This window comes from Pongo abelii, chromosome 4, assembly GCF_028885655.2.
Source record: "Pongo abelii isolate AG06213 chromosome 4, NHGRI_mPonAbe1-v2.0_pri, whole genome shotgun sequence".
Taxonomy (NCBI): domain Eukaryota; kingdom Metazoa; phylum Chordata; class Mammalia; order Primates; family Hominidae; genus Pongo; species Pongo abelii.
This window is the reverse complement of record NC_071989.2, coordinates 159,901,570-160,416,056: the sequence shown is the minus strand read 5'-3', so window position 1 is coordinate 160,416,056 and position 514,487 is coordinate 159,901,570. Positions and strand designations below refer to the sequence as shown.

Sequence of the window (514,487 nt, the reverse complement as noted above, 5' to 3'; positions counted from 1 at the left end):
TTTAGAGATGGGGCCTTGCTCTGTGGCCCAGGCTGGAATGCAGTGGTGCAATTATGGCTCACTGCAGCCTTGAACTCCTGGGTTCAAGTGATCATCCCGCCTTGGCCTCCCAAAGTGCTGGGATTATAGACGTGAGCCATTGTGCCTGGCCCAACTCACAGTTTTATCTACTGGGCTTCCTCCTACAGCCCCAGTGGTACTAAGCCACGTTCTGGACTTCAGCAGATCCGGATTTAAATTCCTTCACCACTTAAAAACTGTATGACCTTGGGAAAGTTCCTGATTCTTTTGTGCAACTCAGTTTCCTTATCTGGAAAATGGAGGTCATAACAGTACTCTGATCATTGTGAGAATTAAAGATCTTCGTGTGCCTCATTCTTGATAATGGCATTCCACAAATAAAACTTCCTGTTTGGCCAAAAAGTTTCACAATTATACGACTTGAAGCTTGAAAACTGAAGTCTGAAAAATTTCAGATCTAGATTCTTTCAACCCTGGCAGATTAAGAAAAGTAAAATGGAAGCTCAAGATTGTGCTGTGTGGGAGGTGAATGGTTGTTCAGGTCACCGCCCTCTCCATGACATTCGCCTTTAATTAGTGCCAGTCTCTAAAAGACCCAAGTCTGTAATTTCTTGGGAGTGCCCATCAGAGCTTCTTTTAGATTTCCATGTCTTTAAGGGCTGTGGCCACTTAGTTTAAGAAGACAAGTTTTCTAATCTGCTTCTTCGGAGAAGGAAAGTCTTCATGTCCCTAGGTAAATCTCATGACTACTCACTAGGGCCTTGCAATAAAATCAAAGCCTCTAAAAATAAGGATGTCACCTCCCATTGGTCTGTTTATCGTGGGCTCCAAGGATCTTAATCCTTTTAGAATCATAAATCCCCAGATGCCTAGAAGTAGGCTGTATGTTGGATAAGAATGCTGGCTCTGCAGATAAACAGACTGTTTACCAGATATGTGAGCTTGAGCAAATAGCTTAACTGTCCAGGACAAATGAGCTGGGCATGGTGGTAGGTGCCTATAGTCTCAGCTGCTAGGGAGGCTGAGGCAGGAGGATCACTTGAGCCCAGGAGGTCGCAGCTGCAGTGAAGTATGATCACACCACTGCACTCCAGCCTGTGTGACAGAGCAAAACACCATCTCTGAAAAATAAATAAATAGAACTGTCCAGGACCTTGGTTTTCACACCAAGGTGAGAGTAATACCTTCTTAGGGTGAAGTGAGATGACGCGTGCACATAGAAGGAGCTCAGTTTCACTTTTGTTATTATCATTATTATCATTGTAGGATCTTAGGAACAGATGTCCCCATGCCCTCCTTCTGATGGGTGGTCCGTGAGCCTTCCTTCACCTGCACAGCAGCCCTGCCCCTGAAAGGGAGCACTGCGAGCTGCTGGCTCTGCTCTGGACAGCTCTGCCAGGGGAAGTTCTGATGTTGAACCCATCCTTATCTATCTCCCTGGCAGTTCTCTGGACTGGGGCTGGGTTTGTCTTGATATGTGGGGCGTCAGCCTAGCCCTTCCCTATGGTAGTTCCTCAGAGGCAGGTCTTTCCCTTTGTCCTCCCTACTACTCCCTTTCTGCTCTACCTCCCAAGGCAGATCCCAAATTTCCTCCCTCAGCCATTCCTTGGAGACAGAGTTTTGAATGAGCATGACCACCTGGTCACTAGTCCCTTTGTTGATGCCTTTTTGAGAGTGGAAGCTGAGAAAACATGGAAAAGCCAAACCATTCTGGGCCTCCGCTGATCCTATGCCAGCTCACAGGGTTCCTGACTTAGTAAGGAGAGAGCTTACTGAGGGAAGTTACTGAAGGATGGCTGGAGGTGAAAGGTTAAGGCTGGGAGCACAGCCTGGAATCACACAGAGGGAACCCAGGTGGGCTACTCCCTCTGTTCTTATCTGGGGAATGTGGCTCTGGATGGTACCTACATTGGAAGTAACACAAATAAAGCACCCAGCATGGTAGGAGCTCAACAAAGCCTGTCTTCTCTGCTGTGTTTTTGTTTTGAAACAGGGTCCCACTCTGTCACCCAGGCTGGAGTGCAGTGGTGTGATCATGGCTCACTCATTACATCCTTTACCTCCTGGACTCAAATGATCTTCCTATCTCAACCTCCCAAATAGCTGGGACCATAGATGCATGCCATCACACCTGGCTAATTTTAAATTTTTTTTATGGAGACGGGGTCTTACTTATGTTATCCAGGCTGGTCTCAAACTCCTGGGCTCAAGCAATCCTCCCACCTCAGCTTCTCAGAGTGCTAGGATTACAGGCGTCAGTCACCGCACCTGGCCTGGCTTCTCCATTTTACACCTTTGAGAACATGTCCCTGGATCTTACAACTTTGTAAAAGGACTGAGCCTGCTAGGTCAGGCTACTTCCAACATCAAGCCTGGCCCCTACGCTTTCCTCAGTCACTGCCCCTTCCAGAGTCCAATTTGGTGACAACCCTCACTGAAGCACTGGTTTGTGGGTATACAACTTCTTTTTTACCAGAACAGAAGCTGTGCCTCTCCCTATGTTCCTACTAATTAGAGAGGCCACTAAAGCCATTGAGACGGCAAGGAGGGCTGGAGGTGGAAGGTTAAGGCTAGAAGAACAGCCCGGAGTCTCCAAAAGCTCAAATTCACCACGCCCCACCACCCACTACCCTGAGAGCTGAGAAACCCTCCTACTGCCACCTCAAGCCTCTGCCTCTGCCTCAGACCAAACCTCCAGAGATGTCAGGGGCCTTGGGAATTCCAGAGTGTTAGAACTGGACAGTCCTTTTGAAATCAAAAGTCCTACTGCCTTATTTTTTTTGTTATTAATGCAAATACCTAATTTACTATGATATTACAGGATAACTGTAAAAAATTAAAATAATTTTATTTGTGTGACACCCTTCCCCGTAGTCTCCATATGACAAAGAAAATTCTCTCTTACAGTTTGGAGTATATCCTTTTTAGGCTTCTGTAAATATATACAATATAAGTAAAGCTAAATGGTGATATATGGTATTGTTTCATATAACTCAGGTTCCAGAGTTAGACTAGCTCCATATTTTATTGACAAGTTATGTAACCCATCTAGCCCATTGTTTCCTTAACAGTAAATTGAGGATAATAGCATTTACATCATAGGGTAATTCTCAGAATTAAATGAGATAATCCAGGGAAATCATTTTGCACGGAGGGTAGAATGCTGTAAGCACTCAATAAGTGCTAACTAACCATTTTATTAGTATTGATGTTTTATTACCCGCTTCTTTCACTAACTGAATAGTTAATGGACACATTTTCATATCAAATTTTATTTCATTTCAGAGCAACATTAATCCCCTTTTTTTAAAAAAAATAACTTTTAATAATTTTTCTTTTTTTTTTTGTAGAGATGAGGGGTCTCACCATGTTACCCAGGCCAGTCTTGAACTCCTGGGCTCAGGCAATTCTCCCACCGTGTCCTCCCAAAGTGCTGGGATTACAGGTGTGAGCCACTGCACTCAGCAAATTTTATTTTGGAATAATTTTAGATTTACAGAAAACTTGGAAAGATAGTACAGAGAGTTTCCATATATCCTTCACTTAGCTTCTTCTGATGTTAATGTGTTATACAACTATGACATATTTGTCAAAACTAAGATCTAATTGGTACATTGGTACCAAAGCTCCTTGGCACATTGTTTTTTGTTTTGTTTGAGATGGAGTCTCACTCTGTTGCCCAGGCTGGAGTGCAGTAGAGTGATCTTGGCTCAACTGCAACCTCTGCCTCCCAGGTTCTAGCAATTCTCCTGCCTCAGCCTGCCTGGCTAATTTTTTTTTTTTTTTTTAAGACGGAGTCTTGCTCTGTCACCAGGCTGGAGTGCAGTGGCACTATCTCGGCTCACTGCAACTTCCGCCTCCCTGGTTCAGGCTATTCTCCTGCCTTAGCCTCCCGAGTAGATGGGATTACAGGCACGCACCACCACACTCAGCTAGTTTTTGTATTTTTAGTAAAGACAGGGTTTCACCATGTTGGCCAGGATGGTCTTGATCTCCTGACCTTGTGATCCGCCCACCTCGGCCTCCCAAAGTGCTGGGATTACAGGCGTGAGCCACCGCACCCGACCTAATTTTTGTATTTTTAGTAGAGATGAGGCTTTGCCATGTTGGCCAGGCTGGAATCGAACTCCTGACCTCAGGTGATCCGCCCATCTCGGCCTCCCAAAGTGCTGGGATGACAGGCGTGAGCCACTGCCTGGCCGGTACAGTGTTAACTGGACTCCAGATGTTACTTGGATTTTACCAGCTTTCTCATAAGTGCTCTCTTTCTGGACACAGATCCAATCCAGGGTACCACATTGCCTTTAGTCATCAGGTCTCCTTCATCTCCTCTGATCTTTGAGAGTTTAGCAATCATTTCTTGTTTTTCATGACTTTAATAGTTGTGAAGACTATTGGCCAAGTATTATATAGCCTGTCCCTCTAATTTGGTTTGTCTGGCATGTTTCTCATGATTAAACTGGAGTTGGGGGAGGAATATACACAGAGGTAAAGTCTCCATCTTATTTCATTGTCTCAGGGGGTGCATAGACACCGACATGATCTATTACCGATGACGTTAGGGTTCCTGGCAAACTCCTGGCCATGAGGTTCCTGGAAAACTCTCAAAGATCAGAGAAGATTAAGAAGACCTGATCACTAAACCCGATGTGGTACACTGGATTGGATCTGTGTCCAGAAACTTACCATTTTTCCCTTTTAATTCTCTATTCTTAGGAAGCAAGTCACTAAGTCCAGCCATATTCAAGGGCGCGTATGGAAATTAACTCCACTCCCTGAAGGGAGAAATATGTTGTCTGTAATTCTAAGAAGATTTGTCCCTTCTTGCCCATTTAAGTGACTGGAAAGTATTTATTGGCTAAAAAAATACTGATTTTAGTGGCTGGAAAGCATTCCACTGCGCAAATGCACCTCAATTTGTTTAGCTAATTTATACAGAGTGGTGCATGCATATAGTTCACCGGCACTACACGTCAATTCCAACCTCTTTCCTGTGTGCTTTCCCACATGTGAGGCTGGAAGGCCAAGCCCCACGTGAACCTAATTTCCTGGTAGTTAAGTTCCTCATTGAAAATTAGGTTTCATTGGCCGGGCGTGGTGTCTTATGCCTATAATCCTAGCACTTTGGGAGGCCGAGGTGGGTGGACTGCCTGAGTTCAGGAGTTTGAGACCAGCCCAGGCAACACGGTGAAATACCGCCTCTACTAAAATACAAAAAATTAGCCAGGCATGGGGCATGAGCCTGTAATCCCAGCTACTCGGGGGGCTGAGACAGGAGAATCGCTTGAACCCAGGAGATGGAGGTTGCAGTGAGCCGAGATCGTGCCACTGCACTCCAGCCTGGGTGACAGAGCGGAACTCCACCTCAAAAAAAAAAAAAAAAAAAAAAATTAGCTTTCATTGATTAGGTTCACTCCTGCTAGATTTGGAAGGTGGAAATCAGGAAGAGCCATTGTCCCACAGATTTTGGCTGTTCCAGCCCAGCGTGGAGACATTGGTTATTTGGCAGCAGTGTTCCCGTGTCTAGTCACTAGTTTCGTAGGTGTTGAGAGGTGCTGGTGGCTATGGCTTCCTGACCCCTTGGATCACAGCCATGGCAGTGCCTACTTGAACTTCATAGTCCAGCAGCCACCCTCTGCTTCCCTGCCCTCCTGATGGGGCAATGTGGCTGCCCCTCTGGTAGCCAGTTCACCTGCACTGCTCTGAGAGTCATAATGCTGGAGGCTCAGCCTCAGCCCCCTTCCTCCAGCCCTTCCAATCCTTTTGTAAGCATCTGATGAAGTCCCTTTCTGAGCTCAGGTGGTGCCTGTGCCCCACAACTGAACTCAGATGGATAGAATGATCTATTAATAGGTTGTTTCCAGAACTTATTAAAGTGTATATGGTCTGGTATCAGGTAACTCAGGATTTTCTAGGAAGAAAATCCTACAAGTGGAACTGTTAGAGCCCTTTCACTGTGCATATGGCTAAAGTGAAGCAACAGAGAAGTGCGGGTACTTGTCTGAGTTCACACAGGGAAATGGGAGCAGCTTGGGGTGCTCTTTCCATTAATTCATGCTGCTTTGTCATGGCCATTAAACACCACAGGCCTGGGGTTTTTCAGGTGAAAAGGACCAACTCACATTTATTCAAATAACTTGTGACAGAGACTGCTAATTTTCTATTTGAAAGTCTTTCGGCCGGGCACGGTGGCTTATGCCTGTAATCCCAGCACTTTGGGAGGTCGAGATGGGTGGATCACCTGAGGTCGGGAGTTCGAGACCAGCCTGACCAGAAACCCCGTCTCTACTAAAACTACAAAATTAGCTGGGTGTGGTGGCGCATGCCTATAATCCCTGCCACTTGGGAGGTGAGGCAGGAGAATCGCTTGAACCTGGGAGGCAGAGGTTGTGGTGAGCCGAGATCATGCCATTTCACTCCAGCCTGGGCAACAAGAGCGAGACCCCATCTCAAAAAGAAAGAAAGGAAGGAAGGAAGGAAGGAAGCAAGCAAGCAAGCAAGCAAGCAAGCCTTTCATCCCCTTTTCCTTAGTAATTTATGGCTGGGCACATTGCAACCTAAAATAAAGATGACATTCCCTAGGTTCCTTTGCCCATAAGTGTGATGTATAACTAAGTTCTGGCTAATGAGATGCAAAGAAATTCCAGAAAGACTCCTTAAAATGAGCTGACGCAATTAGAAGGCCCTCACCATTCTTTATTCTTCCTCCTGTCTGAAAGAAGGATGTAATCTAGTAGCCATATCGGGCCATGATGTCACCTTCCTTAGCACTTGAAGCCATGGGCTAAGGATAGTACCTGGGTCTCCAAAGATTATTATTATTATTATTATTATCATTATTAATTTATTATTTTTTAGAGATGGGGGTCTCATTCTGTTGCCCAGGCCAAAGTGCAGTGCTGAGGGGATAGCTCACTGCAACCTCAAACTCTTGGGCTCAAGCGATTCTCCTGCCTCAGCCTTTATAGTAGCTGAGACTACAGGTATGCACCATGGCGCTTAGCTAGAAGATGATGGATTCTATACATGAGCCTTAAACTATTTCCGGATTTTGTTTCTATGTGAGAATGAAATAATCTTCATTTTTGTTACAGCTACTGTTATTTTGAGCTTACTGGTATATACATACAGCTGAACCTAACACTAACTGATACATAAGCTTGTGCTTCCCTGATTTCTTCCACCCACCTGCCATATGCTTGCTTTCATTTGCCCATAATACCAAGATATGCAGGCCTAAAGTCAAGACTGGGATCTGCAGCAGTTGCTTTCACAAGGTCCTGTTTTTTTGGGGTGGGTGTGTGTGTGTGTGTGTGTGTGTGTGTGATCTTGAGCCACTTTAACCCCCTGGGTCTCAGTTTCCACAACTTTAAAAGGAAGGGGTTAGGCTGGACATGATGGCTGACACCTGTAATCCCAACACTTTGGGAGGCCAAGGCAGAAGGATTGCTTGAGGCCAGGAGTTCAAGACCAGCCTGGGCAACATAGTGAGACCCCAACTCTAAAAAAATTTTAAAAATTAGCCAGGTGGTGGCACCTGCCTGTAGTCCTAGCTACTCAGGAGGCTGAGGTGAGAGGATTGCTTGAACCCAGAAGACTGAGGCTGCAGGAAGCTATGATCACACCACTGCACTCAGCTTGGGTGACAGAGTGAGACCTTGTCTCAATAATAATAATAATAATAAAACAAATAAAAGGAAGGGGTTGGTCTAGATCAAAGATTGGCACATGACAACCTGCGGGCCAAATCAAGCCACCATCTGTTTTTGTAAATAAAGTTTTATTGAAACACAGTCATATTCATTTATGTATTATCTATGGCTGCTTCCACACTATAACAGCTGAGTTGGAGAATGGTAACAAAGACCATATGGCCCACATAGGCTAGACTGTTTACTATTTTGCCCTTTTCAGAAGAAAATTGTCTATTCATTGTTGCGGGAAGTCACAGACCCTGAACGGAGAGACTGGCTGAAGCTGTGGCAGAAGAACATAAATTGTGAAGATTTAATGGACATTTATCAGTTCCCAAAATTAATACTTTTATAATTTCTTATGCCTGTTTTTACTGCAGTCTTTGAACATAAATTGTGAAGATTTCATGGACATTTATCACTTCCCCAATCAATACTCTTATAATTTCTTATGCCTGTCTTTACTTTAATCTCTTAATCCCATCATCTTCGTAAGCTGAGGATGTATGTCACTTCAGGACCCTGTGATGACTGCATTAACTGTACAAATTGTTTGTAAAGCATGTGTGTTTGAACAATATGAAATCAGTGCACCCTGAAAAAGAACAGAATAACAGCGATTTTCAGGGAACAAGGGAGATAACCATAAGGTCTGACTGCCTGCGGGGTTGGGCAGAATAGAGCCATATTTTTCTTCTCGCAGAAAGCCTATAGATGGATGTGCAAGTATGAGAAATATCACTGAATTCTTTTCCCAACAAGGAATATTAATAATTGATATCCCTGGGGAAGGAATGCATTCCTGGGGGGAGGTCTATGAACGGCCACTCTGGGAGTGTCTGTCTTATGTGGTAGAGATAAGGACTGAAATATGCCCTGGTCTCCTGCAGTGCCCTCAGGTTTGCTAGGATTGGGAAATTCCAGCCTGGTGAATTCTAGTCAGACCGGTTGTCTGCTCTTGAACGCTGGTTCCTGTTAAGATGTTTATCAAGATGATGTGTGCACAGCGGGACACAGACTCTCATCAGTAATTCTAATTTTGCCCTTGCCTTGTGATCTTTTATTGCCCTTTGAAGCATGTGATCCTTGTGACCTACTCCCTGTTTGTACATCCCCTCCCCTTCTAAAATCCCTAATAAAAACTTGCTGGTTTTGCAGCTCAGGGTCGCCATCACAGTCCTACCAATATGCGATGACACCCCCAGAGGCCCAGCTGTAAAATTTCTCTCTTTGTACTCTTTCTCTTTATTTCTCAGACTGGCCGACACTTAGGGAAAATATAAAGAACCTAAATTGAAATATTGGGGGCTGGTTCCCCCAATAATCCGTGGTCTAGATCAGTGATTTCAAACTGTTCTACCGAGACCTAAGGCTCTATGAAGGTACCTCAGAGAAAAGGGAGGAACTGAGAGTGGGGCTCCAACCCCTGGCATCTTCCTACCAAGACTACACCTCTTATTTGTTGAAATTAACTAGTTAAGGCCAGGCATGGTGGCTCATGCCTGTAATCCCAGCACTTTGGGAGGCCGAGGTGGTGGATCACCTGAGGTCAAAAATTCAAGACCAGCCTGGCCAACATGGTAAAACCCCGTCTCTACTAAAAATACAAAAATTAGCCGGGCATGGTGGTGTGCGCCTATAATCCCAGCTACTCCAGAGGCTGAGACAGGAGAATAGCTTGAACCCAGGAGGCAGAGGATGCAGTGAGCCAAGATCATACCACTGCACTCCAGCCTGGGCAACAAAGAGTGAAACTCTATCTCAAAAAAAAAAAAAAAAAAGAAGAACTTAACTAGCTGGATTTTATTTAAATATTTTATTATGGAAGTTTCCAAAAATATCTGAAAGTAAAGTGAATAATATCATGAACCCTATACACTCATCTCCCAGCTTCAAGAATTACCAAGTCATAGCCGGTTTTGGTGCATCTTCCACTGCCTGCCCCCACGCTGCACAGGGTTAGTCTGAAACAAACACCAGCATCATTCAATTTTATTATTGTATTTCTTTTTTCTTTTCTTTTCTTTTTTTTTTTTTTTTGAGATGGAGTCTTGTTCTGTTGCTTAGGCTGGAGTGCAGTGGCGCAAGCTTGGCTGACTGCAACCTCTGCTTTCCAGGTTCAAGCAATTCTTCTGCCTCAACCTCCTGAGTAGCTGGCACTACTGGTGCACACCACCACACCCGGCTAATTTTTATATTATTGTATTTCTTCTAAGAGATAGGATTAAAAAAAAAAAAACCTATCCATCGTGACACCTAAAAGTTAATACAGATTTCTTAATATCATGAAATATCCAGTGTTCAAATTTCCTCTATTGTTATTTATTTATTCTTTTCTTCCCTTGGTTTGTTCAAATCAGGATTCAAACAAAATCCATACATTGCATTTGGTTGATGTTTCTTAAGTCTTTTAGTATGTAGCAACCCTACTCCTGCCCTTTTTTGTTTTTCTCCTTGCAAATTATCTGTTGAGGAAGTTGGGTCTTCTGTGCAGGAGGGTCTTCTGTAATTCTGGATTTTACTGAGTGCACCCCATAATGCAATGTGTTCCTTAGTCCCCTCAAGTTCCTGTAAAATGGTGGTTAGGTTTATACTTCATCAGAACCACCTTTGATTTTTTGCTGACAATCTTTCATAGACAGTGCTGTGAAATCCTCTTATATCAGGCAGCACATAATATCTGCTTGTCTTTCTGTGTGTAATATCAAGATGGATGGATGGATTCAGATGTTGTCAGCCTAGTCCATCCATTATAAACTCCCCATCAGCTCTTCAACTCATGGTTTTAGCAGACATTAATGATTATTGTTGCACCCGTTATTTTTTTAATCACAAAAGTCATACATGTAGGCCAAGCATGGTGGCTCACGCCTGTAATCCCAGCACTTCGGGATGCTGAGATGGGTGGATCACTTGAGGCCAGGAGTTCAAGACCAGCCTGGTCAATATGGTGAAACCCCATCTCTACTAAAACTACAAAAATTAGCTGGGTGTGGTGGCACATGCCTGTAATCCCAGCTACTCGAGAGGCTGAGGCACAAGAATCTTTTGAACCTGTGAGGCAGAGGCTGCAGTGAGCCAAGACTGTGCCATTGCACTCCAGCCTGGGTGACACAGTAAGCCTCTGTCTCAAAAAAAAAAAAAAGTCATACATATAAAATTGTTAAAAAAACCCAAATATCCATCCAAAGGAGACTGAAAAGATAAAAGCAGTAATTATATCACACTATATTTATACATCAGGCAATATAGCAGTCAGAATTTAAAATCTAAATATATCATTCAGGGGAGGCATACTTATGTGTTAAAAGTACAAAAATATGTATAGGAATGATAAACTCCAAATGTAAAGTATTGTTTACTTCTTTTTGTATGGGAGAATGAGGAATAGGACAGGGTTTCAATTATATATATGATTCAATTATATATATATATATACACACACACACACACACACACACACATTTTGTTTATTAACAGAGGTCTGTCTGAACTATTTATTGCAAAATGCTAAGATTTGTCAAAGCCAGGAGGTGTTAACTTTGTTATCGCTACAGTTAGTTTCTTTGTATGTTTAACATATTTTATAATTTTTTAAAAAGGACTTGATATATAAACATGGAAAATATTGCCAACTCAAAAGGATGCATAATAAAAAATACATTCTGTTCATTTCAGACCCATGGTTCTCCTCCTCAGAGACACTGATTATTACCCATTTCATATGCATCTTTCAGGAATTGTCTATGCAAATGAAAGACTTAATACCCAAAAGAGCTGCTCCTCTCAGAAGAATCACTTTAAAACATTTTTCACTTTTTGGGACTTGCTCCATTGCCTAGGTGCATGATACAATCCATTGCCTAGTGATACGATCATAGCTCACTGCAGCCTCAAACTCCTGGGCTCAAGCAATCCTCCCACCTCAGCCTCCTGCGTATTTGGGACTACAGGTACATACCATGCTCAGCTAATTCAGAAAAACCATGAGCCATCTTTACACACATGGACATCTGACTGCACCCACCCATGTGGGAGGCAGCCTATAGACTGAGGCCTTCCATTTGGAGAGTCCACTTTGTGAGCTTTTATTTTGGAGACTCACGGGAAACCAGTCTTTGTTTTCCCTGTCAATGGACCTGAAGCTATCTGGTTAGTCTTTTCTTTTTTCTTTTCTCTTCTTTTCTTTTCTTGTTTGAGATGGAGTGTCTCTCTGTCACTCAGGCTGGAGTGCAGTGGTGCGATCTCGGCTCACTGCAACCTCTACCTCCTGGGTTCAAGCCTCCCAAATAGCTGGGATTACAGGTGCCTGCCACCATGCTTGGCTAATTTTTTTTTTTTTAGTAGAGACGGGGTTTCACCATGTTAGCCAGACTGGTCTCAAACTCCTGACCTCAGGTGATCTGCCCGCCTCGGCCTCCCAAAGTACTAGGATTACAGGCATGAGCCACCACGTCCGGCCTGGTTAGTCTTTTCTGATTGGTGATATCATAGGCCTCATCTGTTAAACTAGTGTCAGCTTTGGGGAGTGGCTGCTTATCTCTTCAAGTTTCCTCTCCAGGAGGAAGGGTTACTAGGATCAATTTTCATATGCCGAACAATCTGTATTTAAGTCAGACCACCCCAAATATATCCTCAAAGTTTGGTGAAAATCAGCCCAGCTATTTTCTTATGATGGAGTAGACAAGTCACAAACTTCATTTTATTATGTGGACAAATCTCCCGCTGCTCTGACCTTTGGGGGTGGGGGAAAGAGAGAGTAAAGAACTTAGAAAAACGAGAGCGCACTCAGTTCACTGTTCTGTACTTGCCTTTTCCCCCTGCTTTTTACTGCACCTTGAGATAGTTTCATGTTTCGTATCAGTTCATATGGTTTTGCCCTCGTATTTAAAGTACAAATACTGGCCGGGTATGGTAGCTCATGCCTGTAATCCCAGCACTTTGGGAGAACGAGGAGGGCAGATCATGAGGTCAGGAGTTCGAGACCAGCCTGACCAACATGGTGAAACCCCGTCTCTACTAAAAATATAAAAATTAGCTGGGCCTGGTGGCACATGCCTGTAATCCCAGCTACTCAGGAGGCTGAGGCAGGAGAATCGCTTGAACCTGGGAGGCGGAGGTTGCAGTAAGCCGAGATCCCACCATTGCACTCCAGCCTGGGCAACAGAGTGTGACTCTGTTTCAAAAAAATTAAATAAAAATAAATAAATAAATAAAGTACAAATACTGGTTGTTTTATTTGTGAATATATTGGCTTATTAACATGGGCTAAAATTAGTAATAATAATCTACCTATTCTTTCTAAAATAACGTGTTGACTTCTGTTAAGTATAGGGTGACCAACTCATTCCTTTGCCTGTAATTTTCTGTTTTAGCACTTAAAGTCCTGTATCTCAGGAAACCCTTCAGTTCTAAGCAAACTGGGATATTTGGTCACCATATTTAAGTTCCAAATAAACATTGGACAAGTTTGAATAGGAGGTGGCACATTTTAACAAAACAAGTAGTAATCTTGGTCTTTGCCCTAAAATGGAACTGTTAACCAAATACTGTCCATATAAAGTAAAGATTTTCTCAGAACTTGTGCTATTATTATTGGGAGGTGCCTTATGCTTTTAGACAGCAGAATAGTATTCCATTGTATGACTTCACCATCATCTTATTAAATCTGTTCCTTACTGATGGACTTTTCGTGTCTTTCCAGTGTTGGGCTACAATAAACAAGTCTGCTATAAATGTCTTTATTCATCTGTTCTGTAAACTGGCAAATTCTGTGTAACAATTTGTTTTGAAAATAAGGTCTTCCTGCTAAAAACAAAACTCAAAAAGCCACAGGATTAAAGAGTCTTTCATCTTGGGCCTTCTGTGAGTCTCCTTTTCTTCAGGTGACTGACTGGGCTTTGCATGGGTGTAAAATGGGTTGGCAGCCAAGGCCCTGGGAAGAAAGCCCAGGCAAAGAGGAGAGGCTTCCTGGGGTGCATGAGGGAGAAAAACAGCCCACTGCTGTGGTTCCCAGCATGAGGGGGTTGTTTATCAAGGTGCTGGAAGACGAGTTGGCCAGACTTTGAGAGGTCCAGTGTTGGCCAGGAGCAGGACTGAGAGACTGGAACCATTCAGCTGTGTTCTAAAAGGAGGAGAGAAAGGAAGGAAAAACAAGTCAAGACACACACTGGGTGGCTGCCGGCTGGCCAGGGCTCTTGGTACAATAAGTCTGGTGCCAGGCTGTGGGGCCCAGCCAGCTCTCCCTGGGGAACCCACCCCAGACTGGTTTAGATCATTTCTGCAGTGGCTTCTTGGGGCTATTAGAAATGGATTTTTACAGAGTCAGAGATAATGTAGTACTTTTCCAGAGGGATGGCTACCTGGGCCAGAAAGGTGATTTTCCAGCCATGTTGTCTATCCTATGTGTATTAATACATCCTTTATCCATCAGAGGCGGCAGTATTATTTGCCAAACTGTTTTGAGCAGAATGCTATTAGTGAAACATGAGGTCTCAAAGCCAAAAAAAGTCTGAAAAATGCCAGGCCCATCAAAATCAAGCAAAATAATTTACTGTAGAAATTTGCAGATCCTTCAACATACTAATACTGTAATTGAGACTTTTCAAAAAGGAGATAAAGTATGAACCTGTTTCCCAAATTTTTATTCCTTGGAACACCTTTTTCTCCCCCACAGAACACACAGTCACATCTTTGCTAATGTTGTCTGCTAATTCTAACCTATAGGAAAAGGAAGAAGCCAATAGGCCTGACCCAAAAACTTCCAAGAATCTGAGACAAAGAAGGCTATGGAATCTGGCCAGTGAGCTATCTTGGACACTGCCATGTCCTGCACAAAAGCATGACAGGCATCTGTCATAATATAAAATAATTGACTTTTGGACGGGCACGGTGGCTCACGCCTGTAATCCCCACACTTTGGGAGGCCGAGGGGGGTGGATCACTTGAGGTCAGGAGTTTGAGACCAGCCTAGCCAATATGGTCAAACCCCATCTCTACTAAAAATACAAAAAAATTAGCTGGGCATGGTGGCTGGCGCCTGTAGTCCCAGCTACTCAGAGGCTGAGGTGGGAGAATCGCTTGAACCTGGGAGGTGGAGGTTGCAGTGAGCTGAGATTGTGTCACTGCACTCCAGCCTGGGCAGTAGAGCGAGACTCTGTCTTAAAAATAAATAAATAATTGACTTTCATGAGCATGAAGGATTCTCCGGAAATTGAGTTAGATGCAGCCACATGCCGGTCAGAACAGTTTAGCAAAGATGGCAAAGAGAGCTGGGGCTCGCCTGCATCTCCGCATTTCACACCTCTGATCTCGAGACTCAGCATCACCCTTGGCCACAGTGATCTCCAAGGGCCTCTGTGTGTCAGGCTCAGTGCACACGGTACCTATGGGGGAGATGCCCTGGTACAGGGTGCTGAGGAGGCCTGCAAAGATCACTTCATCCAATCGGCATCCCCACTGTGTCACTCTGTGTCTGACCCCATCTTTGCTGATGTGTTTGTGTTAAAATGCAAAGCCATCTGGGAAGAACCATTGTCAGAATCCTTGGTAGCATCCTTCCCCTGAGATTTGAGTGGAAAGAGGCAGGTTTTGTGTTTGTGGAAGATAAAATGTCCTGTACTAGAGACTGTATTTGCAAGTCTTTCCCATCCTTGAGCCATTGCACAAGCCTGGTACCTTGTATCTAGGATAGCTTCCCCTGAAATGGATTGGAAAATAAAATGTTAAAAAGTCAGAGAGAACATGAGTTCTAGTCCACTCTACCTCTAATTTGCTGGTTGACATTAGAAAATCCTTTTGCATATATACATACGTCAAAACATCATGTTGTACATCATAAATATATACAATTTTTATTTGTCAGTTTTAAAATAAGGAAGTTCTTTCCCCTCTCTGACTTCATGTTCTTCCTCTGTAAAATGAAGGGGTCAGACTATTTCAGTTATTGGCCAAATTTTTTATTAGAAGAAGCCTTCTGTCAAGTAAAGTCTCAAGGAGCATCTCAAATAAAACAGATAAAAGTAGTCTCTAACCAAAATGTTTTTAAGGAAATGTTATGTCATTACTGTATAACAGGATATGTTTACTATACAAATTGGGACAGAAGTTGCTTTTACAAGCAAGGAGGTAGTTGTGATTGGGACAGGGCACACAGAGAGCTTCTGGGGTGGCTGCAAAATGTTATTTTTTGACCTGAGTGGTTTCCTTGACCTGAGTGGTTTTCCTTAGGGTTATTCAGTAAGCTATTTTTATATTTATATTACAAAGGCATTATAAAGTCAATTACTGAGAAAACAAATGTGTCCATTAGATTTAGCTGCAAAAGGCAGAAAACCCCAAATAGAAGTGGCCTCAATAAGACAGAATTGTATGTCTCTTTTATGTAAATGAAATCTGGAGGTGAGCAGTCCAGGGCACTCACTGTAAGAAAGTGAGTCAGCAAGGTAACTCAGCGATCATCAGGACCAAGCCTCCTTCTCTCTGTCAATTCAAAGTCCAAGATGACTGATTGAGTTCCGCCATCATGTCCATATCAGAGCTAGCTAGAAGAGGAATGAGAAGAGCATTTCCATTCACTTGAACAAAACTCCCTTAAGTCACACTCACAACCTTTGCTTACATCCCATTGACTAAAGCTTAATTGCACTGCCTTACCTATCTGCAAGGAAGGCTGGGAGATGTAGTTTAATCAGGGCACTATGGCCCCACTCAAGTGTAGTTTCTACAACAAAGGAAAAGGGGATCACTAGCAAAATCTGCCACAATGTATAAATGAATTTTGGTCTCTGATGTGTTCACATTTGACAGATGACTGATTTAGGTGTCTTTGTTGTTTTTCAGCCATGATTTTAAATGCAGCTTCTGGTATACAAAATAAGGTGAATATTAATAGTTTGTGGAACTGCAGAAGTACAGAATGTGACTTGAAAACCCCTGAACTAGCAACTCCCTGAGAGCTTTTCCAGCTTTGACATTCCAGAATTCTGTGGAAGTCCTGCCCACATATATGAGCTTACAGAGGGTTTTCTCTCTGGAGATTGGCAGGGGTGTTCTTGTTACCTTCAGGACCGAGCACTGTGCTCATTGTCTAAGTCAGCACAGCCCTAGCCAAGTATCATGAAAAGCGCTCTGTCATTCAGCAGTCTTCCCCCTTGGGCTGGGAGTTCCCCAGAGGTGGTATAGTTTACTGAGGCATTGAAAACTCAGGCATCCAAGCAGTAACAGCTTCTTAGTGGGGAGTGGCTCAGACTTTCCCTCCACAGTTTCAGAGATTGTTATAGTAGAAGAGTCTACCCTTGATTCAACCCTTTTCATTTTTCAGAGGAGGAAGCATGGATCCAGAGAGGCTGAGAGATATACTTGATGTGACCAGCAACTTATAGCAGGACTGGGTCTAGTACTAACTTGTTCCGATATTTTTTTTTTTTGTCATTTTATAGATGAAACTGCAACTAGAAAGGTAGCTTGCCCAGAGCCACATTGTTACTCAGAATGGATCAGAATTTGAATGCATACAATGCACTGCAGAGACTACACTTTAGTCTCTATGCTAAGAACTACTGCCTCCCACTTTGTGAGGACAGACTACTATGGGAGCAGGAACACTTCATCACACCACTTAGATGTCACATCCCTTCAGATCACCCTTTGCTCCAATTCCGTACTCCTTCATCAACCTCTTGATGTCTAATTCAACACCTTGGCATAGGGGATAATATGGCTTTAGGTGTAGAAACAAACTTTCTGCTAGTGCAAAAGCTCATCCTCCAGAGGAGGGGGATGGGACATGTTGGTATTTTCCAGGAGCATCTGTCTTTCTCTGTGCAGCAATCCACCAACACTGCAAACTGATCAGATGGAGCTTCAAAACCTGCAAAGGTTATGACCCTAAGTAGTGGGGACCACAACCTGTGGAGTCCTAATTAGGGAAAAGGAGTCAGGCTGGTGGGAGCAGGGGAAAGAAAAAAGAAAAAGCAGATAAGCTATACATCTGCCTTTCTTCATGGTCCAGGACACATAACCCTCCTGTGCAAATAACTCACAATCTTCCTGTGCCCAACTATCACCAGACACCTCGGCTGATAGAATAATGTACATTAGCTCACTGCAACCTTGGCGTTATCTGTACTGTACAAAGCCCTCTTCAGCACACAGCACAAGCACCATCCTAAAAAATCCCCAGCAAGCCTTTGTCTCCTTGTAGTCAGCTCCTCTCTTGCTGACTTGCCCATTGCACCCTTGCAACATACTTTCATACTTCCTCTAACAAATCTGCTTTGCTGACCTACAACTGTCTTGGTAAATTCTTTTTACCCTCCGCATAGCACCGGTCCCAGATAGTCACTACCTGAGACACAACTTCCCTGAAAAGCAGTGTCATCTCTGGGAGCTGCCTGAGCAACCTACAAGTCTCTCTTTGCTGCAGCTTTCTAGGTTGTGCACAGTGGCACTACAGCAGCAAGGCCTTCCTACCTGCTATCACTTACTTTTCCTAGGCAAAGGGGCTGGGGAAACATCCACTGGGCCTCATGGACAACAGGAAATTCTTAGGGTAAGAGGCACTTTGGAGACTCACTGGAGCAACTCTAGCAGTTCAGCTAGTTGGCTCTTCAGGATTCTCCTTGTCCTCCAGCACGGAAGGCTTTTAATCCAGCCACAGGTGGAGGGAGGGTGGGATGAGCTAATGGGCCTGAGAGGAGACTTTGTATCTTAGAAGACATTCCAGAAGGACCTAGAGACAGAGGGGGTTGTTTTGTCCTTATTCCGACAACTCTTCTGAGAGGATAGTTGGGGCTGGAGGATGCTGTGCAGCCTGTTTAGAGGGCAGGGAGATTGGAACAGTGTGAGGGAACCGGTAGAGCTGACCTCCTGCCTCTGTAAAGAACATGACCCTGGGAAATCCCAAAGCTTCACATAGCCCAGTCTGTGAAGAGCCACATTGAAGAAAACAAAGTGTTACAGTTAGAAATCATTTAAAAGTGCTACAATCTTCATTTTTATATCTCTAAGAGTATTAAAAGGGATCTAATTAATAATTCATAGAAAACTCCATTTCAGGCTGGGCGTAGTGGTTCACGCCTATAATCCCAGCACTTTGGGAGGCCAAGGCAGGAGGATTGCTTGAGCCCAGGAGTTAGAGACCAGCCTGGGCAACAGGCTCTATTAAAAAAATTTAAAAATTAGCTGGTATGGTTGTGCACACCTATAGTCCCAGCCACTAGGGAGAGCTGAGGTGGAAGAATCACTTGACTCCGGGAGGTTGAGGCTGCAGTGAGCCATGTTCGTGCCACTGCACTTCAGCCTGGGCAACAGAACGAGACCCCTGTCTCAAAAACAAAACAAAGAACTCCATTTTGACCAGACACTGGTTCATGCCCGTCATCTCAGCACTTTGGGAGGCGAAGACAGGAGGATGGCTTGTGACCAGGAGTTCTAAACCAGCCCTGGCAAGATAGTGAGACCCTGTCTCTACAAAAAATTTAAAAACTAGCTGAGCGTGGTGACATGTGCCTGTAGTCCCACCTACTCAGGAGGCTGAGGCGGGACGAATACTTAAGCCCAGGAGTTCAAAGTTATAGTGAGCTATGATTGTGCCACTGCATTCCAGCCTGGGTGATAGAGCAAGACTCTGTTTCAAAAAACAAAAAAACTGAGACCTTACTGACTCCAGAATTTGCTCATGCTCACATTTATCCTTAGTCTTTCCCCCACTCGCCTCCCTGGCCCTCTCCAGGAAAGAGAAAAAGTCTTGAAGAGGCCCAGCCCCTTGAAGAATGTAGTTCTTCACATGCCTCAAAAGAGTGAGGGCCAACTACAGTTTGCTAAAAGTTGGAGGAGCTTCCCCTACATAGTTTGGCCATAGAGTCATCAAAATTATTTTTGTGACCCAGACAGCAGCCCCAGACACTGCATCAGCTCCGTTCTGAAGCCAGAAGAAACTTTCTGCTCCCTGTAAGGCTCCTCTTCACCCCATTACATTCCTTTTCTCTCTCCACCTCCTGCTTTAATGTTCCCCCGCAGCCACACGTAAGGAATATCATCTTCTTTCTCTTAAAGGGACAATTATTGTTCACCTTGTCTCATAGATGTGAGACATTTACCTGTTGAGTAAACAGGATGTCTCCTCCGAGTCAGAAATGGATTTCTTCTGTTGAAGGTGATAGAAAACCCAATCCAAATCAGTATAAGCAAAAAGGGGATGTATTGGCTCATGGAAAGAAAAAGTCCAGGAGCAGGGCTGTATATTACATAGGATTGCACTCTACTGTGTGTCACAGAAACCTGATTCCAGCAGCTTTTATACCACTTTGCAAGCAATCTGGCCATCTGAGGATGACGCTGGGTCCATGCCCTCATCAGGCTGCAGTTCCTCCTGTCAGCCTTTCCTTGTGGATTCCATTCTCCTCTGGCTCCACTTTGTCTTACATATGCCATCCAAGAAGGAAGAAGAGGGGCAAAAAGCAAAGTCTCCCTCTTTCACGAGCTTCCCCAGAAGCTCCATGCACTGATTTCTGCTCACAAGTTCATTGGTGAGAAGCATGTCCCATGGCCTCTCTGCACTGCAAAGGAGTCTAGAAAGATTCGTATTTGGAGATGGACACAGAGCTCCCTAAGCAGAATTGAGGGTCTGTTGATTAGGCAGAAGAGGAGAATGGATGTTGAGCAGACAAATAACAGTGTCTGCCCCAGGCTAGCTTAGGGGCTTGGACCAGTGTCCCATGAGTATCTTTCTGTGTCTCTGTCTCTGTCGTTGTCTTTCTCTCTCTCTCTCTCTCTTAGTCTCTCTTTGTCTGTCTGCCCTTTTCTGTCTGGCTCTGTTTCTCTCTGTTTCTCTGTCTCTTTCTCTCTCTCTTTTTCTGTTTCTCTGCTGTCTCTGTTTCTCTCTGTCTGTCTGTCTGTCTCTCCACTCTAGTCTCTTTCCTGTTGGCTTCATGTTCATGCAGCCTCCCCCTGTGGTCTCAGGGAGGCTCCTGCTACTCGGGATCTCACATGCATTCCTAGTCAAGCCCAGGACAAGGCCAGATTCTCTGTCGCAATCCTATATCCCATCTCATGTCCGTCCCTGAAAGAGTCACTGTGGCCCTGGGGAATGGCATGGCGTAGCCTAGTCACATGCCCTTTTTCTAAGTGGGGCTAAGAGTGTAGGAGAGCGTATTGCCCAAGAGGAAAATCAAGACACAGTTCCCGAGAAGGGGAAATGGATGCTGGTGGCCCCAAATCAAACTCAATAAATCATAAACAAACATCTACTGCAGAATCTTAGACATCATCCTATTAAGAGACGTTTAAATCACTGAAAGTGTGTCAGAGCTTCCCTAAACATTTGGTTAAAATAATGTTGTTTTTTTTGTTTTGTTTTTTGAGACACAGCTTCGTTCTTATTGCCCAGGTTGAAATGCAATGGCACAATCTTGGCCCACTGCAACCTCCACCTCCCGGGTTCCAGCAATTCTCCTGCCTCAGTCTCCCAATTAGCTGGGATTACAGACGCCTGCCACCATGCCCAGCTAATTTTTTTGTATTTTTAGTAGAGACGGGGTTTCACCAGGTTGGCCAGTCTGGTCTTGAACACCCAACCTCAGGTGATCCACCCGCCTCGGCCTCCCGAAGTGCTGGGATTACAAGCATGAGCCACTGTGCCCAGCCTTGTTTTTGTTTTGAGATGGAGTCTCATTCTGTTGCCTGGGCCGGAATGCAGTGGTACAATCTCAACTCACTGCAACCTCCACCTCCCGGGTTCAAGCGATTCTCCTGCCTCAGCTTCCCAAGTGGCTGGGACTACAGGCACGCGCCACCATGCCTGGCTAATTTTTGTATTTTTAGTAGAGATGGGGTTTTACTGTGTTGGCCAGGATGGTCTTGATCTCCTGACCTCGTGATCCTCCTGTCTCGGCCTCCCAAAGTGCTGGGATTACAGACGTGAGCCACTACGCCTGGACTTATTCTCTGTTTAATTGCCAATGCATTAAATATTGACAGATTAAAAACTACTAAATATAAGTTTATTGGAATTAATAATAATTTTTAAGGAAATAAAGGGACCCTGAGACCAAAAGTTTAAGAACTACAGTTTTAGATACGAGGTTTGCTTGGAAATCTTAAATAAGGAGCTACAGACACACTTATAAATGTTACATATCAAATTTTAACATACTTGCCTAGACGAGGTGGCTCATGCCTGTAATCCCAGCACTTTGGGAGGCCAAGGCAGGAGGATTGCTTCATGTCAGAAGTTCAAGACCAGTCTCGTCAACATAGTGAGAGCCTGTCTCCATAAAAAATAAAAAATAGTAGGTATGGTGACACAAGCCTGTAGTCCCAGCTACTCAGGAAGGTGAAGCAAGAGGATCACTTGAGCTCAGGAGTTCAAGGCTGCAGTGAGCTATGATCACCACTGCACTCCAGTGTAGGCAATGGAGTGAGACTCCGTTTAAAAAAAAAAAGTATCTGAAGGCTTCATCAGTTTAGCTTTTCTATCAGTCAGGTTCAGCTGTAAGTGGCAGAAAACAAAACAGCAATGTCTTCAACAATACAGAAATTTGTTTTGGCCTCACACAAATAAAATTTGGATGCAAATAATCAAGGGCTGAGATTGTGGTTCTGGGCTAATGAGAGATCTAGACTGATTATATTTTGTGGCTCTGCCACATTCAACATGGGGTTTAAACCTCATGTTCCAAATGGCTATTCAAACTCCAACCGTCTCAGTTGCATTCTGTCAGCAGGACATTTCCCAGAAATTGCATATAACACTACTGCTTATATTCTTTTGGCCAGACTTAGTTAAATGACCATAACTAACTGCAAAGCAGATTGGGGAATGCTATTTTAAAATTATGTTTTTCATGCACCCAATTAAAAATCAGGATTTCTATTGCTGGCAAAGAAATGTGTATAAAATGTGAGAGGTTAGGGGTCAATTACTCTGTCATCTTTGTGCTATCAGGTTAACACGTGTTTGTGCAGATCTTGGAATAAAGCTTCTCTTTTATTCTCTGTTTAAATGCAACATGCTGTGTTGCAAGGTGAGCTATTTGTAAACAGTGGCCATTTACAACTGCATATCTATAAGTTGGTATTTTCTCAGTATCACCTAATAAAATAATTGTTGTGCAATAAATTGGCTGCTGAAGCTGATTTAAGCTATAATTGTCATCCAAACTCTGGTTTCAATTCAAGATTTTGTGATCATTCTTCTTATTGACTGGTTTTAAAAAAATATATAAAATCATACGTTTTTGGCCAGGTGCAGTGGCTCACACCTGTCATCTAAGGATGTTGGGACGCCAAGGTAGGAGGATCACTTGAGGCGAGGAGTTTGAAACCAGGCTGGCCAACATGGTGAAACCCCATCTCTACTAAAATATACAAAAATTAGCCAGGTATGGTAGCGCACCCCTGTAATCCCAGCTACTCGAGAGGCTGAGGCAGGAGAATCACGTGAACCTGGGAGGCAGAGGTTGCAGTGAGCAGAGACCACACCACTGCACTCCAGTCTGGGTGACAGAGTAAGACTCTGCCTCAAAAACAAAAACAAAAAACTAGAAAAGCAAGAGCAAACCAAATCCAAAATTAGTAGAAGAAGAGAAATAATAAAGATCAGAACATAAGTAAATAAAATTGAAATGAAGAAAACAATACAAGTGATCATCAAAACAAAAAGCTGGCTTTTTGAAAAGGTAAACAAAATTGATAAACCTTTAGCCAGACTAAGAAAAGAAAAGACTCAAATAAATAAAATCAAAGACGAAAAAGGTTACATTACAACTATTACTACAGAAATTCAAGGGATCATTAGTGGTTACTATGAGCAACAATTCACCAATAAATTGGAAAATCTAGAAGAAATGGATAAATTCATAGACACATACAACTTACCAAGATTGAACCATGAAGAAATCCAAAACCTGAATGGACCAATAACAAGTAATGAGATCAATGCCATAATAAAATGTCTCCCGACAAAGAAAAGCCCAAGATCTGAAGACTTCACTGCTGAATTCTACCAACCATTTAAAGAACTAATAACAATCCTACTCAAACTATTCCAAAAAATAGGGGAGAAAGGAATACTTCCAAACTCATTCTGAGGCCAGTATGATCCTGATAGCAAAACCAGACAAAGACATAACAAAAAAGAAAAGTAGGGCCCAATATTCCTGATGAATATTAATGCAAAAATCCTCAACAAAATACTAGCAAACTAAATTCAACAACACATTAAAAAGATCATTCATTATGACCAAGTGAGATTTATCCCAGGGATGCAAGGATGGTTCAGTACATGCAAATCAATCAATGTGATACATTATATCAACAAAATGAAGGACAAAAACAATATAATCATTTTATAAATTTCAACATTTCTTCATGATAAACACCCTCAAAAAATTGGGTATAGAAGGAACAAACCTCAAAATAACAAAAGCCATGTATGACAGACCCACAACCAATATACTGAATGGGGAAAAACTGAAAGCTTTTTCTGTAAGATTCGGAACACGACAATGATGCCCACTGTCACTATTGTTATTCAACATAGTACTGGAAGTCCTAGCTAGAGCAATCAGACAAAAGAAAGAAAGGGTATCCAAATTGGAAACGAAGAAGTCAAATTATCCTTGTTTGCAGATGGTATGATCTTGTATTTGGAAAAACATAAAGACTCCACAAAAAAACTATTAAAGCTGATAAATTCAATAAAGATGCAGGACACAAAATCAACATACAAAAGTCAGCAGCATTTCTATATGCCAGCAATGAACAATCTGAAAAGAAATCAATAAAGTAATCACATTTATGGTAGCTACAAATAAAATAAAATACCTAGGAATAAACCAATAAAGTGAAAAATCTCTACAATGAAAACTGTAAAACACTGACCCAAGAAATTGAAGAGGGCACCAAAAAAATTGAAAGATATTCCATGTTCATGGATTAGGAGAATCAATATTGTTAAGATGTCCATACTATGCAAAGCAATCTAGAGATTTAATGCAATTCCTATCAAAATACCAATGACATTCTTCACAGAAATAGAAAAAAAAGTACTAAAATTTATATGCAACTACAAAAGACCCAGAATAGCCAAAGCTATCCTAAGAAAAAGAACAAAACTGGAGCTCTACAGTATAATTATTAGTTACCAAAATGGCATAGCAATGGCATCAAAACAGATACATAGACCAATGGAATAAAACAGAGAATCCAGAAATAAATCCATACATCTGCAGCAAATTCATTTTCAACAAAGATACCAAAAACATACATTGTGGAAAGGACAGTCTCTTCAATAAATGGTGCTGGGAAAACTGGATATCCACATGCAGAAAAATGAAACTAGACCCCTGTCTCCCACATTATACAAAAGTCAAATCAAAATAGATTAAACACTTAAATTTAAGACCTCAAACTATGAAACTACTACAAGAAAATATTGGGAGGCCAAGGCGGGTGGATCATGAGGTCAGGAGTTTGAGACCAGCCTCACCAACATGGTGAAACCCCATCTCTACTAAAAATACAAAAAAATTAGTCAGGCATGGTGGCAGGTGCCTGTAATCACAGCTACTCGGGAGGCTGAGGCAGGAGAGAATCACTTGAACATGGGAGGTGGAGGTTGTGGTGAGCCAAGATCGTTCCACTGCACTCCAGCCTGGGCGACAGGGTGAGACTCTGTCTCAAAAAAATAAAAAAAATAAAAATAAAAAAATAAAAGATCTGAATAGACATTTCTTAAAAGATGACATACAAATGGCAAACAGGTACATGAAAAGGTGCTCAGCATCATTGCGCATCAGAGAAATGCAAATCAAAACCACAATGAGATATCATCTCACCCCAGTTAAAATGACTTTCATCTAAAAGACAGACGATAATAAATGCTGGTGAGGATATGGAGAAAAGGGAACCCTCATATAGTGTTGAAGGAAATGTAAATTAATACAACCACTATGGAGAACAGTTTGGAGGCTCCTCAAAAAATTAAAACTAGAACTACCATAAGATTCAGCAATCCTACTCCTAGGGATATATCCAAAAGAAAGGACATTAGTATATGGAGGAGATATCTGCACTCCCATGTTTACTGCAATACTATTCACAATAGCCAAGATTTTGAAGCAACCTAAGTGCCCATCAACAGACATGTGGATATTTAAAAGTGTGGTACATATACACAATGGAGTACTATTCATCTATAACAAAGAATGAGATCCTGTCATTTGCAGCAACATGGATGGAACTGAAGCTCATTATGTTACGTGAAATAAGCAAAAGCACAGAAAGACAAACTTTGCATGTTGTCACTTATTTGTAGGAGCTAAAAATTAAAACAACTGAACTCACTGAGATAGAGAAGGATGGTTACCAGAAGCTGGGAAGGGTAGTGAGGGAATTAGGAGGAAGTGGAGATGGTTAATGGGTTTAAAAAAAAAAAAAAGTCAGGAAGAATGAATAAGACATACCTGCTAGCACAGCAGGGTGACTACAGTAAAAAATAATGTAATCGTACATTTGAAAATGGCTAAAAGAGTATAATTGGAGTGTTTGTAACACAAAGGATAAATGTTTCAGGTGACAGATACCCCAGGTACCCTGATGTGATTATTATGTATTGCATACCTGTATCAAAATATTTCATGTAACCCATAAATATATACACCTACTATGTACCCACAAAAATTAACAATTAAAAAAACCTCTCCTTTCTACTATTTTGCTGTCCTGGTGGTCTTTTGGATGGCAATATAAACATATATACACTTACATACATTTTAAGTAAATTTTAAAACACATAAAATAATATTTTAGAAAGCATATAAACATAACAAAATAAATTTAAATTTATAAAATATGACTACTTTTAAAAATGGGAGTCTGTGTATAATTTCATTTGGAATTGGGGAACTATTATTAAAGAGTTTGATAGCTGTGATCTTCTTCAGGTCCCAGACTAATAGATGTGTTTTGTTTGGATATCACTTTATTGTTACACATTCTGAATTTGAATGTCTGTAGACAGGGCTGCTACTCTTCAGTTTACCACAGGCTCTACCTTACCCTTTTTGTTCTTTCCCTTTTATTGATACATAATAATTTCCAAATTTGTGAGGTACATGTGAGTGTTTCTTACATGCGAAGAATGTATAATGATCAACTCAGGGTAATTGGGGTCTCATCACCTTGTGTGTTTATCATTTTTACGTGTTGGTATTATTTCAAGTCCTTTCTTCTAGTTCCTTTGAAATATACATAATATTGTTGCCAAGTATAGAAGTATAGTCACCCTAGTCTGCTGTCAAACATTATAACTTGTCTCTTCCATCTCACTCTGTTTGCACCCAGAACCAACCTCGATTTATCCGCCCCCCCACCACCCCCCGGCACCCCAACTGTTCCCAGTCTCTGGTATCTATCTTCCCCACCCTCTTGTGTTAAACTGGGTTACATTACCAAATCTTAATGAAGTGGCATCGTTTGTCTGGGGTAAACACCTGAGGTTCATCGTCTCACACCAAAGAAATTGAGTACATGGACACACAAGAAGTAGGTTTAGGAGCTGCGATGTAATAGGCAAAAGTAAGAGAAAGGAGAATAGCTCTCCATCCTGCGAAGGAGAGAGGTGCCCCAGTGGGACTTTAGCTGCGCGGAGTGCACCAGATTTTATAGACTGGCTTGAGGAGGCAGTGCCTGATTTACATATTGCCCACAGATTGGTTGGATTTGATGTGACGTTTACATAGCGCCAGGAAGCAGACCACCGGACCCTAATCTTGCTTATTATGCAAAGAAGCTTGCCACTTGGTGGCGCCATGTTGTCTGCTCCTTACCGCACATGTGGTTGGCGAGGAAAAGGAAAGATGGAGCTGTCATTTTGAACATGCCTAGTCCCCAGGTAGCCCTTTCCTGCTGGCACAACTGCTGGCATTCACTCGTGCAAGCTTCTAGCTTGCCTTTGAATGTCTGCAGCTCAATTTTATAGGCTGCCCTTCGTTAGAAAAGAAAATGATTTGGGGGCTGCTTTTCATTAAAAGGATGAGGAGGACTTCCATACCCTCGCTATCTGCTTAAAATGATTTATTCTTAACTCCTATATCATTAACATCTGTCCGATCCCTGGAGACACCTGAAATTTCTATCAAATTATACAGAGAGGAAAAAAACTTGTCTAAAGCCCAACAAGTATTTGTTAACTTGAAAAAAACCAAGGTGGCTACGTACTCTTATAGGGAATAATCTCTAAAGTGAGAATCAGGTACAGGCTGATCATGGTGGAAGTTGAGGTCAGATGTTAGAGGGTCTTGGAGGTGAGCTGTGAATTCTGGCTTTGACCCCATGGGGAATGGGAAACCACTGAATGTTGAATTGTAAAGGATTTAGAATTGTTAGGGAGGTTCTAGGAAGTGCCTCTTTAAAACCAAAGGTAAAATAATTTGTTCTAGATGAGATTAGGAAAACTAGGTTAGGTTAAAACAAGGCAGGTAAGTATGCCCTATGGTTAGTATTAATGGAGAGAAGCACTGGGTGTGTCTGCCAAAGGAATTTGGGAAAGTCTTCAAGAAAAACTATGGGTTAGATCCATTCTAGCATGTTGGCTGCGTTTTTTGTTGTTGTTGTTTGTTTTTTTAGTGGTCATTAGTATTCCAAAGAACATTCATAAACAAGAATTTAATTGGTTTCTTGGGAGCCCCAAGCAAGCCCCAAGCATGGGCCGTTCAACCCAGAGAATGACTCATAGGCCATAAGCTAAATGACCAGGGCCAAGGTTGGGTTTGCTGGGTTCTATGGGGAGGATAAAAGCAGGAGCCACAGGGAATCAACAGGAAGGTCACACTCCAGGATGCCTGGGCAAGCCAGGAAGTTGCTTAATTGGGTTGAGTGGACAAGAGGTAATAAAATCACTGGTATTTATTGAGGCTTTTTAATGTGCCAGGCATTGTGCTAAACCTTTTACAGGAATTTCTCTTCTTGAATCTTCTCACTACTGTATAAGTATAGGCACCATTGTGCCCATTCTAAGAAGGAGAAAACTGGGATAGAGAAGTTAAAACCATTTGTTCTTTGAACTGATTCCTGTTGATGGGATGAATTGAAAAGTATAATTGGATTTTTAATGTTCTCTCTCCTCAGAGGAAATGAGAAAGTTTGGTATCTTTATTCTAGTACACATTTGCAGTGAGATAGTGAGATAAGAAAGGCTGGTGCCTTTTGTCCCTTGGCATCCATTGATCCTTCCTCCAGTAACAGCACCTGGGTTTCCCTCTGAAGGACCACTCCTCCCATGCTCAGGGCCTGTGTTTGTCTCAAACGACTCTACCACCAGCTTCAGGGATAAGAACGTCCTGCAGCCTGGACAGTTCGTGCATTGCATTCTCTGTCCCAGGGAGGCAACAGCTGTTCCTCCCAGCTGTTCTAAAACACAGATGGCCTGTGGAGGAAGAGTCAGGACAATTAAATAGGCACCAGATCTGGGAGAAAACAGCTCCATATTTTTTCCAAACTGTGCTACTAGGCCAGGATCTATTTTTCTGAATAGCTAACATTCTCTTAGAAATGGTACATTTATTGTAATCCCCCAGCATTTTGGGAAGCTGAGGTGGGTGGATCACTTGAGGTCAGGAGTTCAAGACCATCCTGGCCAACATGGTGAAACCCTGTCTCTACTAAAAATACAAAAATTAGCTGGGTGTGGTGGCGCACGACTGTAGTCCCAGCTACTTGGGAGGCTGAGGCAGGAGAATCGCTTGAACCTGGGAGGGGAAGGTTGCAGTGAGCCGAGATCGTGCCACTGCACTCCAGCCTGGCAACAGAGTGAGACTCCGTCTCAAAAAAAAAAAAGAAATGGTACATTTATAGCTAGACCATAAGCTCTGTGTAGGCAGAGAGGTTGTCCAGCTGCATCCCAGCACCCAGTACAGTAAATGGTAGGTGTTTCATAAATGATTGTTGGATAATTGAATGAGTCAGACACTTATTCATTATTTACTGAATCACAGCTTCAGAGAGGAGGACCTAGAGGTCTTTTAGTCTAACTTCTCCCACTTTACAGAAGAAGGAACCAGGGCAAGGTGACTCCTAGTGAGATCATAACTGAGTGAGAATTAAATTCCATGTCTCTCCTCCCTAATCCCTGGGTTTACTTTACAATACCAGGCTTCCCAAGGTGGAATGCTTAGCATATTTTTGTTGTGAAGATTATTTCAGCATTAAATAACACTGAATCCACATAGTGAGCAAATTGTTTCCTTTTAAAGTCTTTTTCTTTTTTTTTTTTTTTTTTTTTTGAGACGGAGTCTCACTCTTTCGCCCAGGCTGGAGTGCAGTGGCACGATCTCGGCTCACTGCAACCTCCGCCTCCCAGGTTCAAGCAATTCTCTGCCACAGCCTCCCAAGTAGCTGGGATTACAGGCACCCACCACCACGCCCAGCTAATTTTTGTATTTTCAGTAGAGACGGAGTTTCACCATGTTGGCCAGGTTGGTCTTGAACTCCTGACCTTGTGATCCACGTCTCTTGGCCTCCCAAAGTGTTAGGATAACAGGCGTGAGCCACTGCGCCTGGCCAAGTCTTTTTTTTTTTTTAGACAAGGTCTTGCTCTGTCACCCAGGCTGGAGTGCAGTGAATGGCTCATTGCAGCCTCCAACTCCTGAGCTTAAGGGAATCTCCTACCAGACCCTCCACAGTAGCTAGGACTACAGGTGCGCACCACCAGACTTCGCTAATTTTCTTATTTTTTTGCAGAGACAGGGTCTCACTGTGTTGCCCAGGCTGGTCTTGAACTCCTGAGATCAAGCAATCCTCCTGCCTTGGCCTCCCAAAGTGCTAGGATTAGAGGAGTGAGCCACCATGCCTGGCCTGCACTTGCACTTGACTAGTCTTAAAAAAAATAAAAATAAAAATAAAGAATAGTCTTTTCCAAGGCTTCTGATCATAACGAGGAGGAAGTCTTAGTTTGGAGCTAATAAGTTGCTAACACCTTTCTAGCACTTGCTAATCTTTCCTAGAGCCCTCACAACTAACAGCATTAATTAATTAATTTAATTTAATTTTTTTAGATGGAATCTCGTTCTTTTGCCCAGGCTGGAGTGCAGTGGGTGTGATCTCAGCTCACTGCAACCTCCACCTCCCAGGTTCCAGGGATTCTCCTGTCTCAGCCTCCCGAGTAGCTGGGATTACAGTCGCCCGTCACCACACCCAGCTAATTTTTTGTATTTTTAGTAGAGACGGAGTTTTGCCATGTTGGCCAGGCTAGTCTCGAACTCCTGACCTCAAGTGATCTGCCTGCCTAAGCCTACCAAAGTGCTAGGATTACAGGCATAAGCCACCATGACTGGCCCTAATAGCATTAATTTAATTTGATATTGTTATATTGTTTTATGAATATTTTCAAGCACACCCCAAAGAGAATAATATAATTAAGCTTCCATGTACCATCACCTAGCTTGAATTACTATCAACCTTCTATCAGTTTATTTTACGTACCCACCCCCATCACATACTTTTTCCCAGGAGTAATTCAAAACAAATCTCATATATTATATCATGATACCTATAAATATTTCAGTATCTATAGCTAACAGATAAGGTCTTTCTTTTCAACATAGCCACATCGCCCTCATCTCATCTAACAAAATTAAAGTAATTCCTTAATTAGCCATCTGTGGTGCTGCATGCCTGTAGTCCTAGCTATGGAATGCTGAGACAGGAGGATTGCTTGAGCCCAAGAGTTTGAGGTCAGCCTGGGCGACATTGCAAGGCAAGGTCTCTAAAAAAATAGGAGAAAAAAGTAATCCCCTAATATCATTCAATACTCAGTCTGTGTTCAAATTTTCGGTTTTCTGAAAAACGCCTATTTAAATTTAGTTGCTTTGAATTAGGTTACAAAGAAGCTCGTGCTTTACACTTTATTCTTTTTTTTTTTTTTTTTTTTGAAACAGAGTTTCACTCTTGTTGCCCAGGCTGGAGTGCAATGGCGCGATCTCGGCTCACTGCAACCTCTGCCTCCTGGGTTCAAGGGATTCTCCTGCCTCAGCCTCCCGAGTAGCTGGGATTACAGGTGCCAGCCACCACACACAGCTAATTTTTGTATTTTTTAGTAGAGACGGGGTTTCACCGTGTTGGTCAGGCTGATCTTGAACTCCTGACCTCAGGTGATCCACCTGAAGTGCTCCCAAAGTGCTGGGATTACAGGCTTGAGCCACTGCGCCCGGCCTACACTTTATTCTTATGGCTCATTTAATCTATTAGAGTTCCTCCCTTCACTCCCCACCTTTTGTCGTGCCATTCATTTATTGAAGAAATCATGTTATTTGTCTTGCAAAATTCACCATATTCTGGTTTGGCTGATTTAATTCTTGTGTTTTTAGACACATTTCTCTATTCCTTTGTATTTCCCATAGACCGATAGTTACATTCCGGTTAATTTCTTTTGCCATAAGTACTTCCTATGTCATGGTGTGCACATTTTATTACATCACACCATGAAGAACAAGATGTCTCTTTGTCCCACTCTTAGTGATGTTAAGATTATTGAATTCGGATGTGAGGACAATCTGGCTACGATATGTGTCACCTCATTGACCGCCAGGGTTGATTTGGCTGCTCTGGCTGGCTAGGCAGGTGTCCCTGTCCTTCCTCACCGCTCCATGCACGTCCCTCTGAAGCTGAGTGCTAGGTCTGAGAGGATTACCATCCCAGACAGAGCTGGACTGGTCTTCAATCAAGGGTGTACAAACAGCTGCACTCCCCTGCTAGAACCTCCAAACAAGCTATCAAGATTATTGAATTGGTTCAAGTACTGTTGTCCTGGCCCATCCATTACATGGTTCCTCATCGACCTCTCATTCCTTAATCGTTACTTTGACCCATTACTGTTAGGGGCTGCAAAATGTTGATCTTCAATTTCTAACAACGCTTCCTCAATGTTTTAAGGAAGAACTTCCCCTTGAGAAAGAAAAGTAGCTCAGAGCTGTCCAAAGAATGTGAAGTATGCAAAATTTATCAGGCCCCAAGACACAATGAGTATGAGACAGTCTTGACACCTTCCCCCTTCCACTTGCATTTTCCAGGGACAATTGTTTAAAGGCATTTTTTTCTCTCTTTCCTTCACCGAGGCTTCCAGACTAGTTGATAAATAACCTAAACTGTTACCATAAGTTTCACTATGTGACCTTTACCCATTATCTTTATGTTCCTGGAATTTGTGGTGCAAAAGAACATTGTATAGCCAATCAATAGCTTATGTTATTTTAATGTAAATTTAATTATATAAAACACTTAATAGTTCCAAAGTTAAAACTATATAACAAAGTAATCAGAGAACTCTAGCTTTTTATCAACAACATTTTCTCTCTCCCTAAGGTAACCATCTCTATTAATTTTTAGTTTTACCTTTCAGTTGCTTCTTTTTGGGTATGTGAGCAAATGCACATGTACATGTTTTTCTTTTTCTCTCTCTTGCAGTCTAAACATTGCTCTGCACTTTGTTTTTTATGGTTTGTTCACTTTTTACTAATATTCCCTGAAGCTCATTCTATAGCATTATATAAAAATTATTCGTCTTTTTACATTTGGTTAGAATGTAATAGCATAATTGTATTATCACTGTCAATTACTTTCTCTTTATGATAAGTGTATCAGCCAGATTCCTGGCAGAAAACAGATGGCACTTTCAAAATGGTTAATCTGAGAATTTCATCAAGGGACTATTTATAAAGATGTGGGCCCTGTGTATGTAAATCACAAGGACAGTGCAGTCCTCTAGGGACAGCTGCAGCAAGGTGCCTGAGGGGTAAGGGAGAGTGGGTACTAGAACGAGAGAGAGGACCAAGGAACAGGAGCTCAGCCCTTGGGTTGAAGAACACAGCCAGTCTGCTGTGATCCCCTAGGGAAGGGGATGGGGAAAGAAAGATTCTAACTTCACTCTTGTTTCTCCCTCTTCCCAGTCACCTACTGATGCTCCCCACTTGCCAGTCCCAGATGGAAACAGAGGCCGTGGGAGCTCATGGGTGTGGGCCATAAGGTCAGGCCCTCTGGCCTAGAGAGCAGATGCGGAGGGGCAGAGAGTGGATCTGAGGGGATAAGTGGATACACCTGGCAAATTATACTCTTTTTTCGGTGTTATGATATAAGGTTTTCTTTAAGTTAAATTTATTTAGATTAAAAAATAAGTTGAAATAAAGTAAATAATTCTGTAGGTGTTATGAGGATATGACAACAAAGGTGAAGATGGTACCAGATGACTGAAGTCTCAGAAGTCCTGCTCTGGACCACTACTCCTTCTGTTTTAGATATTGGCCTCCCCTCCCTGGCTGCCTTTCCCGTGGCCTTTTGAGAACCTCTGAGAAACATTACGGAAATGATATTTTTAATTGGAAAGCACAGGAGAGGCCCAGAAGAGTCCTTGGGTGAAGGGGATGGCGAGCCTCTGAAATGGATCTATACACTCCCGGGCATCCCATAGCACCGGGCCCCACCCAGACCCACTCCCGTGACTGCCCTCCCATGAGCACAAGGTGGCTTTCTTATTTTTTGGCCAGCTGAGCAGCTGAGAGAAGCTGGATGCCGCCTGCCTTCGGGGTCAAAACTGGGCTGGAAACTGAAAAGGACCTTAAGGTGTAAAAAATCCCAGGCCTGGATTCAGTCCAAGCTGCACTTGGCTCTCACAAGCCAGTCATAGCCTGAGGGGCTAAGAATGATCTCAGAGAGCCGAGTGCAGTGGCTCACGCCTGTAATCCCAGCACTTTGGGAGGCTCAGGCAGGCAGATCATGAGGTAAGGAGTTCGAGACCAGCCTGGCCAACATGGTGAAACCCCGTCTCTACTAAAAATACAAAAAAAAAAAATTAGCTGAGCGTGGTGGCACTCACCTGTAGTCCTGGCTACTCGGGAGGCTGAGGCAGGAGAATCGCTTGAACCCAGGAGGTGGAGGTTGCAGTGAGCCAAGATCGTGCCACTGGACTCCAGCCTGGGCGACAGAGCGAGACTCCATCTGAGAAAAAAAAAATTGTCTTGTGTGTTTATTTATGGGCCTGTTCTCTATTGCCTTCTCCCCAGAATGTAAGTGCCATGAAAGCAGGGACCTAGTCTGTCTTTGTCACCACTATAGCACTTGTGCCTCACACAATGCCTACATTTGTTTCACAGTGATGTTTCCATTATCAATAACTCACCGTATGAATTTTATATTTGTTTTACCATAATTTTAAAAATCAGCCTTAATAGTTACAAAAATTAGAAAGTTTAAGAAATAATGTTACAGTTAATTTTCAAGAATTTTACCGACTCCCACAGTGCTTGGATTACAGGTGCCAGCCAATGTGCCTGTCCTTGCTTTGTTGATGTTTTCTCTCTCTAGTGGTTTTGCTTCTTTCACGGTCTCTCTTTGCCTTTCCCTCTATGCCTATTTTAAAAATGTAAAATGGGCTGGGCATGGTGGCTCACACCTGTAATCCCAGCACTTTGGGGGACGGAGATAGGAGGATTGCTTGAGCCCAGGAGTTCAAGCGCAGCCTACGCAACATAGTGAGACCCCCTCCCCCGCATCTCTATAAAAGTAAAAAAATAGCTGGGCCTAGTGGCGTGCATCTGTAGTCCCAGCTACTCTGGAGGCTTAGGAAGGAGGATCACTTGAGCCTGAGAAGTCAAGGCTGCAGCGAGCCATGATCACACCACTGTTCTCTAGCATGGGCGACAGAGTGAGACTCTGTCTCAAAAAGATAAAAATTAAAATGAAAAATTAAAGTATAAAATAACACATGATTATATTCTCATAAGAAATTGAAGTGCCTGCACAGTGGCTCACGCCGATAATCCCAGCACTTTGGGAGGTCGCAGCAAGAGCATCACTTGAGCCCAGGAGTTCAAGACCAACCTGGGCAACACAGAGAGACTCTGTCTCTAAATAAAAAAGAAAAGAAAGAAATTCAAGATAGAAGTATAAATAAATAAATAAATGTAAAAGTCCCTCCCCTTCACCTCCATTTTCACTCCAATGTATCCCTTCCCCAGAGGCTAACATTACTTCTGGTGTTTTGTGCATGCATGGCTGATCTTGATCTCTGCTGCTAGCCTTTCTGTCTCTCTCTCTCTTTCTCTCTCTCTCTCTCTCTGACTCTGTGCATGGGTTCACTGGGTCTCAGTCCCTCTAATCTTTGTTTCTCCTGTTTCTTTGTGTGACTCTTTCTCTGGCCTCTCTCAGTGTCCCTATGTCTCTTTCCCTTTCTATCTCTGCCTCTGCCTCTCACTCTCTCTCTTTCTTCATCTCTGTCTCATTCTATTTCTGCCTCTCTTATCAGAATACAGTTTTTAATAGTTAAAAACATGACTCTCACAAAAACTGAATAAAAATGAATAAAAAATGAGCACATGTTAATGATTTTTTTAACCCATTAATGAGGGAATAAGCAGCATGGTAAAGTGGGTTCAAAGAGGATTAAAAAAGAGATTATACAGCTACTGCATTGAAAGAATGCTGGAAAAAGACTGCTGGGTAATATACAAAACTGGTTAATGCCCTGCAAGGCAATTGCACTGTCACCTCTGGGGTTCTTTTTTTTTTTTTTTTTCCTAACGGACAGAAACCTGCAAGTTAACATGTAACTTCAAAGTCAGAACCCTCATCGATAGTAAGTAGCACATCCCCTAGAGAAGATGATCCCTGGATGGACTTGTCAGACCATGTTCCAGTCTGACACTGAGAGGACACGCAGTCACCCTTTTGCTTTGTTGCTAAGTTTCAGGTAAGTTTTCTTTGCATTTGTTTCTGTGTCTGTCTCATCTCTCTGTCTCTCTGTCTCCCACCTCTGTCTCTCTCTCTTTTTTTTTTTTTTTTTGAGACGGAGTCTTACTCTGTCGCCAGACTGGAGTGCAGTGGTGGGATCTCCACTCACCACAACCTCCACCTCCCAGGTTCAAGTGATTCTCCTGCCTCAGCCTCCCGAGTAGCTGGGGCTACAGGCACGCGCCACCATGCCCAGCTAGATTTTTTTTTTTTTGTATTTTTAGTAGAGATGGGATTTCACCATGTTGGCCAGGATAGTCTTGGTCTCTTGACCTCGTGATCTGCCCACCTCGGCCTCCCAAAGTGCGTGAGCCACTGCGCCCGGCCATTCTTTTTTTTTTTTTTTTTTTGAGATGGAGTCTCGCTCTTTCACCCAGGCTGGAGTACAGTGGCGTGGTCTCGGCTCACCGAAACCTCCGGCCCTCAGGTTAAAGCGATTCTCATGCCTTAGCCTCCCGAGTAGCTGGGATTACAGGCACGTGCCACCACACCCAGCTAAGTTTTATATTTTTAGTAGAGACGGGGTTTCGACATGTTGGCCTGGCTTGTCTCAAACTCCTGACCTCAGATGATCCACCCGCCTTGGCCTCCCCAAGTGCTAGGATTACAGGCATGAGCCACCATGCCTGGCCTCTGTCTGTCTCTTAATCATGGCACACTCTCAGTGTCTGTCTCTCCCTTCCACTGTCTGACTCTGTCTGTCTTCCTTTGTCTCCTTTCTCTGTCTTGATTTAACAAACTTATTTTAATCACTTTCCCTTAGGGGTTGATCATGAGCCAGGACCTGCACCAGGAGCTACAGGGAGAGGACAGAGCTGAATCCAACATGCCCTTGACACTCTTTGTTTCTTTGCAGAATTGAAAGGAAATCAAATGGAAGTTCTGAGGGCTGGGAGGAGAGGAGCTGAGGGTGTGGGGACGTGGCAGGGAAAGGGAGGGCCAGCAAGCTGCAGTGGGCTGGAGTGAGCTCCCAGCTTCGGCTGGCTGGGCGGATGATTTCACACCACAAAAATGTCTGAATCAGGAGAATAACCTAACTTGGGATGGGGCTGGGAAGCGAGCCGTTCAGTGGGAGATGGGGGAGCTGGAGAGCTCAGCGTTGGGCCAGATGGGGTGGCTGGCTATGATTTGTCCTGACCCTTGGGTCTCCCTCATTGTTCTGCGATCTTAGGAAAGAAACAATTCTTCTCCCATGCTGCAAGTGAAAGGGCAGAGTCCAGCCTCTAGAGAGATAGCAAGATAGACTTAGGGCTGCAACCCTGAAGAATCATGAAGTCTCTGCCAGCAAACTCAGGGATTTGAGTAAGGAATTCAGGGGAGGGAGAGAAGCAGGAGACAGAAAGAGGAGGAAAACACTGAATTTAATGGTCAAAAGGCCTTTAAGTCACATGGCCATGTGAGTTTCAAGTATTTTATTAGCTGCAGAATCCTTGTTTACAATTAACATAGCAAAACAACAACAGCTGCCTCTAAGGGGTTCTCAGGAGGATCTGAACCCCATCATCTTGGTTCTCATCACCCACTGCCTGGAAACTATGACTTAACCCAGTAGCCTCATTTTACAAATGAGCAAAATGGCTGGGTACAGTGGCTCACGTCTGTAATCCCAGCACTTTGGGAGGCTGGGGCAGGTGGATCACTTGAGGTCAGGAGTTCGAGACCAGTCTGGCCAACATGGTGAAACCCCGTCTCTACTAAAAATACAAAAATTAACTGGGCGTGGTGGCGGGTGCCTGTAATCCCAGCTACCCGGGAAGCTGAGACAGGAGAATCGCTTCAACCCGGGATGCAGAGGTTGCAGTGAGCCGAGATCGCACTCCAGCCTGGGCAACCGAGTGAGACTCCATCTCAAAAAAAAAAAAAAAAAAAAAAAAATGAGCAAAGTAAGGCCCAGAATGAGAAAAGGATTTGCCTGTATCATTTAATGATTGGGTGAGGAGCCCAGGTCTCTCGAATCCTTGTCCAGTGCTCATTTTGTTTATTTATTTATCTATCTATTTATTTATTTATTTTTGAGACAGGGTCTCGCTCTGTTGCCCAGGCTGGAGTACAGTGGCATGATCTCAGCTCACTGCAACCTCCACCTCCCGGGTCCAAGTGATTCTCATGCCTCAGCCTCTCGAGTAGCTGGGATTACAGGCATGTGCCACCACATCTGGCTAATTTTGTATTTTTAGTAGAGAAGGGGTTTCACCATGTTGGCCAGGCTGGTCTTGAACTCCTGACCTCAGGTGATCCCTCTGCTTTGGTCTCCCAAAGTACTGGGATTACAGGCATGAGCCACCGCGCCTGGCAGTTTTTTTTTTTTTTCTTTCAAATAGGGTTTCACTTTGTTGCCCAGGCTAGAGTGCAGTGGCAGGATCACATCTCACTGCAGGCTTGACCTCCTTGGGCTCAAGTGATCCTGCCACCTCACCCTCCTGACTAGCTGGGATCTCAGGCCCACGCCACACCAGGCTAATTTTTATATTTTTTGTAGAGCCAAGCCTCTCTGTGTTGCCCAGGCTGGCCTTGAACTCCTAGGCTCAAGTGATCTGCCTGCCTTGGCCTCGCAAAGTGCTGGGATTACAGGCGTGAGCCGCAGCACCTGGCCTCTGGTTTTTCCTTTCGGGGAGATGCCGGGCTAGTAGATGGAGTCTCTTCCTCCAGCTTTGGGGTAGACATAGGGACTACCAGCTGCCTGCCTGCCCAGAGTGACCAGACCGAAAGCTTCCAGCAAGCAGGCTCGAGTCTTGCGTGGCTTCTGCTTGGATCTTGGAACTCTCCCACTTCCCACAGAGCCATGGAGAGCTTGCGATGCTCTGGATCTTTGGATAGATCACCCCCTCTCTCGAGGGTTCATTTTTCTTCACCTGGAGAGCCAGTGGGTTGAAAATAAATCAGTGCATTCCAAACTTTATTTTTTTAATTACTGAAACCGCTTTTGGAAATGAAATCTTACAAGACTATACTTTCAGGGATTATTTGTATAGTTCGTTACTAGAGAAGTTTCTCTGAAACGTAAATTAAAATTTTATTAAAAATTAAAAAATAAAAACAAAGTACAAATAAAAATAAAAAAGAAATGAAATTTTAGACAAAAGCCCAATACTTCAAACAGACAAAAGCAGTTCTGCTGTGGTTGAAGCAAGGACAGATGAGGGGTCTGAAGATCCGCCTCCTTGGCCTTCTTCATGTCCTCTTAAGACTGCTGCATGGAACTCCCAGAGCTCCACAGAATGCAGTCGGAAACTGACATGGGAAATCTCAAAGAATCATGACAAGAAGCTCCTGTCTGAGGAAAGGTACAGGAGCCAGGAGTGGGGAGAGATGACATGAAGCTGTAGTGCTGGATCAGCCTCAGAGGACAGTGAGGGCTGCCTTGTCTCAGGCAGTGGAGAAGAAGAGACAGGGGTGGGGGAAGGGGATGGGGCTGAGCTGCTTAGTCCAGATAGCCCTTCCTCGTCAGCCATCTGCCCCAGCCCAGAGACCCCAGAGGACGGAGCGTTCAGGCTGCCTCTCAGGCTGGCTGAGTCATGCAGCATAGGCTGCCACGTCTCTGGGCTGGCGGGGCCGTCATTATTCCTGGCCTCACTGCAGCTACATTGAAGAAAGGTTGGGTTTGTGGGCCACGTCAAGGAATGTGTAAGAGCTGCCACGTTGTCAGGGCTGGGTTATTGGGCTTTCCCCCTCCTTCAGAGAAGATTTCCAGGCGTGTGGGGTTTCAGAAGAAAATTGATGCCTGAGTGTGAGTGTTTCCTGGACCTGGACCAGCAGCGGCAATATTACAGACCCGGGGGGTTGGGGCAGACTGAGCCAATCTGCTGCCGAGCTCCTCCGACCCTCCCCAGAGCAGCAGGGAGCCCTGCACCGTCAAAGTTATGGATACAGAGCCCAGGAAAAAGGCTGAAGGGCTAGGAAACCAATAATACAAATCTTTAACCTTTGGAGAGTGATTGGCCACGTCAACAGCCGAAGGTGTTTTCTCAGTGTGGTTTAATAAAAAGAGCAATAGGTCGAAGAGTTAGTTAGCTTGAGTCAAGCCCCAGCTCTGCTACTTATTGGCTGGGAGACCCAGGCCAGCTCACTTTACCTTTCTGAACCTCAGTTTCTTCTTCAAACGAGGGTGTTGGAGCAAATAAACATTCCCCCAAAGAGTTTGTTAGGAAACGAAGTTCTGTGGAATGCATTAAAAATTCATGAAAAAGAGGACTCGGTGATAGCTTTAACAGAGTTCAACAGGTTTCTTTTCAGCAGACATTTTCAGAGCTTTTAAGGTTTCAAGGTGCCTCAGGAATATTCACGAGGAGAGTAGTGAGTGCTGCATTTCACAAACGTACTTGAACCCAGCGTCCGCCTATCTTTCTGGAATATGTTATAGGACTAATATTTTGTGAAACACACTTTGGAAAGTGTTGAATTAGATAATCTACTTATAAGATAGCTGACATTTATGAAGTGCTTCGTTCATGCAGCAGTGGGCCAAATGTGTTACATATATGATCTCATTTAATCCTCACAAGCACCTCACAAGAACTTTACACTTGAGGAAGCTGAGGCTGGAGGTTGATAACATGCCTCAAGTCTTCTAGAGTTAAATAACTTTGACCTAGGACCCAAGCCCAGAGATCTGACTCAAAAACTAGGCCTCCTAAGCATCCTCTTATATTTACTGACTCCCTAAAATCTATGTTCACTTGAATCTTACACTGACTTTGTACCCAGGAGAGTGAAATATTTTAATCATGCTCATTTTACAGATAAGAACACTCAGGTTTGGAAAGGAAAAGTGAGCTGCTTAAGGTCAGAGTATAAGCAGGGCCTCAGGGCATAGGTCCTACTAAGGGAAGAACCCAAATCAGAACTCAAATGAGTGCTTCTTTCTCCTTGGGTGATGCTATGGTTGGAACATGTACCCCTAAAAGCATGTGTTGAAAACTTAATCCTCAATGCAGCAGTGTTGGGAGGTGAGGCCCATTGGGAGATGCTTAGGTCATGAGGGCTCTGCCCTTACGAGTTGATTAACATCAATTAGGGTTTGAGGTTGCAAGTTCTATCTCTTGCTCTCTTTCTCGCCCTCTCTTTACCCTTCCACCATGGCATGATACAGCATGAAGACCTTTGCCAGATGCTAGTCCTCAATCTTGGACTTCCCAGCTCCAGAATCATGAGCCATTAAATTTCTGTTTGTTATAAATCACCCAGTTCCAGGTATTCTGTTATAACAACACAAAAACAGACTAAGACCAGTGGGTTTGTGTCAACATGTCAACATGAAAAGGCACAGCCAACACATTGTTAACATTTGTCACCTCAGTGGAGAGGGAGCCTCTGTGAGAAGGAGGTGCCTTGGTAAACTCTTACTGGGACCCTGGGTGGAGGCAGTGGGTGCAGTGGAAAGAGTCTTGACTGTTAAGAGTTTGGGAGCTTTCATTTCAGCCCCACCATGGGCCAACTGTTTGACTTTGGGCAAGTCTGTCTGTCTGCCCAAGCCCAAAATGGGCCTAGTGAATCCTGACCTTTCTACTTTGTAGACTAAATGTGCCACTCAATAAGATTAGGGTGATAAAAGTCCTTTGTGGGCCAGACGCGGTAGCTCACGCCTGTAATCCCAGCACTTTGGGAGGCTGAGGTGGGCAGATCACTAGGTCAGGAGTTCAAGACCAGCCTGGCCAACTTGGTGAAACCCTGCCTCTACTAAAAAATAAAAAAAATAGCCAGGCCTGGTGGCACATGCCTGTAATCCTAGCTACTGAGGAGGCTGAGGCAGGAGAATTGCTTGAACCCAGGAGGCGGTGGATGCAGTGAGCCAAGATTGTGCAACTATGCTCCAGCCTGGGCGACAGAACGAGACTCCGTCTCAGAAAAAAAGAAAAAAAGTCTTTTGTGAGCTACAAAGAGCTAAAGGAGAAACCTTCAACTGCTCAGTGGGTGTGTTGCAAGTGGGGAGGGTGCTGAGGTTAAGTTTCATCTTCCTCTGTTTGGCCCTGGCCTGGTTGGTGGATGCTCTGCTTTGGGGACCCAGGGCCAGATGACAATGGGTTCTTTGTGCCCTTCAGACAATGGGAAGGCCTGCCTGGGGAAAGATACAGTAACAAGGCAACAGGCTGAGTCAGCCTCCAATGTGCTTGAACCTTCTTAGCTTGGCAGCCTTGACATTCAGCCAGCCACACAAAGGGTATATTTGAGAGTTCTGATACATAATCCCCATCCCAAAGAGGTCAGCCTGCCCAGTCCCTCCCTCCGGAGATTTGGATCAGGCCAGAGCTGCCTTCAGCCTGGGAGAGAGAGGCCCCAGGCCTAGCTGTCCACACCGTAACCTTGGTCTCTTTAAACCTCAATTTTCCCAGCCACACACGGAAAATCTGGGATTGAATAGGGCTAAAGGGCCCTATCAGTTCTAAGCTTTGAAAAAATAGCAGAGATCCAATCTGAGCTTGAAGGATGAATGGGTTTGGATTTGGGGCCAGTGGGGGAAGGGAGGCAGTCATGGCCAGAAGGGCAGTATGGGCAGTTGAGTGCATGGGCAAGTCATGGGGAGAGGGCTCTGGAATGGAGCTACCTTTGTGTATTCCTGGCTTCTCCACTGTGGGACCTTGACCAAGTGATTTAGTTCTCAGAACTTTTCTTTACTCATCTTGAAAATGAGAATGGTAATTGTACCCACCTATGGTAGACAAAATAATGGCCCCTCCAAAGATGGACGTGCCCTAATCCTCAGAACCTATAAATAGGCTATCTTACATGGCAAAGGGGGCTTTGCAGATTAATTTAAGGATTTAAAGGTGGAAAGATTATCTTAGATTATTTAGGTGGGCCCAATGTAATGACAAGTGTTCTTAAAAGTTGAAGGCCAGAGGGTCAAAGTCAGGAAAAGATGTCAAGGCAGAAGCAGAGTTGGAGTGATGTGCTTAGAAGACAGAGTGAGGGTTCACAAGCCAAGGAATGAGGGTGGCCTCTAGAAACTGAAAAAGGTAAGAAAATAGGCAGGGCACAGTGGCTCATGCCTGTAATCCCAGCACTTTGGGAGGCCCAGGCAGGCGGATCACCTGAGGTCAGGAGTTTGAGACCAGCCTGACCAACATGGAGAAACCCCATCTCTACTAAAAATACAAAATTAGCCAGATGTGGTGGCACATGCCTGTAATCCCAGCTACTCGCGAGGCTGAGGCAGGAGAATCGCTTGAACCCTGGAGCTGGAGGTGGCGGTGAGGCGAGATTGCACCATTGCACTCCAGCCTGGACATCAAGAGTGAAACTCTGTCTCAAAAAACAAAACAAAACAACAACAACAAAAAGGTAAGAAAACAGATTCTTTCCTCAACAGATTCATCCTTCCTCTGGAAGGAACCCAATGACACCTTGATTTTAGGACTTCTGACCTCCAAAACTATAAGATAATAAATGTGTGTTGTTTTTAAGTCACCAAATTTGTGGTAATTTACTATAGTAATGATGCAAAACAAATATTCTGCATAAGTGTTGTTGTGTTAAATGAGATAATGGACATAAAGTGTTTTGCCCACCATCTGCTTTGTAATATTGAATATGATTGTCTGTCTTCTCAGTTTAGTAACAATTGCTCCAATGAAACCTGGTCCCTCATGGGCCCTCAAGTTCTCCTATGTAAGTTTTGTTGAGTTTTTTTAACCTGAAAGGCTCACTCAGGAGTTATGACCTGAAGATCTGAGCTGCTGAGATCCTGATGCTGTTTTTAATGCATGGCCTTAGGGGATGTTTCTTTGTCCTGCTTTTATTTGTTTAACTTTATGCTTGGTTGCTTTCCTCCTTGCCAGAAGCCAAATCCACAAAGCCTTCCTGATCTATTTCCAGAATTCAGACCTCTTGCTCCCTGTACAAGTATTCCTGTCCCTGTGTAGGAATAGTTTACCTGGCCCCAGTCCAGCTCCCAGAGATGGTTCATCAGGTGGTCCATAGGCTGGTCTCAGAGCTAGTGACAAGAGTCTCTGGAGTCAGTGAGCAGAAAGACAGGCAGGTTCTTGGTGTGGTTAAGAATCTGGTTTTTAGCCAGGGGTCAGGAGACCTGGTTGAGCCCTAGTTTCCCTGAGTGATAGAGGCCTCAGTTTCTCCATACCTACACTATAGTTTCTAGTCCCTACCCTAACTCTTTCACAGGACTGCTGTGGCATTCACTGACATAGTGGACAAGAAAGTATGCTGAAATGGCTAAAAGGGTGTAAAAAGGGTAGGAATGAACAACAGGAAAATGGAGGAGAAAAGGACGAGGAAGAACAGGAGGAGAAGGGAAATCTCCCCCAGTAGGTAATTCTAGCCACACTTTCAGTTACTTGAAAAAGCCAAGCTCTCCTCACATCAGGGTTTTGGTGCTTGTTCTCCCCTCTCCTGGAGTACTCTTCTCTCAGCCCTTCTCATTGACTCATCCTTCAACATCTTCCTCATCTTGCCTTCTCCAAGATGCCTATGCTAATGACCCTATCTAAAGTCATCCTCCATTGCTTTTTCATTTCATCTTCCTTATTTCTTCCATAGAACTGATCACAACCTGAAATAAGCTCACAGCCTGCCTTCACCTATTGGAATGCAAAGTGCAAGAGGGTAGAGCCCTCTGTCCTATTTATTGCTATATCCCCAGTGCCTGATGCAAAGCACAATAAAGATTGAATGAACGAACGAGGTAGCTGATGTACTAGGGGTGTACGGAGCCTGGATGGCAGGCACATGTGGACATTTCCCAGGCAGTCCCTTGAGTTCTAAGGCTACGGCTGGGGTGCTAGGTCAGGAGGGCAGGATCAGGGTAAAGTGAGAAGTGCCTAGAAGAGCACAGCTGGAGAGTGGTTGGAGAGGGCAGTGGGCAGGCAGCAGGGACCCCAATATACTGACGGATTGCTTTACAAGATGAAAAGCTGATTCAGCCTAATGTTGGATCAGCAACATTCTTGACTCAGCAGAGAGCTGTATGGTCTGAAGTCCACATATGTCAGAGCTGGAGAGGAACTGAAGGGGAAGTAGTGTGCAGTAGTTAAGCACTTGGGCTCTGGTGTCCCTTAAACCTGGATTTGAATCTCTGATTTACCATATACTTGGTGCATAAGCTTGAGCAAATTATTGATATGAACTTCATTTTCCACATTTATAAAATGGGAATAATAACAGTTCCAGATTTATAAGAGTTAAATCAGACAATATATGCAAAGAGCTTAGCTGGTGCTTGGCACATAGTAGGTGTTTAATAAATGCTGGCTCTTATTACTACTATTCTGCAGTCCAACCTATTTTATAAATGAAAAGGTGTAGGGTCAGCTACAGTGGCTCATGCTTGTAATACTAGCACATTGGGAGGCCAAGGCAGGAGGATTGCTTGAGGCCAGGAGTTCAAGACCAGCCTGGGCCACCTAGCAAGACCTTGCCTCTATTAACACAATTAAAAAGAAAGAAAGAAAAGGTGTAGTTCAGAGAGGGGCAGGGATGAGCCCAAAGTCACTCAGTGACTCAATAGCAGAGCAGGACTCACACCCAGGTCTATCACACCTGGCTGGGTTGTGCTTCTCTGCCTTCCTATAAAGCCCTTGGCAGGTGGCAGGAAGACCAGCCTTAGTCCTAGTGGTCTTCCTTTCTAGGTCAGAGTCATCCTTGCTTCAGAGGCTTCTGCTGCCCCAGGATGCTTTTTTTTTTTTTGCTTTTTGAGGCGGAGTTTCACTCTTGTTGCCCAGGCTGGAGTGCAATGGTGCGATCTCAGCTCACTGCGACCTCTGCCTCCTGAGTTCAAGCAGTTCTGCCTCAGCTTCCCAAGTAGCTGGGATTACAGGCATAAGCCACCATGCCTGGCTAATTTTGTATTTTTAGTAGAGACAGGGTTTCACTATGTTGGTCAGGCTGGTCGCCAAACTCCTGACCTCAGGTGATCCACCCACCTCCGCCTCCCAAAGTGTTGGGATTACAGGTGTGAGCCACTGCACCCAGCCATGTGCTCTTATCCTTAGATATAAAACCTACCAAGTTTTCCTTCTGGGAGTGATTCTGGCTCAGGGTGTCCCCACAGAGACCTGGAAGTGGCCCTCAGGAGAGATCTCTCTTCCAGAGCTTCAGCCCAGCCCCAACCAGACTTCCATTTCCTGAACCGAAAGCCACATGGGAACACCAGCCAAAAACTGGGAAGAGTTCCACTGGTTCGTTCTCATCAGAATCATCATTTTCGTTTATGAATAAAAATACAAAACTTCTGCTAATTTTAGTCCCCATAATGCCTGGGAGCTATAGCAACCAATCTTATAAAAATATACATCTGTCCGGATGGCAAAACAGATATCTGGAGAGTCCACCAGCACCCTGTATTCAGCAGCCAAAAGCTCTTGGCTTTTGAACCAGGTTGAGAGGCCTTGGGGGTCTTTATTTATTTATTTATTTACAGACGGAGTCTTGCTCTGTCTCCAAGGCTAGAGTGCAATGGTGCCATCTCGGCTCACTGCAACCTCCGCCTCTTGGATTCAAGCGATTCTTCTGCCTCAGCCTCCCATGTAGCTGGGATTACAGGCACGTGCCATGATGCCCAACTAATTTCTTTTGTATTTCTAGTAGAGACAGGGTTTTGCCATGTTGGCCAGGCTGGTGTCGAACCCCTGACCTCAGGTGATCTACCTGGCTCAGCCTCCCAAAGTGCTGGAATTACAGGCGTGAGCCACCATGCCTGGCCTTATTATTATTATTATTATTTTATTATTATTACAGACAGCATTTTGCTCTGTCACTGAGGCTAGTCTCAGGCTTCTGGCCTTAAGCAATCCTCCTGCTTCAGCCTCAGAGTAGCTGGGACTCCAGGAACATACTACTGCACCTGGCCCTTGGGGGTCATCTGGAGAAGATTCCTTCTTGGGTGTTTGTGGATTTTTCTGCAGAGAAAGTTCATGGCTTCCTTCAGGTTCTCAAAAGGACCAAACACCCTAACTTTTATGTTCCATTTTAGTGGTTTGAGGGTCTCTTGGGTGTGGGGCACTGTTCCAGGCTGGAACCCTAGTAAAAGACAACCCTCTCTTTTTTCAGATGGGCAAGTTGGAAGTTCATATATTTATTGAATAAAATATTGCAAGCCAGCTTTGTGTGGGGCACTGGTCAACATGCTGGGCACAAAGCAGTAAACAGACATGTGAAGTCCCTGCTCTCACCAAGCTTCTGTCTAGTGGGGGAAACAAATGGTTTCTGAGAATGACAGGTGATGGGGAGGAAATAAAACAGTGTAAGGCGATGAACTGTGCCTGTGAGAGAGGCAAGTAGATTGAGTGGCCAGGGAGGGCGTCTCTAAGGAGGTGACATTAGAATAGGCACAGGAAAATCAGGTGGAAGAGTGTTTCTGGCAGAGGTAAGAACAAGTGCAAAGATTCTGGGCATGGTGGCTCACACTTGTAACCCCAACACTTTGAAAGGCCAAGGCGGGCGGATCACTTGTGGTCAGGAGTTCGAGACCAGTCTGGCCAACATGGTGAAATCCTGTCTCTACTAAAAATACAAAAATTAGCCTGGTGTGGTGGTGCATGCCTGTAATCCCAGCTTCTTGAGAGGCTGAGGCAGCAGAATCACTTGAACCCAGGAGGTGGAGGTTGCAGTGAGTTGAGATTGCGCCACTGCCCTCCAGCCTGGGCAACAAAGTGAGAGTCTGTCTCAAAAAAAAAAAAAAAAAAAAAATCTTGGGGTGGGAGAAGCTTTGGGGTAGTTGAAGGACTGGAAGGAAGTTGGCATGGCTGGAGCATCATGGGCACAGAGGACTGTGGTAGGAGGAGAGAATGGCAAGACAGACAGGGGCCACAGCAGATGGAAGTGTATCATGAGGGTGTTCTCTGCCTTCTCCCTTTCCGTGGTATTCAAACCCAACCCATGCTTCAAGGTCCACCTCTTTCAGGAATCCACCAATCTGAAGCCCTGGGATAAGCCTTAGATTCTGTACCACTTGTGTAAGTGGGCGTATGTGTAAGGCACAACATTTCAGCAAGATCCAAAGCTCCTTGAATAGTGAGTTATCTCGATTGATTGATTGTTCACAGTCAGTTACAGATTGAATTCCTTGTTGTACTTTTTTTCCCTTCTCAGTTCTGCACTTAACTAGTCTAAAAAAATTAGAAAACAATTTAAGAAACCACAAAGCTAAGCTGGGTGCGGTGGCTCACGCCTGTAATCCTAGAACTTTGGGAAGCCAAGGCATTCGGATTGCCTGAGCTCAGGAGTTCGAGACCAGCCTGGGCAACATGTTGAAACCCCATTTCTACTAAAAATACAATAAATTAGCTGGGTGTTGTGGCATGTGCACCTGTAATCCCAGCTACTCTGGAGGCTGAGGCATGATAATTGCTTGAACCTGGGAGGCAGAGGTTGCAGTGAGCTGAAATCATACCACTGCACTCCAGCCTGGGCGACAGAGTGAGTGAGACTCTGTCTCAAAAAAAAAAAAAAAAAAAAGAAAAGAAAAACCAGAAACCATAAAACTTTTTGAGGACAAGGACCAGGTATTTATTAATTCTCATACCTCCCAGAGTGTTAGGCACGAACTAAATATTCAACCAAGACCTGTTGCACTGAGCAGTTTATATACAACAGGAGTGACCCAAGTTGAAACGTAGAATCAGCCCGCTCATACCACTTTTTGCCAGGTGATCATAGGCAAGTTACTTAGCATCTATGTTTCCTTATTATTAAAATGGTCATAATTGCAATGTCTAAGATAAGGGGTTGCTGTGAAGATTATTAAATCCTCAGTAAACTTTGGCTATTGTTACTCCTATGATTATCATCAATATCATCAATTACCTTATCTGTTCAATACTGGTGGCACAGGTCCACCAGCTAGATGTCTAATCCCTTATGTGTCTATCAGTGGTACAAGTGGAGTTTCAGTGGGATTTTTTTTTTAAGACCAGTTCCAAATCATCAAGGATGATACCACTAGTAGCAGCTTGTCTTGTCTGTACAGTGGTTAAGTCCTGGCCTTGCCTTTGTGGCAAATACAACCCCCTTGAATTGCTCGGCCCTTCTCAGCATTGCCTAATATTAGGGAGGACTCCTGTAAAGCTCACTGGTTAGAAGATCAAGACACTTAGGTCTGGTTCTGCCCCTGGGGGCCATTGGGTAATTCCTTGCAGTCTCCAGGCCTCACTTGCCCTCTGAACAAGAAAGAGGCTGTTCTGGGTCATCCCTCCAGGCCTGTCCAGCCCTGGCACTCTGTGAGTCGGTTTAGGCAGCAGCCCCGGAACAGATGAGGCAGGCAGGGTTGGGACGTTTGGTCAGGACAGCCCACCGCAAAAAGAGGAGGAAAGAAATGAAAGACAGAGACAGCTTTGGCTATGGGAGAAGGAGGAGGCCGGAGGAAGGAGGAGACAGGAGGAGGAGGGACCACGGGGTGGAGGGGAGATAGACCCAGCCCAGAGCTCTGAGTGGTTTCCTGTTGCCTGTCTCTAAACCCCTCCACATTCCCGCAGACCTTCAGACTGCCCGGAGAGCGCGCTCTGCCTGCCGCCTGCCTGCCACTGAGGTATGTGTGACCCCCGCCCAGCCTTTCCCTTCTATAGTTGCACCAACCCCGACACTATCGTTCACGCCGTCAGCTCGTGTGCAAGGGAGGGAAGCTCTGCTGAGGATGCGCCTCTCCTCCCGGCTCCATCACGGCTCCCCTTAAGAGCATGGTCCTCGGTCCTGTCTGCCTGTTGCTTTTCAGAAGGTGGACTCACTGTGTAACTTTGTCTTCCCTTATAGGTTTACAGAAAATAATCTCACTGTGTCTTCGGGGGAGCATTTTCTCACTCTCTGTTTCTCTCTGTGTCTGTCTCTGGTTTCAGAGGCTGCCTGCCTGTCCTCTTTGCTCCCTTTGCAAATGTGGCAGCCTCCTCCTTTCCTGGGAATCTGATCCCATCACAGCTGCCACAGGGACCTGGCCAGCAACCGGAGTCTGTCCTCCACATCTCAGTCAGGGGCTCTGTTTTCCAAAAGGGACTTTGCATGAAAAATCAGTTGATCTCTGAAAGGCAAAGGGGGAGGCTTCACCATTAATCCACACCCCTGGGAAGCCTTCTGTTTTCCTCTAATTCTTCTCACTCCCAAACACCACCTTCTGTCCCCCCAGTACACAAATTTCAGCGCCATTCTGCCTGAAATGGCACCATCACAACCTCAGTCTTGGGCTAGGTGTTGTTCCTGTCCTGAGTTCCTTGGGATGGTAAACACAGGCAGTAGCCCTTAGTTTATCTAAATCTGAAGAACCCAGACATCAGATATCGTCAACCAAGACATGGGTGTTATGGGAGGTGGAGTGTGCTGGGGGAGATGTTCTCAGAAGGGGGAAAGGGGGAAGGGAAGAGGGAGAGAATTCCAGGGTCCCCTTCCGTACTCCACCCAAGACTGGTGTCCAGCCTGTCAGGGTGTCAGGTCTTCTTCAGACAAACCCACTACCTTTCTTCACCGCCACTGGCTCCATGAACTGGCTGTCAAGTGGATTTCCTTAGGGAAAGGGACTCCAAGGACTCCAATGGAAAGGGGGCACTGGGATGAGTTATGTCTTCCAGGAATCCCAGTCTGCCCAAAAGGGAACAGAGAGGCATGCATTTTCCTCAGGAAAGGACAGCATTTTTTTCATTAGAGAAAACGTTTTCTCTAGTAATGCTTTAGAGTTAAATTTCTATATGCCCCAAGTGCTGGTGGTTTAGTGAGAAGCAAAGCAGAAGTAGGACACAGGCTTCGGGCATGCATTTTATGTGTGATCTTAGGTAAGTGTCTCCCCTGGATTTAGTGCCCCATCTGTAATGAAAGAAGGCTGAAGCTGAAGTCTCTTTGGGGTGCTTTGTGTCCTCTAAAATATTCAAAGGAAGATTTCTTAACCAGGGTCTATGGAGTGGTCTTTGAATGGGCCTCAAGCCATCTGTAAGCCCCTAAAAATTGTATGCACTGTGTGTGTGTGTGTGTGTGTGTGTGTGTGTGAGAGAGAGAGAGAGAGAGAGAGAGAGAATGAATATGGGTGGTCATAGCTTTCAGCTTTAAGATATTCTCAAATGGATTAGAGGGCATGACGTGGAGATGGAGTGAGGACTGGTAACAAATGTGTGTATTTGCTGGAGGATGAAGCCTTTTGAAAAGGGAGTGGTTGAGGAAAGAGAGTTAACTCGCAGCTATCAGCTGCCACATCGACAACGCCTAGAGCAAAGAGGGGGAGGGAGGGGAAGAAGGGGGTTGCCTGGAGAAGGAATCAACTTTTGAAACTTTCTCCAAGTCCCACCCACCAGAAGGCTCTTCTCTGCCTGACTCACTCTCCGAGGAATGTGAGTTGCCACGGTAACCTTTTTTTCAGGGTCTCTGCCTGCTGGCTGGGAGGGGACACTCGAAACCCTCTAAGAACATCAGTCTGAACGTACCCCAACCCCAAATTCAAGGACTGCAGCAAATTCTAGGCCCTGCCCTTGTGATCTCTCAGGATTCCGGGGAAGCCTTGGGCAGTGATAATCTCCTTGCAAGGGGGTTTGAAGACCTGGGTTTTAGCTCTGGCTGCGCCCTGAAGGCACCATTTGACCTTGAACTAATACTTCTTTCTGGGCCCCATTCACTCTACAGTTAAAGAACAGTAACAGCAGCCACCTCTAGGGGGTAGATAGTGTGTAGAAGAAATGGAATAATGCTCAGGGAAGCACTTTGCGAATTGTGGCGTTCCCTCATAATGCAAAGGGTTTTAGAACTGATGGATTAATGGCATCCAAAGATCTGGTGAAATCATTCTCAGCTTTTTTTTTTTCCTGGCAGCTCCATCATCTTGGGGTTTGTATAGAACTCCCTTTACTAGAAGTACTGACAGGAAAAATTTTAAAATCATAATATTGTTTATCTTCATTTTGATTTGGGGACCTTCTTGTGTATTTCCCAAGACTGTTGTGCCCTCTATGTAGGAAATGCATTGGCCAAGGGTGAAAAAAAAAAGTGTGTTCTAACTCACAGTGCCTGACATTGGGAAAGACACTTCCTCTCTTGAGGCTGCAGTTTCCCAAACTGTTAAATAGAGGTTCTAAGCTAGATGATCTCCCAGGCACCCTTCTAACTCTGAAGTCCTGTAAACCTAAATCCCAGATACCTCTTTTGTTCAAAGGAATAGCTGGCCTGCATTTTTAAGACCCCCTTACTGTACCCCCAGTTGAAAAAAAAACAAGAAAGGATGGGCTAGGGGATCTTGAGTTGCATAACCATCATGCTGTAATCCTTATCCATCTGTAGAGATTTGTCAACCAACAGTGTGGCTGGGGTTTGCTATTCATGAGAGCAGCTTTCCTTGCTGAAAACAAGCTATAAATAAGAAAGAATGGTGAAGGAAAGGAAAGAGCTGAGGATGTGAGGTAAACAGTAGAATATTTGGCTTTTGAAGTCGTTTATGTAGGTAGATAAATATGCAGAGATAAACAGGGACAGGTACAAACCTATAGTGATGAAGAGTATAAACATCGATTTCATCAACAGGCACCCACTGGCTCAGCTAAAAATAAGTGCCTCATTACAGGAGCAGACACAGAAAGTCATTCACTCACACACCTCTTCCTGGATGACAATTATTTACAGACAAGTTCCAGGAATATATCTTAATGAATGTGAAAATTCTGACCCTTGCCTATTACAGACTGAAACAGACAGATGCTAAGTCAGGCTGTATGTAACTTACACAGACATGTCATCAGGTATACAAACACACACCGCCACTTGCAGCCACACATGGATGGATGTGCGCAGTCAAACATAATATGGATCATGACAATGAGACAGACGTGTAACCTACATATATCACCAATCACCTCTATGTCTCAGAGAGAGAAACTGAGTCTCAGGAAGAGAAAATAACTCACTGGAGGTCACATAGCAAGCTGGCGTCTGAGCCAAACTTCCAGGTGTTTGGAGCCATTTAGATGTTCACCTTGCCTTCCCCACCCCTAATCCCCATTTGTTCAGTTTGGAAACACACTCATGCACACAAGCCCCATGGATACTAAGTGGTGAGCAGCACTTTGTCTCTCCCGTTGGCTGGCCTGCAATGCCTATTCCGGCCCACGTGGCTTTGTCATTAGGCCCAAAGGCCCTGCGTGATGTGCCTGTAGGCGGCTGCTCCCTTCTAGCTGGCTCCCTCCCAAACGTCAGTCTCAAAGGAGAGAAGGGAAAACTGGCCTTGAGCTTTCAGCAACCCTGAGGACCTTGTTTCTACAGCACAGAACCTGATGCCTCCCTCCCTCCCTCCCTCCCAACCTCAATCCTGAACCCAGGGACAGCTGGGCTGTGCAGGGCCAGGGCCAGCAAGTAGTGACTAGATGGAATTATTTAGAAAAACAGCCTCTCCTCAGCTGGCAGCTTAGACAGGAAATCATCTCTGCTCTCACCCATCAAGCTATAGAGCTTTATGTCTGCAAGGAAAACATGAACATAGACAACAATTGTTTTCAGAGGTCGTTTCTTTCAGAAACTTGGTATTAACTTCTCTCATCTGGGGATCCCTCTGGGTCATCTTGTGTTAGTCATGGCATTAGGATTTCAGACCTATCAGATAAAAAAAGCAAAGCAAACATCTGGATGTTTTTGAACATCTGGAAGTTTTGCTCAGACACCAGCTTGCCGTGTGACCTCCAGTGAGGTATTTTCCTTCTCTAAGCCTCAGCTTCTCTACCTCTACAATAAGAGGCAGCACACAGAGGTTTCATGTGGCCTGACAACATCACTAATCCATCGGTAGTGGCTGTCAGAAGAACTGTGTTCAGGATTCTGATGCCTCTCTAGGCTTTAGGAGAAGAGGTCAAGCGATTGATTAGTAATGTCTGCCACATGTGCAGGAGGGGTAGGTGGAGGCTACGTGTTTGTCACATATGCCACATATTTGCTATCTTTGGGATCTCGGAGGCCTTTCCAGATGCAACAGCCTGGACACTTTGATGTTCTTTCTCATCCTTTCATTTGTGGTCACCACGATGCAGCAGCAGTGCCCTAGAGGGAGCCAAGAAGGAAGCCTGAAGCTCCACCCCAGCCTCTGCTAGCCGCAGTGAAACGTGGCATCTCAGATGTCTTTATGGAATCTCAGGCTGATTCCGGCCCCAAACTCTGGAGCCACCTCTGAGTTGCCCCACAAGCTCTCCAGTCCTAAGTTTTAGCTACCACACCTTAAAAGTTTCCTGTAGCGTCTTCCCTTCCAGCAGGAAATAGAAGTGGAAGCAGGGAGTCAAGGGGCAAGTGGAGAGAGGTAATGCTCTAAAAAGCTTCTGCCCAAGTTGATCCGGAAAATCAGAGCTGAAAAGAACCTAAGGGACCACCTTGCCTAAGGGTTCCATATTGTGTTCCTAGGAGAAACTACAGATGTTCCCAGGTATCTTAGGGAATGTCCCTGTGTGTAGGACTCCCAGTCCTCAGCTCCACTCCACTTTTATCTGCTTTTCTTTTTTGTGAATTTTTTTGAGAGGGAGTTTCACTCTTGTTGCCCAGGCCAGAGTGCAATGGCGCAATCTTGGCTCACTGCAACTCCGCCTCCCGGGTTCAAGTGACTCTCCAGCCTCAGCCTCCCGAGTAGCTGGGATTATAGGTGCCTGCCACCACGCCCAGCTAATTTTTTGTATTTTTAGTAGAGACGGGGTTTCATCATGTTGGCCAGGCTGGTCTCGAACTCCTGACCTCAGGTGATCCACCCGCCTCAGCCTCCCAAAGTGCTGGGATTACAGGCGTGAGCCATCGCACCCAGCCTGCTCTTGTTTTTTAATTTCACACTTATTGATTAACTAGATAATACTCATTCACATGTTTCAATACATGCTAAAAGATTTCAGCAGTTTGAAATATCGGACTCTGCAGAAGACTTCATTGAAATAAGGGATTTTCTGGCTTACATAATTTTGAGCACTGACCTTATACAGACAAGCTGGGGGTGTTCTGGAGAGCAGAGGAAACTCCCCTAAGTTCGCACAGTCAGCTGGGAGCCATGCTGACTTGCTCTCAGCTCTCCTGACTTCCACGTCATGAGGCCACCTCTGAGCTGCTGTGTCTGCTCCCAGGGGTGTGAGCAGGAGTGCCATTGTAGCTGCATGTGGCCACCTCTCTGGCCTGCCTGGCTCGGTCCCCACATCAGCAGACCCCAGGCTCCTTCCGAGTCCCAACTCCCTGGAGGGCCTGGCTTCTGGCTTCCTTTATTAGCCTCTAGACTTGTTTTCCTCTCTTTGGGCTTGTTTACCAGCAACATGTGTTTTTGGAGCCCTTGTTTCCAAGCCAAATAGTGAGAGTGAGATGCTTGGCTGGTATCAGCTGCCCAAGTAAGAGGCCAGCCCTGGGCCTGGTCTTCGTCACTGTATCCTCTGGAGACTGGACTTACCCAGACCAACAGGAGCAATATGTCCTTTGTTCCACCCAAACACCCCTTTTTCCCTGGGCTTATAAAGCACTGGAATTTTGCACTGAATTCTTTCGGGGGATGGAGATTCTGGGAACCTCGGACTTTATAAGATGCTCTTCCCAACGACAACATTGCTTACCTCTTTATTTGGATTCTCTTGTGTAAATCACCCATGAGCCTTTCAAGATTGATACGTTATTGTTTCCATTTTACACATTGGGGAACAAATTGAGGCCCCAAGAGGTAAAGTTGATTTCTAAAGGTCATACAGTTGCTAAGTGGTGAGCCAGGATTTGAACCTGTATATTCTGGCTCCAGAGCCTGTGAGCTTACCTTTATTCTGTACTGCCTAATAGTTTATTATCACTCTGTCTACCATGGTAGCCACTAGCCACATGTGGCTATTTAGATTTAAGTTGATTAAAATAGATGGGCATGGTGGCTCACGCCTATAATCCCACCTCTTTGGGAGGCTGAGGCGGGCGGATGGCTTGAGGTCAGGAGTTCGAGACCAGCCTGGGCAACATAGTGAAACCCCATCTCTACAAAAAAAAAAAAAAAAAAAAAAAAAACTTCGCTGGGTGTAGTCACATGTGCCTATGATCTCAGCTACTCAGGAGGCTGAGGTGGGAGAATCACTTGAGCCCAGGAGGCAGAGGTTGCAGTGAGCTGAGATTGCACCAACTGCATTCCAGTCTGGGTGACAGAGGGAGACCCTGTCTCAAAAAAAAAAAAAAAAAAAGATGTTTTCCATTGTTCTCTATTGCAGTATTTCAACAAGGTATGGGTTAAGTAAGATTTTTTGGATTGGCCTCGGTCCTTTTGCATAAAATTTTTAAATAAAATGAAATACAATTTAAAACTCAGTTCTTCATTTGCACTGGCAACATTTCAAGCGTTCAGTAACCACTTGTAACCAGTAGCTATCATAGTGGACCACATAGATATAGAATGTGTTCATCATCTTGGGAAGTCCTCTTGGGTTGCATTACTCCATAAGTTCTTTCCACCCAAATAAGATTTAATGATGGCAACTCAGTTTCTTTGCTTCACATCCTAAGTCTATCATTCTGAGACCCACAGTCCATGATTCTATGATTCTGAGGTATCCCCCATGTTCTAAAGTTCAGTGGCTTTTTAACGTCCAAGGAGAGCCCAAAGGAGGCCCTTTATGTTTTGAGGGACAAACTTGGGGGCTGGCTGTACTTTTCCATCCTTGGAGTCTTTCCAGAGAGAGAAGTGACCTCAGCTTCAGGTCCTGCTGGCAGCCAAGGATGGATTTTCAGCAGTCTCCAGAGCAAATAAAGGCAAAAGGAAGGGACTCGACGTACGGAACAGGAGGCAGTGGCGGCCGGGAGGGGGCTAAGACTGTCTGCATTTGATGGCCACCATGCCAAGGGAAATATGCCTTCTCTTCCTCCCCTGGCCCTGGGCATTTTCCTTCCCAGGAACTCAGGCCAGTTCAAGGCCCAACTGAGCCCCATTCAGGTGACCACCTGGGAGCGGGTAGCTGCCAAGGGAAATAGTGTGCAGAGGTAGAGACATACCAGTGGTGGGGTAGGGTTGCACGGGTTCTCACCCTAGCCCTGCCACTCACTCACTCACTGCTATTAACTGTTGGCAGGTTTCTCCTTTCCTCTAGGCCTTGGTCTTCTCATCTGTACTATTGGGCAGAAAGATGTGACTTGAGCCCCCAGTGGGGTGCTGGATTATGAAAACACCCTGAAAATGATAAATGTATGCATCATCACAGACTAAAGAAATACAAAGGAGGGAGTTTTCATTTAATACTGGTCATTTATATGAAGGGAATTTAAATTTTCACCAGGCACGCTACACCTAGGTTTGATTGGCAAAGGATCACAGCTGTGAGTTCTGAATGCTGGGGTTTGACACTGTGTTCTGACCTTGCTGGGGTGACTGTTATACTCCATTAGCTTTGCAGGATGGACGCAGGGCTCTTTGGTCAGTGGTAGTTTAGAGAGCCTCAGAGAGGTATCTTGTGGGGAAGCAGGGAGTATGGCTGTGCATCTGGAATAGTTCAGCTGCTTCCCCTCCCTCCCATCTTATCATCTGGGGGAAAGGCGCTCTTGGACTGGTGGCGTAGCACCGGGTACTGGGCAGGACCCAGATTTTGTGTTTGTTTTTTACAGTTTTCTTCCAAAACTTTGAAGGTGCATTCCAAGATTTTGCATTCTGTTCTTAACAGTCTCTCTGCATTTCTCCCCCACTCCCACCTGTCTGAGCATAATTCCTATTAGGCTCACCCCAACTCCATGAGCGAGAACGCTTGCCTATTTGGAGAGGGCCTGAATTGTTGCATGACTTTGGACAAGTGCTTCCTCCCTCTCGACCTCAGACTCCCCATTAAGACAGTGGGACTAAGAACCCTTCCATTCCTGTCTGCCTACTTCCCAGCATTGTCAGAAGGCTCTAGGAGACAGTGTTACATGACAGTGCTTTAGAAACTATGAAGCAGCCCTATAAGACTTAGAGTTATTTTTCTCTTCTGGCTGCAACAGCAGGGATGGGGGTGGCAGGGAGGGTGAGTGTGCAGCTGGAAAAGGAATTCAGGAAGATGGGGAGGCAGGACAGACGGAAGAGCCGCCCAGCGAAACCTTCCCCTGGTCACAGAGGGAAGCATGGTTACTCTGCTCATATGAAGGACACAGACTCAGGGAAATGTCTGTCTTCCTGTCTTTCTAATCTGAAGCTTACTACATTTCCAGTCCTAGCTGGGCTATTTCTTCAATAACATGACTACCCTGTCATTGTAGCTCAGACGGGGTGACTTTTTGTTTTGTTTTGTTTTGTTTTAGCTGCCATTTCACTTTGATCCTTCAACCTCAAACTATCTCAGACAAGTCCTTCCTTGATGTTTTCTTTTCTGTTCCATTTGTCCCAAGCCACACACAGGAGTTATTTATCTTGCGTCTTCCAAAAGGGGAAGCAAGAAGGGAGATTTTTCCACTTAAGCCTGGCGAACAAGTGAACAACTGTGTGAGGGGAGGAACATTCCACAAGCTGCCTCAGAAGGGAAGACTAGACTCCTCTGGAAGTTGGGGTCACTGTGAAGCAATACCAAACCCCCAGGTCCTTTACATTTCTGTTAGTTTTATTTCATTCACTCTATGCAATAGGGGGTGAGGTTTTGTGTCTCTTTAAGCCCAAGAAAGGACCATTATGAAGTCGGCTCTTCCTCTGCCTGTTTCTGCTTCCCAAATGCTATAGTACAAGTGAAGACAAATGATCCCAGAGGAGACTATATGTGTCAAGACCAGAATGTGCTTGGGGTGTCTTAAGAGCATTTTAAGGACCGAGGCTGCTACCTCAAAGTTCACCTAGTCTACCCGTTTCAATTAATAGATGGGGGAACCAAGGTCTAGAGAGACCAAAAGACTTGATACTGCTGTGGTAGAATAAGACCCCCTGGCATTTAATTTCAAGCTGAGTGTTTTTCTCCGTGATGCCAGGTTACCTCCCATCTCCATTTGGTCAGTTGAGAAGTCTTGGAAGAAATAAGGGATGATGAGCCTGACAGAGAGGTTTTGGGAGAAAAAAGAGGGAAGACATGGCCACTGTTGCTCCTGATGGAAGGTTATTTGTGGGTAGAGAGAGCAGGTTTGTTCTTTGTGGCTGCAGGGGGGATGGGGTAGACAGATCAGAAAGTTTTGGGGGAGGCAGATTTAGATCAGTAAAAGAAAGAACTTTCTAAAGTCACTTGAGAATGAAAAGCCATTTAGTTAGTGCAAGAAATGAAATGTCTCCATCACAGAGCCTCTGTTAGGAATAGCATTTTGGTTTTGAATCCTCAGAGGAGATTCTGCTCCAACGTCCCTTATAGTCATGAGAGTATTAGAGTCTAGAGCTTGGCATTTAGAGAATGAGGCCTTAACAGTTACCAGAACAGAGGTATTTTCTAGATCTCAGCAACATCCCCTCTGCAACACATGGAAGCATCTGGATGGTTTCCTTACAGGACCTAAAGAAGTGCTGTCCCTTCTGGGTAGAATGGAGAAAAATGTGGCCACCCTCAAGTTTCCATGGGTTACATTCCAAGACTATTGTTCTTTGTTTTAGAATGTGGATCTCATTGTCTCAAATTGGCAGGAAGTTGCTGCCTATTAACTTCTCCCATTGCAGAGGGAGTAGGAAGGAGGGGGAGGAGGCGACAGAGGAGGAGGAGGAGAGATTGGGTTTAGGGAAAAAAAAAATTTTAGAATATCAGGGATTGAAGGGACCTTGAAGATGATCTGGTTTGGCATTGCCCAAACTTAACTAATTAGCCCATCACCTTAGTTGAATCGCTTTGCAAAAACTTTAATAAATGTGTTACAAAAGCAGATTTTATATCATTACCATAAGTGGAAAACTCTGTGTACCTTTGTCATAAATAGAAGGAAACTGTAAAAACAAACACATAAAAAAACCAAAACAACTTTATTCAGTTCCAGCTGGATATAATTTCCTGTGGAAGCTCTGAGCTGGAGGCTTATTCTGTCTTTGTTAAAAGAGGAGATAGATGAGTATAAAGGAGGTGTTCAAGACATCTTAGCACCAAACTGAGACTTTCTTCTCATATAAGCAGAGTTTAAAGAATATTAAATGGAACCAACCTCCTCTCATGTTTTTCACTATCATTTAACTTGTACCATCTAACATTATCTTGCACGTATCAGGAATTCAGAAGGAAATCTCCATAAGGAAGTCTCACTCTCACTGAACTCTCAATCTCTCCTCCCCATAGGGTTCCCAGCACCATGAGGGCCTGGATCTTCTTTCTCCTTTGCCTGGCTGGGAGGGCCTTGGCAGCCCCTGTAAGTACCTAAATATCATATCTTCTTGTTCTCATTCCTACCGCTAGCTCCACGGGTTCTGAGCCTGCCAGCCCTGGATGCTGAAAGGGAACAGGGACTTCCCCATTTCAAGTTAGTTGTCTTTTTTTTTTTTAAGATTTTTTTTTTTTCTTAAGTTAGTAAGCTCAGGAGAAAAACTGGGATGAGGACCATTGGGTGGAGGTATCAGAGAAGAGAGTTCCATGTAATGTTAGATAAACTTCTTAGTAGTCAGAGCCTCCCAGCAATGAACTAGGATTGCTTTAGAAGGAAATGATGTCTTTGTCATATGAGGAATTCAAGTAGGCAGGAGACGGGATGTGGGGGATTTCTGGTAGGGGTGGTATTAGAAGAGATTCAAGCTATAGAGAGAGGAATGTGTTGGCTTCTGAAACAGTGAGGGTTGTTTGGTTGTAAGCAACAGTTCAATCTGACTAAATTGGGGGAGGAGGGGAAGATACAGAGGTAGATTATAATATTAAAGGCCTTGGGGAGGACTGGAAAAGGGCAGCTCTAGGCTTTGGGAGTTAAGAACTAATGGACAGTCTCTGAGATGTTGCTATCTGAATGAATCAACTCCAGCAATTTTCACATCTTGAGAGAATGTGCCAAGAAGGTTTTTGTAAATTCAAAAAATGAGAGCCAATCTGGCTGAGCTTGGGGCCTGAGCCAGCTTCTTGGCCAGGTGAGAGTGGGGCCCCTTGATTAACAGACAGTTCCTCCAAGCATTGCATGCAGAGGACAGGAGTAGTTATCCACAGCTCATCTGCAAGCCTTCACCAGGAGAGGAGGAAGAAACAGGGCAGGCAAAAAATGCAATTTCTTTCAACCTGTGACCCCTTCATCCTCTCTTCACTAAGAAGTGGGAGTGATGGCAGACCGTGGCAATCTTGATCAGGCTGGTAGATGGAGGCAAAAGTTTCTCAAATTTGGCATTAAGTTTTGAAGCAGCCCCAGCCAGCTAAGGGCCTCAAAGTTGTGTGTTTTCTTGCTTCCTCTTACTCCAAGTTGAAATGGCAAGAAAAATTGCCTAATAATAATAATAGTAATATCACACTGTGAGGAAGATGATGACATCTGTTAAAATTCACAGTGTCATTCCCTCTGGATGTCAATTTTTCTATCTGTAAAGTGAGGGAATTGGTCTGGATCAGTGATTTTCAGACTTTATAAGAATTCAAAGCAGCAGAAATACTTTTCCAAGCTAAATCTTAGGTAGACACCTAGGATATAAAATATATAAAATGGGAACTGCTTGAGTGTTCCACGGTGCTCACATGACTGGCTTCTTCTTTGTTTTGTCCCTCACCATGGCAGTCCGTGAGGCACAACTTTGGGGATCTCCAGTAAGCTGCTCTCCAAGCTCCCCTAGCCTGTATCCCAGGCCACAGACACTTTGGAGGTGAAGCTGGCCTTATTCCTGACCCCTCTGAATGCTACTTTCTCTTTCCAACAGCAGCAAGAAGCCCTGCCTGATGAGACAGAGGTGGTGGAAGAAACTGTGGCAGAGGTGACTGAGGTATGTGGGCAGTGACCACAGCCCCTTAGCTCCTCTCTACCCGTATCTGTGCCCTGAGAAATTAGGGCGGATGCTGTGGGTCTCAATGCTAGAGTGGGGCATTTGTCTCCATGTACACACATAGCATAGATGCAAACCCTGAGTATCTCCCACATCCTGACACACTCCTGAATGCTTCCCAAACCTTCAACGGAACCGTACGTTTGGGGGCCAGGACCTTAAAATTTTTGTTTTTTAAGCTGTGCAACAATTGTTCTTCCATGATTACCCACAGTTTCTGCAAACATAAAACAGAGGAGGCCGGGTGCGGTGGCTCACGCCTGTAATCCCAGCACTTTGGGAGGCCAAGGCAGGCGAATCATGAGGTCAGGAGTTTGAGAACAGCGTGGCCAACATGGTGAAACCCTGTCTCTACTAAAAATACAAAAAATTAGCTGGGCGTGGTGGTGGGTGCCTGTAATCCCAGCTACTCAGGAGGCTGAGGTAGGAGAATTGCTTGAACCCGGGAGGCGGAGGTTGCAGTTAGCCAAGATCTCGCCACTGTACTCTACCCTGGGTGACAGTACAAGACTCCATCTCAAAAAAACAAACAAACAAACAAAAACACACACACACACACACACACAGAGGAAAGGGGAGATGCTTGGGTGTGGCTGGCAGGGGTGGAGGCTTGACACCCTCTTGTGAACATACGTCTCAGTCAATTTAGAAAGTTTATTTTGCCAAGGTTAAGGATGCGCCTGTGACACAGCCTCAGGAAGTTCTGAGACATGTGTCCAGGGTGGTCGGGAGTACATTTGCTTTTATACATTTTAGGGAGACATGAGACATCAATCAACATGTCTAAGTTGTACATTGGTTGAGTTTGCTAAGGCAAGACAACTTGAGAAATGGGGGCTTCCAGGTTAGAAGTAGATAAGAGACGAATGGTTGTGTTCTTTGAGTCCTTGATCAGCCTTCCCCTGAATACACAGTTTAATCTGGCTCAGTGAATCTGCATTTTTACATAAACGATAGGGGAGAGGAAGCAATCAGACAAGCATTTGTCTCAGGTGAGCCTCAGAGGAATGACTGCATAGAATAGGAGGCAGGTTTGTCCTATGCAGTTCCCAGCTTGACTTTTCCCCTTAGCTTAGTGATTTTGGGGTCCAAGATATATTTTCCTTTCACACTCTCTTTCCCTAACACCCCTGGTGACGTCTGAGGCAGCTCAACAGAATCCCAGGCATACTGCAAAACCCAGCAGGCCTATAGATTAAATCTGGATTCCCAACCCTGCATTTGTGCTTTCTGTGACCTGGAACCCTTCAGCTACCCTTATGGGTCTGGGATGGGAGTGGGGACCATGTTACCCATTCTTCTCCCTCAATTCCAGGTATCTGTGGGAGCTAATCCTGTCCAGGTGGAAGTAGGAGAATTTGATGACGGTGCAGAGGAAACCGAAGAGGAGGTGGTGGCGGAAAGTACGTCCCTTCCCTGTGACTTGGCACATCCAAGCTGCCCTTGGCTGCCTGGGCCTGGGGCATGAGGACAGCCTACATGAGGCTCCTTCCAGCAGAAATGCAGGGTGGGGTCCTCAGTGGGCTGTAGAGGAAACATGGCTTTGACTTAACAACTGGGAGACTGTGGCACTCAGTCGCCTGGGATCCAGGCAAGATCGGTTTCCAGGCCATCCATGTGTGTGGTAGGAAGGAGAGTTCTCCAGCTGGAAATGGGCTTCTCCCCTCATAGCTCTTTGCCCTGAGTCCAAAGCTGAGTTTCCCAGTCCCACGGAGGTCGCTGATCACATCTGGTCGCCGAAATCCCCCATTGCTTCTGTATCAGCCCGTGCCCCACAGAGGAGTAGATCTGAGAGAAGAGATCAGGAACTTGCACACTCATAAGCTCATTCTATTTCACACAGCCCAGGGAAACGAGGTCCTGAGGAAATGCAGCCTGACATAATCCGTACCGTGCTATCCATGCGTTAGTGCCTTGGGAGACAAATGACCTAGGGGCTCTGGCTCCAGCCATAGGTGCAAGGCATTTGTACCCAAGGGGTTAAGAGCAAGGACTTTGGAAGCAGTCCAACCTAAGCTTTGAACCCAGGCTTCTCCACGCCAGCTTGCTTATCATCTCAGAGCCTCAATTTCTCATCTCTCATATGGGGCTGATGAAGATGGCAGACCCTCGTCCCAGGGCTGCCGGGAAGTTTTCAGACAAGCTGAGTAGGCATCTGCTAAAGGATTATTAAAACACCCAAAATAAAGCATTGAGAGGAAAAGGCCACATTAAGCTCTCATCCTGAGGGTTTAGCTAATGGTATTTGATCTAGCTGGGCACAGGGTTTCTGTTGAACAGAGGGACGTCTGCTGAGTCATGTTCCTTCCCGCCTCCACGCCCACCTCATCCGGTGTTTACCAGGCTCTATTGTCCAGCATGGACCTTGAGGCTCTTCTCCCTTTTCCCTTACAGCCACTTAAGTCTGTTTTGTTGGGCCTCACAGCTCCCTGGCTCAGTGTCAACAGCTGACTTTCTAAGCCATTCTAGAAAGCTTATTCTGGAATCCAGAAATGCCCCACTGTGATTGTTCAATGGAGACCAGGAACACAATGGTTGCTTCAATCTTCGGGAAAGCCATATGGTATCTAGTGTTTCTGGGTCCCAGACTGAGCCTCCAGCCCCCCAAAATTGCCTGACCTCTATCTCGAGCTAAACCTCTAATCCCCAGGCTGAACCAGCTGCTGCCCTAAATGTTGACTGCGAGGCTCAGTGCAAGAGCAGGCAGGACTCAGGGCTGTCCAAAGCCCAGAGTGGGGGCCACAGCCAAGGACTGTCTGTCAGCCCTGAGATCTGTCCAGGTAGGATGGGGGTGGATGTGCTAGTGCAGGTGATGCTAACTCTCTTGTCTTTCTGCCCTACAGATCCCTGCCAGAACCACCACTGCAAACACGGCAAGGTGTGCGAGCTGGATGAGAACAACACCCCCATGTGCGTGTGCCAGGACCCCACCAGCTGCCCGGCCCCAATTGGCGAGTTTGAGAAGGTGAGGGCTGAGAGACAGGGGCAGGGGGTAGGGATTGGGCGCTTTGGAATACAGGATGTCTGCTCAGGAAACTGTTGGCTTGATGGTTCTATGGGGCAGTGCCAGTCTCAGAAGTCCCCTTTCTAGACCTAGTCCCAGCAGGAAAGAGGGGATGAGTCAGAGTGCTCTGCCTGGCACTGGATCTTTTCAGCAACCAGCAAGACTTTAAACAGCACCATCAGGTTCCAAGCCCTATGCCAGACTCTTTTAGCTAAGAGTATAACAGCATCAGCAAAGAATCAGGTTCAAAAATTTGGGTTCTGGGGCCAAACTGAAGGTTGACTTCAAACCTCATCTCCATCACTTGTTAGCTGTGAGATTTCAGCTAAGTTGCCAAAACTTTTCAGGTCTGTTTTCTCACGTCCAAAGAGAGGATAAAAATAGTCCTTAACTCATAGAACTGTTGTGGAGATGTGTCAGAAAATGTTTGGTACATAACAAGTATCCAATAAATGCTGCTTAATTTTAAATTATCTCTCAAATATGTCCGTTCTCTCCAATAGGATTTATCCATCCATCCATCCATCCATCCAAGTAAATATTTTTTGAGTGCCTGCTCCTGCCCACCGTCATGCTAGTGGCAGTCTAGCTCATGGCAGCAAATCTGGGGCCAGCACTATTCCTACAGCCTCCCATCTGGCTTCTCCATCTTCAGTTTCTCCAGAGACTACATAGCCTCTGGGATCCACATTTTAATATCATTGTTAACATTTTCCTCCTCCTCACCCCTCCCCACTCCCAATGCCCAGTCACCAGTGCCCACCAGTTCTCCTTCTGCAGTGACATATAAGCTATACTAAGTAAGTACAGACAGGATGTTCAACACAGGCTCCCCTCCTCCTAACACAGCTACTTACGGCCACTGCCCTTGTCCAGCCCTCAACATCTCTGCTTGGCCATCCCTATGTTCAGAGATTGACTAGGACTCCATTGGCTCAGCATACAGTTGTACTCACAGCTAAGGTTTAGTATAGCGACATATTCAGGATATACAGCTGGATCATAAGGGAAAAAGACGCTAGCAGAGTCTGGAGGAATCTGGGTGGAGACTGACTTGCTCCCATGAGGGGTCATTAGAGTGCATTCTTACCCCAGCTACAAAGATGCAGCCACATGTGAGTGATATTTCTGTCCAGGGAAGCTCATTAGAGACTCAGCACAAAGTTTTAATTGGATGCTGGTCACATAGGTACCCTTTGCCTAGCATGCACCAGAATTCCACACTTCCAGAAGGAAAGCAGATGTTCAGCATAAACCAGATTGTTTGTACAAACAGTCCAGGCATAGTGAGCCACTCTTATCAGTTAGGGAAAGATTTACAACAGTGCAGGGAACTGTTTCCCAGCTAAGTTCCCAGACACCAGCCACAGGTTGACCTTACAAGCGGGCCTTTCTAAGGATAACAATTCCAGGCCTGCTATGTTAACTCTTCTTTGAACACTCTTGTTTCTCTCCCGTTCCTGTCTTTAACTTTCTCTTCAAATATCTTCCAGGATATTTTTTCCCTATATCTCAGACCTGACTCAATGATGCCTCTGCTCAGAGACCATCGATGGCTCTCAGCCTGGGCTGAGCATTGACCTGGGAACCCAAAGAGTGGATTTGTGTCCCAGCCCTACCACTAACTCACTGTATAACCTCGGGCTAATGACATTCCTTGCTTAACCCTCAGTGTCCCCATCTCTGAAATGGACAAGGATAGTGGTATCAGCGAAGAGCTTTGGGAATGAAGGAGGGGGTACTCTGTGCTTTGCCAACAGGTGTGCAGCAATGACAACAAGACCTTCGACTCTTCCTGCCACTTCTTTGCCACAAAGTGCACCCTGGAGGGCACCAAGAAGGGCCACAAGCTCCACCTGGACTACATCGGGCCTTGCAAATGTGAGTGTCCTTGGGCCCTTCCAGACTCCTGTCTTGGGGAGAGAGCTCTGAGCTGGCACTGAGGTTGGCTCTGCCACCCCCATGCTGGGTGATCTTGGGCAAATCTCTTTCCCTTTCTGAGTCTCAGCATCCCCATTTATAAAATGAGGTAATTGTCTATGAGTCGGCTCCTCTCAACTCTGAGTTCAGGGCACTTTCTGGGGAAGGACTGAGCGACTATGGATGGTCAACATCAGGGAAGATTTCTGGAGTCTCTCACTAGCATCTGAGACAACCGCATTTCATTTCTCTAATGAGGAAGAAGTTCTTCTCTCAGGCTAAGTTGAATCTTTCTTGCTTCAACACTGTAAAGGAAAAATGATGTTTGACCTGGGCCTACAAAATATTTTGAAAATATCTGAATTTGAATGCTTTAAAATAAGGGCATGCCTGTCAGTTTGCTTTGGGCCCTGTTACTTGGTACTGTCATATCTTCACCCTTTTACTCCATTACATTCCTATCTGCCCTCCGAAAACAGAGGATAAGCACCCTCTTCCGGAAACATGGGAGTCAGTTGTCTTGGGAGGGATGCCAGGGTGTGGCCTGATCTTTGGTTAGTGACCCCAGCTGCAAACTCAGTGGGGCCAAGTTCCTTGTTCAGTATCCTCCCTATCATGGGAGACCCCCAAGACCACACCTGCTCCCCCTCCAAGGCAACATCCACACTGTGGGTGGGTCTTGTGTATTCTGGCACCCGATGGCAATGAGGAGAGCCACTCACCTGCCTCAGGTGTACAGGGTACAGAAAAGTGTGTAGGGGGTGGGAAACAAAGTTCTCCTCGTGGGACCCCAGGTATGAAATTGAGAAGGTACAGAGTAGAAAAGGAGGGTTGGGGGAAGAAGAGTGGGTAGGAAGTCCCTGGGCAGCGAGACCAGAGTGCCTGTCTTAAGGAGCCTTTACAAAGTGGCTTTGCTTTCCCTGAGGCATGTTGCCCACTCACTCCAACTCCTAAGGTTTTTATCACCAGATATTCTCTGTTCTCTCCCAGTCCTCAGCTGGTGATGAAGGTAGCCTCACAGAGGGGACTTTCCATGGTTCAATGATGAGGGAAGAACAGACCCCTAAGCCCCCAGGTGACCACACTGCCCTAGATACTGGATGAGGCTCTGACAATGTGCCCTTGAGCAAGTCCCTTCTCTCCATGCTGACCTCTAATAAGTCCAGTACAAAGTGTGAACTTGGGTCAGGCACGGTGGCTCACGCCTGTAATCCCAGCACTTTGGGAGGCCGAGTAGGGAGGATCACTTGAGCTCAGGAGTTCAAGACCAGTTTGGGCAACATGGCAAAACCTTGTCTCTGGAAAATATACAAAAATTAGCTGGGTATGGTGGCACGTGCCTGTAGTCCCAGCTACTCAGGAGGCTGAGGAGGGAGGATTGGTTGAGCCCAGGAGGCTGAGGCTGCAGTGAGCCGTGATTGTGCCACTGCACTCCAGCCTAAGCAACAGAGTGAGATCCTGTCTAAAAAAAAAAAAAAAAAAAGGAAGAAAAAAGAAAAAAGAAAGGAAAAAGAAAAGCGTGGACTTGGATGAAATCTTCGGGTCCGACATTTGGGATTCTAAGTTCCAAAGACCAGGTTGGAATCATTTCTAAGAAGGTTCTGGTGGTTACACATCCCTGAGTCCTCTACTCCCAGCTCCCTGCCAAGCTGGGCCTGTGGATAGATGTGATCCCTCAGCCTCCCAGCTTCAAACACCTGCCAATGGTTAATGTGAACAACATGGGCCCAGTCTCAGCTAGGATCACACCCAAAGCCCAGCACTCAGTAAGGTGCAGGAGCCATCAGGAGCCATCCATTTCCCTGAGCAGAGCAGATCAGGCTGAGGAAAGCAGCAGCCATGCCTTTGCAAAATGCATTTCTAGAGCATTCTTCCCACACATAATTGCCTCTGCTCATTGTCCTGTGAAGAAACTGTGGCCTAGAGAGGTTGAGCCACTGTGCCAAGGCCACCAATGCAGGTGGTGTGTGGGGGGGGGCTCTGGGGTGGGGAGCACGGCCCAGGCAGCTCGTTGGCTCTTGGCAGGGAGATTCAGGGTCTGTGCTGACCGCCCTTGTGTTTGGAACCTAGACATCCCCCCTTGCCTGGACTCTGAGCTGACCGAATTCCCCCTGCGCATGCGGGACTGGCTCAAGAACGTCCTGGTCACCCTGTATGAGAGGGATGAGGACAACAACCTTCTGACTGAGAAGCAGAAGCTGCGGGTAAGTGGTCTCTCTGGCCTTGCTGGCCCTGTGCTGGTGAAGATCCAGTCCCATTCCTAGAACTGGGCCCCCAACTGCAGGGTGGCATCCTGCTCTGGAGCGTGCATTTACCCCTGAGCACCAGGACACATACTTCTCTTCCTGCCTTTGGAGGCTGGTGTTGCACATTAACATCTTAGAGGCTCTGAGAAGTCCTGCAGCAGAGACCTGCTGCCTTTGCTTAACCTAACGTTAAACAAAAGAGACAGAAACAGCCCTATTCCTTTTTCCTTTGGAGTCTGTGGATCTTAAACTTTAATGAGCATATTACCTACCCCAAGAAGCTGATAAAATGCAGATTCCTTGGCCCCACCTCAGGCCACTGAAACAGTGTCTCTAGAAAGCAAGGCTCAGAAAGCTGCATTCTAAATACTCCCCAGGTGATTTATGTTTATTTTATTTTTTTGAGGCAAAGTCTCACTCTGTTGCCAGGCTGGAGTGCAGTGGTGCGATCTCGGTTCACTGCAACCTCCACCTCCCGGGTTCAAGTGATTCCCCTGCCTCAGCCTCCGGAGTAGCTGGGATTACAGGAATGCCACCACGCCCGGCTAATTTTTGTATTTTTAGTAGAGATGGAGTTTCACTATGTTGGCCAGGCTGGTCTCAAAACTTCTGGCCTCAGGTGATCTGCCTGCCTCAGCCTCCCAAAGTGCTGGGATTACAGGCGTGAGAGTGTGCCCGGCCTTCTCCAGGTGATTTGGATGTGGGTAGCTATACGGAGAATTCTTTGAGGTCATCCCAGGCTTCTGTTTTTGTGAATGAGATGCTGGTACCCATCTATGACACCTCCTTCCCCTCGCTGTGAACTTTGGTCTGGCTAGTCTCTGCCTGCTCTGGCCTTCTGGCAGGGGTGGGAGGGCCCGACTGGTCCAGACAATCTCCATGGACCTCTTGTCACACACAGTCTCTACTCCCTCAGGTGAAGAAGATCCATGAGAATGAGAAGCGCCTGGAGGCAGGAGACCACCCTGTGGAGCTGCTGGCCCGGGACTTCGAGAAGAACTACAACATGTACATCTTTCCTGTGCACTGGCAGTTTGGCCAGCTGGACCAGCACCCCATTGATGGGTAAGACCCCAGACCCTAGAGTGAACAGAGCTCAAGGCTGGCAGGTGCACTAGCTATGGCCAGAAAGCCTCTCAGCAGCCTATACTGCTCCCAGCCCTGGCATCCACAGTTTGCCTGGGGATTGGAGCAGAAGCATGAGGCATCTGGAGAAAAGATGTGGACCTGGGAGAAAGAAACCAATAAGACACTCTCATGCTGAGGTGAAAGTCAGTAGGAGCTCAAAGTAGCTCCATAATCCTGCAAGTACTAGGTATGGATATCTGGATAATGAAGGAGTGTGAGTTAAGAAGGAGTACCAGGCTCCAAGGGGTGGCAGGGGACAAGGTGGGGTCAGCCACATGCTCCCTGTCCTTCAGCAGAACATCCAGGGGCAGAGCAGCCACCTGGCACTGTCTAAGCCCCCTCCTAAGGCCCAGCCCCAACAGGGCCCAACTGATCCTGGAAGTTATCCAAAAAAGCCTGTCTATTTTGCAAGCCCCCAGTTTGAGGGCTCTTGTCCCTTGTCCAAATGAGTTATGAGGCCCTGTGCAACTGCACTGCTGAACAGGCAGGCAGCTGGTCAGTTAGCAAATGCTTACTGAGTGTGCATTTTGTGCCCTGCACTATTCTAGGCAGGGGATTGAACAGCAGTCAGAGCTGGCATGGTCCTTGCCCTCATGGACTCATACTCTGTTCATAACCCTGTCACTACCTTCTGAACTTCTCTTTTGGTGATGAAGTGAGAGCCCCTGCTCAGCCTCAGATGGAGCAAGCCACACCTGCACATTCCCAGAGTGGTTTTTTCTTTGTTCTTGGGTTGTGGAAGCAGAGCATCACACAGAGGGGAAACGAAGGGCTGCCCTACTCACATACCCAGGGAACCTCCTTTCTAGGTTGTTCACCCCTCGCTCTTTGTCCAGCCTGTGTGCCTGGAGTCTGCCAACCCTGCCAGTGATCCTGAGGGCTGGGGTCTCCTGAGCTCTGGGAATCTTCCGGCCACTTCTCTCCCAGGCTCTTGCCATGGCTGGGATCCAACTGGGTCACTCATTATGGCAGGGAGGGGAAAAGTCAGAGGGGAACATCTGGAGCTCAGGCAAAGCAATTGGATCCCACTGCAACAGAGGGCCTGGAGGGAGGCTTCCAGATGGGGTGCAAGGACAGCACATCTGGGAAAGGGGTCCAGCCTGGGCAAGGGGACCCACTTCCTCCTCCTCCCATCCCAGGGCTGTAGGTGACCTTGCGTGCATCCCTGCCCCTCCCTGGGCCTCAGTTTTCCACCAGTACAATGAAAGGGAGGAGAATGTTCCTATCAGTTCAAACATCGTGTGATTTCTTTGGTGAGCTGGGTGGGGCTGGGAGGTCTAGAAGTTAAGAAGACAACTGGAGTCACATTGTTCCCTGCAGATCCTTGGCGGGGAGACTGTTTTAGGGACAAGTAGGAGGGGCTCTGGGGAACAAAGAAAAAAATTATACACATGCTCTGGAGTCTAAGGCCAGCAGGGAGAATAGGGAGGGAGGACAGTGGGAGAGACATCCAAAGGGCCTCCCTCTCAGACATTACAGGATACACAAGCAAAGCTCTATGAAGATGGTTAGAGCTCCCGTTGACCCTCACTGCCAATCCCAGTGCCTTTCCACATTCCTCCCCAGAAGGCAGCACTGTCACCAGATTGGTGTGTCACTTTTAGACCCTTTACTAGGCATTTATAGATGTATAAATGTGTGTCCATAGACAATATACAGTGCTGTGTCATGCTAGATTTTGATCTACCCATAGCAGAAGTGCTGAATTTTGATTTTAAGTTTCTGTGTCCCCAGTTCTCAGCCAATTAGGAAACAATCAAATACACCAAACAGACCTTTGTTTTTGAGCCCCTGAAACCTTAGAGCTGGAAGGGCCGTTACTAATTATGGCCAACTGCTCCTCTTTGCTGGAAGGAGAAACTGAGGTTCCGAATGAGGCACTGTTGTTCTCTGAGTCTCAGAGCAGTCAGTGGCAGAGCTAGGGGTAGACCTGGGATTCTGGCTTTTTGTCCTGCTTTAAATATCCTTTCCTCCATGCTCTGGGGCAGGCTAACTCCCCGGTTGCCTCCCAAGGCTGGGTGTGGAGTTTTTCCATGCCTTAGGCCCTCCCCTGCCTCCTTCCCTGCAGGTACCTCTCCCACACCGAGCTGGCCCCACTGCGTGCTCCCCTCATCCCCATGGAGCATTGCACCACCCGCTTTTTTGAGACCTGTGACCTGGACAATGACAAGTACATCGCCCTGGATGAGTGGGCCGGCTGCTTCGGCATCAAGCAGAGTGAGTGTCTGAACAAAGAAACAAGGGGCATGGGCAGAAGCACTGCTCCCAGGGTGCTGGGTTGTCATCGCCCCGACTCTCCGCTCTCTTGGTCTGTCTGTTGTCTGTCCTCTCTGCCTGTCTCTGCTCTCTCTGCCTATTTGACTCCTGTCTCTTGGGCGTCTTCCTGATCCTTCTCTGTCCATCCAACTGTCCCTCTCTCTTTCCCTTCCTCAAGCGTTAGCACTCACCCTGTGCTAAACACTATTTTGGGAACTGGCAGGCACACAGAGAGGAAACAGGAAGTGTAACTTGGCAGCGTGTGTAAGAGACAGGGACAGGCCAGAGACAGGGAGAGTGAGATTCCTCCGTCACTGACTTCCTGGGTGACCTTGGACGGCCACCTAGACCCCTGCCCCTGGGGATGGGTGGGAGTCCACTGACCCCTTGGGAAGTGCGTCATCATCGACGCAGCCTTATTTTTAACCGTGCTCTTTTCTTGCTTTGCAGAGGATATCGACAAGGATCTTGTGATCTAAATCCACTCCTTCCGCAGTACCGGATTCTCTCTTTAACCCTCCCCTTCATGTTTCCCCCAATGTTTAAAATGTTTGGATGGTTTGTTGTTCTGCCTGGAGACAAGGTGCTAACATAGATTTAAGTGAATACATTAACGGTGCTAAAAATGAAAATTCTAACCCAAGACATGACATTCTTAGCTGTAACTTAACTATTAAGGCCTTTTCCACACGCATTAATAGTCCCATTTTTCTCTTGCCATTTGTAGCTTTGCCCGTTGTCTTATTGGCACATGGGTGGACACGGATCTGCTGGGCTCTGCCTTAAACACACATTGCAGCTTCAACTTTTCCCTTTAGTGTTCTGTTTGAAACTAATACTCACCGAGTCAGACTTTGTGTTCATTTCATTTCAGGGTCTTGGCTGTCTGTGGGCTTCCCCAGGTGGCCTGGAGGTGGGCAAAGGGAAGTAACAGACACACGATGTTGTCAAGGATGGTTTTGGGACTAGAGGCTCAGCAGTGGGGGAGATCCCTGCAGAACCCACCAACCAGAACGTGGTTTGCCTGAGGCTGTAACTGAGAGAAAGATTCTGGGGCTGTGTTATGAAAATATAGACATTCTCACATAAGCCCAGTTCATCACCATTTCCTCCTTTACCTTTCGGTGCAGTTTCTTTTTCACATTAGGCTGTTGGTTCAAACTTTTGGGAACATGGACTGTCAGTTCTCTGGGAAGTGGTCAGCGCATCCTGCAGGGCTTCTCCTCCTCTGTCTTTTGGAGAACCAGGGCTCTTCTCAGGGACTCTGGGGACTGCCAGGCTGTTTCAGCCAGGAAGGCCAAAATCAAGAGTGAGATGTAGAAAGTTGTAAAATAGAAAAAGTGGAGTTGGTGAATTGGTTGTTCTTTCCTCACATTTGGATGACTGTCATAAGGTTTTTAGCATGTTCCTCCTTTTCTTCACCCTCCCTTTTTTTCTTCTATTAATCAAGAGAAACTTCAAAGTTAATGGGATGGTCGGATCTCACAGGCTGAGAACTCGTTCACCTCCAAGCATTTCATGAAAAAGCTGCTTCTTATTAATCATACAAACTCTCACCATGATGTGAAGAGTTTCACAAATCTTTCAAAATAAAAAGTAATGACTTAGAAACTGCCTTCCTGGGTGATTTGCATGTGTCTTAGTCTTAGTCATCTTATTATCCTGACACACAAACACATGACCATACATGTCTACACACAACTACAAAAATGCAAACCTTTGCAAACACATTATTGTGCTTTTGCACACACACACCTGTACACACACACCGGCATGTTTATACACAGGGAGCGTATGGTTCCTGTAAGCACTAAGTTAGCTGTTTTCATTTAATGACCTGTGGTTTAACCCTTTTGATCACTACCACTGTTATCAGCACCAGACTGAGCAGCTATGTCCTTTTATTAATCATGGTCATTCATTCATTCATTCATTCACAAAATATTTATGATGTATTTACTCTGTACCAGGTCCCATGCCAAGCACTGGGGACACAGTTATGGCAAAGTAGACAAAGCATTTGTTCATTTGGAGCTTGAGTCCAGGAGGAATACATTAAATAATGACACAACCAAATATCAATTACAAGATGTCACCGGTGCGATGAAGGGAGAGTAGGAGAGACCATGAGTACGTGTAACAGGAGGACACAGCGTTATTCTACTGCTGTACTGTTCTGTACGGCAGCCACTACCCACATGTAACTTTTTAAGATTTAAATTTAAATTAATTAACATTCAAAATGCAGCTCCTCAATCACACTAGCAACATTTCAAGTGCTTGAGAGCCGTGCATGATTAGTGGTTACCCTATTGAATAGGTCAGAAGTGGAATACTTTCATCATCACAAAAAGTTCTATTGGACAGTGCTCTTCTAGATCATCATAAGACTACAGAGCACTTTTCAAAGCTCATGCATGTTCATCATATTAGTGTCATATTTGAGCTGGTGTTTTGAGACTCCCCTTAGAGATAGAGAAACAGACCCAAGAAATGTGCTCAATTGCAATGGGCCACATACCTAGATCTCCAGATGTCATTTCCCCTCTCTTATTTTATGTTAAGATTACTAAAATAATAAAAGCTCCTAAAAAATCAGACTGTATTCTGGTGTTCTCTTCTACACAATGGGAGGGAGAGCAGTAGGAGAGATTGGCCCATTTGGTGCTGGCCATTTGAGGAATGCAAGCCCAGCCCTAGTCTCATAATTTCTAGGAATCTGTAGAGAGAGGAATTGAAGTAAATTTCAGCATTGGCTCATTCAGTCATTCGGCGACATTCATCAGGCACCTGCAATGTGTTAGGGGATCTTATGAGTAGGCAGTGTGCGTGATCCTTGCTCCCCTGGAACTTTCTAACATTCTAGCAGGCAGACCATACATAAATTTGCAATACTGTTTCTGATAAAAACATGTGCTGTAAACATGTGCTCTGATGTAAACATGTGCAGAGAACTACCATGGAAAATGACTTGGACTGGGTGCTCCTTCAGGTAGGTGGGAGATGTAACATTTGCCCTGTGGACTGAACGATGCAGTCTGTCCCTTGGTCAGCCCAGGGCAGATCATACATGGACTACATGTTACTATCACAGTAGCTCTGCCACCAACTTACTGACATTCAGGGAGCTTGGGTGACTTGGTCATGTGATGAGGCACCGAAAAAGGGGGAGAACCGGAACCTGGAGCTTCCTCCCTCATATCTGGATGTTTCCCTTTAGGGAGCGCCACAGTTTTCAAAAAAAAGTCAGCATCAAAGATCCATGATGTATGAATCAGCTAAGGCCCCCGGAGGACAGGGTAGGGCTGCATGCCCTGCTGGCCTCAGCAAAATTGATCAGCTGAGTTAACAGGGACCCTCAGAATCCAGAACTTAAGGGCAGAGCTTCTATATCCTCCTTCTATCTGTCCTTCTCCCCACTTCAAATCAATTTTTTAAAAAAACAAAAATTTTAACATTTAAAATAAATTGTATCATTACCTTAGATGAAAAATTAGTATCATTTACCATAGAGATAAACCTTAAAGATAAATATGGTAAAAACACACATACAATGAAAAAACAACGTTATGCAGTTATACATGTGCCTTATGCTTCTTTTTTTTTAGACGGAGTCTCACTCTGTCACCAGGCTGGAGTGCAGTGGCATGATCTTGGCTCACTGCAACCTCCGCCTCCTGGGCTCAAGCGATTCTCCTGCCTCAGGTGTGCGCCACCAGGCCCAGCTAAGTTTTGTATTTTTAGTAGAGATGGGGTTTCACCATGTTGGCCAGGATGGTCTCGATCTCTTGACCTCATGATCTGCCCTCCTCGGCCTCTCAAAGTGCTGGGATTACAGGCGTGAGCCACCGTGCCTGGCCTTGCCTCATGCTTCTTAAAGAATGCTCTGTTTCTTGTTTCAAGAAGAAATCTTAGAGATGTTCTCCTTGACAGAAAGACCAAAGGATGATTGAACTGCAATTAACTCAATGTTAATGCCAAATTCGTAACTCTCCTAAAATCATCTCCTAAACTGAAGTGGTGAGCATCCCTTCCTTTAGGCACTGACTCTTCATGGAAAGGTGTGGGTCCTTTGGAGATAATCCTGGCCCCTGTACCATTCATTGAGGAGGAGTTGGCCAGGCTCTTGATGAAATTGGAGGCACCCAGGTCAAAGGGGCCAGAGAATGGAAGCAGCGCTCCCTCCCACTCCTGCTGCAGAACTGGATGGAGTCTCATTAGTCCAATGACCCAACACTCTGAACTTGTTTCCTCATCAGTAAAAATCCTGACGATAATGATCCTTGTCTCATAGGTTGTTGTGTCCCAGCATAGAGAAAGCCAATAAATAATCATTATAGTCACCATAATAATTATCATCATCATCGTCAACTACCACTCCCAACTTAAATGTGAGGGGTCTGCTCTTTCCTCACTGCCTAGACGGGTCCTTTATCCATGAGTCGTAATGTTTCCTTCTTCCAGACCACACTCCCTCTGTGAAGGGATGCAAGGCTGTCTCCCTCCTGTTAGGCTCTACTGGTCTGGCTGGGGTCTGCATTGGTTTTGGCTACAGGACTGCAATGGTTAAACACTTCCAGCTGGAAACAGAAAAATAAAGGTACTCTAAAGATGCAAAGGACTCCTGGGCAGGGTGATAGGAATCTAATTTTCAGGACAGATGTGTGAACCTGGAAAACTGCCTACCCCTCTAGGGGTTCAGTCTTCTCTTCTAAATATTGGCAGATGGGGCGCTGGCTGAGATGGTCCTATCTTCAGAGACTCTGTTCTTCCTTCTCTCCTGCTGAATAGGCTGTCTTAGGGATGGGCAAACCTGGACTCTCCCAGGTCTTACAACCTGGTTTCCAGATGGCCCCCCAGAGCCAGCGGGACCCAGCTGCCTCCTGGCTGAGCCAGTAGCGGGTGAGGCGGCTGAGGCGGGTTAGGGCTCCCCCTGCTGGGGCTGAGAAGAAAAGCTCCTAGACCTGTGCAATGCATCTTAACATCCAAACTATCACGACCCACAGAGGCCATCTAGTCCAGCCTTCTCATTTCCCAGATGGGGAAACAGGTTCAGAGGTTCAGAGACGCGGAAGATACACCCTCAAGTAGGATTGTCAGATAAAACAAAAGACTCCTGGTTAAATTTGAATTTCAAATAAACAGCAAATCATTTTTTAGTACACATGTGTCCCATGCAACATTTAGGACATACTTCTACTAAAAAATTATTTGTTGGAAATCTGAAATTTGAATTTAAGCAGGCATCCTATTTCTTTGCTAGATCTGCCAACCGTACCTCCAAGTCCACCCACTGAGTTAATGTCTGAGCTCAGACTGCATCCTGGACATAGGTCAGGGTTTCTCCATCATGCCTGACCAATATCTTTCGGTTGCAGCCCTGCCCAGTACTCAGCAGGGGCATAAGAAAGGCTTGTTGACATCCTTCTGGGAGACAGCAAGTGGAAGGACATCTGAATCCTCACTTTGATGATCACCAGGAGTGTTTCAGACAGGAGGTGGGTCCTCCTCTGCCCCAACCTCTGCTACCATTAAAAACCCACGAGCAAGGTTTTAATGATAGAGATTCCTAACATCCCTGGCCAGTCTGGTTTACTAGGTTACGGAGGGGCCTGGACATCTTTATTTTAAAAAAAATTCCCCAGGGGATTCTCATGCATAGCAAAGACCCCCTGAATTAGCTGTAAGGAAGAACTACTTGGATGAGAAGTTTGAAAATGTCACTATCAGTAATTGTCAATATTCACTATGTATAAAAACCACTGGCCACGTTCAGTGACTCATGCCTGTAATCCATGAACTTTGGGAGGCTGAGGCAGGTGGATCACCTGAGGTCACAGTTTGAGACCAACGTGGCCAACATGGTGTAACCCCATCTCTACTAAAAATACAAAACATTAGCTGAGTGTGGTGGTGCGTGCCTGTAGTCCCAGCTACTCAGGAGGCTGAGGCAGGAGACTCTTTTGAATCCAGGAGGTGGAGGTTGTAGTGAGCCGAGATCACGCCACTGAACTCCAGCCTGGGCAACAAGAACAAAACTCTGTCTCAAACAAAACAAAACAAAACAAAACAAAACAACTTTGTGGGTAAGGGAAGGGGAGTGAGGAAAGAATGTAAAATCTGCAAAAATGCTTATTCCCAGCTCTACTTCCAGGAATTCTGATTGAGTAGGTCCAGATTGGGACCTTTTGATAAGCACACTTATGTATTTGTAATGTGTTTTGTTTCTTAAAAACTGAAAATAAAACAGAATCAAATATGGACAAATGGTAAGGTCTTAGAAGCAGATATTAAGTACATGAATGATCAGTATTCTATTCACTATAATTCAAATATTTCACTAAAAATACTTTTAAAACTTAGGTAGATTTTAGGGGATTGTAATTCAGATGGTCAGAAAGCCATACCTTAAGAAATACTGGCTTGGAGGTAAGAGAGTGAAGAGAGTCACCCACTGCCAAACACATATTAGGTGCCCCCCATACCCAAGAGCTGGGAGAGTTGAGGAAGTTTCTGGGAGGAGATGGGCAGGACCTGGTCTTTAAGAGTGGGTGAGATTCAGAGAAGTAGAGGAAATTATGACCACCAGGAAGCAAGCAATCTGTGCAAACAGGAAAATAAGTGCCAGGAGACTCAGGTTGTATCTTGGTCACAGCTGGTGCCCTCCCGGTAAATGACCTCTGGAGTCTGCTATCACTATGCCCTCAGTCAGTACACTGCAGGCATAGTGGCCTCCTTTCTGTTCCTGAAACAGGCCAAAGTCTGTCCTGCCTCCAGGCCTTTGCACTCGCTGTCCCCTCTGGAACTGCACTGTTTCCCCAGCTTTAGTCCTGCCTTTTCTGCACCCTCAGCTTCTCAGTTCAGATGCCTCCTTCTCAGAAAGGCTTTGCTGCCTGCCTCTCTCATTCCCATCTCTCCTTCATATCAATGACCACAAGCTGTAATTATTATCTTGTTTGTTTGCTTTCATTCCCGACCACCTTTCACCCCAGTCTGCCCCACCAAACTACAAAATGTTAAGTTCCATGAGGACAGAGACCTGGTGTCTTCTGCTCATTGCTGTGTCTCCAGGTCTGAGCACTTGATACATACTAAATGCTCAGCAAGATGTGTTAAGAAAATGAATTAACTAATGAGAGGTTGGCAAGGCCAGAGTAGAAAAAGCCCTGGAACCTAGGGACAGACAGATGGACACTGGAGTCTGAGAACCCGAAAATCTTTCAGAAAAACCCTGATGGGGCACAAGAATGGGCATCAGTTTTCTGAATCCGAGAGCACATGGATTTCTGTTCTAATTAGATCAGAGGTCCCAGAGTTATTAGACTCCATACCTCCTTTTAATAATAAATGGAGACATAGATAATGCAACAGACCTCAAGTCGTAGAGCCATTCATTGTGATCCTTGATTCGTGACTCACTGTCATTGGTTGGTCTTTGCATGACTCTCTTTTGCTTTTATCTATCAGTCGATCAATCAATCTATCTGCTACCTATTTATCTATCAATCGTCTATTTACCTATCAATCATCTATATCTGTCATCTATCAATTGTCTATTTATCATCTATATATCTATTTATCATCTAGCCATTATCCAACTATCGTCTGTCTATCTATCTATCTATCTATCTATCTATCTATGTATCATCTTTCAAATAATATATTGAACACCCATGAGCCTGCCTCCCCACGTGAGAACTGGAACAGTGGCGACACCTATGTTCGTTCTCTATCCTGTCCGCTCTGTGACCACTCTCCTGAATTTTGTGTTTATCCTTCCCTTATGGTTTTTTTTTTCTTTTTTTTTTTATGGAGTTTCACTCTTGTTGCCCAGGCTGGAGTGCAATGACACAATCTCGGCTCACTGTAACCTCCGCCTCCTGGGTTCAAGCGATTCTCTTGCCTCAGCCTCCCAAGTAGCTGGGATTACAGGCACGTGCCACCATGCCCAGCTAATTTTGTATTTTTAGTAGAGATGGGGTTTCTCCATGTTGGTCAGGCTGGTCTCGAACTCCTGACCTCAGGTGATCTACCTCGGCCTCCCAAAGTGCTGGGATTACAGGCATGAGCCACTGCGCCTGACCTATCCTTCCCTTATGTTTAACAATTAATATAATTCCCACATTTTCTAGTGATTAGGAAAAAATAATAAATAAATAAATATCATAGCAACATAAGCAAAAACACACCCACACATGTACCTGTATATATCTAAGCAATATGTTGTATCATTTTAGATAATTTTAAAATTTATAACAAATGCTTTGTTTTTACATTGATAAAACACTTATAAATAATGTCCTGAGCCCTGCCCTTTTCACTCAATGTTGCATTATGAGTTCAGGCTTATCCATATTACTGTGTATAGCATATTACATTCATCTGCACTGCTGTATAAGATTTTGTTCTGTGTTTGTACCACAATTTATTTATTTTCCTATTTATGAGTGGTTGGGTTTTCTTCTGTCATGAATAACTGCTACACATGCATTTACGAGTTTCTCTGGGGCCTATCTCCTAGGTAAATATACATCTAGGAGCGGAAAGAATTGTGGGGTTGTAGGAGTATCAGTCAGGGTCTAATCAGAAAAAACAGAAACCACTCTATGGATTTTCAGATACTTTTGATTTTGAAATAGTAACAGATTCACAAGAAGCTGCAAAAATAGTACAGAAAAGTACATGTACCTTTCCCCCATTTTCTCCTGATAATAATGTCTTAGATAGCTATAATACAGTATCAAAACCAGGTCACTGGTATTGGCACAATCCACAGAACTTATTCAGATTTCACCAGGGTTACATGCATTTGTTTGAGTATGTACATAGTTCTATGCACACATAAAACTTTATTACATGTAGATTTGTATAACCACCACCACAATCAAGATACAGAACTGTCCCATCACCACAAAGATCCCTCTGGCTTCCCGTTTTTAGGTACACTGATTTCTTTCTCCAAACCCAACCCTGTCTTTAACCCTTGGCAACAACGAATCTGTTCTTCACCTCAGTAATTTTGTCATTTCTAGAAGGTTATGTAAGTGGAATCATATAGTATGTAACAACGTGAGACTGGCTTTTTTAGTTGGTAAAATTCTCTTGTGGTCCAACAAAGTTGCTGCATGTATCAATAGTTTTTTCCTTTTTATTGCTGAGTAGTATGGTCATCAATAGCTGAGAAGCCTCACAGGAGGCAATGAGGCAACCCATAAATTAATAATAGCAGGAAGCTGTTACTACCTCTCCCTAGGACTAGAGAAACAAAGGGTTAGTGTCACCAGAGCCCAGGGCCAGGGTCACCTGGTAGAAGTTAGAATCATGGCTGGCTTTCCTGTGGGAACTGGACCCATCGGAGAGCTGTGGCCACCACAGGGGATGCTACCTGAGAGGAGCAGGGGAGGGTGCTGGTTGAGAAACACCTTGGCTTCTCCCTTCTTTCCACCTTCCATTCTCTCTCTTTTACTGACTGAACCCAACTGGAAGCAAGATGACATGGCTGCCGAGAGGCTGCTGGAAAACTGAGCACATAAGGGCATAACAAGGAGTGGATCTGAGGGCAAACAGACCCAGGACCTGCACAGAAGCCTATGTGAGTGTTTGATTTTACAAGATAATGCCACACTTTTTCTAAGTGAGTGTCCTATGTCCTAATGCATACCCTCATAAGCGATATGTAAGAGATCCCATGGATCCGTATGTTCTCCAACACTTGGATTGTCTAGCTATTAAAATTTTGCCATTTTAGTGGACATAAAAGTTTATCTTATTGGGTCTTGATTTACATTTCACATGAGGTTGAACATCTCCATATGTTTGCTGGCCATGAGCATTTCTTCTTTTATAAAATGCCTTTCCTTTTGTCCATTTCTTTCTGTTTTTTTTCTTCTTTCTTGTTGATTTGTAAGACTTCTTTATATATTCTTGGTAATAAACCTTTGCCAGTTGTAAATGTTGCAAATATCTCCTCCAGGTCTGCAGATTGTCTTTCCACTTTAAGTGAATACAAACATTTCACACTACTCTGCAATGAAATTCATAGACGAGATAAATTAAATTTAACAAATCAATATGAAACCTTCACTGTAAAATGAAAGGATAAATGCAAGTAGTTATCATAAAACATAACTTTGGCTGGGCGTGGTGGCTCACACTTGTGATCCCAGCACTTTGGGAGGCTGAAGTGGGTGGATCACCCGAGGTCAGGTGTTCGAGACAATCCTGGCCAACATGGTGAAACCCCATCTGTACTAAAAATGCAAAAAAATTAGCCGGGTGTGATGGCAGGGGCCTGTAATCCCAGCTACTTGGGACGCTAAGGCAGGAGAATCGCTTGAAACCAGGAGGCAGAGGTTGCAGTGAGCCAGGATCGTGCCACTGCACTCCAGCCTGGGCGACAGAGCAAGACTCCATCTAACAATAAAAATAAAAATAAAAATAAAACAAAACTTTTCAGTATGTAAATGCTGAGGCATGACTTCTTTAGAAGATATAATGAAATTATCAGATGTGTATGCCTACTTAGAAGAATAAAGTTTAGATTTAAGAGAATAGATGGAGCAGAAGTCATACCCATCTAGGAAGTACAGACAAAAAAAGAACAGAGGTATGGATTAAGGTAAAGAACAGACCCGACTTATTCATGTATACTAACAGAGGAAGGATAATAAGGTTAACTAAGAAGGGAATGGCATGCCAAAAGAAATTACGAAGTGTGGAAGAAGGGAAGATGAGGAGAAGTGTGAGCCTTGCAAATGAGTTGGGCCTTGTGTATAAGCGTAGGGTCAAAATCTTGAGCTTTAGTGACACTTGAGGACTTGGAGCCACTCATACTGTCATGGAGGCCCATAGCAACTCCCCACATGTCCAAGATACACTTGGCCTGTGAGTCTTCAAAAGACTTGGAGACCACATCCTTTAGGAGGTGATGGGGACCACAAGATGACTGAGGAAATAGAAAAAGAAAAATTACACTATAAAGGGCATAGAGAATTTATGTGGTAGATATCTGGGGACAGTATCAGTCAGGCTGAAACAAAACAGGCAGCCAAAACATACATAAATAAGTTAAGAACATAATTTTTCACAATATAGCTTTCTTATTATTGTGCTACCAAAATTTAAAAACATGAAACATGGCAATAATATATATTTTAAACAGCCTTTATAAATGAAATAAAATGTCTGTATTTCACATATCTTTGTGCTAATTTAGTAATATTTAGTTCTCCATCTGTTAAAAAAAAGTCTCAGAGCTCCTTGGTTACATACTCGCAAAGACTTATGGCTACAAATGCAGATGGACACAAGTGGGTTGAAAAGGTGATTCCCACACAAGTGGCACTGGTGACATGATTTTGTGAGATGGTGAACAACTCTTGCTCTGGACCAAGCTAAGTTCAAGCATCCCTTGATTTACAGGGTCTTTGCAATTCAATATATCTTAAATGCAAAACAACAACAACAAAAACAAGCCAAGTGTGGTGGCGCCGGCCTGTAGTCCCAGGTGCGTGGGAGGCTGAGGTGGGTGGATCTCTTGGGCCCGGGAGTTGGAGGCTGCTGTGAGCTATTATCATGCCACTGCACTCTAGCCTGAGCAACAGAGACCATCTCTAAACACAGCAAAACAACACAAAACAGCACAAACCCAAACCACTTTGTTGATATTTGTAAAGGGGAGCTAGTTCCAAGCTCAGATCATCTGCTTATTGGAAAGCCATGCAGGAGGTGAGACAATTCTTCACTGTGCACAACTGTCTCATCCACTGCAGGATGTCGAGCTTCTCCAGCCCCTGCCCCACCAACGGCCAGTTAGAACACTTTATTGGAAGCTTACCGAGCGCTACCGGCAGAGACCAGCAGGGGGAATCCTGGCTCAAGGAATGAAAACTCCTGAGCCCCATGCTCCCCAGCGTGGAGGAGCAGCAGCATCAGTTAAAAGGTTCTCAGGACATTGAAGGAGTGAGCTTCACTTCACCACCCACGCCCACACTACCACTATGCAGGTGGGGAAACTGAGTCTCAGAAAAGAGAAGGAATTTGTCATTTGCTTATTATCTACTTTTAGTGGCACAGCCAGAAAAGGAATCCAACAGGCAGAAGCCCAAAAACCTAGAATGTCATCATCCCTGAGCACTGACAGTTTCATACCCCCAGTTCTCAGCCATTGGACAGATGGAAAGGAGGCAGAGCCCTCTCTGCCCTAAGTCTGGCTGTTGAGCTTAGAAGAGAAGGCAGTGTGCAAAAGTCAAAAGAGACAAGTCAGGAGACCTGGTCTGTTTCCAGTCCCAAAAGTAACTGGATGACTACATGATCCCAGCCAAACACCTTCCATCTCAATTTTCTTTTTGCAATGAAAGTAATACACATGTGATAAAAATCTACCAAACAAAAACTTCAAACTGTGCATAAGGGTGTAAAATGAAGTAAATTAACTATGAATATTTCTTGCATATCTTTCTGGAAATATATATATTAAACTATAAAAATAAAATAATACATAAGCATATACATGTACTTTTTGTTGCATCAGTGGGATAACACAATATATTTTACGTGCTTTTATTGATTTGTTTCTTTTGTTTTTTTGAGACATGGTTTCACTCTTTCACCCAGGCTGGAGTGCAGTGGTGCAAACACAGGCTCACTGAATCCTCGACCTCCTGGGCTCAAGTGATCCTCCTGGCTCAGCCTCCTGAGTAGCTGAGACTACAGGTGTGTGCCACCACACCCAACTAATTTTTTTTTTTTTGTAGAGATGGGATCTCACTATGTTGCCCACTCTGGTCTTGAACTCCTAGGCTCGAGGAATCCACCCGCCTTGGCCCCACAAAATGCTGGGATTGCAGGAGTGAGCTACCTTGCCCAGCCATGCTTTGTTTTTAATTTTAAATATCACTCATAGGCCGGGCACGGTGGCTCACGCATGTAATCCCAGCATGTTGGGAGGCCAAGATGGGCGGATCACTTGAGGTCAGGAGTTGAAGACTAGCCTGGCCAATATGGTGAAACCCCTATCTCCACTAAAAATACAAAAATTAGGCTGGACATGGTGGCTCACACCTGTAATCCTGGCACTTTGGGAGGCCAAGTGGGGGTGGATCACCTGAGTTCAGGAGTTGGAGACCAGGCTGGCCAACATGGTGAAACCCTGTCTCTACTAAAAATACAAAAAATTAGCTGAGCGTGATGGCAGGTGCCTATAATCCCAGCTACTCAGGAGGCTGAGGCAGAAGAATCGCTTGAACCAGGGAGGGGGAGGTTGCAGTGAGCTGAGATTGTCCCACTGCACTCCAGCCTGGGCAACAAGAGCAAAACTCCATCTAAAAAAAAAAAAATACAAAAATTAGCTGGGCATGATGGCAGGCACCTGTAATCCCAACCACTTGGGAGGCTGAGGCAGGAGAATTGCTTGAACCTGGGAAGCGGAGGTTGCAGCGAGCTGAGATCACGCCACTGCCCTCCAGCCTGGGCAATAGAGCAAGACTCCATCTCAATCAATCAATCAATCAATATCACTCATAATTTTTCCATAGTAATGAGATATATTTGCCTCCCTCCTTCTGGTGGCTGCGTGGTATTTTGTAATACCAATGTAGCAGTTTAATGCTACACTTACTGATAAACACACCCTGTACTGTCTCTTGAGGTGTCTTGCACTGACAAAGCACACTACAGAGGACAACCTGGTACATACATCTCTGTACACATGTACAAGGATTCCTGTGGGATGAAGTTCCAGAAGTGGAATTGCTGGGCCAAAGAATGTATGTGTATCTAAAACACTGACAAATATTGCCAAAATTTCCTTCAAAATGCATCACTTTTAACTTCCTCTGGCACAGGAGAAGGCCATCTCGTCTCCTGTCAGCATTGGGAAGTATTCATCTTGGGGGCCTTGGTCTTTTCATCCATGAAATAAGAGGCTTCGCTGGGCACAGTGGCTCAGGTCTGTTATTCCAGAACTTTGGGAGGCCGAGGTGGGAGGATTGCTCGAGCCCAGGAGTTTGAGACCAACCTGGGCAATATACTGAGATACTGTCTCTACAAAAAATTTTAAAAAATTAACTGGGCATGGTGGCGTGCACCTGAAGTCCCAGCTACGTGGGAGGCTGAGCTGGGAGGATTGCTTGTGCCTCGCAGGAGGAGGCTGCAGTGAGCCAAGATTGTGCCACTGCAGTCCAGCTTGGGCAACAGAGTGAGATCCTGTCTCAAATAAATAAATAAATAAATAAATAAATAAGAAATAAGAGGGTTAGATTGGATGATACCGAAGCTTCCTTGCATCTGTAACTTTACATCTGCAACTCTTTCCACTAAGTTGTCCAGCTTGAGGAGTAGAATGGGGCCATGAACTTAAGTAGTTCATTTCTTCTCTTCTCCCCTTCCTTCCCTTCCGCGTTCTTCTTTCTCCCTGTCTAGTCCTAGGAGAGTGGAAAAGGCATGAGGCCACCCTCCTCAGGCCAGGAAACCTGGTTCTAGAGGCAGCCCTGGATCCGAACCAATGTGGGAACCTACCTAAGTCCTTCCCTCCCACCCTATCTGTTTTCCCACCTGGTTTAGCAACTGCCTTCCCTCCTAGGGCTCCAACTTCATAAGATGTTGAGATAACATCTTATGAAGTCTTTTGCCAAAAGCATGCCTTTTTCTGCCCCTGGAAGGAATTAGTTTCACTTGTTCTGAAGAAGAGTCTCTGCAGGTACTTGTTACTCCTGCCAAGAAACCTGAGAGGCCCCAAATTCCTCAGCGCCCGGATCCCAGATTCGCTTAATCTGACGCTGCTCGCTTCCAAGGGGCACTGAGATGATGGAGTTACAAGCTGCTTAAAGGCTTATAGAGTGTCAGCTTGAAGGGAGGAGAGAGTGAGTGAGCGTCTGCCTCCACTTGGCTTGGCCTCTGGGATGAAAGAACTTGGGAGAAGGGAGTGTTTACAAAGATCAATAAAGACACCCTGGAGGGGCCAGCGCTCCCATTGGGCTTCTCCAAGAAGATTTAGGATTGACGTCATTAAAGCCCCTAGGGAAGACTCTTTCCACCCCAAAGTCTCTTAACACTAGATTCTCAGATCCTGAAAGCACACAGGGCTTGGGAAGAACTATAGGGACTGCTCCACCTTGCACAGCTCTGGAGGTCTTCATTTACATTGATTACAAAGTGAATGGTGCACCAAAGAGGCACAAAGTGGGCCAGGTCTGGTGGCTCACGCCTGTAATCTCAGCACTTTGGGAGGCTGAAGCGGGCGGATCACCTGACATCAGGAGTTTGAGACCAGCCAACATGGGGAAACCCTGTCTCTACTAAAAATACAAAAATCAGCTGGGTGTGGTGGTGCACACTTTTAATCTCAGCTACTCGGGAGCCTGAGGCAGGAGAATTGCTTGAACCTGGGGGGCGGAGGTTGCAGTGAGCTGAGATCGCACCACTTCCTACCAGCCTGGGTAAAACAGAAAAACTCCATCTCAAAAAAAAAAAAAAAGAGGTACAAAGTGGTGCTGGTGACAATATTACAGCAGCTAGCATGATCATTTAAAAATGTACAATTAACAAAAAACAAACAAAAACCACCAATGACTTTCTGTTACACTCAAAACAAAATCCCTAAAGCTCTTCATGATTCAACCCTATTTTTCTCTCGAATCTCATATCCTGCAGTAGCTAAGTTCCAGACACATTGACTTTATTTCTGGTCTTCAAATGTACCCAGTGGCCTAGCTGGTTCCTGCCTCAGGGCCTTTGTGCAAGCTGCCTTTAGCTCTTCCCAAGGCTGGCTTCTTCTTGTTAGGAAGTGTTCTCTTAAAACACCACTTTCTCAGGAAGGGAGCCTCTAACCAGTCAGTCTAGAATGGTCAGTCGGTGTCTCCAAGGTTGCTCTGTAAAATGGGAGTGGTAATCCTCAACTTACCTTCCTCGCTGGGCTCTTTCTATTCATTCCCACCTTACAGTTTTAAGTTCCATCTGCAAGGAACTTGTGCACCCCACTTTTCTCTTTTTTTTTTTTTTTTTTTTGAGACAGAGTCTCATTCATGTTGTGGTCCAGGCTGGAGTGCAGTGGCACCATTTCGGCTTGCTGCAACCACTGCTTCCCAGGTTTAAGTCATTCTCCTACCTCAGCTTTTCGAGTAGCTGGGATTACAGGCACCCCCCCGCCCCCGCCACCCCCAGCTAATTTTTGTATTTTTAGTAGAGACGGGATTTCAACATGTTGGCCAAGCTGGTCTCAAACTCCTGACCTCAAGTGATCCGCCGCCTTGGCCTCCCAAAGTGCTGGGATTACAGGCCTGAGTCACTGCCCCAGGCCATTGTACATCTTTTGAATACATTGTTCGTTTCTCTAGCACATTATTTCCAAACCACTTACTTCACTCATACTTGTATCCACAGAACCTGCACCATGCCTAGCACTTCAGAGATGCTCAAAAATATTTGTTGAACACTGAGTCAAGTCAGGGCAATCTGGACACCCTGCAAACTGTAAAGTGCCCTACCTCCATGAAAGCCACCCCAAATAGCAGAGAAACAGAGTGAGTCAGGAGGAACCTGATGTCTCCTAGCTTCATGGGTAGTTCTTAAAAAATAGAGAACTGCCTCATAAATTGTGAGCCCGGTGGCAATAACTCAATGAAACCCCATCACACAAGAAAACTGAGGTTCTCCCAAAATGGAAGATGACACAGCACATGAGTCGTTGAGTTGATTAAGAAGTCAGTTCTCACCCCTGCTAGGCCAGTGCACCCCAGTGTCTGCTGAATAGAAAATGAATAGAGGGCCAGGCACTTAACGCCTGTAATCCCAGCACTTTAGGAGTCCAGGGCGGGCAGATTGCTTGAGCCTAGGAGTTTGAGACCAGCCTGGGCAACCTAGTGAGACCCCATCTCTAAAAAAAAAAAAAAAATAGCCAAGCTTGGTGGCATACGCCTATTGTCCCAGCTACTCTGAAGGCAGAGGTGGGAGGATTGCTTGAGCCAGGGAGACAGAGGTTGCAGTGAGCTGTGATGGTGCCATTGCACTCCAGCCTAAGCGACAGAGGGAAATCCTGACTCAAAAGAAAAAAAGAAAGAAAAAGAAAAGAAAATCTTACATACCTTGGGTGACAATGTATAGAAAAACGTAAGATTTACTGTAAGAGCAGAGGAGATAACCTACTTCCATCTGTCCCTCAGAAGCTGCCACATGCGTGTAATTTCCAGCCATTATCCTTTCATGAGTCCTGGGTGTGCTGTCCACAGAGGACCCCTATGAAAAAGAACTTTAGCAACATCTCATGCCTTAGAAGAGGTTGTTTCTCCAAGAAGCCATCTGAAAAAGTAAAGAATGGCGTCCTGAAGGGGAAGGGAGTTCCGGGCGATGGTGATGTTTGTTCTATAGGGGGAAGTTTAGGGGTCTGGGCTCGTGGGTAAGAGAGTGGGAGGGAGGTGCGGTATCCATGCCAACCTCTGCCAATCTCATTTTGCCCCAGGCCACCCTCAAACTTGAACCACAGAGAACTGTTCAAATGCCAACTAACAAACACAAGCAGCAACAGAGAGATGTGTGTGCTGGGGATAACCAGTCCCACGGGTTTGGGTGTAGCGGTGGTTTGGGTGTAGCGGGAAGCAGTGCTTGGGTTTTGGAACAGATGGCTTTTAGGAAGCTGAGGAGGAGAGAGGGCTACCCCCTACCTCCCTGTGCCACCCTGCCCGCCACCCCTGCAACCAGGGCTCGTTAGCCACAGGAATACTTGGCATCAGAGGCACCTCCTGGGGGACTAGACCACACAATGTGAGCCACCGTCCTTTCATCTTGCCTGCCTGAAGGGTGGGGTGGGGTGGACCCAGGGGGCTGCCTCTAGTGCTTGGACAGCTGGGATGGGCAGAAAATGAGCAAGTTCAGCAAGACTCTGATATTCTAGCTAACACACTCAGCGCTGTCCACACCCTGCTCCCTGCGGTCAACAACTGAAAATACCTACAAGAAACCCAACACAACAAATAATGGCACCAGTAGAACGGGACCAGATAGTCCCTGGTTCTGTTGGCAAGGTTTGTTCCATTCATCCTCTGCTGCTTCAGGGATGGAAATGAAGCCCAAGAACTGTTGCCGGAGCTTAGTTTGAAGGGTGCTGAATAGGCCTCCAAAGTGCATGTAATTTTGCCTTCCTCTCTCCTTATTCAAAGCCTATCTGCTTGTAAAGGCTCAGCTAAAGTCCTTTCCGGTCCACAGCAAATTTCTGCCCTCTGAGCTCCGGTGGCTGTTTTCGTCACCTGCGTGTTACATAGGCCACCCTGTGTCACCATGATTATGACATGTCTCCCCAACTCATCCTCAAGCTCCTTAAAGTCGGGGGGATCACGGTGCCTTCTTTTATACCCTGCCACAGTGCTGAGCACACAGTAGGAGGCCCTGATCCAAGTCTGGAGCTGGATGGAAACTAAGTCACTGTAATTGTTCACTCCCTTCTTGTTATAGATGAAGAATCCAAGACCCAGAGAGCACCAGGGGCTTGCGGAAGGGAGAGCTCAGCAGGGCTGGAGGTATTTGTTGAACAAAGATTGAAGGATGATGGCGTTCCAGCACGGTATGCCCACACTGGCAGGCATGGACACAGGAATTTCAATTGATGAGTCTGATATGTCCTTAAACTTTCAGATAATTTGCTTTTTAAGAAATCAGCTGGCTAGGTGCAGTGGCTCATGCCTGTAATCCCAGCATTTTGGGGAGGTTGAGGTGGATGGATCACCTGAGTTCGGGAGTTCGAGATCAGCCTGACTAACAATGGGGAAACCCCTTCTCTACTAAAAATACAAAATTAGCCGGGCGTGGTGGCGCATGCCTGTAATCCCAGCTACTCGGAAGGCTGAGGCAGGAGAATCGCTTGAACCTAGGAGGCAGAGGTTGCAGTGAGCCGAATGGCGCCATTGCACTCCAGCCTGGGCAACAAGAGTGAAACTCCATCTCAAAAAAAAAAAAAAAGAAATCAAATCTTGTTTTAGCTGTTGGGGATATTGTAGTTAAAGTAATTATATAGCACATCTTTTCTTAAAAGTGAATGATCAGTCAGGATTCTCTGGTTGTGAGCATCAGAAATTGACTTCAAGTCATTTAGCAGAAAAAAACAATTACTGAAAGGATGTGGGGTTACTTGCAAAATGGAAGGAAGAATTGAGACACCAGGCTTGGAAATGGCTAGGAGCTGGGCAACTCTGGAGATCCAGGCAGAGAAACCCCTCAATAGGGTCAACAAAGACACAGGTGGGATCAACTTCAGCCATCTTGTCTCTGTAACTTTGTAAGGTTCAAAGCCCTTAGACAGAAAGGCCCAGCTTGGGTCATGGACCCACCTCTTGACCAGAACTGGCAACATTCCTTGACTGACAATTCTACCAAGATCACAGGCACTGGGAAGACAGGCAGTTCACCAAAAGGAAATCAAGGTGCTATTACCAGAGTGGGGGGAAGGTGGGGAACAATATACACCTGCTGGTCCCACACTTTAGTTTATTGGTTTAGAACAGGGATTAGAAAATTGCAGCCTATTGCCTATTTTTACAAATTTTTGCAAAAGTTTTATTGGAATACTGCTACACCCATTTGGTTGCTTTCACACTACAATGGCAGAGTTGAGAAGCTACGACAGAGACTATGGTGGGCAAAACCTTTAGGAACAGAGAGTAAATATCTAATATTTTAGGGAAAAGTTTGCTGACCCCTGGTTTAGAATGCTGTGCCACCTCCATTAGTCTCTCGTGGCCTGATCTTGAAAAAGTCTCTTTATTCATTTTTTAATTTTAATTTTATTCACATCCATGCATGCCTAGATGGGGTCTTTATTCAGAAGACTTTATTTACTCATTTGTAAAATGGTGAGTTTGAGCTGTGCATTCTTCCCAGCTTTCCAGCTAACTTAATTTAGCCCAGTTGTTCTATAATTAAGCTAGTACAAGTAGTTTTTTATAAATAGTCTTTATACCCATTAGGATAGCTATTATTGGGTAGCAGGAAAGAAAGTAACAAGTATTAACAAGGATGTGAAAACATTGAACCCTTTGTGCATTGTTAATGGGAATAAAAATGATGCAGGCACTATGAAAAACAGCATGGCAGTTCCTCAAAAAATTTAACATGGAATTACCATGTGATCCTGCAATTCCACTTCTGGGTACATACACATCTGAAAGAGATATTTGTACACTCATGTTCATAGGATCACTATTTACAATAGCCAAAATGCAGAAGCAACCTGTCTCTATTGGCAGGTGAATGGACAAATGAAATGTGTTACACATATACAGTGCAATATTATTCTGCCTTAAAAAGGAAGAAAATTCTGACACATGCTACCATATGGATGGACCTTGAAGACATTAGGCTAAGTGAAAGAAGTTAGCCACAAAAAGACAAATACTGTATGACTCCACTTCTGTGAGGTGCCTAGAGAAGTTGAATTCATGGATATAGAAAGAACAATAGTGGTTACCAGGGGCTAGGAAGAGGTGGCAAAAGAGAGTTGCTTAATGGGCATAGAGTTTCAGTTCTGCAAAGCGACAAAGTTCTAGACATCTGTTTTACAACAACTATTGAACTGAAAAAATGTTTAGTTGTGGAAAAATATACAAAAACTGCTATGTATATTTTACCACAATTTAAAAAAATTTTTAAGTCTTTTTTTTAAGAGATGAAGTCTTGCTATGTTGCCCAGGCTAGAGACCAGTGGCTATTCACAGGCATGATCATAACATACTACATTCTTGAACTCCTGGGCTCAAGCAATCCTCCTGCCTCAGCCTCCCAAGTAGCTGGAACTACAGGCATGCACCCCTTTGTCTGGCTTGAAAAAGCCTCTAAAGCTATTATGTGAATTATCAAGTTACGGAAGCTCCATGAGGTCAGGGAGTTTTGTCTGTTTGTGCACTGCTGTATTTCCAGCCCCTAGACTGGTGCCTGGCAATGGAGTAGGTGCTCATTACATTTAAGTAGTAAGTGAATCCTGGCCACTTTGCAAGGATGTTTCACAACTCTTGTAAGTGTGAGGGTGACATCGTACCCACTGTTTGAAGGTCAAGCCAAACCCCAGAAGGACCTTATGGGATTTGCCTGTTCACCTATTTCCTGCCACCAGCTGAAGTGCCCTAGCTCATGCCAGGGCAGAGGAGCCAACAGTGCATAGGCTGTGACAACTGAGAACCAATCAACACCAGACCTCACCGGCATTCTTACAGATAACAAATAAATAGCCATGTCATAAAACACTCTTAGTTAATGATATAATTTGGCTCTGTGTCCCCACCCAAATCTCATGTCAAATTGTAATCCCTAGTGTTGAAAGAGGGGCCTGGTGGGAAGTGATTGAATCATGGGGGCAGCCTTCGCTGTTGCTGTTCTTGTGATAGAGATCTGGTTGTTTGAAAGTATGCAGCACCTACCCCTTTGCCCTCTCTTTCCTGCTGGCCATGTGAATATGTGTCTGCTTCTCCTTTGCCTTCTGTCATGATTGTAAGTTTCTTGAAGCCTCCCAAGAAGCAGAAGCCTGTACAACCCACAGAACTGTGAGCCAATTAAATCTTTTTTTCTTTATAAATTACCCAGTCTCAGGTATGTCTTTATAGCAGTGTGAAAATGGACAAATACAGTTAATTTGCTCTGTCAGACACAAATACATCAAACGAGATCTGAAATTAAGACAAAAACAAACAAACAAACAAACAAAAAACTATGTTCAAGAGGCACAAGTCTTTTTTTTTTTTTTTTTTTTCTGAGACAGAGTCTCACTCGGTTGGCCAGGCTAGAGTGCAGTGGCCTGATCTCTGCTCACTGCAAACTCCGCCTCCCGGGTTCAAGCAATTCTCCTGTCTCAGCCTCCTGAGTAGCTGGGATTACAGGCGTGTGCCACCACACCTGGCTAATTTTTTGTATTTTTAGTAGAGACGGGGTTTCACCGTGTTGGTCAGATTGGTCTCGAACTCCTGACCTCAAGTGACCTGCCCGCCGAAAGTGCTGGGATTACAGGCGTGAGCCACTACACCCAGTCACAATACTTATTATTTCTGCTATAATAACTCTGTTTTGACTACATTGGGTCCATTTCCTTCTCTTTTACAAGACACTCAAATCTGGGGTGAGGGGAGCTGTGATTTTCCTTTGTCCTTTATTCTGCATTCTTGCATAATAGTGGGAGCTCCTCAAATGACAGTATTTTAGAGCTAGAAGAGCTCTTTTTTCAAACTTTCACTCTGGGAAGTTTCAAACATATGCAAAGGTAGACAAGATAGCAGAAGGAATCCACATGCCCAGCTCCTAGCTTCAGCAATGATCAATTCACATCAAATTTTGTTTCATCTCTGCTCATCCCCCTCCAATCTTTTTTATTCTTCCAATTCAGAAACACAAGTAGACCTCCTGTCTTTTTCTTAAAAAATAGTTAATGTAAACTTTTTAATTGAAGAAAAATATACATACAGAAAAATGCACAAATCATAAGTGTACAACTCAGTGAATTTTCACAAACTGAGCACATCAGTGTAACACACACCCAGTTTAAGAAACAGAACATAACCAGCTCTCCAGAACCCCTCTCAGGTCTCCTGAAAGGGCTCTTACTAATTAATTTCTGGTCCAATATTTTCATTTTGCAGTGGAGAAAACTAAGGCCCAATGGGGAAAATAACTGTCCCAACAGGACAAAGTTCAAGGCCCTACTACTACTTTAGAAGCAGACCTGGAAGTGCAATGACTCCCCCACAGAACATATCCTTCTGAAAGGCACTTGAAGTCAAGGTACGAGCTAGCCCTGCCACTTGCTGGGACAGTTCCTGCATCCTGGCCATTCCCAAGGTTCTGTACGGACCTCACCCTTGAGCACACACTCCTGAGAAGCCTCACATGATTGTGCTAGAAGGGCCCTTAGAGATCTGATCATCTTATGGTTAAAAAAAAAAAAAAAAAAAGAAAAAGAAAAAACCCCATAAAACATTGTTCTTAAAATTCCCTAAATTAGTAGTTTGTTATTGCAAAAAAAATGCTAAAAATAGGGAAACATACTGAGTAAATGTAGAGTATTCCCTTGCCTGAATTTGACTTAGTCAAGGGTACAAGTGGCTACATGGTAGATGGGCTTTACCTGTGTGTATGTGTGTAGGAGTGTGTGTGTATTTTTTTTTTAAAACAGCTGGAAGACAGAGCTGCTTCATTTCCTATTCTCATCCTTGGCTTTCTCTCATAGTCACTGTTTTGCTGCCAAAGGCTGCAGGAAAAGGAAACAGGAAAGGGGTAGGGTGATTGCCCCTGATTATGTACTACAAGAGCCCAGCCTTCTTGTTAACTTTCAGTGTGGTGCCTTGGTGTGTGATAGAAACACAGAGCAACAAGTGTATTCTCAGAAGGTTAGAGGGGGATGCAACCTTAGCGTTCAATCAAGCAATCCTTTGTGTGGATGAAGATGGAGAAAACCAAGGCAGCTATGGAATTTCCTGGGATCTCTCCCACAAGAGCTCAGGTTAAACCCAAGTGTCCTTTCCCCTAGTGCTGTGCTCTTTGTACCATCCTCCCCTAGACTACTTGAGTTCCAGGTTAATCCCAATTTTTCTACTTATATTTGTTGTTCCTCAAACATAGCCATGTGTTTGTTGTGCTATAGGTGTCAATTTGGAGTTTTTGAAATGGGCTCATTGTGGCAATAACTTAGAGAACCTGACCTTGAGGAGCTAAGTCTGGCTAAGACAATCATGACTAGTAAGCATGTGCAGTAGTCAGAATTTGTTGGGTTGCAAGTGACAGAAACTGAAATCAAATTAACTTAAGCACAAAGGGAATTCATTGGCTCATGTAATCAACAACTTGCAACTCCAGGCATGGCTGGATCAAGGGTCCTATCATTTCCATCTCTTAGCTCTGTTCTCTCTACATGTTTGCCTGTCTCCTGCTGCTTCTGAGCTCCTCCACATGCATGAGTGTGATGAGCTGAATAATGGCCCCCAAAGATGTCCATGTCCTAATCCCCAACCTGTGAATGTGTTACCTTATGAGGCAAAAGTGATTCTGCATATGTGACCAAGTTAAGTATGAAATGAGATGATAAAATTATCTATGGGTGGGCCCAATGTAATCACCAAGGTCCTTATAAGAGGGGGGCAGAGGGTCAGAGTAGAAGGAGATGTGATGATAGAAGGAGATGTGATGATAGGAGCAGATGTGAGGGCAGGGCGCAGAAGCAGATGTGAGGGCTGGGCGCAGTGGCTCACACTTGTAATCCCAGCACTTTGGGAGGCCAAGGCGGGCGGATCACCTGAGGTCAGGAGTTTGAGACCAGCCTGGCCAATATGGCAAAGCCCTTTCTCCACTAAAAATATGAAAAATTAGCCAGGCCTGGTGGCAGGTGCCTGAAATCCCAGTTACTAGGGAGACTGAGGCAGGAGAATCGCTTGAACCCAGGAGGTGGAGGTTGCAGTGAGCCAAGATTGTGCCACTGCACTCCAGCCTGGGCAACAAGAGCGAAATGCCATCTCAAAATAAAAAAAAAAAAAGGAAGCAGAGGTGAGAAAGAGAGAGGGAGAGAGATGGAGTGGAGACAGAAGCCATGAGCTGAAGATTGTAGGGAGCCTAGAAGCTGAAAAAAAAATCAAGAACATAACCCTGCCAACACCTTTTTTTTTTTTTTTTAGGACTTCTACCTCCAGAACTATAAGACAATATATTTATGTTGTTTAAATCCACTGAATTTGTGGTAACTCAATACTGCAGCAATAGGAAACTAATATAAGGGCCTTACTGCTCCAGGTTTACATCTTCTCATTTACTAATCTAGTAGTCCATGCGGGTAGAGGATGTTTCTTTCTCTCTAAGTCCCCACAGGATTCCCAGAGAAAGATTCTCTTTGGCCACAGCCAGTTCAAGGAACTGTCTCTTGTGGTACAGATCACTGGTGCCAAAATGGGAGGAAGAGAGCCAGCCCAGCCCAGGTTACATGCCTGCAGTGGCAGTTTGGGTGGAGACAATGCGATCGATGGGCCCCTCAGAATCAATTGGAATGAGGAGGAGAAGGCCTGCTGGACAAATGGAAACAGCCCATATGCCCCGCAGCGGCAATATTCCAAAGAGCAATGTAAGGAGCTGAAACCAAGGGCTGCATTAGGAGGTGCTGATGGCAGGAGAGAGGTGTGCAAACCAGAGGAGAAGTTGGCAGAATCGCCTGAAAGTTCTAGGTCCTTCAGAACCATGTGAGAATTTCTATTGCGACATTGCAGAGTTGTCAGTGTGCATACTGCTGGAGAAGACTTGATGGAGTGTGCGTGTGCGTGCATGTGTGGGTGGGTTTGCACAGGAGGTAGCAGAGTGCAGTGGTGAAACTCAGGAATTATATTTTTATTTTTAGAGACAGAGTCTTGCTCTGTTGCCCAGGCTGGAATGCAGTGGCTTTTCACAGGTAGTCATAGCTCACTATAGTCTTGAACTCCTGGGGTCAAGGGATCCTCTCACCTTAGCATTCTGAGTAGCTGGGACTACAGGTGCGCACCATCATGCCTGGCTCATCAGGAGTTTAGAACATGAAAAATCTGGCTTCCGTATTTCAGTTCTGCCACTTACTAGCTGAGCAATCTTGGGTAAGGTTCTTCATCTCACCTAAGACTCAGACTCCTCATCTGTAAAATGGGGCCAATTGAAAACACTATGTGATGGGACCGTTGTGAAAATTAAATGAGATCAAGCATGTAAAGTGTCTAGCATGGTGTCTAGAACACAGTAAAGACCACATTAATGGTAGCTATCATTATGATTATTTTGATTAAGGAGAAAAATCTCATAAAAGATTTTTGAGGGTGTGATTTGCTTTGTGTGCTCCTGGAACGCAGAGCCAAGGTCAAAGGGTGGAAGTCATAGTTCAACATAAACAAAAAGCTTTCTCTAGAGCTGTTTGAGGACAGAACAGGCTGCCTGGGGGAGTGGTGAGCATCCAACCCTGGAGGTTCTCAGTAGAGGTGGAGGGCCACTAAGAGGGGAAGCCATGGAGAGAACAGACATTAAATTGGAGATTGGAGTGATTACCTTTGCAGTTTCCTTCTGGCTCTGAGAATCTGTGGTTTTCTTCCCTCGGTAGGAGACTTCCGCATGTAAGTTGAGCAGCTGTGATTTCAGTCACTCTCCAGGCTCTATCAAGTCCACACGCATTTGGGTTCTGACATGCCCTGCCTGGGATATCTTCCAGGTTTTAAGCTTCCAGCCCCAGAGCATGACTCTGTCCCTAACTTGTTCTACCAGAGCTTAGAGAGCAGAGGAGGCGTTGGTTTGTGCTCAGTAACCACCTCAGGAATCCCATCTCAGAGAAAGTCTTGGGAAAACAGCCTCCCCAGGTCCTGGCATCCCGTTAGATTGCTGCAAACAACAGCAGTTAGCATTTCTTGACCACTTTCTAAATGTGCGGCACTGTGCGAGGCTCTGGTACCAGCTAGAATTCAGTTCAACTGCATGGCAGAAGAGCCAAATCACCTTAACTTACAAAGAAGTTTTGCTTGTCTTGTGTATAAGAGAAGTTTGGATGTAAGTAGTTGTGATTTGCTGTGATGATTTCATGCAATTATCAGAGACCCAACTCCTTTTATGCAGTTCTCTTTAGAGCAGCAGTTCCCCAAAGGGTCTCTGGTCAGGTAAGCTTGAGACACATTACATACTATAACCCTCTTTTAGAGATTCACAAATTGGCGCTGATGTACTCTGGACCCTACTTTGTTGCCCTGGAGTGATTTACTGAGATATATATATATATATATTTGCTTTTTCACCCAGTTTAACTTGCTAGAAAAAAATTTAAGTACAAAGAAGAAAAAAAGAATAAAAATATATAGTCTTTATCTTTTCACTCAAGATAACTTTCATTAGGATTTTGATGTGTTCTTCCAGACTAGATATACAAAAACTATGAACATAAATATTTACAAAAATGAGATAATTCTCACATGCTGTTCTACAGCCTGTTTATTGCACTTAGCAAGATATCATTGACATGTTTCCATGTTAAAAAATATAGTCACAGCATCAAATTAATTTATTTGATTATTCATCAGTATTTATTTGGTGTCTACCAAGTGGCAGGCAGGAACTACTTCAGACAGGTGGAAAAAACTAGAAGCTGTCCTGTCCCTTCCTCTGGAGCTCACAGCCTTTCTCCACTGCACCACGTTCCACCTTGGAATTGTTGACTACACACATGTATAGCTTTCATTGTTTACTGAGATATATATAGAGTGAAGGGAAGACGTTTTTCAGGCACGGCTGGTTAAATGTTTGCATGTGTATGCCTCCATGTAACCACCTCTCAGATACAGCATATTTCTAGCACTCCAGAAAGTACCTTCTTTCCCCTTCCCAGACATGGATCCGTCACAGTTGAAATATATTTGGGGGTGTGTGGATTTTTCATGGGAGTGGGTTTTGTCTCTGAACTAGATAGAATGTAAGCTCCTTGACCTAGTCAGTGTCCTGCACCCCTCTTGATACTAGAGGCCAGGGAAGGCTGGCGGGTGTTACTGAGGGCTGGTGAGTGTGCCCTCTGCTTTTCATGCACCTATCCACCTGGCATAGTCTCAGGGGTCCTCCTGCACTCTCAGGTCAGGCTCGAGTGCTCCTCACAACAGCACCCCCTGTTCTGTCTTGTCTGGGTATGCTGGAGTGGGGAGGGCAGTGGACAGGAGCACTCAGAGGATGGGAGGGTAGAAGAAGAAGGATTAAAGGCCTTATGCAGGTTTCCCACAGAGGCAAGCAGGTTCCTGGGCACAGGAGTGATGAGTGCAAAAAATCACCAATTCTGAGGTGGGGTGGGAGATAGTCAATTATTGGGACAATGGAGGAAATTTGAATATGGACTGTGGATTAAATGGTGGATTGTATCAAAGTTAAATTTCCTGATTTTGATCGTTGTACTGTGATTGTGTAAGGGAATGTTCTTACTTTGGGAAACACACCCTGAAGCTTTGAGAGATGCTATCTTTTACTTACTTCCAAATAGTTCATGCCTCTGCATGTGTGGTGTGTGTGTGTCTGTGTGTGTGTGTCTGTAGGAAAGAGACTGGTAAATAAAATAAGGCAAAATATAAACAAATGGTGAATCTGGGTCAAGGATTTGTAGGAGTTTTCTGTACTTTTTTATTTTTAAAAATAAATTTGAAGTTATGGTAAGATATAAAGTCACAGACTACAATGGCATGTGAGACCTTCCTGGGTTTTGGATGTGTCCACTCTATTTCTGGTGAACTGCATGATCTTAGGCACCTGCTTTTCTCTTTGGTCTTAATGCGTCTGGAGTTGGTTCCTTCCAGTGGGTTCGTGGTCTCGCTGACTTCAAGAATGAAGCCACGGACCTTTGGGGTGAGTGTTACAGCTCTTAAAGGTGGCATGGACCCAAAAAGTGAGCAGCAGCAAGATCTATTGTGAAGAGCAAAAGAACAAAGCTTCTACAGAGTGGAAGGGGACCCCCAGTGGGTTGCCACTGCCAGCTGAGGGGGTGGCCAGCTTTTATTGCCTTATTTGTCCCTGCCCATGTCCTGCTGATTGGTCATTTTACAGAGTGCTGATTGGTCCATTTTACAAATCTCAAGCTAGCTACAGAGCACTGATTGGTGCCTTCCTACAGAGTACTGATTGGTGCATTTTACAAACCTCTAGCTAGCTGCAGAGCACCGACTGGTACGTTTTTACAGAGCACTGATTGGTGCATTTTATAAAACTCTTGTAAGACAGAAAAGTTCTCCAAGTCCCCACTGGACCCAGGAAGTCCAGCCGGCTTCACCTCTCACTAAGACTTTACTATGTAGGGGAGGCAACTGGACACCACATGATCTTTGTAAGACTGATCAGCTCTGGCTTTCTGGAATTCTAAGGCTCTGGGCTTTTGGAATGACAGAATTACACAGGTGATCCATTGGGTGACTGAAGTCTAGGGTCCCTCTATGTTCCCGTATTTATCAAATTACCTGGAGTATGGGGTTTGCTTCTTGCTGGGGAGGAGGAGAGATGATTTTTCAGTGGCTGCCTTTCTAACAAATAAAAAAAATTCTTCTTTCTTCCCTCCTTCCTTCTCTTCCTTCTTTCCTTCATAACAATAAAAGTTGTGGCCAAATTACCATTACACTGTACTTTAAAAAGAACTAGGACATTTTTAAGAAGTGTGGAAAATAGAAAATAAAAAGCAAATGGCAAACGCATCTATAATCTCACCACCCTAATGACGGCATCTATTTGACAGGTACAGTTTGTTAGAACAAGAAGGAATCCATACTTACTGTACAGCTGGGGAAACTGAGGCCCAGAGAGAGTGAGTAACTTGTTCAACCCACATAGAAAGTTGCTGGCAGAGTCAGGACTAGAGATTATGTGTTTTGAGTTTCAGACTAACCTAATATTGGTTTTTATTTTATTTTATTTTATTTTGAGATGGAGTCTCACTCTGTTGCCCAGGCTGGAGCGCAGTGACACAGTTTTGGCTCACTGCAACCTCTGCTTCCCAGGTTCAAGCAATTCTCCTGCCTCAGCCTCCTGAGTAGCAGGGACCTGCCACCACACCTGGCTAATTTTTGTATTTTTAGTAGAGACGGGGTTTCACCATGTTGGCCAGGCTGGTCTTGAACTCCTGACCTCATGATCTGCCCACCTTGGCCTCCCAAAGTGCTGGGATTACAGGCATGAGCCACCACACCCAGCTGTTTTTTAATATATAATGTTATTTTTTGTAGTTATGTAAAAAACACATAAAATTTGAAAATACATAAAACTCTGAGGAGCCATATCTAGTGGATTTTGCTTGCTGGTTTCCATACTCTAACAATCTCCAGAGTTCAGATGGGGCTCTCCTCTCTCTCTGGGGCACACACCTGGCCCTTCCTTCCATCCCAGCAGCCTGGGCAGGGCAGGGCAGGGCGGGGCAGAGCTTAACTCCATTCCTCTGCAAGATGCTTCCTGGTGACAGCTGGAAACACCCAGGCCCTAAGTAGTCTTCCCTGCTGGCTTCTTCTAATCCTTCCATGGAAAGTTGGGCTGGGGCTAGTGCAACAACCAGGTGCCGTATATGCCACCCAGAGAGCCTGACTCCAGGGGCCAGGAAGATAAACCATATCCTACCTGAAATTTAATAATCACAGCTTCATTTCTATAACTGGAACTTTGGCCAGATTCCTCGGGTTGCCATGTCCACCTCTAGAAGAATGGGTTCATCGGAAGGTTGGGGTCATTCTGTTTGTGGGAAGAGAGGTGTCCTGCTCTCCTTTTTCGCACACCCCAGAACCCCTTTCGAGCTTTCAGCAAACAGCAAATTCTGCTCTGGGGCCATCCCTGGATGGCTTTATTGTGATCTTGAGGCAGGTCAAGGTAAGAATGCCAAGAAGCAGATACATTTAAGTTGTTTTACAAAACAAAACAAAAATCCTGTGGATCTAAAGTTTCCTGAGCTGCAGTTTTGGCGTAGGCACCCTGCTAAGTGCCCAACAAGCATAAGCTCTTTTAATGCTCACTATCGCCGTAGGAGGGATATTTTTTCTTTTCCCTGGTTCATTCATGGAAAACCTGGCTAGAGGGGTGAGATTCTACATGGTTGCAAAATGGAGTGGGGATGGATCAGAGACACAAATCCAGGTCTCACCCTGGGAGGAGGGAGTCACGGTTGCTTTGGGGGTTTGGCCATCCTCCAGCCCCTAGACCTTCTCTACCACCGTCTCTGGCACTGGACAAAGGCCCTGGCCCCCTACCTCCTACCAAAGCCCCTCGTTTTGCTCAGACTGCTATAAATTGAGACTTGGAGTGGCCTGCAGAGGTGATCCACACCAACCTTCGTCCTCCTTTCGGCACAGCCAAGGAAATTGCGATTAGAAGCAGGGCCGCTGGGTTGCACAAGTCTGGGCACATTGTTTCATTGTCTCCCGTGTGAATGGGACTTCCTGAAGTTGTGAAATGCAGGGGCTGCGAGGCAGGCACAGGGACTAGTCCAAACCCCAGGGTCCGTGGAAGAGCCAGGACTTTAACCCAGAGCTAAGGCACTTCCTGGCAACTGGGGCAGTGCTGCTGAGGGTGCTCTGGGGAATGCGGAGGGTAAGTCTGGCCTCATGGGTCTATGCCCAGCAGGCAGGCCTGGAAGGCTTGCTGTCCAATCCAGCCATTTCTGAGGGGGAAGCCTTCCCTGCAGGAGGATCCACAGCCTCCCACATCTCGCCCTGATCCTGAGCAGCTCTTCAGGAGAGCCCGGCAGAGAACAGCAAGTGGTGAGACCTCCTCCCCGAGCCAGCCGTGGCCCGGTGCCCACCCTTCCACAGGCAGCCAGCAAGCACAGGGCAGAACGGGTCACTCCTCTCTTACAAAACTTTCTGTGGCGCCCCGTTGCCTGCAGGATGGAGGAGTCCAGACACTTTGCTCAGTTTTCAAGGCCTGCCACAACCTGGCTCAAACATCCCTTTCCAGCGGCAGCGGGCCACAGCCTTCTTTCTGCTCCGTCGACCCCAGACCACTGCCCATGACTGCCTGATGCCTTGAGCTTTCCTGCCCTGTGCCTGAGCTCAGGCCGTTCTCACCTACACAACCACCTTCCTCCTCTCTAACCTCTTGATCTCACCCTACTGAAACCTTACCTACTCTTTGTCTCAGTCCAGATAGATTTTCTCTAAGAAGTGTTAACTTACCAGAATCAGAATTATCTTTCCTCTGGATGCTGAAAATATTCAACTGTCCACTAACCATCCATGCATCCATGTATCCTTCCTTCCCTCAATCTCTCCCACTGTGTCCTTAGTTTAAGAATTAAGTGAGGAACACTGCATGGTCTCTGCCCTCAATTAGCTGTCAGTGAGAGAGGCAGACACCTAAGCAAGGAACACGGTAAGTGCTGCCCTGGGGGAAGGGAGGTCAGCAAAAGCCTCATAGGGAGCCCAGACAGTTAATTCCCCTTCAACAAGTGAAGGAGACCTGCATGGACTCAGCTCTGCACTACATTTGGAATCAAGAGAATAGCTGGTGCGACAGGCAAGTTGTCCAGCGCAGTTTGTCACCAGTACTATTTTTGTGTGTCCTTAATAACTCCCCATATTAACATTTACTTTATGCATGCTTTCTTTTTTTGTTTGTTTTGGTTTGGTTTTTGAGACAGTCTCGCTTTGTCGCCCAGGCTGGAGTGCAGTGGTACGCTCTCATCTCACTGCAACCTCCACCTCCCAGGTTCAAGTGATTCTCCTGCCTCAGCCTCCTGAGTAGCTGGGATTACAGGTGCGCACCACCATGCCCAGCTAATTTTTGTATTTTTAGTAGAGATGGGGTTTTGCCATGCTGGTCAGGCTGGTCTCGAACTTCTGACATTAGGTGATCTGCCAGCCTCAGCCTCCCAAAGTGCTGAGATTACAGGCATAAGCCACAGGGCCCAGCATACTTTATGCATGCTTTCTGTATTGTCATTTGTGTCCCACGATAACTCTGCTATTTATAGATGAAGACACTAAGGGTCAGGGAGGGGAAGTGACTTGCTCACATAACCCAGCTAGTACAAAGCAGAGCTGAGACTAGAACCCAGATCCCCTGATTTCGAATCCACTGGCCTCTCCTTTATATCTCAGCTGCCTCCTTATATCCACTGCCTCCCTGTTCAACAGCTGCTGAAAGACCCTCCTCCCCACTGAATTTAACCTTGGGATGGATATTTCTTCTCATTCCAATCAAAATTGGCCAGTTCCTGTCCCACTCCATCCCTGTTAGGGAGACAGAAGGAAATCACGAAAATTTCCCAAGGTAAGTAGGTCATTTTTTTTTTTTTTTTTTGAGACGAAGTTTCACTCTTGTTGCCCAGGCTGGAGTGCAATGGCGCGATCTCTGCTCACTGCAATGTCGGCCTCCTGGGTTCAAGCAATTCTTCTGCCTCAGCCTCCCGAGTAGCTAGGATTACAGGCATGTGCCACCACACACAGCTAATTTTGTATTTTTAGTAGAGACAGGGTTTCTCCATGTTGATCAGGATGGTCTCAAACTCCCGACCTCAGGTGATCTGCCCGCCTCAGCCTCCCAAAGTGCTGGGATTACAGACATGAACCACCGTTCCCAGCCTGTAAGTAGGTCATTAAAAAATATTATCTGCCCTTGTGTCCATTCTCTTCAGAATTCCTTACTGGGCCTGGTGCAGTGGCTCATGCCTGTAATCCCAGTACTTTGGGAGGTCAAGATGGGCAGATCACCTGAGGTCAGGAATTCGAGACCAGCCTGGCCAACATGGTGAAATGCCATCTCTACTTAAAATACAAAAAAAGGAGCCATGTGTGGTGGTGAGTGCCTGTAGTCCCAGCTACTCAGGAGGCTGAGGCGGGAGAATCACTTGGATCTGGGAGGTGGAGGTTGCAGTGAGCCAAGATCATGCCACTGCATTCCACCCTGGGTGACAGAGTGAGACTCTATCTCAAAAAAACAAAAAACAAACAAAAACAAACAAACAAACAAACAAAAAAACAAACAAACCTCCTTACTCGACCAGTTTAAGTTAGTCCCTCCCCATCTCTAGGCTGCAGTTTGTCCATCTGGCCTAGCTGACTTACAGAGTTCCTTCCAGGGGTGGCCACTGGTCAGCATTGCCTTTCCTCATTCCCTCTCTTCCTTCCAGAGTTTTCAGGTGCTCAGCATGTACCAGATGCTATGCCAGAAACTGGGCAATCAGCTGACATGATGGTTCCTGCCTTTACACAGGACAACAGCCTTTCCCCTCTATCCTATTAAGAAGGGTTCTCTTCTAGTGAGAACTTGCAGCTACAGACCCCAGCAATTGTACATCCTTTCTAGGGATTCTCTTCCTGGTTGGTCATGCTTCAGCAATGTGACCTTGGCCAAGCCACATAACCCCTTTGGGCCTCTATTTTCTTATCTATAAAGGGGAAAAACCATCACTTCTTCCAAAGAGAGTTGGTAGGATGAAATGAACTCACACATATAAAGTAATATAGTGATTTACAGCTTGGGCTCTGGAGTCACACATATGTTGGTTCAAATCCCAGCTCTTCCACTCACTAGCTCTATACTCAAGGAAAGTCACTTAGCCTCTCTGTGCCTCTGTCTCCATGTCAACAAAATGGGGCTAATAATAGTAATCACTTCTAGGGGTTGTTGAGGAGATTAAAGGAGATGATGCATGTAAGAATTCAGCCCAATGTCTGGCATTTTATAAGCCCTCAGGCTGGTCCTCCTCTCCCTTCTTTCTTCTTCTTCTTTTGAATTGTACTGTATTTATCATTTGAGTAGGTAATTCATGCAAAAGGTACCAAGGCACATGAGAGGTCCTTCTCACATCCCTTTGCACAGTCAACTCTAGGAAGTCACTGTGTTGCCAGTTCTTTGAATTGTTTTTCAGTGTGTGTGTGTATTTGCATATAAACAAATTTGTTTACATATTGTCTCTTTTTTTATACAAATGGTAGTTTCCTATATTTAGTGTTTTACACTTTGCTTTCTGCTACTTAATACTCCATTGTAGAGACCATTTCATAGTATATATAGAAAGCTTTCCTACTCTTTTTCTATAAAAGTTGTTGCATTACATGTACACCCCATAGTTTATTTAACTAGCCTAGAGCTGGTTTAGGCTGTTTCCAATCTTTTCTTTTTTAATTTTTATTGAGATAGGGTCTGGCTATATCGTCCAGGTTGGTCTTGAACTCCTGGGCTCAAGTGATCCTCCTGCCTTGGCCTCCCAAAGTGCTGGGATTATAGGCATGAACCACTGCGCTGGGCCCCAATCTTTTTTAATTACAAAGAGTATGGTAGTGAATGTGCTGGTTTTTTGTATTCCTTTCAGCCTCTCTCAGCCTATGATCACTCGCCGACCCCTGTGGAAGGGAGACAGGGCCCACAGACACAGGCAGCAGTGACTAGCGGGCAGAAGTGTGGGTCCTGGGGCAGTCCTGGGCTGCCACCTGCTGCTATGCAACTTGGGGGAGATTCTTATGCTAAGGCAATAGCACCTGGGAATTTGCATTTCTAACACATTTCCAAGTGATGCTTATGTTGTTAGTCCAAGAATGCACTTTGATAACCACTGCTCTAAGCCACCCAAAGGGGTAATTTGATGATTCCCATCTCATAGGCTTATTGTTGGAGTTAAGGTGTATAGCCCCTTAGCACTGTGCTAGTATCAGACTAAGAACTTAATCATACATGTTAGTGCATATTACTGTATCCACCCCTCACCACAAAGAGAAAAGTGAACCAATGCAGAGATGATGAACAGCGATGCTCAGAGCCTTAATCTGTTCTCCAGAGGTTCTGGGTGTGGTGGAGCTCCTCCCCGCAAATCTCCTTTAAGCCCCAAGTCTTGGAATGGCTGGGGAACTCTGCTGAGCTGTCTGCAATCAGAAATCTTCATTTTTCTGGCAAGTGGAACGTAGAAAAATTCAGAGTAGAAGCCCAACCACAGTTCCAGCAATGACCACAGGGACAGATGCTTCTGTGAGCCCCATCCTGTGCCAGCTTGTTCCCGGGGGAAGCGCATTGCACAAGAGGACAGAGACAGCAGGCTGGTCCCACCCCAGCTCTCACCCCTGCGGCCTTCAAAGGGTCCCTTCCATTTTCAGAGCCTTTGTAATTTGCTCTCATTAACCTTGCTTTGTTCTGGGGTTGGGGGGCTGGTGGAGAACCCCTAGTCAGCCACAGCAGGCCTGGTCATGCCACCACAGCCCTCTCCTTCCTGCCCTGGGAGAGGAATCCTGGAGTGAAGGCTGCTGCTTTGCTCCCTTCCCACGCCATCCTCTCTGCAGGGAGCCAGGGAACAGGGGAGCCTGCCATGGCGGAAGCATGTGAGTCTGTTAGTCAGAAGAGGGGCACTTGTTGCAGTGCCAAAATCCCTGGGCTGGGAGCAAGACTGGGCTGGGCTCTAACTTGTTGGGTGACCTTGGGCAAGGCCTTTTCTCCCTCTGAGCCTCAGCATTTCTTTTTGTAAAATACGGTGTGCTCCAACTCTGTGCCTGGTGCCCCAGTCGGTGTCTGCTGCCACAATTAAGAAATCAGCAGCATTTTCTATTGCTCACCTGTGCTCAGCCCCAGAGACGCTGAACTTCTAGCACCTGCACTCAGGCCTCCTCTACTGCCTGGCACCTCAACCTGCCACCATCTCATCCCAGCCTCCTTCCACCTTCTCCAGCTTGTATTCCACACCCCAGGCCTTCCAAGGATGACCCACCTCCATGATGCACTGTGTTACCCACTGGCTGTGGGACTTCAGGAGTCATTCAAGCACTGTGTAAAATGGAAATAACATCACAGCAGATAATGAGCATTCAGTGAGACGATACATGCAGGATGCTTAGCACCATGCCAGGCCCACGGTAAGCTGTCAGTAACCGTGAGCCATTCTTGTCCTTATCATTGTTGTTATTATTTCTAAAACTAAGCAGAACCAGCACTCTGGGTAGACAAACACCTTAACTCTTGGTTGATTTTCTGTTTTAACATTTTACCATCCTCTCCTCCTTTCTGCACTATCTCAAACACCTAATTATCTACAGAAAACATTCAGCTGTCTGTTGTTTGCTTTCTTTTCATCAATGAAAACACATGGTTTTATTTCTTCCTTCGTTCCCTAAAACAGACATCTACATATTGATAGAGTTTCTGCCACATCCCTGACATGACAGCCATTGAAACCAAAAAAGACTGAGAGGGTCCCAGGACTAAGGAGGGGAAGTCAGTGAGTGATCACATAAGTTAGTATGTAATTACAATTTAGAAGTGTGTTCTAGATGGCATGACAGAGGGAGGAGAGAGCTTGGATGTCTTAAGCTACAGTCTTCTGTAGACCTCGTTTGGCCCCTGAGACTGCACATGAGGTACGTTTCACAACAGGACAAAATCAATGCTCCAGGACCTCTATCCCTAGTGTGCTCAGTTGAGTTTGGATGCAGAGGGTAGGATGGGGTGGGGAGGTGCAGGAGGGCCATTCTCAGCTACAGCAGCTACACACAGGACCTGCTGAGTGACTTTGATGAGTCAAATGGCCTCTCTGATCTGTTTAGCTTATTTAATAGGGGCAAAAAAAAAAAAAAAAAAAAAGACTTTTCCCTGTCCTAGGAAAGTCCTCTCACTGAGAGAGTTGTTCACGTGTGCCTGCACTTATTCCTGAAATATTCCTGCATGCCTTCCCCATTCTCTGCTTTGGGGGAACAATGAACCCATGGACTTGGCTCTTGAGCGGTTCATAATACCAGCCAGCATTTATTGAGCTGTTACTATGTGTCAGGCACTTTACCCATATTAAGTCATTTTATTGTCACAAGAGCCTTATGAGGACAGTTATTACTATCTATATTTTATAGGCAAGAAAATTGAGGCATGAAGAGGTTTAACAATCTGCCAGAGTCCCCAACAATTTGGCTTCCACCATTATACTAAGGTTTTCATGGAGTGGTCTGGGGACCCCTGTCGGGATGGTCTCATAACCCTTGTACATGGTCCATAAGGTCAAAATATTTTTCATGATAATTACCAAGAACACATTTACCTTATTGCACTCATGCTCTCCCGAGTGCTCAGTGGCATTTTCCAGAGGCTGCATCCTTATGATATCATAACAGGCAGCTCGGAGAATCCAGGTGTCTGTTTAAGACATTTGCAAACATGTAAAACAACATCACACGATTTTTTTTACTTTGAAAGTATTGTTCAGGGCATGGTGGTGTGCACCTGTAGTCCCATCCACTCGAGAGGCTGAGGTGGGAGGATGGCTCAGGCTCAGGAGGTCAAGGCTGCAGTGAGCTATAATTGTGCCACCACACTCCAGCCTGGGTGACAGAGTCAGACCCTGTCTCCAAAAAGAAAAAGCAAATATTATGATTATGTGAAACATGTAGTGGGCTTATTGTTATTTTTAAATAAATTACCACATAAATATTTATTTATTATTTATTGTTTATTTATTTTTATTTCAATAACTTTGGGCTAACAAGGGTTTTTGGTTTCATGGATGAACTGTATAGTGATGATGTCTGAGATTTTAGTGCACCGTCACCCAAGCAGTGTACAACTGTACCCAGTATGTAAACTACCACATAAATATTTAAAACACTCTTCTCAGTATTTTTTTTTTCTTTCGAGATGGAGTTTCGCACTTGTTGCCCAGGCTGGAGTGCGATGGCGCGATCTCGGCTCACTGCACCCTCTACCTGCCAGGTTCAGGCGATTCTCCTGCCTCAGCCTCCCGAGTAGCTGGGACTACAGGCATGCACCACCATGCTCGGCCAATTTTGTATTTTTAGTAAAGATGGGGTTTCGCCATGTTGGCCAGGCTGGTCCCGAACTCCTGACCTCAGGTGATCTGCTCCCCCCTCCCTGCCCACCCTCCCCCTCCCCCACCGCCGCTCCACCTCCCAAAGTGCTGGGATTACAGGTGTGAGCCACCGCACCCGGCCATCTTCTCAGTTTCAATTCCTGATAAAGACAGAGTGTAAAGCAGTCCTGAGATCGAGTGGCTTGAGAACTGCCGCATAAGCCTAAAGGGAAACGCTCCCCGCTCTTTGGCACATGGGAGCTAATGCTCCAGGAGAGGCCCACTTGAGGTGTGGTCCCAACATTGCCTTCCAGTCTCATTAACATGGTGAAGTCATAGATTTCTGGATTGTGCTGCACAGAGCAGCCCGTGTCAGAACCAGCTCCCTCGAAAATCAGTGCTGGTGATTCAGAGCATCTGTCTTTGTGACTTGCAATATGGGACTTAAATTTTGAATCTATCTCTGTGCTTCCCTTTCTACAGCTTCCTGAAAGCTATGGCAGGCCTCTCTTGGTCAGCAGCCCCTCCAGTGTCTAAGATGACTCCCTCGCAATTTGAGACGCACTCCCACCTGAGCCCTGCAAAGTAAATTTTGTTTCCTACATAGCGTATACTTTACACAAAATGTTTGCAAACATTCCTTCCAAATTTGGTGACAGCCCATCAAGTCACTCTCAGCTGATGTTGTGCCCACTAGAAACTAAGTAGTGAAAATGACGATAACAATAGCATCGGGAATTCAGTAGGTGCTGGTGGCAGGAGTCAGATCTACCACACATTTGCAAAATCTGTTATATGTGTCCCTTGCAGGGGAATCTTGTTTTCCAGATGGCATTTTTAATGTAATCTTTCGTATTAACTTTTAGATTGTCCTCTTTATCTGGAGCTCCACAGGAAGCTTCTTGGAGGAATTCTAAAGGACATATATTCTAGAAGGATTTTATTCCAGAAATATTAAATTATGATCAGACACAGGGAGGATTCTAGCTTTTCAGTGTTTCTGTAAAGGTTTCTTCGAAAGACGCGCAAGCTACGTTTTTCTGCTGTATTGGTTAAATTACTACAGGCGCTAGGTGTGCTGATTTTCCACACCAGCTCCCCACAGGGCGTTCTGTATCACGCTTGGCAACTCTTCTTGTGCTTGGCTCCATTTTGAACTTTGTAACCCATTCAGAGGCTTGCCTGAGAGCAGATCTTGTTTTGGAAGCTCACAATGGCATGGTGTCAAAAGGAATGAGCCTCTGATCTGACCTGAAAGGTTAGTGCAGACCACAGATTTCTGCCTCTGAATCGGAATATTCCTATGTGATCCTGGCTGAACTGTTAGACATTCTAGAGCTTCGGTCCTCAGCAGTCAATAGAAAAAGAAATCTATCCTTCTTACCCTTACAGTATTGTTCTGAGGATCAAATGAGGTAAAATACTTTGAAAAACAGAAAGCACTTGTCATCGCTGGAGGCTTTTGAGCACGCTGTTCTCCCTACTTGGAACCTGCCCTCATCCTTCCCTGTAGCTGTATAATCCCAAATCATCCTATGATACTGCTAACCCTGCTCCAGTCACACTGGTCTACCCCTGCAAACAGAAATCTCAGGACCTTTGTACCGGCCATTCCCTTTGCATGCGATGCCCTTCCCCAGCGACTGCATGGCTGGCTCCCTGACTTCCTTCAGAGAGGTCTCTGTTCAAATGTCACTTGATCAAAAAAACCTTTATTTTAAAAAAAGTTTTTATTTTTAGACAGGGCCTCACTCTGTTGCCCAGGCCGGAGTGCAATGGTGTGATCATAGCTCACTGCAGCCTTGACCCTCCTGGGCTCAAGCAATCCTCCTGCCTCAGCCTCCCACATAGCTAGGACACAGGCATGGACCACCATGCCCAGCTAACATATATATATAATATATATACATATTTTAGACGGAGTCTCACTCTGTCACCCATGCTGGAGTGCAGTGGCGAGATCTCAGCTCACTGCAGCCTCTGTGTCCCGAGTTCAAGTGATTCTCCTGCCTCAGCCCCCTGAGTAGCTGGGACTATAGGTACCTGCCACCACGCGTGGCTAATTTTTTTTGTTGTTGTTGTATTTTTAGTAGAGATGTGGTTTCACCATGTTGGCCAGGCTGGTCTTGAGCTCCTGACTTCAAGTGATCTGCCCGCCTCGGGCTCCCAAAGTGCTAGGATTACAGGTGGGAGCCACCGTACCCAGCCTTAAAAAGCATATATTTTTTGTAGAGATGAGGTCATGCTATATTGCCCAGGAGGTCTCAAACTCCTGGGCTCAAGTGACCCTCTTGCTTCAGCTTCCCCAAATGGCTGGGATTACAGGCAGGAGCCACTGCACTCAACCAAAAAGGCCTTCTCTAGACTCACTATATGAATTAGCACCCATGCCCTGGGAGCTCTCTATTCCTCTTACCCAGCATCAGTGTTCTTCATAGTATGTATTACCACCTGAAGCATCATATTGATTTACCTGATTGTTTGACTTTAAAATGTCAGTTCCATAAGAGCTGCTTTGTTTTGCTGTAATCTCAGTGCTTAGAACTTGGCACACACACGCCCCTCCACCAAAAAAAAAAAGGGGAGTAGACAAGAAAAAAATAATCAGCAGACAGTGATAGGAGAGTATGGGACAGGGTGGGCTGGGTGAAAGAGATTTCAGTGGGCCAACCATACAAAACAAAGGACAGGAGACCCCATGTTCCCTGCTGCCCATCCTCATCTCCTGGCTTAGATGCATTAGAGCAAAGCCTCAGTATAATTATGGGCATTTGGATTGTTTACTCCTCGTTAACCACCCTCTTTGCTCACTTAATTGGTCCAAAGCCTGTGGCATGAGTAACTAACTGTGCAGCGATTTGGCACGTGGTCAGCCAGCAGTGGCAGCCGTAATTGCACAGCGAGTACTGCACTCATACTAACTGGGCGGGTCCTGTGCAGTTCTCACGTGGTAATGGAGCTCAGACAGGAGGCTGCCACTGCCTGCAGCACCTTTGATGTCCTGGCAAACACACCCATGGGACTTGCTCAACCACAGGATCTTCACTCTTGGCTTCTTATGGGTGCCCAACTAGTCTCCCAGGTCCCATGCTGTCTGAACATCTTACACAAGTGGGCAGAGAAATTCACACGCCTGGTTTAGAAGGAACTAAATCCAAGTTGCAAATGCATGGCCTGGCTTCTGCCTGCCTGGCACCTCTCCTCACACCCCTTCTCCTCAGATTGCTCTGGTACACTCACCTCCTGCCTGCTTTCCTGTAAAGGTCGTGCCTCAGGCCCTTTGCACTAGCTCTTCCCCCCATATCTTCACACGGATACCTCCTTCTTATCCTGCATGTATCAGCTGATATGAATAAATGAAGGAATTGTATGGCTGTGGGCAAGTCCCAGTCCCTCTTGGAATCTCCATTTACCTCTCTGACAAGTGAGTAGATGGATTCAATCTCTATGCTCTTTTCACGTGGATATTTGATGTCTGAGCATTGTGCTAGTCAATGAATGAGGCCACAAAGATGTTTGGAGACTCTACTATGTACTGAGCTCTGGGTGCTAAGTAGAAAGTAGTAAGGAAATAAAAGAGAAACATGACCCTCAAGGGGCATGGCGGGAGGAGACTGACAGGCAGTAAACATACACACAAAGAAATAAGATGATTTCTGTTATTGATAAGTGCTCTGAACATAAAAATAAGGGAATATGATGGGCAATGAGTGATGCAGGGGTTTGGTTAGTGTGGTCAAGGAGGACCTCTTCGAGGAAGTGACTTTTGAGCTAGATATGAAGGATGGGAAGCTGGGGGCAAACACTCCAAGGAGGAGCAACAATTTCAGAGACCCAGGGAAATGAACAAGTGCGTCATCTTCTTGTAGTGGAAAGAAGGCGTGTGCCTAAGGGGCAATGTGGAGGGGAAGGACGTCCTGTGGGCAGGAGACAGTTGGCGAAAGTCTTCTCCAGGGGCCATGGTAGAGAGTGTGCGTTTCCCACTAAGGGCCATGGGAAGTCCCTGGAGGGTTTTAGCAGGAGAGTGACTTACTATCTTAGAGCAAATCACTTTGGCTGCTCCTTGGAGAAGAGACTACAAGAACAGTCATCCAAGAAAGAAAAAGTGGTGACTGGGTATAGGGCGAGGGGCTGAAAGAAGTGGTGAAATTCAGGGCGTGTGTTTCGGAGGTAGAGCTGTGAGCACTCACTCATGGGTGAGATGCACTTGTGAGGGACGGAGAGACATGTGGGATGCAGTTGGTACACGTCTAGTAAATTATAAACACGGCCCAGGAATCCTGTGGGGCTCTGGTTTGCCAAAGAGCTCAACTTTGGGATTCAGGCACATCTGAAATAATAGGATGATCTCTGCATTTCTCACCTGTCACTGCCCTTGAGGGGAGGAACCGTGTGGATTTTATTTGTCACTTTAAGTGCCTAACACAATCCCAGGCAGAGTGGCACTCAGTCACTAAATTGTCCCTGAAGCTTCATCTCTCTCAGGGATCTCACAGGAAGGATGGGAAGCTGTTTCAAGAAGGCATTCCTGGGTTCAAAAGCCACATGTTCTCTGATAGTCCCATCAGTCCCATGAGTAAGCAAGCCCAGTAGGTGAGACAGCTTTGCCCCATCACCCACTGCTGTCCCGGGTCACCCAGAGCCCTCTTCCTGGGCCTCTGCCCCTTCACTGGCTGCAGGAGCCCAGGCTCCCAATTTGATGCACTCTGACCACTTACTCAGGTCAAAAATATGTTCATTGCTTAAAATTCACCAATAGACTGGATCTGTTCCCCCAACCTTCCATGGCCCCCCGCCTCTGCTTCTTTCTCTGTGGGTCACGCTGCGTTCACAAAGACCTTTGGAGACTGGGAGCCTGTTGTACATGAAGGGTGGAGTGTCAGTTGTATGTGGGAAATGTTAGGGGCAAGGGTACATTGCCAGGAGGTGGTGTTTATCCAGACTTCTCTCTGCCAAGGGGCTTCCCACTTTGTCTATTATTAGGATTGGTGCAGGAAAAAAGACACTTCTTGTTCAGAAGGTCCCCTGAGAATTTCCCCAGAGGGAAGGTTGCTGTCCCAGGAAGCTTCTCGGGGAAGGGACTCCAGACTTTGCATTCTCGGCCCCGCCTGACATGCAGGCTTAGGCTCTGTTTCAGGGCTGATGAGAAAGCACGGCCCCAGGCACTGGGGCTTCATATTAAAATTTTAATAGCCATGGTGGGTTTGATCCCACACTCCCGAGAGAATTAGTCACTACAGGTTCAAATGAGGAATTTATGGACAGGCCTCAACAATCTGCTTCTAATTTGGGGATGGAAACTTTGATTTAAGAATCCCAAAAGGCAATATAGTATGCACAGAGGAAGGAGCGCAAGGTGGGGAGGCCTTGATTCCGGTAATTGAACACACTTTATTCATCTCTGTGTCTGGCACTGTCCTAGTCGAGGCCTCTTCCTGTGAGTCGAAAGCTACGTTACCTTGGGCAAGTTGCTCCCCATCTCTAGGCTTCAGCTTCCTGACTGGCAGAAGGATGGAATGCAGCTCCCTTCTGGTTTTTGTTGGGGGTGGGGCGGGGGGGCTTTGATGCCATGAGTCTGGGTCTATGAAGGACAAATGGCATCTCCAGCTGTGGCTGCTCCCAGGGAGGGCTCCCCTATGGAAAGTTGGCTTTGGTGGCACAGCAGTTCCTGGAAGCCCGTGCATGCCTGAGATGCATTCGTTACCCCCTGTCTGGAAACCCTGCCTGCCCTTGTGCTGCTGGGGAGGCATGGAAGGGGTTAAAGTTGCTGAGCAAGGAAGGAATAGACTTACTCCTTCCTCTCCCTTGTCAGGTCCTCTCCCCCTTTTGTTCTCAGGGATTTGCTCAGCTTGCTGGGGTTAGGTAAGCCTCCACTCTGGGCTGGGAGCCGCCACTCTGCTGTGTAGAGAGAACAGAACTGCAGCAACTTGCCCTGGCTCTTCCCCCCAGGCAAGAAATCTGAAGCTACCACAAGGGGTGGGGAAATCTTGGAACCCGAGACAGTGGCCAAGCTGGAGCTAGAAGTGTCTTTAGGTATCACTGAGCCCAACTAACTCCTTTTGCAGATGGAGAAACTGAGGCCCAGAAAAGAAACATTTATTGGGTTCGCAGCTAGTTAGATGGACTCAAATGCAGGTTTTCTCAATTTCTGGGCCTGCTCTCCTCACAGGGTATAAAGCTCTAACACGACAATGGAGGTAAAGTGTGGAACCAGTGGTCTCTTGGGGGTCCCTCAGGCTACTTTGTCACATGGCTCCATGGCTCCTGGACAATACATGGGTTGACCAGTTGTCAGTCATCTCAGGATGTGGTGTCAGGGAAACACCAGGATCCTGGAGGCGTGGGGACTCTTTCTGACTACCTGTGAGCTGAATGACTCTGGACACATCATGTCACCTCTCTGAGACAGTTTTGCCACTGCAAAATGGGGCCAGAATCCCTGCTTTCCCTAATTCATAGGTGTCTGTGTGGAATAATGTACTTTGAAGACTGCAAAGCTCTGCATGTGCTCTGCATCCATTTCCCCTCCCTCTGGTTCTGCCCTTGATTTTCAGGAGGGGTTCAGTCTACTCTAGTCTTCAAGCTTAACCAGTGGTTGGGGGCAATGGACCCAACCTATGCTCCAGAGTTGGGTGTGAGACTTGGCTTTGCCAATCAGAGCATGAGTTCCCTGTGGTCACTGTGATTGGCTTAGGGTTGGGCTTGTGCCCCAATCACAGACAATCAATATTCATCGTGGGACTTTTGCTTGTAGTGACAGAGAGAAATGACTCACTCTTTTCTCAGCTGAACAATAGCCCAGGAGAATGTGAACTTAGAGCTCCCAGGGACCACCAGGTGAGGAGAAACTACCTGATAATTAAGTAAATGCAAAGGAAAACAGCCAAAAAGCAGAGAAGGGCGCTCTCTTGACAATGCTGTTTGCTCATTTGGCCTCATACTTAGACCTAAGGACAAACTCTCCCTGGATAGGAGTCAATTCATTTCTTTTATTGTCTCCTTTTCTTCTTTGGTCCCTTTTTCTTTCTATCCATTTCTTTATTTTTGCTTAAGCAAGTCTGATTTGGGTTTCTGTCATTTGCAATCAAATTCCTTATTAAGACCAAAAAAAAAAAAGAAAAATAATAATTACTGGGCAAACAATGTTAGTTACTGACCCAATATCCATTTCTCCTTCTCACTAAAAAAAACCCGGATGGGAAATGAGAGCAGGGAGAGACAATGTGTTAAGTCCCAGGAGAGATGGAATGCTGGTGTAAGTTAATCATGACATCCCTCTTTCTTGTTTTTCATGATTCTTTGCAGCTGGTGGTGGCCATGTGACCCAGTTCTAGACTGTGAAACATAGGGGCAATCAGCTGGGAAAGAAAACATAAGGGGCTTCTGGGAATGTAGACATAGCCAGCATCACCCCATCTCCTTTTCCCTGCCTTGAAAGTGAGTGTAATGTCTGGAGCTTCAGCAGCAATATTGTGTTTACGAGGCAGAAGCCAAAAGAACTGCAGTGACACCAGCCCTAATATCACTGAGCCACTGAACAAATGCCAACAGCTGTCTGCCTGTATGTTTCTTGCAATATAACACAAACAAAAACCTGTTTGTTTAAGCCACTGTTAGTGGATTTTCTATTACTTGCAGGCAGCTCAAAGCATTCTTTGAAAATGAGTCAAGTACTTATCTTGCAATGTCATTGATCCAAAACTCAGACAAAAAAAAAAAAATAGCTAAGAATAAAACAAATATTTACTGAATAGCTAAGATTACAATCCAGTGTGCTAAGTGCTTTAGTTGCATGTAACTTTACATTGAGCTGCAATGACCTTATGAGGCAGATACTAGTATTAGTCCCATTTTATAGACTGGAAAACTCAGTCATAGAAATATCTTGCTCAGGGTCATACAGCTAATAAGTGCTGAAGACAGAAAGGCTTCTGACTGGGCGCAATGGTTTCTGCTATGTACTTGACTCATAGGAGAGTCCCTTGCTCAGATATTACATATCCATGTTATACCCAGTGCAGACATGTTGTTATCTAATAGATTCCCTGTCATAAAGAAGAAAGAGAGAGAAGGGCCCCTGGAATAATTGACAGCTGACAGTGTCAATGAGAGAAGATTAAACACAAAAAAGAAAAGCCTTGCCTTTCAGTGAGAGGCAAATAGCCTAAAATATCTTTGCAGCCCTTGAGGACACCTCTGCTTTAAAACTTAATTCAAAGGTTAATGTTTTTGTGATGGTCCTGAGTCATCAAGGAAAGACGAAATCATGCTTCGCTTCTTGTTTGAAAAGGCAGGGAAGCACCTAGTAGAGCTAGAGAAGGTTCCCACCTGAAATGGTTACAACCAAAGAAAAGTTTAATGCATTGACCAACACTGCCTCTTCTCTGACCCCCTCCGCAACCCAGCTCTCTGGAAAAATAAGCTTACAGAATCCTTCCTTCCTCCACAGGCCCAGAAGGCCAGGGTGTTAGAAGACTGCATTTTTCATCACCATTTCCCCAAGATGTTCCCTTCCCAAGACTGTAAATGTCCTCCAGCCTGTTTTTAGCAAAGGTGATCTGAATTATGATGCCTGGGGGTTACCGACAGGCACTCACAGCAATAGCATGAAGCCCTAACGAACAAGGCCTGGTTGGGACCTCTGCTGGCTGGGATAATAAGTAGGTGGAGAAGGAGCTGAGAGGGACGATTACATTGATCCAATATCTAGATGGGCAGGGGCCACTGAATAAAGAACTCGAAGGTAAAAACCACACCATGCTGAGTCTGAGTGTGCCTTTTGATATCCAGAAGTCCAATCTGCTCTTTTATCAGATAGGGAAACTGAGGCCCAGAGAGGGAAAGGACTTACCCAAGATCATAGAGCCAGGTTATGGCAGAGTCCAGAGCTTTTGTGTCTTGACTTCTGACCAGGGCAGAGGGGGACATTGAGCAAAAGCCCCTGAGGGTCAGGAAGATCAGTCCAGACTTGTGTCCTGGAGCTAGGAAGGAATCAACCTGAATGAAGCTCTTCTCTCCGCTGGGCCTTTTCTTTGGGACTCCTGGAGCTTCCAGGGAGCTGGTTCAGGTGGGGACCTTTCTGTATATTCATTCAATAAATACATATTGAATGTCTGCTATGTTATCACCATAGTGAGAAAATAAGAAGTGGTGACTGTTCCCCACAGGGTCAACAGTCAAATGTAGTGGTGAAGATTATAGGCACTGGGCCGGGTGTGGTGACTCACACCTGTAATCCCAGCACTTTGGGAGGCTGAGGCAAGTGGATCACTTGTTGTCAGGAGTTCGAGACCAGCCTGGCCAACATGGCGAAATCCCGTCTCTACTAAAAATACAAAAAAAATTAGCTGAGCATGGTGGTGCACGCCTGTATTCCCAGCTACTCGGGAGGCTGAGACAGGAGAATCACTTGAACCTGGGAGGCAGAAGTTGCAGTGACAGTAAACCAGGGGTAGTGGCAGGCACCTGTAATCCCAGCTACTTACAAGGCTGAGGTAGGAGAATCGCTTGAAACTGGGAGGTGGAGGTTGCAGTGAGCCAATATCACAACACTGCACTCCAGCCTGGGCAACAGAGCAAGACTCCGTCTCAACAACAACAACAACAATAAAAGATTATAGGTGCTGGAATCCTTTGGCCCGGGGCCAAGCATGGGGACACCCTGAGCTACACAGGCAAGGACATCCATACAGACCCACAGGCAGAACGATGTGCATGTTCACACACAGTGACACAGGTACTGTACACACAGGCACAAACACATAGACACATGTATAAATGTGTCCACATCAGGCACACATATACATATCACACACAGACACAGGCATATATATGTACACAACATGTGTATATACACATGCATGTGTGCGCACACACAGAACCTTCTTATATTCTCCCCCCATAAGCAAATTGCAGTCTCAGCAATGCTAGAAATGACATCTACATATTCTCCTGGAAAAACAGACTTCCTAAATGCTGCCTGATTCATGACCAAGGGTGCTGAGTCTCTCCCCCTACATCCCCCGCTGCTCTACACATTTGGTGAGGAGAAGCCAGAACCCAGGATCTGAGCCACTCCTGCCTGATTCATTCCTCTCTGGGGCCACAGAGTTTCCTCTTCCCTGCTTGGAGCAGCCTCCCAGGCTCAACACCTTGAGTTCTGACCCTGACTCATTCTGCTTCAGCACAGCACTTAGACCTGTGGTTTGCACAAGTCAGGGCACGACCCAAGGTGGGGATGGGGTGATGGTGGTGGTGGGAGGGGGGAGGTCACTATCAGGTAATCAGGCAAGGGCTCTGGAGAAGGTTAGGGTGTGGCTGTGTGGCTGTGCAGGAGCACAAGGAATGTGTACTAGTCAGCCCCGCTGGAAAGCCGGCTCATGAGGCAGAGAGGGGACCCAGCTGGAACCCTGGCACTGTCTGCATTTAGAACTCCCTCGCATTGGAGCTACTAGGTCCTGCCCTGCTCTTCCCGCAGTTACATTGTCGCTATGGGGTGAGGAGTCTGTGGAGCCAAGGGGATGGCTTACCCTAAGCCTGTGATCCACCCCCTCACCACTTCCAGATCACATTCTGAGCACCCAAGCTGTCAGTTTCTAGCTCAATAGCCCCCAGCTTACTTTCGAGGCCTCTGCCAGGGGTCTTTCCTCCAAGGGCAGGCTGTACACCTCTAAGGGTGGCCTGAGGGATGGCCAAGTTGTTGTTTGCTGGGAAGGCATTAGGGTGGTGAGGATGGAGCATGGTCACATGGGGTGAGATATCTAAGCACCTGCGTATAACCATTTTCCTTGTAGGAAGAGGAGTCAAGAGAAGGCAGGTGGGCTGGAGCCACAGGGCCCTTCATTTGTACTCTTGCTTCGTGCCCTGTAGTATTAGGGATAGACCTGCCTGAAGTCAGTCAGTCCAAGTGCAGAGATGTGGAGGCCTCCTGAAAGGTGTTGGTTTGCCAAGCTGAATTTTATTGCAATGATAAATGCATGACACTGCATGCAAGAGAAACTGGATTCTGGCCAAGTTCTGACAAAGAGTCCCACCGGATAGGAACGTAGGCTCTGGGGTCAACTACCCAGGTTTCAAAGCTCTGGGACGTTCTAGCTGTGTGACCTCAGACACGATCACCTCGGTGAGCCTCACTTTTTTCATGTGACACATGAGATCAATAATTGTCTCTCCCTCATGTTGGATGGAAAAATGCTTAGCACAGTGGTTGGTACCTAGTAAGTGCTTAATTAGAGTGATTCTATGTGACACCAACTGCCGTCTCTGAGTCTCAACCCCCCTTTAGAAAAGGAGGGGATGATACTAAATTCAGTGGTTTTTAACATTTCTTCAGACACTCTCCGTCTGGGATTAGGTCTAAGGGAGAAGCATCACGGTGCCCAGAAAGCCCCCTGGGCAGAGCGCAGCAGACGAGCTGAGCATTCTCCCAGCATCGGGACTCTGGCTTTGCAGATAGTCTGGACCTGGAAATCCTCATCAAATGGTTTGGAGAGGAAAACAGTTCTCAGAGTACTGTAATAATGCCTGGGGGTTATAAGGCTCCAGGGTCTTTGCACATGCTGGTCCCTTTGCGGGGAACACCTGTTGTCTCCCACTTCTTAGCAGTCAGCTGCCACTTATGTTTCAGATCTGAAACCTCACTTCCTCAGGAAAGCTCAGAGATTCTGTTACAGGTTCCTTTTCTCTGTATCCATTCCCATCTACAGCATACATCAAGGTGGGGGAGCATTTGATGACACTCCTCCAAGAGGTCTTTCTTTCAGCTCCATCCAGGTTTAGTGCCCTTCTGAGGTGCTCCCAACAAACCCTGCACTGTGCATTTCACATGCTGTAAAACTCTGGTCAGCTCCAACTCAACTTCGCTCAGGGTCATACAGCCAATACATGCTGAACACAAAAAGGCTTCTGAGTAGCTGCAATGGGTTCTACCATGTATTTTACTCATAAGGAGCACGTGTTGCCCAGAGATGATATATTCCTTTTTTTTTTTTTTTTGGAGACGGAGTCTTGCGTGATGCCCAAGCTGCTGTACAGTGGTGCGATCTCGGTTTGCTGAAACCTCCGCCTCCCAGGTTCAAGCGATTTGCCTGCCTCAGCCTCCCGAGTAGCTGGGATTACAGATACATTCATTTTGTACCTAATGCAGACATGTAGTTATCTAACAGATTCACTGTTGTAAAGAAGACAGAGAGAGAAGGGCCCCTGGAATAACTGACAGCTGACAGTGTCAATGACAGTGATACCTTCAACCAACTCCCATGGTTCCTGAAGCCACTGCCTTTTTCTCCATTGTCCAGCAGCCACCACGGAGAACCTCATGGAGCAAGGGCAAGAGGAGATGTGAAAGTTCAGGGGAACGGAGGGAGGCTTCCTTGACACAGTAGCATCTGAGCCCGGCCTTGAAGCCTGTCTGGGTGTGATTTAGCCAGGCTGAGACTGTGTGTGTGTGGGTGGATTAGAGAACAGCAGGTGAAGGCAGGAGAGGCATTTCAGGCAGACAGAATCATCAGCAAAAGCTCAGGCAAAGAATCATCAGCAAAAGCAGCCGAGATGTCACGCATCCTGGAGGCCCCAGATCAAATAGCTTCCTCCGTTGCACGTTCCCAGAGTGCTCCCTACTCGCTTGTCATGAAGTGCACTGCACCTGTCAACCGGGTCAGGGTGTGCTCAATATGGGTCTCTCACCAGAAAATAAACTTCTAAGGCAGGAACTTACTTGCCTTAACCACAGTTCTGTCTCTAGGATTGAAAGAATTATTAACTATTCTTCTACCCTTTCCGCTATGAAAACAAACCACACCCCCCCCACCACACACACACACCACACACAACACACACCCACCACACCACACACACCCACCACACCACACACACCACACACAACACATCACACACACCACCACACACACATCACAAACACAACACACCATACACACACCAAACACACACACACCACACACAGACACCACACACACACGCAGCACACCACACACACAACATACACGCATACCACACCACACACACAACACACACGCATACCACACCACACACAACACACACGCATACTACACCACACACAACAAACACAACACATCAAACACACACCACACCACACACACATCACACACACAACACACAACACATACAGCACACACAACACATGACACACACAGCCCCCCTCCCCCACACACCACACACACCACACCACACACACACACCACACACACACACCACACACACACCATACCACACACACACACCTCAAACACACACACGATTTCCCCTATGAAAACACACCACACACACACAACACACACAACACACACCACCCCCCCACACACCACACACACACCACACCACACACACACCACACAGACACATACCATACCACACACACACCTCACCACACACACCACACACACACCACACCACACACACACACACCATACCACACACACACCACACATACCATATACAAACCACACCACACACACACCACACATACCATACACAAACCACACCACACACACACCACACATACCACACACACACACCACACACCACACATATACACCACACACCACACACACACCACACAGACACATACCATACCACACACACCTCACCACACACACCCCACACACACACATCACACACACCACACCACACACACACCACACACACCACACACACACAACACACCATACACATACACCACACACACACAACACCACACACACCACACACACACAACACACACACTACCCACACACACACCACACCACACCCACAATCCACACACCACACATACCACACATACACTACACACACACACCACACACACACACCACACACACACACCACACACATGCACCACACACACACACACACACACACACCACAACATACACACAAAGACTCTCACAAACCTGTTTTTTGTCCTCAGTGCCTAGAATGGTGTCTGGCAAGAGGAAAAATTCTCAATTAGCATTGTGAAATGAATGTGTGAATAAGTGACTCTCCTTTATTAGAGGTGAAGCTCTGGGAGGCCAGGGCTCATGTCTTAAGCAATGTTGTTTTCCATCTCCTGGCAAAAATGGGGTCAAGTGAGGCCCTGGGACAGAAATGTCCCTGTTATAGGAGCAGATCTCCTGGCTTCTGCTCGGGCAGTAGAGTAGGGCCTCTGCTTCCTCACGCTTCAGCTCTTTACAACCTGCCCCATTCTCCTATCTGGCCTCAACCTTTCTTTCCAAACTTAATTTCCACAACTTCCCCTCAACCGTGGATGTCATAACTCCCATGGATTCCTGAAGCCACCCCTTTTTCTCCATTGTCCAACAGCCACTCTGGAGACCCCTTGGAATAAAGAAATAAGGGCCAGAGGTTCAGTAGGATAGGAGGAAGCTTTGTTGAGACAGCGGCATTTGAGTTTGGCCGTGTAAATTGGGTTGTGATTTAGCCAGACTGAGACTGCAGGGGTGGCACAGAAAGAAGCAAGGAAGAAAGGCATTTCAGGCAGACAGGACCATCGGCAGCAGCTCCAAGGGTAGCCAGTGGAAATTCTGAGCACTGTGGCTACTTCCCCTAAGAACACTGTGGGATCCAGTGTTACGGAGGTAGCAGAAGGATTGGTGGGGACTGGAAGGGATTCCTGACCTGGCCTCATTTTAGAGAATGGAAGTCATGGTGTCATCAGCAATAACAAAACTGAGATGTGGGCTTTCCTATTAAAGAAACTCACTGTTAACCTTATGCAGGACCTTGCCTTTCCTGGACCTCCTCATCTACAAAACAAATGTTATGAATAAGGCAATCCCGCCAATCTTTCCAGCTCTGAAGTCCCGTGACTAAAACTAGTTTCCCCTTAGCTTCTCACTCCAGTTTTGGGTCAGACCCAGGACTTGTGACCACATATAAGGTCAGTCTTGCTGATTTCAAGACAAAAGAGGGCTCTGTCTGTGCCGCCGGTGCCGGTTTCCCATGCCCTCGGCTTTGCTTATGTGGTTGGTGCATCCGGCTGTCACCGTGTCTATGGTGTCACCTGCTCCTACTAGCCTTTCATCTTCTGGGCTACTGGAGCATCCCCGGAGCTTGGCCAGAGGGAAGCTGTCACAGCAGGTCAAGGTGTGGAGGTGAGTGAAGGCGGCTGTGGGGACCTGGCAGGGCACTGTGGACACCCTGATGACACTTGGCTCAATGGGCCGGCTTCAGCCTTCCTTTCCTATGCCCACATATGTTTCTTGCAGCCAGTAGATTTTGGAATGAGTCAGACCTGGCTTGGAATTCTCTCCTTACCATTTACATGCTGTGGGCATTTGGCCTAGTTATTTTACTTTTCTGAATCTCAGCTTCTCTATCAAATTGGAATGATATTAACTACGCATTTGTTTATTAGCTGAATTTGGCTATCCATTCATCCATATATACATTCTTAAAGAAGTGTTTATTGATACCTACTATGTGCACACACAATGCAAAGGATTCAGTGGTCAAGTGGACATGGCCACAGCTCTCAATGACACGATGTAATGGGATTGTTGGCTTGCGTGTCCAACACCATAGCCACTGACCACCCGTGGCCATTGAGCATTGGAAATCTGGCTAGTATGACTAAGGAACTGAATTCTGAATTTCACTTAATTTTAACTAATCTAAATTTAAATTTAAAAACTCGATTCACTTTTAAGTATGCTTGACATAACTTGGGAAGGTGAAACTACTTTTTCAACTATAAATTTCATGAAATCTAAATATGAGTCAAATATCACCAACAAAAATTTAGCATTTGAGGCAAGATATGCTAGAAGTATCTGAAAACATAGTGGATTTTAAAGATATTGCAAGAAAAAATGAATGAAAAATATCTTACAAAAATGTTTACATATTGATTACATGTTGAAATGATAACATTGTGAGCATATTGGTTAAATAGAAATATATTACCAAAATGAATTTCACCTGTTTCTTTTTGCTTTTTAAATGTGGCTCCTGGAAATGTAAACTCATGTATGCAGCTCACATGCTTTTTCTGTTGGACAGTGCTGTGTTAGGCAATTAAATAAGCAATTGCAATGTAAACTCATAAAATTATGGTGAGCATTAAATGAGATACTGCCAGTAAAATGCTTAGTTCAGGGCAAGCACTTTGTCAATATTAGCTACAGCTAAGCATCAGACACTGGACTGTACCCCAAATTACTCCTTTCCCTGTCTCGGAGCTGAGCTCTAGTTCCCATTGCTGAGGGTGACTTTTGCCTAGGAGTCTCCTGGGTCTTTCATGTAAATAGGGTCTTTCTCATCCCATCACACCGTCCTTTGGACACTCTGACATGTGTCTATTACAGTGTGGGCCCAGGTGGGCCCCTCAAAGCCCCACTTGAAACCATCTCTGCCTTCCACCTTCCTCCTCCTCAGCAGTGCACCTTTCTGCCCCACCTCAAAATCTGACCCATTCACCAGGACGTTCTAACTCACTTTTGGATTTCACAGATTGATACTATTCCCCACAATGGGGAGGGGGCAACACAGCATTGCTTTTGCTTCTTTTTTCTTTGCCAAGCAAGGTCTTTAAAAAAAAAAATCTCATTATCATGTTCTATCACTTTATTTTATGAGAAGAAACACTTTTAAAAATGAGACACTTTTTCTTTTTGCAGAATTTGACAAACTAATTAAAAATTTATATGAAAATACAAAGGACTCAGAAAAGCCAAAACAATCTTGAAAGAGCAGGACAAAGTTGGAGAACGTGTACTTCCCCACTTTAAAACTTACTGCAAAGCTACAGTAATCTAGACAGGGTGATACTGACATAAGGATAGGCATATGGGTCACTGGGATACAATTGAGAGTTCAGAAATAAACCCTTATATTTATGGTCAATTGATTTTGACAAGGATGCCAAGACAATTCAATGGGGGAAAATAGTCTTCTTAATAAACAGAGCTGGGACAATTGTATATGCAGCTATGAAGGAATGAATTTGGACCCCTATATCACTCCATTCACAAAAATTAGCTAAAAAATAGGTCATAGACCTAAATTAGTTATAAACTCTTATAAGAAAATATAGGGGTAAATCTTTGCAACCTTGAGCTAGGCAATACTTTTGCTATCTTGCCTAGGCTGGACTGCACTGGTGCAATCTTGGTTCACTGCAACCTCCGCCTCCCGGGTTCAAGGGATTCTCCCACCTCAGCCTCCAGAGTAGCTGAGATAACAGGAGTGTGCTACAACCCCTGGCTAATTTTGTATTTTTGGTAGAGATGGGGTTTCACCATGTTGGCCAGGCTGGTCTCAAACTGCTGACCTTAAGTGATCCGCCCACCTCGGCCTCCCAAAGTGCTGGGATTACAGGCGTGAGCCACCACGCCTGGTCAGTGATTTCTTAACATATGATATCTAAAGCATAAGGAATAAAAGAAATGGACAAATTGGGCATCACCAAAATGAAAAGCTTTTGTATTTCAAATGACACCATCAAGCAAGTGAAAGGAACAACCTGCAGAATGGGAGAAAATACCTGCAAATTGTATATCTGATAAGGGACTTGTATCCAGAATATATAAAGGACTCTTAAAACTCAACAATATACGGACAACACGCTTAAGAAAATAGGCAAATGATTTAAACATGTATTTCTGCAAATATTACAAATGACTAATAAATACATGAAAAAATACTCGACATCCTTAGTCATTAGAGAAATACAAAGGGAGACATCACCTCACACCCACAAGAATGGCTGTGATAAAAAGGACAGATAATAACAAGTTTTGACAAGGACAGACAGAAACTGGAACTCTCATACGCTGCTGGTGGGAACACAAAATGGTACAGCCACTTTGGGAAACAGTTTGGCAGTTCTTCAAAAGTTTGAAGATAGAGTTATGATATGACCCAGCCATTCTACTCCTGCATATCTACCCAAGACAAATAAAAACATAGATCCACAAAAAAAGAAAAACTGACACACAAATGTTATTAACCACGTTATCCCTAATAGCTAAAAAGTAGCAAAAACCCAAATGTCCATCATCTGATTGATGCATTAAAAAAATGGGATATACCCACACCATGACATTTTATTTAGCCATTAAAAAAGGAATGAAGAGGCTGGGCACGGTGCCTCAGGCCTGTAATCCCAGCACTTTGGGAGGCTGAGGTTGGTGGATCACCTGAGGTCAGGAGTTCAAGACCAGCTTGGGCAACATGGTAAAACCTCGTCTCTACTAAAAATACAAAATTATCCAGGCATGGTGGCATGTGCCTGTAGTCCCAGTACTTGGGAGGCTGAGGCAGGAGAATCGCTTGAACCCAGGAGGCAAATGTAGTGAGCCAAGATTGCGCCATTGTACTCCAGCCTGGGCAACAAGAGTGAAACTTAAAAAAAAAAAAAAAAGGAATGAAGTACTGATACATATGACAACAGAGATGAATCTCAAAAACATTGAGCTCAGTGAAAGAAGCCAGTCACAAAAGAACAGATGTAGTATGATTCCATTTATGCGAAGTGTCCAGAATAGGCAAATCTATAGAGATAGAAAGTAGATTAGTAGTTGCCTAGGGCTGGAAGTGAGGAATGGGGACTGGGGAGTGGCTGATAATGGGTATGAGGTTTCTTTTTGGGGTGGGAAAATATCCTAAAATTAGATTACAGAGATGGTTGCATGACTCCATAGGTAAAGTAAAAACCATTGACTAGCGTACTTTAAATGGATAGATTTTATGGCGTGTAAATTATATCTCAATAAAGCTGTTAAACATAAAAGTGGGCCCTAGGACAGACAGTAGATTGGTTAAGAATGCAGGGCTCTGGTGTCCCAAGGTCTTCAATGAGTCCCAGCCCTGCCACTTTTTTTTCTCTTCTTCTTTCCCTGAGAGACAGATTCAAGTTGCTCTGAATATATGCTCCGTTTTTTTTTTGTTTGTTTTGTTCTTGAGAAAGGGTCTCGATATGTTGCCCTGTCTGGCCTCCAACTCCTAGGCTCAAGAAATCCTCCTGCCTCAGCCACCATGTCCAGCTTGCCATGTTCAGCTGGGGCTGGAAGATCTTTAGGGATCATCTACTCCAGTCTTTCCCCAACACATTTTAGGACTACGTAGAATCAGTCTTCACATGAAATTAAAATACATTATCATATCATAACAATAGCTAATGATTGTTGAGCCTTTACCGTGAGCCAAGTACTATGCTCAGCATCTCATGTGCATTGCGTGCTTCAATAACTCTCAAGGCACTCAAGGCCACAGTGTTAGTAAGCAGCAGGGCCCTCAAGAGACTGTCAGTGTCATATAAAACATCAGTACTCTTAATCAAAGAATGGTTAAAAGTGAAGATTTGGAGCTTGACTGCAAGCGTTTGCACCCTAGTTCTGACTCTAGACAAGTTATTTAACTGCTTAGAGCCTTGGTTTCCTCATTTTTAAAGTGGAGATACAGGCTGGGTGCAGTTCCTCACACTTGTAATCCCAGCACTGTGGGAGGCCGAGGTGGGAGGATCGCTTGAACCCAGGTGTTCAAGACCAGCCTGGGAAAGTTAGCAAGATCCCATCTCAAAAAACAAAAAAAAAATAAAGTGGAGTTACAAATACTATGTAGAATTATTGCATTAAGCTGTGTTACTGCGTGTAATTCACCCAACAACGTGTGAGGGCTCAGTGTTTATTTTCATTATCACTCTATGTATTACCTCCTTGTGAGGAAGCCTAGAGCATGAAACAGGTTCAGGTAGGGTCCTTCTGGCTGAAAAGAGTTGGGGCCCCAGTTCTATCTGTCTTGTCTATCTTCTGCTGCCCCTTCCTTCAAGGCACCATCAAAAACAAACAAACAAATGAACAAACGAACACCCTTCTTTGGGACTCTAGGGCTTCTTGAAACATAGCTTGAAATCACTGTTCTTAGCCCATTCTCCCTCATTCATTGAAGAGAGGGAAATATACTGCTTAAGGTCACACAGTCAGTCAGAGGCAGAGACAGGACTAGAACTCTGGCTCCCTGAGTCCTGACTCGGTTGTTTCTGCCACAGTTGGGGTCCCCAGGTCTCCCTGCTGCCTCACAGGAGATTGTGCTGCTGCCAGAACTCCCAGATTCTGCTCCCTCCCTTCTCCCAGTCTCAGGGATAATCTTTTAATGAATTAAGTGGAGCAATTATGGGGGGTTATGGGGAGGCTTTGGTACTTTGTGGTAACCAACTGGTATCTTGCAGAGTCTCATTTACTGTCAGTTGTGTACTTAGGGATAAACCCTCTTACTTTCCAAATCTTCACCAGAATTTCCTCCCACCACTCTCCCCTTCAAGTTAACAGTCCCTACCAGGCAAAGGGGATAAAGTGTGAACATGAACTTTCTCTTTTTGCCTCCTCTCCAGAGCCTCCATTAGTATAGCAGATGGACACAAAACAAGCAAAAACCAAGGCAAAACCCAAAAAGATAAATATTGTCAAGCTATCTACCAGTTTGCAAATATCTTTGCCTCAGGGTGGAGTAAGAGGTTGGGTCTTGGAGGTAGCACAGAACAAGGCTCTCCTGTCTGGAATGTTTCCTTGCTGATCTTCAAGGCTGGCTCCTTATCCCTCCAGGTCCCCTCCAGGGTCACCTGTTTGGAGAGGCCTTCCCTGACCACCACACTAGACTGGTCTCCAAGCCTCTCTAGCCCTTTCTCTGCATTAATTTCTTTAGAGCATATAGCTCTCTAAAATCATCTGATTGATGTATTTGCTGATGTGTTTGTTTTTCATCTTCCCCTTGGCCCCCTCCCCAGCAGAAGCTCTGGTAGTGAGAAGCATGTCTGTCTTGCTCATGACTCAATGGCCAGCACCAGAGCAGTGCTTGGCATAGGGTAGGGGCTGGGTAATATTTGTTGAACGAGTGAGTGATGGACGGAATGAGAAGGTAAACTGCAAAGAAATGGGAACTGGGAAAGGAATCTAGTTCCAGATCTGTCACTAACTTGCAGTGTGACCTTGGGCAAGTTTCTCACCCTCTCTGGTTAACCTCATTTTCTTTTCTTCAATTACTAGATTAAAGGCTTAGAGTTAGCGTCTCTTTCAGCTGGGTGCTCAGATCTCATTAGAGTTAGCATCTCTTTCAGCTGTGTGCGCAGAGCTCATTAGAATTAGTTATCTCTTTCAGCTGTGTGCTCAGAGCTCCTTAAGATGATTTTCACATTGAAATATAATTCTCTCTTTTAGATATTTGTCTTACCCATTAATCTATATGTTCCTTGGGGGTAGAGACTATGTCCTAAACCCCAGCCTAGCCTAGCACAGTGCTGGACACACAGGGAAGCTAAGGGTATATTGGATGAGTGAATGAATGGATGAATCAAAGACTCCCTGGAGTTTCTTCCAAGTCTAGTGATTTAGGGTCCTAAGGTTCCTGAAAGCAGGGACATTAAAAGAGGAAGCAGGTGTTCAAGTGTTTGCCTCCTTTGGCATTTACACTTGGACACTAAATCAGAATCTTTCATCTGACTTCCATACCCGTTTCCAGAGTTCAGGCTCTTCTTGCCACCCCTGCCTCCCACTCCCAATCTCCAAGGCAGAGAACACTCTGCCACACCACAGGTGACACCATGGAGGCAGTGGTGCACAGGTGGCCTATGACACAATGTCATTAAAGAGCAAAAGATAGGGCAAATTATTATATTATCCAAACAGCAAAGTGCATAAAGGTAACATAACAACAATCCTGTGGAATAAGGGATGGGGGGAACTAGAGTGGAGGTCAGCACATCTTTTCTTTAATGAGCCAGATGTCAAATATTTCAGGCTTGACTGTCTCAGTTGGGACTCCTCCGTGGCCATAGACAATAAATAAATCCGTATCCAAATGTGTGCCAATAGAACCTCATTTATGGACACCGAAATGTAAATTTCATATCATTTTCATGTATCCCAAAATATTATACTTGTTTTGACTTTTTTTCAACCATGGAGAAATGTAAATCCTTTCTTAGCTCACGGTTCTGTACAAAACGGGTGGCTGTCTGGATTTGGCCACAGGGGCGCAGTTTGCTGACCTCTGAGGTGGAAGGGAAAGAATAGCGTTGAGGGGGGCCTACCTGGGAGGCTTTCTGGAGAAGGGACAGAGACCAGGGAGGAATTTGGCTAGGGGAGCAGGGAAGGTTCGAGTCAGATGTGAGCTAGTGGGCTCACACACTCAACCACTAACAGGGGCTGGGCAGGTCAAGGAGGTGAGTGAGGCAGGCTGGGTGGGGATCTGAATGCTTGGGTTCCATCTAAAGTCAGCAGCATCTGAGTCCAGCCCTTTGCTGCCAAGATGCCCATTTTATGGATTATCCAACATTTCAAAAGAAGCCCAGATTCTTGTGTGAAAACTCTCACATTTAAAATGTTGGCAATGAATAATTTTTTTTTCAATTAAAAAAATAGAGTGAGTCAAATAGAATAGGAGGTCGATTATGGTTCATGGACCATTAGTTTGTGACTCTCAGCTTTAGGTGTTTGTGGAGATGGTTCAAATTTAAGTGACAGGAAAGCTTCTCAAACTAGGAAGTGTGCCTGCCCAGGGAGGTGAGGATTGAGGAAAAGGGATATGGGGACTGAAATTCACTGGAGAAGCAAGACCTGTAGTCCAGGAGAGTCCATTTTACTTGAACATTTAAGAGGAAATTATTGTTAAGGTAAGCACAACCATGTTTGAATGAATTTTACAGTTCATTCAAACATGATTGTGCTTGCTTTAACAATAATTTCCTCTTTTTAAAAAATTTTGGTATGATGTACAGTAGAGCACCCTTTTTTTTTTTTTTTTTTTTTTTTTTTTTTTTTTTTTTTTTTTTTGAGATAGGGTCTTGCTGTGTCACCCAGGATGGAGTGCAGTGGTGCGAACTTGGCTCACTGCAAACCTCCATCCTCCAGGCTCAAGCGATGCTCCCTCCTCGGCCTCTTGAATAGCTGGGACCACAGGCATACACCACCATGCCCAGCTAATTTTTTGTATTTTTAGTAGAGGCAGGGTCTCACTATGTTGCCCAGGCTCATCTCAAACTCCTGAGCTCAAGTGATCTGCCCACCTCGACCTCCCAAATTGCTGGGATTACAGGCGTGACACTGCACCTGGCCAAGATTCCTAATCTTAATAGCACAGTTGAATGAATTTTGACATACATTTCCATTCATGTCCCCTTCCAATTGATATACATTTCTACCTTTCAAGGTAACCACTATTCTTTCTGCTGTCACCTGAATCAATTTTATCTGTTCTTGAACTTCACATTCATGGAATTATACAGCATATGCTATTTTGAGTCTGGCATCCTTTTCTCAAGATTTTATCTGAGATTCCTCCATATCATCATGTATAGCAGTAGCTTGCTATTTTTCATGGTTCTGTAGTATTGCTCAATTTACCTACTCTACTGTTAAAGGACATTTGGGTTGTGTCCAGTTGTTGGATTTTATGAATAGCAATGCTATGAACATTCCTATGCATGTCTTTTTGTGGACATAGGTACTTTTCCCTTGGGTATCTACTCAAGAGTGGACTTGCTGGCTGTATGGCTTATGTGCATGTCAAAGGAAATGCTGTGGCTGCTGTCTGTGGTTTCAGGCTCTGCTCCCAGCCCCCAGAAAACCAAGCCCACTCTCTTTTGCAATTAAGTGCCCTTAGTGGGAAGTTTGGGGCACACTGATGTAAGGACAAGGGTAAGGAATGAAGATCCAGAAGACAGAGATCAACATATGCTACCATTGTTAGTACTGTTTTGTAGATAAACACACTGAGGTTCAGAGAAGGAAGCTGATTTGTCCAAATCAAGTAACTATTGAGAAGAGACCCTGGATTTAATCCAGATTCATCCAACTCCAGAGTCATGTTATTAACTACTCTACACTAAAGCCTCAGGGGGTGGGCACCTGTATTTTCACCTGTCTGGCATCCATTCTGCTCCTTCTGCTAACAGTCACCAGTCATCCTTTGGGGAGGCACCAGCTGCCACCTGATGCAGTCTCAGTGGGCTGTCACTTCAGGTGCCTTCTAAGTTGGATCAGGACCAGCATATGGTGGGGCAAGTATGGTGCCCAAAGCACCTGTGGAGCAAAATATAAGAGGACACTCATTTTCAGGGTCAGCAAATGCCTGGTCAGCCTCACTCTCCTCACAGCCCTGCATGGGACCCAGGCTTAGCCAGCCTAACCCCTCTTTCACAAATCTGGATCTTGAGAGGACCAACTCCAGTGCATCTTTCTGGTGGTGATGGGTGATCGCCTGAGCAGATTGCACATGTGTTGTTCCTGGTTCTTTCCTAACTGTGAGCCCTGTGCTATCTCTTATTCTCCATGTCACCCATGGCTCTTCATTAAATCTCCCTTTTGCTTAAGTTAGGTGGGGTTGGTTTCGGTGGCTTTTAGAGAACCTAACAGAGTATGTGCCTTGGAGCACGTTGTCATGTTTCTAAGCACTCTTCCCTTGGGTATATCCTCAAGAGTGGACTTGTTGGCTGTACGGCTTATGGCTTTACATATGTATAGAGTGGGCTTGGGCTCCTGGGGGCTGGGAGCACTGTTTCCATCTGGGAAATGGGGATTCTATGCTTGGGACTTCAGCTGGAAAACACAGCAAGCTCCTACGCAAGGATCCTCAGCTCCACAATGGCATCAACTGGGGAGTTTTAACAATCTGATGCCCAGGCTTGTATCTTATCCCAATTGATTCAGAATCTCTGGGGGTGGGCACAGGTATCAGTAATTTCTAAAGCTCCACAGATGATTCCAATGAGCACCAAGTGATGAGAACAACTGCTCTGAACTACCGGGGGATTTCTGTGGGTAATTAGCAGCTCGACTTCACCGACACAGCCCACACCTTCGTGCCTGGGACTTCAGCATAGGCATTAAGTGGCCTCCATCTGGGCAGCAGCCAGATGGGAGGAGGAACAAGAACCACTTATCTCCATTAGGCCTCCCTTATCCCCAGGTTCTGCGAGGATCCCCACAGAAGCCTGGTGAAAGCTGGAGGGCTTAGCTCAAAATCCTCAGGCAATTTGAGTGGCTTGTGTCTGGGAGCTGCTGAGGAGTCTGAAATCTTAGGGCCAAGGGCTATGGAGAGGTCATTGAAGTTATTTTCTTGCCCCTGGGCAAGAGGCACTGACAGGGGCCTTGCAATAGTGAGATGGAGAGCTGGGTTCAAATCTCAACCTTGCCAGATGCCAACCAGTAAATGTGGGCAAGCAACATCAGCTGCAAAACAAACAGATGTTTATGGAACAATCACTGTGTGCAAAGCACCAAGCCAGACAGCCTCAATCTGGGCACATCAAAGTACTCTGATTTAGAGGACTGAGGTAGAACCCCAGAATTTTCCTTTGTCAGTAGGCATCTGTCTTAGTCTGTTCCTGCTCCTATGACAAAATACCTGATACTGGGTAATTTATAAAGAACAGATATTATTTCTCACAGTTCTGGAGACTGGGAAGTCTAAGATGAAGGTGCCAGGTAAGTTCAGGGTCTGGCAAGGTCTCTGCTTCTGAGACGACAACTTATTGTTGCATCCTCCGGAGAGGATGAATGCTGTGTCCTCACATAGCAGAAGAGATGGAAGGGCAAAAGGGCCTAGCTATTTCCCTACAGCCGTTTCACAAGGGCACTAATCCCATTCATGAGGGTGGAATCTTCTTGGCCTAATCAACTCCTAAAGGCCCCATCTCTTAGTACAGTTGCATGGAGGATTAAGTTTCAACAAGAATTTCAGAGAGGACACAAACATTTAAATGACAGCAGCATCCAAGTGATTCCAATATAGATGGGCTCTAGATATGAACCCTGAAGCTGGTTTATCAAAATGATTCTAAAGAAGGAAGCCAGCGTTGAGCATCACAGCAAAAGGTGTGGTATCAGGGAGGAATGGCATGGTTTGAATGGCAAGATAAAGTGAGTAAGCCAGATGCTGACTTCAAGCAGCCCCAAAATATTAGGCCCTCAGCTTTCTCAACTGTTATTTGATGGAGTAGGACCTACTGTTGTGTAATATAAATTCCAGCTCCTACATCCTATTCCTCTAAAAGTCACACTTCATATTGCCAGCTCTGAATTCCTTGCATTGTCCTGTTGATGTGTATCTAGGACTGAGATGTTGTTTAAATGTGTTTATAACCACTGTCCTCTGACAATGGCATACAGCTTTGTGCAGAACTCCCTACCATCTGCTATTTCAGGTGATTTTCATAATTTCCTGGGGTGGCAGGCTGGACTGGTTATCTCTGTTTTTCAGCGCAAAATCCATACTATCACATGGCCAGTAAGAGTCAGTAAGCAGAAAAGCCAAATTCAGACTTGGATATCTGGCCCAAAACCGGATAAACCTGGACCAAGATTATCTGTCACTTTGCTTGCCCATCAATTTGTTCATCATCCATCCATCCATCCATCCATCAGTCCATCCATCCTTGTGTCCATGAATCTGCACATCTGCTTATATCTGTCATCTATTTAATACATTCATCTATTTCTGTGTATTCATTTATTATGACTTGGTCTCTATAAAAATCTGCCTATTCAATTTGGCAAACATTTACCCAGAGCCTGCCATGTGCCATGCACTCTCTCTACTTGTACCTCCTGGCCCCACGCTCCATCTAGCTCATCTTTCCTGACTACTCCAGCCCCCACTGAATGCTTTCTCCTCTTGCCTTTTTGCAGGACCCTTAGTCTATGTGACTACGGTCTCTGCTCTCTCCTGGGCCACGTTCTTCTTTGATTGATTGTGAGTGGACCCTTTGTCCTTCCTTGACTGCCATGATCTGGCTCCATTCCTGCCCTATGTCAGACTCCAGGGAAATATTCACTGGGTGGATGACTGGACCCCCAACTAGACTGTTTGCAACTCAAGGGCAAGGACAATATCTTTTCAAGAGTTTCATTCCTTCCTCAGTTCCCAGTCTAGGGCTACACACAATGGCAAGCATTTTGCTCACAATAGAGGGCTTAAATTCACAGTCTTTAGAAGGTGGAAAGAACTTACAACTTTCATTCTTTCAACAGATCTTGCATACATATATTTGCTAGATGCTCTTGCTAGGCATAGAGATTAGTGAAAATAGCATTTTACAGAGGAGGGTGGGAAACCCAGAAAAGGACAGCCTGATGACAGTGAGGAGAATACCACCTCTCTGCACCCAGATAGTTCCTAAGTCCTCGCAGAGCCAGATGGTGTGTGCCTGAAGATCCCCAGAGAGGAGGTATTGGGAAACCACAGCTGCCTCACCAAGTCAAACCAGTCAGGCCCCATCAAGAGCCACAGGAAGCCAGTTTCCGGGTGGCAGAGAGAGCCTGAGTCAGCTCTCACCTGCATGGATCACATCAGGGCGACCAGGGGCTGGCAAGGGATGGAAGGAGTGGCCCTGACAGTGCTAAAAGAAGGAAGTGGAGGTACCCCAGCTGGATCTTGGGGAACCACACCCTTGACAGGGGCTATCTGAGCCATGATGTCCATGTCCAAGTGCCGAGGGTACTCCAATCAGGCCAGGCTTTCCCTCACTCTTGGGAAATAGCTCGCTGATTTTGCCCTCCGTATGTTAAAAGCAGAGACTCCAAAGATGTCAGTTTATCAAGCACAGCGGTTCTTAAACTTGAATGAGCCCCAGAATAACCTGGGAAGCTCAAAGCATGGGTAGATCTCTCTGTACTCCATGATAGAGACCTTAAGACACACTGTTGAGTAAAATAAAAAGTTGCAAAATGACACATAAGATGTTGTTCAGCAACCCCCTTGCCACAACCAACCCATTTCTGTATATTTCCCCCAGTATACTTATATATGAATGTAAATATTTAGAAAGATTACATACCAAAATGATTATATTGGCTGTCTTTAGAAAGAGTATTGGTAGTGATGGCAGAGAGGGCTTTAGCCTTAAATGTAATGTTTCATTATTTTTATTAAGAAAAGTTATCATGTATTATTTGTGTAAATAAATTTTTTTAAAGTTCAGATTTCTTCAAAAATTTTCACCTATTTTGTCTGGAGGTCCAAGAATCTGCATCATAGCAAAGTTTCTGGGTGCTTCTTTGGAGTGCTTCTGTGGAGATGACCATTTTAAGAAAAGCTGGTCTAGTCCAACCTCTTATCTTAAAAAAGAGCAATTTGAGGGTCAGAGAGGGTAAGGAACTTGCCCAAGACCACACAGCATAGTAGTGAATAAGATGGAGTTTGATCCTAGGATATTTTACTCCAAGATGGTGTGTTCTCTTGCATACAATGACAAGAAAGGCAGCTCACTAGAAGAGGTGGGTGGTGGATGTCCACAACCACAGTGTGAGGGGTCTAGGGCTCTGTGCACCGCTGAGTTAGTCCAGTTAGCAGTTTCTGGCTGGGGGAACAGGGATAATGATGGGGCAAGAAGGGGGAAGAAGGGGAAGGCAAACACTGCTCATCTTCTCAACTTTTCTTTGAGCTGCTCTGTTCCCAGACCTCCTCCTGAGGCTCCTTCCTGTTTCCAGCAGGGGCAGTGGCTCAGAGAGAACCACACAGCCTCTACCCTGACAGCCTTGTTGCTGGGTGACCTGGGGCAATCTCCTTCCCTCTCTTAACCTCAGCTTCTTCATCCATACAGTGGATTGGATCAGTCTCCCAAACCTGGTTCAGCCTCCTCTTGGAGGCTCAATTAAAAACACAACATATTTCAAAATAACACGTTGTACACCATAAATGTATACTTTTTGTCAATTAAAAAAGTAATAAAACTCAGAATCCTGGGCCCCTTCATAATGCACGTGGGGCGTGGAATGTGCATTTTTCAACAACTCCATGTCTCCCACCTCCATGGATGATTCCTACAAACTCTGAAGTTAGAGAACCCCTGTGCTACTGAGTCTCTTTTCCCTGAGCAACCCTCCCTGCACTGTGGGCCTTGGATGGGACTGAGGCCTGGCCTGTGAGGAGAGTTTGGAGTGGCCTAGTAATCCCCACTCCCCAGGAGACCCCTGCCTCTCTTCTTGCTGTCTCTGTCTAGGTTGGGGCTCCCCAGGGTCTCTCCCCTCAGGGCCAGCCTCTTCCTAGCCTGGGCAGAATGTCTGGAATGTGGCTGCCCAGGGAGACAGGGCCAGTACAGCTGTCAGAGCTGTCTCAGGAATTCAGGCAGCAGAGAGCAGACTCCTGCCCATGAGGGCCCCTGCTCTACTGGCCTTGAGGTGACCTGTGGAAGCCAAGCCCCCGAGTGGGCAAGGGAGGGCTGTAGGGCTCTGAACAGGCTGGGAAGTCTTGTTAGGCCTCAGTTTCCTCACATAAAATCATGTCCTACTCCTCTACACAGGTGGTATTTTGGCATCTCCAAAGCAATTTTGCATCTATAAATCCTCTGCCCCATCACATTTCATCAGCACTGTGCAAAGAGCTATGGGAAATCTACAGATAAATTAGACACCAAACGGATCCAGGAAGCTTCCACTTTTTGGCCCTAGGCACAGTGCTTAGTGTATTACCACCAATTCATCACCTTATGTAATCCTCATGATAACCTATGCAAGATAAGAACTGTTATCATCTCTATTTGGCAGATGAGGAAACTCCTCAGAGAGTTTTAATTACTTATCCAAGGCCACACAGCTGCAGAGCTGGGTTTGAATCCAGATCTGCCCAACTTCAAGTTCAAACTTTACCCTGTGCTCCACTTCCCTGACAAGCGCAGCAAGGGAATGAGGACTACACAGGAATATCTTGTCCTGATTTCACTGTGAGGCCTGAACAGAGCAATCTGTGCTCCACGATGGCAGGAAACCTCTGGTAATTCATAGAGATGGTCCTGAGCAGACGATCTTATGATGAACCTGGTAGGTGTGAGTGGAATGACAGTCTAGGCAGAGAAACGGCATAGGCATTAGAGGGTGATAGGCTGTAGCTGGGGACCCACAGGCTAGCTGATTTGCAGAACTAGCTACATAATTTGCAGGGCTCAATGCAGAATGAAAATGTGGGGAACCCTATTCAAAAGTGATTGAGATTTGCAAGACAGAGACAGCAGAGTAGGAATCAAGTGTGGGTCTATCTACAAGTGCAAGTGGCATGTCCATGAATCCAAATCCTGTGATTTGGTTGGACTATAAGCCTAACAGTGGTGGCTAAGAACATATATCTTGAAGCCAGATAGACTTAGTTCAAATCCTAGCTCTACCATTTAAAGGTATGATAACCTTAGACAAGTCACTTAAATCTCTTGGACTCTGAGTTCCATCCTCTGCAAAATGAGAATGATAATAATAGTATTATTATTTTCAATGGCAAAAACCGCAATTACTTTTGCACCAACCTGAGGCCTCATAGGGAAGATCAATTTCAGGATTAAATGAGATGATGCTCAGCCTAGTACATAATAAATTAGAACAAATATTGTCATTATTACTGCAAATATTGTTGTTGTTATTATTACTATGCAATGGGGAAAAATGGGAGATGATGCTGGAAATACAGTTTGTGGTTATGAAGAAAGGGACAAGGAAGGGGTACTGGTTCCCTGGGCCATGGCCACATCAGAGCTGCAAGTCTCAGGGCAGGTAAGGGTAGGGATAACATCAGAGGTTCTATTTCAAGTCTTCAGAGTGGCGTGCCACTGGGGAGACCTAACCGAGGCCATTGAACCAGCCAGCCCAGCTCCAGTGCACTCACCCTGGAGCCCCACCCACCAGCAGCAGCCTGGGCCAGGCCGACTGAGGACTGGGCTCGCAGCAGATGAGCTCATGCCCACAGACCTGGCCAACAAGGCCGGACGCTTCTACTGGTAGGAGCCTGTCAGAACTGCCAGCCGGGGGTCAGGATGAGCTGGAGAGCCTGGTGGTGCCCAGATGCCTATGGCCAGCAGGTCTGCTGAGTGTTTGATTACATTCCCGGGCACCCCAGGCAATGCCAGGGCTGGCCGTTCCCACTCCTGCTGAGTTCCGTCTGTCAGCCACAGAGCTGCCATCCCAAGCCCGGCCCCCACGGCCCACCTACCTTCCACCTTCTGCTTCTCCTTTTCGGCAGCAGCCCTGGCTGCAGAGCCAGGTGGCCTCATCCCCCAATGACTTCATCCTCCTTAAAGGCATCATGTCCCTTTGACAGTCGGGCCTCTAGAGGCTTTTCTGCCCACAGACCAGGCTTCAGGGTCTCTGCTTTGTTCCTGTCTCCCAGCTCCATTCTCATCCTGCTCTGTGACCTTCCCCAAGGAGAATGCAGTGTAAAGGAAGGGGCCTCAACCTGGAAGAACAGTTTGCACTTCACAGTCACTGAACGTGTCGCAATGTAACCAGTCCATCAGCCAACTGTCCCCAGTGGGCTGAATCCTCTCTTGAGACTGGTCTTCTAAGGTGGATGACACTCACTTGGCACCTACCCTGTGTATGCAACGCATGCGGTGCAGTCATGCAGCAGTTCCCTCAACTAGGGTGACCAGCCATTCTGGTTTTCTTGGGACTGTCAGAGTTATTGAAAGTTCTGCATCCTGGGAAACCCCTCAGTCCCAGGCCAACTGGGACAGTTGGTCAGCCAACCCTGTACATGCATCCATGACATGCCTCCTCTGATGATTTTTGTTTGGTTTTCACTGAACAAATCTGAGCCTTTAGCCTGCCCCAGAAGGAGTCAAGGGGGTTCAATCTCAAAAATTAAAATAATACTGTCTATACTTCCAGACTTTATGGGCACCCTGAAATCTGCTGCCTGGTCAGAGTGTCCTCTGCTCCGTCCCCTCATTTACATCACTGCTCATTATGTGAGTATGGCCGTATTGCTCCAGAAAGAAAAGCCCAGGAGGGAGGGAGAAAGAGCTCACCCAGTTCGTAAGGAAGAAGACAGCTTTCCCCAGGCAAATAGGGGAAATGGACATGACTCTTCTAGTTCTTTCTTTAGAAGCCTACAACACCCCTGTAAAAACTTTAGAACTCTAGAATGTTAGAGATGGATGTTAAAGATCAGAGTTCAATACCTCCTTTATTGAAAGAGGGATGCTGAGGTCCAGGAAGGGGCTTCAGAATCAGTTATGAATACTGATACCTGGGTCCCACCCACAGGGAGTCTGATGTAATTTGTTTGGGTCTGGGGCCTGGGCTTCCCAGGTGATGCCAATGTGCAGCCTTGATTGAGAACCACTGAGTTAGACATAGACCCATCCCTGAGGAACTTCCAATAGAGTAGGGAGGGAGTTACAGTGAAGAGAGGCAAACGCAAGGACAGGGTCACACAGGGGTTGTGAGGAGAGGGGAGACCCAGGCAGTGCACAAAATGCTGGGTTAAGGGCTTCAGACAGATCAGGGCTTGGATCTTAGCTTAGTCTAGACCAGTGACCTTGGCCAAGTAATTAAAGTTTTCTGAGCTTCAGTTTCTTCATCTGAAACATAGAGAACAATAATAGCACCTAATCCATTGCGGTGGTATTCAGAGAAATTAGATAATTCATGCAGAGTGCTGACATAAAGATGAGCTGTTATTATTATTATTATTATTATTTGAGACGGAGTCTTGCTCTGTCGCCAGGCTAGAGTGCAGTGGCATGATCTTGGCTCACCGTAACCTCCACCTCCTGGGTTCAAGCAATTCTCCTGCTTCAGCCTCCTGAGTAGCTGGGATTACAGGCACACGGCACCACACCCAGCTAATTTTCTGTATTTTTAGTAGAGACGGGATTTCACCATGTTGGCCAGGATGGTCTCGACCTCCTGACCTCGTGATCCACCCGCCTCAGACTCTCAAAGTGCTGGGATTACAGGTGTGAGCCACTGCACCCAGCCTATGATGATTATTATTACTTCTTGGTCAGGTCAGCGGCTTGGTCAGGATGTGCTCACAAAGGAGAGTGGAATATGAGCTATACCAACACAGAGAGGTACAATTTCAGCAGGAAGAGAGAGAATTTTAGTTATCAGGGAATGAGAAGTTTCTGAGCATGCTTGGAGGGCACTAGGAGTCAATTTCCCTGGTGCACGGGAGACTGGAGGCTTGAAGACCCACCAGAAAGGTCCTGGGGCCAGCCGGGAGGACCAGGAGTGGGTCAGGAGAGGGGTAAGGGAGCTGGGGAGAAGGGGATGGACGCCAGCAGCCTTATGAGGCTCCGAAAACCATCCTGATACCCATCTCCCCCTCCTGCAATAGGCTGCAGACAGTCCCTGCGCTGGACAGGCTGGAGCCCAGCCTTGGCCCCAGTGAGGGACCCCGAGGGAAGACAGTCGCCTGCCACTCTGCACATGACTAATCAAAGGGCCCGTGGGGCTGCCCCGCCACCCTCCCTCTGGTTAATGCCTAATCGGACCAAACTTGGAGGCTTGGGTGGCAATCAGCCAAGTGGATAATTGCTTGGGTTAGCCTTGATCACAGGCTCCCTGGGAGTCGATCACAGTAGCTCCCCTCACGCTGCAACTCCCTGGGCCTCTCACCCGGGGTGGAGGCAGCTTGTAGGAGGGAAGCCTCAGAGAATCCTGCTGGTGGGGAATCCCTCTGGACATCTTGAGCAACACACCATAGCAGCCTGCTTGATGCCTGTGGTCATCCTGGATGCTGGTGACAGGTCCCTGAAGGCACAACTCACAGTGGCTGCAGCAGCTGCATAAACATCTTACTGAGAGCCAGGAAACAGCAAAAAGCCTCATTGCTCCTGTATAAGCAATAAGACCAGAACCTTCATGGTTTCACTAATCCATAGGGTCCAGCCTAAACTTCTAGACACCTAAGTCCTAGCCATTGAACCAGGCCTCAGTTTTGTCACATGGCAGGGGAAACAGATCTGTTCTGAGTGGTCCCAGGACAGTTGTGACCCCATTTAACAAATGCAGAGACAGAGACTTAGCAAATTTAAGTCATTTGCCTTGGGACACATAGCTAATAATAATAAAAGCATTAACAACGATATGAATAGTTCTTATTTATTAACCAGGTGGAAGAGTTGCTGCTCAGCTGAACATCAATTAGAATTGCTAAGAGTTCACACTGATTGCTGGGAGAGGTGATAAGCTCCTTGTAATTAGAGGTATGCAAGCAAAGACTCACTTATTTGCCAGGAATGTTGCGGAGGGGCTTCAAGACCTGGGGGGAGGGATGGGATTGGACAGAATGGTTGCAGAGTTGCTTTCAGCTTTGTGGGGCAGGAGCTATTTCATTTACCTCTGTGTCCCCAGGGCCTAGTACGGTGTCTGGGAAAAGGTAGACATGGGCTTCACCTGTGCATGAACACACAAAACAAGCAAACAAATGTGTTCTATAACTAAAAACATGGCAGCAGGGGAGAGGAGTGCTAATTCTTGTCTAACTCTTCTCCTTTTCCCTTAAAACACTGGTTCTCAACACAGGGTGCATAGTGGAATCATATGGGGAGCCAGAACAGAGAGGCACCTCATAAAATGCATCAAAGCCGAGGCGTCCTGCACCCCAGTGAGCCATCACTTACCGTGCTTTGTGATGCACACATAATCGGTCTCATGAATCTGTACAACCTTATGAAGCAGGTATTCTTGTTACCCCCATTTTATAGATGGGGGAGCCCAAACAGGTTAAGTCAGGTGTGGGGAAGTCACAGCTGAAAACAATAAGAATAAGAATTACCTTTTATGGGGGACTTTGTCAGCTAAGTCCTTACTGGTTTCTTAGCAACCTTTATATCATTTAATTCTCATAACAACCTTATGAGGTAGGAGCTATTATTATCCCCATCTTTTCAAAAAAGGAAACTGAGGCTCAGACTAAGTAACTCACCCAAGCTTATTGAACTAGTAGGTGGCAGTGCCAGGGTTTCGAACCAGATCTGTCCGTCTCCAAAGCCTTGGGGAAGGGGGTGCTGTGGTTGTCAGTCTCAGATCTGAAGCATGGAGGAGTGGAGAGAACACTGTTCTGAGAGCCAAGTGAGCTTTTCTAGTTCCCTCGTGGTCTCTGTGTGACTGTGTGACCTGGGGCAACACTACCTGTCCAGGGCCTCAGTTTATCCCTCGGTGAAACCAAGAAGGGAGGTGGAGATGGGCCTGATTTCTCAGCTCCTTTCATTTTCCATGACTTGATTCCCCACTGTGAGTTCTGGGCCACAAACCAGTTGGCTTCCTCCCTCCCTCTCCGTGAGACAGAGAGCTGGCAGGAGGGGATGATCCGCCTCAATTCTCCCACCTCCTTTTTCCTCCTCCTCCTCCTGGGCTGGGACACACCTACTCCAACTTTCTCAGCAGCCTCTCCGGCTGCGGGCTGCGCGCCTTCCTGCTCCGAGTCTCTGCACCTCCCTCCGGGGCCTGTCAGCCTGGCCCTCGTGAGAGGGGCGCCAACCCAGCAGCCTGCTCTGGGGCACCCTCCCCTACCTGAAGGGCACAGGTAAGAATTGCTGGAGGATGGGAAGGTGTGGGAGGGGGGCAGCAAAGTTAATCCATTCTTGAGTCTGGTTCCAAAGCAGGCTGGAGTTGGGGGCTCCTGGAAGGTAGAGAAGGAACCAGGAGATGGCTGGAACTGGCACAGAGAGGGAAGACAGGGACTTCTGGGCCTGGATCATCTAGGTACACTGAAAGAAGCCAGTGAGGTAGCCAGTCCGTGGCTGGGGATCGGGGCCCAGCAATGGGCAAGGCTGAGACTGTGATCTTGTGGAGGAGGAAGGTCACGTTTGCACACGTGGAAAGTTGGATTCTTGTCCTGCAAGAATCAAATCCCCCACTTGGGCTTTCTGGAGATGAGCCTTTAAGAGGACATGGGGGAGATTTCCTCTGTAGTTTTAGGGGGAAGTGCCAGGGCCAGGAATTGAGAGTTGCTGGCTTCTTGTGTGTGTCCAGGTGGGCACAAGAACCTTATCACAGACAAAGCTACCTGGTGGCTAAGGGAGAGTCAGATAGTCTGGTCAGCCCTGGTTCTCCTGTGGCTGCTGAGATTAGGACCTCAGCTTCCTTGACTGTAGAATGGGGGCATGCGTAGTCTCTAAGGGCTGTGAAAGACCATGAGTCTGAGTGGCACCAAGACAGCACTGGAGTTGTCGGGGTGGGAACAGCCCTGTTCCCCTGTCTTGGGGAAAGCAGAAATCTGATGCATATCTCTGGAGGCAGGAGAGCTAGAGTGGAACACTGAGCAGAGCCACTGGGCTAGAGTTCAGTTCTCAGAGCGGGTGCAGTGCCATTTGCCCCAGCGTGGGGAGCAGTGAGGCAGTGCAGAAGTTTGCCAAGGGCTCAGAAATGCTGCCTCTGTGCCCAGCCTCAATCTGGAGCTGGTGCCTGGACTCAGGGGAGAGGAGGAGGTGGAGAAGCAGGCTGGGAAGTAGGTGCTTCTAGTCCTTCAGCCCTGCTTTACAGGTGGGAGCAGACTGGACAGGTGAACATGCCGTGCTACTAAGAGTTATTACAGCTTATGCTCGTTGAATGCTTCCTGTGCTCTGGGGACTATGCTGAGCATGCTTGGTCTTTTGAAATTTTTGAGGTTTCAAATCCAGGCAGTGTGGCAGAGTGGGAAAAGAATTTCATTAATCATGTCTCGGTGACTTACAGGCTGTGTGGCCCAGGACAGTTTCTTACCTCTCTGGGCCTATGTCTGAACCTATAAAATAAAGGCAGTTGGATGTTTGTTAAGATCCTCTCCTCCCTTTATTTATTTATTAAATATTTATTTATTTTGAGACAGGGTCTCTCTCTGTCACCCAGGCTGGAATGCAGTGGCATTATCATGGCTTACTGCAGCTTCCACCTCCTGGGCCCAAGCAATCCTCCCACATCAACCTCCTGGGTAGCTAGGACCACAGACAAACACCACCACACCTGGCTGATTTAAAAAAAAATGTTTTTTTGTAGAGATGGGGTCTCACTATGTTGTCCAGGTTGGTCTTGAACTCTTGGGCTCAAGCAATTCTTCCACCTTGGCCCCCTAAAGTGCTGGGGTTACAGGCATGAGCCACCACACCCGGCCAAGATCCCTTCTGAATCCATTCTGTTGGATAGACGGAGCAGGAGTGATTGTCTCCATCTTGCTGATGAAGAACCTTGAGAGGCTCAATGTTCCATGTCCCTGTAAGAGGCAAACTAGGGTCTTCCCCCAGGGCTCTCCGTAGAGCACATGCTAGACTTCTGGCAGGAAGATGCTGAATCCATGATGTCAGCTAGCCTGATGCTCAGCTTCCTGTATACGCTAACCTAAGTGCGACTGAACTCACCTTGGCCTGTAAATTCTCTTCCAGATGCTTTATGACAGGCTGTGGCACTGGCCTGGTGCTGGCCAGTTAAGGCCAGGTGGGAGAGGCTGTCAGGCAGGCATTAAGTTTTAGAGACAGCCTGTGTGTGTCTGGGGGGAGATGGAGTTGGTACGGTTGGGGACATGCCTGCACCCCCTGGATAAACCCTGTCTTTTGGATTCATTTTGAGTGGGGAAGGACATGACCTCTAAAGGCCTCCTATGATCCCTGGGCCCCTAGAATGCAAACTGAGCTAGCTCAGAGCCTCAATACTAGCATTTCTAGGACTAATAGTACTAACACTCACATTTATGATGGAGGTTTATAGACAGATTTACAAAGTAAATTGTGGGTCCAACTCCCGGATATTATTAGCCATGTGACCTGGGCCTCAACTTCTCTAAAAACCTCAGGCTCCTCATTTGAAAGATGGGGATCATCATAGTTCTTTCTTCAGAGAATTGATGTGAGAAATGAGGGGGTGCATGGAAGGTAATGCAAGAAATGTGTAGGGCCTTATTTATTATGTTCACAGTCATCAAATAATTGATTCTTCTCTCTTCCTCCTGGAGTGGGTATCATCTCACAGCACCTTGAAGTGTTCCTTCCTAAGACTGGTCACAATTATAATTATTAATTATTTGTGTAACTTATTTTATATTGGCTCTCCTACTAAGATAAGCCATGGGTCTGTCTTTCTCACTGCCCTGGCGCCTGGGTCCAGCACAGTGCCTGGCACAGAAAAAAAGCTCATTGCATATCTGCTGAATGAATGAATGAATCTTCATTTTGAATTCATAGATGAGAACTGCTGCTTACTGGAGGACTAAGTATTAGCCCCAACCCATTCATAGATAGAGTCCAGTGGAAGGGCCCTTAGAGATCACTGAGTCAGACAGTTGGTAACGGTGAGGCCTCACCAGGGAAGTCCGGTAACTTGACTAAGGTCACAAAGCAGTGGGGAAAACCAGACCACTATGCAGAACTTGGACTTGCCTCTGTTTCACTTTCCTAGCCCAGTTCAGGAGATGTTCCTGTTTTTTATGTAAGTGGCAGATCAGTCTTGAAGGCCAGTTGGCTCCCACATCCTCCAGAGGCAATGTGGGATCAGCAACAAGGTTGATCTCTAGATTGTAAGCTGCCCTCCAGGGGACAAAAACATCATCAATCAGACTCCTCTCTCTCAACATGCACCAACACACACATACACACACACACACATACACACACACCACTCCATCACTATTGCCAGTGAGTCAACAGATAGCTGTAACTGTACAACTCAAAGAACCCTTGGGAATTCTCTGAAGTCTCCCTTGAAGAATCATTGCTCCCATTTTACAGATGGAACCATAGCTTTTGAACTACTTGTCTAGAGTCACCTAGCCAGTTTGCCTGGGTCGGCATGCACTCAACAGTGAGCTATTTGTGAGAATTCTCAATGACTTAGACCCTCTATGTGCAGGTCACCAGGTTAGGCCCTTTTACAAACTCCTTCTCTTCTACTCTGCACAACTGCCCACATCACCCTCTACTGCTTCTTGTTGTTGTCATTGTTTTCAGTGTGGAGACCATGAATAGAGACTCAGAAAGGTTAAGCTAATCCCTGTAAGTCACATGGTTCTGTTATCTTAATAGACACTTAATGAGCAGTTACAGTGTGTCAGGCCCCCAAAGACTCACAGTTGATAGAGGCAGGCCCATAAATGGGTGGTTTAATATCTCTAGGTAGGTGGTAAAACACAGGCAAACTCAGGCTGGCATGGGGACCCAGAGGAGTGACAGTAGCTGGGTTATAGATTCAGTGAAGTTCTTGGAGGAGTTGGCACTGAATGTCAGTTTTAAAGGCTGAATGAGAGTTAAATAAGGAAAGAAAAGTGGGAAAGGCATTTAACAGAGGGAAAATAACATATGCAAAGGCCCAGCAGTTAAAGAAAACAGCAGATGTGTGCAGGAACCTATAAACTGGGTGGGGAACATCTGGAGACATGGTCTGAGAGATACGTTGGGGCCAGATCATTGAAGGCCCCAGCCTACCTCTTTTTTGTATGTGTCAGGCCAAGGAGCATGGCATTTTCAAAAAAATGTCACATATATATAATATACTATTGAAGGAAAATTATAGACATACACAGAAGTAAACAGAGTGGTGCAAAGAAGCCCTATCACTCAGCTTCAACAATTATGTTGGTTTTTTTTTTTTGGTTTTTTTGTTTGTTTTTGTTTTTTTTTGAGATGGAGCCTCATTCTGTTGCCCAGGTTGGAGAGCAGTGACATGATCTTGGCTTACTGCGACCTCCACCTCCTGGGCTCAAGTGATTCTCATGCCTCAGCCTCCCATGTAGCTGGGACTACAGGCGTGTGGCATCACACCCAGCTAATTTTTGTATTTTTAGTAGAGACAGGGTTTCACCATGTTGCCCCAGGCTGGTCTTGAACTCCTGACCTCAAGTGATCTGCCTGCCTCGACCTCCCAAAGTGCTGGGATTACAAGCGTGGGCCACTGCGCCCAGCCTGAGCCACTGTGCCTGGTCAACAATTGTACTTCCTCTATACCTTCACCAACTCTTCCCCTATCAGATTATCTTGAAGCAAAAATCCCAGATATATGATTGCATCTGAAAATATTTCCATATATCTCTTTAAAACAGAAAGAATTCAGAAAGTATTTTCAGGAGCATGGCTTTTATTTTATAAACATTGGAGGACTGTTAGAGGAGTTTAAGTTAGAGTGCTTTGGCTAGGTAGACCTACCTGCCCGTGAGGTAGAACACCAATTTAAGGAAAGGAGTCAGATTAGAAGGCTAAGATATCCTGTTTTCTCCCCTTGGCCGATCACAGTGCCTGATATTCCACCACTACCCATTGATTAACAAATTATCTTCTGAAATCCATCTCTTCCTGAAAGGGGCGATGTCATAAGCATTTTCCAGTGTGGGTCTGCAAAAGACAGAAATCCTCCCTTACCCCTTTTTCCGTTCCTGGGCGGCCCCTGCAAGACCACCTGAGGCAACAGGAAAATGCCATCTACCCTTCCGCTGGCTGGGGGCAGGGAGCTTACAGAGGAGAATTCTCTGGTTCCCATTTGGCTCCAGTGCCCGCAGCAGTTGGCCTGGGCACAAGCCAAGCAGGATGAAACACGCCAGTGGTACAGTAACGTCAGCATGTGTGCACATGTTGGCCTGCATGTGCTCACGTGTCCAGTGTCAGAGCTGCTGCCTGTCCCTGCAGCATCCTCTCCCCTCAGGGTCTTCCCATCAAATGCAAGGCTCAGTGGTGCCAAATGTATCATTTTGGACCCTTGGAAGCTTAGCCTGAGGAAGCGGTAGAGATCGCTATCAGCATGGCACGTGAGCTCTGGAGTCGGGGTGCTTGAGTTCCAGTCCTGGCCTTAACACTTTCTATCTCTGTTACCTTAACACATGATTCCACCTTTCTGAGAGTTGTATAATGCTACCTATCGCACAGAGCTGCTGAGAGTTGATGTGTGTAGAGTGTTTAGCATAGTCGGCACAAGCTAAGAGCTCTCTAAATGTTAGTTACTATTATAGATTTGGGGGCTCCTGAAGTCTTGGGAATTGACTCAGAGAATTATAGCATCTTGAAAAATACCTAGAAGCTCAAACTCTTGGAAGCATATATTAGAGAACCCTATTGGATCCCTGGTACACTCTCTACTCTGTCCTGGTAGTGTCTGACAAATTCTAAAACAGAGTGCATAAATTGTAAGTTACAGCTGATAATTTTTTTTTTTTTCCTTGAGACAGAGTCTTGCTCTGTTGCCCAGGCTGGAGTGCAATGATGCAATCTCAGCTCATTGCAACCTCCACTTCCTGAATTCAAGTGATTCTCCTGACTCAGCCTCCCGAGTAGCTGGGATTACAGGCATGTGCCGCCACGCCCAGCTAATTTTGTATTTTTAGCAGAGATGGGGTTTCACCATGTTGGTCAGACTGGTCTCGAACTCCTGACCTCAAGTGATCCAACCTGCCTTGGCCTCCCAAAGTGCTGGGATTACAGGCATGAGCCTGGCCACAGCTGATAAATTTTTATAAAGTGAACTCGAATGGTGGCTAACCAGTAACTGGCGCAAAAAGCAGACATTCCCAGCCCCCTGAGATCCCCCTGGTGCCCCTTGCCAGTCACTGGCCCCTGCTGAGTGACTCTTAATTCAGATGGCCAGGCTATTCTCAATGCCTCTGAGGATGGCCACGTCACTCCTTCTTTAGGGGCTATTTACTATTGTTAGGAGAACTCCAATTATTAGAGAGGTCCAGTGAGTTAATTTGGAAGTTGCTAAATTAAACTTTACCTTAAATTATTTCATTTTTACTGTCATATTTCAGGGGCAGCCTAATTTAGAGGCAAGTTTCCCAAATGTCTGGGGCTGTTTTTTAAAAAATACAAATTACTTAGCCCCATCCTAAGTCTACAAAATTAGATGGAGGAGTGTGAGGGTGAAGGACAGGAATCTATATACTTTTTTAAGCTCCAAGGGGGCTCGAGGTGAGGTCTAACTGGGCTTGGTAGCCATTGGACTAGCGGTTCAGAGTTTGGACTCAAGTCAGATAGATCATTTGTCCCAATCCGTGCTCCACACTGACTGGCCATTGACCTTGGACAAGGCACATGGCCTTTCTGACCCTCAGTTTTTTCATTTGTAAAATGGAGATAGATGAAAGGATAGTACCTGCCTTTGTGGGTTGCTGAAAGGCACTGAGACATCCACAGCACAAGCGCTCACTAAGTGCTAGGTGCTATAATCAACGTTACTATTATACTGGGCAGAGACCATATGCAGTGCAGCCAAGGGAGTACCGAATCTGGCACCTGAAGTTTTGTGTTTGAGTCTTGACCGGGCCACTTGCTAGCGGTATGACCTTGGACAAGTCTTTTGAGCCCCCATCTCCTGGCCTTGACTTTTCCATCTATAAAATGGAAATACTCCTTGCTTCCTTCATAGGGTCTTTGAAGGAATTAAATAAGAAAACGGACTAGAATATTGTTCCAAGAACAGAAAAGTGCTGCAGGAAGTAAGCCCCAATGAGCTGGAACCCAGCTAAGCCTGGGAACCCTGTGGAAAGTGGGCTTGCCATTGTCCTCGCGGTTCTGTGTGGGCAGGCCGGGCAGGGGAGGGTAAAGGGAATCATTGAGGTGTCGGTTTTCCACAGCCCTGGTATGCCCTGGCATGGTTCCTGAGCTTCTTGGTTTCTGAGAACTGTCTCCTTCCTGGTTCCTAGGGCAGGAAGGGTCCAAGATCCCATAGCTGTGAAATCCTATGCAATTTGCAGGTAATCCAAATGCTTTTATTATTTTAATGTCTTCTTCTTTTTTAATTAAAGTCTTCTTTGAAGTCCTTTACTAGTGTTTAAAAACACTTTTTTTTTTTTTTTGAGACAGAGCCTCGCTCTGTCACCCAGGCTGGAGTGCAGTGGTGCAATCTCAGCTCACTGCAACCTCTGCCTCCCAGGCTCAAGTGATTCTTGTGCCTCAGTCTCCCAAGTAGCTGGGATTACATGTGTGTGTCATCACAACCAGCTAATTTTTTTACTTTTACTAGAGACGGGGTCTCACCCTGTTGGCCAGGCTGGTCTTGAACTCCTGACCTCAAGTGATCCACCCACCTCGGCTTCCCAAAGTGTTGGGATTACTGGCGCAAGCCACCATGCCTGGCCCCTAAAAAAAGAACTTTTTAATGAAGTATAATATGCATACAGAAAAGTGCACAAATCGTAAGTGTACAGCTCAATGAATTTTCCAGAAACTAACCAGCTCCCCGATTAATAAATAGAATATTACTACTATTCCAGAAACCCTCTTTGTACCCTTTTCAGTCACTCACCACTTCCCTCCCATGTAAGAGTGACACTATCTTAATCTAATCTATAGATTTATTTTGCCTGTTTTTAAACTTTATGAACATGGACTACCACAGTAGGTACTTTTTAATATATGACTTCTTTTGCCCCATATTATGTGAATGAGATTCATCTCTATTGTCACCTAGAACAATAGTTCATTTGCTTTGCTGTATAGTATTCCATTATATGACCATACTGAAATATACTTGTCCATTCTGCTCTTGATAGCCATTTGGTTTGTTTCCAATTTGGGACTGCTATAACTAGTGCTGCTTTGAATAGTCTTGTGATGAATCTTTTGGTGAACATATGTGCACACTTCTGTTGACCTAGGAATGGAAATGCTGGGTCATGAGGTGTGCATATATGAATGGAACTCTCTTATTTTCAGGTTAAGTTCTATTTATTACAAGTAGAACATGGCTCCCCAGGGTTCAGTCTCTGTCTACGAGATAGAAAGTCCTCAGGAAGATGAACAGCTGCCTCTGGGGCTGGAGATGCTGATGAACAGAGGCGTGTGCAGACAGTGATATCTGTAGGCTCAGAGACTTCCAGGTGATAAAGTTAGGCATGAAACTCAGATCTGTTGCTTTCCTTCTCCTGTCTGCTCTTCTGTGTGACTTTAGCAGTAATGTTGTGTCCACTTTGCTTAAGGGCCAGTGTTCCCCCCACCAACAGTCAGCAGACCACCTACAGAGGAAATATGAGTCCCACTTTGAGTACCACAGCAGCCCTCCTGAAACAGGCTTTTTGAGGAAGAGGTTGCGATTTTTAACACAGTGACGTTTGAGAATCACTTCTCTAGCCTGAACACTTTCTAAAGACTGCAGTTTTTTCCTGATGTCCTCCATCCCCTCTCCACCAGGGCATAGGATCAGGCCACATTTGGGATATCAACTTTGAAAGGAGGCACGGTAGAGAGTATGATCCTAAAGAAAGAGATGGTTCCCTTGTTCAGCAGATCTCGAACACCAGTCACACCAAAATCACCCAGGGAATTTGTTAAACATCTATTTCTGAGCCCCACCCCTAAGGATTTTGATTCAGTAGCTCTGGGGTGGGGCTGGGAATATATATATTTTTAACCTTCACCCCCATCCCCTCAGGGAATTCCTAATGGTGGGAATCACCAGTTCAATCCACCGGCCAGCTTTGTAGATGAGAACACAGACAGACCCAGCCGCTCTGTTGAGTTTTGTGTCTGCTGATGGCTGGGTGGAGCAGCTACCTTGGCTAAGAAAAATCTGTGTGTGGACAGAACCCAGGGGGGCTTGAATGTTGAACACAGGGACTTGGCCTGCAGCCCACTGGCAGAGGCTCATTTGCATCTCATTAGTATGCACCTTGGGTTACTCAGGGTGCTCCCAAATCATCTCTGACCTCTCTCGTGCCTTGGCTCTGCAGTCAGGTTCAGCCAGCTCAGCAGCAGGACTGGGTGCCTCAGACAGCAGAAAGCCTGTCTTGCCCCACTGCCAGAGCGCAGCTCCCACCTGCAGCAACCTGCCTGCCTGCCTGGCTTTGTCCTAAGCTGTTCTACTCAGAGGGGAGAGGACAGACAGATGGCCGGGCTGGGCTGGGCTGGGCCAGGCTGGAGGAAATGGGAATGAGAGGGAAGACTGGAAATGAAACCTATGCAGAGAATCTGTGTTTGCTGGCAGGAGAGGATCTGAGGTTATGTGATCCCTGATATGGGGGAGGGTTCATATCATCCTCCCCCTTCACAATTGCTCTTTCTAACCCCTGCGCATGGGGAGCGGGCCAGGGGGACTGTTGGACACACAGGTGATCTGAGTTTTATCCTGGCTTGGCCCATAGTAGCTGTGTGAGCTCAGGAGTTAAATAAGCTCTCTGAGTCTCAGTTATCTCATTTACAAAATGAGGATAATTATAAGGTTGCTGTAAGCTAGCTTAAAAGAGATAATGCCTGCCAAGTGCTCACCACAGGGCCTGGCACCCAATAAATGTTCAATAAATGTCAGCTGTGAGCAGCTGCATGCGCCTTTGCAAGCACTCCGTAGTTCCAAACCTCACCATCTTCAGGGCCTCTAGCGATAGCTCAGCAGAGGGTTAGCTCAGGGAGGTAGGAAAGCAGGGACTAGTCTCCATTCCCAGATGGATGGGTGGAGTCTCTATGAAATGAGGGGATTTGCTCGGGGCTCTCTCACTGGGCCCCCTGCTTGGCCCTCCGATATAATACCAAAGGAATAGGGGCTGAGGTCCCTGGATTGTCATCTTCATCACAGCAGCTACCTCAGGGGAGCTCACATGCAAGGCACTGTGCCCACCGCTTTGTGCCCTTCATCTTAGTTCTGATCCTCATGACACCCTGATGATTATGTTCCCTCGTTTATGTCTGAAGAGACCGAGCCTCTGTCAGGTCCCATGATTTGCTCAAAATCACACACAACCAGCAGTGGGCCGAGGCAGGACTCCAACACAGGTAGCCCCTCTCCAGAGCCTGAGTGTGTGGCCTGACTGTAGCCACCCCACCTCCTGGAGGTGCCTGAGTTAGAGGCAGAACCTGGTTGGGAGTGGCCACGTGAGACTGATGGGCTCACAGAAGGGAACAAGGAGAAGCTTCTGTTTCAGCAGTTAAGAGGAACAGTATTCCTTTTGCTGTTGGCCACAGGGCCTGCTGGATCCTTGGAAGGCCGTTTATTGTGTCTTGGATAGAGACAGGAAGGGGGCCCAGAGTGGTCACCCCAACATGTCAGTGGCAGAACACAAAAGATCGGGAGATGTATGTTTTTATAGAATGTGCAGGACATTTTCTACCAGGTGTTTTCACTGTCAATACTCTTCTGACCACTTCACACCCACCCTCTGGCCCCTCTTCAACTCTGAGGAAGGTCACATCTGTTATTATTTTAATGCTGCTCAACTTGCTGTTTGAGCTTTGCTGCAAATCACTGCAAAGGGAGAAGGAATGTCACAAAGACCCACGTGTGTGTGTGTGTGTGTGTTTGTGTGCGTGTGTGTTAAGGGACCCTCCCACAAGGGGCTCCTGGGTTCCGAGTGAGGGTCCGCACACGTACAGAAAATAATTCCTACATTCTACACATATTTTTTGAGCACCTACTGTAATGGTAAAAACAACTACCCATTATTGACCTTCTGCATGACTGGCGCTGTGCCAAATGCCATCCACGCATGTGTTCATTAAATCCTCCAGGAAGGTAAGTGTTACTAGCCCCATTTCACAAATGGGGAAACTGAGGCTTAGATAGGCTCAGCTTTGCCCCTCAATGCAAGCGGAGGTAGTACTGAGGGCAGGTCTCACTCTGAAACCAGTTTTTCTCCCTGCACTCTCCTCTTGACTAATGCAGAAGACCTTGGCCTTGTGGGTTCCTGAGGAGCCCCCAGGTTGACAGTGGAGCTAGGGTTGGGGGAACAGCATGGCCAGTGTCAAAATGCCAGGATGGGGAGCCAGGGTTCTGGTTCCAATTCTGCCACGAACATGCTATGCAACTTAAAGTGACCCCTTCCTTTCTCTGGGAATAGTTTTCTCATCTTTATTAAACAGAGCTTGGACTCATAGTAGTCTTCAAACTGTGCCCTAGGGAGGCCAGGGATTTCACTGACAAAGGGACAATGCATAGGGAATGGGGCTCTGGGGCTCCTCTCACATCTATCATAGCAGGTCTATTTCGATCTGCTTGACGTAAGAAGGATGATAGTTATAAAATAACAACAGCTAGCATTTATTTAGCAACTACTAGGTGCCAGGCATGTGCTGAATGTTTAACAGGCACCGTCTAGTTCTACTTTCAGAACACTATCTGAGGTGGATTCAGTTAGTATCTTTCTCTCTCTTTTTTTTTTAAAAAAATTGTATTTGCTTATTTATATTTTAAATTGACAAAACTTGTATATATTTATGGTGGGCAACATAATGTATTGATAATGTATGCATTGTGGAATGGCTAAATCAAGCCATTTAACACATCCATTAACTCACATGCCCTTTTAAAATTATTTATTTATTTATTTATTTATTTATTTATTTATTTTTAGAGATAGGATCTTGCTCTGTCACCCAGGCTGGAGTGCAGTGGTGTGATCATTGTTCACTGCAGCCTCAAACTCCTGGGCTCAAGCAATCCTCCCACCTCAGCCTCCTGAGTAGCTAGGATTACAGACGCAAACCACCACACCTGGCTAATTTTTAGATGTTTTGTAGAGATGGGATCTCGATATGTTGCCTAAGCTGGTCTCAAACTTCTGGCTTCAAGCAATCCTCCTGCCTTGGCCTTCCAAAGCTCTGGTATTATAGGCGTGAGCCACCATGCCTGGCCCCTACATGCTTATTTTTTTGTGATGACAACATTTCAAATGTATTCTCTTAGCAATTTTCAAGTACAATATGCAATGCATTTATTAATTACAGTTACCGTGTTGTACAATAGATCTCTTGAACTTATTTGCCTTCCAACCAGAGAGCCCCAGAAGTGGGGCTGGATTTGTTGATCCCTCAGAATTCCTACTTTCCCTCCCTCCTACCCCAAGCCCTGTGTTCCTGGTGTTCCCTCTGCCTTAGGAATTTTTCAACTCCAAATGGAAATTTTGTATTCTTTGACCATCTTCCCAATCCCCTCTCTCACCCCAGCCACTGGTACCCATCATTCCATTCACTGTTTCTATGAGTTTAACCTTTTTAGAGTTCACACAGAAGTGAGTATACGTGGGTTCTAAAAAAGTATTTGCAGTATTCGCCCTTATGTACTTGGCTTATTTCCCTTAACATAATGTCCTCCAGGTTCATATGTGCTGTCACAATTGACAAAATTTACCCACCTTTTAAGGCTGAATGACATTCTCTTGTGTACATAGGCCATATTTTCTTTATTCATTCATCTACTGATGGACATTTAGGGTAATTCCATATCTTGGCTATTGTGAATAATGCAGTAAAGGTAGGCGTGCAGGTATCTCTTTGACATACTGATTTTGTTTCCTTTGGATATATACCCAGTGGTGGGATTGCTGGAGCATATGGTAGTTCTATTTTTTATTTTTTTGGGGAACCTCCATATTGTTTTCCATAATGGCTGTACTAATTTGCATTTCCACTGACAGTGTCTGATGGTTCCCTTTTCCCCACATCCTCTTCAACAGCTGTTGTCTCTTGTCTTTTTGATAATAGTCATCCCAACATAATCTAATTGTGGCTTTAAGTATCTCCCTTTCAAAGGTGAAGAAAAACGTAGGCTCAGAGATCAAGTTATTCAAGGTCACCCCAGTTGGGACTTGAGGTCTGTGTTTGAAAACTCATCCTTTTGCAAAGGATTCCATTGGATCGAAGTGGCAAGAACCACAGGATAGTAAGCAACCCCACAAAACGAGGCCCATTCAGCAGGGACATTCTGGCCTTTGCATTTTATTCCCTTCTCCATCTGAAAGAAGCTTTCTAGTCCTCCTGGAGGTCTATCAGGGCACAACCTTCCTCACCTAGAACCTAGGGGAGGTTCCCCCGTTCCCCTGTTCTGCGTTTAGAGCTTCTAATGAATAAATACCAGGCAGTGTTCTGCTAAGCTGGAGTTGGCTTTGATCTTTTTTTTTTTTTTCACCTTTCCCTTTTCATGGATTTTAATGTTTTTCATCTAACAAACTCAGCCTACCAGAGAGCCCCAGAAGTGGGGCTAGAGTTGTTGACCCCTCAGGATTCCTCCCTTCCCTTCCTGCCACCCCAGGCCCTCCAGTTCTGAGGTTCCCTCTGGCTTAGGGATTTTTCAGCTGCAAATGCAAAGCTCATAGATCCATACAGACAACCCTAAGAGGAAGAGACCCCAGACACTCCTCTTCCTCTCTCTGGGCCTCATTGAGTATCAGGATCTGCAAACTCGAAAACCCACAGCAGCGTTTCCTTGCTGCCATCTCAGGGCCTTTGCATCGCCTGTTCTGTCTGGAACTCTCTTCCTGAAGATAGCTCTCTGGCTCTCTTCCTCACTCTGTTCACTTCCCTGCCCAAATGTCACCTTGTCATATAGGACTTCCCTGACTCCCCTTTAAAAAATAGCATCTCCCCTCTGTGCTCTACCCCTTGCCCCACATGACGTTTCTTTATATCGCTTTTCATCACCTGACACAGTCAATATTTTCTTGTTTATTGTCTCTCTTTGCTACTAGAGTACAATACCCACAAGAGCAGAAACCTCATCTCTCTTGTTCTCTGCTCTAGATGCCTGGCACAGGGCAGGCCCTCGGTGAGTATTAAATGGATGAATGACTTTGGCAGAGGGAGCTCAATAATAAAACACTTTCTTCACATCCCCCACTTTGTTCCTTTTCTTCCCCAAAGCCCAGGCCACTGGAAGCCCTTTTCTTCCTTCAAATATTCATTTCTCCAGGGTCATACTATGACTTTTGAGGGCTCTAAGCATCTTAGTCTTTGTGGGCCCCCTTCTTCCATGAAACAATTATAAATGATAATTATGAAGTCATAAATTAAAAATTATGTTCTACGACAGCATTGGTATAAAGATGCATATATAGTCATGTACCACATCATGACATTTTGGTCAGTGTGGGACTGCATATATGAGAGTGGTCTCATAAAATTATAATACCATACTTTTACTGTACCTTTTCTATGTTTAGATACACAAATACTTACCATTGTGTTACAATCACCTAACGTATTCAGTAGAGTAAGATACTGTACAGGTTTGTATCCTAGGAGCAACGGGCTGTACCACATAGCCTAGGTGTGTAGTAAGCTTCACCATCTAGGTTTGTGTAAGTGCACTCCATGATGTTTGCACAATAACAAACTTGTGAAAACTTCTCAAAAACCATGAATGACTACCTACTCCTAAGGAGAGAAATTATTTCAGTGGCTAAGACTTGACTAGCAGGTACCTAGAATGTCACCATTCTTTCACTTACAGTTTTTATTCTGGTTCAAATAATGACACATTTCTCAGAATGTATTCCCATCGTTAAGTGAGACATACCTGTGTTATTATATATCCAAACTCTTCAACCTAAAAGTTTTTCTTTCTTTGCTATTTAAAATAAACTAAAACATTTATTATTGATTCAATTTTCAAATTTAAAAGGAAATTCTCAATAATTTATTGACTATAGTAACTTTCTACAGTAGTCCTCATTCCTGAAAAGATGTTTAAAAACCTAAAAACCTGTAGTATAACTTAATTGATTTAAACTAGGGGTGAGTGAAAAGCTGTTTTTAAATGTTCTCCTGGTAATTCTAATACGCACTAATAGTTGAGGCCACTGTTCCGGATAATATATCCCAGTTTGCTCCCTCAGATCATTCCCATCCTCCTCTAAGACATAATTTGAGGACATATTCATTCCAAAAGCTAACCATTTTAAAAATACCCCCTTGTTCCTACACCATACTGCTAAGTATACATGAATTTTAGCTTTTTCCCTTCCATATCTTTCTAGCCCACATATTAAGATCTCAATTTTTCTTAAGAGATTCTCCCTTTTCATTCTGCTTTAATAGTATGTGTAGTCCTGGGTCCTGGGTGTTCCCACTCTGCCTTATAGATGAGTGGACCCAGCATTCTTCTCTGAAGCTCATGAATCCTGTGGTTCCTATGCCATGCTCTTTAGAGCTGGGCTGTCCAATGTGGTAGACACAAGTCACATGTGTCTTTTAAAATTTAAATTAATTAAAATAAGATGAAATGAAAAACTCAACCCTCAATTGTACTAGCCGCATTTCAAGTGCCCAATAGCCAGCCATGCGTGGCTCGTGGCTCCCACCCTGGAGAGCACAGAGACAGAACACTTCATCACTGCAGAAAATGCTGCTGGAAAGCGCAGCTCTAGAGTGAGCTCCAGCTACTCCAGGCCTCTGTGATGTCTCTCTTCTTAGAATGTGGATTCTTATTCTGTGCCAGTGCTTGCATCCATCACCTACTAGATGAGTGAACCTGGGCACAGTCTTCAAATTGTCCAAGCCTCAATTTCACAGTTACAGATTCAGAGTAATGAATGTCATAGTACAGATGATGATGGTACATCACTAACTGGTACTGAGTGTGTTCCAGTGTTAGGTATTTGCCGTACTTTAAGTCATTCGGCCTTCTCAACAACTCCATGAGGTAAGTACCATTATCTTCTCCCTTTGGCTGAAATCAGCAAGGTTAAATAACTACCCAGGGCCACACAGTTGATAAACTGAGAGCTGGGATTTGAAACCAGGTCTGTCTGATTCCAGAGCCCGCTTTCTTAACTTTTAATTCTGTCAAGTACTGCATGCTCTACCCAAAGACCAAGTGAGATAACACATGCAAATGCTTACTTGAAAATGTATAGATTATCATACAGATGTAAGACAGAATAATTTTTGTCATCAATAATAAAAAGAATACTAATAAATAGTGGGACCTCATGTCCCAGCTCTCTTTCATCCATGTCCTAGATGAGGATTTCCTTTTTAGTCATTTCTAATTCCAGACTAGAACAGGCCTGACTTTTACAGTCAACCCCCCTAAGATGGCCTCTCTGCCAGCTGATACTTCAGACTGCCATTTACTGAGTCATTATTGGTTCTAATAAGGTGTTACTCTGCATCTTTCCTCTCTGTGCTTTCACCTGTCTATCTGTTTTCCCTGCAGTCCTGGAAAGTAGGTAGGAGTAGCTATTATTATCTCCATTTTACTGACAGGCAAATTGAGGCCCAGGAGAGATTCTGTGGCATTCTCAAGTCACAGGATCCATCAATGGCTCAAGCCACTGGCTCCTCTCCTGGCCACATCCGGTTATTTGTTTTGTTATATGAGAATATGACAGTGGCTGCCTACAAACTAACAAATGACTCACATGTTAATCCAAGTTTCTTGGAAGTAAATTAAGTCTGTCTACCCTCGGTGAATTCCAGTTGTCTTAAACCAATAGAGCTGGTGTTCAAGCCCTATCCACACCAGAGTGGGAGACTTGAATGCGAAAATCCCTTTTTTAGTCTAATGTCAGATTTCTCATCCCAATGATGTAGCCCTGTCCTGGTTCTGCTGCTTCTCAAAAACCATCAATGACTTCCTACTACTAAGAAGAGAAATTATTTCGGTGGCTAAGACTTGACTAGCAGGTACCTAGAATGTCACCATTCTTTCATTTACAGTTTTTATTCTGGTTCAAAGCACAGTCCCTCTTTATTTATCTCATCTCTTTAAGGTTTTTCATAAACAGAATATGTTTAGGATTCTTTCTTGAGAGCCACAAGAGCCAGTCTTAGCACTGAACACCCGGGGCAGAGGGGTAGGACAAGTAGAGGGGTTTGGAATCACCCATCCATTACAGCCCTTCCCTCTATATGCACACACATTCTTTACAGATGAGAAAAAAGGTCCACAGGGCTTAGGTGACTTACTTGACCAAGAACAGACAGAGAATGAGTGACTTTAGGTCTCAGCCTCCCAGAACCCAGGTCAGGGATCAGCTTATTACACTGACTCTCAAACAAGCGTCAGCAGATGTATAACCCTGATCCACAGCCAGAGGAAATCCCTTCGCTGCCTTTGTGGGGCTCGTTTAGGGTCTGATAGAGACCATAGGCATGCACAGGCCAAAGAACCATGCCTGTATGAGTTGGAAGGGACTTCAGAATGCTTCTTATCTCCCCCAAGGACAAATATCCTCCTACAGTAGAATATGCTCCTCAGGTGGCCACCCAGATTCTGCTTGGATTCCCCCAGTGACGAGGAGCCCTCCACATTCAAACTTTTATCAGTGAGTTGGATAAAGACATGAATATTACAACCATCAGGTTTCTGAATGTCGGAATCAAGATCCTGAGAAGCTGGAGAAGAGAGCTGAAACACAGGGTGAACTGAATCACAGCCTCTTTAAAGCCCTACAGCACTAAGTTGCAGAAAATCAGCCTGCACAAGCATAGATCAGGGATGACGGAATAATTTATCTGAAAGTGTTTTTTGTTTTGTTTTGTTTTGAGATGGAGTCCTGCTCTGTTGCCAGGCTGGTGTGCAGTGGCTCGATCTCGGCTCACTGCAACCTCCAACTCCCTGGTTCAAGCGATTCTCCTGCCTCAGCCTCCCAAGTAGCTAGGATTATAGGCACATGCCACCACACCCAGCTAATTTTTGTATTTTTAGTAGAGATGGAGTTTCACCATGTTAGCCAGGATGGTCTTGATCTCCTGACCTTGTGATCTGCCCCACTTGGCCTCCCAAAGTCCTGAGATCACAGGCATGAGCCACTGCGCCTGGCTTGAAAGTTTTTATTATCCACAAACTCAACAGTTAATAGCATAAGCCAGGTGCTAAAAAGTAGTGTTACTGGGTAATATTTGTTGAAAACTATATCACGTATTGTGCTCAGCACTTATGTGCATTAACTAACTTTCATTCTCGAAACGATCTGAGGAAGTAGGGAAACTAAGGATCAGAGAAGGCAAGCCATTTGCCCAAGGTCACACAGCCAGAGCCTGTGTGTTGTTAGCCACCTTCTCCTGCCTTCCACATCTTTGAAATGGGCCTGGGAGTTACATGGAGGCAGAGTTGGTTCATACATATATCCTAAAAGGGTCCATTCATGGCCAGGTAGACACGGAACTAATGTACCCACACAATTATTCAAAAAATTGACTACTGAGTATGCATGTGTGCCCTCTTGTAAATGTGCACATTCACTCAGATGCAGGTCTCTTTCTGGGCCTAAGGAGCCAAGGAGCATGAGGCCCCACCCCAGACAAGCGCCTGCTCGCAGCTTCCCGGAACAATCTGTGGCTAGGCCAGCAAGCTTAGACTCGACCAGAGACCAGTGGCTTCCTGCTGTGTTGGGGCACAGGCTGGACCTTCTCCAGAGGCTTCAGCGGACCCCACCCTCAACCCAGCCCAGGCTTTGATTCTGCCTTCGCATTAAAATCTAATAACGAATATGTCTTGAGTTTTGTCTACATACCAGGCACTGTGCTGAGTACATTAACGTGCATGATCTTATGTAGTCTCCATAAAACCCTATGAATATGAATGCAGTACTCTTAATAGCCCTCTCTCACAGATGAAAAAGCTGAGGTTCAGGGATATTGAGTAACTTAGGTTGAACAGGTGCAAGTGGTAGAGCTGTGATTTGAAATCAAACAGATTCATAAGTGACCACAGCTCTTTCCAGAAGCACAGTCAGGAGGAAAGAACCTGGCTCTAATTCTCACCGTGTGACTTTGGGCAAGTCTCTTTTTTTCTTTGGGACTTTATTTTCCAGCTTCCAAAAGGAAGGAATGATCATGAGAGGCTCTTTCAGCGTTCATTCTGTCATTGTGTTTCCTAAGTCTAGATTCTTCCATTTTTCAACTAGTATTGATTGAGCCTGGTTCTATACCAGGCACTGTTCTAGGCACTAGGGAATTCATCTGTGAATAAGATACACAGAGCTCCTCTCTTCATGGAGTCCATGAAGATAGTCATTAAACCAATAAACAAGAAAATATTGGATAGTGATATATGTCATGAAGAAAATAGGGCAAAGTGATAAAGAGGGGAATTGACAGGAAGCCTACTCCAAACAGGGGCTCAGGAGGTGACATTTAAGCTGAAAACTGAATGACAAGAAGGAACTATTCATGTGAGAATCTTAAGGGAGGCAGTAAGTGCAAAAGCCCTGAGGCAGGTCCGGGTTTTGTGTGGCTGCAGCTTGTGAACTGTAGAAGTAGCATGGGCCCAGGTGGTGCAGAGCCTTCTAGGCCAGGGCAAGGAGTTTCTATTTTAATCTAAGTGCTATGGGAAGCCACTGGAAAATGTTAAGCAGGTAAGTCGTATGAACTGATGTATGTTTACACAAGATATTTTAAAATAGTGGTATCTGGGTGTCGTGAACTAGGAAGGTAGTACAAGGAGCCCAACATGCCTCTGTGCCCTGCAAGCTTGTTCACTCATCTAAACCCGGGGCCGGGAAACAGCTGTGCAGACACTGTTCCCTCCCTCAGCAAACTACTCCCCAGGTGTGCAGGTCCTACAGCCTAGGCAGGCCATGGGCACCAAGGCACCATCCAAGGGTGCATTCTCTCTGCATTTTATCCTTCTCCAGGGAGACCCCTCCCCTTCCCCTTCCCTACAGCTCATCTTAATGGCGCCTGCGCTGCAAGGCGCCGGTGCAGCCATCGAGCAGAGTATCTTGCTGGGGCCTGCCCAACACGGGTGCTGACCTGGTGAACAGGAAGCTCTCCACACAGCAGGGCAGGCAGGGCTGGGAGGCTGCGTGCACCCTGGGCTCACAGAGCTGTGGAGCCAGTGGACCTGGGACTGGGGTGAGGACTCACTTTCCCTTGGGGTTTCAACTTCAAAAGCAAGGCCATCCTGCAGGGGTTGGGGCCGAATGACTCAGGGGTCCCCTTCTGCTTGTGGGGGCTGGGTCAGGGGTAGGGTGAGTGTGGCTTTTGCCTGGGGCTGGCCCCACTATGGGCTGCAGCTCTAACATGGAGGGACAGTAGCGGGCAGGCAGGGTGGGAAATGTACAGCAGCTCTTTCTGCCACTAGCTTTCAGACCTCGAATGAAGAATCTGCCTCCTTCCTGCTCTCTTTTCTGAGGTGCCTGAGCTTAGGGCACCACCAACAGAATCTCAAGAATTGGGAGGCAGGTGGTAGGGAAGCTCGAAGGGTGGGACATATTGAAATTATTTTCTGTCACAGGCCTTCAGACCCCGATTTAGGCAGACTTTTCTATTCCTGCCTCTTATCTCGGGATGCTGTCAGCACGATCTTGGGGAACCCTGTGCCCAGTTCACACAGGACTCTGGCAAGACATGGCTCCAAGCCTCTCCTTCCCCCTTTGCCTTGGAGGTTTAACTCTTCCTTGGCTTTGAAGAGCAAGGCAACTGGAAAATCAGGTCTGGCCAGTTTCATCCAAGAATGCTCCAGCACATCTGGCTGGCAGCCACGAAGCTCCTAGGAATCAAGGCTCCCAGGGGAAAGCCAGGCATCAGCCTGGTGCACCAGCCCTACACATCGCCCTGCAAAACCCTGCCCCGCTCCTCCTGCCCCTTGCTCCATCCTTGGCCCTGGTGAGTCTCACATTTTCACCCAGGCTGGAGTTCAGGGATGGGCTCTGTGGGAAACAGCAAGGGTCTAAGAGAGGCGAAGCATTTATTCATGATTAGTTCAACAAGAACTAACTCCCAGGGACTAGTTCTTACCCGGCCACACACTGTGTGACTTGGAGCTTGACTGATCTCGACTTTGGGGCTCTATTTCCCCATCTGTACTCATCTATGATGAAAAGCAGGGACAGAACCCCATCATCTCTAATGTCCATTTCAACTCAGACATTCCAGGAGCCTGGGAGTTTTCATGTTCCAGGTTACAAGATGAGTCAGAGACATGCCCTGTCTATAAGGGACATGTGGTGAAACAGGTATACATAGGACTGGGGCAGGGAGGCAACCCTGGTCTGTGCAAGGAGCTCCCACTAGCTATAAGGCCCTGGGCAGCTCCCTTCCTTTTATGAACCTTAGTTTCCTATTATCAATAATGGCTGATATTAAATTAGAACCGACAATAAACTAGGTACTCTGATAAGTCATTTACCTTTATTATTTCACTGAATTTTCACAACAATCCTATGAGATTGATGATTTTCTTATCCTTATTCTACAGAAGGTGAAATGAAGGCTCATGAGGTTAAATAACTTGCTCTAAAAGTCACCTAACTAGCAAATGACAGAGGCAGGGCTGAGAGCCAGGCAGCCCGATGCCAGGCCTGGGATCTTGGTCACTTTGCTTTCCTGCAGCCTCTGCATGTGCGGAAACAGCTCAGTTTGGCTAGAGCTCAGCCCTAGTGGAAAGGCCTTGTAGGAAGGAGAGAGAGAACAGTAGTTTAGAACCAGATGGCTAAACTTGGTTCCTGGCTAAGAGTTGGGACTATCTCGCCATCACCCAAGGAGTCACAGAAAGTTTTTGGGAAAAAAGAGTAAGAGTTCAGGACTGTGTTCTAGCTGCTGAGTGCCTTTGAGAGAGCATTTTGAACTAGTCTGCTATTCTTCAGCCACGGGGTTTCTCAACCATAGCACTATTGACATTGGGGCTGCATAATTCTGTTGCAGGGCTGATATGGTTTGGCTGTGTTCCCACCCAAATCTCATCTTGAATTGTGGCTCCCATAATCCCCCAGTATCATGGGAGGGATCCAGTGGGAGGTAATTGAATCATGGGGGTGTGTTTTTCCCGTGCTGTTCTCGTGATAGTGAATAAGTCTCACGAGATCTGATGGTTTTATAAAGGGGAGTTCCCCTGCCTACGCTCTCTTGCCTGCTGCCAAGTAAGATATGCCTTTGCTTTTCCTTTGCCTTCTGCCATGATTGTGGGGCCTCCCCAGTCATGTGGAACGGTGAGTCCATTAAACTTCATTCCTTTATAAATTACCCAGTCTCAGGTATGTCTTTATTCTCAGTGTGAGAACTGACTCATACAAAGGCACTGTCCTATGCATTGTAGGTTGTTTAGCAGTATCCCCAGCCTCTACCTGCCAGATGCCATTAGCACCACCACCCTCAAGTTGGGACAGCCAAAAGTATCTTCAGACATTGCCAAGTGTCCCTTGAGGGTCAAAATCACCTCCAGTTAAGAACCACAGCAGTAGAAAACTTTTTTTTTTCCCCTAACTTGCGCCCTGTCTTTTATTTTCTGCCCAGAGTTTTGGGAGTTTTCCACCATGACTATTGCCCTGCTGGGTTTTGCCATATTCTTGCTCCATTGTGCGACCTGTGAGAAGCCTCTAGAAGGGATTCTCTCCTCCTCTGCTTGGCACTTCACACACTCCCATTACAATGCCACCATCTATGAAAATTCTTCTCCCAAGACCTATGTGGAGAGCTTCGAGAAAATGGGCATCTACCTCGCGGAGCCACAGTGGGCAGTGAGGTACCGGATCATCTCTGGGGATGTGGCCAATGTATTTAAAACTGAGGAGTATGTGGTGGGCAACTTCTGCTTCCTAAGAATAAGGACAAAGAGCAGCAACACAGCTCTTCTGAACAGAGAGGTGCGAGACAGCTACACCCTCATCATCCAAGCCACAGAGAAGACCTTGGAGTTGGAAGCTTTGACCCGCGTGGTGGTCCACATCCTGGACCAGAATGACCTGAAGCCTCTCTTCTCTCCACCTTCATACAGAGTCACCATCTCTGAGGACATGCCCCTGAAGAGCCCCATCTGCAAGGTGACTGCCACAGATGCTGATCTAGGCCAGAATGCTGAGTTCTATTATGCCTTTAACACAAGGTCAGAGATATTTGCCATCCATCCCACCAGCGGCGTGGTCACTGTGGCTGGGAAGCTTAACGTCACCTGGCGAGGGAAGCATGAGCTCCAGGTACTAGCTGTGGACCGCATGCGGAAAATCTCTGAGGGCAATGGGTTTGGCAGCCTGGCTGCACTTGTGATTCATGTGGAGCCTGCCCTCAGGAAGCCCCCAGCCATTGCTTCGGTGGTGGTGACTCCACCAGACAGTAATGATGGTACCACCTATGCCACTGTACTGGTTGATGCAAATAGCTCAGGAGCTGAAGTGGAGTCAGTGGAAGTTGTTGGTGGTGACCCTGGAAAGCACTTCAAAGCCATCAAGTCTTATGCCCGGAGTAATGAGTTCAGTTTGGTGTCTGTCAAAGACATCAACTGGATGGAGTACCTTCATGGATTCAACCTCAGCCTCCAGGCCAGGAGTGGGAGTGGCCCTTATTTTTATTCCCAAATCAGGGGCTTTCACCTACCACCTTCCAAATTGTCTTCCCTCAAATTTGAGAAGGCTGTTTACAGAGTGCAGCTTAGTGAGTTTTCCCCTCCTGGCAGCCGCGTGGTGATGGTGAGAGTCACCCCAGCCTTCCCCAACCTGCAGTATGTTCTAAAGCCGTCTTCAGAGAATGTAGGATTTAAACTTAATGCTCGAACTGGGTTGATCACTACCACAAAGCTCATGGACTTCCACGACAGAGCTCACTATCAGCTACACATCAGAACCTCACCGGGCCACGCCTCCACCATGGTGGTCATTGACATTGTGGACTGCAACAACCATGCCCCCCTCTTCAACAGGTCTTCCTATGATGGCACCTTGGATGAGAACATCCCTCCAGGCACCAGTGTTTTGGCTGTGACTGCCACTGACCGGGATCATGGGGAAAATGGATATGTCACCTATTCCATTGCTGGACCAAAAGCTTTGCCATTTTCTATTGACCCTTACCTGGGGATCATCTCCACCTCCAAACCCATGGACTATGAACTCATGAAAAGAATTTATACCTTCCGGGTAAGAGCATCAGACTGGGGATCCCCTTTTCGCCGGGAGAAGGAAGTGTCCATTTTTCTTCAGCTCAGGAACTTGAATGACAACCAGCCTATGTTTGAAGAAGTCAACTGTACGGGGTCTATCCACCAAGACTGGCCAGTAGGGAAATCGATAATGACTATGTCAGCCATAGATGTGGATGAGCTTCAGAACCTAAAATACGAGATTGTATCAGGCAATGAACTAGAGTATTTTGATCTAAATCATTTCTCTGGAGTGATATCCCTCAAACGCCCTTTTATCAATCTTACTGCTGGTCAACCCACCAGTTATTCCCTGAAAATTACAGCCTCAGATGGCAAAAACTATGCCTCACCCACAACTTTGAATATTACCGTAGTGAAGGACTCTCATTTTGAAGTTCCTGTAACATGTGATAAAACAGGGGTATTGACACAATTCACAAAGACTATCCTCCACTCTATTGGGCTTCAGAACCAGGAGTCCAGTGATGAGGAATTCACTTCTTTAAGCACATATCAGATTAATCATTACACCCCACAGTTTGAGGACCACTTCCCCCAGTCCATTGATGTCCTTGAGAGTGTCCCTATCAACACCCCCTTGGCCCGCCTAGCAGCCACTGACCCTGATGCTGGTTTTAATGGCAAACTGGTCTATGTGATTGCAGATGGCAATGAGGAGGGCTGCTTTGACATAGAGCTGGAGACAGGGCTGCTCACTGTAGCTGCTCCCTTGGACTATGAAACCAACAATTTCTACATCCTCAATGTAACAGTATATGACCTGGGCACACCCCAGAAGTCCTCCTGGAAGCTGCTGACAGTGAATGTGAAAGACTGGAATGACAACGCACCCAGATTTCCTCCTGGTGGGTACCAGTTAACCATCTCAGAGGACACAGAAGTTGGAACCACAATTGCAGAGCTGACGACCAAAGATGCTGACTCAGAAGACAATGGCAGGGTTCGCTACAGCCTGCTAAGTCCCACAGAGAAGTTCTCCCTCCACCCTCTCACTGGGGAACTGGTTGTTACAGGACACCTGGACCGCGAATCAGACCCTCGGTACATACTCAAGGTGGAGGCCAGGGATCAGCCCAGCAAGGGCCACCAGCTCTTCTCTGTCACTGACCTGATAATCACGTTGGAGGATGTCAACGACAACTCTCCCCAGTGCATCACAGAACGCAACAGGCTGAAAGTCCCAGAGGACCTGCCCCCCGGGACTGTCTTGACATTTCTGGATGCCTCTGATCCTGACCTGGGCCCTGCAGGTGAAGTGCGGTATGTTCTGATGGATGGCGCCCATGGGACCTTCCGGGTGGACCTGATGACAGGGGCGCTTATTCTGGAGAAAGAGCTGGACTTTGAGAGGCGAGCTGGGTACAATCTGAGCCTGTGGGCCAGTGATAGTGGGAGGCCCCTAGCCCGAAGGACTCTCTGCCATGTGGAGGTGATCGTCCTGGATGTGAATGAGAATCTCCACCCTCCCCACTTTGCCTCCTTCGTGCACCAGGGCCAGGTGCAGGAGAACAGCCCCTCGGGAACTCAGGTGATTGTAGTGGCTGCCCAGGACGATGACAGTGGCTTGGATGGGGAGCTCCAGTACTTCCTGCACGCTGGCACTGGACTCGCAGCCTTCAGCATCAACCAAGACACAGGTACTGGGGGTGGGGTAGGATGGGGTGCCAGGGCCTGGGGTAGATGGGCTGAAGGAAAAAGAAGTCAGCCTGCAGGCTGAAATGAAAGGCAATAAATAGGGATTCTTTTTCCTGTGTATTTTATTTTTAATTTGTTTTTACTGGGAATATATGTCTATATATGTGCATATACACATACACATATATGTACATGTAGTACATATTCTGTTTATAAAAGTAATAAATCTGATTATAAATTTTTTATATAAAATTTAAAAATGAATGCTCCCCCATGTTCCATCACCCCAGATATAATCTTTATTAACAATTTGGTCTACAATCTTCTAAAGTTTCTTTGCATCTTATATATCATATATTGTTCATTTTATTATTATGAAAATACAGTATAATAGACACTATTCTAAAATTTACTTTTTTCATGTCATATAACATCCAGACATTTTATTTGTCAGTTCATTTGTTTTAATTGGCCACATATTATTATACCATATAGGTGTAATATTCTTATTTATATACTTTTACTTATATGCTTGAGTCTCTACAAAAAAAAATTCTTTTCTTTTTTTGAGATGGAGTCTTGCTCTGTCACCCAGGCTGGAGTGAAGTGGTTCGATCTCGGCTCATTGCAACCTCCGTCCCCCGAGTTCAAGCAATTCTCCTGCCTTAGGCTCCCGAAAGTAGCTGGAATTACAGGCACCCACCACCATGCCCGGCTAACTTTTGTATTTTTAGTAGAGACAGGTTTTTGCCATGTTGGCCAGGCTGGTCTCAACCTCCTGACCTCAGGTGATCCACCCGTCTTGGCCTCCCAAAGTGCTAGGACTACAGGCATGAGCCACCATGCCCGGCCAAAAAATTCTTAAAAATGCAGTTTCTAGGTCAGAGGATAATGTGCATCTTCTGTGTTAATAAGTATTTCCAAATTGCTCTCCAAAAGGTGACAAAACCACATTCCTTTTTTTAAGATTCAAGGAAAGTAAGTGTAAGTCAGCACTGTTTGAGTGCCCACTACTGGTAAGGCCCTAAGATAGGTACCTGGGGGAGATCCCAGGTGAATAAAGGCAGATCACTGCCTTCAAGGAGTTTGCAATTTGGTAGGTGATTTATTTCCACCAAAACCAAGTTGTAATAACTTGTTCTCAATGTGGCTTTCAGCAACCTTTGTCTCTTAACACCAGCCACTGAAAGAAAACAGCTTAATCTAATTAAGCTGTTTAATTAGAAAGAGCATTAGATTAAGAGTCAATCCCAGACCCAGTTCTTCCACATACTTGCTACATGATCTTGGTCAAATCGCACTCCCTCTCTGAGCCTCAGTTTCCCCAGCGGTCATCTCTGTCATGCTATGGCTGTGAGCATGGGCCACGCCCTCTCACACAGGCCCTGCCAGTACAGCATGATCCATGAGAGCTTGAGGTGTAAGCTTCTTTTACTCATTCTTGGACCCTCAACTTCTAGAACATTGCTAGCCCATCGTAAGCAATTTTTGGAGGGAATGAACTAAAAAATGAAGCTCAGCCCCTTAAAATCATGAAAATGATGGAGAAGGGAATGGCAATTTATTCATCAAATTCCTAACCCTGAAATTGATTACCTACCAGGACATAAAGTGTGAAGGAAACAGTTTAAGGACAACTATAAGAAAACCTCACTTACAGAATGTGAAATAGATCAATGGAACTTGGGTTTAAGTAGTCAAGAGAAAGTAGATAAACTACCACTGTCTTCTGAAAACCCTAAATATGCTCACATGCTAAAGGCATGGGTCCATTTTAGCAGAGGAAGGCTCTGAGAGGTTCTAGAATAAGGATATTAATTCCCCTGTGTTCAACTCAGCATCTCCCACATTATATTGGTAGAAGCAGTTCTTTCTTTTCATAGAAAATCTACTTATTAATATCCTTTCCACAGTGCAGTTTGGGGAATGGTGGGTAAGGGTGATTTCTAAAGCCACTTTGAGCTCTAAAGTATTTTGGGTTTGCTCACTTACTGTCCCTAGGAATGATTCAGACTCTGGCACCCCTGGACCGAGAATTTGCATCTTACTACTGGTTGACGGTATTAGCAGTGGACAGGGGTTCTGTGCCCCTCTCTTCTGTAACTGAAGTCTACATTGAGGTTACGGATGCCAATGACAACCCACCCCAGATGTCCCAAGCTGTGTTCTACCCCTCCATCCAGGAGGATGCTCCCGTGGGCACCTCTGTGCTTCAACTGGATGCCTGGGACCCAGACTCCAGCTCCAAAGGGAAGCTGACCTTCAACATCACCAGTGGGAACCACATGGGATTCTTTATGATTCACCCTGTTACAGGTAAGGATCCAAAAAGCTGGGTGAACAGGGATCTCTACGATGGTGGCTCTCAAATTGTGGGCCCAAATCAGCACCATCAGCATTACTGTGAACTTGGAAATTCAAATTCTCCGGCCCCACCCTAAACCCACTGAATCAAAATTTCGAGGGTGAGGCCCAACAATCCGTGTTTTCAGAAGACATGCAGGGGATTCTGATGTGTTTCAAATGTGTACTAACATTTGACAATGCTGTTCTACAAAGTCCATCTCTATGTGAAAATGAAAAGGATCTGTCTTCACGTTTCTTTCCTTGGGGCCCAAGGAAACTAAGCAGGTTGCCCATTGGTCAACCTGAGACTAGTTCAGACCTCCAAGTGGTCCCAACCTGACTCTCTCCTGAGTCATGAGCCACAGGTTGAATCCCTTAACCCTAGTTCCAGACTGATCTCAACCCCGCCCAGAGTGTTGGCAGTGTGAATCCACTTATGTTGTCAATCATCTCAGGAGCACCTGCCCAAAGCCTTCTGGGACAAGGATGGTGGATGGTTGGGAGAAATCCAGACGTTGGCAGCTGGCAGCAGTGACTCAGACATTGCCCATAGAGGTGTTTTGTTTGATTTGCTTAAGCTTTAAACAATTATTTTTTAAGTTGCAGCCAACACATAAAATTAGAAAATTCCACAAAACATTCCTGATTTCTGGTTGTTCTTTTAAAATGGAAGGATCGGGCCACACTGTCTTCACAGTCCCACTGGGCCACAGTGGCCCGGAGCCAACAGCCGCTCCCTTTGTAGACCTGGCACAGATGCTCTGGTCCCTGCAGGTCGTGCCATCCCCTGTTGTGTTATTCCCAGCCTGCGTCCCTCATTGACACCACCTGCCTGGCTTTCCTTGGTGCTGCAGTGTGAGAACTGGGTCCCATTGCTGCAGACATTTCTTAAAGCCTCATCTTCCTCTTGGGGGATGAACAACAATCCTATTGTAGAGAAGGCCAACATATTCCCCACTGAACCCAACATCCTGTTTTCCGTCTCCAACAATTTGCTCTTGTCGGAGAAGGATGGAACCTGGTGAGATTGGAGGAAAGCAAGAATGTGAGCGGGCAGTCCCTTTATTCTTAAGACAAAAGGGAACCAGGAGGAGGATGATGCTGGGAGTCCTGGAGCAGACAGAGGGGTGGGTGAGATATAAGTGCCTATTTGCCTGATAACATTTATTGCCAACCTTTCCTGTTAACCTTTGACCTCAGGGTGTGGAGTAGTTCTAGGAGGAGGATGCTTTTCTCCTGGAAAACAGGCTGAAGCTGGCTCTCTACCTGGGCCTACCCTGTCCCTCCCTGTCCCTCCCTCTTCAGGAGTGGGAAGAGATCTCTCACCTAAGGCATTCACTTCTCAGCTTCTTCCAAATCATTGTTCTGTTTACTATCAACAGTTCCCTGACAGCAGGTCTGGCAAAATGCCCTAGAGGGCAGAGATGTTCTTAGCCTTCCTGCAGTTGAAAGGAAGAAATCTTTATAAGCATGAACACTTTCAAAAGTAGAACAAATCACCAATGCGCCCCCAGCCCACCTTTCTCATCACCACCATTACTTTGTCCCACTTCCCTACTTGGATGCCCTGTATGGCTTCCCTGTGCCCTTAAGATAAAGTCAGTAAGCCAGACACAGTGGCTAACACCTGTGATCCCAGCACTTGGGGAGGCCAAGGCAGGAGGATCGCTTGAGCCTGGGCAACATGGCGAAATCCCATCCATACAAAACATACAAAAATTAGCTTGGTGTGATGGTGTGCACTTGAAGTCCCAGCTACTCAGGAGGCTGAGGTAGCAAGATGGCTTGAGCCTGGGAGGTTGAGGCTGCAGTGAGCCATGATCACATCACTGGTCTCCAGCCTGGGTGACAGAACAAGAGCCTGTCTCAGGAAAAAAAAAAAAAAAAAAAAATAGAGAAAGTCAGATTCTGCTGTGTCCTACAAAGTCATGCCTGGTCTGTCCTTGCTGACCTCTCTGGCCTTATCTTGCCCCTCTCCTGCTGACTGTCCCCATGTTCCAGTCACATGGCCTGCCTCAGTCCGGGCCCCTCCACGCAGGACTTTGCATGTGCCATTCTCTCTAACAGGGGACTCTTCTCTCCTTTTGCCTGGTTAATTCCTGCTCTTCTTTCAGATTCCAGCCTAGCTGTTCTTTCCTTAGAGAAGTTTTTCCTGATACCCTAACACTTTCCAGCACCACCTACTCCTTTTTGCGACATTTATTGTACAGGACGTTATATTCACTTGTGTGATTATCCCATTAATCATCTGTGTCCCTCACTAGACTTCAAAGTTCCCTGAGAAAAGGGAGCCTAACTGTTGGTGCCCACCACAATTTCTTCAGTACCTGTCACACAGCAGGAGCTCAACAAATAATTGTTAAATGGATGAATGAATCTCTGCCAGCATCCACAATGTTTTGTTAAGCCCAAGATTCTTTCACATACTCAGCAAATGTTTAAAGGTGTCTGACCTTACTAGGCTTCTAAACAATGTGCTGTGGAGTTATATGAAGATGAATAAAACACAGTTTCAGGTATTGAGAAATTCAGTCCATTAGGAGCATGAAGATTTGGATATAAACACGATAGAACCAGTTTGAAAGGGCATAATATCGTAAAATATGTGTAGATACAGTGCCCTGGCCACTCAGAAGAAGGAGGAAGCTGCTCTGGGTGGTGGATCTGCAAGGGCTTCATGGGACAGGGGTGGTTATGCTGAGCTGGAGGGTGGGAGGATTTTGAGAGGCAGCAGTCTGGGAGAGCAAATGGGTGAGGATGATGACACAGGTGCTATCTGAGAGGGAGGAAGACCCTGATCTTGTTGAAGACAATGCAAGTAGATGGACTTTCTCAAGGTTTATCTCAGTTCCACCACTTATAAATAATGAGATCTTGGGAAAGTGAGTTACCTGCTCTATGCTTGAGTTTTCTCACCAGTGAAATGGAGATTGTAATAGAGACCATCTGGGCTGTTGTGAGGATTAAATGAGTTAATATGCAGAGCTATAGAAAGAGCTTAGCTGAATGCCTGTGCATGTGAGAGCTCAAAAAGGGTTGGTTCTTTGATGCTGCAGGAGGGAAGAACAGGAAGAGGAAGATGAAGATGGAAAAGCAGCTGGGGCAAGACCTAGATTGTGGTGACTCAGGATAAGAGGAGTTAAAGATCAGGAATCTATCAGAGGTGGAATCAACAACAGTCGGAAAACTGTTGGATGAGGGAAGATGAAGGGTCATATATGGGTCTGAGATAGGGTGTTAGGGAAACATTTGTTTGGAGGAGAAAAATGATAAGAGTGAAGTCCACTGAGTGCCACCTCATCCAGGAAGGGCGAGAGGGGTTTTCTATGCACCTTAGTTAGTGAACATGCACACAGCTCTATGGAGGTGGTTCTGCTATGTCCCCATTCTATTCAGGCACTTCCTGGGAACCCTGATACTGACTTCAGAGAGGAGGATGAGGATGAGAATAGGGGCAACTGTGCAGGATACCTCGGGGCATTGATTCCAGAGGCACAGGACCTTAGAAGGTCGGGGGAGGCAGTGGTGAGATGCAGAAGGAGAAAAGAAAAACCAAATGGGGTTGGTGGAGAGAGGGAGAGAGAGAGAGACACAGAGAGAGAAAGAGACAGAGAGAGGCTGAGATTCAGAGGCACAAGGTGAGAAGAGAGAGAGGAAGAGCTGGAAGAGAGGAGGAGGAGAAACACAGAAAAGAGAGCAAAGGGAGAGGAGAGAAGGGCAGGGAGGAAAGGAAGGGATGGAGCCAGATAGAAGGCTTACCTGCCAAGACCCCCTAGTCTTTGTGCTCTTCCTGGGGGACCCCAGGCCCTAGGCCTTCCCCATGAGGCCCCTCAGTTTGGGGCCAAGCTGGCACAGTATCCACACCCTCCTGTCCTACAGGAGTGTGTCTTTCCTTCCACTTGTCCTCCTTCTTTGACTGGAAGGGCACCTGAGTGTGGAGCTTCTCAGGAGCCTTCTCCAATCCCTTGCATGCCAACCTTCAGTTAGGGAAGAAAAAGCTGGAATGACTTGCGTTCAACTGCACAAGGCGAGAACACGCCCCCAACAGAGCCCACATCCTCACACCACACCCCCATTGCCATGACTGGAGGCTCTGGCCCAGCACTGAATCCCTGTTCCCCTGGCTGAGCTCCCAGCTCTGTCACTGAGCCCCCCAGGGAAACTCTGGGCTCTTCAATGAACTTCTTTTTCTACACTTAATTCCATTATCTCAATCACCTCATCACCTAAACAAGATCAAGAAAGTGAAAGTGTTCAGATGTTCCATTAACCTCGACCAGTAACTCTGCTTTCACTTACAAGAGACCGTCCACACCAGCCACGGCCTCTCAGGCCATGGCTTTGGATGACCTTCTGGGCCCCTGAAAACCTCCACCTCAACTTCCCTGAATCTTGCAGAGAGCTAGCGCCTTCTCTACCCAACTTCTTCAATTACGGATGAACTGAGAGGAGCCCAGAGGAGCCCAGAGGAGCCCCCTCTCTATTTATCTGCAGCAGCCTGTCATGGGAAGAGCCAGTACTAGGACCCTAGTGAATAATAATAATAATAAATGGGGAAAACGCTATCACTTCATGGTTTCTCTGAAACTGAAGGCAATAGTTGTTATTTCTGCTGTAGCTCCTGACAAGCTGCTTTTTTTTTTAAAGGAGTCTCGCTCTGTTGCCCAGGCTGGAGTGCAGTGGTGAGATCTTGGCTCACTGCAACCTCTGCCTCCTGGGTTCAAGCAATTCTCCTGTCTCCTAGTAGCTGGGACTACAGGCACACACCACAACATACAGCTAATTTTTTTTGTATTTTTAGTAGAGACGAAGTTTCACCATATTGGTCAGGCTGGTCTCGAACTCCTTACCTCAGGTGATCCACCCGCTTCGGCCGCCCAAAGTGCTGGGATTACAGGTGTGAGCCACCGTGCCCAGGCGACAAGCTGCCTTTTTTACTTAACAATATATTGTGTGCAGCATTTCCCCATCTACAGAATGTATTTTGAATAGTTGCTTAAGATTCTTTTTTATGTAAAATGTATACAACTCTTCCCTTGTATGGATTGTGTCCAATTATTGGCTTTTTAAAACGTGACTCAGGTGAACACCGTGTGAACTCATCTTCCCAGATGTATGCACTGATTTCCTTAAAATACATTCCTTAAAGTGGGATGAGAAGTTCAGAACTTAAGCCAGAAAGATGTTAAAGGTCACCCAATTCAACTCCTTTTGCAGAGGAGGCTGGGGTTGAAATAAAGTTGGGAGAAATAAGCAGGAGCCTCCTGGAGTCAAGGCGAGGCACAGAGGGGATTAGTGGGTCCCCTGTAAGGAACCTGAGGCTGGAGTTGGGGGTTGGCAGGGCCATAGGAGGGGAAGGGAGAGGCTGAGGCAGGAGGTAGTGTCCTTCCTGGAGGCCTCCCAATCCCAAAGACCCTGAATGCTTTCCCAGCCTTACCATGACCCCTAACCCATTCCTATCCCAACATATGAATTCTCAGAATTGAATTGGTTGTCAGGAATTTTTCAGATGTAAAGATAGAAACCCAATGCAGGTTGGCTGAGGCAATAAAAGACATTTGTTTTCTTACTTTACAGAAAATTCCAGACGTATTATGGCTGCAGGCACAGCTGTAGCCAGCGTTGGAATAATGTAATGAAGGTGCTGCCTCTGCTTATCTCTTGGCCTTGTTTTCTCTGAGTGGGTCTAGCCTCAGGAGTCCCTCTTCTTGTTGCTGTCAGGCTTCCTCCTGTTCTCTCAGCACAGCAGCAGAAAAAGTCTCTTTCTAGAGCTCTTGCAAAAGTCCCAGAATGGATTCTCATCAGACAGACTGGTCCCTTGTCTATTGCAGAGCCAGTTGCAAGGGCCAGGGGGATAGTCTGTGCTGACTGGCTATCCTTGGGCTATAAACTTCTCCCTAGGCGGGTCAGCCTCACCCCAGATAATAAAGGACTAAAACTAGGAATGGTTTTAGTCTAATTCCTAATTAGAACCTAATTCTCCTGGTTTCCCCTCAGGAGAACTGGGGTTTATTAAAAGAAGAGGGAATGAATGACGAGCCAAAGACATCCAGATGCAAACATGTTCCTTAGATTTTAGTGACAAGGAACCAAAACTGCATCACAGCCGTGCTGACATTGACCGTTGTGCACCAGTAACGCTACTGGTTGCTTCCAGCTGGCAACCATCCTGACTGGGGAGGCTGCTCGAGCAAAACTCGATTGCTGAAGTTTTGATGTATCACCCCTGCCTAATAGAGAAAGCAGGAAGTAGCTGAGAACTTCACCTGACACATTATCTCTGCTGTTCTCTCCCAGCTCCTCACTCCCCCCTTCCTTTCCCCCGAGTTTCATTTCCCCTTGGTGTTCTGATGCTCTTCAGCCTACAGTGAGGTCATATTCCAATAGATCCATCATAGGTTGAAAATCCTGTAAGTCTAAATACCGAACCTACAGAACATCATAGCTTAGCCTTGCCTACCTCGTATGCGCTCGGAACACTTGCATTAGCCTACAGGGGGCAAAATCATCTCACATAAAGCCTATTTTATAATAAAGTATTGAATATTTCAACACTTCAGTATTTGTACTCAATACTTCAGTATTTGAATACCAAAGTGAAAGTAAAAAACAGAATGTATGGGTACTTGAAGTATGGTTTATCCTGAATGTGTATCACTTCCACACCATGATAAAGTAGGAAATTTAAGTTGAACTATCCTGTCAGGGATGATCTTTACATGTTCTTCAAAGATCAGAAGAATTCTTATCTGAGATTTGAATGTAATTCTTGAAGTTGCCTCAGTAAAGTGGCCCTGAAAGCCTTTTGCTCATGTCTCTCCCCTATCATCTCTCTCCCAGGTCTCCTATCTACAGCCCAGCAGCTGGACAGAGAGAACAAGGATGAACACATCCTGGAGGTAAGTAATGGTGGTGAATCCATCCGCTGGGTTTGAATGCCTCCTACAGAAGCTGATTTGTGGAGCCACGTTAGGCCTTGGAGCCACGTGCATGTCTAGCACTGTGGCTGAGGAGGGTCTGGGTTCAGGGAGGAAGATATACGTGAGCTGAACCTTGCTGGATGATCCTTGAATCTTTGCTAGCTCCTCAGCACTGAGAAGGGAAGGAGTCTGAAACTGCCCAGGCTGGGTAGGCACCATTGATTGATTAGTGATGCCTGCAGGGAGTGAAGGAGAGGGGAGCAGTACATGTGTGCTATGTACTTACCGAGTCCAGTCCATCCCTCCTGGCTCAGGGAGACAGAATCATTCTCGGTCAAACACTAGGTCAGCAGCAGAGCCAGGATGAAAACCAGACCTTTGTCTTCTAGATCTGTGCTCTTTCTAGGATGCCTCTAAAATCACATAGGCATTTCTGGTGCCTATTCCAATGAAAGGCTTTGGTTAGTGACCTAGTGGGAATGAAATCAGAAGAGAAGGAGATAGGTGGAAATCTAACTATTTTCCCTCCTGAACTGTCCTTCACTGATGATCTCTTCTAGTTTTAAAAGTATCAGGAGGGGGGAATACATATTCCTCAGAAGGAAACAAATTTTGCCTTTGATACTTCCAGGCTCTGCACATTCTTTTTCCTTTGGTAAGAAACAGATGTTATTGGCCAGGCGCGGTGGCTCACGCCTGTAATCCCAGCACTTTGGGAGGCTGAGGCGGGCAGATCACTTGGGGTTAGGAGTTCAAGACCAGCCTGGCCAACATGATGAAACCCCATCTCTACTAAAAATACAAAAATTAGCCAGGTGTGGTGGCGGGCGCTTGTAATCCCAGCTACTGGGGAGGCTGAGGCAGGAGAAGCACTTGAGCCTGGGAGGCGGAGGTTGCAGTGAGCTGAGATCGTGCCACTGCACTCCAGCCTGGGCGATAGAGCGAGACTCAGTCTCAAAAAAAAAAAAAAAAAAAAAAAAAGAAACATATTATTAGTAAGAAGTAGCTAAATGGCCTTCCCAGGGACTGAAAGCATTCTCCACAGTTCAGTAACAGATATTTACCTTTAAACACCAAAGTGTTTTTTAAAATTTGGAACCGTTTCAGGTGGAAACGTCCTGTCTGATGTGATGCCCTTGGGGCTATTGATGCATGTGATTATTTGCCCCTGCATTAAATAGCTACTGGTTCTGAAATGGTTTTGGGGCCTTTTCTCACTCTGGATTTCATTGCATGCATCAGGCCATGTGTCTGACCCAAAAAGTACCACTCATTCCCTCATAAACATTTTCTCATTTGTTTTCTCTAATCTTGAGCAGCTTAAGGAAACCAGAGAACTAAAATTATGAGAAACACAAGCAAGTAAAAAGTAGGTAGTCTCTGAGAAATGGCCCAGGGGTTGTCCCACATAAACAGCACCAGCTTTTGTCTAGAGACTCTGACTCTGTCTTCTTCCAGTTCTTTCTGCTTCCTTTCTCTGTTCTCACTGGCTTTCCCAGGGGCAAAGTTGCCAGAGAGCTGAGTTCCAAGTAGGTGAAGTTATGATAATAAAAAGTACAAGCTTATACCAAAGAACAAACTGACTGCTATTTCCAGGTTGTTAAAAGTGGTGGTAGGGCTGTGGTGGGTGGCAAAGCATAGTCACTAATTTGCAGTTGTCAGCTCAGGTGCTCATGCTCAATTCTGCTCCCAGGTGACTGTGCTGGACAATGGGGAACCCTCACTGAAGTCCACCTCCAGGGTGGTGGTAGGCATCTTGGACGTCAATGACAATCCACCTGTATTCTCCCACAAGCTCTTCAATGTCCGCCTTCCAGAGAGGCTGAGCCCTGTGTCCCCTGGGCCTGTGTACAGGCTGGTGGCTTCAGACCTGGATGAGGGTCTTAATGGCAGAGTCACCTACAGTATCGAGGACAGCGATGAGGAGGCCTTCAGTATCGACCCGGTCACAGGTGTGGTGTCATCCAGCAGCACTTTTACAGCTGGAGAGTACAACATCCTAACGGTGAGCAGACAGAAGGAAGCCACGGAGAGAGGAGTGGCATACTGGTTGGTGGCCTTCTTTGAGAATTCAGGAGGAGGGAGACAGCCTGCCAGCATAAGGGAAATGGTACTCTCCTTCCTGGCTTTCTCCCAGAGAAACTGGGAGTCGCAGCTTCAGCCAAAGGATCAAATTCTGGGTCCTTATCTTTGAGAGCAATAAGGTCTTTACCTGGGAAATCCCCTCTATTCTTAGAGAGAAGGATTTAGTGAGAGTAACAGGGGCTTTGGAATCAATGAGCCTGGGTTCCAACCCTAGTACTGCCATTTTACACCTGTGTGACTTTGGACAAGTCATTTAACCTTTGTTTTATCATTTGTAAAATGGAGATAAGAACGTCTTTCTTGTGAGAAGCCAATATATCAGGTAGTTAGTGCATGGGTGCTTACATCAGTCAGCCTGAATTCCACTCCAGTCTCATTGCTAGCCAAGCATTTCATCTGGCAGGTGAATTGACCACACTGAGCCCTAGTTTCTTCTTGTAAAAGACAGATGATAACAGGACCTCTTCCAAGGTTATTGTGAGGATTAAATGAGATATTGCGCACAAAGCTCTTAGAACAAGGTCTGATAATAGTGAGTGCTCAATAAATTCTAGCTTGTTAGGTTTATGGTAGTTGGGAAAAGCAAAGGGCATATGTATGCAAAGTTCAATTTAGGAAGTAGCACACAGTAAGTCTTCAGTTAACAGTGGCATTTATTATTTTTATACTAACCATGAGGTTCTTGAGCACAGGTTATATGTTTTGTTCACCACCATGCCTGCAGCAACAGGCAGGGTGCCTGTTTACAGCAAGCCGTCAAGTGTGCATCAGAGGAATGAACAACTGGATGAGAGGCCTGCTTGGTCAGAATCACAGGACGCTCTGGTTCTCATCCTGGCTGCTTGGGTCTTCTTGTCTCTTGGCCCCAACTCTCAGTTTTGGTGTTGGCCTCCTTACAGATCAAGGCAACAGACAGTGGGCAGCCACCACTCTCAGCCAGTGTCCGGCTACACATTGAGTGGATCCCTCGGCCTCGGCCGTCCTCCATCCCTCTGGCCTTTGATGAGACCTACTACAGCTTTACGGTCATGGAGACGGACCCTGTGAACCACATGGTGGGGGTCATCAGCGTAGAGGGCAGACCCGGACTCTTCTGGTTCAACATCTCAGGTGAGGCAAGGCCTAGGGCCCAACAAGGGCCAACCCCTCCCATCCTTATACACCAGCTCTAGTTTTCCTGCTACAGTCTTTCTGACTCTTCTCAAGGTCAGGCTCCTCGGCAGCCCCTCTTTCAGCCCTGAGTGGGGACTGCCTCTTCCCTGGTTCTCCGGGAGCACAGGCAGTAAGAATGCCACGTCTGCCAAGCTTTCCTTTCACTCCAGCCACGATCTCTAACCCCAGCCAGAGTTGGCAGTGCCTCAGCTACCCCAAGGGCCTAGGAGACCTAAGATGGTTCAGGAAGACCCAGAGCAGAAATGCTTTGTGTTTCCTTTCCTACCTCAATGTGAAAATCATAGTTGACCGTGAGCCTGCCATAAGCTACACCCTGGGGCCGTGCTCAATGTTTTGGCTCCAGGTTTCGCCCTTGAGATCAGGGGAAAGTGTCTATTCTCATTCTAGGAGGCACTTGGATCCGGGCTCCGATGGCCTTCTCTGAAATTCCTCTCTGTCTCTAAATCAAGGTTTTGTTTCAACATCTGGGGGTCACAGAACCCTTCAGGAATCTGACGAATGCTTAGGTCCTCTTCCCAGAAAGTTGTGTGCACAAACACACACAAATGTAAATCTGCATAAATTTAGAGGATTTATAGGCCCTTTGAAACCCATCCAGGGATTCCAGGTTAAAAATCTCTAACAGTTTCAGCACCCACATGAACATGGAGTCCTGGTACAGTTTTCCGTCCTGGCTAAGAGTAGGATAGGATATATGCCCTTGGCCCAAGCTCTTTGAACCTCCTGGACTTACTTCCAGTTCTGGTTTACAGCTGTTTTGTTTGACTTTTTTTCTTTAATACCAAATTAATGCATGTACCCTCTAAAACATTTCAAAAACACAAATGGGCTGGGCACAGTGGCTCGCACCTGTAATCCCAGCTACTTAAGAGGCTGAAGTAGGAGGATCACCTGAGGCCGAGTCCAAGGTTACAGTGAACTATGATTGCACCATACACTCCAGCCTGGGTGACAGAGTGAGAGCCTGTCTATAAATAAGTAAATAAGCACACACAAATTAATGCAGAGAAGAAAATAAAAATCACCTAAAGTTCCACCAATTAGAAGATAATCCACTGTTATAATGTTGATGTGTTTCCTTCTTGTCATTTTTCCTTTACACACACACACACACACACCCTTAGGGTTATATTAAAATATTGTTTTATAATATTTTTAAATGTAATATATCATGAACATATTTCCATGTCACTAAACATATTTCTATATACTAGACATTTTAAAAACACGTTATTTTACATTTGGATTCTTATAGTTTATTAATCAATTTGATTTATTAATAAAATTCAAACAAAAATAACTTGACAACAACTTGACAGAATAAATTACAGTTTTGGGACTCCCTGGGAGAATAAACTATAACCTGTCACTCAGATCTTGTACTGTGGAATTTACCACCACGTCCTCTGAGCCTGACAACCAAAGCCTATCTTGTGCTATGCTGCCTAAATCACTGAGGTTGTGTGTGCTTTCTCCCCACTCCCACTCTAGGTGGGGATAAGGATATGGACTTTGACATTGAGAAGACCACAGGCAGCATCGTCATTGCCAGGCCTCTTGATACCAGGAGAAGGTTGAACTATAACTTGACTGTCGAGGTGACAGATGGGTCCCGCACCATTGCCACCCAGGTTAGAGGCCTCAGCTGGGGACCCCTGTATTGAGAGGAGATGGAAGGCCTTCTTGGTTGGGATGAGGCTACAGAGGTTTTCTGTGGATGTGGTGTTCCTCAAGGAACACTGAATTTAGAATCAAAGTTCTTGTCTAATACACTCTCTACTTCTGTGATCCTGGGAGAATTCTTGCTCGCACTCTGGATCTGTCTATAATTGGAAGCTTGTTTAAATGAGCAGTTTTAATTAAAGATAGAGTACAATGGGGCTACCATGGGTATAGGGGGATGATGGTTGGGAAAGTAGGGCTCTGAATTTCTATTCTGGCTTCAGCCAGAGTTTTATCTGTTTCTTACCTTTGGATTTCACACAACATTTCACTTGATGGAAAGGCCCTTCAAGAAAATTTTTGTTTTTGAAAAACACTAGACTGTGCAGCATCTGAAGGTCTTTTGATTTTGAAATACTGTCATTCATTCAACAAATATTTATCAAGTGATTGCTGAGTGCCAGGCACTGTGCTAGGCCTGGGTGGTACAGGGGGGTCCAGACAGACCCAGTCCCTCTTCCCCTGGGGCTCACAGTGCACCTTCTCCCTCATCTCCCTCCCTAGGTCCACATCTTCATGATTGCCAACATTAACCACCATCGGCCCCAGTTTCTGGAAACTCATTATGAGGTCAGAGTTCCCCAGGACACCGTGCCAGGGGTAGAGCTCCTCCGAGTCCAGGCCATAGATCAAGACAAGGGCAAAAGCCTCATCTATACCATACATGGCAGCCAAGACCCAGGAAGTGCCGGCCTCTTCCAGTTGGACCCAAGCAGTGGTGTCCTGGTAACGGTGGGAAAATTGGACCTCGGCTCGGGGCCCTCCCAGCACACACTGACAGTCATGGTGAGCAAATGGAAAAATCTGGTGAGAATACGTTTGCATGTAGATGTGTAGGGGTGGACATGCTTGGAGACATGCTGAAGGTCCCCCTTCCCCTGGTGAGCCAGGCGTACCAATGCTCATAAGGACCATGCACGAGACAGAGTTGTGACATTTCACAGCTGGCTAAGGGCACCTTCCCATAAGGGATGCCTGGAAGTGAAGGTAGAGATGGGACAGCTGCCAAGGAAACTCCTGTCAACCTCAGCTTTCTCTGGACTCACCCCAGATATTCCCCAAGAGCTCTCTCCCTGCTCAGTGACTTCATGACACAATGTGGATTCATATAGTGTCAGAGCCGGAAGGGACACACAGCCTCTCCCACTGAAAGCAAGGACTAAGGTCAGGCCAGCAAGGCATGCAGGACACAAAATGTAAGGAGGGCTCACTCTCTGGGCCATGTGCCTGCATTTTTATGACCCCAAGAGTCAGAGCCTCTTTAAATTTTGCACCCTACTTGCCTCACTTGCTTCCGCCTAGTTCTATCCCTGACCCTGCCCATTTGTCTCATCTTACACCTGAGACCCACAGAGAAAGACAGACTTCCTCACTGTCATACAGTTATTTATGATGGAACCAGAATCGGAGCCTGGCCTTCTGTCTTAAAGATCAGGGTTCTTATGTGCTAATTTATCATCCTCTGGGCATATAATATGTATTCAAGGCTCTGAGAAGTCCTGCAACAAAGAAAACTGTTTGACTGCATTTAATTCAGTGCTCCCCAAATTTACGTGACCATATAATTTTTTTTCCTGCATAACATGTTAACATCTTGAAGAATGAGTATTCTCTGAGATGTAATTTGGAAAACACTGCTTCTCTGCCTATTTCTGCCTTTCTCCTAAAATAGAATTATCCATTAAAACAGCTGAGCCTAGGAATCATTGACTGATACATTTACATAAATGAAGAAAAAGAGCATATAGATTAGAACAACATTTAAAAGAATATGGAGAGTTAGTTACAATTGGTCATATTTTAAATTGGCATTCTAGTTCATTAACCTTACCCTAACCCTGCCTCCTCCTATTCCATTTGCTGCTTACCCAATTACCCCCTTTGGGCCCATAGGTCCGAGACCAGGAAATACCTATCAAGAGGAACTTCGTGTGGGTGACCATTCATGTGGAGGATGGAAACCTCCACCCACCCCGCTTCACCCAGCTCCATTATGAGGCAAGTGTTCCTGACACCATAGCCCCCGGCACAGAGCTGCTGCAGGTCCGAGCCATAGATGCTGACCGGGGAGTCAATGCTGAGGTCCACTACTCCCTCCTGAAAGGTGAGAGGCCTGGCCATGAGCTCAGAGGATGGGTCAAGATGCTTTAGAAATAAAGGAAAGCACTAGAGGCATGAATTCACAAATTAATCAAGTACCAAGCTCATTAAGCCTTGGCAAAAAATAATTCTCGAGCATTCCTTGGGACTACCTAAATTAATGCACTTCCAAAGGTAGTAATAACATAATTACTACAATATGAGTAAGGACCACTCATGCTGTGGGAGAATTTGCATATATATTATATAAACCCACCAGTGACCAAACATGTAGAAGATATTTATGAAGTCCATGCAACATTTAAAAATGTAATAACTTTATGCATGTATGTTAGAACATTTTGTGAAGTGTATGGCATAGTTTTAGAAGTAATTTTTATTTTCTGATAAGGCTCCACAGTCATTTAGTATCTATTATATGGGTTTCTTCATCTCAAAAACGGGAATAATTTTATCTGTGCCAGAAAGTCATTGCAAAGATTAAAAGAGAAAATGTACATTGGCCAGGCATGGTGGCTCACGCCTGTAATCCCAGCACTTTGGGAGGCCGAGGTGGGCGGATCACCTGAGGTCGGGGGTTCGAGACCTGCCTGACCAACATGGTGAAACTCCGTCTCTACTAAAAATACAAAAATTAGCCGGGCATGGTGGCATGCACCTGTAATCCCAGCTACTCGGGAGGCTGAGGCAGGAGAATCACTTGAACCTGGGAGGCAGATGTTGCAGTGAGCTGAGATTGCACCATTGCACTCCAGCCTGGGCGACAGAGCAAGACTCCATCTCAAAAAAGAAAATGTATGCTCATACATGTTGTAAATTGAAATATTATACAAATGCCAGGGGCTATTACTATCATTGATAAGTGTTAATTATAAGCAATTACTATAACAAAAGCAATAATATCCAGTATCCAACTAATTATTAATGATAATTTGTAGTAATTGTAATACATAATTAATGATATTTAATAGTAATAATTATATTTAATAATAATACTTCATAGAGCTAGTTGCTATGAGAAACCAAGAAGAACATAATTTGCTGTCTGCCCTCACAAGACCTAATGTTCATTTATTGCATGCCAGTAGCTTATACAGTAGCTACTGGTACTGTATAAAGCCAGTAGCTTTACCTTTTCTTTTTGGAAGAAACAGTTGCCATATAACAGAAGTCTATTCACTCCTGAAGAAGAATATGGATTATAATGCATTGCTTGCTTTTTGTGATTTATGAAATGAAATCACATCTTTTATCTCATTGACAGCCTCATTGATGGAGATAATGACTTTATTTTCCAGATAAGATTAGTTTTAAAATATTCTTCTGATTATAGAAGTAACACATGCTCATTTTTGAAAACATGAAAAATACAGGAATGTATAAAGAACACAACACGTAACCATCATTTTCATCACCCCAAAAGAATGATTTTCTGTCTTTCCCTCTTATCTTCCCCTATGCATATTTTTGTAATATTGAGATCATAATGAACATACAATTTTGCGCCCTGATTTATTTCTTTCAGCAGTGTGATATTATGTAATAAATTATAATCAGAATCACATCTAGGTTGTTGACTTAGCTGCTTTTAATGGGATCACTTTAAAACAGCTACTTACTCATTAAAACCATGCTCTTTGACTGAATTTAGCAGTTATATGACAAATCACCTAACCAGTCAGCTGGAGAAGGGCTTCAAAGGTGGAAGAATCAGATTGAAAGTTTTATGACAAAACTTAGCCATTTGCTTTGCCATTGAAATAATAAAATAAGCACTCATGTGATAGAGGGAATAAGACATGTAAAGTGCAATATTTTCTCAAGTATAAGGCCTGTATCTGTGGTGGTGAGCAAAACAATTCAAGTATTACTCATTTAATGGCATTAAAAGATTATTGGGCATGGAGAAAGCACTCCTCTTTAAATTATTCAATCTCCCTGATAGAATGAAGAACAAAGCCTCTGTTGGGTTCTAGAATGTCTTTTAGTCTTCTCTAACACCAGCCACTCTTTGTTTACCAAAGAAAGAGGATAGCTCACAGGCTCAGACCTTTTGGCAAGCAGTAGATTTTATCTCAATTTTAATATGGTATTTTTTCTTTGACTTCTTTTTATGGTAACTTCTGATTTATGGTAAGCAATATGGTGTTTTTATTTAAAGAAGCAACATAATGTTACCTTTAAAAATATTTATCAAATTTTGAGTGAGTTAATTTAAGGAAAACATCAATTAAATATAGTGTAACATAACATAGGCAATGGATGGATACTGGAAAGATTATAAAGATGATGTGAGAATGCCTAGAGTTTAGGAAATACAGGCATGGGGCAAAGATATTTGCTCAGGAGCCTTGAGATATGGGTGTCCTATATAACCAAAGCTATTAAAAATTATATTAAAAATGTAGCCAGGCATGGTGGCTCACACCTGTAATCCCACCAGAGGCCGAGGCTGGAGGACCACTTGAGCCCAGGAGTTTGAGGCTGCAGTGAGCCATGCTCACATCACTACACTCCAGCCTGGGTGACAGGAAAGACCCTGACTCTAAAAAAAAAAAAAAAAAAGTTATACAAAAGATGGTTAAAAATTCTGTATAATGCAAACTGAAGCTTTTCCTACAAAAGGCATCACTGAAATTCAGGGTGGAGTGTGCTTTTCCTATGGAGTCTCCTTTCTTGGTTTCAAAGACCTACTATAGCTTTGGTTTGTAGCTTAAGTTGTGTCCCAGAAACTTAGTGATAATTGATAGTGATATGAAGCACCTACTATGCGCACCATGTTAGAGATTTTATAAAGTATCTACTCTATACACTATATCCAGGGTGGATATACACTATATGCAGGTTTTGCTCTGTCCAGGTTTTGTGTGATAGCCCCTTTACTGATCTAGAAAGTCTAGTTGATACCTATCGAGGGTGTGGCAAACTTGTTTGTCTTGTCTTCTGTTTCAGGGAACAGCGAAGGTTTCTTCAACATCAATGCCCTGCTAGGCATCATTACTCTAGCTCAAAAGCTTGATCAGGCAAATCATGCCCCACATACTCTGACAGTGAAGGCAGAAGATCAAGGCTCCCCACAATGGCATGACCTGGCTACAGTGATCATTCATGTCTATCCCTCAGATAGGAGTGCCCCCATCTTTTCAAAATCTGAGTACTTTGTAGAGATCCCTGAATCAATCCCTGTTGGTTCCCCAATCCTCCTTGTCTCTGCTATGAGCTCCTCTGAAGTTACCTATGAGTTAAGAGAAGGAAATAAGGATGGAGTCTTCTCTATGAACTCATATTCTGGCCTTATTTCCACCCAGAAGAACTTGGACCATGAGAAAATCTCATCTTACCAGCTGAAAATCCGAGGCAGCAATATGGCAGGTGCATTTACTGATGTCATGGTGGTGGTTGACATAATTGATGAAAATGACAATGCTCCTATGTTCTTAAAGTCAACTTTCGTGGGCCAAATTAGTGAAGCAGCTCCACTGTACAGCATGATCATGGATAAAAACAACAACCCCTTTGTGATTCATGCCTCTGACAGTGACAAAGAAGCTAATTCCTTGTTGGTCTATAAAATTTTGGAGCCGGAGGCCTTGAAGTTTTTCAAAATTGATCCCAGCATGGGAACCCTAACCATTGTATCAGAGATGGATTATGAGAGCATGCCCTCTTTCCAATTCTGTGTCTATGTCCGAGACCAAGGAAGCCCCATATTATTTGCACCCAGACCTGCCCAAGTCATCATTCATGTCAGAGATGTGAATGATTCTCCTCCCAGGTTCTCAGAACAGATATATGAGGTAGCAATAGTGGGGCCTATCCATCCAGGCATGGAGCTTCTCATGGTGCAGGCCAGCGATGAAGACTCAGAAGTCAATTATAGCATCAAAACTGGCAATGCTGATGAAGCTGTTACCATCCATCCTGTCACTGGTAGCATATCTGTGCTGAATCCTGCTTTCCTGGGACTCTCTCGGAAGCTCACCATCAGGGCTTCTGATGGCTTGTATCAAGACACTGCGCTGGTAAAAATTTCTTTGACCCAAGTGCTTGACAAAAGCTTGCAGTTTGATCAGGATGTCTATAGGGCAGCTGTGAAGGAGAACTTGCAGGACAGAAAGGCCCTGGTGATTCTTGGTGCCCAGGGCAATCATTTGAATGACACCCTTTCCTACTTCCTCTTGAACGGCACAGATATGTTTCATATGGTCCAGTCAGCAGGCGTGTTGCAGACAAGAGGTGTGGTGTTTGACCGGGAGCAGCAGGACACTCACGAGCTGGCAGTGGAAGTGAGGGACAATCGGACACCTCAGCGGGTGGCTCAGGCTTTGGTCAGAGTCTCTATTGAGGATGTCAATGACAATCCCCCCAAATTTAAGCATCTGCCCTATTACACAATCATCCAAGATGGCACAGAGCCAGGGGATGTCCTCTTTCAGGTATCTGCCACTGATGAGGACTTGGGGACAAATGGGGCTGTTACATATGAATTTGCAGAAGATTACACATATTTCCGAATTGACCCCTATCTTGGGGACATATCACTCAAGAAACCCTTTGATTATCAAGCTTTAAATAAGTATCACCTCAAAGTCATTGCTCGGGATGGAGGAACGCCATCCCTCCAGAGTGAGGAAGAGGTACTTGTCACTGTGAGAAATAAATCCAACCCACTGTTTCAGAGTCCTTACTACAAAGTCAGAGTGCCTGAAAATATCACCCTCTATACCCCAATTCTCCACACCCAGGCCCGGAGTCCAGAGGGACTCCGGCTCATCTACAACATTGTGGAGGAAGAACCCTTGATGCTGTTCACCACTGACTTCAAGACTGGTGTCCTAACAGTAACAGGGCCTTTGGACTATGAGTCCAAGACCAAACATGTGTTCACAGTCAGAGCCACAGATACAGCTCTGGGGTCATTTTCTGAAGCCACAGTGGAAGTCCTAGTGGAGGATGTCAATGATAACCCTCCCACTTTTTCCCAATTGGTCTATACCACTTCCATCTCAGAAGGCTTGCCTGCTCAGACCCCTGTGATCCAACTGTTGGCTTCTGACCAGGACTCAGGGCGGAATCGTGATGTCTCTTATCAGATTGTGGAGGATGGCTCAGATGTTTCCAAGTTCTTCCAGATCAATGGGAGCACAGGGGTGATGTCCACAGTTCAAGAACTGGATTATGAAGCCCAACAACACTTTCATGTGAAAGTCAGGGCCATGGATAAAGGAGATCCCCCACTCACTGGTGAAACCCTTGTGGTTGTCAATGTGTCTGATATCAATGACAACCCCCCAGAGTTCAGACAACCTCAATATGAAGCCAATGTCAGTGAACTGGCAACCTGTGGACACCTGGTTCTTAAAGTCCAGGCCATTGACCCTGACAGCAGAGACACCTCCCGCCTGGAGTACCTGATTCTTTCTGGCAATCAGGACAGGCACTTCTCCATTAACAGCTCATCGGGAATAATTTCTATGTTCAACCTTTGCAAAAAGCACCTGGACTCTTCTTACAATTTGAGGGTAGGTGCTTCTGATGGAGTCTTCCGAGCAACTGTGCCCGTGTACATCAACACTACAAATGCCAACAAGTACAGCCCAGAGTTCCAGCAGCATCTTTATGAGGCAGAATTAGCAGAGAACGCAATGGTTGGAACCAAGGTGATTGATTTGCTAGCCATAGACAAAGATAGTGGTCCCTATGGCACTGTAGATTATACTATCATCAATAAACTAGCAAGTGAGAAGTTCTCCATAAACCCCAATGGCCAGATTGCCACTCTGCAGAAACTGGATCGGGAAAATTCAACAGAGAGAGTCATTGCTATTAAGGTCATGGCTCGGGATGGAGGAGGAAGAGTAGCCTTCTGCACGGTGAAGATCATCCTCACAGATGAAAATGACAACCCCCCACAGTTCAAAGCATCTGAGTACACAGTATCCATTCAATCCAATGTCAGTAAAGACTCTCCGGTTATCCAGGTGTTGGCCTATGATGCAGATGAAGGTCAGAATGCAGATGTCACCTACTCAGTGAACCCAGAGGACCTAGTTAAAGATGTCATTGAAATTAACCCAGTCACTGGTGTGGTCAAGGTGAAAGACAGCCTGGTGGGATTGGAAAATCAGACCCTTGACTTCTTCATCAAAGCCCAAGATGGAGGCCCTCCTCACTGGAACTCTCTGGTGCCAGTACGACTTCAGGTGGTTCCTAAAAAAGTATCCTTACCGAAATTTTCTGAACCTTTGTATACTTTCTCTGCACCTGAAGACCTTCCAGAGGGGTCTGAAATTGGGACTGTTAAAGCAGTGGCAGCTCAAGATCCAGTCATCTACAGTCTAGTGCGGGGCACCACACCTGAGAGCAACAAGGATGGTGTCTTCTCCCTAGACCCAGACACAGGGGTCATAAAGGTGAGGAAGCCCATGGACCATGAATCCACCAAATTGTACCAGATTGATGTGATGGCACATTGCCTTCAGAACACTGACGTGGTGTCCTTGGTCTCTGTCAACATCCAAGTGGGAGACGTCAATGACAATAGGCCTGTATTTGAGGCTGATCCATATAAGGCTGTCCTCACTGAGAATATGCCAGTGGGGACCTCAGTCATTCAAGTGACTGCCATTGACAAGGACACTGGGAGAGATGGCCAGGTGAGCTACAGGCTGTCTGCAGACCCTGGTAGCAATGTCCATGAGCTCTTTGCCATTGACAGTGAGAGTGGTTGGATCACCACACTCCAGGAACTTGACTGTGAGACCTGCCAGACTTATCATTTTCATGTGGTGGCCTATGACCACGGACAGACCATCCAGCTATCCTCTCAGGCCCTGGTTCAGGTCTCCATTACAGATGAGAATGACAATGCTCCCCGATTTGCTTCTGAAGAGTACAGAGGATCTGTGGTTGAGAACAGTGAGCCTGGCGAACTGGTGGTGACTTTAAAGACCCTGGATGCTGACATTTCTGAGCAGAACAGGCGGGTCACCTGCTACATCACAGGTAAGAACACCTGTCATGGACTGCAGGTTCTGGAATGTATTGAAAAACATCCAGGAAGAGGTGCCCTAAAATGGATTCATGTCCTGGATTTGCCACTTATTAGCAGTGTGAACTTGGGCACACTTAACCCCCTAGGACCTCAGTTTCTCCACCTGTAGACTTGGCATGCATGTTCTCATTCACCTCACAGGCATGCTGGTAAGATCTGTAATTTATAGAAAGCACCTATACATTAGAAAGTGCTTTGCAAAAAGTGTGTCTCATTATTTTATGTGAGTCATACTCTAACTGCTGTCAGTTGTCTTTTGAAAGATGGAGGAGGCACCAAGAAAGTTGCATGATCCTTGAAAATTCTGTCAAGTGACTGTCTTTATGGAGAGTGTCCTACCCAGGTAAAGTTGTGAATGATAGAAAATGCTTCTTAGTCAATCACAGGTCCTAAGTGTAGGAATGACAACACTTCCTTAGATATAATTCCCTCATTTCACATATGTGGAAACCAAGGCCCAGATGGAAAAGTTCAACCAAGGTCACACTCTTGTGCTTGCTTCAGGGCTGGGATTAAAACCCTACCCTATAAGCTGCTTTCATTAGTGGATACCTACTGTAAAACTAAATTACCCTATCCCCAATCCAGTGGCTAAGCCAGCTAACCAGTGGCCATGAGAGAGTTTCTTCACTCCTGTGTCCTTTTTTTCTCATCCCCAGGTGCCATGTCCCCCCATTCCCATGAACATGGCTCCTTCTGCTATCACAGCTGTCCAGTGAAAAGCCCATGAGCCTGAAATTCCAACCAAGAACCACAGACTCCTGAAGACATAGGATCAAAGCTGTTTGAAATACAGAGTTGTAGAAAAACAGAATCTTATCATCTTAAAATATCAGACTCCTAAAAACGCAGAAGTCTTAAAATCTCAGAATAATAGAGTAATAAATGTCAACATGTTATCAATTCTTGGAGTAGTTGGATCTTAGAACTCTGGAATCTTAGGATCTCAGAGTGAGAAATCCATATTCCCACATTCTTGTCAGTGACTAGTGTCAAGGAAAGAAAGATGACTTACAAGCAAACCCTAGTGCTCCTACAGAACCTCCACTTAGGGTGTGTCCTTAGTTATAAAATAAAACCTTGGAGTGTTTAGTGTTTTTGATTGCTTCCTATCTCTCCACTGTTCTATAGCTATGCATCTTAGACATTTATATAGAATTGAAATTTGTTTCCCTTTAACTTCCTCCCATGCCTTCGGGGCCACAAAAACAAAAAACCCTGCCTTCAGCCACATATTTTGAAGTGATGCTTCTTGCATTGACAATTTCAGTTAACAGGAGGCATTTGAAGTAGAAGCAGCTTCATAACACCAAAAAGTGGACTCAGTGTAGAATTGTGGGTTCCTAGTTAAGGAAGGAAATGTTTGCTTTCCCAGCAATTCTAAAAAATGCATCCAATGGGCAGGCACCTGTGACACAAAGCCTAGTTCATTCCTGTTGCTTGGCTTCTGAAAGCTCTGCCCCATCTGTTTAGAGGGAGACCCCCTGGGCCAGTTTGGCATCAGCCAAGTTGGAGATGAGTGGAGGATTTCCTCAAGGAAGACCCTGGACCGCGAGCACACAGCCAAGTACTTGCTCAGAGTCACAGCATCTGATGGCAAGTTCCAGGCTTCGGTCACCGTGGAGATCTTTGTCCTGGACGTCAATGATAACAGCCCACAGTGCTCACAGGTGAGAGCCTGGCGAGGGGCGGAGTGGGTAGTGAAGGCAAGGAAGATAGAGTGAGGGGCGGGAGAACAGAGAGTGAGGAGCAGGAGAAGGGAGACTGAGGGGCAGGAGAACAGAGAGTGAGGGGCAGTAGAAGGAACACTGAGGGGCAGGAGAACAGACAGTGAGGGGCAGGAGAAAGGAGGACCGAGGGACCCATCTCTGAGGCTGGCCATCACTGACCTCACCTTCCTTGCTTCTCTCCAGCAAGCCTCAGACTAGTTCCCAGGGGCAGGGACCATTCTAGGTAATTCCTTGGCCCCCATAGGGATATACCAAGCTGTTCAAGACTCATGGCCCACATCTCTCCCCCTACATTCCCAACAAAGGTCTATTTCTCTGCAGAACATATCCAGAAGGAAAGTAACATATGCATTCTCCAAACACAGCCAGCCATGCCCAATGGGCAAACCCCTGGCACTGCTCAACTTGTTGACATGGCTCACTATTATCAAATACACTAACAGAGACCTGACCCCAGGCAAACCTCTCACCCCATGCCCATATATGCACCTCCCCACATCTGCTGGGGTAATTTAGTCCACTGAGATGCCCTCCTTCACTTATACAGAGACACAAACATGAGACCGGGCAATTTCATTTGGCGAGGGACACTTTCCTAAGGATCTCATGTAATTCAACTCTAAATTTCCAGCTGGAACAAATGTTGAGTGGGGTGTGTGTGTGTGTTTGTCAGGAAAGGAGCTGTGTTCCTAGAGGCATAAACCAACAATTGCTGTCATGGAGCTTTGCTTTTAAACATATTATTTAAAACACAGTAAGTAGTTTTTAACTTTGGGAAGATTTACATTCTTTCAAAGTTTACAGATAAAGTTAAACTGCTAACATTTTACTTTCATAACATCTCAAATTATCATAATCCAACCATTCAGTATATATATAAAAATGCACAGTTATACATACCCACACATATACACAAAGGATCACCTACAACCCTATACACACAGTCAAATACCTATACTTATATACACATAAACATATAAGCATATACCTATATACCTAGCACAATCAACCATATACTCACCCACACATGCAACTATACATAACAAATTCACATGAACATACTTACATATGCATTTGCGTATATACAAACTTCGACTTGCTTGCACACACATATAAATGTATAGACACATACCTTGCAACACACATAAATACATATATCTCCTCACCTTTTCTTCCTCCACTCTTCTACATGCCAGTCACATAAAAGCACAGTGGAAAAAGAGAGTCTGGTTATTGGTACGCATGCAAAATGTCTTTTCAGGATCCAAGATGACCATATTTGGGGTGGTCTTAGAAGGGAGGCTTTTTTGGGGAGAATGGTGGTCACCTTCCTTCTCTTTTCCCTCAGCCATCATTACAACCAACCTCTGTCCTCCTCATGCTTGGAGAGGCTGAGATCAGGCTCACCCTGGCCCTCCCAGAGATGGTTCACAGCACCACTAGAACCAGAAAAAAGAGGCCTGGGGAACCATCTCCACACATAAAACTTCCATCCACGTCTGTAATCCAAGCACTTTGGGAGGCCGAGGCAGGTGGATCACCTGATGTCAGGGGTTCGAGACCAGCCTGGCCAACATGGTGAAACCCCATCTCTACTAAAAATACAAAAAAAAAAATTAGCCAGGTGTGGTGGCACGCACCTGTACTCCCAGCTACCTAGGAGGCTGAGGCAGGAGATTGCTTGAACTTGGGAGGAGGAGGTTGCAGTGAGCCAAGATCGTGCCACTGCACTCAAGCCTGGGCAACAGAGTGAGACTGTGTGTCAAAAAAGAGAAAACAAGAAAATAAATAAAGCTTCCATCCAGGGCATGTAGGGGTCCATGCTTGCCCAAACTCCACAGTGGTGGAGTGAAGAAAAATTGAATTCTCAGGGAGCTCCAGCCTTTCCCCTCTGCCACTCCCTCAGATGCCATGATGGTACCTGCAGCAAAGGGAGAGTGGGCCAAGCGATGGGGCCACTGGAGTCCAGACCTGACTCAAAGGTCAAGGGTCTGTCCTGGGGATACGGTCAGGGAGATGAGCTTAATAGCATGGCCTCGCCACAGAGGAAAGGGAGGTTGACCTGACACCTTCCAGAATGCCTATATCAGGCCCATCTTGTCTTCCTTCTCCAAAAGCCTCAAAGGACTGGGTGGAAGAAGTTGTAGCAGTCCCTTCTAGCCCTGCCTGTGGGCTTTTGGATGACGGAACTTCTCCATTCTCTCTTTTCTGACTCGTTCTCTTGTCATCCTCTTCCTGTTTTAAACCTCAGTTTTCCTTGCATGTTTCATCTTATTCTACCTCCTCTGTTCCCCTCCCTCCCTCTCTCTGCTTCTCTTTCTCTCTCTCTGTCTCTGTCCTTTTTTCTGTCTCTGTTCATCTCTGCCCTCTTAGTGTCTGTCTTTCTGCTTCTGCCTCCCTCAGTCAGTCCTTCTGCTTCTCTCTGGATCTGAATGCAGTTCCCACAATCTCCCTCTTCTTTGTCTTTCCATCTCTAGCTTCTCTATACTGGCAAGGTTCATGAAGATGTATTTCCAGGACACTTCATTTTGAAGGTTTCTGCCACAGACTTGGACACTGATACCAATGCTCAGATCACATATTCTCTGCATGGCCCTGGGGCGCATGAATTCAAGCTGGATCCTCATACAGGTGGGTTTCCTGAGCTGCAGGATCAAAACAAGAACTTCTTTACTGAATACCAAGTGCCCAGTGCCATGGTATTCTCCTTGGAGAAGAAACAGGAATTCACTCATCTATCAGCAAACATATATTGGCCCTATGTGCCAAGCATTGTACTGGGGACATAATAAATAGATTGATAAGATAAGATTTGGGCCTTTATAATCTAGTGGTAAAGGGGGTCATTGAATCAGTGGTTTTAAATGTGCTAAATTAAGAAAAAGTGCAGAACGCTAAGGGGATTTATTTTATTCTTTTAAAATTTATTTTAGCAGAGCCAACACCTTGGTTTCTCCTTTCCTTCCCTCCCCTCCCCTCCCCTCTCCTTTCCTTTCCTTTTTTCCTTTTCCTTTCTCCCTTTCCTTTCCTTTCCTTTTGTTGTTTGTTCGTTCTTTCTTTCCTTCCTTCTTTCTCTTTCTTTTTTCTTTCTTTTCTTTCTTTCTTTCTTTTTTTCTTTCTTTCTCTTTCTTTTCTTTCTTTCTTTCTCTTTCTCTCTTTCTCTTTCCCTCTCTCCCTCCCTCCTCATCCTCCTCCTCCACCACTGTCGTCTTATTATTCTCCTTTTTCTTCTTCTTCTTCTTCTTCCTCCTCCTCCTCCTCTTCTTCCTCTTCTTCTTTCTTTCTCTCTCTCTCTTCTTTCTTTCTTTATTTCTCTCCCTCTTTTTCTTTCTGTCTTTCTTTTTGCTAGCTATGAGAATATTTGACACCGGAACTTGACTTGGGCTACGGAGAGGGGTTAAGTAAAAGATCACTAAGGAAATGCCACTTTATGTGAGACTTGTGGACACAGAAGTGTTAGCCAGGAGTAAGAGAGTGGGGGAAAGGGCACTCAAGGCAGGGGAATTTATACAAAGACCTTCTTTGGGGAAATAGTACACACACTGAGGACCTGACAGAAGGCCAGAAACTGGTGCCCAGAGAGGGAGGAGAGAGGACAAAGAATGAGGCCCCAGGGTGGGCAGAGCCAAATCCCACCTTTAGAGCCACTGGAGGATTTAGGCAGGTGAGTGTCATGACCAAGAACATGATCTCAAGGTATCTATGCTGCAAACCAGGGATAACACCTCATAGAATTGTTATAACACAAGTGAGAAAGCATATGGAAGCCTAGCCCAGGCCTGGCTCAGTGGATGGGTTGCCATTATCATTGTTACTAGCCAAGAGATAGAGCAGAGTGGGAAGCAGAGATTCCTGCAGGGTAGGCCAGGAGTAGCCAGGAGAGGCTGGGCTGTGAGAGTCTGGTGGAGTGGACTTCCTTTGGAAGAGCAGCCCACCTAGGAGGGATTCCTGCCCTGCTGCTGCAGGGGAGGGTGCGGGGATGGGCAGCACAGAAGGCCCAGGTCACAAGGGCCAGCTGCTGACGTTTGGCTTGGGTCCAATAATAGCTCACAGGATGACTTGGAGATACCTGAGCAGGGGGTGGCAGGGGAGAGGGGTGTCGCAGGAAGCTGTCTGAGTAGATAGGGGACAATGTTGTCCTTCCTAACCCCAGCAGGGACAGGCAGAGTGACCCAGGCAGGTTATTTAACCTCTCTCTGCTGCTGTTTGTTCAGCTTCAGGATGATCAGTAAGGACTTAAAAAAATGGCGTTTTTTTTCTGAATATGGAAATAATACATGTTCATGGTATAAAATTCAAGCAATGTAGGTATGTATTATGCAGAAACTGGAACATCTGCATGATAACCCCTTCCTCTACAGATAAGGACTCTTGGTATATATTCTATCTGACTGGTTTTCCATGCATCTCCAAAATCTCTATATAATTACTTCATGAAAGTAGAATACTATTTCTAACTTGCTTTTCTTCACTCAGCAGTATCTCAAAGCTATATCATAATTCATTTTTGGTTCAAAACCTCTCTCAAACCAGGTTTTTCCTCTGCTCTCACACCACACCAATCATCAGCAAAGAAGACTTCTGTGACCAAATGTGTGTGGGTTTTCCCCATACAACAAGCAGCGGGGACCCCTCAGGTGTCCTCTAATTCAATTCCAACACTATCTACCTGGAGATAGTGTCAGATCCCACAGGTTTAGGGCTCTGTCCACAAGACTGTACCCCCTTCCCCAGACACCAGTTACAAGTCCAGGCCTCCAGAATGTCTGACCAACCAGCTTCAAGTTGGGGCTCCCATGACTCCTTCTTTGGGTTCAATTAATTTGTTGTGACAGCTCACAGAACTCAGAAAAACACGTGTGTTTACTGGTTTATTATAAAGGATACTGCAAAGGATACTGGTGAAGAGAGGTGTAGGGCGAGGCATGAGGAAAGGGGCTCCCATGTCCTCCCTGGGCGCACCACCCTCCAGGATCCGCCATGTGTTCAGCTATGTGGAAGCTCTTGGAACCCAGTCATCTTGGGTTGTTATGGGAGCCTCATGATGTCAGCATTATTTCCCCCAGGGTATAAGGCAGGAGCCTCTCTGGGGAGGGTCTTAAAACCCACAATCAGAAAAGGGGGGAAAGATGGGACTCTTGCCTTGGGGCAGGTGAAAGGAGAGCAGGAGAAGGTCAGAGAGATTGTGCTTCCTGAGGCCTAACATAACACACCCAACATTATAACAAAAGACTGTGTAACAAGGGCTGTGAGAGTTACAGGCAGGAGCCATGCATGAAAACCAAGATACATATAACACCACACATGGTATTTTACTGTGTGGCTAAATCATAATATACTTAACCAGTCCCTTTTTGAAAGACATATAGGATGATTTCAATAGTTGCTATTATAAACAGTGCTGCAGAGAATATCCTTAAACATAGATTTTTATCTTTGGGTTGATTATTCTATAGAATATAGATATTCTATACATATATACATATATATATATACATATATATTTTTTCCTAGAAGTGGAATTATGAACCAAAGGATAAATGCATTTTATATATTATTAGAAATTGCCTAATTGGCCATTAAGAATATACTTATTTTTAGCTTGTTGGTGATGATCTCAAACAGGCAATGTGATGAAGTGTGTTTGGGAGAATCAGGGAGGTGAATGGGTGTTGGGGGATACAGGCTTAGCTGCTTTCCTGACTGTATTGACCCCTCCTTGCTGTGAACAAAACTCTGTGTGGCTGGGTTTGTCTCCTGTAGATATCTAGAGGGCACATCCTTGGGTAATATTTCCCCAGAGAAAGCTCAACTTTTGTCATTTCTCCGGCCAGGGGAGCTGACCACACTCACAGCCCTAGACCGAGAAAGGAAGGATGTGTTCAACCTCGTTGCCAAGGCGACGGATGGAGGTGGCCGATCATGCCAGGCAGACGTCACCCTCCATGTGGAGGATGTGAATGACAATGCGCCGCGGTTCTTCCCCAGCCACTGTGCTGTGGCTGTCTTCGACAACACCACAGTGAAGACCCCTGTGGCTGTAGTATTTGCCCGGGATCCCGACCAAGGTGAGTCTGAGAAGGATTGAGGCCATTTCCAATGATCTCCTGGGTCACCTTGGGCAAGGGTTTGGTCCCCTTTGTGTCTCTCTAGGACTGGTAAGGGCGGTGCCTTCTTGTTGAGTCTGTGGACGCTTAAAAGTAATAAGTATTTATCCTCAAACTGCACACCTAAGTGCTATATGACAAATGATTTTAGCAATGTTTTGAAGCAGGAAAAAGGTATTTCAGCCTTATTGTTTCTCCCCTTCCACTTAGACCCGGGGACTTTTCAATACTGCCATTTAACCACAAAGGCATTTTTAAGTACAAACATTTGATCAGAAATATACCAATCAGACTTCTTCAATTCTGATTGATTTGCCTCAAGAAAGGAATTTTGGGCACCAACCCCAGTAAGCCCATTCAATTCCTTGATCAATTTTCTGAAGAGTGAAGTTGAACCATTTTCAATATTTTACATTTTAACTCCATATTTTCATTGGAGTTAATTCTTTTTCTTTTAAAATTTACAAGGTAAATTGCATTCATTCAAACATATTTGTGCCATATTATACCAATTATAGCTTCTGCTACCACAAAGTGTTCTATTCTGATTGTGTATACATACATATATAAAACTCATTAATGTGATATATGTATATATTCATATATATATATATTCATATATATATCCTGTCCAATTTTCCTGAGTCAAATTTTATAATTCAGATAGGGTAAAAAAAATGCTCTCAGCATCAGAATAGCCAGGTCAACACAGGAAAATGATGATGATAAAAGTGGGATCAAAACACCCTGGCTCTGTTTGACATCAGCAAGGTAAAATTAAGATTTCCTAGAGAAAGTGAGTTTTAGCTTGGCATTGAAGGAGGTGAGATATTCGAGGGATGTAGGGGTTCTAGGGAGGGCAAACAGTCAACACACAGGCAGGGTAGCTGGACCTGGAATATGTGTGCATGTGTGTGTGTGTGTGTGTGTGTGTGTGTGTGTGTTGGAGGTAACAAGTGCAAGCGGAATAGACTTGCTTGAGATACAGAAATGGGTTTGATAGGAGAGATCTGGAATACATCAGAGGTGGAGTGACCCATAAGCCATCTTATTTACCTCTCCATCTAATGGCTGCAAGGCTCTGTAAGTGCTCCATTAGCCACTGCTTACACACCTCCAGGGACAGGATGCTCCCTACTTCCTAAGCAGCCCCTTCCTTCTATGGTTCCTCAGGCCATTATCAAGTGGGACATCTGTCAGTCCTGCCTGCCCTCTACAATCACACAGATCTCCTAGACAGTTCCTAGAGTGGCCTTATATCAATTTACCATTAATCTTTCCAAAATGGTTATTCCAACCCAAATATTTCAACTAAATAATCCAGGTGTGGTTTGACCAGCATCTGTCTGTCTCTAGAAAAATTATGGTTTCTTCATATAAGTACCTATATGGGGAAGTTGCATGGCATGTGCATTTAATGGATATAAATTCAACTCTTCTCAGAGGCTACTCCTGTCACCATTCCACCAGAGGAGTGTGTGTTCCACGTGTGTGGGAGATGTGAGACCCTTAGGCTCAGGGCCTGTGTTCATCTCACTGGGGGAGGACCTCACAGCTGAGTCTTAAATGTTGGTGTTTTTCATACACTATGGCCAACTGCTTCATCTGGTACTTAATCAAAGAAAATAACAGAATTGGAGACAAAGCTGGAGAAACACTGTGTGTTTTGATTTACTAAGAACTTCCATGGGTGTTTTCTTAACTTTTTATGTTGACATAATTATAGACTCCATAGGAAGTTGCAAAAATAGGGCTGGTGGGGACTGTGTGCCCTCTTCATGCAGCTTCCCTAATGGGAGCATCTTACATAGCAGTAGGATAATATCAAAACCGGAAAACTGACATTGGTCCATTGTTTGTAACTAGACTACAGCCTTGCTACTCAGATTTCACCAGGTTCTATATGCACTCATTTGTGTGTGTGTGTGTGTGTGTGTGTTTGTACACGCACACTTAGTTCTATGCAATATTATTCCATGTTTAGATTCTTGTAACCAACACCGCAATCAAGATACAGAGCTGTTCTATCTCAGTCAAGGAACTCTCTATGGGTGGTTTTATCTGCATGTTTTTCACTAATAAACTGATATTAAACCCTAATCCCCACATAATATTTTCGGATAGTTTGATAGATTTGCAGATTAGGTTCCCCCAAAAACCTTTTAGTGAGGCCTTGGGTCTCCCTGCCCCAGTCAAGACTCCCCTGCTGGAGACACCCTCACTCTTCATATACCCAAGCCAGCTTGTCAGCCTTCATGGGAGCCCCCTCCCCAGCCCCTCCTGTGGCTGCAGGGCTTGCTGCAGGCAGGTCCAGAGGAGGCGCCCTCAGTGTGGATCACACCCTTTGTCTCCCTGCCAGGCGCCAATGCCCAGGTGGTTTACTCTCTGCCGGATTCAGCCGAAGGCCACTTTTCCATCGACGCCACCACGGGGGTGATCCGCCTGGAAAAGCCGCTGCAGGTCAGGCCCCAGGCACCACTGGAGCTCACAGTCCGTGCCTCCGACCTGGGAACCCCAATACCGCTGTCCACGCTGGGCACTGTCACGGTCTCGGTGGTGGGCCTAGAAGACTACCTGCCCGTGTTCCTGAACACCGAGCACAGCGTGCAGGTGCCCGAGGATGCCCCGCCTGGCACGGAGGTGCTGCAGCTGGCCACCCTCACTCGCCCGGGCGCAGAGAAGACTGGCTACCGCGTGGTCAGCGGGAACGAGCAAGGCAGGTTCCGCCTGGATGCTCGCACAGGTGAGAACCTGATCCACCAAGCCCCGAAGCATCGCGTACAGGGTTTCTGGGAGCGCTGGCTTCCTCTCCTGTGTGGGTATCTACCCTGTGCAGCGCCTCCCAGAGCAGACCTCCTCTGGTCGTTTCTCCATTCTCTTCTGCTTCTCTCCGAGTACCAGGTCCTTCCTTCCGCCCTGGGGCCAGCTTATGTGGGAGCCTCCCTTAAAGGGGATCCTCCCACGTCCCCAGCCAGGTCTCTGTGTCCAGGACCCTCAGTGATCCACTCTCCTCCCACACAGTTAGCGGCTTCATGGTCTCAGCTCAGGCCCAGCGTAGGAGGCAGAAACAGCTTGGCTGCAGAGGCAGGGAGCCCTTGCTGGAATCTGGGGCTTAAGCAACCCTGGACAAGGCTGCCTGCTTCCCTCCTGAAGTCCCCACATCTGCTCCAAACATCCTGGCACCCCTTAATTTTCCCTTATTCTCATGAAGAGAGAAAGAACTAGGAAACCGTCTCTCTTCTTTCCTACTAGCCACAGAATAGTCAAAGTCAGGCTCACGGAAACTCACCGAAGGGCCTCAGAGGCCACCCAGGTCAGCCTGTGTCTCATGCAGATTCCTCCCCATGGCTCCCCTGGAATGGCGCTCTCTACCTCCCCAAACAGCTGCCTTATCATTGAGCAATATTTTTAAAAATTTACCATGGAGATTTTGAACATATTAAAAAATAGAATAGTACAATGGGCCCTATGTTTCCACCACCCAGCTTCAGTAATCATCAGCAGAGGCCAGCCTGGTTTCCTCTTTACCCTTTGGCCCCCACATCCATCCAATCGCAGACACTGTGTCATTTCATTTGTAAGGACTTCAGTGTGTATCTCTGTATAATAAGAACTCTTTTTCTAAACAAAACCACAATACCTTATCACACCTAAAAGATAATAATTTCTTAATATCACCAGGCCATTTTTCAGATTCTCATAAATGTCTTTTCGAAGTCGGTTTGTTAGTATCCCCAAAATGTCTACATATTGAATTTGGTTGATATGCAAGATTTTAAGTGTCCTTAAATCTCTAACATTTTCTTCTTCCTCTTTATTTCCCCCTGCCATTTATTTAATGAAACAGTTGAGTCATGTGTCTGATAGAATTTTGCATCGTTTGGATTGGTTGGCTCTTTATAGTGTCATATAGCATATCCCTGGGGTCCTTGTATTTCCTAGGAATGACATTTGGATCAAAGGCCTTGGTGAGGTTTAGTTGACAGTGCCTGGTCAACACAGTGCTTCATAGATGATGCTATGCTGTTTGCATCATGTCTGGAGGCACATAAGAGCTAACTGGCTTTTTTTTTTTTTTTTTTTTTCTGGTGTTAAGATAGATGGTAAGTTCAGGTGTTGTCAACCTGATCCATTATATATAAATATATAGTTATAATTTGGGTATATAAGGCCATTATAGACTTCTACATCAGCCTTTCTTCTAATGGTTTTAGCAGGCTTTGCTGATCATTTCCTAGATAGATATACCTTTTCATTAAGGGCTGTAAAATGGTGATTTTCTAATCCTATTACTCCTCATTATTTTCTGACTGAATTATAAAAAGATGTTCATTGGCATGTGATGCTGTTGAAAGAAAAATAAGATAAAACAAAAAGCAGAGTGTCCACCATTAACTATTTGGTTAGCCAGGAAAGGCAGGATAAATCCTTGTTCTTTTATTTCTTTTTTCCAGTTTTCAGAATAATAACCTACACCCTAACAATTTGTTGGCAACTTTGAGTATTAATGAATCTCATTTTATGACCTAAGGTCTGTCATTTACTAGCTGGATGAGGTTGGACAGGTCACTTGTCTATTAGAGCATCTAGGTCAATGGACTGACCTAGAAAATGGGAATCAAAATTGTTCCTGCTCCACAAGGTTTTTATAGATCTCAATGAGATAAATTTAGCATCACACATTTAAATGAGATTTAAATCAAATATTACAGAAGTAAGTGAGGGAAATATAGCTGTTGTGAATAATAATAAGGAAAATGAGGGAGATGACGGGGAAGGGGGTCAAGGGGATAGCAAAGGAAGATGGACGGGGAGATGACAGAGGACACTCACCTTGCCTAGCCCTGTTGAGCTGCCTCTCCTAGGGCTGGGCTCAGACCCTCAGTCCTGCCCCTTTGAGGGCCCAACTGCCTCACTGCTGCTGTCACCTCTTACTTCTTCAGGGATCCTGTATGTCAACGCAAGCCTGGACTTTGAGACAAGCCCCAAGTACTTCCTGTCCATTGAGTGCAGCCGGAAGAGCTCCTCTTCCCTCAGTGACGTGACCACAGTCATGGTCAACATCACTGATGTCAATGAACACCGGCCCCAATTCCCCCAAGATCCATATAGCACAAGGGTCTTAGAGAATGCCCTTGTAGGTGACGTCATCCTCACGGTAAGGATCTGCCACCTTGCTCTTTGTGGGGCAAGAACTCTGGGGTGGCTTCTTATCTCACCCCCACACCCAGCCATCTATAAGCGTGGATTAGTTTATTAAGTTAATACACTGTAGACTTGACTCTGACTCGTCAGAGGTTTATGTGAGATTTGAGTATGGCCAAACCATGCTCGGCCAAACTATCTCTCCTGAGAGAATGTCTCAGAGCCATATGATAAGATCAGAGACGATGGAATGGGGTATGGGATAGGCAAGGTTTGTTAGGAGAAGAGAGAAAAAGAGACAGACCCCAGAGGACTGCCAGAGGCTCCCAAGCCTGGGAAGGGCCTGGTCATAGTGGGTGACATGGAATGACAGTTGTGGGGCAGGGATTGAGGGGACATCAAATAATACCTCTTTGCATTTAAATATGCAATAGCTCCCTCATTCAATGGAGTGAAACCCAATTCTGTCCACCCATACTCCCACACTCTTCATCCCACCTTCTAGTCTCTCCCTCCACTCCCTGCTATGGTGCACCCTATGCTCCAACCACACAGGAATATCTACCTTTCCCCAAAACATCGTCTGCACTTCCATACTCTGGGCTCATAGTACTTCCTCTGCCTGGAATGCCTGCTCCAGTCCCAAAAGCCCTCCTGATCCTTCAGGGCTTCATGAATCCTTTTCTAATCTCCCCAGTGTAATGTATCACTGTGTGCTCTGTGCCCTTATAAGGCTGACCATACTTTACTCCAAATTAGAATTACCCATAAAATTAGACATTAAACTTCCTGCGGGCATATTCATTTTAGCACATTCCTCACATTCTAGGACAGGGCCTGGCATGCTATTAGCAAGAGTGAATGGTGAGTGAATGAATAAACCATGGCATGCTGAAGTCCACACGAGGATGTAAGTGAAGAGATTACTTTGGCAGGGATGACTATGATCCAGGCACTGCTAGCCCAAAGGCAGTCACTGGGGCAGGGACATATCTGTTTCCCCCTATACTTCCAGGGGTCAAGATTCCTGTCCCTCCATTCACAATCCCCCTACCCCACTGCAGGTATCAGCGACTGATGAAGATGGACCCCTAAATAGTGACATTACCTATAGCCTCGTAGGAGGGAACCAGCTTGGGCACTTCACCATTCACCCCAAAAAGGGGGAGCTACAGGTGGCCAAGGCCCTGGACCGGGAACAGGTGAGTCATATGGGAGGGGTGCACCCTGACCTCATTAGGGCAGAGACACAGTCCCACTGCAGGTCCAGAAGATGCATCGCCATCAAGACCCCATCCTGAAACTTCCTCAGACCTGCCCAGAGTGTCTCTCACTTGTTTTCTCTGTGGGGCCTCTGTGGACTATGAGGCCAGAGGCAGGGGAGGGACTGAGTGACCCCGTAACCTTCCCTAGAGGACCTCAGGTGGCTTTTCACAATTGAGCAGGGATCATTAGATCATTATAAAATAGCCACATTTTTTGAGCACCTACTGTGTGCCAGACACTTTCCTAAATGTTTTATAAGGATTTATGCCATTTGATCCTCAAAATAATTTAAGGAAGTGCATCCTGACATTATCCTCACATAAATTCATTCACTTTCCCAAGGTCTCATTGCTAGCCAATGATTGAGTAGGGAATCACACCTATTTCTGTCTGACTCCAGAACCTAAGCCCTAAAATGCTACGGGTGGGCAGTGGGGGTGGGCAGAGGAAAGTGTCTCCATCTTATTTTTTTTGAAAATATTAGTGATGACTCAGGGGGCAGAAGTGAGGGACAACTACCTCATTGCTAACCTCCACTGGACATTTTGCAATAGGCCTCTAGTTATTCCCTGAAGCTCCGAGCCACAGACAGTGGGCAGCCTCCACTGCATGAGGACACAGACATCGCTATCCAAGTGGCTGATGTCAATGATAACCCACCGAGATTCTTCCAGCTCAACTACAGCACCACTGTCCAGGTAAGCTTGAGCCCCCAAGGCACCCTGAGCCCTTCCTCCCTTCATTTCCCTTCTAGCAGAAGATGCCCCTCAGTGGTATTAGTCCACATGAACAATGACTGTGACCTTGCCACTGATGTCCCCAAAGGCAACACAGACTGCTGGAGGGCATTATAGAATTGATAGGAATCAGGCACTGTGTTAGGCACTTTCCTATCCATTACCTCATTTGAGACTCATAACAGCCATATGAAGTAGGTAGTACCCATTTTACAGATTTAGAAGATTGAGGTATGAAAACATGCCATACCTAGAATGTGGCAAACTTGGGATTTAACCCCAGGGATTTTTTTGTTTGTTTCCAGAACCCAAGCTATTCCCTACTAATGGTTTGCAAATAGGATTTGGAGAGGGCCTTGGGATTCTATGAGTAATTTTCAGGGCTGTAAGTGGTGAAGGGAGGTGAGGGAGTGAATAAAAAGGCAGAGTTCTGGGTCCCACTATGCATTACCTAGGGCTGTTCCACTTTTACCTGTTTTATATATTATGGGTATGGGTTAGGATGTTTGGCTGCAAATAATAAGTTACCTGACTAAAAATATCTTTTCTGAGACTATCACCAGTCCACATCTGAACAAAAGCAGGATTTTATAACAAAGGAACAGAGAATGTCTGTTGGATAGGCAACGATCAGCTTCTGCCCATTAGATTCTGTTTGTAGATAATATTGTGATGCTAAAAAGTTAGTAACCATTGTGTTATAGTACACTAAATGCCCATGTTATACAACAAAGGCTAAAATGATACTCAGGGAATCTGGTTTTCTTAATTAAATTCCTAGTCATCTTTAAGTGTGCTTATCAGATACATATTGTATACAGGTCCTCTAAGGAAGAAATCATTTATAAGTGTTTAATTGGCTTTGCAAATCACAACATTCCCTTATGTAACCCAGGTAATAACTAATTTAAATACATGATTCAGCAGTGTGTGATCTTGAGCAAGTCATCTCTCTACAGAATAAAGGGTTTAAACCTTTGTTCTCTAAGGATCCTTCCTGCCCCAGTGGGCTGTGTTTCTAAGACCCAACACTGCCCTTGGGTAGCTCCTGGTCTAGACAGGAAAGTCAACAACTACCTCAAAGGCAGGCAGAATGAATGAGCAGCAGCTTGATGTTCAGGCACCATCTACAAGCAGCCAGAGTCCTGAGGACTCATTCCAGATGACATACCCAGACAGGTGCAAAAGGACCGGGACTCATTCTGCTCTTTGCCTTCCTGTCACTCTCGGTCTCAGGAGAATTCCCCCATTGGCAGCAAAGTTCTGCAGCTGATCCTGAGTGACCTGGACTCTCCAGAGAATGGCCCCCCCTACTCGTTTCGAATCACCAAGGGGAACAATGGCTCTGTCTTCCGAGTGACCCCGGATGGATGGCTGGTGACTGCTGAGGGCCTAAGCAGGAGGGCCCAGGAATGGTATCAGCTTCAGATCCAGGTGAGAGCTGTGCTAGGCTTCTGGTGGTGACCATGGGGGCAGTAAAGATGCTGGCAAAAGCCCCACCAGTGCTTCTATCATTAGGGAAAAAATGTACAAAGTACTTAGGATGCATCAGGCACTGGGGTAGGTCCTTCTCAGGACTAAAGCCTCATAACACTCAGGGCAGGTATAGTTACCACCCCACTTCACAGATGAGGAAACTGAGGAACACAGGGGATTTAAGTGACTGGCTTAAAGTAATACTGGTAATAAGTGGCAAAGGTGGGTTGCTTCAAACCCAAGCACTCTGACCCCAGAGTCCAAATTCTTAATCCCTGCTCTGTGCCCGGGCAAAACACCCTCTGGCTGTAGCTCCTAGAGCTTAGCCAGAACAGCTCTCTGAACCTCAGGAGCTAAAACAACCTACCTCAGAGAACTGGCTTGGGGCTCAAGTGAGATATTGTATGCACATGTGTGTAGGGGATTCTGGTGGTGATGTTATGGGTTGCATAGGAATTGCTGAAGAACAGTGGCCGAGATGGTGGTCTGATATCTCTCCCTCACTTTATTTCCCCAAATCTCTTTCCTAAATCTCAAGTCCAGTGGACCCTACTATTCTGTAAACTTATGGGCTGGGAATGATGTATTCATTCTTTCAGTCAGTCAGTCCATCTCTCAACAAGTATTTATTGAGCATCTACTACATGCGAGGCCGTTTGCAAGTGGCTAGGGACATAGCAGAGGGTAAGGAGGGAATGATTCCTGTCTCCAGGGGCTTTCCATTGTAATCATGGAGATAAACAATAAACAGATAAAGAAAGAAATAACATCTTTACAAATGATGATAAGGAATTAAAGTGATGAGAGACTCATAAGACAGGAGGACACACATTCAGAGGGAGGCTGCCCCCAGGAGGTGACATTTGAGCAGAGAGCCGAGCTGCCAACCATGTGAAAAGTGGGCAGGAGAGTCTTCCAGGCAGGAAGAGCAACATGAGTTGGGAAAGAGCCTGAAGTGGCTTGAGGTATGGCTGAGGTACTCAGAACATCATAAGCAGGGGTGGGAATGAGGCTGAGGAGATAGGCTGAGTAGATCGTGTGGGCCTTGTGGCTTGAATGACTGTATTATCTGAGGTCCAAACTGTGATCTTTTGAGAGTGAGAGAAGCACTGACTTAGTCCATTTGGGCTGCTACAACAGAATACCATAGGCTGGGTGGCTTAAAGGACAGAAATATATTTCCCACAGTTCTGGAGGCTGGAAGTCCCAGATCGGGGTGCCAGCATGGCCAGGTTCTGGTGAGCGCCCTCTTCTGAATGGCAGACTGTTGGCTTCTCATTGTATGCTCACATGGCCCTTCTCATAAAGGCCCTAATCCCATTCACAAGGGCTCCACCTCCAAATACTGTTACACTGGAGATTAGATTTTAACATATGAATTTTGAGGGGACACAAACATAGAGTCCAAAACAGGCACTAAAAATAATACTTCGTAGTAGCTGATTTACAACAGGTAAAAATCAATACTGTCCTTGACAAACCAGGGCATCCAATCTTCTAAGTATAAGCCTTGGTAACACTTTTAGATTCTAATCTAAGTACAATGAGAGGTGGTTGAAGGGTTTCAGATGGAAAAGGGATCCTCTTTGTGTCTCAGGAAGCTCATTTTTCAAGCTCTATAGAGTGGGTGAGGGAGACCAGTGAGAAGTCATCCAAGCTGGAGATAGTGGGGCTGAGACCACGGAGTGATGGAGAAGATGCAGGAAGTGGACAGATTTGGGACATATTTTGTATGTAAATTGATAGGAGTTGGTGGCGTGGATGTGGGGATAGAAAGAAAAGAGAAGATTCAGGGATGATTTCTAAATTGCTGGCTCCCATGAAGACTTGGGTAGTAGTGCATTTATGAGACTGGAAAGGCCCAGACAGGAAGGCAGGACAGGTTTATGGGCTAAACCGAAGCTCTGTTTTGCACATTATTTCCCAGTTGTTTGTGAGACATCCAAGCGGAGGTGTCCAATGGGTAGCTGGGAATTGGAGTTGGCAGCTCAGAGGATTGGTAGATGGCCCTCAAAGCCAAGAGCATGGATGTGATTGCCTAGGGAGAGATGAGAGAGAACGGCTTCCTGACCTCTGTATTCTCAGACCCAGGCACACGCCCTGCCTAGACAGGAGCTTAGCAATTACTGGCATCATCACCATCAATTGCATTTGTCCCGTATTTCCACTTCCATGCATTGGGAGGCACCATAGGCCAGCAAAGAAAAACACAGGCAATAGACACAGATAGGCATTCAGATTCTGCTCAGGCCTTACCTGCTGTATGACCTTGGGCAAGTTACTTCACCTCTTTGAGCCTCAGTTATATTTTTTGTAGGATGGGTGACTTGATAGTACCTATCTCATAAGAAGGATAAACTAGGATAATGCATTTACAGCAGTTAATGTTAGCTATGTATTATATATAATCAGTAGTAGTAGTATTGTTGTAACTAATGTTAGCTATACATTATAATTAATAGTAGTGTTAATTATTATTGCTGCTATTAATATCTCTTCAGTGTTATGCATGACTTCCAGCAGTAGGTGTAATCTTAACAACTTTCTTGTACATTAAAAGTGTTGGAGTGCAGGTGAACAAGATATTACTACAGGGAAAACTGTGGAGACCCTTGTTGACAGCTGAGGAAGTGATAATATCACTGAGGAGAGGAAGGCAAGCTTGTCCTTTCTAAGTTAGGCAGGAAGTTACAGGGATGTGTGGTGAAACATGAAAGGAAAATGAGTTTATGATTTACATTCTTTTCCCTACTTAAGTGAGGTCCTGTCACCCTCACGGCTTTTCACAGTTCTGACATAAACTGCAACCCTGCGCATGCCAGCCCAGCAGTGAGGTCAGGCCTGCTTCCCTGCCCACTTGCTCCAGCACCAGTGGCCCCGTCTGTGCTGTTGAACACACCGCCTTCATTCCTACCCCAGGACCTTACACTTGCTGCTCCCTCTGTCTGTCACCTCTTCTTCTCATCCCTCAGGACTCAAATGTCACTCCACAGAGACTCCTTTCTCTTCTACCTGATCAAAGTTAGGTCTCCGTTTATTTCCTTCCCAGCATTTTATCCAAGTTATTTGGTAACTTATTTATTGTCTCTTTTCTCCTGGCCACAGCAGAAGACTTCGTTGACTGACTAGAAGGACAAATCCCGACTCCCACTCCAATCGCATAGCAAAAGGGAATCCCAAGGAGAATTTTCTTAGGCTGAGCAGGGTGCACGGTGCATCAGAATCGCTGAGACATCTGAGGGCGCCCTTGAGGACAGGGACAGAATGAGAAAGTTCATGAGGAAGTTAGCCCAAGTCTATGGCTGGAGAGATTTAGGAAGAGGCTTAGAGAGATGTCACATGAGGAAACTGCATTGTTTTACTGCATGGTATAGGATGTAACTCCCTCCTTCAATTTCTACAAAACCTTCAGAAAATCTTTCTTATATGTCAGTGCTTTTGGAGTTAGATTTTTTTTTTTTCTAAATGCGACAATGCACTGAGCCAGCCCTCAGGTTGGGTGTGGGGCAGAGAAACGTAGCTCCACAAGGAGGCCCAGCCTCAGTCGGGCCCAAGAGCCCTGCAGTTCTGTCGGGTGACAGCAGTGTTTGTTTTGCCCACAGGCGTCAGACAGTGGCATCCCTCCCCTCTCCTCTTCGACGTCTGTCCGTGTCCATGTCACAGAGCAGAGCCACTATGCACCTTCTGCTCTCCCACTGGAGATCTTCATCACTGTTGGGGAGGAGGAGTTCCAGGGTGGCATGGTGGGTAAGATCCATGCCACAGACCGAGACCCCCAGGACACGCTGACCTATAGCCTGGCAGAAGAGGAGACCCTGGGCAGGCACTTCTCAGTAGGTGCGCCTGATGGCAAGATTATCGCCGCCCAGGGCCTGCCTCGTGGCCACTACTCGTTCAACGTCACGGTCAGCGATGGGACCTTCACCACGACTGCTGGGGTCCATGTGTACGTGTGGCATGTGGGGCAGGAGGCTTTGCAGCAGGCCATGTGGATGGGCTTCTACCAGCTCACCCCCGAGGAGCTGGTGAGTGACCACTGGCGGAACCTGCAGAGGTTCCTCAGCCATAAGCTGGACATCAAACGGGCTAACATTCACTTGGCCAGCCTCCAGCCTGCAGAGGCTGTGGCTGGTGTGGACGTGCTCCTGGTCTTTGAGGGGCATTCTGGAACCTTCTACGAGTTCCAGGAGCTAGCATCCATCATCACTCACTCAGCCAAGGAGATGGAGCATTCAGTGGGGGTTCAGATGCGGTCAGCTATGCCCATGGTGCCCTGCCAGGGGCCAACCTGCCAGGGTCAAATCTGCCATAACACAGTGCATCTGGACCCCAATGTTGGGCCCACGTACAGCACCGCCAGGCTCAGCATCCTAACCCCGCGGCACCACCTGCAGAGGAGCTGCTCCTGCAATGGTAAGTACCACATCTTCCCTAGGGACGAGCAGCACTGCTGGGCTCAGCCCGCCTGACTCTAAGCATGGAGATTCCACTGAGGCTCTGTGGGAGAGTTCAGGGAAGTTTTAATAAGCCCAAAGGCCACCGATCACCATAAGACAGCTAGTGGCCTCACAAAATCTAGTTATGGAATAATACCCAATTCTCAGCTCCCTTTCGAGATTTAGAAAATAACAGTAAGACTACAATATGCGGTTTAACATCATGGCTAAGAGCATAGGCTGTGGCTTCAGTCCTCATGGGTTAAAATCTCAGCTCTACCACTTACTAACCAGGTGACTTTAGGAAAATTAACCTCTCTGTGCCTTTGAGCTGGGCTGCTGTAGGAATTACATCAGTACTATTTATCAAGTGCTTGCTTAGAACAGTGCCTGACATATAGAAAGTGCTCAATACATGTGAGTTACTAATACTGCTACTATTATTACCATAGTCAGGTGGTTATAAGCTCAAGGCTTAGACTCAGACAGCTCAGGTTCAAACCCTAGCTCCATCAGTCACTAGCTGTGTAACCTTGGGTGTGTTGTTAAAACCCTCTGAGCTTTTTAGTTTCCCATCTATAAAATAGTGAAAATAAATACATCTGCCTCCTGGAGTTGGGTTTAGGGGGGAAATTACATAAGAGTTATAAAAGCACTTAACCCATGGCTGGCCCACAATAAGCCCCAGATCAACGGTGACTGTCATTCCCGTGGTAGCAGTTGTTGCTATAAGGAGCCTGCTGTACGCCACACTCTGTGTAGATGTCACCTAAACTAATTGGCACCACAGCCCTACCAAGCAGGGTCGTTAGCCCCATCTACAGTTGAAACTGAGATATGAGATTTAGTTTGCCTGAAACTGTACAGCTTCCAATGAAGGCCTCGTTATTCAAATACCTGTGCGTCCCACTCTAAAGCCTGAACTCTTCACTAAGCTCTTCAGGCACTCCAAGACTCACCCAGCACCCCTGGCATTAAGACCAAGGGAGCAGCTCAGGAGCCTTGGCTAAAGGAAAGTGACATGACCTTCAGCTCACCAGCGCTCCTGCCTGGCCTGGCCTGACCTGCCCTTTATGGGTCCAGCTGCCTGGCATTCGGGATATCATTTCTTAGAAGATTGTGGACTTTGTCCAGGGACCACTCGATTTAGGCTGGGTGGGCTTCTCTCTGTCGGGGAGAGGATTTCCTTCTCTGTGTTTCTTGCCCCAGGGCCTGCTGCAGGGAAAGCCAAGAAGGCTGAAGGGTCTCTCTCAGCCACCTGGCATCAGACAGCAGGGGTTCTAAAATTCAAGATTTTGCAAAGTCTTCTGGAGAGCGTGATTTTAAAGAGACATGCTCCTGGGTGTCACCTCCAGAGGTTTTAATTTAGAAGGTCCTGAGTGAGTCCTAGAATTGGCATTTAATTCTGAAGCAGCAGGTGCAAGGGCTTGCATTGAAGAAATACTAGATAAACTCATGGATCACCAGAATCAGTTGAAAAGAGGTTTTTTATTTTTTAACATTTTAATGAAATATAAAACATACAGGAAACCAATTCATGTATCATAAGTACACACCTCAAATAATTTTTATAAAGCAAATATATCTGTGTAGCCAACACCCAGATCAAGGAAAGAATATGACCAACATCTCAGAAGCCTCCCTTGGGCCCCCCTTCTAGTTGTTACATCCATGATGGTAAGATTTTTAAAACACATATTTCCACGTGCCACCCAGAACTACTGAATCAGACTCTCTGAGAGAACTTAGGATTCTGTGTCATAAAGATTCTCCAGCTGATCCTGATATCCAGCCAGGGGTGGGAATTTCTGATCTAGATCATCTTCAATATCCCATCCAATAAGTACCTACTACAATGGAACTGCCAGTGTCAGGGAATTTTGGACTTCTTTGGATTTTTGTTTGTTTTTGTTTTTGAGATGAAGTCTCGCTCTGTCTCTCAGGCTGGAGTGCAGTGGCGTGAGCTTGGCTCACTGCAACTTCCACCTCCCAGGTTCAAGCAAGTCTCCTGCCTCAGCCTCGTGAGTAGCTGGAATTACAGGCGAGTGCCACCATGCCCGGGTAATTTTTGTATTTTTAGTAGAGATGGGGTTTCACCATGTTGACCAGGCTGGTCTCGAACTCCTGACCTCAGGTGATCAGCCCGTCTTGGCCTTCCAAAGTTCTGGGATTACAGGTGTGAGCCACTGCGTCCAGCTGGAATCTGTGGATGTCATAATCCCTTGTGCCTCATCTTTCTGGTTCTTTCTTCTCCTCCTTTTGGCTTTTGTTCTCTCTCAACAATTCCTCTTTGCTAGGTATCTAGAGGCTGGACCGCTCATCCTCTCCCCTGACAACTGACAAGCTTATTTACACTGGGGTTTTGGGGATTTCATAGCTGGACTCACTTCTGGGGAGGGTGGATTTTTTTTAAAATCTAGGGAGGGCAGTGCTTCCCAAAGGGGGTTCAACAGAATGCTATTCCCAAGAGTGGTCCACATAAGAGTGTCCCACAGTCAAAGAAGCTTAAGAAACTCAAGTTTACTCCACACTATGCAACTGTGCATTAGCCATTGCTAAGGCGGGATGGAGGATGCCAGACTTTACAAAAGTTTTGGCCATACAGTCTATCACTGCCCCTCTCTCCTCTTTATCATAGAGTGGCTCTTGACCTCTCAGCCGCATTTTATTGTTTACCTAAATGATTAACTCCTGCTGACACAAGGAACTATCCTGAGGCAAAAACCCTTGTGGGTCTAAAATCACACACACATGCAAAATCTACATTCCCAGTGTAGATTCCCAATGCCAGAAATAACATGGAAACTATGTAGAATAAAAATTTTGATTTTCACACACTTGATTCATTACACTTCTGGCCTAATTTTTACTTTCTTTTTAAAATTATTATTATTATTATTATTATTATTAGAGACATGGTCTCTCTCTGTCACCCAGGCTGGAGTACAGTGGCAAGATCATGGTTCACTGCAGCCTTGACTTCCTGGGCTCAGGTGATACTCCTGCCTCAGCTGAGAGGATGTAATTCCAAGTAACTGGAGTTACAGGCATGAGGCACCATGCCTGGCTATTTTTATTTTTATTTTATGTTTTAGAGATGAGGTCTTGCTCTGTTGCCCAGGCTGGTCTCGAACTTCTGGGTTCAGGTGATCCTCCCGCCGCAGCCTCCCAAAGTGCTGGGATTATAGGCATGAGCCACCGCACCTGGACGACTTTTGCTTTCTTAATGGTTTAAATTCATATTTCTTGACCCAGGCTGGGACCTAAGGCAGGGGTCCCTGCAGCCAACAAAAGGTAGGGTGAAGGCTCTTGTCTGGCTCTGTGTGTGAGACTAGAAAGGTACAGCACACCTCACACCCAGCCTAGTTTCTTCATGTATAAAATATGAGCAATGATTCTGTCTGCCACCCAAGGATTAAATAAGACAAAGTCAGTCCAAGGGCTCAGTGGGGACCACTTCAAGTAGAGGTGACAGCTTTGGTTGCTTTCTCAGGTACTGCTACAAGGTTCAGTGGTCAGAGCTATGTGCGGTACAGGGCCCCAGCGGCTCGGAACTGGCACATCCATTTCTATCTGAAAACACTCCAGCCACAGGCCATTGTCCTATTCACCAATGAAACAGCGTCCATCTCCCTGAAGGTAAGGCACTGCCAGCCTGAGAGATTTCAAGTGGGTGTCCCAGGCTGGGGAGGTAGGGGTTGAGGCATGAGGAATGTCAGGAAGCCCATTTCTGCCAAAGAAATCCCTGCACAGTTTTCAGGGATTCTGGGTGTGACTGTTGGGCCACATGATTATCCTGTCCTGGATGGCCACAGCCACCCAACCTGGAGATATACGTCCAAGGACAGTCACAAATGGGGCTGCTTACTCTGTGGGGTAAGATAGAAATGGAGATGGATGAGGTCAACTAGCCCTGGTGCCATTATCATTTTTGCTGAGTAATAGGCCAGTGTTTCCCAGGGAGGGGGGGATTGCTTACCACTGGGGGTGCTCAAACCCCAGTGGACAAACCCAGCACAAAGTCACATGGAATCACATGGAAGAAAAATAAATTTCCTTTGTAATAAACATTCAGTTATTTGGATTATGTCATGTGGAAGGTCACAGTCTGCCTGTCTGATTTTAACACCTCTATCACATATGCCAATCTACCATTTCTTTTTTTTCTTTTTTTTTTTTTTTTGAGATGGAGTCTCTCTCTGTCACCCAGGCTGGAGAGCAGTGGTGTGATTTCAGATCACTGCAACCTCCGTCTCCCAGGTTCAAGCGATTCTCCTGCCTCAGCTTCCTGAGTAGTTGGGATTACAGGCACACGCCACCATGCCTGGCTATTTTTTGTATTTTTTTAGTAGAGATGGGGTTTCGCCATGTTGGCCAGGCTGGTCTCGAACTCCTGACCTCAGGTGATCCGCCTGCCTCGGCATCCCAAAGTGCTAGGATTATAGGCATGAACCACTGCCCTCAGCCCCAACCTACCATTTCAACAAAGAGAAAGCCAACTTTGGCCACTAGATTTTAATTCATTCAACACAGATTTATTGAGCATCTACTATGTGACAGGCACTGTTCTAGGTGCTTGGGTCTCATCAGTGAAAAAGACAGAAATCCCTTTTAAAGCTTTTGTTCTATGGGGGAGAGACTGACAATAAACATAAACATAATAGCTCAGAAAATTATAGAATTTGTTCAAATTTGATAAGTATTATGAGCAAAAAGGAAAAAATGGAAGGGCATCGGGGTGAGGAGAGTTGCAATTTTTATTTATTTATTTATTGAGACAGAGTCTCACTCTGTCGCCCAGGCTGGAGGGCAGTGGCATGATCTCGGCTCACTGCAACCTCTGCCTCCTGGGTTCAGGTGATTCTTGTGTCTCAGTCTCCGGAGTAGCTGGGATTACAGGTGTGTGCAACCACGCTCACTAATTTTTTTCTTTTGCATCTTTAGCAGAGACGAGGTTTCACCATGTTGGCCAGGCTGGTCTCGAACTCCTAGCCTCAAGTGATCCACCCACCTTGGCCTCCCAAAGTGCTGGGATTACAGGCATGAAACACCACACCCAGCCAGAGTTACAATTTTACAATTTTAAATAAGGTGGCCAGGGAAGCTTTCATTGAGATAATAATTGAGCAATAATTTGGAGAGGGTGAGAAAGTTAGCTCTATGGACATCTGGAAGGAACAGCATTCTAGGTAGAGGGAATAGCAATGCAAAAGCCTTTTGGCAGGAGAATGCTTAGCATGTTTAAGCAATGGGTTGGGTTCTACCTGGCTCCAGTGAAGTGAGTAAAGGGAACAGTAGGAGGAGGAGTTGGTCAGAGACCAACATTAGCAGGTCTGGGGGAAGGGGGGATTCAACAAAGGAGACTGAACATGAGTAACCGGTGATGCTGGAGGAAAATCCAGGGAGTATTGTATGCAGGAAGCCAAGTGAAGAACACATATCAAGAAGGAAGGAGTGATCTGCTGGGTGATCTGCTGCTGAGAGGCCAGTAAGATGGGAAGTGATTTGGCGACACAGAGAACATTGAATCCCCTGACACCAGTGGTTTCTGTGTAATGGGATGGGGCATACCTATGAAGGTCTTGTAGGACATTGTAAGGACTTTGGCTTTTATTCTGAGCAAAATGGAGGCATTAGAAGGTTCTGAGCAGATAATTGCAATGATCTATTTTAAAAGAGTCATCATGGCTTCTTTGTTGAGAATCAACTTTAGAGAAACAAAGATAGGAGCAGAGAGACCCAGTCAGGAGGCCACTGCAATAATTTGGATAAGAGAAGAGGGTGGTTTAGACCAGGGTGATGACAAAGGAATTGGAAAGAAGATAGATTCTACAAAGATTCTGAAGGCAAAGCCAACAGGATTTCCCAGTGAATTGAATGAAGGGTGGGAGAGAAGGCAAGTAGTGAGATTTTGGCCTGGGCAACTGGAAGAATGGAGTTTGTGCCAGCAGGCCTGGGGAAGGGTATGGGTGGATACAAGATTTGGGGAGGGGAGATCAGGGTGCAGTTTCGGATGTGTAAGTTTCAGATGCCCATTAGACCTCCAAGTGGATCTGGAAAGACAAGCCTAATGTTGCAAGGGGTCTATGCTGGAGATGGAGATCTGGGAGTCTTCAGCACATACTTGGTACTGAAAGCCATGAGATGGGAGGAGATCGCCAAGCAATGTAGACTGAAGACACAGTAAGCCAAGGATTACTCCTTGAGACCCTCCAACATTAGCAGGTCTGGGGGAAGAGGGGATTCGACAAAGGAGACTGAACATGAGTAACCGGTGATGCTGGAGGAAAATCCAGGGAGTATTGTATGCAGGAAGCCAAGTGAAGAACACATATCAAGAAGGAAGGAGTGATCTGCTGGGTGATCTGCTGCTGAGAGGCCAGTAAGATGGGAAGTGATTTGGCAACACAGAGAACATCGAATCCCCTGACACCAGTGGTTTCCGTGTATGGTGGGTTGGGGTGAAATTTTGCTGAAAAGGGACAGGAAAGAAGGAAAATATCTGGCTGGAAAACTGAGGCGAAGACAACCTTTTTTTAAAAAATAAAGATGATCATCTGTAAAGAAGGTATATTTTTGAAAATAAAGATTAGAGCAATAACAGCATGTGAGAATGCTGTGGAATGATTCAGTGGTGAATGAACAAAGATGTAGCAAAGAGGAAGGAGAATCAGTAGAGCCTTGAGGAGGTGAGGAGGTAGAATCTAGTGCATAAATGGAGAGATTGGCTTTAGCTAAGGTGGATAGATGTGATGGTGAAAGTGCCTGCAGGTTCCCCCATCTGATGACTCCAGTAGGATGTGAGATGATCAGCTGAGAGTGGGAATGAGGAGGGAGGCATTAGGGATCTCAGGAGAGAGACATAGTGAAAACAGTCATCTGGAAGAATGGATGGACTCAGGAAGGGAGTGTGATTGCTGGGCAGCATTAAAGGCTCATTTGAGAGCCACAGTCATGAAATTAAAGAGAGCCTGGTGAGCAAAGCTGCACGTTTTTCTCCAGCCATGTTCTGCTCCATGTCTGTATAGAGCAGGTGGAGAGTTAGCTTTTTCCATAGTTGTGGGTTTACCAAGAGAGTTCTACGAAGTAAGAAAGAGATAGATCAAGAGCACGTGAAGAGAGTAGTTAGGATGATTGACTATGGAACTTAAACTGGATAAGGAGAGGAACGAGGACATTACAGAGGTGGGAGACAGTGAAAAGACGGTGGGATCAACAGATTTGTGGTCCCAGACAGATAAAAAGAAATGATTTCATTGCAATGTTTTACTTGAGTTGCATTCATTTTTGTTATCTCCCTTTCTTAAAGGCAAGTGTGTTGGTTTTCTATTTACCCTAATAATAGTAAATAAAGGTATAGGTAGTTAATAAGGTATTTAAGTAAATAAAGGTATAGGTAGTATTCAACCAGGGCAAAAATCTGAGAGGTGGTCTACAGATGGCCAATGTATAAGAAGCACTGGGATAGATCTTCAAATTTCAACAGAGAAAACTCTACCTAGCCCAAAGTGACCAGAAAAGTATTTGGTCACAGGCAGTCCTACCTCTTGGGAATGAAGTGAATTAAAATGTTTTAACCCAGTGGTTCTCAGACTTTTTGACTTCAGGACTTTTTACACTCTTGAAAATTATTGAGGATTCCAGGGAAGTTTTGGTTATGTGGGTTATAACTATCAACATTTTCAGTATTAGAAATTAAAACTGAGATATTTAAAAATATGTATTAATTTATTTAGAAATAATAAGAAACTCACATGTCAACATAAATACCTTAATTAATTAATTAATTTTTTTCTTCCAATTTTTAGTTTAGGTTTGGGGGTACATATGCAGGTTTGTTATATGGGTAACCGATGTGTCATGGGGGATTGGTGTACATATTACTTCATCACCCAAGGAATAAGCATAGTATCTGATAGGTAGTTTTTTGGTCCTTACCCTTCTCCCACCCTCTGCCCTCAAGTAGGCCCTGGTGTCTATTGTTCCCTTCTTTGTGTCCCTGTGTACTCAGCGTTTAGTTCCCACTTCTAAGTGAGAAAATGTGGTATTTGATTTCCTGTTCCTGTGTTAGTTTGCCTAGGATATTGGCCGCCAACTCCATCCATGTTGCTGCAAAGGACATAATCTCATTCTTTTTTATGGCTGTATAGTTGTCCAAGGTGTATCTGTACCATATTTTCTTTATCCAGCCCACTGTTGTTGAGCATCTAGGTTGATTCCATGTCTTTGCTATTGTGAAAAGTGCTGCAATCAACATATGAGTGTATGTCTTTATACATTTTTATGAAAAATAATTACTTTCCAAAAGAAAAAGGAAGAGTGGCATTGTTTTACATTTTTGCAAGCCTCTCTTTTGCCTGGCTTAATAGAAGATAGCTGGCTTCTCATATTTACTTCTGCATTCATCAGTTGTGACATGTGTCCGCAAAACTCTGTTGTATACTTGTGAGAAAAAAAGGCAAATCAACTCTTAGGATTACTATAAAAATACTTTGCCCTTGTGGCTTCCCTGAAAAGGTCTTGGGGACCTACTTTGAGAACTGCTAAGCTGTTGAATAAGGAAGTGGGAGTGGGAGAGAGGTTTTTCAAATCCCTGAAGGCCAATATTCACAAGTGTGGAACTCTGGACAGGCCTGTGAAGAAGCATCCAAAATAGAGGGTCTTGATCAGCAAAGCATCTCTGGGCCTCAGTTTCCTCATCTGTGAATGGAGATGTCACCCCCTACCCAGACCATCCCATGGGGTGTGGTGAGAGCAAAGGAGACCATCAACACAAAAGCACTTTGAGGGTTTTTATGCTCTGCAAATGCCATGTCTAAAACAGCCTTGAAAATCACCAAACACCCCCCTCCTACCCATAAAAATACAAACAACATTCTTTGAACTGGCAGCCTGTTAGCAGGTTTACAAGGACTCTTTGGCTTTGCTGATGGCTGTTTGGGTTTCCTTTGCAGCTGGCCAGTGGAGTGCCCCAGCTGGAATACCACTGTCTGGGTGGTTTCTATGGAAACCTTTCCTCCCAGCGCCATGTGAATGACCACGAGTGGCACTCCATCCTGGTGGAGGAGATGGACGCTTCCATTCGCCTGATGGTTGACAGCATGGGCAACACCTCCCTTGTGGTCCCGGAGAACTGCCGTGGTCTGAGGCCCGAAAGACACCTCTTGCTGGGCGGCCTCGTCCTGTTGCATTCTTCCTCGAATGTCTCCCAGGGCTTTGAAGGCTGCCTGGATGCTGTCGTGGTCAACGAAGAGGCTCTAGATCTGCTGGCCCCTGGCAAGACGGTGGCAGGCTTGCTGGAGACACAAGCCCTCACCCAGTGCTGCCTCCACAGTGACTACTGCAGCCAGAACCCATGCCTCAATGGTGGGAAGTGCTCATGGACCCATGGGGCAGGTGAGGGCCGGGGTGCCAGGCTGAACCCAGGGTTTATCCCAGAAGGCTCTTCAGGTGCGAAAGGCATGTCAGGGTGGAGATCGCAGAGCCTCCTGGTTCCAAATTTCTCTCTCTTCCCCTATCTTGTGAGTAACAGGTTGGAATCTGCAATATCTAGACTAGGGGAAGCCAGGAGTCTTCCTTCTCTCTCAACAAAAACTACCTTTCTACTTCTGGGGAGACGAGGGAGGATATGAATGGGGACCTCAGGGACAAAGGGTTGAATTAATCACATACCTTACTGTCATCATTGGTCTACGCACAGTCTCTTTCTCATTCCCCTTTAACTTATATTCCACTCCCTTCCCCTTCCCTAACACTAGAGGCGAACATTTACTGTTTTTGAATGAGTTCTTGCAAAATACACGTTGTTTTTCATATGCTTGAATTTCCAATTTATATAAGTGGTATATGTTGTTTACACTTTCGCTCAGCACCATATTTTTAAGATCCGTCAATGCTGCCATGAGCAATTCTCATTAATTGCTTCTAACTGTGGCTCAGTACTCCATGATGTACATGCACTCACATTTTCCCTCTCCACCCTCACACTCCAAACACCCATCTCCATCATCAATGCTGCAGGGAGCATTCTCCTATATGTCTCCTTGTGAAGCTGTGTGAGAGTTTCCTTCACACACACACACCCGACACCCAGGGGTGGAAGTCACAGGCTCACAGTATGCAAATAATTATTTTGACTAAATAGGGCTACATTGCTCTCAGCATGGCTGCAGCCATCTATCTATACAGCACACGCAACATGAGAGGTTCCTATGTACCCACATGCCTGTCAACACTTCGCATTACCCCATTTTCTGATTTTTGTCTGGCTAATCATGTCATTTCTACCTGCAAAATATCCAAGGAATCCATCGCTTCTCCCCTTCCCCACTGCTGTCCCTCTGTCCCAAGCCCACATCACCTCACCCTGGCACGAGCCTCCTCCCTGTTCTCCGGCTTCTATCCCTGCCTTCCACCTTCCAGCAGGAGCTGGGGTGATCTTTATCCAGCACAGACCTGTGCATGGCACTCTTCTGCTGAGAACTGCTCAGTGGCCGCCGTGCTGTTAGGATACAGTCCCAATCCCTGCAGGTGGCTCCTGCACCTCCCAGGCCATAGTTCAAACTCTCCCTGTCCCTCACCAGGCTGGCCCACCCTGGCGTGGTTTGAGTTCCTTGACCATGCCACACCCTTCCCTAGCCTTTGCACACACTCTTCTCTTCCACCTGAAGCACCTTTCTCTTTGCCCTCTAGCTTCTTGCCTAGCTAATTTCTACTCATCCTTCAGATCTCAAATGAAATAGCTCCCAGGTCCCTAGAGTAAGCTAGCCTCATCCCCCACCCCTCCCAGCATTTCCCTTCAATAAAACTAATTTTATTATAATTACTGAGATACTGATATTATAGCTAGCTGCCTATTTACTGGCTGTGTGACCTTGAGCAAATTCTGTCCATTCTCTGTGCCTCCTTTCCTCATCTGCCATCCCTTTGTACCTGTCCCCTGATGAGGATGGTGACAGTCACCAACCTCAGGGTCGTCGTGAGGATCAAATGAGCCAACACAGGAAGATCCTTGGAACAGTGACTAGCACTAAGTTAGTGTCTATGGTTGTTATCCTGTTTATTACTGTTCTTTAGGTGACTGTTGTCTCTGGTGGGCTGTAAGCTGTTTGAGGGCAGGGACCAAAGTGCTCTTGTTCAGCAGGGCACCAATGCCCAGCACGGTATTGGGCACAGAGGGGAGCAACCAAATAAATAAATGGTAACTGAATGGCTGCACGAACACACGAGTCTGCCAATGCCAGGTCTCCTTTAACTGCCAGGCCAGTGCGGTCTCTCACCTCCCGTCTTTTTCTCCCAGGCTATGTCTGCAAATGTCCCCCACAGTTCTCTGGGAAGCACTGTGAACAAGGAAGGGAGAACTGTACTTTTGCACCCTGCCTGGAAGGTGGAACCTGCATCCTCTCCCCCAAAGGAGCTTCCTGTAACTGCCCTCATCCTTACACAGGAGACAGGTAATCCCAGGAGAGGCCACCCGCCATGGGCTCCTTACCTTGGGTTTTGCACTGTTAGAGAATGTGCTGTGTACTCTGACCTCTAGAAAGTCCAGTGGGAAGCCAGGGGAGAGTGCTGCAGGGAACTGGCTTCTAGGCCTTTTGCATGTGTTAGGGCAGTGGTCCCCAACCTTTTTGGCACCAGGGACCAGTTTCATGGAAGATACTTTTTCCACGGACCAGGCATGAGAAACGGGAGATGGTTTCAGGATGATTCAAGCACATGACATTTATTGCACACTTTATTTCTATTATTATTACATTGTAATATATAATGAAGTAATTATACAACTCACCATAATGTAGAATCAGTTGGGAGCCCTGAGCTTGTTTTCCTGCAACTAGACAGTCCCATCTGGAGGTGATGGGAGACAGTGACAGATCATCAGGCATTAGATATATGCTCCTTATAAGGAGCATGCAAGCTAGATCCCTCACATGTACAGTTCACAACAGGGTTTGTGCTCCAGTGAGAATCTAATGCCCCCAGTGATCTGACAGAAGGCAGAGCTCTGGTGGTAATGCTTGCTCACCCATTGCTCATTTCCTGCTGTGCAGCTTGGTTCCTAACAGGCCACCGACCAGTATGGGTCTGTGACCCAGGTGTTGGGGACCATTGTGTTAGGGCGTCTCTCTCTAACCACCTGCATTACAACACTTCTGGAGGAGGAAGCTGCTTATTAGAGATTTCCCCAGCCGTATTCTGAACCTACTGCCTCAGATTCACAAGCTGGGGCTTAGGAATCTGTACATTTCACTGGCTCCTCAGGTAGTTCTGGTCCTTGCTGCAGTCTAAAAATGGCTGAAGTGCTTATTCTCTCACTCTGGACCCGAACTTCCCAGTGACCTGGGGAAAATGGTTCCACTTGGGCAGGCGCTGCTGTGCCTGGAACCCCACTGCCAGCTGTCTGTGCCTCATACTGTGTGGGGCTGCGGCAGTTGCAAGGGAAACTGTCATTCCTAGAATCCTAGAAGGAAAGAGACTTTGACAATTATCTGGTTTTAGGGCTCCCAAACTTGGGAGCCTTTAAAGAATCATGAAAGAGACATGAAAAATATAGATTCCAAGATCCAGCCTAGACCAACTGAATCAGAATCTCCAAGAATGGGCCTAGCTTCTATTTTTAACAAGCTCCCAGTGGATCCCTTTGCTATTAGCCTGTGTATAAGAGCCAGTGATGTAGTTCACCCACTCATTTTACAGCTGCAGAAACTGAGGCCCAGGCAGGGAAAGGGCTTTCCCATGATTACTCTGGGTATGTTGATGACCCCAGTCTTTTTTTTTTTTTGAGAAGGAGTTTCACTGTGTCACCCAGGCTGGAGTGCAATGGCACAATCTCGGCTCACTGCAACCTCTGATTCCTAGGTTCAAGCCATTCCCCTGCCTCAGCCTGCCAAGTAGCTGGGATTACAGGCACGCGCCATCACACCTGGCTAATTTTTGTATTTTTAGTAGATATGGGGTTTCACCATACTGGCCAGGCTGGTCTTGAATTCCTGACCTCAAGTGATCCAGCTGACTCGGCTGCCCAAAGTGCTGGGATTACAGGCATGAGCCACTGTGCCCGGTCGACCTCAGTCCTTTTTCTCAGCAACTGGTGTGTCCTGCCCTGCTTCCGGCCCTGCTTTGCAGTAGGGAATGCTATTCATTCATGAGATGTGTTGGGAGGACATTTCACAGCTGAAAGTGGTGTCTGCATTTTAAAAGAGGACCTTGGGGAAGACAACATTTAACCCAAAACAACAAACAACTGGTAGTGAAATTTCAGGCACTGAGAAATGTTTTGGACTCAAATGGGATGGGGCAAACTTTCCCAATAGCCCTCAAAAGTGGATAAAGCTGGCCACAGAAGTTTCCCTGGAGTTTCACACCATGGAATGCCAAGCTAGAGGTACCCTGAGAGATCGCATGCTTTCTCTGAGCAAGTTGCCCATTGTAAGGTGGCTGATCTGTGCAGGACCACGTTGGCTCCTGTGACCTCCTGGTGAAGCACAGCAGGGAACATGGGTGCCTGGCTGCTATAACTGCGCAATGCTGACTTGTATCTGGAACCCTGACATCATTGCTAGAGGGCAGCTGGTATGTCGATGTCTCTACTGCAGTGACATGGGAGGAAATTTGACCTTATGATAGAGAGTGTATCCAGTGCCTAGATCTCATTGCTGGAAAAATAATAGACATTCCCAGATCCTAATGGTCACAAATGAGGATGTGGCTGAGACCCATACTTTACTGGTGGAAGGTGGAAAGTTCTGATGTTGATATGCTTGATAGTTACTTTTTTGGGGGGTGAAAAACGGAAGACGGTAGGTTTTGGGGGGAGCAGTCTCTATCCCATAGATCTCTGTAAGAGGGGACATGGAAAGGGCAATTTCACGACTCGGCCCCCTGACTACTTCTCTGTCTCTGCAGGTGTGAAATGGAGGCAAGGGGTTGTTCAGAAGGACACTGCCTAGTCACTCCCGAGATCGAAAGGGGGGACTGGGGGCAGCAGGAGTTACTGATCATCACAGTGGCCATGGCGTTCATTATCATAAGCACTGTCGGGCTTCTCTTCTACTGCCGCCGTTGCAAGTCTCACAAGCCTGTGGCCATGGAGGACCCAGACCTCCTGGCCAGGAGTGTTGGTGTTGACACCCAAGCCATGCCTGCCATTGAGCTCAACCCATTGAGTGCCAGCTCCTGCAACAACCTCAACCAACCGGAACCCAGCAAGGCCTCAGTTCCAAATGAACTCGTCACATTTGGACCCAATTCTAAGCAACGGCCAGTGGTCTGCAGTGTGCCCCCCAGACTCCCACCAGCTGCGGTCCCTTCCCACTCTGACAATGAGCCTGTCATTAAGAGAACCTGGTCCAGCGAGGAGATGGGTCAGTATAGCCAGAGACGCTTAGCCTCTGGGATTGATGGAAGTGGGTAGTGGTCCTAAACACTCCGTTATCTGAGGCACAGGCATTTTTAACTACCACGCATCCAACCCTTTGGGATGGGACATGATGAGATGTATTCAAGGTTACAGGGCACAGATGCTGGAGCAGATACCAGGTTTCTGGGGCTCATTCTATTGCACTCTTTTAAATTCCAAGTCACTCCATGGGATTGAGGTTCATGACAGAAATGTGTAGACCCTGGATAGGGTTGGATAGAACCCTTGGAGTGAGAAGGGGGCTTCTGCACATTTGTGCTTTTCTGGGAAGGGAAAGGAGAAGTGGTCTAAGCTTCTGGTTGCCGTATGGAAGTACAGCAGCCTTGGGCCAGACCTGGCTGACCTAGAGGGGGAATATCACCTTCCTCTCGTCTTTGGCTCAAAAGGAGGTGCATTAGTAAAGCACTTCATGTTTTGGCATAATCATTAGCAGTTATGATAGGTATTTTCACTATGTGTCAAACAGGGAAACCGAGGCCCATCAAGATGCAGTGACTTGTTCTAACTAACCCAACTATTCAGTAGCAGAGGCAGGGCTAGGACCAAGGGCTCCTGGTCTCCTGATTTCTGAGCCACATCTCATTTCATCACTCTCCATGATAGACTCCACCACACCTGTGAGTCCAAACTGTGTGTGTGTTTCCTTCAGTTAAGGGGATGAAACTCACCAGTAGGACTTGGGATGGAGTTACTGTATCCAGCTATGGGGGCGGGTTGCATGGAGACATCCAAATCCTTCCCTTGTTCACGGACCCTCAGATTAGTGGCAGGGATTTGCAAGATGGGCTGGCCTTGGGTCAAACCTCTAGCCTTGAGCTTGTCCCATTGGATTCTATATTATCAACCTAAGCCACCAGAGACAACCTGCACAGATGGGCCTGTACCCACCCACTCCCATCTCCACCACACACTAGGTTATATATAGTTGCTATAGAGCCAGCTGAAACCTTCCCTGGGGAAAATGAGCTCACCCTATCTTGCTGTTCCCTTTCAGTGTACCCTGGCGGAGCTATGGTCTGGCCCCCTACTTACTCCAGGAACGAACGCTGGGAATACCCCCACTCCGAAGTGACTCAGGGGCCTCTGCCGCCCTCGGCTCACCGCCACTCAACCCCAGTCGTGATGCCAGAGCCCAATGGCCTCTACGGGGGCTTCCCCTTCCCCCTGGAGATGGAAAACAAGCGGGCACCTCTCCCACCCCGTTACAGCAACCAGAACCTGGAAGATCTGATGCCCTCTCGGCCCCCTAGTCCCCGGGAGCGCCTGGTTGCCCCCTGTCTCAATGAGTACACGGCCATCAGCTACTACCACTCGCAGTTCCGGCAGGGAGGGGGAGGGCCCTGCCTGGCAGACGGGGGCTACAAGGGGGTGAGTATGCGCCTCAGCCGAGCTGGGCCCTCTTATGCTGTCTGTGAGGCGGAGGGGACACCTCTTGCAGGCCAGGGCCAGCCCCGGGCACCCCCCAACTATGAGGGCTCTGACATGGTGGAGAGTGATTACGGCAGCTGTGAGGAGGTCATGTTCTAGCTTCCCATTCCCAGAGCAAGGCAGGCGGGAGGCCAAGGACTGGACTTAGCTTATTTCTTCCTGTCTCGTAGGTGGTGAGTTGAGTGTGGCTGGGAGAGTGGGAGGGAAGCCCCCACCCCCAGCCCAGGCTGCTGTCCCTTGAAATGTGCTCTTCCAATCCCCCAGCTAGTCCCTGAGGGTGGAGGGAAGCTGAGGATAGAGCTCCAGAAACAGCACTAGGGTCCCGGGAGAGGGGCATGCCTAGAGCAGTGACCCTGGAAGACCAGGAACAATTGACTCCCGGGGTGGGCGAGAGACAGGAGGTCTCCCTGATCTGCCGTCTCTCAGTCCCCGGGGCAGAGCCCGATTGACTGCTGGCTCAGCTTCGCCAAGATGCATTCTCATACCTGCCCACAGCTCCATTTTGGAGGCAGGCAGGTTGGTGCCTGACAGGCAACCACTACGCGGGCCATACAGAGGAGCTCTAGAAGGCTGCGTGGCATCCTCCTAGGGGCTGAGAAGTGAGCAGCAGGGGAGCAGGCACAGTCCCCTGTGCCCCTGCCTCAGTCGAGCACTCACTGTGTCTTTGTCAAGTGTCTGCTCCACGTCAGGCACTGTGCTTTGCACCGGGGAGAAAATGGTGATGGAGGGCAACAAGGACTCCGAGGAGCATCACCAAGCCTCGGGCCCCAGAGGTCCCGCTCCTCAGCCTACACGCAGAGGAACGGGCCCACCTCAGTCACACCACTGTCTGCCAGTCAGGGCCTGCCAGGAGTCTACGCAGCTCCGAACCTTCTTTGTTAAAGAATTCAGACCTCATGGAACTCTGGGTTCTTCATCCCAAGTTTCCCAGGCACTTTTGGCCAAAGGAAGGAAGGAACTAATTCTTCATTTTGAAAATTCTTAGGCACTTTTTGACCTTGCTGTCTGGATGAGTTTCCTCAATGGGATTTTTCTTCCCTAGACACAAGGAACTCTGAACTCCTATTAAAGGCAGGTTGGAAGCAGGGAGCTGGACCGCAGTGTCCAGGCTGGACACCTGCTGTTGCCTCCTCTCCATTGCAGACGCCTGCCCATCAAGTGTTACCTGCAGTGACTCAACCCTATGCATGGAGGGTCAATGTGGGCACATGTCTACACATGTGGGTGCCCATGGATAGTACGTGTGTACCCATGTGTAGAGTGTATGTAGCTAGGAGTGTTGGGGACCAGAAGCCTCTGTGGCCTTTGGTGACCTCACCACTCCCTCCCACCCAGTCCCTCCCTCTGGTCCACTGCCTTTTCATATGTGTTGTTTCTGGAGACAGAAGTCAAAAGGAAGAGCAATGGAGCCTTGCCCACAGGGCTGCTGCTTCACGCGAGAGGGGGCTGTGTGGCAAGAGCCAATTTGTGTGAGTGGTTTGCGGCTGCGTGTGTGACTGTGAGTGTGAGTGACAGATACATAGTTTCATTGGTCATTTTTTTTTTTTAACAATAAAGTATCTTTTTTACTGTTATTTTCTGTGTCATTTAGCCTGTTTGGGGTCAGGGGAACCATGCAAGGGTCCACAGGCCCTTCCAAGACTCATGGATTTTGGGAGCTGGAAGGGATCCTAGAGATTGTCAAGCAACAGAGATTCCCAACCTGGCAATATTACCTACCCCAGACACAAAACCAGAACTTCTGGGGGTGGGGCCCAAGAAACTATTTGGAAAAAACCCTCTGCCTCTGATACAACTGTCTGCAGTGGTTCAAGCCCTTTCATTTAGATGATGGGGCTCTGAGGCTCTGAGTGATGAGTCCACTAACCAGCAGGCTAGCTAAAGCCCAGGACAAGACCTGGGGCTTCCTGCCCTTGCCAGCACCCTTTGCACTGCATGGCATTAGTTACGGAGAAGGGACTTAACTATCACAAGTCTTGGGAAGCCAGCCCTCCTGGGACCCAGAGTCAGCCTGTGGCTGCTACTCCACAGCGCACCCTTAGTCGCCAGCTAAATGTGACTTCACCAGGCAACCATGACAACACCGAGACAGGAAAGCCCAGTCCCTGCCTTCAAGTTCCCAATCCAGCTGGGCAAAGAAGGCACACCCGTGGGAGACACCACGCAGGCAGTGGCTCTGAGGTTGGACAGGCTTGGTTCCAAGCCCAGCTCTGTCGCACACTAATTATGTGGCCTTGAGCAGATATGACTTGGCCTCTCATTTTTCAAAGATAATTTTTAGAACAGTTTTACGGCGCACAGCAAAATTGAATGGAAGGTACAGCGATATGCCTTCCCTCCCATGCATAGCCTCCCTCATTATTAACATTCCCCACCAGAATGGTATAGTTGTTGCAACTGACAGCTCTCCATTGATGGGTCATTATCACCTACAGTCCACAGTTTACATTAGGGTTCACTCTTGGTGTTGCACATTCTGTAGGTTTGGACAAATGTATAATATGTATCCAGCATTACAGGCTCTTGCAGATAGTTTCACTGCCCTAAAAATCCTCTGTGCTCTGCCTGCTCTTCCCTCCTGCCCCCTAACCCCTGGCAACCACGAAACTTATTGCTGTCTCCGTAGTTTTCCAGCATGTCGTATAGTTGGAATCATATGATATGTAGCTTTTTCAAACTTGCTTCTTTTACTTAGTAATATGCATTTAAGATTCCTCCATATCTTTTCAGGGCTTGATAGTTCATTTCTTTTTAGTGCCAAATAATACTCCACTGTCTGGATGTACTACAGTTTATTTACCCATTCACCTTCTCAAGGACATCCTGGTTGCTTCCAAGTTTTGGCAACTATATAGCAGTTGAATACAACTGCTATAAACATCTGTGTGCAGGTGCAGGTTTTATGTGGATATAGGTTTCCGACACCTCTGGGTAAATACTGGCAAAGAGTCTTCCAGAGTGGCTGAACCATTCCACGTCCCCACCAGCAGTGAATGAGAGCTCCTTTTGCTCCACATTCTCACCAGCATTTGGTGGTGTCTGTGTTCTGGATTTCGACCTTTCTAATGGGTGTGTGGTGCGGTATCTCACTGTTGTCTTAATTTTGCATTTCCCTGATGACATACGATGTGGAGCATCTTTTCATATGCTTTTTTTTTTTTTTTTGACATCTATAGATCTGCTTTAGTGACATGGCTGTTAAGATGTTTGGCTCATTTTTAAATTGGTTTGTTTTCTCGATGTTGAGTATTAAGAGTTCTTTGTATATTTTAGAAAACGGTATTTTATCTGATATGCCTTTGAAAATATTTTCTCAGTCTGTGCCTTGTCTTCTTGACACTGTCTTTTACAAAGCATAGGTTTTTAATTTTTTTTTTTTTTTTTGACAGAGTCTCACTCTGTTGCCCAGGCTGAAGTGCAGTGGCACAATCTCGACTTACTGCAATCTCTGCCTCCTGGGTTCAAGCAATTCTCCTGCCTCAGCCTGCTGAGTAGCTGGGATTACAGGTGCCCACCACCACACCCAGCTAATTCTTGTATTTTTAGTAGAGACAGGGTTTCGCCACGTTGGCCAGGCTGGTCTTGAACTCCTGACCTCAGGTGATCCACCCGCCTCTGCCTCCCAAAGTGCTGGGATTACAGGCATGAGCCACCGCACCCACCCTACTGGTTTTTAATTTTAAGGAAGTCCGGTTTATTTCTTTTATACAGAATGCCTTCGGTGTTTTATTTAAAAAATCATTGCTAAACCCAAGGTCTCTAGGTTTTCTCCTATGTTATCATCTAGTAGTTTTATAGTTTTGCATTTTACATTTAGGTCTATGGTCCACTTTAAGTTACTTTTTGTGAAGGATGTAAGATCTGTGTCTAGATTCATTTTGTTTGCATGCGGCTGTCCAGCTGTCCAGCACCATTTGCTGAAAAGGCTGTTTGCTCCATTGTGGTGCCTTTGCTCCTTTGTCAAAGTTCAGTTAGGCCTCTTATTCCTCAGTAAAATGAAGATAGTAAATAATATAGGAATAATAGCTATCTCATATTGTCATGAGAAATACATGTAAATGGAAAGCTTATTAAAGCATAAACAATAAATGGTGTCCAGTATGATAGAAAATAATACCAGGCCAGGTGTGTGGCTCACATCTGTAATCCCAGCACTTCGGGAGGCCAAGGTGGGCAGATCACCTGAGGTCAGGAGTTCAAAACCAGCCTGGCCAACATGGGGAAACCCCATCTCTACTAAAAATACACAAATGAGCCGGGTGTGGTGGTGGGCGGCTGTAGTCCCAGCTACTCAGGAGGCTGAGGCAGGAGAATCGCTTGGACCCAGGAGGCAGAGGCTGCAGTGAGTCAGGATTGTGCCACTGCACTCCAGCCTGGCCGACAGAACAAGACTCTGTCTCAAAAAACAAAAAAGGACAGATAGCATACAGATAGGATTGATTTGTCAGGACTGTGCAGGAGATCACAAATTGTCCAGTGTTGCCCAAATTTCTGTTGTTTCGCTTATCATTTTCACAATTTTTGCCCTGATAGAATACAACTGGTACTATTAATACTTAAAAAATATATTTCAATGTTACAAAATATTCTCTATTCATCTCTAAACAATAATATCTCCACGCTAAAGGATTTGAGCGTATTTCTTCCTGATACCATGAAAATATGTAACCATTCAGATTAAAAAATGTCAGGGGCCCCCTCTTCGTCTTTGGGAAACAATAACCTGGTCCTCCTCATTTCCGGATGTTCCGCACGCTAAGGCCCACAGAGAAAGGGTTTGTCTGAGGTCTCACAGCCGGAATTCCAGGGGCAAGATCCCAACGCATGTCCAACACCCAGTCTGGGGATGTCCACACAGCACCTCCCTGCCTCCCATTCGCGTGGATGGGGAACGCCTTCTTACCCAGCCCACCTCCATCCTCTCCCCACCAGGCCCCGCCTTCTCCTTTTCGTCCGCAGCCTGCGCCTTCACAGATTAGCCACCAGAGGGCTCTCTGGGATCAAGGACCAGTTTACTGGGCCTGCGGGGAGGCCTAAAGGTTTTCAGGTAAATCCCGGCATCCTAAACCACTGGGGCTCAGGCAGATTTTCAGTTCACCATCATGACCGTCACTACCATCAGCCGCCACCTCTGCTGCTTCCTCTTACTGAGCATTTGCTATGCCAGGTGCTGTGCAAGCACTCAGCGTCTTATCTCATTTAATTCCACAAAAACCTAATAAGGGGCCAAGCGCAGTGGTTCCCACCTGTAATCCCAGCACTTTGGGAGGCCGGGGTGGTTGGATCACCTGAGGTCAGGAGTTCAAGACCAGCCTGGCCAACATAGTGAAACCCCGTCTCTACTAAAAATACAAAAAATAGCTGGGCATGGTGGCGTGTGCCTGTTATCCCAGCTACTCAGGAAGCTGAGGCAAGAGAATCACTTGAACCCGGGAGACAGAGTTTGCAGTGAGCTGATATCATGCCACTGCACTCCAGCCAGAGTGACAGAGTGAGACTCCATCTCAAAACAACAACAACAAAAACCCTAATGAGGTAGGTACTATCATCATTTACAAATGGAGAAACCGAGGCACAGATAAACCGAGGGGCCCGTAATTTGTGTTAGTAACTTAAATAAGGTAAGTCACAGAGTTCATGAGGGATAGGGCCAGGATTCCAATCCAGATCAGCCTGACTCGGGAGGTGCGCCTTACATTTGGGTTCGTGAAATAAATTACAAATACAGGGGACTGATGAGCAGCAGCAAGTGCAACGGAACAGGCTGAGTCCAGAACAAGCCAAGATAAGGCCATGCTAATTTCTAGGTGGCACAGAGCCAGGGTGTCCAGATTTGGGGAGGTGGGGGTCTGCTCACCTTAGGGCTTAACCCCAGGCGTCTCCTGAAGCCCTACATCCACTTTTGGGGCTGGACCTTAAGAGTGGCACAGCAACCTTGAGCATTGCTACAGGAGCAGGCCAGAAGGGAGGGGCAGGGTGGGGACTTGCTGCCATGCTGTGAGGAATGGTTTCAGGAGCCAGGCGAGGCCTTGCTATTGGAGAAGGAAATGCAGCTGGGATTTGCCAGGACAAACGGTGTAAGAATTGGGAAACAGGAGAATTGGGAAACGACTTCCTTCAGGGGCTGGCGGGTGAGGGAGGGCTTGCACAGTTGTTACAGGGGTGGTTTTCAAGCCTTTACAGGAAGGGCACGTATGTTTTCCAGGCATCAGGGCAGTGCTCTGGAGGGAGGCACATGGGATCTCCGAGGCAGGCATGTCGCCTGGGCTAGAACCCTCAAAAAGTGAGTATCTGGGGATAAGGAAGGGCAGAGCCAAAGGCCTTGGGGGGAAAACGACCTCTGTTGGACTGAAGATTATGTATGAAGATTCTAAAAGAGCTAGAGGGCAAAAAAGACCCAGCAGGTAGAGATTTAAGGCATTGAGTGACATGCCCAGGGCTCACAGCTGGTCCAGTATAGAACAGTCAGCCCAACCTCTTTGCGCGACTTGAAACACTGGTGCAATGCCAGCCTGCTAGGGCACCAGACCCAGGTGCTGATCCATCACCTGTGGTGCGGTGTCTAAGGACAGGTTTTGGAAACCCTCGGGCAGCCTCTGACTGCTTCTAGAAGAGGGACACTGGCTGTTTCACTGAATGAAAAGCAGGAACTTTCTCAGGCAACCAGCTGCAAAAGGACAATTTTAAAACTTTTCTCAAAATTCCTCAATGAATCCAAAGGGTCCAACCAAGAAAGGTGCCTGGTTAGATTGATACAAAGCTGACAATATAGTGATGCCACCTCCTTACCAGGCCAGGGCACTATTCACTACAGAAGGAGACTACACTGAATTTAGTAACCAAAGATTTCAGATCTATAATTAGCCCCCAAGGGCAGAGTGGGAGTAGATTTCATCTGATTGATCAGTGCTTTCAGGCAGCTCACAATCTGGGGAAAGTGGCCGAGCAGTCACATGTCTCCAGCGCAGGCAGGTATGAGGATAACCAGAGGAGGGAGGTGACAGCATTGCTGAGGAGGGAGTTGTAAATTCTAACTGAACTGGCCAGGGAAGGTCCACAGGGGTCCAGCCATCTGAGCTGGGTCTTAAAGCAGAGCTTCCAATTTAGCACAGAAAGGAGGGTCAGCGAGGCTAAGGGAAAATCCCAAAGGGAAGGCCTAGAGGTTTTAAGTATTTGGGCAATGGTGGGTAGTTCTGACAGCTGGGAGTGACTTATGGAGGGCAGGGCGCAAAGCAGGCTGGTGTCAAAAGACAGGCTTGGAAATGTGCTGCGCTCGCTGAAGGAGGTGAGGTGAGGAACGAAGGAATCAACTGGCAGGGGAGATTCCAGCAGCAAGGACATGAGGTTTGATGTCAGACAGACCTGGCTTCACCACTTTGGAAACGTGATCTTGGGCAAGTCATCTAACCTTTTATGCCTAGTTTGCAAAGTGGGGATATTACCAGCACTTTCCTTCACTGGATTTGAGTATTAAAGGAGACAATATACATAAAGTGCTTAGCGTAGTTGCTATAGTGAATGTTCAGGAGATGTGAGAGATATTTTATCATTACTACTGAAAAAGCAGTTCTTTGTGTAGTATCCATATTGACACACTTTCCTTTGTTCCATGGCCATAATAAACGGACATTCCCACCCCACCGGCCGGGCACAGTGGCTCACGCCTGTAATCCCACCACTTTGGGAGGCCGAGGTGGGTGGATCACCTGAGGTCAGGAGTTCAAGACCAGCCTGGCCAACATGGTGAAACCCCGTCTCTACTGAAAATACAAAAATTAGCCGGGCATGGTGGCAGGCACCTTTAATCCCAGCTACTCGGGAGGCTGAGGCAGAGAATCGCTTGAATCTGGGAGGTGGAGGTTGCAGTAAGCCGAGATTGTGCCATTGTACTCCAGCCTGGGGGATTAGAGCGAGACTTCGTCTCAAGAAAAAAAAAAAAAAAAAAGGACATCCCCCCCCAGCTAAAGGTAGGTGGGAGCTAAATGTTCTCAGGCATTGGTTCCTGGCAGCTGAGGTGGGCAATTTCCACCCCATCCCCCACTCCAGCCAAGGGGATATTTGGCAATTCTGGAGATATTTTTAGTTGTCACAACTTGCAGGGTGCAACTGACATGTAGTGGGCAGAGGCCCAGGATGCTGCTAAACATCCTAGAATGCACAGAAAAGCCCCTCAACAAGAATTCTGCAGCCCCAAATGGGTCTGCAATAATAGTGAGGTTAAGAAACTCTGTCCTAAAGAAACCCATGCAGCCTTTCTGTAGCAGCAGAGCAGCTGGAAATCCAGCCTGGGGCAAAAGTACACTTACGCCAAAAATAGAAGTTATGCATATGGCTTTGCTCATTTCTAAAAAGGCACCATTCTGGATTCTACATCTGTCAGAGTAAATATCAGGGTGAGTGAAAAATGAAAGGCAATCTAACAATATAAAGAATAGTATATAATGATTAAGTAGGATTTATTCCAAGTAAGCAAGGCCAGTTCAATATTCAAAAATCAATCAATGGAATCCACCATATCAAAAGGTGAAAAAAGAAAAACTATACGATCATATCAGATACAGAAAAAGCATTTGGCAAAATTCAGTACTCATTCATGATTTTTAAATATCTCAGTATAGGAATAGAGGGGAACTTCTATAAACATTATACTACTTACATCATACTTAAAGTGAAAGACTGAATGCTTTCCCTACAAGATCAGGGACAGGACTAGGATGTTCACTCTCACCACTTGTTTTAAACTGGAAATTTGAACCATTGCAATATGACAAAAAAAAAAGAAAGAAAGAAAGAAAAGAGATACACATTGGAAAAGAAGAAATACATCTATCTCTATTTGCAGACAACATGGTTGTCTAAATAGAAAATCTCAAGAAATCTAACCAAAAACTCATAGAATTATTGAGTACAGAAAAGTCACAGGATACAAGATTAAAATACACAAATCAGTTATATTTCTATATACTACCAATGGACACACAGAAATTGGAATTAAAAAATACCATTTATAATTGCTCCAAAGAAAATGAAATACTTAAGTATAAATCTAACAAAACACAGGATCTGATAAATGGTTAAAATAACAAATAGTGTTGGGAAGGATCACCTGAGGTCAGGAGTTCAAGACCAGCCTGACCAACATGGCAAAGCCTCCTCTCTACTAAAAGTACAAAAATCAGCTGGGCATGGTGGCACGCACCTGTAGTCCCAGCTACTCCAGAGGCTGAGACAGGAGAATCGCTTGAACCCAGGAGGTGGGGGTTGCAGTGAGCTGAGATGGTGCCACTGCACTCCAGCCTGGGTGACAGAGTGAGACTCTGTCTCAAAAAACAAATGAACACCACAAATAGTGATAACACCAAAGGCTGGCAAAGTTGCAGAGGATATAGATCACTCATACATTGTTGCTGGAGTAGTAAAATGGTAGTCACTCTGGAAAATGGTTTAGAAGTTCCTTTTCAAACGAATAATGGGCTTACCATATGTATTAGTCCATTTTCACGCTGCTAATAAAGACATACCAGACATACCAGAGACTGGGCAATTTACAAAAGAAAGAGGTTTAATTGGATTTACAGTTCCACATAGCTGAGGAGGCCTCACAATCATGGCGGAAGGCAAGGAGGAGCAGGTCACATCTTTTTTTTTTTTTTTTTCTTTTATTATTATTATTATTATTATTATTATACTTTAGGTTTTATGGTACATGTGCGCAATGTGCAGGTAAGTTACATATGTATACATGTGCCATGCTGGTGCGCTGCACCCACCAACTCGTCATCTCGCATTAGGTATATCTCCCAATGCTATCCCTCCCCCCTCCCCCCACCCCACAACAGTCCCCAGAGTGTGATGTTCCCCTTCCTGTGTCCATGTGTTCTCATTGTTCAATTCCCACCTATGAGTGAGAATATGCGGTGTTTGGTTTTTTGTTCTTGCGATAGTTTACTGAGAATGATGATTTCCAATTTCATCCATGTCCCTACAAAGGACGTGAACTCATCATTTTTTATGGCTGCATAGTATTCCATGGTGTATATGTGCCACATTTTCTTAATCCAGTCTATCATTGTTGGACATTTGGGTTGGTTCCAAGTCTTTGCTATTGTGAATAATGCGGCAATAAACATACGTGTGCATGTGTCTTTATAGCAGCATGATTTATAGTCCTTTGGGTATATACCCAGTAATGGGATGGCTGGGTCGAATGGAATTTGTAGTTCTAGATCCCTGAGGAATCGCCACACTGACTTCCACAAGGGTTGAACTAGTTTACAGTCCCACCAACAGTGTAAAAGTGTTCCTATTTCTCCACATCCTCTCCAGCACCTGTTGTTTCCTGACTTTTTAATGATTGCCATTCTAACTGGTGTGAGATGGTATCTCATTGTGGTTTTGATTTGCATTTCTCTGATGGCCAGTGATGGTGAGCATTTTTTCATGTGTTTTTTGGCTGCATAAATGTCTTCTTTTGAGAAGTGTCAGATCACATCTTAAGCAGATGGCGGCAGGCAAACAGAGAATGAGTTTGTGCAGGGAGACTCCCCTTTTTAAAACCATCAGATCTCGTGAGACTTATTAACTATCACAAGAACAGCGCAGGAAAGACATGCCCCCACAAATCAGTCACCTCCCACCGGGTCCCTCCCACAACATGTGCAAATTCAAGATGAGATCTGAGCCAAACCATATCACCATACAATTCAGCAATTGTGCTCCTGGGCATATATCCCAGAGAAATTAAAACTTATTTTCATGCAGGAACACTTGCACAAATATTTATAGTACTTTATTTGTAATAACCAAATCTGGAAACTGCACATTTCTTTCAGTGAGTGAATGGTTAAACATCAGTACCATGGAACCCTACTTAGCAATAAAAAGAAACAAACTATTGATAAATGCAACAACTTAGATGAACATCAAGGAAATTATACTGAGTGAAAGAAGCCAATCCCAAAAAGATACATATGGCATAATTCAATTTATTGAATTATTATTATTAATTTCATGAATAAAATTATAAAGATGAAGAACCGATTCGTGGCTTCTGGGGAAGGTTAGGGATGTGGGGGACTGAAGGGAGTGGGTATCTATAAAGGGGTAGCATAAAGGAGTCTTGAGGTGACGGTACAGTTAGGCATCTAGATTGTGGTGGTGGTGTATACAAAGCTACTCATGATAAAATTGCATACAGCTATACACAAACACACACACAAATGAGTATCTGTATAACTAATGAAATCTGAATCAGCTCTATGCATTGTGCTAATGTCAATTTCCTGGTTTCAATAATGTACTACAGTTATGAAAGATGTTAACACTGGGAGCCCAGCTGAAGAGTGCTCTGGACCTGGACCTCCCTTCTGTGCCTTTGAATCTTCCTGTAATCTACAATTATTTCCCAATAAAAAACCTATATCAAAAGAAGTAGATGACTGAATTTTAAGAGGCAAAATATTTGAACAAATACTTCCTTAGGCCAATAAGCAGGTAAAGAGGTGCAAAACATCACTAGTCATTGGGGAAATGCAAATTAAAACTGCAATGAGATGCCACTTCACACCTATTAGAAGGGCTAAAATTTAAAAGACCACAATATTAAGTATTGGTGAAGATACGGAGCAACTGTAACTGTTATACATTAGGAATCCAACAGGGAATGGCCACTTTGGAAAATAATTTGCCAAAAGTTAGCACACATTTCCCATACAACCTCATCATTTCACCTCTAGGTATTTACCCAAGAGAAATAAAAACATAGGTCTACACAAAGACCTGTACATGAGTATTTATAGCAGCTTTATTCATAATAGTAATTTTTTAATAATTAAATATAGAGTATATTTGAGCCCAAAACTTGAGAATGGCCACTAGGGAGCACAGATTCAAGTTGCCCTCATAACATACTCTGATTAGCAGCAGTTAGAAGTGAGTTTTAAAGGAAGAAAGAAAATGCAGTTTCTAAATTGTTTACCAGAAATTTACATTAAAATAACATAAGCCATAATAGCTAAAAATTTGAAGCAACCTCAAAGACTATCAACTAATGAATGGATAAACAAATTATGGTTCATCTACGCAATAGATACTACCCAGCAATAAAAAGAACCAATTATGGATACATGTAACAACATGGAGGAATATAAAATGGATGATTATGTTAAGTGAAAGAAACCAGACACAAAGGGCTACATATGTAACAGTTTTATATGACATTCTAGAAAAGACAAAACTGGAGACAGATAAAACAGATTAGCAGTTGCCAAGGGCTGAGTGGTGTGAGGATGGGATTGATTGCAAAGGGGCACAAGGGACCTTCTGGGGGCAAAGGAAACATTCTGTATCTTGATTAAGATGGTGGTCACATGACTGTATGCAAAACACATTGAACTGCACATTTGAAAAAGGTAAATTTAAATTTAATTACATGTAAATTATACTCCATTTTTTTAAAAAGGAGACCAATGGCCAAGGGTCTAGTAAAGCATACCCATTAAAGACACACATAGTTCCTCAGCACAACCGCAATGGGCTAAGTATGAGGAAGGCAACCTACATAGCAAAGAGCCCCAGGCTTAGGGTCCAAATTCAGTCCACTGTCACTCAGGTTTATGCCTCCAGTAGTAATGCAATGGGCTTACCTGAGGGCCCCGGCTTTCTGGAAGAAGGGGTTAGGTATAAATGTGAGTAGAAATAAAAAATTCAGGAGGTAGACAACCTAAAAGAGGATTGAGTGCCCTCCACAGAGGAAGTGAGCAAGACATCAGGGCATGGATGGACAGCCAGAACAACAAGCAGAAGTACTTTGGAGTCCTGGTTTTCTACAAGTCAGCTAATATTTCAGAAAATGTTTAATAAGCCCTTTGTGATTATGACATATGGCACTTTACAACATTCTCTCTAACCCTCACGACAATTCCCAAGGCAAACCTCCCTCTTGAGGCTGCAACAGACAGGCAGCCAGCGCCTTGGGAAGCACTCAGGTTCTGGAACCAGAAGACTTGTGTGTGCATCCCAGTGCTGCTACCTACTAGTTGGCGACTTAGCATAGCTGCTAAATCTCTTTGACCTTCCTATTCCAGAAATGATAATGACAATGAAAACAGTCAGACTACATGCCCACCTTCTTCTCTTGGTAAAATGTTATATTTTAAGAGTGTTCTTTGAAAGCTCTGTTTTTAAACTTATATTGGTAAATGTATTTTCCTGAGTTCTATGAGCTACTCTAGCAAATTAATCGAACCCCAAAACAGAGTCATGGGATCCCTAATTTAAAATTTTTAGCCAGTCAGAAGGACAGGTAAACAACCTGGTACTTGCAATTGGCACTGGAAGTGGTGGTGGTGGGAGTGTCACTCTTGGGGACTGAGCCCTCATCCTGTGGGATCTGATGCCATCTTCAGGCAGGTGGTGTCAGAATTGAATTGGAGCACACCTGGCTAGTGTTTGCCACAGAACTGATTGTATGCTTGCTGGTGGGAACAAATTCTCAAGTATTTTGGGGGGCGGGGAAATGTATTGAGTGAGAGAATAAACATTTTAAGCCTTAAGTGTGTTTTCCCACTCAGTGACAAAAAGGGAAGGGAAGGGGTGTCATCTCTTCCATTGTCCTGTCCTGAAATTAATCTCTACATTTCAAGAAAATTAAGTGTTACCTGTTGTGTCAGGTTTCTTCAGAGAAACAAAGCCCGTAGGAGAGAGATATATATACACACATACACATATGTGAATATAGATACACATAGAGAGACTGAGAGACAGAGAGATCAAGGAACTGGCTCCCATGACTATATGAGCCGGCAAGTCTGCGAGTCATAGGGCAGGCCTGTAGGCAGGAGCTGACGCTGCAGTCTGGAGGCAGAATTTCTTCTCCAAGGAAACCTCAGCTTTGCTCTAAAGGCCTTTATACTGATTGGATGTGGCCCACCCACAATATTGAGAAAACCTCTTTTACTTAAAGGCAACTGATTATAGATGTTAACCACATTTACAAAATACCTTCGCAGCAACACCTGGATTAGTGTTTGACTGAATTATAAGTTGACACATATAAAACTGGCTGTCACGTGGGCTCATCTGCTATGCAAGGAGAGGGCTGAAAATTCTTACTCAAGTTTTCAAGAGAAGCAGGAGGAGGTTTAGGGAGGGCAGGATTGTCTAACAGAAAAAAAATAAAAAACCATTCCTAGTCCCTTTCTTCTTGGGCAACTCTTAATTCCATGGATGGGTCTACTGCTTGTGCCACTTTCCCATATGAACTCTGTGGCATAAGCCGGAAACATTTAACCCAGTATCTAGTAAAGAGATCTGAGTGATATAAAAAGAAAAAAAAAGACACAGATGGCAACCTCTCAAAAATAAAAATAAAATTCATTTATTGAAAAGAAAAAGCTTAACATATGATCCATGTGCAAACCTCAAAACAGGATCTATGAACTCTGGCATGATCCACATCGCTACACATACCATGCTGGAAGTGCACATCCACACAGGCACGTAACATATACAGTACTGTCTAGTTATCAACACCTACAGATTGGTTAATTTTTCTTCACACACCATTGACATGTTTTACAATAGAGTTACCAATTTTATTATCCACTGAAAGAACATAGCTTCCCCCAGAATCACTTTGATTTAAACCAAATAACACAGTGAATGACAGGCACCCTGTACCTATATCTCCTACCTTCCTTACTCTGATAACCTCCTATCAGCACCATTTATGTCCTCTGGCCAGGGAACGACTCAGTGGCACAAAGGAAAGAGAAGAAATGTTACAGGCTGATGCTGTCGGGGCAAATAGCCCTGCAACCAGCCGGACTTATTGTCTAAAAGTATTAACCATAATTTCAAAGACAAACCACACCCCTTCCTTTTCCCCTAATGGCCTCAGAGATTTGTAATGTACTTTGGAAAATTAACTTCTAAGGCAGAGTGGAAGCCAACCTCAAGTCCTGCCACTTGGACTCTGTGTCTTCTCTTCGAGGAAGCAGCATTATGGACCCAGCGGGGACAGATGCTGAGGCTTGCCTTAACATCTCAGCAGCTACAAAATAAAATCCACTGACACAGAACCCCTTGCTGTGAGCAGTGAAGAGAGAGAGCTGTAAACAGACATAAATTGAGATTTTTGCACTTCCAAAAAATACGAGGTGAACATTAGTGCTAAACAGAGATAATGTTCTAGGAAGGGAGAAATCTGAAAAGAGAAAAGTAAGATGAGAGAGAAGAAACATGATTTTTCTAATGTACTTGTTTGGGATCAACACTTTAAGACTACTGATAAAACTAAATTTCGTGGGGATAGACAGTGAGCAGTGAGCATCAGCCAGTGCATCTGGCTGCAGGGGAGAGATGGAATTGGGCGGCTGAAGTGAAATGTGCCACACATTCACACATATTTAGCCAGGGTTTGTGCAGATGAAGGGATCTTAGCAGCTGGACAGCAGCACAACATAAATAATGCCACTTGTGAATGGTGACAACTGCTAGGCAGAGTGAACAGAAGATGTTAGCTCACACTCTTCCTAGCAAGCGTCTGCATTTAGGAGTAGGTGCACTGCCCACTGAGAGCTGGAAGCCTGCTCCCAACAGCAGCATTTGGAGGACAGAACCACCAAGGGGCTCTGAGAAAGCTACCTCTGGCTTGGAGAAATTGGGGTGACAGGAGCAGGGTCACAGAGCTCAAGAGTATCTGGCCAGAAAAGCCCACAGTTTCCCTTTGCTCCAGCAGATGCAGCCTCACACTCCCGAAAGCTTTTGCTCGGTTGCTCCGTGATCATATTTCTACTTATCCTGGGAAGACACCGGGGAGGGCTCTCTGCCTTAAGAAGCCCTTTGGGCTGCATAAGAGATTCTGGGCTGGCTGCGAGCTGCTTGCATAAGAGGAGGAAGGGCTTCCTCCCACTACTACTGACTGGCTGACCCTTTGCTTGATGCCTAAGAGCTGTGCACCTGCATAGCCAGGAAGGTCCTCTGGCTGGAGCTGCCCTTCCTGGGTCTTCTGAAAGAGCCATGCAATCAGTCTGTCAGTGTAGCAGGAGCACAAGCCAGAGATCAAACAGGCCATGCCAAATTGGCTTCCAGAAATCCTAAAGCTACAGCCAACTCTCCTACATACCATGTTCTCACGGCCAGGGGTGTGGAAGCAATAGCCTGCATCCTGCTAAGAGCTGGGGGACCCCAGTATTCTACCATCCAGTCCTCAGGTCCCAACATCACAGTCCTAATCTCAGAATTCGGCTGGGCAGGATGGCCTCTAGCAGCTCTGAGTAAACAGAAACGTCCACCAAGGAGGACATGGGCAGGACACAGGTCTGGCCCTCCACTTGGCATCTACCTTCTCACTGAGACCACTCTTAGCACCACTGGGGAAGACAGCTAAGATAGTGGCTGGGCTGCCAGAGCCCGAACTTGGAACCAGGAGATGACAGTTTCTGAGCCCACTTTGGTAACTTCTAAGCCTGAGACTTCAGAAGAGAGGGCCTCTGCTACTCCCAGATAGATTCTTGGTCACATAGCACCTGTTAAGAGTCCACCATAGAACAGAAAGGGTGGGTGAAAAGCGTCCTTCTCCTAAGGAAGAACAAGTCAACAATGATGGCATGTTCCTAAGTTAACAAATTATTAGGTAGGTTGGGAGTCACTACAATGAGAGTCCACTTTTCCCATCCCTTCACCTGGAAGTCAGCTCTCCTGGCTTTGGAATAGAAGAGACAGAAAAAACTGGGGCCATGTGGGTGGGTCACAGCCCTTAATGAGCTTTGGTGAAACACAGAAGCAAAACCCCTGATACATTTTTGCTGCTCTCCTTCAACCAACTTTCAGAGGGAACTGTATCTGCAGTGAAGCAAGAGCCTGGTGACAGGACAGAAGAGAAAAGGAGTCTGGTCTGTTACTTACACAGGAACACACACACACGCACGTACACACACACGTGCACACATACACAGCTAAAGAGGGGGAATTCATCAATGGCCTTCTGAAATACTTCGCGCACCAAGAGGAAAGAAGAGGCAGCCCACAGCAAGGCAATGTATCTTCCTCTGCCTTCTCTGAAGTTTGCTCCCAAATCTGAAGGCTGATCTTGAGGAGGGCCAACCTCAAAGCTGTTTGTGAAACCCAGGGAGGCATTCTGGGGGAAAGACAGGGCTCATAATTAGTGTTCAGTGGTTCCTTTCAAAGTCCAGGCCACAGAGGCAGTGTGGGGCCGGGCACTGGTTCTGCCCTATTCCCCACTGATTGTAAACAACCAAGCACTGTGCGTAGTGTCAGACCAGCTGCTGTAAAGTCTATTAACTTAATTTCAAACTCTGTGCACACTGACCTCAGCTACTCATCGGTGGCAATAGAGCGGGTGTTGTCCCAGCACGATGGCAACTGAGCATTGCTGATCCTTTCACCTGCCATGGGCTGAGGCTGAAACATGGGCCTGCACGCACACAGCCCCATTTTATACACCTCTCACTCAGCCACCCTTCCCTCGGCCCGGTGCACCCATACATTTCTGCGGTCCTTCAATGTCTTTTCAGTATGAAACCAGGCTGGTCAACAGGAGGCAAAATCTGTGCCTCCTCACCGAGGTACATTTTTAGATGATCCTGATTAAAACCTTTGAGTCCTCAGCCAAGAGTGCCGAGGACCCATGCAGACATCTCCTGGAGCGAGCTTCTTTTCAGCAGGAGAAGTTGAGTCAAAGTTTACTGAAGAAGAAGTGATTCGTAATAGCCCCAGATCCAAGACAGTCTAAAAATAAAAATCTGATTTTAAATAAAAGATAAATATTTTCAGTTTAGGCAACACTTCGTATGTTTTCAGAGCTAAAGCAACTAAGAACACAGTACTGTGGCCCACACTAAGGAATCCAGGGAAGAGAAGCATTGCCTTAGGGGTCACAGCAAGCCAGAGAATCGAGATTAAAAACTCCAGCTTGGGGGGCCTGTTTCAAATGACCAGGTAGGTCCAGCCACCCGCTGGAGACTCGAATAGGAAGAATACTGAGATACAACATTTGGGAGAGAGATGAGAAAGAAGCCCAGCTATATAAAGAGGGGGCGTTCCCAGTTACTTAATCTATGCCTGGCCCAGAAAAGGTGAAAACATGAGGTGGGGGACACTAAAATTGTTAAATAAAGTGAACTGTGCAGTAAGAATGAGTTGGGCGAGGTGCACCAGCAGCGGGGAGGCAGGTAGGAAGGAGGAGGCATGATGAGGGGGAGCTGGAAAGTTCTGGGTGTAAATAGGTACAAGTGAGTGATGGCAGCCCTGTCACTAGTGGCACTTCTGCGTGTCTGCCACCCCACCTCTCCCCTGCCCTCAGGTTACCTGGCCCAGGGTATCCAGGTGCCAGGCAGAGGGGTTCCCACACAGCAACCCTGACTTTCCTCAGCGCCTGGACCATACGTGAGGCTCTAAGGACAGGTAATGGGGGACACACGGCGCATGGGTAGGCAGCTGCAGAGACGAACCCAGATTCCTATATGAAGGCACGGGTGGAATTGATGAAGATGGGAGCATTGCTTGGCTGGATCAGCTCATAGAGAGCCTCATAGGTCCCCACCACAAAGCCCACGAAGCCTAGGATGCTGATCAGGGCGTCCTTAAAGATGGTGAGGGGGCTCATGCCCTCTGAGTAGAAGGTGGTGACCTCCAGGAGCGGTGGGATGATGAGGGCCAGGGCGCTGCTGCTCACGGAGCCCACCAGGGAGATGACCAGGTCCAGGCGGGGGATGAGGATGGCCAAGATGCCTGCAGGGAGAGAGGACATGCCTGTTTAAGATGCCCAGAGCTGGGAGAGGTCTGTCTCCCTACTGTTGAGCGAATTCAGCATCTGTCCATCTTATAGGATTGAGAACTCTAAGAAAACTTAGACATTGTCCAGTTCAATCTCTGTGAAACAGATGCCCAGAAACGTGGAATAACTGGCGTCCCACTGCAAGGTCAGCAGAACTGGGACTGGAACCCGGATCTTCTGGCTCCGGTCCCCAGGCTTTCAGCTTTTCCTGCTACAGCACATGACTTCCATCTTTCTGCGCAAAAGGAACCAAATTACATTTCAGGTCAATCTGGTTTCTACCCAAGGAGGGAGGGTAGGAAGAAGAAAAGGTGGTGGACATTTCTGAGCAGCTGCTCATTTTCTTACCACTCAGGGAGCCTCCAACACAAACATCTCTACCTGACTGACGAGAAACCAAATAGGAAAAGAAACCCCGCCTTCTGGAAAGACACCGTGATAAAACCGCATTTCACAGAGCATTTTGATACAGGTGAAAAAAAGCAGTTCTATCTGCAGGCTGACTCCTGGCGAAGCCCCACACAACGACCATATCTCTGTGTCAGGACACCCACTGGCTCTCACATCTGAAACTCAGCCATGGGTGAGCGAGGAAGGAGGAACTGACGAAGACCAATGGTGCACTGCCGCAGGAGGTGCCATCAGCTTCCGTGCCATACCAGCCATTGTCAACACTGCCAGATAGTGCTGTAAGCAGGAGGAGGCTTCACCGAATACACCCATCCTAGTGCCCACTGACCCCACACTTCCCATCTCACCGATCTTTCCACCAGGTGGGCAAAGGCCAGTGTTTCACAGGTTTATTGAGGGCTGTGGGCTCTGGAACTAGGTTCTTGTGTTCGGATCCTGGCTCTGCTGCTAATTAGCTGAGTGACACTGGGGAAGGTAGGGTACCTTTCTATTCCCCAGTTTTCTTGCTGGCAAATGGGGATATTAACTGCTCCTGTATCACAGAGATGTCATGATGGTCAAATGAGGTTATGCAGGTGCTTCACAAAAGGCCTGGTGTACAGTAGGGACGTCTTACATGTTAATGTTATCATCATTAGTATTCATCTTTTTGGCCATGAAAAGTGCAGCCTGCTACAGTGCATGACTTCCTGTTAGTTACTAACCTGTTAGTAATCAAATGTAGTTTGACAGATTGTCTTTCCTACTGCTGGGCTACAGCTGGATGCTCCCAGCCTTGATACAGACATCCAGAGCTTATCTACTACCTCATTGATTCCTACGAGAGGGTTATATTTTATATGAGAGGTTTGCTTCTAAGTTCATTTTGTAAAGCAAAAATGTAGTCAAGTCACTCTAAGGAAGGCACCACACTGGTGAGATTGCCAGAACATCTCAGTCCAAGGCAGCCAATGTCTACATCGATCACTGCTTCTTTGGCTGAGCACCAGAAGAAAGGACTGGATTGCATTTAGAGACCAGATTTTGTAAGAAACACTTTAAACTGAAATGTCTAAAGTTGATTTTTGAGGAGCCATAAAAACAAACAAAAGAGAATAACACTCCCTGCAGTAAGATAAGAGACATGTGGAAAAAAGGACTTACCAGGTAATATGGTTTGGATATTTGTCTCCTCCAAATTTCATGTTGAAATGTGACCCCCAGTGTCAGAGGTGGGGCCTGGTGGGAGGTGTTTGAGTCGTGGGGGCAAATCCCTCATGAATGACTTGGTGCCCTCCCCGAGAGAGCTATTGTTTAAAAGAGCCTGGTACCTCCCTTCTCCTTGCTCCCTGTCTTGCCATGTGAGGCCTGCTCCCCCTTTGCCTTCTACCATGATTAGAAGCTTCCTGAGGCCCTCACCAGAAGCAGATGCTGGCATCACACTTCCTGTACAGCCTGCAGAGCTATGAGCCAAAATGAACCTGTTTTCTTTATAAATTACCCAGTCTCAGGTGCTTCTTTACAACAACGCAAATGGACTAACACACCAGGGAAAGAGTGGATTCATGCCTCCTGCCTCACACTTACACTGGAGCTGTGCTGTCCAACATAGCCACGGATGGCTATTTACATTGAAATGAATTAAAATGAAATTAAATCCTGTTCTTCATTCACACTAGCCACATTTCAAAGGCTCAACAACCACTGGTGCCTAGTGGCTGCTGCAATGGACAGCACACACATGGGACATTTCCATTCATTTCCATTACTGCAGAATGTCTAGTGGTACCCAGCAGAGAGCACTGCTAAGCACTCACTAGTGGAGCTGAATCTGCCTCTGTTTCACAGGTATGTAACTCCACAATATTACTACGGTCCTATGGAAAGAGAGGCCCAGAGGGTGTAAACGACAGGAAGCAACAGAGCTGGGACCAGGATCCAGGACCTCAAGCCCCTGGCCCATAACCTCACAGAACTGATGGGCAAGGAAATGCAGAGGGAGCGGACACAAGGAGTCTGGCGGATCAGTGGAAGGATCCTGCCTCTGAGGAAATGGGAGGTAGATACCCAGGCTAGCTTTCCCAGGGATGCACCATGATGCGTGGTGGAGAACCCAGTACACGATCAGCCCTGACTTCTTTCTGCTTTGTCAAGTGGAATTGGACAAGGGATCCAAAGCCTGACAGCAAAGGGGTACAAGGATATCGAGTCTCAGATCCACCTCTGCCACAGTGTTATATACTCTGGGGCAGTTCTTCATCTTTCCTTCTTCTATTAATCAACCATAGTGGCAATTCTCATTAACATCTTCACCGATCTCAAGGCTTTGAGAAGTGTGCAAAAAGTTTAGGCTTTTAATTTCCCTGCAACTCAAAACTACTATGTTTTCAGCCCTTAGCTGCTTCTAAATAGAGTTGGTGACATCCCCCAAACCTTGAGGGTTGAATATGGAGAAAATTGGAGGTAAAATTGTAGGCTGATGACAAAACAGCATTCTCATCATAGGTCATCTAACGCTCAACAAAAGAGCTGGTCTGCTGTGGTACCCACACCAAGACACTTGCCCTCTCTGGGGTCTGGGTCTCCCTGCCTAACGTCATCCTTGCAGCGATGGTGCCAGGTGGTACTGTCGGGTGGAAACTGCACTGAGGCAGCAATCGGGAGAACTGAGCCCCAGGGAGAGGGTGGTATAGGAATGGGTGTAGGCTCTGGATTTGGAATGCCCAGGCTCCAACCTCAGCTCTACCACTCAGTGGCTAGTTACTTAAACTCTTTGAGACTCATTTCCCCAACTACTAAACAGGATGGTCAAACGATATCCCTCATGTAAAGAACTCAGCGTTCTAAAAACCAATAATAAATGCTTCAATATTGTCACTAGTCCCTGCTCCATAACAAGCTGAGTGGTGCAGGGCAAATCAGCTTACTATTCTGAGCCTCAGTTCATTCATTTACCTGTGAAATGTGGTAACTGGGTGATGTCTGAAGTCTCGCCCAACTCTGAAATTCTAAGGAACTATACACTCCAGTGTTAGTCACTTAGGACGGTGTTCTGGGATATGTTCCTCACCTCACTGACAACTGGGAAGCACCACGTCCTGCCTGAGGGTGGCACAGCAAAGCAATGGGGCTCCTTTCCTGGAACACATGGCTTGCCCAAAAGGGAGCTTGTAACCCACTCGGTTTTGTATGGATAAAGGAAGTGTGAGTTATTCCTTCAGTCGCAGCCACACGAGCATCTCCACAAATGCTGAAGTCTGCTCAAGAGATAGGAGGCCTTTATTATTAGAGAAAATGAGTCCCTTGCAGGAGACAAATCAGAGCCTCTCCCAGCCCTGAGAGTCTGTCATCTCCTCACCCTCTCCCATACTGACCTAGCAGGACATATGGGCACTTCATGATAGTTAAGTGGAGTGAGAGAGATGCTCCACTCTGTGGTGAGAGTTAAGTGGAAACAGAAACAGAAGATTGGGATCAGAATTTTTCCTCTGATTGGACAAAGATCTTCCACTTCATCATGATATTTTATAAGTAATCTAAAAACTTGTTCTTGTTTTCACCACTATATAAGATAAACATGCCTAATAAAAATATCCTTAATACAAAAAACACATGAAAAAATGCTCACCATCACTGGCTATCAGAGAAATGCAAATCAAAACCACAATGAGATACCATCTCACACCAGTTAGAATGGCAATCATTAAAAAGTCGGGAAACAACAGGTGCTGGAGAGGATGTGGAGAAATAGGAACACTTTTACACTGTTGGTGGGACTGTAAACTAGTTCAACCGTTGTGGAAGTCAGTGTGGCGATTCCTCAGGGATCTAGAACTAGAAATACCATTTGACCCAGCCATCCCATTACTGGGTATATACCCAAAGGACTATAAATCATGCTGCTATAAAGACACATGCACACGCATGTTTATTGCGGCACTATTCACAATAGCAAAGACTTGGAACCAACCCAAATGTCCAACAATGATAGACTGGATTAAGAAAATGTGGCACATATATACCATGGAATACTATGCAGCCATAAAAAAAGGATGAGTTCATGTCCTTTGTAGGGACATGGATGAAATTGGAAATCATCATTCTCAGTAAACTATCGCAAGAAAAAAAAAACCAAACACCACATATTCTCACTCATAGGTGGGAATTGAACAATGAGAACACATGGACACAGGAAGGGGAACATCACACTCTGGGGACTGTTGTGGGGTGGAGGGAGGGGGGAGGGATAGCTTTAGGAGATATACTTAATGCTAAATGACAAGTTAATGGGTGCAGCACACCAGCATGGCACATGTATACATATGTAACTAACCTGCACATTGTGCACATGTACCCTAAAACTTAAAGTATAAAAATAATAAAATAAAAAAAAATAAAGCACAAAACTTTTTAATTTTGATGAAGTCCAATTTATTTTTTCTGTTATTGCTTGTGTTTTTGGTGTTGTATCTAAAGAAATCTTTGGCTGACTCATGGTCATGAAGATGTAATCCTGTGTTTCTCCCTGTATGTTTTACAGTTCTACTCTTGCATTTAAGTCTTTGATTCATTTTTAGTTAATCTTAGGTCTTGATGTGTTGTAGGGTTCTAAATTTATTCTTTTGCATGAGGATATCCAATTGTTCCAAAACTATTTGTTGAAAAGACTATTCTTTCCCTGTTGAATGGTCTTGTCATTTTTGTTGAAAAAAAATTGACCTAGATGTGTGGGTGTGTTTTTGGATCCTCAGTTATATTACATTTATCTATGTGTCTATTTTTCTGCCAGTACAACACTTTTTTGTATTACTGTGGCTTTCTAATAAATTTTGAAATCAGGAAAAAAAAATATCCTTAATAGAGATTTTAAGAACATTTCTCTCCTCTTAAAGCCAGGACCACAGGGCTGCAAAGCGAAGTCCTTTTTCCTGTCCTAGCTGAACCACATACCACTGCTGAACCCTACATGAAGCGTGACACCGCAGAGAGCAGAAGAGCGAGCCTCCCACTAACGTGAAGTGGGAAGAAGAGAAGGATGTCCAAACCAAATCAGCATCAGCAGCCCCCAGGGTTCAACAGCACGGGTATCTGTTTTGCCACCATGGAAAATGACTTTAACTAACTCCAGAAGCAGCAATCGACTATGCAGACATGTGGGGCAAATAAAACCCCTTCTGGCACTAAATGTCTTATGTGAGTTAAAGTGCCTATGAAGAGACACTCAACAAGGTAGAGATCTCAGGAAGCAGCCAGCCAGGAACACCCCTCTCCCTACTCTCCCCTAATCCCCGCCCGCCCCCCTCCCACCCACACACAAAGACCCCAGCCCAGACAAAAAGGAAGACATTTGTATAACAAATGCAGTTGTACACTTCTCAGCAGCAGCTCAGCTGTGGCATGTACAAAAGGGGGGACAGAGGACAACCTCAGCTCGACCACATGATTAGTCAAGAGGGCTCCAACAATATTACAAAACATCTTCCCTTCAAGTGAAGAGACACAAAGAATATGATCTTTTAAACTGCTGAAGCAACATAAGGCCAACAGTCATGTTCACAGAAGGAACTGGATTCTGGAGCCTGTGGTTTTGAACCAGCATCAGAAAGAGCTGACTTATGCACAAGACAAGAGCAAAGCACTGAAAAGAACAAACGCAAACTTACGAAATACGCTGGCCATTTACAGCTCCTGTGCTGGGAGCTCTTGCTGCTATTTTATTATGATCAAAGCTGTTAAAACTTACCAAGTTACTTTTATTTATTTATTTTTATTTTTATTTTTATTGTTTTTGAGATGGAGTCTCGCCCTGTCACCCAGGCTGGAGTGCAGTGGTGTGATCTTGGCTCACTGCAAGCTCTGCCTCCCAGGTTCACGCCATTCTCCTGCCTCAGCGTCCCGAGTAGCTGGGACTACAGGCACCTGCCACCACACCCGGCTAATTTTGTTCTTGTATTTTTAGTAGAGACGGGGTTTCACCACGTTACTTTTAAATGTCTATAAATATGCCTTTAAAATTCATAGTAGTCTTGGACAGAATACAAAATTTGACTTAGTGGGGGTATAAATTTAAAAAATACGAAAACAAGGGAAACAACCTCCATGTCTAACATTAAAGGAGTACCTTAGTTAATATGATCCACCAATACAGTGGAATACCACGAGGTCATGAAAATATTAGTGAAAGATATGAATATTCGTGATATAAAATGAAATAAAATGTGAAAGACAAAATTATGTGTAAACTACAATTGCAACTATTTTTACAATGCACCCATGAGGATTAAGACACAGAAGATACAATGCAAAAAAAAATTACTTTGTTAAATTGGTGGAATATTGGAATTTCTTCTTTTATTCCCAAATGTTTTTACATTGACTTTCTTTTTTTAGAGTAATATTTGTGTAGAAACTTAAAATCAAGCACAAGGCACCTATACAGAATCACAGAATTTTGGAGTTGATAGAAACCTTAGAGGTCAGACACCCTTCCTATCTTAGAGTTGAGGACCCTGAGGCCTTGTGAGGGTTCCTGGGCGGAGAGTGCAGGGTGCGGGGGTGGCAGGGTTACACAGCTAATTAATGATGCTGCTCTTCTTCACTGTAGCTGCAAGACTAAAAAGTGTGAAAGGCCCAAAGGTACTAAGAAGCTACTCTGTTTGGACCTGGAAGCTTCATCCTCTAAAAAGCTGACTGCTTGGAATGTTTTGCAGCTCTGCATTCCAGTCTGAACAGGTTTCTTGGATGATGCGATTTTATGTAATTATATCTTCAGAAATAGGTTTCTGAAATTTTCATAGCAAACTGAAGTAAAATGTTTCACATGGCAAATGCCACAGAGAATCAGTATGAATCACTGAAGGATGGATGGGTTATTGCTCCAAAGAAATCTAAAAAACCATTGATCCTACAACTCCAGACTCCACAGGTGGGGCCAGCCTCTTCCACACAAGGTCTGGACATAAGGTGACCTGCTAAGTCCACATTTCCAAAAATATGGGCTGGAAGTAGATACTGTCCGATATGAAATCATAACAAAATGAGCACTATCCTATGAAATACTTGTTTTCCCTCCCCCTCTTCTCCAACAGTTTGAAATTAAGCATCACAAAGTCCGCATCAGCCATAGCAATCCTTGGAGGATGGGCGCGAATGGGGAGAAAGTTGAATTCCAAGAGGGAAAAAAAAATGAAACTATACCAAATTCCTCCTGTTCCCCTTGGAGGGTGAAAAGGAGGAGGAAAAGTTGGGGAAAAGACAGGAAAACACCAGAAATAGCAATAAAAGAAGCTGCTGTTAAAATTTATGAATACAAATGAAAAAATCAATTAAAGATCTAAAATCACATACTAATCAACGGTGCTGAAAGATCTGAAAGAATAGAGAAGCAAGAACAAAATGAACTTGCATAAATACATTTAAGTTGCTGCTGCCATGAAAGGCCTCTACTGAGTCCCACAATTACTTCAAAGTCTCCAAGGAAGGTGAGAAAGGCGAGTGCTCTCAGAGATAAAGGGGGCTGCCTTTTTGAACAGGATGACAATGCAATGCTAAGTCACAACAGATCACAGAAGGGAAAAACAACTGCGCACACTTGAAGACCAAAAGCAGCCATGTCTTCTGAGCATCGTCCTGTTGAAGTGAGACGAGACTCACAGACAGGGCCAGGAAAAGCGAAGCAAAATCCAAGAGGCATCTAAGGATAACATGAGGTCTGTGAATCAGAGACTGCTGTCTCCTGCGGGGTGCTGCAGAAATAAACCTGGCAGGAAGTGTGACATATGTTACAGGGAGGCTGAGCCAGGCTGGAGGGGAAAATTGGGCAGGGAGAGGAGTCAGGCTTCTGTCACTGCCCCAGCTCAATAGGCAGGGAGGATGAGCTGTTTAGTCAGGAAGGCACATTTTACCTACAGAGACCTACTTTTTCCAGAGGGAGCACTTTGGAGAAGAGCAAATTATTTGAACTAACCACACTCTTTCTTCCAGTGCCCTTTAGATTTAAGAATTGGGCCCTCAGAGTTTACATTATAAATACCGTACACATGAAAGCTGTCTCCTCAGCACTTAGAGCTACTCCATCCACAGTGGAAACATACACTTTGGAATCAAAGCATGGAGAGTTACTGGCACAAGATAGGATTAAAATTTACAGTCCAAGCATCCCATCTTAGCAGCACACATTAAGGCAATCTACTAGAAAAGCAGGATACATCATGTTCCTTCTTTTTCAGTCGCTGTGGGAACAGCAGCTGGCTTTCAACAGCCCTGGGCCCTGGATTAGCTGCTATGTGGGCTGTTTCTATAGGCTGGTCTAGGAGAGGGCCTGAAGGAGTGACTAAGAGCAAATGCTAGACAACATTCCCATCCTTGAAACATTCAACCCTAATTAGAATTTTAAAAAGTCATGTGGATCTATCTTTATCCCAAAGACAGAGGCTCAGACTGAATAATTTAAGAAAATTCTCAGGGAAGTCTCAATATAATTAGCAAAGAGGTTCTTGTTCCAAAATAATAAAACCTAAAAAGAAAAAAAAAAAGCCAAATACAGCCAAAAAGAGGAATCTATGCTTTTAAGCATTTGAATTTGGAAAACAATTGCAAATCTCTTAGAAACTTAAATTAGCTATTACAGACCGATTTACTCAGGGGTTCTCTAGTCTACCAACTCACAGAAGCTACAAAAAAAATTTACTTTTATTTTCTAAATGTCACCAGTTTGCAACCACAGCAAACAGAAGGATATTAACTTACACTCCTGGGAATGGGGTTGAGAGAAGAAGAATAAAACACAAGTGATCAATCAAATACCTAGGTTAATCAACAGAAATTTTCTGAAGCATATTTAGTAAGACTGACATTAAAAAATGTCTAGAATACTATCATATAGCCTCTAAAGGAAATCTAAGGAGCAACTTGTCACAGTGGAAAAACTATTTGAAAAAGCAAGTAAGTACCCTTCATTAAAGTAACTTATACTCATTACAGATATGAGTTAAATGGCTTTCAGACCTTTACCTTATTTAATATGGGATAGTAATCGCATGTCTTTACTCTGAATGATAACCATCTCCACAGCATTTCATACCCTATCTATACATAAACCACTGTCCTCATTCCCATGTTCTTTACAGTACATATGTAATTAATTCACTTCCCCATCTGGAGGTGCCTCAACTCTGAAAGTGAGGCCATGGGCCAGGTTCTCTGTCACAAACATAGCCAGCTTCACTACAACACATACTGTCTGTTCTCATGAAAGCCGGCAGACTGGGTGCCCTTTAGGGAAAAACAAGCAAGGCAATTATCATCTTCTACTCACATGTCAGGCAGACCAGCACTGTGCGCACGAACAGGTCCACCACTAACTCACAGTGTTCGGGCGCTCGGGACACAAAGAAGGGGATGATGATCTCAGCTGGGACGTAGAACTGGAGCGCGTAGGTGAAAAAGATCCCGATGGAGTACAGCAGCTTAACTGACTGGTACAACCTGCCGAGACAGACAGGAGACATTCCAAGCCTGCTCAGCACACTTATACATCATCAGCAAGAGTGCAAAATGGTCCCATTGCGATTTGTTGACACATATCAAAGATACAAACCCACATGTCCTTTGGACCCAGCAATTTCATGTCTAGAAATTTATCTCACAGATATCCTCGCACATGTACACAAAAGCTTATATTCAAAATATCTCACTGCAGCATTATTTAAGAAGGAAGACTGAAAACAATTTAAATGTTAACCAGTGGGAACTGGTTAGATAAATCGTGGTGCCCCCCGTATAGCTTTTAACAAAGTATGAGGCAGAACTCTAGGTGTGATGGTGTGATATGAAACTATCCCCATGATATATCACTCTATCACATGATACAGTATATCACTATCATGGGGACAGTTTTATATCACTTTTTTTAAGTGAAAAAAGAATGAAGCAATACAGTATCTACAGAGTGCTACAATTTGTCTTAAAAAAGAAAAAAGAGGAGGAAAAAACACACCCTCGCCCCACATGACAATCTTACATACACTAAACATCTCAAAACAAACAAACAAACAAAAAAGAAACTGGGAATATGGTTGCCTCTAAAATGGGAAATTGCAAAATTGGGAACTAGAGTGGAGGGCGAGGGGTGGAAGCTTAATACTCTCTGTATACCTTTTGAAAATCTGAATCTTTGCCATGGGCATACAGGTGTATATGCCTTCAAAAATAAAAACAAAAATGCAATTAAAATGTCACAAGCCTATTTATATCTGTCCCATCCAAGTCAGTGTCCCTAGAATTAGATGAAGACACTGCAGGACCAAGAGGCCAGAGCAGAATTCCATCTTTCCATACCACTATGGCTCTCTTCCTACTCCTGCTTCAAGTGTAGCTTCCAAAAAAGACAAAACTCAGCACAGGATATCCCTATTTTATCATTCCAGGGCCTTGACTGCACAGAGTAGGAAAAAAGTGTGATCAACTTACAGATCTGACTTGGTCATTAAAAGGAAAGGTCTCTGTCCCTAAGCAAAGCTCCACTTTAAACCAGACCCTCATGTGTTAAGCAGCAAGAAACATTTGTCCTCCCTTGTTGGAAATCTATTTAAATGTGCTAATACAGACTGTGTATATGTGCCTTGAGTTTCTCTGTGGTTGAATTTAAAATCTAGAAGATGTTCTTATGCTATAAGCAGGAGAACAGCCTTGTAAAGACTGAGTTTGGTAAAAGGTCATACTTGCTCCATGAATAGATAATAAAAACTCTTTGGAAAAATCATCTGGTGGCTCTATCATTAACCTCAAAGCAGCCCCAAAGCCTCTGGAGAGCTGTGAAGTCTGGACTCAGGAAAGTGACACCTGCAGGGATAGCCAAATAAATTACACTCAAATGGAGGCAGAAGAGTTACAGCAGCTGGGTTTGGGGTGTTAGGAAAGAAGACAGATGCTCCTCTATGGCTTCAGATCATGTGAGCTGCTTCTGTTGCTCCCGATCCATTTATCTTCCAGGAAAAGGTGACACAGTTACACCAAGCTACCACCTGCCTCTTCCTTCTTGGAAGGGCAGAAACATTTGGAAATTTAAAAGTAGGCACCAGATGGATATGCCAATTACCCTGATTTGATAATTACACATTGTACATATGTATCCAAATGTCACATATACTGCATCCATATACATAATTAGTATGCCTCAAGAGTTAAAATCAACTGAAAAAGAATTAAAAAAAATAAAAAGCGAATCCAGGTCTATAGCCATACCATTCTGAATGTGCTCAATCTCATCTGATCTTGGAAGCTAAGCAGGGTCAAGCCTGGTTCGTACTTGAATGGGAAAGCCCCTGGAAATACTGAGTGCTGTTGGCTTAAAAAATATAATAAAATAAAACAATACAAAACAAAATAAAAAGCACACCCAGGCAGATCAGCCAGCCTAGACTGAAAGCTGATTCTGATCCACAGAGCACTCAACAAGCTTCTCAGTGTCTGATCCGCAGAGCACTCAACAGCTACTCTCCACCATGAGATGATTCATCTTCAAAACAGGATAGTTGCTCTGCACATGCCCTGGGACATCTACCTTTTCAGGAAGCATTTCAATATGGCTCACTATTTCCCTATAATACATTCACCAATGCAAGAGAGGTACGGAAAGACTCCCAACAATCCCCAGCTCACAGTGAGATGCTCCCACCTGCATATCAAGCCTGTTACTACCAAGGGAGAGGCACAACCGATGCTGGGAATCAAATACAGGTTTGCCCTCCCATCTCCTTGTCTATTTGGAATGGTTTACCATGAATGGACTAGATACTCGGTCCTTCTGAGCTTAGGAATTCTAAGGAGAAATGGCTTATCCATCAGCTGATCAGCACCAATGGCTACAGCAGAAGGCTCTACATGAATTCCCCAAACAGAATGCAGTCCAGGGCAGCCAGTGAGGGCTGGCAGTGGCAGAGGATGGTGGGCTAGAGTGAAGTGGGCTGGTTTAAGAGATAAGTAATAGGAAGAATCCACACTGTGACCCATTAGTTTTTAAAAATATCCAGTGCTCCTAGGTTTTCATCCTCCCTCCACATACCAGCAGTTGGGCAGGTTGAGGGTTATGCTGCCTTGGATATTAGCTCCAAATTGCAGGTACCCCAGACACCCCAGGCTGATGTAGAGGATGGTGACGATGACCATGCCCAGGTATAGGATGAGTGGGAACTTCCGAGGATCCTTCATTTTGTTTTCCAGGGGCAGAACCTATGAAAGAGTAGTGAGAGAGGAGAGAATGTGCAGAAAAAAGCAAAGTTAATGGCCAAGAAAAAGAAATCCTCAGAAAAAAAGTAACTCTTTTATCCCCAGAATTCTCCAGAAGCGCATCTTCTCTTTAAATAAAGTTATTTCATCAGACGTTATGCTCTTGGGACTAGAAGGGACTCTGCAGCCCACTGCCTAGCTAGGAAGTCCTAAAAGTAAGGGTGGGCAGGACACGAGCCCAGGAATCTTGGCTCAGGCCAGTGCTCTGTCCTCCTGCTGCAGGATCCCTGCAGGCTGGGAATGTCCCTTGCCCTGTGAGTGAGGCCACATGGCAACCAGAAGGCCCTCTCACGTCATGCCCACCTGGCATCTAACCTGAGATCACAACTTCCTGCTAACCTGTCTAAAGAATGCAAAATATAGGTCAGGGAAAACTGCCACTCTAGCTCAACAGGGGCAAGCACGAGCAGTGACAAGTTAAACCTCCAAGTGAGAGAAACTGCAGTGCGAAAGACAGCATGACTTCGTAGAGGATCTCAAGACATGGGTGCTTAACAATGCCCAGTTTCCAGACTCCTATTACAAACCACTGACCTTTGCTGCCTCCTTCATCATAACAGAGGACATTCTTTAACTTTGGTAAAAGCAAAGGAAAGGCCCCTATGAAAATGAGTTTATTTAGGAATTGGGAAAACGGCAGGTGTGACTGTGAGGATCTTCACAGTCTGCCATCAACTGGATCTGGCATGGCTAAGGAAGAGCAACACTGGGCAATGTCTAGCTGTGCCCCAAACTTTGATCTTGTTATTACACTTATTTTCCTGCAGCGCCTGCAGCCATGAGGCACAATAGGTCTGTGCTGCACACACCAACACGATCCTGCTGCAGGCCTGGTGCTCCCAGGGGCCCCCAGTGTCCCCCACCACCTGCTCCAGCTTCAGTTAATCCACATCCATTAGAAACAGCTTCTAAATGTATCTGTCAGTTTCCACCATACCAAAATACAAAGAGCCAGAGGGCAGGGAGCCCATATCTGGCCTGTGACAGCTGCATGAACACAGAGCACATGGTGAATACACAGCGTGCAGCCTGGCACTTTACCCTGATGCAATGAACAAGCCCTAGATCTAAAACTAAGAGTCAATCTAGCAGTGTTCTCTCCCTATTGTAAAAAAAATAGAAATACAAAGAAATCTTAAAAACAAATAATGTTTGCAGAATAACTGTGTACAAGTCTTGGGTAATGAAACCAAGCAGACAATTTCTGCACTGTGCTGTTAGGGAAAGCTACTAAAAATTTAGCACAAGGTCCCTTAGGATGCCCAGGAACCTAAGGTCTCTGGGCATCTTTCCACACTTTCTCAGCCTCTTCTTTCCAGTCCTGAGTTCTTGGGATCTCTTTCTCACCGCTGAAATATGGGCCCACTCAGGCCTCTGCCCCACCAGCAGGAAACCATTTGTGTTTCTGAATTATAGTGAGACACTCTTCATGGGCAATGAAAATCCCTAAGATAGAGCACAGAGCAAGGTATAAAACCTCAGGGAGACCAGTGATTTACACGTGATCACTCTCAAAGCCTCCCCATGATGTCAGAGCTTCAACGTGTTCCATCAACACCACCTGGGTGATTTCTCACGATTTTGACAAAAAATGTGTACAGCTTCTAGGTTTTCTTAAAAGCAAATAAAGTGTCTCGGAAATCAAAAAAGAGAAAGAAGTGCCGTGCTGGGAGGAGGCTTTTCCCATTTGTGGTGCCCTTGGCCAGGAATAACTTTCTTCAGAGAAGAGTTTTGTACCATTATTATGAAAAATACAAATAAAATTCAAATTAGGTAAAAGTGAGGGGTAGATTCCTTTTTAGGAAAAGCATTTGGTGAAATCACAGAATGCTGAGCCAGGAGTGAAGGCTGCTCTTTTGCATGCAGAAAATACACCAAACCAATGTTGTAGGGCAGAGAAATTATTCATGCATTTATTGATTCAATAATAAAATAACATTATTAATAAAATAAAAATCTACGAAACATTTACCATGTGTCAGGGTCTGTGCAAAGCATTTTGCACATATCTCATTTAATCCTAATAACTACGAATCATTAAGCTCACTTTTCAGGAACAAATAATGAAGGCTCAAAGAGATGAAGCCCTTGCTCAAGGTCACACAGCTACTCTATGGCAGAGCCAGGACTTACCCCCATGTCAGTCTGACTCTAGACCCTGCCTTCCTGATTGCCATATGCTATTCGTTACTGCACACATAGGAGATGAGTGTGCAATGAAGGGGCCTTGAATGTAAACATTTTAAAATTACATATAATTTGTCTTAAAAAGTTGAAGCTGGGAAATCTCAATGGAATCCCCGAAACACTATTCACTAAGTGACCAGTGAGTTACAGAGGATAATTTCTTTTTTTTTTTTTGAGACAGAGGCTCGCTCTGTCACCCAGGCTGGAGTGCAGTGGCGTGATCTTGGCTCACTGCAACCTCCACCTCCCTGGTTCAAGCAATTCTCCTGCCTCAGCCTCTCAAGTGGCTGGGATTATAGGCGTGTGCCACCATGCCTAGCTGACTTTTGCATATTTAGTAGAGACGGGGTTTCACCATGTTGGCCAGGCTGGTTTCGAACTCCTTACCTCAAGTGATCCACCAGTCTTGGCCTCCCAGAGTGCTGAGATTAACAGGCGTGAGCCACCGTGCCTGGCCTCAGAAGATAATTTCTAACAATGTTTCCTCAGCATTCCTTGAAACAGACCTGGAGGACACCAAGGGCACTAGAGAACACTAGCCCAAATCACAGTGCAGCTCTTACCATTCCAATGCCTTCAAATGAAAAAATCGCTGTGCCAAAGAAGAGAGGGTAGGTCTTCCAGGGGGCCACCAAGGGGAGGTGGCTGGGGTCTGGGATCCTCTGAAAGAGAGAAAGCAAAACAAAGCAAAAGGCTATACAGAAATTCAAGATTTGAACTCTGAATCAGAGAGGTCATACCTTTTAACAAATCCAAGATTCTCTAAAGGGAGAAAGTCTAATACCTGACAGATGATTTAGGGACATTTAACCTTTGTATGTTTTTCTCTTCAGGCTAAGAAAAACACACTTGTTTGGGGGAAAGACAAGCCCAAGATACTATTAAAAACTCAAATGTTGGGGCTTGCATAAAAAGAGTCACATTCTTTCACTAAGTAATCCCATCCCCAGAAACTGAATTCAAGTAGAAAAAAAAATCAAAAGATGAAAAACACTGAGCAAAGCTATTTAATAAAGTAACTGAAAACAATATAAATGCTCCCAAACAAGGGATCAGTTAAGTAATTAACAACATACCAGCTAAACCACAGAATATATACTCTATCTATCTATCTATCTATCTATCTAGAGACAGAGTCTCCTTATTTATTTATTTATTTAGAAACAGAGTCTCCTTCTGTCACCCAGCCTGGAGTGCAGTGGCGAGATCTCGGCTCACTGCAACCTCCCTCTGCCTCCTGGGTTCAAGCAATTCTTCGTGCCTCAGCCTCCTGAGTGGCTAGGACTACAGTTGCGCGCCACCACACTCAGCTATTTTTTGTATATTTTTGGTAGAGACAGGGTTTCACCATGTTGGCCAAGCTGTTTGTGAACTCTTGATCTCAAGTGATCTGCCTGCCTTGGCCTCCCAAGGTGCTGGGATTACAGGCGTTGGCCACTGCGCCTGGCCAGTATGCACTATTAAAAATTAAAACTTGAGGTAACTAAGTAGAACATGAAAAACTACTTATGAAATATTAGTGAGAAAAAAATTTTAATTTTAATTTATATATTCACTCTGATACAACTACATAAACACCAAAGATAACGCTGGAAGGGAAGAGAAAGTGGTGCATTTTTATATTGGTTCTCTTCCTTTTTCCTCTTCTTTTCTTCTCCTTTTTAAAATTCTCATCAATGAACTTGAGCACTTTGAAAGTATTACCAAGAAGCACACAACAGGAGTGTTGGAACATGTGAGGAGAAGGAGCAAAAAGAATGTTTTAAAAAATAGGCCAAAAAAACGGCAACTGTTAACTGCCGGTACAATGTTAAGGCTGTATAAGGAAGGAGGTTGTGATGGTTAATACTGAGTGCCAACTTGATTGCATTGAAGGAGGCAAAGTATTGTTCCTGGGTGTGTTTGTGAGGGTGTTGCCACATTTAAGTCAGTGGATGGGAAAGGCAGACCCACCCTTAATCTGGATGGACACAATCTAATCAGCTGCCAGCTCGGCCAGTGGTCAGATTAAAAAGCAGGCAGAAGAATGTGAAAAGGCTAGACTGGCTTAGCCTTCCAGGCTACATCTTTCTCCCGTGCTGGATACTTCCTGCCCTTGAACATCAGACCCCGAGTTCTTCAGCTTTGGGACTCGGACTGGTTTCCTTGCTCCTCAACCTGCAGACGGCCTATTGTGGAAAGTTGTGATCACGTGAGTTAATATTCCTTAATAAACTCCCCTATATATGTACATCTATCCTATTAGTTCTGTCCCTCTAGAGAACCCTGACTAAGACAGAGGTATAGTCACAAAATCCTCCACGGAACAACAGTCTCCAGTAACAGACTGTGTGGAAGGGGCAAGGTGGGGAGGAGGGATTCAAAGCTGCTGTCTTTTTACAATTTGGTTTTCTAAACCACATGTATACGTTGCTTCGATTAAAATAAAAATTGATGTTAAAACAGCCTTTTACAATGTTTTAAAATTGATTTAACTGTATGGATATTTGGATAATACGCGGCATGCTCTTAACAGGCTTCAGAATAATTTCAGGCGAGTAAAAGAAGATCCATTATTAATCTCTATAACAGCCTTCTCTTTGAAAGATTTCAAAGCAGTGATATTGCTTTTGAAAAAATAAAAAAATTAAATAAATACGTTTCCCTGGGCCCCTGCTAAGAAATCTGTTAGATCCCTTTGTAAGAAGCATTTCAATACCTGGAATGAAGACAGGGTAATAGGTATTTTTCCTCTACAATCGAACTTGAGAGCAAGAGTGCCCTGTAATTATTCCTGAGTCACAAATGTAACCTAAGTTATTGGAAACAGGTGCTATCTGTTGGTTAGTGAATGACTCCTGCTCTTATTCATACATCAGATCAGATTCAAGTATCAGACTGGGAATTTCACAATCCATATGTGGGGATATTGTGGGAATGAGGCCAGCAGAAGAAGTGCATTATTCTACATACTTACTGATTGCTACTGACCCAACCAACTAAATGAGAAAAGTTTAATTTATAAAGAAACATACATGTTAAAATCAGCTCATTCTCAACATATCTGCTCAATTCTACAAAACAGTAAGTCCTCCCTTGTCGTCAATAGGTTCTTGGAAACTGAGACTTTAAGTGAAATGATGTACAGTCACTTCCTTCAACGCTGTTTTGTTATAACATTGATGAGAAAAAAACTGATTTCACTATACATACATTTAATGTATTGTAGTTTCTAAGAACGTACCAATGATATTAAGTGAGGTCTTACCATATTAGCAATTATAATAATAACAGTATTTTGAGAAAATGCTGTTAAAGGTACACATGGATTGTGAGATGTACTCTTGCAATCCTGAAACTGTTATAACTATGAAAAAATACATCTCAGAAGCAACGATATGCAGTGATAAAACATTTATTGGGAGCCCCCTCTGTGCAAAGCACTCTGCCCAGAACTGTTCCATTTGAGACTCCACATGCTGAAGACAGAGAGGAACCTGCTCTCTGTGGAAGACCTTGGTCTGCTACCTACAATGGCACGTGCATGAGGGGCAAGAGGAACAGTCATGTACATGCTTAGGATTAGGGAAAAAATTCAGAAACATTGAACAGTAGGGGAATCCTCATGGTAAGTGGGGCAAAATGCCAAAACAGAACAGTAGTAACAAGCAGCAGAGGCAGTAGCAACAAAAATGACCTAGAGAGAGCATCTTTAGCTGTATGACACATCAAAATGAAGCAATTACAACACTATGGGCAGTGACTACATCAAAACACAGCCAAACCTCTTCCCCCATGCTGTACTCTGGGCAGACAGCACTATTTGATCACAGCACAACTTCTGGCTAAGCCCAGAGGAAGACTCGGAATTGCTCTCAAGAAATCAGCAGGGCTGCCCTTATGCAGACATTGCTCTGTGTCCTGGTTGTACTATGCATAGATATCACTCTGGATGGATACTACCAGTTGGTTGGGACTGAGATGCTACAAGAACCCAAATTCTTATCCCAGCCCTCTGATCATGGCAACCACCACAGCCCAACTACCTGCAATGATTTAAAAGTAAATGCAGCAGGTGTGTCTGTCTATGGGGGGTGGCCTCACTCATCTTTAGTGTACACTGGAGTATATCCTAGGTGCTCTTGAGAGTTCTAATTGCAACATGAAATCATGGGTAAATATTTACCCTTCCTTGTTTGGTAATGGAAATGGTCTATAGTGCATTCACAGGCCCTCCTTCCAGTCTCATAAAAAAGGGACGTGAAGAACTATTTATTTTATGTTTAAAAAAATAGTTCTGCAGAAGAGTCAATATCTGCCACTCATCTGACTTATCGTGATGAAAAAACAGTCAATATTCACAGAGCAAAATGTTAATCTAAATTGATAATGTCATTTGCTTAGCACAAGAAGTCCTGCTTTTTATGAGCCACTGTCTTCCTGGAAACCATATCAGTGGGTGACTGGGTCACTGTTAAGCAGACTGTATGAAAATGAGATAATATTCACCTGTCAGACTGACCAAAATAATACTAATATAATTATACTATATATAAATACTAATATATCATATATATATATAAAGAATACTAATATAAATAATACTAATACATCCAGTATTAGTAAGGTGGAAAAATGGGCACTTAAATACTGCCAAAGGGAGTCTCTATGAAATTAGGAAATAGCTTTTGCAAAAACAACTTGGTAACATAAAAAAAATTCAAAAGTGCACACTCTTCAGCAATTACACATCCAGACAAATATCTTAAAGAAGTATTTATACAAGTCCACAAAAAGGAATGTGTAAGAACATCTCACTGTCTTAATACTGAAATAATACTAAAAATTACCCATGACTTGATAGCCACTGAGTGGGGGACTGGTTAAATAAACGGCAGCAAATCTCTTCGCTGTGATACAATGTGACAACTAACAACAACAAGGTAGAGCCAGGAATACTAACCTGGAAGGCTCGCTAAGGCATTTTTAAGGTGGAAAAAAGCAAGGTAGATGAACATGTAACTTTAAAAAATTATGTTTCAAAAACGAAAACAAAATATATTTCAATGTATTTCTCAATATACTTACATGGGCTGTAAATCCATTCACAGGATCTAGAACGAGACAGACCAATCACATACAGCGGGTCCCTGAGAGGAGACTCAGGGTGGGGATGTGGTATTCAAGAGGTATTTGTGTTGTCTGCATTTTAATGAATACGTACTGATGAATTATTTGGGGAACTGAATTTAGGTATTTTTTTTTAAGTTATGCATTTATTTACCCGCTTTTACTTTTTTTCCTTTTCTCAAGCCTTAGAAAATGCATTCTCATTTTCACAAACAGTCACAGTTTTAAAGGGCACATTTTTTTCAGCCTGATTTTCTACCCATCTGTATACAGATGTTCTCTCCCATGCCACCCCACAGACTTGCCTGCATGGGCTGAGTGAGGGCAGGGAAGAAGTGAATTTATAATTTTGACAAATAAAAATTAACTGGAGTTGATAAGGAATTACTTATCTAAATACAGGTTAGAAAAATTATTTTTTATTTTAATCTTAATATTTTCCAACTGTATACAATGATCATGAATTAACCATCTAATTGAAAAAAGTCTAAACCAGTGCTCCCTGGGTGGGGGGGCGATTTTGCCCCCCAGGAAGGTTTGGCAATGTCTGGAGACATTTTTGGTTGTCATAACTCATGGAGGGATTGCTACTGGTACCTAATGAGTAGAGACCAGAGATGCTGCTAAACATTCCACAATGCACAGGACAGCCCCATAGCAAAGAATTATCCATCCCAAAATGTCAACAGGGCCCAAGATAAGAAGCTCTAATCTAGATATACCAGTAGTAACATATAACTATTTACAATCCACTTACATATATATATGTAATATATATATAAAATAATATATATTACATATACATATGTAAAATATACATGTAATAACATATATACGTAAAATATAATATATACATATATATGTAAATATATATATACACACATACATATGTAAATATATATATATATATATACACTTTTTTTTTTTTTTTTTGAGACAGAGTCTTGCTCTGTTGCCCAGGCCAGAGTGCAATAGCATGATCTCGGCTCACTGCAACCTCCGCCTCCCAGGTTCAAGCAATTCTCCTGCCTCAGCCTCCCAAGTAGCTGAGATTAGGCCCACACCACCACGCCTAATTTTTGTATTTTTAGTAGTAGAGACAGGTTTCACCATGATGGCCAGGCTGGTCTCAAACTCCTGACGTCAGGTGATCCACCCGCCCTGACCTCCCAAAGTGCTGGGATTACAGGTGTGAACCACCACACCTGGCTTTTTTAAAATATTGAATCAAGATGATAAGGGAGGGCCTAGGCATGTACCTGAACAATGAACTGGTAGATCATGACCAAGCTGACCAGCATGGTGATGTTGGCCAACAGGGAGAAGACAGACAGGGCTCGGAGGTTCCTGATGAAAACCAGCAGCACCAGGAAGGGCAGGAAGGAGAGCATGTAGAGTCGGGAGTCCATGGTGGGCGTCAGAATCACCGTCTCATTGTTGTGGCAGTTATTGGTGGTCCCGTTGGCTGCTTCTATCACCTAGAATGAGGGGAAGGAAGAAAACGGAAACACCTCTCAAACAACAGAGGCCAGTGGATCCTCTGCTGGAAGAGGTTCCTGAGGAAAGGCTCAGGTGTGTGAACAAGGCCTTTTAGAATCTGTGGCCAGTGAGCCATCTTTAGAGATCTTCACGACTATCATCAGCAACCCAATTGTCTGAGCTAGGTTTGATCATATGTACCTAGGACAGGAGGGTGGACAAGACATATGGCGGTTTCTCTATGCCGGAGCTCTTTCCATGGGAATCAAATAGAAGACGTAGTTCTATGTAAAATATGAAAACTTTAACTCTTTTGTTGACAAAAGCTGGTTTGGAAAAAATCCTAAACAAAAATTTCAATAATCTTTTGCCATTCTCTCTCTGTTTTTGTTTTTTTTTTCTTTTTTAACCAGGTGCTTACCTGTTTAAAGTTGTCAGCCAGAAACACAAAATAGACACAGCAGAATCCCAGCTGGGTGACAATCAGGAAGAAGTCCACAACACGTCTGGAGATGGGGAAGGAAGGAATACAAAGAGTGTTACAATACAAATGCAATGCTCCCAGAAGGGGAGGTGTTTTTTGTTTTTGTTTTTTAATAGATTTAGGGAGTACAAGTGCTGTTTTGTTAAATGGATATACTGCATAGTGGTAGCGTCTGGGCGTTTAGTGTAACCATCACCCAAACAGTGTACATTGTACCCATTAAGTGTTTTTTTAACAGTGCTTTTCCCCAAGCCATCACAGACCCTTCCTGGCAGTGACAAGAATGAGCATGCCCTGGCAGGAGAAGAAACCATGCTAGGTGCCACCGGTCTGGGGCTTTGGGAAGAAGGTGAGGGAGATGCTATCTGCGTGGTTTCCAACGTCCCCTTCCTGGCATCTCGTCTGGAATGCTGCATGAGGTCAGACACATGCACAGACACCACTGACCACTGCCCAGCCTCTTAGCCTCCTCTCTACACATCTGCCCACCTATCCCATCTCACACTTTTTTGTTAAAGTTACAGGGAGCCCTTGACATAAAACACCAGGAAGTAGTCCCCTTCACTGTCTCTATAACTTGGATACAAGAACCAACCAAGTCCCACATTAAGGACACAGAAACAGAAACTGATGTACCAAAAACAGACTGCTGGTTGAACAATAGCAGCTGTTAACGACCTAAAGGATCATCAAAAGGAGAGTGATTAAATTATAGACCGTTCTTAAATGGAACATTACACAGCAGTTAAAAAGAATGTGTTAAATCTCTATGTGCTGATAGAGGAAAACGTCTCAGACGTTTAAGGGGAAAAAGCAAGTTTCCAAACAGTATACATAGTATGGTCGATCTGTGCAAAAAACTTTAAGAACATGTGTACATTTCTACTTATACAGCAAATTCCAAAAGGCTACCCATGCAACTGTGACCAAAATTTTCTTTTGCTTTTTACTTTATCTCCTATCTTGATCAAAACAAAGTTTTTACTATGAGCACACATTAAAATAGCACACATTTTATTAAAAGGAAGGAAGGAAAGGAGGGAAGGAGGGAGGAAGAAAGGAAGTAGTAAGAATGAATGGAAGGAAGAATTAACAACCACCCAACTCATGGTGGTCACTTGGCAATCTAGCTTCTCCCAGTTACAGAAAATAATTTGGCCAAAAGAACTATATAATCTGCATCACAGGATAAAGGTGACTATGAATGAAGGTAAGTTTCCTCTATGACCACAAAAAGGAACTTTTCTAGAGAACATAGTTTTAATGTGGTTCTTTTTTTTAACGAATTTTTAGCCCTCGATAGTATCAATTTCCTACATTTAAATATAGAAAACAAACATAATATTTCCCTCCAAACATCTAAAAGTTACCATAAGGAGAAATTTGCAAATACTTCCCACCTCCAAACTCATCTGCATACCCTGCTCTAGTTTATCTCACCTTCTCCTGAAGCCTTCTCTGCTCCCAGCTCTCATGTGCGTTTCTCACTTGGCACAGCCAACAAGAGAATCTTTAAAGCTCCTCCCTCTCTGAGCATGGAGGATGTACTCCTAGCTCATGACACTTTCTTCTTACGGGTGTCTCCCACTACTGGTCTCTTATCTTGTTCCCCGGCTTCTCTTCCCACATATCTTTTTCCTTACACAGACTACAAGCCTCTGGAGGGTAGGAACCACATAATTTACTTCAGGAAATCTTCCCTTCTTACCTAGAACTGTTTTGTTCCATTTATAAGACAGTGCTTAAATACATTTGTTGAACAAATGAGTGAATCAAAAACAATCACTGGTCATAGACTGCCAAAGCTGGAACGGCTCTAGAGACCATTCAGGGCAGGCCCCACGCTTTCCTGATGAGAAAACTGAAACCCAAGGAAAAAAGGGGTTGCCCAGCCCCAGGTCACAGAGCTTACTACCAGCGGAGCTGAGCCACAGCCCAAGGCAACTGACCCAAACAGCACCCCTTCCACGCTTTACACTGTCTCCCACGTTGCACCTCCCCATCTGAAGACCTCACACTGGGAGGCCACAGTTGAAAGGAAGGAGGAAATCAGTTACCTTCCCCAGTGTGCGTGGTTCCGGAGCCAGGAGCAGGGGCTGGATTCTAGTCCATACATCACAGTATCACCATAATCCACAAAGGATTTATTCAGCCTGGAAGAGGAGGAGGGAAGAGGAAGGGCAGAGCACATGGATTAGACAATGACAATGACAGAACAAATGGAGCCACTGAGACCTGGGCCAGTTCCCATCTGTCACCCTGGAGGTACCACTCTGAGTCCTGTATCTCGTGCTTTCAAAAATCAGAAGTATTCAGTCGACAGGATGGTTACTTTTATTATAATTAACAACCATCTGGTAGAATAATTTCAACGGGGTAAACATTACAACGCCCATGAAATTAGAATGTAGTATCCACTGGGCATAAGTAAATTTAACAGATGATAATGAGCCAGAAAAGAACACAAAAGTAACCAGGGAAAGGAAAACGCTGCAATCATAAGCTGCTACCTCCAGCCAGTGTAAAGAATTGAGAGTGGTCTGCATGAGTGCTCATTTTCAGGTTGATAACAGAACCCAAAAGAACAATCTGTCACTTGAGAGGTGGCTCAGAGGGCTCTCACCTGCGGCAGAAGTGGTGAGCACATTTCACCAGGATACCCATGCAGTGCACGGCCACGATGCCTATGATCAGCAGGCTGATGGGACCCATCTGGGGACAGATATTGCAGGCAAAAGAGAGAGAGAAAAGTAGGTAGAATTAGGAGGGAACCCAGTGGATACTCAGTTCGCAAAGGATTAAAAAGCTACTAAGGCACTTTTCAGTGACAAAACTTTGGGCCCAGCATTAGAGAGAGAGATGTGATCATGGAGATTAGCTCTGTGAGATGGGCGTTATCTGAACTTTAGCACATTTTCGAGAGATTTAGTCATGTGGAGAAGGACATAAGATAAGTCTGTTCCGAGACTGGTGCACGTCAGCAGAATAGAAGGCTCCTGTGACTGTGGGAAGAGCTGGGCTAAGGGATGTGAGGTGAGACGAGTAAGTTATCTTTACAGCAATGCCAGATCAAGAAAGACTGCACTTAGCTAAGGGCAACCCACATCTCTGAGCCTCTCTTCAACTCCAAAAGAAACCAGAATGGCTTTGGGCAGGCAGTCAACTGGAGGTAAATCACAAAAAGAAGACGTAAGATTCTTGCACTTGGCCATTTAGGAACAGGGCATGGGGGACCGTGTAGAAAATGGGCAGACATCTGTAACTAACTCATTAGTTCATATTATTGACAGAAACTGCTCTAGCCATCTCAGTACATCCTCTCCACCATGAAGTAAGCTCCATGAGGGCAGGAATATTTAATTCACTAATGTATTCTAAGAGCTTAGAACAGTGCCTAACACACAGAACACTCTCAATAAATATCTTTAAGTGAATGAATGTCTGAATTCTGCTTTTTGTCAATTGATTTTTAAAAAATGCTTCTCTATTTAAAATGTTTTAAAGCAAGTACATTTTAATAACAACAAAAAGCTATCTCCTAAAATTTGTCACCACTCCCCTCCGCTGATGCAGACCCTTACCACGATGCCTGCATTTTTCACCGCCAGAGGGAGTCCCAGGAGTCCTGTGCCAATGTTGCCCTTTAACAGGTGGATCAAGGTCTGGAACCATCTGAAGTGGAAGACAGCCAAGGAAATGATAACCATGACCGTTAACTTTTATTAGGATCTCAGTGCTTATATGCATTATCTTATTTTATTTCCACAGCAACTCTGTAAGATTTTATCTTATAGATGATGAAGCAGTTTGCTCAAGGTCACATACCTAGTAAAGGGCTGGGGCAGGATTCAAATCTGGGCAGTCTGACTCCAGAGCTCCCCCTCTTATCCACTGTGCTGTAAGTCTCCACTCTCTGTGACATTTCTGAGAATCCCTTTTCTCAGAGATTAGACCAGAGGGGTGCTCCAACTCTCTTCAGACACTCTATCCTTTCCAAGTGTATTTGGGTCTGGTTCTAACCACTGAACTGACCACTATAAAGGCTCAGACCTAGCTGGGCACAGTGGCTTATGCCTATAATCCCACTACTTTGGGAGGCCGAAGCGGTGGATCACCTGAGGTCAGGAGTTCAAGACCAGCCTGGCCAACAAGGCGAAACCCCATCTCTACTAAAAATACAGAAATTAGCCAGGCATAGCGGCATGCGCCTGTAATCCCAGCTTCTCAGGAGGTTAAGGTAGGAGAATCGCTTGAACCCGGGAGGCAGAGGTTGCATTGAGTTAAGATCGTGCCACTGTACTCCAGCCTAGGCAATAGAGGGAGACTCCATCTCAAAAAAAACAAAAGACTCAGATCCCAAAACTGCAACAGAGGATGACAAACCAAACAATGACGGACAAACACTGGTAAGAGAACAGAGGAAATTAAAAACAAAAACAAAAACAACAGAAGCCCCAAACCCTGTAACAGAAAGATACTAAGTGAACAGCATAAAAGTCACACCATACCATAAGAGGCCAGAAGTCCCTGATACACTTAGTATTTAAAAAAAAAAAAAGTCAGGCCAGGTGCGGTGGCTCATGCCTGTAATCCCAGCACTTTGGGAGGCCAAGGCGGGCAGATCACGAGGTCAAGAGATTGAGACCATCCTGGCCAACACGGTGAAACACCGTCTCTACTAAAAATGCAAAAATTAGATGGGCGTGGTGGCAGGCACCTGTAATCCCAGCAACTCGTGAGGCTGAGGCAGAAGAATCGCTTGAACCCGGGAGGCAGAGGTTGCAGTGAGCCAAGATTGTGCCACTGCACTCCAGCCTGGGTGACAGAGCAAGACAGTCTCAAAAAAAAAAAAAAAATCCATTGGTGATCTTGCTCTTTCAATGGATCTTTTACCCATGCAGAATTCCTAACATCATACTTTGGTTGAGTTTATACAGATCTTCCAAATGCTAACATCTTCATTGTATATTAATAATATCAAAAAGTCACATTTGTTAATATCACCACTAATCTCATCAGAAAAGTCTTCAAGTAGAGGGGCTATCAAGCTCATGGCACTAGATACAAGTTGGTTTTTCTTCCTAATTTTGCTTGAAAGCTTGAATTTTATTCTGGGCAACAGGTATGTATTGTCTATTGTTTTCCTTGAGGTGATGGGCTGATTTCTTTCATTTTCAAGAAAATGTCTTACAAGTACTCGGGTCTGAATGACTTACAGTTTGTTAGCTGTTCTTTCTAGTTCTATGAAAAAAAAAAAAAGCAGCAAGTTTGGTTGACAACTCATATAATCACTCGAGGTCTTTGCCTTAAGACAAGTAACATATTTTGGTACTTGTAGAAGTACTTCATGCATGCTTCCCATTTTGCCACACAGAATATTAAAGACCTATACTGAAGGGTCTCAAATTTTTAAATATTAGTAGTCCTACTGTTTCATCAAAGACATTCTTAAGTGCAAAGGGCTTTTTTCTTTGCGCATGTGTGGCAGTGAAAAATACAATGACAACTAGTATAATTTGGTGCCACTGCCTTGATTCGTTCTACAGTGCAATTTTACCCACCATTGCTTCTACATTATAAGTGTAAATATCCACAAGTGAAAAAGCAGATAACATCTTAGTATTATTATGAAGAGAGTTTTGGCCTCATAGACTTCTTGAAATGGTCTTGGGAAGCCCACAAAGCGTGCAGACCACATTTTGCAAATGACTACTCCAGCTCACCTTTAGAGAGCCAGTTTCAGTCTGCTGGTTTCAGTTTGCATGGGGAAGAAGCACGGAGGCTTGATATGTATAATGGAACTCAGAGGGGCAATAAGAAGAAAAATTTGCCCAACAGCATAAAATGAGGCTGTCTTCGAAGCAGTCAATAGCTTGATAACATCAAGTGTTAGTAAATAACCTCACTGAACACACTAAGAAATAACTCACAGGTCGGGCATGGTGCTCACGCCTATAATCCAAGCACTTTGGGAGGCCGAGGCAGGCGGATCATTTGAGCCCAGGTGTTTAAGACTAAGTGGGCAACATAGCAAAACCCTATCTCTACAAAAAAAAAAAAAAAAAAAAAAATACAAAAAGTAGCCAGGTGCATGCCTGTAGTCCCAGCTACTTAGGAAACTAAGGTGGGAGGATCACTTGAGCCCAGGAGATGGAGGTTGCAGTGAGCCATGATTGTGCCACTGCACTCCAGCCTGGACAACAGAGCAAGACCCTGTCTCAAAAGAATAAAAGGAAATAACTCACGAAACTCATGGAAGTGTTTGGGGTTCCTATTTGCATCCCCTAACTAGGGGTTTTTGCTGAGCCCCTGACTTCTAGAAGAGCCAGGTGTGTGCATGCATATGTGTAGTAGGTGTAGAAGTACTTCCATGTATTTTGTTCCTTGGCAAACTAGATAAAAGGGTGGGGCAAAGCAGAAATGTAAAAGGAACCCAGCTCAAAAACTTGTCCCTAACACTTCCGACATACTCAAAGATTAATTTAGGTTAAGAAGGTCCTCCAAATCAACCTCTACCTTAATCATACCTGGCATGTTTTCTACGTAAATCCTTGCATGGATCCTATGCCCCAGGCTGGAAGTACTCAACCAGTCCTCTAAGCCCCAGCAAATTACTTTATCTTGTATCACCTGTGATGGGACTGTAATACCTGCCATCAACTACAGATGGGCTTTCCTGGTCACCTACACTGTATCACAACATCCAGGCAGGAAGGGAACCTCGGAACAAAGTATACCCTGGAAAATGTCACAATACAAGCCCGAGGAAGGTATCTTCTGATTTGTTGGATTTCCAAGAAACAAGGACACAATTTTGTCCAAAACTTATGAGCTACTATCCTAAAGTTGCCAGTTGGTAGGTTTTGAGCTTCAGAGATGTCTCTATAAACATAAAAATCCAGACCTCATCTGCTAAATATTGCTTAGACAAGTTGATATCTGAGATTAAAAAGGAGCAAAAACTGCAAAGGAAACTACAGAGAGGGAAGCTTAGAAGTATCTTACAATAACGAGCATGACCTCTGAAGGGAAGCCATCACATGCCACTGGCTGTGTGTGGAGATGCTTCTGCACGGGGGCTGCCAATGCTGATAAGGTTGGAGGAAAGAGGGGCAGGGTGATCCACACTGCTGCCAGCTGTGCTCTAAGCAATCTACCACCAGCTAACTCCCACTGCAGGCTAATGGGGAATCTACAAAAGCATACCCCTGAGAAATAAGCTACAGAAACAGAATCTTAGAGGACTGGTTGAGTACTTCCAGCCTGAGGCACAGAAATCAGCTAGTGGTGGTGATGGGCCAGGAATGTGGACAGACCACATCTTCTAGTTCCACCCCAGTTCGCAAGAGAAAATGCCCTGTACCAGCAGGCAGTGCAGGCAGAGGGAGCTTCTCCAGTGATGAGCCCCAGGAGAAGCTTCCATGGTCCACTTGGGCAGTCATCAGGAATAGCATAAGTCTAGGACATGAAGGATCTCTCAGTAAGTCACACTCAGTCCACAAGGAAACACAGAAAAGGTAATAGCTAAGCTTGAGGAATAAACAGGACTACAAAAGCTGAGATGCTGGGACACAGAGAAAAGTCAGAGGTCTGCTGAGATCAGGAGTAGCTGGGAAACTCAATGGAGTAGCAAAACTTCCTCTGAATTTTCTAATTCAAGTGGTGAGCCCCACACAGCCAGCATAGCTTCGCAGTGGAGTCCTCAATTTTTCCTTACATTTGGGGAAAGTGAGACCTGAAGAGGGCCAAACTCAGCCCAAATGAGTCTGGGGTTCCAGTTTCTGGAGACAAGACATAAGCCCTCTTTGGAGAATGCAAAGTCTATCTTTCCTTTCCTACCAACCCCGAATTTTTTAAGTGCAGAAGTTAATTCTTCTCTCTTCCCACTTCTTCAGTCAAATGAATACTGATTTGGTGATGGGGCAGAAGTCAGGGGGAGACTTTGCAAAGGAAGCTTCCGATTATGCTTGGAGATTATTTGGGGTTCTAGCACAGATGACACAGTTTTAAATTAAAAGAATGTCCTCTGTAGAAGCTTTTCTTAAGTCCAAGCTCTCACTTGGCACCAGCCTTGGGGGGCCAACACAGCTGAAAGGAACAAAGAATAAGAAACTGCCTAGAGAGTGGCAGCCCAGGAAGGCAAATCTCAGCGCAGTCACTCGCCCAATCTCTTCACTGCTGACCTTCATCTGTAAAGTGGAGGACTGATGAAATTGGGGGGAAAAATAAGTCCAAGGGAGGCTTAGGAACACGAATCCCACCTAGGAGAGGAGAAGGTAACAGCTACTCACGTTGTGCTGTTGCTTTGACCAAAGCGCTGGTAGGAGCCTGGGGAGGAGAGGTTGTTGAGGCCTTCCGACGGGCTCTCCTCGGGGCTCACGTCCGTGGAGCTGTAGTCATGGTAGTCTTCATTCCGAAGTCTCTGCGTGGACATGGCAGCTGGGGGAACAGGGCCAGCATTAAGACCTCCCGCAGCTGGAGTCTTTAGCTCCATGTTTGGGGTGGCCTCTGGGGTAGAAGCTGTCATTGCCAGAGTTGCTAACTGTGACAGCTGCACTATGGATTAAGTATGAAAGTGCCTGGTACCAAGGGAAATGGAAAAGTGCAAAGTACACAGAGGCAGGCTGAGTTCACTTGACTTCTGACTCCCATCCTTCCCATTGGTATACTCGGTGCTACACTCATAAATTTCTTAATTTTCCAGAGTACAACTAGACAAGGCAGAAGTGAGGCACCGCTTGAGAGGAGTGGGGGAAAATGAAAGAGAAGTGCTTCCTGGAATTCCGCATTCCCCATTCCTTAGGTCAGGATTATCTACTCCTTTCTCTGAGCTAACGTCTTGGACCTTGTGCAATAGTTCAATTGTGTATACATATATACGTATATACACGTGTATGTATATATATACAGGTATATACATATACATACATACATACATACATATATATATATATATATATGTACAAGCTCTTGGGGGGATGGAAATCTGGGTATTTCTCACTGTATACTCTTTTTCCTCTGCCTTCAATAGAGAACATATTTCACTCAAGAAATCCTCTCTGGGCCGGGTGTGGTGGCTCACGCCTGTAATGCCAGCACTTTGGGAGGCCGAGGCGGGCGGATCACCTGAGGTCCGGAGTTCAAGACCAGCCTGACTAACATGGAGAAACCCCGTCTCTACTAAAAATACAAAATTAGCCAGGCGTGGTGGTGCATGCCTGTAATCCCAGCTACTTGGGAGGCTGAGGCAGGAGAATCGCTTGAAACCGGGAGGTGGAGGTTGTGGTGAGCTGAGATCGCACCATTGCACTCCAGCCTGGGCGACAAGAGCGAAACTCCATCTCAAAAAAACAACAACAACAAAAAAAAAACAAAGAAAACAGAAATCCCCTCTGGATCATCCAATTCTGCTGAAACTCCCACCAAATCCCAGAGCCACACATGCCGTTCTCTTTCTCTCTGCTGTGACCACAGGCTGATCCTATACTCTCTGGAGGCCACCAGTAACTCTTATACCCTGACCCTGGGACTCCTTTCTTGCTGCCAACCTAAGTACTGAGAAATGGTAGCTGAAAGCAGCTCAGAGGAGGACCAGGGACCTGAAGGGTGCTCACCCTGGCCCTCGTCTCAATATCTCCCGTCCACAACTCTTCTTCCTTTTTATTTTTATAGATGTGCTCATTTTTAAAATGGTGAGAGAAAAAATTGTCCTTTCAATGTGTTGGGAGGGTGGTGAGAGTGGTGTCCCCTGGGTGGATTTACTCAGGAATACTATTAATACTACACAAAAGAGAAGAGCAAGGGCTTCTTAAAGATACACAATAAAGACACATTTTGGGAGTGATGTAGGCCCCTAGAATCCTAGAGACCATTGCTAAATGAGATTTCACAGGTCACTCTAAGCCCCTTACTTTAAAGATGAAGAATCAATGCTAAAAGATGAAGTAACCTGCCTTGCAACAGCTAAGTAGTACCAAGCAGAAAACGTTATCTTCTGACCCCTGTCTGAATCTGAAAACAACCACACTGTAGAGTCCCAGTTGCTATGAGAGAGTATTACAGCACAGTGAAAGAGTCAACTTCCTGCTCTTCAAGAACCAAGTGACAAAAAAAGGGTACATTAATATAAAAAATGACAAAAATCCTCATGACACTTGGCAGACTGGCACAGCTGCTTGCCCGTGAGACTGTCCTCTGGCATGTGGCTGGATGCCCACCTTAAGCCTAGACACTCTATCTTAGCTACCTTGAGAGGAGACAGGACCTCCAACTGCTGTCATAGCACCCCACCCTGCCCCGACACCCAGCACCACCTGCCAGAGGATGGTGCTCCGCCGAAGGCTCCCCTTAGCTCCAGTCCCAGGAGACTCCTTTGGAAACACCCCAGCCTGGCACCAGAGAGATCCACGGGAGATCACATTTTCTCTCACCAACTGCAATGTAGGAAGGACCTCCAAGCTATCTCCCAAGGGAAGTACCTGGCAAAATGCCAGCAAAGGACCTGGAAATCCCAGAGACGATCCTGCCTAGCTTCATTGCCAGAGCCACTTGGCTAAAAATCTATGAGAGCTTCATTTACTCATGAGCTAGAGGAATGCAAGGACGCCAACCAGCTCTGGGGCAATTAAACTCACTAGAGGGCTGGGAGAAAAAAAAAAATCTCTGAAGTATCTTAATACCAGCATTGAAACCTCTTGCTATACAGGCATAAGCTCGTAAATCAGTTTATAGGTATGTCAGGAGGCCCAGGCGCCAAGTCTACCTCTGTCAACAGTTTGCTTAGTACCTGTGAACCATTTTCAAATGTGCAAAAAGCATGGGGCATAAACTGTCTCTCGGCTCCCTCTAGCACTAATATTCTAGGCGTCAATGAACATAATTATTTATGCAAACAGCAGCTGAGTGCAGTGGCTCACACCTGTAATCCCAGCATTTGGGGAGGTTGAGGTGGGAGGATCACTTGGGCCTAGGAGTTCAAGACCAGCCTGGGCACCATAGTGAGACCCTGCCTCTACTGAAAAAAAGAAAAAGCTGCTAATTTCTAGTCCCTTCCAATATACCAAAAGCATCTGAAGATAGAACCTTCCAAGTGAATCTTGTGAGAAAGAAAAGAAACTTTTTATCTGAGGAATCCTTTTAAATTACGGGTCCAGAGAGGCATTAAAATGTGACAGCAGTCATGTGTCACTCCCCCCTTGAGTTAAATAATTACCTCTTGAAGCCACTTGCTATGTGGGTTCTAGACTAACTGACGCCACTAAGTCATAAAATGCTAACACTGGACATCATAACTCATACCCTACAGTCCAAAAATATACAGCCCATCAATAATCCATGCTATTTCTGTAAACTGATGAGAATTCCTATCAAGTCACTTTGTATCAGTCCTCTCCTTGTTCGCTTTTGCCTTTAAGAACCTGTGGTAACAAGGCCGAAGGAAGCACTCCCCCAGGCAACTTGGAAGTGTGTCCCGGGCAGCTGTCCTCACTTTGTTCAAGTAAACAGTTCAAGTAAACTGTTCAAAATTGCATTTTGTGTCTCAGCTTCTTCCTTTAGGTTGACACCTATACATTACTGAAGGTGAAAGAATGGAATATAGGGACTTATTAATTGCCCAATCCTTCCCTAGCAACGGAGAAACCTCTCTGTTGTCTACTTGGTACAGATGTTCAATTTATCTCAAACACTGTAAAGAGGCTTCTTTATGTTGTGTATAAAAACTGAAGTTACCCACAGCAGAATATTCCTAAGAAAACCTCTCAACAAGAAGCTGAAATCTATAGATTTAAGGTCCAATAAGCCTGCAGGATATGGAAGATGTGGCTAAGCAACTGCATGCGTATTGAAAACAGAAAAAAAAAATTCTGCTTGGGAGTTCTGGTTGATGATAAGCTCAACAGAAGGCAATAATATAATCCAAGATGCCAAATAAACCAACATAATTCCAGGCTGCATTAGGACATGAGAGAATCATGGGTAGACATCGGCTCCATCCATCCCACATGCTAGTAAGTGGACATTGGCTCCATCCACTCTACAGGCCAGTAAGTGGACATCTGCTCCATCCACTCTGCATGCTAGATGTTACACATGGGTAAATGTTACACAACTCAGAATTGCCAGATAATGTGTTCTCTTCCAGGCAGCATGCTATAAAGGGGATAATGACAAACTGTGGTATATCCAGGGGTCAGAACTAGGATCAAGAGGGGTAGGAAACCAACTAAATGAGGAATGGTTGAAAGCACTGAGAAGGTTGCACCTAGCAACTTGAGGGGTACAAAAACTGTCTTTAAAAGCTGTCACATGGGTTAGACTTGTTACTTGGGGCCTCAAAGGTCAGGCAGAGCTAGGATCAGTACGTGGGAGTCAAGAAGGCTGATTCTTTGCCAGGCGTAAGGAAGAACTTTCTATCAAAGACAGATCTGCTCCAAATAGAACAGATCACTCTGGGAGAAAGCCTGTTCCCTTATCCCTGAAAAAATCCAAGCAAAAGCCCTTTCTCAGAGCAGTTATGTAAGGATTCAAGCATCAGACAGTGGGCAGAGCCACTCCCTGGAGTTCTTTCTACGGCTCTTTTTGGAAACCAAGGCCTCCTCCTCCTGCTCTCTGTCTGTCGCCATGAGTGCTGGCATCCATGGCCACGCTGCCCTTGGGCTCCCTTTGATGAAATCTGATAGCCAAGTCTATTGCTGCAATTGCCAGTTCCCGCCCTATGGGGAGATTTTAATAGTACCTGTTAACTGTCCAAATGAGGGTTGTACTATGTGAGAGTTGAGGGCAAGCTTGTCCTTCAGATTATTGAGGACAGTGAACAGAACACAAAGTCCAAATCTCCATTAGATATTTAGACTCAGAAGAGTGAGCAACTGAGTAAGAAAAGTCTGCAAGTTTGATGGCCAAAAAAAAAAATTTAAGTGTACAAACCTTAAAACATTTCCTTCTTTTTCCTTATATAACTATTGTTTTAGCTGTATAAATAGACAAGTGTTGCCCTTCAATCTACAAAATATGCCATTTTTAGCTTGGCACTAAAAATGAGCAGGTGGAATCACTTTGTGCAATGGATGCAATAAGGAAAATGTATGTGCAAACTGAATTTTTATTTTTAAAAATAGAATAAATTTTATTTATTCTATAATAAAATAAATTTTATTCTATTTTTAAAAATAAAAATTTGTATGTGTTAAATTTTCCAGAAGTGGGCAATTTTAAGGGGAATTCTATAGTGATTTTTTTTTTTAAGGCAAGGCCAGAAATTTTTCTAATAAATTCAAATGCTAATGTTCCCATTTTAACAGCATGGGATTCAGGACTCAGGAGAACATAACCTGGCTGTCATTCTAATCCCAAAGTTGTTTTCTTATTTTGATACAGCATTGAGAAGACTGCATTAGATGATTTCTAAGTATACTTTCACTTCTAAAGTTTCAGGATTCTAATTTCAAGTTTTTAGTGACTGGGTTTGTTCAAAATAAAGGAGGATTAAGATCAATAGATGGTAACATATTCTAAAGTTGTACCATCCAGTATAGTAACCACTAGCCATAAATAGCTATCTTACACTTGAAATACACTTGGGTAAAACTGAAATGTGCACACACTAGATTTCAATGAACTGGTACCAAAAAAATTGTGAAATATTCCATGAATTAATAATCTTTATACTGATTATATATTGCAATGATAATATCTGGGATATATTGGGTTGAATGAAACATACTTCAATAAAAAAAAAATAGATTTCTGGGCCCAACTTGATTCCACCTTAGCATTTTATTTATTTATTTATTTTAATTTAGTTATTTGAGACGGAGTTTCACTCTTGTTGCCCAGGCTGGAGTGCAGTGGTGCGATCTTGGCTCGCTGCAACCTCCGCCTCCCAGGTTCAAGCAATTCTCCTGCCTTAGCCTCCTGAGTAGTTGGGATTACAGGCGTGCGCCACCACACCTGGCTAATTTTTTTGTATTTTTAGTAGAGACGGGGTTTCATCATGTTGGCCAGGCTGGTGTCAAGCTCCTGACCTCAGGTGGTCCACCCACCTTGGCCTCCCAAAGTGCTGGGATTACAGGCGTGAGTCACCATGCCCAGCCTATGTTTTTTGCTGTTGTTGTTTTTGTCTTTTTTTTTGAGATGGTGTCTCCCTCTGTTGCCCAGGCTGGAGTGCAATGGTGTGATCTCGGCTCACTGCAACCTCCGCCTCCTGGGTTCAAACGAGTCTCCTGCCTCAGCCTCCCGAGTAGCTGGGATTACAGGCGCCTACCACCATGCCTGGATAAGTTTTTGTGTTTTTAGTAGAGACGGAGTTTCTCCATGTTGGCCAGGCTGGTCTCAAACTCTTGACCTCAAGGGATCCACCCGTCTCAGCCTCCCAAAGTGATGGGATTACAGGCACGAGGCATTTTATTTTTAACTAGCTTCCTAGGTAATCTTGATTATAGGTAGATTTATATAAAGCACTACAAAAAATATATGATCTTATTATGATAGGTACACCCTAGGCCTCACCTCCTACCAGAATTCATGCATTGGTGCCACTTGTTTGCAAGCTAAAAGTGTCATCCATTATTCTGAAACAATTACATTGGTTTGGACTTTGGAACTCAGAGCAGCAGCAAATTCCCCAGATGCATTTTCTCCTCTCTGTCGATGGAATTCTAAAAACATGAACAAGGACACAGACTGTGTTGCTATGTGTGGTCTACAGGGAGGGAAGTAAAATGGTTTGACTTCTACATAATTTGTTTTTAAAACAGCATCGGATAGAATTCCATCCAACTTACCAGAGCAGAACATTCCATAAATTGAGCTTTTTCCTGTAGGAGTCTGATGCTAAAACAGGTACAGGGCAGCTGCTGACCTCAGCAGGTTCTGCACAAAGCAGCTGCTGAACAGGCAAACATGCACACTTTTACTCACAACCATGAAGATCACTAAATGTTAGGGCCAGGTATAGCTTTAGAGAAGATCAAGCTCCAGCTTCCTTCTTAGGGGTCAGAAAACCAGGGTCCACATACAAAGGCTGACTCATCCAGGCCCCAGGTAATCAAAGATTTGAGATGACAATCTAGCAAACCAGCATCCCGAGTCCAGTGTTCTTCTACCACACCTTAAATTATATACCCTCCTTAAAATCTCCCTGCGAACAAAGCTGGCCTCAGAGCCTGGGGCAGGATTAGGTCTGCAGGGGGTATTCTGCATAATAAAAAGCACCTGAATTTGTAGTCTGGTAGTGTGACTCTGAGCAAGTTAATTCATCTCCCTTTGCCGCAGTCTCCTCATCTGAAAGATGTCATTAATAACATCTACATCACAATATTATTATGAAGATAGGAGGAAAAAATAAATAAATGTTAGATATGTTGTCTGGAACATAATAAACCCTCATTAATGGTAGCAATTGTGATTATTACTACATAGAAGTTCAAGGACAGGAAGTGAGAAAGTTCACTAAACAAAGTCTGCAGTATGGGCTCCATTTAAAACTCTGGATTGTGAAGCCAGGTCCCTATCTTGGAGATGGTGATCTAAATGACATGAACATCTCAGTAACCCACAGACAGATTTCCTAACTTCATGGAAAAGGAAAGCACAGAGGGGCTCTTCCTACTAGAGATGGTCATTAAGAACTAGCTCTGGGGCCAAGTGTGGTGGCTCACATCTGTAATCCCGGCACTTTGGGAGGCCAAGGTGGGAGGACTGCTTGAGCTCAGGAGTTCAAGACCAGCCTGGACAAAATAATAAGACCTCATCTCCAAAAAAATAATAATCATAAAATAAAATAAATAATAATAATGAGTAAAAAAAGAACTGGCCCTGGGTGTCAAGGCTTCCAAGAGAAATGTTTTGGGGGATAAAAGAAGAGACAACCCCAAATGCAGCACCGTGTGGTTCCTATTTCAGCCTATTTACAATGCCCCATCCATCGGCCCCCATGCCCATGAAGTAGAGGCTACCTTTATGTGCTCATTACAGTAAGGCCTGGCCAAAGGAGAGAGGTACAGGATTCTTCCAAGGCCTGGGTGGAAGTAAACAGACTCAGTGAGAGCTTCTTCTATGGGAAACAAGAGAAGGCCTGGATGGAAATAAACAGATTCCATGTGAGTTCCTCTATGGGAAAAAGAAAAGCTGGCCTAGGTGTGAGTAATGTTAATCAGTCATGCACTTTGGAAGGGGTTATCAGCACCAGGCCAGGAAAAGCAGAAACAGAAGACTATTCACTCATCTGACCTTTGAAGAGATATCAAGCATTTAAAGCACTGAGATACTCACTGGAGGGGAGGTGGTGGTGACAAAAAGAAAGAAAAAGCAGGAGTACTTAACATGAGAATAGTTACCTGAGACAAGGTTATAAATAGAAACAAAGTAATCACAAAACTGGACATCAGCTCCATCCACTCTACATGCCAGTAAGGGGACATCTGCTCCATCCACTCTACATGCCAGTAAGTGGACATCTACTCTATCCATCCCACATGCTAGTAAGTGGACATCAGCTCCATCCATCCCACATGCTAGTAAGTGGACATCGGCTCCATCCACTCTACATGCTACTAAGTGGACATCTGCTCCATCCACTCTACATGCCAGTAAGTGGACATCTGCTCCATCCACTCTACATGCCAGTAAGTGGACATCTACTCTATCCATCCCACATGCTAGTAAGTGGACATCAGCTCCATCCATCCCACATGCTAGTAAGTGGACATCGGCTCCATCCACTCTACATGCTACTAAGTGGACATCTGCTCCATCCACTCTACATGCTAGTAAGTGGACATCTGCTCCATCCACTCTACATGCTAGTAAGTGGACATCTGCTCCATCCACTCTACATGCTAGTAAGTGGACATCTGCTCCATCCACTCTACGTGCTAGTAAGTGGACATCTGCTCCATCCACTCTACGTGCTAGTAAGTGGACATCGGCTCCATCCACTCTACATGCTAGTAAGCGGACATCTGCTCCATCCATCCCACATGCTAGTAAGCGGACATCTGCTCCATCCACTCTACATGCCAGTAAGTGGACATCTGCTCCATCCACTCTACATGCCAGTAAGTGGACATCTACTCTATCCATCCCACATGCTAGTAAGTGGACATCAGCTCCATCCATCCCACATGCTAGTAAGTGGACATCGGCTCCATCCACTCTACATGCTAGTAAGTGGACATCTGCTCCATCCACTCTAAGTGCTAGTAAGTGGACATCTGCTCCATCCACTCTACATGCTAGTAAGTGGACATCTGCTCCATCCACTCTACGTGCTAGTAAGTGGACATCTGCTCCATCCATCCCACATGCTAGTAAGTGGACATCTGCTCCATCCACTCTACATGCTACTAAGTGGACATCTGCTCCATCCACTCTACATGCCAGTAAGTGGACATCTGCTCCATCCACTCTACATGCCAGTAAGTGGACATCTACTCTATCCATCCCACATGCTAGTAAGTGGACATCAGCTCCATCCATCCCACATGCTAGTAAGTGGACATCGGCTCCATCCACTCTACATGCTACTAAGTGGACATCTGCCCCATCCACTCTACGTGCTAGTAAGTGGACATCTGCTCCATCCACTCTACGTGCTAGTAAGTGGACATCTGCTCCATCCACTCTACATGCTAGTAAGTGGACATCTGCTCCATCCATCCCACATGCTAGTAAGTGGACATCTGCTCCATCCACTCTACATGCTAGTAAGTGGACATCTGCTCCATCCACTCTACATGCTAGTAAGTGGACATCTGCTCCATCCACTCTACATGCTAGTAAGTGGACATCGGCTCCATCCACTCTACATGCTAGTAAGTGGACATCAGCTCCATCCATCCCACATGCTACTAATAAGTGGACATCAGCTCCATCCATCCCACATGCTACTAATAAGTGGACATCTGCTCCATCCATCCCACATGCTAGTAAGTGGACATCGGCTCCATCCATCCCACATGCTAGTAAGTGGACATCGGCTCCATCCATCCCACATGCTAGTAAGTGGACATCTGCTCCATCCATCCCACATGCTAGTAAGTGGACATCTGCTCCATCCATCCCACATGCTAGTAAGTGGACATCTGCTCCATCCACTCTACATGCTAGTAAGTCCTGTCCTAGAATGTCACAGACTCTTGAGTTGAAAGAAAACTTAAAACTTTGTCTAGTCCAACCCTCTACCCAACAACCTAATTTCATCTACAACATCCCCGAAGTAATTGCCCAGAGACGATTACCTCCAGTGACAGGGAGCTCCGTGCTCAGTGTTCTAATACAGGAGACCACTAATTCTTTGAAAGTTTTTAACACTTACCAAACACCCTTCCCTTATGGCACTTTCATCTATTGCTCCCAGTTGTAGTCTCCAGAATATTATAAAATAAATGGAATCCCTTTTTCTTACACCACCTTTGGAAAAGAGACAACTCTGAGCACTTCGAACTGCCACAAGAGGAGGCTGAATGAACAGCTACATGCCTTAAAGGGAAAACAAGGACTTCAGAGCAGGCGAATATAAATGATACAATCAGAAAACAAAGGGAGAGGCTTAATGCTGTTATCAGCACAGCCTCTGCTGAACGTAGCCTCCATCCCCAGACAAGTCCACTTGACTTGACTTGACTTGAAGTCCACTTGACTTCAGAACATCTTTAAAGAAAACATGTTCTAAATGTACAAGCAAGTTAATTAGTGTAAACGAGGCTCTAGACAAGAGTCAGAAGAGGGCCCTGATCATGTTTAAAATAATAACAGACAGTTAAAAATCATTTTCAGCTGTCAGTATTTAGCTTAGACATAATACAGAGATAGGAAGAAAGAGGAGGAGGATTTTGTGGCAACAGAGGAAATAAGCAGAGGAAACTGCTTCCTACACAATCAGATTAAGTCTTGTTGCAAGGCTGATACTCAGTGTACACAGCGGGTAAAATCTCTCGGAATAAAAAAACAAACAGACCCTGGTCAGGGGCACTGGCTCACACCCCTGTAATCCCAATACTTTGGGAGGCCAAGGTGGGAGGATCACTTGAGCCCAGAAGTTTGAGATCAGCCTGGGCAGCATAGTGAGACCTCATCTCTATTAAAAAACAAACAAACAAACAAAACAAACCTAGAAAGATGCACAACATCCAGATCACAGCAGAAAGGGCCCTTAAGAATTCAATTCAATCACTGTCTAGACTGAGAAACCCAAACACGAGTCACTTAAGGTTGCCAGGTAAGCGGCAGAGCTAGGACAAAATGTCCTGATTCCCCCATCTCTGTTCTGTCCATTGCACCATGATGCTATCTTCAGCAAAATTCAAATAACTGCAAAACGTCCATCCAAATAAGCAATCCCAAATCTGACAAGTTACAGAAAAATAAAGCAAAGGTCTTTACATTCTTCAAGTTAATGTCAGGGCTCTCCACAACCTCGGCTCAGCCACCTATCTTCCCAGGAGCACATTCCGATTCATATTTCATATTTTGGTGTGACTTACATCGAATGCAGGACGGTTAGAAACCAAACCTACAGAAGGATGAGTTTGCAGAAAAATAATGAACAAACAGGGAACCACACCCAGAGCCAATCCAACCCCAGCGGTGGAAAATGCAGACAGCTAAAAAGGGAGAGGACTAAAAGAGAAACGGACAGAAAGGAGTGCCTTTTCACATGTGAAGTTTCCCGCAGGAGGCAGTGTGGTGAAAAGCAAACAGCTGCTGAAGCTTAGGAACATTTGCATTCTAGTCGCGGGTCTCCAGGTCTCCGATTAACTCACTGGATGACCTGAGGCAAGCCCTTACCCCTTCCTGGAGTAAGGGCTCAGTTTCTCCAACTGTCCTAGGAGGGAGCTGCACCAGACGACTTCCCAGCGTCCTTGCAGTTCTGACCCAAAGACCCATATTAGCCTGTCTCAAGCAGCGCTCCCGCAGCGGGCAAGACATTTGCTGGAAACAAGGGGAGCTCTGTGCGAAGCGTGAAAGACGCCCTAGATGGTCCTTTGGGTTATCTTCACCATCTACCCCAGTTTCCCCCACCTGTCAGTCAAACAGGCCGGTGAGATCCCAACCCCACGAGGTCAAGGGAGATAGCGCGAGGGACAAGGGATCTCCACGCTTCGCCCAATTCACAGAGGGGTGCCAGCGTCGTACCGCAGCTGCGGCCCGGGGACGCCAAGGAGTCGCGGACCCACAGCCCGGGCGGGTCCAGTGCCTGACCTGGAGCATCTGCCACGCCGGGAGGAAGGCGAGGTGGGTCCTGCCCAAGGCGGCGAGCGCCGCCAGCCGGAACTCGTCAGTGGAGGAACTCACTGCTCGGGTTCTGGCCCCAGCTCAGGCTCCGGCTCTGGCTTCAGCACAGCCCACCCTTCCCGGCTTCAGTATCTGCCCCTCGCCATCCTCCTTTGCTGCCCGGCAGCCGCTTCCGGGCCTCGTCACGTGATCCCACCGCCCACGCAGAGGCCGAGGTCACGTGCTCCCTTGAGCGGCCGCGCCTTTTTTCTCATTGAGCTCCGCAGCTCTGCTCCACAGCACCACCTGGCGGCCTATTACTGCCACTGCTGGGAGGACTATGTTCCTGGGTGCTGGGGACCGGGAATAGGAACTGAACGGGGCATTGATCTTGGGCATGGGGCAGAGTCCAGTCGAAGAGCACTGTCCCTTGAGTTGTGGGTTTGTGAAATATTGCTAAATTTTACACTGGCTGTATTTTCTTTTACACATCTCGATGAGTTTGTATTGCTTTTATAATAAGAAATATGCATATTTTAAAAATTTCCAGTCAATTTTTCAGAAGCATACACAAACTATCATCTGTGGTTGCTACTGGAAATAGAACTGTGGGGTAGGGCAACATTATCTTTTAATACATGTAAATTTTTAAAGTAACATTTTTAAATGGATGGCAACATTTCAGTATTGTATTATCTAGGCTTCTCCTTTTACCTCGTTACAGATTTTTCCTTTAACAATTATGTAACAAATAGGCTTCAAGTCAAAAACTGTCACAAGAGACAGAGAAGATCATTGTTTAATGGTAAAGGGGTCAATTCATCAAGAAGACACAACTGTAAATATATATTCATGCAAAATTGGAGCACCTAAATACATACAACTAATATTAATGGCCACGAAGGGAGAAATAGATAGCAACACAATAGTAGGAAGGTCAATATCCCACTTTCAACAATGGATAGAGCAACTAGAGAGAAAATAAGGAAATAATGAACTTGAATTGCACTTTAAACCAAATGAACCTAACAGATATATACAGAACTTTCCATTCAACAGAAGCAGAATACACATTTTTTCTCTAACACACTTGAAACATTCTCTAGAATAGACCATATGCTGGTCCAAAAAACAAGCCTTAAACTTAAGAAGATTGAAATCATATTAATATTCTTTCAGACCATAATAATATGAAGCTAGAAATCAATGACAGGAGGAATCTTGGAAAATTCACAAATATGTGGAAATTAAACAACACCCTTTTTTTTTTCTTTGAGACAAAGTTGCGCTCTTATTGCCCCATTTGGAGTGCAGTGGTGCAATCTCGGCTCACTGCAACCTCTGCCTCCTGGATTCAAGCGATTCTCCTGTCTCAGTCTCCCAAGTAGCTGGGATTACAGGCATGTGCCACCACGCCCGACTAATTTTGTATTTTTAGTAGAGACGAGGTTCACCATGTTGGTCAGGCTGGTCTCAAACTCCTGACCTCAGGTGATCTGCCCACCTCGGCCTCCCAAAGTGCTGGGATTATAGGCGTGAGCCACCGTACCCAGTCCCATGCTTCGAAACAACCAATGGGTCAAAGATGAAATCAAATGGGAAATTTTAAAAATATTTTCAGACAACTGACAATGGAAATATAACATACCAAAGCTTATGGAATGCAGCAAAAGTAGTTCTAAGAGAGAATTTTATAGCAATAAATGCCTACATTAAAAAAGAAGAAAGAGACCAATTAAATAGTTTAACATTATACCTCAGGAAACTGGAAAAAGAAGAGCTCACAAAACCCAAAGTTAAAAGAAGAAAAGAAAGAGCAGAACAGAAATAAATCAAATAGTCAACAGAAAAAAAAAAAACCAGACAAAATCAATAAAACTAGAGTTGATTTTTTGGAAAAAATAAAATTGACGTACCCTTAGCTAGTCTAAGAAAAAAGACTAATAAAATAAAAAATGAACGTGAAGACACTACAACAGATGCTTCAGAAATAAAAAGAGTCATATGGGGCTATTGTGAACAATTATTTGCTAACAAATTGGATAACCCAGATGAAATGGAGAAATCCCTAGAAAAATACAACCTACCAAGATTGAAATCAGGAAGAAATGGAAAGCCTGAACAGACTAATAACAAATAAAGAGATTGAAGATGAGACAGGGACTATTTGACTTTCTGGTTTTCTGTTTAAACTTCCCAACAAGACCAGATGGCTTCACAGCTGATTTCTACCAAACATTCAAAGAAGAAGGTTTGTTACTAAACTCTTCCAAAAAATGGAGCTAGAGGGAATACTTCCAAGCACATTTTATGAGGCCAGCATCACTTTGATACCTAAGCCAGAGAAAGACACCACAAGAAAAGAAAATTACAGGCTGATTTTGCTAATGCACATTGGTACAAAAATCCTCAATAAAATATTTGCAAATAGAATTCAACAACAATAAAAAAAATTATATATCATGACCAAGTGGGATTTATCCCTGGCATGCAAGGCTGGTTTAACATACACTAATCAAGCAATGTAATACATCATATTAATAGGATGAAAAATGAAAACCACATGGTTATCTCAATTGGCCTAGCAAAAGCATTTGACGAAGTCCAACATCCTTTCCTTCCCTAACGCCCACCCCAACATACCTTCTTGATAAAAAAACTCTCAATAGTTTAGGTATAGAAATAACATTCCTCAACATAATAAGGTCGTTTATGAAAAACACACAGTTAACATTTTAATTAATAGGGAAAAACTGAAAGCTTTTCCACCAAGATCCAGTAGCAGTCAAGGATACCCACCCTCGCCACTTCTATTCAACGTAGTACTGGAAGTACTAGCAAGAGCAATCAGCCAAAAAAGCAAAAGAAGGAAAGGCATCCAAATCAGAAAGAAAAAAAGTAAAATTATCTTTATCTGCAGGTGACATGATCCTATATGTAGAAAACCCCAAAGACTAAAAAAATACTGTTATAATTAATGAATTTAGTAAATTTTCAGGACATAAAAATCAACATACATGACTGGGCGCAGTGGCTCATGCCTGTAATCCCAGCACTTTGGGAGGCCAGGGCAGTGGGTCACCTGAGGTTAGGAGTCCAAGACTAGCCTGGCCAACATGGTGAAACCCTGTCTCTACTAAAAGTACAAAAGTTAGCCCAGTATGGTGGTGCATGCCTGTAGTCCAAGCTACTTGAGAGGCTGAGGCAGGAGAATTGTTTGAACCTGGGAGGCAAAGGTTGCAGTGAGCTGAGATTGCGCCCCTTCAGCCTGGGTGACAGAGTGAGACTCCATCTCAAAAAAAAAATTATAAAATCAATAATATTTTTATACACAAATAATTACCTACCTAAAAAAGAAATAAAGAGAATGATTTTATCTGTGATAGCATTGAAAAATAATAATCAGTTTAACCAAGGACATGAATAGGGTGTACACTGAAAACTATAAAACAATGATTAAATAAATTGAAGAAGACACAAATAAATGAAAAGATATCCCATGCACATGGACCAGAAGAATTAACATTGTGCAAATGTCCATACTATCCAAAGAAATATACAGATTCAATGCAATCCCTATCAAAATCCCAATGGCATTCTTTACTGAGATATAAGAAACAATCCTAAAATTTGCATAAGACCACAAAAGACCCTGAATAGTCAAGACAATTCTGAAAAAGAAAAACAAACTGGATGCATCACACTTCCCGATTCAAAATTATATTACAAAGATATAGTAATCCAAACAGTATAGTACTGGCACAAAAACAGATATGATAGACCAATGGAACACAATAGACAGCCCAGAAATAAATTCAAACATATATGGTCAACTAACTTTAAAGAAGGGCATCAAGAGAACGCAATGGGGAAAAGACAGTCTCCTCAATAAATAGTGCTCAGAAAACTGGTTTTTATGTGAGAAAGAATGAAATTGGATGTTTATCTTACACCGTACATAAAAATCAACTCAAAGTGGATAAAAGACCTAAATGTAAGATTTGAAACTACAAAACTCCTAGAAGAGAACATAGGGGAAATGCTCCTGGACGTTGGCCTTGGCAATGATTTTTTTGGATATCAGACCAAAAATAAATTACAAAAGCAAAATTACAAAATTACAAAAAAAATAGATTACAAAAGCAAAAATAAATAAATAGGACTACATCAAACTAAGAAGCTTCTGCACAGCAAAGGAAGCAATCAACAAAGTGTAACGGCAGCTTATGAATTGGAAAACATATATATGCAAACCCTATGTCTAATAAGGGCTTAATATCCAAAATTTATCAAAAACTCATATAACTCAGCAATAGAAAAACAACCCAATTTAAAAATGGGCAAGGACCTGAATAAACATTTCTCCAAAGAAGAAATAAAAATGCTCAGTGAGCATGTGGAAAAGTGTTCAACATCATTAATCATCAGGGAGATACAAATCAGAACCATTATCATATCACCTCATACATGTTAGGTTGGCTATTATCAAAAAGTCAAAAGAAAACAAATATTGGTGAAGATGTCGAGAAAAGGGAATTCTAGTACACTGTTGGTGGGACTGTAGACTGGTGCAGCCATTATAGAAAACAGTATAAAGGTTTCTTTTTTTTTTTCTGAAAACAGTATAAAGAAATTAAAAATAGAACTGCCATATGACCCAGCAATCCCCTTTCTGGACATATACTCGAAGGAAATGAAATCACCACCCCATAAAGATATCTGCATGCCCATATTCATTGTAGCTTTATTCACAACAGCCAAGATATAGAAACAATCCAAGTGTCTATTGACAGCAGAATGAATAAAGAAACTGTGGTATATATACAAACATTTTTCTAAAAAAAGAAGGGAGTCCTGCCATTTGCCACAACATGGATGAAACTGGAGGACATCATGCTAAGTGAAATAAGCCAGACACAGAAAGAAAAAAATATTGCATGCTCTCATTTACATGTGGAATCTTTTTTTTCAAGTCAAATACACAGAGATAGAGAATCAAACAGTGGTGACCAGGGCCCAGGAGTGTTGGAGGGAGGAAGTGGAGAAATGCAGCTGAGAGGATACAGAGTAGCAGATATGTAGGATCCATAAGTCTAGAGATCAAAGGGACAACATAAGGACTATAGGTTATACAATTGTACTGTACAAACAGTAGAACAGAGGTTACTAGTAGCTGAGCAGGGTGGAAGGAAAGGATAGGGAGAGATTTGTTAAAGGATACAAAATTACAGCTAGATAGGAATCAGTTCTATAGCTCTGTAGGATAAGCATAGGTAACAATAATATAGAATGTATTTTCACATAGCTAGAAGAGGAGTTTTGAATGTTCTGAACACAAAGAAATAAGTGTTTGAGATGATGGATATGTTAATTACCCTGATGTAATCGCTGTACATTGTATACATCACTGTGTACCTCATAAATATGTATAGTTATGTCAATTAAAAGTAAATTTTTAAAAATAAAAAAATCACACTTTATTTAAAATTCCTGTGAAATGAGTAAATTTTAGCTGCTCTTGCCACAAAAAAAGAAACCCCAAATAATGGGTAGCTATGTGAAATGATGGAGATGACAATTCACTTCACCATAGTTACAATTTTACTATCTATATGTATCACATAACATCATGTTGTAAATGCTAAATACATACAAAAACATTATTTGAAAAATAATTTTAAAACAAAAATTATGTTCTCAACCAAAAAACACTATTTATACAGCTACAAAATGGATAAATGTCAAAATAATTATACATGGATAAAACATAAAATAATTATGCTAAGCAAAAGACATTAGGAAAATATTTCATTTATATAATATTCTAGAAAATACAAAATAATATAAAGTAACAGAAAACACACATCAGCCATTGCCTGGGAATGCGGAGGAGAGACAGGAGAGAGGGTGATTATAAAGGGGCATGAGGAAATTTTCGAGGGGACAAATTTGTTCACCATCTTGATTGTGATAATTTCACAGGTGAATATATATGTTGAAACTTATCAAGTTGCATGCTTTAAATATGTGCAGTTTATTGTATGTAAATTATACTTCAATAAAGCCATTAAGATATTCAGTAAAAATTATATAAGTAATAGGTTAATATATTCTTAAAGGTTAGACAATATAGAAATATATAAATTGAAAATCCCCTTTCCCCAAATTCACTCCCCTCTCCAAAGGTTTACAGGTGCCAACATGTGTGTATTTTTCCCCAAACCCTATATTATACAATTACAGAAATATATATCTATGTATAGAAATGTACAGGTTTATGGTGTTTAAATTTAAAATCATAAATACCGGTACTTACTGTTTTGCTTAAGACTTTTACTCTTCACAGTTTTCTCATTTCTCCCCCTTCTAACCCCACTTGTCTCCTCCACTTTCAATATGTGCAGAACTGTTTTTTCATAGGTCTTCTTAGAAGCTCTGATGTATATTAACATACATTAAATACAACCTCTTGTTTATAGCACATACTATGAAAAACTTTGCCTTAGAGTATGCACTCCATTTCTTTGTCTTTAGTTTCATTTTTTTAGAAATGAGGTCTTGCTAGGTTGCCCAGATTGGAGTGATCATAGCACACTACAGCCTCAAACTCCTGGGCTCAAGTGATCTCCCATCTCAGCCTCCTGAGTAGTTGGGGCTACAGGTGCATGCCACTGCACATCACTAGCATGCATTGTATTTTAACCATTGTGCCAGTGCTTCTCAGTGTGGTCCCTAGACCAGCAGTGTCAGCATCACTTGGGAACTTGCAGAAATGCAAATTCTGGGTCCTACTCTACACCTACTGCATCAGAAACCCTGGGTTGTGGGGACAGCAATCTGCATTTTGACAAGCCCTCTAGGAGAGTCTGATGCTCTCTCGTGCTGTAGAACCACTGCCCTAAAGGACAAGCTTCTGGGGGGACTTGCTTCAGCCATGTGCTAACATGTTGTGTGGCCAGCCCCATGTAGTGACTTATTTCTGCTGAGTGGTAGAAAGTAAGTTGAAGGTTTTTTTCCCCTTACTTCCCAGCTGGGTGACCTGGGCAAGACTTTTGATCTCCATTTGGTTTCATCATCAGGAAAGTGAGATTGAAAACCCTCCTTGGTTCTGCCTCCCTCCCTGGATTGCTGGAAAACCAGATGAGATCAGGCACTTAAAGGTTCTATATATAACATGAGGGGTTATGCTGCTGAGAGATATTAGGGTAATTAATCCTTTTGCATTTAATAGTCTTGAAGAATGTAACTTCCTTTTTTTTTTTTACCACTCTACCCATCCCAAGTCCTCAAGGGTACCAGCCCCTGAGATGTCATAGCAACCCTACCCAGTGTCCCCTTTCCCTCTCCTTCTCTCTTTTTGAGACCCCTCGGGTCCCTGATCCATCCTCCTGAACATTCTGTGACTGATCACCCTACTGTCAAGCCTCTCTCTGTTAAGACCACTGCCCCCTACAGTTGCTTCTAGCTCTAAAATTCTCAGGTTTTGTATCTTAAAAAATAAAAATAAAAAAAATATGCTTACAATGTGCCAGGAACTAGTTTCTTGTTGATCAATTGAGTCAATCCTCATGGCAGCCCTATGAGGCATATAGGAGATGCTGTAGGTGCCCTTCCTGTATCTCCTTTACCAGAGCTGCAGCCCCATCCCTAGCTGCGGTGAGTGTTGCCTGCTATACTGTAAAGCATGCTACACTGTTATTGCCACACAGTGGACACTTCAGCTGGGATACAAAAGGCCCACCTAGTTTTGTCACTATACACAGAGCAATGCCGTTATTCACACTCATGAAACTCCTGTGGGAGGTCTGGGTAATTCTTCGCTGTAGTATAACCATTTATCAGCATTATGATTTCGGTATTTGGCAACCCAATCACAACAAAATTCAAGAATTTATTAAGTGGCACAAGTGCTGAAAAATGAATTTGAAAATTCCTTAACTTTGGAATGGAAATTAGAAAAAATAAAATTGCTATAAAGAAGACCAAACACCATCAGATATGACATGCTGATGCCTTAGGAGGGTGTCTCCTATAAAGTAAATTAGCACTGGAGTGGAACAGATGAAAAACAGCAACTGAAGCAAGAAAACATCAGCTCAAGTACATAGGAAAAGTGCTGGGGCCAGATCAACACAACTGAAATGTGCCTCAGGCCATGTTATTGTTTTAAACATTTCTTTTTTTTTTTTTTTTTTTTTTGAGATGGAGTCTCACTCTGTTGCCCAGGCTGGAGTGCAGTGGCATGATCTCAGCTCACTGCCACCTCCACCTTCTGAGTTCAAGCAATTCTCCTGCCTCAGCCTCCCGAGTAGCTGGACCCACAGGCACACACCACCACACCTGGCTAATTTTTGTATTTTTAGTAGAGATGGGATTTCACCATGTTGGTCAGGATGGTCTTGATCTCCTGACCTCATGATCTGCCCACCTCGGCTTCCCAAAGTGCTGGGATTACAGGAGTGAGCCACCGTGTCCAGCCTGTTTTACACATTTCTTACCGTGATTTTTTTCATGATTTGAAAGGAGGTAATTATGATATAATATGGTTTGGCTTTGTGTCCCCACCCAAATCTCATCTCGAATTGTAATCCCCATGTGTCAAGGGAGGGGCCTGGGTGGCAAGTGACTGGATCATTAATGGTTTCCCCCATGCTGTTCTAGTGATACTGAGGGAGTTCTCAGATCTGATGGTTTAAAAGTGGCAGTTTCCCCTGCACTCTCTCTCTCTCTCTGTCTCCTGCTGCCATGTAAGACATGCCTGCTTCACCTTCACCTTCTGCCATGACTGTAAGTTTCCTGAGGCCTCCCAGCCGTGTAGAACTGTGAATCAATTAAACCTCCTTTCTTTATAAATTATCCAGCCTTGGGTAGTATAGCAGTGTGAGAACAAACTAATACAGTGTTAGAACGAACTAATACCCAATAAAACATTATATCAATAGTATTTTTGTGGTAAATGAAATATGTTTAAAGAAAAAAAATGTGACAAAGGTAACAGATGCATGCACTCTGAGGACTCAGACAAAAATGTTGCAAGTAATTCAAGATTGTGTCCTGTGATTAAACAAGACTGCTCTGCCACCAATGCCAGGACTCTGGTGCCTGGGAGAGTGCGTGAGAGGTGGTGAATTTTGCAGGGACAGAGACCATGCAGAGCATATGTCAAAGGATGCCAGAGAACACCTCTGCCTGACAACCTGCAGGCAGGATCACAATGACAGGAGTGTCAGAACACATGTATGAGACCCAAGTACACTCCTCTTCTTGGAACAAAATGCTGCTCACCCAGGAGCTCATCAAAAGAACAGGCTTTAAACACATTATATTGCTTTAACATAAGGAAGACTTTCCTAATCATGTGCAGTGGCCAATGGGGTACCATAAATGAGTTATAGGGGGTGCTGAGTGCCAGATGGGTCCTAAGGTAGCTAGAGCACCTGAGGGTTTTTTTTTTTAATCTCTAGTTAAGAACAGCCTGTTCTTTGATCTCAAGGACCTACGAAGTGTTATTTCCTTCATGTTATGATGTGAAAAAGATTGGGAAGCACTGGGTAAGTAGGGTGTTCATATAATTTATTTGTTCAAGTGGAGACACTTTTAAGAATAAAAAGGCTATGTTAACATTTCACCAGAACAACGGGCACACAGTGAAACTGTCCCAGGTAAAGCGGAATGTATGGTGTGGTAGGCAGAATAACGGCTCCCAAAGACATTAATTAATCTCGGGAACTTGTTACCTTAGATGGCAAAAGGGACTCTGCTGATGTGATGAAGTTAAGGATCTTGAGGTGAAATGATTATCCTGGATTATCTGGGTGGTCCTAGTATAATCACAAGGTTTTTTAATAGGAGGGAGGCAGGAGGGTCAGAGAGGAGAGAAGTTTCTATTCTACTGGCTTTAAAGATGGAGGAAGACACCATGAGCCAAGGAAATGCAGGAGGCCTCTAGAAGCTGGAAAAAACAAGGAAACAGATTCTACCCTAGAGCCTCAAGAAGAACACAGCCTTGTTACACCTTGATTTTAGGACCTCTGACTTCTAGTACTATAAGAGAATACATTTGCATTGTTCTAATCTACTAAATTGTGGTAATTTGTTATAGCAGCAACAGGAAATGAATACTATTTATAATCTAAAATAAATGTAGCTTTATGTTTATATCATTATTAAAGTTATGAAGGTAAGCAATAAAGAACTAAAACAGTAAAATAATTATATTGAGAAGTAAAGTAGGGGAGTTTAAGAGGTACAAACTTTCATCTAATATAATGTTGATCAATTGAGAAATATCATTATAGCTATACTGTATAGAGAAATGAAGAACTAAAGAACTAAAACAAACCACTGGTTTTACTACACTTGATCTTAGCCAAAAGACTAAGAAGCGATCAAACCACCGATTAAAAAACAGAAAGATAGTCCTAAAAAGAACAGCTTTAGATAAAGTCAGATAAGGAGACTATAGCTTTTCATTATAAATCCTTTGGTTAAAATAAATAATAGTTTAAACATGAGCATTTTTAAAGATGTGAATATTAATTGTTAAAGTAAGATTGTGTTAGGAGACAACTTCAAGAGCTTATTGGGCTCAGGTTCTCCAAAGCTGTAGCCCCTTTCTACCTAAATTGTGTTCACAGCCTCCACCCAACTCAGAGCTTCCCCTAAACTCTTACTCAGCCAGCAGCTTCCTTGCTGTCAGTCTTGGCACAAGATAGGGCCAACTAGTAGATCCTTCTGAAACAAGGCAAGAAAAGACAGCATTGAATGAGGAATAGTTCCAGGGTTGGGCCCAGTTGGATGAACAGCTCTGGAGCAAACCCCCAAAGCCCCATCTGTAGGGTGGGCCGACCTCAGGGTTACCTCACAATGGCAACAAAGGGCCTGGGAGTGCTCAGATGAGAGAAGCACCACCCATTGCCACTGAAAAAGTGAGGATGTAGGAGCCAAAAAAAAAAAAAAAAGTCTGACACCAGCCCTGCCACTTACTAGCAGGTCCCCTTCAGTTTGGGCTTCTGTTTCTCACCAATGAAATGTATAGGAGAAGTTCAGCTCTCAGATCTTGCAACTCTGAGAGTCCTCCTTTTCCCAGCTTCAGCTACCTTTCTCCTACCAAACGTGACTGGATAGGTCCTAGGACATATATAATGTATCATTATATATGATACTGTGGCTTTAGGGTTTAGAATTTCTTTGAGATGGTCTGTGGCAATTCATTCATTTTACTCATTGGAAACTGAGCCTCACAGAGACAGAGGCATTTGTTCAAGGTCACACTTTATAACCAGTTTGAGAATCTGTGGGTTCTCCTGTGACCGCTCACATAGACCCTAAGATTCCTTGGTCACAATTTGCCATACGGTTGTGTGGGAACCTGTGACCCCTCACTTAGACCCTTGGAGTCCTTGATCATAACTTGCCACAGGAAGGTGCAGTATGGTGGATATGGTGGGGTGGCCCTCAACATCCACTCCAACCTCCCTTCAATCTGCCTTTCAGTACTGTAGAGGCTGGAAAGAGTAGAATACATACTGTATTATCTCATTAATATAAAGTTCGAGAGCAGGCAAAACTAAGTTATGGTGATAAAAATCTAGACAGTGGTTACTGGGTATGTGAGGGAGGTGATGTTTGACTGCAAACAAGCAAAAAGAAACTTTCTGGGAAAGTTGCACCGGTGTATTCATTTGTCAAAACTCATTCAATTGTACACTTAAGATCTGTGCGTTTTATTGTATATAAACTATACTTTAAAAATTTCAAGTAACTGCCTTAGAGGGATGTTGTTAAGATTAATTCATATATTGCCTATTACATAGTAGATGCTCAATAAACAGTAGTAGCAGGGGCAGTAGTAATAATTATTGATATTAGTATTAATATATTGGCTTTGTTTTGGTAAAATTTGCCTGCTAAATCTTTCCTATCCCTTTTACTTTTAAACTTTCTGCATTCTTATGTTTTAGATATGTCTTTTATAAATATTATTTTGATATTTTCAAAATTATTCTATTTCTATTTATTGTACTAATAATTACAGATATATTTATAGCCATATTTACCTTGTTATTTTATTCTATAGCTTCCACCTATTATGTTTTTTCTCCTTTATTGAGTTTCTTTTGGATTAATTTTCCCTTATTTTATTTTGTTTTATTCTCTAGTAATTTGGAACTTAAAGACTTTATTTCTATTCTCTAGCCATACCCTAGTAATTTTAACATGTATAAACTAATAAAGTATTAACAAAAAGTTAAGCAATATCTTTAGTCACTGCAAAAAATATAGGCACTTAAAAAAATCTCTATTCATTGCATTCCATTTTTTATAATAATAATGTCACATATTTTAAGTTTCTTTTTCTTATGCTCCATAATACTTTATTATTAGAATCAAGATTTACCCATACATTTACCTCTCTTGGGTTCTTTATTTCCTTTTGCATCTCAGATCTTCTTCTGAATATGGACTTTAAATTTTCCTTTAGTGAAGTTCTCTCCAATTTCTTTTGTTTGAAAATGTCTTTATTTTGCACTTAACAGATAGTTTATATCCTCTCAGCATATTGAGGTGATCATTCCAGTATCTTGCAGCTTCCACTGCTGTTGTTAAGAAAACAGCTGACAGCCTGACTGCAAATCTTTTCTTTTCCTTTTGAAATTTCTTTTACACTGCAACCCTTTTGAATGTAATACTTTTCACCAATCTGGCTGACTTTAGATCCCTTTAATGTTCTGAAGTTTCACTATAAAGTGTCCAGATATGTGTGTCCTTTATTTATCCTGCTTGGAATTCACTGGGTCTCTTGAATCTGTGGGTTGGTGTCTTTCATCATTTCTGGACAATTCTCAGCCATTATCTTTTCAAATATTTATTCTACCACATTCCCTCTAAACTTTTCTTCTGTGAGTCTGATTTGATGTTGCCTTAGTCAGTTTGGGCTGCTATAACATATTACCATAGGCTGGGTGACTTAAACAACAAACGTTTATTTCTCACACTTCTGGAGACCGAAAAGTCCAAGATCAAGTTGCCAGCCGATCCTGTGTCTGGTGAGAGCTCACTTCCTGGCTTCCATGTGGCTGTCTTCTCATTGTATCCTCACATGGCAAAGAGCAGAGAGGACACAAACTCTCTCATGTCTCTTATTTCAGAGCACTAATTCTGGGCTCTACCTCATGACCTAATTACCTCCCAGAGATCCCCCTTCTTAATACCATCACATTGAGGGTTAGGATTTCAATACACAGTCCATGACAGATGTAGGATATATTTAGGTCTTTCATTCTATTCTCTATTTTCCCTCACTTTTCTTTTAGATTTTTCATCCTTTGCTCTCTGTGGACTATATTATGAATACCTTTCCCAGATCTAGTTCTGATTCACTAATTCTGCCTTCACTGTGTATAATCTCCATTTCAACTAAAATTAACTCAACTAAATTTTTAAAATTCAATTAATATTCAGGTTTAAATTTCAACCATTATAATTCTATTTTCTAGAAGTTTTATTTAATTAACTTTCCATTTCACCTGATTATTCTTCAGAGTATCTTTCTCCTTGTACATATTTTCCAGTACATTTTTTTCTGTTACTAAATATGTTAAAAAGAGCCACTTTTCGTTTGTATCATACATTTCTCTTGTGCAAAATTCTTGTGCTGTATTTAAATTTTCTCTTGTTTTGCTGTTTCTTGGAATTTTACTTACAGAAAATCTTTGAGATCTGAAATGAAGGTGAGTTCCTCCTGAAAGACTTTGTATTTGCTTCTGTCAGCAGCTGGCAACTATCAGTCTAGGTTCTTGCGAACTACATTCTGGGCTGGAGGTATTTTGGACCACCATGGTAGATGAAGTGGACTGTGGAACTGAGTGAAGCTTGAATTCTCATTCCACATTTTAGCCACAATTTTACTCCATCCTCTGGGCACTAGGTTCAGGACACTTTTTTTCCAAGTCCCTTGATTGGGAGGTAGGGAAGGAATAGGGTGGGGGTAGGATATTGGTTTATTTCTAGTTCACTCTTACTCTGAGGAAGATTCCTCAGCTCCGGAATTTGTCTGATGCCCCATAAGGCCATGATATTAAAGCTCAACTTCACTGGGTTGAGCAAATACCCATGTGAGTGAAGCTGTAGCTGCATTCCACTCAGGTCTCGTAGTCCCTGTCTTCACGTGGCTGAGTGAGTACTCACCTAGAAATTCCTTGCTCTCTTGATCCCCCCTTAATATTATTAAGAATTTTTAAAAAATATGTTATTCAGGCCGGGCACAGTGGCTCAGGCCTGTAATCCCAGCACTTTGGGAGGCCAAGGCGGGCGGATCACCTGAGGTCAGGAGTTTGAGACCAGCCTGGACAACGTGGTGAAACCCTGTCTCTACTAAAAACACACACAAAAAAATAGCTGGATGTGGTGGTGGGTGCCTGTAATCCTAGCTACTTGGGAGGCTGAGGCAGGAGAATCTCTTGAACCAGGGAGGCAGAGGTTGTGGTGAGCCAATGGCCTGCCATTGCATTCCAGCCTGGGCAACAAGAGTGAAACTCCGTCTCAAAAAAAAATATATATATATATATATGTATATATGTATATATAAATACATATATATGTGTATATATGTATATATAAATACATATATATGTGTATATATGTATATATATGTGTGTACATATATATATATGTGTGTGTACATATATATATATATGTTATTCAGAAGTTTTAGTTATTTTCAGCAGGAAGGCCAACCTGGTTACCTAGCCTGTCATATTACCATGGTAATAATTATAATGAGTATTTTATTTTGAAAATTATAAACTGGAATCCCAGAATCACAATGCTTTATTGAGTATGTTCATTTTCTACCTCCATGTAACAAACTGCCACAAACTCAGTAGCTTAACATAACACACATTTATTATCTCACCATTTCTTTAGGTCAGAAGTCCAGGTATGGCTTTCACTGAGTCCTCTGCTTAGGATTTCATAAGGCTGCAATTACAGTGTTTCCAGGCTGTATTCTATATGTAGAAGTGACTGGGGAAGCATTTTCTTCCAAGCTCATTCAAGTTCTTGGCAGTAATAGAACTAAGGGCTCAGGCTTCTTGCTATCTGACTGCTTTTTGCTTCTACTTCTTATATTCCTTGAAATGTGGCCACCTCCATCTTCAAGCCATCAAACCTTTCTCATGCTTCTGATCTCTCTGGCCTCCCTTTCTGCCCAACCAGAGAAAATTGCGTTTAAAGAATTCATCTGATTGGGTCAAGCCCACCTGGATAGCTTCCTAGCTTCCACATCTTAAAGTCAACTGACTTGAGACTTCAATGACATCTGCAAATCCCCTTCACAGCAGTACCTAGATTAGTGTTTAATTGAATAACCAGGGGATAAGAGTTTTAGAGATCTGAAAGCAAGGGGTAGAAAGGATGCCTACCCCCTCCTGGCCCTGTGATGTGAATAAGAGTAGGGTGAGGAAAAAGGACACTTGTCTCAGAGGCCTGCAAAAACAGCAGTGACCTCACGGGGAGCCACCTTTGAGTGGGAGCAAGAAGGTGGGGAAGACACAGCAATGCAAGGGATTTTCCTTGTTCTTGGGGAAAGCTTTGCTGACCGCCCTTGCAAGAGCAACTGCTTTTGTTATACACTCATGCCTCTTTTCATTTTCCTTCAAAGTGCTTTATCACTATTGAATTTTTAAAAACTTATTTATGAGAAACTATGATTAATATTTATAATTTACAAGTTCATTGCCTCCAGGGACTGCAGTACCTGGAACTGTTTCATTCCCGGCACCCATCGAAGTGCCTGGCCTGTGATATTCAGTCATTTGGCAGAAAAAAAGAAAGAAAAGAACAGATTGTCAGAGCAACTGTGAGTGGCCTCTGTGTGGGCGGTGGAGAAGCCCATTTATCCATCCATTCATGCTTTTGGCCATTCATTCTTCCTAAGATGCAGAGTCTGTACCACTCTGGGCAAGGAGGGTGAAGCTGTATTTAAGCTCCTGAACTTATTAAGGCCCAAGAGCTGAGATCATATTTTGCAGCTCGTGCATGCCAAAGCTATTCTTGCTCACAGCCTCTGCCAAAGCCATGTGTATTAGTTCATTTTCACGCTGCTGATAAAGATACACTCAAGACTGGGTAATTTACACAGGAAAAAAGGTTTAATGGACTTACAGTTCCACGTGGCTGGGAAGGCCCCACAGTCATGGCGGAAGGTGAAAGGCAGTTTCACATGGTGGCAGAAAAGAGGGTTTGTGCATGGAGACTCCCTTTTTTAAAACCATCCAATCTCATGAGACTTATTCACTATCACGTGAATAGCACGGGAAAGACCCACCCCCATGATTCAATTACCTCTCACTGGGTCCCTCCTACAACACATGGGAAGTGTGGCAGTTATAATTCAAGATGAGATTTGGGTGGGGGCACAACCAAACCATATCACCATGGCTGCTCCACACCCCTCACATGCCAAATACATGGAGCTAAACAGCGAGGTATCCACTTGCCTGGGCCTGAGGGTGCCTCCACCAGCTGCCAGTCCCTGGATGATGCAGCCCAAAGAATACCCTGCCAGCCCCGAGGGAGGGTTCAGCAACTCCTCCACCCGGGGCTCCTGCTGCCAGGACAGGGCCAGCAGGACCTCATAAGTGTCCTTCGCTCCACAGAAGCTTCTGGGCCTGAGACCTTGCACCTGAAAATTTTTGTGGAACTTTTTTTCTTCTTTCTAGTAATCCAAAGAGCTAAATCTGTGCCCTCCTGTAGTTCTTGACAGACAAGCAAAGAGGTGTAGAGAAGTTGTGTTGGTAGCAAAAATAATGCTCCATGAAGTGATGCTTTGAATCCTAAGCATAACTCTTTAGAGGCCTATTCATTCAACATTCAACACCTTGGAACTGTGGAACTAAAGCAATGAACACAACATACCATCTGGGTCCCTGCAGCTAAGGATCTCACAGCCTAGGGAGGAAGATATGTACACGTAGAAGTGAAATTTCAGGGAGTGAACTCAGTGTTCTACAAGGATTCAGAAAAGAAAGGTATTTCCAGATGGTGAAAATGGGCAAGGCTTTGTGTTAGAGGAGCCAAGACTGATCTCGTCCTTGGAGAAATGATGTTGCCAGTGAGGATACCCAAAAAGCATTATCTACCTCCACTGAAGAAGACAGATCAAGCTTTATCCAGCAGAATAATAACAATGGTATTAATTTCAGACAATAAACATCAACTGAAATAATCCATGCAACAAACACCACAGTACCTGGCACACAGTAACTGTTCAGTAAAGGGTTAGCTAATTCTATGGACGGGCACAGTGGCTCATGCCTGTAATCCCAGCACTTTGGGAGGCCAAGGCAGGTAGATCATGAGGTCAGGAGTTCAAGACCAGCCTGACCAACATGGTGAAACCCCGTCTCTACTAAAAATATAAGAAAATTTAGCCAGGCATGGTGGCAGGCACCTGTAATCTCAGCTACTCAGGAGGCTGAGGCAGAGAATTGCTTGAACCCAGAAGGTGGAGGTTGCAGTCAGCCGAGGTCACACTACTGCAGCCTGGGTGACTGAGTAAGGCTCAGTCTCAAAAAAAAAAAAAAAAAATTAGCCAGGTGTGGTGGCGCACACCTGTAATCCCAGCTACTTGGGAGGCTGAGGCAGGAGAATTGTTTGAACCCAGGAGATGGAGGTTGTACTGAGCCAAGATCGTGCCACTGCACTCCAGCCTGTGTGACAGAGCAAGACTCCGTCTCAGAAAAAAAAAAAAAATTTAACGAATTCTAGCCTGACTCAGACTAGCTGCCAGGATGGTGAGAAACCCAAAGGCAATGACCAGGCCTTATTTACCTCTATATCCTCCTAACACAGCGCCTGAGCCCAAGGAGCTCAGTAAAGCTTTGCAAAATGAATGCATGAACAAAAAAGGGATCTTCTATATCAACCTCTTAAATTACACAGGAGGGGAGATCTTTTTTGAGAATGAGTATCGTTGAATCTTGGAATGGGTTTCTGAAGAAGTCTGTGTTATTGCCAAAGGTCTTTTAAGAAGATAAAATGGTCATCTGTCCTTGAAGGTCTAAGAGGCCAGCCTGCTTGAGGTCTGTTTCTATGTGTGTTCAAGCATTGGCTGTAGTAGGAAAAAGTCAAGCATTTTATGAGAGGAAGAGAATGTTGAGCTAAATGGCTTCTAAGGATGTGGGATAACATGTGGCTAAGACACAGAGAAACACTCAGATTCCAGTCCCAGCTTTGCTATTTCTGTATTAGCTGTGTGACCTTGAGCAGGCTCTCCCCATTCCTGAGCCCAAACCTTTTAAAATCATAGGTAACAACGATAAACTGGATTAAGAAAATGTGGCACTTATACACCATGGAATACTATGCAGCCATAAAAAATGATGAGTTCATGTCCTTTGTAGGGACATGGATGAAGCTAGAAACCATCATTCTCAGCAAACTATCGCAAGGACAAAAAACCAAACACTGCATGTTCTCACTCATAGGTGGGAATTGAACAATGAGAACACATAGACACAGGAAGGGGAACATCACACACCAGGGACTGTTGTGGGGTGGGGGGAGGGAGGAGGGATAGCATTAGGAGATATACCTAATGCTAAATGACGAGTTAATGGGTGCAGCACACCAACATGGCACATGTATACACATGTAACAAACCTGCACATTGTGCACATGTACCCTAAAACTTAAAGTATGATAATAATAAATTTAAAAAATAAAAATAAAAAAATAAAATCATAGGTAAAATGCTGAGAAGAATATCCATTGCTTAGAGTTGTTGAGAGAGTGAAATGAGGCCATGGGGATAAGCATCATGCAAGTGGCACTTATACCTGGGATTTCTCCCTATGATCCTGTGCAGAGCAGTATCTCAAACTGGTTCAGGCATCCTGTGGATTTTCTGCCTATTCCAGAGATGTGACAGCTTTACCCATTTCACAAGGAGCTTTCTCCTCAAGAGCTCAAAATGCAGCTGAGGGACGGCCAGGCGCAGTGGCTAACGCCTATAATCCCAGGACTTTGGGAGGCCGAGGTGGGCGGATCACCTGAGGTCAGGAGTTCGAGACCAGCCTGGCCAACATGGTGAAACCCCGTCTCTACTAAAAATACAAAAATTAGCTGGGTGTGATGGTGCATGCCTGTCATCCCAGCTACTCAGGAGGCTGAGGCAGGAGAATTGCTTGAACCCGGGAGACAGAGGTTGCAGTGAGCCGAGATCGTGCCACTGCACTCCAGTCTGGGCAACAGAGTGAGACTCGGTCTAAAAAAAAAAGTCAGCAGAGGAAGGAAATGCTCTTTATCACTTGTCTCCAGGATGCTCCACAAGTGAAGGCCAGGCTGCCTGTCCTGGAACCCTGGATGCGATGAGATCCATAGCTGGCATTGGTGCCAAGAGAACAAAGAAGAACAATGCATCTGAGAGAGGCACTGTAACACCTAGAGCTCACTTCTGCATGGCCAGCTAGGGCCTGGAGATGCAGCCAGGGGGATGAGTTGGGAGCTGGGCCACCCCTTGCTCCTCCCAGGATTGCCTCCCTCAGTAAAAACACCTGGTTTTTGAAGACTGCTTTTTTTCTGCTGAGGGACAATATCATGAGGTCACAGGAACTGCAAGTGAGACAACACCATGGAGGTCATCTCATCCTGTACACCCCTGCCTCCTATCAGTCAGGATTTAGAGTAGAAAATGTACTACTTGGGGCAGAAAAATATCAGAAATATATTTAAGAATGGTAATTAAAGGCTTACATAGCCATTAGAAAGATTGGAGCAGAGAATTCCAGGCTGGACTTCCCAGAAACACGTCTCTGGAGTTGCCGCCAGGGAGAGCCACCACCTCCACCACAGTCGGGAGGCTGAAGCCTGAGTCCCTGGGGGACTGGGGTCAGGAGCACGAGGCTGTAGCTGTGTCCCAGGGATCCGCTGGTGCTGCTGCTGCAGCGGCCTCTGAACACCCGTTTTGACCTTCCTATTTTCTATCTAGAACTGTAGCTTCCAGGAGTCTTGGAGATGTAACTGTTCACTCTCCAGCCTCTGCAGTAGAGGAACGCACACCAAAATAATGTAAGTGTCCTTCAACCCTATCCCACATCCCTCCATCTCTCTCTGAATACCCCAAGTGGCAGGGAGCTCGCCTTATGTTGGAGAGATCTGAGCACTGTGATTAGGGTGAAAGTTGCTGCACAGGGGTCCCCACTGGAACGCATGGCACTGTCTCCCCTCATCCCAGTGACAGCCCTTCCAAGAGGGGCAGGGTGTCAGTATGTATGGCCATCCTAGTTTCCATGAAGTCCTTTCAGGCTGTACTCCTAAGACATAGTTTCCTGGCCCCTGACAACTTAACTCACCTCTGAATAGGTTTCAGTCTGACAAAACTCTTAACAAAGTGAAAAATAAGGAACTAAGCCCCAAAAGACAAATGAACCCCACAGGGAGCTGTGACTCAGGACAGAAAGTGTGACACATGGTGGTTGCCAGAACAGGTGCAAATAGTCCCTTTCACCCTCTGCTGGTGGAGAAGCAATTGAAACAGCTCCCTAGGGGTAATTTGCCGATGTCTCTCAAAACTCTAAAAGCACTTACCCTTGACCCACTCACTATCTCCACTTCTGAGAATGTATACAACAGACAAACCCTCATGTATGTATGAAATTATATGTCCACAATTATTCATTTCAGCTTGGCTGAGAGTGATAAAAGACTGAACCAACCACATATAGGGGGCTGGCTAAATAAGCCATGATACTGTGGGGTAAACAAAGAGAGGTCAGACTGTTACTGTGTCTATGTAGAAAAAAGAAGACATAAAAACTCCATTTTGTTCATGTACTAAGAAAAATTCTTCTGCCTTGAGATGCTGTTAATCTGTAACTGTAGCCCCAACCCTGTGCTCACAGAAACATGTGCTGTGTTGACTCAAGGTTTAATGGATTTATGGCTGTACAGGATGTGCTTTGTTAAAAATGTGTTTGCAGGCAGTATGCTTGGTAAAAGTCATCGCCATTCTCCAGTCTCGAGTACCCAGGGACACAATGCACTGCAGAAGGCCGCAGGGACCTCTGCCCAAGAAAGCCTGGGTATGGTCCAAGGTTTCTCCCCACTGAGACAGCCTGAGATATGGCCTCGTGGGAAGGGAAAGACCCGACCATCCCCCAGCCCAACACCCATAAAGGGTCTGTGCTGAGGAGGATTAGTGAAAGAGGAAGGCCTCTTTGCAGTTGAGATAAGAGGAAGGCATCTGTCTCCTGCTCATCCCTGGGAATGGAATGTCTTGGTGTAAAACCCGATCACACGTTCTATTTACTGAGATAGGAGAAAACTGCCTTATGGCTGGAGGTGAGACATGCTGGTGGCAATACTGCTCTTTACTGCACTGAGATGTTTGTGTAAAGTCAAACATAAACCTGGCCTACGTGCACATCGAGGCACAGCACCTTTCCTTAAACTTATTTATGACACAGAGACCTTTGCTCACATGTTTTCCTGCTGACCCTCTCCCCACCATTACCCTATAGTCCTGCCACATCCCCCTCACCGAGATAGGAGAGATAGTGATCAATAAATACTGAGGGAACTCAGACACCAGTGCTGGCGCGGGTCCTCCATATGCTGAGCGCCGGTCCCCTGGGCCCACTGTTCTTTCTCTATACTTTGTCTCTGTGTCTTATTTCTTTTCTCAGTCTCTCATCCCACCTGACGAGAAACACCCACAGGTGTGGAGGGGCTGGCCCCCTTCAGATACAACCAACAGAATAGCATGCAGTTGTTAAAATGAAGAATGAGCACATCCATTATGCACTGATATGCACAACCTCCCTCCTTAAAAAAATAAGGGTAGAAGTGAGTTTAATACTGCAAAGAAAAGTATGTGTGTATGGACATAGGTATGGATAGAGATAGATAGATAGATAGATAGATAGATGATAGATAGATAGATAGATAGATAGAGGAGGGAGAGAAAGAGAGACTATCTCTGGAAGGATACGTGAGAAACTATTAACAGTGATTGCTTCCAGAAAGGGGAATTGGGATTTCAGGGGTCACAGGTGGGAAGATTTACTTTTTATTCTATAAACTTTTAAAATATTTATATTTTTACCATGTATAATATCACTGATTCTGGTAAACTATATATCTATTTAAAAATAACTAGGCCTTATAGTCCAAATACGGCCTGTGTTCTGAAGAGAAAAGTCAGGCTGTGAATTTCGTTTCTAGATAACATTTTTTGTAAATACAGACTTGGGACATGTTGGGTTTTATTTTTGTTTCGGCCATTTACCTAATTAATTTATTCACTCATCATCCATCCATCCATCTATCCACTCATCCATCAACCTGTCCATCCAGCTACCTGTCCATCCATCCACCTATCCATCCATCCATTGGTCCCCCCACATTCACACAGTGACTCTCCACACTGGGTATTTGCAAGAAGCCTGTCTGCCAGCTCTTCCCCAAGCAGTTGTCTCTGGGGCCAAGGTCAGCAGTGGCCAGCCTCTCTCAAGCCTTCCTTCTCTTCCTCCCTAGGTGGTTGCAAACCCTGATCCACACAGTAAAAGGCAACATTGACTTGCGGCTCCCGAGGCTGCCCCAGCCATGAAGAATGTGGGCATCTTGGTAAGAGGGGCTGGGAGTGGTCCTGACTGTGGGGGAATGTGGGGTGGGGATGTCTTTGGTGCTCGTACATTTGCCTGAAAGCAAACCTCACCTGAGTGACATGGGACACAGTTTGACATCAAGTGTCCTTGTGACCATTTCTCTCTCAGGAGTCCCCGTTAAGAGGTTGACTCTGCTGCACAACTTGGGATCAGAAAGTCTGAGTTCACCCCAGCTCTGCTGCTTGTAAGCCAGGTGAGCTTATGTGAGCCTCAGCTCTTTTTCCGTTGTTTATTTTTTTAACAGCTTTATTGAGGTATGTTTTATACACCATAGAATTTATTCATTTTTAGTGTACAACTCAACAAATTTTCAGTAAATTTACAAAGTTGTGCAACCATCACCACAATCTAATTTTAGAACAAATTGCACTGCCCCCAAAAACCTTCTGTTTATTTACAGTCACTTCCTCTCTAGCTCTTTCAAGCCTCAGGATCCTCACTTATAAAATGGGAATTGACAGCTTAGTTATTAGAAAGATTAAATTAAATAATTTTGTAAGATTATTTTGTAAACTTTAGAATACTCGACAATCAAATGGTTTCTATTATTATTATTATTATTATTAATTAATGATTATTCTCATCTCATTTATTCCCTAGGCCAGTGGATCATACCTGGGTCTTAGGAATTCCATAAGACTCATGAAATTGTAAGCAAAGTCTAGTGATTAATATCTGCTCTTTTTCTGGGAGATAAATTTATTTCATGAAAAATGAGTCTGTGACAAAACAAAAAAAGAAGAAAAGGTCATAAATGTCTCTAGACCGTCTTGTGGAGTGATAACACTTTTCTTCCCTTTTGACTTGGAAGTCCATGTTGTCTTCCCTTCCTACCTTCTTAGCTCCCTTGTCTGCCTTCTTAGCTCTGGAGATCAGTTTTGTCCCTAAAACTTGTCCTCTGCCTTTCTTCCTCCAGCATCACTGAAACCCCCATCCCTTCAGCTTCTCTGAAGTTGCTGCACACTTTGGGTTCCATCATTGTTCTCTGTGATATTAGAGGTGACTGGGAGAGTCTCCATGTTCAAACCCATGTCCCGTCCAACATAATGTACTTTTATTGCCAGACTCTCCACTCTCCACACCCAGGCAATGAGAGGCTCTTTCTGCAGAGTGGTTGAGAGGGAGGGTGGCATAGGCAGCCCTGCCTGCCCTCCATGGTGTCTTATTGCCCATTCATGTGAGGCGACTTGTACATTTGTACCAATATTATCAAATGGCAGAGTTCTTAGTCTTCCCGTGTACATTTCTTAAATATTCAAGGTTTTTGTTTTGTTTGTTTGTTTTTTAATAGATCGTATTTTTTCTAGTAGTTTTAGGTTCACAGCAAAATTAAGAGGAAGGTACAGAGATTTCCCATATACCCTCTCCCCACACACACTCACTGCCTCTCCCATTATCAACATCCACCACCAGAGTAGTACATTTGTTACATCAGGGAAGCTACCTTGACACATCATTATCACCCAAAGTCCTTAATTTACTTTAGGGTTCACTCTTGGTGGTTTACATTCTATGTTTTTTGGACAAATATACAGTGGCATGTGTCCACCATTATAGTATCATACAAAGTAGTTTCACTGCCCTAAAAATCCTCTGTGCTTCATCTGTTCATCTCTCTCTCCCAAAACCCCTGGCCACCACTGATTTTGTTTACTGTCTCCATAGCTTTGACTTTTCCAGAGTAATATATAGTTGAAATATACAATATGCAGCCTTTTCAGATTGGTTTCTTTCACTTAGCAATATGCATTTAAGGCTCCTCCATGTCTTTTTATTATTTGATAGCTCATTTCTTCTTAGTGCTAAATAATACTCCATTGTTCCTGTGTGTCATTGTTTATTTATCCATTCACCTACTGAAGGACATTTTGGTTGCTTCCAAGTTTTGGCAATTATGAATAAAGCTGCTATTAACATTCACATGCAGGGTTTTTTGTGGATGTAAGTTTTCAACTCATTTGGGTAAATACCAAGGAATGCAATTGCTAGATCATACGGTAAGAGTATATTTCATTTTGTAAGAAACTGCCAAACTATCTTCCAAAGTGGCTGTACCATTTTGCATTCCCAAACCAGCAACAAATGAAAGTTCCTGCTGCTTTACATTCTCACCAGCATTTGGTATTATTGGTATTTTGGATTTTGATTGTTCTAATAGGTTTGTAGTGGTAGCTCATTGTAGCATGGATTTGCAGTTCTCTGATAACATATGATGTGAAGCATCTTTTCATATGCTTGTTTGCCATCTTCTTTGGTGAGGTGTCTGTTCAGGTCTTTTGTCTATTTTTTTGTATGTGGGGGGAGTGGGGTGGAGGACAGGGTCTCACTCTGTTGCCCAGACTGAAGTGTGGTGGTGCCACCTCAGCTCACTGCAACCTCTGCCTCCCTTGTTCAAGCGATTCTCCTGCCTCAGCCTTCCAAGTAGCTGGGATTACAGACACGTGCCACTACTGCCCAGCTAATTTTTGTATATTTAGTAGAGACGGGGCTTCACTATGTTGGCCAGGCTATTATTATTATTATTTTTTTAGATGGAGTCTCATTCCGTCACCCAGACTCAAGTGTAGTGGCGTGATCATGACTCATTGCAGCCTCAAACTCCTGGACTCAAGCAATCCTCCCGCCTCAGCCTCCCAAGTAGCTGGGACTACAGGCATGCACCACCATGCCCAGCTAATTTTTAAAATATTTTTAAGAGACAGGGTCTTTCTATGTTGCCCAGGATGATCTTGAAGGAAGACTAAAGACTCTGCCGTTTCAGAGGTTCCTGCCTCCACTTCCCAAAGTGCTGGGATTACAGGCATGAGCCATTACTCCAGGCCCTTTTGTCCATTTTTTTTTTTATCAGATTGTTTCTTTTCTTATCATTGAGTTTGAAGAGGAATAACAGGCCTTCATCCCACATGTCTTTTACAAATACTTTTTCCCAGCTTATGGCTTGTCTTCTTATTCTCTTAACAAATCTATTTTTGTCCTATGTTTTTCATTCTAACATACCTCTTCAACTCTCTTCCTTCTGCCCACATCCCATCTCCAGCTGGTTCCTGTCAGCCTGTTGGTAACAGGCCTCCTGGCCGTGCACTGTATGGGCGTCCTGGTGAAATGTGCCTGCACTTTCACCACAGGTGAGAGCCTCTAAGTCTCTTTGCAAACACAACTTTCTTTGCTTTACCTCCCCCAGCATGTTTTTCCCACTCTTCTGCCATCTGTGTTCATGCACCTGCCAGAATAAGTCCTCTTGATCACATCCCACCAGCCACGAGCTGGCTCAGTTTTTTATTCTGCAGTTTCCATCACAAAAATGGTGTCCTTTTTTCCACTTTCTACACAGTTTAAAAAATAACATTAAACATGTTTTTTAAAACTCTACAAGACGGCCGGGGGCAGTGGCTCAGCCTGTAATCCCAGCACTTTGGGAGGCTGAGGCAGGTAGATCACAAGGTCAAGAGATTGAGACCATCCTGGCTAACACGGTGAAACCCCCTCTCTACTAAAAATACAAAATATTAGCCAGGTATGGTGGCACATGCCTGTAGTCCCAGCTACTTGGGAAGCTTAGGCAAGAGAATCCCTTGAACCCAGAAGGCAGAGGTTGCAGTAAGCCAAGGTCACAACACTGCACTCCAGAGCCTGGGTAACAGAGTGAGACTCTATCTAAAACAACAACAACAACAAAAAAAAAAAAAAAAAAAAAGAAAGAAAGAAAGAAAAAGAAAAAGAAATAAAGAAAGAAAAAGAAAAACTCTACAAGATTTGCCTGGCATGGTGGCTCATGTCTATAGTCCCAACACTTTGGGAAGCTGAGGTGGGTGGATCGCTTGAGCACAGGAGTTGGAGTCCAACCTGGGAAACATGCTGAAACCCCATCTCTACAAAAAAATACAAAAACTAGCTGAGTGTGGTGGCTCACGCCTATATTTCCAGCTACTCTTTGAGGCTGAGATGAGGAGATTGCTTGAGCTCAGGAGTTGGAGGTTGCAGTGAGCCAAGATCATGCCACTGCACTCCAGCCTGGGCAACAGAGCCAGACCTTGAAAAAAAAAAAAAGAAGAAAGAGAAAGAAAAAGAAGGAAAGAAAGGAAGGAAGGAACGAAGGAAGGAAGGAAAGAAAGGGAGGAACGAAGGAAGGAAGGAAAGAAAGAAAGAGCGTGGTGGCTCACACCTGTAATCCCAGCACTTTGGGAGGCTGAGGCGGGCGGATCACGAGGTCAGGAGATCGTGACCATCCTGGCTAACATGGTGAAACCCCGTCTCTACTAAAAATACAAAAAAAAAAAAAAAATTAACTGGGTGTGGTGGCGGGCGCTGGTAGTCCCAGCTACTCGGGAGGCTGAGGCAGGAGAATGGTGTGAACCTGGGAGGCAGAGCTTGCAATGTGCAGAGATCGCGCCACTGCACTCCAGCCTGGGCGACAGAGCGAGACTCTGTCAAAAGAAAGAAGAAAGAAAGAAAGAAAGAAAGAAAGAAAGAAAGAGAGAGAGAGAGAGAGAAAGAAAGAAGGAAGGAAGGAAGGAAGGAAGGAAGGAAGGAAGGAAAGGAAGGAAGGAAGGAAGGAAGGAAAGGAAGGAAGGAAAGGAAGGAAGGAAGGAAGGAAGGAAGGAAGGAAAGGAAAGACTACAAGATTTCTTAAAAAATAACCACTTTTACATTTATTATTTATAAATATATTTTAAAAGGTCTGGACTTAATCACTCCACACTATTAAAAGAAGTGGTGAGGAGAACTACATTGGGATGAGGCAGGGGAGGATGTGCATAGGGACATTCCTTTCTTACTTTATAGACTTCTGTACCATTTGACTTTTTATAATAGGTATTATTACTGCTATATTTTAAAATGAAGTTGGGAAAATAAGCACATTCCCTCTCATTTCCTGAAATTCTGATGCACTCTTAGGATTATGAGCTCCTGCACTCTGGGGAATAATCATTACTCTAAGGGGCAGCATGCACGATCATCCCCATCATTATCAGGAAGACCAGCAGTGTGCATGGTCTTGGGGAAGCAGCAGCGTGTCATAGGAAAATCACTGTTATGGGAGTCAGGAGGCCTAGGGTCAGGTCCTGACTCCGTCCTCAGCTCACTGTGTGGCTTTGGGAAAGTTCCCTGCCCGCCATGGGCCAAAGTGACCCAAGGCATTCAGTGAATGCATGGGACTCATTAATTCATTTGACTGACAGCTCCAGAAGGATGGAGCCCTGCCTATTTTATTCACTGACATGGACCCTAGGGCCTTGTATAACTCCAGCACTCAGTAGCCATTCCATACTTGTTCAACGAGTTGGTACATGATTTTTGGAGCCCTTCAGGGAAATGAGGGAGGCTCAGTGGGCACCAGTGGATATTGGCACCTACCACTTCTGCCAAATTTCCTACTATACATCTTTCCATTCAGCCTTGTACTAGGAAAAGATCTACCTTTCTCTCTCCCTGTGTTATACTTCTGAACCTAACAAAGTATCCTGCTCTCTCCCACACTCAATAAGCCCTTGATGGACTATAGAGATACTGCAATGCAGTGCTAGAGGCCAGCCCCCATGCCTGGCTCCCTGACCACGCCCACTGGGGGAGGTACCTTGTCCTCTCCTTGCCTGGGATGGGGAAGGATGGCGGATCCCGTCGAGGTCCCACAAATCCTGTAGTCCAATGTTGATATCTGTCCCTCTGGAAATACAGTTATAATTAATTTTAATACTTTCAGATATCCTAAAGAGTTGTTCTCAAAGTTGGTCCCCAGTCCAGCTGCATCAGCACCACCTGGGAACTTATTAGAAATGCAAATACTTCAGCCCCACCCAGACATACTGATCAGAAACTCTGAGGATGGGACCGAGAAATCTGTATTTTAACAAGACATCCAGATGATTCTAATTCACACAAAAGTTTGAGAACCACTGCCCTAAAGAAACTACTTTACATTGTTGACAACAAAGGCAGCTTCTGGGGGCAAATTAATATATCAGAAATTGCTATTTCCTGTGCTTAGCTTGAGAAGTTTCTTTAGTCCTAAAATCAAGACAGCCATGGGACAACAATCAAGACTCAAGATGTGTACATGGGTCCAGATGGATTCCTACAGGGACACAGCCAGATGCTGTTGGAATCCAACCTACTAAAAGTACAGATGGGGAAATCAGGCCCCAAAGACAGAAAGCTACCTTCCCAGGGGTACACAGCAAATCATGATAGGGCTGAAAATCATGATCTGAGCAAAGGTGTTATCGAAATATGGTCAGCTCCTGGTGTATTAGTCCATTTTCACACTGCTATAAAAAAACTGCCCAAGACTGGATAATTTATAAAGGAAAGAGATTTAATTGACTCACAGATCAGCATGGTTTGGAAAGCCTCAGGAAACATACAATCATAGCAGAAGGCGAAGAAGAAACCAGGCACTTTCTTCATGTAGAGGCAGGCAGGAGAAGTGCCAAGTGAAGGGGTAAAGAGCCCCTTATAAAACCATCAGATCTCATGAGAACCCACTCACTATCACAAGAACAGCATGGGGGAAATGTCCCCCATTATTCAATTACCTCTACCTGGTCTCTCCCTTGACATGCGGTGATTATGGGGATTATAGGGTTTACAACTCATGATGAGATTTGGGTGGGGACACAAAGCCTAACCATATCATTCCACCCTGGCCCTTCCCAAATTTCATGTCCCTTTCACATTTCAAAACCAATCATGCCTTCCCTACAGTCCCCCAAAGTCTTAATTTATTCCATCATTAACCCAAAAGCCTAAGTCCAAAGTCTCATCTAAGACAAAGCAAGTCCTTTCCACCTACAAGAGCCTGTAAAATCAAAAGCAAGTTAGTTACTTCCTAGACACAATGGTGGCACAGACATTGGGTAAATACACTGATTCCAAATGGGAGAAATTGGCCAAACAAAGGGGCTACAGGCTCCATGCAAGCCCAAAATCCATCTGGGCAGTCAAACCTTAAAGCTCTGAAATGATCGCCTTTGACTCCATTTCTCACATCCAGGTCACACTGATGCAAGTGGTAGGTTCCTATGGTCTTGGGCAGCTCCACCCTTGTGGCTTCATGGGGTACAGCCCCCCTCCTGGCTGCTTTCATGGGCTGGTGTTGAGTGTCTGTGTCTTTTCCAGGTGCACAGTGCAAGCTGTCAAATAATCTACCATTCTGGGATCTGGAGAATGGTGGCCCTCTTCTCACAGCTCCACTAGACAGTGCCCCAGTGGGAACTCTGTGTGGGGGCTGCAACCCCACATTTCCCTTCCTCACTGCCCTAGCAAAGGTTCTTCATGAGGGCCCCTCATCTGCAGCAAACTTCTGCCTGGACATCCAGGCGTTTCCATACATCCTCTGAAATCTAAGCAGAGGTTCCCAAACCTCAGTTCTTGACTTCTGTGCACCTGTAGGCCCAACACCACATTTAAGCTGTCCATGCTTGGGGCTTGCACCCTCTTAAGCAATGACCTGAGCTCTATGTTGGCTCCTTTTAGCCATAGCTGGGCTGCAGGCCACCAAGTCTTGAGACTTCACAAAGCAGTAAGGCCCTGGGCCTGGCCCACAAAACCATTTTACCCTCCTAGGCCTCCAGGCCCGTGATGAGAGGGGCTGCCGTGAACACATCTGACATGGCCTGGAGATGTTTTCTCCATTGATTTGGTGATTAACATTTGGCTCCTTATTACTTATGCAAATTTCTGCAGCCAGCTTGAATTCCCCCCACCAAAACTGGTTATTCTTTTCTATTGCATTGTCATGTTGCAAATTTTCTGAACTTTCATGTTCTGCTTCCCTTTTAAACATAAGTTTCAATTCCAAACCATCTCTTTATGAATGCATAAAACTGAATGCTTTTAAGAGCACTCTAGTTACCTCTTGAGTGCTTTGCTGTTAGAAATTTCTTCCACCAGATACCCTAAATCATCTCTCTCAAGTTCAAAGTTCCACAGATTTCTAGGGCAGGGGCAAAATGCTGCCAGTCTCTTTGCTAAAGCATAGCAAGAGTAACCTAGGCCTAGGAGGAAAAAATGGTTTCGTGGATAGGGCCCAAGGCCTTGGTGCTTTGTGCAGTCTCAGGACATAGTGCCCTGTGTCCCAATTCCCAAAAAGTTTCTCATCACCATCTGAGACCACCTCAGCCTGGACTTCATCATCAACATCACTGTCAGTATTTTGGTCAAAGCGATTCAACAAGCCTCTAGGAAGTTCCAAACTTTCCTACATCTTCCTGTCTTCTTCTGAGCCCTCCAAACTGTTCCAACTTCTGCCCATTATCCAGTTCCAAAGTCATTTCCACATTTTCAAGTATCTTTATAGCAGTGCCCCACTACCTCGGCACCAATTTACTGTATTAGTTCGTTTTCATACTGCTATGAAGGACTTCCCAAGACTGGGTAATTAATAAAGGAAAGAGGTTTAATTGACTCACAGTTCAGCATGGTTGGGAGGCCTCAGGAAGCACACAATCATGGCAGAAGGCAAAGAGGAAGCAAGACACCTTCTCCACAAGGTGGCAGGCAGGAGAAGTGCTAAGTGAAGGGGGGAAAAGCCCCTTATAAAACCATAGGATCTCATGAGAACTCACTCACTACCGTGAGAACAGCATGGGGGAAATGTCCCCCATGATTCAATTACCTGCACCTGGTCTCTCCTTTGACATGTGGGGATTATGGAGATTTTGGGGTTTACAATTCAAGATGAGATTTGGGTGGAGACACAAAATCTAACCATATCACCTGATCATCCTGGATTATCCTGAGTGTGGATGGACAGATTCTGGTAGCTAAAATTTGTAGTCACCCATTTCAGCAGCCAGGGGACACCCTGACACCCTGACACCCTGACGACAGAGCTGTTTTCTTTTCTTCAACAGCTTTTCTTTTTCTTTAGTCTTTTTTTTTTTTACTCTTTTTTATTATTATTATTATACTTTAAGTTTTAGGGTACATGTGCACAATGTGCAGGTTAGTTACATATGTATACATGTGCCATGCTGGTGTGCTGCACCCATTAACTCGTCATTTATCATTAGGTATATCTCCTAATGCTATCTTTAGTCTTTAGTTATTAGGTGGCAACAGATCGAACAATGAGGTAATTTCTTTGATACTGCTCTTACAGTGCAAAATAAATCATTGTCAATTTAGCAAAGGTCTAGTTTTGATAAAGCATTTACCAGCAATCATGTACAAGAAATACATTTTGGCACCACATTGTGTTGTAACTGCCCTTCGGAGTGCTCTTGGAATAATTTCCTCACTTCTATTGGCTCTGTTACTTGTGATCAAAGCAGAAAGAGTCCAGGTCCAAGGCAAGCTAGGCCCCAGGACTTGGGCAGTGGAGATCATCCAGCTCTAGTTGCTGCAGTACGCAGGGCAGAGAAGCTAAGAGGTGCATGTAAGCACAAAGAGGACAGGATAAGGAGCCTCCTGGGATGCCTGAGATGGTTTCTGAACCTGGGCATTAGGGGATGCCAGGCAGCATGTGGGGACTCAAAGTCAGATAGACTCTGTGTACTTTCTTTTTTGTTGTTGTTTTTTGAGATGGAATTTCACTCTGTCACCCAGGCTGGAGTGCAGTGGCACGATCTCAGCTCACTGCAACCTCCGCCTCCTGGGCTCAAGTGATTCTCCCGCGTCAGCTCCCTAGTAGCTGGGATTACAGGCACCCACCACCACAGCTGGCTAATTTTTTGTATTTTTAGTAGAGACAGGGTTTCACTATGTTGGCCAGGCTGGTCTCGAACTCCCGACCTCAGGTGATCCACCCACCTCAGCCTCCCAAAGTGCTGGGATTACAGACGTGAGCCACTGTGCCCAGCCTCTTTGTATTTTCTAGAAGATCAGTCTATTCATAGAGAAACAGGGCCTCATTCACTCCTTAATTCATTCATCTACTGATTGGACAAACATAAACCGAGTAGCCACTAAGGGCTGAGCATCATGCTGGCTGCTAGGAAAATAGAGACAAACAAAACAGAATAGACACAATCTCTACCTCAATGGAGTTTTATGACCTTGTAGTAGGGACAGAAAATAATAAAAGATACAAATGTATAATTCTGAATTAGGATAAGAGCTGCAAAGAGGTGGGGAAAACTTCTCTGAGGAGGTGAAGTTTAAGCCAAGAGTTGAAGGGTGAGAGCCAGCCCTTTGAAGAGGGGTAGGAAGAACTTCCTAGGGAAAGGTATCGGCAAAAGACTGTGAGGTGGAAAGAGCTCAGAGGACTGCAGGAACTGGCAGAGCAAGGAGGAGAAGTAGAAGGGAAGAATGGAAAGGTCAGCAGGAGTCGAACCACTCAGTGACTTGTAGACAAGTTAATACACCAGAATGCTGTTTCCAGAGTAGAGAGAAGCCCCAGAAGGCTTCCAAGCATAGGAAGGACATAATACAATCAACAGTCTTCAAAAGATCAGTCTAGCTGCTGTGTGGGACATAGATTGAGGGGCAAGAGTGGAAGCTGATTTTTGCATGGGGGAAGGGACAGCCAAGACCAAGCAGAGTATTCGGTGTCCAAGTCAAATCAGTCAGAATTTAGAACAGAGCCCCTCCCTCTCCAAGAAGATGAGGTTGGGTGGTGGATGATAGGAAGGGAGATCAAGGCAGGCCCTCTTGACTCCATACCTGGATGCAAAGGCTCTGCCTGGAAACATACCTGGACATAAATGTAACGAGCTTGCCAGGGTATTCCTGCCCCTTCTGGAGCTGCAGGAGGTCTGAGGCTACAAGCCAGGCTTCTACCTGTGGCTGTGAGAAGTGAGGGCATCAGATAAGAGAGGTAAGGCTGGAGCTGAAAACATGAGCACATCAGGTGGCCACATATTCACTTTCCCTTCCGTCTTTTTATAACAATCTTCTCCCAATGCCCAGGGACATTGTGTTCTTCCTGACTGTGGACCAGCTGGGATTCTGCTGTGTGTTCCTGATGTTTCTGGCAGATAACCTCAAACAATTAGGGCAGAGAATTCAAGCAGAAATACCAGATGGCACGAGATAGCCCAGCTTGAGTTTTAAGCAGCTCCATCCAAATCAACCAAGTTTGTGAAAGCCTGTGAAATTCAGCCTTTGCTTAGGACACTCCAGGTCCTTGTCTCCGAGCAACAACAGATGAAACAGGATATGTTTTCAACTTGAAAATTGTCAATATCTCCTTATTGGACAAGACTTATTCCAAATATCTTAATCTGGCTCACAAGACCCTAGGTGCTCTGGTCCCTACCCGCCCTCCAGCCTGATCTTTTACTTCTCTCTGTATGCTTCAACACATCTGGGCTATCTACCATTCTCAAATACATTGTGCATTTTCCCAACACTGAGCCCTTACTTATGCTGTTTTTCCTATAGGTGACATGCTCCCTTCTCCTCTCTCATCTCCACGTATTCAAATCACACCCATCCTAAATGCTCACCTCCTCTGGGTATCGTTCCCTGAGTCACACAGCAGAATCACTACCTTATTTTTCTTTTCTTAATTTAATCCTACTGTTTAAATATATTTATAGTTTTCCTTGAATACAGTTACGTCTTCTTTATAGCTAGCCTATGAGCTCACAGAGGGTAGACAAGTTGCTTTGGAGCTCTTAAAACAAAGTAAGTACTCAGCAAGTATTTGTTATATGTGTATTTTGAGCAAATAGGTCTGTACATTCTAGTGCTTGAAGAATTTCAAGTGGTATAGCCACTTAAGGCAGGCCACAAAGCACTGTGTTCACTTAGCTCTTATGTTTGTAAATATATTATGTTTGCATATGTATATATATACATATATATGTGTATAAATAAATATAATATCTACTGCCAATATATAATATACCTTTCTGAAATGAATCTACAGGTGCATCTTTTATCTTCATTTTAAACTCTTGTTTATTTTTTATGATGTCTCTTGAGTGATACAAAATCTTCATGGTTGGTTTCTTCCCCTCAGAACACAAAAGCACCACGGCTCTTTCTTAAACAAAAGCAAACAATAGCATGAGACTATAAAATATAAAAGGTCTCCATAAATTTCTCCTCCTGAAAAAACACACATTAAAAGTTATGTGACCATCAGGAAAATGAGCGAATAAAAAATAAAAAGGCAAAAGTTATGTGAATAGTTTTTCAGTTTTTTTCATAAATATTCAAACATGCATATATAATAATTTTTTCAGACTGTGATATGGATATGCTATTTGCTTTTTTTCATGCTTAATGATGTATCACGGACTCACTGTATATAATTTATTCACCAAGTCCTTAAGGACAGACATTTTGGTTGTTTCCATTTTATTTTATGTTATTGATATAATAAACAATACAAAAAACTCTGTAAAGAGTCTCCAAAGATAATTTTTCTCTCTTTATATTTTATATTTGCTTCTTTATATTTTCACCATCATAAAACAAAATCCATATTTGGAAAAAAAAAAAGATGCCTAGGTCATCTCTCTGTCCCTGTTCAGAATTTCACCACTCTCTTCCAATGAATGAATTAATTCATTCAACCAATACATATTGAATATCTATCCTTGAGCTGGCCACTGTGCTGGTAATACAGCCGTGAACAAATCAGATTAAGTTCCTGCCCTCCAACACTTACATTCTAGTGGGAAAGATAAACATTTAGCAATAACCATGCTAGTGTAAAATTACAAAGCATGATAAGCCCTCCTGAGGCAATGGACTGGTGCTATAAAAGTAGGGATCTGTTGGAGTTTGGAGGGAACATTGTCTCTGAAGGCTGAGCAGTCACTAAGAAGGGAATTTTGGGAGACAAGGTTTTCGGCAGTGAGAAAATCTCCAGAGGCTGGTGCTTTTAAGGGCTGAAGATTGACAGAAATGGCTGGAGGACATAGGGATGGGAACAGGCAGGTCGCAGCTAAGGTTCACATCATCCTTTTTTATCCATAGGTGATCAAGACAACTGATGAGATCATAGCTGACTGCCAGGGCAGAGGGGTGGCGATTCCCACACCCACTGTGGATGCCACATCTACACAGTGTTCACATTTCCCTTGCTGGTGCTGCTGGTGTTCCTCCAGAGCCTCTGTGCGCTGCCTACTTTCTCGATGCTGAACAAAGTCTTCATGCTGGGAAGCCTCATCCTCATCCTCCAGCATCTCCTCCAGGCAGATTCCCCACCCCATGCCATCACCTTGAGAAGGGTGTGCGTGTGTGTGTGTGTGTGTGTGTGTGTGTAGAACAAAGCCTGGAAACACATCCTCCAGACTGTCAATGATTTCCTCTAGAGAGGGAAAGTTCAGGTTGTTGTATATTTTCTTATATGTGTCTGTATTGTTTGACATATATATGAATTATCACACAGAAAATTTCTGTGTAATGCCCAAACTCCAGGGAATGAATATATCTCTCTCACTATAATTTTTCCCCATGTTTATATAGGAAATATTTACATTTCTGTCCCCAAATGCAATATAACATGTTTAACAAAACAACCTGTGGAAAATATCTTGAGACATTTCCTTACATTGTCTTATCTTCCAGATTTAGTTAAATGTTAGGACCCACACAGACAGTTTGGAAAGAGAACAAGCATCCACAAAGAGGATGTGGAGGATGTGAGCAGACACAAAGCAATTTCTTGTGACAACCATATTCATTCGTGTTTAGTATCAAGTTTTAAGCATTCACAGACTAACGTCATAGTTTGTTGCTTACATACAGGCATTTTACTTGTTTTAGTTACATCTTAAGAATTGGTTGAGTATTTGGGGTGGATGTTCATCTCACAATTTCTCCTATTTAAAATAGTAGGAACTTGGTTATCAGTGTTTTTGCCCAGATCATCAGATTTTTAGAGCAGATTAATGCTATGAAGGAGGTTTGGTTTGGTTTTGTTTCAACAAGCAGGTATTTTCTTATCCGTGGGAAAAACTGTACTAAGGACCCTTGTTCAACTCAAGTTGAAGTAACTGGGGGAAAAAGAGACTATTAGAAAGATTCTGGGAGGTGTCAAGGAACAGTTAAGCCCTAAAAGGATCCTGAGGCAGTCAGGCTTTGCAGGTCACACCAACCCAGGGGTGGAACCCCATTAGGGCTCCCAACGCCTTTGCTCAGTTTGGCTCTGTGTATTGGCTTTATACCTCTCTCTTGATGTGAGCTGGCTCTGTCCACAGCTTCTGAGTTTTACATTTTACAATTTAGCCACTAGAAGGAGACTAATCTGATGTTCTCTCAGGTCTCAAAATTTCAGGAAAGGAATTCATTGGTTCAGCTCAGGTCAGGTGCCACCCCTGGATCAATCTCCTATAGCTGGGGGCAACACCAATAGAAACTATACCCAATACAGAGGGGGTTCAGGTCACTTAAGGCATGTGGGGGATGGTTGCTGAGCAGATCATCTTGTAGGTATCCATGACAAAGCCTTGAAGAAATAATATAAATCAGGAGTAAATATTTCTCCTTCTGCTTTGCTCATTTACGAGGCACAAATCTTCCTCCTGACACCCACCATGGATGAGAATCAACGGACAGGTTTGAAATGTGGATATGAGTCCTAGCTTTGCTACTCATAATCTCTGTGACCCTGGATAAGTCACACTTTTAAAATAAGGCCAATAACTTCTCTCTTGATAGGCTGTTTTGGTGTAAAACTACAAGTGAGAACACAGTAGTTCTTAGAGTCAGCAGAATGGGTACAAGTATAGACTTTAGAGCAGTGGTTCTTAATTGGAAATGACTTTGCTCTCCAGTGGACATTTGGCAATTGCTGGAGACATTTTTCGTTGTCACAACTGGGCAGAGCGGATAGAAGCAAGAGATGCTGTAAAACAGCCTGCAATGCACACGACAGTCCCTCCCAACCAAGAATTATCTGGCCCTGAATGTCAAGAGTGCCGAGGTTGAGAAACTCTACTCTGGAGCCAAGTTACCCGAATTCTGATTACAGCTCCACCATTTCAAACTTTGGCAAGTTATCTCTGTGCCTCAATTTTCCCAAGTGGAAAAGGAGACAATGCTAATACCTATCTCCGAAACCTATTGTTAAAATCAAATGGATTTATTCACGTAAAAGGCTTAGGATTCTGCCTGGTATATAGTGAGTGCTCCCTAAACAAATGCAAGCTGTTATTTCCCCAAAACCTGGATGAGTATCAGAATCGCCTTGAGATCTTGCTTAATAACAGATTCCCAGGCTCTGCTTTGGTTGTCTTGGATCTGAATCTTTGGAATTCAGAACCCAGGAAACTTCCTGTAGAAATACATTTCCCCAGCTGATTTGGATGATCAGCCAAGTACAGAGATGGCTGCTGTGAATCCTTGCGTTGCAGAGTGTGGCCTTTGGACCAGCACAATCGAACTACTCGAAGTCTGATGTGCACACAAATTTCCTGGGGGCCTTGTTACAATGCAGATTCTGAGTCAGGAGGTCCAGGGTGGGGCCTGAGATTCTGCATTCCTGACAAGCCTCTAGGTGATGCTGATGCTTCTGGTTCATAGCCCACATTTTGAGTCAAAAGCTCCAAAGCACTTTGTACATGTATGTTGTGGTTTCCATACCCTCAATAATGTGAGGGGACAAAAACGCCTGTTGAACACTTGGTTATCAGTGTTTTGGAGATCAAGAAATGAGATCAAATAGTTGCCACTGTTTCTTCTTTTTGATAGTCAAAAGCAATGTAAGTAAAAGGAGGCTTGATGCAAACTCCTCAGATAGTTTTTGCCTCCTGAGGGCCCTCCCGCCTGAGCAACAATGAAAATCTATCCCCCCCCAACCCCAACCAGATGCAGTGGCTCATGAATGCCTGTAATCCTAGCACTTTGGGAGGCGGAGGCTGGTGGATCATTTGAGCCCAGGAGTTCAAGACCAGAGTGGAAAACATGGCAAAACCCTGTCTCTACCAAAAACACAAAAAATTGGCTAGGCGTAGTGGCATGCACCTGTAGTCCCAGCTACTTCAGAGGCTGAGGTGGGAGGATTACCCTGAGCCTGGGAGGTTGACGCGCAATGAGCCATGATCACACCACTGCACTCCAGCCTGAGCAACACAGTGAGACATTGTCTCAAAAAAAAAAAGGAAAGAAAACAAAAGAAAAGAAAACAAAAAAAAAATCCACCCTCACCGCGTTTCACTCCAAGAAGTCATTCATTTACTACTCCCCTTGTTGGAAAAGTTTCTAACTGTTCTCAGAAAAAAACAAACAAACAAATCCTTCCTGGAAACCAGTTGCTATAAATATCCTGGAGGTCATCCTGTTTGCAAGTGGATTTTTATGTGTGTTTCTTTTCATGTCTGATATCTCTTTAAAAGCATTGTTCTCCAGCTGTCAGGCCTCATCAAACTCCAGAATTCTGCATTCTTACAGAAGCAGAGATAGGGCTGGACTTACAAGTCATTTAGCTCAGTGGTTTTTCAAGGTGCATTTCCATGCTTCTGGTGGTGTGTGTAATAAATTTGGGGAGGGGACATACAATGTTTATTTTCTTAATTATGTATTTGTAGTATGTATGTATGTATATTCTCTTTTATTAATGGAAATGAGAGAATTGCATCATAATGCTTCTTTGTAAAATTAATCTAACGTTAAAACACTGACTTGGCCGGGCACGGTGGCTCATGCCTGTAATCCCAGCACTTTAGGAGGCTGAGGCAGGCAGATCACAAGGTCAGGAGTTCAACACCAGCCTGGCTAATATGGTGAAGCCCTGTCACTATTAAAAATACAAAAATTAGCCAGGCGTGGTGGTGTGTGCCTGTAGTCCCAGCTACTTGGGAGGCTGAGGCAGGAGAATCACTTGAACCCGGGAGGCAGAAGATGCAGTGAGCCGAGATTGCACCACTGCACTCCAGCCTGGGTGATAGAGTGAGACTCTGTCTCAAAAAACAACAACAGCAAACAAAAACAAAAAAAACACTGACTTGATGAGAAAAATACAGTAAATGATATGCTGTTTTAGTTCAACTTTCTTACTTTATGGAAGGAGAACCTAAAGCTAGAGTGACCGTGAGGCTCGATTTCCTTATGCTTAAAATGAAGATAATAATCCCTGCTTTGCAGGATTGTGGCGAGAATTAACAGTGCATTTAAAGCACTAGCACAGTGCCTGGCCCATCACAAGAACCTAAGAAATATTCACTGCTTATATTATCTTATTAGAGGAGGAACTTTATTATGATAATCACTGTTAGCCTTCCTGGGCTTCAGGTTTCCAGGTGTAAGATGAGGCATCAGACCAGAAGATTTCTAAGGAAATTCCTTCTCCTTTCTAAGCATCTCTGGTCATCCAGCATTCTCATTCTCTCACTGACCCCAAAGATTGGCTCCAGAGAATGGCAGAGGGCAGAAGGCCAACTTCCATCCCCAGACCCAACACCCCACTGTATTATATACGTGGAGAAACTGAGGTTTAGATGCTCGTGTGCTTATTTCAGCCCTAGTGAGAGGTGAAGCTGAAGCTGGCTGGGCTTCTGGGTCAGGTGGGGACTTGGAGAACTTTTCTGTCTAGCTCAAGGATTGTAAATGCACCAATCAGTGCTCTGTGTCCAGCTAAAGGTTTGTAAACACACCAGTCAGCACTCTGTAAAAACGCACCAATCAGCACTCTGTGTCTAGCTAATCAGGTGGGGACTTGGAGAACTTTTCTGTCTAGCTAAAGGATTGTAAATCCACCAGTTAGTGCTCTGTGTCTAGCTAAAGTTTTGTAAATGCACCAATCAGCACTTTGTAAAAACACACAAATCAGCGTTCTGTGTTTAGCTAAAGGTTTGTAAACGCACCAATCAGCACTCTGTAAAAATGGACCAATCAGCGCTCTGTAAAATAGACCAATCAGCAGGACATGGGCTGGGCCAAATAAGGGAACAAAAGCTGGCCACCAGAGCCAGCAGCAGCAACCCGTTCGGGTCCCCTTCCACACCGTGGAAGCTTTGTTCTTTTGCTCTTCACAATAAATCTTGCTGCTGCTCACTCTTTGGGGCCACACTACCTTTATGAGCTATAACATTCACTGCAAAGGTCTGCAGCTTCACTCCTGAAGTCAGCAAGACCATGAACCCACTGGGAGGAACAAACAACTCCCGACGCACCACCTTTAAGAGCTGTAACACTCACTGCGAAGGTCTTCAGCTTCACTCCTGAAGTTAGCAAGACCACGAACCCACCAGAAGGAAGAAACTCTGGACACATCCGAACATCTGAAGGAACAAACTCTGGACACACCTTCTTTAAGAACTGTAACACTCACCGCGAGGGTCCGTGGCTTCATTCTTGAAGTCAACCAGACCAAGAACCCACCGGAAGGAACCAATTCTGGACACACTAGAACTGAGCCTGTCTCACTCTCGATTCCCCTCTGAGCCTGAGGGTTTCCTTCTGCTGCTGTCTTCTTAAAGAAACAAAGTCCACCCACCAAAGCATGAAGGTCAGCAGAAAGTTGAGCCCATTGTGGAGCTCTGCTAGCTGGCTGTTTCACTTTTTGCTTTATTTCCACTGGGTTTTCTCAAGTCCTGTTTTATGGTAACCATTACCATTTTTCCTGTGTTTCTCTTTCAAGAAATCCCAGACTCCAGCCTAGTGGCAAACTGGAAGAACTAGTCCCTGTTCTTTGGGATAGCTGTCTTTGCCTTTGAAGGTATTGAAGTGGTAAGGTTTGAGATAGAATAAGTGCCCCATCCCCTATGCAGAGTGAAGAAGGTGCATGGGGTAGATAAAGAGCACTGGCTCTGGAGCCTGACAGGCATGGATTTGAATACTGTTTTTTTCATCCTTTTGAGCTATTGGATCTTGGACAGCTATTTTAAAATCTCTCTGGATCCACAGACATACTTCACAGCCTGCTCTGACTCTGCCAAGCTCAGAGGACCTGCAGGTTTCCTGGTGACCTAACCTTCAGCTCAAGCCATCCCAAGAGAGGAAGGTGTGCAAACTGCCAGGGCCCTTCCTGGGGCTAAGGAAATGCATGTGCAGCACCAGTGATTGGAGGGGGCACTCCTAATGCCCAGGAGGAGACTTGTTGAAGGGATCATCTTTTACCCTCTCATCCGCCTTTCCTAGAGTGCTGCTGCAAAGGCAATGAAACACAAAAGAGGCACACAGTTGAGTAACAGCCTATCTGTCAGCCCTCATTCTTAAGCACTATCTACTGGATTGCAGCCTGAATTGTACTACCAAAGATAAATTTCTTCACCAAGCAACACCTTTAAAACCCGATGCAGGTAAATAACCAAAACTAAGGAAGCCAAACAGAGCCTTGGCCCTCTAAAAGCACCCATAAATGAAGCCAATTAACTATACACAATGTATACTACAGTCAAACCCCCAAGAGTAAAAAGGAACACAGAAACAAAAAGCCCCATTCAAATAACAGCAAATTCAAAAAGATAAAGAAACACCAGCCCCTAAGATGAGAAGGAATCAGCATGAGAAAAGCCAGAGCGTTTTCTTATCTTTAAAGGTTTTCTTATCTCCAAAGTTTCACACTAGCTCCCCAGCAAAGGATCCTAACTAGATTAAAATGTCTGAGATGACAGATATAGAATGGCAAGAAAGCTGAATGAGATTCAAGAGGTGTTGAGTGCAGTGGCTCGTACCTGTAATCCCAGAACTTTGGGAGGCCAAGGCAGACAGATTGTTCAGCCAGGGAGGTTGAACCATGATCTTGCCATTGTATTCCAGCCTGGGTGACAGAGCAATACCCTATCTCAAAAAAAAAAAAAAAAAAAAAGAGAGAGAGAGAGAGACTTAAGAGAAAGTAGCAATTCAACCCAAGGAAGTCAGTAAAGCAATTCAAGAGTTGAAAGACAACATAGCCATTTTAAGAAGGAACTAAATTATTCTGGAATTGAAAAATTTACTACAGGAATTTCAAAATACAGTTGGAAGCCTTAATAACAAACTAGACAAAGCTGAAAAATAATTTCAGAGCTTAAAGACCAGTCCTTCAAATCAACTCAGTCCCACAAAAATAAAAGAATTTAAAAACTGAACAAAGCCTTTGGGAAATATGGGCTTATGTAGAGACCAAACCAACAACTCATTGGCATTCTTGAGAGAGAAGGAGAGTATGCAACTTGGAAGACATATTTGAGGACATAGTCGATGAAAATTTCCTCAATCTCACTAGAGAAGTCTATGTGCAAATGCAAGAAATTCAGAGAACCCCTGCAAGATACTATACAAGACACACAGTCATCAGGCTTTCCAAGGTCAATGAGAAAGAAAAAATCTTAAAGGCAGCTAGAGAAGAATCAGATCACTTACAAAGGGGAAACCCCATTAGGCTAAACAGTAGTCTTCTTAGCAGAAACCTCACAAGCCAGAAGTGATTAGGGGCCTATTTTCAGCATTTTTAAAGAAACGAAATTCCAACCAAGAATTTCATATTCTGCCAAACTAAGTTTCATAAGCAAAGGAGAAATAAAATATTTTGCAGAAAAGCAAGCACTAAGGGAATTTGTTACCACTAGACCAGCCTCACAAGAAATCCTTAAGGGAGTTCTAAACATGGAAATGAGAGAATGATACTAGCTACCACAAAAACACACTTAACTACATCGCCCACAGACCCTATAAAGCAACTACACAATCAAGGCTACAAAGTAACCAGCTCACAACATCACAACAGGATCAAAATCTCACCTATCAATATTAACCTTGAATGTGAATGGTCTAAACACCTCACTTAAAAGGCACACAGTGGGAAGTTGGATAAAAAAATTAAGACTTAAACATCTACTGTTTTCAAGAGACCCATTTCACATGTAAGGACACCCATAGGCTCAAATAAAGAGATGGAGAAAGGTCTATCACACAAACAGAAAACATAAAAGAGCAAGGATCACTATTCTAATATGAGATAAAACAGACTTAAAACCAACAGCAGTAAAAAAAAAAGGCAAAGAAGAGAATTACATAATGATAAAGGGTTCAATTCAAAAAGAAGACATACTATCCTAAATACATTCACACCCAGTATAGGAGCACCTGGATTCATAAAACAAGTACTTCCAGACCTATGAAAACACTTAGCCACACAGCAGTAGTGGGAGACTTTAATACCCCACTCACAGTGTAAGACAGATCATCAAGGGAGAAGACTAACAAATTCTGGACTTAAATTTGACCACTGACCAATTGGACCTTATAGACATCTACAGAATAATCCACCAAACAACCACAAAATATACAGTCTTCTCATCTGCACATGGCACATACTCTGAGATCAACCACATGCTTGACCATAAAGCAAGTCTCAATACACTTTAAAAGACAGAAATTATACCAAGCATACTCTTGGGCCACAGTGGAATAAAAATAGAAATCAATACCAAGATATCTCAAAATCACACAATTACATGGAAACTAAGCAATTTGCTCCTAAATGACTTTTGGGTAATGTATTAGCCTGTTCTTGCATTGCTATAAAGAAATACCTGAGACTGGGTAATTTTTAAGAAAAAGGGTTTTATTGGCTTATGGTTCTGCAGGCTGTACATTGCTTCCGGGGAGACCTCAGAGAACTTTTACTCATGGCAGAAGACAAAGCTGGAGCAGGCAGATGACATGGAAAGAGCACAAGCTTGGTGCTGGGAGCAGAGGGAGGTGCCACACACTTTTAAATGACCAGATCTTGTGAGAACTAACTCACTATTGCAAGAATAGTACCAAGGGGATGGTACTAAACCGTTCATGAGAAATTCACTCTCATGATTTAGTCACCCCCAACAGGCCCCACATTCAACACTGGGGGGATGACAATTGAACATGAGATTTAAGTGGGGACACAAATCCAAACCATATCAGGCAAACAACAAAATTAAGGCAGAAATCAAAAGATTCTTTGAAATAGATGAAAACAGTGACACAACATAGCAATATCTCTTGGGTGCAGGAAAAGCAGTGTTAAGAGGAAAGTTTTTAGCACTAAATGCCTACACCAAGAAGCTAGAAAGATGGCAAATTAATACTCTCACATTGCACCTAGAGGAATTAGAGAAACAGAATCAAACTAACCCCAAAGCTAGCAGAAGAAAAGAAATAACTAAAATCAGAGCAGAACTAAATGATATTGAGACCCCAAAAATCCATACAAAGGATCAATGAAGCCAAAAGTTGATTTTTTGAAAGGATAAACAAGATTGATAGACCACTAGCAAGATTAATAATGAAAAAGAGAGAAGACCCAAATAAGCACAATCAGAAATGATAAAGGTGAAATTACAACCAATCCCACAAAGATAAATATGATCCTCAGAGACTATTATGAACACCTCTATATACACAAACTAGAAAATCTAGAGGAAACTGATAAATTCCTAGAAAGAAAACACCATCCAAGATTTATTCAGAAGGAAATCGAGACTCTGAACAGACCAATAATGAGTTTCAAAATTGAATCAGCATTTAGAAAAACCTACCAACCAATGAAATGGTTGGTTTTATTTTACCCTAGACCAGATAGATTTACAGCCAAATTCTATTAGATGTACAAAGAATAGCTGGTACCAATCTTACTGAAACTATTCCAAAAAATTGATGAGAGACTCCTCCCTAACTTACTCTATATAGCCAGTATCATCCTGATACTAAAACCTGGCAAAGACACAATGAAAAAAGAAAATTACAGGCCAATATCCCTAATGAACATAGACACAAAAATCCTCAAAAAAATACTAGCAAATCAAATACAGCACACATCAAAGATTAATTCACCAGGATCAAGTAGACTGTATTCCTGGGATGCAAGGTTGATTCAACACACACCAACCAATAAATGTCATTCACCAAATAAATAAAATAGAATTAAACATAAAAACCATATGATCATCTCGACTGACGGAGAAAAAGCTTTTGATAAAATCCAACATTGTTTCATAATTTAAAACCTTCAATAAACTAAGCATCGAAGGAATATGTCTCAAAATAATAAAGCCATCTATGATAAACCCACAGCCAACATCATCCTGAATGGGCAAAAGCTGAAAGCATTCTCCTTAAGAACTGGAACAAGACTAGTATGCCCATCCTCACCACTCCTATTTAACATAGTATTGAAGTCCTAGCCAGAGCAATCAGACAAGAGAAAGAAATAAAAGGCATCCAAATAGGAAAATAAGTCAAATTATCTCTCTTTGCCAACGATATGATTCTACACATAGAAAACCCTAAAGACTGCCAAAAGGCTCTTAGAAGATTTTAAAATGCAAAATCAATGTATAAAAATCAGTTGCATTTCTATACATTGATAATGTTTAAGCTGACAGCCAAATCAAGAACACAATTCCATTTACAATAGCCACAAAAAGAATAAAATACCCAGGAATAGATCTAACCAAGGAGGTGAATGGTTTCTACAAGGAGAACTACAAAACTGCTGAAAGAAATCATAAATGACACAAACAAATGGAAAAACATTCCATGCTCACAGATTTAAAGAATCAAGATGGCCATACTGCCAAAAGCAATATACAGATTCAATGCTATTCCCATAAACTACAAATGTTATTCACAGAATTAGATAAAACTATTCTAAAATTCATCTGGAACCAAAAAAGAGGCCAAGTAGCCAAAGCAATCCTGAGCAAAAAGAAAAAGGTGGAGGTATCACATTACCTGACTTCAAACAACACTACAAGGTTACGGTAACAAAAACAGCATGGTATTGGTACAAAAACAGACACATAGACTAATGGAACAGCATAGAGAACACAGAAATAAAGCCGCACACCTACAACCAACAGATCTTTGACAAAGTTGACAAAATTAAGGAATGGGCAAAGGACTCCCTATTCAATAAATAAATGGTGCTGGGATAACTGGCTAGCCATATGCAGAAGAATAAAACAGGACTCCATACCTATCACTATATACAAAAATTAACTCCAGATGGATTAAAGCTTTAAATGTAGGGCCTGAAGCTATAAAAATCATAGAAGAAAACCTAGGAAATACCATTCTAGGCATTGGCCTTGACAAAGAATTTATGACTAAGCCCTCAAAAGCAATTACAACAAAAACAAAAATTGACAAGTGAGACCTAATTAAACTAAAGAGCTTCTGCACAGCAAAATTAACTGTCAACAGGATAAACAAACGACCTACAGAATGGGAGAAAATATTCACAAATGATGCATCCAACAAAGATCTACTATCCAGAATGTATAAGGAACTTGAATAATTCAACAAGCAAAAGAACTAAATAAGCCCATTAAAAAGTAGGCAAAAGACATGAACAGACACTTCTCAAAAGAAGACTTACAAGTGGCCACCAAACATGAAAAAATGCTCAACATAACTAATCAGAGAAATGTGAATCAAAACCACAAAGAGCTACCATCTCACACCAGTCAGAACGGCTATTATAAAAAAGTAAAAAAAAAAAAGAAAACAGAACAAAAAACAGATATTGGCAAGGCTATGGGGAAAAGGGGATACTTATACACTGTTGGTGGAAATGTAAATTAGTTCAGTCACTGTGGAAAGCAGTTTGTAGATTTCTCAAAAAATTAAAAATAGAACTACCATTCGAGTCAGCAATCCCAGTACTGGGTATATACCAAAGGAAAATAAATCATTCTACCAAAAAGACACATGCATGCATATGTTCAACACAGCACTGTTCACAATAGCAAAGACATGAAATCAACCTAGATGTCCATCAGTTGTGAATTGGATTTTAAAAAAGTGGTACATATACCCCATGGAATACTATGCAGCCATAAAAAGAGTGAAATAATATCCTTTGCAGCAACATGGATGTAGCTGGAGGCTATTATCCTAAGCAAATTAACTCAAAAACTGAAAACCAAATACCACATATTCTCACTGATAAGTGGGAGCTAAACATTGGGTACTCACGGACATAAAGATGGGAACAGTAGACACTGGGAACTACTAGACAGGGGAGGAAGGGGAGCAAGGGTTGAAAAACCACCTATTGGGTACTAAGATCATTACCTGGGTTATGGGATTGTTCATACCCTAAACCTCAGCATCATAATAATATACCCATGTAACAAACCTGCACATGTACTCGCTAAATTTAAAAGTTGGAAATTAAATAAATAAATAAATAAATAAAAACGTCTTTGAGACTCATTCTCATCTGTAAAATAGGGATTATAATATCTACGAAGCATGGATGTTGTAACAACCCAAAGAAATAAGGAAGGCAAAATGATTAGCACATTGCCAGGCACAAAGTAAACAATGATTATTATTATTTTGCTTCATGATCCCTTACTATGTGTATGCAAAATATGCTAATGTGCTAGAGAAAATATCTGATAGAAAGCTGTGGAATGTTGGGCAAATCTTCTCTTTTCAGTGGGTCTCATTTTATTCATCTGTACAATGAGAGAACTGAAAATCTCTGTATGACAATCCCTGCCAACAAGTCACCTTATTTAAGCACTATGATGTTCATATTTAAAATTACTATTTAATTGGGTATGGCCTCATCAGCATATTTGGGTGCTATTTTAATCCAGCATGAGAAAAATTACTAAAAGTCAGCACTAAAAGGAGTTTAGCGGTGGTTTTCAAATATTTCTTATCCTCTGAACCTTCCGAATGAAATCACAAAAAGAACAAAGTATTTAAAATAAATCAGGGTTATTCTTACATAGCTCAGAAAAAATACACACATCCCTCAAACATAAATGTATGAGGATATAAATATATATGTACATTACGGTGGCTCACGCCTGTAATCCCAGCACTTTGAGAGGCCAAGGTGGGCAGATCACCTGAGGTCAGGAGTTCGAGACCAGCCTGGACAACATGGTGAAACCCCATCTCTACTAAAAATACAAAAATTAGCCAGGTGTGGTGGTACACATCTGTAATCCCATCTACTTAGGAGGCTGAGGCAGGAGAATCTCTTGAACCTGGGAGACGGAGGTTGCAGTGAGCCAAAATCGCACCACTGCACTTCAGCTCAGGTGATACAGTAAGACTCTGTCTCAAAAAAAAAAAATATATATATATATATACACATATACATATTTACACACACACACATTCATATATATATACACACACATTAAAATACACACATGCAGAGCGAGAAGGAGAATATGATAAAGCAAATGTGCTAATCTTCGGGGAACTGGCAAAAAGCATATGGAAATTCTTTGTACTATTCTTCCAACATTTCTGTAAGTCTGAAATATTTCAAAATAAAGTGATCATAATTTTATATTTAATTTGAAGTGGTGCCCACATCCGTGCACAGATAATGAAGCCAAGGGCTAGAAGTGACATGATTGTCCAAGAGCATATGTTAAATTCCAAAGCCAGGGCTTGCACCCGCACCCACCAGCTCCCAGACCAATTCATTTCCCACTCAAATTCTTCTCTGGTCTTCCCCTGTTGCTCTTTTTAAACAGTTTTCCTTTTAGTTCTCTTTTAACAAGAATGAGTTATTGGGAGCTGATGCTCCCACATTGCCACACTGGAACACAGAATCACAGATCATGAACAGCTGGGGCTGGAATAAAGGATGATCAATTGGAGCTTTTTCTAGAAAACCATCTCAAACCACAAATAAGGAAACAGGTTTCTTCAGTCCTCGTTCCAGTACAATATCTACTCCTTTTCCATCCTTTGTTCAGGAGCTGCTATATATTCTGATATATATGATACTTTCTTCTTAACACCCCAAGCAAAGGAATCCAAAATTATATTTCAGCCCACACACCTGCATTACTGCAGGTCACCTTACACCCAAAATTGGGATGGTGCTCTTCTTGGTGGGCTGAGCGTAGAAACAGAACTCCTGCAAAGACACCAGCTTGTACATTCTAATTGCCATTTTCCATAACAAAAATTATAATAATGATGATAGTCCTTACCCACGGGACGCAAAGTTACTCGGAGGCAGAGGTAGAGGGTGATTCCTGTTAACTCAGGGGGCAATGGTTTCTGGGTCAGTTAATTCAATGACAGTCCATATACAATTTTTTCTTTTGAGACAGGGTCTCACTCTGTCACCCAGGCTGAAGTGCAGTGGTGCGACTTTGGCTTACTATAGCCTCAACCTCCTGGGCTCAAGCGATCCTCCCACCTCAGCCTCCTGAGTAGCTGGGACTACACGCACATGCCACCATGCCTGACTAATTCTTATAATATTTTGTAGGGATGGGGTTTCACTACGTTGCCCAGGCTGTTCTCAAACTCCTGGACTCAAGCGATCCTCCCGCCTCGGCCTCCCAAAGCACTGAGATTATAGACATGAGCCACTGTGCCCGGCCACATGTAATAACTTTAGTTAAATCTGGAGGCCACAGATCATTTGACTTTTTTCTTTTTTTTTTCAGTTGGCGTTTTGCTCTTGTTGCCCAGGCTGGAGTGCAATGGTGTGATCTCGGCTCACTGCAACTTCCGCCTCCAGGGTTCAGGTGATTCTCCTGCCTCAGCCTCCCTGGTAGCTGGGACTACAGGCATGCAACACCATGGGTGGCTAATTTTGTATTTTTAGTAGAGACAGGGTTTCACCATGTTGGCCCTGGTTTCAAACACCCACCTTGGCCTCCCAAAGTGCTGGGATTACAGGCATGAGCCACTGCGCCCTGCCCACTTGACATTCTTACCACTTCTCAGTAAGTCAGGCAAGATGTGGGAATATTTGAAAATGGTGGTGAGTGGGATATCACTATAGAGTGGCTAGCAGCTTCTTCTGCCTTTTGCTCACCATCTTGACTTTCCAAAAGCACTCAGGTTCTCAGGCACATAAACCCTTTTTGTTCCACTCCCCACTTTGTGCTCTTATGTTAACATCCTCACTGGGAATGGGCTCCGTGTGTATGCATGGGGTGAATACAGCAGAGAGTGTTTGGACCTTAAAGGCAGAGATGGGAAGTTTTAAGTGTGAGCTTCAGCTGAGAGCTATCTACATGGAGCCAGGAGCTGGTATAACAATCATGTGCAGTATCGGGAATGAAAGTGCTTTATAAACTCCACAAATGAGATTGGGTGGTAATTGCTATTAATTTTACCAGGCCCACAGAGAGGTCCATGTGGACTGACACTGCTCTGTCAGGAGTGCTTATAACACAGAATTCGCATCACTAACAGGGATGATGGGTCACAGAGAACTCAGATGAAAGGAGAGGTGGCCTAGCTGAGCCCTTACAGAATGCTTAAGAGCATGACTTCTGAAGTCAGTGAGACTTGGGTCCATGTTCATGTTCCTCACTTGCTAGCTTCAAGAACTTGGGAATATTGCTTAACCTATCAAAGGCTCATCTTCCTTACCTGTAAAATGGGATAACAGTGCCTGTTTCATAGGGTTGTAGTCAAACAATATAAATCCAAGTAAAGAGCTTAGCACAGTGCCTGTCACATAGAAGTGACTCACTAAGTTATTACCTTCCCCTTGGAAATGCAATCCCATTCATGTCATTCCTCTTTCTTTAAATAAAAAATCTAAACCAACATACTTCTTTTCTCTTGTGTGTGACCCCTAATTAATTTTTGGCTACTGTAAGTCAATGGCCCTAAAGAACAGAAACCTACATTCTTGGTCTAATTTATAAAGAATAAAGACTTAGAAAAATATAATGGGGTAACTTGGATTTCACTTTCTGAGTAGTTTATACCCATCATTAATAATAATATGAGGAGGCCGGGCATGGTGGCTCATGCCTGTAATCCCAGCACTTTGGCAGGCCAAGATGGGTGGATCACAAGGTCAGGAGTTCGAAACCAGCCTGGCCAATAAGGTGAAACCCCATCTCCACTAAATTAGTTGGGCGTGGTGGTGCACACATGCAGTCCCAGCTACTTGGGAGGCTGAGGCAGAAGAATTGCTTGAACCCAGGAGGTGGAGGTGGCAGTGAGCCAAGATTGTGCCAAAAAACATATATATGTATGATAATAATAATAATAGTAAGAAGAAGAAGGAGGACGAATAAGTCCAGGTGCAGTGGCTCACGCCTGTAATCCCAGCACTCTGGGAGGCCACGGTGGGCAGATCCCATGAGGTCAGGAGTTTGAGACCAACCTGGGCAACATGGTGAGACCCCATCTCTAGTAAAAATACAAAAATTAACCAGCCGTGTTGGTGCACACCTGTAATCCCAGCTACTCAGGAGGCTGAGGCATGAGAATTGCTTGAACTCGGGAGGTGGAGGTTGCAGTGAGCCCAGATTGTGCCACTGCACTCCAGTTTGAGTGACAGAGCAAGACTCTGTTTCAAAAATAATAATAATAAGAAGAAGAAGAAATAAGGAAGAAGAATAGCAAGTATTCACTGAGTGTTTCCTATGTCATAAGTGGTTTCCAAGCATGACCTCATCCTTATCACAGCCCATCTACCACTCTATCTTGAAGACAGAGTACCAGGTACAAGGAATCCTGACATGATTTGGCCACAATCCATAGCTTCATGGAAACACTAATGCACACGCACCAACTCACATTCCATGTGAGAGTCTCTGTGACATGGATGAGGACCGGTGTTATAGAAACTCAAAAGGGGAGGTGGCTCCAAGATGGCCAAATAGGAACAGCTCCAGTCTACAGCTCCCAGCGTGAGCGACGCAGAAGATGGGTGATTTCTGCATTTCCAACTCAGGTACCGGTTTCATCTCACTGGGGCTTGTCAGACAGTGGGTGCAGGACAGTGGGTGCAGCCCACTAAGCATGAGCCAAAGCAGGGTGAGGCATCACCTCACCCGGGAAGCAAAAGGGGTCAGGGAATTCCCTTTCCTAGCCAAGGGAAGCTGTGACAGATGGCACCTGGAAAATTGGGTCACTCCCACCCTAATACTGCACTTTTCCAATGGTCTTAGCAAACAGCACACCAGGAGATTATATCCAGCACCTGGCTCGGAGGGTCCCATGCCAACCGAGCCTTGCTTATTGCTAGCACAGCAGTCTGAGATCGAACTGCAAGGTGGCAGTGAGGCTGGGGGAGGGGCGCCAACTATTGCCAACTAGGCTTGAGTAGGTAAACAAAGTGGCTGGGAAGCTCGAATGGGGTGGAGCCCACTGCAGGTCAAGGAGGCCTGCCTGCCTCTGTAGACTCCACCTCTGGGGGCAGGGCATAGCCAAACAAAAGGCAGCAGAAACCTCTGCAGACTTAAATGTCCCTGTCTGACAGCTTTGAAGAGAGTAGCAGTTCTCCCAGCATGGAGTTTGAGATCTGAGAAGGGACAGACTGCCTCCTCAAGTGGGTCCCTGACCCCCGAGTAGCCTTACTGGGAGGCACCCCCTAGTAGAGGCAAACCGACACCTCACACAGCCGGGTACCCCTCTGAGATGAAGCTTCCAGAGGAACAATCAGGCAGCAACATTTGCTGTCCAGCAATATTCGCTGTTCTGCAGACTCCACTGCTGATACACAGGCAAACAGGGTCTGGAGTGGACCTCCAGCAAACTCCAGCTGACCTGCAGATGAGGGTCCTGGCTGTTAGAAGGAAAGCTAACAAACAGAAAGGACATCCACACCAAAACCCCATCTGTAGGTCACCATCATCAAAAACCAAAGGTAGATAAAACCACAAACATGGGAAAAAACAGAGCAGAAAAGCTAAAATTTCTGAAAATCAGAGCCCCTCTCCCCCTCCAAAGGAGCACAGCTCCTCACCAGCAAAGAAACAAAGCTGGATGGAGAATGACTTTGACAAGTTGAGAGAAGAAGGCTTCAGATGATCAAACTTCTCCGAGCTAAAGGAGGAAGTTCGAACCCATCGCAAAGAAGCTAAAAACCTTGAAAAAAGATTAGACGAATGGCTAACTAGAATAACCAGTGTAGAGAAGTCCTTAAATGACCTGATGGAGCTGAAAACCATGGCATGAGAACTACATGATGAATGCACAAGCTTCAGTAGCTGATTCAGTCAACTGGAAGAAAGGGTATCAGTGATTGAAGATCAGATGAATGAAATGAAGCAAGAAGAGAAGTTTAGAGAAAAAAGAATTAAAAGAAACAACAAAACCTCCAAGAAATATGGGATTATGTGAAAAGACCAAATCTACATCTGATTGGTGTACCTGAAAGTGACGGGGAGAATGGAACCAAGTTGGAAAACACTCTGCAGGATATTATCCAGAAGAACTTCCCCAATCTAGCAAGGCAGGCCAACATTCAGATTCAGGAAATACAGAGAACGCCACAAAGATACTCCTCGAGAAGAGCAACTCCAAGACACATAATTGTCAGATTCACCAAAGTTGAAATGAAAGAAAAAATGTTAAGGGCAGCCAGAGAGAAAGGTTGGGTTACCCACAAAGGGAAGCCCATCAGACTAACAGCAGATCTCTCAGCAGAAACTCTACAAGCCAGAAGAGAGTGGGGGCCAATATTCAACATTCTTAAAGAAAAGAATTTTCAACCCAGAATTTCATATCCAGCCAAACTAAGCTTCGTAAGTGAAGGAGAAATAAAATACTTTACAGACAAGCAAATGCTGAGAGATTTTCTCACCACCAGGCCTGCCCTAAAAGAGCTCCTGAAGGAAACACTAAACATGGAAAGGAACAACCGGTACCAGCCACTGAAAAAACATGCCAAATTGTAAAGACCACTGATGCTAGGAAGAAACTGCATCATCTAATGAGCAAAATAGCCAGCTAACATCATAATGACAGGATCAAATTCACACATAACAGTATTAACCTTAAATGTAAATGGGCTAAATGCTCCAATTAAAAGACACAGACTGGCAAATTGGATAAAGAGTCAAGACCCATCAGTGTGCTGTATTCAGGAAACCCATCTCACATGCAGAGACACACATAGGCTCAAAATAAAGGGAAGGAGGAAGATCTACCAAGCGAATGGAAAACAAAAAAAGGCAGGGGTTGCAATCCTAGTCTCTGATAAAACAGACTTTAAACCAACAAAGATCAAAAGAGACAAAGAAGGCCATTACATAATGGTAAAGGGATGAACAAGAAGAGCTAACTATCCTAAATATGTATGCACCCAATACAGGATCACCCAGATTCATAAAGCAAGTCCTTAGAGACCTACAAAGAGACTTAGACTCCCACACAATAACAATGGGAGATTTTAACACCCCACTGTCAACATTAGACAGATCAAGGAGACAGAAAGTTAACAAGGATATCCAGGAATTGAACTCAGCTCTGCACCAAGTGGACCTAATAGACATCTACAGAACTCTCCACCCCAAATCAGCAGAATATACATTCTTCTCAGCACCACATCACACTTATTCCAAAATTGACCACATACTTGGAACTGAAGGACTCCTCAGCAAATGTAAAAGAACAGAAATTATAACAAACTGTCTCTCAGACCACAGTGCAATCAAACTAGAACTCAGAATTAAGAAACTCACTCAAAACCGCTCAACTACGTAGAAACTGAACAACCTGCTCCTGAATGACTACTAGGTACATAACAAAATGAAGGCAGAAATAAAGATGTTCTTTGAAACCAATGAGAACAAAGACACAACATACCAGAATCTCTGGGACACATTTAAAGCAGTGTGTGAGGGAAATTTATAGCACTAAATGCCCACAAGAGAAAGCAGGAAAGATCTAAAATTGACACCCTAACATCACAATTAAAAGAACTAGAGAAGAAAGAGAAAACGCATTCAAAAGCTAGCAGAAGGCAAGAAATAACTAAGATGAGAGCAGAACTGAAGGAGATAGAGACACAAAAAACCCTTCAAAAAATCAATGAGTCCAGGAGCTGGCTTTTTGAAAAGATCAACAAAATTGATAGACTGCTAGCAAGACTAATAAAGAAGAAAAGAGAGAAGAATCAAAGAGATGCAATAAAAAAATGATAAAGGGGATATCACCACCAATCCCACAGAAATACAAACTACCATCAGAGAATACTATAAACACCTCAATGCAAATAAACTAGAAAATCTAGAAGAAATAGATAAATTCCTCGACACACACACCCTCCCAAGACTAAACCAGGAAGAAGTTGAATCCCTGAATACACCAATAACAGGCTCTGAAATTGAGGCAATAATTAATAGCCTACCAACCAAAAAAAGTCCAGGACCAGATGGATTCACAGCCAAATTCTACCAGAGGTACAAGGAGGAGCTGGTACCATTCCTTCTGAAACTATTCCAATCAATAGAAAAAGAGGGAATCCTCCCTAACTCATTTTATGAGGCCAGCATCATCCTGATTCCATAGCCTGGCAGAGACACAACAAAAAAAGAAAATTTCAGACCAATATCCCTGATGAACATGGATGCAAAAATCCTCAATAAAATACTGGCAAACTGAATCCAGCAGCACATCAAAGCTTATCCACCATGATCAAGTGGGCTTCATCCCTGGGATGCAAGGCTAGTTCAACATATGCAAATCAATAAATGTAATCCAGCATATAAACAGAACCAAAGACAAAAACCACATGATTATCTCAATAGATGCAGAAAAGGCCTTTGACAAAATTCAACAGTGCTTCATGCTAAAAACTCTCAATAAATTAGGTATTGATGGGACGTATCTCAAAATAATAAGAGCTATCTATGACAAACCCACAGCCAATATCATACTGAATGGGCAAAAACTGGAAGTATTCCCTTTGAAAACTGGCACAAGACAGGGATGCCCTCTCTCACCACTCCTATTCAATATAGTGTTGGAAGTTCTGGCCAGGGCAATCAGGCAGGAGAAAGAAATAAAGGGTATTCAATTAGGAAAAGAGGAAGTCAAATTGTCCCTGTTTGCAGATGACATGATTGTATATTTAGAAAACCCCATCGTCTCAGCCCAAAATCTCCTTAAGCTCATAAGCAACTTCAGCAAAGTCTCAGGATACAAAATCAATGTGCAAAAATCACAAGCATTCTTATACACCAATAACAGACAGAGAGCCAAATCATGAGTGAACTCCCATTCACAATTGCTTCAAAGAGAATAAAATACCTAGGAATCCAACTTACAAGGGATGTGAAGGACCTCTTCAAGGAGAACTACAAACCACTGCTAAATGAAATAAAAGAGGACACAAACAAATGGAAGACCATTCCATGCTCATAGATAGGAAGAATCAATATCGTGAAAATGGCCATACTGCCCAAAGTAATTTATAGATTCAATGCCATCCCCATCAGGCTACCAATGACTTTCTTCACAGAATTGAAAAAAACGACTTTAAAGTTCATATGGAACCAAAAAAGAGCCCACATTGCCTAGTCAATCCTAAGCCAAAAGAACAAAGCTGGAGGCATCATGCTACCTGACTTCAAACTATACTACAAGGCTACAGTAACCAAAACAACATGGTACTGGTACCAAAACAGAGATATAGACCAACGGAACAGAACAGAGCCCTCAGTAATAATACCACACATCTACAACCATCTGATTTTTACAAACCTGACAAAAACAAGAAATGGGGAAAGGATTCCCTATTTAATAAATGGTGCTGGGAAAACTGGCTAGCCATATGTAGAAAGCTGAAACTGGATCCCTTCCTTACACCTTATACAAAAATTAATTCAAGTTGGATCAAAGACTTAAATGTTAGACCTAAAACCATAAAAACCCTAGAAGAAAACCTAGGCAATACCATTCAGCCATAGACATGGCTAAGGACTTCATGTCTAAAACACCAAAAGCAATGGCAACAAAAGCCAAGATTGACAAATGGGATCTAATTAAACTAAAGAGCTTCTGCACAGCAAAAGAAACTATCATCAGAGTGAACAGGCATCCTACAGAATGGGAGAAAAATTTTGCAACCTACTCATCTGACAAAGGGCTAATATCCAGAATCTACAAAGAACTCAAACAAATTTACAAGAAAAGAAACAAACAACCCCATCAAAAAGTGGGCAAAGGATATGAACAGACACTTCTCAAAAGAAGACATTTATGCAGCCAACAGACACATGAAAAAATGCTCATCTTCACTGGCTATCAGAGAAATGCAAATCAAAACCACAATGAGATACCATCTCACACCAGTTAGAAAGGCGATCATTAACAAGTCAGGAAACAACAGGTGCTGGAGAGGATATGGAGAAATAGGAACACTTTTACACTATTGGTGGGACTATAAACTAGTCCAACCATTGTGGAAGACAGTGCGGTGATTCCTCAAGGATCTAGAACTAGAAATACCATTTGACGCAGTCATCCCATTACGGGGTATATACCCAAAGGATTATAAATCATGCTGCTATAAAGACACATGCACACGTATGTTTATTGCAGCACTATTCACAATAGCAAAGACTTGGAACCAACCCAAATGTCCATCAATGATAGACCGGATTAAGAAAATGTGGCACATATACACCATGGAATACTATGCAGCCATAAAAAAGGATGAGTTCAAGTCCTTTGTAGGGATATGGATGAAGCTGGAAACCATCATTCTCAGCAAACTTTCGCAAGGACAAAAAACCAAACACCGCATGTTCTCATTCAAAGGTGGGAATCGAACAATAAGAACACTTGGACACAGGAAGGGGAACATCACACACCGGGGTCTGTTGTGGGGTGGGGGGAGGGGGAAGGGATAGCATTAGGAGATATAACTAATGTAAATGACGAGTTAATGGGTGCAGCACACCAACATCGCACATGTATACATATGTAACAAACCTGCACGTTGTGCACATGTACCCTAGAACTTAAAGTATAATAATAAAAAAAAGAAACTCAAAAAGAGGATTAATTATGACCAGGGGACAGGAGGCATTATAGGAGCCTCAGGAACTTGAACAATGAGCAGAAATATCACAGATTACAAAGGGAGGGAAAGACCCTTCTTAGCAGAGGGAACAGCACATGGAAAGGCATGGAGTTTGAAGGTGTATCGCATGCTGCAGACATTCTCTGGAATGGTTACAACATCAGACACAGGAAGGTGGAGACAGAGGGAGGAACAATATTCTCAGCGTTGTAACCGGGCCAGACAGTTAGAACCACCGGACCTGAAATACTACGGACTTTGAATCCCAGGCTCAAGTTTGTAACTCTTTCCTGTAGGCAATGAGATATGATTAAAGGCTTTTTAAGTATTGGGAGTAACATGGCACTAATGTTTCCTCTGCCTTATGTCCCTTAAAAGCAGTGGTTTTTTTTTTTTCTATTTTTGATAAAAATTAGTTCCATGTGGTTAGTGTTTTATGATTGTAGACTTTCAGAGACCATCAGATCCAGCCCCTACCTTCTAGCAGGTAAAGAGTATATCCGCATTTTATAGATGAGGCATATAAAGTTCAGGGAAGTAAAGTGACCTAAATACTTAGGGGTAGAGGCTGAGTTATTTCAGGTCCCCTAAATTTCAATTTAGTAGTTTTTCCAACATAAACATCACACACTCTCTGATCTCATGTGAATTCAATTACGAAAGTGTTGACGAAAAGAGTCAAACTCTGTAAAATATTTGAAGAGATTTATGCTGAGCCAAATACTAGTGACCATGGCCCATGACACAACCCTCAAGAGATGCTGAGGACATGTGTCCAAGGTGGTTGAGCCACAACTAGGTTTTATACATTTTCTGGGTTAAGACTGTGGAGACCAAAGTTCTTTTTTTTTTCTTTTCAGATGGAGTTTTACTCTTGTTGCCCAGGCTGGAGTGCAGTGTTGCCATCTAGGCTTACCACAAGCTCCACCTCCCGGATTCGAGCAATTCTCCCGCCTCAGCCTCCCGAGTAGCTGGGATTACAGGCACGCGACAACACGCCTGGCTAATTTTGTATTTTTAGTAGAGATGGGGTTTTTCCATGTCGGACCGTCTGGTCTTGAACTCCCGACCTCAGGTGATCCGCCCACCTCAGCCTCCCACAGTGCTTGGATTACAGCCATGAGCCACCGCCAAGACCAAGGTTCTTATCATGCAGATGAAGCCTCCTCCAGGTAGCAAGCTTCAGAGAGAACAGATTGTAAATGTTTCTTAAAAAGAGGCCAGACTTAGTTGAATCTCTCCTGGATCTGAAGAAAAAGGCCTGGAAAGGGAAGGGGGTTCTCTACAGAATGTAGATTTTTTTCCCCTACAAGAAACAACTTTGCAGGGCTATTTCAAGATATGGCAAATAAAATATATTTGTGGTTACGATATTTTGATCTCCTTGTCTGTTATGTGATGTTATGCCAGAGTCAGGTCCAAAAGCAAGCCACATTATATAAGGTTAAATAAAACCCTTCTGGTGAGACTTTATGCTCTGTAGGGCACGGCTTCCCAGGTCCCTTAGATAGGAATTTGTGCAAGAGAAGAAAAAAGGTAAGAGTTTAGTTCTCGAAAAGACAAAGAGTCCTTAAAGGGCAGACAAGCTGGGCATGGTGGCACATGCCTGTATTCCCAGCTACTTGGGAGGTTGAGGTGGGAGGATCACTTGAGCCCAAGAGTTCAAGGCTACAGAGAGCTAGGATTGTGCCACTACACTCCAGCCCTGGGAATAGAGTGAAATCCTGTCTCAATAAATAAATAAATAGCACAGGAAGTTTCACCCACCACCCCACTCATTGAATAGATGTCTGTGAAGGAGTTGAGATGGAGAACATGAATCCACCATCTTCTCTGTAGGTCTTGGCACCTTCATGTCCTTCATAGAGAGTGAGACTCTTGCCACTTGAGTGAGACTCCAGTGCCTAAAGACATGTTTGCAATTGTTTCTACTAGATAGCCTCTTGGCACCTTGCTATGTTCTCTAGCAATTAGGGGGTTATTGGAAGCAATTTTAACTATTCCAAATTTCTGCCTCATGCTCTGGCCTGAATGATCTCCCGACTAACCCCCATGGGTCCTCCAGAGCCTGCTGGTGTCTGTGCGTGGATCTTTCCTGATCCCCTCTGCCTTGCACAGGTTGTACTAGTCTGTTGAGCTCCTCTACTTGGGTGGCATCTGCCTTACCTACCCCCTGCAGTTCTATGTCTCTGCCAAGATCATTGTTCCCGTCACTGTTTCCTGGGTGTGCAAGTGCTGAACCCTCATGGTAGACTTGGGCATTGGATCTGCCATGCTCTGTAAGACATGTGAGTAAAAGGCAGAAAGATTTGTTTTTTTTCTGTCCCTCCACCAGGCCCCAGGAGTTTATAGGAGTTGGGCCACCAGGACCTCCCTAGAGCAAGTGCAAAATTCCAGGCTTAGTAAATGTTTGTGGAATTAAGCTGAACCTAAGAGAAGCACATCAGTTAGGTTCTTTGGAGGCAAACAACAGAATATAACTCTGGACAACTTAAATTAAAACAAATGGATTTGAAGATGCCTCACAGAGTCACGGGAAAGCTAAAGAAGCAGACATTGAGAAAGACAGGGACCGGGCAGAGCCTGAGACTGAAGTCAGTGGGACTTTGCCTCTGGGATAAATTTCTACCAATTGTTTTCTGTTCTTGAGTGCAATGCTCAAGATGCAAATTCTATGGAGAGAGTGCCCAATTGCACAAGCCCATCTGTTGGGCAAGGAAAGTCAGGGCTTTTTGATTGACAGTGACACCCATGCAGTGAGAGGGATGGTACCTCAAAGCAAAAATGGGTTCTACACCAAGAATGGAGAATTGAGGAGTGTTAAAAGCAACAGATGTCCACACAAGTGGACATCACATGACAGAAGTCACCAGGTAAGGGTAACTGTGAGAAACAGGATGGATATGACATTAACCAAGTTAGAGAAATGGTCAGAGTTATTATCTTCAAATACTAAAAGTAGTTAAAGCTCTGGATCAGGAGGAAACTAAGTTCAAATTAAAGTATGCATCTCTCAAACCTCTCACTCAATAGTGCTTATTCCAACCTCAGAATATGAGCCATTCCACACTTGCCATTTATAGACATGAAGCCTGCTTGGTGAACAGCCAGTAGGGGACCCTGAAGATCTGACAACAAAATATAAAGCCAAAAAGATACAGAAGGGGCCCCGTGCGGTGGCTTATGCCTGTAATCCCAGCACTTTGGGAGGCCGAGGCAGGTGGATCATGAGGTCAGGAGTTTGAGACCAGCCTGGCCAACATAGTGAAACCCCGTCTCTACTAAAAATACACACACAAAAAAAATTAGCGGGGCATGGTGGCGGGCGCCTATAATCACAGCTACTCGGGAGGGTGAGGCGAGAGAATCACTTGAACCTGGGAGGCGGAGTTTACAGTGGGCTGAGATTGTGCCATTGCACTCCAGCCCTGGAGACAGTGCAGGACTCTGTCTCAGGAAAAAAAAAAAAAAAAGATACAGAAGGAAACCTCTATTCTTAAAAGGTTTCATCTTAGAACCTAAACAATGACCCATAAACTTCCTAGAATTGTGTGCAAAAATGGTATGTAAAGGTAGTTGTTGCTGTTTGTTTGGTTTCGTTTTTGTCTCTTTTTTTATTGTTTTGTTGGGGTTTTGCCCTAAGATTCCCTAGTTCTCCCCAATTTGGCAAAAGGGGCTGTGAAAGGTTTTGAACCTCTGCCAACAAAGAGGCTGCCCTCTCAGATGGTCTCAGTCAGAATCTGCTTCCTCAGAGCTACCTGGCCCCATCCTGGCCACTATTACTACCAGAGACAAGGATGAAAATGTAAATCATTTCCCAATTTGGAAAATGAGAATTTGTAGGAAGCCCTCTAAGGCATTTCCGGTTTGGATGGAGATTCTGGGTTTTTTCCCCTTGGAAATTCCCAGGATCTCCACAGTCTGCTCAGAGAACTAGGTTTAAAAATGCGACTTTCTCTCCCTGCCTGCCATGGCCAGGTGGAAAGAGTGAGTGACTGAGCAGGGGCCATGCCCAGGAAACAGCACAAGGCTTAGTCTAAAGTTACCCATCTCCAGCTGGAGAGGGTCCATGTTGGGTCATTTCCAAGTCTCAAAGAAGCCAGGAATTCTGGTTTTGTGTATGTCTGTGCATCTTTTCCAGTTTTTTTTAAATAGTGGCAGCTAATTCAAAAAGTGTGGTACTCAGGTAGCCAATTTGCAACAAGGACCTGGATTTTATTCTCAAGGTATTTATGAAGGCCTTTAAGCACCCTCCTGCCCCTCTTTCTCTCTGTCTCTCTCTCTCTCTCACACACACACACATACACACACACTCTCTCTCTCTCTCACTCACATACACACATACACACCTCACTTAAAGAAAATAAGATTGCCTAATAAAACAAGTTTCTTTCTGTATCTTTTTGACTTTATATTTTGTTACTGGAAGATCTTCAGGGTCCCCTACTGGCTGTTCAGCAAAATGGCTTCATGTCTGTAAATGGCGAGCGTGGAATGGCTTATACCGTGAGGTTGGAATAAGCACTAATGAGTGAGAGGTTTGAGGGTTGCATATTTTAAGCTCAACATAGCAAAGAGCTCTCTTATACTGGGTGAGAAGAGGATAGTGAGTGCCCAATCTCTGAAGGTATTTAAGCAGAGGCAGGACAACCACTTTTCATGAGAGGAATAGTTTTGCTATATAACCTATGAGAAGCTCCTTCTAAGTCTGAGATTCTCTTCCTTGGTTTTCCTTATAAGTGAAAATCAAAAATGAGTGATTAAATTACTGAATCTGAAGGATGATGCTTTTGAGCTATTGTCTGATGCATTGTAAACTGCAGATTATAGAAGGCGTGAAACATATATGTTTGCCTTGAAAATATTCACTCTAGATGTGTAAACTGCTAGCTCTCATTTGTTTTAAATATACAACCCATAGATTTCTCTTCCTGCATCGTTTCTTCCTGGCTCACGCCTAATATGTAAGAACTGTTCTGGAAGCACCCTGAGTCAGACCGCTCGGGCAAGTAACTAATAATTCATGGAGCACAGATAAGGGAACTGAAAGTGCCTCTAGAGCCAACACCCAGAAAGGAGAGGACATGTTGGGTCTCCCAGAGAGTTAGTTTCAGAGCAAGGACTAGAACACAGGTCTCCTGATTCCCAAGACTAGGGTGCAACATGTTATTCAGCTCACACTAGGAGATTTTTTTTGGAAGATAAAAACATTCTAGAGAGAAAAATTTGAAGAATTTCAGAAATGAAGACGTTTACCTTCATGGGATAGGGTTCTTTTTTTTGTTACAAAACACTATGATTTTATTAGCAACCACATATGTATCATTTTCCACTACGTTTCACAATGGACTTGTTTCACAGGGAAGGTGAACTAATTCTAATGAAATACCAATAACATATCTTAAACAAGTAACATGTTGCTGAAAAAAATTTAAGTTAAAGGCTGCGTGCGGTGGCTCACGCCTGTAATCTCAGCACCTTGGGAGGCCGAGGCAGGCAGATCATCTGAGGTCAGGAGTTTGAGACCAGCCTGGCCAACATGGTGAAACCCCGTCTCTACTAATAATACAAAAATTAGCCGGGTGTGATGCCAGGCACCTGTAATTCCAGCTGCTTGGAAGGCTGAGGCAGAATTGCCTGAACCTGGGCGGTGGAGGTTGCAGTGAGCCGAGATGGTGCCACTGCACTCCAGTCTGGGTGACAGAGCGAGACTCTGTCTCCAAAAAAAAAAAAAAAAAAAAATTTAAGTTAAAATGCACTACATTATGTAGTGCAGAAAAAAAGTGCAGCTGGCAATTAAAGACATGATAACAATGCTGAATCAGTAGTGTTTGGAGTGATATATTTTGCCTATCTTTGGCCAATCCTAGAGTAGTACTCATCACAAGCTGTATGACAAATGTGAACATCATAAGCTGTATGACAAATGTGAACTAATGAGGCTAAAATACTGAAGACCAAATAGAACGATTCCAGAGTCCGTTTCACAATGAAATACTCCACCCCCTGGCCTGGAAACAGTGATCTGCTGTAGTTGCTATCCTGCTGTGGCACCTATCCCTGCTGCAGTACTTATTACCAGATCAGGTGTCCTCCAGCCAGCCAGCCTCCAGGACAAGTGGTGCCCAGTGAGTCACAACCCAAAGAGGAACAGCTGCAGGTTACCGATTTGTATTCCTGTACATACTCGACTTGGGTGGCAAGGATTTTCTCATTTAACTTGAATGTATTTACTTCTAAAAAGACTGTGGGCCAGGTGCAGTGGCTCACTCCTGTAATCCCAGCACTTTGGGAGGCCGAGGTGGGCAGATCACGAGGTCAGGAGATTGAGACAATCCTGGCTTAAATGCTGTTTTCAGAAATCCCCATTCCTAGTTTTAGAGGCAGCCATGGAACATATAGTCTCCTCTGGCCTTGGGGTCAGGAAGAAAGGGAAATCTATTCATAAAAGGAATTTAAATTCTGGCCTTGGCCTCTCAAACATGCTTCAAGTGAAAGAAGATGGCTCAACTAACAGGTTCCTCCAGGCAAAATTATTCTGGGACCAATGACTCACTCATGTTGTCACTCACGGCCATAAAGAGAATGGTTAAAGCAACCCAGGTTTTCTGAGAATCAGATTTGCAGCAATGAGTTGGGGTACTATGTGCCACAATTTATTTATTTAACACAGGCTCAAGCACATGTGCCCACATGTACACTGTGGTTACACACCAGGGCAGAACCTTCTTAACAAGAGAGTCTCCAGCACATCTTTCCAAGATGCTAAGTTGGTGGGGAAAACACACTTTGCACTCATTTGGCTGATGACCTAAGCAGGGTCTGGGAAAAATGCCTTTAACCCCATCTTTGATTCCTTTCTTCTATGCTAGAAGACTAACACATCTATCCCCACTGAGCAAGGAGCTTGCCTGGGGTCAGGGCATTCTCATCAAAAGGCATCTTTGATATTTTTGAGCTGGCTCATGGCCAGATCTACAGGGAGGCTGAACTTGAGGCTGCTGAGGCGACTGTGCAGGTTGAGGGCACTCTCAAAGCCTGTGTGTGCTACGTAGCTCCCAGGCTGGTAGTGAGGCTCGATGAGTGACCCGGACTTGCAGATGAGGTTCACCCAGGACATCAGATGCTGCTCATTCAGTGCCATGCACACCAAAGCCTTCAATTCAGAGTCTGCACTGTGCTTAAAAGGGTTGTGCTCTGTCAGCACCATGTGGATGACTGTCAGTAGGCTCTCTTTGGGGGTCACATCAGTGCCTCCTGTAACAGGAAGGGCAAAGACTGGGAGAGATCCTGGGCTGGGCATAAGCACCGCCATTTTTAGCATGGTAGTACTGTAACCCCCCAAGGGGTTCACCTTGCTGGCTGCCTAGACAGAGCAGATTCATCAAGACAGGGGAATTGCAACAGAGAAAGAGTAATTCACACAAAGCTGGCTTTGCGGGAGACCAGAGTCTCCCCAGGCATTTGGGGGTAGAGTTTTTAAGGATAACATGGTGGATGAGGGGGCGGGGCCAGTGAGCCAGGAGTGCTGATTGGTCAGGGTTGAAATCACAGGGAGTCAAAGCTGTCTCCTTGCACTGAGTCAGTTCCTGGGTGGGGGCCACAAGTTCAGACGAGCCAGTGTATCAATCTGGGTGGTGCCAGCTGATCCATCAAGTGCAGGGCCCACAAAATATCGCAAGCACTGATCTTAGGAGCAGTTTAGGGAGGGTCAGAATCTTGTAGCCTCCAGGTGCATGACTCCTAAACCATAATTTCTAATCCTGTGGCTAGTCTAGTCCCCAGGTAAGAAGGAGATCTGCTTTGGAAAAGGGCTGTTACCATCTTTGTTTTAACTATAAACTACAAACTAAGTTTCTTCCATAGTTAGTTCAGCTTGTGCCCAGGAATGAACAAAGATAGCTTGGGGGTTAGAAGCAAGATGGAGTTGGTTAAGTTAGATCTCTTTCACTGTCTCAGTCATAATTTTGCAAAGGAGGTTTCAGTAGTTTACAAAGAGCTCCCAGGGGTGCATGGGCTCAGGGTCTGAGGAGAAGGCTGTCAGCAAACGAGCAATAGGAGCCATGATGAGGCTCATTCCTGAGGAGGAGGCATATAGTCCATGGGCTAGCAGGTCCCTCACAGCCACCATCAGCTCCTTCCACACAGCCATGGCCAGCTCATCCTTGCCTGCCAGAGAGAAGTCCTGGAGGATGGCAGAGGTGGTGACACGGTAGTGTGGCTGGTGTCTCAAGGCTAACTGCTTCACTCTGCCCACTGACACCTCCAGCCTCTTCAACAAGGGGGCGTAGTCTGTCAGCCTGGCCCCTCTGTTACAGGGTTGGAGGGATCTGGCCTGTGGCACAACCAAATTAGCTAACAGCAAAATCTGGAGCATTGCCAGCGCTTGCGGCATCAGGTGCAGCCCCATCCCTTGGACTTTCTTCACATCCCCTGCCTTTGTTTTGCTGTGTCCTGGAGGCAGTGTGTCTGCTGCTGCCAGTTCTAGTGGAGCCATTTCCTGTCTTCCCAGAGGCCTTGCACTCACAGTGTCCACCACCTGTCTGCAAGGGGCTTCCCACTTCATCTTGGATGAAGTCAATGAACATCTAGAGGTCTCTGATCTGAGTTTTCAGTTGCTCAACCAACTGATCTTTGACTAGGGCTGAGTTGACGATGTGAGCCACTACTGCATCTACACACTGACGAAGCTCTTCAGTGGACAGGGAACTGATGTCCTCATTCAGATGCATGTCCAGTTTCTTTATTAACTCGTCTAGGATCACCCACTGTCTTTCCAACACACGAACTGCGGCAGGGCATCATAACTGCTCTTGGATAGGCAAATGTTTCCAAGTCATCTAGCTGGGTCTTGAGCTGCAGTATCCGTTCTTTCTGCTTCTTCCTCTGGGTTTCCAGACGCTCTTGTTTTTCCTGCTCACTCTGGTCCTCGCCCCACAACTGTGGCCGGTCTGCTGGCAGTTAATTTGTATATTTTTGGTAGAGAGGGGGTTTCACCACGTTGGCCAAGCTGGTCTCGAACTCCGGACCTCAGGTGATCCGCCCGCCTCAGCCTTCCACTTAGGGTTCTTTTTAACCTTTCCTTATTATCTTTTTAATGTCAATAGGATCTAGAGTGATGTCCTATTTTTCTTTTCTAATATTGGTAATCTGTGTCTTCTGTCTTTTCTTTCTTGAACAGTCTGGTAGATTTTATTGATCTTTTCAAACAAATAATTTTCTGGTTTATTAATTTTCCTCTATTGTTTTTACACTGTTTTCAATTTTGTGCATTTTTTCTTCTTTTTCTCCCCTTCACCTTGCTTTGAGTTAATTTTTTTTTCTAGTTGCTTGACATCAGAGTTTAGATTATCGATTAGAGACCTATTTTCTTTTCTAATATAAGCACTTAATGCTATAATATTTCTTGTATGCCTGCATTAATATAGTAGTTGCTAGCCACATTGAGCACTTGAAATGTGACCAATCTGAATTGAGACATGCCATAAGTATAAAATAAATACTAGATTTTAAAACTGTAATACAAAAAATGTAAAATATTTTAATAGTTTTTATATTGTTACACATTGAAAGAGTAATATTTGGGGTATATTGTGTTAAGTTAAATATATGTTAAAATTTACCCCAGAGAGGGCAAGCTGGTCCCTGTGACCACAATTAAGGTGAAGAGAGCCAGGCACGGTGGCTCATGCCTGTAATCCCAGCACTTTGGGAGGCCGAGGCGGGCAGATCACCAAGGTCAGGAGTTCGAGACCAGACTGACCAACATGGCAAAACCCCATCTCTACTAAAAATACAAAATTAGCTGGGTGTGGTGGCGCATGCCTGTAATCCCAGCTACTCGGGAGGCTGAGGCAGGAGAATCGCTTGAACCCGGGAGGCGGAGGTTACAGTGAGCCAAGATCCTGCCATTGCACTCCAGCCTGGGCAACAAGAGCAAAACTCTATCTCAAATAAATAAATCAACAAATAAGAAAACCTACAAATTTCAATTAAAGTAGGAAAAAATCATTGCCTGCTGGGCTCATAAAATGGTATCCAGGCAGTGAGGCAGCAGGAGGGCCAACGTTAGGCTGGCTCAGCAAGAGACAACACAAAGATGGAGCCAGCGAATGGTCTGAGTCTGCAAATTCTGTCACCATTGAGGAGACTATAGGCTTAAGGACATCACCACTGCCAGGCTGGGGGCCTGGGCTTCTCTCCCCATTCTCAGCTTTCCTGCCCCTGTGCAAGCACCTCCCCACCTGGGAGAAACTTCCAGGGCTTGGGCTTTGCCAACTCTGACCCAATTTTGATTATTTATTGTGTAATTTATTATTGTTCCTGTGAAAAGGCCACACATCTCCTCTCTCCTTCTGAGAGATACGGGTGTCTGTCCATTGGCTCCATGGTCCAGCCTGCTGGGTGAGTGCAGCATGGCCTTCCCCCTCTGGCCCTCAGGCCCAGGTGGCTGTGTGCCAGCCAAGTGACAGTGGCGGCTCATGGCAGTGGCAGGGGGTGGGTAGAGGTGGCAGGTGGCCCCGCAACCTCCTTTTCCTCAACTCCTCCAACCACCACCCACCTCTCACCCTCCCCGATGTCAAGTGTTTCTATCTGTGGATGGTGGTGGCAGTAATGGCAGATGGTGGCTGTGGTGTTTGTGGCAGCTACTATGAGAGATGATGAATTCCTCCTTCATGATGAACCAGGCCAGCCTGGAAGATGGTCACCATGACGTCTTCTGCCTGGCTGACTTGACAGGGATTAAATGGAAAAGATATGTATGGCAAGGCCCAACTGCTGCCCCTATTATGTTTCCCACGACTCAAGGTGACCCTAATTTGAACAGCTTTAATCGCTGCCTTAAGACAGATATAGTTGGTGTTTGGCAGCAAGATCAAATACCTAGAAGAGAATTGTCAATATTTTGGTGGGGCAAAGACCCCAATTTTCCTGACCTTATTTACCAGGATTTAATAGACAAGGAAGATGGAGTGTGGGAGAAAAGACTTTACTCTGAATGCCATACTCTGCTTTTCAAAGCACTTCACAGTCTGTTGGGATGGTGTTTAATGAACCAGAACTTTGTACCTATTGGCAAGTGGTTTGTACAGTCTCATGAAAAAGATTAAAAACCTATAAATAAAAGTGAATGATTGTCCTGCTCTTTCACCTTTTTCTTGCATGGAGACATCAATGTTTGTACCAATGTGGAAATTAGCCAACATCAACCTGTATACCTTCTTAGTGAAGATCACATCACCCTTGCTCAACAGCTTAATAGCCCATTTCAAGTTATCTTAAGCCAATTTGGACTAAATAAGGACCCCACTTAAAAGATAGAGATTACGGGACTGAGCTTTAAAATGAACCAACTATATGCCACTTATAAAAAACTCACTTTACTGGTAAAGACACTTGCAGACTGAAGAGCAAAAGATGGAAAAAGATATTCTACATGATCAGAAACCAAAAGCGAGCAGGAGTAGCTATACTTGTATCAGATAAAACAGATATTAAATCAAAAATAGTTAAAAAAGAAGAAAATAATTATATAATGGTAAAGAGATCAATTCAAGAAGAGTATATCGTAATTCTAAATACATATGCAGCCAACACTGGAGCACCCAGATTTATAAAACAAGTATTACTAGACCTAAAGAAAGAGACAGCAATACAATAATAGTGGGGGACTTCAATACCCCACTCATAGCATTAGACAGATCACTGAGAAAATCAACAAACACTAGACTCAAATTGGACTCTAGGCCAAATGGACAAAATAATATTTACAGAACATTCTACCCAACAATTGCAAAGTATACATTCTTCTTATCAGCACATGGAATATTCTCCAAGACATATTGTATGTTAGTCTACAAATCAGTCTCAATAAATTTTTAAAAACTGAAACCCTATCAAGTGTCTTCTCAGACCACAGGGAAACAAAACTAGAAATCAACACCATGAGGAACTTTCAAAACTATCCAAATACATGAAAATTAAACAATATGTCCCTTAACGATCTTTGGGTCCACAACGAAATTAAGATGGAAATTTAAAATTTTTTTGGCCGGGTGCAGTGGCTCATGCCTGTAATCCCAGCACTTTGGGAAGCCGAGGCAGGTGGATCACCTGAGGTCAGGAGTTCGAGACCAGCCTGACCAATATGATGAAACCCCATCTTTACTAAAAATACAAAAATTACCGGGTGTGGTGGCATGTGCCTGTAATCCCAGCTACTCAGGAGGCTGAGACAGGAGAATCACATGAACCTGGGAGGCAGAGGTTGCAGTGAGCCAAGACCATTGCACTCCAGCCTGGGCAACAAGAGTGAAACTCCATCTCAAAAAAAAAATTTTTGAAATGAATGAAAATGGATGTACAACATAATTCTGGGATATATAAAAAATGTAGTGCTAAGAGGTATGTTTATAGAGTTAAATGCCTACATCAAAACAAAATAGATCACCAATTAACAACTTACTATCACACCTCCGGGAACTAGAAAAACAAGAACAAACCCAACCCAAAGCTAGCAAATGAAAAGAAATAATAAAGATTAGAGCAGAAATAAATGAAATTGAAAACAAAAAAATGATAAAAAAGACCAACAAAACAAAAAGTTGGTTCTTTGAAAAGATAAGCAAAATTGACAAACTTCTAGCTAGACTATTTATTGATTTATCTAATCAATAACTGTGATTTATCACATAAACGGAATTAAGGACAAAAACAATATGATTATCTTAATAGATGAAGAAAAATAATTTTATAAAATCCAGCATTCCCTCATGATAAAAACCCTCAACAGAATAGGCAAAGAAGGAACATATCTCAAAACAACAAGGGCCATATATACAACAAACCCATGGCCAATACCATACTGAACAGGGAAAAGTTTAAAGCAATCTCCCTAAGAACTGGAGTAAGACAAGAATGCCCACTCTCACCATTCCTATTCAACATGGTACTGGAAGTCCTTGCCAGAGCAATTAGGCAAGAAAAAGAAATAAAGGCATACAACTGGAAAAGGGAAGTTAAAGTATCTCTGTTTGATGATAATATGATCTTATGTCTAGAAAAACCTAAAAATTCCTCCAAAAACAAAAAACTCTTAGGTTTGATTAATGAATTCAGCAAAGTTTTAGGATGCAAAATCAATATACAAAAATCAGTAGCATTTCTATACGCCAATAACAATCAAGCTGAGAACCAAATCAAGAAGGCAATCCCATTTACAGTAGCTACAAAAAATAAAATACCTAGGAGTATATTTAACCAAGGAGGTGAAAGATCTCTACAAGGAAAACTAGAAAACACTGATGAAAGGAATGACACAAACGAACGGAAAAACACTCCATGTTCATAGATCAAAAGAATTAATATTGTTAAAATGACTATACTGCCCAAAGTGATCTACAGATTCAATGCAATCCCTATTAAAATTCCATGCTCATCCTTCACAGAATCAGAAAAAAAAAAACCTTAAAATTTATATGGAACCCATCCCCCAAAAGCCCAAATAGCCAAAGCAATCCAAAGCAAAAAGAATAGAGCTGAAGGCACCACATTACCTGACCTCAAATTATACTGCAAGGCTACAGTAACCAAAACAGCATGACACTGGTATAGAAATAAACACAAAGACCAATGGAACAGAATAAAGAACCCAGAAATAAAGTCACATGTCTATAGACAAATGATTTTTGACAAAGTTGACAAAAACATACACTGGAAAAAGGATACCCTTTTCAATAAATGATGCCGATAAAATTGGATTGCCATATTCAGAAGAATAAAACTGGACCCCCTATCTCTCACCATATACAAAAATCAACTCAAGTTGGATTAGAGACTTAAACATAAGACCTGAAACTATTAAAATGCTAGAAGAAAACCCAGGGAAAACACTTCTGGACATTAGACTAGGTGAAGAATTCATGACTAAGACCTCAAAAGTACAGGCAACAAAAACAAAAATAGACAAATGGGACTTAATTAAGCTAAAAAGCTGCTGCACAGCAAAATAATAATTAACAAAGTGAACAGACAATCTGCAAAATAGGAGAAAATATTTGCAAACTATGCATCCAACAGAGGACTGATATCCAGAATTTACAAGGAATTCAAACAACTCAAAAAAAAAAACCCAACATTAATAACTCCATTAGAAAGTTGCCAAATGACATATGTAGACATTTTTTAATATGAAAAAATGTTCAACATCACTAATCATCAGAGAAATGCAAATTAAAACCACAATGAAATATCATGTTATACCAGTCAGAATGGCTATTATTAAGAAATCAAAATATAACAGATGTTGGCAAGGAGTAGAATAAAAGGAATGCTAATACATTGTTGTATTTGCATTAGAGAATGTAAATTACTACAGTCTCTATGAAAAAGTATGGAGATTTCTCAAAAAACCTAAAAATAGAACAATCATTTGATCCATCCACTACTGGCTAGCTACCCAGAAGAAAAGAAATTATTTTTTGAAAAATATACCTGTACTAGTATGTTTACTGCAGTGCTATTCACAATAGCAAATATACGGAATCAACCTAAGTGTCTGTCAATGGATGAATGGATAAACAAAATGTGATATATATATACACACACATACGTATACACATTGAAAGGTTCTTGTATCGGTTCGAACCCCAAGAGCGCACCAACAGACAACACGAGGTGGTGTGCAGCGACATGCTGTTTTAATGAGCTCCTGGGTGCAGGCGGGCTGAGGCCTAAAATGGCGTCAGCCCCAAGTGAGGACAGGACAGGGGTTTCATAGTCCTCTGTAAACAGGTAGTGTCCCAGTCTGACATGACTGGTACATAGTACCCGGACGGCCTCTTTCTCGATCTTCAGGGGTACTTGTCTTCTGGCCAGGGTAGGTGTCTTCCGGCCAGGGTAGGTGTCCTCCAGCCGGCTGTCTTCCTGCTTCTGCTATCTTGCTGATGCACGCTGCTGGCGCAAGTGGCCTTGCGCCTTGGACTAGGCCTGAGAAGGAAGGAGTTACTCATCCCTTCAAGCTTTCAGGCCCTGGGGAGAATCTTTCACACATACATACACACCAGCCCATAGGCCATAGTTTGCTTGTCTCTGCTTTAATCAAATCTCTTTTAGAGCAATTTAAAATAAAGAAGAACAGGCTGAGCACAGTGGCTCATACCTGTACTCCCAGTGCTTTGAGAGGCCCAGGGAGGAGGATTGCTTGAACCCAGGAGTTTGAGGTTGCAGTGAGTTATGACTGTGCCACTACGCTCCAGCCTGAGCAACAGAGCAAGACCCTGTCTCTAAAACAATTTTTTAAAAAATTAAAAATAAGGAAAAACTATCTTTTATACTTTAACCATCTCCAAAGATTGTCATTTCTTTTTATAGATCTAAGTTTTTGTCTGGAATAATATTTCTTCTTCCTGAAGAATTTAACTTTTATAGAACAGATCTACCCGTAATTAATTATCTTAGTTTTCATTTGTTTTGAAAAAAAAAAAAAGGCTTTATTTCTCCTTCATTTTTGCAAGATATTTTCTCTGGGTTGACAATGTTTTTGTGTAAACACTGACAAGCTGTCACTTCAATGTCTTCTGATTTGCATAATTTCTGATAACTTTAATTCTTATATCTGTTTCTCTGTATCTAAATGTCTTTTTCCCTTGGCTGCCTTCAAGATTTTCTCTTTACTTTTTATTTACATCAGTTTGAATATGATGTGCCTAGGCAGGTGTGTGTGTGTGTGCTGTGTTGGTCCTTATCCTCTTTATTTTGGTATTTTTCTTTGCACTTTTTTTTTTAGATGAGGTCTCATGATGTTGCCTGTGCTGGCCTCAAACTCCTGAACTCAAACCATCCTCTTGCCTTAGCCTCCAAAGTAGTTGGGACTACAGGCATACACCACTGCACTCAGCTCTGAACTTTTTGATCTATAGTTTTATGTCTTTTATTATTTTTTGAAAATTTTTGGCCATTATTTCTTTATTTCTTCAAATATTTATTTTATTTTTTTTTAATAGAGATGGGGAGGTTCTCACTATGTCGCCCAGGCTGGTCTTGAACTTCTGAACTCAAGTGATCCTCTTACCTCATCTTCTCAAAGTCAGATATTTCTTTTGCCACATTCTGTTTTCTTCATCTGGGATTCCAATTACTCATATGTTAAACAGTTTGACATTGTCCCACAGCTCTTGGATGTTCTAGTTTTTTCACTCTTTTTTTCTGTTTATATTTCGGTTTGGATAATTTTTATTGACCTATCATCAAGTTCACAGATTATTTCCTTGTCTTTATTGAGTCCACTGATAACTTTATCAAAAGAATTGTTAGTGGTGGCTCATGTCTGTAATCCCAGCACTTTGGGAGGCCAAGGTAGAAGGATTGCTTGGGGCCAGGAGTTCAAGATAAGCCTGGGCAACACAGCAGGAACCCATCTCTAAAAATATATATATATGAAAATAGATGGGCGTGGTGACATGCACCTGAAGTCCTAGCTACTTAGGAGGCTAAGGCAGGAGGATCAATTGAGCCCAGTAGTTCCAGGATGCAGTGCATTACAATTGTGCCACTGTACTCTAGCCTAGGGAACAAAGTGAGACCCTGTTTCTAAAAATAAAAATTTTTAATGAATTATTTATCTCTGCTACTATATTTTTATTACTCACATTTCCATTTCACTCTTCTGTATGACTTCCATCTCTCTGATGAATTTTCTATTTGTTCACACATGTTGTCCAAATTAATTTTAGAAATGCCATGAAGTATCAAAAATAGTAATGTCCCTCAATTTCCAGCATGCTGGGAAGGTGGGAAGCCTTCTTGGAGTGGATTCTGTCTTGAGAGTATAGCCTTTTGTAGAGAAAGACCAGGACAACAACTGAGAGACTCTGTGCTAGAGTCCCAGAATCTCAGAATTCTAGGAGCTTGTAGTTTTGGAATCACGGAAACTAAGGTTCCAAAAAATATTTCATAAGACTTTAGAGTTGAATTTTAGAGGTTGAACATTGCCAGAGATGGGAGTTCACCAAACTCACAAGACAGCTAAGGCCAAAGGGAAGCTGTCTTCCTTCGGGTAGAATAATGCTGTTAATGTGCTATTAAAAGGAGGCCAGCTCCCATCCAGAGTGTAACAGTCACAACAAAAGCAGAATCTCCCTCCCCTTTCCCTGTCTCTTGCTCCCATATACACCAGAGTGAGATAGCCCCAAACCTGAAAAGAAAAACCAAGGAAGATCAGTACACATTTATCCCCTTTAACATGTTTGTAATGCTATTAGGTAGAAAGTTTTAGTTTCTTCCAAAACTAAAAAGGAAATATTTTTTAAAGGAATTAAAAACTGAAAGAAGAGATTTAAAAAAAAAAAAAATTTTATTCACTAGCCTTGTTGCACATCCTTTTTCTAAAATTTGCTTTTCCAAATTTCTGTTGATAGTGGGAGTTGATAACAAGACAGAATATTAGAAATTCTTTTAACTTCACTAAGCCTCAATGACCTCATCTCTAAAGTAGAATAAATTTCTGTTCTGTTTCCCTATTAAGCTTTAACATATTATAATGTGACATCAAAAAGAGCTAATGATATATCACTAAGTGAGAAAGGTAAGTAGTAGGACAGTATTATAGTGCAAGATGGTTTGTAAAAATGAATATGTGTGTGTCTAGGGCTAGGGGGATAATAGTTGATCTCTGGCTGGTAGAATTATGTATATGTTTGTTTTCCATTTGCTTATGTACATTTTCTCATTTTTTACAATGAATATAGTTTATAGAAAATGAAAGTATGTAAGAACTCCAAAGTTCTATATAAATACAAGAAATGATTGTCAGTGGTCCATGCAAGGTCTCTAACTGAATTTATTTTATTTATTTATCTTCCCCTTGTATTTATACCAGTGGTTCTCAATGTCCCTCCTCCACCCCTAGAGGACATTTTTCAATGTCTGGAGACACTTTTTGATTGTTACATAAGGGAGGTGTGCTACTGACATCTAGTAAGTAGAGGCCAGGGATGCTGCTAAACGTTCTACAATGCACAGAATGATAACTCCACTTAGAAGCAATTTATTTTATTATTATTATTATTTTGAGACAGAGCCTCTGATGCCCAATCTGGAGTGTAGTGCTGCAATCTTGGCTCACCGCAACCTCTGCCTCCCAGGTTCAAGTGATTCTCTTGCCTCAGCCTCCCAAGTAGCTGGGATTACAGGCACCTGCCATCACGCCCGGCTAATTTTTGTATTTTTAGTAGAGATGGGGTTTCACCATGTTGGCCAAGCTGGTCTCAAACTCCTGACCTCAAGTGATCCACCCACCTCAGCTTCCCAAAGTGCTGGAATTAGAGGTGTAAGCCACCGCGCCCAGCCTAGAAGCAATTTAAATCAGATAGTGGTCACAAGCAAGTTGACATTGAGTAAGAAAGTACAGATTTGATATTACAATTTAATGAACAAATCTTATAAAATACTGAATTTGTTTCCAATATTCTGCTGTTACAAACAATGCTGCAAAGAATATTATTGTATACACATTCTTAGGAAATGTGGGAAGGTTTCTTCAAGGTGGATACGAGGAAGTGGAGTATCTGGGCCAAAGGGCATTTCCATCCTTAGTTTTAGTAGTAACTGTAAACCTAACAACATGAATGGAGCCTAACAAAAAAAAACGAAGAAACAGAATGAAATTCTAATGTGGTATCATTTACATTCATTAAGCATATACAACACCACCACAATAATATACAGCATTCCACAAGTACCTATGAGACAATATACACTAAATACATCAGAATTGTTATCTGTGGTGGGATGATCATATACTGGCTTGGCCCAGACTCTTGGGGAAAAGCTATCTGCCTCAGATATAATCTGCTTCCAATACAGAATGGTTTTTATTTTTAGCTAACTTTAGTTTTAAATTTCCAGTGAGTTCAGAGAACATTTAGGAACAAAGGGCTTTTTAAAATGAGAAATAAGGCCAGGCACAGTGGCTCATGCCTGTAATCCCAACACTTTGGGAGGCCGAGGTGGGCAGATCACTTGAGGTCAGGAGTTCAAGACCAGCCTGGCCAGCATGGGAAAACCCCAACCCCATCTCTACTAAAAATACAAAAAGTAGCCAGGCATGGTGGTACACACCTGTAGTCCCTACTACTCCAAAGGCTGAGGCATGAGAATGACTTGAACCTGGGAGGCGGAGGTTGCAGTGAGCTGAGATTGCACCACTGCACTCCAGCCTGGGAGACGGAGGGAGACTCTGTCTCAAAAAATAAAATAAAATAAAAATAAAATGAGAAATACGCCAGGCACAGTGGCTTACGCCTGTAATCCCAACACTTTGGTAGGCTGAGGTGAAAGGATGGCTTGAGGCCAGGAGTTCCAGACCACCCTGGGCAATATAGCAAGACCCTATATCTACAAAAATATTTTTAAATTAGCCAGTCATAGTGGTGTGTGCTTGCCTGTAGGTCCAGCTATTCAAGAGGCTGAAGCAGGAGGATCACTTGAGCCCAAGAGTTTGAAGATGCAGTGAGCTGTGAACGTACCACTGTGCTCCAGCCTGAGGGAGTTCTGTCTGGGGTGGGAACAGGTTTAGTTTTTAATTGTTGCATTTGACAGTTCATTACTTGACCAGCTTGAATTTGAAGATCTAATGCATGAGTTGATTTCTTCTCAGCTGCCCTTTCAGGGGTGTGTTAGAGAGATTTTTGGACAGATTAAGCAAGTCAGAGGTTTTCATAGTAGCCCAATTGAGTTGATTTCACTTTACTGTCATGTTCTTCTTCCAGGCCACTGATAACAGTTGAATTACAAAGGAAGGTTGTGTAATTTATTTTGCTGAAGCCGGAGTATTGCCTTAAAACTTTCTGTAGTCTATAATGAATTTGTAGACTACAGAAATAATCTGGTTCTTAGGTGCATTGTTGGATTTTGTTTTTCCACTCAATAGTTTTTTAGAAAACTTCAGGGATTTGTTTATGGAGACCTTTGCCCATTTTTGAACATCAGTAAGATCAGTTGCTCTTCTCTTAGAGAAATTATCTAAAGGGTTATACTAGTCAGCTTTTTCCATCCATGTGTTAGCATGTCCTTCACCAGCAAGCATGTGTATCAGCTGGTAAAGGTTGGAATAGCCAGGCTGGTAGGTTTTGGTAACCAAGTTGAATTATTTAGCAAAGGCATTTAGATTTTCTAAGGGGCCAGGAAAGTCCTTTGTTCCGGCCCTGGGTTCTGCCTTTGTTCAAGGGGACTAAGTTACTGAAGAGGTCCTTGAGTGTCCTTCATTAGATTTAACCTTAAATGTGGCATGGATGAGGGGGGCAGAGGAATCAGAAATAGGGCCAAGGGGTTCATTAAAGAAGGGGAGTTCAGATAAGTTTGGGTAAATAAGTGAAGAGCAAGGAGGAGGTAGAGGAATGAGGGGACTTGAGCTTTGGGGAGGGGGAAGCAGAGGGCAGATATACTAGGGAGCAGTTGGTTCAGTGGCAGTTTCAATTTTACAGGTCTCAGAAAATTTTTCTAATTTGGAAAGTTTATGATCCAGCTTCAAGATATTTTCTTTTAAAGAGGCAATTTTAGATTCCTGAAGTTTTTTAGATGCCTCAAGGTACTGGTTAAAAAAATGAGTCCCACTTAAGCTGAGAAATGTTTGAGCTCAATCCTTCTCATTGTCCCCAGAGAAAAGCGAATTCAGGAAAAACAAAGGAATCTTAAAGGGGGCATTGCAATTCAAGGTCATTTTTAGTAGAATTGGTCCATCAATTCAAAAATTTACAAGACAAAGGATCATAATTTTTATGTATGTAACCAGTAGAAGTGCCAGAGGAGGACAAGTCATTAGTCACACTCTTAGGATGGGAACTCCCCCTGATTGCTCACCAAAACAAAGATTCTTTGCAACCAGGGTCACCAGAAAAAAGGAGAAATCCATTGTAAAAGCTGGCAACAGAGGACAACCAAAAAAAGGCCTGAACCTCAGCTAGGGTAAGAAGGTGGTTCAGGACACAAAAAGACTTATCCAGTGAAGTCTGGGGTCATTCAGAGTCAATAAAATGCAAGGAGTTCCCACAGATACTTTTTCTTGGGTATATGGTGGCACAGGAGATCAGGAGGGAGTCACTTTGCATCCCACTTCTGACACCATGTAATGTCCACTAATAAATAAAACCAACACTGCAGAGTGGCAAACAAAAGAAAACACATTTGAATTAGGGTCTTAGGAATTGCAGTTCAAGAGACACAGATCTAGCAAAGCAGCTAAATTATGTTCCATCTAGGCAAGGTTAAGCAGAGGCTTATAAGGGCCACAGTAAGTTTACACATCAGGAAGGTTTTAGCACAGTTTATGAATGATGATGGCAGGTTATCAGCGTAGGATGTCTCTAGTCAATGATCAATCCAGTTTTAGCACAGTTTGTGATTGATTATGGCAGATTATTGGTGTAGGATGTCTTTAGTCAATGATCAATCAAGTTCAGTGTAGCTGAACTCTCCAGGAGGTTGGTGATCAGGCTCAATATAAATAGCTCAAATCAAATGCAGGTGGTTATATAATTTGGCCTAGTTAAACAGGTTGAATTCCATCTGGATGTGTACATAACTGGGGTCCAACTCCTCCTACCCTCCTGTGTCCTTTTTAGAAAGGACACATGTTGGATTTTTCTTTTAACACCCTGCAAAAAGATTCTGTCCCCATAGAGAGTTATTAGCAAGACAAGGAGAGTCCCCTCAGTGCTCCTATGAAATGTTTTCAAATGTTCTACTGTTACGGGAAGTCAGGGACCAAGAACGGAGGGACCGGCTGAAGCTGCGGCAGAGGAACGTAAATTGTGATGATTTCGTCTTATTATGGACATTTATCAGTTCTCAAATAATACTTTTGTAATTTTTTATGCCTGTCTTTAATAAACTCTTACTCCTGTTATCTTTGTAAGCTGAGGATGTACGTCACCTCAGGACCACTGTGATAATTGTGTTAACTGTACAAATTGATTGTAAAACATGTGTGTTTGAACAATATAAAATCAGTGCACCTTAAAAAAGAACAGAATAATAGTGATTTTTATGGAACAAGGGAACACAACCATAAGGTCTGACTGCCTACAGGGTCAGGCAAAAAGAGCCATATTTTTCTTCTTGCAGAGAGCCTATAAACGGAGATGCAAGTAGGAAACATATTGCTAAATTCTTTTCCTAGCAAGGAATATTAATATTAACACCCTGGGAAAAGAATGCGTTCCTGGGGGGAGGTCTATAAATGGCCGCTCTGGGAATGTCTGTCTTGTGCAGTTGAGATAAGGACTGAGATAAGCCCTGGTCTCCCACAGAACCCTCAGGCTTACTAGGGTTGGGAAAACTCAGCCCTGGTAAATTTGTGGTAAGACCAGTTCTCTGCTCTCGAACCCCGTTTTCTGTTGTTTAAGATGTTTATCAAGACAATACGTGCACCGCTGAACATAGACCCTTATCAGTGGTTCTGCTTTTGCCCTTTGCCCTGTGATCTTTGTTGGACCCTTATCAGTGGTTCTGCTTTTGCCCTTTGTCCTGTTCCCTCAGAAGCATGTGAACTTTGTTAGACCCTTATGAGTGGTTCTGCTTTTAGCCCTTTGAAGCATGTGATCTTTGTACCTACTCCCTATTCTTATACTCCCTCCCCTTTTGAAACCCTTAATAAAAACTTGCTGGTCTGAGACTTAGGTGGGCATCACGGTCCTACCGATATGTGATGTCAGTCCTGGCAGCCCAGCTGTAAAATTCCTCTCTTTGTACTGTCTCTCTTTATTTCTCAGCCAGCCGACACTTATGGAAAATAGAAAGAACCTACATTGAGATATTGGGGGTGGGTTCCCCCAGTATTCTGCCATGCTAGGATTTCTATTGTAAGTGTGTTCCCCTCTGGGGCAAGTGGAAACCAGGTTATCTTCTTCCACTGCAGGTTTTCTGGCCATCCTCATCCGCCATCTGGACATGGTCCTTACCCAGATGAGCTTGGTGAGCAGCAACACCCTGCCCCTCATCATCCTGTACCTCCTGGAGATGACCACCTACTACTCAGAGTGCATGAGCTCCCTCATCATTACCAAGGATGCTCTGATCAGCATCCTGGGCTTTGTGGGATTTTTGGTGGGGACCTTCCGGGCCCTCCATGAGCTGATCCAGCCTCAAGACCTCTCCTCTTTCCAAACTCCACTGGCACTTTGAAACAGTGACCAATTTTCAACTCAACATTTCCCGCTTCACTTCCTAAACTGACATTCTAGCCTTGTTTGAACAAAGATCCTTCTTTAATTGCTAATGTGTATATTTATATGAGGCCACCACGGTGTTGGGTGGAGAGTACAGGAATAGGGTCAGAGGATCTGAGTTCTATTCCTGAGCTCTATCATTTACCCCCATCAGATGTGAGTGGGCCACTTCCCCTTGGGAGCCTCAACTTCACAAATTCAGTTAAGTTCAGCCTCACCCACCTCAGAATGTTGTCAGGAATGTCAGGAAGAGTATGTGCACACACACATTTTTAAAAGCTAAGGTGCTCTACAAATGTCAGTGATTTTCATTATTTTACTGTTTTCTCCTATGATGACCAGAAGAGGCATGAACAGGACCCCCTTTTCTCCAAACCAGGCTGAACTACCTCTTGTCCCAATGTCTTGGGAGCTGAGAAAATATTGATGTGTGATCCAGGAGACCTGATACCACCAGGAGGCACCACCAATGGAGGCACACTGTGGGCCAGGCAATGTACAAAATGCGTCCCATACATTATGCCACTAAATCATCTGCAGAACCCTGTAAGGTAGATGGTGTCTTCTCCATTTCACAGAAAAGGACATCTAGGTTCTGAGAACTTAGGGAACTAGTGCTAACTCATACAGTTAATAAGGGGTGGAGCCAGATTTAAACACTGGCCTATTTAGTATCAAAGCCCTTGTTCATAACCAGTAAACCCTGTCCCTGTCTCAGCTGCCTGATTTTAGACAAGTGACTTTTCCTCTCTGAGCCTCAGTTTCCCTAGCTGTAAAATGAGAGGGTGGACTAGATGACCTCTGAGTACACTTTCTAAACCATCTTTGCTCTCCCTACTTCACAAGCTTGTTACCAAGAGTTTGGTTTCCCTGCTGATTGGTGGGGCCAATTGTGACTTTGTCTCCAGCCTTCTGTTGCCCCCTGAACTGGCCACTTTCCCTGAGCCTGTCAAATAGGACAGGAATTTTGATGTGTTTGCAATTACTGGGCACCTTAACCAGGTGAAGATGCTGTATGAGCATTAACATTGCATCTATATGCCATAGGCAACATCTTGATTCAATAGGAACAGCACTGAGCAGAGGTTTATAGAAAACTAGATTTTAGTTCCAGGACTACTTCTAGCTAGCTGGAGAGAGTGGACCTCCAGTAATGTCCCATCATTGCCTTTTTATCATCTTTCTCTTTCTTCTGGAAACAGTGCCCTGATTTTGCCTTGGGCAACCACCCTTTCTCCACTCCCTAAGTTATTTTAGAGGAGCAGACTCTACCCCAACTCCAGGAAGTGAGCACATGACCTGGGTTTGGCAAATAAGTACATTCAATCCTCCTGTCCATAGTGCTTTGTTATGAGATGGCCATATAATCACCAGCATGGCACATATATACATATGTAACTTACCTGCACATTGGGCACATGTACCATAAAACCTAAAGTATAATAATAATAATAATAATAATAATTACAATAAAAGAAAAAAAAAGAAAAAAAAAAAAAGAGTTCATGAGCCCTTGAACTTTAATCAGTGATATCAGGAAGAGGGTAATCTTAATGCTAGGGTTAATAAACCCAGATGAACTAACCTGGAACTGAAGTAAACATGTTCCAAGACTGCACAGCAGAAGCATATATCAAGCAGGAGAAAATTATTCCAAGAGATGGAAGAAAAGCCTGTTGGTATCCTTGGAGCTCCTGCTTCCACTGGTGCCTGATGCAGGTTTCACCTTGTGCTTTCCAGTTACATGGGTCAGTTCCTTTTTGCTTAAGCCACATTCAGTTGGGTTTCCAACATTTGCAACTGAAAGAACTCTGACTAAATCTCTCAGTGACCTTGAGCAAGTTCATTTACTCCTTTTAGGATTAGCTGCCTAATCTGAAATGAGAGTGTTGAAACTCTAAGATCCTTAATAGTACCAGTATTCTATAATTTAATAGTATAATTAAAATGAGATCTCACTAGAATTACCATGGTCATAGAGGCAGACAATACCAACATTTGAAGAGGATGTAGAGAAACTGGAACCCTCATGCACTGATGATGAAAATCTAAAATGGGATAATCACTTTGAAAAGCAGTTTGGCAGTTTCTCAAAAAGGGAAACATACAGTTGACCCTTGAACAACATGGGTTTGAACTGTGAAGGTCTACGTATGGATTTTTTTAAATACATATATTGGAATTTTTGGAGATTTGTGGCCATCTTAAAACTTGCAGATGAACTATGTAGCCTAGAAACATTAAAAAATTAAGAAAAGCTAGGTAGGTCATGAGTGCATAAAATATATACAGATATTAGGGTATTTTATCATTTGTTGCCATAAAACACTCACAAATCTATTATAAAAGTTAAAATTTATCAAAACTAGCACACACAAGTACTTACAGACCATACATGGTGCCATTCACAGTCAAGAGAAATGTAAACAGAAAGATGCAGTATTAAATCATAACTGCATAAAATTAACTATAGTACATACTATACTGTTGTAATAATTTTGTGGATACCTCTTGTTGCCATTGTGGTGAGCTCAAGTGTTGCTAGTATCAGCTTATAATACCATGTGACACTAATCATCTCTGCATGAGTAGTTCAGTAGTTCATCTCTCCAGTAAATTGTGTGTTACAGTAAAAGTGATCTCTTGTGGTTCTAGTGTATTTTTCATTGTGTTTGGTGCAATCCCATAAATCTTGACTAACACCATGGGATCCATACAAAGTGCCATTAGTGATGCTGGAAGTGCCCCCAAGAAGCAAATAAAATCATGACATTCCAAGGAAAAGTTGAATTGTTTAATATATACTATAGATTAAGGTCTGCAGCTCTGCTTGCCTGTTATTTCAAGATAAATAAATCCAGTGTAAGGACTATTGTAAACAAAGAAAATGATAAGCTCTGGGGATGATCTGATTCCAAAATGGTGGTGTTGAAGCAAACTGGTTTCAGTTTTCCCTACAGAAAACCAAAAACAAATATAGAGCACCAAGAGTATCACCAGCAATATCCCAGAACTCAATATGAGGATTTAACAACTCCCAGGGCCACAGAGAAGTGAAAAGCCATCAAGCAGGCAGTAAGAGAATCAGATTTCCATATTCATGGCAACCTTCCTTCCAATCTGCCCAGCACCAAGTGCAAAGGAGATGTCAAATCAGAGTGGTGGTTCAGCAACACCATGCTGTAGGACATACATTCCACAATTCCCCTGGGCATGAACTCCTAGCCAGCCTTCCCACACTGCGTGGCTATCCCTTTTGGGACCTCTTCCATCTGGGACAGGCAGCCAAGGCAAACCTGGGCTTAATGTGTCATCCAGTGCCAAAACACAGGTAGTGACCTAATAGGAAAAAAATTCAACAGGTAAATAACAAAGAACCTGTAAGCAAACATAATGAATAAAAACCAAAACAAAGACAGAGAAGACTGAAATAAATAATCGTTCCATACAAAGATATAGGTGTACATCCACAAGAAATAATAGTACACGGGAACCATGACTTCCCCAAACAGACAAAGCAAGGAACCAGTGACTGATCCTAACAAGGCCATGATATGTGAGCTCTCTGATAAAACATTCAAAAGAGCACTTTTAAGGAAACTCAGTGATCTCCAAAATAATGCAGAAAAGCAATTCAGGAATTTATCAGAGAAATTTAACAAAGAGATTGAGATATTTAGAAAAAAACAACAACAAATCTTTTAACTGAGAAATACATTTGCTGAACTGAAAAACTCATCAGAGAGTCTCAACAGCAGAATCAATCAAGCAGGGGCTGGGCTCTGTGGCTCACACCTGTAATCCCAGTACTTTGGGAGGCTGAGGCAGAGAGATCACCTGAGGTCAGGAATTTGAGACCAGCATGGCCAACATGGTGAAACCTCATCTCTACTAAAAATACAAAAATTAGCTGGGCATGGTGACATGCGACTATAGTCCCAGCTATTTGGGAGGCTGAGGTAGGAGAATTGCTTGAACTTGGGAGGCGGAGGTTGCAGTGAGCTGAGGTTGCCCCACTGCACTCCAGCCTGGGAGGCAGAGTGAGACTCCATCTCAAAAAAAAAAGAAAAAAAAAGAATCAATCAAACAAAGGAAGAATCAGTAAGTTTGAAGACAAACTAAAGAAAATAATAGAAGAAGGATCAATACTATATAGAAACAGTGAGCTTGAAGACAGGCTATTTGAAAACACACAGACGGGAAAAAAAGAAAACAGAATGTCTACAAGATATTAAAAAATTATCTCAAAAGACCAAATCTAAGAAGTAATGGTGTTCAAGAGGTAGTTGAGCAACAGCAAGGGGTAGAAAGCTTATTAAAAAATCATAATAACAGAAAACTTTTCAAAAGTTGAAAAAGATAAATATTCAGGTATAAGAAGGTCAGAGAACACAAACAGATTCAACCCAAATAAGGCTACCCAGGCTTATGATAATCAAACTCTCAAAAGTCAAGGACAGAGAGAGGATTCTAAATGCAGCAAGAGAAAAGCAAACAATGTATAAAGGAGCTTCAGTTCATCTGGCAACAGACTTCTCAATGGAAACCATGTAGGCCAGGAGGGAATGGGATAACATTTTCAAAGTGCTGAAAGAAAAAAAAAAACTGTCATCCAAGAATACTACTTCCAGCAATGCTATTTTTCAAATATGAAGGAGAGAGGTCTTTCCCAGATAAACAGAAGATGATAGAATTTACTACTACCAGACCCATCTTATAAGAAATACTAAAGAGGTTCTTCAGCATGAAAGAAAAAAACACTAATATCTAAAAAGAAAACATTTGAAGCTATAAAACCTACTGATAAAAGTAAGTACCCAGACAAACCCAAAATATTTAAATACTATAATTGTGGTATGCAATCCACTCATAACTCTAGTATGAAATTTTAAAGACACCATCTGAAAGCAGAAGGCTTTGTCTATTTAACAAGTACTTATGTTAACAATTTGGGCAGTTGCAGAACATGATTACTTCAATTTCTCTCACTATTTTTGACTCTAAAATATCTTATATCTGGGCACTAAAATGTTCTTCTTTAGTAAATATTGGGATGATATAAGAAATATATTATTTTTAAAGCAATATAAGATGTTTCAAGTTGTTTGTTCAGCTCAATAAAGAATAGAATGTTGCTAATAAGTTAAATGCTAATTACAGTTAGTAACTTTCATCATATTGTCCAATTATATCATTGTGAAAATGAATTCAGCCTCTAGACCAGGGGTCTCAAGGAACTTTAAGGCTCACTACACATAGCACTCTATGGAAAGTATTGTCAGCGCTATGGAAGAGAGTCCTGATAGAATATCATCAAAGTGTGAAAAGATTACACCATTGAAGATGCCATTGTGGTTATAGAAAAACCCATAAAAGCCTGAAACAATAAATTTCTGCAGAAGAAAACTGTGCCTAGATGTTGTACATAACATTACTTTAATGGCCAAAACCATGATTACTTTTGCAACAACCTAATACAACAGAGCCAATCAAGGAAATAAAAAAAGAGATTGTGGATATGACAAAAAAGATGAGGAGTGAAGGGTTTCAAGATATGGCTCTTGGAGAAATTCAAGAGCAAATAGACACCATGCCAGAGGAATTAACAAAAGATGACTGGATGGAGATGAGTGCTTCGGAACCAGTGTCAGCTGAGGAGGAAGAAGCAGCAGCAGCAGTGCCAGAAAACTAATTGGCATTAAAAAATCTGACAGAAGGGTTCTGGTGATTGAAGACTGCTTTCGACTTCTCTAACGAAATGGACCTTTCTATGATACAGGCACTGAAACTGAAGCAAAAGACAGAAGAAGGATCAATACTATACAGAAACATTTTAGAGAAATGAAAAAGCAGAAAAAGTCAGACAGAAGTTCAGTGCATTTCTGTAAAGTTACACTGAGTGTGCCTGCCAGTCCTGCCTCTCCTTCCACCTTTTTCCACCCCTGCCACCCCTGAGAAAACACCACTAACCCTCCTTTTCCTCCTCCTCCTCAGCCTACTCAATATGAAGACCATGAAGCTGAAGATTACATGATAATCCAATTCCATTTAATGAATAGTAAATATATTTTCTCTTCCTTGTGATTTTCTTAGTAACATTTTCTTTTTTCTAGCTCACTTTATTATAAGAATACAGCATATATAATACATATAACATACAAAGTGTGTGTTAATCAACTGTGTATGTTATTGGTAAGGTTTCCAGATAATAGTAAACCATTAGTAATTAAGTTTTGGAGAAGTGAAAAGCTATACATGGATTTTCAACTCTCCAAGGAGTCTGTGCTCCTAATCCCTGCATTATCTAAGAATCAACTGTTTGGGATCCACCACTTTAAGCAAAAAATTTTTAAAAAGCTTTAATAAAAATAAAATTTTAAAAAGAATCAAGTATTTGACATACAATAGAACAATTCTACTTATAGGTATTTATACAAGGCAAATGAAAGCATAAAACATACTTCCACAAAAAAATGTGTATGCAAATATTTATGACAACATGACTCATAACAGGCCAAAACTAAAAACAGTCTGGAGATCCATCAGCTGGTAAATAGATAAACAAAATGCAGCATACCCATACAATGGAAGGTCAATCAACAATTAAAAGAAACAAACTATTGGTTTGTTTCTACAGCATGGATGAACCTCAAAACATTCTACAGCATGGATGAACTCAAAAACGTTATGCTAAGTGAAAGAAGCCAAATGCAAACAACCACATGTTGTGTGAATCCATTTACATGAAATGTCTAAAAGAGGCAAATTTATAGAGGCAAAGACCACATCAGTTGTTCCCTAGGGCTGGTAGGGTGGCATGACTGGGGATAGCAAAAGGGGAGGAGGAGACTATTAGGTGTGATTGAAATGTTCAAAACTGGCTCGTGGTGGTGATTGCACAATTATAAATTTACTCAAGTCATTTAATTGCACACTTGCAATGGTTGAATTTTATGGCATGCAAATTATAATAATAAAGCTATTTAAATAATGGAATGTCCCCTCTTAGCCTCTTATTTGCTAGCTGAAAGTCTTTTAGGAGACTTAGACTAGAAGAGAAAGAGAGAAGAAAAAATATGCCTCCTCCAGAAATTGCTCTGAAAAATTTCTAACTATAAGCTTATGTTTTTCTTGCAATTCTATGTTGTATCAGGAGAGATTCGTTAGAGATATAGGTTGAGTGGGGGTAGCCAGGCGATTTCTAAAACATTTGTGGATGTTGTTTGAAAGTTAGCTGACTCTGGAAGGCATGGATGTATTAGGAGCCAAAGAAATGATGGTTGAAACAGTTTGCTATTTCTCTGTGTAGAAAGATCATTGGGCCAATACGTCTGTTTTATAGCTTTAGGATTCAGTAATTCGCCATATGTGTTCTCTTACATGATGTCATTCGAATCACTGAGGCACTTATAAAAATGTAGATTCCTAAATCAACACTCCGGGGTGGGACTTGAGAATCAACACTTTAACCAGCTTCCCAGGTGGTTGTCGTGCCCACTGAAGTTTGAGAACCACTTCTCCAGTCAGTAATGTTGAGTAATTGGGGGTAGAAAAATTTATCAGGAAACATGTACAACAAGAACCAGATAAGAAGTGTTAAATTAAACTAAACCTATAATCCTGGCATTTGGAAGGCTGAGGCAGGAGGAGGCCAGGAGTTCAAGACCAGCCTGAGCAACACAACAAGATCCCATCTCTACAAAATTAGCTGGCCACAGTAGTGCATGCCTGTAGTTTCAGATACTTGGGATGCTGAAGCAGGAGGATCTCTTGAGCCCAGGAGTTCAAGGCTACAGTGAGTGAGGATCACCACTACACTACAACCTGGGTGACAGAATTGGACCCTGTCTCAACAAAAAAAAAAAAGAAAAGAAAAAAAGTTAAACTAAATCTGGCCTTAGGCTGTCTCCCTACTTGGGTCTTTGCATAAGACACTGCAACCTAACTTAGTATGCAAACTAACTGAAAACCAAATTTAATGGTATACTTTTTTGTAACAAATAGCTGAGTCTCAGCCAATCACAGCTGCCTAGTCAGTCAATCACAGGCAGCCAACTGAGCAGACCATGGTCAAATGGGGCAAATGCTGAGCCTTAACCAGTCAAGTTCTCTCTGTCCTTCACTTCCGTTTTATGTCCATAAAAGTTCTCTGACCACAATGCAGCCTGGAGCTCTCTGAACCTGTTCTGGTCTTGGGGCTGCCTAATTCATGAATCATTCTTTGTTCAATTAAACACCGTTAAATCTTATCTGTCTACAGGTTTTCTTTTAACAGATGCCACAAGATTTAGGTTTTAATCGTGTAGAATACCAGTGGATTTCTGGAAGTAAAAGAGCAAGAAGGCACAGAGTTCATGCTCAGAAAATATATGTTGACTTAAGTCAGAGGTTGGCAAGCTTTTTCTATACAGAGCCAGATGGTAAATATTTTAACCTTTGTGGTCTGTATGGTTTCTGTCACAACTACTCAACTCTACCAATGTAGCACGAAGGCAGACTTAAACAATACGTAAATGAATGGGCATCCTGAGTTCCAATAAAACCTTTTTTCTAAAAACAGGTTTCAGGATAGATTTGGCCAATAGGCCATAGTTTACTAACCCCTGCTTTAGGTTATTTCAAAAGAAGAGATAAATCAGATAAGATTAGTATTAATACTTGGCCCAAAATGCCTATCATTCAAAGTCCACAAAATCTCCTACTTTCCAAAAACAGCAATGGAAGCTCCATCTCTCCCTTGACAGAAGAGCCACCCAAACTGGCTAGTGCTCCTTTTAGTGCCAAGAACAATGATGGGTTTTGCCATGCTGAGACTGGCAGCCAACCACCTTTCTCTCACTACCTACCACCTATTATCACACAACCACCGCTAAAGCCCCTAGCTACGTGGGCCTGTGGCTTAAGTGAGGTTCAGGCTGTGATCTAGGGAAAGGCCTTTTGTGGCTTTGTGAATGGGAATCAGAAATCTAGGAAATGAAGATTTTCCAGTTGTCTACCACCACACATGGACATCACTAAACCTATGAACTTCGAGTTCCTCATCTGTAACATGGGGACTATAATTCCTACCCTTCTTCCTCCTAGATTTGCTAACATCAATGAGATTCTGGATGGGTCAAGTGCTTGGGGACCTGCACAGTCCTTTACCCATGGCAGCACCCTGCTTGTGTGAATATTATCATCAGCTGCCTGGCTTCATTCCCTCGCCCCCATCTAGCTTCCTGTTTTTTTCTTCCTTATTGATCCACACTTTTGCACAGGAAATCATGAGCAGGTTGAAGGGAAATGTTAGGTCTGAAGTTAAATTTGAGAGAGAAAATTGCCCCCAGTTGTGTAGCATGTTCTTCACTGAATTTATGACAGAGAACTATGGCCTAGAAGAGGGGCTGACCACAATCGAATGCCCAGAGGTAAACTTGAATGTGGAGGGATTTTTTGAACTGCTTCCTTCTTTGTCTTTAAGCAAGTGGATGAGAGGGGAGTACTTGAAACTGGACTTCAACGTCGAATTTCTTCTTGCAAATTTCAGGAGGACAGCCAGTGCCTGAGGGGACTTTCAGGGAGAAGATTCAGCACACCAAAGAGACCTACTATATGCCCAACACACATAGTTCCTAAGGATGAAAGGGAACACAAAGATGACAGCCCCTCTCCTCCTAGAGTTTACTGGCTCCAGCTCAGAGGAGGTGTGAGTAACAGATATACGCCTCATCTCTCTCGTAGCACTTTTCTTCTAGCACTTTATCAGGTCTTCGTGTATTCATTTTTTTTTTTTTTTTTGAGACGGAGCTTTGCTCTGTTGCCCAGACTGGAGTGCAGTGACATGATCTCAGCTCACTACAACCCTACCTCCCAGGTTCAAGCGATTCTTCTGCCTCAGCCTCCCAGTTAGCTGGGATTACAGGTGTGAGCCACCATTCCCAACTAGTTTTTGTATTTTTAGTGGAGATGGGTTTTCTCCATGTTGGCCAGACTGGTCTTGAACACCTGACCTCAGGTGATCCACCCACCTCAGCCTCCCAAAGTTCTGGGATCCTCCTGTATTCTTAACATATCCTTTGTAAAATTTTAATTTTGTTACAAAATAGCACATTAATATTAATTTTTAAATATGCCTTTAAAATAAAAAACATTGGAATTAAAATATGAAATTCCCATGTCTACTTCACCCCTAAGTGTCCACTTATATTCTCACACTGCAGGAGGAACTACTGTGAATCCTTCCAGATCTTTCTCAAGCATATACAACCATGTGTATAAAAGATGTGTATGCATGTGTATTTTGTATGTTTGGGTTCTTGCAGTTGGAGACGTATGCGGTTTTATGCTTTTCTCAAAGATTCCATTTGTTTTTCGAAAAATGGGTTCATATTGCACTTAGTGTGATGACCATTTCATATTTCACAGTAATATATCCTAAATATCCCTCCACGTCAGTATATACAGATATGCTTGAGTCTTTTTAACAGCCATGGCAATATTTCACTCAGTAGAATTAGGATAATTTGTGAACAATTATCCTCTTGTAGTACATACAGGTTGTCTCTATTTTTTGCTATTACAGATAATGCTGCAGTAAACACCCTGGGGTATATGTATGTGAGCATTTCTAGAAGAGATTATTAGAAATGAAATTGCAGAGTTAAAACGAATTTTCAAATTTTTATAGATATTACCAAATTCACTTCCAGTAGTATGTCGTATTGTGGCATCAACCGCCACAATCAACCCGCCATTTAAAGGTATTTTTTCTTTCCCCTTTCCTCCTTTCCCCTGCAGTTTCAAGCAGCCTCAGAATGCTTTCTTTCCTCCATTCTTTTTCTTTTCCCATTCTATGCTCCCGCGCCTTATGCCATTCCAAACCCTCTCTTTAAAAACTCCTGTGTTCCCTCCACAAATTGAAGAGTAAAAAATTTTGGAAAGAATTCCACCCACTCTGCCCCTTGCTCGCATGGATAATAAAATCTCATTCTCTTTTTATCACACCTCACTCATGTTTCTTTCTACAAGCAGCGAGCAGCCAGACCTTTTGCTGGTTACAGTACGTTGTTGTCATTTTAATGTGTTTTTCCTCAGTCAGTAGGAAGGACTTACCATGGTCTCCCTTGCATTATAGCTCCTAATGTTCAAGTTGTATTTCCCTTCTATGGTGAACATCTGCTCTGCTGCCCAGCATCTAGCCTCCTTTTTTCTGGTAATTATTCTCTGATTTTCCTTGGGAAAACCACTTCTGCCACCCCCCATATATATAGTTCTAGTGAGGCTGACTCTGCTTCCAATCCAGGGGTGAGCCAATGACCCAGTCCTGACCACTAGGGTCACCATGATTGGTTCAGGTATGTGCATGTGCATGGGTCCCAATCTAGACAACAGGAGTTAGTGCCAAGACTATTCCTGGAGCTACCAGGCAAAATGGAGAGTGGGCATGAAACTGTCTGTCCTTTCTGTCCCCCTACCAAAGCAGAATCTAATCCAGATGACCCGTAACCCCGCTGAGGGACAGGGCCCCAGGGACAGGGCAGGATCAAATTGTGTGCTTCAGTTTCCCCATCTATAAAATGAGGAGGTTGGACTCTGTGCCTCTAAAACCATTTTAGCTCATTCTGCATGCATGAAACACAGAGAGTAGAAAGACTTGGCTGAAGTGCAGATATTATCTTGGTAGAAGAAAATTTCCTCAAGAGTGGCTGTTCTGCACTGATCTGATAAAATGACAATGTCAATGTTTATCCAAATGAATTAAAAACGCATGCCAATCCAAAATGTCCACAAAGATATTTATAGTAGCTTAATTTGTTTGTTTCTTTGTTTATTTGGGACAGAATCTTGTTCTGTTGCCCAGGCTGGAGTGCAGTGGTGCGATCTTGGCTCACTGCACCCTCCACCTCCCAGGTTCACGTGATTCTCCTGCCTCAGCCTCCAGAGTAACTGGGATTACAGGTGTGCACCACCACGCCTGGCTAATTTTTGTATATTTAGTAGAGATGGGGTTTCACCATGTTGGCCAGGCTGGTCTTGAACTCCTGACCTCAAGCGATCCACCCACCTCAGCCTTCCAAAGCGCTGGGTTACAGGCCTGAGCCACTGCACCCGGCAGATAGTAGCTTTATTTATAATTGCAAAAACTTGGGAGCACCCAAGATGTCTTTCAGTAGGTGAATGGATAAATAAACTGTGGTACATTCAGAGAATGGAATACTATTCAGCATTAAAAGGAAATGAGCTACCAAGACATAAAAAAACATGGAGAAAACTTAAATGCATATTACTAAGTGAAAGAAGACAATCTGTAAGGCTACGGTCTGTATGTTTCTAGCTGTATGACATTCTGGAAAAGGCAAAACTATGGAGACAGTGAAAATATCAGTAGTTGCCAGGAGTTAGAAAAGAGGGAGAGATGAACAGGTGGAGCACAGAAGATTTTTAGGTTAGGGCAGTGAAATGACTCCATGATACTCATGGTAGATACACACCATTAGACATCTGTCCAAACCCACAGAATGCACCCCACCAAGAATGAACCCCAAAGTAAACTCTGCGTGATAATGGTGTGTCAGTGTAAGTTCACTGATGTAACAAATGTCTCACTCCGTTGCTGGATGTCAATAGTAGGGGATGCTGTGAATGCCTGGGGCCAGGGGTATATGGGAACTCTCTGCTCCTTTGGCTCAATTTTGCTGTGAACCTAAGACTGCTCTAAAAGAATAGTCTATCATTTATTTTTAAAGACAACATTAGGTTTTGGTAGACAATCTCTAAAGTGTGAACCATATTTTAGATGCTATGCCTGGTTCTGTCGTAAACATAGTATCTTTGTGTGTGCTCACTTCTCCTCTCTGGGCCTCAGTTTCACAATTTGTAGAATGAAGGGACTGTTATGCCTCTAACTAAGTACTATGAGTCTGTGATATCTATATCTATATCTATTATATATATACACATATGCACACACACACATACATATATATGTTTTCATTCATGGTTTTCAACACATATGTTTTCATCCATGGTTCCTGGCTCGTAATTCCCATAGCCCTTGTAAGAGCAAAGAGAATCTCTCTATCTCTAGCTTTCTCCTCCCCTCCTTTCACCTGCCCAAGGCAGGACTCTAATTTGATTGTGGGTCATAAGACCCTTATTCCAGAGCGAGTCTAGCCCCATACCCTGAAGTAAGGAATGCTGCATAGAGAGGCCAAGAAGAATCTGGACAGCCCTAGCTGGGTTTAAATCATATCCTTTGCAGATGTGATTGAGTTAGGGATCTTGAGATGGGAGGTTTATCCTGGATTATCCTTATGTTTAATCTCAAGTATCTTTATAGGAGGAAAACAAAGGGAGATTTGACTACAGACAAGAGATAAGAAGACCATGGGATAGAAGCAGAGTCAGAGAGAGAAGACACTATGGGAATATCAGGGAAGGAGCCACGAGCCAAGGGATGTACAGAATGCTCTAGAAGCTAGGAAGAAGAACAACAACAACAAAGGAAACAAATTCTCCTTCATAGCCTTTGGAGGAAGCACAGCTCTGCTGGCTTGTTTACTTTGGCTCATTGAAACTGATTTAGGGCTTCTGGCCTTCAGAACTATGAGAACAAATTTGTGTGTTGTTTTACGGCACTAAGTTTGTGGGAATTTGTTAGAGCAGCCATAGGAAACCAATACAGGCAAAAGAAAGGACCTCTGAGGCTTACTCCACATCTGTCAAATGGGAGCAATAACACATTCATTCACTGAATATTTTTTGAGAGCCTACCACGAGCCAGGCCTAAGAACTGGGAAGGTGACCAAGTACTTCCCACTTTCATGGAGCTTAAATTCTAGTGGGAGGAGATAAACAACAATGGGGATACACACACATAATCAAGATAATTACAAATTGTGAGAAGCAACATGAAAAAAAGCAGGGGCATGACTGAGAGTAACTAGTCAAGCAGAGGGGCCTCCTTTAGATAGGGTTGTCAAGGGAGGTCATTGGAGCAGAAAAATCTTGATCTAAGACCAGTATAACAAAAAGCAGAGGATAAAAAGTGCAGGCACAGACAGCAGCAAATGCAGTGTCCAAGGAGGGAAAGGACAAAATTTAATGCAGGAAAAAAGGTCCATGTGACTGGAGCATAGTGTTCTAGGGAGAGACATGAACAAGGTGAGTTGGAAGAGAGGTAGCAGCTGGATCATGCAGGACCTTGTGGGTTGTGGTGAGGAATACTGATATGTTCTCAGGTCAATTTGGAGCAGGAGGAGGTTTCAGGAAGGGGAGTTGCATCATCATTTGCTATTGTGAGGAAATAGATTTTAAACAGGGAAGTGGAGAGGCCAGGAAAGTAGTTAGGAAGCTAGTTTTCCAAGTGAGGGATGATGCTGGCTTGGATGAGAATGGAGGTGGTGAGGATGAAGGATTGCTGTGAATATTGTATCACATAAAATGCTTAATAAATGGTAGCTCTCGTTATGGTATGATGATGATGATGATAACTGTCATTATCATTATTAGCTTTTGTGAAAAAAGAAACAGATAAATGAAACTCAGTTGGGTCGTAAGAGAAGAGTTGACACCTGCAACAAGTGAGAGACCCCATTCTCATTCACCAGAAGAAGCCACTTGCTGATGCCACTGACCGCTCCTCATCCCCAATTCACTCTCCCCAGCAAGTTCAGAAACCTAGAAATGTGTCAGAGCCTATACCTACACACATGAATATGTGATTAGGCCACTTAGGGGTTCTGAGGAATAGCTTTTTTTTTTTTTGAGACGGAGTTTCACTCTTTTTGCCCAGGCTGGGGCGCAGTGGTACGATCTCGGCTCACTGCAACAGAGCTTGGAAATCAAAAGACCTGGGCTGGGTTAAAGTCCTTATCTCACCTCTGTATCCCTGTTCACTCACTGTGTTCCTTCTCCTATCTGGGCTTCAGTTCCCCAATCGATGAGACAGTATGAGTCAACAAAATGACCTTTCAAGTTCCCTCCAACAATAAAATGATATCATAAAAATGGCTCTCCTCTCTGGGCACTTACTGTGACTCAGGCACTGTACTTGGTTATTTTCTCATGTAATCCTCACGCCTGCCTAAAGACACCCTCATTAGTATTTTACAATTGACAAACACCAAAGCACAGAGTGGTGGCCATCAGAAAGGGAGCAGTATTGTTAGCATTAAAAGCATTGTCCTTTAATCCCAGCACTTTGGGAGGCCAAGGCAGGCTCAGGAATTTAAGACCAGCCTGGGCAACATGGCAAAACCCCATCACTACAAGAAATACAAAAATTAGGCATGGTGTCATGCACCTGTAGTCCTGGCTACTTGGGGGCTGAGGTGGGAGGATCACTTGAGCTTGGGAGGTGGAAGTTGCAGTGAGCCGAGATCACACCATTGCACTCCAGCCTGGGCAATGGAGTGAGACTCTGTTTCAAAAAAACCACAAAAAAAACCCATTATCCTTTATCCTGATATTATGTTCTTCCAGCTTTAGGGGGTTGAAATATTCTCTTTCTTTTAATGGTGATATTTTAAAGGTTTTTAATGGAGAGAAATGAGAATTTGCCCATCTATATCAGTCCCTAACATTTATTTATAAATTTGATTGATGCATGAAGTCCCAGTCTTGAATGGCATAAAGTATGCACAGGAAAGGGTTTTCGACTATTTCAGAGTTCCTACTACGCCCTAGTCATAGCAGAGGAACACAGAGATAACTCAACTGCAGCTTCAGAGGCACATGCCAAGAGGCCTGGAATTCAATCAAAGCTCTGCCTCTAGTACTAACTGGGTCACCTTAGGCAAGGGAGGTAACCCTTCTGAGCCTCAGTTTCCTCATCTGTAAAATAGGGGTAATCATACTGCCTACCTCATGTAACACACCTCATCTAGAGCTTGGCACATAGAATAGACTCAATACATGTGAGTCGCTATTATCATTATTATTTAGATGGGGGTAGGAGGAGACACAGTCATCAGCCACAGACTATGAGGAGGTACCCGGGGGCGGGGGGGGCGGGGTGAGGATAGGGTGATGAATTTTCATCCAGGTAGGGGTACTCAGAAGTCTCTGAGTACTGAGTACTGAGCCCAAAGGAGTACTAGTGATCATTTCTACCAGATTATACGACCTCAGGCAAATATTTCCCAGCTCTCTGCCTTGGTTCTCTAATCTATTAAAAAGGAAGCAATTATTCCCACGCCATAGAACAGTGGACTCAAACTTCAGCTAGTATCAGAATCACCTGATGAACTTGGCAAAAATATCATGGCACAGATTCTATCCTACTTCAACAAGTCTGAGTCTCTGTTCTTTATTATCTCTTCAGATGCTTTGATACACACCAAGTTTCAAAAGTGCCATAAGCCATGAAAGGAACAAGGCTCTGTGTTTACTCTAAAGGATCATAGGAGATTATTATCATTATTTACATCCCATTTGCTCTACCCTTTTTGGAGCTGTCTAATGGGCAGGCTGTCTTTTCACCAGTTGCCTGCCCCACCCAAGAAAAGCTGGCCTGCATCTAAGCGTTACCGAACACCCCATCCAAGCCCTTGGGGTTCTCATGCCTTTGGAAGTCATCTACAATCTAGTATCCATCTTGCAAAGGGGAAACTGGAGTTTGAAGGGGAATAATATCTTTCCAAGGATTGCCACAGCTTCATAGTTAGAGCCATAGTGGAACCCAGGGCTTCAGATGCCTGGGCCACTCATGTTAGAAGGGCTTATTTTGGACATCCCCACCCTGGGAGAAGACCTCCTGCCTGCTAACATGTGGTGCAATGAGTTGGGGTCTGGAGCCCCACCCTACAAGCTTTTTTTTCACTGACGATGCCTGGGAAGAGCTCTGGCCAAACACTGATATTCCAGCCACCCCTTTCCAAAATGCCTGAATATAATTCAGAGTTCTTCTCACAACCTGGAGAGGAAGGCAAGAACTAGCTCATAGCTAAACATAGCAAGCTCCTCAACAATCTTATTTACTGACCTTGCTCGAGCAGGAACACAGAGCTCCACCTGCGACATCAAATCTGAGATTACAAATTTAAATTGTGGAATCTCAGGCTGTAAACGAGCAGGTCACAGGATGCAGCCTGCTACTTCACAGACCAGCAATACTGTTTCAGTTGATTCAGGACAAGAAACTTGCAGGGTGGGGCCAGCATTAAAACAAAGGAGACAGTGCTGTGGTCAAAGCTGCAGGCTTCAGACAAACAAAACAAAACAAAAAACAAACAACAACAACAACAAAAACCTGGCTAGCAGGGAGTTCCAGCTGTGACCTCCAGCAAGTTATTCTTTACCTCTCTGAGCCTCAATTTCCACATCTGTAAAAACAAACTAACAAAGCTACCCCACAGAAGTAGCCAGGCTTTGTGGAGCTTGAAGCTTATCCTACGGAGAAGGGAAAGTAGTGGTAAGGAGGACCTCTTTAAGAAAAAAGCAATACAAAATTGTCCATTCAAAATTGCACACAGGACCTTGGAAAGAGCCCCATGTAAGGGAGGGGCCTGACAAATCTGTCTTGGATGCTACCAGTTAGCAGTGACATTAGCTAAGCAAAGCTCGTGGCATGTAATAAGCCCTTAAGAAATGTTAGTTTTGGGGATGAGATGATGGAGGAGAGAGTGGTATGGCTTGAGTCAAAAGCTGTAATTTTGAGGGAGGAGGAAATTTTGGCCTGTTCATCTGCACTGGAGCAGAGATAATGACAGAGAGTGAGATACTAGAGAAACGCCCAAGACCATCTTTAGCTGCAGAATTCTATCCTGGATTTCATGTGTGACCTTAGACAAATCTCACCACCTCCTGGTGCCAGTATGTTGCCCAGCAAAATGTGGCTGGGAGTCATACAATCTCAGCCTCTTCCCCATTTCCAGAAGAACACTCTTTACTCACTCCATGGAGCCTCACAAAAGCTAAGAATTAGTTGGAGATGAGTGAGTGATTGTCCCTTTTTTGTTCCAATTTAAGAATGGGGTGTTCCCAGAAGGGATGTCTTACAGCAGATTGTGGAGCCAGTGAGATATGGAAACCTCTACCCTGAGACGAATAAAAGGAGAAGGATTTGTAGGTATTTTCTCGGAGGCAGAAATAGGTTACTGGTTGAAAACCTTGACAAGTTGGGCTAGGTTCCAACTCTGTCACTTTCTAGCTATCTGATCTCGGGCAGATTCCTTTACTTCAAGAAACCTCAGTTTTCTCCTTATTTAATTGATAGGGTTAAATGAGAAAATGTAGATAAAACATTTAGAGGATTGTTTATCCCTTAGTAAAGGGCTTAATAGATATTCATTATTAAAGTTCTCAGTATAATAGTTATCATTATGATTATTATTAAGTAATATCAATAAGAATAGGTGACGCCCTTTCCAAATCCCTCCTTCCTCTCCTCCTCTTCCCAGGAGTCCTCTTCCACTGGCTTCTCCAGGCAGGAAGAGGTGCCCTCCAGGGAGGTAGGCGGGGCCTCGTTCCAGCTTGGCCAGAGCCAGCCCGGGCACACACCACTGTGCTGGGGTGTACATCTACACTAGACACCTTCCTGCTTCCCTCCTTCCAGAGCAGACCTCTTTGTCACCCTGAGCTCCTTGTTTCTTAAGCAGTCATGTCTGTGACAAAAAGTACCGAGGGTCCCCAGGGAGCCGTTGCCATCAAATTGGACCTTATGTCGCCTCCTGAAAGTGCCAAGAAGTTGGAGAACAAGGACTCTACATTCTTGGATGAAAGTCCTTCAGAGTCAGCAGGCTTGAAGAAGACCAAGGGCATAACGTGAGTGCTGTTTTCTGCCATCCCTATTTCTGCTTTCTAGCCTGAAGCTTGCATTGGCAAAAACCCTGAGGTGGGTGTGTCGGACCCTCAACCCATTGTGCAGATGAGAAACCAAGGTTGCAAAAGGTGCAGTCATGGGCTGAGTCAAGCTGAGGCAGAAGTAAAGGCCGTCAGAAAAGCCCTCAGGGACATAGTGATCCAGCCCCCAACAGGCACAGGTGGGGAAACTGAGGCTCAATTACCCTGGACCACATACAGAGCCATTGGCAGGATAGGGGCTAGAATTCAGTGCTGGCCCCAAAGCCACATTTTTGTTCCTGGCCAGCGATGTTAATATTGGGGATAGAGGTAGAATCCCTAACTTCTTGGAGGAGAAGGTGAGTCCTGAGCTTAAAACCACAGTGGCCTCACTGACCACTAAGTATTTCCTCCTCCCTGCCTCCTTCCTGCAGTAAGCCTGGCCTCTACTTCAACTGAGAAGCATAGATGACACTATGTCTTTTTCTCTTTTTTAAGAAAAAAGCAATACAAAATTGTCCATTCAAAATTGCATACAGGACCTTGGAAAGAGCCCCATGTAAGGGAGGGGACTGACAAATCTGTCTTGGATGATACCATCCAAAAGAGGAAATACTTTCTCTTTTTTCTTAAAAAAGAGAAAAAGACAAAGTGTGTGTACACTTTGTGGAAAGTTCTAGTTTTTTCCACTTTCCAGGGAGTGGGGAGTGGGGGTTATTCACAAGGCTTCCAAAACATAAAAAAAGAGGGAAGCCAAGCTACAGGGCTGCAGCTCCCTTCCCCACACCTGACCCTACCACCCAACCAGACTTGCTAGTTTACTTAGGAACAAAAGGTGTGGGGAACAAAAGGTGTGGGGTGTGGTAGTGAAGGGGTTCTGCTGCTTTAAGAAGAAAGTTTTTGCACCACTAGCATAGTAGAAAGAGCACTGGACAGAGAATCAGAAGGCCTGAGTTCAATTGGTGGCTCTGCTCCTTCTCTAAGTCCCAGTTTTCTGATATGCAAAACAGGTGGCAGTGTGAACTAAAGGAGGGCGCATGGAAACAAAATCGGAGGATGTGTTTTTTGGGGGTGCACTGCAGGGAGGGACTGTAAGGGGCAGGCAAAGCCTCTCCCCACAGCCATCCAGCAGGACAATTTAGGGGTGGACACAGTGACTGGTCTGGCTGCCCGTGCCCCAGGGCTAGTCCTGGAAGTTGCTAAGTATTAGTGACCCTGAGAGTGTGCTGTCTATAAGTTGGGGCCAGCCACTGCTAAGTAGAGGCATTTCTCAGTCAGAGGCCTTGAGGGAACCACCTATCTCTTGTGTCCTGAACTGATACAAGGTTTGATGGCAATTTCAGCAACTTAAGGATCAAAGGAATAAAGCAAGTAAGAGCTAAAGGGAGACATGTGGCTTGGGGAGAAGCCAAATAATGGGCTGAGTAAGCGTGGCAACAATGGCGTTGGCTCACCCAGGCTCGAATTCCCACTTAGCTGCTTACCAGCTAGAGCAAATGCTGGAACTTCTTTGTGTCCAGTTTCTCCTCTGTCAATGATAGTTCTCTCCTCCTGGGAGATTTGAGCATAAATACCCCAGACACAGTGTGTCTGCTGCTGTGAATAAGATGACAGTCCAAGGTGACCAAAATGAAAGGAGTTAGAGTTGGAACCCATGTCTCCCAACTCCCATTTTGGTGCTTTGCTTGACTTACCGCACTATGTTTTCAAGTTGGTTGAGTGGCCCAAAGTTAAATTCTGATTTCCTAAGTACTTTAGTTAGAAATTTCCAAAGTAACCCGGTGACCCTTTCCTAGTTGCAAAATAAGCCCATTGCTGGCCTGGCGAGTAGGGTGTAGTGCTCAGTCAGCGATGTGGACACCCACAGGGAGAAAGGCATGTGGGGACTCTCCACCCCCTTTCTCGCTCGATTGTTCTCTTTAACCCTTGATGAATCTATGTACAGAGGCTCAGGAAGCTAGAGGGTTTAGAGCTTCAATATGAAGCTTCCTGAGCCTCTGCCCATAGATTCTTTTAAAATAGCATCTTTTAAAAATAGCATCACTCCTGACATTTACAGAGGGTCAAAAAAGTTGAACACGTTGCCCAAGATGACACAGCTAGTTAAGTCGTTGCCTTGAGGTTTAATCCCTGGTTTGTCAAATCCCAGAGACCGGGCTCCTTCCAGAGTACCTTTGTTGTTTTACAAAGCATAAGTCTCCTAACCAGAAGGCTCTCATGGGGAATTTCCAAGGTTTCTAAAGTTGCATGTGTAAACCCCACGCTCGCCTTGACTTAACCTGGTCCAGGTACAAAAACGTGTAGAAATAGGTTGTTTTGTACTTCCACTAACAGAGAGAGTACCTCCCTGGAACATTTTTTCTCCTGATGGTTTAGACCTTGTCCTCCGGGCAAACCTTCACATCTGTCTTAAAGGAGGGGTCTGAGTTTTTGTTTGGGGGAGGGGAGGTGTGCATTCTCCAGCCCTAATGCCCTGGGCTGAGAAAAGAAATCCCTCTGGAGCCCAATCCCTGAATGATTATGCCCCGCCAGACCTCATCTGGGGACCCAGTCATCCGACCTGTTTATTCAGAATTCACAATGATTTTTTGTTTCTGCCCGCCCTTTCCCCTTTTCTCTGAGTTCAAGCTTGTCTCTACTACTAGTTTTATGACATTGAGCTAGTTTCTGCCCCTCTCTGAGCCTCCATTTCCTCAGTTATGAAATGAGGTTGTTTCTTTACTTACACTGTCTGAGTTTATCTCTGGGAGGCAGCTCAGCAGAAGTAGCGGTGAAGAACAGGGACTCTGAAGCAGCCCTGCATTAAATCTTGGCTCGCCAATATATCCTGGATAAGTCATTAACAAATCTCTGTGCCTCAGTTTCTTCACCTGCAAGAGGATAATAGTATCTTTGTCAGAGCCTTGACAAGAAGATTAAATGAGATAATACTCATTTAAAGCACCTAGCACGGTGTCTCATATAGTAAGTGGTGCAGCATATATTGAGTGTTAGCTGCTAAAACTAGGACAGTTCTGGGCCAACTGGGATGGTTGGTAACCCTACAGGAGACCCAGATGTGCCAGGCAGGGACTCATGCACTGAGAGATGGCTAGGAGCCCACCTATCAGGTGCTGGCATGCTGCGAGGGAATGACTGCTGGATCTTCTCACCTCCACACACCCATACTTCCCATCTCCTTCCACTCCTTTAGAGTGTTCCAGGCCTTGATTCACCTGGTGAAAGGCAACATGGGTACAGGGATCCTGGGACTACCCCTCGCTGTGAAGAACGCGGGCATCCTGGTAAGAGAGGCGCCACATGTGGGGGCTTTATGGTCAGTTGAGGAAGGGAAGTAAGAGGAGAGGCTCTGACGTTTTAGCAACCTGTGGTGAGCAGTCTTTCTGGGAGGCAGCTTGGTGCGGGGTTAGGGTCTAGACATCTAGCCTGGGTTTGAGTTCTGGATCTGCCTCAGACTTTAGTACCCTTGGTAAGTCATTTGCCTGCTCTATGGGCCTCAGTTTCCTCCCCTGTAGAATGCAAGGATTGGACTATGCCCAGTTTTCCGAGTATGCTCTATAGAGCACCAGGTCCCCTTGGGGATGTTTCAGGGGCCACAAAGGGCACGCATGGTCAGGATTCTGTGCTCCCCTACTCCCGTCAGTATACCCCATTGTAATTGCTTTATGTGCTTTATTGGAATATTACTTGAGATCATATTTGAAAGAATAGCTGTTGCTGTTACAAAAGGGCTTTAAACCCAGTTTGCTAGAGAGTTCTTTGAGTTCTGCATGATATCGGCACTACCAAGCCCACCTCGCAGTATTCTTCATAAATGCATTCTCTTCTCTCCTCCCTCACCCCTTGCCTCCCCTTCCTCCAGATGGGCCCACTCAGTCTGCTGGTAATGGGCTTCATAGCCTGCCACTGTATGCACATCCTGGTCAAGTGTGCCCAGCGCTTCTGTAAGAGGTGAGGAAAACAGCCTCCTTGTGTCAATTCCTTTGGTACATGGTTCTCAGGGACAGCCCAGAAACATCCTATGCGTAATAGAAGTTTACTTCTTAGTTTTCCCCAATAAGGCCAAGAAAGAGTGAAGAGCATTCAGGGGCAGGGAACTCAGGTGAGGCTCTTCTGCATGGCTCCTTAGGAGATCTCATTCAGGCTATTGTGCTTATCTGGTTGGCTCCTCTGGAAATTGGGCATAAACTATGCAGAGAATGGTCATGAGGATCCAATGGGATCATGGATATGAAAACTACCGTCCCCATGCAAGGTGTGCATTAGACTCTTGCTGTGTAGTCTCCGCCTCATTTAACAGGTAAGGAAAACAAGCCACTGAGGAATTACTGCTGAGTATCAAAGCCCGAGGTCTCTGCCCCTGTGTTCTTTCTGCTCTTTAGCTGTGTCCTGCCTTGTTCTGTGTCTCCTGACTTTTGACCATGTGACTTTAGGCTAAACTATCTCTTCGAAACTGTTTATGCACTCTCTCCTGCAGGCTTAACAAGCCCTTTATGGACTATGGGGACACAGTGATGCATGGACTAGAAGCCAACCCCAACGCCTGGCTCCAGAATCACGCTCACTGGGGAAGGTAACCTGTTCTTCCTTTGCCTGCAGTGGGGTAGGACACAGGAGGAGAAAATGCTGCTATCAGGGATGACTTCTTCCCTGGGAAGGTGGTTTGTTTGGCACTTCTATGTTAGATGTTGTACATGGAAGGGGTTCATTGGCAACAAACCTGATCAACCCCCACTTCTTGTATATCTCCAGTGACAGGGTTCTCATTCCTTTGCTATGCAGCTTTAATGTTATTTACTCTTTTATTAAACCACATTTATCCAGTTACTGCTATGGCCCTGGAAATGTCATGGGGACCGAGAAGAACAAGACTTTGCCCTCACAGAACCCATAATCCAGTGAGAAAGGCAGACATTAAACAGCCTAGAATAGAGTTATTTAATAGCTGCTTGGAGATGTACGATGAAGGAAAGAAGGGCTGGTTGCCACCAGGCAGTTAGAAGATGTGTGTTGGCTTGGGGGAGAGGAGGGCTTTCTAGGATGGAACAGGTGAGATGAGTTCTGCAGGAAGGAGTCCTGAAGAATGAGGAATCACCTCAAAGAAGGTGGACAGGGGCCTGGAGGGTGGGGCTGGAAGAAGGAAGAGAGGGTGTGAAGGCCCCTGAAGCAAGAAGGTATAGGTGACAGATTCAAGGTACAACAAGACCAGGTAGCTTGAGGGCAGAGAGTCAGGGAGGTGGAACTGAAGAAGGAGCCTGGAGCCCAATCAAGTGGTACATTTTAGACCCTCTGAAACAAAGACTCTATTTGCTGTTTTCTTAAAACCAACCAGGAAGCCATTGGAGGGTTTTAATCAGGGAAGTCATCAAATTTGTATTGTTTAAAGATCTGTCTGACTTCTCTGAGGAGAATAGATTGTATGGGAGCAAGAGCAGATTTAGTCAGATCCATGAGGGGGCTATTGACAGTATCCAGCCAGGTCACAATGGTGCCTGGGACCAAGCTGGTGGCAGTGGGATGAAGAAAAGTTGACTTGATCATGAACTGGATCCTGGGATTGGGAGATAAGGAAGAGTCGAGGTTGACTCAGATTTATGATGACTTGTATTTTGGACAAGTTGAGTTTGGAGTGCCTGAGAAACATTTAAGTAGAGATGTCTAGTGGGGATATATGGGTTTAAGCCTATCTTCATGCACCAATCCAGAACTGAAGTCATCAGCCATGAAGCCAGGGACAGAGAGGTCTCTTAGGGAGAGGGTATATAGTGAGAAGAAAAGAGAGGAAAAGACCAAGACTTTAAGAACCCTTTGTTGAGCTGAATGAAGTCTTCCTCCCTGAAAAATCCCATCTTTTAGCTCTCAGGGGTGACAGAGAACAGGTCAACACCCTTTGTCTTCTGGTACTTGGGACTAAATCTACTCCTTTCTCCTTGTTTCAGACCTGTCTCCACCTGTCTGTCTCCTCTTGTTGAGCACCATCTAGATTGTCAAAGTCTCTTTTGAACTTCCCTAAACTCCTGCAGTACTCACAGTGCGCCCCTGCCCATGGCAGGTAGTCTGTATGGTATCATGGGCCTGGCACCACCCTTCGCTCAAAGCCCATACTCACAAGAGTAATCCACAAATTCAGTCTGTGAACAGACAAGGAAGACTACTGGATAATGACCAGAATTTTCCCAGTTGTGTGACCCAGGAGGAGACTTGCCTGTCACAGACTGTCAAATCCTTCTACTTGTTGTTGGGCATATAAAGAAGATTTCCCTGCTCCATTTAGGGATCTTCTTTCATTAATTACTGCCTCTCCTATAACTGGAATTCCTTTAGTATGGGTTCTTCCTCTCAGCATTTAATGTGTTCCTGTATCTCCAGCAAACCACCATGGCACATGTATACCTATGTAACAAAAGTGCACGTTCTGCATATGTACCCCAGAACTTAAGATATAATAATAATAATAATGATAATAATAATAATAATAATAAAGCAAGTAAATAAAACTTCCTGGACCTTACCATTGTAGCCAACATCCTATCTTACATTCAATATATATTATTCAACAAATGTCTACTGAATACCTACAATGTGTCATAAAGTGCTTTAGACAATGAGTCTACAGTAATGAGCAAATGGGAGCCATCAACACTGGACCACCCTCTGACTTTATTGCCTTACATCCCATCCACACCTCTTTCACAGGCCACCTGGCTTTGCTCTCCTTGTAATTCTACTAAAGTTCTTTCAAGCAATGTCCTAAAAGACCTTCTTGTTGCATCTTCCTTGTCCTAGAGAACCTTTCAGCAGTAATGTGTAAAATTGACCATTCTCTTCTTTCAACATTCTCTCCTCACTTGGCTACTATTAAACCTCTTTCCCCCTAGTTTCCCTCCTACCTTTCTAGCCACTCCTTTTCATTTGTTGTAAGCTATTTTGCTTCCATTGAATGTTGATGTTCTCCAGGGTTGAACACTGCCATCTACTCTCTTCATTCTGCACACTTTCTAACACTGCTCTGCCTTTGCAAGGCTTTATCCACTACTACAACTCAACAGTTCCAGATCCTAATATCCAGTTGTGTCCCGAATGTCTCCTATAGGAACCTCAAGCTCAAAGATTCAGATTCTGAATGTGTCATTTCTTCCCCTTCTCCTAAAGCTGTCCTCCTCCTCCTTATTCTTGTTGTCTTCTTCTTCTTCCTCCTGCTCTTCCTCTTCTTAGTTCTTCCTCCTCCTCCTCTTCTTCTTCCTCCACCTCCTCCTCTTGCCTCCTCCCCTTCCTCCTCCTCTCCCTCCTCCTCTCCCCCCTTCCTCCTCTCCTCCTCCTCCTTCTTCTTCTTCCTCCTCCTCTTCTTCCTCCTCCTTCTCTTCCTCTTCTTTTTCTCCTCCTTTTTCTTCTTTCTCTCTCTCTCTTTGTCCCTCTCTCTTCCTCCCTCCAACTCTCTTTCTTCCCTTTCCCAAGGGGCTGTCTCTTAGGTATTGGGTTTTCTAACAAGGCTTTCTGTCTGCCCATAATTTGGATAAAATGCCCTTTTCACCATAGCATTCACCTTAATGCTATATCATAAGAATTTTTGTCCACCTAACCCATTAGTCTATAAACCACAAGAGGAAGGGACTGTATGTTATTTGTCTGTGTATTATCAGTGCCCAACATAGTTCTGGCACATGGCAGAAAAAATTTCAAATGTGAATGGTAGCTAATAAAAACATTGTGCCTGCTGTCCCACATTAATTAGTATCAATGACGAGGAATGCCACCAAGCCCGGTATCGGGAGAGGCTCATGACCAGGAAGAATTTTACCACTTGCTGAGCTGAGAGTGTGAGGGTGGTTAAAAATCATCTTTTAAAAAGAACTATTGTTGGCCAGGCATGGTGGCTCATGCCTGTAATCCCAACACTTTGGGAGGCCAAGGCGGGTGGATCACCTGAGGTCGGGAATTCGAGACCAGCCTGACCAACATGGAGAAACCTTGTCTCTACAAAAAATACAAAATTAGCCAGGCATGGTGGCACATGCCTGTAATCCCAGCTACTAGGGAGGCTGAGGCCAATCGTTTGAACCTGGGAGGCGGAGGTTGTGGTAAGCCGAGATCGCACCATTGCACTCCAGCCTGGGCAACAAGAGCAAAACTCCGTCTAAAAAAAAAAAAAGAACTATTGTTACCTGACTTCTTTGCCCCATTGTTGATTGTGGTGGAAGGACCAAGTGTGCTGGTACAGGGCCACCAACCCCTGGGAACAGAGGGCAGAATGGCAAGAAATGGAACTGACAAGTTGACTTATTTTATAACAAGTTTTCTTTTTCCCTCTCTTCTCCCTTCTAGGCATATCGTGAGCTTCTTCCTTATTGTCACCCAACTTGGCTTCTGCTGTGTGTACATTGTGTTTTTGGCTGATAATTTAAAACAGGTAGAGGCTTCTAGAGAAAACGGGAGGGGAAAAGATGGACAAGGACACGCCACTGCTAGTTGTTTGATAAACTGCTTCTTCTCTCTGGGTCCTCATCAATGTAACAAAGGAAGTTAAACTAGATGTTGTCAAACTTGCCTCCCCTAGTTCACATATCTGCAGATTTCTGTGTGGTTACTTTTGCCACAATACCCTTTGTCCAGTATCTTAGACCTGTCCTCAAAGTTGATCTCTACTGAACTGGAAAGACCCTTGGATTTTGTTAATCCTCCTGCCTTGAAGCTTAATTATACTTAATGCTTCTAAAATTGATATGGATCTTCTTTTGATGATTCCTAATCTTCTTTAGGTCATCTTTCTTTTTCTTTTTTTTTTTTTTTTCTGAGACAGGATATTGCTCTGTCACCCAGGCTGGAGTGCAGTGGTGAGATCACAGCTCACTGCAGCCTCAAACTCCCAGGCTCAAGTGATTCTCCCACCTCAGCCTCCCAAGTAGATGGGACCACGAGTGTGTGCTACCATGTCTGGCTAATTTTTTTTTTATTATTTGTAGAGGCGCGGGCTTGCAATGTTGCCCAGGCTGGCCTCAAACTCCAGGGCTCAAGTGAGCCTCCCACCGTCTCCCAAAGTGCTGGGATTATAGGTGTGAGCCACCACATCCAGCCTTGGGCCATCTATATCTACCTTTAGCTACTTAATCTATGGCTTAAGAGTTATTGTCCCTAGGAATTCTTTCTGATCTAACCTAGAAATTGTCTTACAGCAATTTGAGCAAAATAATATGGGTAATAGCAGAGGCCATCCTTATTCAGTAAGTTTAAAAAGAAAACTATTCTTTACGGCTCTTTTTCTGCTTATAGCAGTAATACCAGAAATTCAAAAATGTAAACTAGCTAGAAGAAAAATATAGTAAGCGTTCAGAGTTAGCTTCTATTATGTCAGGTACAGTGCTGAGCATTTTACATGCTTTCCTTCATTGAATTATCTCCATGACCTTATTAAAGCAGGTACTGTGGTTATTCCCATTTTGCAGATGAGAAAGCTAAGATTATAAACTCTATAATGTATGTAAGGTCACAGAGCCAGAGTTAAAAACCCAGGCCTTCTGACACCAGTGCTCAAGTTCCTAAACCTATGCTGTATTTCTGAAAAGAAAACAAAATAAAATAAAATAATTCTTAATCCAACTATTCATGGTTATAATTTAATGTAAACTTAACTGGTCAGCATTTTGCAATATCCTTATATTTAGTCATGTATTTTTAATAGTTTCATAATATTCCATCACACAGATTGATCATAACCTAATCAATCTTCTATTGCTGGACATTTCCCTTCTTTCCCTTTGTTTCTCTACTATAATCTGTCGGCACAAAGGTCTTTGTGCACTTCTTTATTTCCTTAATGTTTCTTAAAGTAAAATTACTGAGTCAAAGAGTTTGATTGTTTTGAAGGCTCTTAAAACATTGCCAGATTGCTCTTTAGAAAGCCATCTGACATGTACAGACCTATACTTATCATCTGCATTTATTATTATCTGCACTTATTTATCATCTGTGTTTATTATCAAGGCAAACACTGTATCAAGGAGTTTACAGGCCAAGTAGAGTGTGTTCTAAAACCTAATAAGTTAAATATCAATGTGATATTCTGGTGCCAGGCCAGGATGCCACTAACAACAACAATGTGAGGTCAGGGTGCAAACTACATTGCAGAGATCACTGGAGCAGGGAAAGCCTCCTCCAGGGAGATGGTGCATCTGAGCTGGGTATTGACAGGTGGGAGAAAAAAAGTGGTGGCAGCCAAGGTAGGAGAAGGAATCAGTAAAAACCGGCAGGCAGGAACGTATGGGATTGCCCAGGAGAAGCAACACAATTGGTTCAAGGAGGAAGAGTAGGTCACGGGAAAGGAAGAAACCCTGAAGGTTTGATAGGGCCCATTTACGGAGGGCCTTGAGTACCTAACTAATGTTCCAGCTATTTTTCTGATTGTAGTGAGGAATCAGAAAAAATCAATACTTAAATGATTCATTTATGTATCCACAGTGTATTGTTAAGTGCAAGGGACATTTCAAAAGAAAAGAGTGAATGCTATGATTGAAGTCTTGTAAAATAAAAAGAATGTGTATAATATATGTAATTTGTGATATTGTATAGAAAATATATAGATGAATATCTTCCAAGATGTTAGCATCTTGATACTGAGATTATCAATGCATTTGCGTTTTCCTCCTGTTAAACTCTAGTTCCTAATTGTTCTGCAGTGATCTGTATCGCTTGTCCAATAAGACTGTATCAGTTAGGTCATGCTGACTTTAAATGGAGGGTGGTAGCATCCACCTACCCCTGACTTTACAAGGGAGTGTGTTTATAATGTGTGGGCGGGTGGGGGATGGTTTCTTGTTTATCACAATGATTGGGCATGCTCATGGCTTTCATTGGGTGGGGTCCAGGGCTACTAAATGTTCTGCGATGAATGGTCCAATCCACACAAGAAAGAGTTTTCTTATTTAAAATGCCAGTATTGTGTCAATTAGGAATCAGTAAGTGTATGTGTTAATTAGGAAACAGTAAGTGATGGAGTTTTTTTATTATACAAAAAAAAAAAAAAAGATTCTGAGGGAATTTAAGCAGAAAATAAGTTCCATGGAAGGATATTACCTTCCACTAAATTAAAAAGCAGATCTGAGGGAAGAACACGAGTCAGGGTAGCGAGGGGGATGTAGATGGAAGAACTAATGAGCAGCCTCCACTATCGGAATTAATCTTTACCCTTTTCTAGTCTGTCCCTAGGTCCCTATGCTTTAAGTTTAGGTTCAGATTCCTGGAAGAAGGTCTGAATGCCTCAGCTTGAGTCAAAGGCTAATCCCCTAGCTCTGCCACGTGACTGTGATTTACAGTCCTCCAAGGCTGCATTCAATGACAAGAGAGAACTCACCAAAATCAAACTGGTATCAGGAGAAATGGATACTAGTTGCTAAAAGCTAACAAATAACCACTGTGAATCCAGTTATTTATTTTGTATTACACTTATTTTTTAACTATTTTTACAACCTCTTTTTTTTTTTTTTTTTTTTTTTGTGGATACAGGGCCTTACTCTGTTGCCCAGGCTGGCATGTGGTGGCATGATCTTGGCTCAAGCGATTCTTGTGCCTCAGCCTCCCGAGTAGCTGGGATTGCAGGCATGCACCACCACACCTGGCTAATTTTTGTATTTTAGTAGAGATGGGGTTTCACAATGCTGGCCAGGCTGGTCTCGAACTTCTGACCTCAAATGATCCACCTGCCTCAGCCTCCCAAAGTGCTGGGATTACAGGCGTGAGCCACTGCGACCAGCCTGTACAGCCTCTTCTGAGGTAGTATGGTGTAGAGGGTTTAGAATAAGTTCTACATTCACCCTAACTCACCGTGAGATTTGGCACTGTGGGACACTCCCATTCATCGTGAGGGAATTTGATTAGGGGCAAGGCACTGAGTCAACCATGAGGTTAGAAGAGTCATCATCTCCCCCTTTTGCTTCTCCCATTCCTTCCTCAGGTAGTGGAAGCTGTTAATAGCACAACCAACAACTGCCATTCCAATGAGACGGTGATTCTGACCCCCACCATGGACTCGCGACTCTACATGCTCTCCTTCCTGCCCTTCCTGGTGCTGCTGGTCCTCATCCGGAACCTCAGGATCTTGACCATCTTCTCCATGCTGGCCAACATCAGCATGCTGGTCAGCTTGGTCATTATCATACAGTACATTACCCAGGTGAGTGCACACCATGCACCTGCCCACTCCACTGGGCAGGGTTTTTGTATCAAGGATAGACTGAGCTTTAGATACCTGGAGCCAACCCTGTAGGTGGGTAAGAGTGTTATGAGAGACATGCACCTCACTGTAGCATTTCTTCTACAAGGATGTCTCCGTGCAATCCCATTCTTCTGACTGTCTCCTTGTTCATCCAATTCTTCTGATTGTCTCCTTGTTTCTCCAAATATCTATTTTTATGTCAAATTCTGGCTTTTTTAAAAAAATGTGCTTGCAAGGAAAACATCTTGGTTGGTGAACTGTAGACCATTCCTATAATGGTTGGCTGGCAGCAAAAGGCAGGTGAAAACAGATTCTTGTACTACAGCTAAAAGTTATTGAGTTACCCATAGGGTACAATTTCAGGTACCCAATATTACCCCTAAGGAAGGCAAGAGAAAAAAAATCTAATATTTAGTCACAGAGGTATACATAGAGAGTCTCAAAAACCATAAGCTTTCAATAAGTGTCTTGTCACTAATTAAAAAAAAACTATAAGCAAATCTATTATAATGTTAGTTATAATGTCTTTGATGTTGAATTATGGACATTGATTTTCTCTCAGTTTCCTAATTTGCTATCCTAATTTTTCTTTTATTTATTTATTTACTTACTTATTTATTTATTTGAGATGGAGTCTCGATCTTTCACCCAGGCTGGAGTGCAGTGGTACAATCTCAGCTCACTGCAGCCTCTGCCTCCCGGGTTCAAGCGATTCTCCTGCCTCAGCCTCCTGAGTAGCTGGGGCTACAGGCACCAGCCACCACACCCGGCTAATTTTTGTATTTTTAGTAGAGACGGAGTTTCACAGTGTTGGCCAGGCTGGTCTCAAACTCCTGACCTCAAGTGATCTCCCCGCCTTGGCCCCCCAAAGTGCTGAGATTACAGGCATGAGAAACCATACCCAGCCTAATTCTTCTTTTATAATAGACAACACTGCATAGAAAGTTAAGTCTCAGAAGCCCCTTGGCATATTTAATAAATTCCACAAGAATTTAAGAAGCCACAAGAGAAAAAAAGTTATATTGTCCGTGAAATTTAGTAAAAATAATAGTCAAACATTTTAGAATACCTGCAGATCAGCCTTATATTCCTTAGAAGATACTGAAGAATTCTGTAAAATTGAATTTCCTAAAGAGATAGCTACCTTTAATACATTTTTGGACAATTCCAAAGGTTGCCCAGTTAGAAAAATGGCTCTGTCATCATTTTCACATTCTGGGTCACAAGGTATATGAATATTTATTCTACACAGTCTTCTCCCCTTCAATTTACAGCTCATTAAAGAAGAAAATGGATCTTTCATATTTAACTCATACTTTGGGCTCCTTAGATTATTACTATGACTGCGGTCACAGGAATTTCCAACACCCATGACCACTGTCCATTCAAAGGTGTTCGTGGGCTCGTTGGGTTGGTGCTAATCTGTGGTGTGTAAGGTTTTCTTTTGGAGGACTGTTTTGTTTTTGAGACGGAGTTTCGCTCTTTCGCCCAGGCTGGAGTGCAGTGGTGCGATCTTGGGTTCATACCATTCTCCTGCCTCAGCCTCCAGAGTAGCTGGGACTACAGGCGCCCACCACCACGCCCGGCTAATTTTTGTATTTTTAGTAGAGACAGGGTTTCACCATATTGGCCAGGCTGGTCTCGAACTCCTGACCTCATGATCTGCCTGCCTTGGCCTCCCAAAGTGCTGGGATTACAGGTGTGAGCCACTGCACCCGGCCCTTTTGGAGGTTTTTCATAAACCAAACTCCCTCCGTGAGATACTACTCCTTCAGTACTTTGACAATACCGTCCTCTGGCTCTTTGGTATTGTGCAGTGTTGAAATCAACTTTGATGGTGGCCTACATCCCTTTGAAGTTTTCTAAACTTCTTGATATTCAATTTAAAAAAATTCAGGTCTCATTTCAGAGTACCCTTCTCTTAAAGGAGCTCAAATGTGCTTTAAGAGAGACTGTCTCATAGCATTTCTTTCTTCTTTAGGAAATCCCAGACCCCAGCCGGTTGCCACTGGTAGCAAGCTGGAAGACCTACCCTCTCTTCTTCGGAACAGCCATTTTTTCTTTTGAAAGCATTGGTGTGGTAAGGTTTGAATTGAGGTGGCCTTATCCCTAGTGCTTGCGAGTGACCTTCTGGAAAGGAGCTGTGAGCTCTGGGTTTCTGTGTCCCGCTGGCCATTGTTTTGGGCCTGCTAGAAAATGCCCATGGGAGAAAGTAACCTCTGGCCTCACTTGGGACAGTTGTCACCAGCAAGAGAAAAGTTGATTACAACAGAGAGGCAGTCAGGAGACAGTTTTATTTTTGTCCCCACATGCCTATTAAACATCTATTCCCCTATCGACATGAGTTTCCTAATCTTTTAAAATCAAGATGAACCATGGTGTCCAATTTAAAGGATCTGATTAAACATAAAGGAGTTTTAACCTGGAAAGTTCTGTATTTACAGTCTATAGTCTCTACTTCCACACTTGTGGAAGGGTGGTGGTGTTTATATATTTTTAAAAGTTACTTTTAGTGTACATACAGTAACATTCACTTTTTTGGTGTACATTCCTGTAAGTTTCGAGAAGCCCATAGAGGAATAAATGCACCAAAGTCAGGATGCAGAACAACTCTCCTTCTGTTCTCTGCCTGTACTGTCTTCTCTTTTCCAAAATGTCACATATATGGGATCATACAGTATGTATGAGATTGAGACTGGCTTCTTTCACTTAGCCTGATGCATTTTAAATTCATCCATGCTGTTGCACACATCAATAACACCTTGCTTTCTATTGCAGAGCGTCCACTGTCTGGGCAGTACCACAGCTTATCAACGCACCTGTCAAAGAACATTTGGGTTGTTTCTAGTTTTTGACAATCATGAATGATACTGCCGTAAGCATTTGTATACAGGTTTTTGACACTGAACATCTTTTCATTTGCTTGTTGGCAATTTGTACATCTTCTTTGGAGAAACGTCAAGTCCTTTGCTTATTTTTAATTAGGTTGTTTGTCTTTTTGTTGTTGACTCTTAAGAGTTCTTTATATATTCCAGATACTAAATCCTTATCAGAAAAATGATTTGCAAATATTTTTCCTTATTCTTGTCTTCTCCCCTTCTTTTTTCCTTTTAAATTTTTTCCTCTTAAAAATGAGATGGAGCCGGGCGCGGTGGTTCACGTCTGTAGTCTCAGCACTTTGGGAGGCCGAGGCGGGCAGATCACTTGAGGTCAGGAGTTCGAGACCAGTCTGGCTAACATAGTGAAACCCCGTCTCTACTAAAAATGCAAAAATTAACTGGGAGTGGCAGCATGTACCTGTAATCCCAGCTACTCAGAAGGCTGAGGCAGGAGAATCATTTGAACCTGGGAAGCGGAAGTTGCAGTGAGCTAAGATGGCACCACTGCACTCCAGCCTGGGCGACAGAACAAGACTCTGTCCCACAAAAAAAAAAAAGAGAGATGGGATCTTGCTATGTTGCCCAAGCTGGGTTTTAATCCCTGGGCTCAAGTGATCCACCTGCCTCAGCCTCCCAGGTAGTGGGGATTATAGTTGCATGACCATAGTCCATCACACCTGGCTTCTCACTTTCTTGATAGTGAACTGCGATGCACAAAAGTTTTTAATTTTGATAAAGTCCAATTTATCCTCTTTCTTTCTGGTTGTGCTTTTTGTGTTATGTCTAAGAATCTACTGCAAAATCTAGGGTCATGGCTAGATGTGGTGGCTCACACCTTTAATCCAGCACTTTAGGAAGCTGATGCAGAAGGATCACTTGAGGGCAGGAGTTTGAGACCAGCCTGGGCAACATACAGAGACCCTGTCTCTGCAAAAAAAAATTTAAAAATTAGCTGGGTGTAGTGGCACACACCTGTAGTCCCAGCTACTCAGGAAACCAAGCAAGAGAATCACTTGAGCCCAGGAGTTCAGGGCTGCAATGAGCTATGATTGTACCACAGCACTCCAGCCTGGGTGACAGAGCAAGACCCTGTCTTAAAACAAAACAAAACAAAACAAAACAAAAACAGAAAAAAAAAAAGAAAGAAAGAAATCATAGGTCACAGAGATTTACCTCAGAGTTTTCTTCTAAGAGTTTTATGGTTTTAGCTTTTACATGTAGGTCTTTTATCCATTTTCAGTTAATTTTTGTATGTGGTATGAGGCTAGGGTCAAACTTCATGTTTTCGTATGTGGTTATCCAGTTGTCCCAGCACAATTTGTTGAAAAGGCTATTCTTTCCATATTGTATAGTTTTGACACCCTTGTCAAAAATCAATTGACCATCGATGTATAGGTTTATTTCTGTACTCTCAATTATATTCCATTGGTCTATAAGAACATAAGTCTACCGTTATGCCAGAACCACACAGTTTTGATTACTATAGTTCTATAGTATTCCACTTTAATTGGCCTATTGACTTTTTGACTATATATTTTTCTATAGTACTTTTAGTAGTTTATCTAGGTACTATAATATACGTTTTCACAATTTACTTTGAGATAATATTTGATCATTGCTAGTAAACTGTCAAAATTTTACAATTATATAGGGCCCTTCTGCCTTTATGTTGTATTGCCGTATGTATCTAAACACACTGAAACACCAACACTGTTATCATTTTTGCTTTCAATAGTCATACATAGTCTTTGTAATAAATTTACTAGGGAAAAAAATAGGCTATTATATCTACTCAGATATTTACCATTTCTGCCGCTCTTTCTTTATTCTTGAAATCCCATTTCCTTCTGGCATCATTTCCCTTCAGCATGAAGAACCTTCATTAACATTTCCTTTAAAGCAGGTCTGCTAGTGACAAATTATCTTCACTTTCTTGATCTGAGATTGTCTTTATTTTGCCTTTATTCCTAGAGGATATTTTTGCACAATATGGAATTCTAGGTGGACAATTTTTTTCATCATTTTGAAAATATGATTTCCTTTCTTTTTGCCCTCAGTGGTTTCTGATGAGAAATCTGCAATTGTTTGAATCCTTGTTCTCCTATGTGTTTTTCTCTGGTTGCTTTCATAACTTTTTAAAATCTTTTTTAATCAGCAGTTATACTGTATTATATTTAATATAGTTTCTTTGAGTTTGCCCTGTACAGGATTTCTTGAATCTGTAAAAGTTTGTCTTTTACCTAATTTACCTAATTTCAGCCATTATTTTTTTCAAAGCTTTTTCTTCACCAATCTCTTTTTCTTCTCCATCAGAGATCCCAATAACCTGAATGCTAGACTTTTTGATATATAGTCATCACTTAGCATATACAGGAGATTTGTTCCAGGACCCCGCTCCCCCACCCCACCAAACACACACACCCAGTGTATAACCAATCTGCGTCTACTCAAGTCCTGCAGGTGGCCCTGCAGAACCTGAGTATATGAAAAGTCAGCCCTCCATACATACAGGTTTTGCAGCCCATGAATACTGCAGTTTTGATGTGCATTTGGTTGAAAATATCCACCTATTTGAGGGCCTGCACGGTTCAAACCCATGTTGTTCAAGAGTCAGCTGTATATCCCACAGGTTTCTGAGGCTCTATTCATTTTTTTAAAAAATCTTTTTGCTCTTTGTTGTTCAGATTTTGTCATTCCTGTTTATCCTCAAATTTACTGACGTTGTTTTCTGTTATCTACATTCCGCTATCAGGCCCCTACAGTCAGGTATTTAAATTTTTCTTATTTTATTTTCCAGTTATAATATTTCCATTTGTTTCTTTTACATTGTGTCTACTTTGCTAAGAACTTGTATCTGTCCATGTATTTTAATAGCTTTCTCCCTTACTTTTTGAAGTACGGTTATATTACCTGCTTTAAAGTCTTTGCCTAATATTGCCAACATTTGAGTCATCTTAAGGTTGGCATCTGTTGTCTTTTCTCTTGAAAGTTGATGAGATTTTTCTGGTTCTTTGTAGGTTGAATAATTTTAAACTGTATCCTATGCATTTTGAATATTATTTTAGGAGACTCTTCAGAATGTTGATTTTTGGTTTTAGCAAACCATCTACCTAATTAGATTCAGCTCATACGTCCTTGCTCATCTTCTGTGGGCCATGGTTCCAATATCCAATTAGTTTTCAAAGCCTGTGAAGTGATATTTGGCTCTACCCTGCTCATGTGCTACACAGTGCCAATCGGCAGACAGGACTCTACACAGTAGTTCAGTTCTCAAAGCCTTTGCTTTGATGCTTCCCATCAGTTCCACATATGTACAGCTCAGGGCTGGGCCCAGGATATTATTCACAGATTTTAGGAGTTTTTTTTTTTCCAGTTTCCTCTTCTCTGTGTTTTCCCGCACACTCGCCAGCTCGCAGTGGCTTCTTTTTCCCATCCTCTGGCTAGAAAGCCAGGCTTTTAGCCTCCTACACTGTCATGTACTTCCTGTGACCAGGTCTGCCTCTGGGGTTGAGCAATGAGTGAAAAGAGAAAGAAAAAGCATAATAGTGATTCTTTCCTGGGCCAGTTTCATAAGCAGGCAAATCATGCAGCCACATAGGGTCCAACCTTCAGAAGGATCTCACACTTAGTTTAACACTCTGCTGGAACCATCTTTCACCAAGGAACCCTGCATTTTCATTTTGTACTGGGGCCCATAAATTAGGCAGCCAGTCCTGATTTCTCCCACTCTTCAGACTCCTAAAGCCCATTTTCCTAGTACTTCTGTGTAGAGATAAGGATTTCTATCTCAGATTTTTAGGTGCCTGTGTGACCACTACAGCCACTGATACACCAGAATGCTGCTTAGTGACTAGGACTTGCCTTGAGGTCATGGCCTGGAGATAAAACAAAGAAACAGAAAAATAGAGATTCTCTCCATGCTCTTCATCCCACAGAGGACCCTATTCTAAGTCATCTGTCCAAAAAGAAGTTTCTCTTGGTGTTATTTTCTGTCTGTATGCACCGCATAGTTCTAAGATTTGGGTGTCCCTTGAGGTTAAACTAGGATGTATGGGAAGAAGAAAATCAGGAAACTCATCACCATGACAGTCATTTTTTCTTTTTGATTTCCTTCCCCATTCTGCCTGCTACTATTTACTCTTCAGGACCTGTGCACAATTGCTTTATGTATTTCGTCCATGATTTTTAGTTGTAATCAGTGAAAGAGATATTGTGAAGTGTGCTTACTTCATCTGGAAGGAATTGGAAGCATTTTGTTTTTAGAATTTGGAACAGTCATGGACAAAAGCAGAGTGCAGTAGTTGAGCAGGTAACTTTGGAGGCAGAATGTGCTGGAATCTTGCTTTGGCCAGGGCTACTCTCTGAGCTCTAATTCTCCAACTCTAAACTGATGACAATATTTGTTCAGGAAGTATTTCTTGAATGCCTACTATGTGCTGGTGATTCTTAGTATTAGTTGAAATTATCTTAAGAAAAACTCTGCTAGCCCAGTCTCCAATTTTACAGAAGAGGGAGAGCCCTAGAGAGAGAAGGTGACTTCAGTTAGATCACCAGCTAGGAACTGTGCAGATGTGAATAAAACCTAGTACGTCTGACTCTCCATCCAGGGACCTTCCCATTGTACGTCAACAGCCATTTATCTCTTTGACTGTTGATTGTGGAGAGAGAGAGACAGAGAGAGAAAGAAAGGAAGCCAGCTACCCAGTCTGAGCAGGCCTTGTGAAAAGATCATTTTTGGCCTTGAGAATATATGCAGCAAAATTGTGTTACAGGGTGCAAGAGCTCAGGTTGGATTCTCTGCTCTCCATACAATTATTGTATAATCGTCAAACATCCTCCTGAGCACCTGCTGCAACTAGACCTAATCCAGAAGAAAGTGGAAAGGCACAGGGATGACCCAACATGACACTGCCCTCAAGCATCTTCCAAATGCCTGGAATAGAGAGAGGGTTAGGGAGTTTCAGGGCTGGAAGTTTGCATGTACGACAGAAAAGAATTCAATAGTACAAGGGAAAAGGTACTAAATTCCTTAGTAACAAATATACCCATTGCTATAGGAGTAGAAGCAGGTACTTGGACTTTGGATAACAGCCCTGGTCTACAACCTAAATCTGACACTTTCTGGTTCTGCAAGTTGGGATCAGTTATCTCATTTTCAGAGCCTTGCTTCCCTCGTCTGTAAAACAAGAATTATGGAGGTACCAACTTCATAGAGTTATGGTCTTCACAGTATTAAAAAATAACAACCGCCAACATTTACTAAGCCCTTAACTGTGCCATTATGATGCTTGTGTAATTCTCCACAAAATTTGCAAAATTCAGCCACATGTGATGTCTCTCGCCTGTAATCCCAGCACTTTGGGAGGCCGATGTGGGAGGATCGCTTGAGCCCAAGAGTTCAAAACCAGTGTGAGCAACATGGCAAAACTCTGTTTCTACAAAAAAATAGAAAAATCAGCCGGGCATGGCAGCACATGCCTATAGTCCCAGCTCCTCAGGAGGCTGAGATGGGAGGGATCTCTTGAGCTCGGGAGGCAGAGGTTGCAGTGAACTGTGATTGTACTACTGCACTCCAACCTGGGTAACAGAGTGACACTCTCCAAAAAAGAAAAAAAAAAAAAGCAAAATTCATTTGAGCCCATTTTCAGATAAGAAAACAGATCAGCTAAATAGTGCATGAAGAGAATGCTTAGCACACAGCCTGAACAAGGAGTAGGAGAAGGTGGGGGTGGTCTCTGGGACAATAAGAGCCTGAGGAGGAAATTATGGGATGAGAGAGAGGAAGATTGGTTTCAAAGACAGAAGAAACCTTCAAATGTCCAACCGCCAAGAGGCAGACTGGCCTCAACTTGGATTCTCTTAGAACCAGGTATGCATTTAGGGGAAGAAGGATTCTGAGAACAGAAGAGTGAGAACATGGGGTGTGGGGAAATGCACTGCTGGCGGAACCAGGAAGCGCTCTCTGGTCCCAGCTGCCACCAGCGCCCTGTGTTCCTGGAGTCTCAGCCTCCCCACTGTACAGTGATGGGGTTGGTGGGGGGAGTCTGCACTGGAATTAGGAGTTTCAAATGCAAATGCCTTTGGAAAGCAGGTATAATTCACTGGTAGGTGGGGGTGAGGGGAGGTGGGCCTGGTGAATGGGAAAAGAATGTTGTGCCTAAAGGCATTCATATTCAATTGTCGAAAGACTGTGCTGTCAAAACAAAACACATCTGCTGGCCAGATCTAGCTGCCCCAGAGTGTTGAGATCTTTGGTCTGGGTAAAACCTCAGTGGCCCTTCCAGCTCTTAAGGGTCCAGGGCTCATCAGGTGACTCCAGGCCTTTCTTTTTATCTCCTTCCTCCTCCTTACCCTCATCTTCCTACCTTTTTTCCTCCTCTTTTATTTCCTTTTTTTCTTTAATTGAAACACACCTAACATAAAATTTACTCATCTTAACCATTTTCAAGTATACATATATATTAAGTAAATTCAGATTATTGCACAACCATCACTGTCTTTCATCTGCAGAACTCTTCAGCTTGCAAAACTGAAACTCTGTACCCATTAAACAATAACTCCCCATACTCTCCTCATGCCAGTCCTTCCCAACTAGCATTCTGCCTCTTTGGACCTACTTACTGCAGGTACCTCATATAAGTAGAATCAGGCAGTCCTTGTCTTTTTGTGACTGGCTTATTTCACTCAGCATAATGTCCTCAAGATCCATCCGTGGGTTAGCATGAGACAAAACTTCCTTCTTTTTAAGGGCTAAATAACATTCCATTGCATGGATACACCCACATTTTGTGTATCCATTTTCTGTTGCTAGACCCTTGGGTTGCTTCCACCTTTTGGCTATGTGAATAACACTACTGTGAACATAAGTGTCCAAATATCTCTTTGAAGCCCTGCTTTCAGTTCTTTGGGGTAGACATCCAGAAGTGGAATGCCATTTTTCTTTATGTTCATGTTACTCTTTCTCCTTCTTTCTCCTTCTTACATTGTGATGTTTCTGTAGGTTCTGCCTCTGGAAAACAAGATGAAGAATGCCCGCCACTTCCCAGCCATCCTGTCTTTGGGAATGTCCATCGTCACTTCCCTGTACATCGGCATGGCGGCTCTGGGCTACCTGCGGTTCGGAGACGACATCAAGGCCAGCATAAGCCTTAACCTGCCTAACTGCTGGTATCTTCATGGGCTGTCAGGTGGTGGGGACTCAGGAATGGGTGGAAACATGTAGGTCACTTCCTCCTCCCTTCCACAGCTGGGAAACCGAGGTCTAGAGAGCCTCCCACAGAAGAAGCAGAGTTATCATTGGAACCACGGTCTCCAGATTCTCTGTCCTGGGAGTTCCTCCTTCAACAACAGCCTCCCAAATTGAGTTAAGCCTTGACATCTTAGTGTGAAGGAGGACATGACTTAAGAAGAGAGGACACAAGTGAGAGCCCTTGGTCTCCTAAGGAGAGAAGGGAAGGGCACTGGGAGACGGCAAGAGACAGAGAGAGGAGTTGGGGAATGGCCACACTTCCCATAGTCTTGTTTGCCACAGCCAATGGTTCACATTCCCCAAGTCAGAGTAACCAGATAAAAAAGTGGAAAACAAAAACCAATTGAGCCAACCTGGGCAACATGGTAAGACCCCACTTCTACAAAAAAATTTCCATAGCTTAGCTGAGTATGATGTCTCATACCTGTAGTCCCAGCTACTTGGGATGCTGAGGTAGGAAGATCACTTGAGCCCAGGAGTTTGAGGTTACAGAAGGCTGTCATCGCACCACTGCACTCCACTCCAGCCTGAGTGACAGAGAGAGACCCTATCTCTTAAAAACAAACAAACAAGCCAGGCATGGTGGCTCATGCCTGTAATCCCAGCACTTTGGGAGGCCAGGGTGGGTGGATCACCTGAGGTCAAGAGTTCAAGACCAGCCTGGCAACATGGCAAAACCTCGTCTCTACTAATAATACAAAATTAGCCAGGCGTGGTGGTGGGCACCTGTAATCCCAGCTACTTGGGAGGCTGAGACAGGAGAATAGCTTAAACCTGGGAGGCAGAGGTTGCAGTGAGCCAAGATGGTGCCATTGAACTCCAGCCTGGGCAACAAGAGAGAAACTCCATCTCAAAAAAATAAATAAATAAATAAATAAGCCAGGCATGGTGGCACACACCTATAGTCTCAGCTACTCAGGAGGCTGAGGCAGGAGAATCACTTGAACCTGGGAGGTGGAGGTTGCAGTGAGCCAAGATAGCACCACAGCACTCCAGCCTGGGTGACAGAGACTCTGTCTCAAAAAAACAAACAAACAAACAAACAATTTGGGAAGACCTTTGGAATCTGTAAAAGTCTTATGTTCTAACATACCCAATTCATGCAATAGTTTGCAGCCCTATAGACATCAACAGTGCCATATTGAACAGACACATGAACCTACATCCCATTGTGCAGCATTTTCTCCCACACCAGGTCATGTCATTAATTACAGGACATTTCGGTCTTCTCAAGCGGACAGTCACAGTCACTTGCAGCCCTAATTTGCCTAAATGGGGCCTCTTTCCCAAGATGATAATACCACTCATCAAGCATTTACTGCATGCCAATTATAAGCAGATGCCAAGCGGCACTGGTGTAAGTAGACTATGACCTTGGAGGTTCACTATCTTCACCTGCTCCTGATTTTGTGGGAATGGGGGAGGAACAGATAGTGCAGGTACACAAACTATAACATAGAAAAAGAAGCTCTCCAGAGTAGCAAACAGGCCTTGGGGATTTCCAAGGAAAGAAAGCACATCGGAAGGAGACAACAGGGAAACTCATTGTCTGGCAGGTCAACTCAATCCAAACATGGACCATTCTGGTACACCTGAGTCCAAGTCCCAGTTGCACCGCCTTACTAGCTTGTGGTGGTGGATGATTTACTTCACCTCTCTGAAACTCAGTTGCCTCATTTATAAAGTAGAGTTGTCATGAGGATTAAGTTGGGCTGTGTCTACAAGCATCTGGCTGTGGTACCTGCTCAGAAGAGGGGAATTTCAAAAACTTGGAGGGGTTTGAACAGATGGAAATGGAGTAAAGAGGGTGCCGAGGCAGCAAGACTAGTGTGAGCAAGAAACACAGAAATGTGGAAGTTAGCCTTTTTAAGGAATGGGCTAAACACACACACACACACACACTTATTTATTTATTTATCTATTTATTTTTGAGACAGGGTCTCATTCTGTCGCTCAGGCTAGAGTGCAGTGGCATGATCTCAGCTCACTGCAACCTCTACCTCCCGGGTTCAAGCAATTATCCTGCCTCAGCCTCCTGAGTAGCTGGGATTACAGGTGTGCACTACCACACCTGGGCAATTTTTGTATTTTTGGTAGTGGTAGGGTTTCACTATGTTGGCCAGACTGGTCTCGAACTCCTGACATCAGGTGATCCACCCCCCTCAGCCTCCCAAAGTGCTGGGATTACAGGCGTGAGCCACTGTGCCCAGCGTCACACACACATTTATTAAACATGGAAATGCATCTACCACATTAGTGGACTGAAGGAAAATAGTCACATCTCAATAGATCAAATAGAAAAAAACTTAGATAGAACTCAGTACCCCCTGAAGCCTCACACACTCTCTGCCCCTAGCTTGAGGCTGGCAAGTACCCCTGTTTCTCCTTATATTCCACCCTGACTCCCCCTAACTTCCACACAGCCCTATTTATAAACTTTCTCTTCCTCCAAGGATTTGGGATTCTGCAGTTCTCTCAACTAGAGGCAACAGTTATGTGCCTAGAGCTTTGGGGAATCCAGATAATTCCTAAGGACTGATCACAAAGGACTACAGTGTTTTAGATCCAGGGCTTTTGGTCTTAGCCACTTATCATCTGTGTCTCCCTGGGAAAAGTATCTGGCCTGAGCCTCTCTTTTCTAAAACGAAAGATTGAGCATCACATGGTAGCGATTTGCGAAGGTGCAATACATACTCAAGCTCAAGATGGTTTTTATTTCATTTAGAAATGACCCTTTACATTGTTTCCACTGAATCCAGAACCCCACTATTTTCACTGCATGCTCTGCTGTGACTCCCTCTTGATTCTTAGAAGGTCCCTCTCAGTCATTTTCAGAAAGGGAAACACAAGCCCAAGTCATTGTCCCAAGGTCAGAGGTTAATGTTCCAAGGAGGCCAGTGTCAGAACACAGTGGCCGTGGAGAGCAGCTCTGTGGTTTGTCTTGCAGGCTGTACCAGTCTGTCAAGCTTCTCTACATTGCCGGCATCCTGTGCACCTATGCCCTGCAGTTCTACGTCCCTGCAGAAATCATCATCCCCTTTGCCATCTCCCGGGTGTCAACACGCTGGGCACTGCCTCTGGATCTGTCCATTCGCCTCATCATGGTCTGCCTGACATGTGAGTAGAAAGGAGAGTGCAGTGTTCCTGCTGATCTTTTCTGAGGGCCATCAAGAATCAGCCAGATGGGCCGGATGCATTGGCTTACACCTGTAATCCTGGCACTTTGGGAGGCCGAGGCGGGTGGATCACCTGAGGTCAGGAGTTCCAGACAAGCCTGGCCAAAATGGTGAAACCCTATCTCTACTAAAAATACAACAATTAACCAGGCATGGTGGCACGTGCCTGTAATCCCAGCTACTCAAGAGACCAAGGCAAGAGAATCACTTGAACATGTAGGGCAGAGGTTGCAGTGAGCCAAGATCGTGCCACTGCACTCCAGCCTGGGCCACAGAGCAAGATTCATCTCGAGAAAAAAAAAAAAAAAAAAAAAAGAATCAGCCAGATAGTAGAGGGCAATCATGACAATCAGCATTTACTGAGCACTTACTTTATTCCAGGGACCATTCTAAAGCTTTACAAGTATTCACTCATCTAAGCCTCAGGCATAACCCCATTCTTACATGTACCTAATTAAACAGATTTGTTGGTGTTCAGCCTAAGGGACTGACACAGCTTATCAAACAATAATTGTAAGAACTTGCTGGGCACTCTGGCACATGCCTGTGATCCCAGCACTTTGAGAGGCCAAGGCAGGAAGATTGCTTGAGTTCAGGAGTTTTGAGACCAGCCTGGATAACATGGTGAAACCCCATCTCTATTAAAAAAAAAAAAAAAAAAGAAAGAAAGAAAATAGCCAGGCATGGGTGCACCATGTCTGTAGTCCCAGCTACTTGAGAGGCTAGGGTGGGAAGATTGCTTGAGCCCAGGAGGCCGAGGCTGCAGTGAGCTGAGATTGAACTACTGCACTCCAGCCTGGGCAACAGAGTCAGACCCTGTCTCAAATAAATATATTAATAAATAAATAAATAAATCATAAGAACTGACATGTATTGAACACTTACTGTGTGCCAGGCACTGTGTTCAGCTCTTTCTAGTCTAGATTTCATAATATTTTATTCAGTCCTCACAACAATTCTCATGAGGTAGAACTATGATAAACTCTACTTTATGAAAGAGAAAACTGAGACAGTGAGTGATTAATAGTTGGCCAGAAAGTGTCAGAGGTAGGATTTGAATTCAAGTCATGTAAGTCTAGAGCCAGGGCAGACATTGAAAAATAGGACTCTAATTTGGCAACAGGTGTTGCTTGAACCTCACAATGTTGTATAAAGTGGGCCAACATTTAAAATGTGGGCAATCTTCCATACAAATGTAGATTTTTAAAATTTTTTGGTGGGGCTACTATAAAATGATTGGGCAAGCCTGGGATCACATTCCCCATCGGCAACAATCAGCTGGTGCTCCTTGGCCCCTGGACGGTCCTGTGCTTGCCTATTGGCTGAGGTCATTCCCACTCCCTGGCTCACAGCAGCCCCCATGACCCGGAGTACCCCTTTCTGCAAGTATTCCACCAGACACCGAAGGAGATGGCTAGAGATTTCTGTATAGAGTACAGGTGGCCCTGTTGTCCCTAAGATGCCTTTTGATTGTAAATGCAGAAGTGTCCTCTTTTTAAGGCCAAATTGTATTCCACTGTATGTACAAACCACATTTTCTGTATCCATTCATCTGTCCATGGACATTTAAGAAATTCTTTTTTTTTTTTTTTTTTTTTGCATAACATAGTGTTACTTTTAGATAATTATCAGTACACCGAGTAATAACATGTAACAAGTTCTTGAATTCTACCATCTAGTAATTTTGATTAAGAGAAACTAAAAGCAGCCCAAACAGTTATACTTGTATTCATTCTAACCATTAGCAGGAATGGACTAATTTAAGGGTGGCTGCTGCTTCACACAGATTACAAGTAACTATTTACTACTTTTTCATAGTTAGAATCCTGACATTCAAGAAAGCACTACAGGAAAAAAAATATATTAATCTCTTTCTTTCTTCAAAGAACTTTTTTTTACTAGATAAAAGAAAGAAAAAGTCAACATTGATACATTGATACATATGTTACTTCAGCTAAAAGGCATGGAAAAACATGACATATACCCATTAAATTTCTATGAAATATGATGTAAAAAGAAAATCTATAAATAAGTTCTAAGTCTGTACAAAGAAGCTAGATTTTATATTCTCTGAGAAGTGAAGGGACCTGCTATATAATACACAGAAATCATTTAATGCCTTTTCATAAGAATATAACTCGAGCTTCATATTCCTCGAGGGCATCTAAAATGCCAATCCGTGGTACAGGGGCTTCTTTCTCCCACTCCTCTTCATTTATGCAGCAGTTTTCATGGATTTCTGTCCAGGTGTCACAGACAAAAGCCAAGAGGCTAGCCAAGCCTTCACCCCCATTCTGCTGGAAGTAGTTCTGGAGGCTGGTCCTCTTCTTCTGATCCTCCTGCGCCACTTCAGTGCCACGGCTGCTGTGAGATTCCAGGGCTGCAGCTTCCTTGGTCTTGAACTCTTTCTCCCTCTGCAGGCAGTGCTGTTCAGTTTCAGCCTCAGCTGCTTCCTTGGCCTGCTTCAGCCTCTATGTTTTTGCTCACACTTGGACACCTTCTCAGTGGCTGCATCCTGGCCTGCAGCAGCTACTGGATCCCCTGAGACTGGCTGAGGTGGCTCTTGATTTTCACTTTTCTAGGCCAGCCCACAGCATTTATTCGACACTGATTTTCTTCTTTTGAAGTGATTCATTCTCAATTTGACCTTGAAGGCAGGAACCATCCAGTATCTTAGATATTCCAGACAGATCAAGGAATTTGCCCCACAGTATAAAGACAACAATCCCTTAAGCCTACACTACACTTCTTCATGCATTGTCAATTAGCATGTATGAGTAAATAACTTGGAGTAATAGCAAAGATAACTTTTCTGAATGCTTTACATGAAAAATCTCATTGAAGACTTTTATGTCCTATGCAGAATGAATCACAATACCTAAAAGGATAGTAGCCTTCATCTCCATTTTGCAGCTGAGGAAACAAGCTGAGGAAGGGGTGGGACTTGGGCAAGGCCATACAAGAATGAACCAGACTCCTGCCTTCCAGACCTGTTCTGTTCTACCACACTCCTCCAAAGGAGGCCTGCTCAAGGCTCCTGGGATTTATTGGTGACCAGGAACATTTTTCATCAAATATAATAAAAAATGTAAAAGCCTAGGTCTGTAAACCATCCTGCTAAAAAAATATAATTTGAAAATTTTTAGCTTTTTGTGTTTGTTAGGTGTTTTCTGACATGTGTATAAAATCTGGAGAAGACACTTCTTTAAAGACACCTTGTGGATTTTCTTCCAACTGAAGATCTCTTTGTACTATAAATGATTTCATATTCTAATTGTTTGCAAGTAAGAGGTTCTTATACTCATGTTAATTATTTATTAAAATGCTAGGCATTTTAAAAAATAATTTATTTATTTTATTTATTTATATTATTTTTTATTTATTAAAATGCTAGGCATTTAAAAAAAGAGAAGACTTCTAAAAAATTTGTACATTGATACAAATTTTGATAGTACAAACATTGGCAGTTTGTACATTGATATATTCCAAACAGCTTGAATGGTTCCCAGCACTGTTATTTAGTGTTATTTGTTAAGTAAGAGCTTAAGTTTTGTTGGCTATGTAAGGATCCAAAATGCACCTCAGTAGCATAAAGATTATTTTAAGCTAAAAACTTCTGAACAAAAAGAAGCTGCAGAAAGAAACTTTAATCTTCTTTTGCTGATGTAAGCAGGACCTCCTGAAAAATACAGCTGCCATAAATCCCTTCTCTGGGAAGTTTAGAGCCAGAAAAGAGACTTAGCATTATCATGGGAATTACTAACTGTTTAACAAATTTTATCTGAAACTGTCATATCTTCCATTTGTTATTCCATAAAAGCCCTTTCTCCTCCCTCCTTTTCCCCTTATTAAGGGGGTATCTTTGGCTGTTCTGGAAGCCAATTCATCTCAAGGCTCTGGAGCTTATACATACACTTTGTCTTTTCTCTTGTTAATCTTACCTATTGTCAGTTAAATTCACAGGCCCCCAACCACTGACCCTAAGTTGGTAGGGGAAAAGTTTTTGAATGAATACATTTCCTCCCAACAATATGAATGAATACAATTAGACATAGACTCACCAAATTTTGTTATTGTTGTTGTTTTGAGATTGGGTCTCACTATGTTACCCAGGCTATCCTTGAACTCTCAGATCCTCCTGCCTCAGCCTCCCGAATAGCTGGGGCTATAGGAATGTGCCACTATGCTTGGCTGAATTTTTAATGTGTAACTTCTAGGGAATATGATTAGGGATATTGGAGGACTTTCAACTTTTCTTTCTGTAATTGAATTTCTGAGAAACAACTAGTTCATTTTTTAAGAAGAGGATTTTTTTTTTCTGTTTTTTTTTTTTTTTTTTTTTTGAGACAGGACCTCACTTTGTCACCCAGCCCGGAGTGCAGTGGCGCAATCTTGGCTCACTGCAACCTCTACCTCCCCGGTTCAAGTGATTCTCCTGCCTCAGCCTCCCGAGTAGCCGAGATAGGCGCCCACTATCACACCCGGCTAATTTTTGTATTTTTAGTAGAGATGGGATTTCACTACGTTGGACAGGCTGGTCTTGAACTCCCAACCTTCAGTGATCCACCCATCTTGGCCTCTCAAAGTGCTGGAATTACAGGTGTGAGCCACTGTGCCTGGCCAAGAAGAGGACTTTAAGAACCAACTTTCAAAGCTTGGCTAAGCCTGGAATGCTCCATCTCTCCCCTATCTTCTCCCTGCAGGCCTCCTGGCCATCCTCATCCCCCGCCTGGACCTGGTCATCTCCCTGGTGGGCTCCGTGAGTGGCACTGCCCTGGCCCTCATCATCCCACCGCTCCTGGAGGTCACCACCTTCTACTCAGAGGGCATGAGCCCCCTCACCATCTTCAAGGACGCCCTGATCAGCATCCTGGGCTTCGTGGGCTTTGTGGTGGGGACCTACCAGGCCCTGGATGAGCTGCTCAAGTCAGGAGACTCTCACCCCTTTTCCAACTCCACCACTTTTGTTCGGTGAGCCTGGCACTGCTCCTTGCCCACCAGCACCCGACTTTTAATGATATGGATCTTTTTTTTTTTTTCTTTTTTTGAGACGGAGTTTCTGTCTTGTTGCCCAGGCTGGAGTGCAATGACACGATCTCGGCTCACCACAACTTCCACCTCCTGGGTTCAAGCAATTCTCCTGCCTCAGCCTCCCGAGTAGCTGGGATTACCGGCATGGGCCAGCACGCCTGGCTAATTTTGTATTTTTAGTAGAGACGGGGTTTCTCCATGTTGGTCAGGCTGGTCTTGAACTCCCGACCTCAGGTGATCCACTTGCCTCGGCCTCCCAAAATGCTGGGATTACAGGCGTGAGCCACCTCGCCTGGCCGGATCTCTTTTATATGCATTATCTTTATGTCACTGCTTTGCCTTTTCTCTGGGCCAAGTCATGGTGAAACAAGAAAGCTACAAGCTCTAAATGGTAATTTTTTAAATTTTGTTTTGTTTATTACTTCTTCTTTTCATACCCGTGGCATTCCACTACATTGTGAGCTTTCCCTTGGAAGGCTCTGGACTCTATCCAAGCTTATGATAATTCCCACAGTGAATTTCATACCTAGCGTGGAGCTATGCAAGAAGCCACCAGAGGGCCCCAAGTGGCAGCAACTGGCCGAAGGAGGTGCAGCCAGCTAAGACTGTCCACGTTTTGGCAGACAACCGGTTTTCCCACTTCTGGGTCTGTTCAAAAAGCAAACGTTAAGGGTGGGTACATAATCCACAAGCCAGAAAGTTGTGCACAGCTCCAGTGTTGAGATGGGTAGGGCCAAGATGACCAGTGTGAAACTCTCAGATAGAAAGGAGCCATGCATATTAAATGAGGGGCAACAAACATTTCAAACCATTAGATAACATTTTCTCCCAACTCAAAGATCCCAAAAATGAATAGGAGGCATGGAAGTAGATGTGCCAATGGGGAGGGATGAGGAGTGAACATGAATATTATTTGAATAGACTTTATCTCTTAATTCTTGCAACATGCATTCTTGATTACCTACTGTGTGCCAAACAAGATTTTGTAGAATATTGCAAAAATGACCATAAATTCCTCTTGATAATGTGACTTCGCACCTGCTCCTATGAAAAGATGAAGTCTGTATCTGTATCCTTTAAATTTTTTTGTTTGTTTGTTTGTTTGTGGGTTTTTTTGTTTATGGGTTTTTTTGTTTTGTTTTGTTTTTGTTTGTTTTTTTGAGATGAAGTCTCACTATGTTGCCCAGGCTGGACTGCAATGGCACAATCTCGGCTCACTGCAACCTCCACCTCCTGGGTTCAAGCAATTCTTCTGCCTCAGCCTCCCAAGTAGCTAGGATTACAGGTGCCTGCCACTATGACCGGCTAATTTTTGTATTTTTCGTACAGATGGGGTTTTACCATGTTGGCCAGGCTGGTCTCAAACTTCTGACCTCAGGTGATCCGCCTGCCTCGGCCTCCCAAAGTGCTGAGATTACAAGTGTGAGCCACCATGCCCGGCCTCTCCCCTTTAAATTTGATCTTGGCCTTGTAACTTGCTTTGGCCAATGGGACATTAGTAAATGTGATGCAGTCAGAGGTTTGGTAATAACCTATGCATCAGGACTTGCATCACTTGCTGCTCTATGGAGTTGAGACCACCAAGTAAAGCATCCTGGGCTAGCCTACCGGAGGATCAGAGACCATGTGGAACATAAATGAATCATCCCAGTTGAGCCCTGTCCGCAGATCAACCAGCCTGCCAACTTCCAGACACATGAGTAAAGCCATCCTAGACGATATCCAACCCCAGTCAGGCTGACATAGACCATAAGAATTGTACAGATAATCCACAGAACTGTGATAAATAATAAAGATGTTTGTAATTTTAATACATAAAGAGTGGGAAGTTTTATGCAGCAAAAGATAACTGATAAATCATTCTAAAGAGGATACACTGATTAATGAGAAAAGAATCCCTGCTCTCAAGCAGCCAGTCTACTGTCCATTGCGGAAGAGTAACAGGTAATCAACTAAGTAAATACCATCAAATGTCCATCTAAGGGCAAAGGACACTACCTGCTCTAGAGCACCAAAGAAGACTTTCCACAGGTGGTATCATTTGAGCTGGGCTTTGAGTAGAACCTGAATCTTCTACGACTGAGCCTGAACCTCCTTCCGTTCTGTCCTGCTGCCTGGACATTACAGCACCTATGCTTGTGTCTGATCTTGGCTGGTAGCCAGAGGCAAGCCAACCTGAGACATCACCTCCATCTTTCTGGTGGTGACTGCTCTCTCCCCTCCCCTCAGAATTACTAAAATTGAGAAAATGCACCTAGATAACTAAATAGATGTTGAAGATCTATAGTCCCAAAAGGTGGGGAGAGGAGAGTTTCTCATCAAACTCTCCGTGGTTTACGGGAATGATCTATGCCTGTTTCAGCCTCGGTGTTAAGAGAACATTTGAAAAAGCCCTGTCCTGCTTATTTTCATCCGTCTTCTTCCCTGTGCCCCCCAATTCTCACGTCCTGGTCTGCTCTTTCTGTATGTTACTTTCTATCTGCTGGACTTCCAGAAGATATTTCACGAGCACAAGTCCACTCAGATGGAGGAAAGGCTGGTGGTCCATACCCAGATTCCATAGCCTACAGAGTCCCTGTTGGGCAATAGGACACCCACAGCCTGTGCAGGGGTCCACAGTCCACTTTGCCAGAGGATGGGTTGTCATTTCTACCCTGAACTCTCTGTTTCATCAGCAAACCCAAAGGACTTCCAATGATCCATTCTGAGTGTTGGCAATGTGATCATCCTCTCTGGAAACATTTTTCTCCCACCCTGCTCCAATATCAATCACCCCACCCATCCTTGAAGTTTAAATTTATCTTCTCTGTTATTAAGAAAAGTTTACACTCATTCTCTAAAGATAAGCCCCTACTGTGTAAGATGATAGGGTTAATTTTATTACTCAAACCAATCTGGCTAAAGTTAAATCTTGGAAAGAAAAACTAAATTTAGCAACATTGATGTAACCAACAAAACTAAGCTAGGGAGACTCGTTAGTAATTATTGGCAACACTAAAGACTACTACATGTTAGCTTTATGTCTGAGTGGTGGTGATATTAAAATTTCTTAAGTGGTTTGGAACTGATTTTTTAATACACACATACGCACACACACATGACTTCCTTCCCCCCATTTAACTTACTATTTATTTAACTTCTGGAGATTGCTAGTGAGTCAAGGAACATAGAAAATCCTTCCTCCTTTCCTTCATTGAGTGCTTACTAAGGATTTTACATGAGATTATCTCATTTAATCCTTACAATGACCCTGTGATGTTTACACTGTCATTGTCTCCATTTTCAGATAAGGAAACAGACTCAGAGACATTAAATAACTTGTTAAAGATCAAACATGTAGTGAAGGATGGATCCAGGATGCAAACATTCGTGCATCAAAGCTCCTCACTGCATTGTAGGGCCCAAGGGAGGCCACTGAATGGTGGTTATCAAAATGTAAAATAGGGAGGAGGTAGAGCAAGATGGTAGAAAGCTCCACTGATCTGTCCTGTCCCCCAACCGCCGCTGCAAGGACAGCAATTTAACAATTATGTACACAAAAAAAGCACCTTCATAAGAACCAAAAAACGTGGGCACTCACAGTACCTGCTTTTAACTTCGTATGGCTGAAAGAGGCACTAAAGAGGTAAAAGAAAAAACAGTCTTGAATCAACCGTGCCACCCCTCCCCCACCCCCAGCAGGGGCCCATGGTGCCCAGAGTATCTCTGGGCTCTGGGGAAGGGAGAACCCAGTAATTGTGAGGCATTGACTAGGTGCTGCCCTTGTTGTATCAGAAAGGAAAACCAGACCAAACCCAGTTGACACCCGCCCACAGAGGGAGCATTTAAACCAGCCCTAGCCAGAGGGGAATCACGGATCCCAGAGGTCAGAACTCTAGTTCCCACAGGCCTCACCACCATGGGCTAAATGCTCTGGGGCTTTAAATAAACTTGAAAGGCAGTCTAGGCCACAAGGACTACAACTCCTAGGAGACTCCTAGTACTGAATTGGACCCAGAGACAGTGGACTGGGGGAGCAGGAGACATACTGAGACACCAGTTGGGGTGACTAAGGGAGTGCTTGGCATCACCCCTTTCCTAACCCCAAGATGCACAGCTTGTGGCTCCAGAATAGACCTCCTCCTTTTGCTTGAGGTGAGGAGAGGGAATAGTGGGGAGGACTTTGTCTTATATCTTAGATACCAACATGGGTCAGAGTCATGACGCTGCCTTTCCAGGCCTTAGCTCTTGGGCATTTCTAGACATACCCTGGGCCAGAAGGGAACCCACTGCCTTGAAGGAAAGGACCCAGTCCTGGCAGCATTCATCACCTGCTCACTGAAGAGCCCTTGTGCCCTGAATAAACACCAGTGATACCCAGATACTACATCAAGGGCCTTGGGTGAGACTCTGAGACCTGCTGACTTTAGTTACCAGCTCAGTCACAGGGGTAGAGCACCAAGTAGGCTCTTGGGGTCCCCAATTCCAGGACTTGGCTCTTGGATGGCATTTCTGGACCTGTCCTGGGCCAGAGGGTAGCCCACTGCCTTGAAGGCTGAGTCCCAGGCCAGGCAGCATGCACCAAAAGCTGACTGAAGAGCCCTCAGGACTTAAGGGAACATCGGCAGTAGTCTGGCATTACTCCCTGTGGGCCTGAGGTGGCAGTGGCCATAGGGTGAGGCTCCCCTACCTTTGGAAAGGGGAGGGAAGAGTGAAAAGGACTGTGTCTTGTGGTTCGAGTGCCAGCTCAGCCACAGTACAATAGAGCACCAGGTAGACTTCTTAGGTTTTTGATTCTAGTTCCTGGCTATCAGACAGATGGCACCTCTGGACCCGCATACGGCCTGGGGGAACTCTCCACATTAAAGGGAAAAATACAGACCTGAATGGCTTGCCACCTGCTGATTAAAGAGCCCCAGGGCCTTGAACGAACACAGGCAGTAGCCAGGGAGTGGTTACAGGAGGCCTCCAGCAAGACCCAGTGCTATGCTGGCTTCAGGTCTGACCCAGTGTAGTCATAGTGATGGTGGTCACAAGGGTGCTTGTATCACTCCACCCCCAGCTTCATGTGGTTCAGAACAGACAGAGAGACTCTGTTTGGGAGAAAGTAAGGGAAGAGAACAAGAGTCTCTATCTGGTAATCCAGAGAATTCTCCCAGATCTTGTCCAAGATGATCAAGGTGGTACCTCTGTCAGTCTGCAACAACCACAGTGTTGCTGGGCTTGGGTTGTGCCCTGAAGCAGATACAACTTAGATCACAACACCCAAGCCCTTTCAAATATCTGGAAAGCCTTCCAAAGAATGATGGATACAAACAAGTCCGGACAGTGAAGACTGCAAAAAATACCTAACTCTTCAATGCCCAGAAACTGAAGAGCATTTACTAGCATCAACACCATCCGTGAAAACATGACCTCACCAAATGAACTAAATAAGGCACCAGGGACCAATCCTGGAGATGCAGAGATACGTGAACTTTCAGTCAGAGAATTGAAAATAGTTGTTTTGAGGAAATTCATAGAAATTCAAGAAAACATAGAGAAGGAATTCATCAGATAAATTTAACACAGATATTGAAATCATGAAAAAGAATCAATCAGAAATTCTGGATCTGAAAAATTCTATTGCCATACTGAAGAATGCATCAGAGTCTTTTAATAATAGAATCAATCAACCAGAAGAAAGAATTAGTTAGCTTAAAGATAGGCTGTTTCAAAATACACAGCCAGAGGAGACCAAAAAAAGGGATAAAAAATAATGAAGCACACCTACAGGATCTAGAAAATAGCCTCAAAAAGGTAAATCTAAGTTATTGATCTTAAAGAGGAAGTAGAGAAAGAGATACGGGTAGAAATGTTATTCAAAAGGATAATAGAGAACTTCCTAAACCTAGAGAAAGTTATCAATATCCAAGTACAAGAAGTTTATAGAACACCACGCAGATTCAACCTAAACAAGACTACCTTAAGGCATTTAATAATCAAACTCTCAAAGATCAAGTATAAAGGATCCTAGAAGCAGCAAGAGAGAAAAACAAACAAACAAAACACCATGGAGCTCCAATATGTCTGGCAGCAAGACTTTTCAGAGGAAACCTTATAGGCAAGGAGAGAGTGGCATGACATATTTAAAGTGCTGAAGGAAAACACTTTCACCCTACAATAGTATATCTGGTGAAAATACACCTCAAACATGAACGAGAAATAAAGACTTTCCCAGACAAACAAAAATTGAAGGATTTTATCAACATCAGACCTGTCCTACTGTGTCCGGAATTGGTGGGTTCTTGGTCTCACTGACTTCAAGAATGAAGCAGTGGACTCTCGCGGTGAGTGTTACAGTTCTTGAAGGCGGCGTGTCTGGAGTTTGTTCCTTCTGATGTTCATGTGTTTGGGAGTTTCTTCCTTCTGGTGGGTTCGTGGTCTCGCTGGCTCAGGAGTGAAGCTGCAGACCTTCACGGTGAGTGTTACAGCTCTTAAGGCGGCGGGTCTGGAGTTGTTCCTTCCTCCCACTGGGCTCGTGGTCTCGCTGGCTCAGGAGTGAAGCTGCAGACCTTCCCGGTGAGTGTTACAGCTCTTAAGGGGGCGCCTCTGGAGTTGTTCATTCCTCCCGGTGGGCTCATGTTCTCGCTGGCTTCAGGAGTGAAGCTGCAGACCTTCACAGTGAGTGTTACAGCTCATAAAGGCAGTGTGGATCCAAAGAGTGAGCAGTAGCAAAATGTATTGCAAAGAGCAAAAAAACAAAGCTTCCACAGTGTGGAAGGGGACCCAGCAGATTGCTGCTGCTGGCACCGACAGCCTGCTTTTATTCTCTTACCTGGCCCCACCACATCCTGCTGATTGGTAGAGCCCAGTGGTCTGTTTTGACAGGGCGCTGATTGGTGCATTTACAATCCCTGAGCTAGACACAAAAGTTCTCCACGTCCCCACCAGATTAGCTAGATACAGAGTGTCCACACAAAGGTTCTCCAAGGCCCCAGCAGAGTAGCTAGATACAGAGTGTGGACTGGTGTATTCACAAACCCTGAGCTACACACAGGGTGCTGATTGGTGTGTTTATAAACCTTGAGCTAGATACAGAGTGCCAATTGGTGTATTCACAATCCCTGAGCTAGACATAAAGGTTCTCCACATCCCCACCAGACTCAGGAGCCCAGCTGGCTTCACCCAGTGGATCCCCCAAGGGGGCTGCAGGTGGAGCTGCCTGCCAGTCCCACGCCCTGGGCCCGCACTCCTCAGCCCTTGGGTGGTCGATGGGACTGGGCGCCCTGGAGCATGGGGCGGCGCTCATCAGGGAGGCTCCCGCCGCACAGGAGCCCATGGAGGGTGTGGGAGGCTCAGGCATGGCAGGCTGCAGGTCCCAAACCCTGCCGCGGGAAGGCAGCTAAGGCCCGGTGAGAAATCGAGCGCAGTGCCAGTGGGCTGGCCCTGCTGGGGGACCCATTACACCCTCCGCAGCCGCTGGCCCGGGTGCTAAGCCCCTCATTGCCTGGTCCGCAGGGCCGGCAGGCTGCTCCGAGTGCGGGGCCGCCAAGCCCAAGCCCACGCCCACCGGGAGCTCCAGCTGGCCTGCAAGCGCGGCGCGCAGCCCCGGTTCCCGCTCGCGCCTCTCCCTCCACACCTCCCTGCAAGCTGAGGGAGTTGGCTCTGGCCTTGGCCAGCCCAGAAAGGGGCTCCCACAGTGCAGCGGTGGGCTGAAGGGCTCCTCAAGTGCCGCCAAAGTGGGAGCCCAGGCAGAGGAGGCGACGAGAGCGAGCGAGGGCTGTGAGGACTGCCACCACGCTGTCACCTCTCACTACCAGAAATGCTAAAGGGAGTACTTCAATCAGAAAGAAAAGGACATTAATGAGCAATAAGTAATCACCTGAAGGTACAAAACTCACTGGTAATAGTAAATACACAGAAAAACAGACTATTATAACTCTGTAACTGTGGTGTGTGACCTACTTTTATCCTAAATAAAAGGACTAAACAATGAACCGATCAAAAATAATAACTTTTCAAGACTTAGTACAATAAAATATAAACAGAAACAATGAAAAATTAAAAAGCAGGGGGATGAAGTTAAGGCATAGAGTTTTTATTAGTTTTCTTTCTTTGTTTTTGTTCGTTTGTTTGTTTATGCAGTGTTCATCTGTTATCAGGTTGAAATAATGGGTTATAAGATAGTATTTGCAAGCCTCATGGTAACCTCAAACCAAAAAACATACAATGGATACACACACACACAAAAGCAAGAAACTAAAGCATATCAAAAGATAAAAAATCACTTTCACTAAAGGAAGACAAGAAAAAAAAAGAAGGAAGAGAAAACCACAACTAGAAAACAAGTAACAAAATGGCAAGAGTAAATCCTTACTTATCAATAATAACATTGAATGTAAATGGACTAAACTCTCCAATCAAAAGACATAAACTGGCTGAATGAATAAAAAAACAAAACCCACTGATCCGTTGCCTATAAGAAAATGACTTCACCTATAAAAGCATACATAGGTTGAAAATAAAGGGATGAAAAAATATATTCCATGCCAATGGAAATCAAAAAAAAGCAGGAGTAGCTATACTTAGACAAAATAGATTTTAACACAAAAACTATAAGAAGAGACAAAGGATCACTATATAATGATCAAAAAGTCAATTCAGCAAGAGGATACAACAATTGTAATTATATGTGCAGCAAACACTGGAACGCCCAGATATATAAAGCCAATATTATTAGAGCTAAAGAGAGAAATAGATACCAATAGTTAGAGACTTCAACATCCAACTTTCTGCATTGGACAGATCTTCCAGACAGAAAATTAACAAAGAAACATAGGACTTAATCTGTGCTATAGACCAAGTAGATCTAACAGGTATTTATGGAATATTTCATCCAATGGCTTAAGAATACACATCCTTTTCCTCAGCACATGGATCATTTTCAAGGATAGACCATATGTTAGGTCACAAAAGAAGTCTTAAAACATTCCAAAAAACTGAAATAATACCAAGCAGCTTCTCTCACCACAATGGAATAAAACTTGAAATCAACAACAGAGGAAGTTAGGAAACTATACAAACACACGGAAATTAAACAGTATGCTCCTTAATGACCAGTGGGTCAGTGAAGAAATTAAGAAGAAAATTTAAAAATCCTTGAGACAGATGATATGGTAACACAACATACTACAATCTATGGGATACAGCAAAAGCAGTACTAAAAGGGAAGTTTATAGCTATAAGAGCCTACATCGAAAATAGGGAAAACTTCAAATAAACAATCTAACAATGCATCCAGCTGGGAACGGTGGCTCACACCTGTAATCCTAGCACTTTGGGAGGCCAAGGTGAGTAGATCACTTGAGGTCAGGAGTTCAAAACCAGCCTGGCCAACATGGTGAAACCCCATATCTAGTAAAAATACAAAAAAATTAGCCGGGTATGGTGGTGGGTGCCTGTAATCCCAGCTACTCGGGAAGCTGAGGCACGAGATCACTTGAACCCAGGAGATGGAGGTTGCAGTGAGCCAAGATCGTGCCACTGCACTCCAGCCAGGGCAACACAGCGAGACTCCATTTCAAAAAACAAACAAAATGCAGCTTAAAGAACTAGAAAAGCAAGAGTAAACCAAACCCAAAATTAGTAGAAGAAAAGAAATAATAAAGATCAGAGCAGAAATAAATGAAATTGAAATGAAAAAACAATATAAAAGATCGATAAAACAAAACGTCGGGTTTTTTTTTTGAAAAGTTAAACAAAATTGACAAACCAATAGCCAGATTAAGAAAAATAGAGAGAAGATCCAAATAAATAAAATTAAAAATGAAAAAAGAGACATTACAACTGATACTGCAGAAATACAAACGATCATTAATGGCTGCTATGAGCAACTATATGCCAATAAATTGGAAAATCTACAAGTAATGGACAAATTCCCAGACACATACAATCTACCAAGATTGAACCAGGAAGAAATCCAAAACCTGAAGAGACCAATAACAAGTAATGAGATCAAAGCAATAATAAAAAGTCTCCAGGTAAAGGAAAGATTTGGACCCTATGGCTTAACTGCTGAATTCTACTAAACATTTAAAGAAGAACTAATACCAATCCTACTCAAACTATTCCAAAAAACAGAAGAGGAGGGGCTACTTCCAAACTCATTGACTATTATAGAAGTTCAGTATTACCCCGACACCAAAACCAAACAAAGATACATTAAAAAAAAAAAAAAAAGAAAAGAAAAAAAAAGTAAATTACAAGCCAACATCCTTTTGTGTGGTTGCTCTGGGTGATAGTAATTTCCATGGTCTCTGTTTTGTAGTTGTGAGTTTGGCTTTGCCTTGTTTTAAAACAAGCATAACGTTTATTATAATCGATCACTGTCTTGTTTGCTTGTTTACTGTCTGTCTTCCTACTAAACGAAAGACAGACTCCTTGAAAATGGAACCACGGTCCATCCTATTCATTGTTAAATCTGCAGCACCTTATATAGAATAGGCATGGGTTAGGTAAGTATTAAAATGATGAATAAATGACATGGCAAAACCCCATCTCTTTTTTTTTTTTAATTTTTTTCTCGAGACGGAGTTTTGCTCTGTCGTCCAGGCTGGAGTGCAATGGCATGACCTCGGCGCACTGCAACCTCCGCCTCCTGGGTTCAAGCGATTCTCCTGCCTCAGCCTCCTGATTTGCTGGGATTACAGGTGCATGCCACCATGCCTGGCTAATTTTTTGTATTTTTAGTAGAGATGGGGTTTCAACATGTTGCCCAGGCTGGTGTCTAACTCCTGACCTCAGGTGATCTGCCCACCTCGGCCTCCCAAAGTGCCATGATTACAGGCATGAGCCACTGCACCCGGCCACAAAACCCCATATCTACAAGAAATACAAAAATTAGCTGGGCATGGTGGTGTATGCCTGTAGTCCCAACTACTCAGGAGGCTGAGGTTGGAGGATCGCTTGAGCCCGGGAGGAGGAGGTTGCAGTGAACTGTGATTATGCCACTGCACTTCAGCCTGGGTGACACTGAGACCCTGTCTCAAAAAATAAAAATAAAATAAAATAGTAAATGAATAAGTGCAACAGGGGAGGGGAAATTATTTTCAACTTGAGAAAAAGTCTTTTGGGCATCAGAAGAGAGAAATATTTCATTTGATATTCAGAGGAAGAGAGAAGCTCCCAGTGCTGATTTTACAGCAGCACTAAGAGGTAGTGTGGGGAGTACCTTGGCCCCCATGAGTTTCATAAGCAATCTGTGCAGTCATCCCAAACAACCATGCAATCAAAGTTCAGTGCTGGTGCTTGCTCTGCAAAAGCAGCTTCAGGACGCAATTTTGTTAATGCCAGTCCCATTCTTTCTGTTACTCACATCAAAAATATTGGAGTCTTCCTTGATTCCTCTCTCTTTTATACCCCACCTCAAGTTCATCAGCAGATCCTCTTGGCTTTATCTTTAAAAGTATCCAGAATTCAGTCACTTTTCACCATCTGTTTCACTACCACCCTGGTTTAAGCCACTACAGACTGACACCTGGGTCACTGCAACACCCTCCTGGATTATTGTAATAGCCTCCTAACTGATATCCCTTGCACCCCTTCAATCTGCTGGCAAAAAAAAAAAAAAAAAAAAAAATGGCCAGAGACATCTTGTCGAAATGTTTAAGTCATGTCATTTCTCTGCTCAGAACCCTCCATGATTTCTCATCTCTCTTAAAGTAAAATCCAAAGTTGTTACAATAGCCTACAAGATCCCACCCACCCACTCCATCCCACTTTCATTACCTCTTTAACCACATCTCTGGTGTGACCATGTAATTTATCATCCAAACCAGGATATCTCTTTTTATTTTATTTATTTTTTTTTTTGAGATGGAATTTTGTTCTTGTCACCCAGGCTGGAGTGCAATGGTGCGATCTCTGCTCACTGCAACCTCCACCTCCCGGGTTCAAGTGGTTCTCTTGCCTCAGCCTCCCAAGTAGCTGGGACTATAGGTACATGCCACCAAGCTCGGCTAATGTTTGTATTTTTAGTAGAGATGGGGTTTCACCATGTTGGCCAGGCTGGTCTCTAACTCCTGACCTCAGGTGATCTGCCCACCTCGGCCTCCCAAATTGCTGGGATTTTAGGTGTGAGCCACTGAGCGTGTCCTATTTTATTTCATTTTTAGGGTTGTTTCCCAGGCTGGCCTCAATTGATCTTCCTATTTCAGCCTCCCGAGTAGTTGGGTCTACAAGTGTGCACCACCTCGCTCAGCTGCAGGATACTTTTAATAATGAAGGGAGGCACCATTAGTAATTATGCCAGGGCAATAGGCACAAACCAGGAGAATCCGTTCTCCTTTGTGTGCTCCCAGATAGCCATATGACCTCATTGCCATTCCTAAAACACCCCAGGTACTCTCCTGCCTCAGGACCTTTGCACTTCTTGCCCCTCTGCTCAGAGTTTCTTACCCAAGACCTACATGAGTTGTGTTCCCTCATCTTGTTCAGCCCTTTGCCCAAATGTCACTTTCTAGGTGAGGCCCTCTCTGATCACCCAATCTAAAATTGCGACCTTCCCCCAGCTGAAACTCTCCATTACCCTTGCCTGGATTTTCTCTATACCACTTTTTACTAACAGATACTTGATATATTTGTTTTGTTTATTGTCTGTCTCCCCCAGCCCCTCCAGATCATAAATTCCATAAGAACAGAGATTGTAGTAAGTTTTCTACCCTAATATATTCCCAGCATGGAGAACAGTTTCTAGCATATATTAGATGCTCAATAAATATTTTCTGAACAAATGATTTTTTTTAAACATGACCTGCACTCCCTTCCAAATCACTGGCAGGCCATACATGCCTCCTGTATAGAAATTCTGAGCAGGTGGCATTTGAACTGGGCCTTACAAGCCATTCTTCACCCCACCCAGGGAATATGGCAGCTGGATTATGCTCTGTTGGGCCACATCTGCATCCCAGGATTCTGCAGCAGCTCATTGGCTGGGCAGCCTCCATTGTGAGGTAGCTCTGGTTTCTTCCTTGCCAAAGACAGACAAGCACTGAGCCTGGCCCCACATCCAGGCACTAGGACCTCCAATCCAATGGTGCCTTCTTCCTCCCAGTCACACTGTTCACTTTGCCCTACAGCAGCAAGGGCTAAACTAGGAGAGGCCAAAAGCCCAGGCAAGTCCTGGTTGGGCAAGCAATTGCGAGGCAAACTGAGGACCATCCTGACTGAGATGGGCCTTTCATAAGTTTCCCAAGAGCCAAAAGTGAGGCATCATCAACATCAGCCTCTGCTGCCACCACTGCTTCCCTGATTCATGCACTTCAGGCTTCAGCCAGCAGCACTCATCCTTGGGGTTAGGAGCCAGCATCTCAGGTCGGCAGCCATGGTTTCTCTGGAGAAAGACCCATCAGAGGCTCATTCAGAGCCTTAACCCTGAGCCTCCGCCACCTACCCACCGTGTTGAAGATGTCATTGCTTGGAAGGGACTACAACAGTGAGCTGAACTCCTTGGACAACGGATCTCAGTCACCCTCGGAGAGCAGCAGTAGCATTACTTCAGAGAATGTCCATCCTGCTGGAGAAGCTGGACTATCGTAAGTGGCCGCATTGCCTTTCCAGGCTTGAGGTCAAGCACTGCTGTTTTTGCCACTCTGGACTATGTCTTCCTTCATCTATCTCCTTAACACGCTTATTCCATTAACAGGATATGCATGGATAAAAGACGAAACCTTCAGAATCTAAGGAGGTCAATCCCCGTGGCTCTGGCTACTACCCCTGTTTCCCAGTTTTTATGAAGAACCCAGCTAGAGCAGCCACCCTCAACATGAGCAGCTTGTCTCCAGGAACAGTTTCCTATCTCAGGCTGTCTTCCCTTTCCTTCCTCCCTTTCTTTCTTCCACAGTCTCTGGCTGCCTTCTTCTCCTCACACATCTGCCATTATTCTCTCTGCCTCTTCTCCCCAACCCCCCATGCCATCCATCCAGAAAACAAAAGGTGCTAACACCATGTCTCCACCTTTACTGCCCCAAACTCAGACACATGGAACTCTTCTCTCTTGTTTTTAAATTTAATTTAATTTAATTTAATTTTAAGCTCCAGGATACATGCACAGGACAGGCAGGTTTGTTACATAGGTAAACGTGTGTCATAGTGGTTTGCTGCACCTATCAACCCATCACCTAGGTATTCAGCCCCACATACCTTAGCTATTTATCCTGATGCTCTCCCTTCCCCTGCCCCGCATCCCCAACCAGCCCCAGTGTGTGTCTTGTTCTCCTCCCTGTGTCCATGTGTTCTCATTGTTCAGCTCCCACTTACAAGTGAGAACATGCAGTGTTTGGTTTTCTGTTCCTTTGTTAGTCTGCAGAGTATACCGGCTTCCAGCTCCATCCATGTCCCTGCAAAGGACATGATTTCGACAGAACCCTTCTTCTAGGACTTACTGTCAATCACACTGCTATCTGGTAATCATCAGATCGGTAATAACTGTGGGCACAAAGAGATTATCAATGACAATCCCCAGTGTTGATAAGGATATCAGGAAATGCCCTCTCTCATCTTTTTGGGAAGAATTAAATTGGTATCTTTCTAGATGGCAATGTTGCATGTCAAATCCTAAAATGTCATTTGTATAAAACATACAAATATTTATTTGGCAAATGCTGTCTGAAAGTATACAACTCGTGCACACACACAAAACTGACAGCAGTGGTTGCCTCGGGAAGAGAATTTGGAGGCTGAGAGAAAAGAGGTTTATATTTGTTTCATAAGGATTTGGATTATTCTGTTTTATCTTTTGAATTTTGTACTGTAAGTATTACAATCTAGTTTTTTTTAAAGTATAATGAAATATAAATAAATATACCCTTTGATTAATAATACCCCTTCTAGGAATTTTTTCTTTTTTTTTTTTTTTTTTTTTTTTTTTGGTTTTTGCACTTCTGTTACTTTATTTTTTTTTCTTTTATTATTATTATTATTATCATTATTATACTTTAGGTTTTATGGTACATGTGCGCAATGTGCAGGTAAGTTACATATGTATACATGTGCCATGCTGGTGCGCTGCACCCACCAACTTGTCATCTAGCATTAGGTATATCTCCCAATGCTATCCCTCCCCCCTCCCCCCACCCCACAACAGTCCCCGAAGTGTGATGTTCCCCTTCCTGTGTCCATGTGTTCTCATTGTTCAATTCCCACCTATGAGTGAGAATATGCGGTGTTTGGTTTTTTGTTCTTGCGATAGTTTACTGAGAATGATGATTTCCAGTTTCATCCATGTCCCTACAAAGGACGTGAACTCATCATTTTTTATGGCTGCATAGTATTCCATGGTGTATATGTGCCACATTTTCTTAATCCAGTCTATCATTGTTGGACATTTGGGTTGGTTCCAAGTCTTTGCTATTGTGAATAATGCGGCAATAAACATACGTGTGCATGTGTCTTTATAGCAGCATGATTTATAGTCCTTTGGGTATATACCCAGTAATTGACAAATGGGATCTAATTAAACTAAAGAGCTTCTGCACAGCAAAGGAAACTACCATCAGAGTGAACAGGCAACCTACAAAATGGGAGAACATTTTCGCAACCTACTCATCTGACAAAGGGCTAATATCCAGAATCTACAATGAACTCCAACAAATTTACAAGAAAAAAGCAAACAACCCCATCAAAAAGTGGGCAAAGGACATGAACAGACACTTCTCAAAAGAAGACATTTATGCAGCCAAAAAACACATGAAAAAATGCTCACCATCACTGGCCATCAGAGAAATGCAAATCAAAACCACAATGAGATACCATCTCACACCAGTTAGAATGGCAATCATTAAAAAGTCAGGAAACAACAGGTGCTGGAGAGGATGTGGAGAAATAGGAACACTTTTACACTGTTGGTGGGACTGTAAACTAGTTCAACCCTTGTGGAAGTCAGTGTGGCGATTCCTCAGGGATCTAGAACTAGAAATTCCATTCGACCCAGCCATCCCATTACTGGGAATTTTTTCTAATGAAATAATAGCACAAGAGTGCATAATTTTTATCAAAGCACTTGTTATAATGTAACCACTCAATGGGTTCACTTTGCCCACTGCCTAGGCAGAGACGATTTATCAAGACAGGGGAATTGCAATGGAAAAAGAGTAATTCACACAGAACCTGCTGGGCAAGAGACCGGAGGTTTTGTGGTTTTTTTTCAGACGGAGTCTCGCTCTGTCGCCCAGGCTGGAGTGCAGTGGCGCGATCTCAGCTCACTGCAAGCTCAAGACCAGAGTTTTATTATCACTCAAATCGGTCTCCCTGAGCATTCGGGAATTAGAGTTTTTAAAGATAATTTGGTGGGTAGGAGCTTGGGAAGTGGGGAGTGCTGATTGATCAGGTTGGAGATGGAATCACAGGGGCTCGAAGTGAGTTTTTCTTGCTGTTTTCTGTTCTTGGGCGAGATGGCAGAACTGGTTGAGCCAGATGACCGGTCTGGGTGGTTTCAGATGGTCCATCAGAGTGCAGGGTCTGCAAAATAACTCAAGCACTGATCTTAGGTTTTGCAATGTGATGTTATCCCCAGGAACAATTTGGGGAGGTTTAGACTCCTGGAGTCAGAGGCTGCATGACACCTAAACTGTAATTTCCAATCTTATAGCTAATTTGTTAGGCCTGCAAAGGCAGAATTGTCCCCAGGCAAGAAGTGGGTCTTTTTGGGAAAGGGTTGATATCAATAGTCAAACCATGAAGTGAATTCCTTCCCAAAGTTAGTTCAGCCTATGTCCAGGAATAAACAAGGACATCTTAAAGGTTAGAAGCAAGATGGAGTTGGTTAGGTCTGATTTCTTTCACTGTCATAATTTCCTCAGTTATAATTTTGCAAAGGCAGTTTCAATAATATTGAAAACTTAGAAACATTAAGAGAAAGGTTAACACATGGAACAAACATACAGTAGAATATGATACAGTCATTACAGGTGACGGGGGAAATCTATGGACATGGAAGGTGTGTAGCACATTTATTCATACAGAAAATTAGTTGAGGATCCAGCTTGTATAGCGAATCTCTTTATGTAAAATTCGGTGCATTTAGAGCAAATAAAGATGCCCAGAGGAGTGCTAATTATAATGTGTGGTTATTTTCAATTGGTGGCATTTTGGAATTTCCTTTTATAATAGCAATTGTATAGTTTTCAAGAAAAAATATAAACCCAATTTTTTAAGTCTCAGGGGAGCTTGCAACATCTATTTATGCTTCAAGGTCCAGATGGGTAATGCTGTCAGCTAAGGCACAGTGGTTCCTCCAAAACCTCGTCTCACCTTTCCCACAATATCTGATTCAAATAGGGGCAAGACATTGGTGCTGTCATGGGAAAGAAGTGAGAGACAAAGGAAAAAAGAGCAGAGGGTGGGAAATGGGACCACATCTTTTGGAGAAATTACTACTAAAGAATTGACAAATTACAGTTATCAAGAAATAAAAGTTATCTCTTGGAAGTAAAGGTACAATGGGTGCCCCACCCCCCATCCTTAGGTGAATAGACTGCCCTAACAGAAGTTAGGTCAATAGACTTCACTCAATAGACTGAAGTCACAGAAGTCCCCAACAGTCTACCTGTTCTCTCAACCCAACCCTCTCTCAGGTCAGCATTGAAATGCAAAGACCTGGTACAGCTTCTTCCAAGCCCCTTGCCACGACTCCCTAATGGATAAGACAAAGAGACGTGAGCACCGTCTCTGCTGGACTCACTTGGGCAGTTGGTTTTGGCTCTCCTGGCCACCTGAAGACAATTTAAGTGTGGCACAAGGGCACTCTCTGTCTTAGCCTGAGACTTCGTCTATATCTCCCAATGGCATCTTCAAGGTACCCTTTTATTCTTGGGTGGAGGGTGGAAGGGGCACTTCAACTTGCTTAAACCAGCCCATGCTTGCCTTTTTCCTATCATCCCAATTCTTCTTCCTCTTGAAGGATGCACTTTCTAACAAGTGAGCACCATGAAGGCCAAACCAAAGGTGGCAGTGATGATGATGATCATGATGATGATGAGACAATAATATGATGATGATGATGCTCACATCTGTGAAGCACTTAATGATTCCAGGATTCATCATGTTGTTACCTCTTTTGAGTCTTACAGCTTCCCTGGGACATAGGCAAGACTAGAATTGTTCTCCCTTTTTTGGCAGTGAAACAGGATCTAAGCAGCTAAGGGCTTCCCAAAGTAGTAACCAAACACAGTAGGTTAGCGGCAGAGCTAAAACTCAGAATTAAGTGCTCCTACCTCTGGGTTCAATGCTTACACATGTACTTTTTATTTAAGTTCCTTTTTGATTGTGTTCTCATGATCCTGCTCCCACCTTTCCTAGCCAATCCACGTCAGGATTGGAGATGCCTGGGCAGGAGCTGCCAGCACAGGTATGAAGAATATTTAGAACCCTAGGCCCTAGCACACTGCTGGGACCATCATAAGTACTCTATATGCATAGTAACAATTGTTATTAAATTATTAAATTTTACCCAGTGCATAATGTGGATATATTACATAGCAATTCATGGAGAGAGATATATATATATATCACATGCAGCTCATTTCATATATATAGAGAGAGAGAGAGAAAGAGAGTGCACAAGCAATTCATATTCACAATGAATATTGGTTGAACAAATGGATGAAGGAGTAAACTAAAACCAGTAAATATCCCATATATGGTAGATTTTTGTTTCTAGTGAGTGAGTTAATAAATAACCTGATGCCTCACTGTAGACTGAGGCAACTATTACTAATTTTTTCCATTGTCTATCTAACTGATAGACATGTATTAGGTCACAATAAATGTTATTTGAGAGAATAACTCATGAAAGAAATCACTGGATGAATTAATGAACCAACCAGTACTAGAGTGTTATCAAGAATGGTAGCAATTTTTATTTCCTTTAGAGCCTAGAGTGTATTAAATATTTGTTGAGTCACTTGAACTAGCACTATCCCCAGATCAGATGTTCCAGGACAGACCCCTAGAACTGAGAGTTGTCTCCAAAGTCCACCTCATCAGGTTTGGCCCCTCTTCCTATCAGGCGCTCTGGAGATGCCAGAAGGAGGCTGGGCTTCTGGCCATGCTTCCCTTCCACTAACAGTACCCTCTGTCTCCCTACTCTCCCCACCACAGGATGATGCAAACTTTGATCCACTTGTTGAAATGCAACATTGGCACAGGGCTCCTGGGGCTTCCCCTGGCCATAAAGAATGCCGGCTTATTGGTAAGAGGTGTCTGTGGGATGGGAACTAGGTTTGTTCATTTGCGGAAGGGGATGATAGGTCCTGAAGGCCTTCACACTGTTATCAATGGGCAATTTGGGGGTACCCTCTGCAACTGAAAATGTGCCTGTTGGCATCAATCCCCTGGAGCCAACCTGGGTCCAACCTGAGCATCTCTGGAGGGGGCACACCATTACTCTTAAAGACTCACCATGCTTATCTGACTCTACTTTGCTACAATTCTCCCCACAGTCCTCCCCACTCCCTAGGATCACATGCAGCTCATTTCATCATTTGCATTAACAGCCCAATCCCTGCAGGCATTTGAGTGTGTGACTCCTGTTCCAAACTACATGATGGTGCATGAGAAAGTGTCTTGGACATGAGGATAGATGCCTCCACCAATCCCACCAATCCACTCTCCCCATGCCAGCCTACCTCTTTCTCTTTTCCTGTGCTGTTCTTGCCCCTTGTTTCTGTCTCTTTAAATTGCCTCGTCTCTAAAACTTTACTCTTTCCTATGATCATTAATGCCATCCTCACTTTGTATTTTTCTACCATTTATATCTACCTTACCTGGGATTCTTAAAGCACTTATGAAGATAAGATATTTATTTATTTATTTATTTATTGAGACAGAGTTTTGCTCTGTCACCCAGGCTGGAGTGCAGTGGCGCAATCTTGGCTCACTGCAACCTCTGCCTCCCAGGTTCAAGCGATTCTCCTGCCTCAGCCTCCCAAGTAGCTGGTATTACAGGTGTGGGCCACCACGCCCAGCTAATTTTTGTATTCTTTGTAGAGACAGGTTTTCATGATCTTGGCCAGGCAGGTCTCAAACTTCTGACCTCAGGTGATCGGCCCATCTCGGCCTCGCAAGGTGCTGGGATGACAGGTGTGAGCCACCTCGTCCTACCGGCATATTTATTTTTTAATAGACCCACCTTCCTCATTTAATTGAAAGCTCTGTGGGCAAAAACTGTCTGATTTCCCTCTGCACCTCCCCACAGTAGCCTCTGTAGGGACTGGCACACAGCAAGTTTCCATTAACATCTATTGAATGGAATTGATACCAAATATATAATTCCATTTCGTTGCAGCGAATCTTTTCTTATCTCCAGGCCTGGTAAGTGGCTCCCATGTCTAAAGAAGGCGAGACCCTTGCTTCCTCTGTCATGACTTCCGATCTTCAGTGGTTCCAACCCAGAGATGGGACTCTTCCCTTTGGAGTCCTCTGGGTTGTAGAGCTTCTGCAAAAAAACATGGTCCTCAGCCAAACTATCTTTGCCAGGGTATTTGCTTTTTAAGACAATGCTTTTATTCTTTGATGGTTGCTTCCTCAGAGTCATTAGCTGATTTCTTTACCTTTCGTCTCCCACCAGAACCTCTGGCCATGATTCATTTGAGAAATATTTATTGAGTACCTATCTACCCTGTGCATTTGTAGCCCCTGGGAATATAGAAGCAAACAAGACATGAGAGTCTCTGCTGCATGAAGCCTGCATTCCAGTGGAGTCTAGTGGTGCTCTTGATACCTCATTTGTATCTTTGTGATAGGTCACATCTATAAAGACGCAAGTGTTCAGAATAAAGGATGTGAGAGGGTCCTTCTTTATGCCCTTCTGATCACATCTGGAAGATATGATTAGTAATCAGCCCCACTTTTTAAAAGGAACTTGACAAATCAGGCACACTACAGTAGTGATTCCCAACTTGGGATCATTTTGCACCAGCCCCTGCCACCCCAGCCAAAGACCTTTACAATCTCTACAGACATTTTTGGTTGCCACAATCTAGGGGAAGAGTCTCTGACACCTAGTGGTAGAGGCTCAGGAAAGCTGCTAAACATCCTATAATGCACAAGACAGCTCCTGATAACAAATAATTATCTGCCCCAAAATGTCAATAGGGTACCTGTTGATAATCTCTGTACTAGAGGAAGAGAACTGAGTCATAAGAACACCTTGGTCCTCAATTGTCTTGGAGAAAGTGAGGGCCATGGTGTGTCAAACGAAATAAATTTACCACAAGGGACTCTAAACTGGTAGAACTCAAGGAAAATGAGAAAATGCATGGGCTATGTGGGAAGGTAATGAGCTCTCTGTCACTGGAAGTATCCTAGCAGAAGTTGGGCAGCCACTCTACAGGGATGCTAAGAAGAGCATTCAAATTCTAGCATCTGGGAGCATGAGGACATTCAGGCTGGGTCTGTCACCCCAAAGACAGTTTTATTATGCAACAGGCCCCAGCACGCAGAATGTGAGAGGGCCAGGGAATGGGAGTGATCATTTCTGGCTCACTTCCCCCTCTCTCCTCTCCCCTCCAGGTCGGTCCTGTCAGCCTTCTGGCCATCGGGGTCCTCACTGTGCACTGCATGGTCATCCTGTTGAACTGTGCTCAACACCTCAGCCAGAGGTCAGAGGCCTGCTTATCTCTCCTCCCAGCACTGGGGTCCCTCTGAGGGTGTGTTGCGCTTCTTTTAACCACTGACCCAATTAATTCGGCCACTGCTCCAGGCCACTTTCCTACCACTCTGGATTCTATGAAGGCAAGGAGAGCATGACACAGAGTCCCAATTAGAGACTCTAGGCACAGATCCAACGCTGCTGCTAACAAGCTGGATGACTGTCAAATTCCTGCATCCCCCTGAGCCCAAATCTCCTTAACTGAAAGCATCGAAAGTGATAAAAGATGCAAAAGCACTATATAAATTACTCTATTTATTTGAGACAGAGACTTTCTTCTCTTCCTTTTAGCCACCCCCAACCTTCTCCCACTCCAATACCCACACCTTGTTGGGGTAATTTGTTCCATGCAATGTTAGTAAAAGTAAAAAGCATACTTACTAAAAAAAAACATTCACAATGATTTCAGTCATTATCAAAGCATACATATAATAATCAATGTTTATGTGTTTGAAACTTTAATGCAAAAACAATTGCAGAAAGAAAAGACAAATGCAGTAAAAACAAAGAATGCAGAGATCCACAGCGCTCGGCTACTCCCAAGGCATGCAAAACCAAATAGGTCCTCGTAAATGTGAAGAAAGGCCTCAAAAGTCAAAGTAGGGACAGTAAATAAAACTTTCCATAAAACCTAATTATCATAACCCAAATAGGTGTACCTGGAGTACATATCAGTCACACATAACTCTCAGAGCACTTTCCTGCTCACAAAACCCTTTTAAGAGCATTTACTCATTCCGTAGTAAAATGTATCATGCAATTACACTGTGGTTACCATGCCAAGAGGCTTGCAAGCCTTGTTTACTCCTCACAGTAAGTCTATGATAGGCACTATTTTTATTCCCATTTTACAGGTGAGTAAACTGAGGTTTAAATGCCTTGCCCAGGGTCATATAGCTGGGAAGTGGCAGAGCCAGTATTCAAAGACCTACTGTGACTCCACTGTTAACCATTTTGCAAATCTTCTCTTCCCTCAAGCCTTCTGGGATCATTATATCACCAGATAAGCTTCTGACATCAGGCCATTTCTGAAAGCCTTTCTCTGATTTTTTTTTTCTCTGATGACTTGTCTTTTATTTTTTCTAATATCGAGGTTGCAGAGTGATGGCCTAAGAGTTGGCTATGGCCTTCAGTTATGTTTTGGGGGACTTCACAGTTTTATTTTTTCATCAATGTTTAAACCCTGGAGATTTCGGCCGGGTGCACTGGCTCACACCTATAATCCCAGCACTTCGGGAGGCCGAGGCAGGCAGACCACCTGAGGTCAGGAGTTCGAGACCAGCCTGACCAACATACAGAAACCCCATCTCTACTAAAAATACAAAATTGGCTAGGCGTGGTGGCACGTGCCTGTAATCCCAGCTACTCGGGAGGCTGAGGCAGGAGAATCGCTTGAACCCGGGAGGCGGAGGTTTTGGTGAGCCAAGATCGCGCCATTGCACTCCAGCCTGGGCAACAAGAGTGAAAACTCTGTCTCAAAAAAAAAAAAAAAACCTAGAGATTTCACATTCACAAAACAAAAAAATCTCTGCCTTCCTAATCAGTTAGACAACTGACTGCTTCTGAGCCTTCATTTTTCAGATGTGCTTCTAGAGGCAAGTCCTGAGCAATCGCTTTTACAATGGGACGTGTTATTCTGGTTTGCCACAGTCTCCAATGCTCCCTACTGTCTCTTATGCTCAGCCCCTGTCACCCACCAGATCACCAGTACCTGTTTGATCCCATAGCTTTTGAATTTGCAACCCTCAGATTCATATCCTTGCCAGTTGTATGCAAGGTGACCTCATTTGTATTGAAAATGCCTATCACAGTGAGCAGTAATAAGAATGCCATGTTCCAGCACATCTCCATATCCATCTCTCACTGTCTCTTCCCCCAAAATCCAGACTGCATGTGAAGAAAACTGAGGCCCAGAGATCTCAAGAGACTGGCTCTACGTCTCTGGCTACCTGAGGGTCATGTTGGGATTTAAACTCTGGTTTCTGAAGAAGGCTGGAGCCCTTCCTCTCTCCCACCTGTTCCCCTCAATCCTGCAATTTACGCCGTGCTTCCAGGATCTGGGCAACCTGCTACTGTTTCCACTTGCTCCAGCCAAACGTGTTTCTGCAGCAGGGCCTGCTCCACCCCTAAAAGGGTTGAGGAAGAGGGACATGGGAAGAGGAATAGGCTGGAACTTGGGTATCACATGCTACAGGCTGGGCAGGATCCCGAGTATCACCTTTGTGAGGGGTCTGGCCCAGGCCAGGATCTCAAATGTTCTGACACCATCAGCAATGGGAAGGAGGGAATCACTGTCCTGACCACACCCACAACACCTCTTCCCCTCCCTCCCCCCTCCATATCCCCTTTCCTGCTTTGCAGATCTACGTCAATGCACAGCTACCATTTACTCAAGAAGAATAAATCCAATGATAGTCAGTTAAATATTTGTGCTTAAAAGGATAATTGAAAAAAAAGAAAAAAAGGCAAACTCCTGAAAGTTGTTAAAGTATAAAGTAGATCACTGTGAGAAAATTGACAAAATGCTTCATGCTCACACACAAATACATAAAAATCACTCACTTTGGGAGAAAACTGTACCTTTAACAAAAATTTTTTTTTAAATTTTTTATTATTATTATACTTTAGGTTTTATGGTACATGTGTGCAATGTGCAGGTTACTTACATATGTATACATGTGCCATGCTGGTGCGCTGCACCCACTAACTCGTCATCTAGCATTAGGTATATCTCCCAATGCTATCCCTCCCCCCTCCCCCCACCCCACAACAGTCCCCAGAGTGTGATGTTCCCCTTCCTGTGTCCATGTGTTCTCATTGTTCAGTTCCCACCTATGAGTGAGAATATGCGGTGTTTGGTTTTCTGTTCTTGCGATAGTTTACTGAGAATGATGATTTCCAATTTCATCCATGTCCCTACAAAGGACATGAACTCATCATTTTTTATGGCTGCATAGTATTCCATGGTGTATATGTGCCACATTTTCTTAATCCAGTCTATCATTGTTGGACATTTGGGTTGGTTCCAAGTCTTTGCTATTGTGAATAATGCCGCAATAAACATACATGTGCATGTGTCTTTATAGCAGCATGATTTATAGTCCTTTGGGTATATACCCAGTAATGGGATGGCTGGGTCAAATGGAATTTCTAGTTCTAGATCCCTGAGGAATTGCCACACTGACTTCCACAAGTGGAGAAATAGGAACACTTTTACACTGTTGGTGGGACTGTAAACAAAAATGTTTTAAATTATGCATTGTTTGTTCTTTCCCCCTAGACTGCAAAAGACTTTTGTGAACTATGGAGAGGCCACGATGTACAGCCTTGAAACCTGCCCGAACACCTGGCTGAGGACCCATGCAGTGTGGGGAAGGTAGTAGTCACAGATGTCGTAGTAGTAACAACAAAAATCATCATATCACTTTTCTTTATTTCTACTTACACAGGTTTTAAATGAATATGCTCTTATTGTAAACTAACAAACAATATAGAGAATCAACCCGATAACCCCATCCCCCATCTCACTCTGTACCCATAAGGTAATCATTGAAATCTGGTTAGTAAATATTCCTTTAGACTTCTTTTCTCTACATATACATCAATATAGGTGCGTGAATGGAAGTACATAATTTGCTTTCTATTTTCTTATACATTAGGATAATTTTTGAAAATTTGATTTTTCATCTAACAATATATCCCTATTTTTTCATGTTGGAACATATAAGTCAACCTCATTTTTAGGGGGGAGGGACAGAGTTTCACTCTTGTTGCCCAGGCTGGAGTGCAATGGCGCGACCTCAGCTCACTGCGACCTCCGCCTCCTGGGTTCAAGTGATTCTCCTCCCTCAGCCTCCTGAGTAGCTGGGATTACAGGCGCCCACCACCACGCCTGGCTAATTTTTGTGTTTTTGGTAGAGACAGGGTTTCACCATGTTGGCCAGGCTGGTCCCGAACTCCTGACCTCAGATGACCCGCCCGCCTCGGCCTCCCAAAGTGCTGGGATTATAGGTGTGAACCACCTTGCCCAGCCGACCTCATTATTTTTTAAGGCTCACAGTGTTCCCTAGTGTGGATGTATATCCGTTTCATTTGCTTATTCCCCTAAGGTGAACATTCAGGTTGTTCCCTGCCTTGATAAAAAGTTAACAGTGTACAAAATGGTTTTCTATGTCTTAGCTCCTCTGTTCCTCTCAACAGCCTTGTGAGGTAGGCAGGGTGGGTTTTTATTGTCCTGGAAATATGAGGCTTATAAAGATAAAATAACATATCCAAAGGCATGGACATTGATATGGGTGGAGCAGAGATTTGACCAAGAACCTAACATTGGAGCCTTCCCCAGCAAAGTCTCTCAGGAGGTAGTGAGTCAAATTGTGGCTGCTAAGATTCCTTTGCAGCTCCTCTCTTGGGATTCTCAGTAGGTCATTGATCTCCTGATCAGGAGCCACTCTAATGATTAGATGAGGTCATGAGAAAGAGTTAGAAACATTTAAAAAATATTTAAAGTAATAATTTGTCATCTTTAATTTACTAAGAGATACCTGAGGAGCTTGATTAAAAACTGCCCATTCCTTGGCCGGATGTGGTGGCTCATGCCTGTAATCCCAGCACTTTGGGAGGCCAAGGTGGGTGGATCACCTGAGGTCAGGAGTTTGAGACCAGCCTGACCAACATGGCAAAACCCTGTCTCTACTAAAAATATGAAAATTAGCCAGGCATGGTGGTGGGTGCCTGTAATCCCAGCTACTCAGGATACTGAGGCAGGAGAATTGTTTGAACCCAGGAGGCAGAGGCTGCAGTGAGCCGAGATCGCACCATTGCACTCCAGCCTGGGTGACAGAGTGAGACGCTGTCTCAAAACAAACAAACAAGCAAACAAACAAAAACTGCCCATTCCATGGAGGCAATGGTCATTAATGGATGCTCAAGCTGTTAGAGGATGGTCACTGGGAAGCTTTATAAAGGGAGAATGCACTGATGCTACCTGACCCCATGTACTCATCTTAGCATCTCATATTTATATACATGACAGCTAGCTATGTGTGTCTCATAATAGCCCACAGTAGGGAGTACGGAGTAATACCACCTCTGAGATATTTCAAAAATAAATTTGAAACCTCCATTTATTCAAGCCACTAGATCTAATATCCTTTTATAGGAAGCACAGGGGATAGAGGAACAAGATAAATAGCATCATGAGGAAGTCACCAACCAAATAGAAAAAATAGGATATACTACAGGATAAATGATCTGGTATCTTCAGCAGCAAACAAAAAATTAAAAGTTGCAAGGAAAAAATAAACAGGGCAAGGGGAATATAGCAGTTTAAAAAACTTAAGAGATTTAACAAAATACAATGTGTAGACTTGTTTGGAAACCAACTGTAAGACAGATATTTTTGAGAGAACTGGAGAAATCTGAATATGGACTGGATATTAGATGGTATAAAGAAATTATTGGCCAAGCACGATGGCTCATGCCTGTAATTCCAACACTTTGAGAGGTCCAGGTGGGAGGATCTCTTGAGACCAGGTGTCAAGACAGCCTAGGCAACATGGTGGGACCCCATCTCTACAAAAAATTTTTTTAAATAGCCAGACCTGGTAGCACACACCTGTGGAAGCAGCTACTCAGGAGGCTGAGGTCGGAGGATCACTTGAGCCCAGAAGGTTGAGGCTGCAGTGCGCCATGTTCTCACCACTACACTCTAGCCTGGGAAGCAGAGTGAGAATCTGTCTCAAAAAAAAAAAAGAAATTATTGTTAATTTTGTAAGAGATGATGATGGTATGATGATTATACTTTTTAAAGTTATTATCTGTTAGAGCTACATACTGAATTATTATTATTATTATTTTTGAGACAGAGTCTGGAGTGCAGTGGCTCGATCTTGGCTCACTGCAAGCTCCACCTCCCGGGTTCACGCCATTCTCCTGCCTCAGCCTCCTGAGTAGCTGGGATTACAGGCACCCGCCACCATGCCCAGCTAATTTTTTGTATTTTTAGTAGAGATGGGGTTTCACCGTGTTAGCCAGGATGGTCTCGATCTCCTGACCTCGTGATCCGCCTGCCTCGGCCTCGCAAAGTGCTGGGATTACAGGCGTGAGCCACCGCGCCCGGCCCATACTGAATTATTTACAGATGAAATAACTTGGGGTCTCTGGTTTGCTACAAATACACCGACAAATTCAGTATGTGTGTGATGGGGCTGAAGAGATAGAGAAAGTGGCAAAAAGTTCATTGTTGAAGCTGGGATGAGCACATGTGAATTCATTAAATTATTCTCGTTAAATTCTCGTTATATTCATTAAATTATTCATTGCTTTTGTATGTTTGAAAATCTTCCTAAGATAGACAGAAAAAGATATTATTCTGAAGTCACATGTGACACTGCCAAGATTCTGACTCAATGGGATGATATGAGAACCAGGAGTCTGTATTTTTAACATATGCCTCAACCAACAAATTGGTTGATACTACAAGTCAATTTTGAAAAGCCCTTATCTAAACATTATAATCTAAGAAAAGGAACATATTTTTGTTCTTTTAAAAAAATGCATCTCCAAATTTGGAGTAATTTAAGAACGCAAAAGAATAATGACAATAACAGAGTATAAGATATTAAATTTAGAAATAATTAACATATGTCTGTTGTGATGCCAAAAAAAGAGGAGAAAACAATATATCTCTCTTAAAAACCAGCTAATAAATTTAGAAGAAATGATAGATAGACTTAGAAAACCACCACCTTGCAACCACCAATGAAATAATTGATTCAAGCAAGGAACATCAGTGAATGGTAAAACCATTGGTTTGAGAAACAGGATAATCGTGCCATCTCAAAGTTTTACCCCACAGATTACAAAGGGAAAATGTACATTTCCAGTAGGAGATCTGTCAGTCACCAACAAAACAGAACAACAGGATTTCATGTGCCTCCCAGTATGATGAAATAGAGGTGCAAAACTATCACCTCTGCAGTATTCTTGCTAAAAGCGCTCCCCTGAATTTAATCACGAGGAAGCAATCATACAAGCCTGCAATGTGGGGCATTCTATAAGACAATTGGCCTATACTCTTCAAACAAAGCCAATGTGATGAAAACACACTGAGACTCTGTCTCAAAATAAAATGAAATAAAATAAAATAAAATAATTCAGTATGTAGCTCTAACAGATAATAATTTTAAAAAGTATAATCATCATACCATCATCATCTCTTACAAAATTAACAATAATTTCTTTTTTTTCTTGAGACAGATTCTCACTCTGTTTCCCAGGCTAGAGTGTAATGGTGCAATCATGGCTCACTGCAGCCTTAACCTCCTGGGATCAAGTGATCCTCCCACTTGGCTAGAGATGTAGCCAAATGCAATATACAAACCTTCATTAGATCCTGAATTAAAAAATAAAATAGCTACAAAAGATACTTTAGAGAGAATTGGGGTAATATTAAGTCATTTTTATATAAGAGATTTGAGCATCTGCAGATTTTGAATTTGTAGGGGGTCCTGGATACCAATGAATGAGTGTATTTAAAATAGAAACTGTATATATGTATAAACTAGAAACTGTTTATATGTATATATATGAAGATATTGAAGTTGATTTTCTGGCTATTACAGTCTTAAGAATTTAGAGTTTAAGTGTTAGGATACGTGCAATTGACTCTTTTTTTTTTTTTTTTTTTTTTTTGAGATGGAGTTTGGCTCTGTCACCCAGGCTGGAGTGCAGTGGCAAGATCTCAGCTCACTGCAACCCCCACCTTCAGGGTTCAAGCACTTCTGCCCAAGCCTCCCGAGTAGCTGGGATTTACAGGTGCCTGCCACCACACCTGGCTAATTTTTGTATTTTTAGTAGAGACGGGGTTTCACCATGTTGGTCAGGTTGGTCTCAAACTCCTGACCTCAATGATCCACCTGCCTTGGCCTCCCAAAGTGACCTGCAATTGACTTTCAAATGATTCTGAAAAAAATTGCATGTGTATGTGTGTGTGTGTGTGTGTGCATGTGGGGTGTGTGTGTGTATAGAAGAATGAATACATGTATACATATACATATACATATATATGTAATGCAATTTGGGACCAAAAATTAACAACTGGTATATTTAGTTAAAGGGTACATGGATGTTAATTATACTATTCTTTCAACTTTTTGGCTTAAAATATTTTCAAAATGAAAGTAGGGAAAATTTTTAAAATAATAACAAAAATAATTGTTTCAAATAATAAACATTCTTAAGAAATAATTTTAGTTTTTGTTTCCTCCCTCTGTCTGCCTCTTCCTTTCCTTCCCAGGTACACTGTCAGCTTCTTATTAGTCATCACCCAGCTGGGCTTCTGCAGTGTTTATTTTATGTTTATGGCAGACAATTTGCAACAGGTAAAGAGGCCTCTTCTGGGCAGAGTGGGAGAAAAGCAGACCTCCTGTTGCTGAGGCTACATTAGCAAAAGTATTGTGTGAGGCTCATGGGAGGAGAGAGTGTCATTTCTACTCCTAGATCAGACCACGCTTGGGAGTTCTCTCAGTCCTGGGAATCACATTTTGAAAGGATAGATGAGCTAAAGTAACTTCTGAAGAGTGTAACCAGGGTAGAAAGAGAGGCCTGCAATCATGTCCAATCAGAAATCAATGATACTTGTTAGCCTGAAAAACACTGGTGACATTTACTTTGAGTATCTCAAGGTTGTCATGTAGAAGATGTCTAACTATACAAGGCCAACAAGCTGCCACCTTCCCCTCATTGCATTCCTATCAGACATTACAAACCAACCACAGCCTTCTTTCTTGGCTTTGTGGATTAGAGGGAGCCTCCTTGTTTTTGTGCACACAAAAAACCAGAAAGAACTGTGACAAGTATTGTAGATGGAATATTTAAGCAGATGGATACTGACCAATATTTAGAGCTTCCCAGGTTTTAGGGCTATCTAAATTTGAAGAGGATATTCTTGTGTAATGAATTCCCTTTCTCTGTATGTATGAAAGAAACTCATTTTGTGGAGAAGAAAAGGTTTGAGTAGATAACAACCTCAAAGCCTTGAGATTTTATGATTCTAAGAGTTTCTGGTTGTCACAATCATGGGCCCGACAGGGTTGCCCAATTTGGCAAATAATAATATATGACACCCAGTTACAATAGAATTTCAGATAAGTAGTGATTTTTTTTTTACTATAAGCATGTCTTATGCAATATTTGGGGCATATTTATACTAAAAAGTTACGTTAATTACCTGAAATTCAAATGTAGTTGGTGTCCTATGTTTTGCATAGCAACCACACTGCCTGTCATTGTGCTTTATGTCAGATGGTGGAAGAAGCCCACGTGACCTCCAACATCTGCCAGCCCAGGGAGATTCTGACGCTGACCCCCATCCTGGACATTCGTTTCTACATGCTGATAATCCTGCCCTTCCTGATCCTGTTGGTGTTTATCCAGAACCTCAAAGTGCTGTCCGTCTTCTCGACATTGGCCAACATCACCACCCTGGGGAGCATGGCTCTGATCTTTGAGTATATCATGCAGGTCTGTGCCACAGGGAAGAAAGGATCAGGGTCCTGTGTCTCTGAAACACCTGGGGAGGAGGGTTTGTTATCATGATGGGCAGGTGAAGCTGAGGAAGGTGATCCTCTGCTCTGAGCAGCCCCTGCCAACATGACATCTAGGAACACTTCTGCCCCACAAGTTGTAAAAGCTAATTATTATCATCATCATTGTCATCAACATCCTCATCATCATCATCGTCATCACATTGGATAATAATGAGTCATTCAACAAATAATTACTGAATACCTTCTGCAATCCAGGCATTGTGCAAGGGGCCAGGGACTCAGTGGTAAGCAAAAATAAATAGGGTGCCTGCTCTCATGGAAGCTGCATTTACTTGGAGAGATAAACATCAATCAAATAACCAAAAAAATTGTAAAAGTGGTAGATGGACAAAAGAAATACAGGTGATAAAGGAATTTTATTTAGTTGGTGCCAAATTATTTACATACATTAACTTATTGAACCTTCACAATATTATTTTGGAAGTAAAGTCAGCACTCTGTATCCACGATTTCTACATCCATGGAGCTGAACAATCACAAATGGAAACTATTGGAAGAAAAAAACACTAAAAATATACAACAATAAAAAATCATACAAGTTAAGAAACAACTAGGTCTAACAACTATTGGCCAGGCACAGTGGCTCACACCTGTAATCCCAGCACTTGAGGAGGCTGAGGTGGGAGGATTGCTTAAGCCCAGGAGTTCAAGACCAGCTGGACAACATGGCAAAATCCTGTCTCTATAAAAAATTAAAAAATTAGTGTGGCATGATGGCTTGCACCTGTAGTCCTAGCTACTTGGGAAGCTGAGGTGGATGGATCACCTGAGCCCATGAGGTCAAGGCTACAGTAAGCTATGATCACACCACTGCATTCCAGACTGGGTGACAGAGCAAGACCGTCTCAAAAAAAAAAAGCATGTGTTATATGCAAATACTATATCATTTTATATCAAGGACTTGAGCATTTGCAGATTTGGTATCCACGGAAGGTCCTGGAACATTAGTTCTGCCATGGAGACCAAGGAACAACTATAGTATCTTTATCCGCAGTTTACAGACAAGGAAATTGATAAAGTAATTCTTTCATGAATTTCAGACTGCCTCCCATGTCCATGCTCCATTATCACAGACCATGAAATCCCACCATTATACTTTCATTTTCGTGAGTGAAAGTCTCTGGGGTTGTATTCATTTCATATTGCTGCTGTGATAAATTACCACAAATCTAGTGGCTTGAAAAAACACAAATTTATTTTCCAGTGCTTGAGTCTCGCTGGGTTGAACTTAAGGTGAGGCAGAGCAGCATTCCTTTCTGGATTCCAGGGGAGAATCTGTTCTCTTGTCTTCTCCAGCTTTGTAGAGGCTGCCTGTGTGCCTTGGCTCAGGCCCCCTTCCATCTTCAAAGCTAGCAGCCTCAAGCCAAGTCTTTCTCATGCTGCCTTCCCTCTGGTCTTCCCCTTCTGACTCCCTCTTCCACTTTTAAGGATGCTTGTCCCACCCAAATAATCCAGGATCATCTCCTTGTTTTAGGGTCAGCTGATTGGAAACCTTAATCCAATCTAAAAACTTAATTCTCCCTTGCCATGTAACATAACATACTCTCATCTTTTGGGGATTAGGATGTGAACATCTTTGGGGAACCATTATTCTACCCACCATAGAAATCTATTAACATAATCATTCCCCCTAGATTCATGAGAGCTGCTATACTAACTAGTGGACTGCACAGCCCTGAAAGAAGTGTGGGAGAGACATGTTAGAGGGCTGGGAAACAGGAGACCTGAATTCTTATCTGGGCTGTGCCACTAACTTGCATAGTGGCCTTGGGCAATTCCCCTCTCCTCTGTGTTCCGCTTTCTCCACATATAGAGATGAGCGGGCTCCCAGTAGCCAAAGAGTGGGATAACCCAAGTGTCCAGGTAAGTGATGAAAGGATGAACACGATTTGGTGTCTATATATAGAGTGGAATATTATTCAGCCTTAAAAAGTGAGGAGACACTGACACATACCACAATGTGGATGAACCTTGAGGACACTAAAGATAAGTGAAATAAGCCAGGCACAGAAACGATACGTAAGATAGGATTCCAGTTACACGAGGTACCTAGAATAGTCCAATTCATAGAGACGGATAGTAGAGCAGGGGTTACCAGGAGGCTGAGTAGTGGGGCGTTATTATTTGATAGATAAAGAGTTTCCATTTGGGGTGATGAAAATGTTCTGGAGATGGATACTGGTGATGGATACACAACAATGTGAATGTTCTTCATATTACTGAACTGTGCACTTAAAATAGTTAAAATGGTAAAATGTTATGTGTATTTTAGCACAATATAAATGAATAAATAATCATATTTAAAAGATTAGAAGGCTGACTGAGGTCTAGGTACCTTCTGATTTTCTCTGTTGAGGTCAGGTGTGACCCAGATTTCTACCAGGCAAAGATTTGGGATGACTTCGACACCATAACAACACCAATGCGCTTCTCCCACTTTCTTTTAGGGGATTCCATATCCCAGCAACCTACCCTTGATGGCAAACTGGAAGACCTTCTTGCTGTTCTTTGGTACAGCCATCTTCACATTTGAAGGTGTCGGTATGGTAAGATTGATGGGGTTCACGCGAATGGTCCCTAGGGCTCTCTACAGTGGCCAACTGTAGTTGCAGATGTCTAAATAAATACTATTTATGAAAAGTGCAGACTCTGATCTTCTCCTGGTGAAGGGAAAGTCTGTTCCCACATACAGGGTCCCTACTGCTCTAATACACCAAGCTAAGCGTTGAAGACTGAGAATTTACTAATCAACCAAGACTAAGTAGGGCATTCCTGACAATAGAAAGCATGAGAGAAAATGAAAGGAGTGTGGCCATGTGGAAAGGCCGCTTTCTGATTCTGGGCCCACTTGGAGAAGGACATCTGTGCTTGTACGGGAACCCTCTCCTTCACAATGGGCCGCATCTCTTTCTACCTTTTCTTTCCCAACATTTTTTTTTCCTCCAGGTTCTGCCTCTCAAAAACCAGATGAAGCATCCACAGCAGTTTTCTTTCGTTCTGTACTTGGGGATGTCCATTGTCATCATCCTCTATATCTTACTGGGGACACTGGGCTACATGAAGTTTGGGTCAGACACCCAGGCCAGCATCACCCTCAACTTGCCCAATTGCTGGTATGTCCTGCCCACCTCAGGTGAGATAGGGAGAGACACGGGATCTGTTCTGGTTGTCATAACAGAGAGCACAGCAAAGCTGAGCCCTGAAGCTGGTAATGCATCACTGGAAGTGACATATGTCTCTCCTGCTCACACTGCATCAGTCAAAGCAAGCCACATGGCTGCACCTCACTCCAAGGAAGCAGGGAAGTGCAATTCTGCCATGTGCCTGGAAGTATTTGGTGAACAGCACAAATAACTGCTGTGCTACCTGATGCAGTGACGGTGGGGATTAATTGGATTAATACACAGATAATGCTTAGAAAAGTGCTTAGCACATGGTAAGCATTCATGAGCGTTAGCTATTATCATCATTATGCATCCCCACAGCCTTCATTTTTCCAAGGTGAGTAGGATGATGGTGCATTTATTTCCCACAAACCCAGAGCTGTAGAATGAGAAAAATGTAACCATCCCCACCCACCTTGCTGTATTATGATAATGACTAGATGAGACAATAAATGTGGAGTTTCTTTGAAGTTGTGCCTTATTTTGCTCAAGATATCATCCTAATATGCTGTTCTTGTTCTGGGCAATTTGGGCTGTCACTAGCTACCTTGGACAGGGCACTTTCCTTCCTGGGACCTCAGCTAGAAAACATGGGCGTTGAGCTCCATCAGGACTTCACACCTGCTGGTGTGAACCTCACTAGTCGTCAGGTTCTCCAGGAAAGCCTTAAACAGATATCCCTTCCCAATAGGAAAAAGACCAACAACCCAATGAGAAATGGGCAAAGGGCAGAACAGGTATTTCACAGGCAAATAAAAAAAAATGGCCAGATGGCCAGATAAAGAGATGCTCAAAAATATAATAGAAGGCCAAGCGCAGTGGCTCACGCCTGTAATCCCAGCACTTTGGGAGGCTGAGGCGGGTGGATCACCTGAGGTCAGGAGTTCGAGACCAGCTTGGCCAGCATGGCAAAACCCTATCTCTGCTAAAAATATCAAAATTAGCTGGGCATGGTGGCATGAGCCTGTAATCCCAGCTACTCAGGAGGCTGAGGCAGGAGAATTGCTTGAGCCTGTGAGGTGGAGGTTGCAGTGAGCAGAGATCACACCATTGCATTCCAGCCTGGGTGACAAAAGCGAGACTCAGTCTCAAAAAAAAAAAAGAAAGAAAGAAAAATAATAGAAATGCGAGTTAAAAAAATAAAGGGCAAAGATGCATGCATCAACACACTGTTTAGGCAAGGACGTGGGAAAGCAGGTCTTTTTATACACTAGGATAGCAAATGGGCAATATGTCAACAGCTATCAAAATCTTAAATCACGTAGACTTTTACCCAGCATTTTGACTTCAAAGTTTGTATATTATATGTGCATTAATATATGTACAAGGATAGTCTGTGCAGCATTGTTTACTTGGGAAAAGTCTAAGCACAATCTAAATATTCATTAATTGGTGACTGATTTTTAAAATTATTGCATATCCATGCAATTGGCATATCAACCAGCTATTAAATAGAAGAGCCAGATCTATGTGTACTGGCAGGGAACAATCTTCAAGACATACTGGGTGAGACGGCCAGGCGTGGTGGCTCACGCCTATAATCCCGGCACTTTGGGAGGCTGAGGAGGGCGGATCACCTGAGGTTGGGAGTTCGCAACCAGCCAGACCAACATAGAGAACCCTGTCTCTACTAAAAATATAAAATTAGCTGGGCGTGGTGGCGCATGCCTGTAATCCCAGCTACTTGGGTGGCTGAGGCAAGAGAATTGCTTGAATCCGAGAGGCAGAGGTTGTGGTAAGCTGAGATCGTACTGTTGCATCGCTTCTCGGCCTTTTGGCTAAGATCAAGTGAGATCATACCATTGCACTCCAGCCTGGGCAATAAAAGCAAAACTCTGTCTCGAAAACAAAAAAAAAAAAGAAAAGAAAAAGAAAAAAGAAATATTGGGTAAATAAAAGAAGAGTCTACATGTGTGTATGCATGTGTATGCATGTGTGTGCGTGGATGTGCATGTATGTTCCTACATTCTGTATGAGCATGTACAAACACCAATCATTTCTAGAAGGGCCACAAGAAAACTCTGAATGGTTGCCTATGGAAAGGGAAACTAGAAGCTAGGACTCAAGGGTGGGAAGAATGCTTTTCACCGTATGACTTTTGTACCATGAATTTTACTCTATGCATATATTGTCTGTTTTGTTTGTTTGTTTGTTTGTTTGAGACGGAGTCTCACTCTGTCACCCAGGCTGGAGTGAGTGCAGTGGTGCGATTTCGTCTCACTGCAACCTCCACCTCCTGGGTTCAAGCAGTTCTCCTGTCTCAGCCTCCTGAGTAGCTGGGACTATAGGTACATACCACCACACCCAGCTAATTTTTGTATTTTTAGTAGAGACGAGGTTTCACCATATTGGTCAGGCTGGTCTCGAACTCCTGACCTCAGGTGATCCACTCGCCTCGGCCTCTCAAAGTGCTGGGATTACAGACGTGAGCCACCACGCCCGGCTATTGTCTTTTAAAAAATTAAAAAAGAAGAGGCATAGATTCCTGAGCTGCAGGCCTACTGACTCAGAATCTTCAGCAATATGCACTTTTAATAAGCTTCCCAGATGGCCCTGATGTCCAATCTGGCCTGAGTCATCTAACATTAGCCAGTTCTATAATTCAGTGACAAGTACAGATTGAGTAACCCTTATCCAAAATGCTTGGGACCAGAAGTGTTTTGGATTTTGAAGCATTTCAGATTTTGGATTTTTGGATTAGGGATACTCAACCCATACCAACTTCTGAGCAGTAAGTGAGTCCTCAATGGCCCTTCCGGGGAGCCACATCACCTTTCACATCCTATTCATGTGTCTGCAGGTTGTACCAGTCGGTCAAGCTGATGTACTCTATTGGCATCTTCTTCACCTATGCCCTCCAGTTCCACGTCCCAGCTGAGATCATCATCCCGTTTGCCATCTCCCAAGTGTCAGAGAGCTGGGCACTGTTTGTAGACCTGTCTGTCCGCTCAGCCTTGGTCTGCCTAACCTGTGAGTAGCATAAAAGGACACTCTTTACCCAAAGCTATGACAGGGAGCCACGCTGGCGCCCACCCCACCATCATTGGATCTGCCACTTGCCTTCTTTGTGACCTAGGGTGAGATATTTCACCTCCCTGGACCTCAATTTTTCCAACTGAAAAAAAAAGGGCTTAACAGAATTACCACACAGTAAATGTTACAGTCATCTCTACCGCCTACACATAGAAAATAGATGCTGGCTGGTTTGTAGAAGAAGTATCATTCATTCAATCCTGTATGTCAGGCACCGTACTGACATTATCTAATACTGATAATAGCCTAACAATGTATTACCATTAGAGGGAACTGTGGCCCAGATAAATTAAGTAACATGCCTGAGTCATACACACTAAGTGACAAAGCTGGGATTTGAACACAGATTGTGTAGCATCTGTTTTTCATGGTGCCATATTTCTTCTTATCATAAATTATGAACAAGTCCCGTATCATAAAGTGAGATTTAACTGTAGGGAAAAATCCCAGTGAGACTGATTTGTCAGAGTCTTGGAGATTATTTATTTATTTATTTATTTGAGACAGAGTCTCGCTCTGTTGCCCAGGCTGGAGTGCAGTGGTGCTATCTCGGCTCACTGCAACCTCTGCCTCCCGGGTTCAAGAGATTCTCCTGCCTCAGCCTCCTGAGTAGCTGAGATTACAGGCACCTGCCACCATGCCCGGCTAATTTTTGTATTTTTAGTAGAGACAGGGTTTCATCACGTTTGCCAGGCTGGTCTTGAAATCCTGATATCAAGTGATCTGCCTGCCTCAGCCTCCCAAAGTGCTGGGATTACAGATGTGAACCACGCACCCAGCCAGAGATCATTTTTTGGCTGTACTCTTCTCTCCTCCCTCCCTTCCTTTCTTCATGTTCCTTTATGTTCATTCATTCACTCACTCATGAGCACTGTTGTAGTGTTTGGGAAACCTCATGAACAGGGCTGGGGAATTCTTTCTTTGGAACATGTCTAGGCAGAGGATCACAAACGATGACCCATGAGGAATGAGCAAAACAACAAGGGATGTTTTGCCTGGAGAAGCAAAGTCTCAGGAAATTTCCATATTTATCCTTAAACACCTGTGGGATTATTGTAAAAGTGAAGGAAGAAATTTAGTCTTCAAGGCTCCAGGAGTCAGAACTTAAAGTCATTGACGGAATCAAGTCTCCGTACGGGGTCAGGAGAAACTATGCGATGCTTGGAACTGTGCAGCAGAAAATACTATCAGATAATAAGCTTTAAATGGCTGGCGTTTTATGAGCAGAAACAGCAAAAACCTACTTGGTTTGAGGCGTTAGAGTTCCCAGTCTGTGCTGAGACATCAGGCAGCTGTAAATAGTATTGTTTGCGATCATTCCTACTAGGAAGGGTGCAAGTTGACAAGAAAGACTGAGGAGCCTCTGAGTATCAGGGAATGCATGACTAGAGACAGTTGACCTTATAATGACATGTCCTGCTTTTGATATATGCTGAATGTCCCTTTCTTCATCCATTATTCATCCATCAATTCTATTACCCTTTATTCATTCAACAATCATTTGTAGAGCACCGACTACATGCCTGGCATTGTGCTAGACACAAGGGATACAATGATGAATAATGAAGAAGATGTAGCTTCTGCCTTCACAGGACCTACAGTTGAGTGGCAAATATATGCAAGGAAGTAATTACAGTGCATTGCAATGATTGTTAAGACGGGACATGATGATGCACCGTATGATGGTTAAGATCGTAAGTAGAAAACACTCTCTACACATAAGGGGGTCCTATAACTCAGCCTGGCTGAGCCAGGGAGTCCTCTCCAGTGGAGTGACACTTCAGTGAAGACCTAAATAAGTAGCAAATAGATGGAGGAGTGAAGAATGTACCACGGGAAGGGAACAGACTGTGCACAGACCTGAGACAAGTATTGCCTATGGCCCTTTTGGAGAAGTGGAGAGTGCTGAGAGATGAGGTCAGAGCTTTGTCAGAGCCAAGTCCTAAGGGTCATTGTGCTGAGGAGTTTGGGCCATGGGGAGCCACGGAAAGGCACTGAGCAGAGGATTGGCATGACCAGAACAGAGCACAAGACGTTCCTCCATTCCACCTTGAGTTATAGCTTTTCTTGTATGTATCTTCTCTGCCCCCTCGTTGTGAGCTTTCCTGGAAGGCTGATGCTGAGTTTTCTCTGTAAGCAGCTTATTAAACATCAGATGAAGGAAAGCTGTGGACAGGGACCTCCCATCGAAGGAGTAATGCACTCCTAGCCATGAGAGTCTATGACTCTGTCTTATGCTTGGACTGGATGTGTCAGAGCAATTTCAGAAAGAGGTGATTTTTTTAAAGATCCTGCAAGTTTATATGGATGCTTTCCAGAACAGGCTTTCTCTATTTTGTTCATAGGAAAATCATATGATTGGAATATTTTAAGTAATGGATATGCCAAGTACACTGATTTGATCTTTACTAATTATATAAATATATTGAATTATCACATGTACCCCAAAACTATGTACATATAGTATACATCAATGTAATAATTGTTTTAAAATAATACATTTGCATAAAATTAAATCATATAAATTATATATTTACTCATTCAAACATTATAGAAATTGGACTCCCTTGGAAAATCTGTGATACTATATGCTCATCATGTGTACAAGAGATGGAATTTTAGGAGTGTGAAGAGAAGAGAAGGATGGGGGTTGGATAGCTTAATGCTGTCTTCATGTTTTATGGCCTGCTTCATTACTAAGATCCTATTAAGAATAAAAAAACAAGTGGTTGATATTCGGACGGCAGCAGAAGTATCTCCCAGTTTTTTATCCATCCTTGCTTCTAAACAAAGGCTATATTATATAGATACTACAACCGTTGGTTCTGAGCCTGGGCAAGAGTCAAGCACTTATTGAGCATCTACTGTGTACCAAGTTGTTTCTTACACATGAGAGGCAGCATAGTAGAGTGAAAAGGACCTTAGATGGGGCATCCCAGTGGATTCTCATCTCAGCTCTGTGTGACCTTGAACAAGTCCTGTTCCTTCTAGAGCTCTAGATTTCCCCATCTCTACAGTGGGGAGGTTATTAACAGATAAGTGGTAGAAGAGCCCTTCCAATAAAGATTATATGTAAAAAAAAAAATCCAGTAGATAAAATATAAAAGGAAAGCATCTATATTACTAGTTAAGATAGGGGTGGGAGTTGCCTGACCTCCCCAAGCCTGCAGTAGACTCCCTCCCACCTCTCCAAAGCAGTCTCTCAGGTGTCTGTGAAATTCTAGGGCTCCAAAGCAATGGCTTGTTTCTGAGCTCCCTTTTTGCAGGCACATTCAGTGATTCTAAATTTCTCCTTTCATTGCAGGTGTCTCAGCCATCCTCATTCCCCGCCTGGACCTGGTCATCTCCCTGGTGGGCTCCGTGAGCAGCAGCGCCCTGGCCCTCATCATCCCAGCCCTCCTGGAGATCATCATCTTTTACTCTGAGGACATGAGCTGTGTCACCATTGCCAAGGACATCATGATTAGCATCCTGGGCCTTTTAGGGTGTATATTTGGGACATACCAAGCCCTCTATGAGTTGACCCAACCCATCAGCCATTCCATGGCCAACTCCACAGGTGTCTATGCATAATTATCTGTTTTTATTCTAATAGCTCTCCCTTCCTCCCACCCCCAATTTGACTTCCATGTGGATGTTATATACCTTCATCAAATCCCAACATCTCTATATTAATTAGTGGCTTCTTTATCTTTCCAAGAGAAATGCAGATGGGAAAAGTTAGCACTGATGTCTCTCAGGCTACACCTTTTTTGGTTTTATATTTTTTGGATGGCCTTTTGTACCTCTGAACCAAAATTAGATTCAACTATTCATATTATCGCCTCATTTTATGGAAAAGGGATGCCACTTACCCCAATAGCCCTTGAAACAGAGACCAAGCATAAATACAAAAGTAATTGTTTTCTCTACACTGCAGTAGCTGCCCTTAAAGCATCAGATTTAGAAAAGTGTATGTTGGGCGAAGGGAGTTTTCTATTTAGATATTCTAAGTAGAAGAGTCACAGACAGAACAAAAACAGAACTCAGCAGTAATTTTGTCCAACCACTGGCTCCGCCACTGATTTCCTACTGGCCCTCAGGCAAGTTCCTCCCCATCTCTCAGTCTATGAAGTAAAGGGTTGGACTAACTGATTATTAAGGACTCTGTTAACTCTGATATTCTGAAAGTGAATGAAAGAAATTAACTTATCCACCAACCACAAAAACTGGCCATGCTAGTGTTGGTGAGGAGGTGCAGTAACTGAAACTCCATACCCTGCTATGTGGATAGAAAGTAGTACAATCAGTTTGATAAACATCTTGTAGTTTCTTTAAAACTTAAACATATACCTACCATATGATCCAACTATTCCACTCCAGAAAAAATAAATATATATCCATAAAAAGACTTGTACAAAAATATTCATGGTAACTTTACTTATAAAAGCAAAGAAGCTGGAAATACTCTAAATGTCTATAAACAAGAGAATGGATAAACAAATTGTGATGTAGCCATACAATGGAATATTCCTCAGCAAGGAACAGAAACAAACTGTTGAAATACACAATAAAATGTATGAATCTTAAAATAAATATGCTGAATGACAAAATCCAGACCAAAAAAAGAATACAAACTGGATGATTCTATTTATATAAAAGCCTGGAAAATGAAAACTAATCTGTAGTAACAGAGAGCAGCTCAGTGGTTGGTGGAAGATGAAATGGGTGAGAGGGAGGTATTACAAAGGAGCATGAGGAAATTTTTGGAAGGGATGGATAACATGTTCACTGTCTTGATTGTGAAGATGGTTTCACAAGAGGGTACATATGTCAAAACTTATCAATTGGATACTTCAAATATGTGCATTTATTATATGTCAATTATACCTCAATAAAGCTGTTAAAAATAGAATATGAAACATGATTCCATTTTTATTTTTTAAATCAGTTACATACATACAGTCAAATAATTTTGAATACTCAGCACATTGTCATAGGAACTTTTCACCAAGTGGGTTGAATTATGAGTAAAATTTTACACTTTTTCTTTTATGTATTTATATATTTTTAAAAATAGAGACAGGGTCTCACTATGCTGCCCAGGCTGATCTCAAGCCCCTGGGCTCAAGCGATCCACCTGCCTCGGATTCCCAAAGTGCTGGGATTATAGGCGTGAGCCACCATGCCCAGCCAAAATTTTATACTTTTTCTTTTGCTTGCCTATGTTGTTGCATTTTTTAAAAAAATAATGTATTGATTTCATAACTAAAGAAAATTCATTTTAAGGGGGAAAGTATTAATGATGATTTGTTTCACTGTAGAAGAAATGCCACCTTTAAAAAGCTTTTTATTGTAAACTATAACACCAATGAAAGATAACTCTACAGAATAATTAATATTTGTAGAGATTATCAATTTTCAGCTTCACCTTCTATTAGATGATTGATATTACGGCCTGAATAACAGGCATTTCAGCTGGAGTTAGCAGCATTCCCCCTCTGTAATATATCATCCATTTACCAATGGTCAGATGCCAAACAACAGCCTCTCAGAGGAGATGTGAGGTAGCTGTGTTATCATGAAGGAGAGGTAGGGAAGAATATCCTACTGCTACATAGAAAGCTATCAGCCAATAAAAAGTCTCTGCTCTTTTTGGATCCAGACCATGAACTTGGAGAAGGAAAGGCTTTGAGGAACATATGCAAACCTTACTATAGAATATGGAGCAATTAAATGGAGGTAAGGCAGTGGTTTATGACTTTTGGGGGCTCATGCAGCTCACTGACATTCTAATAAAAGCTGTGGCTCCTCCTTCTATAAAATTCACATATATGCATAAGTTTTGCATGCAGTTTCTGAAACAATCACAAACCTCATGAAGTGAATAGACCCTGGGTTGCAAAAGAACCTCTGGAAAAAAAAGGAATGTAAGGATTTCTGCTTCTCATACATGAGAGCAGTATGCTTCTCATACATGCAGAAATGATCTGCAGATGATAGATAGCCAACCCTGGAACAAAGGTCTGGATGCAGAATAGAGCAATATACAAAAATCCGATAAGGGAGGTAAGCTATCAGATAAGAGATCACCATGTAACTGGTATAGAAAACACTTTCTGATGGCAGTCAGCACTGATAGGACCCAAATTGGTCATTCCAGTTGTGCAACATAGGCTGAATTATCTGCTGCCACATGCTTCTTTGGAAAAAACTGGGACCTAAGAGTTGAAACAGAGAGATCTAGAAGGATACAAAGTATGTGGGAAGGTCCCCCAGGACCTTCAGAATCATTTGCCACTGTACTTCTCTACTGGACAAATGTGATTTATCTTGACATGACTGAGCTGGACAATGGTTGGGGCATAAAGGGGAATGACATGTAAAATCAATCAGTTTAAGAAGAAGCTGAATGCAGATCTTCAACAAGGCCATTGGAGGCCGGGCACAGTGGCTCACGCCTGTAATCCCAACACTTTGGGAGGCTGAGGTGGGTGAATCACCTGAGGTCAGGAGTTTGAGACCAGCCTGGCCAACATGGTGAAACACCGTCTCTACTAAAAACACAAAAATTAGCCAGGTATGGTGGCAGGCACCTGTAGTCCCAGCTACTCGGGAGGCTGAGGCAGGAGAATCGCTTGAACACAGGAGGCAGAGGGTGCAGTGAGCCAAGATCATGCCATTGCACTCCAGCCTAGGCAACAAGAGCGAGACTCCATCTAAAAAAACAAAAAACAAGGCCATTGGAAAAAAAAGAAATGGGAGAGTTGGGATTGCTAAGGAACACAAACTGAGATCGCTAAGCACATACGCCCTGCATGTGCAGGGCTGGGGAAGTCACCCACGTGAAGGTGAAGCATTGAGAGTTGGCTACCAAGTGATATAAGTCAGTGCACAAGTGCAGTGGTTTATAAGCCATAGTGCCCTGGGAATGGAACTGACAGGCAGCTCTCTAAGGATCGACAAGACTTGTTATCCGCCAAGTCCAGGTTGTGCCTGTCTCAAACCCACAAAGGAGCTCCTTAAGCAATTCCCAGATCTGAGTTCAAAAGGGAAGAAAAAGGGGGTGGGGAGCAGAACACCTCCCTGGCATGCCAACCCCAATTGCAAGTGAAATTTATTTGGCAAGATAGACTCTCTCAAGGGAAAATTCTCAGGTGGACTCAAACTTAGGAAGTTGGCTTCCTGGTCAGGGAGACATGGGTGAACCAAAAGACTTCTCCCGGGAGGTCGAGGCGGGTGGATCATGAGGTCAGGAGATTGAGACCATGGTGAAACCCCATCTCTACTAAAAACACAAGAAGTTAGCCAGGCATGGTGGTGGGCACCTGTAGTCCCAGCTACTTGGGAGGCTGAGAGGAGAATGGTGTGAACCCGGGAGGCGAAGCTTGCAGTGAGCCGAGATCGCTCCACTGCTCTCCAGCCTGGGTGACAGAGCGAGACTCCATCTCAAAAAAAAAAAAAAAAAAAGAAAAAAAGAAAAAAGAAAGGCTTCTCCCCACCTCTCCAGCTTCTTCTTGCCCCAATTACACTTTTTCCTTCCAGCCACACCAGCCAGCCTTTGTCCAGTTCCTCAAATGCACCATGTTTCCCGCTGCTGCTGGGCCTCCATTTACGCTCTTCTCCTCTCTCTTCACCTGCTTAATTCCTCCTCATTTTCCAGATCTCAGCTATCACTTCCTCAGGAAAACCCTTTCTGACCTCAGCCACTAACCCAGATTCTGCATAAAGGTTCACCCCCTTCTCCTGTACTGCAGTTGCATGATAGCAGGTTTGTGATGGTTAATACTGAGTGTCAACTTGATTGGATACAAAGTATTGATCCTGGGTGTGTCTGTGAGGGTGTTGCCAAAGGAGATTAACATTTGAGTCAGTGGGCTGGGAAAGGCAGACCCACTCTTAACCTGGGTGGGCACAATCTAATCAGCTGCCCGCGTGGCTAGAATATAAGCAAGCAGAAAAATGTGAAAAGAGAGACTGGCCTAGCCTCCCAGCCTACATCTTTCTCCCGTGCTGAATGCTTCCTACCCTCGAACATTGGACTCCAAGGTCTTCAGTTTTAGAACTCGGGCTGGCTCTCCTTGCTCTTCAGCCTGCAGATGGCCTATTGTGGGACCTTGTGATCAAGTGAGTTAATACTTAGTAAACTCCCCTTTGTATATATTTCTATTAGTTCCATTAGTTCTGTCCCTGTACAGAACTCTAAGTAATACAAGGTTCATATCTTTTTTTTCTCAAAATGAGAACTTCAGCAAACTATTTTTAAAACTTTTTATTTTGAAAAAAGTTAGACTTTCAAAGGGTGGCAAAAATAATAGTTTCCATGTACCCTTCACCCAGCTCTTACTAATGTTAACATCTTACATAACCACAGTACAATTATCAAAACCAAATAATTGACATTGGTGAAATCTTATTTCTGGTCCTTTTTCTAATCCAACATCCAAATCGGTATCTCACAATGCAGTTAGTTATCGTATTTCTTTAACCTCTTCCAGTCCATGACTGTTCCTCAGTCTTTCCTTATTGTTCACGGCCTCGGCACTTTCAAAACGTACTGGCCGGTTATTTTGTAGAGTGTCTCTCAGTTTGGGCTTGTCTGATCTTTTCTCATGGTTGCACTGAGATTGCACATTTCTGACAATATCACAGAAGTGACATTGTGCCCTTCTCAGTGCATCATATTGGAAGGTACTTAGTGTGTCTTATTAGTGGTGATGTTAACTTGATCACTTGGCTAAGGTGGTTTCTGTCAGGTTTATTCACTACAGTGACTGTTTTTCCCTTTGTAATTAGTATCTTGTGAAGGGATCTTAAAACCATGCAAAATCCTGTTTCCCATCACACTTCTGTTCACTACTTTGGCATTCATAGGTGTTTCTTGTCTGCAACTATTCCTATGGTGTTTGCCTAATGGTGTTTTTCTGTTTGTTTTTGAGACGGAGTCTCACTCTGTCGCCCAGGCTAGAGGGCAGTAGCACAGTCTCGGCTCACTGCAACCTCCACCTCCCAGTTCAAGCGATTCTTCTGCCTCAGCCTCCGGAGCAGCTGGGATTACAGGCACGTGCCACCATGCCTGGCTAATTTTGTGTATTTTTAGTAGAGACAGGGTTTCATCATGTTGGCCAGGCTGGTCTTGAACTCCTGACCCCAGATGATCCACGCACCTTGGCCTCCCGAAGTGCTGGGACTACAGGTGTCAGCCACTGCGCCCAGCCATTTTTTCTATTTCTATCATTCCTTCTACATTTGTGATTCCATTGTGTATAGGATTCTATAGTGTATTTTTAGTCAGTGGACTATAACTGATTATTGTCATTATTTTATTGCTCAAATTGCCCAAGATTTGGCCACTGAAGGACATTCAGTTTGGTTCCTGTGTCCTTTCAATATGTCGCCCATGTTCTCGTTACCTATCATATAGTTTTCCCAATCCTAATATACACATAAAGTACTTCCTGAATTGCTAACTTTGGCTTCTGTGAAAAATTTGCTAACTAGACTCTGGTATTTGTGTACAGTTCCTTTTCTCTTTCTAGTATCCCATCAAAATGCTATAACTTCTTATTTTTCTTGCCCACCTCCTTCAATGTGGTTGTATTATGCATTTGAAATGCAGTAAGTTCATTTGTTACTGTTTGTATTTCATTTTGAACTCTCCTCATATCCTGGTTGACTTTAATTATTTTGGGGGGCATGAGAAACATTACTATGGCTCTAAGAGTCACAGTTACACAAAATATACTCAGATACACTCGGCAGTGTTCCATCCCTTCTTCCTTTATACTGTTATGATTTCTCCCTTCTTTCTACTCTACACCCACCTACCATCCATAGAGAGCTCATTACTTTCTGGTCAATCTTTCCTTATTTACTTTGCATAAACAAGCAGATACATGTGCTTTCTTACATCTCCTTCTTTCTTACATACAAAGTACCACTTTCTACTTTTTGTACTTTGCTTTTTGCATTTAGTATATCTTGAAAATAATTATACCGATTCATAGAGATCTTCCTCATTTTTTTTACAGCTCAATAATATTCCATCATGTGGGTATGCCATTGGTGCCATGGTTTCCTCAGGCTTTCTCGTGTATATGAACATGACTTTGCTTCCAATATTTGCAGTCTCAGTGCTGCAATGAGTAATCTTGTGCATCTGTATGTTTGTACTGTTGGAGGTGCATCTTCAAGGGAAATTCCCACAGTGGAAATGGTTGTGTCAAAGGGTAAATGCTTCTGCAATTTGTTAAGTACTGACAAATTCCCCTCCAGAAGTCATACTAGTTTGCATTCCTACCAACAGTGATGACAGTGTGTTTCCCTATAGCCTTGCCTAACAGAAATGTGTTGTTCTTTCTTTCACCAGTCTGAGAGATGATAAATGGTATCTCAGTATTATCTCAATTTACATTTCTCTAATGAGTTAGTTTGAATATTTCATTTCAAAGAGCCATTTTTATATCTTTACATGAGTGTGTATGTTCATGTCTTTTCCCAGTTTTTCTATCAAGTTTTTGGTCCTTTGTCCCTTAATTTTTAATTCCTTATATAGTAAGAATACTAACTGTTTGTCTATGATATAGGCTGGATAAATTTTTCTCCCAGTCATTTGATTTTATTGTGTTTTTACTAAGCATTTTTATTATCTTTATGTAGTCAAATGTGTCAATATTTTGTTGCCACTGGATATTTCCACCATGTTTCCTTCTGTATTTATATGGCTTCATTTTCTTACATTTGGATCCTGGATCCAGATGGAGTTCATTCTTGCATATGGTGTGAAGTACAGGTCTAACTTCGACTTTCTCCAAGGGGCTTTCCAGTTGGCTCAGCACCATTTATTAAAAAGTCTGCTTTGACCTGCGATTGAACTTTGACCTGCCACCTTTAACTCCTCATCCCCCACCCCTAAGAAACCTCAAGGAACATATGACCCAAGAGCAGAGCAGACATAAAAAGATTAACTGAGCTACTGAGATTCGGTCAAGAATGTGAACTAAAAAGCAACTGTTGAGAATAAGGCTGGAAGATCCAACAGAGGGAAACGGCTGTGGAGGTCATTGCCAGGTGAGGCGTCAGAGCCCCGGCATTGGGAAGTGGTCAACTCGTGGGTTGGTAAAAAGAATTCACCAACAACAGTATAAGTTTGAAAAAGGAAAGGTATTAGAAGAATGCTGCAGAAGACTGCAATGGGGCACCTCAGTGAGAGGACTTGAACGTACCATGGTGGATTTCTCCTTAGGGATATTTATAGACCTTAAAGTGGGACCGTGGGGTTGCAGTGAGTTTCAGCATGGCATTCCGGAGATGTACAGAAATTTTAGTTACTCATAAGGTTTTTATCGGGGAAAAGAAATCTGGAACCAGACGCCTGCTTTAGATAATAGGAAAGTCTAATTACTTCTAATTTTCCCCAAATAAGAAGTTTTGCGTCTGCATGGCCTGATAGTCACCAGGTGGTCTTTGCTCCCTTTTAAATTCCTCAGATAAAAAGATTTTGTCTCTGGGGCCTGTTCAATGGTCACTAGGTGATTTTCACTCTCCGCAGTCATGATGTGATGGAAAGCAAAATAGCAAACAGGGGAGCTGGATGGCGATGAAGCAGAAACAACAAGCAAGCTCAAGCTCCTGCAGAAGCGTCTGTCCCTGGAATCGCCTCGGCTCACCTGTACCGTTCCAACAAACCCTTCCAACCAAAAGAGCCCCACCCCAAAAACACTTTTGAAATCCTGAGATGTGATCAGTGAAATCAGCAGCAAGGCAAGGGAGAAACTGTCAGCAAGTTAAAAAGATTTATTGCTATTCCAGGCTTCAAATGAGCCCAGAACTCAGGGCTGGTATGTGTTTCAGAAGTTGCTATGGTGTAACAGGGTGGTAGAAAAATCCAGGCAGTTTGATGTCGAGGCCACCCTCTCTTCCTTGGACCCCTGCTCCAAAAGCAGCTTCTGGTGAGGCTCTTTCCCACCTGCCTCATTCACCCGACAGGACTCCAAGACTGAGGCAGGCAGCCTCGTGATCCCCACAGCTCACAGGTGACAGGCTGCCCATACCTCTCCTAGCACTGGAAGAGCCTTGTCCTTGGGACCGGACACTATGGCTTTGGCCCTATGGAGGGAGAAATGGTCCCACAGGAGTTATCTTAAGAGGACAAGGCATGCACGGTCTGAGATTAGAGGTTGTGAAGTGGCCACCCATGAGCCAGTCCGTTTGGGACACATCACACTGCACAGCTTTTTAAAAAAAGAATTAGCTGCCAATCTTTTAAAATAGTAAGATTTCATATACAAATCTGGATTTTTGGCTTCTCTAGGAGTAAACATTGAAACTTTTTTTTTGAGACAGAGTCTCACTCTGTCACCAGTCTGGAGTATTGCCAGTATCTGGCAGTTGTCTTCACAGACTGGCTATGCACTCTCCAACTTACTCCAGTCCTTGCCACCCTTAATTATATTTCCAACTGGAGACCAGGCCTCAGCAGCCTTGTATCAACGGGCACATGTGCTGTGACTTTCTGTGTAAGAAACATTTACATTGTAATAGTATCTTTAATCAAAAAGGAAAAATCGGCTGGGCATAGTGGCTCATGCCTGTAATCCAGCACTTTGCAAGGCCAAGGTGGGCGGATCATGAGGTCAAGAGATCGAGACCATCCTGGCCAACATGGTGAAACCCCATCTCTACTAAAAATACACAAATTAGCCGGGCGTGGTGGCAGGGCCTGTAGTCCAAGCTACTTGGAAGGCTGAGGCAGGAGAATCGCTTGAACCCGGGAGGCGGAGGTTGCAGTGAGCCGAGATTGCGCCACTGCACTCCAGCCTGGTGACAAAGTGAGATTCTGTCTCAAAAAAAAAAGGGAAAAATCGAAATCAAGCCTGGAAGCAACATGTTTCTCATGGTTCTTGTCAGTCATTTAAGTCTCCTGCTAGGCCCTGCGGGTACCTGAGTTTATAAACAACAGAGCACTCCTAATATCTCCCCCAAGGGATTCCTCCCCCCACACACCCTACCTCTCCAGGATACACTGCACCCTAGTATTAATTGGGCAAATCTAGAAAGGAAATCAAAATTAGTCACAGAAGTTAAGGGAGGAATAGACTAAGAGCAAATACTTTTGCCCCTTCATCGTAACAGGGGGCTGGAGGAGAACAAAAACGTTAATACTCTCACTTTCCTTTTAACTTAGTGACAAAAAAAAAAAAGAGTGAGAGAGACAGAGTCATAAAGACTCTTCAGGTCCTAAAACGTTCTGGTTCCCATTCCTTAACTGCTTTGGAAATGAACAAGGCTCTTTAGAGAGAATGTTAACCGGGATGAGTAAAGTGGTCAGCCCAGCAGATGCCCTGGGCTATCAAGAACTGTCCAACTCATCCTCCCTTAGGTCAGGGCTGCTTGCCCCAACCTAAAATGTAAGTGGCACAAAATGATTTTCAGTGAGGGTAGTGGACTCATTGTAGAAAGGGGATTAAAGGGGGGCAGAGAGTGGGAGTTTGACCTTGGCAAACACAAAACAGAGGAAAAGGGACCTTCCTCACACCGCTCCATTCTGCTGTGGCAGATGCCATGTTATATGCCCTTTAGAGAGGCAGCGATCTTGATGCAGCCCAGATGCTTCCCACTGCTGCTCAGGACGCTCTCTATGCGGTAGTTCCCGGTGGTGAGCCAACTGGGCAGCTCCAGGTCAGGCACAACGAATTCGCTCTTGGGCAGTGAGTAGGTTCCCTGTGGGAAAGCCAGTGGACCGCCAGTCAGTGGGAGCCTACTGATGGGGTCTTTCTCCTAGAGCCACTGCTAGGATTGTAGCCATGAACTACCACCCCTCTTCCCATTCTCAAAATGGCCGCACAAGATTAGAGAAGGCCATAGTACTGTACAGCATGGATTATTATGGATAAAGGGCCCTGAAGATCACATCTAAGTTCAAGTCTCCCATTTCATAGATAACTGAGGCTCCTGGAAGATAAGTGATTCCTGATAGGTCACACTGGCTTACAAATCCAGAGACATCCAGATCTGCAGGAGGAGAATGCAAAGACCCTTCTCTCTAAACCCCATCTCTTTAGCCACAGGGGTAATGCTCTCTCCTCCCTAAGTACTTACTTCTTTGAAGGGACAGTGGCAAGGAAGCCCATAGGTACGCAGGGGCTCTGGGCAGGGCTCCCCAGTAGGAATTAACATGTCAAGCACATCACAGAATTGTTCAAAGGTACAGCTGCCAATGTAGTCCGTGCATGGGATCTTGATCCAGAGGCCAGCCACTTCCTTCTCCAAAACTAAATCCACCTGGTAAAAACAAAAAAAAAACAAAAAAAAACAAAGGTTTGAAAAAGGTTATAAGTATGAATTCCAGGGCAAACATATCAGCTCTTCTGTCTCTTCAAAAAAAGCAGCAATATATTTTAATCATAGAATTTGTAACTGTATGAGATCTTAGAGATAGTCTGTTCTAGGAATGGCAACATTGTGGCCCATGTGTGAGTATAGTGTATTATTGTGCCCATGGCAGACATTAACAATCAAATGTGAATTTTCCCCCTACACTGAACTATACATAGACTTAGAATTCTTTTTTATTTTTGTATCATGGCTCACTGCACTCACTGCAGCCTCAACCTCCTGGGCTCAGACGATCCTCCTGCCTCAGCCTCCCATGTAGCTGGGAAACACAGGCAGGCACCACACCCAGCTAATTTTGTATTTTTTGTAGAGATGGGGTCTCACTTTGTTGCCCAGGCTGGTCTGGAACTCCTGGCTTCAAGCAATCCTTCCACCTCCGCCTCCCAAAGTGCTGGGATCCCAAAGTGCTGGGATTACAGGTGTGAGCCATCACGCTCAGTCCATAGTCTTAGAGTTCTTTAGGTAGTCACTACCCTAAGATTGGCTCTAACACTTGTATTGAAATGCACTTGTCATCTAACTGCTAATTGGTTAACTGTGGCATTGTTTCCTGGGCTTTCCTTCTGAGCCCAGTCTTGGCCCCAAAATCCTTTTCTGCATAGGACTTCAGGTAGTTACTACCAACTGATGGGCTGGTTACCAAAATGAACCCAACTGGCTGCTCTTGGGTCACATTTTCTCCGTACAGCCACAGAAGACAGAATTAAGAACAATGGGAATGTATAGAAAGATCACCTTGAGACTGGTATAAAATCATAGCTAGGTTACAACAGATGGAGCTGCCTCAAGGAGTAGTGGGCTCCCTGACTCAGCTGGGAAAGCTACAAAAGACTCTTGTGCCTGGAGTAGAGCTGGGTGAGAAGCTCTAGAACACACTTGACACCTCCATGCTGTCATGACTTTGCTCCTGTTTTGGAGGCTGAAGCTGGCCAGGAGGAAGTGGCCAGAATTTCATGGTGGACATCCCAGTTGTGCCGGGCACGTGCTGAACAGTCACCATGTATTAGCTGCCTCTAGTGCCAAATGAGTTGTCCTTTAGAACCATGTCTATCACCCACCAAAGGTATCAAGGGAAAACTCCAAGGAAAGAGCACCAGGAAATTAGCTTTCTCAAATATCTGATTAGTTGTGAGTGTTATGGCAGGAAATCACATTTTTAGGATCCCTTTCAGCTCTGACATTCTAGCATTCTAGGAATCCCAGCCTCTAGGCTCACTTTATTTGGGGCTCTGTTTCTAAGAGATAAATCCTGGATGGGCGCTTATGTCCTAAGAGGCTGCTGGGCTCAGGCTGGTTCCCAGGCCACGGACTCAAGTCTTCCAGATGCCCCAGATGTCGAGATATTAGCTGCCTTCCTCCAGGCCCAAAAAGAACAAAGAAGTCAGCATATCCTGTGTTCTGAGTGGACAAATTCAAATTGCTCCTCTCACTGCCCTCATCTGCTGCTAAGACATACCCATTATCTCCACCACTGGCCACACAGCACCCTCTCAGCCCTCCTCTCTCTCATCAAACCTGCTTCTACCCCACTGCCTAGGAAAAGTCAGAGGGCCTAGGTTGGAATGCTAGTTCTGCCACTTCCTAGTTTTATTGTGCCCTTGGGTGAGTTACTTAATCTCTCTCAGTGGCCATTCCCTCATCTTCTTTTTTTTTTTTTGAGACAGAGTCTCACTCTGTCACCCAGGCTGGAGTATAGTGGGGCAATTTTGGCTCACTGCAAACTCTGCTTCCTGGGTTCAAGCGATTATCCTGTCTTAGTCTCCTGAGTAGCTGAGATTACAGGCATGAGCTACCACACCTGGCTAATGTTTTTGTATTTTTAGTAGAGATGGGGTTTCACCATGTTGGTCAGGCTGGTCTCAAACTCCTGACTTCAAATGATCCACCCGCCTCAGCCTCCCAAGGTCCTGGGATTACAGGCATGAACCACTGCACCCGGCCTCACCTCATCTTCAAAAGTGGGATATTTTAGAGTGCCTACCTCTCTCACAGGTCCCATTGAGAGGGAAATACCAGCACTTTGCACAGTGCCTGAAATCAAAAGCTTCCTCCTCCGTGACTTCTGCCCTGCCTTTTTCCTTAGCCAATACTCTCTCCTTGTGTCGCCAATACCCTAATGAAAATGTTTGAGCCAGTTATGCCCTGAGCGAGAACACGCAGTGGAGGAGGCCAGTAGGGGGACAAGTCCTGCCAGGGCTCCTCCCACCAGGCTGGAACCTGTAGGGCTGCATCTACCAGAAGGGGTAGTGGCTCCCTCATCTCTACTCCTAACCCCAGCACAGGACCAGCACGACACAAGAAGTGTACTGAACTGAAGTCAACAGAGGGTTCTAAGGCAGCAGCCACACCTACCATTTGGAAATTACAAATAATGGCTCATTTCTTATTCTCAATCTATTTGCTACTATGACTCAGAAAAGGAAGCAGGGCGGAGTAATGAGCCCAGGCATGTATATTTGGGTGCTGGGGGAGCCAAGTTACCAGGCCTGAAAGGCTGGAATAAGTACATATGACAAATACGTGACAATTTACAATTCTCGAGGATGGGAAAACCAGGGTCCCACAGGCTGGAACTTGAGGGAGCGCTGGGCAGTGGGAGTTATTAACTATGCCAGATCACATGGAGCAAGTCAAAAGAGAAAAGGGAGCTCCTGAGCAGGCCCCAGTCTTACCCATGGCCATGGAATCTGGGACATTTAACTTTTAAAAATTGCAGCTGGAGTCAAATCCAGCCAGGTCCCAGATTTGACTTTTGATCAAAGAAATTTCACTACAGCAAGATCAGAGGAAGAGAGGATGGCAGTTGCTTTCTTGAGTTTGGGCAGTCACTCTCCTCTGGGCCTCAGTGTAACAAGGGGTCGAAGCCCCATGGACACCAAGAGTGCTCCAGGCTCATCCAGAGCTTAGTTCTGGGCAGCTCTCATAAGCGGGTCTGCTGGGCAAGAGGAGAGTTCTGGAACTGAATCTGCAGCACTCCTCTACCCTCCCCTGCCAATACACCAAGCACCAAGTCTACCTCCCTGCCAGTAAAAGCTCAGGAACCAAACCCCAAGATAAACATACCAGCCTTGTCCATGCTAACAACTAGCTTTGTGACCTGGGTCAAGTTGCAACCTTTCCTGAGACCCTTTGTCCCTCATCGTCTCTTCTCCCTAGCAAGTGGTCAGAAGAGCTTTCATCTAATAGTTGATATGCACATATCCTGAAAAAAGAACTGAACCAAATAAATATATATATACGAGAAATATTGGGAGCCGGGCATGGTGGCTCACGCCTGTAATCCCAGCACTTTGGGAGGCCAAGGTGGGCAGATCACCTGAGGTCAGGAGTTTGAGACCAGCCTGGCCAACGTGACGAAACCCCATCTCTACTAAAAAAGTGCACGCCTATAATCCCAGCTACTCTGGAGGCTGATGTAGGAGAATCCCTTGAACCCGGGAGGCAGAGGTTGCAATGAGCCATGATCGTGCCACAACACTCCAGTCTAGGCAACAGAGTAAAACTCCATCTCAAAAAAAAAAAAAAAAAAAATTGGGGAAAAAGAAGGAGCAGAGGGGATCTGAGGCTAATTTTTCCTAAGCACAAGTGACAGTAAAGACAGAGGAGATTATGTAGGCCCAAATTTATGACAGGTACTAAAGCAATGGAAAAGGAGAATAGGGAGTAAAACCCATCTTAATGGTTTGTGAAGAAGCCAGGAAAAGCAGGCTGAGGGCAGAAGAGGGGGTTTGCCAGCTTCTTGTTTCCAAGTCAGCTGCATAGCCCCCTCCCTGAAAACACCAGTGGTTGCATGGTGATGGCAGCAGAGGGAGCACGGTGGACGGCCTACCAGGAGAGCCCACACTCCAGATCAGCAGAGGGAGCACACAAATAGATGTGTGTGACCCTGGCAGAGAAACAGTCCAGTGTCCACACACAGGGAATGATTCCATCCCTCGGCCCAGATCCAAGGGTACAGGGCTTGACCCCCTATCACTTGAGGAACAGTAATGGAAACACAATGACTCCACTAGGAAAAGACTTGGTAGGAGGTGCAGGGGAGCTGAAAGCTGCCACATATCCAGGACTTGTGTCTGGGTCAAGAGGCTGCAGGATAAGACAGACACTAATCGAAATGTTCACAAGATATAAAATGTACTGAGCATGTCCTGGGTGCCAGGCCCTGTGCAAAGCACTTTCTACATGATTTTCTAACTCAGGTATTGCTCAAGGAAACCCCATAATGTAGGAGCTGTGATTAAGACAGGTCTAAGGATAATGTTAGAAACACAGATTCCAAATCAGGAATCTTCTAGATAATTAAGACAAAACTTTTACCAGAATAGATCTGGATCAGGAACAGACTGAAGGGCATAGAGGAACGTCATATAAAGGTAGCAATTTTAGCTAGAGAGGAAAGGACCATAATAAATGGTGTTGCAATGGATATATGAAAAGTCTTCATTGTTTTCTAAGAAAATATAAAAACATACACCCCTAAAATAGTCAGTGGATGGAAACAAACTGGTTATTCCCAAAGAAAATACAAAAGGCAAATAAACTTATGAAGAGACATCTGTGCTCACTAGAAATGATGCAAGTTTGTTCAAACATTGGGAGGCACTTTGACAAAATGTATCAAAAGACCTAAAAAGTGTGTATCTAGATAATCAGAAAATTATAAAAAGATGTACTGTAAGAATAATTTCTACAAAAGTGGTTATTACAGCAAAACAAAAAACAAACAAACAAAAAAAACCCTCTGTCCGGGTACAGTGGCTCAAGCCTGTAATCCCAGCACTTTGGGAGGCTGAGGCAGGTGGATTGCCTGAGGTCAGGAGTTTAAGACCAGCCTGGATAACATGGTGAAACCCCATCTCTACTAAAAATACAAAAAGTAGCTGGGCGTGGTGGCAGGTGTCTGTAATCCCAGCACTTTGGGAGGCCGAGGCAGGCAGATTGCCTGAGGTCAGGAGTTCAAGACCAGCCTGGCCAACATGGTGAAACCCCATCTCTACTAAAAATACAAAAATTAGTGGGGCGCAATGGCAGGTGCCTGTAATCCCAGCACTTTGGGAGGCTGAGGCAGGAGAATCACTTGAACCCGGGAAGCGGAGGTTGCAGGGAGCTGAGATCGCGCTACTGCACTCCAGCCTAGGCAACAGAGTAAGACCCTGTCTCAAAACAAACAAACAAACAAATAAAAACTACCCTGGAAACAAACTAAATGTTCACCAATAGACTTGTTATATAAATTATGAAAGATCCACATCAGAATATTTCTGCCATTAAAAATGATTGGGTGGGCTGAGCAAGGTGGCTCACGCCTATAATCCCAACACTTTGAGAGTCTGAGGCAGGAGGATTGCTTGAGCTCAGGAGTTTGAGACCAGCCTGGGCAACACAGGGAGGCTCCGTCTCCATAAAAAATAAAAAAATCAGGTAAGCATGGTGACATGCACCTGTGGTCCCAGCTACTCAGGAGGCTGAGGTGGGAGGATCCCTTAAGCCCAGGAGGTCAAGGCTGCAGTAAGCCATGATCACACTACTGCACTCCAGCCTGAGCAACACAGTGAGACACTGTCCCTAAAATTACAATAAATTAAAATAATAAAATAATGATTGGGTAAAAAAAAAATTGACTAAGTAGAGCCACCTAATCCTTGGAAAGAGATATGGAACATATAGTATGATGCAAAAAAATTAGCAAGTATAATAGCACACATCATATAATCCCATGAGTATAAGTGTGTATGTACTTACAAACACATAAAAATTCTGATGGGATATATAAAGAGCAAACACTGACTATCTCTAGGATTTAGATTACTGGAGGACATTTACAATGAGCACTGCCTATTATCATACATATCCGATAAAAATAAATATGTGTGTTATGTATGTAATTGTACGGGGGAAAGTTGCAAAGAATATCCTATAAGATGTTAAAAGTGCTTATCCCTTATCACTAGGTAGTGAGATTTCAAGTGATTTATTTTATTTATTTATTTATTTTGAGACAGAGTTTCACTCTGTTACCCAGGCTGGAATGCAGTGGTGCGATCTTGGCTTTCTGCAACCTCTGCCTCTTCGGTTCAAGCAATTCTCCTACCTCAGCCTCCTGAGTAGCTGGGATTACAGGCACATGCCACCACGCCCAGCTAATTTTTGTACTTTTAGTAGAGATGCGGTTTCACCATGTTGGCCAGGCTGGTCTCAAACTCCTGACCTCAAAAGATCCACCCACCTCAGCCTCCCAAAGTGTTGGGATTACAGGCATGAGCCACCACACCTGGCCTATTTTATTTATTTTTTGACCACTTGTGTTTTCTAAAGTGATTATATATTACTGGCTAATTGGTATATCGATTTGTAATTAACAACAAACCCAAATTGGCCAACCAGAGCTGTCAGACAATAATGAGCAATTGGCCATCTGGCCCAGAGAAGGCCAGGATGCTTCTGCCAGGTGCAAGGTATCCATCACTCCTGCCCTCACCAGGAAGTTGCTGGCGCTGACATCAGAGATTCCTTTCAATCTTATGATCCTGAGATTCCACGAACCTGTGAAAGAGTGTCTGAATCTACATGTCCTGTACTATTCTCTGGGAATCCAGGATTCTGAAATTCTTCACAGTTCCCCAAGCATACATGCCCCAGTGCCCCTGCTGGCCAGATCCTGGCATCTCCCCTTCCCCACCCACCCCCAGGCTCACCTTCAGAGGAGAACTCAGGGGAACACTGGTGCTGCCCACGACACTGAGGGTCACATTCCCAGGAACGATGATGGGGTCAGGCTCCAGAGTCAGGCTTCTGATCACTGCAGGGTCCTTCCCTTCATCACAGTTATCCCAGGAAAAGCTACTGAGCTGGGATGGCCGGGGACAATCAGGCAGCAAGGAAGGAGGAGAAGAAAAAGGTTGACAAAAGAAACTATCACAGATCACAGGAAAAACGAGCTCCTGGCAGTGTGACCTTGGGTGAGGCACCCCTGTCCCTGAGCCTCATCTATGAGACTCCACACCTATGAACCTGGGATAACACTTATCCTACTCATTTTATAGGCAGGACTAAACTAAAAGACTCAAAAGATATAATCTCCCAAAAGTGTATTGTAAACTACAAGGCAGGATATGATAGACCTGGAACTTCAAAACAGGAGACTGACCTAATTAGCCTTTGGTGGGCACCTTCTCTGACTTCCCACCTCCCTGCTGCCTGCTCCTCTCCAGCCAGCCTTGGAATCCCAGCAGAGGGCAAGCTCCTAGAGGATTCACCTCTGCAGCCCACACCCAGGACCTTGTTCATGTCACACCCCATGCCCAACCCAGAGCCAGGAACAATGGGAAACACAAAACACAATGGGAAATCTAACAGCATCTGAAATCCCACTCTCAAGGGGCAGGTGATTAACTCAGAAAGGAATAGGACACTCATGAAAAGATCCCCAGTGGATCACTTGCTGATGAATAATCCCCAGTGGACTTCCCCAGTCCTAACCAGTGTCTTCTTCCCATCCCACTTCTCATGCCACACGCCTACTTGGGTCATTCATCACCCCTCTGCTGAGCTGCTCCTCCTGTTCCTCCACGTCCCCCAGGTCTCCTGATTCCACCACCACTACATCTGGATGTGACTTCATGTGACCACCACTCCGCACTCCAACAGGACCCTGTCTGACTATCTTGAACACCTCCCACACCGTGAAGACTCTCTGCCCACCCACTCTCACCTCTCCCAGCCCCCTGGAGGCCACCTATGAGACACTGTTGGCATGCCCTCCATCCACACCCTGTCTCAGAGAGAAAACCTGCCAGTCCCACACCCCCAAGCTGATGCCCACCTTCAACACTCCCATCACTGACTCTTTCAAGAGGGATCACCTAACCCCAGCTAGTCTGACAGATTCTCTCTGCCCAATTTTGGAATTAAGGCATAAAAGGCTGGGGATATGGGGGTTTTGTGCTGTCACTGGATCCTAAGTTTTGGGTTGAGGCCAGACCATCTAGATCTGTGATCCATGACCAAGCAGAAGTTAGGGCTAAGGGCTAAGGGCTCTGTTGGTCTGTGGAAAAGGGAACAGATCAAGTCCCACTTCCCTATCTATAAAAGCAGTATGGAGTAGCAGTGAAGGGCATGGCTTTAGAGAGACATGGGTGAATGACAGCTTTAGCCAAACAGCCCTGGGTGGAAATCATAGCTCTGCCACACTTACCATGTGATTTTATAGGCCAGTTTCCCCTTTGGAGTCTAAATTTCCACATCTTTTAACTGGAGGCATTTCTACCTTCCTCTCCAGGATGTTGCAAGGGCTAGAGCGTGTAGGTAAAGCTCATAACCCAATGCCAGACACAACGCGCGAGCCAGCTCACTAAATGGGGGCCATTAGCATCCTAGCCTCTGCTTCCTGCCGGCAGCTCCATGAGATGTCTTGTAGCTCTGTAATAAACTTCCCCTTTACCTGAGCTTTTAGGAATGGGTTCCTACCCCTTGGAATGAAAGGTCATGTCATGACCAAGAAAGGTAGGACAGGATAGTTGCCACTAAATGTTTCCTTCAACATTCATTCCACAAATATTTATGGAGCAATGATGATAGGCCCTGGGCTAAGTGCTGTGGCAAGAGTGGTAAACAATCAGACCTGGCTCCTGCCCTGCCTTGAGGAGCTTACCGTCTAATGCAAATAAATATCACCCACTATGATTTGTGAGTCCCACAAAGGAAAAGAGCAGAAGGTAATGCTGACAGCAACAAAGGACTCACTTACATAGGGTGGTGGGGAAGTGATACTTAAGCTGGACTCTTGCAGGATGCGGAGTCAGACATGTAAGTGCAGGCCAAGGGAACTCAGGCAAAGGCCCCAAGGCACAAAGAAGCTTGACTGCTCTAGGCACTGGGAGAAGGCCATGGGCTAAATGTAGTAGATGAGGGACCCAGACAAGGTTGGAGGGGTGGCAGGGTCATTTAATGCAGGACCCCACAAGCTATAACCGGGAGGTTGCATTTACTATAGGGGCAGTGGAACCCCACTGAAGGACAGTACTACACTGTGATTTGTGGTTGTGAACAGACTGAAAGTGGTCAAGGGAAAGAATGCCTGGAATTAAGAGTCAGGCTGGAGGGCAACATAGGAGCAGGACTAGTTTTCTGGGTGGGGCTGCTTTCATAGATTCTAAGGCAGCCTGATCCACACAGAGGATTGATTCCGGGCTGGGGGTGGGGGTAGGGTATCCAGAGTACCTACCGGAGAAGAATCCCTTCCCCTCTCCTAAGCTCTTCTTTCCCCAGGCTCTGGGGGAGATGTAGCAAGATGGCTTCCTGAGGGTAGTGCCCGGCTAGCTGTCTCTGTAGTGACAAATTCTGCTGCTGAGTCCAGGCTCATCAGAGAAGGGAGGTGTAATGGATTAGCAATGCCCGCCAAGGCCAGGCTGGTCACCAGATAGCTGCCATCCCAGCCTAGGCCAACAAGTGGGAAGGGGTGGCACAAGATGGAGGGGAAAGGCACAGCTCTGGAGGCAGAGATATGGGTACTACAGGTATGAGTTAAAACCCAGCTCAGCCAGTCTCACTAGCTGAGACCATGGGTAAGTTAACCCCCTAGGGGTTCAAAATTTCCTCATTTATTACGTGGACATAATGATATCTTTTCACAGGGCTATTGTGAAGGCAAGATGTTTGTATACAGAAAGCACAGGCCACAACTCCTCAAGACTGTCAAGCTCATGAATAAACAAGGAAAGACTAAGAAGCTGTCACAGGCTAGAGGGGGGGGGGGACTACAATGATATGTGTCATGACAATGGCAATGCAGCACCCTGGATTGGATCCTGGCTCAGAAAGAGGGCATTAATGGGAAAACTGGTGAAATCCAAATAAAGTCTAGAATTCAGTTAACAGTAATGTACTAATAATGTTGGTTTCTTAGTTTTGGTGATATGTACATATAAGATGCTAACAGGGAAACTGAGTCAGGAGTCTATAGAAACTCTATATTATCTCTGTAACTTTTCTTTCTTTTTTTTTTTTTTTTTTTTCTTCAGACAGAGTCTCACTCTGTCATCCAGGCTGGAGTGCAGCAGCGCGATCTCAGCTCACTGCAACCTCTGCCTCCTAGGTTCAAGTGATTTCTCCTGCCTCAGCCTCCCAAGTAGCTGGGACTACAGGTGTACGCCACCATGCCTGGCTAATTTTTGTATTTTTAGTAGGGACAGGGTTTCACCATGTTGGCCAGGTTCAGGTTGGTCTCGAACTCCTGGCCTCAAATGATTTGCCTGCCTCAGTCTCCCACAGTGCTGGATTATAGGGGTGAACCGCCACGCCCTGCTGCAACTATCTATAAACCTAAAATTATTCCAAATTTTTTTTTAAGAAAAAAGCACATAGCCCAGTACATAGCACATAGTATGGGTACAACAAATGACAGCCACTATACAGCACTATAGAGTCTATTAAGCACCTACTATATGACTAGCATGGGGCTAGATATCCTCCCCTGTTATCTAACACCCATCACAGCCTGTAGTCACAAGATCAGTTATGCTAGAAGAGGAACTGAAATTCAGGTTTCCTGATGTTCATTCACTGTCACCCCCCATCCCCGTCTTTATCTGGCCCAGGGACTCAAGGTCAGGGCTCTGAATCACATGAGCCCCAAGAAGATGTAGGTGCTGTGTGATTTTGAGTGACCTTTATAATGTCTCAGGGCCTCTTCAAAACTGCCAATCTAAGACCTAGTCTGAGATGGCATCCATACCCACAGCATATATGAGAACAAGTTTGTAGGGTGAGCTAGCAGCCTCTAGCCAGACTCCACCTCATAGCGGCTAGCCCTGGAGTCAAGAGAAACATTCTCAGCCAACATTCAGGAATAAGGTATAAATTCTCCAGGCAAATGAAGTCAAAAGGTCCACATTCCTTCATTCCACAAGCAAAACAGACTTTCTGCCTCGGGGGCAGAGTGAGGCCAAGCCCACAGATTTATATGGCTTTATTTGTTTCTGATTTTAGAAATTTTCCATCAAGGAATGCATTTCCCTTCACCGACAACTCTCCGAGATGCAGGTTGGCACCATCACACCCATCTTACAGATGAGGAGACCAAGACTTAGGAAATCCATGGATTGAGACAGGGGAATGATCAGAAGCCAAGCCTCCCTGCTTTCAGTACCACCAGCTTTCCCCTACACGGCACTGTTCCTCACTCTCAAACACTTCCAAGATGGTAGAAGGGAGGGGATCAGGGTTGGACCTATCCCTTTGCTACCAGAAATGTTTGATGTCTTGACCACAGCTAGCAGCCAAGAGGCAATGGAATCGGGTTTTAGTTTTTGGGGTTTTTTTGTGAGATAGGGTCTCACGCTGTCACCCAGGCTGGAATGCAGTGGTGCAATCTCAGCTGCAGCCATGACCTCCCAGGCTCAGGCGTAGCTGGGCCTCTCACCTTAGCCTCTCAAGTAGCTGGGACTACTGGCGCACACCACCACGCTAATTTTTGTATTTTTGTATTTTTGCAGACATGAGGCTTCACCAGGTTGCCCAGGCTGGTCTTGAACTCCTGAGCTCAAGCAATCTGCCCACCTCAGCCTCCCAAAGTGCTGGGATTACAGGTGTGCACCACCGCACCTGGTCTTGGGTTTTTTTTAAATTGACAAAGCATAGTTGTATACATTTATGGAGTACAATGCAATGTGAAATGTATTCTCTTAGTTGTTTTGAAATGCACACAGTTTCTGACTTACAATGGTTTGACATACCATTTTTCAACTTTACAATCGTGCCTAAGTGATAAATATTCAGTAGAAACTGTACTTTTAGTATCCTTACTGTTTTTCACTTTCAGTACAGTCTTCAATAAATCACATGAGACATTCAACACTTTATTATGAAATGGGCTTTGTGTTAGATGATGTTGCCCAACTGTAGGCTAATGTAAATGTTCTGAGCATGTTTAAGGTAGGCTAGGCTAGGCATGTTTAAGGTAGGCTAGGCTATGATGCTCAGGTTAGTTGTATTAAATGCACTTTCAACTTACGATGGGTTTATCAGAACATAACCTCATGGAAAGTTAAGGAGCTTCTGTGTATAATACATTACTGACGATAGTCACCCTGGTGTGCAATAAATCTCGAAGCCTATTCCCTAGCAGAACTTGATGGCCCAAACCTGTAGTCCCAGCTACTCAGGAGACTGAGGTGGGAGGACTGCTTGAGCCCAGGAGTTCAAGGCTGCAGTGAGCTACAATCGCCCCACTGCACTCCAGCCTGGGTGAGAGAGTGAGACCCCACCTCTACTCTCAACTTCTGTAAGTTCAACTTGGTTAGAATCCGCATATAAATGAGATAATAAAACAGAACTACCATATGAGCCATTATTCCACTTCTGGGTATATATCCAAAGGAGCTGAAATCAACATTTTGAAGGGCTATCTGCACTCCCATATTCGTTGCAGCATTACTCACAATAGCTAAGATATGGAAATAACCTAAGTGTCCATCAACAGACACTTGATGAATAAAGAAATTATCCATCAACAGACACTTGATGAAGAAATTATCCATCAAATTGAATGCATAAAGAAAATGTGGCATATATACACAACAGAATACTATTCAGCCTTTAAAAGGGGAAACATCTTGTCATTTCCAACAACATAGATTGAATCTGAAAGACACTGGGCTAGCTGCAATAAGCCAGGAACTAGGCTTTTTCAGGTCAAGGGATTACAGAACTTCCCTTTCCCAGGGATCTGCAGCACGATGTGAATGAGAAGTGAAGGAGAAAGCTTGGAGGGTACGGGGACTGCTGTCTCAGTGGCTCACAACCAAGGGCAGCGGGGTCACAGGCCTGGGTATTTGTCACCAGATGGGCAAATCTGGATCCTCTGGCCTGGAGAAGCTCTCAACCCCTCCCACCTCTCAGGAAGACCTCAGGGCATTCGAGCAGGGGAAGAGATGAGGCAGCAGGCCTTATCATGGGGGACATAAGGAGTGGGGGTCAGGAGTAAGGTGCAGGGTTAACAGGACTGAATCTCTGGGGGCAATGCCTTAGTTTTAAGGCTGTCTGCATTTTCACTCAGGCGCTTGGAGGGAGGGCAAGAGAGTGCAGACGTGAGATTAATCTCTCCAAAAAGGGCCCGGAGCAGAATAAGTCTTTAGAGGCCACCCTCACTGTACAGACCAGAATCCCATAATTAGTTACTTTGGAAGGCTCTAGTGCAGAGAACTAGAGAGAACTCTAGAGAACGGAGTGGCCACCCCCATATCTCAGCCAGACTCGCACACCCGTAGCTGGGCCAGGAGGCTGCAAACAGACTCTTAAAGGAGGGTGCACTCACCTTTTTCAGGTGGGCTTGCGCAGGGGCCGCAAGAAGCAAGCCCAGGGCGATCAGGAGGGGAGCCTGCATCAGGGACTGCATCGGCAAAGGTGGGTCAAGGCGGAGCTAACTGCAAGGTCTGTGGCGGCAGAGGCGCCTTTAAATGCCTTCCAGTATTGGTTACGCAAAGAAGCTGAGTCCAGTCACTGGCAGGTTCGGCCTGCCCAGTCCCGGCCAGAGACTTCCCGGCCGAGAATTGGACCGATTCCTCCCGGCTCCGCCCCCTCGCTCTTTTCATTGGAGCCTGTCTCTCTAGCGTAGGTGTCAAGGCCTTCCCTCTGTGGCGCGTAAGCGGAGTTGGAAAAGAAAGGGGCGGAGCTGAGTGCGGCAGAGCTGAATGCGGCTGGAATGGAAGGGAGCTTAGCACGAGGTTGGGGCGGGATCACGAGGGCGGGGCGGAGCTGCGAGCGAGGGAGGGGCGGGGCCGTGGCGCGAGGAGGGGCCGAGCGGAGTCGGGGGCGGGGCGGAGCCGAGCTCCTGGGAAGTGCGGGGTGCGGGGGGCGGGGGGCAGGGGATGGGGCGGAGCTGTGGTTTGTGGACTCGTGCCGGGGCCATCACCTTCGGAAGGACCTTTGGGAATCCGCGGATTCAGTGTTTTCATCCCCAAGTCCTTCTTGACAAAAATGTCAGGCTCTCTGCCATGTTACGCTTCCCCATATCTGTGTCTTTTTTTTTTTTTTTTTTTTTTTGCTTTGAGACGGAGTCTCGCTCTGTCGCCCGAGCTGGAGTGCAGTGGCGCGATCTCGGCTCACTGCAACCTCTGCCTCCCGGGTTCAAGCGATTCTTCCGCCTCAGACTCCCGAGTAGCTGGGACTACAGGCACGCCACCACACCCAGCTAATTTTTGTGGTTTTAGTAGAAACGGGGTTTCACCACGTTATCCAGGATGGTCTCGATCTCTTGACTTCACGAATCCGTGTCTTTTTAATAATTATAACCGTTATAAAAACTAACATTTAGTAACTGCTTGAAAGCATGCTAAGGACTCACGAGGGAATGCTTTTTTTTTTTTTTCCTTCCCCAATTTTAGCACTGAGGAAACTGAGACACAGTGAGGTTAGCTCTGCCAAGGTCGCACAGCTAGGAAGGGATAGAGCAAGACTTCTTTTTAGACACCCCATCAGCCAATATTTTGTCAGGTTAATACACTAGTTGGAGATTTGCTTTTAGAAAAAACAGGGATGTCGTCACTGGTGCCGCCAATTTACCACAGGATTGTAAACTACACAAGGGGTGGCATCATGACGCAGGCACTGATTTATACCCAGTGCCTGATGCATAATAGACAATCTGTTTAGTACATGAATGCATGTGTAGAATCTAAAACTCACCTGATCATTTTTTTTAAAGTAAACTTTTTATTTTGGTTTACAGAAAAGTTGCAAAAATAGTACAAAGTTCTCTTCGTTTCCTCTATTGTTGATAAGACACCCTTGGCCTGGCCAGGGGTTCAGGCTGCAGACCCAGAGCTTGTGCTTCTGCATAACTGGGGCCCCAGGCATGGGGGCTCTTTCAATTGCCAGCAACAAGGAGGTGGCAAAAGAATAAAAAATTAAAATTTTTTTTTAAAATCTGAGGGCATGACATTGGTACACTATTATTAACTAAGCTCCATACTTTACCTAACAATCCTCCCATTCTGATCAACTCTTCCCTTTCATCCAGCCCAACTGAGGTAAGAGAATAGAGTCTGCAGGCAGGGAACCTAAGGCCATTTCACGCTGACTTCCTAGAACTAAATCGAAAGGAAAACCCTAACTTTCCACACCTAAGTAACAAGAGGACCAGAGGCTACTCTCTTTACAACCCCCCACCTTTTCTGTGCAGCAGATGGGAAATTGAAAGTACATTTCAATTTCTATGCTACATTTCAGTTTATATGTTAAAACTGCATAGAAGTGCAACTTTGTAACTTAACTTCAGCCTGATTGGTTGCTTTCCACAACCAATCAGATGTTTGCACAGGAGTGTGACCTTTGTAACTTCACTTTGGCCTCTGATTAACCAATCAGACTGATTGTGGGCCACCACTTCGTTTACATGAGGTGAGCACCAAATGGCCAATGGGAAACCTCTAGGGGGAATTTGGACCCAAGAAGATTCTGTATCTGGGCCCTTGAGCTGCTGCTTGGCCCGCTCCCACACTGTTGAGTGTACTTTCATTTTTAAAAAACCCTTGTTTTTGTTCTTTCATTGCTCCATTTTTTCCTTGCTTTTCTGTGTGTTTTCTCCAATACTTTGTTCAAAAACGCCAAGAACCTAGACAACATTCCGTCAAAACCCTCTACTGGTAACATATTTTGGCAAGCCAGCCAGGAGAGAAGGTAGGCCCAAAGCTTGGGATTTATTTTTCTCCTTTTCCCTTTTAATGCAGGGGAATCTTTCTCTCCCTCTCTATTTTCCTTTCTAACTTGGAACCCAACTCGGTGGACAGCGCCTAAGCACAGAGGGAATTGCAAGTTTCTGGCCAGGGCCACTCTCTGGTGAAACTGAAAGGCTTCCATGTCGAAGCACTTGACCGCCACTGCCTGGTTAGGGTGAGGAGTCTTTTTCCTTGTTTTCGTTTTTCTGAATCCTAGTCCTTTTCTTTCTTTCTTTCTTTTTCTGAGTTATCTTCCTTTTTTTGCTTTTTCAGTCTTTCACTGGTCGTTTTTCTAGTAGCTCCTTGGTAATTGAGGGGAACTGGCCGGGGCCACTCTCCAGTGTTCTCTGAAGGCCAATGAGTGAACAGGGATGGCTGCCCTGCCCAGAAGGGTGAAAGACTCTTTTATGTCCTTTCTGATTATACTCCCTGATCCCTACCTGTGGCTGGGCTGGCAGCAGCAGCAGCAGCTCATCCAGGGCAAACTCACACGTTTCAGGTGACTTAAACCTTATGCTAAATTCTTCCCGTCTCTTCCCCCACTTGACTGGCTAAGGACAGAAAACCCACCTAGCTATGCAAAAAGGTTATATGAGTCAGAGGGTCCAGGCATGTCATAGGTGGTCTGTGTGATGCATGGGGAGTGGGAGGAATTCATGAAAGGGAATCTACTATTGCCTAAATTGAGAGAGTTAAAGGGTTGCTTTGCTGGCCGCGGTGGCTCATGCCTGTAATCCCAGCACTTTGGGAGGCCGAGGCAGGCAGATCACGAGGTCAGGAGATGGAGACCATCCTGGCTAACACGGTGAAGCCCCGTCTCTACTAAAAATACAAAAAATTAGCCAGGCGTGGTGGCAGGCGCCTGTAGTCCCAGCTACTTGGAGGCTGAGGCAGGAGAATGGCGTGAACCCGGGAGGCGGATCTTGCAGTGAGCCGAGATCATGCCACTGCACTCCAGCCTGGGCAACACAGCGAGACTATGTCGCCAAAAAAAAAAAAAAAGGGTTGCTTTAAGTGGCATGGGAAAACCTTAAGGAAAGTTCACAGTAGGTCTTCAGTGGTGGAGGGAACCATTCCAAAGCAGTGCCTGCACCTATCTAAGGTCAGAGACATCTAACAGGCTAAGTCAGGGCCCTAATGGAGAGATGCTCCCAGGGACCCCAGTTTGGGCCCAGAATTTTTCCAGGAGGATGCCTCAGGTAAAATTTGGGTCACCTGGTCAGCCCTCCACTTTTCAAAGCCCTCTTCTCTTTTCCAGACCACTGTGGGCAACTCTCTACCTATTCCACCTGATTCCCCGCTTGGCTACGTCCTCCACCATTGGAATAAATTTGACCCTGGCAATCTAAAGAGAAAACACATAATTTTTTTTCTGCAGTACTGTCTGGCTCCATTATGAGCTGCCCGGCCTGGAAAAAATGGGTAGTCAATGGTACACTTAATTATGACATCATCCTGCAATTAGGCCTATTTTGCAAGAGACAGGGCACATAGTCAGAAATCTTGTACATACAGACTTCCATGACCCTTTACCAAAACCTAATAGTCTGTGAAACTCCCAGAACCTACCCCACAAAGGAAAGTTCTAAGGGACAACTACATATTATAGATGACCCCCTCTTACAAGGGCCACCTGTTTCTCAGAGTGAACAGTGACCACCCCCATATAGCCCCTTGCAAGTGCTCCTGAGGCTAAAGCCCAGGAGCAAACACCAGAGACCCTACTAAGTCCCCCTCACATTCGGAGGGGAACCCTGTATTCAGCTCTCCTTTCAGCCCTGCTACACCTTAGGGAAGTAGCAGGAGTTGAGGGGCCAGTCCTAGTGCAGGCCTCCTTCTCTATAACTAATATACAACAATGTAAGGAAAAGCTAGGAAGCTGTTCTGACAATCCTAGGAAATTTGCAGATGTGTTCCAAACTTTGACCTTAGCCTTTGATCTCTCATGGAGAGATGGTCAATTCATTCTAGCAACCTGTTGGCACTCCCTCAGGAAAGGAACAAATCTTTGAGTCTGCCAGCAGGGAAGTGGATGAATTATCCACCTGAAACCCTCAGGGCAATTACCGAGGCCCAGACACAGTTCCCACTACTGATCCTAATTGAGACTATAACGCCCCCGTGGGAATGAACCACCGGGCTAAATTTCTTGAGGCTGTCCTTGGAGGAATGAGAAAGAGATTAACTAAGGCAGTAAATTATGATAAAGTAAGGGAGGTTACACAAGGCAAGGAGGAAAATCCAGCCATGTTTCGTGGTAGGCTGGAGGAAGCCTTTAAATATATACTAATCTGGACCCTTCTTCTCCCGAAGGCAAAATATAATTGGCACAGCATTTCATTAGCCAATCTGCCCCAGACATTAGATGTAAACTCCAAAAGCTACAGATGGGGCCACAAACTAATCAAAATCAGCTTCTTGATACTGCCTTTATGGTGTATAACAATCATGACCTGGAGGAAGGAAAAAGAGAACAGAGTAAAGAAAGACAGCAAGCCAAAATTATGGCAGCCATCATTGGTGATACCCTGAATGCCCAAAGAGCATTTAAGGGAAACCCGAAGGACCATAAAGATAATGCCAGCAAAGGCAAGTCTTGCTTCAAATGCAAGAAAAGCGGGCATTGGGCAAAGGAATGTACTAAGCCCCCGCCCCCTGGCTCCCCTCAGGCCCCTGCTGTCAATGCAAAGGCACCAGTCATGAACCCTGGCACTGGAGAATTGATTGCCCCTGCTCCCACTGAGGGGCTGGGTTAGGCAAAACTCTAGCAGTGCGAAAGGACGAATCAGATGAAGACTGAAGGGGCCCGGGGTCTTCCTCACTGCCCCTGTCCAGGAACATTGTAATTACTAATGGGGAGCCCCGAGTAACTCTGGATGTCATGGGCACCCAAATTCAGTCTCTTTTTGATACAGGGGCAAATTACACTGTCCTTACTGCTTATGCAGGGAAACTTCCCTCCTGGTCCATGAATGTTATGGGAATGGAAGGGAAGCCACAAACCAGATTTTTTACTCCTCCTTTGATTTGTCAATTTGAGAAACAAATCTTCCAACAGGAATGCCTAGTAGTATCAAGCTACCCAATCCCCCTCCTGGGAAGAGAGATTATGGTTAAAATAAGGGCACTACTACAATTTAAGCATCACCCAGTGAAATTGCTAATAGTCAAAAATACAGACAGTGTCCAAGACCACATTAATAAACAGGTTAACCTGCTGGCATTGTGTACTAGAAAACCAGGGAAGGCTAAAACAGCAGTGCCAGTCAAAATACAGCTTGAAGACCCCAGCTATTTTCCCAGTCAAAAATAATACCCAATTAAGCAGGAAGTAAGAAATGACCTAGCACCCATAGTTGAGGTATTACTTACCCATGGGCTCTTAAAACCCTGTAATTCTCCCTGCAATACCCCCATCTTACCTGTTCTAAAGCCTTCAGGGGAATGCTGGTTAGTAAGAACAGTTAATAAAGAAACAAGGGGGACAAAAAGAAGGATCCTCTTGGTATATGGGGTCAAAAACATATCTCCCTCAGACAGCCCAGTGGAAAGTTATAAAAGCCCTGCACGACTCTTTCCATATTGGGAGGGATGCAACTCTGATTATGGTAAACAAGCTCTTTACTGGGTCTAACTTCCGTGGCTAAGCAGGTCTGCGAAGCCTGCTCACTCTGTGCACTTAACAACCCAGGAAACAAAATGCCTCCTCTAATAGAACCAGTCCAGAGGAGAGGAAAGTTTCCAGGGGAAGACTGGCAGTTAGACTTCACTGATATGCCAGCTTGCAGAGGATACAAGTTTTTGTTAGTACTAGTAGATGCCTTTACTGGTTGGGTTGAAGCTTATCCTACCAGAACACGGAAGGCTAATGAGATTATAAAGATTCTCTTAAAAGAAATAATCCCCTGGTTTGCATTACCTCAGAGCCTCCGAAGTGATAATGTCCCGTCTTTTATCTCCAAATAACTTGAGCGGTTGCTAAGGCTCTTGGAATCAAATACCATTTATATTAAGCATGGAGGCCTCAATCCTCCAGGAAAGTAGAAACAGGTAACCAAACTCTAAAACAGGTGTTAGCTAAGCTATGTCAGGAAACATCAGAAACTTGGGTCAGCTTACTGCCCATCGCCCTCTTAAGGATCCATAATACCCCAGAGCAAAAATTAATATAAGCGAATATAACGAAATGTTATACAGAAGGCCATTCTTAACTAGTAATTACTGATCCAGAAACAGCCAGTAAAATACCTAGTCAACCTAGGACAATTTCAGCAGGCTTTAGAAAAGTGTGGAATTCAAAGGCTCCCCATACTGGGAACTAACTAGCAACCCCAAATCAGGCCAGGAGATAAGGTACTTGTTAAAACACGCAAGGAGGGATCAACTGTTCAACAATTACAACCCAAATGGAAGGGACCATGTTCAGTAATACTGGCTATGCCTTCTGCCATCAAAGTACAAGGATTAGATAGTTGGGTACATCTTTCAAGGATCAAGCTAGCAATACCAGAAGATCCGGACCAGGAACCTGAAGTTTCCATCAGCCACTACACCTGTGAACCTGTGGAAGCCCTGAAGTTCCTGTTTAAAAGACAGCCAAAGGATGAGTAAATGCCTACCAATTTTCCTTGGTGTCTTTGTTGCATAATTACCATAGGCTGGATAATAGTAGTCATTTATTTTATTTTTGCAGTTTAAATGCCTTCTTCCAAATGGATAGAATCACTTCCTTTGTAGTAATTAAGCTGAATGTTTTAATACATTTTTATAACAAACATTCCTGACAGCATAGGTATCCACACCCAAAGTTCCCATTAAGTCTTTTAACTGAATTCATTTCCTCTCGCATAGAGACTATCAAGCTTCAGATGATCAAGCAACAAGGTTTCCAGCCAGTTCCAAGTGAAGACACCACCTGTGGCCATCAAGAAGCCACCCTGTCTTCACTAGACAGAGTAGGGAGAGAGTTCTGTGATCTCCAACAGATAGGGACTACGCCCAAGTCAGCATGAAGCAGTTACAGAAGAAAGTCCGTCAGTCCCTCTGCCTCCCATAAAGATTTATGGGGATCACGTCTCTCAGGGATGAGATGAGGGAGGAGAACAGGGTCTGGAGGCAGGGAACCTAAGGTTGTTTCACAATGACTTCCTAGAACTAAACTGAAATGAAAACCCTAACTTTCCACACCTAAGTAACAAAAGGACCAGAGGCTATTGCCTTTGCAAACCCTCACCTTGTCTGTACAGCAGATGGGAAATTGAAAGTACCTCTGATTGGTTGCTTTATTTATTTATTTTTTTTTTTTTGAGATGGAGTCTTGCTCTGTTACCCAGACTGGAGTGCAGTGGCACAATCTCAGCTCACTGCAGCCTCTGCCTCTCAGTTTCAAGCAATTCTGCCTCAGTCTCCCGAGTAGCTGAAATTACAGGCACCTGCCACCACACCTGGCTAATTTTTAAAATATTTTCAGTAGAGACGGGTTTCACCGTGTTGGCCAGGCTGGTCTCAAACTCTTGGCTTCAGGTGATCCACCTGTCTCCAGCCTCCCAAAGTGCTTGAGCCACTGTGCCTAGCTGACTGACTGCTTTATGCAGCTAATCAGATGTTTGCACAGGAGTGTGACCTTTGACATTTCAGCCTCCTATTGGTTGCTTTCTGCAACCAATCAGACTGATTGTGGGCTAACACTTCATTTACATGAAGGGAGCACCAAATAGCCAACAGGAAACCTCTAGAGGGTATCTGGACCCCAGAAGATTCTGTATCAGGGGCCTTTGAGCTGCTGCTCAGGCTGCTCCCATACCGTGGAGTGTATTTTCATTTTCAATAAATCCCCACTTTCTTTTGTTTTTTGTTTTTTTTTTTTTTGAGACAGAGTCTCTCTCTGTTGCCCAGGCTGGAGTGCAGTGGCGTCATCTCCGCTCACTGCAACCTCCACCTCCTGGGTTCAAACGATTCTCCTGCCTCAGCCTCCTGAGTTGCTGGGATTACAGGCACTCACCACCACGCTGGGCTAATTTTTTGTAATTTTTAGTGGAGATGGGGTTTTGCCAAGTTGGCCAGGCTGGTCTTGAACTCCTGACCTCAGGTGATCCATCCACCTCAGCCTCCCAAAGTGCTGGGATTACAGGCTGGAGCCACCATGCCCAGCTGCATTCTTTCATTGCTTCATTCTTTTCTTGCTTTGCTGTGCGTTTTGTTCATTTCTTTGTTCAAAATGCCAAGAATCTGGACAACTTGCAGTCAAGACCCTCTACCAGTAACACAACCTCTTCACGAGATCCATGAGGAAGAGGACTTGCCCAGTGGTACACAGAAGAAGTGAAACTAGACATCACTTCTCCTAAGGCTGAACCTACAGATTATATGAGAGATGGCCGTGTGGCTCTGCTCCAGGTGGATGTGGGTGACAGATGCCGCTGTGGCTCTGCTCCTTGGTGGATGTGGATGAGAGATGCTCATGTAGCTCTGCTCCTTGGTACATGTGTAGATGAGAGATGCCCACGTGGCTCTGGTCCTTGGTGGGTGTGTAGGTGATGGATGCCCCTGTGGCTCTGCTCCTTGGTACATGTGGGTTAGAGACGCCCCTGTGGCTCTGCTCCTTGGTGGAGGTTTGTGTGGTTGCTCAGGGTAACCATAATGCCAGCATGGTATGCCCTGCAGCATCACTGGGAAATAGGAAGGGGCTGCACAGACCCCTCCAGCATCATTCCTTGTCTATCTTTCTGGCAGCCAAGTCCCCTCAACCCCATTACCCACCTCCTTTTGACTCCTACAGACCCACTCTACCATCATACAAGAGGTCAACGCCCCTAGGCAGTGAAAGGTTAACTCTCCCAGCCACCTCAGTGGCGTATTCCTTTCAGATGAGAGTACCTGGCATCTCCACATAAAGGAATTTGGATGAAATTTTGGAAGGTCACAGACACAGTGACTGGAAACCAAACCATAAACAAGATGGAAGAAGGGAAGGGACATGTTCCCAATCAGGTAGACCTCGGCTTGCACCCTGGCCCTGCCACCTCCTGCTGAGAGAATCTGGGTAGGGCCTTAACCTCTCTGGCCTCAGTTTTCTCATTTGCAAAATGAAGATTCAAGATGATAATAATGAAACTACCTCTCAGTGATAAACTATTCACTCATTGACTCATCGATTCAACTACTGAACAAGATAAAGGCCCTGCCCCTACCCCCACAGGCACACCCCATCCCCCTATGACTAGAGTAAAGGGCAATCAGCAAAGAAAGAAATAAACAAGATGATAGCATCAAGTAATAATACTAGATGACAAAAAAATCAGGTTAAGGTAACACAAATTGGGGTGGGTTGCCTTTTGGGGTCTGATAAGAACTCTCTGAGGAGGTGGGCTTTGACTCTCCCTGGGAGAAATGAGAAACACTTGGGGAAAGAGCCGATGGAAAAATTAAACGTGGTCAAGACCATCAGGCCATGCTTCCCAGCCGGGGCCTCACATTGCAGTCCTCTGCGAGCTTTTAAAAATCCCAACCCCCAGGCCACACTCTAGACATCTAAATCTCTTGAGATGGAACCTAACCATTGGTACTTTGAAAAAAAAAAAAAAAAAAAAAAAAACCCAGGTGACTAAAATGTGCAGCCAAGGTTGACATACAGTGATGTAAAGTATCTGACATACATATAATAAATGCATACATACATAGAAGCGACAATTATTAAAACAAGGCTTCTGTCCTTGAAGAACTCACCTTCTAAGAGTGATTGGTTAGAATACTGGAAATTAGGCTGGGTGCAGTGGCTCATGCCTATAATCCCAGCACTTTAGGGGGCAGAGGTGGGTGCTCGCTTACTTGAGCCCAGGAGTTTGAGACCAGCCTGGGCAACATGGTGAGATCCCATCTCTACAAAAAATACCAAATATTATCCGGCACACATCTGTAGTTCAAGCTACTCAGGAGGCTGAGATGGGAGGACTGCCATAGCCCAGGAGGTGGAGGTTGCAGTGAGCTGTGATCACGCCACTGCACTTCAGCCTGGGCGACAGAGCAAGACCCTGTCTCAAAAAAAAAAGTAAAATAAAAACTGGAAATTATTACCAGCTTACTATTAACAGCAAGGATCTGGGCCTTGAAATAATATGGCCCAGTACAACCTACCAGTCTTGCTTGTGTGGTGGGTATGGGTGTTGTTGGGGACCAGCCATGTATCTAAAGCCTGGGGTATGTGTGTGTGTGCCTTGAGTGTTAAAAGTGCGTATGAGTCAGGAGAATAGGGCCCGGAGGCAGGGAATCTAAAGACTTCCCAGAACGGGATCAAACTGAAACACTTTAGCTATGACAAGAAATATCCTCTTTATTTACATGGTAAATGACTTTGTAACTTTACTTCACCCTCTTCATTTACATAGAGTGTACACCAAGTAAATAACTTTGTAACTTCAGTTTAGCCTCTTCATTCTAGCCATACACCACATAACCAATGGAAACCTCTAGAGGGTATTTAAACCCCAGAAAATTCTGTAACCGGGCCCTTGAGCAGCATGCTTGGGCCCCCTCCCACCTGTGGAGTGTGCTTTCATTTTCAATAAATCTCTGCTTTTGTTGCTTCAGTCTTTCCTTGCTTTGTTTGTGCGTTTTGTCCAATTCTTTGTTCAAAACACCAAAAACCTGGACACCCTCAATCAGTAACACTTACACCTCAAATATGTGTGTGGCAGTCATGTGGGTCAGATGTAGAGATCACAGACAGGTGATGCCAGCCTCAAACATGATTTGTTTGTCTGCATGATGTTTCTTAGAAAATATTACTTAATTGCTAATGTACAATTTTAAAAGGTGATTTCGGCTGGCGTGGTGGTTCATGCCTATAATCCCAGCACTTTGGGAGGCCGAGGCAGGTGGATCAGGAGGTCAGGAATTTGAGACCAGCCTGGCTAACATGGTGAAACCCCGTCTCTACTAAAAAATACAAAAGTTAGTTGCGCATGGTGGCGGGAACCTGTAATCCATGGGAACCTGTAATCCCAGCTACTTGGGAGGTTGAGGCAGGAGAAGAATCATTTGAACTGGGGAGGCGGAGGTTGCAGTGAGCCGAGATTGCACCATTGCACCAGTCTGGGCGACAGAGTGAGACTCCATCTCAAAAAAAAAAAAAAAAAAAAAGAAAGAAAGAAAAAAAAGAAATGATTTCTCATTAAACCGTAGATTTCCAGCTTTTTCTGAAAAATCAGACAATTTGGAAACACCAGCTTTTTTTCCCCCAGGGCAACAGTTCATTGAAGCTGTGCTGCCACCACCCTCTAGGTGGGGCCAGGCCCTGCAGCCTCCACAGCCCCTACAGCATATGCAGCTCCCATTTTTGGTATCACCTGGTCTCTGTGAGGGTTCGACCCCAAATGTAGTCAGGACATCTGGTTTCAAATCTTGGCTATTCTTGCTATTAAAAGACAATTTTCAAAAGGAAGATACCATAACTCTCACACAGCTATAAAATGAACAGGTGTTAAAGATTGTATTTAACTCACTGAGGGAGGGAACCTGTAAAGACATTATAACCAGTTCAAGGAAAATCCAAACAACATTCATTTATAGATCAGGAGTAGTGGAATAAATGTGCAAATTGGAGGGAAAACTGGCCTCTTCCATAGTAGGAGAAGGCAGTCCATTTAAACTCCAAGGGACAAAAATTCACATGTGTATAGGCAAAGATAATTTTTCATTGTTATGAGCTATCTATAACTTCAGGAGCAATAAAAGGCACAGTGCCCCCATACAATCAGAAACAGGTTGTATAGGTATGTGAAAGGAAAATAAATCTTGGGGCCCCTGAATCACTAAGCTCAAGGGAAAAGTCAAGCTGGGAACTGCTTAAGGCCAACCTGCCTCGCATTCTATTCAAAGTCACCCTCTGCTCACTGAGATAAATGCATATCTGACTGCCTCCTTTGGAAACGCTAATCAGAAACTCAGAAAAATGCAAACCATTTGCCTGTCACTTACCTGTGACCTGGAAGTTCCCTCCCCGCTTCAGGTTGTCCCCACCTTTCTGGATGGAACTAACATACTTCTTAAATATATTGATTGATGTTCTCCTGTCTCCCTAAAATGTATAAAACCAAGCTGTGCCCTGACCACCTTGGGCAAATGTTGTCAGGACTTCCTGAGGCTATATCACGGGCACTCGTCCACAGCCTTGGCAAAATAAACTTTCTAAAGTAACTGAGACCTGTCTCAGATTTTTGGGGTTCACAGGCATGTAGAAGGGTATGCCCTAGACAATGAATAATTTTTCACTGGTCAAAATTTCTCTCTAAATGGTGATGATTTTTCTGACTATAGGCAGTCTTTAATCGTACTGTGTCTCAGTTTCCCCATTTGTAAGAAGGTAAGTTCAAACTAGAAGGTCCCATTCAACTTTGAGAGTCTGTGTACATACATGTGTATACAAATGCAAGGAACACTGGATGTTATTTTAGTGGAAAAGAAATTGAAGCTCAGTAAGAGACAGAAATTACCTTGCCCAAGACCACTCAGCAGAGCTAGGGTAAGTACTCAGGTTTCCAGTCTCCCAGCTCAGGGCCACACCTCTGGGCAAGATTGCAGAGCTGATAAGAGAACCACCCCCTTCTCACCTCACCAGTCTGAATCTGGAGAGCACTTAGAGGCTGAACAATGGGGAGCAGGGATTGGACTTGTCAAGCAGGCTGGGCAGGGCTAGGGAAGGCAGGCTTGGGAGCAGCATCCTCATCAGCCTCAGTCTGAGGGCCCAAGATGGGAGGCTTCTGTGTAGACAGACATCGCTTTGATTCCCAGAGATTTTCATCTCAGTATAATCTGTGATAATCAATGCTGGCTACACATTGGAGTCACCTGGGAGCTTGAAACCCTCCCCATGCTCAGGTTGCACACCAGGGTGGGACCTATGTATTACATTTTTTAAAGTCCCCCAGAGGATTCCAATATGCTGCCGACATTGAGAACCACTGTTATAAAGGCCTCCCTAACAGTAACATGCATGCAAAATACCTGAGATCTCACTAAAATGCAGATTATGATTCAGCAAGTCTGGAATGGAGCTCAAGAATTTGCATTTCTAACTAGCTCCCCATGACAAAAAAGCTGCTGGTCTGAGTCCCACAGTTTGAATAGCCAGGGTCCACATTAGACTGACTTTCTCCACCATTGGGCGGTAGGAGTGGGATACAGATAGAGTCACTATATCCCCCTGAGGAAGGTGTCTGGGGAACTTTCCCCACCCCTTCTCCTTACTGAAACAAGACAGGAAGGACAGAGCCTCAGTTCTTCTTAGATTCTCTTCCTTATGCCCTATCACTCAACACTGTATGTTGATAAGGGAGGAGACCACCCCTCATATTGTCTTATGCCCAATTTCTGCCTCCAAAGAAAGAAGAAGTAAAACCTAAAAGGCAGAAATGAAATCCACAGGCAGACAGCCCAGCGCCATGCCCTGGGCCTGGTAGTTAAAGATCGACCCCTGACCTAACCAGTTATGTTATCTATAGATTCCAGACATTGTATGGAAAAGCAATGTAAAAATCCCTGTCCTGTTCTGTTTCGCTCTGATTACCAGTGCATGCAGCCCCCAGTCACGTACCCCCTGCTTGCGCAATTGATCACGACCCTCCCACGTGGACCCCCTTAGAGTTGTGAGCCCTTAAAAGGGACAGGAATTGCTCACTCGGGGAGCTTGGCTCTTGAGACAGGAGTCTTGCTGATGCTCCCGGCGGAATAAACCCCTTCCTTCTTTAACTCGGTGTCTGAGGAGTTTTGTCTGCGGGCTTGTCCTGCTATATTGAGATTGGCTGATTCTGTGATGTCTGAGAACCAGTCCAAATTCAGTCCTTTTTTTTTTTTTTTTTTTTTTTGAGACAGAGCTATGCTCTTTCGCCCAAGCTGGAGTGAAGTGGCGTAATCTCAGCTCACTGCAACCTCTGCCCCCGCCAACCCCTATTCAAGCGATTCTCCTGCCTCAGCCTCCTGGGTAGCTGGGATTACAGGTGCCCACCACCACGCCCAGCTAATTTTTCTATTTTTAGTACAGAAGGGGATAACAAGCGTGAGCCACCATACCCAGCCCGAATTCAGTGCTCTTTAATTCAGTGAAGTATTTATCTCAGATGAGTTGCCCAAGAGAAGGTGGGTGAATCCAAGCAGGCTGACCAGAAATCTGTTCTCTAAACAGTTCTGCTCTACTCTTCCTACCTCCCCTCCTACCCTCTTCCGTTTGCCCCTCCAAAGGGGCTGTCGAGGATTATTTGAGTTTAGCAGACCCTGGCTGTTTGTGCCAGCAGTTTTCCAACGAAGGGTAATCCCACCGATGTCTTGGAAGGTCCAGGCAGTGCCTAAAAGAGTCTTAATTGTCTAATGCCTCCCAAGGAGGGATTGAGTTGGGTTTGGGGTGAGGATATGAGGACCTTGTCTCTTAGGGCTTGGGACCTGGATTCCAGTACAGGGACTAGCAGTACTCTGGCACCAAATTTCAGGCAGGAGGCACCATCATCGTGGATCGTTTACAGTTTCCAAAGCATTCCATTAGCCGGCTATTTCAGCAAACATTTGCCAGGCAGAGCAATACCAGTGACCAGGGCTCTGGGATGCAAACAGAATCTGCCTGCACTCAGAATACTCACTGTAATCGCTCCCGGCGCCTCACACACCGTTGACCGCAGGGATGGAAGAAACGTTAAGAATGCCTCCAACCACCTGTAGTACATCCATGTCGCCAAGAGGGGGCGGCCGCTACCCAACTCAGGCTCATTGTTGCTGGACATACGCCGGCCAAATGTGGCCAGATTTTTCAAGAGAAGCTGGAAATCCACTTTCATGTGAACTCTCCAAATATTTAATGGAGGGCAGATAATTCCGATATTTATTTAAAAAAAAAACAACTCTGCGTGGAGCTGGGTGTGGTGGTTCACGCCTGTAATTCCAGCACTTTGGGAGGCTGAGGAGGGTGTGTCACTTGAGGTCAGGAGTCTGAGACTAGCCTGGCCAAAATGGCAAAACCCCGTCTCTACCAAAAAGTATAAAAAATTAGCTGGGCGTGGTGGCGTGCACCTGTAATCCCAGATACTCGGGAGGCTGAGGCAGAAGAATTGCTTGAACCTGGGAGGCGGACGTTGCAGTGAGCCGAGATCGTGCCGCTGCACTCCAGCCTGGGCGACAGAGAGAGACTCCGCCTAAAAAAAACAACAAAAACAAAAACAAAAACAAAAAAAACTCTGCGTGGATCTGCCGAACCTACAAAACTGCAGTGGGCAAACTCTGGTGAAATGTGACCCCAGAGTGTGGGATCTTGGCTTCATTCAAAAATGCTAGAGCTTTACGTCATTATTCTAATGCCTTCATTTTACGTGTGGGGAGACTGAGGTCCGGAGAAGAAAACAGATTTGCCCAGGTTTGTCAAGGCAAAGCCAAGTGTGAGACCCACGCCACATGCCTTCTGGTCCAGATGTTCTTGCAGTCGGGTTTCAGGGGAGACGATTCTATAGCTCGGGCGAAGGCATGCCTCGGGGCCAAGGGGGAGCCGGTCGGGCCAAGGGGGAGTCCCGATGGGGCTGGGGAGGTCGCCAGAGCCCAAAGGCAGGAGGGGGAGCGGAAGTTTATTTTTAGCTGCTGGGAGTGTGCCTCTGCGCCTTATTTAGACATCAGGCGACAGGGTGAGCTGGAGGCAGCAGGGCCCAGGGGAGGAGATCGCCCCCTCCCGCTCCCTGGCTCCTCTTACAACTGCTCTTCCCAGTCTTCCCCCTTATCATCCTCTCTGGGGGCTCTGGGGCTACTGTAAATAGCAGCCCTCGCTGGCTTGGGCTCTGCCTTCCTGTGTTCTTGCTTACTTGCTTTCTCCTCCATTCCCGCCCCAGCAACCACCCGACCCGTTCCCCCAAAGACTCTCGGATAATTAGAATCTAGGGCAGTAGGGCGTTTTCTCTTCACCCTTCTGGGGTCACAGATCTCTTTGAGAAGCTGAAGTAATTTATGATGGGGCTTTAGAGCTCCGGTTGTGGAGTCTGGTAGACCTAGGTCCAAATCTCAGAGTAGGACCCTAGGCGAGAGACTTGCCCTCCCCAAACCTGAGCTTCCTCATTAATACAGTGGAAGTGGTAGCCCGTCTGGTCTCCCTTCCGGGTTCTGATGATTAAATGTGATAAGTATATGAAGCCCTCAGCATATCATAGTAAATTCTCAATAAATGATGGTGATGGCAATTCAAGATATAGGCCTTTACCCAGAAAAAAAAAATGAAATTACTCATACATGCACAATTGTGAATGTAAACTTCATACTCAGTCCAACTAATTCATTCATTCGCCCATTTGTTCAACAAATCTTTGCAGTACTTACTGGAAGCGAGGAATTGAGCAAAGAGTGGGGTGGGGAATGTGAATGTGTATGAATTATCCAGAGTCACGGTGCAAGTCAATAGCAAACCAAGCATCAGAATGGAAGTCTCTATTTTTTAAAAAACAGCTTCATTGGCCGGGCGCGGTGGCTCACGCCTGTAATCCCAGCACTTTGGGAGGCCGAGGCGGACGGATCACGAGGTCAGGAGATCGAGACCATCCTGGCTAACACGGTGAAACCCCGTCTCTACTAAAAATACAAAAAAATTAGCCTGGCGTGGTGGCGGGCGCCTGTAGTCAGTCCCAGCTACTCGGGAGGCTGAGGCAGGAGAATGGCGTGAACCCGGGAGGCGGAGCTTGCAGTGAGCCGAGGTTGCGCCACTGCACTCCAGCCTGGGCGACAAAGCAAGACCCCGTCTCAAAAAAACAAAAAACAAAAAACAAAACAAAACAAAAACAACAGCTTTATTGAGGTATAATTGATATATAAAAAAACTGCACATAGTTAATGTGAACAATTTGATGAGTTTGGACATACGCATACACCCATGAAACATCACCACAATGAAGGTAATAGGCATATCCAACACTTCCAAAAGTTTCCTGTGCCCCTTTGGTTTTTGTTTGTTTGTTTGTTTTCATTTTGTTTTTTATGGTAAGAACACAACATGAGATCTACCCTCTTAAATTCTTAAGTGTGTAATAAAGTATTATTAACCATAGGCACTCTGTTGTACAGCAGATGTCTAGCACTTATTCATCTTGCATAACAGAAACTTTATACCCACTGAGCAACAACTCCCCGGTACCCTCCCCCATCAGCTCCTGACAACTACCATCCAATTCTCTGCTTCTATGAGTTTGATGGTTTTAGATATTTCTTACAAATGGCATAATGACTGGCTCATTTCACTTAGCATAATGTCCCCCAGGTTCTCACAAAAGGCGGGATTTCCTTCTTTTTAAGGCTGAATACTATTTCTTTTATCTTTTTCTTTTCTTTTTTGAGACAGAGTCTCGCTCTGTCACCCAGGCTGGAGTGCAGTGGTGTAATCTTGGCTCACTGCAGCCTCCGCCTCCTAGTTTCCAGCAATTCTCCTGCCTCAGCCTCCCGGGTAGCTGGGATTACAGGCCCAAGCCACCACACCCAGCTAATTTTGTATTTTTAGTACAGATGAGATTTCACCATATTGGCCAGGCTGGTCTCAAACTCCTGATCTCAGGTAATCCACCTACCTCAGCCTCCCATAGTGCTGGAATTACAGGTGTGAGCCACCGTGCCCAGCCTGAATACAATTTCGTCGTATGTGTACGACGTATGTGTACACCACATTCTCTTTACCCATTCGTCTGTTAATGGGCATTTAGGTTGTTTCCATATCTTGGCTATAGTGAATAATGCTGTAATGAACACAGGAGAGTAGATCTCTTTTCATGGGATAGCTGGATCATACGGTTCTGTTTTTAATTTTTTCAGAAATCTCCATACTGTTTTCCATGGTGGCTGCACCATTTACATTCTCACCAACACTGCACAAGAGTGAAAGTCTCTTGAATCCTACCTAATCTTGACTCCTTTAAAGAATAACTTTTAGTCGGACACGGTGGCTCATGCCTGTAATCCTAGCACTTTGGGAGGCCAAGGTGGGAGGATCACGAGGTCAGGAGATCGAGACCATCCTGGCCAACATGGTGAAAACTTGTTTCTCCTAAAAATACAAAAATTAGCCTGGTGTGGTGGTGCCCACCTGTAGTCCCAGCTACTCGGGAGGCTGAGGCAGGAGAATCGCTTGAACCCAGGGGGCAGAGGTTGCAGTGAGCCGAGATCACACCACTGCACTCCAGCCTGGAGACAGAGCAAGACTCCATCTCAAAAAAAAAGAAAAGAAAAGAATAACTTTTGCCTCTGAAAAGGGACTACAACGAAGATCTCTTCCAGTCCCAATCAAATCTGAGAGTCCATTCCCTCCAGACCCCTCCTCCAGCAGACCCTTGTACGCTTTCTCCAACACACTTGACCAATGTTAGCTTCTGCTTGAATACCTCCCGCAATGGGGCACTCACTCCCTGTCAAGCCAGACCCCTGAATCTTTGACCAGTTGGAAGGTCCGTCCTTCCTTCCTTCCTTCCTTCCTTCCTTCCTTCCTTCCTTTTTCAGACAGAGTCTTGCTCTGTCACCCAGGCTAGTGTGCAGTGGCGTGATCTCAGCTCACTGCAACCTCTGTCAGCCAGGTTCAAGCAATTCTCCTGCCTCAACCTCCTGAGTAGTCGGGATTACAGGCACCTGCCACCGCACCTGGCTAATTTTTGTAGTTTTAGTGGAGACAGGGTTTCGCCATCTTGGCCAGGCTGGTCTTGAACTCCTCCTGATCTTGTGATCCACCCGCCTCAGCCTCCCAAAGTGCTGGGATTACAGGTGTGAGCCACCATGCCTGGCCTGGTCTTCCTTTCTTTCGAAGAGCTGGACTCCACATTCCTGGGTGCCTCTGCCTACCACTCTTAGCTTTCCAAGACAGCTTGGAAGACAGTTAATCTTCTCCAAGTGCTCCTGAGCCAAAAGTGCCTTGAGGAAGGAAGAGGAGGAATGGGGTGAACTGGAGGCTGCATCCAGCCTTGCCCAGCTTCCAAGCCCTGCCTGAACTTGGGCTCCCCCAGAAATCCAGGTTCCCAAGGTTCCCTCCCTCCTCTGCAGCTGCTTCTTTAAGAAGCACCATGGGGGCTGGTCCTTGCTACTGTCCTTGGATCCTGTCCAGCGCCCTGATTTAAAAGGTATCGCAACGTTTTTAAAAAACAAACATGTGTTGTAACCCAAGGCCCTGGTAACCACAACACTGCCGGCCCCTAGCTGCCGCCTCCCAGGCTAAGAGTAGAGGAAACTGCTCTCCGCCTACCCAAAGGCACCCCACACTGCTGCACACCGTAGTTACCTTATTATATCAGTCTGGGAGCTCTGTGAGGACAGGGCCTGAGCTGGCCCTCAAGGCTGCAATCTTTTTGCATCAAAGTGCCTTTGGGATCCTCACCCACACTCTCATGAACTATTCCAGTAGATACTTGACTGCTTCAGCACAGCGCTCCCTCTCCATTCTCCACGTGAGCCCCAGAGTGACCTTGGATACCACCTATCTGACCACACCACTCCCACTCCTACAGGATAAAGGAAAAATGTCTTGGCCAGGCCTTCAAGGCCTCTGCCTATCTGTATCGTCCTCACTCTCTGCATTCCCCCAGCATTCCAGCTGCATTGAGCCTCCGAGGCCCCCCTGAAAGTGCCACTGGGCATAAAATGTTCTTCCCACTTTGTGGACAAGCAGAACCCCTGCTTAATCTACACAGCTCAGCTCAGACATCACATCCTTGGAGAAGCTGCCCCGACCTTCACTCTCCCAGACAGAGTTAATCACTGCTTTTGCTTCCATGGTATTTTTCCATAACCCTTGTTGCATTATTTGTCTACCTGGAATACAGGCAATGTAACCTCCTACAAATATTTTGTTTAGCTTACATGGTGATTTGTGTGCGTGTGTTTGTGTAAAAGAGAAAGAGAGATTTTACATTAAAAAAGAGCGGGGGGGGGTGTTGCTGGACAAAGTGGCTCACACGTGTAATTCCAGCACTTTGGGAGGCTGAGGCAGGAGGATTGTTTGAGCCCAGGGGTTCGAGACCAGCCTGGTCAACATGGCGAAACCATATCTCTACAAAAAATACAAAAATTATCTGGGCATGGTAGCATGCACCTGTAGCTCCAGCTACTCAGGAAGCTGAGACAAGAGAATCACTTGAGCCTAACAGGTTGAGATTGCAGTGAGCCATGATTGTGCCGCTGCACTCCAGCTTGGGCAACAAAGCGAGACCTTGCCAAAAATAAAAATAAAAAAGATTGAGCCGGGCATGGTGGTATGCACCTATAGTCCCAGCTACTTGGGAGGCTGAGGCAGAAGATCACTTGAGCCCTGGAGTTTGAGGCTGCAGTACACCATGATCGTGCCTGTGAATAGCCACTGCGCTCTAGCCTGGGCAACACATCAAAACCCTATCTCTTAAAAAAAAAGAAAAAAGATTTTCGGTTTCACTTAGAAAATTAGAAGGTCAGGCCAATCAGGGCCTCCATTTCCTTCTAACACCAATCCACTGCAGTGCAGCCACCTGTGCTCCTTTTGATTTGGTATATGGCCCCCAGTTTGCACCTGTCCCCAACTTATACTAGCCTTTTTCTAATTTAGGTACCTACCTAGCCCTATAGACATTTGGGTTTTAACCGGCAGACCTAGGTATATCTCCCACATATTCTGGGCCACTCCAATTTACAAATATTATTCTACCTCCTTGTCCCTCTAAATGTCCCAGAAATTCCAATATTTTGGCGAACAGTAATGCATGAATAGAATCAGATCAATAAAAATATACATAAGTCACAAAATTTCTTTGCTACCTCATGTGGTCCAATTTTCAGTTTGGAAAGCCCAGTTGCTGACCTCACCATCCTCCAACTCTCATTCCCATTGTTTTATGTGGGTAAGACCCTCCCACTAGGGTAGAACAAGGAAGATGCATCAGGACCCAGGACCAGGAAATGCCAGGTTTCCCAGAAGGAGGGGTCAAGGCATAGTCGTCTGTTGGAAAATGGTTGCTTAAGTTATGATTACATAGCAGGTTATACAGGTTGAAAAATATTCACTTTTCAAATCAAAGAATGAAGTGGGCTGCTGGAAATGAGGATCCACTGAACAAGGCTATACAGTTAATGTGTTTGCAGTTGGATAGAATTGAGAGCATGATGTCAGTGGGAATATGCAGAAGGTGCAGACGGTCCCCTGTTGAGATGTATATCGGGGGAGGCAAGGTAGAGGGGTAGGGAGTTTACTGTCTGCATGCAGCTGGGCAAGTGAATACCCAGCTCTGCTATGATCCTGGAAAGACCCAAGCTAATGCTGGAGTCCTGCTCAGTCAATTACATATAAATCAACACGCTGCTCATCAGAAGACTGTATCCAAAAGGGAGCCTCAGAATCTCCAAAGCAAGGAAGGATTATCCTATGGTCTCTAGATGTGGGGTGGCTCAGGGCCTGGCTCATGTAGCCCATGGAACAATCCACCATGTTTCACACGAAGGATGTGGGTAGGGGTGGTCTAGACACTAGACACCCAGTGTCGCCAAAGGTGTCTCAAACCTAGAAAACAGTGCTTACCCATCAACTCACTGAGCCCTGGACCCTACTTTGTCCCTCATCTCTGTGTCCATTTTTTTTAAGTCTATCAGACATCTATCAGACATGAGGAGGACATGAAGGTCTAAAGCAGTGGTTCTCAAACATAAGCACACATCACAATTATGGGGAGGAGATGTTAAAACACAGATTGCTGAGGCCCATACCCAGGATATCTGATGCTTTTCTAACAATTTCCCAAGAGATGCTGATGCTGTTAAACCCTGGTCCGCATTTTGAGAGCCACTGATGCAATGAAATGTTCACTATTGTTCATGCCTAGTGGCCTCCAGACCCTGCAGCTTACTTAAGGAGAGCATGTGCAGTTTTCCCTAGAGAATATTCCCAGGCAGCTGGACATGGTGGCTCACACCTCTAATCCCAGCACTTTGGGAAGCCAAGACGGGAGGATCACTTGAGGCCAGGAATTCAAGACAATCCTGAGCAACATGGCAAAACCCTGTCTCTACAAAAAACAAAAATTAGCCAAGCATGGTGGCACATGCCCATAGTCCCAGCTACTCAGGAGGATGAGGTGCGAGGATCACCTGAACCCTGGAGGTCGAGGCTGCAGTGAGCCATGATTGCATCAGTGCACTCCAGCCTGGGCAACACGGCGAGACTTTGTCTCAAAAAAAGAAGAGAGAGAGCATTTCTAGGTGATGTTCTGTGTTCCTCCTACTCTTACCACCCAAGCTCCTTAAGGATCTTTATCTGAACTTCACTGAACAGAGAAAGCACTGGCCGACCATGATTTACATGAATTGACTCCTGGTAAAGAAAGTGGTAAAGTGAATCTTTTGATGCCTCTCCCAAGGCAGCCCAAATCCCAAACTACAGCTCACCTGGGAAAATAGGCAGGGATGGCTTCTCGCTAATTAGTGTTACTCAGATTCAATTCTCCTTTCCAAGGACTTACCCTTTCATTCAATTCAACACAATCCAATCCAATCCATGTAGCAATTCAGTTCCCTGGCAAGGAGACCCACACAAGCTTTGGGGCAGTAAAGCTCAACCTTGAGTGTAAAGATTCCTCTGACTCAGTCCTCTCAGTCCTGATGCAGTGGATGGGGAAAAGAGAGAGAACTCCAGAGAAACTGCACTTTAACCAATCTCTGATGCTTCTGAAGCAAATGAGCCTGCCCATATCTTGAGAAAGACTCCAATAGAATTCTAAGGACTCAACAATTTTAGGTGTTTTCATTCTTCAAGAGGAGCCTGTCAAAACCAAACTTTTTAGGCTGGAGTGCAGTGGTGCAATCTTAGTTCACTGCAACCTCTGCCTCCTGGGTTCAAGAGATTCTCATGCTTCAGCCTCCCGAGTAGCTGGGATTACAGGCACATGCCACCATGCCTGGCTAATTTTTGTATTTTTGGTAGAGACAGGGTTTGCCATGTTGGCCAGGCTGGTCTCGAACTCCTGACCTCTAGTGATCCACTTGCCTCAGCCTCCCAAATGGCTGGGATTACAAGCATGAGCCACTGTGCCTGGCCAAAACCAGCCTTTCTATCCAGAGTCCAGAAAACCCAGGGAACCTTAATCAACACAGCCTCATTTCCCATCTCCAGAACTGAAGCTGGGGCTTCACAGAGTATCCCTAAGAGTAAATTATTCTAATTAAATTCAATATAATCAAACTTAATTAGTGACCTATGTATTGGTTAGAAATGCACTCTGCTATAAGTAACAAAATCTCAACAGCACTGACTAAAACAAATTTTTTAACAATTTTGTAAGTTGATATATAATAGTTGTACATGTTCAGGGCATACATGTGATACATGTGCTATTTCATACATGTACACAACGTGTAATGATCAAATCAGGGTAATTTAGATATTCATCCTCTCGAACATCTATCTTTTCTTTGTGTTGGGAACATTACAATTCTCTTCCAGCTATTTTGAAAAATACAGTTAATTATTGTTAACTATAATTTCCCTACTGGCTTAAACTATTTTGTTTATTATGTGTAAAGGTTTGGAAGTAGTTGATCAAGGCTGGTCTTGGGACACCATAAATTAATCAGAGATCAAGACTCCTTCCTTATTTTGGCGCCAGGTAATAAGATGGCTGCCAGGATTCAGCCATCCGGTCTGTATTCCAGGCAGGAAAAGGGGGAGCACAAAACAGGGGAGCCCTGCTCCCAGCTGAGTCATCCTCCCATTAAAAGTTTTCCTGGAAGCCTTAACCCATAATTTCCCCTTACATATCCCTGGCCACCCCTAGATGTAAGGAAAGCTGTGTAAGTAGCCTGTTAGCCCAGTACTTTGCTGGCCCAAAGAATGATCAGGATTCTGTAATTACGGAAGAGGGAAGAATGGAAGTTGAGTAAGGTGACTGGCAATCTCTCAGTGGGATGGGATGGGGTGAGGAGGGAGGAGACAGAGCTGTATAATCCTTCATCCATTAGGGAGGACACCCAGAGCACACAAACAAGTGAAGCTCAGAGGAAAACTGCCACGTGTGCTCAGAGAGCCAGAGAACAAGTGCTCCCAGGCTCTTGGAAGGAGAGGGCATTGGAGCTGCTCCTCGATGTATGGATAGAATTTTATAACCCACAGAGGTGGATTGTGAAGAAAGTCACTCTGGGCAGAGGACATGTGCTTGGGGAATATTTGGGCCCAATCAGAAGAACCTGTACAGAAAAAGCTTTAGGGCTAGAAAGACCTTTAATAGTTGTACATATTTGGGGCATACGTGTGATACTTCATGCATGTACACAATGGGTAATGATCAAATCAGGGTAATTGGGACCACTGAGCTGAGAGGTTCTTCACCTGGGATCCACGCATAGCCCCACTGCATGGGCTGTGTGGGGTCCCTGAATTGCCTGAAATTCTAGGCAAAACTTTTTACATATGGGTATATTAAATTTTTCTCATGAAAGATGCTCAGAATAAGCTGGGTGTAGTGGCTCACACCTGTAATCCCAGCACTTTGGGAGGCAGAAGCAGGAGAATCACCTGAGGTTGGGAGTTCGAGGCCAGCCTGACCAACATCGAGAAACCCTGTCTCTACCAAAAATACAAAAAGTTAGCCGGGCGTGGTGGCACATGCCTGTAATCCCAGCTACTTGGGAGGCTGAGGCAGGAGAATCACTAGAACCCAGGAGGCGGAGGTTACGGTGAGCCGGGATCGCACCATTGCACTCCAGCCTGGGCAACAAGAGCAAAACTCCATCTCAAAAAGAAAGAAAGAAAGAAAGATGCTCAGAATAATCCTCGTATTGTTGTTTCCAATATTTCCCCCCAAGAGCCCACAACATCAACTTTTGTTCTTTTACACACAACCTAGCTACCAACATGAATCCCTCATTGCCTAACTTGCCAGCCTCCATGCTCTAACCTGACTTGACTCATGCTGTTCTTCCCTCTTATAATCATTCCTCCTTGCTTCTCCCCTCCCGCAAGATATGAAAAGATGGGTAGTGATTTCCCCATCACTGAAAGTATTAAACGTAGGCTGCATAAGCACCTAGAAAGGAAATGATAACAAAGATTTATATTAGTCAGTGTTCTTCATTGCAAGCAGTAGAAGACAAGCATCAAATTCCAACCCAACCTGACGTTCTAGAATTCCTTTTGGTATGAATACTCTTGGCTGTAGTATTCCCCCATGAAGTCCTCCTTGACTATCT

General features: G+C 44.3%; 6 protein-coding genes, 3 long non-coding RNA genes and 1 pseudogene across 35 annotated transcripts; 5 read left to right on the top strand and 5 right to left on the bottom strand.

Annotated features, from left to right (window-relative positions):
- Positions 1 to 13,099: 13,099 nt before the first annotated feature.
- On the bottom strand, positions 13,100 to 16,267 carry LOC134761473 (uncharacterized). The gene is made up of 2 exons (XR_010140111.1): positions 16,138 to 16,267; positions 13,100 to 13,839 (listed from the first exon to the last, which is right to left on the bottom strand). It is a non-coding gene; the product is annotated as an uncharacterized LOC134761473 (long non-coding RNA).
- A 33,381-nt stretch (positions 16,268 to 49,648) lies between these two features.
- On the top strand, positions 49,649 to 74,404 carry SPARC (secreted protein acidic and cysteine rich). 3 transcript variants are annotated; one of them, XM_024246770.3, is made up of 10 exons: positions 49,773 to 49,971; positions 60,569 to 60,638; positions 62,116 to 62,175; positions 63,551 to 63,638; positions 65,079 to 65,200; positions 67,000 to 67,120; positions 69,230 to 69,363; positions 70,322 to 70,470; positions 72,602 to 72,750; positions 73,240 to 74,404. In XM_024246770.3, the coding sequence occupies exons 2-10, from the start codon at positions 60,582 to 60,584 to the stop codon at positions 73,266 to 73,268; spliced, it is 909 nt and encodes a 302-aa protein (XP_024102538.1). In that variant the 5' UTR covers positions 49,773 to 49,971; positions 60,569 to 60,581; the 3' UTR covers positions 73,269 to 74,404.
- A 7,006-nt stretch (positions 74,405 to 81,410) lies between these two features.
- On the bottom strand, positions 81,411 to 303,834 carry SLC36A1 (solute carrier family 36 member 1). Of its 11 annotated transcripts, XM_054556100.2 has the most exons (13): positions 303,638 to 303,781; positions 287,534 to 287,637; positions 287,259 to 287,407; positions 281,042 to 281,189; positions 276,332 to 276,422; positions 275,374 to 275,462; positions 274,808 to 274,903; positions 272,688 to 272,772; positions 272,047 to 272,265; positions 266,242 to 266,340; positions 263,268 to 263,434; positions 260,520 to 260,689; positions 246,369 to 250,767 (listed from the first exon to the last, which is right to left on the bottom strand). In XM_054556100.2, exons 4-13 carry the CDS (start codon positions 281,182 to 281,184, stop codon positions 250,496 to 250,498), a joined length of 1,431 nt encoding a protein of 476 aa, XP_054412075.1. In that variant the 5' UTR covers positions 281,185 to 281,189; positions 287,259 to 287,407; positions 287,534 to 287,637; positions 303,638 to 303,781; the 3' UTR covers positions 246,369 to 250,495. The 11 variants fall into 11 exon arrangements, with proteins under 11 accessions (XP_054412082.1, XP_054412084.1, XP_063580584.1 ...); XM_054556101.2 differs by lacking the exon at positions 287,534 to 287,637 and having other exon boundaries at positions 303,638 to 303,805; XM_054556107.2 differs by lacking the exons at positions 246,369 to 250,767; positions 287,259 to 287,407; positions 287,534 to 287,637; positions 303,638 to 303,781 and adding exons at positions 81,411 to 82,813; positions 292,953 to 293,167.
- On the top strand, positions 168,614 to 233,587 carry FAT2 (FAT atypical cadherin 2). The gene is made up of 23 exons (XM_024247349.3): positions 168,614 to 171,872; positions 173,872 to 174,186; positions 181,057 to 181,115; positions 182,830 to 183,141; positions 184,121 to 184,331; positions 185,886 to 186,025; positions 186,621 to 186,902; positions 188,010 to 188,220; positions 191,169 to 195,221; positions 196,744 to 196,940; positions 199,478 to 199,631; positions 202,835 to 203,068; positions 205,467 to 205,850; positions 208,051 to 208,265; positions 209,317 to 209,454; positions 210,073 to 210,216; positions 211,492 to 211,689; positions 215,334 to 216,144; positions 219,661 to 219,806; positions 225,122 to 225,563; positions 227,467 to 227,620; positions 230,073 to 230,530; positions 231,581 to 233,587. The coding sequence occupies exons 1-23, from the start codon at positions 168,614 to 168,616 to the stop codon at positions 232,111 to 232,113; spliced, it is 13,050 nt and encodes a 4,349-aa protein (XP_024103117.3). The 3' UTR covers positions 232,114 to 233,587.
- On the bottom strand, positions 173,673 to 188,823 carry LOC129059580 (uncharacterized). The gene is made up of 5 exons (XR_008525564.2): positions 187,985 to 188,823; positions 181,423 to 181,606; positions 177,976 to 178,193; positions 175,543 to 175,655; positions 173,673 to 175,234 (listed from the first exon to the last, which is right to left on the bottom strand). It is a non-coding gene; the product is annotated as an uncharacterized LOC129059580 (long non-coding RNA).
- On the top strand, positions 300,234 to 329,039 carry LOC129059581 (uncharacterized). Of its 2 annotated transcripts, XR_008525565.2 has the most exons (6): positions 300,234 to 302,515; positions 312,958 to 313,037; positions 315,504 to 315,593; positions 315,743 to 315,827; positions 316,235 to 316,284; positions 328,505 to 329,039. It is a non-coding gene; the product is annotated as an uncharacterized LOC129059581 (long non-coding RNA). The 2 variants fall into 2 exon arrangements; XR_008525566.2 differs by lacking the exon at positions 312,958 to 313,037.
- Positions 329,040 to 358,143: 29,104 nt separating this feature from the next.
- LOC100443982 (RUN domain-containing protein 1-like) lies at positions 358,144 to 359,959 on the bottom strand (annotated as a pseudogene).
- Positions 359,960 to 392,927: 32,968 nt separating this feature from the next.
- SLC36A2 (solute carrier family 36 member 2) lies at positions 392,928 to 425,556 on the top strand. Of its 2 annotated transcripts, none has more exons than XM_024246680.3 (10): positions 392,928 to 393,184; positions 396,396 to 396,486; positions 397,065 to 397,153; positions 397,680 to 397,775; positions 401,525 to 401,609; positions 405,147 to 405,365; positions 407,389 to 407,487; positions 415,287 to 415,453; positions 418,483 to 418,652; positions 423,415 to 425,556. In XM_024246680.3, the coding sequence occupies exons 1-10, from the start codon at positions 393,021 to 393,023 to the stop codon at positions 423,684 to 423,686; spliced, it is 1,452 nt and encodes a 483-aa protein (XP_024102448.1). In that variant the 5' UTR covers positions 392,928 to 393,020; the 3' UTR covers positions 423,687 to 425,556.
- An 11,159-nt stretch (positions 425,557 to 436,715) lies between these two features.
- Positions 436,716 to 485,467, top strand: SLC36A3 (solute carrier family 36 member 3). 12 transcript variants are annotated; one of them, XM_054556093.2, is made up of 13 exons: positions 440,933 to 441,193; positions 441,334 to 441,554; positions 442,058 to 442,106; positions 442,859 to 442,949; positions 445,271 to 445,359; positions 448,690 to 448,785; positions 453,105 to 453,224; positions 453,706 to 453,790; positions 454,713 to 454,931; positions 457,465 to 457,563; positions 457,964 to 458,130; positions 460,982 to 461,151; positions 464,519 to 466,108. In XM_054556093.2, exons 4-13 carry the CDS (start codon positions 442,860 to 442,862, stop codon positions 464,785 to 464,787), a joined length of 1,404 nt encoding a protein of 467 aa, XP_054412068.1. In that variant the 5' UTR covers positions 440,933 to 441,193; positions 441,334 to 441,554; positions 442,058 to 442,106; position 442,859; the 3' UTR covers positions 464,788 to 466,108. The 12 variants fall into 12 exon arrangements, 11 of the variants coding, with proteins under 11 accessions (XP_002816144.1, XP_002816145.1, XP_054412065.1 ...); XM_054556090.2 differs by lacking the exons at positions 440,933 to 441,193; positions 441,334 to 441,554 and adding an exon at positions 436,734 to 437,295; XM_054556089.2 differs by lacking the exons at positions 440,933 to 441,193; positions 441,334 to 441,554; positions 442,058 to 442,106 and adding exons at positions 436,752 to 437,295; positions 485,223 to 485,461 and having other exon boundaries at positions 464,519 to 464,773.
- Positions 472,975 to 489,275, bottom strand: GM2A (ganglioside GM2 activator). Of its 2 annotated transcripts, none has more exons than XM_009241200.4 (4): positions 488,903 to 489,275; positions 482,286 to 482,438; positions 475,294 to 475,476; positions 472,975 to 474,915 (listed from the first exon to the last, which is right to left on the bottom strand). In XM_009241200.4, the coding sequence occupies exons 1-4, from the start codon at positions 488,981 to 488,983 to the stop codon at positions 474,760 to 474,762; spliced, it is 573 nt and encodes a 190-aa protein (XP_009239475.2). In that variant the 5' UTR covers positions 488,984 to 489,275; the 3' UTR covers positions 472,975 to 474,759. The 2 variants fall into 2 exon arrangements, with proteins under 2 accessions (XP_009239475.2, XP_063580401.1); XM_063724331.1 differs by having other exon boundaries at positions 482,286 to 482,448; positions 488,904 to 489,156.
- Between the last annotated feature and the right edge of the window lie 25,212 nt (positions 489,276 to 514,487).

Bases quoted from the DNA above. Each gene is read 5' to 3' on its own strand.
- SPARC (XM_063723944.1), top strand. From the start codon at position 60,582: ATGAGGGCCTGGATCTTCTTTCTCCTTTGCCTGGCTGGGAGGGCCTTG. The intron at 67,121-69,229 runs GTGAGTGTCCTT...TTTGGAACCTAG, and splicing joins CTACATCGGGCCTTGCAAAT to ACATCCCCCCTTGCCTGGAC. The intron at 70,471-72,601 runs GTAAGACCCCAG...CCTTCCCTGCAG, and splicing joins GACCAGCACCCCATTGATGG to GTACCTCTCCCACACCGAGC.
- FAT2 (XM_024247349.3), top strand. From the start codon at position 168,614: ATGACTATTGCCCTGCTGGGTTTTGCCATATTCTTGCTCCATTGTGCG. The intron at 181,116-182,829 runs GTAAGTAATGGT...TTCTGCTCCCAG, and splicing joins AGGATGAACACATCCTGGAG to GTGACTGTGCTGGACAATGG. The intron at 208,266-209,316 runs GTAAGGATCTGC...ACCCCACTGCAG, and splicing joins TAGGTGACGTCATCCTCACG to GTATCAGCGACTGATGAAGA.
- SLC36A1 (XM_054556102.2), bottom strand. From the start codon at position 281,184: ATGTCCACGCAGAGACTTCGGAATGAAGACTACCATGACTACAGCTCC. The intron at 263,435-266,241 runs GTAAGAGCTGCA...ACTCTTTCATAG, and splicing joins CATTTGAAGGCATTGGAATG to GTTCTGCCCCTGGAAAACAA. The intron at 250,768-260,519 runs GTGAGTAGAAGA...CTCTCCCTGCAG, and splicing joins AGTGCTGGTCTGCCTGACAT to GCATCTTGGCCATCCTCATC.
- SLC36A2 (XM_024246680.3), top strand. From the start codon at position 393,021: ATGTCTGTGACAAAAAGTACCGAGGGTCCCCAGGGAGCCGTTGCCATC. The intron at 393,185-396,395 runs GTGAGTGCTGTT...CCACTCCTTTAG, and splicing joins AAGAAGACCAAGGGCATAAC to AGTGTTCCAGGCCTTGATTC. The intron at 397,776-401,524 runs GTAACCTGTTCT...TCTCCCTTCTAG, and splicing joins AATCACGCTCACTGGGGAAG to GCATATCGTGAGCTTCTTCC.
- SLC36A3 (XM_002816099.5), top strand. From the start codon at position 437,168: ATGTCATTGCTTGGAAGGGACTACAACAGTGAGCTGAACTCCTTGGAC. The intron at 445,360-448,689 runs GTCAGAGGCCTG...CTTTCCCCCTAG, and splicing joins GCTCAACACCTCAGCCAGAG to ACTGCAAAAGACTTTTGTGA. The intron at 457,564-457,963 runs GTAAGATTGATG...TTTTTCCTCCAG, and splicing joins CATTTGAAGGTGTCGGTATG to GTTCTGCCTCTCAAAAACCA.
- GM2A (XM_063724331.1), bottom strand. From the start codon at position 488,983: ATGCAGTCCCTGATGCAGGCTCCCCTCCTGATCGCCCTGGGCTTGCTT. The intron at 482,449-488,903 runs GGTGAGTGCACC...TGATTGTCCCCG, and splicing joins GCGCAAGCCCACCTGAAAAA to GCCATCCCAGCTCAGTAGCT. The intron at 474,916-475,293 runs GTAAGTACTTAG...GCTTTCCCACAG, and splicing joins GCCACTGTCCCTTCAAAGAA to GGAACCTACTCACTGCCCAA.